Source organism: Pinus tabuliformis, chromosome X, assembly GCF_031772625.1.
Source record: "Pinus tabuliformis cultivar Carrire ecotype Pingquan chromosome X, CPIR1, whole genome shotgun sequence".
NCBI lineage: Eukaryota > Viridiplantae > Streptophyta > Pinopsida > Pinales > Pinaceae > Pinus > Pinus tabuliformis.
In genome coordinates this window covers 1,326,190,710-1,326,767,425 of record NC_142308.1, presented here as the reverse complement: position 1 = coordinate 1,326,767,425, position 576,716 = coordinate 1,326,190,710, and the positions used below count along the sequence as shown (strand labels likewise).

The 576,716-nt window shown below is 39.9% G+C and overlaps 3 protein-coding genes across 3 annotated transcripts; 1 reads left to right on the top strand and 2 right to left on the bottom strand.

The window, feature by feature from the left end:
* Nucleotides 1-103,551: 103,551 nt before the first annotated feature.
* On the bottom strand, nucleotides 103,552-570,806 carry PRMT7 (protein arginine methyltransferase 7). Its single transcript, XM_089446420.1, has 14 exons — nucleotides 570,294-570,806; nucleotides 547,134-547,371; nucleotides 497,314-497,439; nucleotides 448,435-448,599; nucleotides 448,219-448,337; nucleotides 448,012-448,115; nucleotides 403,228-403,502; nucleotides 379,105-379,338; nucleotides 338,155-338,228; nucleotides 289,107-289,200; nucleotides 288,788-288,937; nucleotides 173,177-173,251; nucleotides 104,406-104,502; nucleotides 103,552-103,860 (listed from the first exon to the last, which is right to left on the bottom strand). The coding sequence occupies exons 1-14, from the start codon at nucleotides 570,635-570,637 to the stop codon at nucleotides 103,655-103,657; spliced, it is 2,301 nt and encodes a 766-aa protein (XP_089302546.1). The 5' UTR covers nucleotides 570,638-570,806; the 3' UTR covers nucleotides 103,552-103,654.
* On the bottom strand, nucleotides 134,338-137,504 carry LOC149144982 (uncharacterized). The gene is made up of 4 exons (XM_089448639.1): nucleotides 136,316-137,504; nucleotides 136,041-136,169; nucleotides 135,353-135,498; nucleotides 134,338-134,586 (listed from the first exon to the last, which is right to left on the bottom strand). Exons 1-4 carry the CDS (start codon nucleotides 137,019-137,021, stop codon nucleotides 134,338-134,340), a joined length of 1,230 nt encoding a protein of 409 aa, XP_089304765.1. The 5' UTR covers nucleotides 137,022-137,504.
* LOC149144981 (uncharacterized) lies at nucleotides 203,548-230,175 on the top strand. The gene is made up of 3 exons (XM_089448638.1): nucleotides 203,548-203,706; nucleotides 203,830-204,124; nucleotides 230,083-230,175. The coding sequence occupies exons 1-3, from the start codon at nucleotides 203,579-203,581 to the stop codon at nucleotides 230,173-230,175; spliced, it is 516 nt and encodes a 171-aa protein (XP_089304764.1). The 5' UTR covers nucleotides 203,548-203,578.
* Nucleotides 570,807-576,716: the final 5,910 nt, after the last annotated feature.

The following is a 576,716-nucleotide window of genomic DNA, read 5'->3' as shown; positions in this document are numbered from 1 at the left end:
TTAAGCCCTAGATATTGAGTGATTACATTTCTATTGTTATATTGTTATGTAGGCTAGAACCCCTCATGGTCCCATTTTATTATAATTGTACCCTTTGTCTCCTATATATATATATATATATATATATAGATATATACTAAAGAGACCTAGTCTTAGAATAATCAAATATTGTCCTTTTCATTATGTTTATTATAAAAGGAGGTTCCCCCACAAAGTCGATTGTAATTATTTATTTCTTATCATTTTTAAGGCGTAAGGATCATAAAAAATTGATTCTGTTGAGTTTCTGGGTTTTCATATGTTTATGATCTTTTAGGTTTTTTTTTTACGATAATAGGAGATTCCTTTTGTAAAACATTCCATGAACTTAAGTGGATATTATTGCACCGAAAGACGCTCTATAGCCCAATATAGGAGAGATGTGTAGGCGTAATGTAAGCAAGCAAGTAAGAAAGTATGTCAACATTTTTTAAATGTTGGGGTTATATATATATTTGTTTCGTAGGTTTTAAATGATATTCAAATTAGAACATATATAAATGTAAAATGTAAAAGGTAATGTAATGTAAATGTAAAATATAATGCAAAATGCAAAATGTAATGTATAATGTAAAATATAAAATGTAAAATGTAAAGTACAGAGCTACCAATTTGATAAAAAAAAAAAATTGGTCTATCTATAATGTAAAGTTAACATATTATTGTTTCATTAACAAGATATTTCTTTTACATATTATTATTGGTATAGTAATCAATAATATTGATTATTATTCCAATATATAATAATAATACGTAAGTATTCTTATATTATACTTTACATATATTATTGATTACACATAGTGTCAATTCTTGATCATATGGTTGGAGACAAGAGAGAGAGGGAAAAAGAGAGAGATAGAAAGAGGGGGAGAGAAGGAGATAGTGACAAAGATGGAGGGTGAAGAGAGAGAGAGAGAGAGAGATATGGGGTGAGGGACGGGGGGCGACACAAGGGAGGGAGAGGAGGGAAAAGAGAGGAGGGGAGAGAGGGAGGGAGAGATAGATGGAGTTGGATGGGAGAGAGAGGGAAACACATAAATGGAGGGGGAATAGAGGGTTGAAGAGAGAAGGAGAGAGGTAGGGAGTTAGTGATAGAGTTGGAGGGGGGAGAGAGAGAAAGAGAGAGGAAGGAAGAGAGAGAGGGATGGACAAAGAAATACATAGAGAGAGAAAGGTGGAGAGAGAGAAAGAGGGAGTGACAAGGGAGAGATAGAGAGTGAGTGAGGGAGAGAGGAGAGTGGGAGGGAAGAGAGAGGAGAGAGGGAGAGGGACAGAAGGGGAAGAGAGAGATATGTTATTTTGTAGCTATGGTCGGTCTTAATAATTTATATTTTAGCCCTTGAAATATATAATGAAAATGTAAGACATGTTCTTCATGTCATTTTATTTGATTAGCCATGAAAAGATTAATATAAGAGATGTTATTCATGTCAGTTTCAAAAGAGAAAATTTTGAAATTTGAAAATTTGGCCCCAAACTTGTCAAGTTGGACCCAGTGAAGAGACACCCATTAAGATAGGCATAACACTATATATAGAGCACTCAACCTCCTCCACAAGGCACCATTCGGCCTCTCACACAAGAAGACATATTTTGGGTATCCAAGCGAAGAAGAAGAAGGACAAAAAAGGATAAGGACGAATTCATCTCAAGCATATATCTCTCTATGAGTCTCTCTACTTCACACGTGTGACTTTCTAGGCAATAGTGTTTTGGAGAATTTGGTATCTACGGATAAATACTAATTCCCTAGATAAGTAGCTATATTTAGAACAAAAATTTAAAGTGTTTTAGTGTTTTCCTATAAGCAATAGATAAGATGAGAAGATGAGAAGACCTACCTGTAGTTCCTCTTTCATCTTGTCTCCCTTGTATCGATCCTATCGCTCCTTCTCGTACTTAATACGCTTGAGAAGTACCCGTAAACACAATAGAAAACAAAAAATCGATCAAAGCAAAATATCTATTGAATATAAGTGAATGGAATCAGATACATTTCACACATATATGCATTATAAAACAATACAAACATATGGGAGAAAGGTTCAAACACTTTATTGAATAGAAGAAGGAATTTCAACCATTTGTGTCTGATTCAAAGCCATTCTTCTAGCTTGGATCCCATCCACATCACATCAAAAGCTTGAAAAACTTGTAGCATTACAATACTTGATTCAAAGTCATTCCTCTAGCTTGGATCACATCCACATCACATCAAAAGCATGAAAAACTTGTAGCATTATAATACTTGATTCAAAGCCAAATCTCGTAGCAATGTTATCTCCTTACAATTCAACATAATCTAGCCCCTGATCACTTAGATGAGTGGTCAATTTATAGGAAGATGAAGGAGGTTTTGTCATAAATGGTGGCATTGAATGGCCTTCCATACTTAGAATTAGTTCCATGGATGAAGGGATGAGAGGATAGGATGCACCTTAACTCATTCCTCATCCATTTTCGAGCTCATAGGAGTTGATAAGTGAGGGAACCTTCCAGATGACTCCAAAAGATAAGAATATTCCCCAAACCCTATGTGAATTTCGATCAATCTCGCCCAACGCATGTGAAAGGAAGCCTAAGTTCTTTGCAGAGCACCCTGGCATGGACTTAACTGCTTTGCAGCGGACCCTTACATGGGCCTACCTGCGCTGGTCCCTTTAGAGGCTATTTCTAGATGTTTTCAAGTCATGAAATTGTTCGGGAAGGAGGCATTCAAAGGGGTGACTTGTTTAGGGCATGTAGCAACTGAAATTAGGGTTTGATGAGCCCTAAAACACTGATCTAGATGATGGGATTGATGTGCCCAAATGGATCTGTAATAGCTGCCCCCTAAAGCATGAAGTCAGAAAAATGCCAATGTCGAATGAAATGTTTTACGATGTGATGAGGAGGTATCAAAGTGGAAGGTGACCTGCATCAATTACAATACATATATCATGATATTTGATTTTACATGAATTGTTGAGGGAAGGCATACCCATGCTCAGCTTATAAACTTTCATTACATGTACATAAGCAGTCATCTACAGATATATACCTATGATCAGAATGACCATCAATGTAAAGCCATCGTACATATGATTTAGTACTCCTAAAATCGCAGCCCGGATGAATGAAACTAGATCTGGGTCTTCTATCTTGTTCAATCGTTCGCTCAAGTACGAGTCTAACCATGTGAATATGTGATCTGAAGTCGAACATGGGAAGACACCATCTGATTACCAGCCAATGATGTAAGCTGTTAACAAATGCGAGAGAAATCACTGATAATGATAATGATCCTCAAGGTACTACAATACATTCTGCATGGTGTGAATGGATGATTTGATGTCGAACACCATACAAAGTCTTTCGGTCAAAGGCCATTGATGTCAACCTATCGCCGGAAGCGAGAAACCTACCATTGATGCATGCAAGCCTCAAGGTATTGGAAGGGTGTTTCTAAGTCAACTTCTTGGATAATGTGTTGATGTCGACAAGAAGTGACTCGTCGTAGGAGGGCCTTGATGTATCCCACATCAATGACATGAAATGAGTGTAGTGATTTTGGAGATGGAATTTGACTGATGACACAAGGTTCAAGAATGGCGGTCATGAAAATGAAGGTTAATGGTATTGTAAAGGAATAATTTTGACTGAAGGACTTCTCTTGAACATGTCAGTGACACTAAAATGAATTGGTAGCATTGACCCAAAACAAAGTGATGGATAGTATGATAGACCAACGGTATGATAACCATCAAGCTAATAACTCAACCCAAATAGTCACGGTGATGGAGTGAAAGTGTCATGTTCAAGAGTGACCTGCTACCATAAAGTGGTTTTCCCCTTTTTCCCATTTTCCCTAGTCATTGCTGACCAGTACCTCTTTATCTTTATTAATCTTGAGGAGGATAACATATGCTTGTTGTATAATTCCACCTTTCGGGTGAATCCATCACTATGTGATGTTTTAACGAGTCTAGCGAAGGTGAAACTCGATCTTGTCTAGATGGACAAGTTTGTCACTATTTGATGTTTTAACGAGTTTAACGACAAAGATAACTCGGTCCTTTTCATGTTTATAGAGTTTGAAAAGGGACAAAAAGAAAAATACACAAGTTATTTTTTGTAAATTAATCTCTCAAGCCTGAAAAAGCGTAAATAATACAAGAGAGATATCGTTTCCAATCCGTTAATGAGCTGGAAAGGACAAGCGCTCGACAATCTTTTCATGTTTAGAGAGTCTAAAAAGAACTTAAAGAGGACTCCACTTTGAGGAATGAGTGGTGTCTAGGATAGCAACTAGTTCTGATGATGTTGGAACTTCTCAAAACATGTTGATTTTTGTGAAGAGGCTGGCTAATAAGACCACTCATTGCAACTGTTCCTCAAAAAGGGTAAAACAACTAAGTGAAAGCATATGATCGGCCAAAGGGATGGTGGCGATGGGATGAAAACAACCAAGGCTCATCTAATGAAAGAGGTTGATAGAATGACAATCACAAGGGTTAAAAATGGAAATGGGTTCATTTTTACACAAGCTTGAAGCATAGGGAACTATGCTTGGGTTCAGTTTCATGTTTACACAAGCTTGAAACAAAAAACTATGATTGGATTCAATTTCATTTTTACACAAGTTTAAAACGAAGAACTATGCTTGAGATTAGTTTACATGCCCCGAACACGATGAAAGGGAGATTCTCCTGTAACCGGATGGAAGTCGTTGCGGTGAAGCATGAAAATTATCCAACCCTTTTTTGGCTTCGTCCAGATAGGGACAAAGGTGAATGGGGTGATTCCCTTCACATAACCTACAGGGAAACTTAACTTTACCACTAGGTGCATGCCCCCCAAGCTTCATACATTCACCTCAGTAGACTCCTTGCGGCTATCAAGTGGATGGAATGAAGGTTTTTTTACGAGATCAAGTGAAAGACTCGACTGGGATTTTACGAGATCTTATCAAAGACTCGAATTGGAACTTTGCTCCATGGGACCTTGTTTCATTTTTTAACGAGCTTGACACAAGACAAGGAACTATGCTCATATCCTCGGTTTCATTTTTTAACGAGGTGGACACAAGACAAGGAACTATCCTCATATCCTTGGTTTCATTTTTTAACGAGGTTGACACAAGACAAGGAACTATCCTCATGTTCCTTGTTTCATTTTTTAACGAGGTTGACACAAGACAAGGAACTATCTTCATGTTCCTTGTTTCATTTTTTAACTAGGTTGACACAAGACCAAGAACTATTGTCATGACCTTTGTTTCATTTTTTAACGAGGTTGACACACAACAAGGAACTCTCCTCACACTCCTTGTTTCGTTTTTTAACGAGGTTGACACAAGATAAGGAACTGTCCTCCTATTCCTCGATCATGACTCATAAGAGGTCATGAAGGAGAGATCTGGTTCCAATTCCCCTAGTACATGATGTACAACATCATTGAATTGATCGTCAGTTGATGTAGGTATGGAACATGTTGCCACATAATTAACCCGTGGCAGAGATGATACCATTGGTACAAAAGGACCATTTAGGGAATATGGTTGACTGGAAACCATATTTGGACTGGGAAATGAAAGTTGGTCAATGGTGACAATTCAACCTTCATGCGGGAAACAAATCACTCAAAAGAGTGTTGAAACAATAGCTCCCATGTCATAAACATAGTCACGCCGAAGAGGTAAATTGTAATCTAAAGGGCCTGGGACTACCATCACATTCAGATAAAAGATTTTTCCTCCCAAAGTAATAGGCAACTGAGGAAGGATCCCTAATGGTTGATTGGTTCCTCTATTAAAAGCCAACAGATTCTGGGTAACTGGCACAAGTGGCGACGAATCGAGTGCTTGCCAAGCAATTGAGGAAAGGATACTCATAGACGCACCTTCGTCTATAATAATGCCAGATACAATCATATTACAAACCTATACTATGATCTGGAAAGGCACATAAGAAGGAAGACAGAATCCCGCAGTCGGTTCCAATCAAAGGAAGTGACTAGACTACTTGGAGGGGGTACCATAGAAACAGGAGAATTAACCCCTTAAGTCACGAGAGCGAGAGGATTTTCCTCCTATCTTGATGGAACAGGAGGACTGTTACACTAAAAGATGTCACCATGACTATTTACAGTTAGTATGGCTCTATCAACAGTCATGCTATCCTCTTAGGCAAGTCTTATGCCTCTGCTCTCCATGTCAAACTCCAAAAAAGAGAGAAAGTCTTTATAAATGTATTTATCTCTGGGGACGCAGGTTCTCTCAACCTTACCTGCGGGGACGCACCCAATGTTCACAAAAACTGCGTCTTTGGACGCTCTGTATGTAAAGGGGCAGGTGCGTCCCCCTGTAAAGGTTAAAATGTGCAAGTTTCATCTTTAAAAAGTTACTTGTGGTCATTTCTAGAGCATTATAGAAGGTTGTTCGACGTGTATTGAGCGCCTCCAGATGGTTCATGCACTCCTACCAAAGAGGAACTTATCCCATCAATAAGGGAGCTATCCCATCCAAAGAGGGGATTATCCCATTGATGGTGGACCTGATTAACTTCCTCTTGAGCACTATAAATACAGGCATTGGGCCAGAAGGAGAGGAGGTTGGAAGCTATACATTTCTAAGGGTAAATGCTGCAGGAATTAGGACTCCCATTTAGAAGCTTGTGAGGAGAGATTGCCATCTTTGCTTGTTCTATTTGGAAGTGGGTGAGCTTTGTCAAAGTAAAGGAGAACTCTTGATGGACCCTGGGAGGGACTTGCACAACACCAAGGCTCAGGTTGTATTTGTTCCTTTTGTTACCTATTAATGCAAATGAGTCCATTCTTCTCAATAACTTGTTATTTATGAGTTGTTTCATGTACTCCTTGGTCTATGTGTTAAATATGTTTTATTCTATGAGATTATCAAGTGCTATTTAATCGTTTGATTGTTAGTGTATGCAGGTTTCAAAGTGAAGGAGGAGCTCATCCGGATCAGCGGAGCTGGACTGCTACAACAGCGTTGGATTACAGGTAGGATCTAAACACTTGATTTCCCATATAGTAAATGCATGTTTAGAGAAGGATTGCTCTTGTTTGTCTTGTTTGTCACTAGAGAGTCTTAGGCTCCTAGGGAGGTTGGTTGTGTCCGCACAATCGACTCTTTCCGCCTGACAAATTGGCGACTCCGCTGGGGACTCCATTGATGTGAAAGTCTTTTCCTTTGTATGAACTTTGCTCTGAGAAAATTGGTTTATTTTTCTGGTTTTTGGCTCTGTGACTTTGTCTTTGGGTGGGTTAGCTTAGGGTTAGATTTATTTTGGTTTTTCTTGAGTTTTCCAGTAGGACGCACCCTCTGAGTATTGCACAGTGCGTCCCTGGACGCACTGTCGCTGTGTGCACAGAGCGGGCCCGCACCTGTTCTAACGGGTTGCCTGCGTCCCTGCTAAAATTTGAGAAAATTCCATTTTTTGCATTTTTTCTCTTAGATTTTGCTTTTTCTTAGTTTTTACTGCCCAGATTCATTAGTCTCTTGTCAAAGATCTTCACCTGAACTTGTTTCGATAGCATTGAGTGTTTTAGTGGATTTCATAGAAGTTTAAGCCCTAGGGTTTGATTTTTGAGTAGGTCTTGTAGTGACTTTGGCGGTAGAAGTTGTCAAGCCTTAGATCTCTCTGGTTTTGTCAGCATTCTTAGAAGTCAGACCTGTCATAAAGTCTACCTGTGAGAGCAACTTACCATTGAGTTGTCTCTTTGGCCAAATTTCGAAGTGCTTGTTGATTGAGTCTTGAATTCCATTTTACAAAAAGAACAAAAAGATTTGAGTTTTGTTTTGACTAGTCTTTTGATTCTGCATTAGCTGGTCCTTGATTTGATTTTGGTCAAGTAAAACAACCTAGAATCATCTTTGTGAGCTTTTGCCTTGTTAGGTTTGCTTAGAGTAATTTCCCTTTTGATTTGCTTGTGAGTCAAGTTTTCATAGATTTTATAGCTTTTAAGATTGATTTTTGTTAAAATAGATTTATATGCTTTATTAAAAAGAAAATACAAAAACATCTCCTTTGAAAAGTTTTGTTTCAAGTAGCTTTGAAAAGTTTTGAAAGAAAAAGAGTTTTTCGTGCACGTAAGGAGTGGTCATGTTTGTATGCTTGAAAAGATAAAGAGAATTGTTTCTTTGATTGTCTTTACTAAGAAAGTTGTTTTCTATAAAATTTGCATCTCTCAACTCTCTTAGTTAAGAATTTCATTGAAAAGGAAAGTAGCGTAAATCATCTTAGGTGCATCTTTGTAGTGGTTTGAGTCGAGTCTACACACCATTGGTTTCACTTCCGCTACCTTTTGTCTTTAAGAAAAACCATAAAATTAACGCTTAAAGTAAAATCGACGTAGTAACTTTTATTTACTAGGGCTCTGAAACACCAATTTAGATCAGGCTAGTGTCTTGGAGTAGGTGAGTAATTAACTCTCCAAGACAACAAAACCAAACAAGTAGCTTATCTTGTGATAGAATAAATCCAATTGTCTCATTTGTACTCTGGGAAAGCTCCTCTTAAAGGAGAAGCACGAGCTCGTGTCCGAACCAGTGAGGGGATCAATCCCCCCTCGTTGGGAACGACGCCAGACACGCACGTATTACAAACGGTAAACCTCGGATTAACCATTGTCGAGGAGCCAGGGGTCACTTGTCGGTAAACCTTGGATTATTGTCAAGGAGCCGGCAAGGGGATTGAGCTTGCTACTCTGCCCTTGCGTGCTGTCGGAGTTTAGACTGTTCCCCCAGGTGCATTTGTTGCGGTTGGTAACCTTAGTGACCATTATCTTTAGGATTCTACCGAGGTGACGGTGGAGGGAAGATCCCACTGTACCTGGAGCAGACGTCGGCTAGACTCACTTGGATTTTCTGGGGGGTTCACTTCACTCGAGACGGTTAAAGTGGAGGAACTTGGTCCAGTCTATTCATTAAGCAGGTTGCCGGGGTAACTGTTCCACCCGCCACTTCTGTACTGAATCCAGCGATGTTGGGCTTCATCACCAACTAGCGCTTTCGGTCTGGAAGGCTACTGTTTGTGCTTGGTTTGACGCCCTAGATTCTTTAGGCGTGTGATTCAAATTTGTTTGGTTCTTTAGAGACTTTAGGTGGTTTGATTTGAAATTTTATTTTGTTTTCGTGTGTAGTAGTTAAAAGTTTTTAGCTGTGGCGGAATTACCGAGACAGTCCCGTAGACTTCGGGGCAAGTCACCTGAAATTGTTACCGGAACAGATTTGTTAAGAAAACTCCGTAGATCGCGGGGTGGATCTCCTGAAGATATTCCGGGTCAGTACGAAGGGTTGAAGGTCCTTGTAACTCCTCCTAGTGGCAGTAGAGTAGGTTCACCTGAAGAAGGAGAATCTTCCTTGGTAGTCCATCCAGATTACCAAAGTTTAGAGACAGGTTATAATCCCGAAGCTGTTACAGTTTCTGAGCTTGTTGGTAGTTTTTCGTCTGCTAGTGATACAGGCGAAGAACCTGAAATATCTGAACCTGTTACTCCAACTTCTAGTGTTCCAGATTCACCAAGAATAGAAAGAATTATCACCGAAAATCTTCCTACTGGTTTGATTGCTATCGAAGAACTTGCTCCAGAGGAAGAAATAGGCGTCTCTAACCTTGAAGATCAACTTACTATTGATCTAAGGGAGCGTGAATCTATCTTTTACAGTCCTCCTAGAAGTACTACTTGGTACCTTTCGTTAACCAATTATTTAGACAACTCGGGCTAGGTTTTTCTACACCTCGTACTCCTTTTCCACCTGGAGGTATTCATACTCCTGTAAATATGTCTGGTCAGTCGTCCGTGTTTACTCAAAGTCCTGAATCTTTCTTACACGGCGGTCCTTCTGTTCCCACTGGGTATCAATCACTTTCTGGTACCTTTGCGGGGGCATCTCCTCAACCCGTTGATCATGGGTTATTAGCTGGAAACAGTGGTAATATACCATTGGGTGTAGGAGACATTTACATGATGTCAGGTTCAGTTCCCGTTTCCCAACCTCAAGGTGGCCAATTACCGCCTGGGGGGCAGCCTCAGTTAACGCCTGGGGGGCAACCTCAAGGTACACCATTCGTGTCTGGGGGGCAACCTCAAGGTCAGTATGCGCCTATGGTGCAATACATGCCTCAAGGTCAACCCCAGCCTCAATATGTACCCCAGGGTCAACCTCAGTATCAATATCAACCTCAAGGATGGCAACCTCAAGGATGGCAACCCCAAGGGTATCAACCCCAAGGGTATCAACCTCAAGGGTACCAACCTCAAGGTCAAGGTCAACCCCAGTATCCGTATTTACCTCAAGGTTATCAACCTCAAGGTCAATACTCAAGTCAAGGTTATCAACCACCTCAAGGTCAATCATATGTTCCAAGTATGGGAACTGCACCTTACAATTATCAATCCTATCCTCAATCCGGTTATGGATCTCAGTATCCTCAACCTGTTACGGGTCAATACCCTGGAATGTTAGTGTGGGATCCATCACAGGGTCAACAGGTGTTGCAGCCAAGTATACAGTTGGTACCTCAAGCTGGACAACCCGTAGTTTCTGGTCCACCCCAGCAACCGCAACCTGTCCAGTCAAATGTTCAAACTTCTGTAACTTCGGTAGTTACTCAGCCGCCAATTGCACCTAGTACTCCATCTCAAACGGCTGCTGCAACTACCGCCACATCTACCATACTTACTTCTGGAGTATCGACGGCTCCGGTTTCTACTGTCTCTGTAACCACTCCTCAGACATCTTTACCGTTGTCTGGATCTACGATTCAAACCACGGTCCAGATGCCTGCAGGTCAGCCTGGTATAAGTACGGTTGTCACTACTCAACCTCAATTTGTTCACCAACCGTACCAGGGACAGTACCAACCTGGGCAAGCTGTCCAACAACCGGTTTACCAGTATCAACCGTATCCTGGGTACACTTATCAACAACCTCAACAACCCCAGTACGGTCCGGTTAATCCTGGTTTTCCAGGAGGATATAATATCCCAAATGCGACTCCTGTTCCTAGTTATCCTGGATATCCTCCTCCTGGGACTGGTCTTGTGACCCAGAGTTTTAGAGATCCTAACCGGCAGTTACCGTTTATCGCAACTTTGGATTTACCAGACTTGACGCGCCTAACGAACGATCCAATTCAATATCTTCAGTTCTGGCCGCCAATGCCAAATAAGTTGCCCAGTGATATACCCAAGTTCGAAGGTAAGTCTGGAGAGGATCCGTCCAATCACGTGATGACTTACCACCTCTGGTGTGCTTCAAATTCTATCTCGGATGATTCGATCCGCTTACGTCTTTTCCAGCGTACACTCATTGGTCTCGCGGCCAAGTGGTACATTGAGTTACCACGGGCCTCTTTTTACAATTTTAGCCAGTTAGCTACCTCGTTCTTAACTCACTTTCAGTTGCCGGTCAGATACGATAACGGCACGGAGTTATTAACTTCACTAAAACAATCAACGTCCACGTATATTTCTGATCACATTCATGAGTGGAGACGTCGAAGAAGGCTAGTGAAAGTTTTTATCCCGGACCAAATCTTAGCTGAATGGTTTGTTAAATCATTATTACCGAAGATTACTGAAGATGTAGCTAAGGCCGGAGTAGTTACTGAGGAGCAAGTCATTGCTCAGGCGCAATACCTTGACTTAGTTTACACTCAGTCGGGTACGTTACACGAGAAGATTCCGGATCTTCCAAAGTCGAATCAAATCGCTGCTGCTCCTTCGGGATCTCATGCCGCTGATGGTATGATTGGTATCGTGAATACAAAGAGCAAGAAGAAGTCTTCCAAGGCTTCAACTACTCCTATTATCACTTTGCCTGATTCCCCGACAGGAGAGTCTTCTCCTGAACTTACCGCCGATATTCACGCTGTAGAGTCATCTACGGCCAAATCAAAAAACGGTGGAAAGAAGAAAGGAAAGAAGAAGGCTAAAGCAGACAAGGCTCCGAAGGAGAAAACGGAAAAGTCGGAAACCAATGACGAAAAGCGCAAACCTCGATATCCTTGTCTTATTTGTGAAGAGGATCATTTTACGAGAGATTGCCCTCATCGGGCCGAGGTTGTGAAAATAGTCAAAGGTTCTCCCACTCCTGCTGTGTTAAAAAATCCATTTCCGGAGCAGGAGAATAAGATGATAGGTTCTTCCTCGAATGCCAGTGAAGAACCCATTTTGATGATGTCTCATGTGAGGATTGCGACTCGATCGCAAGATTATGGTAGTAAGAATCCTGTTGATGGTAAGGAAGCAGAATCTTCTCACTCTAACCCATCAACCTCAGCTCCTGGTTCCGATCCACTACAGATCGAAAAACCTAACCCGGACTTAGTAATTAAACCGCCCGCCAAGGGTGTACTTCGAAGGTCTGCTTTCAATCCACATGCGAGAGCAGCCCAGAATTACAACATTGTTGAGGACTTAGCTGTTTCACCCTCAGCAATGTCGGCGTTAGAAGTGCTGCAATCATGCCCAGCACAACGAAAATTACTTTTGTCGGCTATCGGAGCTGTTGATGTTCAGGACCCGAATCTAATAATCTTCGATCTAGAAAATAGTACACCACGTCTCCCCCATCAAATGGCTTTCCAAATTCCAGTGATAGTCAAAAACAGGCCTATTCATCGGACTGTGATTGATGAGGGAGCTTCTACGTGTATTATGTCGATTCAATGTTGGAGATCTCTTGGTTCTCCTTCGTTGAACCAATCCCCCACCATCCTTAAGGCCTTTGATGGCCGTGGGTTCCGTCCGTTTGGTATTCTACAGGAATTGCCTATAGGGGTAGAAGGTAAAACCGTTAGTCTGGATGTGGAAGTGGTTGATGCCCCTCTAGACTACAACCTTCTTTTGGGTCGAAGTTGGTCATATGCTATGACAGCGGTCGTTTCATCGGTCTTCAGAGTAATTAAGTTTCCACATAACGGTAAGATCGTGACTATTGATCAGCTGACATACTTTTCATCCGACCCAGCCTCTTCAGAGAGTATCCAGCATGTCGGTAAGACGACAATCCCTTATAGGGACGTTGGCGTAGGTTTAGTTAAAGATTCCGGTTTACTGGGAACTTTTCCTCTCCCTCCAATCAGCGTAGACCCTTCATTTGCAACAATTCATATGATTACATCAGAAAACATTATTTATGATGATCCTTGGATTGTCCCATCTGAATCTGAGATAGACTCATTCGGTGATGCTATGCCTTTGAGTCCATATGAAATTGCTTATGAAGCTGTCATGTCTTTTACCGACTCGCGTTCAACCCAAATCGACCAAATGAATGTGGTCAGTGAAGAATCACTTTTCACCTCAACCTTAGAACGGATAGCGTTTCCCGAAGTCGTGTCATCTGACGAACAACTTCGCGAAATCCTAAGTGTAGACGATCTACCATGGGAAGATCTCCATCACAGATCTTCGTTTTTACCTAAGGATGATGCATTTGAAAATGATTTTTCATCTATCTTTACCGCTGAATATGTCAAAGACGCTCAGGATCCAACGAAACATTCTGATTCAGAGTTGAATTTAGGGAATATTTCTCGTACTATTCCCATTGATATTTCAGTGAAGCCCGGAATTGAGGAGAACATTCATATAGGTGCCGCATGTACAGAAGATGAAATCCAAACTTACAAGGCCCTATTCCAAGAATTCCGCGATGTGTTTGCCTGGTCTTACGAGGAAATGCCGGGAATCGATCCTGCCATTGTTGTTCATGAAATAAAAACCTACCCGGATGCTAAACCCGTCCGGCAACGGTTGCGTCAGATTCACCCTCGAAAAGCGGCTGCGATTAAAGCAGAAGTCGAAAAGCTGTTGAAAGCAGGTTTCATTTATCCGATCCCGTTAACGGATTGGGTATCGAATATTGTTCCGGTCAACAAGAAACAAGGAACAATAAGAATCTGTATCGACTATAGGGATATAAATCGAGCTTGTCCAAAAGACAACTATCCTACGCCTTATATCGATCAAATTATTGATGATTGTGCCGGAAGTGAAATGTTTTCCTTCATGGATGGTTTTTCGGGCTATAATCAAATCAATATTCTACCTGCCGACCAACCAAAAACGGCATTCATTTGTCCATGGGGGACATTTGCTTATTGCAAATTACCTTTTGGGCTTAAGAATGCCGGGGCCACTTTTCAACGGGCGATGTCTTACGCATTTCATGACATCAAGCACATTGTGCAACCGTATCTCGATGATTTGCCTGCTCATTCTTTACATCGAGCTGATCACCTTGTCCACTTACGAGCAATCTTTATGAGGTGTAGGCATTATCGAATTCGGTTGAATCCCCACAAGTGTGTTTTCTGTATAGAAACAGGTCGATTGCTGGGATTTGTTGTTTCAAAAGCCGGCATTCGCGTCGATCCCTCGAAGTTCGAAGCTATCATCAAATTGCCTCCTCCTTCGAGTTTGCGCCAACTCCAAAGTTTGCAAGGGAAAGCGAACTTTTTACGCCGATTCATCCCAAACTACGCCGAGGTCACTAAAGGTTTTACACGGTTGTTGAAACAGAACGCTCAATTCTTTTGGGACGAGATTGCCCAACAATCTTTTGATGCACTTAAACACGCGTTGACCCATGCACCGTTGTTGCATCCTCCCAACTACAACCAGGACTACTTCTTATACCTCGCAGCTTCGCATTCCACCATTGGAATGGTGTTAGTTCAAGAAGATGAATTCGGAGCGGAACATGTGATATATTATCTTAGTAGGACCTTAAATCCCACTGAGCTAAAATATTCGCATGTGGAGAAATTGGCCCTGGCAGCCGTTCAAGCTGTCCAGCGTTTTCGTCACTACATTCTTCTCCGTAAAACTACAGTTATTTCGGATTGCAACCCTATGATTTACATTTTGACAAAACAACTGCTAGGGGGCAAGTACTCTAAATGGATCGTTATCCTGCAAGAGTTCGACTTGGAGTTCGAGAAGTCCAAGTCTAAGAAATCCTTAGTTTTTGCGGAATTGATGTGTGATTTCCCGCGTGCTGACACAGAGACTGTGGCAGAGGAGTCCATTGCGGACGAATCTTTGTTTCTTATCAGTACTTTAGATCCGTGGTACGGGGATATAATCATCTATCTCCAAACCCAAACCTTTCGGCCTGAAGCTTCCAAGGCGGAACGTCGAAAAATTCGGTTTCAATCCCAGCAATACAAAATTATTGGAGATACACTTTATCGCCGGGGGGCAGACTTAGTTTTTCGACGTTGTTTAACTCACGAAGAGGCTGAGAGGGTTTTGAATGATTGTCACTCTGGAGCATGTGGCGGTCATATGTCTGGGTATGCCACAGCTCAGAAGGTGTTGCGCGCTGGCTATTTCTGGCCGTCTATGTTTAAAGATTGTATCATTGCAGTCCGGAAGTGCCACAACTGTCAAGTGTTTGATCGCAAGATGCGCGCACCACCTGCTCCTCTCCACCCTATAATTGCCGTTGGTCCATTCGCCAAATGGGGTATCGACTTTATTACTTGTAACCCTCACTCGGCCGGGGGGCATGCGTATATCATCCTCGCGGTTGATTATTTTACTAAATGGGCCGAGGCGATGCCTACATTCGACGCAAGCGGCAAAACAGCTGCAGTTTTCGTATTCAATCATATTATAACTAGGTTTGGTGTCCCACAAGCAATCATTACTGACCATGGGAGCCATTTTCGAAACATCATGATGACTGAGCTTACAAGCCAGCTTGGTTTGCGCCACGATAGCTCTACTCCTTATTATCCGCAAGCCAACGGTTTGGTTGAGTCTATCAACAAAGTTCTGGTTATCATGATCCGACGAACCATTGGTATTCATCGGTCGAATTGGCACAACATGTTATTTTCAGCGCTATGGGCATACCGAACCTCAGTGAAAACTTCAACAGGGTTCACTCCTTTCCAGCTAGTTTATGGCTTGGAAGCTGTGTTACCCATTGAATGCGAAATCCCATCACTTCAAATGGCTGTCGAATTACTTCCAGCTACTTCCGAAGAGGAGAAACGTTTATTGTACTTAGCTAAATTAGATGAGACTCGACGTGACGCTGCATTGGCAATCGAGACTCACGCGAAGCGAATGAAAGCTCAGTATGATAGAAATGTGACCCCTCGAAGTTTTTCGGAGGGAGACCTAGTGCTATTATATGATCAAGCTAACGATAAGCTAGGTGCTGGAAAATTCGTTCCTATGTGGCATGGACCCTACATTGTAAAGCGAAAGCTAGCAAAAGGGGCTTATGAGCTGGTAGATTTTGATGGGGACTCTTTGGGTAAACCCAGAAATGGACTTTACCTAAAGAGGTATTATGCTTAAATGGTGGGTATGGAGAATTTTTAGTTAGGTTAGGTTTTCTTTCTAGCTAGTATGTTTGTTAGTTAGTCAGTGTGCTTAGCTTAGAGAGTGTGTTTTTCGTCGTTATTCTGGCTTATCTTGGTTTTACTCTTGATATTGCAGATGTCGACGCCTCTCCAAACATACATTGGATTTGCTGATGGTGCTTGTCGTAGTACACGGAATATCTCTTCCGCAGCTTGGGTTATCTATTCACCCTCTGACGAGTTAGTTTCTATGCATGGGGTAAGCCTCGGTCAAACAACGAACAACATTGCAGAATACAGTGCAGTGGTTGAATTATTATCCGAATCTATTTCATTTGGAATTCGACGTTTGATAGTGAGGTTAGATTCTGAACTTGTTGTATTACAGCTTAATAGAGTTTATGCCATTAGAAATCCTGTGTTATTAAGGTTGTTTTTGAGAGTGCGTCTCTTGGAACGTGAATTTGATTACATTGAATATCAGCATATTCCAAGGTCTTTAAATACATTAGCAGATGCAATTGCTTCTCGAATGTTGGACAGACATTTACAATAATCATGCAAGTAAATTTAAAAACATTTCATCACATATGTTAAACAAGATAAGCCGGTAATAGTGATATATATATAGATAGGAGTGTGTCAAAAAATATACATCGTCTTCGATCATAGGTTGAAAAACACCTTATGATCGGCAAAAATGATAAAGTACAAAAAGTCAAAAATGTCACATGTGTCTACAAAGTGACTAGCCAATCACTGGTGGTGCTCCCTATACGACACCACTGCACGGGCTACCTTACACAAAAATCTCCTAAACGGTCCAGGGACTGCGACTACATAGCGCTGAAGTCTGATAGGAATATCATCTATGGTAGTCTCAGGCATATCCGCCGTCAGACGCTCTAGATCCTGCTCCAACTCAGCTAGTGACTCTGCAGCCGCGTCCTGTGGGGCTGGTACCGGTGCAACTGGATGTCTCCTCTCAAAAGGCCGGAGGTTGGCTGGACGCTGTGGACCAACATCTGCATTTTGAAAATTTTTACTGTCAGTTTTGAGACGATATATATAAAAAACAAAAAAATACATAATTTGAAAACTTGTGAAAAATAAAGTACCTCTGTCATCCCATTGTTCTCCCTGTGGAAGAACCATGTCCGGATCACCTCGAAAATCTACTCCGGCATACGGAAAGTCCTGGATCGAAAAAACCTGGTCCTCTAACCAGTGAAAATAACTATCAGAGAATCGAACAATCGCCGCGCCCTCGTCAGGATGCCGGGCCATCACCGTAACCCATCGTATCAGCTTTGGCTCCCGAGGACCCAAGATATCAACAGTGAGTTGCTGAGGGATCAGCATCGGAACTCTCTCTAAGGCAAAGCTCACAACTAGAGGCCCATATCCAAAGGTCTTCAGTCGTCCGTTCTTTGCCCTAGTCAGTTGGCTCTTCATATTAGCCGACACAGCATCACACCAGTTGAAAATGGTGCCTTGGTAACAGTCAATCGCCATCCGCATTTGGGACCCGGAGGCAATATGTAAAGCGGCTGCGCCGCAAATTCTGGTAACCGTGAAAGCTATAACTTTGAGTTCACGCAGAGAGATGTGTTTGATTTCCACGCCTTTCGCATGGTGTGCATTGGGTGTGCACCAATCCACCCAGAGACTAGCAAGGGATTGGCCACCCGGCTAGATTGAGTTGCTCGCCTCTATTCGGCAAGCCAGTGAGAAAGTATATGTCAGAGGGCTCTATTTCGAGCTGGTGCCCTCCGATGTAAAAGCATTGCTCTTGAACTTTCCATCTCTCAACCAGCCATTCTAAGAACCTCACCTGAGCCCTCATGCTAGGTATGGCCCAGTATTTATATAGCCCGCATGCTTTTAAGGCATCAATGGAAGGTTGATGTTCAATTGCGGCTAAATCAACGTCTTCGTGCTCTCTTTCTCTCCAATCCAACATGGTGAGTGCCCTACACACCAAGAAACAATGATTAGAATTGATTTGGGAAAATTTAAATGGTTAATGGTGGAGTTTGGGGTTTCAAATTCCGCCTTTCACGGGGGACGCACCCCGCGTTTAGAACACAGGGCGTCGGGACGCAGCTGGCCTGAAGGTGGGCTGCGTCCCCCGACCTTTTTCCTGTACAGGAAAAAGTCGGGGGACGCAGGTCACCCGAAGGGCACCTGCGTCCCCCGCAGAGCGCACTTTGAAACCCAAAACCCCCCAAAAATCAAAACTAAAACCTAAAACACAATTTTAATCGGATGAAATTGAAGAGTAGGATGTTGTAAAATACCTGGAAGAGACGGCGTTCGATTCTGACGGTCGGATTTTCCGCAGCGACCACGGGAAGTTTCTTGCCAAAAGCCCTTTTTTCAACCTCAACAGTAAAATGGTAAAAATGACATGGTAAAAAGTCTTTTTATAGGTTTTTTGGATGAATTTGTTCATTTTTCACCATGGAAGGATGTTTTTCGATGTATTTTTGCCTATCTTAAACAGGTATGAGTAATGTGTCGTTTTTGTGCAGGACAAAGGGATTTAGAGGGAAAATTGTCATTTTTCACGAACCAAAATATCAGAGTCATCTTTTAAGCCCTTTTCTGACTCCTAAAAAATGAAAAGATTGCCGAGCGTTTCTTTTACACTCGTTAAAACGGAATTAAAAGACGGTCCCCTTATAGCTCTTTTCTGACCGTAAAATCAGGAAAAGATTGCCGAGTTTTTGTCGTTTCAAACTCGATACGGAAATAAAACGACGTGTCCTTGATCGCTTTTTACTTTTCAGGTCAATGGCACTAATTATGAAAGTACTCCTTGGTCGCAAGATCAAGCGGTTCCCCCAGGTATTATTTTATACTTTTTCGGGCTTGAGGGACACAAATCTACGAAAAAGTTCAACTTGGAGTCTTCTTAAGTTTTTCGCATTCTCTAAAATTGAAAAACGCCAAGTTTCTCCTATACTGGGCTCGTTAAACATTTCACAGTAAAGGACCTGTTCAATTACAAACAGGAACGAACCACTCCTTCCTAGGGTTCGAATCAAAACTAGGTTGGACTCATCCGAAGGATGAGCTTATAATCAAGCATATGTTATCCTCCTCAAGCTTGTTAAAAATAAAGAGGTACTTGCCAGAAATGGTGGGGGAAAAGAGAGAAGAATGAGCCTATTTGTTACCTTTTGTCTCAGAAGAAACTTTATTACCACTCTTGAACACGACACTTTTCATTCACCTGGGTTGGGAAATCTTTTACCTCACAGTTAATCAAACCACTTTGAAAGTCTTCAGCCGGGTTCCGGGGATTAACTTTGAGTCGTTTATCACCAAGCCATCTGTTGTGTCGTTATGTGTTCAAGAGGTCTGCAAGCAAAACTTTCATCTGCAAAATACTTGTCATCCATTTGACCATCCCTGAGTCAGTCCTTACAGCAACATTTCTTCAACTTGAACAATGATTTCGTGTTGCGAGCTTGCCTGCAACGGGTCGCTTTCTATCGACATCAGCACATTATCTAGAGAGATGACTTAGAAATCGTCAGTACCTTGAAGTCTGCATGCATCAATGGCAGGTTTCTCGCCTTTGACGTCAGTTTACATCATTGACTTTCGATCGAAGGATTCCGTGAAATGTTCGACATCAACTCATTCATTCACATCTCATGGATTGTACTGGGTACTTTGAGAACCATTGACATTACTGGTGGTCTCTCTCACGCTTGTTAACAGTTTACATCATCGACTGGTAATCAAGTGGTTTCTACCATGTTCGACATCAACTCATTTATTCGCATGGCTAGAATCGTACCAATTCGGGAAGTAGAAATGAAGACCCTGGATCTAGTTTCCACCATCCAGGCTGCGAGGAGTTTTGTATTCATTATCTAAGTAGACTAATCATAAACAGATGGCTGCGCCCATACTGTGTCTACAAAAGTCTATGATTATGATGTACTGCAAGATCATTCCTGTATCAGAGTAGTTAGTCTGTTAGTTAAAGTTTTAATCTGAGTATGGGAATGCCTACCTCAGTGATGATATAATCTTATACATGTATTTTGTGTTGAAAATTGCAGGTTCTGACCAGGCTCTCCACGAGATAATCCTTGAAATGATAAAGCGCTTCACCCTTCCTAGATAATACAAAACCCTAATCTATTACAGGCTTTGCACTTTAGGGGGCAATCTGTTACACTAAAAAATGTCACCATGACTATTTACAGTTAGTATGGCTCTATCAACAGTCATGCTATCCTCTTAGGCAAGTCTTATGCCTCTGCTCTCCATGTCAAACTCCAAAAAAGAGAGAAAGTCTTTATAAATGTATTTATCTCTGGGGACGCAGGTTCTCTCAACCTTACCTGCGGGGACGCACCCAATGTTCACAAAAGCTGCGTCTTTGGACGCTCTGTATGTAAAGGGGCAGGTGCGTCCCCCTGTAAAGGTTAAAATGCGCAAGTTTCATCTTTAAAAAGTTACTTGTGGTCATTTCTAGAGCATTCTAGAAGGTTGTTCGACGTGTATTGAGCGCCTCCAGATGGTTCATGCACTCCTACCAAAGAGGAACTTATCCCATCAATAAGGGAGCTATCCCATCCAAAGAGGGGATTATCCCATTGATGGTGGACCTGATTAACTTCCTCTTGAGCACTATAAATACAGGCATTGGGCCAGAAGGAGAGGAGGTTGGAAGCTATACATTTCTAAGGGTAAATGCTACAGGAATTAGGACTCCCATTTAGAAGCTTGTGAGGAGAGATTGCCATCTTTGCTTGTTCTATTTGGAAGTGGGTGAGCTTTGTCAAAGTAAAGGAGAACTCTTGATGGACCCTGGGAGGGACTTGCACAACACCAAGGCTCAGGTTGTATTTGTTCCTTTTGTTACCTATTAATGCAAATGAGTCCATTCTTCTCAATAACTTGTTATTTATGAGTTGTTTCATGTACTCCTTGGTCTATGTGTTAAATATGTTTTATTCTATGAGATTATCAAGTGCTATTTAATCGTTTGATTGTTAGTGTATGCAGGTTTCAAAGTGAAGGAGGAGCTCATCCGGATCAGCGGAGCTGGACTGCTACAACAGCGTTGGATTACAGGTAGGATCTAAACACTTGATTTCCCATATAGTAAATGCATGTTTAGAGAAGGATTGCTCTTGTTTGTCTTGTTTGTCACTAGAGAGTCTTAGGCTCCTAGGGAGTTTGGTTGTGTCCGCACAATCGACTCTTTCCGCCTGACAAGGACTGCCCCCAAGCTCATTAGAATCTGAAGAAACAAAAAGAACTTGAGTGGTATCATATTCACTCTCTTTGGGAAAGGTACGATTAGCTGAAGGTGAAATCGGGTCAATTGTTACCTCAACTTGTTGATTTGGGTCGGGTATAGACTCATAGGATTCAATTTCAGAGAGAGTGGGTTTGATCGACGGTTGATTTTGGTTAGTCAATTCATCAACTAGTGAAGGATTTAGGGAGAGTTTCCTATAACCAGATGGAAGTCGTTGCGGTGAAGCAGGACGGTTATCCAACACTTTTTTGGCTTCATCCAGATAGGGACAAAGGTGAATGGGGTGATTCCCTTCACATAACCTACAGGGAAACTTAACTCTACCCTTTTTTACATGAATTTTAATTCCACTAGTTGATGGTGTGTCACCAGCATGATCTCCAGAATTTGATGACACAGGATGATGTGAATGGAAAGATCATTCTTCTAAGATTTGAGGAATATGAGAACAATTTCGAAGAAGATGGTCTCCCGCACAAAGTTTGCATGGATACCGAACTTTGTGAGGCGTGACAGACGATTTCTCATCAGATATTGCATTCAAAGCAATGGTTTCTTGTGTTAGCGCTTGAAATTTCACCTCAGGCGGAGAAAGGTAAACTCCAAGGCAACATCAAACCACTTAGCCTCGTAGCTAGCCCTACGGGGCAGGAGAGGGCTCTCTCCGGTCTATCTCGGTAGAGATCTTCAACGAGCAAGATAACCAATAAAGAACACTGATTTTAGGCTAGTAAACTGATAAAAGGTTTGATTTGAGATTTTTGGGATTTTGGTGGAAAATCGGGAAAAGGCAATTTTGGGTGCAGGGATTGGACACAGTTTTTGCAGGGGGTTCTTTGGGGCAAGGTAGGAGACTGTATTTATGCCTTTGAATTAAGTGAATGGATAGGAATGACCGGTGAGGAGCTAAAGAGAGCAAGAAACCTTTAAGAGTTCTCTTTAGACAGATGAAAACATAAATATTAAGCAAACTTAAAAGCAGAGCATGACAATCATGAATTCTACTTTAACACTTCATTTACCTATTTGCAGAAGGAAAAGAAAGAAGATGATTCACATAAAAAACTTACAAGTACAAAGAGAAACACACCATCAATACACGTAACCACAGGAATCCCAAAAAGGACTGCAAAACCCTGGTCTTTCTTCCTTTGCCAAAATTGCAGAGATACAATGAGTAATACAATAGAGCTTTCTCCCTCAAGAGTCCAACCATGAAAATAACCAAGAAAGTACATAATATAGGCAATCTAACATCTTTCCTTGCCTCTAGGGGTCGAGCTCACTATCCTAAGAGCTGTTTCAACCAATTCTAAACTGAGCACTGAAAACTAGGCAGTCAAAACAACTTGCCTCTATAAGCTAGGAAACCAATTCATTCATTAAATTTTTGCCTATCTCATGAATGAATCTTCTAGAAGAGATAAATAAGTGTCAAAATATCATAAAATTACATCATTTACAACAAGGAAGATCAAAATCTACTCCAAAAAGTCAAATCCAGTCAAAACTGCGTTTTGCTGAGCTGTAGGTGAATTTCTGTGAAAACTGCCCAACACGTCGCGCCCTGATCCTGAACGCGTCGCGCGCCTTTGGAGCTGCTTTTGAGGCACTTCCAGGTGTCCAAATGAGGCAAAAGTGGGCTTGTTGGAAAGGTCTAGATGTCTACTTTCCAACCCAAGTGGAATGTATGAATTTGGTGGCCATTTGCCCCTCCAAAATTGCAATCTCCCAAGACTGCTTCCTGTGTGTCAAAAAGGTGGCAGAAAGTTATTTTTTGCTTGTTTTTTGACTTTCTGGAGGCCCACAACTTGGTGAAATTTCTTGGCAATTGCTGAGAAAGTGTATCTTTGCATGAAAAATCCAAAAATGCTGAGTTTTCTTGAAAAGGAGTTGCCCATCGAAAGGGTCGCGCGCGGCGCGAGACGTGTTGGTGGAGAAAACCTGTTTTTTGCCCAAAAATTCACAAGTGACCAAAAATGCTCAAATTTTTTTGAAATTTGTGGTGGAGTTAAGTCATTTAGCATCATTCTCCTTCAAGGAAGCCTCAGCCAAGATGTGGAGGGGATCAAGCCTTTTCCTTCGTTTTAGTGCTTTGGCCAACCGTCTTTGGAGCACCTTCATTCTTGCCTTGCATACGTGCATTCGGGCCCAATAGTGGTTCTTCATGTTCCGGAGCAGGTCCTTATCTTGGTTGGCCTTGGCCAGCAATCTCTCCAAATGAGCATTGACCTGGAGAAGCATAGCCTCTTGCTCAACGGGTACCAAATCACCGGGTCTCTTGCGAGCCAAGTTGCGGTCCTCATGAATCCTCCGCAACTCATCAAGAGTGTGCTCATCTTCCAATTTCTTGTGGCGCTGCTCCAAATATGTAGTCTTCCATTGTGCCATCTCTAACTTTTGCTGCAACAAGCGGTTCTCAGTCTCCTTTTGCTGAATGATCTCATGAAGCTCCGTGCTAGGAGAATGGATGTCAAGATCAATGATGTCGATATCTGGATCACCTGACGGTCCCTCCTCAATCATGGGCTGCTTGCCCCTCTCTGATACCTGTGCTGCTGTCGGAAGCGAGGCCCCTTCCACCTGATGTGGAGATAACACTCGCTGAGCTGATGAAGAAGGCGAGACCCCTTCCACCTGATGTGGAGAAAATACTCGTCGAGCTGATGCAAATAAGGCCCTGTGGCCTCTCTGATATGTGACCAATGGAGGAGAGCTGACATGTCTGGTCTCAGGGATATCATGCTGCTGTGATGGTCCTCCCTCCTCATGAACAACCTCAGGAGGTGGTGGTGGCGCTGTGAAAAAATCACGAGAGATAAAATCCTCCCATGGGATACCCTGCTGAGCCAACTGATGTATGACCACAAGCTGGATCAAACCATAATGATAGATGCTCCTGTGTTGCTGTGCTGGGCTCTTTCTCTGCATCAAGGGCACCATCTTCTCAATATTCCGGCACATGAAAAATGGTATGTTCATCATCCGTACCCGTGTGAAATGCATCAACAAGCGAATATGGTACGAATACAAACATGAAAATCTGCCCTCACAGGTGAAATAGCGCATGATGAGCCTCATCAAGGGAGCATACTCATCCCTCAAAAATCTGAAAGGAAATACACCAGTCATGTGCCTCATATATGCAGGTTTAATGTAGGGCTCATACTGAAATCTGTCCAATAGTTTGCGCTTGTTCCACTCTTCTCCAACATTAGGTATCCCTGTTGCTTGAGCAACCATCTCAGGTGTCAATGTAAAATCCACCCCTGCAAGGTTCACATGCCCGTCATGCAAATGCAAAACAAACAAGCGGACCAATTCCCTGTGATGCTGAATTTGAGAGATCCTCTCGCAAAAATCATAACATGACAGGTGGCGAAAACATGTGACTGCAAGTGGACAAGCCTGCAAATAGGTCAAAGAGGTGGGCTCCTCTCTCACGTGGTGACCACTCTTACCACCCCTGTGAGGCCTCCTTTGTACCTCAACCTCTAGTGTTGACTCACGGTCATCACTTTGCTCATAGTCGGTTTCGGTTTCTGACATGGTTTCAAGAGCAAAGTGGCTGAAATGTACCACTGCTTCTGCTAAAAAATCTGTTGTTTTAATTGTTGAAATGTTGTTTCAAAGGGACAAATAACACAAGGGAGATGTTAGGAAGGGGAGAATTTTAAGGGAAATTAGGGAAAATATATGAAATAGGGAATTAAGGGAATGAATCATGACATATACACCATCACACAATTATAATTTGCAAGGGTTTTATGGGAGGTAGGGTTTAGGGTTATATTATTGATTTTTAGGAATAGGGGTAGGGTTTTAGGGCTTTTGGTATTTTTGGTAGGGAGATTAGGTAGAAATGATATGGGAGGTGGTAAAGGGATGTGGGGAAAAAGTGGGGGTGAAAAGGATGACCTTGAAAACAGCAAAACAAACCCTAGCTTTACTAGCACTTTGACATTCTTAAGCAAATACACATGGACTCCTCATTTGAAAATAATGGCTTTTAAATACATTCTCATGCTCTTTCAAGCTTTAGCAAACAATACATTTTGATGATTGGAGGCCTACCTGCAACCTTGAAGAAATTTGGGGTCGTTTTGCAGTTTACAAGCAATTTTCTGTGGATGAATCCCCAACATGTAGCACGCGGGTCTGGACGGGTCGCGCGCGCCCAACGCGTCGCGCTAGTGCTTTTTTCCAACTGCGATGACTCCCTTGATGCGTCGCGCCGGCCCAACACGTCGCGTGCAGGTCTGAACGGGTCGCGCGCAGGCTCTGTCTGCAATTTCGCCCAGTTTCTCTTCAAATCGCCTTTCACTCTTGCTTTGAGGCAAATGATGACCAAATGGAGGGAGAGAGGGGCTTTATAAGTTTGATTTAAATTAATTTCCCCTCAAACCCTCTTTCTAATGTTTATAACATGACACTTTTTCAAAATTTAAATGCTGCTGACTTTATGGTTTCCTTTTGTCCTGAAATTGGTTGAACTGATGCTTTTTCTTGAAAATTTTTACAGGGATAGCTTCTGAGGAATCTTGGCAAAGGGGACCAGGGCTGCATGCTGACTTTCGAAGAATTTTGAATTTTTACAACTTTTTACAAAAATGAGAAAATGACCTTGTCTTTAAAAACAGGGTTTTTAAATCCAAGGTAAAAATTAGCTGTACAAGATGAAATATTTTGAAGAAATACTTTGATAGTCATCCCTCTGGCCTGCTGGGCATTTATTGACTTTTAAAGACATGACCTCAAAGACAAATTGGACCTAAACCCTAGACCTAGGACTTTTGACCTCAAGACAAGACAAGTAACCTTGAAAGAGTTTATTGACTGAAACAACTTGATCCAGCAGTGCCAAGAGGGGAATAAAGACACCAGCTCCTCCATCAGGGTTATGGCATGCCTAATGGAATGCAATGAGATGACACTGATGAGACACCTACTTATGCAAATGCAAAGAGCTTTGATCGCTGATGGAGGGCTACTAGACCGACTCTAACATTGGCTCCAATGGGGATGGTAGCTCCTTGGAGGTACCAAGAACCTTAGACCTCTGGGAGAGCAGACCAGTGCTTTTCAATCATTGGGCAATGGAGTCATTATTTACATATGTGACCCAAACGGGACAGCTTTACTGACTTTAACAACTGACTGAAAATTGGACTAACTTTGACCCAAACTAACTCAACTTTTGGACAGAAAATGGACTGATAAAAACAACATGAAAAACACACACCAACTAATCTCCATCTTCAGATTTATAGCCTTCACCGCGGGCCCCAGACTACAGATGAAAGATCAGTGCACACTTGCAGTGAAATAAAAGTAAAATGGTAATTACAATGATAATGGCTAGAGCAGAAAATGCTCAGACATGGTACCTTTTAAGTAGCCGGCCATTGACCGACCCTCCAAGACAATCATCACCATTCATTTCTTTGAGAATAAAGGCATTTTGACCACGGTATGCTGCGATTTTGTAAGGACCTTTCCATAAGTTGTCAAACTTTCCATGTTTCCCTTTGTCTTCATTTCGGGCATCCCACCTCAAAACAACATCATCTATCTGGAAATCATCCGGCTTTGATTTTCTGTCATAGATTTTCTTTATGCGCTCTTGCAACTTAAGAGTATTTTGAAGAACCTACTCCCGTGTCTGCTGTAAATGAATCATTTGACTAATCCACCTTTGCATTGGATCCTCCTCACCACCAACTTCTTGAAGCAATTTTGCTACCGGAATACTAAGTGAAGTAGGAAACACCGCATCTGTCCCGTAAACTAGTTCGAAAGGTGACATACCAATTGACTTTTTCTGACTTACACGATCAGCCCATAATGCATTTACTAACTGTTTGTGCCAGCTCTTCTTATTTTTTTCCAGCAATTTCTTTATGATGTTTACCAAAGATTTATTCGAAGATTCAGCCAGCCCATTTCCTTGCGGATGATAGGCGGTTGAATGCCCCAAGTTGATGTTATATTTGTAGCAAAAATCAACCATCTTCTTTGATTTAAACGCTGTTGCATTATCTGTAATCAACTTATGTGGACAGCCGAAACGTGACAATATGTTATTTTCAAGGAAAGAAATAATTACCAAGTCCGTGGCCTGTCGGGTGGGAATGGCTTCAATCCATTTCGTGAAGTAATCGGTGGCTGTCAATATCCATCGATGTTGTCCAGAAGATGCTGGATGAATTTCGCCAATGAAACCTAAGCCTCACTACTGAAATGGTGCACTGACTTCAATGGGCTTGAGAGGCAAGGGCTGTAATTTCTGCTTTCCTTGAAAAATTTGACATTCATGACAACTCTTGATTGCTTTATATACATCTGAAAACAACGAAGGCCAATAGAAACCTACCCTTAGGATCTTGTTTGCCGTGGTCTTCCAAAACAAGTGACCCCCGCAGTCACCTTTGTGAAAATCCTCTACATCTCTCTTAGCTTCCTCCTCGACCAAACATGTTATGAAACCAGCTCAAAAAAGATAGAAAAGAAAGATCAACGCCTTAGAATTCAGCCTCTTCGAGGGGGCAACCTCCTTTACATTACATAAATGAACAATTCTTGGATGATACAAATGAAAATACCTCCTTTCTATATATAGGAGTCTAAGTGGTCCCAATATAATCCAAGCCTACATAACAATAATATTGTAGGGCACAACAATAACAATAGAGGGATTCTATGTGGCACAATAGTAACAATATGGGGGTAATAGGGGCACAACAATATAAATAAGGGGTATAACTACAATAGTAATGGGGTAATCACTAGTATTATAGGGACCCAACATGCCCCTCTCCTTCAAAAAAGTGTTGTCCTCAACGCTTGAGTAGTTCTGGATACTTCTGCATAAAATTCTCATCCTCCCATGTGGAATCTTCAGCGGATAAGTTCTTCCACTTGATAAGATACTCTGAAATTGATCGATTTCGTAGCTGTCGAGTTCTTGTTTCTATGACTGCTTCCGGTTCCAATATAATTTTTCCTTCCTCATCAAGTTCTGGCAATATTGTTTGAATTGGGAGCTTGTCACCTATAACCTTCTTTAAACATGAAACATGGAAAACTGGGTGCAATCGAGAAGCTGCAGGAAGCTCCAATTTGTATGCCATAGTACCAATCTTTTGCAACACCTTGTACGGACCATAATACTTTGGTGATAATTTATTATCCTTCTTAGCTTGCTTTAGGGACATTTGCTTATATGGTTGTAGCCGTAGGAATACCCAATCACCTACATCAAAACTTCTTTCACTGCGATGTTGATCTGCCTGTTGTTTCATTCTATTTTGTGCCAACACGAGGTTATCCTTTAAGAGTTGGAGGACTTGTTGTTGATGTTCGATGTGATGTTCCACTGCCTGAACCTTAGAATTTTCTCTTAAATATGATGTGATGGATGGTGGTTGATACCCATAAAGTGCCATAAATGGGGTCATTTTTGTTGCTGTATGGAAGGAAGTGTTATACCACCATTCAGCCAGAGGCAACCATTTGACCCATTGTGTCTGTTTATCAGATACAAAGCAACGAAGATATCCTTCCAAACATTTGTTTACTATCTCAGTTTGCCCATCAGATTGAGGATGATAAGATGAGCTATGAGCTAACTGAGTACCAAGACAAGAAAATAATTTTGTCCAAAAATTTCCAGTGAAAATGGGATCTCTGTCACTTACAATAATCTTTGGGTTTCCATGTAGCTTTTGAACTGTTTCCATAAATGCAGTAGAAACTGTACTGGCTTTAAATGGATGTGATAATGCACAAAAGTGTGCATACTTGGTAAGTCTGTCAACTACCACCATGATGACACTCTTTCCCTCAGACTTGGGTAAACCTGTGATAAAATCCATTGAAACCTCCTCCCAACGTTGGCTTGGAATGGATAAAGGTTGTAATAGACCCGGTGTCTTAATTGTTTCAACTTTATTTTGCTGGCAAACCAAACATTCCGCCACAAACTTTTGAATATCTGATTTAAGGCCATCCCAAAAAAATTCCTTCTTAACCCTGTGGTAAGTTTTTAAAAATCCTGAGTGCCCTCCTAAGGGAGAAGTGTGCAATTCCATAAGAATCTTTTGTTTTAGCTGGGAATTCTTACAGAGGTATAAGCGATCTTTGTACCATAACGAATCATTTTTCCAGCTAAATGTATCAGAAGTACTGGAATCTTGTTGTAGCTTTCGAATAAGTGCCCACACTTCTTCGTCATTCTTCCATTCCTCCCTTGCTTCGTTTATCCAATCTGGTTGGATAATAGAAATGGCACACAACAATGCTTCCACATCCTCATCCTTTCTTGAGAGTGCATCTGCCACCACATTTTGCTTCCCTTTTTTGTAGATGATTTCAAAGTCATAACCCAACATCTTTGTGACCCACTTTTGTTGCTCTTCAGAGGATAATCTTTGTTCTAAAAAGTATTTAAGGCTATCATGATCCGTTTTTACCTTGAAGTGTCTTCCCATTAGGTAGGGTCGCCATTTCTTAAGTGCATGGAGTATTGCCAACATTTCCTTCTCATAAATAGCTTTGCTTAAAAACTTTCCCTTGATTGGACGACTTTCAAAAGCAATGGGTCTTTCATCTTGCATTAGAACAGCACCAATTCCATTTCCTGAAGCATCACATTCCACAATAAAGGTTTTTGTGAAGTCCGGTGTAGCTAAGACCGGTGCTTGGCACATTGCCTCTTTAAGATGTTCAAAGGCCTTTGTTGCTTCCGGAGTCCATGAAAATGAATCTTTCTTCAATAATGTTGTTAGAGGTGCTGCTATTCTCCCATAATTCTTAACAAACTTGCGATAATACCCTGTCAACCCAAGAAATCCTCGCAGATGCTTTATGGATGTGGGGATTTTCCATTCCTTAATGGCTTTAATTTTGCTAGGGTCTACCTTAACTCCTTCATGAGATACAATATGACCCAAATATTCCACCTCCTGGACTCCAAAGAAACATTTGGATCTTTTTGCATATAATTGTTTCTCCTCCAATAGTTGTAGCACCCTGTCAACATGTTCAACATGATCCTTCCAAGACTTGCTGTAGATTAGTATATCATCAAAAAATACTAACACAAATTTTCTAAGGAATGGTTTGAAAATTGAATTCATCAAACCTTGAAATGTTGAAGGTGCATTGGTAAGGCCAAAAGGCATGACCAAAAATTCATAATGACCCTCATGAGTTCTAAATGCCGTTTTTGGAATGTCTTCAATCTTCATTCTGATTTGATGATATCCCGAACGAAGATCCAACTTGGTGAAGTAAATTGATCCATGCAATTCATCCAGTAATTCATCAATAACAGGAATGGGGAACTTATCTTTAATAGTGAGCTTGTTGAGCTCCCTATAATCTGGACACATGCGCCATGATCCATCCTTCTTGTGCACCAATACTACTGGAGCTGAGAAAGAACTTTGACTCGGTTGAATTATACCAGCCTCTAGCATTTCTGCAACCATACGTTCAATTTCACTTTTTTGGACATAGGGATATCTGTACGGCCTGATGTTTGGAGGAACACTTCCTGGAATCAGATGAATAGCATGATCATGATCACGCATAGGTGGGAGACCTTGGGAGTCTCAAATACCTTGGAATGATTGTCCAAGACTTTTTGGAGATCTGGAGAAATAGATGATTCCAATGTGGAAACATCTAGCGAACATAATTGTGCAATTACACCTCTTTGCTCCTTTTTTAGAAGCTTTGTCATACCATTAGAGCTGATTATCTTTCCTGGTTTCCCTGCAATACCCCTTAATTCAACTTCCTTTCCTTCCGCAGAAAATTTGATGAAAAGTTCTTGAAAATTAAAAGCTATTGTACCCAAGGATTGTAGCCATTGGACTCCTAGTACAACATCAGCACCTCCCATTGGAATGGAAAGCATTGGGCTAGTCAATACATATTCTCCCATGGATAGCTTGATATTATGGCACTTTCCAGAGAAATTTATTGTTCCTCCATTTGCAATCATCACTTGACACTCTGGTGCTGGATATAGGAAGCAATTCAATTCTTTTGCTACCCTACAATGAATAAAATTGTGGGTGCTTCCTGAATCAATCAACACTATTACCTTTTTCTTCTTGATTTGTCCTTCTATCTTGATGGTTTGAGGAGTGGTAATTCCCGCCAATGCATTACAAGATATGGTCGGATTTATTTGTTCTTCATCTAGGCTTTGTTCCTGGAATATATCCTCTTCTTTTGACCTTTCTTGCTCCTTTTCTTCTTCCTCTTCACAATCTATGTAGAATAATTTCTTCTCAGCACACTTATGACCTTTTGTGTATTTGCTATCACAATTGTAACAAAGCCCTTTTGCTCTTTTTTCTTCCAATTGTTGTGGTGTCAACCTTGTAGGTTGTGGAAGACTATGGGCAACACTTCCGTCTTTATAGTTGTGAATGGTATGCTTCCTAGTTGCCATAATTTTGCTTTCCATTTTTCTTGCTAACCTGAATGCCTTCTCTAATGAATCAGGTTCCCAAAGGCGCACATCATGTTGGATATTATCCTTTAAAGACCCTATGAACACATCAATCCTATGCTCCTCTGGAATATCTTTTACCCTTATGTTCAATTTTTGGAACTCCTCAATGTGCTCCATTATTGAACCCTTTTGTTTGAGACTTATCAATTGGCTAAAAAAAGTGTTGCTTTTTGTATCCTCATAATGTGCTATCAATTCTTCCGTAAAAATTGCCCAAGTGATAAATTGTTTACGAGAACAAAGCCATTGATACCATACAAACTGATTTGGTTCCAAATATAAAGTTGCCATACGTACCTTTTGTGTGTTTTGCACATTATTGAGATCGAAGAATTGCTCCATCTGTAATATCCATGTGGCGGGATCCTTGCCATCAAACTTCCTCATATCGATTTTTGGAACATGGTGAGTCTTCGATCCAACATTAGAGTCTATGGAATCATGATTAACATTTCTTTTGTTCTCATCATGAGTTTCCTTTACTACCTTTTCACCATTAGTAAGTATTTCTTGTAGAAAATTTGTCAAATCTGTCTTCAAATCTGCCATGTCTGTCTTCAAATCTGTCTTCAAATCTGCCATGTTTGTCTTCAAATCTGTCTTCAAATCATCCATCTTAGCTTCCATGCCCTTCATCTTAGATTCCACGCCATTTATCTTAGATTCCACACCATTTATCTTAGCTTCTGTTAGCTTTTGTGAGCGTGACATTTGTTGCACTTGTTCTTGTAATTTTGATATATCATGTAGCATTTCTTCCTCTTCTTCATGAGTCATGCTAGAGCTTTCAGGTTCCTTACTAGGTGTTTGCATTTTCTTTCCTCGGGGCATCAGTTACCGATAATAATGCTTTACTATGCCCTTTGAATTCCGTTAAACCAAGCTTACACAAAAATTAAAAAAAAACTACACACCTTTTTTCACTTTATAGAAGCCTGATATTGAATCTGATGTATCTCTGTAATTTCAGATCATCCAATTCTAAAGTTGCAACTTGTAGTAGCCTTCTGTGTCCTCTTTCCAATGCCACAAGTCTGAGCCCAATTGGATTCTCCAAGGAAGAGTTATGTGAAATCTCCCACAGTGACTTGCTTTTAGACTGGTTCAGTAGAGCGAACTTGTACGACGTGCCACGAGTCACTGTTTCACCTTTGAATCTGAAAAACACAGAAAAGAAACTACAGTCCGTCCTCTTTCTGTACCTTTTTACGAAATTTCAATCCGATCCTCAGAGAGAGAGTTATGACGATTTTCCCCAGGTCACCTGTTTTGAATGTAATTCAGGAGTCTGCAAAAAGGCCAACTTCCTCAGATCATATCTCCGAAAATATCGCGCGAAAAGCTCTGAAATTTGGACCCAAGGTTCAACGCCAATTCTTCTCAAATGGGTTTTTTTTGCGACTTCTGAAACATCACAGAAAAAAATTTATAGCGAAAATGCCACGATGACCTGTTTGGAGCAGCGAAACCCTAGAATCCAAAGCTCTGATACCAAATGTTATGAAACCAGCTCAAGAAAAGATAGAAAAGAAAGATCAACGCCTTAGAATTCAGCCTCTTCGAGGGGGAAACCTCCTTTACATTACATAAATGAACAATTCTTGGATGATACAAATGAAAATACCTCCTTTCTATATATAGGAGTCTAAGTGGTCCCAATACAATCCAAGCCTACATAACAATAATATTGTAGGGCACAACAATAACAATAGTGGGCTTCTATGTGGCACAATAGTAACAATATGGGGGTAATAGGGGCACAACAGTATAAATAAGGGGTATAACTACAATAGTAATGGGGTAATCACTAGTATTATAGGGACCCAACAAAACAATTCAGCAATATGCCACCGGGGTCTTTCCAATATAGTGCAGATTTGATGATGCAAAATTTAGCAGCCTTTAACTTCAATGTCCTAGCTTTGTTTCGAGGCATCCCGAGAGGTGAAGACAAATTTTGAAGCACATATACAATATCAACATACCAAGGAGAGGAAATAAAGATATCAGATACCTGTAGCGCTGAATTTTCTTCATCTTCGTCGGACAAGGCAGCAATCAAATTAATGTCTAGGACATGGAGATTTGTTTCAGCCATCAATTTAGCAAGACCTTGGCCCTTGATCAGCTTGGTAGGCTTAATTTCCACATCATACTCCAATAGTGCAGCAATCCATTTACCCCGTTTTCCTTCCGGTTCCGCTTGTACCAAAACATCTTTAACAGCTGCGTTAGGAACATATGCCAAAATGTGGGAATTCAGTATGTACACACGGAAATCTTTCAAAGCTTTTACCAGTGCCAATGGTTGTTTTTCAATGATATTATACTTCAACGCTCCATCCCTTATAATACGACTGAAAAAAGCAATGGGCTTCTCAACTCCATCTCTCTTTTGCATCAGCACAGCTGCCAATGTATGCTCAGAAGCAAATGAAAATAAAATAAAATCTTGTGTATAATCCGGGCTGATTAGAGTTGGGGCTGGAGATAAAATAAACTTTACCAAATTGAAAGACTTTACCGCCTCTTCGGTCCATTTGAGCTGGCTGTCCTTTTTAAGCATGTTAGTGATTTCTCTAAGGTGTTCGGCAAGATTCGGAATAAAGCGATGCAGAAAATTCAACTTGCCATTAAAGGACTGAATCTTTTTCTTGTTTTGGGGCTGCTCTAATTGCTGAATAGCTTCCACACGTGCAGGATCTATACGAATGCCATCTTTGGAAATGATGTGGCCCAACAACTTGCCTTCACTCATGGCGAAAAGACTCTTCTTTGGATTCAATGATATACCATATTTTCTGCACTTTTGAAACACCATTGTTAAATGATACAAATGTTCTTCATCAGATTTAGAAAACACAGTTAAATCATCAAGATAAACGACCAAAAAGACATCCTTCTCATTAGCAAAGGCCATGTCCATCGCCCGTTGAAAGGTGGCACCTGCATTTTTCAATCCAAATGGCATCTTGGCATAATGAAATGTTCCCCATGGAGTAGTGAATGCAGTCTTGTCGCGGTCATCCTCATGCACCAAAATCTGATTATACCCGGAATAACCATCAAGTAATGACATCCTTGATGCCCCAACTACCCGCTGCAATATATGATCCATCTTGGGCAGCGGATAATTGTCTTTTAGCGACACCTTATTCAGATTTCTAAAGTCTATACTCAAGCGGATCTCACCGGTCTTCTTTCTCACGGGCACCAAGTTGGAAATCCAATCGGAAAATCGGATTGGCACTATAATTCCAGATTTGTACAACCGGTTAACTTCTTTCTCGATCAATGGCAGCAACTTAGGATTAATTCTTCTCAACTTTTGTCGGAAAGGCTTTTGATTTGGCTTTATGGGAATGGTATGCTGAATGATACTTGTGTCATAAGTTTTCAAATCTGAATAATCCCATGCAAAAACATTAGAAAACGAAGACAACAATCTGATATATTCTTTCTTTACCTTTGGCGACAATGCTTTCGATAGTTTCACCATATTCGGATTTTCAGCTGTTCCAAGATTCACTTCTTTGACACCTTCTTCTGTTGGCCTCAAGGTTGGTTTGCGGGCCACATCATCTTGATCGAACAGCTCTTCCAAAGGAATTAATCCTTTAGGAATGAAATTGTCTTTAAGCTGTAATACATCCATTTGATTTACTTCCTCAGGTTCTATGTCTATGGAGATGTCTTTGAAATCACCTTCAACTTGCAGAAAATCCTTGATTTCTTCATCATCTTGGAAAACTTGCCAACATCTTTGATTGTCTGGGACTGTAGGATGGTGCTTCACATAAATCTCAAACTTATTGCTGGAATTCATGGGGATTTTTAGATTACTTGCTGCCTTAGCCAATGCATCCGCAACACCATTTTGGATACGGGGCACACATGTCAAAGTATGTTCAGAAAACAACTTCAAGATATCTAGGACAACATTTCGATATGCTCGCATACGAGGATGCTTGGCCTGAAACTCACCTTTCACTTGCTTTATAACCAACTCGGAGTCGCCATATACTGCTATCTTCTTTGCCTTCAACTTCCGAAGGATTTTCAGGCCAGCAATGAGAGCCTCATATTCCGCCTCATTGTTTGAACAATCGAATGCCAATTTGTAAGAACATACTCGTACCTTACTTGGGACTTTGTTTCGGACAGAAAATGGACTTCGAATCCACACACCTATACCAGCACCATCGCTGCCCACAGCGCCATCAAAATCCATGGTCCAAAGACCATCCTCATCGTCTTCTAAATGCTGAAATTGTGATGTCTCTGCATTTTCTGTTTGCTGCCCTTTCATTTCAGCTGTTGGCTCCATGACAGCGGACCTTTCTTCACTTTCTTTTCTCAAAATTTCTCTAAAATTTTCTGTAATGTCTGGTATATCTTCTGCTTGAACCAACTGACTATCTATCTCATTAAAATTATCAGCAAACAAAACAAACGATTCCAAATCTGTATGTACATAATTTACAGGATGATTCACTGGCTTTTCCTTACTAGTGATCATGTATTTCATCTTTTGCTCCCTATATAACTTCCTCATCTGACCAAAGACCGGGATTGTAGCATAAGAAAAATCAAGCTGAAGTGTACCTTTGAGCTTGGCTCCCCAAGATCTCGAAAGCAACATGCCGAACCGCGGAGGAATATCCGCCACCACCACATCCATCAAAACATTCTTTGCTGGGATTTGATCTAGGCTCACCACCAAGTCCTTGATCAAACCAATACATTTCACCCGGCTGGAATCAAACGAATACAAATCATGATACTTCCTTGTGATGTCTAGCCCCAGCTTTTCCATAATTGCTTTCGGCATCAAATTATGCGAAGCTCCTGAGTCAAACATGGCATTATGTAAAACATACTCATGCAATCGCAAACTGATATAGAATGGAGGAACATCACTTTCGGGAGACTCACCATTTAAAGCAGGCCCAAAAATCAATTGCGGCTGATCATCTTCTACATTCACCGTGTCTAGTATTGGATCAAAATTCAACATCTTGGAGATTTGGCCTTGGTAAGTGCTGTTCTTCATGATTTCCGTCAAAGGAATGGACACTTTCAACTTTGAAATTTCATTCTCCAAACTGAAAGCTGAAACCTTCTCACCTTCTTGGCCGGAACTTCTCTTCTTTCAACTTTATCTCTCGGTGTGCTTGATGGCTGATCTATCTTGCTTGCTGATGATGATTGACTTGCTGAAGGATCAATTATGTCTTTTCCTTTTGTCTGTGGGGAAGCTGAAACATTCTTTGCTGAAGTATCTTTCCTTTTCTGAATGGGATTTATGGGAACAACTCGGTTTCTTAATTGCCTCTGCTGAGCGGACAAAGCATTGAGATATCCTCTTTGGTATTCCTCCGATTCTTCCTCAAGTATTGCCTCATTTGATAAGATATAATGCTCATCCTGATGTATGACTGAATTTCTCAAAAATTCTTCTTCTTCTGTAATATAGGTAGGCAGATCATCAGGAGTGAAAAAGTGATTTTCCTCTCCCACCGTATCACCTTCATCCTCGGATTCTTGGCTAACAAAATTCTGCTGAAAAGGAGGTTTAATTTGCTGCTGAACTGCTGCCACTTGTGCTCTTGTTTCACGCTGTTTGATTCTATATTGCGACTGCTGTGGACCTCAGAAATTAGGATTACGGATCTGAGGTTCCGGCTTGCTGAGATGAGTATGTTCAAGTGCTCTTTCAATCTTTTCAACCTTGCGGAGGAGCTGATCTAATGTAGAAGCTTCTTCTTTGATTGTGACTCGCTTTTCCGCCTTCATCCTCGCTCTTTTATCATTCAAATTCGCTTCAACACTAACAGCAATTTTCTGCATATCCTCCAACGTAGGCGGATCTCTATCTCACAATGAATAAGCCATCTCCGGATCAAAGCCATCCGGGAATTTGAGGAGCGATGATTTTCTTGACGGTCTCAAATCATCGGGAATAGCATTGTAAACTGTATTAAATCTGATAATGTAATCTTGAACGGACTCACCATGATTACGGTTGAGGTTGTTGTATTCGGCATTAATCTGAAGCGGATCCTTTCTGATTTCCCATCGATCTAAAAACTTCCTTTGAAGTGCCTCTAAGGTAGCAATGCTCCGGGCTGTCAAACCTCTGAACCACTTTCTTACTTCGCCATCAAATGTTTGTACAAACAAACGCATAGTTACATCCTCTTCATCTATCTCATATAGATCAAAGAAAGTCGTCATTTTGTCTATATGTTGCTGAGCAGAGATACTCTGTGGAGTGCCATCAAACATGGGAATTTTACTCTGATAATCAGCTGGCATATCATGCAGATTTTGGGGAAGAGTAAGAGGAGCAAATCGGGCAGCCATTTCTTTAGGTAGATTGGGTCTAGGAGTAGCAGGTGGAGTAAGTGTAGCTGTAGTATGAGGAGTATGAGGAGGAGAAGTGGTATGGGATGTAGAGGGCGAACCAACTGTAGATTCCGGATAAGTGATTATAGGAGAAACAAAAATAAAAGGAGGATTGGACTGCTCATGCGCCGTGATAGTGGATCCGATATGAACAGATATAGTTTCAACGAACTCAGCAAGATTTGTAGCGTGAAAATCTGACTGAAGAGATCTTAGGATGAAATTGTCAACTAATTTATTGTGTCTCTCAATTTCAAGGGCCGCTGCAAAATCAGGGTTGGGAACTTAGAAAATCAAGTGCACTTTCAGATTTAGTTTTGAACAAGGACAACTCAAAACTCTCGTCAAAATCAATGTCTTCAAGATACTCAAAAACAGCTGGACATGAATGAGATTTGAATATATGACCAGAATCTGAAGCCAGTTTGGATATCAAGGAACAAATAGCCAATCAGCCTGTGAAAACTCTTAACTAATCATCCAAAAGTTCAGAGTTTGCAAATATACTGGGGTGAGATGCAAATGAAGTGTTACATTCACTAGCTCACGGAGGTCGACTGAAGCAGCGTTTATCTACTTGCGCTGATGCAAAGCAAGAGCATTTTCGAAGGCTACCTGGCGTATCTTCAGACTCCGTCTAAGACTTATGAAATAAACACATCAATCAACAAACAATTTTTTCTCCCCAGTATGGTCGCCAATATGTTAGCGCTTGAAATTTCACCTCAGGCTGAGAAAGGTAAACTCCAAGGCAACATCAAACCACTTAGCCTCGTAGCTAGCCCTACGGGGCAGGAGAGGGCTCTCTCCGGTCTATCTCAGTAAATATCTTCAACGGGCGAGATAACCAATAAAGAACATTGATTTTAGGCTAGTAAACTGATAAAAGGTTTGATTTGAGATTTTTGGGATTTTGGTGGAAAATCGGGAAAAGGCAATTTTGGGTGTGGGGATTGGACACAGTTTTTGCAAGGGGTTCTTTGGGGCAAGGTAGGAGACTGTATTGATGCCTTTGAATTAAGTGAATGGATAGGAATGATCGGTGAGGAGCTAAAGAGAGCAAGAAACCTTCAAGATTTCTCTTTAGACAGATGAAAACATAAATATTAAGCAAACTTAAAAGCAGAGCATGATAATCATGAATTCTACTTTAACACTTCATTTACCTATTTGCAGAAGGAAAAGTAAGAAGATGATTCACATAAAAAACTTACAAGTACAAAGAGAAACACACCATCAATACATGTAACCACAGGAATCCCAAAAAGGACTGCAAAACCCTGGTCTTTCTTCCTTTGCCAAAATTGCAGAGATACAATGAGTAATACAATAGAGCTTTCTCCCTCAAGAGTCCAACCATGAAAATGACCAAGAAAGTACATAATATAGGCAATATAACATCTTTCCTTGCCTCTAGGGGTCGATCTCACTATCCTAGGATCTGTTTCAACCAATTCTAAACTGAGCACTGAAAACTAGGCAGTCAAAACAACTTGCCTCTATAAGCTAGGAAACCAATTCATTCATTAAATTTTTGCCTATCTCATGAATGAATCTTCTAGAAGAGATAAATAAGTGTCAAAATATCATAAAATTACATCATTTACAACAAGGAAGATCAAAATCTACTCCAAAAAGTCAAATAGAGTCAAAAATGCATTTTGCTGAGCTGTAGGTGAATTTCTGTGAAAACTGCCCAACACGTCGCGCCCTGATCCTGAACGCATCGCGCGCCTTTAGAGCTGCTTTTGAGGCACTTCCAGGTGTCCAAATAAGGAAAAATTGGGCTTGTTGGAAAGGTCTGGATGTCTAATTTCCAACCCAAGTGGAATTTCGGAATTTGGTGGCCATTTGCCCCTCCAAAAGTGCAATCTCCAAGGACTGCTTCCTGTGTGTCAAAAAGGTGGCAGAAAGTCATTTTTTGCTTGTTTTTTGACATTCTGGAGGCCCAAAACTTGGTGAGATTTCTTGGCAATTGCTGAGCAAGTGTATCTTTGCATGACAAATCCAAAAATGCTGAGTTTTCTTGAAAAGGAGTTTCCCATCGAAAGGGTCGCGCATGGCGCACGACGTGTTGGTGGAGAAAACCTGTTTTTTGCCCAAAAATTCACAAGTGACCAAAAATGCTCAAAATTTTTTGAAATTTGTGCTGGATTTAAGTCATTTAGCATCATGCTCCTTCAAGGAAGCCTCAGCCAAGATGTGGAGGGGATCGGGCCTTTTCCTTCGTTTTAGTGCTTTGGCCAACCGTCTTTGGAGCACCTTCATTCTTGCCTTGCATACGTGCATTCGGGCCCAATAGTGGTTCTTCATGTTCCAGAGCAGGTCCTTATCTTGGTTGGCCTTGGCCAGCAACCTCTCCAAATGAGCATTGACCCGGAGAAGCATAGCCTCTCGCTCAACGGGTACCAAATCACCGGGTCTCTTGCGAGCCAAGTTGCGGTCCTCATGAATCCTCCGCAACTCATCAAGAGTGTGCTCATCTTCCAATTGCTTGTTGCGCTACTCCAAATATGTAGTTGTCCATTGTGCCATCTCTAACTTTTGCTGCAACAAGCGGTTCTCAGTCTCCTTTTGCTGAATGATCTCGTGAAGCTCCGTGCTAGGAGAATGGATGTCAAGATCAATGATGTCGATATCTGGATCACCTGACGGTCCCTCCTCAATCATGGGCTGCTTGCCCCTCTCTGATACCTGTGCTGCTGTCGGAAGCGAGGCCCCTTCCACCTGATGTGGAGATAACACTCGATGAGCTGATGAAGAAGGCGAGACCCCTTCCACCTGATGTGGAGAAAATACTCGCCGAGATGATGCAAATAAGGCCCTGTGGCCTCTATGATATGTGACCAATGGAGGAGAGCTGACATGTCTGGTCTCAGGGATATCATGCTGCTGTGATGGTCCTCCCTCCTCATGAACAACCTTAGGAGGTGGTGGTGGCGCTGTGAAAAAATCCCGAGAGATAAAATCCTCCCATGGGATACCCTGCTGAGCCAACTGATGTATGACCACAAGCTGGATCAAACCATAATGATAGATGCTCCTGTGTTGCTGTGCTAGGCTCTTTCTCTGCATCAAGGGCACCATCTTCTCAATATTCCGGCACATGAAAAATGGTATGTTCATCATCCGTACCCGTGTGAAATGCATCAACAAGCGAATATGGTACGAATACAAACATGAAAATCTGCCCTCACAGGTGAAATAGCGCATGATGAGCCTCATCAAGGGAGCATACTCATCCCTCAAAAATCTGAAAGGAAATACACCAGTCATGTGCCTCATATATGCAGGTTTAATGTAGGGCTCATACTGAAATCTGTCCAATAGTTTGCGCTTGTTCCACTCTTCTCCAACATTAGGTATCCCTGTTGCTTGAGCAACCATCTCAGGTGTCAATATAAAATCCACCCCTGCAAGGTTCACATGCCCGTCATGCAAATGCAAAACAAACAAGCGGACCAATTCCCTGTGATGCTGAATTTGAGAGATCCTCTCGCAAAACTCATAACATGACAGGTGGCGAAAACATGTGACTGCAAGTGGACAAGCCTGCAAATAGGTCAAAGGGGTGGGCTCCTCTCTCACATGGTGACCACTCTTACCACCCCTGTGAGGCCTCCTTTGTACCTCAACCTCTAGTGTTGACTCACGGTCATCACTTTGCTCATAGTCGGTTTCAGTTTCTGACATGGTTTCAAGAGCAAAGTGGCTGAAATGTACCGCTGCTTCTGCTAAAAAATATGTTGTTTTAATTGTTGAAATGCTGTTTCAAGGGGACAAATAACACAAGGGAGATGTTAGGAAGGGGAGACTTTTAAGGGAAATTAGGGAAAATATATGAAATAGGGAATTAAGGGAATGAATCATGACATATACACCATCACACAATTATAATTTGCAAGGGTTTTATGGGAGGTAGGGTTTAGGGTAATATTATTGATTTTTAGGAATAGGGGTAGGGTTTTAGGGCTTTTGGTATTTTTGGTAAGGAGATTAGGTAGAAATGATATGGGAGGTGGTAAAGGGATGTGGGGAAAAAGTGGGAGTGAAAAGGATGACCTTGAAAACAACAAAACAAACCCTAGCTTTACTAGCACTTTGACATTCTTAAGCAAATACACATGGACTCCTCATTTGAAAATAATGGCTTTTAAATACATTCTCATGCTCTTTCAAGCTTTAGCAAACAATACATTTTGATGATTGGAGGCCTACCTGCAACCTTGAAGAAATTTGGGGTCGTTTTGCAGTTTACAGGAAATTTTCTGTGGATGAATCCCCAACATGTAGCGCGCGGGTCTGGACGGGTCGCGCGCACCCAACACGTCGCGCCAGTGCTTTTTTCCAACTGCGATGACTCCCTTGACGCGTTGCGCCGGCCCAACACGTCGCGTGCAGGTCTGAACGGGTCGCGCGCGGGCTCTGTCTGCAATTTCGCCCAGTTTCTCTTCAAATCGCCTTTCACTCTTGATTTGAGGCAAATGATGACCAAATGGAGGGAGAGAGGGGCTTTATAAGTTTGATTTAAATTAATTTCCCCTCAAACCCTCTTTCTAATGTTTATAACATGACACTTTTTCAAAATTTAAATGCTGCTGACTTTATGGTTTCCTTTTGTCCTGAAATTGGTTGAACTGATGCTTTTTCTTGAAAATTTTTACAGGGATAGCTTCTGAGGAATCTTGGCAAAGGGGACCAGGGCTGCATGCTGACTTTCAAAGAATTTTGAATTTTTATAGCTTTTTACAAAAATGAGAAAATGACCTTGTCTTTAAAAACAGGGTTTTTAAATCCAAGGTAAAAATTAGTTGTACAAGATGAAATATTTTGAAGAAATACTTTGATAGTCATCCCTCTGGCCTGCTGGGCATTTATTGACTTTTAAAGACATGACCTCAAAGACAAATTGGACCTAAACCCTAGACCTAGGACTTTTGACCTCAAGACAAGACAAGTAACCTTGAAAGAGTTTATTGACTGAAACAACTTGATCCAGCAGTGCCAAGAGGGGAATAAAGACACCAGCTCCTCCATCAGGGTTATGGCATGCCTAATGGAATGCAATGAGATGACACTGATGAGACACCTACTTATGCAAATGCAAAGAGCTTTGATCGCTGATGGAGGGCTACTAGACCAACTCTAACAGCTTGGTTGCCACTCTGCTAAGTTTTCTTCTTCTTCCCTTTCTTCTTCTTCTTAGCCACCTGGTTACTAGTACCAACACTTTCACCAGGCGAAGAGGAAGAAGGGGAGGAAGAAACAACCGAGGAAGAAAGCAAAGGGTCAACTTTAGGATCAACTAGAGGTTGATTTTGTCCAGTTGGAGGTGTACTCGATTGCGAAGATATCACGACATTTTGAACCAAGGAGGTTGAAAACAACCATAATGGCAAGCTAATGGTAAATCTCGGAAGGGACAATGTAGCCATACAAGGAGCACCAATATTTCTGAAAGGAGGAAAAGGACTAGGATTCCAATCAAAAGGAATTCCTTGGTCGGTGGACTCTGAATTTGTCGCCATATGTTTCAACCTAAGATCAACTAAGGAGCGAGCGTGGAGGATATTATCCACGACCAACTAAATTTATTTTAATCAAAGTAACATAACAAAACAAAAGAGGGATAATCTAGGCAAAAAGTTTACCAAGCAACTGTGAACTGCAAAATACCTCCCGGCGGACCAAGAAGTACGGGTAGGAAATATCCTCGAATGCTGTGTTCGGTGTATCACATTGTACACGGCGGACGAATCGGTTACCTAAGGATGGATGTCAACCTAGTGTTTTGCTCCCATATATACCTGAAAGTACGTGGAGGCCCAATCCGTATAAGCGTTGTCTAATGCAAAACTGCACAGTGAGAGCATTTCCATATACTTTACTTACTGTAACACCGCCTTGTATACCTGAAGGTATGTGGATGAGCTATGATATACTCACGCACGTGGAATGAGGTATCACAATCGGGATGTATTGCAAACAAGTTAGCGACAACTACTTTGTTTTACGACGCTAGAACACGTATCTAGCTTAGACCTCTAAATGTTTTTCGTTAGGTGATAATGCTCCATTAGGTAAATTCAAATAAATTTTAAGTTGATATTCTTTAGAATTTTCCTTTTAAGGTTCACCATGTGATGTATGTTTGCAATTACTAAAATGCAACTAATATGATAAGCATTATTTTCATTCAATTTAACAACGAAAACCTTAGCTAGTAGGGATAGAGCAATCAAATCTTTGACAAAGAGCAAAGAGCACAACTAATGCAATTTCCCTAGCTATTCCTTTCAAGCTTTCACAAACTACAATATGAACGATGCAAATTTTTATTTTCGATTTCCTTAATGTGAATATGAACAAAAGGAAATATGCACATACAATCAATCAATATTTAATAATAATGAAGACTTTGACGACAGTTTTGTTTCGAAGGAAAAGAAGACTTTACGACACTTTCTTTCGAACAAAGATTAATCAACTATATTATAACTTTGACTATAGATTGATAATGAAAAAGAAAACATTAAAGAAACATTAATCAATCAAATCAAATTAGGGCTAGACAAGGAGATAGAAACTTGTTCTCTGAGACATAACATTCATTGATCAATCAACAAACAAACAAACAGAGAAAAGTTGGCAAAAACTCATTCCAAAGGTGGGAAACTGACCCTAGGAGGATCAGCGCAGCCCTGAATGGGAGACAGTGTGCTTCAGAGCACTATCCCTAAGCCAGGGGTGCTCTGTAGTGCACTGTGTCCCTCACAAGCCTGCGCTGGTGACAATGAGCCATTTCAAGAGGCAATTTGACATAGTTTTGACCCAATTTTCAATGCAAAGAGCTGAATTAAAATCTATGAACACAAGTAAGATCTGTAAGGATGTCCTAGGAGGTGGATAAGCTACTAGGAAAGAGGATCTTCCCTAGCGGAGTCGCTAATTTGTTTTGGAGAATTTGGTATCTACGGATAAATACTAATTCCCTAGATAAGTGGCTATATCTAGAACAACAATTTAAAGTGTTTTAGTCCTTTCCTATAAGCAATAGATAATATGAGAAGATGAGACGACCTACTTGTAGTTTTTCTTTCCTCTCGTCTCGCTTGTATCGATCATGTCGCTCCTTCCCATACTTAATACGCTTGAGAAGTACCTGTAAACACAACGGAAAACAAAGAACCGATCAAAACAAAAGATCTATTGAATATAAGTGAATGGAATGAGATACATTTCACACATATAAGCATTATAAAACAATACAAACATATGGGAGAAAGGTTCAAACACTTTATTGAATAGAAGAAGGAATTACAACCATTTGTGTCTGATTCAAAGCCATTCCTCCAGCTTGGATCCCATCCACATCACATCAAAAGCATGACAAACTTGTAGCATTACAATACTTGCTTCAAAGCCAAATCTCATAGCAACATTATCTCCTTACAATTCAACATAATCCAGCCCCTGATCACTTAGATGAGTGGTCAATTTATAGGAAGATGAAGGAGGTTTTGTCATAAATGGTGGCATTGAATGGCCTTCCATAGAATTAGTTCCATGGAGGAAGGGATGAGATGATAGGATGCACCTTAACTCATTCCTCATCCATTTTTGAGCTCATAGGAGTTGATAAGTGAGGGAACCTTCTAGATGACTCCAAAAGATAAGAATATTCCCCAAACCCTATGTGAATTTCACTCAATCTCGCCCAGCGTAGGTGAAAGGAAGCCTAAGTGCTCTGCAGAGCACCCTGGCATGGACTTAACTGCTTTGCAGTGCACCCTTACATGGGCCTACCTGCGCTGGTCCCTTTAGAGGTTATTTCTAAATGTCTTCAAGTCATGAAACTGTCTGAGAAGGAGGCATTAAAAGGGGTGACTTGTTTAAGGCATGTAGCAACTAAAATTATGGTTTGATGAGCCCTAAAACACTGATCTGGATGATGGGATTGATGTGCCCAAATGGATATGTAACAAGTAGGACAAAATTTTGGTTATCAATTTCTGGGCAATAGGGTCGAATTTCTAGGAATGATATGCTAGGCAGCAAAGCTGAGTTTCTGGGCATATTCTGAGAGGCCAAATTTCAACCTATAAAATCAGAGAGGGTTGAGTTTGTTGGGTAGAAAGTTGACTTGACAAGAGGGATGTTTGGCCAGTTTTGAACATAACATTGTACACCAGTTTGACCATCATATTAACTAGAAAAATTAGTGTTGAAAACAGTAACTAGGTTTGGTATTCATAATGACACGTAAATATGATTTTATGTGATGAGATGTAAATAAAGAAAAATGAAATTATTTTATTGAATTGCTTCATGGGTTTCATGAGCAAGGGATTTTGTTTTTGAGTCAAGAATCCCATTGAGAGTCTTTAGGATTTATTTGTCATCTAGTCATAAAATGTAAGAGTCATTGTCATGTAAATGAATTCATGTTACACTTTGTAAAAGGTCAATATTATATATGTAAAGTATCCTCCAAGAACTTGTCACCAAACCTCTTCAAGTCAGCCTACAAATGATAAGGAAGCTACTAGATCAAGTCAACCTAACTCCTGCTGTCAAGTCAGCCTAAAGGGAAGCGAAGGAGTTGTATATATAGATTAACTTGTCCTCCATTTGAGGACAAGAACTCCAATCATTTGAGACAAGAGTGCGAAAGAAGGAAAAGAAGCAGTAGTACAAAGAAGGGAAAGAAAGAGAAGTGTGAAGAAAGAAAGAGGATTCTTCTGGGCCAGCAAAAAAGACATTCTTCTCGGACAACGAAATTTCTTCTGAGTAGAAGAATCTTCTGGGACAATGAAAATTCTTCTAGGGAGGAGAATCTTCTGGGACAACGAAAATTCTTCTGGGTAGCAAAATCTTCTGGCACTGTGAAGTCTAGGCAACAGAATCTTCTGGGAAGTGCAAATTTAGGGCAGCAAAAGAAGGAACCTTCTGGGAGGTCTAAGTAGAGAACTAGAGACCGAGTCTCTCTAGAGGAAGCTAGGAAAAACCTAGAGACCAAGATTCTCTAGGGAAAGCCAAAGAGAAGAAACACGAATAATAGAGACTGAGTTCTCTATAAGGAGCCAAGGAAAATCGTGTGAGAAAGGAAAAACAAAGGAAGAGGCTGAGTATCTAGGTTGGTGACAAGGTTCTTGGAAGGATACAAGAGTCAAGGGTATGTGTCATGGTCTTGGTACTTATCAATTGAAGATCTAAGAAGAATAATTTTGATCGGGTTTTCCTCTCAAAAGGTGAGAGGTTTTGGCCCTGGCTGGAGAAGCCTATATACTGTGTTACTTATCTCTTTTATTATTGCATATTGGTAATTATCTTGATGAAAGAACACACTAATAAGATAGAAAGGAATTGAATACAAGAATAAGAAAGTAAAATAGCATCACAAGCAATTGTCAAGAAGAGAAATTGTTATCTGCTACATGCCCTACATTTCTCAACATGATATCAGAGCTTAGGTGCTGAAGACAAGAAAGGGAAGTCAAGACAAGTGAGCACACAAGAGACAAAATTCAAAGAAGGATCAAAGCAAGTCAAAGTACTCCAATCAAGAAATCTAGATCTTCATCAATCTGAAACCCTAGATCTACATCCACTATATTGAAGTCATCTTCAAGAAAGAAAACAAGAAGAAAGATCGAAAACATTAGAAGCTCTTCTAAGATCATCACTCGAAGAAGTCAAAGCTATTCAAATTGAAGGAAGAATAGAACACTTAAGAATGATAATGAATCAATCTCTCTCTCATCAAACTCACAAGAAGTAGATCCTCTCTCATCATCAAGAAGGAAACACACAACAAACTCTCAAGTAAGTCTATGACTACATCCGATAATATTAAAATGTCCTTTTGCAAGGAAAGAAATAAATTGGTTGGGGCTGCGAATTACCTTGCATGGAAGAAAAGGAAAGACCTGAATCTTATTGAAAATAAGGTCATGAATCACATCAAAGGATCGATAACAAAACCTGCGAAGGAAGATACTCAATCACATGCTAAATACATGAAGGGAGAAGTAAGAGCCTAGAGGATTCTTATAGAATCTTAAAAATACTCTCTAATCCCATATGTATAAAAGTTGGAAGCAACAAAAGCTATATATGAAAAATTGGTAGAGTTATTTTTGGTCAGTACTGTAGGAGAAGTAATTTCTCTAAGGAAAGAATTCTACAAACTAAAGATATCAAAGGAAGATGGGATAAACTCATACTTTATGAGGATATCAAAAATTCAGGATCAACTACAAGAATTAGGAGAAGTAATGTATGATAGTGAGATGACCACAATGGTGCTGAATGCACTACCTGAAGAATGTGGTAACTTCACTTCAATTTTATATGGGAAGAAAGACACTACTCCATTTCCAGATTTATGGTCACTCTGTAAGATCGAAGAAATGAGACTGAAGGAAAAACTTGATGTTGGACCAAGTGAGTAGAATCAAGCATATGCTACTACAACAAGAAGGAAAGGGAAAATTTGGAAGGTTTGGTCCTCAAAAGAAAAGAAGGAACATGGATAAAGTAAGATGCTATGGATGTTAGGAACTAAGGCACTATAAAAGAGATTGTCCTAAACGTGGTAAGGACAAGAGAAATAGGGAAGAAGTGCACATCGCCGAAGAAGAGAAAGAACCTGAGTCTAAGAATCAGAAGAATGAAGAAGTAAAAGATCTCTATTATGACTATGATGATCTTCCTCACAAGAAGGTAATTTTCACTTGTAAATTATAGATAGGATAGAATAAATCAACATAGCATCATGATGGAAGCATTAGAATAAAGATATTGTGACATTGGAAGAAGAAAGTATGTCTGGGATAAATCTTATTGTTTACAATAGAATAGGAAACTCTTAGGAAACCTCAGTGATATGTATAAAAATAAATAAAGGTCATCATAGACTAGGGTCATAGTACAAAATCTATAAAGAAAACATCTGCTGAGTGAGGATATGAAACATCCTTGGGTTTCTTTGATGGAATTCTCATTATAGGATTCACTAATCAAGAAAGAAAGCAAAAGGGTTTTCAACAAAAATTCCATCTCATGGGATTCAAGGAATGAAGGTATGAGGACATCACAAGAATAGTAGGATGAAGTTCCCTCGTTCAGAAGAATTTGCTACAGGAATTATGAATGACCGAAAGGAAGATGAGGTATGTATGCTTACACATGTTATGGTAGAAGTCATATGGTTGCAGATAATATGTATCACTATGGTCAAAGGAAGAAAAGGATCTTCTCCTCCAAAAATTTGCAGCAAAGCATAAGTCACACTAGATGAAATCAAGATAATATGTTCTCATATGAATCATGAGCGAGTTGACTATGATCAAGAACTAAGATTGGAAGCTCCTATGAATAAAGTGTGAAGAGATAGGAAGAGATCGTGATGATATGCAACGAAGAAAGAAGACATTCAACATCCAAAGTCCAAGAAGATTTTACTAGAATATCTCCCAGAAAAATGTGAAGATTATGATGAAAGTCAGAAAATGATAGAGACCCTTGACAATGAATATGAGTGGGAGATGTGTCAATCTGCATGCAGGATGATGATACTTAAAGGAAGATGTCATGGTAGAGGTAACTTTGATTTGATATGTTCATTGATTATTTTTGAACTAATATCTGTATGAGCTTATGTAGGTGGACCATATAGAAGGATGTAATGTCCTTACAAAAACAATGGCATGAAAACAAAATAACATGAAGCAACGACAAATGAAAGATATGATGGATCACTTTCTGATGAGTTGAAGACATGATTAACTCATGAACATAAGTGATGAATGAAATGTGCCCTATGTAGAAGTCCCCAAAATTGAAGACTCCTTAACAAAGAAGAAATTCATGACATTAAAGGAAGGAGCTCTTCAAGCAGCTGGTTTTTCCAAGATCTCCACAAGAGAAGCTGTGGAAAGTCCCTAGTTAAGAGGGAGCATGATAAAGAATTTTCTTACTTGGAAGAAACTTGGAAATTCCTAAGCAAGAAGCTTAGGTACATTCCTTTGTGATGGAATGAGTACATTCCTTTAATGGAATATATCCTCCTAGTTTGAAAAGGAGAGATAGACATGTTGTTTTGTTCTTCACCTGGGAAGGAAGAATGGAGGATTGTGTAATCATTTGGCATCCAATACTCTTTGAGGATGAGATAGGGCATCCAACAGTAAGAGTAGTCATGGAGGACCGATATTCTTTGAGGACTAGGGAGTCCAAGATACAAATAGTCCTCATGGAGCATACCCTGAAAGAACCCGGGTGGGGTATGTTCCAGGAGAGACAATGATGAGTAGGCCTATAAATCATTGGTCTCGCCAGCATTGTGCTTTGATCTTGTGGAGAGATAAAGTTGTTAGTCGAGGCCTTGCTATATGAAAATGCTGGTTGGTATGATTCTATAACAAATGAGTTACAAATTCGAATTCTTCTTAAGAGATTCTTCATATTGAGAAAGTCCAAGGTACCATTATGACTACCTCCCTAGTTAAGAGGCTGTGTTGAAAAGTGTAACTACGTTCGGTCTTCATAATGACTTATAAATATGATTTTATGTAATGAGATGTAAATAAAGAAAAACAAAATTATTTTATTGACTTGCGTCATGGGTTTCATGAGCAAGGGATTTTGTTTTTGAGTCAAGACTCCCATTGAGAGTCTTTAGGATTTATTTGTCATCTAGTCATAAAATGTAAGAGTCATTGTCATGTAAATGAAGTTACGCTACACTTTGTAAAAGGTCAATATTATCTATGTAAAGTATCTTCAAAGAACTTGTCACCAAACCTATTTAAGTCGACCTACAAATGATAAGGAAGCTGCTAGATCAAGTCGACCTATCTCCAGCTGTCAAGTCGGCCTAAAGGGCAGCGAAAGAGTTGTGTATATAACCTAACTTGTCCTCCATTTGAAGCCAAGAACTCGACTCACTTGAGATAAGAAGAAGTGCGAAAGAAGGAAGAGAAGTAGCAGTACACAGAAGGAAAAAGAAGGAAGAGAAAGAGAAGTGCGAAGAAAGAAAGAGGATTCTTCTGGGTAATACGAAATTAGGGTTTCTTCTGGGCCAACAAAAAAGACATTCTTCTGGGACAACGAAATTTCTTCTGAGCAACAGAATCTTTTGGGACAATGAAAATTCTTCTAGGTAGGAGAATATTCTGGGACAACGAAAATTCTTTTGGATAGCATAATCTTCTGGGGCAGTGCGAAGTCTGGGTAGCAGAATCTTCTGGGAAGTGCGAAGTTAGGTCAGCAAAAGAAGGAACCTTCTGGGAGGTCTAAGTAGAGTCCTAGAGACCGATTATCTCTAGAGGAAGCCAGGAAATACCTAGAGACTGAGATTCTCTAGGGAAAGACAAAGAGAAGCAACAAGAATAATAGAGACCGAGTTCTCTAGAACGAGCCAAGGAAAGAAGTGTGAGAAAGGCAAAATAAAGGAAGAGGCAAAGTATCTAGGTTGGTGACAAAGTTCTTGGAAGGATATACGAGTCAAGGGTTTGTGTCATGGTCTTGGTACTTATCAATTGAAGGTCTAAGAAGAAGAATTTTGATTGGGTTTTCCTCTCAAGAGGTGAGAGGTTTTGCCCTGGCTGGAGAAGCCTATATACTGTGTCACTTCTCTATTTTATTATTGCATATTGGTAATTGTCTTGATGAAAGAACACATTAATAAGCTAAAAAGGAATTGAATACAAGAATAAGAAAGTAAAAGAGCATCACAAGCAATTATCAAGAAGAGAAATTGTTATCTACTACATGCTCTACATTTCTCAACAATTAGGTGTATCTCTTGTTGAACTAAAGAATTTATCTAAGGAAAAGGCTGTTGGGTTTTTCTAGGGTAAATCTTGTGTTCTCTTTGTCCATAGTGATCTCTACCGTCCTTCTTCATTTATGGCTGCATAAGTGTAATTTCTTAATGATAAATTGGAAGTGCTAAAAGAATATATAGATCATTAGAAGTAACTATCAATATTTCAAAAAATTGTGCTTGTATCTTTTTCACTTGAACAATCAACATGGTATCAGAGCTTTGGTGAAGGAAAGGACATTGAGATCACTCTTGAAGAGCTTTGGTAAAGGAAATAGCTTGTGAAGATACCTACATCTACAATCTAATTGATTGTCTATATTCATGGATTCCTCTACGAAGTCAGAGAACAAGCTTGAAGGAGCTACACATTTTAGGGCTTGGAAAACAAGGGTTGGCCTCATTCTTGCAAATAATCATCTCTCAAGTATTCTAAAGGGAAATTTCACTAAACCTTCAGATAATGAAGGAAAACAAAATATTAAATATGATATCACAACTAGTAGCATCATTGTGGATTTTTGATTCCATATGTTGCAAATCTTGACACTTCAAAGAAGATGTATGATGCCCTAGTTGGATTATATACTATCAACAACATTAGTCAAGCAATGAGTTTGAAGAATGAGCTTCGTGATGTTAAAATGTCAAGGAATTGTACCATGGATTCATATTTTATGTGGATCTCTTAGCTAAGAGATAAACTTTAAGCAATTGATGAAATCATTTTAGAAAGGGAACTTTTGACTACAACACTTAATGGTTTACTTGACTCATGGGACTTATTTGCATCTAGTATATGTGGCAGAAAGGCAACTCCAAAGTTTGAAGAACTATGGTGTACATGTATTCAATAAGCATATAGATTCATATAAAAAGGAAAGACTCAAAGACCTGAAGGAGGTGACTCTGAAGCATATGAAAAACTTTCCAAGAAGGACAAAGGAAGAAAGGAGTTTGGTTTCCAAAGAAGAAATGAAAGTAGAATCCCTGCTCCTCAAGGAAAGAAAGATATGTCAAGGATTCAATGTTATTTTTGTCACAAATATGGTCATTTTAACAACCAATTTCCAGAAGGATCAAGTGATAGAAAGAGAAAGGGTAAGAAACATGCCACGACAAACTTTTATGAACATACAAAGAAACTAGAGAATAAATATTCAAGTGCCAAAGATATCTTCTATTTTTCTACTATTATAGGTTCGGTTGCAGATAACGATGATTTGTGGTTATTAGATAGTGGTTCCTCAAGACACATTACAAGATATCGTGACAATATTACAAGTCTAATGGAAATGACACTATCTCAAAAGGTAGAGCTTGGAGATAAGAACAATTATGCAATAAAAGGCATTGGGAAAACATCCATTGAGCTGGAATTAGGTGAAAACATTCATATTAGCAACATATAAAGGAGATATAGTAGAATTTGTTGATGATAAAGTACGTGTATGGCCAAGGGATCAAATGTAGACTTTGCTAGAGTAATTGGAGTTTGTGAAGGAAGATTGTATAGACTTTTGAAACAACCAGGTGAACCATCAATGCATAATGACATCAATCCATGTCAACTATGGCATAGAATATATGCTCACCTTCACTATAGAGCTTTGCCTTATTTCAATCAGATGGTTTTAGATGTTACAAAATTACATATGGAGCATGAAGGAGTATGTAAAGGTTGTGCACTTAGAAAGAATGTCAAGAAGTCTTTTCCAAGCAACGAAAGTAGGTCCAAGAAAATCTTGGATCTAGTTCATTTTGATGTATGTGGTCCAATGCCAGTGAAATCTCTTGGAGGCTCTCTGTACTATGTAACCTTTATTTATGAGTTCTCTCACAAGAAATGGATTTACTTCATGAATACCAAGGATGGAGTCTTTAGAAAATTTCAATATTTCAAGGTTGAAGTAGAAAACTTGACAGGAAAGAAAATTAAGATTATGCGATCAGATAATGGAGGAGAATACACTTCCAAGGAACTAATTTCCTTTTGTAAAGAATCCAAGATTAAGAGGGAGTTGATAGTCCCTTACAATCCAAAACAAAATGGAGTTTCTAAAAGAAAGAATAGAACCATTGAAGAATATGTTAAAGCAATGATGCACGATCAAGACTTTCCCATGTTCTTATGGAGTGAAGCATCTACGAAAGCTGTTTATATTCAGAATAGAAGTTCCCATCAAATATTGGAAGATAAAACTCCTGAAGAAGAATTCACAGGACAAAATCCCCAAAGGTTGGACATTTGAGAATTTTTTTGGTGTCCAGTTTACATACATGTCCCCGAAGACAAAAGAAAGAAACTTGAGCCTTTAAGAAAGAAGGTGTTGATGCCCCGAAAATCGTTGTATCAACATTGGGGGATAACCACCCGGTCCGGACCTTAATACAGCTCCTTTTCCGTTTGGAATGGTGGCTCCGACTGGGGATAATGGGACCAGTTTTCCAGCAATGGATAAACGAGATGAATGAATGTTTGGTTGACTAATCTAATGATAGGCGAATAAATTAATCTATCGGCGAAATAAAAGAACTACTACTAATCCCGGGAACTATTGTACTTTAAAATGTAGCGCTTGATGATCTATGTTTATAAACAGACATGTAGATGACTCTATTCAATAAACATGGACTTTTATTCATTCAAGAATTACTTTGCTTAAATCGTTAAACAAAGGGATTAGCGCAATATTGCTACACTTATATATCATCGATACATATATGATCAAAGGAAAAGCATCCCATAAACATCCAATAGTGGAGGGAATAAAGAAATGCTGTTAAAACACATACATATATTCGATAATAGCAAAGGCAATCAAATAACAATTCATATGAAAAGAATGAATTCAGACATAGATAATAGTACCATATGAGCTGCTAGTCACTCCCAATATCAATCGCTATTTGAAAATCTTCTTCCAACGCAGAAATACTTTCAAACAAAGACAGTAGTGCACATTTGCATAAAAGCTTTCTTGTCAAAATTAGAATAACTGGTCCAGTTTTATAAAAGAATATGACTGAAGCACAATAGTGCAACTTCAGTCTTTAAGTCAAGTACAAAACTTTACGACCCTTTCCAAAACAATGAAAGGGTCTATAAATACTTAATTAAGCTAACTATCTATGAAACTGAAATCCTATTTAATTGGTATCAATTGATTTTGATCATATTTTCCTCAGCAACCTGGCAGTCGGCGGCATGAATCATCAAGTAGGCTGTTTGCCTTTAAACCTGAGCTGACTTATCGCAAGCATCGGCTCCACTTCGGGCGGTCTGTTGAGGCGAGAACTAAGCTGGGCGGCATAGGTGGCATCCTGAATATCGGGGATAATATACCCGATTGCATCTGTAAGGCATTTGAGGGCGGCTCTTTGAGTGTGTGGTTTTACCAAGAAGAACCAATAGGTGTCCCATGTTAAACTATTAATTCCAGCAATTAATCTCCCCTTTTCCTCTAGATCTGGATAACATGACTGCTCCAATGTTTTCTTCGCTGTCAATTTTCCTGGCGTGCATTGGGAAATCATATTTGACAAGTAGAGAGTGTTATTAACCAATTCAACCAAATTGCTTGTAGTTGATTTGCACCTTGAAATTGCCCTCTCTGCTTTCATTAACTGCGACTGCCATTCTGTAAACAATATATCTTTATGCGACTCTAAAATTCTTGGTAAATTCGCCGCTTGTCCCTGATCAATATCTTGCCAATCAAGAAATGCAGCTATCGTTTCTTCAGCTTGATCCAATTCCGCTCTAGCCCTCTCTGTTTTCTCACTTATTGATGCCGTCAATTCGCATAGTGGTTCCGCCTGGGCGATTTGTTGACATAGAAGCTTGATTTGGGCTATTAATGCCGTATTTATCTGTAGTGCTTCTACTCTAAATTCAGTTATTTGTGGAACGCCCTTTGTCTTCTCAAGCTGTGCTGATAGTTGAGCAATCTGCTCATCTTTTGTTTTCAACATTTGCTCATTTGCTGCCCTCAGTTGTGCCAAGGCCTCTGACAACTCTTTCTGCTTCTGGATTGCACTGTGATCAATCCTTTGTTTCTCTGCCTGCAATTGTTGAGTTAATTGATTATTTACTTGCTGTTGTGTCAACAATTGTTGTTCTGCCTGCTCCGCTTTCTGCTGTGCTTCTGTTAGCTGTGCCTGCAATAAAAAGATTTCCTGGTCTTTTGTTTTCAATAAAAGACTCACCTCTGATGCTTTGTCTATTGTTGCTGCTGAATAGGCTCCAACATATTGTGATAGTTTTGTCAGGTCATCAGAGGGGTCAAATTCCTCCTTCCAAACCACATTGCCCGTGACCGTCTGTTCTGGGAAAAGGGAAGGTTGATCAATCCTTCTTCTCTTCCTCTGTCGTTTTACTACAGCTTTATGCCTTGGGCTATAGAAGACATCCAAGGGAGGAATCTCTTCTACCTGCAAAATGATTTGATCAGAGGGGTCCTTTGATATTATTTCTACTTCCTTCGAACTGGGTAGGCCGCTGGTTCCACTTGGAACCTGTTGTGAAGTGGTTTCCTGTGTGTCTGCTGCTTTCGAAATTTCGGTGTCCTTTGAACATTCCAGACCACTGATAATAGAATCAAATTGCTGCCATTCCTGGAGCAGTTTTGGATCAATATGAGTATCCACATTTACTTCAATGTTGCTCTGTTTCTGCTCTTAAGTCTGGTTCTCCTCCCGCACTTTCTCCTGCTCTTTAGTCTAAGTTTCTTCCTGTGGTTTTTCTTGTTCTTTTGTTGTAACCGGAGGTTCCTTTGACTGTTGCCGTTCAGGCTCGCTTGATGCTGTTGTTGGGGTTGTTGCTAACAAATCTAGAGGCAGAGTTTGCAACCTCTGTTCTCTAAGTCTGTTGAATTCAACCAACCCTTCATCTTGATATTTCATTCTGGAAAATGCCTTAACCTGCATTATTGACTTGGCTGAGGAGAACAGGTCATCGAACATATCTTCTTTATGATCAAACTTTGCCAATTTGGCCTGTTCAAATGCATTATAGGCGACTTTGTTGGGATCAAATTGCCTATTTGGGAGAGTTGCTAGAGTTAATGATTTTATCTTTGTAGCTTCTTTCTTTGCATGTTTGAAATCATGCAACGTGTAGACACCGCATCTCAAAGGAAAAGAGGGCCAGCCCTACTTCTTATTTTTCTTGAGAGTCTGTGTAAGTCCCTCGGCAATGATCTGATAGGCTATTTCCCTCGCCAGCAGTTTATCAGGTATGTACAAGGGAAGGACATGAGGTTCGGCTTGGTTACCGAAAACTCTTATATAAGTAAACTTCTCCTCCCCAAACCATCTTCCTATTGATGTTAAATCAATCCCTGCTTGGTAGGAAATCTTGGGAGCAGGTTTATCAAAAATAGAGTAATGAATGGGTAACATAAAGCAATTGCAGACTTGGTATAAATGGTGCTTATAAGAAGATTTCCACAATTTCTGATGGTAAATGTGAATAGGCATGGGGTCTTGTGATGTCCACCTCCAGCCGAGCATGGGAAATTCAGAATTAAAACACAGGGTATCTAGAATATAGGCACTGTAATAGAACGTGGGAATTAACCTTTCAGTAATGCGGGTCTTGTTTCTAAAATCAAGAACAGCTGTTGCTAGTTTATCTGATAATATAGTTGCCCAATCCATTATTTCACTGTTACACGCCGCTTCCATCAAGGGAACCATTTCTATAGTGAAATTAGAGGAATTGTGCAACCCCCACAATCTACACATCATTATCCCAGCATAACAATAAGGAGAACATAGGGAATCAACTGAGTACTTACCGGAAGACTCATGCTTGCGTTTGGCTGGATTTTGTCTCCAATCCCGGATGGGTTCGGATTCAATTTCATTCTCTTTTCGGAATTTCTCCAAAAATGCCTTGTTGTACTTCTTCTCTGGCTCAGGCAAATGATACATTTGCCTTAAATCATTAGCCTTGAATGAACAGAAGATTCTCCCATCTCTGGTGCAGAAAGTTCTGTCAGTGATTGGGATTTCCTCAATTGCCCACCTCACTACATCCGTATATGGGAGAATTTGTTCCCGAGCTGCTATCCGATGAAGGAAGGAGTCAGCTAAGTCCTTTAAAGTACCATCAGATTTCCGGGTCGCATCAGCAGTGGCTTGTACTGTTGTTACTTCAGGTTCTTCGGCTTCAATCAAATTATAGGTACTTTGCCAAGTAGTTTTGCCGAGACCAGAACATGTAGTATCAGATATCAATCCTTTCTTTTTATTTGCTGGATCAGCGACGGCTTGTCCTGTGGCTGGCGCAACGGAAGCGACTGTGGTTTTCTTAGACTTCTTCCCCATTCTGCTTGAGTTTTCTGCTTTGGAAGAATTATGCACAGGCGTAAAAACAAGCGTAACATAGAGAATTGGTAGTGAAAATCGAATATGAGAGAGATATATTGATCAATGCATGATGAGGGATTAACTTTAAAGTGGCCGCGGATACAATCTATGGGAAGATTTTAGGACTTACTATTACATTAAATGGCCATTTAAAACCTGCCAATCCTTTAAATGCCCATCATATCATTAATCGGCCGAATGATTTGTTTAAGCGTGCCTTGGATGTTTTGGCGGTTGAGTGCAGGTAAATCACTGTTCGGCAGATAAGGTCTTTAATATGAATTGATCGTAATATCCCTCTGTTTTAACGGCTTTTTGAAGTTTGCGCTTCTGGCTTTATCGCAATCGGGCGTCGGGGAAAGCTTAAATCCTTATATTGGCACCTTTGGAAATCCCCGATCGCCGATAGCGATATCACATCGGATCGGGAGTATGGGCACTTTACGAACACATGGATGGTATATCGCCGATCGCCGATAGCAATATCGCATCGCATTGGGTGTATGGCCTGGGGTGCTTTAAAAAACATGCATAGTATATCGCCGATCGCCGATAGCGATATCGCATCGCATCGGAGCGAAAGGAACTTTATCGCATCGGGGAAAACCAATGGGCCTTTAAAGTATCCTCCTATTTCATTGCGATATGCGATCTTGCGATCGCTTTATCGCAATGATAAAAGATTGATTATTAATATTAAAAGGCCAAAATTGGTTAGTCCATAAGGTTTTTTATAATGTCTTCATTTTGTTTTCGGACCTTTTTTTGAATAATACAATGTTGATACCAATCAAAACTAAAAGGGACCCATTTCATATGATATTTTTTGTGAATAAAAATGATATGAAATGGGGGGTTGTTGTAGAGCACAACAATTGGTGATTCGCTGGAAGAAACAATTATCTCTGAAAAGTATGGAAATACTTAAACTTTTTCAAAATAGAGTTCTCATTAAAGGGGAAATTCTAATATGACTAGGTATATATGCATTCTAAATAAAATGAAACTATCTTTGTTAATTTCCTCTCTTGTTTAAGATTAGATACATTCTAAGTTTTAAATTGGCCATTATTGGTTTATAATGATAAAACAGAGAACCTTTCCAAATCAGCTTTTAGAATTGACTCCTTTGTCATAGGTAGAGCCTCTGCTGCCAGCAAACATTCATAGTTTCGACAGGGATACCTTTAAACCATATTATTGTCCATTGTCCCATCCATTTAAGAGTGTGATTAACAGAATGAATTCAAAACATGTTTTCCTATTTTGTATTTCCTTTCTTTTTCTGTTATTGCTAAGATAAAAGCCATTGTCCTGGTTTGGTGGCCATCTATTGACAATGCCATTCACTGGTAGTAATCTAACCGAACAAGCTGGCTCGTGATGAGACCCCTTGTCTTATAATTCTAAGCCATTACCCTGTTTTGGTATGCAGTATTGGTAATGTCGGTTAAACTATTTCCCTATGAACATGGTAAGCATGCTTGTAATAAGACCTCTTATCTTTAATATCAGATATTTTAGAATTACACTCTGAGTAACCATAAACTTTGGTGAATGGGATGGACAATTTTCTCCTTAAGAGTAAATGGATGACAAGGTAAGAGTTAAAGATGCTGAAGTTGGATTAGCTTCTGTTTTGATATTGATAACCTTTTTGTGACCAATCTAAAAACATAAAATGATTTACAATACTTCTAAACTTCGAGAAGGGTTCGCAACAATTGAAGTGTGATTTTGGAATGCAATTATACCTAGTTTCCTAGAAATCATCCCCCTTGTGTAAGACTTCTATTATTTTAAAAGTAAATATCCTCACTACTTCTGTTGAGAAACTTTTAAGTACAGCAAAGGTCAATGGAAGATACCTTACAACTTTATTTTCTAATGATCCTACAAACTACAAAACTCTATTAAACTAAAAAAGGAGAAGGGGTTACCTCCTCAATTAAAGAATTTCTTTAAGATAAGGCCATTAACAGGGAGAGAATCTCTCAAACCTGATAAATCTTGTAATATGAAGGTCGAATGGCCTATCTTCTCACATATCTGAAATGGCCCAAGCCACATCTTCTGGAACTTGGTGTGTTTTCCCTTGTCCTCATGGGCTTTGTCCCATTTCAGAACTAAATCACCGACTTGAAATTGTTTTGAACCGGATGAGACTGAATCAAAGGATGACTTGATGATTTGCTGATGTTTCGCATGAATAACCTTGGCTTTTTCCCTTTCCTCTTCTAATTTTAGAATTTGGTCATGTCTAAGTTGAATAGAAGAAGAAGGGCTTTCCTCAATAAACTGAACTAGGGCTAAGGAAGGAAGGACAAGATTTGTTGGTAACACTGCTTCTTTTCCATACACAAGGTTGAACGGAGAAGATCCTATGGAAGCCTTCTGTGTTATCCTATCAGCCCATAGTGCGAATATTAAGGATTTGTGCCATGTTTTATGGTTCTGTTCGATAGTTCGCTTAATAATTTTAATCAGATTTTTATTTGTAGACTCTGCTAAACCATTACCCTGAGGATAGTAATTAGCAGAATATTTTAATTTAAATCCTCTTTTAATAGCGAATTCAAACATAGCATTGTCTGAGAAGTAAGATGCATTATAAAAAACAAGAGCATTTGGGACACCAAACCTGGTAATGATGAATTGATCTATGAATTCAATGATTGCCTCATAATTTGTTGTCTTCAAAGGAATTGCTTCAACCCACTTAGTAAAATAATCAGTAGCAGTAAGGATATACTTATGCCGTTTGGAAGAATTTGAAGTAATTTCCCCAATGATGTCCAATCCCCATTACTCAAATGGTTGTTCAATGTTGACCGACTGCAAAGGAAAAGCTGATTTTCTTTGTCTTCCACTGGAAGTTTGACAATTTCGGCATTTCCTTACATATTCATGAGCATCTCTAAACAGAGTGGGCCAATAATAGCCAGCATGAATGATTTTATGGGTTGTTGTATCAGCTCCAAAATGTCCTCCCGTTGGTCCATCATGCAATTCCTGCAAAACCTTTTGTGCTTCAGGTTTTTCTAGGCATCTTAATAAGATTGAATCATAATTTTGCCTAAAAAGCACATCATCAATAATTGTGAAATTTTTTGCTTTCAATCTAATGGCCCTTTTGTTTTTGTAAGACAGGTTAGGAGGTGCATATCCATTTTTCAAATAAAAGATTAAGTCAGCATATTGTGACTCAGAATCAGTAATACTTATCTGGTTGATTTCTTCGATTTGATCTGTATCACCTGATTCTGGAATGTTGGATGCTCCTGCCAATAACCTGCAAAAACCTTGGCCTCTAACAATATTTGCTGGTTTAATTTCTAAGTCATATTCTTGAAGTGCTGTAACCCAATTTGCCCTTTTTTCACCTAGTTCCCTTTGGATCAATAGTTGCCTTACTGCAGGAAAAGGAACTATAACTTTTGTGTGGGTTTTTAAAAGGAAGGGTCTGTAATGTTTGACAGCTTTATATACAGCAAAGGCTTGTTTTTCTACTTCGGAGTAATTCAATTCAGCACCATGAAGATTTGAACTATAAAATGAAATGGGTGCTTCTAAATTGTGATCATTAAGCTGTGTGAGTACTGCTGCATAAGACAAGTTGGATGCAATAGTATACAATGTAAAATGATTAGAAAAATTAGGAGTATTTAAGGCTGGGGCATTGATTATTGATTGCTTCATTAAATCAAACACTTCCTTTTCTGCTGATCCCCACTTAAAGACTGAATTTTTCTTAATCATAGTTTGAAGTGGCAAAATAATTTGAGAAAAATCTGGAACAAATCTTTTGACAAAATTGATTTGGCCTAAAAATGACCGCATGGATTTTTTATTATGAGGGAAAGGGATTTCAGAGATTTCTTTGATCCTATCAGGATCAATATAAATGCCCTCTTTAGACACAATAAAGCCTAAGAGCTTTCCTTGATCAAGAGCGAAGAACGATTTTTTAGGGTTAAGAGAAATACCATATCTTTTGCAGCGTTGAAAGATTTGATTTAGATCATGCAAATGATTGGACTTCTCCTTAGAAAATACAGTAATATCGTCTAGATAGAAGACTACTGTTCTATTAATCAACCCTTTAAAAGCTATATCCATCGCTCTTTCGAACGTCGCTCCTGCATTAATAAGTCCGAAAGGCATTTTCTGATACGCATATGTTCCCCATTTTGTTCTGAATGTGGTTTTGAGCTGGTCATCAGGATGGACCAAAACTTGGTTATATCCTGAGAAACCGTCTAGAAATGACATTAACTCAGAGCCTGCTACTGATTGGAGTATCTGCTCCATAGTAGGTAATGGGAAATTATCTTTTAAGCTTGCCTTGTTCAAATTTCTGAAATCGATACAAATCCTAATGTCGCCATTTTTCTTTCTGACTGGCACCATATTGGAGACCCAGTTTGAGTGCCGAACGGGAAAAATAATCTTAGCTTTCAAGAGTTTGTTAAGTTCAGATTTTATTTGACTCTCTAATTTCGGATGTATTTTCCTCAACTTCTGCTGAATTGGTTTCTGATCAGGAAGCATTGGAATGGTATGCTGGATGATAGATGTATCATATGTCTTTAAATCATCATATTTCCAAGCAAAAACCTGTTTATTTTTCCTTAACAGTCTAATGAATGCCTCCTTCTCTTCCAAGGAAAGTCCTAATCCTAAATTAATGTTTTGAGGAGTTTGCTCAGTGCCAAGGTTTATCAACTCAAACCTTAGGGTAGAACTTCGGAGCTTTGCATTAGTCATAGGTTTAAACCTGTCTTTAATATCATAAAGATCCTCAAGCTTTACCACAGGCTTAGGGATTGAATTTTCCTCAGGTTTACCTCTCATTTGAAGGTCATGCTTGTTTTCCTCGATGATTTGATCATCATAGGACTTTTCAGAAGTTAAGAACTGTAAAATGTCTTCATCATGGTTAAATACTCTCCAATTAGTGACACTGTCAGGAATTGATGGCCTAAAAAGTAACTCTACTGAAAATCTATCTAGGCTGTAGTCTTCGGAAGGTAGGAGCTTGGAAGCAACATTGGCTAGCAGGTCAGCTTCCGAATTTTGAGACCTGGGAATAGAAGAAATATTGAATGCCAAAAAGTGGGAGGTGAGTTCCTGTATCAGCGATTGATAATGCTTGAGATGGGTGGAAATACAATGAATTGTATTCCTTACCTGTTTGATAATAATTTCAGAATCTCCAAACACTTTCAAATATTGGACCTTGAGGCCAATAACTTTATATAGTCCTTGGACTAAGGCTTCATACTTTGTTGTGTTATTTGTGCATTCAAATTCTAACCTATAGGACAGCATTGCTTTTTCCCCTTGTGGGCTAATCAAAATGCATCCTGCTCCTGAGCCCTCACTAGATTTGGACCCATCGAAATATAACGACCAAAATAAAGAAGTATTAACAATTTTATTTACAGTTTTCTCAGTACTATTGAAACATCTTGACCTATCTGTTTGTGAAAAATTTTCAATCTGAGATGTAAAATGGTTTACTGAGAAAGGGGATGGATGGGCAGCGAAGTTGCCAAAGAATGACTCTGATGAATAATTCCCCAAAATGTTGTTATTAAATGCTATTGGTTGGTTTTCTTGTTCAAATTTAGTAACTGTATGAGTCATATGCTTTTCCCGATCGATCCTTATTTGATTTGGCTTACCCTTATAGGGAAGCCACATATGTGACCAATTAGTAGAAATATACCCATGTAGTTTCTCAGACCAATCCCTACTCAAGATTAAACCATAAAATTCAGGTATATCGGCTATTAGGATATCAATCCTTTGTACTATTCTGGGATCAGCAGATAACCTGATAGTTACGGAATTAATCTCTCCCAAAACTTGTACTTTAGTCCTGTCCAACTGTACAATATGAATAGCAGACTTCTGGGGTTCAATGTTCAGTTTGGAACAAACTGAAGCTGGCATTATGTTAGAAGATGCCCCTGAGTCAATCAAGGAGTTGTGCAGGTTTCTATTGTAGATCTCATAGGTTAGAAGGAAAGGTGGAGTATGAGAGTTTGATCTATCTCCTATTAGGACTGCATCAGTAGCTTCAACCATACCAGAAGGTGGTTGACCTGTATCGTTTGCAGCTTTAGCACTGGGAAGAGGTGAAGTAGGAACAACATTTAATTCTTTGAGAAGCAATTTCTGTGATGCTTTAATTTGCTAAGTTCAAACATGGTAATGTTTGCCTTAGTTTTCTTCATATCATCAACAATATTGTAATCCATTGAATCAATTACTACCAAAGTTTTAGATGTTGAAGGAGTATTTGAGGTTGAAGGTTGGTTTTGAGGAACTGCTGCAGGTGGATTCTTTGTAGATACTTTTTCCTTTGTTGTAGTAGCACCTGCACTCCTTTTCTTTGAGGTTGCCTGAACAGGTTCGGAGGTACTTTTACTCCTAGTAGTGACAGGAAATGCTTCTTCTTCATTATCTGTATCGAAGTTAGGCAGTATGAAATCCCATATTCCATGACATTCAACAACTTCCTCTTCTTCATCAGTAGGTGTAGCTGTTTCTTCTTCTCCTTCTTCAAGATCTGAATCTGCATTTGATATAACATTTGGTGGTTTTGATTCAGTTTTCTTATAATTTCTAAAGGGTCTTTTGGTTGAGGTTTCGGCTACTTGTTTTTTGATTTCAACCATTTCGTTTGACAAAGTCTTGAGGACCTTTTGCAGACCCTCCATGTCATATGGATCTTTTGGGGTTTTCTTCTTTGAATCATCTTTAAAAGAAACTTTTTTGGCTTTTCTGTCTTCCAGAGCAGCTTTCTTTTCTAGAGCATTAATGCGTTTCTCCACAGCAAGTGCTTCTTTCATGTTTTCAGCTAAAGTAGGTTTCCCAGCCCTGTCTACAAAAATAGCTATATTGGCAGGTAGGGAAGTTATATACCATTCGCTTTGGATTTGCTCACTTGGTTTGGAGGCCGTTGGGATTTTATTCAAGAGTTTATTGAATCGGGCGTTAAATTCCTTAATCGGTTCCCTATGCTCTATCCTAAGATTGGAGAGATCATTTATTAGTGTAGCCAAAGACCTATCATCTCCATACTTAGTAAGAAACTATTCTTGGCAAGTGTTCCAACTGGTAATGGAACCAGAAGGTAAAGAAAAATACCAGGATCCTGCTGATCCTTGCAAAGTATAAGGGAAAAGTCTAACAACAACATCTTGCTCTGTTACTCCTTTCAAGTTGACTGCCAACATGAAGTTATTAATATGTTCCTCAGCTTGCGTTCCATCATCTGGGTTAAACTTGGGTAGCCATTTTTCAGGAGCATTAGGTAATGCATGCAATGGTGTAGGCATGTTGACTCCACCAGGCCTGGTCCATGGATCTGCCATTATAACAGCAGTAGTAGATGATACTACTGTTGAAATTCCAAATGTCTGGGAAGGAAATGATGTTACGGAGAGAGCAGGTTGGGATGTTAAAGTTCCTAATCCCTGATGAACAACAATATGTAATGGGGGAGTGGATGGTTGACTTTGCACAGGGGAAGGTGAGATGGAGGATGTGGATGAAAGCTCTTCACTGTCAGATCCCTCAGTATATTTCTTCGCCTTTTTCCTTTTGGGTAAAGGGAACTCAGTGGGTTAAATACCGAGCTTTTCGCTCTGAAGTCTGGTGAGAGGGTGAGGTAAATTGAACTGCGAAGTCCCACTGCTTTGTAATACCTCAGATTTCTATGGTGAAATCGAGAAGCTCTGAAGTTTGTGGATAAGAGACTGGACTTCAGGGGATTCAAGACTTAATTGTTTTGGAGTATGATGGGTTTGATCAGTGGTAGTTGATTCCTCTTCTTCTTGTTTGGATACTGGAGAACCAACATGCAATTGGGAAGTACGAGGTGATACGGAGGGAGAATTACTCTTAGAATGGCCTGCAGATTTGGGTTTGCTTGCCATTCACAATTGGGGCCCTCCTTCTAGCCCCAGAAATGTTGATGCCCCGAAAATCGTTGTATCAACATTGAGGGATAACCACTCGGTCCGGACCTTAATACAACTCCTTTTCCGTTTGGAATGGTGGCTCCGACTGGGGATAATGGGACCAGTTTTCCAGCAATGGATAAACGAGATGAATGAATGATTGGTTGACTAATCTAATGATAGGCGAATAACTTAATCTATCAGCGAAATAAAAGAACTACTACTAATCCCGGAAACTATTGTACTTTAAAGTGTAGCGCTTGATGATCTATGTTTATAAACAGGCATGTAGATGACTCTATTCAATAAACATGGACTTTTATTCATTCAAGAATTACTTTGCTTAAATCGTTAAACAAAGGGATTAGCGCAATATTGCTACACTTATATATCATCGATACATATGATCAAAGGAAAAGCATCTCATAAACATCCAATAGTGGAGGGAATAAAGAAATGCTGTTAAAACACATACATATATTCGATAATAGCAAAGGAAATCAAATAACAATTCATATGAAAAGAATGAATTCAGACATAGATAATAGTACCATATGAGCTGCTAGTCACTCCCAATATCAATCGCTATTTGAGATTCTTCTTCCAACGCAGAAATACTTTCAAACAAAGACAATAGTGCACATTTGCATAAAAGCTTTCTTGTCAAAATTAGAATAACTGGTCCAGTTTTATAAAAGAATATGGCTGAAGCACAATAGTGCAACTTCAGTCTTTAATTCAAGTACAAAACTTTACGACCCTTTCCAAAACAATGAAAGGGTCTATAAATACTTAATTAAGCTAACTATCTATGAAACTGAAATCCTATTTAATTGGTATCAATTGATTTTGATCCTATTTTCCCCAGCAACCTGGCAGTCGGCGGCATGAATCATCAAGTAGGTTGTTTGCCTTTAAACCTAAGCTGACTTATCGCAAGCATCGGCTCCACTTCGGGCGGTCTGTTGAGGCGAGAACTAAGCTGGGCGGCATAGGTGGCATCCTGAATACGGGGATAATATACCCAATTGCATCTGTAAGGCATTTGAGGGCGGCTCTTTGAGTGTGTGGTTTTACCAAGAAGAACCAATAGGTGTCCCATGTTAAACTGTTAATTCCAGCAATTAATCTCCCCTTTTCCTCTAGATCTGGATAACATGACTGCTCCAATGTTTTCATCGCTGTCAATTTTCTTGGCGTGCATTGGGAAATCATATTTGACAAGTAGAGAGTGTTATTAACCAATTCAACCAAATTGCTTGTAGTTGATTTGCACCTTGAAATTTCCCTCTCTGCTTTCATTAACTGGGACTGCCATTCTGTAAACAATATATCTTTATGAGACTCTAAAATTCTTGGTAAATTCTTCGCTTGTCCCTGATCAGTATCTTGCCAATCAAGAAATGCAGCTATCGTTTCTTCAACTTGATCCAATTCCGCTCTAGCCCTCTCTGTTTTCTCACTTATTGATGCCGTCAATTCGCATAGTGGTTCTGCCTGGGCGATTTGTTGACATAGAAGCTTGATTTGGGCTATTAATGCCGTATTTATCTGTAGTTCTTCTACTCTGCATTCAGTTATTTGTGGAACGCCCTTTGTCTTCTCAAGCTGTGCTGATAGTTGAGCAATCTGCTCATCTTTTGTTTTCAGCATTTGCTCATTTGCTGCCCTCAGTTGTGCCAAGGCCTCTGACAACTCTTTCTGCTTCTGGATTGCACTGTGATCAATCCTTTGTTTCTCTGCCTGCAATTGTTGAGTTAATTGATTATTTACTTGCTGTTGTGTCAACAATTGTTGTTCTGCCTGCTTTGCTTTCTGATGTGCTTCTGTTAGCTGTGCCTGCAATAAAAAGATTTCCTGGTCTTTTGTTTTCAATAAAAGACTCACCTCTGATGCTTTGTCTATTGTTGCTGCCGAATAGGCTCCAGCATATTGTGATAGTTTTGTCAGGTCATCAGAGGGGTCAAATTCCTCCTTCCAAACCACATTGCCTGTGACCGTCTGTTCTGGGAAAAGGGAAGGTTGATCAGTCCTTCTTCTCTTCCTCTGTCGTTTTACTACAGCTTTATGCCTTGGGCTATAGAAGACATCCAAGGGAGGAATCTCTTCTACCTGCAAAATGATTTGATCGGAGGGGTCCTTTGGTATTATTTCTACTTCCTTCGAACTGGGTAGGCCGCTGGTTCCACTTGGAACCTGTTGTGAAGTGGTTTCCTATGTGTCTGCTGCTTTCGAAGTTTCGGTGTCCTTTGAACATTCCAGACCACTGATAATAGAATCAAATTGCTGCCATTCCTGGAGCAGTTTTGGATCAATATGAGTATCCACATTTACTTCAATGTTGCTCTGTTTCTGCTCTTTAGTCTGGGTCTCCTCCCGCACTTTCTCCTGCTCTTTAGTCTGAGTTTCCTCCTGTGGTTTTTCTTGTTCTTTTGTTGTAACCGGAGGTTCCTTTGACTGTTGCCGTTCAGGCTCGCTTGATGCTGTTGTTGGGGTTGTTGCTAACAGATCTAGAGGCAGAGTTTGCAACCTCTGTTCTCTAAGTCTGTTGAATTCAACCAACCCTTCATCTTGATATTTCATTCTGGCAAATGCCTTAACCTGCATTATTGACTCGGCTGAGGAGAACAGGTCATCGAACATATCTTCTTTATGATCAAACTTTGTCAATTTGGCCTGTTCAAGTGCGTTATAGGCGACTTTGTTGGGATCAAATTACCTATTAGGGAGAGTTGCTAGAGTTAATGATTTTATCTTTATAGCTTCTTTCTCTGCATGTTTGAAATCATGCAACGTGTAGACACCGCATCTCAAAGGAAAAGAGGGCCAGCCCTGCTTCTTATTTTTCTTGAGAGTCTGTGTAACTCCCTCGGCAATGATCTGATAGGCTATTTCCCTCGCCAGCAGTTTATCAGGTATGTACAAGGGAAGGACATGAGGTTCGGCTTGGCTACTGAAACTCTTATGTAAGTAAACTTCTCCTCCCCAAACCATCTTCCTATTGATGTTAAATCAATCCTTGCTTGGTAGGAAATCTTGGGAGCAGGTTTATCAAAAATAGAGTAATGAATGGGTAACATAAAGCCATTGCAAACTTGGTATAAATGGTGCTTATAAGAAGATTTCCACAATTTCTGATGGTAAATGTGAATAGGCATGGGGTCTTGTGATGTCCACCTCCAGCCGAGCACGGGAAATTCAGAATTAAAACACAGGGTATCTAGAATATAGGCACTATAATAGAACGGGGGAATTAACCTTTCAGTAATGCGGGTCTTGTTTCTAAAATCAAGAACAACTGTTGCTAGTTTATCTGATAATATAGTTTCCCAATCCATTATTTCACTGTTACACGCCGCTTCCATCAAGGGAACCATTTCTATAGTTAAATTAGAGGAATCGTGCAACCCCCACAATCTACACATCATTATCCCAGCATAACAATAAGGAGAACATAGGGAATCAACCGAGTACTTACCGGAAGATTCATGCTTGTGTTTGGCCGGATTTTGTCTCCAATCCCGGATGGGTTCGGATTCAATTTCATTCTCTTTTCGGAATTTCTCCAAAAACGCCTTGTTGTACTTCTTCTCTAGCTCAGGAAAATGATACATTTTCCTTAAATCATCAGCCTTGAATGAACCGAAGATTCTCCCATCTCTGGTGCAGAAAGTTCTGTCAGTGATTGGGATTTCCTCAATTGCCCACCTCACTACATCCGTATATGGGAGAATTTGTTCCTGAGCTGCTATCCGATGAAGGAAGGAGTCAACTAAGTCCTTTAAAGTACCATCAGATTTCCGGGTCGCATTAGCAGTGGCTTGTACTATTGTTACTTCAGGTTCTTCGGCTTCAATCAAATTTAGGTACTTTGCCAAGTAGTTTTGCCGAGACCAGAACATGTAGTATCAGATATCAATCCTTTCTTTTTATTTGCTGGATCAACGACGGCTTGTCCTGTGGCTGGCGCAGCAGAAGCGAATGTGGTTTTCTTAGACTTCTTCCCCATTCTGCTTGAGTTTTCTGCTTTGGAAGAATTCTGCACAGGCGTAAAAACAAGCGTAACACTGAGAATTGGTAGTGAAAATCGAATATGAGAGAGATATATTGATCAATGCATGATGAGGGATTAACTTTAAAGTGGCCGTGGATACAATCTATGGGAAGATTTTAGGACTTACTATTACATTAAATGGCCGTTTAAAACCTGCCAATCCTTTAAATGCCCATCATATCATTAATCGGCCGAATGATTTGTTTAAGCGTGCCTTGTACGTTTTGGCGGTTGAGTGCAGGTAAATCACTGTTCGGCAGATAAGGTCTTTAATATGAATTGATCGTAATATCCCTCTGTTTTAACAGCTTTTTGAAGTTTGCGCTTATGGCTTTATCGCAATCGAGCGTCGGGGAAAGCTTAAATCCTTATATTTGCACCTTTGGAAATCCTCGATCGCCGATAGCAATATCGCATCAGATCGGGAGTATGGGCACTTTACGAACGCATGAATGGTATATCGCCGATCACCGATAGTGATATCGCATCGCATCGGGTGTATGACCTGGGGTGCTTTAAAAACATGCATAGTATATCGCCGATCGCCAATAGCGATATCGCATCGCATCGGAGCAAAAGGAACTTTATCGCATCGGGGAAAAGCAATGGGCCTTTAAAGTATCCTCCTATGTCATTGCGATATGCGATCTTGCGATCGCTTTATCGCAATGATAAAAGATTGATTATTAATATTAAAAGGCCAAAATTGGTTAGTCCAAAAGGTTTTTTATAATGTCTTCATTTTGTTTTCGGACCTTTTTGAATAATACAATGTTGATACCAATCAAAACTAAAAGGGACCCATTTCATATGATATTTTTTGTGAATAAAAATGATATGAAATGGGGGGTTGTTGTAGAGCACAACAGAAGGGAATATTTGTTGGATACAATGAGTCATCAAAGGCCTATAAAATCTATGTTCCTGGATAGTGACAAGTTGAAGTCAACAGGGACATTAGCATTGATGATAATGTTGCCTATTGGAAGTCTAAAGAAGTTCCTATGGATTTTGATGATGACGATGTTGAATAATCAAGGGAAATTAGGTGTAATGTGATTCTTCTTCACTTGATAACATTTGTGGAGTCTTTTTACTTTTTATTGTTAGCTTAATACTCTTCTTCTTCTTATTAATGCATGTGTGTGTACTTTATCAAACTGCTACCAAAAACATAAGAACAAGAACACAAGATGTTGGCTCTTTGCCAGGTCCAAAACCTCTCTTCTCTTGAGAGGAAAACCCTTCGGTAAATTTCTCTTATTGAAGATTTTTATCGATCAATGCCAAACCCTAGACCCTTGACAAGAATATCCTCCAAGCACAAGTCAAGTCCTTCCTCATTTATGCACATTGTTCCTCAACACTTCCCTCTTCCAGCACTTCGTTTCCCGACACTTCGTCCTCCTTCCAACTGTTGTTAGATCTTGTTGCACTTACTCTAGAAGAGATACCTTTGATGAGACCCTTTCCTTATGATGACCCATTCCTTCTATTCACCAACCATCGAACTTGTATGATTGTAATGGGAGGGCTGTTATGACAACAAAGAAAATCTCCTTCTCTTCACACGTGTGATTGTAATAGGCTTTAGAACAACCCTGTTACCTTCGCTTTTCTTCCTTGCTTATTCGCTTGAGTGGGAGGCCCTTTAGGCCTATGTTCTTAGCTCAAATGATGAAGTTTATGTGACTGTGATAGAGGGCTGCTATGACAGTAGAGAGACCCTCTCCTTCTTTACACTTATGACTGTATTTAGCCCTAGAACAAACTTCCAAGGCTCAATATTTCTTCCTCCTTCCCTACACTAGAGGCTCATTTCCTTCACTATTTTTCACCCTTTTCTTGTCCCTTCACTTTTATGATTTTAGAGGTGATTGCTTTACGTTATGAGGGAGTGGAAAACCTCTATATATAGAGGACTGTCCCTCTTTTAGGCCGACTACAACACTGCATGACAACTTGACATATATAGCTTGGATTGCCTCTTTGGTGGTGTCATATACTTGGAGGAGACTTGACTTTGCTTGGAGGTATTCTATTGACTCTAATACATAAACATACATGGTGTAACATGCCCTTAAGGTGTTCAACATTTTATTTTGACTCTTTGACTCACCTATAGCACTTTAACATGTGCTAGACCTATTTCAATGAGCAAGAAACTCATTGACATATATTATAAAAACAATATTTCTTTTCATGAATAAATACAAATAACAAAAGTACATTTATGAAGCCCAAACCTAGTTACATTTCCTTCAACAAATGAAGAACATGAAGATCCCAAGGAAGAAGGCCCAGGTCCATCAAATTATTTACAACATCCTGTAGATCATCAAAAAGAGCTAGAAGGGTCTAGTGAAAAATTGGATCCAGTTGTTGCTCCAGAAATCAATAAGAGACCATCTTCGCTTAGATCTACCTTGCAGGAAGCAAAAGGACACGCATCACCACTTGACATCTTTAGGGAAAGTAAGAGACCAAAGAGGTATTTTGGATATGTACCATTGATGACAAATCTCATTGATTGTTAACTTTCCATCTATTAAGAGGAAACTACCAACAATTTTGGAAGGATGTAATGATGGAAGAGTACCAATATATTATGAAGAATGATGTATGGGAAATTGTGCCCAAACTTGAAGGGAATTCAATAGGATATATAAGATTAAGCAAGCACTGGATGGTAATATTAAAAAATACAAGGAGAAATTTATAGCTAGAGGATTCTCCCAGAAAGAAGGAGAGGATTGCGATGATACTTTTGCTCCAGTTTCCAGGTACACTACTATTAGATCTATTATTTCTATTGCTAATTCTATGGGTTGGAATTTACATTTGATGGATGTAAAGACTACTTTCCTCAATGGTGTGATTGAGGAAGAAGTGTACATAGAACAACCTCTAGGTTTTGAGGTTCATGGGAGACAGTATCACATTTGCAGATTGAAGAAATCCTTGAATGGAAATAAGTAGACACCTAGAGCTTGGTATTCTTGAATTGATGGCGACCTGACAAGACTGGGTTTCTCCAAAAGTGAAGTTGATCCAAACATGTATATCAAGGTTATGAAGAATGAACCTATGATTTTATTATTGTATGTTGATGATTTAGGTTTGAAAGGTATATAGCATCTTATTATTCCGTGTAAGAGGGAGTTGGCCATTGAATTTGATATGAAGGATATTGGATTGATGCACTACTATTTGGGGCTAGAAGTGTTGAATTTTGTAACTATGGTTGGTCTTCATAATGTATTTGTAAGCAATTTCTTCATGCTAGAGTCGAAAGGAAAATATTAAAATGACATGCTTTTCATGTTGGTTATAAAAGTTGAAAATTTGAATTTTTAAAAGTTAATTTTTTTGGCTTTGAAATAAAGTCAACCTCCTCCTTTTCAAGTTGGCCCTTCAAATGCTCATTTTTTTCTCTAGTATAGACGCGCCCCTTTAGCCTCCAAGAAAAGATATATAAATACCATACTTCATCCCTCTCCAAGTAAGTAATCTTGCACCTTTTGAGGCAACAAAATTTAAGGAAAGAACAAAGTATGAGGTAGTGAAATTTTGAGGCTTATTCTTATGTTTGGGCAAGTAACTCAATCGTCTCTGAGGTCAACAAGAAAGAGGTATGAGGCCAGAAAAAGGTCATCTCTAATATCAAAAAATGAAGGATTGAGGCAATGAAGTTTGAGGCAAGAAGTCCAAATTCCCGATGTGATGAATCTCTGTGGAAGGATGAGTTGTGTCTCTGTGATGAAGGTCAAAACTCTAATAGATAATAATTTTGTGAAGGGATCAACTCCCCACGGAAGGACTATTTATATAGAAGGTAGAATGCAGAGTTCAATGCAAACCTAATTAGAAACTTTAGTGGGTAGATTGACTTAACTAGGAGGATGGGCTAGGTTTGACATAATCATTAATTAAGATGTATATCCATTGAATTGAAGAATTCTTTATTGAAAAGGTTCCTAGGATTTTCCCCATGTGGGTTTTCTAAAGTAACTCCTTGTGTTCTTTGTGTGGCTGTCTCTCTATGATCCTACTATCTTAAATGTTATATTTTTGATGTCTTCTTTGTAATTTTCTTAATGATGAAAAAATGGATAAGATTGTGTAAAAGAATTAAATCATCAAAGGAATTATTAGTATATAAGACTATTCAAACATCAACATGGTATCAAAGCATTGAGTAAAAGAGAAACCCTAATACACCAACCTACTTTGAGGAAAAATAAGCCCTAAGAAAAAAGCACAATAGGCCAAAAATCTGTGCCCTAGTATTGAAAGAAAACTGTGTTTTTGCATCAATTCTTAGAGGACCAAGATACCTCAAGTTTGTGCTAGTATAAACAAAATGCTTAGAGAAGCCCAAAAACCCTTAGCATCAGACCTATGAGTATGTATGTTGCAGACGAGACAAATTTTGTATCCTATCGTTGCAAGATCAAAGGTTATCTCAATAGATCTTCTATAGAAAGATTCTTTTTGTATGAACCAAGACCTTGAAACACAATTCAAATGAAGTTAACACTAGAAGTTTGTTTCTCTGTTCAGGCCGAGTTTGGAAAGTGATACCACTGTGTAAATTTTTACCCTAACTAGAGTTTGTTTAGAAGGAGAATCACTTTGCCTTTGCTTGATCTATGGACCAGAAAAGGAGTACCTAATTTTCAAACTTAAAAACTTAATAAAAAAGGCCAAGAAGACCATGGGATTTATTGGAAAGATCTATGAATTTATGGATGAAATTCCTCAAACCAAAATATGAACAGGCTGAAATACTTCACAAAGAGGCCTAAGGCCTCATGAATAATGATAGAAGCCAGGGTCGAGGTGGATGCTAATTTTTCTAAGGGCTATATTGTTCTTTGCTTTAGATAATTTCAATTCATTATTTACACATTGAATTCACCCCACAACATAAGATTATTCAACAACATGTGTAATTATGTAGAAAGAAAAATATCATCATCAATGCAACATGACATAAAGGAATAATAGAAGAAAATAATTCACACATAGAGACACTTTGATTAAGGAAAAACCCCACAAGGAGGAAAACCCTTTCAAATTATTCTTATTAGATTGTCATTGAATGGTTCAGTAAAGAGAAAGTACAATAAACCAATTCTTTATCCACAATACCATCCAACAAAATCAACCAAACAATATCCCAAAGATGAACCCAACAATAATACTAATAAAAGATAACTTTTCCCAGTGTGTGGTCAAATGTGGTTAACTGTGGTCAACTGTAAAAATCAAACCCTAGGTTCCAACCACATGAAGAAAGGGATGTGCGTGTGGTTGAAACACTCCAACCGCAGACATATGATTGTGTGCATGTAGTTGCAACCTAAAATCTCTTTTGGAAACCCTGAGCTGAGAACCAAAATCCCTAATCACATGTATGAGCTTCAAAGCCTGCAATTTCAGACCTATGTGAACCAATCTCCGTGAACCACTTTAGACCTGTGCAAGCCAAAACAAATAAGAGAGGAGAAGAAGATGAGTTTATGACATATCCAAATGAGGGTCACTTGACTTGTATTTATAGCCATCCAAGGGTGTCCATATTCTTCTTTGGGTTGAACTATCTTTTTGTCCACATGCGGGTTTCCAAATTAAAATTATATTTTCCTTAACCAAATTAAAGTATTCCTTGAAGAGGAAGATTGTCCAAAGGAGGGAATTTGTCCCTGAGCTGCCAAAATTAACAGTGGACCAAGAAGAAAATGCTTGAAAATAATTCTGAGAAAGGAATGGACTGGTGACAAGTTTAAAAAGGACTAATGCAAGTGAAACTGAAAGCCTGTGGTTAACACTTGGAATAGAATGTATGATCTCAAAACCAAGATGCATTGCGAGATATGTGTTATTTCTCTCAGAATTTTTGAAGTCAAAAGTTCTTCTGGCAACATTTTATGATCACTTGTCAAAGGACCAAGTATAGGTTTGATGGAGAAGTCTATATCAAAGACTTGTGTCAAAATTACTATTATATCTATTGATCTCAAGTATCTTGAAGGGTGAAAACTTATCAGTATAGAAGTGCATTAGAGAACTATGTCAACATTTTGGAAACATTTCCCTACAAATTATGAAATGAATTCTTAAATAACCATGTGTATAACATATAAGCCACTTTTGGGTGCATTCAAATATGATACGGATGACCTGTACGTGTATAATAAAGTGATACAATGTTTGTAAGGCATACTAAAGTCGAATTAAATTTTCCTTTAGTCACCTATGTGGAAATATCATCATTCTTAAGATATATGATCTTTTAAGTTCCTTTTTGAGCCAACGGAAGTTAAGTAGTATTGACATTACACAATTGACAAGATGGAAGTGTTTTTCAGATTGATAATTTTCCTAGCATACTACAATGATATAGGTTCATGAGCTAGTTTGAACTCCTTGAATATGATGAGTGATATGGTATTACAATATGGGCTAAGATGTTGAGGTGCAAAGTTTGGTATGTGAAGCTGTCAGATTGATAATTAAATCGCACAATATTGAACATTCAGAGATGCTATAAAATAATGGATGTGTAAGCCTAAAAAATTGCAAAAGCATTAGCAAAATTTGTTGCCATGGACCTTGTAGAAAGCCTATGAACAGTAGAAAAGAGGATAAGCTCCTCTTTAATATTTAAGTTTGAAGTAATCTCAAGGAAGATGTGTAACTTGTAGAACTTAATGTTCTTAGGACACTTGGGTTGAAAGGCTCAAACCCAGTAGCTGAATTGGTAATTTTGAAGCATTAATCAAGTAAGATTGGACATTTCCATTGGAAGAAGAAACACTAGCTCTCGCAAGGGAAGAATGACACCATGACGATGGTGTGGACAAGGTTTATTTGCAAGTTGGATGCAAGAAGGCTAAGATCAAGAGAGATCTGGCATATTCTAAAAAAAAGTATTTTATATCTCTCTTTCTTGATTATTATTATTGTTGTTATTTTTATTATTAGTTTCTTGTCCTTATATATTTTGCGTGGTTGTAATTGTTCTTCCATGACCTCCTAGTGAGGATTGCATGTATATATATTGTTGAGAAATCTAGGGAAGCTAGGATAGGTGATTTATCTTACTTTGATAACTGCTTGTGAAGTCCTTTATAACTATCTTGATTAGATTCTTCTTTGCCTTGATTATTATAATGTCTTTTTCATCAAACAACTACCAAACCATAAAGAACAAAGAGACAATAGGACACATGATGTAGGCAATCAGGTAGGGCCAAAACCTCTCCAATTGAGAGGAAAACCCACAAGAATCCTTCTTCTTATAAAATCTTCAATTGATGAATTCCAAGAGCTATGACCCTTGGCCAAGACACCCCAAGACCAAGTCCTTTGATGAGTTTTCTTTCTCAGCAACTCTTGCAATTTCGATCTTCAACAAATTCTTTTGCAAGTTTGACCTGTCCAACAGATTATTCTGCAACTTTGACTTGTCCAACAGATTCTTTTGCAACTTCGACTTGTCCAGTAGATTCTTCTACAACTTCAACTTGCCCATCAAATTCTTCTACAATTTTGACATGCCCAGTAAAATATTTTGCAGAAACCCTATCATTTGCACAAATGGAAAACAATGATAAATTCTTCTTCCTTTTCTCTTCGCTTGAGTTGATTCTCTCTCCTAGAGAGCTCAAGTTGCAAAGTTTCCTTGATGATGCCCTAACTCGACTTTTGCAAGTCATCCTCTTTTGCTGCAATATGCGCCCTAATGCTTTCACACGTGTGGAGAGAAGTAGCCCAAAAAATAATAATAATCCATTTCTTCAATCTTCGTCCTTCTTTTCTGCGCACCGTTCTGTCTCTTATGATCGAACTTGTGTGAGTGAAGTAAGTGTACAAATTGAGGTCTAAGTCCTTATATATAGGCCTTCTGCTAGGTCAAATTGTACCCTTTAGGCCGACTTTTCCACTTGATTAAGCTGACTTTATCTTTGCAAAATGATGAGGTCTTGAAGGGTATTTTTGACTCAAATAAAATTTTCTTTACAGTATGTAACATGCCCAAATGGGTTTTTCATACATGACAATGACTCTCCTGACTTGTAGACTCAATAACAAGCCCTAGAAGCTCTTAATGGGAGCTTGACCTGACAATAAAGCTCCCTTGAGTATGAAACCCATGTCTCAAGAATAAAAATAATAAATTTATTTTTATCTTTTCATTGAATACATAAAATCATGATTACATATGTTATTATGAAGACCAAACCTAGTTACATATTTCAACACTCCCTCTTAACTAGGGAGGTATTCATAATTTATATAAGGTATTTGGACATTCTCAATCTGAAAAATTCTCATAAGAAGAGTCGAATTGGTAAACCATTTGTTTAGCATTATATCAACCAACATTGTCACATAACAAGGCCTTGAGTAACAACTCTATCTCTCCATAAGATTAGAGCATAATGTTGGCGAGACCAATGAATGACAAACACCATCATCATTGTCTCTCAAGGCACATACCCCACCCAGGTGTTCACAGGGTATGTCCTTTAAGGACTATTATTATATTGGATTCCCAGTCCTCAAAGAATATCGGTCCTCTATGACTACTCTTATCTTGGATGCCCTACCTCATCCTCAAAGAGTATCAGATGCCACATGTTTACCCAATCCTCCATTCTTTCTTAACACAATGAAGACAAGAATGATGTGTCTATCTCTCCCTCTCAACTAGGGAAGACATACCCATTCCTACAAAAGGAATGTACCCAAACTCCCTCTTATCCAAGGACTTGTCCAAGCTCCCTCTTAACCAGGGACTTGCTTCCAACAAATCTAGGTGGAGATCATGGTACTCTCAGCTACTTGTGGGACTCCTTTTGATGTCATGAAGTTCATGCTTTTCATTATGAAGCCTTCATCAGTCGTAGGGAATTGACCATCCATCACTTTCCTTCACGAACCATATCAATCATGTCATCCTTCTCTTCATCGGAAAGTGATCTTCTAGTCCACATTTGGCTTTTCTTCATACTACTACCTCTTCCAAGTCATGTTTCCTTTAGGATCTTCCATCCAACCGCATGAGTGCTAGTTGTAGGTGATATCTACAACCTTCTTTCGGTAGCCCTGTATCAACCCATCCAGATGTTGTTCAAAAATAAAAAAATGAACATCAAATCACAATTACCTTTTGTGATGGCCTTTCATCATCACATCTTGCTTGCTTACAACATCCTGCACATTCATAAACACATCTCTAGGACTTTATATGCCAAGGGTCTTCTTTTATTTACAAACCTTATGATGGTCTTCTTCTTCTCTTATGGTGATGTCATGATCAATTCTTCTAGTCATTAGATGTTGACTTCCCTTTTCTTATGTGACCATAGTTGAATCTTTCATGATTTCTTCTTTATTTCTTCACATATTTCTTCCCAGGAACTCAGTTCCTTCATCTTTGTCAATTACTGCATATTCCATATGAGGACATATTATGTTGAATTCATCTTGTCAATATGTGAATCATGCCTTCACGCATCTTTCCAAAGGAAGAGATCCCTTTTTCTTTGATCAGGCTCATGAGGTAGAGCATTTACCCATACTGCCTTCAACTATATGATGACATGAATTAATCTATTAAACATGTACATAACTCTTTTCTCCTTTTAGTCATCTAAACTTCGTTCGACAACTTCCTTTCCTTGATTGAGAGTACTTAATCATCCTGACCTGTTGCATCCCTCTGTCACCATACCATCCTTCTTCCAAGTAGAGGTGAACCTTCTAATGAAGATTCAAATGGAGGATCTTGATTATCCTCATCTTACAAATGCTCCTTCCAAGTGGTGATGATGTATTATGAAGACTTTCTATCATGCTTGATGACTTTCTTCTAACCATATATACTATCTATGCTTTCAATGAGGTTATCAAGAGCTACTTCCTTTATATGATGATTGCTACTTCTACTTCAGCTTATTCTTTCAATCTTCTCTAATGATGTCATGAGATCTTGCTTCCATGGTATGCTTCTAATATGATGCCATATTATACTATGATGCATCCTATCATACCTACAATACTTCTTGCCATGATAGCTATTATTTACAAAAACTAAAAAGATCTTAGTGAAAGAGATTATCTCAGTCATAGTAGAGATCTCTCACTTCCTCCTCCTTTTGTTTCTTCTTTTCAATTTCTTCCACTTCTTCGGTGATATGGGCTTCTTCCCTTTCTCTTTTGTTGTTGTCCTTCTTGAGTTCAGGACAATTTTTCTTGTAGTGCCCATATTCATGACAACCATAGCATTGGATCTTTGACATATCCTTCTTGTTCTTTTTATGAGGACCAAACCTTCCAAAATTTCCTTTCCTCTTGGTCTTTCCAAACTTTCCTCCTAGCCATGGCAACAAATGCTTGAAATTGCTTGTTTGATCCCACATCGCTTTTTGCCTTCAACCTGGTTTCTTCAATCTTACACAATGACCAAATTTCACTGAATGGGGTAGCTTCCTTCTTTCCATAGATTCTTGATGTAAAGTTGCCCATTCCTCTGGAAGTGCATTGAGCACTATGGTGGTCATTTCTTTATTGAACATTATGTCTCCCAATTCTTGTAGTTGGTCTATTATTTTTGATACCCTCATAAAGTATGAGGCTATTCCATCTTCCTTCGAGATCTTCATTTTGTATAGCTCGTTTCTAAAAGATATCACTTCTCCAACAGTACTTACAGAGAACAATTCTACTAGTTTCTCATATATTTCTTTTGATATCTCCAATTTTGCAACATATGGTATGAGGGGATCCTTGATGGATTCTATAAAGATACTTTGAGCCCTAATTTCTCCTTTCATATACTTGGCTAGGGATTGAGCTTCTTCTTTTGGAGGTTTAGTGATTGAGCCCTTAACATGTTCAACAACTTCATTTTCTATGAGGATCAAATCTGTCCTCTTTTTCCATGCAAGAAAGTTTGATGACCCAAACAATTTGTTGCTTCCTTGCAAAATCAAGTAATTTTGATGGCAAATTCAGTAATAAATATAAAGATACTTACTTTTCAAGTAAATATGCTTTTTTGATGAAAATATATTCAACTTGATAACTTCTTGATTTTGATGATGATAATAGAAGATGTCTTCCTTCAAAAATCACCTTTCAAAAGAGGGAGATCACCTTGACTCCTTGATGATGATGACAACGCCTTTTCTTGCTTTCCTTGGATGTAGAGACTTCAAGATGTTTCAATGTGTAGTCCTTCTTTGAGTGGAGGTAGGGTCCTTGAGATCTTCTTTGCTTTGCGATTGTAAACTTTCCAAGAATGCTTCAACTGAATAACCCTTCTTTGAATGAGCTAGGGTTTTGAGGTCTTCTTTGATGGTCTTAATTACTTTCTTCAAGATGATGAGAGGGATAGTCCTTCTTAATGATTGATGCTCTTTATGTTTCCCAGATGATATCCTCGTGCTTTGGTCCTCGAGTATCCTTCTTTAAGCTTCCTTTCCTTGATGTAGTCCCCTTAGCTCTGATACCATGTTGAGAAATTTATGGCAACTAGGATAGGTGATTTCTCTTACTTTGATAACTGCTTGTGAAGTCATTTTTAATTATATTGATTAGATTCGTCTTTGCCTTGATTATTATAATGTTTTTTCATTAAACAACTACCAAACCATAAAGAAAAAAGAGACAATAGGACACAAGATGTAGGAGATCAACCAGGGCTAAAACCTCTACACTTGAGAGGAAAAACGACAAGAATTATTCTTCTTATGGAATCTTCAATTGATGAATTCCAAGACCTATGACACTTGACCAAGAACCTCCAAGACAAAGTCCTTTGACGAGCTTTCTTTCTTAGCAACTCCTACAATTTCGATCTCCAACAAATTCTTTTTCAACTTTGACCTGTCCAACCGATTCTTTTGCAACTTCCACTTGTCCAACAGATTCTTCTGCAACTTCGACTTGTCAACATATTCTTCTACAACTTCGATCTACCTAGTAAAATCTTCTGTAAAAACCCTAGCCTTTGCACATATGGAAAATAATGATAGATTCTTCTTCCTTTTCTCTTCGCTTGAGTTGATTCTCTCTCCTAGAGAACTTGGCTTGAAAAGTGTCCTTGATGATGCCCTAACTCGACTTTTGCAACTCGTCCTCTTTTTCTGCAATATGTGCCTAATCCTTTCGCATGTGTGGAGAGAAGTAGCCCAAAAAAAATAAAAATATCGTCCCTTTCTTCAATCTTCATCCTTCTTTTATTCATACCTTTCTCTCTCTTGTGATCGAACTTGTGTGAGTGAAGTGAGTGTCCAAAGTGAGGTCGAAGTCTCTCTTATATATATGCCTTCTGCTAGGTCGAATTGCACGCTTTAGGCCAACTTGATCTTTGCAACATGACGAGGTCTTAGAGGGTATTTTTGACTCAAATAATTTTTTCTTTACAATATGTAACATGCCCAAATGAGTTTTTCATACATGACGATAACTCTCTTGATTTGTAGACTCAATAACACGCCCTAGAAGCTCTCAATGGGAGCTTGACCTAGAAATAAATTTCCCTTGAGCATGAAACCCATGTCTCAAGAATAACAATAATAAATTTATTTTTCTCTTTTCATTGAATCATGATTACATATGTCATTATGAAGAAAAAACCTAGTTACATATTTCAACATATATTAATGTTTTCCTAGTATATGGTAGTAGATGGAAGAGAAAAGCAAAATTGTGACAAGAGCACTATCCTAGAAATAAGGATTTGTGTTGAGAGATGTTGGCCTAGTTGGGATCTGAGTTCAAAGGGAGCAGAGAGATCAAGAATATTGAAGTATGGCTTCATCTATGTCGAAATGAAGTCAGTGGTGATTGAAATATGCAGTAGAAGGCGACTTTAGAAAAGTACAAAGCAAAGGATTACCTCAGTAAGAGGGAGAAGGCTATGCAAGAACATTTTTTCAGGTACACTTTTGTTAATTTTTTTTTTTTTTTTTACATTAGATGGATGTAGATATCGTCTTCTTTGATGAAAGAAGTGTACACAAGAGCTACCTCAAGCTTGCGAGGTGTATGAAGAAATCTTATGCTATAGAGAAGGCTTTGCACAAGTTCCTCATATTTGATAACACTTAGAATGATGGATCAAATTTGATCCTATATGATTTGTTTTCTGACAAAAGTAGAAGAGCTCATGTGTCAGAGGGAGTTGCATTGACTAGAAGATTTTCTCTAGAGGGAGAAGTCAAGGCTTCTCCAAGAACCCTTGTTTTAGCTTCAGAGGGAGTTGACCTCAGAATTCAAGATGAAGGATATTGACTAGATAGCTGATAGCACTAGTGGAAGAGGGAGAAAATCAGGATTTCCATGGTAGGATCTATTTCAGAAAGAATACCTAGTTAGGGTAACTGATGTAACCAAGATGATGGATCAAGTGAAGGAAGCAAATCAATTTATGGTTGAGCCAAGGCATGTAGCTCAACATGTGTTAAAGTACCAACATGGTACAGTTGATCATGACACAATCAATTATGGTTTAAAAGATGTCTCAAATAGAGAAGTACAACTGCATGAATTCACACTAGGTAAGGAGTGTCGAAGATAGAGAGAGTTTGTATATTTCTTTAGTTGGGGCTTCATTGTGATCTTTTGGATGAGCAATAAGCAAACATATGTTGCACTCAGTGGACGAGTATATTGCAGCTTGGTTGGAAAGTTGAGAAGAAGTATGGCTCCAACTTGCAAGATTGTTTGATCAGGTGCAGATGACATCTTGATGACAGGTCGAGGCACCTTGAGACCTAGTACCAAAACATGGTACAACAAGAGAGCAGTATGGCTCTAATATTACTAAGCGAATTGTCCCAGAGACATGCTTGGAATTGTGGAGATTTCCCCTCTCGTTGAGATGGAGTGATGATATCATAATATTATGAACTGACATTCTACCTATAAGGAGAATGGTCCAACATAGGACAAATATTCTTCCCGAGTCAATGATTTTGACCTGAATGAGAAAGAATGATCTTAGAGGTCCATATTACTCCCTACTTGGGTTGATTGAATGCCTCTTAGCATTCAGACCTAGATTACTCCCTAGGTAGGGTTGAGTGTGGTCTCTCAGCATCAAGACCTAGATTACTCCCTAAGAAGGGTTAAGCGTGGTCTCTCAGCATCAAGACCCAGATTACTCCCTAGGCATGGTTGAGTGTGGTTTACCAAGACCTTCATTACTCCACACGTAGGGTTGAGTGAGGTCTTGCAGCATCATGGCCTTGATTACTCCCCAATAGGGTTGAGTGAGGTTGCCTAGTACTCCCCACAAGGTTGAGTCGCTCAACATTTTGAGGACCAGATTACTCATATGGAGTGTGTCCCGAGGGTGTCACCAGAAGTCAGAGAGATTGACCAAGATGATGGTGAACTCGAAAATTCTGTATGCCATGTGTCAGTGAGACCAGAGTATGGTGATTAGTAGATGCTGATGTTGTGCCATGAGTCAATTGCCGACCAAGATATGGAAACTAGTGGATGTTGATGATTAGATAATGGTGCTGGTAATGATGATGCTGGTGATAATGATGAATTGATATAACCTTTTCATAAAGAAATTATGTCAACACGAGAACATCTAGATACTCATTATGAATACCTCCCTAGTTAAGAGGGAGTGTTGAGTTTTGTAACTATGACCAGTCTTCATAATGTATTTGTAAGCATGTTATTCATGCTAGAGTTAGATGAAAAACATTAAAATGACATGATTTTCATGTCAGTTGTAAAAGAGGAAAATTTGAATTTTTAAAAGTTCAATTTTTGGATCCAAAATAAAGTCGACCTCCTAGTCAAGTTGACCCTTCAAATGCTCAGGTCCGCCCAGTATAGACACACCCCTTCAACCTCCAACAAAAGATATATAAATACAATAATTTGTCCCTCTCAAAGCAAGTTCACACCTTCTAAGGCAATAAAATAAGTCTGAGGCAACAAAATTTTGAGGCGCATTCTTATGTTTGGGTAATAAACTCAATCATATCTGAGGTCAACAAGAAAGAGGTATGAGGCCAGCGAAAGGTCATCTCTGAGATTAATAGATGAATGATTATGGTAGCGAAGTCTAAGGAAAGAAGGTCGAATTCCTTATGTGAAGAATCTCTGTGGAAGGTCAAGTTGTGTCTCTCTAATGAAGGTCAAATCTATGTTGGACATAAATTTTGTGAAGGGATCAAATCCCTGTGGAAGGACTATTTCTATAGAAGGTAGAAGGAAAAGTTCAATCAAGACCTAATCAGACACTTCAGTGGGCAGAGTAACTTGACTAAGAGGATGGACTAGGTTTGACCTAGTTGTTGACTAAGATGTACCTCCGTTGAATTGAATAATTCTCTATTGAAATGGTTGCTGAGTTTTTCCCCATGTGGTTTTTCCTAGAGTAAATCCTTATGTTCTTTGTGTGGCTGTCTCTTTATGATCCTACTGCCTTAAATGTTATATTGTTGATTTCTTCTATGTATTTTGCTTAATGATGAAATCATGGATAAGAATGTGTAAAAGAATTAAATCATCAAAAAAATATCAATATAGAATATTATTCAAACATCAACAAGGAGTATGGTAGAAACATGGTGAAAAATTCCTTGGTCAAGGAAAATATATTATGAATACCTTACAGAAGTTTGGAATGATGGACTGTAAATCGATGGCAAGTCCCATGGTGAGTAAACTATGGAAGTTGAGAGACTACGAGTTAGATTTGATATATCCATCCATGTACCGAAAGTTGATTGGCTCTTTGATGTATTTAGTTAATGCTAGGTCGGACATTTGCTTTGCAATGAACACCCTCAACCAGTTCCAGGTGGAACCAAGACATGATAAATGGATTATAAGAAAGCATGTATTGAGATACTTACATGGTACAATTGATTATGCTTTGAGATATGTCTCAAATGGTGATGTATGATTGTGTTTCTTTTTCAAGTGCAATAGATACTAGCACAATATTTCTGAAAAACTGATAATTAATTCCAATGATATAGATCGTTTTTTAACAATTCTAGTTTATCACTAAGTAATTAGGCTTGAGAAATTCAAGTTTCAACCATAAAATCATAAGGACAATAGAGATCACAATGCACAAAGAGAACACAAGATTTACCTTGGGAAAACCCACTAGGGGGGAACACAACAACCTTTTCTTAGAGAAATTCTTCAGTTCAACAAGAGATACATCTAATGCTGCTAGAAAATTATAACATCAACAAGTTATGATCAAACCTGGTTCACAACCCTCAAGTCAAGCCAAGTCAAGTCAAACTTCTACCCTTCAAAATTTCGGCCTTCTTCGATCTGCCCAGAATTTCGGCCTGCCCATAATATGTTGCCTATAAGCTGCCCAGAATTTTGGCCCTGTAACTTAGCCCTGCAATTTCGGGTTAATTTTTCATTGGGCTACATTGTTCTTTGATTTGATAATTGAATTTCTTCATTAATACATTAAGTTCACCCCATATCATCATTACATTATTCAAATCTACACCATTATTCATCAGCGTATGCAATTATATAGAAAGAATAACATCATCATCAATGCATCAAAACATAAAGGAACAATAGAAGAAAATCATGCACACATAGAGACATTAGGATTGGTCCGAGACCAGGGAAAAACCCACTATGGGAAAACCCTTTCAAATCTTCTTCTTCTTAGATCATCATCAAATGATTAAACAAAAGAGAGTACAATAATCCATAACTTTATCTATGCAACAAAACAACTATGATATCCATGAAATAGATCTAATCATGCTTATAATCACAACCCTGATTCTGAGGACTATAGTGTGTTGTCACTGACTGTAGTCAACTGTGAGATACTACTATCACTGTGCTCAACACTTTTGAATACTGTTGTCACTGAGTGGAATCTCCAGAATACTAAAATCTCATCTTTGAGTCTCAAACGCAGGGAGGAGGGGCTGTGTGAGCGTCTATAGCAGTTATAGACGCTCTCTACAGAACTGGATGAATGCGTATGTAAGAGATCTAGATTCTCCAAAGTGAACTGGATGAGGGCATCCGGGGTCAAACATACTCAAATCTGCTTCAAACCCTGGACGCTCTCATAAGGCTTTTGTGCCAGTATCTATGACAATCACGATGCTCCCTATACCATTTTGTGCGTGTGTCTAGGGACCAAACTGGACTGCGGAAACCCTAGCCTCCCAGACGCTCCCATAAACACTCTGTGCCAACGTCCAAGACTCCCCGGACGCTCTCAAGACCATACTGTGCGAGTGTCCAGGGACAAAAATACCCAGTTACATTCCAACATCCGAGAAACAAAAAACCCTAGATCAGTGTGAGCTTCACCCCTGTGATTTTGGACCCTTGCGCGAACTTCATCCATCAGACCTATGCGAGCCAAGACAAAAGAGAAGAGTAGAAGGTGGCTTGATCCCATGTGTCCAAATGAGCTTGAGGTATCTTCTATTTATAGGCTTTCATGAGGGTCCATTTGGGGTTGAGGTCGACCTGTCCAATTTAACATGTGCTTTGGGCCGACCTAACCCAATATATATGAGTGAATAAATAAATTCAAAAACCAACTTTCTCTTGTCCAAATAAGGTGATCTTTAGGTCGATTTTGGTCCTCTCGAAAAGAGGAATCTATTGCAATTATTATCTTCATCATATGAGTTGTCCAAAGTGGAATTTGATCGCAGTTGCAAAAATTAACGCTCCCTCTCAACTAGGGAGAATTCCACTTGCCAATATTTGTCCATCGATCAATATGCCATTCTAGAATCTTCACGTGTCACCACGTATCATCACTGATTTTCTCTGGTATGTAGTCATCATGCAATGAACACCTCAAGTATCTCATCATCACAAATAATCAATGTACATCTCGATCTATCCCTTATTCCTACTTATCTCTTGATTGTTCCTGCTCGTATGTTGAACATTATCAAATCTAGAAGAAGAAGAATTTCTTACCAGAGGGGAGCTTAAGCTACCACCCTCTATCCATCAGGTTACTACCTGGAATCTCTGCCACTGGGCTACTACCCACAATATCATCATCAATCATCATCGGAGATCATATCATCAAGGAGCACATCTCAACCTGGAGTCACATCAGGGAACACATCTTGACCCAGAATCTCATGGGTGAGTTATACATCTACAACCCCATATCTTGCAATAGGATATCCAAACACACAGGAGAGCACATCTCGACCCTGAGATCACATAAGGGAGCTCAATCTCAACCTGGAATCACATAAGGTTATCTTAACCCATCTTATTGCCAAACGATCTTCCCGTCGATGACCCTAAATAGTCATGTGGTAGAACACCTGCATCATAATAGACTTGGGTTGTACACCCCAAGTACACTCTCAACTCATTGGCCAAACGAGGAGCAGTATTCCCGACAAACCCTGCTTGTGGGTATGATGCCAACTGGGGTATACTCTGCAAGGACCAAACATGGGAGCAACATTCTCCGACCCTATGAAGATAGGGGAGCAACATCTCCAACCCTATGGGTAATAGATAGGGGTCATACCCTATTGTCCAGAGTTCCCTCAACCCCAAGAGTCCTCTATCTCAATTCCTCACCTTGGGAGCTCAGACAGGGAGGAAGAGTTGGCTCAGTGTCTTCAATCAACGCTGCTCTTATCATACTCATGGTATCAACTTGTCTCAATAAAGGTTGTTTCCTGTTCATACAAGACATCAAATCAAATATCATGTCAGAACATAAATAATCAAATAAATCACAAAAGGATATCATAATCATCCTCCCTCTTAAGGAGGTGCCAACCACAAGCCTAAGCTTGTCTCGAACAATTACACTGTCTCAATATATGGGAGTATCTCAGTCCCAACTATATATATATATCTATATATATATATATATATATATATTATGGGATTTTCTGCCAATCGGATCCCACTCTATGTCATTGCAATGTATCTATGTCAGATCCATATCATGATCAAACAACTCTTCTAAGGAGGTTCTTCATCTTGCCTCACAGCTAGCCATGCTAGCAATATCATATTGAACCTTGGTCGTGCTATGGATCTCTCATCCAAGATATCATGACAGATCTCATACTAAAGAAACATCCAAATGTGCCCATCAACAATAATCTTAAGTATCAACAATACATTCACGTAGTCACATATTATAGGAGAAATATCTCATCCTAAAAAAATAGAACATCTCATGCATATATTTCAAAGGATGTTCGGTGGCAACTTTATGTGAATGAAACAACTCAATCATGCCTTTATTCAGGTTCTATGCACATCAAGTATATATATATATATATATATATATATATATATATATATAGATACAAATGGATGTTCAAAGACGAAACATCAATGCTTCAATCAACTGTCGGATGCCATGTCAAGTTCAACAACATCTTGAACTTCAAATCAGAGTATCCAAGGATTTTCATTTCCATTATTCAAGAACATTTCTCAATAGCTATGCAATATATAATTTCTTTCCCAATCCAGAAATCGATACATCATTCCGAGATTTAGAGGCCATCTCCCTCTTACTTAGATCATCAGAGGCTCATCACCTGTCAAGAGTAGACCATTAGTATGTAAAACCATAATCAATATCAAAGCCATACCTTGGAACTCATCATCCTTACTTCATCAGATAACTATCAAATATAGATATATCTGGACCAAGAAGCTTGCTTCATGCAATGCTCTATGCAACCATAATGCTTTTACTAAGCCAACATAATCAACCTTACATAAATCAATGTCGTACCATCACATCAACAAAGTCATCTTATCAATGTTTAGAAGCCAGATCAAACTGTTCTCAAAGTCATCAATATCATAGTATCAATTCTTTTAACTAGGTGATAGGTAGAGTTCATATCAAGTCTTGACTTCATTTAATTATTGTGCCAACAAGTTGTAACCAACCATGCAATATCAATACAAAACTTGATCAAGTCATTCTCGTAATTATACAAGTCATTTATGTCACTAGGTGCAAATGCATACACCAAATATGAGTCATGCAGGTTCCATTTTCATGCTGAATCACAACTATCAGTATCTTAACCATTGTGCTAGGAACAAGGTCAATATAAAACCATTTTTTCGAATACCCACTTAGTTCATTATGCCCATATCATAGACATCAGGGCAAATCAATAATCATCAAATCAAATCATTAGATATCAGGCCAAGTCCAAATTTGCTATTGTAGAGAGATCTATAGTCAAAGCATATCTCAATCATCAATTCAAAGTTATTGTCAAGCATCATGACAAAAAAATGATCATATATATCAATAAGCTAAATCATGCCAACCTCTTGTAGCACAAACATGGTGACATATATATATGTATGTCCTGGTCACTTGCAAACACAAGTTCAATTTGCATGTTCATGTTTTGGAAAACATTCAAGCTTTTCTTGCTGGCAGATCTTGCTATTATCTGCAACACATATGTGGTACTGACATCTTCCAGGTGAACATTTGATTTCATGCACAATATTGCATTTTTTGTGATCAACAATTTAACCCAACAATTTTAGAAATCAATTGACAATGGCAAAATATGTTAGGGACATCTTGATTCAGAGTTCAGACAGCTTCAGAATGCTTCAGATGATGGTAAAATGTAGTCAAACCCCTAGACGCTCCCTTCAAGTTAGCATGGGAGCGTCTTTAGCTTCTTGGACACTGCCTAGGTCTTAGCATGAGTGCGTTAAGGGACGAAATCTTTTGGTTCTGTGCTTGCGTCCGAACAAAAATCCTAATTTTTGTACAAGCTTAAGATCCGAGACTTTGCTGCAGATCAATAATGTCAGGTGCTAATAAATCGTTAGTACAAAATGCAAATAGTAGTTTGAGAAGAGATTCTCCCCCTGACTTAGGATCTACTTCATTCATCTTCATTCATATTCATTCATGTCATCAACTTGTCTCTACTAGAGTCAAGCAACAATAGATCTCTTAGATCATAAACATATATTTATCATGGCTATCAACATCATGACATCAATCTTTCATTAAAGGTTAGACTCAAAGCAGCCAATAGATGCAACATCATATCTCAAATATTATGAACACAATATGACCATAGGTAGTAAAAGATCTAGAATATCAATCTCATAGTTATACCTCTAACATCAAAGTTACCTTGCTTATCATGATCAATGAGATCAAGTTAGGTCATTCAATAAAACTTTACCAAAACAACAAGAGTGTAAATATCTCTTTCCATATGCTTTCATCATGCTTATCACAAGCATTACTAGTAGTATCATGTATAAGAGTCAATGAGCTATCCTTCTATGTGAAATCCATTATGACAAGTATCAAGAGTATCATTTACTAGAGCCAAGGTGCTAGCCTTCTCAATATGATCAAGATGTCCAACAGATGGATGTTAGCCAATCATTAAGTGTATCAATGTATCAACATTAGATAGCCTCATAGAATTCAAGAAGATCAAAAAGTTCAATACCGATTGCATTATAGGAAACAGATCCACGTCGCTTTCATATGCATGTATGAGCCATTAAAGAAAGAGACATTCTCATCATACCTTAGGGCTTACCTAGCAATCAATGTTATAGTTGAAATACAACATACCATGCATGCCTGGTGGTATTTAAATACTTGTGCACCTTTTCATTAGACATAGGCAACTTGTGTAACATGTTCATATAGTACCTCTTTACCTTTTCCGGCTCTAGCCATCCTCCCTGTATTTCAAATGACCCTCAAGAAGTATTCACTCATCACATCTCGTCAAGGAGGTTAGAAACATCCATATACTCAAATACATATGCAAGAAGTATAAACAATAAACATAATCATAAGATCCATTAGTCTAAACAAAAGTAAGAGGCATCATAAGTTAAGAAATACTTATCTTCAATGAGAGGTGATCCTCTCCCTATTAAACCAACCTTCAAGAGCCATCAATGTCCATGGTCCATATACCAATGTTTCCTTCAATTATCCAACCAGGCCTACTAGGGCTTCATCAAATCGTTGTTAAGTGCTTGAGCATCTTCACATTGACCAGCGAAGTTTCATATCTCATATTGTTTCCATGAACCAGGGGTTTCTCTCCAATCCTATCCTCATAGAATCCATCAAACCTTAATAATCAAGTTGCCTAGGGTTTTCTTCTTGCTTCCGTCAAAGGTGTCATCATCGGGGTGATCTCCATGGATTTTCTTCATACCAACTCTGATACCATGTTAATTTTTCATTGGGCCACATAGTTATTTGCTTTGATAATTGCATTTCTTCATTAATACATTAAGTTCACCCCATATCATCATTACATTACTCAGATCTACACCATTATTCATCAACATATGCAATTATATAGAAATAACAACATCATCATCAATGCAGTGGAACATAAAGGAACAATAGAAGAAAAACATGCACACCTAGAGACACTAGGATTGGTCCGAGAACAGGGCAAAACCCACTATGGGGAAAACCCTTGCAAATCTTCTTCTTCTTAGATCGTCATAAAATGATTCAGCAAAAGAGAGTACAATGATCCATGACTTTATCTATGCAACAAAACAACTATGATATCCATGAAACATATCTAATCATGCTTATAATCACAACCCTGATTCTAAGGATTGTAGTGTGTTGTCACTGACTGTAGTCAACTGCGGGATATTGTTGTCATCGTGCTGAACACTGTTGTCACTCAACAAAATCTTCAAAATACTGAAATCTCATCTTTGAGTCTCAAATGCAGGGAGGAGGGGCTATGCGAGCGTCTATAGCAGTTCTGGACACTCTCTACAGATCTGGGTGACTATGTATGGAACAGATCTAGATGCTCCCAAGTGAACTGGATGAGGGTGTTTGGGGTCAAACATACTCAGATCTGCCTCAAACCTTAGACACTCTCATAAGGCTTATGTGCCAGTGTCTATGGAAACCCAGACGCTCCCTAGGCCATTTTGTGCATGCATCTGCTGACCAAATTGGATTTCGGAAACCCTAGCCTCCCGGATGCTCCCATAAACACTCTGTGCCAGCGTCCAAGACTCCCCGGACGCTCTTAGAACCATACTGTGCTAGTGTCCAAGGACAAAAATACTCAATTACATTCCAGCGTCCGAGAAACAGAAAACCTTATATCAGTGCGAGCTTCACCCCTCTGATTTCGGACAGTTGTGCGAACTTCATTCGTCAGACCTGTGCGAGCCAAGACAAAAGAGAAGAGTAGAAGATGGCTTGATCCCATGTGTCCAAATGAGCTTGAGGTCTCTTCTATTTATAGGCTTTTATGAGGGTCCACTTGGGGTTGAGGCCAACTTGTCCAATTTAACATGTGCTTAGGGCCAACCTAACCCAATATACATGAGTGAATAAATAAATTCAAAAACCAACTTTCGCTTGTCCAAATGAGGTGATCTTTAGGTCGATTTTGATCCTCTCGAAAAGAGGAATCTATTGCAATTATTATCTTCATCATATGAGCTATCCAAAGTGGAATTTGACTGCAGTTGAAAAAATTAACATTTCGACCTTGCAACTCGACTTGCCCAAAAACTATTGCCCATAATTCAAATTTGCGGGGTCTAGAGAGTGAAAAATGGGCTATAGAGATAGAAGTGAAAAACGTGCGAGGTTTAGCTTCGTTCCTTTAAATCTCCTGAGAAGATAGGACACTAGGGTTTAAGGGATGGAGTAACATAAGTTTTTCTTCCTCATTCTCCATGAAATCACTTCCATTGATCATCTTCAATAGATTTATTTGCTCCTAGACTCTAATTTCTCTTGATTGAGACAGGCACTAGTCTCATCTCTTGTGCCAATCCCATTAATAAATAAAATAAAACCCTAAATTTTTATCTTTTATGTTTTTCTAGGGTAAATTAGGGGTAGGTTGCAACAAAATCATCATTTTTCACCATTGTTCAATTGGAAAAGTGAAAATATCATTTTACATGCATGTTCAACTATTAATTAGAGCTTATATGTAGGGATTTTATTGTGGTTATATGTGTTTTCATCCATTAAAAAGTGCTATAATTTATTCTCTTGTTTCCTCATTTATTATCCCTAGCTTTATATTGTTTATCATAAAATCTAATATTTTTTCTCATTGTTGTTATAAAACTTTTGCATGTTGAAAATTGCTGATTAAAACCCTATTTTATGAAAACAAACTATAATTTCTTGACTGGATATGTTGGGTACCTATTTGAGTGTCTTTTGGTCTAACTAAGCCCTCTATATTTAACTATAGGGACCTTTGAATTTTCTATCTTGAAAGTGTTGAATGGTGTTGCCATTGATGCCAACATCGTCCTTGAACATTCTTAATGTTTGTTTATGAATTGAATCAATCAGAAGCTCTAGTGATCATATTGCCCCACACTTGTTGGTGAAATTGTAGACGAGGATCAATGGATTTGCTCCTAAGACCACCCTCATTGGAAGCTCCTCGTTGAGACAATTCCAATGACATATGGCACATCTTGTAACTCCTAACGACCGAGGAGATATGACCAATCAAAGACTAGTGCCCCCCTTCATATGGTTAAAGTCCCCAAAATGCTAGAAAATTTATTAATGGCTAGAAAATTAATCAAATCATGAGGTAACAACGAATTTTCATTAAAGATTTAAATTAAAAATCTTTTGTGGTTCTATTAATTGCGAGGTTCAAAATTCAAATTAAAAAGACTCCCCCCAAAGTGTAAGCTGGCCTCATTCTAATATGGGTTTTGGCTCCAATTAATTAAAAAAAAATGAATTGTTTTCCCTCTAATTAAAGGTCAATTGGCCCCCTCTTAGAAGCCTCCTTGATCACTATAAAAGGAGGCTTATTCTCACTTCATAAGGCAAGCAATCTGGATGATGATCCGATGCAAAAAACTGATAAAGAAGAAGCGATATCTGTGGCCTAAGAACAACGACGAAAATATGAAGCACACTGTCGTTTGGGGTTTTGTTTGGGCACTTTCAAATTCCTTTTTTCTTTCTTCTACATGATGGGTTCTTCATTGGGCTTAATCATGTTTTGAAACAAAATGGTGCTTATAAAATAATTGATTTGTAGTCTGGTTTTGTCACTTGCACATAATGGTGAGCTTGTCTTAGAAGTTTGAACATTGAATAAGGCAATAAAAGCATGCCAACGTTGGGTGCAATCAAAGGAAGGACTGATCAATTGAAAAGGCGTTTGCTAGATATATGAATGCAGATCCTTGAGTGAAGAATATGTACACCTTTATGTTGTTATAAGCACTGTAATCTTCTTGAGCAACTGAATGGGTAACTGTTGGGTTGCATGCTGCAAAATTGAGAGATGATATAGTGATCCAATGCGATGATGTGCAATTGAGAACTATAGCATTGTGTGATGTGTAAAGTTGAGCATATTTTTTGTTGTTGGTGCATAAAAATGGGACCATGAGCTAAACAACTTCACATCTGTAATTGGCCTTGACATGGGCAGAATCTTAAAAATGATCGATGAAAGATGAACAAAGATAGGGTTTACCGACATGCTAGAGTTTAAGCACAAAATTGTGATTTTGCATAGAGGAATCTAGGGATTCGTGCTTCTGAGTCCACTGATCCTTAGCGTCATAAGGCAGGGAGCGAAGAACTCTTGGTGTCAGCTCTAAATATGGAATATAATCAATTACTACTATTACGTAGCAAACTCAACATGACAAAATCAATTAACACTGTTGTATTTAGGTGATTTGGGCTTAATGATCCGCATAGCTCTAATGGGAAGGATTGAACATTGAGAAATCCGAGAGAATGTGCGAATAGTGTGAGTTGATGGTGTGTCGTTGCTGTCCACTGATACATGGATCTGGAAATACTTAGTAAACACGCGATGGTGTAAATCAAAGAATCCTCATTGCATTGATCGAAGTTCCAACCCAAGGATGGCGTATGGTTCTAGGGACAAATTGTATTCACCCGACTTCATATAGATCTCTTCTTTATGAAACAAGTGATTAGAATTCAAATCTATTTTGTGGTAGTCCCAACCTATGTTGCATTGATTTCAAAAGTGTATCGAATAGGTGTTGCGCACAAAGCGTTTTGGAATCCAATATTGCAATTAATACCTAATCATTGTGTTTGTTCCATACTGTGCAAATCAGACATCGTTAGATCTCTTCCTGTACATTGCCTACATCAATAATCCCCTAAAGACAAAGTGTGATTAGGAGATGGAATGCATTGTAGGTTGTAGCCAATGCAACATGATGTTGTGCGTATATGAGTAGAGCCACAAGTGCGTAGCTTTTGTGAGTTGCATTGATGTTTATATTATACCAGCACACTAAGAGTGTTCCAACTCTTTGGATAAAGAAAGTGTGAAGTTGTAGCAGAAGACATTTCGTAAGGAGCCAAGCATTGTGTGACTTAAAAATTTGTGGTGTTGTGCATTGTTGGAGCTTTGCCTGCTAGTTTTTGTAGCATTAGATGTGTTATAGTCACGAAACTTGGTGGAGAGGCTAGAACACATGAGATCTCCATAACCCATAAACTGTTTCTGGAAAGTCCACCTAGAGATGGCTTAATTATATTATTAACCTATTTTTTTAATGTTTCTTAAGTCTGAACTGAGGAAAACTGGTTAATTAATCAAAATTAATCAAGTCAAGGTGAGAATTCTCTAGAAACTCATACAGATCGATCCAGAAATGGTTTGAGCCATTGATTAAGATTTAATCTTGGTCGTTGGAGTCCCACCAAGAAGATATAAGAAGGGATTGACATGGTGATGGAGATGAGACACTTGAGAAACAATGCCTTGTGTAGATCGAGCTAGTAGCAGTAGAGTTCGAGCTAGAGAGGGACGTAGTGTCAGTGAGGCGCAGGGACAATGATCCAGAGGAAGATTTTTAGATCTAGAGAGGTAGTAGCAAGCGGTTGAGTTATTCCCAATGCATAAATGTGAGTGCAACAACGCGCGAGTGTAGACAACGTGAGTGTCGAGGTTACTTAGGGAATATCTTTACCATATTTTCTTGTTGTGGATTGCTAGTTTTCGACATCTAGATTGTATTCAAAATTTCACTGATGCATAATAATAAAAACCCTAATTGTTGCAATGGTTTTCCCACATTGGTTTTCATTTGTCCAAAAATAATTGTGTAAAATTTATGTGTGTGTGTGCTAGATTTTCTCAGTTTCCAGTGCTATTTTCTTCCGCAGTTTATTTGTGAAAATCACAGTGTGAATTATTTGATATTTTCCATAGCAAGTTAGATTAATTGTTAAATAAATTAACAATTAGAAAAATAATTTCCAATTGTTGTGATAGATGACATTTTCACATGGTATCAAAGCATGATTGATCAATCGGGAAGCTCAGAAGTGGAAAGGGAATTTCGTTAATTAGAGAGAGCAACAAGCTGAAATTTTCAGAGGCTACGGAGTACCTAGTTTGGCAGTTTGATTTGTTGGGGCAAGGGTTCGATTTTCGGTTGCAAGTTGGCAAAAAAGTTGATTTGCCTAGGATAGTGATTCCAACAGACAGAGGGAGCAACAACAACTCATATTTTCGCTGAGCAGATTTCTTGGTTGGACACAAAGGGTTTTGCAGCAGGTTGCAGTTGCGAAGTCAATGTTGGGTGTAAGAGAAAAACATGCACAACAGAGGGAAAATTCTCTCAGGGAACTTCAAGTTTCAGAAGTTCGATTTTCCATTGTAGATTGGTAATAGTAGCTAGTAGATCTGCACATTCCAAAAGGGAGTGTGAGTAGCAAAGCAACAACCAAGCAAGAGGGATATTTCCAGCAACAGTCTCCAGTTTTTTAGTTTCGCAGATTTTTGTAGCTTTACAGAAAGACCGTACGAGTTAGCCAAAATCTAGATCTGGGCGGGAGATCGACTTCTAGTTGGTAGGGATAAGTGCTAGAGGAAGTATGAGTTATCTAGTGAGAGTTGCAAAGCGAAGGGTCCAAGCTAGGGACTAGGCTTGAAAGGAGATAGTTGAGCATTGAATCCAGCAGGAGTATGAAACTCTAGTGTGCCAGATGGGCAGGGTCCAACGCAGTTGCAACGAGGAGATCAACGAGATCAATTCTAGATTGTTGCAACAAGACCATCACCTTTGCTACAAGAACCCACAATATCATAGTAGCAGGTTCAATGTCAATAGACACAATCTGTCATTAGACAGTTGCAAATCTAGTTGTAGTCAATACTCGAGAGATAGTTACAGAACTAGATGCAGTGACACAGGCAATGTGAATTGCCCATTTGTAGTATGCAGGTGCAGTTCTAGCTAGAATATTCCCAGTGCAGAGCTACACAATCTAGTTTCCAGTACAAGAGGACAATGCGAGTTTCCAGGAGGGAGCAGAGAGATTTCCCATAGGGAGATCAAGACATAAGGGGAGTATAGCTATGGACGCTAGCACTTTAGGATCTGGGGAGATCAAACTCATTATTGCAGTAGTTGCAACAACAATGCAAAGATAACTGCAGAGCAGTAGCAATAGTAGTATGAGTATATTAGAGTTCATAGTCGTAGGGTTTGGGCAAGATCCTTGAGGTCTCCTCCTCATGGATCATTACCTTGCTACAGGGGCCCACAATATTTAGTAGCAGGATGGATTAGTGTGAGTGATGCAGACAGATATGGAGTGACAATTGCAGATTAGTAGCAGTCAAGTGTTGAGGAGCATAGTGTAGTGTTGATAACAAAGCAGGAGGCTTAGTGCAGAGTTAGCAACAATGAAAATTCCCAGTGGACAATGCAAAGGCTAGTAGCACTCAGGACTCAAGAGATAGATACATCATATTGAACATAATTGATTCAGTATTTTAGGTGCTTCTTAGTTGCAGTAGTTGTAGTTACAACAACAACAACAGATGAGAGGGAGTTGCAGTATAGATGCAAGGTTGGCAACAATATGGCAATGTTAGAAACAACATGGATGTAGCATCAGAGTTGCGCAGTGGTTGGTGGGCAGTATGACCAGACATCAACAGGGTAACAAGATATGGTTTAGAGACAAGGTGTTGTGGCAGGATGTGCAGCACTAGAACATAATCCTCGCTAAGGAGTGTTAGTTTTTGTAGCATTATGTTTTAGTTACAAAATTTGGCGGAGAGGCTAAAATACATAAGATATCCATAACCCATAAATCGTTTTTGGAAATTCCACCTAGAGATGGCTTAATTAGATTATTAACCTATTTTTTAATGTTTCATAAGTCTAAACTTAGGAAAACTAGTTAACTAATCAAAATTAATTAAATCAAGGTGAGAATTCTTTAGAAACTCACACAGATTGACCCAAAAAGATATGAACCATCAATTAAGATTTAATCTTGGCCGTTGGAGTCCCAAAAGGAAGATATAACAAGGGATTGATGTGGTGATAGAGATGAGACACTTGAGTAACAATTCCTTGTGTAGATCAAGCTAGCAACAGTAGAGTTTGAGCCAAGGATGCAATGTCAGTGAGGGGCAAGGACATTGATCTGGAGGAAGATTTTCATATTTGGAGAGGAAGCAACAAGAGGCTAAGTTATTCCTAGTGCATGAACGCGCGAATGCAAGAACACACAAGTGCAACAACGTGTGAGTGCAGGAACGCTAGTGCAGACAACACCATTGCAAGCAGCGTGAATGTCGAGGTTACTTAGAGAATATCTTTGTCAGATTTTATTGCTATGGATTGCTAGTTTTCGGCATCCAAATTGTACTCAAAATTTCATTGTTGCATAATAATAAAAACCCTCATTGCTGCAACGGTTTTCCCACATTGGGTTTTTCCGGGGACATTTATCCAAAAATAACTATGTAAAATTTGTGGGTGTGCTAGATTTTCTCAGTTTCCAATGCTATTTTCTTCTGTGGTTTATTTGTGAAAATCACAGTGTGATTTATTTGATATTTTCCGCAACAGACAACAGAAAACTTATTAAATAAATTAACAATTAGAAAAATAATTTCCAATTGTTGTGATAGATGAAATTTTCACATTGCCAAGCCCAAGAACTGAGCCACATAGGCGCAACATGGTTGCCATGTTATTTGCAACAAGTCTACAACCTGGTGACATATCGGAGGCTGAAAGTACATTCAAAGATTTGTTTATTTTCATGAACTCAAAGTTTTAACTTTGCATACAAATGTTGCATGACCACCGTGGAGAAAATCAGATCGTGTGCTCGCCAATAAAGACACTTGAATAATTGTTGTTGTATGGCTTGGTTGGTGAGACATTCATATTTTATATGTTAAGTCTCGAGTTTAGTCTAATGATTAAGTCCACTTTGTATAATTGTTGTTGGAAAGATGCATATTTGTAGAAGCACAACTTGCAATGAACAATTTGTAGAACATCTAATTTTATTGAGGGTTTCTAGACTTGTTTTTCGCCAATTTGAAAATTGGAAGAAGGTCCACGATCAAGGTACTAAGGAGGATGCATTTTAAGGCTTGAAAGATTGTGATAGAGCTTGCAGTTACGGTGATTACAGTAGCTTGATTAAAGCTCAATGACATCAAGGTTATTAACAAAAGTGATGTAGTGATCAAGTGCAGTACCTAATTCTTGATGTGTTGCTAGGGTTTGGCAGTTGTAATGTGTTGAATAGAGTTTGGACTGGGCAAAGTTAATGATCTATCTTGAAGTTAAGGCTTATATTATAGTGTTGCTACTTCATTGATGATGAGACTTGCATATTGTATTGGTGATCTGTATTATTGCTACTGGTACTCATATGTATTGGCTGAGTGCCTAAAAGTAGTAAGAGTTTGTATGTTGAGAAGAGCTTGAACAACTACACTTTTGTGTGGTCAGATTTTCTCAGGGGTAGTTATTGATGGGGCAGCACATAATGTAGTGATTGTATGGCACCGACAATGATGATTGTAGGTTGATATAGCGATAGAGATTGTGGAAATATTTATTCAGATCTCTTCTATCGTTAGGGTGACAGGGTGGTGCAAGGCAAGAGAGTGGAGTCTCCTTCAAGTTGGAGCTTCAAAATACTTCAGGGTGACATGGTGGTGCTAGGGCACGTTGGAGCTTGTGCAGGGTGTTACAACGTCTTTTTACTCATCACTGGTAAATTAGGGAGTTGGAGCTTCCTTCAAGTGGCAGCCTGTAAACTAGGACGTTGGAGTGTCCTTCCAATTGAAGTTGGTAAACAAGGTTTTGGAGCATCTTTCATGTTGGAGCTTGTAAACCAGGGGGTCAAATCCTCCTTCAATTGAAACTAATAAATTTGGAAGTTGGAGCTTCCCATTGATGTATTCTTTTGAAGACGTATACTAAGAAGTGTTCAATGGTTTTTCTCCTGGAAGGGTTTCCACCTAAAAAGTTGTGTTTACTTTCTTTGATACTATGCATTGTTGAATGATGTTGATTTATATTTTGATGCTAATTATGATTAATTCTTTGTAAAGTTAAATGTATACTAATTGAAGAGAAATATGAATTCACCCCCCTCTCAGTGTTTCCAATAAAAAATGTACCTTAAATCACCCGAAACCCTAATCATTGCATCTTTATCCTTGGGTGAATCTTGTAATAGAACCCTTAGGGGTATTTAGCCTAAGACCATTTGGGTTACTTAATCCCTAAGATCTATTGAGGAAGCCTCACATGTAGGGATTGTATCCAACCACAAAAACGAGGGGAGTAGTTGTTGAGTGGTAGTGGTTACTAATCACATTGTTGCTCTCAATCCAGAATGCTTAGTGAGGCTTTGCACTAAAGTGCTAGATTTTGCATTAATAGGGACTATTTCTACTCAAGGGGGAAGCACTAACCATAGTCCTAATTTTTGTAGTTTTAGGGTTATTATTTTTATCACATTTTTCAAGGCCTTCCCATATGTTTTTCAAGGTTGTTAAATCTATTGGTTGGGACCCAACTTTGAATGTTATTTCCAAAGGATTAAAGGAAACCCAAAATGGAGCAAAGAGCAAGGCTCCCCTATTTTTGGACATCTCAAATTCATCCAACTCAGCCCTAACTCTATACCAGTATTAAGCTTTTTTCTTCTAAGCATTTTGGCATCACTATTCAACTTCTTAATATAGGATTTTTGCAAATTACTATCTACCATCATTCTAGACCATATGTATTGCTAGGTATATTGCTATTTTTTCACCATTTGATTCATTAATAAAATTTCATTTCTATTATATTACTCTACCTTCAATATTATAGCTTGTGTTCTCTTTGCAACATTATATTTCTTTTATTTTTCTTTCACAATCCACTCTAAATCAAACTCAATGAAAATTAACTAGAAAGAAGACTAGTAATCATCATAATTAAAATTATCAATGGTTCATATTTCTTTAGAACTCAATCACACAAATGGTTCATCTTTCACTGGAACTAATGCACACACTTGGTTCAAGGTTATGATATCATTGATATCACTAAGAACTAAATGCGGAGTGAAATTTATGGTTTGCAATATGTTTATTGCATTAAATTAAATTAAGGTATTTGATGCATTTATGACTTCGAGCTGGAATAAACTAGCACAAAACAAAATTCTTGTTTGGGCCAAGTGTGAAATTCCTTCGATTACCATTCTTGGTGGAATATAACAATTGAAATTAAGAATGTCATGTTTTATAAATACGAAACTGCTTAAGAATTGTCAAATAAATGAACAAATGGTTTAAGGAACAATGCTTGGCTCACATAAACAAAAGGATTAAGCAAAAATGTTTAATAAAATGAGTCTTATGTTAACCTTTATTTTGATCCACCAATCTAATTCCATGAGATACCTTTCGCAGTTTTTGACGCAATATACATTAGGAATTGACAAAATCTATTTTTATATCTAATTTACCATTAGAAGGATCAAACAAGCCTTCTAACATAATAGAAGAAGCAAATAAGGATGGAACAATGGGCACTCCGCTGCTATGCTCTGGATCTAGATTACGGTCGATATTTCCAATTTGTATTGGGTGCTTTAAAAGTTTCACACCTTGTTTCCAATAACTTGGTCTTGGACCTAGCAAAATTCCACAAAGAGATGACAAAAGGGATTTAGGATCCATGAAAAGGTAAAGATAATAATAATTTAATTTTGAAGTTACAGCTTAGTCAAACATCAAATTGATATATATGATTTCACTGCTTAATCAATGGAGATGTATATACTTTAGGAGGACTTCACCTCCTAGATTCAAACTTGACACCAAGGGGAAACATGCATTGTTAACCATTAGAAGACACAATGCACATTATTATGAATTCCATTTGAATATACACAGTTTTTCCATTTTTAACAAACATTCATGTATATTTCTTATTTAGGAGACACAATGCATAATATTATGAATTCCATTTGAATATAGACATAATTTTTTTATCCTTGACAAAAAGTCATGCATATTTCTGTATTCACCTTTTAGACTCCATGATTTTACTGAATATTTTTCATTTCAAAGGCCCATTTCAGCATCTAAACACAACTCTCAACCTTTGTAGCACGAAAAATTTGACACAAAATTTATAAAGCCTCCATATCAAACAAATTATGTGAGGATATCAAACCTGGTTTTGTAGAGATCACAATAGATTGTTCTGGGTCCATAACCCAATCCATCCATAAAACAACTCCATGGCATAGTCCAAACTTTGAAAATGGAACCTGCAAGCCATGCCAGTCAATTTTGCGTGGAAGGTTACAAGATGAAAAAAAAATTAAAAATGTAGCATTGAATACAAAGTGAATGCTACCTTGAACAATATAACGATAAATTGAGATGTGCCTAAGGAACCGGTTGCATAGTTCAAGAACATAAAGCAAAGTTTCATTTATGAGCAGCATAAATACCAAATAAAGGTAAATATTAAAACCTCATGATTGCATGAAAATGGCACAAATATTTGGTTAAAGATGAAAGAAAACCTATGGATTCCTCTTGCCATTTCTGCCTCTAATTTTCACTTATGAGCAACATAAATACCAAATAAAGGTAAATATTAAAACCTCATGATTGCATGAAAATGACACAAATATTTGGTTAAAGATGAAAGAAAACCTATGGATTCCTCTTGCCCTTTCTGCATCTAGTTCATAAAGAGGGTTAACATAGTCATGTTCAAACTTCAGTTTTGAATTCATTATTGATTTCTAGACTGCAATTTCTTTTTATTGCAATCCTCGTCTATGAAAATCCAAAATTTGGACGGGTAATGTCCTTGTTGCCCTTCTACACAACTCCATGGAAAATTATCATTTGTTAACCTGTTTTCTATCTCCACTGTACAGATTGGTTAATTTTTTTTTTCTTCCAAAATGCTCATTCAGTATTTTTTAATTATTTCAAATGTTTAAATTTGTACAAAGGTACAAATCATTTTTGAACTTTAAAGAAAACTAACCCAATCTCAGGTCTTACAAGGATTGAAAATAAGACATAATGGATCTCACCCAAATTAAATTATATTGCTTTGTTATAGCTACATACATACTATATATAAAAATTTCATATTCAAGACCCAATAAAACAAAATTCACAAATTATCCAATCTGGAACCATATAATGCACTCTCGAAGTCCTGCTCTCCTCTTCAAGGGAAACTATTACTTTGGTCTTTTCGTTTCAAACTTTGATATTGAATGGTAGATTTAAGTTACTTCAACTAATTTAGAAGTTCGTAGAAACTCATCAGCTTCTTCTGCTACAGTTGCAATCCCTGCATGACTTGGGAAATAATTACCTTACAAAATACCAACAACCAGCCCAGAATCACCTTAACTATTTTTTTTCCCAGAGAGATTGCAGCCCCTATAAGCTTGCTAAACATTCATTCTAAATCACCAACAACTCTTTCGCTTCATTGGAAATTTGTTCCCTATACCCGAATGTTGAAAATTGGCAGCTCATGGATGAATTTCCTTATCTAAAATCTCATTTCTGACAATTCTGGAGTGACTTTCTAAAAATAGAAAGTCATGTCTAGCATCTCAAGTATGACTTTCCAAAAAATAGTAAATCACCTTGGATCAATTGGTAATCGAATATAGTTGATGGAAAATCACTTAACTTATCAAATCAATCCTAATAGTTTAATCTCGACTTAATCATCAATATTATTTTTATTACTATTATCCTTTTGATACTATTATATTATTATTAAAAGGAAATTCATGGCACTCAATGATGGCACTCAATCATGTCATATGTAACTCCCTCAATTAATGCATATGTTACTCTCTCTCACTTAATGGATACGTTACACTCTCTCTTATGCACTCATTAAAAGCATGGCATATTCCTCTTACTCATTAAAGCATGCCATAAAAGATTCCCCTTACGCACTCTTTAATGCATGTTACATTTTGTTAAAGAGTGCAACTAGGGGCTAATTCCCCTTCCTAGAAGCCCCTCCTTTGATGGCTCATCACTCCATTAGACTAACCTTGATGGCATTCTTCTTCACCTCAAAAATTAGAATTTTTGAATACATACAAATACCCTTTTTTCAAGTCAGCCTCATTGGTGAATAGACATGACTCTTCACCCCATGTCATCCACTATAAATATAAGTCAAGTTCACATCATCTTGACATCATCTCACTCACACATCTTCTCTCTCATGTTTTGATTGGTTCATACAACCTGAGGCAGCATCTTCTTTCCACATGTACAAAGGGTTCTTTGACAATGTTGTTTTTTCCCTGCATTGACTTTCTGCAGCTGACATTGACCAGCATTGACTGAGGACTTTGGGAGACTATTTGACTACGATTTGACCTGGATAAACTCCATTTGGGCAGGCCACATGCATTAACACACAAAACGAGGAATTCTGGGCAGGTTGATCAATGTTGACCACAAGGATAATTACAAGCTTTAACCGCAGAGCGTTGACTTTGTTTGACTAGATTTCATCTCTATTTTGTCTAGGGCATCAATAGTTAGGTGATTTCTCTTTAATTAGTAACTGTTTGTAACTATTTTTTACAATTTTAGATTAGGATCTTCTTCACTTAAATTATTAACGTTCTTCTTTATCAAACAACTACCAATGCATGAACATAAATAAACAAGAGACACGGAATGTAGGTTACGAGCCAGGGCCAAAACCTCTCACTCTTTGAGAGGAAAACCCGCACAAATTCTTCTTATAGAGATTCCAATTGACGAATACCAAGACCAAGACCCTTGACCTATTTTCCACTCCAAGACCAAGAAACAAGTTCTCTTGACAGTCAACCTTCTTCTTGACTCATTTCCACTTCGACCTTCTTAGCATCGAGACATTGTCACCACCGAGATTTTATCACTGTCTTCACATCAAGATCTCCTTTATTGTGAGACCTCCTCGATGTCATATTTTTGAGACCTTAATTTTGTGATGGCACCGAGTTCTTTTTCCATGTGATAATACTGATTCCTCCTCTGGTGCACTGAGACTTCTTCCTGAGCTAGCACCAAGACCTTTTTCCTGAGATAACACTGATATCTTTCCTTTAAGATAGCACCGAGACCTTTACTGAGATTCCACCGAGATTGTATCAATGTGGTGAGACTTCATTACTGTGTGTATACTGCAAACTCTTGTTGTAGTAGCACTGAAGATAAGATCACCTATCCGAGTTCCCTTTCCAAAATGCTTGTCACTGTAACTGTGATCCGAATTACAAAGGTAAATCAAACTCCTTGACTCTTCACCAAACTGTAGTCTCCTTACCAAATGGTGTTTCTCTTCCTCTCTGAAATAGTCATTCGAATTTCAGATCTAATCCAAACTCCTGTCTCTATGGAATAGGCCAAGATGCCTATTTATAGTAGTCTACTATGCATATAAGTTGACATGACCTTATGAAGGGATGTGTCTCTAATTAGGTGAGCTGACATGAGTCTTGTACTTCATTTTGAGGCCGACTTTGAAGAGGAGAACTTGTGCTTGTATTTGGAGGGCTTCTAGACAATTCTATAGACTCATATACATTTGTAATATGCCCAAGAAGGGTTCTTCATACATGACATTGACTATATTTGACTTTTATGACAAATCCTAAAGGCTCTCAATGGGAGACATCTAAAAATAAAATCTCTTGCTCATGAAACCCATGAAGCAAACATACAATCAGTTTATTTTTCTTCTTTACATCAATTACATAAAAATCTCAATTACACATGTCATTATGAAGACCGAACCTAGTTACACTTTTCAACACTCCCTCTTAACTTGGGAGGAATTCATAATGGTACTTGGTCATTCTCAATCTGAAGAATTTCTCATAAGAAGAATCAGATTGGTAACCCATCTGTATAGCATCATATCAACCAGCATTGTCACATAGCAAGGCCTTGATTAACAACTCTATCTCTCCAAAAGATCTGAGCTCAATGATGGCAAGACTAATGATTTATAGACACCGTAATCATTGTCTCTCCTAGAACATACCCCACTCGAGTTCTCAGGGTGTGTTCCACCAAAACTATTCTTATCTTGGATTCCCAATCCTCAAAGAATATCGGTCCTCTATGACTACTCTTATCTTGGATGCCCTATCTCATCCTCAAAGAGTATCAAATGCCAAATGATTACCCAATCCTCCATTCTATTTTCCCAAGTGAAGACCAGAATGATGTGTCTATCTCTCCCTCTTAATTAGGGAGGACATATCTATTCCAATAAAGGAATGTATTCATTCCTACGAAAGGAATGTACCTAAGCTCCTTCTTAGCTTAGGAATTTCCAAGTTTCTTCCAAGTAAGAAACTTGCTTCCAGGCTCCCTCTTCATTGGGGACCTACAATCGCTCCTCAGGTGGAGATGTAAAGACAATCAGTTGCTTGAAGAGCTGCTTCCTTTCATGTCATGAATTTCTTCTTTGCCACAGAGTCTTCACCTTTTGGGACTTCTTCATAGGGCACAGACCATCCATCACTTTCATCCATGAGTCAACCATGTCATCATTCCTCTCATCAGAATGCAATCCATTAGTCTACATCTGGCCTTGCTTCATGTCATGCTGCCTTCTTCATGCTATCTTCTTTGAAAGGATCTTACATCCTTCTACATGGTCCTCTTGGAAGACATCCACAGTTCTTCCCTTGGCAGTCATGCATAAGCCCATCCAGATATTTGTTCAAAAATAAGAAATGAACACTTAAATAAAAATTACCTTTGTGATGGTCTTTCATCATGACATATTTCAGTGTGCATCAACATCTTGCATACATGTTGACATATCTCAGAAAGATATCCATTGTCAAGGGTCTCCATCTTTTTCAAACTTCCATCAGAGTCTTTGTATCTTTCCGGGAGATTTCCTAGTCAAATCTTCTAGTTCTTGGATGTTGATTGACTTTTCCATGGTCGCATAGTCCACAATCTCTTCCTTCCTTTCTTCACATATTTCATTCCCAGGAACTTCCAATCAAAGTTCCTCTAATTACTGTCAACAACCTCATATTCCATATAAGGACATATTATGTTGATTTCATCTAGGGTGACCCATGCCTTCCGACATACTTTCATAGGACGAGATTCCTTTCCTTTGATCATGCTTCTCAAGATAGAGTAGTGATCCATGTTACCTGCAACCATACAACATGACTTTATAATATCAAATACAAGCATACATACCTTGTTTACCTTTAGGTCATCTAGGCTTCTTTTAGCAGCTTCCTTGGTTGAAGAGAGCTTCAACCCCTTGATCTGCTTCATCTCTTATGTCATCATACCATCATCCCATGAATTCCACAAGTTGGAGTTCCTAAAGAAACACTTGCTTCCTCTCTAGATTGGTGAACCTTCTGATGAAGATTCCATCAGAGAATCTTGAGGATCTTGCTTATCCCTATCCAACAAATGTTACCTTTTGACTGATGTATGATGAGCCTTGTCCTGGTAGACTTCTTCCTTTTTCCCATAAGTGTCATTTGAGCTTTTAATGAGGTCACCAAGAGCTATATCCGTCATAGTTGACTGCCATAGATTTTTGTTCCAGTTGTCCCTCATGTTTCCTTATGGAGATGTCATGAGCTCTTGCTTCTAATGCTTCTATGATGCCATGATGCATCCCATCATTTATTATAGCCATATCTTATAATAGAAGAGTTAGGAACTATGAAATGAACTTCGATGAGGAAGACTATTTCAATTGAAGTGGAGATCTCTTCTCTTCCTCTTTTTTTATTGTCCCTTTTGAGCTTAGGACAAACTTTCCTGTAGTGTCCATAATTTTTACATCCATAACATTAAACCTTAGCTATATTCTTCTTTCTTGTCCTGAGGACCAAATATTCCAAACTTCTCATTCCTTCCGACAAATGTTTGAACACCTTTGCCCTCAACCTGTCTTCTTCTATCTTACATAGAAATCACAAGTTGTATGGAATAGCTTTCTTATCCTCACAGACATTTGTTACCTTGTTCATTAGTTAGTGCATTTAGAACAAAGGATATCATTTCCTTATCTGAAATTATCTCTCCCAGATCTTGCAATTGAGATCTTATGAAGATAACCCTTTATCCTTTGATACCTTTAATTTGTGTAGATCAAATCTAAGTGATATGACCTTCTTTATCACATCTTCAAAGAATAGTTCTACCGCTTATCATATATCTCTTTTGATGCCTCCAATCCTGCTATATGGGGAACGGGGGGAGCTTTGAATGATTCCATAAGAATCTCTTGAGCCCTTAGATCCTTTCCATGTATTTAGATAGTACTTGACCTTCGGATGGTCTGGAGACTCTTCCATTGATATGATCAATGAATTCACTTTCTTCGAGGACTATTTCTATCCTCCTTTTCCATGCAAGGAAATTTGATGACCCAACCAACTTATAGATCTCCTTGCAAAATGAAGTCATTTTACTAGATTAGATTATAGAAGAAATGGTACTTACATGTCAAGTGAAGATAAAATCTTCAACTTGATCCCTTTGTTGATGGTGATCGATTAGGATGCCTTGATGCTTCCTCAAATGATCCTCTTTAAGGATAAGGAGGGGATCCTTGCTTCAATGAGAGGGAACTTGCCTTATAGCCTTTTGAAGATGATGACAATGCCTTTAGCCTTCTTTGGATAACTAGCCTTCAAGATATTTTGACTTCTTCGATGGTGGATGAGTGTAAATCCTAGAAATGCTTTTAGGGTTTCGACTTTCTCCAAGATGATGTGATCTTTGTCCTTGAAGTGCTTCTCTTGGATGTCTATACTTTGGGCTACCTTGCTTTGTAGATCTCTTCAACTTGATGAGGGTCTTTTGATGATGACTAGAGGATCCAAAAATTTTGTTGGTGTAGACTTCTTCTTCAATCTAGGGTTTGATACTTCGATGTAGATCTTGACTTCATTTTGATATCCTTCGACTTGCTATGATGCCTTTCTTGAAACTTGATCCTTGAGTGTCCCTTGATAAGATGCCCTTCCTTGACTTAGTCAACTTAGCTCTGATACCATGTTGAGAAATCTAGGGCATCAATAGTTAGGTGATTTCTCTTTAATTAGTAACTGCTTGTGAGTACTTTTTACAATTTTAGATTAGGATCTTCTTCACTTAAGTTATTAATGTTCTTCTTCATCAAACAACTACCAATGCATGAACATAAATAGACAAGATACACAGAATGTAGGCTATGAGCTAGGGCCAAAACCTCTCATTCTTTGAGAGGAAAACCCACACAAATTCTTCTTATAGAGATTCCAATTGACGAATAACAAGACCAAGACCCTTGACCTATTTGCCACTCCAAGACCAAGACACAAGTTCTCTTGACAGTCAACCTTCTTGACTCCTCTTCGACTTCGAATTTCTTAGCATTGAGACATTGTCACTATTGAGATCTTATCACTGTCTTCACATCGAGATCTCCTTTACTATGAGACCTCTTCGCTGTCATATTACCGAGACCTTACTTCTATGATGGCACTAAGTCCTTTTTCCATGTGATAATATTGATTCCTTCTGTGGTGCACTGAGACTTCTTCCTGAGCTAGCACCGAGACCTTTTTCCTGAGATGTTGAAAAGTGTAACTAGGTTCAGTCTTCATGATGAAATGTAATTATAATTTTATGTAATATGATGTAAAGAAGAAAAATAAAATTATTGTATTGAATTGCTTCATGGGTTTCATGAGCAAGAGATTTTATTTTTTTTGAGTCAAGACTCCCATTGAGAGTCTTTTTGTCATCTAGTCATAAAATGTTAGAGTCATTGTCATGAAATGAAGTCATGTTAAACTTTGTAAAAGGTCAAATTTGTCTATGTAAAGTATCCTCCAAGACATTGTCACTTATCCTCTTCAAGCCAGCCTACAACAATGGAAGAACATGCTAGAAGAAGTCGTCCTAACCTCTTGAGATCATGTCGGCCTAAAGGACATGAGTAGAAGTGTATAAATAGCCTAACTCGGCCTCACTTGAAGGCAAGCAAATTGATACACATTCGGTGAAGAAGTGCGAAAAAGAAGGGCTACAAAGAGAAGAACGAAGAAAGGATAAGGATACTATCTTTTGGGTATAGTGAAGGAGACTATCTTCTGGGTATAGCGAAGGAGACTATTTTCTGGGTATAGCGAAGTAGACTTTCTTTTGAGGACAACAAAGTAGAGTTAATTCTGGAATCAACAAAGAGAAGGTTTCTTTTGGGGTCAGCAAAGAAAGGGTTTCTTTTGGGGCACTTGTTCTGGGTAACCGAGGTAGAAATCTAGAGACTGAGTTTCTATAGAGGAGACTAGTGAAAGCCTAGAGGCCGAGATTCTCTAGGGGAAGTCGAGAAGAAGCAGTGTGAAGGATAGAGACCGAGTTTCTATGGAAGGAGTCGAGGAGAGCAGTTTGAGATCATGAAGGAAGTCGAAGGGAAGAGGCTAAGCATCAAGGTTAGTGACAAGGTTCTTGGGAGGATACTAGAGTCAAAGGTCTGTGCCATGGTCTTGGTACTCGTCAATTGAAGATTTAGAAGAAGAATTTTGATCGGGTTTTCCTCTCAAGAAGTGAGAGGTTTTGGCCTTGGCTGACAAGCCTACGTACTATGTCACTTGTTTTTTATTGTGCATATTGGTAATTGTCTTGATGAAAAGAACACAATAATAACATAGCGAAGAAAAAACTATAAATATAAGAAGTAAAAGTATATCACAAGCAATTATCAAGTAGAGAAATCTTTTAACTATCCATTCCTTAGATTTCTCAACATGAGATAGCACTGATATATTTCCTTTAAGATAACACCGATACCTTTACTGAGATTCCACCAAGATTGTATCAATGTGGTGAGACTTCATTATTGTGTGTATACTGCAAACTCTTGTTGTAGTAGTGTTGTTGCATAGAGTGTCTAGGCATTGCGACAACGCTCAGATCGGGGGCTGTCACCCTGATCCCCAATCTCTCTGTTTAAGTTGTCTCCTTATAGCAGGCTAAGGGGGGTAGACCCTATGGAAGAAATGGAATGAAGAAGAACTAGCTGGGAACCAACCAGTTTGGGAGTCACAGTGAGGCGATCAAGTACTTGATTAAGATTTAGCAAGACTTAGGGTTTGATTAGATTTTAAACGATTAATACTAGTGCCTTATGGAGTCAACGATCTTGCTAGGGAAATGAAGGCCAAGTAATTGATTAGCAATTGCTGCTTAGATGAATGACTATCTTATATGAAATGCAGATCCTAAAAACTTAATGTGAGATACAGGAATCTTGGTTAATTTTAGTTAAATGCATACTTAAATGTGAATCCTTCAATCCTTTCTGTGTTGAGCCTGATTTCGTAGTAATTGGCAGAGAGAAGATAAGGAGAAGCACACTAAGGTGTGATTAATGATACCTATCCTAAAATTCTAACATACCCGGTTGCGTTCGGTGCTGTAGAGAGCTGTGGCTCTGAGGACTGCATGGTCACCATTTTAAGTACTATTAAAACAGGCTTCTCAAGCAAAGATTGATGGATACCTATTTCTCTATCGACTGAGCTTATGCTTGGAAGTAAATTTTATCTATGCAAAGTTAACTTATATGCGAATGCACTAGATGATGGGATGAAGTTAGACTTGAGGAAGGGAAAACACTTGTGTCGCAAAAGCTCTCAATTACCCAAATGAAATGTTTGCCTTATGGATGAAGACTTAAAAATAAACTCTTGAAGATATTACAATTAAAACACAAGCTTATTTCAAATCTTTCTAATACAATTATAGCTCAAAGAGAACAAAAAAAACTTCTTTGCAATTTAATATCAATGTCAACAAATTTTCAAAACTACTCATCTTAGGAAATAGAGATATGCAATCTATTATAATTCCACGACAGAGTTCTTTAACAATCGCTTGAAAATATTCACGAGATGTCTAACATGTAACGAGCATTAAATAATTCAAGCAATGACGATCAATTTCAATATATGCAGAATGTTCTAGCAATTAAATTTCTAAAGATCCAAATACTTTAAACAACTATGAAATTTAAATGCAACCAATTTCGATCCTAGAATTAAAAGATGTATGCTTAGTGACCCAAATAAATCAAAAGATTCAACAATTTTTTAAATTTTTTAATGGGCCAGAGGCCACATAAAAAATTTTAAAATCTTTAAATGCGAAAAATGCTTTGATTTAAGTTTTTAGATGGTCTTGAAATCAAAATGAAACGCTTTCTTTTAATTTTTTACTCTTTTAAGATTTTTAGATTTTTCTTTAATGTTATAAATTTTTATGATTTTTTAATGAATTATTAAAATGAAAATAAAAAAAAAAAATAAAAAAAAAAATAAAAATGAAAAGTGAGAAAATAAAATCAAATCAAAATTTAAAAATAAAAATCAAAATAGAAAATCGAAATTCAAATTAAGAAGGATTAACGAAAAAAAATAAAATAAAAAAATTGAATGTCACAAAGATTAAAAAGAAAATCAAACATGAAATAAAATTTGAAGCAATGAAAGAAATCTAAAAAATTGAAATGTTATAAAACTAACTTTGATGAAACATAAAAAATCAAGTCTAAAACCTAAACAAAGTCATACAAATATAAGCCAAAAAAAAAAAACTGAAGTGCTTTGTGTGTTTTGTAGCGATAGGTTGATAGAGAAATGCACGAGGGAGTAGTTTTGCTGGACAGAGGGAGCTCGAGCTTGCAGTCAAGGGATGGATAGCAGCGTGAGGATTTCAGGCAGTGAGCGAGGGCTAGCGGATGGTTTGAAGCAGGCAACGTGCAAGGGATGAAGGGACTGCGATGAAGGCAATACGCAGAAGGGTTTGGCAGCAGAATGATGGACGTGAGGCTGGAATGCAGATGTAGGTTGAAGGAGCGTAGGCAAGGGGAAAGGCAAAGAAACGATGGAGGGGAGACGAGGTTTACGCTGCGGGAGGATCTGAGCGATAGGAAAGGCTGCAACATTTTTTTTGTTTTGTTTTGCAAGTATAATGAAATGTTGTTGTTGCGGAAGAAAGGAAGAACAATGGGTTTAGGCAACTGAGCTATGGAATGGACACGAGGGAGAGAAGAAGCTGGTGGGATCTGAGGAAGATGGACAAAGTGATGGGAGAAGAAGCAACGAATGGGGGAAAAACCATGGAGAGGAGAGGTGATAGGATCCCTTGGACGATTTTGATGGACTGCTTGCGTGTTTGTAGGTCTAATGGATGAAGAAAAACGCAGAGTCTGAGGGAGATTGCAGGCTTATGGCAGTAAGAGGAAGAATGATGAGAGGGGAGAATACAACCAAGAAACCCAAAAAAATTCCAGAAACCTTAAAAAAAAATTGAAATTTTGCAGGGACCCAAAAAGCTAGGCAGCAAGCCAATCAGCAAAAATGGTGGCCCAAAAACTCGTTAAGAAATTTCCAGAAATCTCAATTTAAATGTCGAATCCACTTGCTTCAGATTTAACAGTGAAACCCTTAAAATTTTTCCAGATTAAAAAGTTTTAAATTTAAAAACCTGGACTGCAAAATGTCTGAATAATATCCCTGGAAAACGATTTTAATGAACCCCAGAGATCCAGATCTTACCCTCCAGGGCCTAGATCTGGACTCTATGTAGATTTCTTCCTCAGATCTGTAGCTACAAGATAACAATAAAAAACCCAAACGATATGTACAAAAATCCAGAAAAACCCAAGTCAGAAAACCAAAAATAATTACAGATCCATGTACATGAATGGCAGATCTATCAGATCTGGAGAAAGTGAGTCCAACTCCGCTCACAGATCTGATAATCTGAGGCTCTCAATAGCCAGATCTATCGATTTAGCACAGAAAAATTAAATTTTTTGAATTTTAAAGGAGGTACTGAGCTCAAAACCCTTCATGCATCACCCATAAAAAATATCTTATGATAAGCCCGGGATCAAATTAAGCTGGGCTCTTCAGAAAACATGGATCAGGAATTGGCTGGTTCAACTGAAACTTCCCTAAATGCCCGATGATCCAAAAATCAAGACTTTCCTACAAAACTCAATTCAGCCATCAACATAGAGCGAGAAAACAATAATAAAGCCCAGACAAATAGAGATATCTACTATTACGTTCAGAATTTAGATTATTATTCAAACCCCAGCGACTGAGCAAGATACCTGTACTCAAATCACTCTTCAGAAGCTATTATCAATGGCTAAAAAAAATTTACTCATGAAAATAACACATCTTACAGTGTTTCCACGAAGAGTAACACCGACGAAAATTAACCCCAAAGTCTTCCTTTATTATCCGAAAAAGTTTACACGAGTTTTTTGCTTAGTACACGATCCAAAAATCGGAAGAATTGAATGACAAATGACCTCCTATTTAAAGATAAATCCTCCAACAGCTAGTTCGAGTGATCCTCGTCAAAGCAATCTTGACTGTTGATGAGGATCAAAATTTCTTTTAATCTCATCCGTCGAAATTTTAAATTCTTGAGGAAATTCAAAATTTTCAATTAAATGAATTTTAATTAATTCAAAAATTAAAATTTTGAATTAATTTCCTTAGAATTTTGACTTTGACTTAACCCCAGGGACCAAAGGCTTAAAATTTAGCAAAATAATTAATTTACCTTAGTCCCTGGACCTCTTAAAATTGAATTTTTAAGGACCGACGAATTTTTCCTTCAGAGAATTTAAATTTACCTAAGATCTAGAATTAATTAAATTTTTGACTTAGGATTTTAATTAATTTTTTGCCAGAAAATTTAATTAATTAACCTATGAGGGTATAAATTATTTTTTTAACCCTCAAGACACTTTACATCACAATTTTCATATTTTTTACATCTCAAGGGGGGAAAACCCATTTGAAATAGACCCTCACAGAATACCCATTTCTGTGACACAAATATAATCCTGCAGACCAAGCAATTTGTAATAAAATAGCCTAACCAAATGGTTAGGATTATTCCCAAATCACTTTTACATAGACTCGATCTATAACACTAGCACTCGCCTAAGATCCTAGTGACAAAATCCATTCCAGCTTTGGGGTAAGGCTGAAGGAAAACTCTGCCAACCATTCGAAAATGGATCAGTGAAACAAAAACCTCCCGGAATGTAGATCGTCAGCAGAAAAGTAGGTTTACCCAGGCAATTACATACACAACATGGATTTGCTGAGATTATTTACATTTTACACATGCAGAAAGGGTTTATAGTATAACATGATGATCAGGCTGATGATGATAGTTGAACAACATGGACACGTCGATCATGCGTTATCCCTTTTGCGAAAGAAGGGGGTGTACTGCTATGGGTTGTTGTGTTAAGTTATGGTATGTTCTATGCTTATAACAGTTTACTTCTTTTTCTTATTATATTCTGCAGATTAGCAATCACATGTACATAAAGTAAAGTGCAGATAGAACATTAAACGATCGATAGAAAACAAGCCAAGACAAGAGACACAAGATGTGGCGGGCGGCTAGCCAAGGACAAATTCCACAATGTGTGAGGAAACCCTTTGATCAAATATTCTTTTATCTTCAATAATTCAGCAGAGAGAAATAGTACAATAAATCTGATTCATATCAGCAGTAGCAAACCCTAGATCAGCAGTATCAGCATTAGCGGCTTCATTATCAAACTAGGGCAGACAATATCTCACAAACCGACCGTCGGATTGACTTCATTCCACCACCAATGCTTCCAGAGGAGCTTCAGATGAACCTACAACGCAATTCAGATGAGGAGATCTTCTAGGCCACACAGGTCAATCTTTACTTCTGTAGTTGCAGCTTCAGTTTCAGACTTCAGTAGTTTCCGGCTTCAAACTAGGGCAGTCGATATCTTGCAAACTGTTCGTCGGATTGACTTCATTCCACCACCAAAAGTTGCGACTTTCAGAGGAGGTTCAGATGAACTTACAGCACAGTTCCAAAGAGGAGATCTTCTAGGCCACACAAGTCAATCTTTACTTCTGCAGTTGTAGCTTTAGGTTCAACAGCTTCCGGCTTCACATGTGTGAGAGAGAGACCCATTTGTGCGCAGTAGAGAAGAGACTCATTTCTGCGCAATAGAGAGAGAGAGATGTGATGAGATGAGTGAGAGCAAATGAGGAAAAGTCCTCTTATATTTATACACAACGTTGGTGTTTGAATAGATGCGACTGTTGGACTTCTGAGCCTACATGAGTTGTAGGTCAGCTTGATAATAATTCCATAATCAAAATAAATTCAGATCTCCATGAATACTTATCGGAGTCGGATGATCTTTATATCAATCCTACACCTCTCAACAAGAGGAATCTAATAAAAATATTATCAGCCATGAATAAGATGACCCACATGAAGTTTTTCCCTGGTTGCCAATTTTAACACTCCCTCTCAACCAGGGAGAACTTCATCTGTAATCTGTCTATCGGTCGTTGCTATTCATCCATCAAATGCACTGCCCTGTACATCCTGACCCTTGCCCTGCTCTGCTCTATTCTGCCTATTTTGCTTTGTCTTGTTCTGCCCTGTACTGATCGGTATTGTTTTGCATTGTTCTGTTCTACTCTACTTTTGTCCGAATTATGAAGAAGAAGAAATGATCGAGGATGTATCATACTGACTCAAAGTCAGTCTCAGAGTATGTACCACTGGTCCCAGACCAGTCTCAACCAACCCGAAGTTAGCGTCATAGTGAGTACAACTCCACTGGTCCTAGACCAGTATCATCCTCCACTGACTCAAAGTCAGTCTCAGAGTGCGTACCATTGGTCCCAGACCAGTCTTAGCTGACCCGAAGTCAGCTTCATAGTAAGTACCACTCCTACCACTGGTCCCAGACCAGTATCGCAATCTTAGAGAGTGTACCACTAGTCCCAGACCAGTCTCAACCGACCCGAAGTCAACGTCATAGTATGTACCACTCTCACTGGTCCCAGACTAGTACTGCACTGACACGAAGTTAGTCTCGGAGTATGTACCACTGGTCCCAGACTAGTCTCAACCAACCTGAAGTTAGCGTCATAGTATGCACCACTCTCACTGGTCCCAAACCAGTACTGCACTGACACGAAGTCAGTCTCGGAGTATGTACCACTGGTCCTAGACCAGTCTCAACCGACCCGAAGTCAGCGTCATTGTATGGTACAACTCCTACCACTGGTCCCAGACTAGTATCATTGATCCCAGATCAATGGAGGTCATCTTAGCGTAGGGAGTACGGTAGATACAACTATGCGTCCATCGGTACTACTATGGTCCCTAACTTCATTTCCCTGCTCATTGATTAGATGAGAGGTACTTCCCATGAGTCCCAGACAGAATGGGTAGGATGCCTCGATAGGAGAACACATCAATCCTGCTACAATCGCCATGGAGAACACATCAATCCAGGTCGCCATGGAGAACACATCAATCCAGGTCGCCATGGAGAACACATCAATCCAGGCCTCACAGGAGAACACATCAATCCTGCTACAATCGCCATGGAGAACACATCAATTCAGGCCTCACAGGAGAACTAATCATCCTGCTACACAGGAGAGTGAATCATCCTGTTCCACAAGAGAGCGAATCATCTTGTCCACAAGAGAGCAAATCATCTTGTTCCAGTGCGCACCACCAGGGGAGGGTGAGTCACCCTGTGATCATATGTTGCTCCAGTAATAACCGCAAGCCCTCAGAGCTCCCAAAGCTCAATGTATGCAACATGCAGGACCCTTGTACAAGGGTTTCTTGACGACTCCAAGTTGTTTGGGAAAATCACAGATTAGATCTTTCCTTGGGGCTTTGACAAGGTGTATCGACCTGTACATCATCTTAATGCGATGGAGCATCCTTTCTCATCGACTTACCATATCCCAGATGATGTCTATCTTCTAGAGCAATCGACGAATACGGGATTCCTCAATAATTGAATCCCACCTCTGGTTGTTACAAAGAATCACAGTGGTATCCAATGTAAATCCAAACAGCTCATTGAAGAGCTTTCGCAACCAGACTGCCTCACACGAGGTCATGCTAGCAGCAATATATTCTGCTTTGGCGGTGCTCAAAGCCACCGACTTCTGCTTCCTGCTCATCCAGGATATCGAAGCAGATCCCAAGGTGAAACAACACCCGGAAGTGCTCTTACGGTCCACCACACTGCATGCCCAATCAGCATCAGTATATCCAAGTAGTCTCACATCTTCGGCAGTGTATCTTAACCCATTGTGCCACGAAGATATCTTAGAAGATTCTTGGCATCAATCCAGTGAGGCTCAACCAAATATGAGCTCACAATGCTAACTGCAAAACATATGTTCGGATGGAGGTTCACCAAGAACATCAATAAGAAATGAGTTTATGAAACTTAGAGGCATTTCCCAAATCTGGTCCGACATCACTACCATTATCCATATAACTTCTAAAAGTTAAGATCCTCGGGGTAGTCACAGGCTTGCAGTCCATCATACCGAGTCTTTCCAATATCATTACCACATATTTTCCTTGAGAGAAGAAAATTTCCCCCGGCTTCTGGCACACTTCAAGTCCTTGGTCCTTCATTTCAAATTCAGAAGCCAACTCCCTCTTACATTTGTGAATGAGAGGGTTTGCACTTGTTAGAGAGAGGTCATCCACATACAGCACCAGTATAGAGGCTTGTCATCTTCAACCTTAAAGTAAAGGTTAGGATCGGCTTCACTCCTAGTGAATCCCAGCTTCATCAAGTAGCTATCGATCCTCTCATACCATGCTCGGGGTGCTTGCTTTAGCCCACAGAGAGCCTTCTTCAACCTGCATACATGATATTTTCAATCAAATCCTTCGGGTTGCTCCACGTAGACCTCTTCTTTGATCGAGCCATGTAAGAACGCAGTCTTGACATCCATCTGATGTAGGTTCCATCCTTGTGAAGCGACAAGGGCTATGATCGAGTGAATGGTCGTATATCTGGCAACAGGTGCAAATATCACATCATAGTCTATACCTTCCTTCTGGGAGAAACCATGAGCAACAAAACAATCCTTATACTTTTCCGTACTTCCATTTGCTGCATGCTTTATCTTGTAAAGCCATTTGGAAGTAACAACTGTCTTGTCCTCGGGTCTGGGAACTACTTCCCAGACATCATTCTTCATGAGAGACTCATATTCTTTGGTCATAGCATCCTTCCATACTTAATGCTTGACGACATCTGAGAATGATGAAGGCTCATTTTGTATGATCGTGCTCATGATGGTTAGGTATCCCTGATACCTGTTAGGTTTCTTACTTTGACGGAAGGTTCCTTAGGGTGCAGCATGTCCTTCAGCATCATCAAGTATCCCCCTAAACCATGAAGGCCTCTTCCTAGAAGAGGAAGGCTCATGTGGATGAGGATCAATCAGATCCATGGGTTCTTCTACATCAGGCATTGATTCATCATCTTTTTCTTTCGGTTCCCTGGTGTTGGCTTCTTGAGAGCTCCTCAAAGTCGGAATATTGTTCACCTTGCTAAGAGCCATATCTTCGTCAAAGGTGACATCATGACTAATTACGACTTCCCTTTGACCGGCTACATAGATTCTATAGCCTTTAGTATTTTCACCATAGCCCACGAAAATTCCCTTCTTTCTAGATGCACCCAATTTATTTCTTTTCTCTTTTGTCACATGAAAATATACAGGGCTTCCAAAAATTCTAAAATGAGAAACATTAGGTTTCTTACCAGTGAACTTTTCTTCAGGAGTCTTGGAACCCAATGCTTGATGAGGGCATCGGATATTGTACATATACGACAGTGTTTGTAGTTTCAGCCCATAGAAACTTTGGAAGTCTTTGATCATGTAGCATGGCTCGGACAGCTTCCACAATCGTGCGATTCTTCCTTCCCGCCACACCATTCTGCTCAGGAGTATGTGGTGTAGTAGTCTCCCTCTTAATGCCAGCCTCAGATATGCCTGAGTGAACTAACTGTAATATATTGAAGGTCTTGCTTTGGCTTGAGGGGAACAGTCCCCTTTTGAGCTTTCCTTCGGCACATCCCGGACATATAACTTCTTTCTCTACATGGAATTCGGGCATCCCTGTTACTATCTGTCTTACATCGGCTAGAGCTTTGTAATGAAGGTGGGCAAACCTCCGATGCCAAAGTTCGGATTGAAGAGTGGTGTCACAAGACATGACACCTAGCGGACTTCCATCGACCTGATATAACACTAAACCCAAGAGTAAAGGCATCTTTAACATTATTTTTCCATATACATACCTTGCCATTGTTGAAGGTTACCTTGTAGCCTTTGTCTTCCATTACCGAGATGGACACTAGGTTCTTTTTAAGGTTAGATGCATTTAATACATCTTGGAATTTCTAGCCTTCTTGAATGGTTGTCCTCTTCCTTGATTCCCAGCTCTCCTCTTACCTTTGCTATTGAATTTGTCATTCCTTTGATTGCAGCTTCAGGTTCAACAACTTCCGGCTTCACATGTGTGAGAGAGAGACCCATTTGTGCGCAGTAGAGAAGAGACTCATTTCTGCGCAGTAAAGAGAGAGAGATGTGATGAGATGAGTGAGAGAAAATGAGGAAAAGTCCTCTTATATTTATACACAATGTTGGTGTTTGAATAGATGCGACTGTTGGGCTTCTGAGCCTACATGAGTTGTAGGTTGACTTGAAAATAATTCCATAATCAAAATAAATTCATATCTCCATGAATACTTATTGGAATCGGATGATATTTATATCAATCCTACACCTCTCGACGAGAGGAATCTAATAAAAATATTATTAGCCATGAATAAGATGACCCACATGAAGTTTTGTCCTGGTTTCCAATTTTAACATGTTGACACGTAGTGGTCAACAAGTAGAACTGAAGATAAGACCACCTATTCGAGTTCCCTTTCCAAAATGCTTGTCACTATAACTGTGATCCGAATTACAAAGGTAAACCGAACTCCTTGACTCTTCACCAAACAGTAGTCTCCTCACCGAACAATGTTTCTCTTCCACTCTACAATAGTCATCCGAATTTCAGAGTTAATCTGAACTTCTGTCTCTGTGGAATAGCCTAAGGTGCCTGCTTATAGTAGTCTCCTATGAATATAAGCCGACATGACCTTATGAAAGGATGCGTCTCTAATTAGGTGAGTCAACATGAGTCTTCTACTTCATTTTTGAGGCTGACTTTGAAGAGGAGAACTTGTGCTTGTCTTTGGAGGGCTTCTAGATAATTCTATAGACTCATATACATTTGTAATATGCCTAAGGAGGGTTCCTCATACATGACACTGACTCTATTTGACTTTTATGACAAATCCTAAAGGCTCTCAATGGGAGCCATCTAAAACTAAAATCTCTTGCTCATGAAACCCATGAAGCAAGCATACAATCATTTTATTTTTCTTCTTTACATCAGTTACATAAAAATCACAATTACACATGTCATTATGAAGACTGAACCTAATTACACTTTTCAACATGTTTTGGGTTGAATTTGACAAGGTGAAGATGCTGAGTTCCTCGCAGGTTTGATCGAGAACTGATTGGAGGTTGTTTGACTACAGTTTGACCACTGCTGACTGCTATTGATAGACTTCAAAATTGCAAATTTGACGGATACAGATTTGGATCAGTTTTGGGCTTCTTGTTTATCATTATTGTACTAAATTGGATTTTATATCTGTGTTGAACATTTGATATTAACCAATAAGAAGGATTGGTTGGGTTTTCCCCCTTGTGGGGTTTTTCCCTCACATTAGCCTAAATCTTTGTGTTCATTGTCTTGGCTTGTCTTCTTGTGCATATCGTTGATGATGTTCTATCTACAGTTCCTATCAATGATGATTTAAAGCTACTGCTAATTTGGAATCTAAAGTGGAATTGTTATTGGGCTAATAAGACATCGAAGTAATTGTTACAACCATAGAACATACCATAAAAATTAACATGGTTTCAGAGCTAAGGTGAAGACAAAGCCCAAGGAAGAAGTCAGCAATCATCGTTGGAATACTTGCTTCTGCTGATCAAGGACCGTTGAACAAGTCTCCATGGTTGCTACCTGTTGTCGCTCAGATTGTACAGGCACCACGACAACTGCTCAGGGAGGGGGTTGTCACTCTGATCCCCGCTCACTCTGTTCTAGCTGTCTCCCAACATCATGCTATGGGGGTAGTCCCTATGGAAATGACGTGAAGGAAAATAAGTTGGGAACCAACTTGTTTGGGAGACACAGATGAGTGGCCTAGCTACTTGGTTAAATTTAGCAAGATTAATGATTAGATTAGATTTTAAGTATGAGACCAGTGCCTTATGGAGTCACAATTCTTGCTTAATGTAAATTAATGCCAAGTAACTGGGTGGGCACCTTGTTTCATTGTTTAAAGTGCTAATGTTGGTTGTCTTGTGAAGTTCCATAATCCTAATTGTGCACATGAGCTCACTCTCTAAAAGCACTTGACATTAATATTTTGTTACGTGGTTGAGTATCTTTTATATCTAATTGTCTCTATCAATCTAATTGACATTGAAGTAACTTGTTCTAATTGTGTTTGAAAGAGCATTAAGTCATCTAAAATCTAAGAGTTCTGAACTTGAGGATTTGTTGAATATCTCTTGAGTAATTGCATTAAGGAATCTAATTGCAATTGTTTGGAAAGCTTCTAATTGTATAAGAACATTGATAATATTGGCATCTTTGCATTGTCTCATTGGCTAATTATTCAAAGTGGAGAAATGCTCTAGTTTATTTACTTGTTATCATTGTCATCATTTCTCGGTTAATACCTTTGTGGATGATAACTAGTCTTGCGTTTAATAAACTTGCCTCCAAGCATCAACTTGGTTGATAGAGAATAGGACCACCTTTCTCATCTAGCTTGAGGATCTTAGCAACTCTTTAATGGTTAACACGGTGACCTTGCAGTTGTCAGAGCTACAGTCTCTGTAGCGCCAGAGGCACCAGGTGGCTAGTACCTAAGGGGAGGTATCGTTAATCAAGCCTCTGCTTGCTTCCCCGTGGCCTCTTTCTCACAACCTACTCTAGAGACTAGCTTCAAAATAGTTAAGAGGAAGGATACTAGAATATGCATCTAATTAAAAGAAATGAAGATTCTTGCATCACAGCTATGTCATAGGATTTGCATAGCATATAGGATAGTTAAGCATTTAAGCAGCAATTGCTCATCTGGTCATTTGGTCCTTAATTGCTATAAAGCAAGTGGTTGACTCCATAATGCATTGGTCTCATTAATAATTCAATCTAATCTCGTAACTCGCTAAAATCAACCAAATGGCTAGGCCATTCAATCATGTCTCCCGGACTCGTTGGTTGCCAACTTGTCCTTCATATTTACATTTCATAGGGACTACCCCCCATAGCCTGCTGTTGGGAGACAACTAGAACGAAGAGATTAGGGATCAGAGTGACAACCCTCGACTTGAGTCGTTGTCGCACCATGCCTGTACAATCTTAGCGACAACATTTTTTGGCACCGTTGTCGAGGACTAGTTTATCTTGTTCTCGGCGCTTCAACGACATTTTCATTCTTCATCTTCTCATTATCATGCCAAGCGACATTTTCTAGCGCTGTTGCGATCTCTTCATCTTCTCATCACTTTATCCTTTTTCCTCTCACTAATCTTTTCATCTTCTCTATCCACACCTTTAGCACCTAGGCATTTCGGTTGGTTTCCTGTTTGGGTGGTGACTCCACTTATTCATCCATTTACAAGAGCTTACTCTAGAAGAAATATTGGTAGCTTGGTTAACCCCGCTCCTGATCCTGAAAAGGCTCTGAGAGCTTGATTAAACAAATTACGCTCTAGTAAGCATTTAATTTTTTCTCAGACAGGAAGCCCTCCCTGATTTACACTTGCTTTTACCTGATCCTATAAATCAATAATTCATGAATTATTACAGGCCTTGCAACTTTGGCAACATTCAAGGGTATCCTCACGATCTTCGAGATGACTCTACTATGAACAAGCTTCCAACATTCCAAGGGAACAATGCAATCAATGCTGACATTCACATAAAAAACTTCGCAACTTGCTGCAAAGATATGCTCATGCAACTGCATACAATCATGAAGATATCAGAAAGAAGCTCTTTGTCCTTTCATTAGAAGATGATGTGTCACAATGGTTTCATGAAAAGCCTGATAATGCTTTTAATTATCTGCAAGATATTGTTAGTGCCTTTAAGTATAAGTATGGAAGAGTCAAAATAGAAGATGAAATTATCAGGAATTTGACTCAAATAATTCAAGAAATGTGAATAAGCCATGAAAGGGAAATAAGGGCCATGCAGGGAAGGTTGCAAATCATGGAAGAAAATTTAACGATGAAATGTCAAATGGTCACCTTTTAGGACACAATAGATACCATGAAAGAAGATCATACCAGAGAAATCACTACTGTAAAATTTGAGTATTCTAGCCAAATAAATGCCAAGAAAGGGAGGAGTTTCAGCATAAGTTGGACGATGAAAGAAACAAAGACCTTTCGACGGATCACAAGCCTTCCAGTCTACTAAAGGAGCTTCCATCTCATTGCTAAGAGGTCAATGGTCCCATTGAAAATAGGTTAATTGGAGGTGCCATGATTGGAAAAGAAATTGAAGAATATCAGGTTAATCACAATGCTTGTGGTACTTATGTATCACCATCAACAAAATATATCCAAAATAAAGTTGCGCATACTTTAGATTCTTCAGATCTTTCATTCGAGCATTTTCAAGATCAAGACATAAAATCTGCATTGGTCCCATTATTGACATCATAACCCACCGGGAAGAAAAGTAAAAAGTAGAAAAGAAGAAGGAAGAGGTTTGATGCATTTGATGGCCGAGAGCAGCTCGATATTGGGATAAGTCAAAGTCCTAGCATTTTCAAAATACAACATGGCACATCTAAAAAGCAGCCCATGGACCTGCCCGAGAGTTGGCAGGTGCTCAATATACAATATGTTGAAGACATCTGATGCCATGCGACATCCTTTGTATTGTATCTCTAACCCTACTCCCTTTCATTTATGTCATTAGTTAGTTTCATTTATGTACTTATGATTTGTATTTTTACATTTCAGTTTGTTAGAGTAGATTTTTCTATTCCAGCAGATATTCTATATATGCATGATGATTTGATTATGAGCGGATATCTATTTGATGGACTTATGTTTTCTTGGATAAAGGATTTTGGATTTTCACATTGCTTTGGTGAAGCAACGTGTCCCCATATGGAGCCAGATGTTGCACCTATTTTGTCAAATGTCCAAGGAAGTAGTTGGACAAAATTTTTCGAAGTTCAGAATCATCAGGCAACAAATTATTGTGTCGTTGTAAACCCAAATTTTGCAAGTTGTAATGTAAATGATGCTAGTATGACCATTTAATTATGTAACAACACCTAGGTAAGCCTTTGATTTTGGCAACAAATTTCATCCTAGGAGGTTTTTCGTCTCACCGCATTATGTGTGTTTCTAAACACGAATAATCGACAGAGTTTTTCCCTCTAGCTTAAACCCCAAAGCTAGGGTGAAATTTATTGACAAAGTCTTAGGTGAGTCCTAGTGTTCGTAGTTGAGTCTATTGTAAAAGTGATTTGGGAATAATTTAAGTTATTTGGCTAAATTATTTTATTACAAATCACTTGGTCTACTAGATCATGTTGTGTCACAGAATTGGGTAATTATTTGAGGGTCTATAACGAATGGGTATCCCCCCTTTGAGGAGTGAATTTGTAATAACATGATGTAAAAAATATTTTAGTGCATGGTCCCTCACAATTAGACACTATGGCTAAAGTATTTGAGGTTGGAAAAGAATTAATCCCCTCAAATATCAATTAATTAATTTTTCTAGCAAAAATAAAATTAAATCCGAAGCCAAAAAATTAATTAATTTAGAGTAAAATAAATAAAATTAGAGAAATTAATTTCTCCAAGTGGAAAATGACCAAAAAATTCGTGGGTCAAATATAAACTAATTTTTGGAGGTCCCCCACCAAGGCAATAAGAAAAAATGGGCCTTTGGACCTTGGTGGTTAAATCAAAATCAATTTCTTGAGAAAATTATCCAAAATATTTATTTTCGGATTAATAAAAAATTGTTTTATGAGAAATTCGAAAATTCCTCAAAAATAAATATTTTCGACAACAGATGATTAAAAGATGATCAATAGCCCACAGGGCTTTGTATTGATGGTGAATGGGTGCACTGTTAAGGCACTCCTTGCGATAGGTTACTGGTTCAAATCCCCTGTGGGTGCTTACCTACCCAAAAAAAAAGATTAAAAGATGATCAAATATTTATCAACGATCGAGCTTACTAACCAACTAGCCGTTATTTTCCACTTGGAAGATTTATCTATAAATTAGAAGTCATTTTGCTTCTCAAGTCATGATGATGAAAGCTTTGACTCTAGTCTATGTAATTTTGTAACGCTGGTGTTGTTCCACTGATCTGTTGGGAACATTTGAAATATCATAATAAAAGACTTTGGGGTTCAGTTCATGGTGTTCTTTGTCCGATGATCTGTGGTATGTGTTTTCCTATATTGTGCTTAAAATTTTATAAGCTTGTTTATTCATTAGATGGTGATAAGAACATTTTATTGGTAGATTTTGGGTCTATCTTAGGTGATTTGATTCGCCATATGTCTAACAAGTTTTCTTGAAGAAATATATAGAGTTTGCAGGTTCCCCAACCCTCGAGGGTGAAAAAGATTTGTTTCATTGCTTAAAGTGCTAACGCTGGTTGTCTTGTGAAGTTCCATAATCCTAATTGTGCACATGAGCTCACTCTCTAAATGCACTTTGACATTAATATTTTGTTACATGGTTGAGTATCTTTTAAATCTAATTGTCTCTATCAATCTGATTGGCATTGAAGTAACTTGTTCTAATTATGTTTGAAAGAGCGTTAAGTCATCTAAAATCTAAGTGTTCTTAACTTAAGGATTTGTTGAATATCTCTTGAATAATTGGCATTAAGGAATCCAATTTCAATTGTTTGGAAAGCTTCTAATTGTATATGAACATTGATAATATTGGCATCTTTGCATTGTCTCATTGGCTAATTGTTCAAAGTGGATAAGTGCTCTAGTTTCTTTACTTGTTATTATTTTCATCATTTCTCGGTTAATATCTTTGTGGATGATAACTTTATCTTGATCCTATTGGTGATTTTTCCTCTAAGAGCATTTATCTTGTGATTATCTTGTCATTTACACTTAAGCAATTGTATCGTGGATATATCTTGTATCTTGTTGGCACTTGTTAAATTGGCACATACTCTTGTGGTTGAGATTGTCTCTTTTTCCATTGCTAAGTACTTATTGTCATAATTTAAGATAAATCATAACTGAAGTACTTAAAACATTAACAATCTCACCTTAAGAAAACACTCAATAATCTTGCATTAGCATCCTAAGACTAGTCTTGCATTTAATAAACTTACCTATAAGCATAAGCTTGGTTGATAGAGAATAGGACCACCTTTCTCATCTAGCTTGAGGAGCCTAGTACCTCTTTAGTGGTTAACACGGTGACCTTGCAGTTGTCAGAGCCATAGCCTCTACAACACTGGAGGCACTGGGTGGCTAGTACCTAAGAGGAGGTATCGTTAATCAAACTTTTGCTTGCTTCCCTTTAGCCTCTTTCTCACAACCTACTATAGAGACTCGCTTCAAAATAGTTAAGAGGAAGGATACACCTAGAATAGGCATTTAATTAAAAGAAATCAAGATTCTTGCATCATACCTAAGTCATAGGATTTGCATAGCATATAAGGATAGTTAAGCATTTAAGCAACGATTGTTCATCCAATCATTTGGTCCTTAATTGACATAAAGCAAGTGGTTGACTCCATAAGGAACTAGTTTCATTAATAATTCAATCTAATCTCGTAACTTGCTAAAATCAACCAAGTGGCTAGGCCATTCATTCATGTCTCCCGGACTTGTTGGTTGCCAACTTGTCCTTCATCTTCACATTTCAGAGGGACTACCCCCATAGCCTGTTGTTGGGAGATAGCTAGAACAGAGGATGGGGATCAGAATGACAGCGCCCGATCTGAGTCGTTGTCGCACTGTGCCTGTACAATTTGAGTGACAACAAGATGACTTTCTTGAATGGGGTGATAGAGGAGGAAGTATATCTAGAACAACGAGAGGGCTTCAAGACACATGAGAGGGGCACAATGTGTGCAGACTGAAGAAAGCTCTATACGGGCTCAAAAAGGCTCCTAGGAAATGGTATGGTCGGATTGATAATTACTTGCAGTAGATGGGATTCGTCAAGAGTGATGTAGATCCCAACCTTTACTATTTGATGGTAGAGGATGAGCCACTCATCCTAGTGTTGTATGTGGATAACCTCTTCTTTACAGGGTCATCAGGGCTCATAGAGGTCTGCAAAAGGAAACTAGCAGCAAAATTTGATATGAATGATTTGGGGCTGATGCATTACTTCCCAGGCTTGGAAATGTGGCAGAAGGATAGGGAGGTCTTCCTTGGTCAATGGAAGATATGCTACATAGATTCTGAAGAGATTCAAGATGAAGGACTGTAGACCCATGTCTATGCCAATGATCAACAACTGGAGGAAGATCGATGCATTAGACAAGGATGTTGATGCAACCTTGTATAAATAGCTTATTGGTTCCCTCATGTATATGGTCAACACTAGGCCAGATATCTGTTTTGAGTTTATGATGGGGCACAACAGTGTGCATTGGACAATAGCGAGGCACATTCTAAGGTATTTGAGTGGCACATTCGAGTATGGGTTGAGGTATACTCGAGGTGATGGTGTTAGATTATGTGGATTCACTGATGCAGATTGGGCATGCAGTTTAGTGGATAGGAAAAGCACATCAGGGTGTTGCTTCAACGTTGGATCAAGTGTTGTTTCTTGGTGCAACAAGAAGCAAAAATCAGTAGCATTGAGCTTTGCAAAGGCAGAGTATATGGTAGCTAGCATAGCTGTAATGACTGTCCTAAGTTAAAGAAGTTAAAGAGTCCTTACCGAAACTGTAAAGATTATTGAAACTGTGAAACTGTATTTAATTGATTTGATGGAGTACTTACCTGATCTGCTACGGCTGTTGCGATGAGGATGCTGCAGAACTTCTCTCGTTACCGAATGACCAAACCACCCAGCCGAACCGAGTATACCTGGATACTCAATCCAGTATGCCTCTCAACCGAAGAATACCGTTCCCCCGTGCCCAGAGACTTCAAAACAAGTAAGGCTCTAGTTCCGAATTATAAACAGTGTGGATAAATTCCTCTCCTTCTTCCTTCAACAGCACTCTCCTTCTCCATTCAACAGCCCCCGGTTCAGTTTTTCCCCTCACAGTCCATACCCCCTCCTTTCTCAAACATTAAGCACCCCCCCGTTTTATAGTAGAGGTTCCACCCTCTCTATGCACCAGCTCACCGCCTTTATGAAAGGATAAGATTTTGTTAGGCGGTGACCGCTTTGTCAAGATATTTGCCTTCAATAGAATCAGATCTTCACACATCGGATGGTGTCACTTTAATTTAAGGCAGATGGTACTTTAATTTAAATAGTATAAAACCATGATGATTTAAATATTCATATTATTTTATGTATTATAAAATATCAAGTCTAATCATAAGGTTTTATGGGTTTAGTTTTATTAGTACACCGTTTGGGTTATATATATGTAACCATATGAATAAACTCAACTATATTTCTTAGTGAGTGGATATATTTCTTCTGTTTACGAGAATTAGGTATTTAGTTACACCTTTGATAATTAATTCATTTATCTTATTTTTTTGACAATCTCCATGAATAGTCGATATATCGTCGATGTATATATATATATATATTTATACTAGTGCAACGTATATGATGCATGCATATGTAGCTATCATATGCATGCCTCACATGCATGCTAATATTGCTATGTTGTTCGGGATTTGAGATGGGTTGTTACATACACCCCTCCTTCAAAAGAACTTCGTCCCGAAGTTAAGGGTTTATAAAGTATATTGATAATTCCTTTAAGGTATGTAAGGATTGTATTATGTGATTGAATTTTCATTTATGATCGTGAGGACACTTTAAACTTTGTGATTTTGAACGCTGATAGATTTCCAATTTTAATAGTCATGCCTTGCCCAAACCAGGTTCCCAAGCTATTCTAAAATCATCCTATCCTTCCTAATCTCTTCCGCTCCCATCCTATCCGTCCTCTACTGGAGTATGCCATGGCGTCAGCTATACTGACCTAACCATGCATAAACTCTAAGGATGGCAGCGTCGACTATATCGACCTGATTTCCCAGTAGGCATCCGGCAATCATCATCACACGTCTAGGGGAGCGTGACTCGCACAATCCTCCCATGATCCCAGGTTTTCAGAGGATAAACGGTGGGCAACACCTCCACCCCTCCCAGTAGAATCAGGGTTAATACCCTATCATGGAATCTCTTTGAGCCTTAATTGTTCTGAAGTTTCTGTCATCACGTGGTCATTTGGTAACGGATTTTATCTGCAATCATAAACACTTGTCCATGCATTTATAACATGTGCATTAATATTTTCAAAAAAAACACATAGCTTATGTATATTTCATATATGTCATCTAAAGTATAACATACCTTGCCATAATTTATTCATGTCATTAGCTTTCATATTTACAATATAATCATTCTTTCGTGTATTGTTTGTGCATAAAACTCATGACTTTAAATTGCTAACTGACACTTGATATTGATCTTACGAGCACATATCGTTATGTTCCAAACTTTCATTGATCTGTATGTGTTTGCTCAGTAACAACTAACAGGATTATTGTCTTACTTGGTAACAAAATGCATCATATGGACAGTCATTAGCATGGACAATTCTCAATTCCTTCTTTTTAACAATACTGTTAATTGCTGGGTTCTTCTATATATTTGATTGAAATACCTAGCTCAAAAGTATGGTATGCAACATATCTGGGGAACATATTTTGAACTCAACATTTCCTTTAACAATAATACACCGAACATTGCTCTATGTTTAAATGATAGTACTCTTTCAATACCTTGGCCCTTTAGGTTGAATTTATGCTCGTGGAACCTTTGCTCAGGTTGTATTCATCACTTATCTTATTGCTAAATTAGGTCGGAATGTTGCGTAGTATCCGATCCTATTGACTGTTTCACTACCAAGGACTTGATATTCATGCCAAGTGAACTACTGTTTCCAGATCTTTTGCCAGCGCACATTCCAGGGTCCGAACTTAAGTTCTATGCATTATACCAGTTATTTTTATGCCTCAATATAAATGAGTTAATGATTGATGCAATTCTTAGTTAGTTCCTCATCACACGGTGTTTAATAGCAGTGCCTTCCTTGTTGAATAATTGTGAATGGTATATATATATTTTCTGAAGTAAAACTATTAAGAAAACAGCTTACAGAAGTTTTCATACGAACTTGAAGAAAGGTCTCATAGAGGAACTTTATACAAACTCAATTATCAAGGAGGAATATCTACGTGGTTGTAGTAGAGTAGAATTATCATCACATCTTAGCAAAATATCTTAGAGATTGAAATGTCCCGAACATTAACTACAGGAGCCAATAACAAAAGACTGTATTAACTGTAATCAAATGCTCCAGCAGTAGAATGTGTGAGGTTTAAGGTTTATGTGATGGTTCTGCTCATGCATGAGGTAGGCATGTAACAACAGAACTAGCCTTCAAACAATTTGTTAAAGATGTTCCTAAATTGCATCAATCCAATAGTGAAGAATATATCATTACAGAGCACCATTGTTTATAAAAGGCAAGAGCAGATTCTAACCATTCAACAACTTGTGGTTTCTATGCAAGATAGAAGAAGACAGTCTGAGGAGTGAGTCCCCTAGTAATTATAAAGGAGGATGACTAAACAAAATGAATATCTAGAAGTTTGTAAGAATATAAACATCATTACCACTTGTGTGTTACTGGAGCATAAATAATAATAAAACGAACTCATCCAAGCAAAATTTACAATTACAAGAGACTAATAATAATTAAAAGCATGATATCAAGATATTCAAGAAAGTACTTATCTCTAGAGAATACGTCAACTCCTTTTCGTTCAACTCTTCAAGGAGTTAATCTCGTCCATACTATCCTCATCAGGAAGTCCATATCATCATCGGCAGGAAAGGCCAGTTTGTATCATCAGGTGGAATATCCTTCAACCACTCTAGGCCAATGCTGCCAATGTCTGTGTGAAGCATCTCAAGAAACCGTTTTATTCTCCCTGCAAGAACATTGTTCATCCCTCGGTCCTTGATGGCATCTGCAGTATCTTCAAGATCAGCATATCTGACTGCATCCCAATTCACAGCATCCTCGGTATTTGAGTCCCTTTCTCTTTTAATCTACAATCTTCTACATTTGTATTCTTCGTTATAGTTTCCCAATCAAATTTGTTCTTTCTACAGTTCCCGTCAATGTGATAATGGTTTATGTGATTGCTATTGCAAAATGAAATGGAACTGTTAATTGGGATAATACGGAATATTGAAGTAATTGTCCTAACAAAGAACATAACTAAAATTAACAGAATGCCTATCATAGAGATATGTTATAACTTGGATCATCACTAATATAGTTGAAATTGAGGTATATAAGAAGGAAAGGTCGAACTCGTCATATAAACTTCAGAATGATAGAAGTTTCATGGTAGCATGATCTTGATTGCAAACCTACAGAGATGCCCTTGCCAACCAATAGATCTTTCAAGAAAAATGCCTCAGATTTAAAATGCCACAAAGATTATGATTTGGCTACAGAGGTAGATACGAGCTCATCAGAGAGACTTTGGTTATTGGATCCAAGGGACTTGATTTTGATTGCAGAGATTCAAGAGAACCAATACCACGACTTCTTGATATCGATTCTTCTTACTCATATATATTTGGACTATACCCTAGAGAGGTTAAATCACTGAAGTAAAAACCAATTCGGATTTCCATAAGATGCCAAGAAGTACAATAACAAGGATGATATATGATGTTAATACTTTGTTCAATTTGATCTCTGGTTTTTAAAGGATCAATAATATCAGTACAAATTCAGGAGCCACAGATACATTACTTAGAGATCACTGAGTATAGAAAGGTTAGAACAGATAGGTGATCATACCTTTAACCATTCTTTCACTGGTACCTTCCAAGATTGAAACTTCTGAGAAATACCACTGATGATTCCAAGTGCAAGGATTGATACTCCAACTTCCACTTTAGGAACCAAGTAATCTTCGACTTTCTTCCTTAACCTAGCTCGGGTTCCTTGTTAGAAAACCAAATATAGTGTAGTACAAGCAATATTTTCTGAACTTCAGATATTATTTGTGAGGTTAACAGTACTTCTTTTAGATTTATTCTTCTATCAACAAATAATTATACCTCAGAAATTAACCACAGTAGTAAGGAGAAAGCAGAGATCACAATACACAATAAGAGATACCAGAAATTAGGTCCAAGACCAGGGCAAAACCCAACCAAATCCTGCTTAGAGAGATCCTTCAAAATACATAAAGACAAGGACTATACTGACCCAAGAAGACTTCCACAAGTGCAAGGTTTCCACAATTGAATGTCCTATAAAGATCACAAAGGCAAGGTTGATTCTCTCACAAGACTGGAATGTACCCTTCCTAAACAACATTTAGATCCAGATCTTCAGGTTCTAAAGCTCGAAGAAACTGATGGAGTGATGAATTTCCAAGCAAATCAGAAAACCCCTGGGCAAAGCATTTAATTTGCTCTGCAACAGGTGCCACAAAATGACATTGAATCAGCAGCAACCAATTCCATTGATATGCACATACGGTTTTTATGAAGAAAATCATTGAACTCTTTATGTGTTGTTTGTTTTTTTTTTTTTTTTTTTTGCTGCCTGAGCACCCCATGTCTCTTGCAACATCCGGCCAAGAACAAAGACACCAACAGCTGTATAGCTGCACTTACAGATATTATGATCCTCACAACAAACAGATAATATTGTCAAATCTCAAAGCATTGTGGAAAAAAAAATTAAACAGTTCATCACTAGAATTTATGTGATTTTGTGAATGCTCCAAGAACCATATCAAATCTATCTTACATATTTCCGTAGCTATTTTGGCATATGCTCCACCTTCATGACCAGCATACATAAAAAGAGATCCCGAATGCTTCAATGAAACCTCTAAGGTACCCTTGCCATTTGACACCATTTCAATCATCTTTGTCCTGATCTCTTGGTCAGATTTCTCATTTTCAAACTTGGGATAGAAAGTAGCACGAATTTGAGAACAAGCAAAAGCCCCCTTGTCTACCACGAAATCTCCCACAACAGGGCCCTTCAGTGACTGCCCTTCTTCAACCGTTGGATTGCTGTTCAATACAGTGTCCACACTCTGCCCAAAAGCCGTTGATAATGGCTTCGCCCCAAACTGTGCAGTACCACTGCTACTAGAACTTGAGCTTTCACCCATCACTATCATTGATGACTTTCCTTGATCCCCATTATTACCACCGCCATAGGTTGCAGGTCCCTTTGCAACCCACAGTGTTTTCTGTCCAGCTTGACCTTTTGCAACAGCAAGTTTCTTTGATGAATCAGGTCCAATAGACGGTTTGTCACCAACACTAGTTTTTAAACCAGACAACTTTGAATCAGTGGAACTTCCAATCCCCCCAACAAACGACTCAACTGGTATAAATTTCTGCTTGGGCTGAGCTCTCCCAGCAACAAGGTTTACTGATACATCAGAAGCACTATTAACTGAGGAAGCTTCTAGAGCAATTTTTTCCACCCCTGAAATCATCAGCAGATCCACTAGAACCTCTGCTTCCAGAATTAGTAGTCACACTTGCAGATGTCTGGACATCAGCTTTTGGCTTCTCTTTCCACATTGGATTTTCCATGCTCCGTCCCGTATCGGCTTCGTCGCACGAAAGCATCTTGTTAATACGGTGAACACGGAATGGATACACACAAACACGTAGACGGAACGCGTCCTTCCCGTCGAACTTGGCCATTTACTCGTTACAAGCAATACGGACCGCTTCCAGCGCCTTGCTCGTTACAGTTTCGTTCTCTCAACTCACCAATTGAACGCAGAAGGGAAACTCGTCCGCTGCTCATTTGTTGGCACCAACATCGTATATACAGATTTTGGGAGCTGGAACACCCCGACAGTATCGAGCTTTTGCGTAGGGTTTGTTCTTAATCTAGCAATAAAACTTGCTGGACAACAGCACGCCTGTGATTCACTGAAATATCGATTAATAGTTTGAATCATATGCCTCCCCTTTAACGCATCGGCTTCTGCATAGGCAAGTGGCTCAAATGAATCCACAAGAAGCTGAGATCTATGGACTTCAATTTCATGCCGATTATCAAGATCTTCTTGAGGTTCTAACAGCATAGTCAATACTAGATACCTCTTAGACTCGAAATCAAGAAGGTGTTTCCGTGAGGACTCCGCCACTATCGGAAATCTCTGGCTTCCGCTGCGTGTAAATCCCCTGCGGCTTTTATCCGCGTAGAGGATGAAATGCATTATCGTTCATTTAAATTGGTCTATCCCTGTTTTAAAATTTGGATTTTCATTGTCTTTCGATAACCAAGTGCAAAATTCACCAAAATTCTCTACGCCTCATCGCGGAGACTGTATTTATGTAAGGTAACTGTTGAATAAGATTTATTTAAAGCTAAACGGCGGGCACTTAGCATCGATAGAAAATCTCCCATGCTTTTCCAAAAACTTTTATGTCGGCGTATAATGACTCATAAGCCCACGGGGCACGTAATTCTTTACGCGTCCAATAACTACCAAACTCACGCTTTAATTTAACACGCAATCGTTTAGCTGGCATCGGACAAGTCCGCAATCCATCCATTGACATGAGCTTTGCACGCCAGTTTCATCACCTGGGAGGACCTTCGACGCCCCCTATCACTGGCAGAGACGGTTATAAATTACTATCTGGCAGTTCTTCAGTTTTCCCTGGAGTATGGGGGGCAACTTTGCATGATGCAGATGCTAGCATCCGAACATTCTTCCGTTCATGTCTAAGCCGGCAATTTACAGATTCTTTAGTAGCTGCAGCAACTCATAATTTCCTCAACCGGAATAAAACAAAGTTGTTCAATGCGTATCCATCTCTTCTTCCTGAGTATTTTCCTCTGTTTCTAAAGCTGATTGCATGGAATGGAGGGACGCGGTGAACAGATATATGTAAAGTACAGTGAGAAAATAAACATACTACTACCATAAAAATCCAATAGTTTCTATTATCAGACAGCATCTAACAGAAAGAAGCCCTCTTTGAACATTAAGGAGAGAGGAGCATTGAAGAGAGGAATAAATACACAGCAGGGTATATGGGCAGTCCAGTTCAATTTTTAAACCTTAATAAAAGTATAAGGTTGATATAACTTCTCTGGATTTAGAATATAACAGTTTGGGGATAATTTATAATCCGAACTTAGACAATTATCAGTGAAATACCTAAAAGCCAAGCTATTTTAAGCATCTTAACACTATGAGTAAATAGGTCATATGCTACTAGAGGCTATATAATATATGATAGTTTTTGGCTACATGGAAATCGTTATCAATGACAAAGATGCAGGATGAGAATAAGTATACCAAGATTTAGAAAGTATTGAATGATATCAACAAGAAAACACTGCTGCCCAGTAACAGATGCCTTTTCACGATTAAAAGCACAGTTTTGCAAGCTTCTCTTAACATCCCTTACTGTGATGTGAGTGGAATATACCACTCCAACAAGCTGCATTTTACATTTAGCTTTTCATGCACACTGATTATGCATGCATATTTATTATGCTTGTTCAAGAGTTATATATTGGCAGCTTCATTTAATTAGTTTGAAGTTTTGAACCAGGAGTGAGACCATCTGAAAACTATATCTATATCTAATCTATCATTTACATATACTTGCTTCAGCTAGAAACACAACCAGTTGTCAATGCTAACAAAATTCTTAAAAGAAAAAGTCATTTCACAACATGGTCACGGTGATCATGAGGTAGCAATTTTCCACGAACACAATATATTATAGAAGGTTTCTACATTCCTTTGAAAAGTTGTGATCCTACTGTAACACCCACAAGTAACGGACAAGGATTTTAGTGTCCTGTCATAAATTATGAATCTTGTTTATGATACTTTGAGTTCAATCTAAGTATAATTCCAAGGGCACACAGAATGTCTCACCTGCTGAAATAAAACAAGGCCTCCGGCTAACAGAAGAATAACAAGCTAGGAAGCAACATTCACCTATTGGAACAAGAATTGGGTACAATAATTTCAAACCAATCGAGTTCTTCTATTTAACTCCTTCCAATACCAGAACTGTCATAAAACAATTCCAGAATTCTGAAAACTTCACTTGCATAAGCAGTCAGTGCCTTATTTTAGGAGATATAAGCTTTGGGACTGTCCTGGCACTAATTTGCATCATATTAAATTGTCTGAAACATAACTGCTGCAGCATTGTCAAGGAGATGAATTTTGCACCACCTTATTTTGATAAATTTAAATCTTTTAACAAACTTAACAGGTCCGAAAGTTGAACCAGCTCTGATACCATATGTAATGACTGTCCTAAGTTAAAGAAGTTAAAGAGTCCTTACCGAAACTGTAAAGATTATTGAAACTGTGAAACTGTATTTAATTGATTTGATGGAGTACTTACCTGATCTGCTACGGCTGTTGCGATGAGGATGCTGCAGAACTTCTCTCGTTACCGAATGACCAAACCACCCAGCCGAACCGAGTATACCTGGATACTCAATCCAGTATGCCTCTCAACCGAAGCATACCGTTCCCCCGTGCCCAGAGACTTCAAAACAAGTAAGGCTCTAGTTCCGAATTATAAACAGTATGGATAAATTCCTCTCCTTCTTCCTTCAACAGCACTCTCCTTCTCCATTCAACAGCCCCCGGTTCAGTTTTTCCCCTCACAGTCCATACCACCTCCTCTCTCAAACATTAAGCACCCCCCCGTTTTTATAGCAGAGGTTCCTCCCTCTCTACGCACCAGCTCACCGCCTTTATGAAAGGATAAGATTTTGTTAGGCGGTGACCGCTTTGTCAAGATATTTGCCTTCAATAGAATCAGATCTTCACACATCGGATGGTGTCACTTTAATTTAAGGCAGATGGTACTTTAATTTAAATAGTATAAAACCATGATGATTTAAATATTCATATTATTTTATGTATTATAAAATATCAAGTCTAATCATAAGGTTTTATGGGTTTAGTTTTATTAGTACACCATTTGGGTTATATATATGTAACCATATGAATAAACTCAACTATATTTCTTAGTGAGTGGATATATTTCTTCTGTTTACGAGAATTAGGTATTTAGTTACACCTTTGATAATTAATTCATTTATCTTATTTTTTTGACAATCTCCATGAATAGTCGATATATCGTCGATGTATATATATATATATTTATACTAGTGCAACGTATATGATGCATGCATATGTAGCTATCATATGCATGCCTCACATGCATGCTAATATTGCTATGTTGTTCGGGATTTGAGATGGGTTGTTACAATAGCTATGTGCAAAGTTATATGGCTTCAAAAGCTGTTGGTTAGTTTCTTCAGTCAGCAGTTGGAGCCAACCAGTATTTATTATGACATTTAGAGTTGCATCAGGTTCTTTGAGAATCCAGTGTTTCATGATAGGACAAAACACAGACATATGATACCATTTCATCAGAGATTGTGTGCAGCATGGAGTAGTCTGGTTACATCATGTTCCCACAGAAGAACAGGTTGCATATACTCATGAAAGCTCTAAGGAGCGTTAAGTTCGTCTATTTTAGAGAACAAATGGGTATAGTGGAGAATCCTTTTCAGTAGCAGGGAGAATAATTTTTAGTTCTTAGTTGTAGTAGTTGCAGCAACAACAACATGAGATTAGATGTAGTATAGTGCAGTGTTAGCAATAGCGCAGATGCAGGATGGTTCAACTACATAGTGACAAATGAATCAAAGTATGCGCAGTGGCTTGGTGGGTAGTGGCAGATTGTCACAATTTTCAAACATCAGCCGTGCGAGGGGGGATGTTACGAGAGAAAGACAATACCTTCCTCGCTAAGAGGGAGTGTTAGGTTTTGTAGCATCGAATAGGTGTTCTAGTCTCGAATTTTGTTAGAGAGGCTAAGGAACACAAGATCTCCAAAACCCATAAACATTTATGGAAAAAACACCCAGAGACAACTAAATTAAATTAATTGATCGATAATTAAAAATTTCTTGAGTCTAACTTCAGGAAATCAATTAATTAAAGGGAATTAATTGAGGAAAGTGAGAATGCTCTAGAAAATCACACGGATTGAATTTGAGATGATCTTAGCCATTGATGGGGATCTAATCATGGTCGTTGGTTCACCAACGAGAGATCATAAGAGAAGGATGTTGGGATGGAGATAGACACATGATTAAGTGGGTGATCTAGGAAGATCGAATTTCCCAGAGAGCAGAGATTCAACCAGGAAGAGAATTCAAGCCAGAAATCAGTAGTAGAGGCAGAGGAGTAGCAGAGGAGATTTCGGTGGAGGTTTCCAATGCCAGAAGAGTCAGTTGAGAAAGGCCAAGTTATTTCACTGGAGGTTGCATAGGGTCTTTGTAGAGCCTCATTGAGGTAGTTTGATTTTGATGGAGAGGAGGTTGATTCAGGTGTCAAAGGCCGGGATAATTTTCTAGAGGGCCGAAGAGTCACTTCCAAAGGCAACAACATGCATGACAACTTGATCAGAAGCAATTCTAGGCAATGCGAGTTACAATTTGCACATAGGCAGTACAAAAGCATGCGCAAGGGTGTTCTAGGTGCTAGTTCGAGTGGCCAGATTGTTGTCAAATTGCTTGTGGAGAAGGGAAGAAATTTCGTTAATAATTTTGCCTGTATTTTCTCAGGAGAGGATTGTTGGTTTGGCATCCAAATTGTACTCAAAATTTTTGCAGCTACATGATAATAATAAAACCCTCATTTGTTGCACCGATTTTTCCACATTGGGGTTTTCTGGGGACATTTGTCCAAAATAACGATGTCATTTTTATTGCATGTGTGCATCTATTTTCTTAGTTTTCGGTTTATTTTCCGCAATGTTTTTATTGTGAAGAAATTATAGTGTGATTTATTTGTTATTTTTCCATAACAAAATAAATTGCATAATTAATCAATTAGAAGAATAAATTCCAGTTGCTGCATTTCAAGGAAATTTTCACATGGATTGATATCAACCCTAACCAGGCCACAAAACCTACAACAGGTGCATCAACTCAAAAATGTATGTGTTGATATGTTTGAGTTGAATTTTTGCTTGAGGATAGAAGGTCCAGGCTGGACAGATTGTTGTTGGGCATCTTAAGGTTGTTGGAGGGCAACAAGTAGGTGCTCAAAGTAGCCCTAGATCAGTTGCCAAGAAGGACATTGACAGTTGTAAGGAGGGTGAAGGTTGGAGGCTCTAGTGTTGACACCTTGAAGGACAAAGGAAAACTAAATAAGAAAATTAGATCGACCCAAATTCATGGTTGGAGAAGGACATCTTACAATGATAGGTGCCAGCCCTCCATCCCAAAGTTTGTCTTCATTGGAGCAACACAGGAAGGCATTAGAGGAAAGAAGTCTTGTTGACCACTAGGATGACACCTGATGAATATATAAGATACTCCATGCCCAAGGATGATCCAGAGGACACTTGTACCATCAAATATCATCAGTGAACAGAGATTTTTAATTCTACTTCTATCTTCTCATCATCTTTCTTGTACCTAGATTCCAAACCCTGCGGGGAATTGTAATAAGTGGTACTAGTAATGATGAGTTTTGAGTCTGTAACAGTCTTAGGCAGCTCCATTGTATTTTCTTGCAGGGATGTAATTTTATTGATGAAAAGAATGAAGATTGGTGTCATGTTCAGCTTCTAAATCTTGTTCTCCTCCATAGGTCTTTGAGTTTCCTTGGGCTTGGCCATCCCAAGAACCTTAGAGCCCTTTTGTATCATTTTCTTTCCTTCTTTTCATTATTTATTCACATGCATCTTTAGTTTTTATTTCTTTTTATTTTTGCATTTAGTATTAGTGATTTCTTGTTGTAGGATTGAGTTAAATAGTTGATGTAAGTTCTTTTGTAGGATCACAAGCATTATTTCATCCTTAGAAAAGCTTTGGAAGTTCATAGTAATCATTCAGTTGCTTGGATTAGTCTTCTTATTCCCAAATCTAGATTGCTGGACCTCCTTTTTAGCAAAGAACAATAAATTTCTGTTATTTTTTAGAGCATGCTAACGAGCTTCAATCGAATTGTTTCAATTTGCATTAGATCACAAAAACTTTCTAGTTCATAACAAAAATTACCCCATTGCATTTGCACTTGATTTGGTTAGACATTTTTTAGATTTACTAGCTCACTAGTTCTCAAATTTCTAGATTTTCGACTAGTAATGTTTTATTTTTTATTTTTTTTAGAATGGGTTAACATAGGTCTTTTTGAGTGATTCCACTTGGAATAGGGACCTAAGGCATTTTAGTTAGTAACAAAATTTGTCCTATCCAATTTGGATTTAATTTGCTTGGCAATTAAACTCTCACCAATTTCATCATTTCACAAGGAAACTTCTCCAAGCTTTTTGAGCGAATCCATCCATCTCCCGACTTTGGTTTTGAGTTTTTAGTGATCCTAGGAATTTTCCCACTCCATTCCACCCATCACACACCTTTCCTAAGCTTCCCATAACCTCCAACGCCTCACATTTTGTAGGTTACTTATCCCTTTTTTTAGAAGCGAATAATTTTCTGGGTTTCTTCACTCACTTTTTACCCCAAAGACGGGGTGACGGTTTGAAGGTTGAGCCCCTAACACATCTTAGTGTCTAGAGTCGATGTATATTAACATACTAGATCACACAAAATTTTTTGTGGAATTTGGTTACGTTTAGGTAATCATTTTTAAATTTTTTAGATTTCCCGCAGGTCAAAAATTGCATATAAAATTGTATTTAAATTGTAATAAGTGTAGTATAGAGAAGTTGTATGGGTATGAGTAATCAAAATTACACCTCTCACCCTCAACTTTCTACTATGACACACTTTGGGGGGTTAATAATGTGTTTTGGACCCTCAAAACCCACATTTCCTAAGTTTAGTGGAAATTGTGGCATTTAATTAGACTAGAATTAAATAAAATAGAGAAATAAATTATTCCATGTGACAAAATGACGTGGAAATGACTTGGAAATTATCCTGAGTCAAAGAGTTGAGTCAACGAACATGTGGAAGATGACTGAACACACTGCATCATAAATACACCATTATTTTATAAAATGGAATTTCCCAGAGATAAAACAACAGTTGCACATGTGGAAAATCAAATTTATTAGAGGAGCTCATGCACTGAAGGAATATTCCATGGTATATTTGGACTAAAGATTAGGTGGGGCCTCATCTCACAGTTATCTCAGGTTCTTCTACTCTTAGCACTCCACTCTTGAGGATTACGAGTTTCACTTGGCTAGACTACAAGTTGCACATGGAGGAATCACGCAGTTCCTGGGGACCTACGCAGAGCTATCTGGGGATCATCTACATATGTGGCATCACTTAGTTTGAGTTTGCATTTGTTGACTAGAGTTATCACGGTACTTGGATTCACTCATGGATGAGTTTAGTATGCCATATATGGAATTCAATTTCCCTTGATGTGCACATATGGAATTCGATTTTGCTCTAATGTCTCTATCTTCTCCACATCGAAATTGACTTATCTTTCCTTGGGATTTGCTCCAAGTTTAGTTCTCACATGCATTCTTCTTTGGGATTTGCTCCCAACTCTATATAATGAGGCTATATGCTCTCATATTGTATCATGTAATGAGCTATTGGGCTTGAGGAAACTCTACCATTTTGTACTTGCATGCTTTCTTAATACAATCAAGACTTTGGGACTATCTGGCCGGTGTTCTCTTGACGTTATGAGGTAATGTCCTTTTATGCTACTGCTATTGTATTTAATTTCTTTTGCTTATTGAATTAATATTAGTTTATGCTTGTCATCTTGCTTGGATTGATGTGTGCAAGATATTTTGCATATATCATTGATCTAGAATAGTATTCTAGGGATATGCTTGCCAATTCATTTTAGGAGGAATGCTTGGTTTATCTTATTCATTATATTGCTCTAATCTTGTGCAAACTAATACGTGTTCAAGTGTGTAGGAAAGATCTTTTGTATTGTGTGCAAGAATCCATCTGGAAGTGGGAGAAATATCAATTAGATCAACTCACTCCTAGAGTCACAGTGATCCAAGACTCAGCCATTTTTTCGCTCCAAGTTTTCCATCCAACAAAGATCAAAAGGGAGTTTTCTTACTCTATAACTACTTGATTATCCATTTAAATTCAAAATACTTCTTTAATTCTAGTTCTTTCAAAGTTATATCTCCTATTCAAGAGTCATTTCCAAAGCTAGGCAAGTATGGGGTTTCACTCCCATTACTTGAGCTAGTACTTTGTATATTAAATTCTAAGTTTAGTTTTGGTTTCTTTTTTCTAATTTCACACTGACAATTGGTTTTGTGATTTGTAGCCGATAGGCTTGAGCATTGGGCAGCAAGAAGCTTGAGGAAAAACTTTGGAAAACTACTCACTCGTGTGTATGCAGGACCCCCTCATGCTATCCAAAGATTGATTTCTAGGGAGGCCATAAGCACTTGGGAGAGAGTTGCAAACTCATTTAAGCCGTGGGCCTTTTGAGCCTTGTAAATCTCTTTAGGAGAGTTTTTTCCATCTTCAAGTTTGTTGTTGTTATATTTTTTGGGGAGAGAATCAAGCTTTGTTAGAGTCCCATCTTTATAAAGATCTCTCTCATATTGTGGGATGGCGTCTTAGAGGCATTTTTACCCGCTGTAAGCACTAATAAAAAATTAAAAAAAATAGTTTGAGGGAGCTTGGGATTTTTCCCATAGCATCCCCCTTCCTCACTTAGAGGAGGTATTCTTGTGGGTGGCCTAATCTTGCTTCTAGTTTTTCTTAGCTTTCTAGTTTTTCATTTCATATTGTGCATGCTTAAAATCAACACATTTCATTCCACATGCAAAATTTTACTAATCTTGTATTTAAATTCCCATATGCATACACTTCAAAATTGTAAACTTGAGAAAATCTCATCTTATGTGTAAACACTTCATACTTTGGTAAGTTTTAATTGTTTCATAATTTCTTCAAGTATATGCTTCACTACTTGGTCAATTTATGCTATATGCCATGAAAACTATTGGAGCACTATCATTTATTTGAAACAATTGTGGCTTAAAGAAATCTATTCCATTTTACTTGCTTATTTTCCATTTAATGGTGCAAATACATGAACTTATTTACATTCTAGCCTCTCAAGTTTTTGCAAACTATTTCTCTTTGAAACACTTGCATGAAGCATTAGTTTAATTTGGGGAATTAACACAATTTGCACTTCATCTAGGCATTTTAGTATAAGAAGGCCCCAAGCTTCACTAAAACTTACCTCCAACTTAAGTTGGTTGAATAGACTTTTAGAGACCCTCTACCCCTATTGATTCCTCCTTGTGAGATCTAAATATTTGGGTGAGGATGAGGTCTGAGGACTAGAGTTCGAATGTAACTTTGCCTTAGCACTAATTAATAAAATAAACCAAGAACAACAATCCATCACATTTGCTTTGTTTGCAAAGTTCTTAAATTTCTTGCTATCTTGATGGTTTAAAGTCTCACATGCAAATCTTATTTCAAGGGGCACTTTGGATGAAAAATTTGTAAGCTCTTTTAATTTTGCAACAAGTTTAATTTTCTTGTACTTGGAAATTGGCTTATCTTTTGGGTTAATTGCATATTGTCATGAATAGTTGATTTCACTTTCAAGTACTATTATTTTGGGTTGCAAACTTAATTGCATCTTGGTTTAACATTTGAGTTCTTTTGGTATATTTTTGAGCAAGATAGTTTCCATGCTTTGATTTGTAGACTTATTCATCTTAAAAGCATTTATAATATCTTGTGCTAACAATTTATTGTCACTTTTTAGGATTACTTTGGCTTTCCATTTGAAACCATTTCACTTCATTTTAAGCAAATACAAATTCATTTATTAAAGAACAATACTTTGAAGGCACTCGTTGTTTATGTATTTCATGCTTATCTTATGTATTAATGGTTATTGCTCATGTTAGTTTTTGCTTAAAATTTTAAAGAAATAATCTATTTAACTCTAACAATTATCATAGAAACTCACATCCTTTTAACTTAACTTTTCATTAGGGACCACCCTCCTTAGCCAACCTAGGACATAGCTCAAACAGAGAGAGTCGGGATTAGTTTGACAACCCCTTCTCTGAGTTCCCTACCACCAACTACACCTTGTGGGGTTGAAGGCTTTTCTCATTGACTTGTAGGTAGGTGTAGGCAACAGGGTCAACAAGTCCCAAAGGAGTTGAGGAGTAGCAGTGGGTAGTCCAAAGTTGTTCACAAAGGCAGTTGTGAACAACTCCACAGAAGACCCTATGTGTTGATGCATTGATGGACGAATGATCAGCTAGAGGGAAAATTTGTAAGCCATGCTCAGTGACCTAAAGGACTAGGACCATTGATAAAGGCAGTGTTGCAGATTGGGAGTAGAAGGAACACTAGGTGTGTTCAGGGCATGACCAAGGTAACTATGAGGAGTTGTACATCAACTAGACGATCAATGTATCTTGTTCAGGGTAGTTGGTTGTCATAGTCGTTGACAACAAGCCCTAGTTTGTATTCTTGTATCAGTGGATGTATTAGGGCCATTATTCTTGATACGAGAGCCCTAAACCGTTGTATTACAATTTGTTAATATAACAAAGTTGGGTTATTGAAAATTGTAAAAAGTTGCCTATATTGTGCACTAGTCAATTTACTGTTGTCTATATTTTGCTGTGTAAAGTAGTTTGTTGTGGTATTTGGATTGGTAGTGTCAATGATTATAAGACCCTAACGTAGATACTAGTGCCGTGAAAAAACAACATGGTTTCATAGCTACTTTGAAGGCCAGTGAATTAGAGTGTGCACAACAAGTACAACTTGAGAGGTAGTTGGTCACATTGTTGTTGAAGGACTAATAAAAATGTCGAAGATGTCGAGAGGTCTACGATTTGAGGACAAGTTGGAAGGGTTTTCCAACTATAGTCCTTGGAAGGAAAGGATCAAGTTGGTTCTGACGGTGAACAGGATCTAGGACTTTGTCGAGAAAGAGATCAGAAAGGAAACTGACCCTAAGGAGCTAGAAGTATACAACGAGATGGATACGAGGGCCAAGTTGATCATCCTAGATGGTGTCAAAGATCCTTTGATACCTCATTTGTCCGAAAAGAACATTGCCCATGAGATGTGAAAATATCTTCAGGATCTATTCCAGAATAAGAACGAGAATCGAAAGTTGGTATTACAAGATAAGTTGAAGGCCACCAAGATGACAGAGGGTGAAGGGATGACTTCGTATCTGACGAGATTGTCTCAAGTTCGTGATGAGCTTGCCACCATTGGTGTGACTATTACAAATTCTGAGATGGTGCGGATCGCTTTGAAGGCGTTTACTCTAGAATGGAGGTCGTTTATCAGAGGGATTGTTGCTAGAGAAAGTTACCAGATTGGAATAGGATGTGGGATGACTTCCTTTAGGAAGAGTTATGAGACGAGGATCTTCATCCGAAGAAGAAGCCTTCTAATGATGATGTGGCACTTGTAGCAAGTGTGAAGGGCGAGAAAAATAAGGATCTGAGTAAGATTAAGTGTTTCAACTATGGCGAGTTTGGTCATTATTCGATGAAGTGTTCGAAGAAGAAGCAGGTAGATGATGAGAAGAAGAAGGGGAAGCAGGTTGCAGGTGTTGCTACTTCTACTAAGATAGATGACCTCTCCAGGAGATTGGAGAGTGAAGATTTGCTTTGATCTCTCATTTCTCTAAGGGTACCATCGACGAGGCTACATGGTATGTAGAGGATGGTGCGTCGAAGCACATGACAGGTTCACAAGATGTATTCGAGACTCTAGTTGAGTGGGACTCAAAGTTGCACATGGTGTTGGGTGGCAAGAGTCAGAAGGAGATTAGAGGATCATGTGTTGTGCCATTCAGGATGGAGTCATGCCAGTTGATGCAATTTCAGGATGTACTGTTTGTACTAGAGCTAAGGTATAACGTGTTGTCTATCTCAGCAATCGAGTAGAAGGGGTTTGAGGTGTTGTTCCAGGGTGGAAAGGCGAGACTCAAGCCTAGAGGCTCTAGCTCCACAGGTGTTGTGATTGGAGTTAGAGAGCATGGTCTATATAGGCTGATGGGCAAGCCTATAGATCATGAGAAGAAGAAGGAAGAGAAGCTCAAGGCTTCAAAGGTTCAAAGGGAGCCGAGTTCTAATGGAGGTTTGGAAGTTCAGAGGGAGAATGTGCAACACAAGATGAGTGCGTGGTTAGTGGGGAGCAAGGGTGCTTCTACAGTTAACAGGAAGGAATCATGGAATGGCCCGAAAGCATTTCAGGAGAAGAAGCAAGAGGCTTCTAGTGGCAGTGACACTTCCGAGAAGGGCGTAGTTCATGCTTTAGGTTTTGCTAGATTTGTGGGTGCTAAGAGTTGGGTTAGTGTCGCCAGTAGTGACAGTGATGATGTGTTACTTTCTAGTCTTGGAAGTACCTTTGCTAAGAGGGAGTGTTGAGATTTGTAGCTTGTCAGGTACTCCAAGCCCTAGGGTTCAGGATTTTGGAGGAATTGGCACCACAAATGGACTTGAGGGCTAAGGACCCAAGCATGTGGGCTTTTCACCTGAGCAAGTAGGTGTGAAACCACTAGGAGTTTTGGATATGTAACCATTGGAGATTGTAGAGGAGCCTAAAAGGAGCTAGGGGACACAAAGAACACCAAGAAATGGCATGTAGAAACCAAGATATTAATTTTATATGTTTCAAGTGGGCTTGTGGCACCAAGGACAAGTCAGCTAGGCTTAGAGTGTGCCCTCAAGGAGTTCGTTGAAGCCCAAGGAGAAGCATATTGATAAAGGTAACATTGAGGCTCTAAAGACATATCCAAGAGCAACAATTCATAGAAGCATGTCATCTAAAGTGGTCGTAGATCTAAGGAGACCCCGACGAAGGAGTAAAGAGCTTGGATAAGTGACTTTTCATGATTGTTTGAGGGCCGAGTAGATCAAGAGTGTAGGCCGAGCACTTTGGAGAAAATCCAAGTTGTTGTGTGAAGTGTTTGGAGTGGTTTCTTCTCTGTTTTGCAAACCGCACTCTCTGTGGAAGTTGCAGTAGGGACAAGGTCCCGTTCTAGGTTGTTTGGAGGGGCCAAAAGGCCTAATTACCATAGCAGATCATAGCTATAGGCAGCGAGTAGAGGCAACTTGCTAGGTGAGGGAAGTCACAATTGTAGACAGGGTTTTTGAGGTAAGAAACTAGGGCTAACATTGTTAGGCCCCTATAATACTAGTGATTCCCCCATTACTATTAGCATTGTATCCCTTATTGTTATTATTGTGCCCCTCTTGTCCCCATATTGTTATTAGTATGCTCCATAGAAACCCACTATTGTTATTTTTGTGCCCTTATGTTATTACTGTTATGTCGGCTTGATTATATTGTGACCCATTAGACTCCTATATATAGAAAGGAGGTTTAGTTATTTGTATCATCCAAGAATTGTTCATTTGTGTAATGTAAAGGAGGTTGCCCCCTCGAAGAGGCTGAATTCTAAGGCGTTGATCTATCTTTTCTATCCTTTTGTGACCTGGTTTCCTAATATTTGGTATCAAAGCTTTGGATTCTAGGGTTTCGCTGCTCCAAACAGGTCATCATGGCATTTTCGCTATAACTTTGTTTCTGTGACGTTTCAGAAGCTACAAAAAAAACCCATTTGAGCCGAAATCATTCTGAACTTCGGGTCCGAATTTTAGAGCTTGTCTCGCTATATTTGTGGAGATATGATTTGAGGAAGTTAGGGTTTTTGCAGACTCCCGAATTACATTCCAAATAGGTGACCTGGGGAAAATCGTCATAACTTTTGTTTTGAATTGAAATTTTGTAAGAAGTTTAAGAAAGAGGACGGCCTGCAGTTTTCTGTGTATCAGTTTCAGGTACTAAGGTCGAAATAGTGACACGTGGCATGTCGTACAAGTTTGCTTTACTGAACTACTTTATAATCAGGTCACCGTGGGAGATTTGGCATAACTCTTCCTTGGAGAATCCAATCTTGATCAGAATTGCGGGGTTAGAAAGAGGACTCAAAGGGCTACCGCAGGACGAGATTTCAAATATTTGAGATCCGCAGTTACAGAGATACAACAAATTCAATATCGAGATCTTATAAAGTGAAAAAAAAGGTGTGTAGTTTTTTTAAATTTTGCATAAGATTGGTTTGAAAAATTAGTTTGAAGGAATTCAAAGGGAGTAGTGAAGAATTATTAGCATTAATTAATGCCCCGAAGAAAGAAAATGGAAACACCTAGTAAGCAACCTGAAAGCTCTAGCATGACTCGTGAAGAAGAAGAAGAAGTGCAACATGATATATCAAAATTACAAGACCAAGTACAACAAATTTCACTCTCACTAAATGTAAATGAAGCCAAGATGAATGGGGTGGAAGTTAATATGAATGGCATGCAAGTTAAGATGGAAGCTAAGATGGATGGCGTGGAAGCTGAGATGAATGGCATGGACGCTAAGATGAATGTCATGGACGATAAGATGGAAGAATTGAAGATAAATTTGAATAAGTTGCTACAAGAAATGGTCATTAATGGTGAAAAGGTAGTAAAGGAAACTCATGATGAGAACAAAAGAAATGTTAATCATGATTTCATAGACTCTAATGTTGGATTGAAGACCCACCATGTTCCAAAAATCGATATGAGGAAGTTTGATGGCAAGGATCCCGGAACATGGATACTACAGATGGAGCAATTTTTTGATCTCCATAATGTGCAAAACACACAAAAGGTATGTATTGCAACTTTATATTTGGAACCAAATCAGTTTGTATGGTATCGATGGCTTTGCTCTCGTAAACAAATTGTCACTTGGGCAATTTTTATGGAAGAAATGATAGCACATTACGAGGATACAAAAAGCAACACCTTTTTTAGCCAATTGATAAATCTCAAACAAAAGGGTTCAATGATGGAGCACATTGAAGACTTCCAAAAATTGAACATAAGGGTAAAAGATATTCCAGAGGAGCATAGGATTGATGTGTTTATAGGGACTTTAAAGGATAATATCCAACATGAGGTTCGCGTTTGGGAACCTGATTTATTGGAGAAGGCATTCAGGTTAGCAAGAAAAATGGAAAGCAAAATTATGGCAACCAGGAAGCCTACCACTCAAAACTATAAACATGGAAGTGTTGTTGCCCCTAGCCTTCCACAACCTACAAGGTTGACACCACAACAATTGGAAGAAAAAAGAGCAAAAGGGCTTTGTTACAGTTGTGATAGAAAATACACTAAAGGTCATAAGTGTGCTGAGAAGAAATTATTCTACATAGATTGTGAAGAGGATATACTCCAAGAAAAATGGAAAGCAAAATTATGGCAACCAGGAAGCCTACCACTCACAACTATAAACATGGAAGTGTTGTTACCCCTAGCCTTCCACAACCTACAAGGTTGACACCACAACAATTGGAAGAAAAAAGAGCAAAAGGGCTTTGTTACAGTTGTGATAGCAAATACACTAAAGGTCATATGTGTGCTGAGAAGAAATTATTCTACATAGATTGTGAAGAAAATGAACAAGAAATATCAAAAGAAGAGGATATACTCCAAGAACAAACCCTAGATAAAGAAGAAATGAATCCGACCATATCTTGTAATGCATTGGTTGGAATTACCACTCCTCAAACTATCAAGATAGAAGGTCATATCAAGAAGAAAAAGGTAATAGTGTTGATTGATTCGGGAAGTACTCATAATTTTATTCATTGTAAGATAGCAAAGGAATTGAATTGTTTCCTACATCTAGCATTAGAGTGTCAAGTGATGGTTGCAAGTGGAGGAACCATAAATTGCTCTGGAAAGTGCCATAATATCAAGCTATCCATGGGAGAATATGTATTGAATAGCCCAATGCTTTCCATTCTAATGAGTGGTGCTAATGTTGTACTAGGAGTCCAATGGCTACAATCCTTGGGTATAATAGCTTTTAATTTTCAAGAAATTTTCATGAAATTTTGTGCGAAAGGAAAGGAAGTTGAATTAAAGGGTATTGTAGGGAAACCGGGAAAGACAATCAGCTCTAATGGTATGACAAAGCTTCTAAAGAAGGAACAACGAGGTGTAATTGCACAATTATGTTCGCTAGAGGTTCCCAAATCGAAATCATCTATTTTTCCAGATCTTCAAAAAGTCTTGGACAATCATTCCAAGGTATTTGAGACTCCCAAAGGTCTCCCACCTATTCGTGATCATGATCATGCTATTCATTTGATTCTAGGAAGTGTTCCTCCAAACATCAGGCCGTACAGATATCCCTATGCCCAAAAGAGTGAAATTGAATGTGTGGTTGCAAAAATGCTAGAGGATGGTATAATTCAACCTAGTCAAAGTTGTTTCTCTGCTCCAGTAGTATTGGTGCACAAGAAGGATGGATCATGGTGCATGTATCCGGATTATAGGGAGCTCAACAAGCTCACTATTAAAGATAAATTTCCCATTCCTGTCATTGATGAATTATTGGATGAATTGCATGGATCAATTTACTTCACCAAGTTGGATCTTCGTTCAGGATATCATCAAATCAGAATGAAGACTGAAGACATTCTGAAAACAACATTTAGAACTCATGAGGGTCATTATGAATTTTTGGTCATGCCTTTTGGCCTTACCAATGCATCTTCTACATTTCAAGGTTTGATGAATTCCATTTTCAAACCCTTAGAAAATTTGTGTTAGTATTTTTTGATGATATACTAATCTACAAGAAGTCCTGGAAGGATCATGTTGAACATGTTGACAGGGTGCTCAAACTATTGGAAGAGAAACAATTATATGCAAAAAGCTCCAAATGTTTCTTTGGAGTACAAGAGGTGGAATATCTGGGTCATATTGTATCTCATGAAGGTGTTAAGGTAGACCCTAGCAAAATTAAAGCCATTAAGGAATGGAAAATCCCCACATCCATAAAGCATATGCGAGGATTTATCGGGTTGACAGGGTATTATCGCAAGTTTGTTAAGAATTATGGGAGAATAGCAACACCTCTAACAACATTATTGAAGAAAAATGCATTTTCATGGACTCCAAAAGCAACAAAGGCCTTCGAACATCTTAAAGAGGCAATGTGCCCAGCACCGGTCTTAGCTACGCCGGACTTCACAAAACCCTTTATTGTGGAATATGATGCTTCAGGAAATGGAATTGGTGCTGTTTTAGTGCAAGATGAAAGACCCATAGCTTTCGAAAGTTGTCTAATCAAGGGAAAGTATTTACACAAAGCTATTTATGAGAAGGAAATGTTGGCAATACTACATGCACTTAAGAAATGGCGACCCTACCTAATGGGAAGACACTTCAAGGTAAAAACGCATCATGATAGTCTTAAATACTTTTTAGAACAAAGATTATCCTCTGAAGAGCAACAAAAATGGGTCACAAAGATGTTGGGTTATGACTTTGAAATCATTTACAAAAAAGGGAAGCAAAATGTTGTGGCAGATGCACTCTCAAGAAAGGATGAGATGTGGAAGCATTGTTGTGCACCATTTCTATTATCCAACTAGATTGGATAAACGAAGCAAGGGAGGAATGGAAGAATGACGAAGAAGTGTGGGCACTCATTCAAAAGATACAAGATCCCAATACATCTGATACATTTAGTTGGAAAAATGACTCGTTATGGTACAAAGATCGCTTATACCTATGTAAGAATTCCCAACTCAAACAAAAGATTCTTATGGAATTGCACACTTCTCCCTTAGGAGGGCACTCAAGATTTTTAAAAACTTACCACAGGGTTAAGAAGGAATTTTTTGGGATGGCCTTAAATCGGATATTCAAAAGTTTGTGGCGGAATGTTTGGTTTGCCAACAAAATAAAGTTGAAACAATTAAGAGCCCGGGTCTATTACAACCTTTATCCATTCCAAGCCAACGTTGGGAGGAGGTTTCAATGGATTTTATCATAGGTTTATCTAAGTCCGAGGGAAAGAGTGTCATCATGGTGGCAGTTGACAGACTTATCAAGTATGCACACTTTTGTGCATTATCACATCCATTTAAAGCCAATATAGTTTCTACTGCATTTATGGAAACAATTCAAAAACTACATGGAAACCCAAAGATTATTGTAAGCGACAGAGATCCCATTTTCACTGGAAATTTTTGGACAAAATTATTTTCTTGTCTCCGTACTTAGTTAACTCATAGCTCATCTTATCATCCTCAATCTAATGGGCAAACTGAGATAGTAAACAAATGTTTGGAAGGATATCTTCGTTGCTTTGTATCTGATAAACAGACACAATGGGTCAAATGGTTGCCTCTGGCTGAATGGTGGTATAACACTTCCTTCCATACTGTAGCAAAAATGACCCCATTTATGGCACTTTATGGATATCATCCACCATCCATCACATCATATTTAAGAGAAAATTATAAGGTTCAAGTAGTGGAACATCACATCGAGCATCAACAACAAGTTCTCCAACTCTTAAAGGATAACCTCACGTTGGCGCAAAATAGAATGAAACAACAGGCATATCAACATCGCAGTGATAGAAGTTTTGATGTAGGTGACTAGGTCTTCCTACGGCTACAACCATATAAACAAATGTCCCTCAAGCAAGCTAAGAAGGATAATAAATTATCACCAAAGTATTATGGTCCGTACAAGGTGTTGCAAAAGATTGGTACTATGTCATACAAATTGGAGCTTCCTGTAGCTTCCCGAGTACACCCAGTTTTCCATATTTCATGTTTAAAGAAGGTTATAGGTGACAAGCTCCTAGTTCAAACAATATTGCCAGAACTTGATGAGGAAGGAAAAATCATATTGGAACCAGAAGCAGCCACAGAAACAAGAACTCGACAGCTACAAAATCGATCAATTTCGAAGTACCTCATCAAGTGGAAGAACTTATCCGCTAAATATTCCACATGGGAGGATGAGAATTTTATACAGAAACATCAAAAACTACTCAAGCGTTGAGGACAACACTTTTCGGAAAGAGAGGGGCATGTTAGGCCCCTATAATACTAGTGATTCCCCCATTACTATTGTCATTGTATCCCTTATTGTTATTATTGTGCCCCTATTGTCCCCATATTGTTATTAGTATGCCCCATAGAAACCCACTATTGTTATATTTGTGCCCTTATGTTATTATCGTTATGTCGGCTTGATTATATTATGGCCCCTTAGACTCCTATATATAGAAAGGAGGTTTAGTCATTTGCATCATCCAAGAATTGTTCATTTGTGTAGTGTAAAGGAGGTTGCCCCCTTGAAGAGAATGAATTCTAAGGCGTTGATTTATCTTTTCTATCTTTTTGTGAGCTGGCTTCCTAACAAACATGGATTGATATCAACCCTAACCAGGCCATACAGCAGGTGCATTAGCTCAAAAATGTATGTGTTGATATGTTTGAGTTGAATTGCTGCTAGAGGATAGAAGTTCCAGGTTGGACAGATTGTTGTTGGGCATCTTAAGGTTGTTGGAGGGAAACAAGTAAGTGCACAAAGTAGCCCTAGATCAATTTCGAAGAAGGAAATTGACAATTGTAAGGGGGGTGAAGGTTGGGGGCTCTAGTGTTGACACCTTGAAGGACAAAGGACGGTTGAGTGAGCAGATTGGATCAACCCGGGTTCATTGTTGGAGGACATCTTATAGTGATAGGTGGCAGTTCTCTAGCCCAAAATTTGTCTTCATTGGAGCAGTGTAGGAAGATATTAGAGGGAAGAAGTCCCAAAGGCGCAAAGGAGCAACAATGGGTAGTTTAGGGTTGTTCACAAACGGAGTTGTGAACAACTCAACAGAAGACCTATGTGTTGATGTATTGATCGACAAATGATCAGCTAGAGGGCAAATTTGTAAGCCGTGTTCAGTGACCTAAAGGACTATGACCATTAATTGAGGCGGTGTTGCAGATTGGGAGTAGAAGGACCAACATGTGTCTTTAGGGTATAGCCAAGGTAGTTGTGAGGAGCTCTACATCAGCTAGACGGTTAGTGTATCTTGTTCAGGGCAGTTGGTTTTCATAGTTGTTGACAACAAGCCCTAGTTTGTATTCTTGTATCAGTGGATGTATGAGGGCTATTATCCCTGGTACGGGATCCCTAGCGAGTTGTATTACAGTTTATTAATATAACAAAGTCAGGTTATTGAAAATTGTAAAAGTTGTCTATATTGTGCACTAGTTGATTTACTATTGTTTATATTCCGTTGTGCAAAGTAGTTTGTTGTGGTATTTGGATTGGTAGTGTCCGTGATTCTAAGACCCTAACCTAGATTCCAGTGCCATGAAAACACATCACATAGTTGTGTAGGTACCCTTCAATCCACTTATTCACGTTTTTTGTCTGACCATCTTTTTGTGGATGATAGCTAGTGTTAGGGGTTAATTCAGTCCCCACCAAATTGAAGAATCCCTGCCAAAAGGAACCCATAAACCTGTTGTCACGATCACTAACTATATTCTTTGGCAGTCCATGCAGTCGGAAGACTTCTCGGAAAAACAAATTTTCTACTTGTTTGGCCAAATAATCAAATGAGATTGCAAAGAAACGTGCGAATTTGGTCAACCTGTCCACCATGTAAATGTAATCTTTACCTTGCTATTTGGGAAACCTTGTGATGAAGTCCATCGAGATGCTCTCCCATTTCTGTTCAGGAATAGGTAGAGGTTGGAGAAGACGTGCATGATGCGTATGCTCGACCTTATTTTGTTGACATATTTTATCACATCTTTCTTTAGACCCTTCCAAGAAAATCGTTCCCGAATTTGTCGGTACGTCTTGAAAAAAACCCGATGTCTAGCTGGAGGAATGTTGTTAATTTTAGTTAACAATGGTATGTTCTATGCTTAGCACAATTTACTTCAATGTTCCTTAGTAGCCCGATAATAATTTCCAATTTCCAACAGCAACCACAATAATCACATTGACAGTAAAAGTAGATAGAACATGAAACATAATGGAGAAGACAAGCCAAGACAAGAGGACACTAGATTGGTGGATGCCAGGGAAAAACCCCAATGTGGGGAAAACCCTTTGATCAATTCTTCTTATTATTATATCAAAAGTTCAACAGAGAGAGAGTACAAAAGTCAAATTGACATGCCCAATTCAAAGTCAAAACAACCCTGTAAATTTCTGCAGTCAAACTTTAGCCATAACTAGAAAGTCAATGCTGGTTAAAACAACAACAAATCATCCTCAAAGCAACTCGGTCTTCCTCAATCAAACTCGGCCTGATCAAGAGGTCAAAGTTAACCCAAAAAACCTCGGTCAAACTCGGGCAAAGGAGAGAGAAAACTACTATAATGTTTCTACAGTCAATGTTGGCCAAAATGTCCAGAATTCCTCAATTTTTGTGCCCAAAAATGCAGCCTAAAATGATCGAACTTTTGACCCCAAAAACACAATCAAACTTGGTCAACAAGCCCTCGGTCAACGCTGGTCAAACCTGTCACAGAACTCTGAAATTTCGGTCTACAATTTAACCCAAAAAGCTCGTCCCCCTTGCCACGTGAGAGAGAGAGAGAAGCTACCCAATGTTGTGCGAACCAATCAGATGAAGGGAGAAGAATGTGTGAGTGATGGTGATGCCAAATGAGGTGTGAGGTCTCTTGTATTTATACAATTAGTTGTGGGTAAAGAGACACATCCATTGGGCTTCTTGAGCCTACATGATGATGTGGCTGACCTGAACAATTTGCAAATTCAAACTCACACTTCTGATTGTCTGAATGATATGATCCTTATATCAATTTTGGTCCTTTTGAAAAGAGGAATCTAATGCAATCATCATCTCCATCAAGTGAGCTGTCCCAAGGTGAAATTTGGCGCAAGTTGCCAATTTTAACACTCCCTCTCAACTAGGGAGAATTCCACTTGCCAATTCATCTGTCGTCATCGATCATCATGCCATCCTGTCATCATGTACCATCTCTGTCATCTCATCTCTGCTCTGCTGAACCATGAAGTAATAATGAAGAAGAATCAATCGAGAGTGAGTCACAAGACCTTACCACTCTCCACTGACAAAAGTTAGTCTAGAGGTAGAACCTCAAATGATCCCAGATCAAGTTGTTGAACACCATGCATCCTAGACATAGGGAGTATGACAGTACACGATGTGCCCATCGGTAGTGCTATGGTCCCTATCCACGTTTCCCAACTCATTGGCCAGATGAGAGGTACTTCCCATGAGTCTTGGACTACATGGGTAGGATGTATGTTGGGGCATCAACAGGAGAAGGTGAACCACTCATCCTGCTCATATGCCATAGGAGAAGTTGAACCACTCATCCTATGCATATGTCAATCATAGGGGAAGGTGAACCACTCACCCTACACACATGTCACCATGGGGTATCACAGGGGAAGGTGAACCACTCACCCTGTACATAGCACACCACATAGGGGAAGGTGAACCACTCACCCTATAGTCGCTCATAGCCCCAAGAAGCACCCCAAGCCCCCAGGAGCTCCCAGAGCTCAGTGTCCAACTCAAGCGGGACCCTCATGTGAGGGTCTTTCCACAACTCCAAGTCTCTTAGAAGGTTAAGAATTTGACTTTCCCCAATGGCTTAGTGAGGATACCTGCGACTTGCTCATCAGTCCTAATGTGATGGAGCCTTATTTCTCCCCGTTGTACCATATCCCAGATAAAGTGGTCCTTGATATCAATGTGCTTGGAGCAGTTGTGGAACATGGGATTCTCTGAAAGGTGAATCCCACTCTGGTTGTCGCAGAAAATCACGGTGGTATCCAACACGTGCTCAAATAGCTCACTGAAGAGCTTCCTCAACCAAACAGTTTCACAACAGGACATACTAGCTGCAATGCATTCGGCCTCAGCAGTGCTTAGTGCAACCGATTTCTGCTTCTTGGTCATCCAAGAAATTGAAGCAGATCCTAATGAGAAGCAACATCCAGAAGTGCTCTTATGATCCACCACACTACCAGCCCAGTCAACATTTGTATATCCATGCAGCCTCAAATTCCCGGCAGTGTATCTTAGTCCATAATAGATTGTGCCCCGAAGATATCTCAAGAGATTCTTAGCAGCAATCCAATGTATGTGATCAGGCTCGACCTTGAAATATAGGTTAGGGTCAACTTCACTCCTTGTAAATCCCAACTTCATAAGATAGCTATCAATCCTCTCATACCAAGCCCTGGGGGCTTGCTTCAACCCATAGAGGGATTTCTTCAATCTACATATGTGTGTCCTTCGATCCTGTACTTCGAACCCCTCAGGTTGTTCCAAGTAGACTTCCTCCTTAAGCGAGCCATGCAAGAAAGCAATCTTCACATCCATTTGGTGTAGGCTCCATCCTTGAGAGGTAGCAAGAGCAATAATCGAACGGATAGTGGTATATCAGGCAACTGGTGCAAATATCTCATCATAGTCCACTCCTTCCTTTTGAGAGAAGCCTCAAGCAACGAATCTGGCCTTGTATTATTCAACACTCCCATCATCTCCATGTTTGATTTTATAAAGCCATTTAGAAGTGACCATAGACTTGTCCTTGGGTCTAGGAACCACATCCCAGACATTATTCTTCATGATGAATTAGTACTCGTCATTCATCGCATCCTTCCATACTTGGTGTTTCACAGCTTCTTCAAACGTACAAGGCTTAGATTGAACAATAGTACTCATAGCAGCAAGGTACACTTGATACCTGTTGGGTTTCTTACTTTCATGAAATGTCCATCTTGGAGCAATATGCTTTTCAGCATTTTCGAGAGTATCTTTGAGCCACAAAGGTCTTTTTCTTGAGGAAGAGGGATCACCAAGAGGTGGATCAATGGGATCCATCGGACCTTCAACATCGGGCATAGGTTCATCAGACGGAGGTTCATCCTGCTTTCATGTAGCATCATAATTCTCGTTTCCTGGAATGGGGAGGTCTTTGGCTTCCCCAAGAGAAATGTCTTCATCGAATGTAACATCATGACTTACTTCTACATCTTGTTGACCAGGCACATAGATTCTATATGCCTTTGAATTTTCACTGTAGCCCACAAATGTTCCTTTCTTCTTGCATGCTCCCAACTTGTTTCTCTTTTCTTTAGGCACATGAAAATACATGGGACAACCAAATATTCTAAAATGATAAACATTACGTTTCTTACCAGTGAAAACTTCTTCGGGTGTCTTGAAATTCAATGCTTGATGCGGACACCTATTTTGAACATATATGATAGTATTGGCAGCGTCTCCCCATAAGAACTTCGGTAGACCTAGATCATGAAGCATGGCACGGGTGGCTTCCATGATCGTTCGATTCTTTCTTTCAGCAACTGCATTTTGCTCAGGAGTGTATGCAATGGTTGTCTCCTGCTTAATGGCAGCCTCTCTGCAAAAGTCATTGAATTCATTTGATTCATATTCGGTTCCATTGTCGGTCCTCAATATTTTGATCTTCTTCCATGTTTGATTCTCCACCAAGGCTTTGAAAGCACGAAACCATTTGAACACTTCATCCTTCTTTTTCAAGAAATAGATCCATGTTTTGTGAGAGAAGTCATCCACAAAGATAACATAATATAAGTATCCTCCTAATGATGTTACGGGCAACATACCAGATAGGTCAGAATGGAATAGTTGAAGAATATCAAAAGTTTGAATTTCACTTGAAGGGAATGGTCCCCTTGTAAGTTTCCCAACTACACAACCCTGACAAACACCTTCATGATTCATGTTGAAATTGGGCATACCTGTGACCATCTTCCTTACCCCAGGTAATCCTTTGTAATGAAGATGGGGAATCTCCGATGCCATAATTCAGATTGAAGAGAAGTGTTGCAAGACATGGCTCCCAAAGGACTTCCTCCAACTTGATAAAGACCATCAACCATTTTCCTCCTAATTGTGTTATGGGCAACATACCAGATAGGTCAGAATGGACCAGTTGAAGAATATCAAAAGTTTGACTTTCACTTGAAGGGAATGGTCCCCTTTTAAGTTTCCCAACTGCACAACCCTGACAAACACTTTCATGATTCATGTTGAAATCGGGCATACCTGTGACCATCTTCCTTACCCCAGGTAAGGCTTTGTAATGAAGGTGGGCAAATCTCTGGTGCCATAATTCAGATTGAAGAGAAGTGTCGCAAGACATGGCTCCCAAAGGACTTCCTCCAACTTGATAAAGACCATCAACCCTAAATCCAAGTGTAAATGCATCTTTAGGGTTTCTTTGCCAAAGACGTACCTTTCCATCAATGAATGCTACCTTGAAGCCTTTATCTTCCATCGCAAAAATAGATACCAGGTTCTTCAAATCGGGCACATACAATACTTCTTGTAGATGAATGGTTTGACCTTGATTCAAGTGAAGAGTGACAGTACCTATTCCTTTCACGGGATAGGTGGCATTATCTCCAAGTATGATTTCCAAGTTAGTCTTCTTTTCAACCAAATTTGAGAGGGCCTCTTTGTACCCAGTGAAGTGCCTTGAGGCTCCACTATGATCCAATGTATCCGAAGGACAGGCAATAGATAAAACGGAAATAAGATAAAATTCATTTTGTTTTTCTAAAACATTACTTTCCTCATACCTGGAATTTCTTGATCTTTTGGGAGGACGACCATTTCCATATCGAGTAGCAGGAGCATTCCTTTTTCCTTTATTGTTGAACTTGTTGTTCCTTTGAATGCCATTGCCTTTGTAGTTGTTGTGGTTATTGTTGTCATCATCCCTTGGAGTATCCTTCTTGTGAGGACATTCTCTAGCATAGTGGCCAAACCTGTTGCAATTGTAAGATCTTCCTTTTCTTCCTTCTTTGAAGCCCGTCTTAAATCTTTAACCTTGTTTCCTTAGACCAACATTGTTCTTCCTCTTAGCATGAGCGGAGAAAGCAGTAGGATCATTTCCATTGGATGGCTTATCTCTTTCCATCATCCTTATTTCTTCTTGAGTGCATCTAGCCAATAATTCATCAAAACCCGAAATCCTGTCATTGTTGAGGATGGGGGTGTTAAACACATCCCATGCTCTTATAAGACCTCCAAGTGCAATGAGAGTGAGCTCCTTGTCACCAACAACTTCTCCAATAGATAGAAGATCATTCTTGATTTCGGTAATCATCATGAAGTAGGATCGAATAGACTCTCCTCTATCCATCTTGATGTCCTTCAACTTATTCTTGAGACACAGGATTTGATTTGCATTGTTTATTTTGAACATCCCAACCAACTTATCACACATCTCCTTAGATGTTTCCAAATCAGAAATATAGGCAACCAAATGCTTTTGAATGGAGTTTATAATAATTTTCTTAGCTTTGACCTCACCTTTCTTGTACTTTGTTTTTGCAGCAGCAGGTGCATTTGAAGGAGGCTCCACCACTCTTCCTTTTACATAGTCCATAGCATCATTCTCTTCCAAAGTCAAATCCAAAGTCATCTTCCATGCATGATAGTCGGATTTGTCCTTGAGCTTGTCCTCGGATTTGAAGTATGATGTAGTCATCATTGAAGCTAGACCAATATTCTTGTCCAACAACTTTCCTTAGTGATTTCTTTTCTCACTCTTGCTTGGGCTTTGTCTTCACCTGGGCTCTGATACCATGTTAATTTTAGTTAACAATGGCATGTTCGATGCATCAGTTTTGGAGCTAAATTTTACTAAGCATCGAACATGCCATTGTTAACTAAAATGGCATGTTCGATGCCAGTTTTGGAGCGCGAGACCCGCCTTTCACTTTTAGCGCTTTTCCCACGGTTTGTTGGCTTCCTTGTGACCGTGCGCTCGAGGATTTTTCCTTCTCGAGGGGTTTTGCCCAGCAAAGCGCGTAATCGTGCATCAAAAACGACCTTTGTTTTCTGATTTGAGCTTCCTATTTGCCAGTTTGCATCCTGCGCGGTCTCCATGGGCCTCGGTCAGCGCGCTTTGACTGAGGTCCTCGTTGTTCCTTGCTGGCTACAAACTGCCACTGTCCAAAGGTCTTCCTGATAGCTCTTTGTTCACAAATTTTTGAAGTCTGTCCTGATTTGATACAGTCATAGAACTTTGATAATTTTCATGGATCCAATTCGGATCACGGCCTTCCCACTGAAAAAGATTTTGGACCACCAAAAGTTGGTTTTCAAGCATCGACTAAGTGAGGGTACAATTGTCTCACTTGTCCAATCTCTATCCACTTTGCACTGCTTGGCTTTGAACCCTTGAGCCCAATTCTGAGGTACTCAACATCTCCCCTGCGCGTCATCCTCACCTTCCTGTCCAGAACTGTGTCTTCTTGCAATTCATTAAGATATTCAAGTAGCAGGTCATCAATAGAAGGCAATTGACTTTGCTCTTCGGGATCTTCAATTAGTGAAGGTTCAAACAATCTCAAGCAATCTGCATTTACGACTGAGTATATGTGCATGTAAGCTGGTAGATCAAGGTGAAAAGCATTTTCACCAATCTTCTCAAGTATCTTGAAGGGTCCATACTTGATAGGCTTTAGCATTTTACCTTCACCTTGCAACCTGTCCTTGCTGATATACAACCAGACTTGGTCACCAACTTGGAAACTATGCTCCATCCAATGCTTGTCATGCCTTGCCTTGTATTTGGCTTGGCTCTTTTCCAGCTGTTCCTGTACTACCTGGTGGATCTCTTGGATCTGTTCAATGAACCTAGTTGCCCTGTCCACATCACTGTGTCCCTCAGCTGTGGTGTCTTTACCAAAGACAAAATCCAAAGGAGACCTTGGGGTGAACCCAAAACAGGTCTCAAAAGGAGATCTCTGTGTAGAGGAATGTTTTGCTCTGTTGTAAGCATGTTGCACATAACATAAATGTTCATCCCAAAACTTAGGATGCTTGCTGCAATATCCCCCGAGTAATTGGATCACTATCCTGTTAACTACTTCTGTTTGGCCATCAGTTTGCGGATGAAAAGTTGTGCTCTTCTTCAATTTGGTGTCCATCAGTTCCCACAGACTTGACCAAAACTTCCCCACAAATCAGGTGTCTCGATCAGATCCAATCGAAGTGGGTAATCCAAAATGAACCCATACGTGCTCAAAAAACAATTTTGCAGTTTGTTCAGCTGTAATCTGTTTATTATAAGGTATCAAAATACACATTTTGTTGATCCTATCCACCACAACATACAGATAATCATGACCTTTCCTAGATCTAGGCAGTCCTCCAACAAAATCCATGGGTTTCCCAAGGGTGAGAAGGAACTGGTAATGGAGTGTACAGGCCTAGTTTTCTATTGTTGGGCTTGCTTTTTGCACACATAGTACACCCTCTTACATATCTGGAAACTATCTCATTTATTTTTGGCCAATATCAAAATCTTTGCAGCTGTGCAACTGTTTTGCTTACCCCAAAGTGACCGGATATTAGAGAAGTGTGTGCTTCTCAAATTATCTTTACTCTTTCAGTTTGTGGAATGCATAACTTCCCACAATGATATAAGAGCTGATCCTTTACATGATAATACAATTTTTCTACTTGTTTGCCTTGACTTAAAGTTGCATATACATCTTTAAAGTCTATATCTTGAGCATATTGTTCAATGTAACTCTCATGTAACACATAATTATGCTTAAGTATAGTAGATGCATTTATAATGGGTCTAGATAACATATCTGCAACTTTATTGTGTCTGCCCTTTTTATATTTGATGACTAAATGAAACTGTTGTAGAAACCCCATCCATCTATAGTGTCTTCATTGCTGCAACTTAGTTTGGGAGTGTAGATATTGAAGTGGTTGATGATCAGTATGTATTACTGTCTCTTTGCCCATTAAGTAATGTTTCCACTTTTTCACACTCTGTACTAATGCATACAATTCTTTATCATATGTAGGATAGTTAACTACTGCAGAATTAAATGTCTCAGAATGATAACATATGGGTTTACCGTGCTGTGTCAACACTACTCCCATGGCATAGTCACTGGCATCCATTTGGATCTCAAATGGTCTTTGAAGATCAGGCAGTGCTAGTACAGGTGCTGTACTAATCTTTTCTTTCAAGGTGTCGAAGGCTTTTTGTTGTTTGCCTCCCCACTGAAACACCTTGTTCAATCCTGTTAAAGCATGTAAGGGAGTTGAAATTAAGGAAAAGTTAGAAATGAACTTTCTCCAATATTGTGCTACTCCTAAGAAGTTTCTTACTTCTGTAGCAGATTTGGGTTTAGGCCAGTTCAGAATCACTGCCACCTTAGAGGGATCTATCTTCAATTCACCACCCCCTACTATATGTCCCAAATAATTCAAAGATGTTTTGCCAAATTCACATTTTGAGAGTTTAACATAAAGTTTTTCTCTTTTCAAAACATCTAGTGTCTGCTTAACATGCTTTAAGTATTCTTCCCACGTTTTGCTAAATATCAGAATGTCATCCAGATACACAATAACAAAATCATCAAGAAAAGCTCTGAGTACATCATTCATTAATCTCATGAAAGTAGCAGGAGCATTAGTTAAGCCAAAAGGCATAATCAGCCACTCATACAATCCCTAATTTGTTTTGAAAGCAGTCTTCCATGCATCTTGTTCTGCAACTCTGACTTGATGGTATCCACTATGCAAGTCTAGCTTGGAAAAATAAACAACTTCTTTCAACTGATCTAAAAGATCATCTATGCAAGGAAGGGGATAACGGTTTTTGATTGTTATCTTATTCAGTGCTCCATAATCAATGCACATTCTCCACGAGCCATCTTTATTTCTCACCAAAATGATTGGTGACCCACATGGTGATGTGCTAGGTCTGATGAACCCCTTCTCGAGCAACTCCTGCACCTGCTTCTTGATTTCTGCATTCTCTAACACAAACAACTTGTACATTCCAATGTTAGGCAATGGAGCATCTTGCTGCAAAATAATATCATGCACTATTTCCTTTTTGGGTGGCAAACCTTTTGGTTCTTGAAACAAGATATCATACTCTGAAACAACCTTTTCTAAATCAGCTTGTTGTTTAGCATTACAATCTTCAAATACATTGGTTTTATCAGGTTTCTTTTCCTTTACAACCATCAGTAAGAATTGTTTACATGAATTTATCATTCGTTTCATCTGCCCTGAGTTTATGAGAGTATAATTATTCTTGAGCTTATGAGCTCTTACAAAGTATTCGATTCCATCTTTAACGAGTAGATACTTGTTCTCAGCTCTATAGAAAATAGCTTTCTTGTCATACAAGTAAGGACTTCCTAAAACAATTCCACATATATCCAAAGGAATTATGTCTAACTCAACCTCATTTACAAATGCTGACCCAAATGAAAACTTGAGTTTGCATTGTCTAGTCACGTGTAGTTGTAACTTGTGCTTTATCATTTAACCATCCTAATGGGTATGGTTTCTTGTGAAGTGTAGTCACTAGCCCATCTTCTTTAAAATTGCTTCAGAAATTAGATTTACTTGAGTCACTATCAAACAAAGTATCAATCTTTTGATGTTTGGAAATAACTCGAATATGGAAAAGCTCATGTCTTTTTCTCTCATTTTCTTCATCAATAATAAATTGTGCAGAATTACTAGTAGATGCTTCAGAATTCTTACCTTTTATACCTGTGGCTGCAATAATTGTTTCATCTCTTGAGTCTAACCCCAAATCTTTCTGAATAGCTGCAGCAGTCTTCTTCTTCTTGTCCTCGAACTTCTTAGGTCTTAGCTCTGGATGCAGAATCCAACAATGCTCATCATCATGTCCATCCTTCTTACAGTGAGTGCATGAAGACTTGTTCTTCTGTACAGTGTTAGCCTTCCTTGCTTTCCATTTTTGCTTTCTTTTCTCCTTATTCTTGCTTGCAGTGGGTTGGGATGATCCCCCAACTTCTGGACTTCCATTCTTTCCTCTAGCTTCTAGATGGGTAGCTTGTACAGACACCTCATCTATACTAGTGGGATTAAACATGAGGATAGTATGCCTCATGTAGCTATGCAGACCACCAATGTACTTCAACAGAGTCTCAGGTGAGTCTAATGAGATTCCTAGAATCAATGCTCTCTTTCTAAATTCTTGAGTGTATCCCTATACACTTTGCTCTTTCAACTGTCGAAGAGTTTGCCAGCTCATCATGGCTTGCTGCATGTAGGTCAATGGATAGAACTGCTTTTTGATTGCAGAAACAAATTCACTCTAGACAGGGATAGTCTTTCCATGTCTCTTCAGGTTAGCTTGGGCCTTGCCTTCCCACCAAACCAAGGCAGTGCCTCCAAGGCGTAGGCTTGCCACCTGAATCTTGCTCTTGTCTGAATCGATATTCTGCACTCTGCAATAAACATCAATTTGTCTAATCCAATTGTCCAACTTTTCTGCATTCAACTCTCCATCATATATAGGTAAATCAAATTTGACATCTAGTTTAATCAAAGATGCCTTCTTTTTATGTCCAGGGCTATTAGGAGGTGTGAGAAAGCTTTCTTCTTTCCCTTGGCTTTTTGATTGTTCATGGAAGTGAGACTCATCTTCTCCTTTGTCTTGTTTGGAGCCTGATGAATATTCATCCTTGTGTTTTCTAAAATCCCTATACATTTCCTCTACCATGGACTTTATGGCTAGGAAACTATCTATGAATTGAGGGTTTGGCCCCATAGAACCTTCCTTTAACATTGTCTTCCGAGGATAGACTCTCCCAATTTCAGGATTAGTTTCAACCAACTCTCCGTCTCCTAATTTGAGCTTTGATCTAGTTAGCATTCAACAACTAAAACTAACACAAGCTTGTCTAACTTTGACAACTTAAAGCTATGATACCACTTGATCTGAAAATCACTCGTGAGTGATCTTAGTTAATTAATCAATGAATGAAGGTATTACAAACTCATGTGTTGGTGTGTGTCTATGTTATCTTAGGCAATGGATCGATCAGATTGCAAAATACACAACCACTGGAAAACGGAAAACAGTAAGAGAAACACAGTAAGCAAATACAAGAACACAACGAATTAATAAGGAGTTCACCCAATCCTCCTGGGCTACGTCTCCGGTCCAGCTTTCAATGGTGGCCTTTTCTTATTGTGTCTTTAAAGCAGAGTTTTTACAATGAGGAGCTCAATTTGAGTCTCCTGAAACAGATAATGCTTAGTAGGGTGGTTCTTGGATTCCCCAAGCCACTAGAGTGCACAGACTCCTCCTTACCAAGTCTCGACCTCAACTGGTCTTGAATGGGATGAGTCCAATTTGGTACTCAGTTCCCGACAGATATCCTCTCAGGGATTGCTCGAACCTCTCAAGCCTTCTGTCTGCTCGATGCTACCTTATTCTGTAGGTTAGCTCGGCTCTCTATTTTCTGCTTCTTGCTTATTCTCTGTTCTGTCTCTCTGTCTCACTGTTTTTCTTCTTTCTTACAGTGCTTGCCTGTTTTCTTTCTTTGTTTGTTCATGGCTTAAAGCCAAGACGTCCTTGACTGTTCGCTTCCTCTTCCGCCTCTTCGGGTCGCCTGCTGCTGTTCGCTTGGAGTTCCCTGCCTCTGCATCATCGCCACTGTGTAACGTCTCACAGGAAGTGGCCACTTGTCCCCCCACGAACTGCGCCAACTCTTCCTCAAACAGTTCGGTATTTCGGTTATGTTGTGTAATGATTCATTCGCCAGCTCAGCGGTCAAATTAGACTTCAGACTTTTATGTGCCGCAGCTTAATTCTCCCTCCAGATCCGGTCATTCATCGGGCGCAATCTCCGTCGTTAGATCTGGAGCCCCCAGATCCTACGGTGTTCTCTCTTATCGCGCGGTTGACTTGCTCGACCGTTAGCCCGCGATGAGAGTGGTTTTCTCTCTCATTCGCCGAACATGCGTCATGCAATGTATGGAGTCGCTCGTTCTTTGCCAAATCTGCTTACCGCCCAAAATGCCTCCGATATTCCGCCGATTTTGGAGCGTGGGACCTGCCTTTCGCTTTTAGCGCTTTTCCTATGGTTTCTTGGCTTCCTTTTGACCGTGTGCTCGGGTCTTTTCCTTCTCGAGGGGTTTTGCCCAACAAAGCGCGTAATCACACATTAGAAACGGCCTCCGTTTTCTGATCTAAGCTTCCTATTTGCTAATTTGCGTCCTGCATGGTCTCCATGGGTCTCAGTCAACACGATTTGACCGAGGTCCTCGTCGTTCCTTGCTGGCTACAAACTGCCACTGTCCAGAGGTCTTCCTGATAGCTCTTTGTTCACAAATTTTTGAAGTCTGTCCTGATTTGATACAGTCATAGAACTTTGATAATTTTCATGGATCCAATTTGGATCAACAATTTAACCCAGAAAATTCGTCCTCCTTGCCACGTGTGTGAGAGAGAAGTTGCCCAATGTTGTGCGAACCAATTAGATGAAGAGAGAGAAGAATGTGTGTGTGATGATGATGCCAAATGAGGTGTGAAGTCTCTTGTATTTATACAATTCGTTGTGGGTGAAGAGACACATCCATTGGGCTCCTTGAGCCCACATGATGATGTGGTCAACCTGAACAATTTGCACATGTGTGGGCTTAAATTCAAAATCACACTTCTGCTTGTCCGAATGAGATGATCTTTATATCAATCTTGGTCCTCTAAATTGCATTAGAGGCTCTAAAAGTAACTAAGGAATAAATCAAATTCATAAGCATTCATTGTTGAAGTGATTTGGGCTTAGAATTTGGTCAAAGGTTCATTATTCTCTTGTCATTTTGCATCAGCATTTTGCATTCATCTTTTGGCACCTTTGTAGTTTGCATACAAGTGCTTTCCATTGATTTGACATTCTTGCTTCAAGAACATAATTGCCATATGTGTTGTGGTTCCCTCATAAGTTCTCTAAAAGGTTAATTGAGTTGCTAAAATTGGTTAATTGCTCTAAGAAATAACATTGTGGATTAATGCTCTATTTCTTTCATTGATAGCTAGCATCATTATGACATTAATTCTAAGGAATATCTTTCCTTGTCATTGCTATCTCATTGCTAAAGAAGTGGATAATTGAATAAGGGTTATATTGCTATTGGATTTCTTGTGAAAATATCTTTTGTGACTAGTGTAACTAATATTGTGCATTGCAAGTGAGCTTCCATTATTGATAATCAAATCACTCTTAAAAGCACTTAATTGATAATCATAACCATGACAAGAATATTTTTGTGATAATCTAAAACAATTACTAGTTATGTTTAACCTCTCTTTTATGTATCTAGTTGACACATTGGCACTCTATTGTTAATCGCCATTATCTAATTGTTGTTCTAGCATTGAATTTGTTTATTTCATGAGCAATTGTCTATTGGTATTTTGGCACCCTCTATCTTGTTTCATTAAGCACTTCTCTTTTAGTGAAGATTTACATTATACATTGATTAAGTACTTCATTGTTCTAAATTGAATATCGTTGCAATTTGTCCCTAAGTGCTTAAAACATTTAACAATCTCGCTAAAAGTAATCTCTCATCTTGCATCTACATCCTAGGTTTAGTCTTGCATTAATTAATTCACCTCCAAACATAAGCTTGGTTGAAAGACTCTAAGATGTCTAGGCCCTCTTTAGTGGTTAACACGGTGACCATGCTGTCATTAGAGCCACAGTCTCTACAGCACCAGAGGCATCGGGTGGTTAGATTTCCAGGGAGGTATCGTTAATATAGACATTGCTATCTTTCCCGGGCTTCTCTCCATAACCTATTCTAGAGACTAGCTTCAAAACAACTAAGGGAAAGGATTCACCTAGTTAGGCATCTAATCTAAAATAAACCAAGATATTGCATTTCACTTCGTTTTTTTAGGTGTTGCATTTCATATAGGATAGTAAAGAATCCTAAGGCAACAATTGTTCATCCGGTGGCTTGGTAGATAAATCACATAAAGCAAGTATTTGACTTCAATTAAGGCATTGGTTTGTTAAATAATCTAATCAAATCATTGAACTTGCTAAATTAACCAGGTTGCTAGGCCATTCAGTGGTGTCTCCTAGACTTGTCGGTTGCCAACGGGTCTCTCCATCTTCACATTTCATAGGGACTAACCCCCATAGCATGCTGTAGGGAGACAACTAGAACAAAGAGGTCGGGGATCAAGGTGAAAACCCCCGCCCTGATCGTTGTCGCATCTTTCCTGTACAATTTGAGCGACAACAGTACCTATCGTCTTAGATGATTCGATTGATAATTGCACAAGAAAACTGGTTCTTATCATACTCTGCTGAGAGGTGAACCTTCCAGTCTTCAGTAATTTCTATGAGGGCACATGTTGTTGGTTTCTTGGAAAGTGCATTGGCCACAACATTCTTCTTCCCCTTCACATGTTGTTGGTTTCCTAGAAAGTGCATTGGCCACAACATTCTTCTTCCCTAAAAGGTTGCTGGGTTTTTCCCCCATGTGGGTTTTCCCCGGGTAAACTCCTGCGTTCTTGTGTGGTTGTCTCTTTATGATCCTACTGGCATATTGTTCCATTGTTGAAGTTATCTGTGTAATTGTTTAATGATGAACAATAAATGTAAGAAAAGATTAATTTAAGAAAGAATCATAAGAAACATTTATCAGGTTAGAGGACTCTTGAAAAATCAACAGCCAGTATGTATGCAAATATACCATTCAGATGATAATGTAAAGTAACACAGCGTGAATAAAAATCTTAATTTAAAACAAAGTCAGATCCCCAACTTTCCTAACTCAAAAGCAATTTCAGAGGGATGTTGAATATAACATTGCATAAAACTTCCCAATCTAATCATACAGCAAGAATATTCTCATGTATAGATAGCAACAGGCAGTTCAAAAAGAGTTTGTGAGATAAAGTAGTACCATTGCTTTTCCTGAAACTTTTTCGATTTCTTTTGTAAAATTAAATTCCATAAGTATGAATTCTTCACTGAGTTCCTGCAAATTAATATGTAAGATGGTTAGTTATCCAGTAATAGGTCAAGGTTTTCACTGAAGTTGAGCCTTTCCTTTATTAATAAATATATGCATTGACATTTATTATTACAAAAAGAGAATCACTTGCTTGAAACACATAGATAAGACAATTTCTTTATATATTGATTGGAAAATATAAACATCACACTAAAAAATGTCATCGATTTCATATCTAAATTGTGCTAGCTAAACTCCAGAATCAGTGCAATTTCTGAATTAGATTGACAACAATCCATTTTGAGTTAAAACATTCTCTAATTCAATTCATCTTGGAAATTCTACCACTTAGAGTAGATATCCAAAATCAGTTTGTCATTGTCATTCAGGGAACAGGATGCTTATATTGTCTGCCTTTATGAGCTCCTTCCCTCACTGTCCAGTTTTGAGTCCCTCAAGTCAGCCTCCTCCAAGTACAGCTGTTTTTACTCATCTATTCAAGAAGCAGCCCTTATCTCTTAACCTCACACCACTAACTCCCCTACTTGAAATCCAATCCCAATGTCATGAACAAGTGTGCAAAAACTTTCATAAACACCCCCATTACACCCTGTTCTATAATCCTGCCTCCTAAAAATCAATATGGAAATCCATCATTCCTTTATTTGCCACAAGAAACACCTCTTCATAGCAGAAAAGAGGAACCGCTAATTGTGATCATCACTTTGCCATTTCCCCAAAGCCTTCTAGTGCACCATTTGTTGGCATTGTTGTCATTGATGGCAAAGGAGCTGCAAAGGTATGTTGCAAAGAGTTGCTGAGGTCTAGATGTGTTATCAGTCAAGTGATGCAAAGGCTTGTTATGGCTTGATGCAATGTACTTGTTGAATGGTTCTCTGAGAAATGTTTGCAGAGATCAGTGTTGCAGAGATGCCAGGCAAGGCAATAAGAATGCAAGATGAAGTTGTGATGCAAGGCAATGTTGGCATTCAGAAGACTTGAGGTAGATGACAAAGGCAACACTCTGATGAAAGACAGGAGTCAGAAAGTGAAGGACAAAGGAAAAGGCAAAGTATGTGATGCTGTGATGTTGCAAAGGCAAGGTATGTTCAAGACTAAGGTATGATTGCAGAAGTTGCTGATGTGTGTTGTTGAAAAGCAAGGTATGTTGCAGAGAAACAAGATATATTAGGTCAAATTTAAAGAAGTTCTTGCAGTGCTTGCAGTATTCCCGTGACAGCTGAAGGTTTCCTGTTCACATAGTATAGTTCCTGTTCACTCAGTTCAGTTTCTGTTCAAATGTTCACTGACAGTATGCTCAGTTACAGAGGTGTTGTAAAGGTGTATTGCTTAATAAGCAGAGGTGCATTATTGTTGCACTAATGATGTTGACAGATTTGTTGTGATGCATTGCTTGCAGAGATGACTTAAGAAGTAGTGATGCAAGAGGATGGAGATTTTTTTTATTTTTACCTACTTGGAATGAAGTTACATGGTTTCAGAATTATTTTGGCTTATGCAATCAGGGTTGGCTGATATTTCTCTTTTAAATAATATTTGGTGGACCATTAACTTTGTTTTAATGTTCAAAATCTGAAAAGGTGTGAAACAAATGAGTGGAATGCAAAGAGACAAGACTTTTCACTTCATAGTCCTGCATAGAATACTAACAGCCAACAAAATTTGTTTATAAAAATATGTGCTTTTGGAAGGCTGAAATGTTAGAGAGTGTGTGAGAGCTGATTGAGTTGTTGTTCATGAGTTACCTGGCACATATGAAACAGATTTGAAGAGGAGAAGAGGTAGAAACAAGGATGGAGGTATGCTGAACTTAAGACCAGGTAAACTAACAAATCGTTTTTATATATATCAAGGGACTGCAGTCTCCTTTCAAGTTGTAGCTTGATAAAGAATAGGTTGGAGCTTGTTGACGTAGGAGCCTCTTGTGAGTTGTATCCTGTTACCACACAATCTAGCAAGGCCCTAAGGAAGGGAAAACCTAAGGGGGCAACTACTAGACTAAGTGATAACAATGGGACAATGACCCACTATCACCCTAGTCAAAGTTCCCTGCTCTTTACGGACTTTCATCGATGGGAGAAGTCCCGGTAGGAAGGGAATCACTTAAAATGAATAGATCAATGATTTAGGTATGACGTGATTCCACAAAACCCATTCAAGGAGAGACACAATAATGGCTCAATGCATCAAGAAAGATAAAAAGATCTCCAAGAAAGGCCTTGGAGGAGATCAAGACCTAGGGTTTTAGGTATGATGATGATAATTGGTATTCCTAACGTCAAGGCTCCACGTGATAGGGTAGGACCTCTCAAAGAAGCTCTATGTGACGCTTTAACTCTTCCAAAAGGCTCTTTGCTCACTTTGAGAAACTTAGAAAAGACTTACGCTAGACCTAGGATTTTAATATTTTATGAATAAACATGGGAAGAAATAATTCCAAGGTACTCACTAGGTCAAGGCAAGGGAGGAGAAAGGGTTTCTTATGATTTATTCCAACAAATACTATGCTCATACAACCTTCAAAGAATTCCCCGAGGTGAGAGAGAAAGACCTAGGTTTTCTCTCTTGGAGTAGCACCTAGGGCAAGAGATTTTATGGATGAAACTTGGGTAGATGCCCACCAATATTGGAGCATAGGTAGCTTAGGCCTTGAGCTTGATGTTTGGACCCTCGGATTCCTGAAAAATCACCTCCCTAAAATTTCATTGCAAGCTCGAGATTTCCGCCCTACCTTTAGGGGACCAAAATTTAGGTGGAAAAGAGGAGTTGATCACCAAACTTCTTGGACTAGTGCCTAGTGCTTTGGGCTATGGAATCTAAGATGATTCTTAATTGGCCAAAATCGTCCTTAAGGAGGCTAAAGATTGATGCCCTAGCTATCAACCTTTAACATTTACCTCAAAATTAATGGACTTTCATGGAAGAAAGACAAAATTTCATCCACTGGGAACATTCACCATTTGTTATGCAATGAGTAACATATGAAATTGCCAACAAAATAGCTTTCCAAAATGATATTCAACAAATTAGGGCACAAGAACATTAACTAGTTGTAACAATTCCCTACATTAGACATTATTCCAAGAAAAATATTCAACAAGTACTTACAAAATGACAATATGATATATCCATCCACAAATTATGAAGTAGCTCTAAAGAAGATTGAAAATTTCAGCTCCAAATGTCAAAATGCATCAAAGAATCTCCAATAGTGTCCAAAGAAAAAGTGCGAGTTCTTTTACAAGAGAAGAATCCAAGTGATGATGATGAGTTCTCACAAATGAGACTCACTTCTATTTATATGAGTTTCTCTAATCAAATTAGCCTAATGAGCCCCCAAAATTAGGAAATAATGTGCTAAAAACAAGTCTTGGTCACAGGCCAACCAAGTAGATATCACAAGTTATGAATTAGCCATCCATATGTAAGCCGCGTTGATGATGTCATGATGATGTAGGGTTGTTGGAGGGCCACGTTGAGTCCCTTAAGTGCCATGATGAGAGAGAGGGCTCCAATAAAGATGAATTAGGGGATGGCCCCTAATTCTCCATGCAAGTCATCACATGAGGCCCCAAAGTGGGTTTGGGGGACAACTGCTGGTTTCATTGTGAAAATTTCCTCTCTTGTAGTAACTGGAAATTATTCTCCTAACTGTAAATTTAATTATGCAGTTTATTTGCTACAACAAACAATGAATAAATCACTACTGCAATTTTCACCTAAAAATACTGTGGAAAATTAAAAAGCTGGAAACTGAGAAATTCTAGCACACACACAAAAATTTAACACTATTTTCTTTGGACAGTTGTCCTCGGAAAAACCCAATGTGGGAAAACTAGTGCAACAGATGAGGGTTTTATTATTGTTCTTCAACAGTAAATCTGAATACAATAATTTGGATGTCAAACTGACAATCCAATATGAGAGAATCACTGGCAAAATTATTGTGAGGATTTTTTCCTCACCCCACAACTAATTTCAACTTCCAAAACTGGCCCCACAGCAATATGTCCTTTCTTCTACATCAGCCTCTGCGCAGTGCTTGTGTAGGCCTTGCTATTGTTGCCTCCATAAACTTCTGAAATCTATAATTCTGCTTCTCTCTGGCTCTAGAACTGATTCACTGGTCCTCCTTATCACAATCCCGATCACCAGCAGCTGAATCAGCTGCTCCCCGAGCTAGATCGAACTCTTATCTTACTGCTGCCTATGCAGTCCCTCTGGGAAAACTCGCACTCACTCAATCTGACTCTTCCGGCACTAGAAACCTCCACTGAAATACTGCTTCACTCCTCTCCCACCTACTACTCGATCTCTGGCTCAAATTCTCCTACTGAATCACTCTGCTACTAGAAAATTGATCTCCCTAGATCACTGAGTGTTTGCTATGGTGTATCTTCTCCAAGTGCCCATCGACTTCCTCATATAATCCATTGTTGGAGCACCAACGACCAAGATTAAAACTTAATCAATGGCTAGGATCATCTTGGAGTTGATCCATGTCAGTTTCTAGATGATTCTCACCTTATCTCAATTAGTACTAATTAATTAACCATATTCCCTAAGTTTAGACTTAGGAAATATTTAAAAAACAGCTAATAATCTAATTGAGACACCTCTAGGTGGGATTTTCAAAAATGATTTCTGGCTTTTGGGGAACTCATGTATTCTAGCCTCTCTACCAAATTTCGTGGCTAGAACACATCCGATGCTACAAAAGCTAACAGTCATGGGTTTCCAGGTAAGAAAAAACATGTACAATGCTCCAAATAAGGGTTCTAATGATGGTGCCTGCCCTCCCATGTCTCAAGGGTGAGACAAACCTCCTCTGGGCCTTGGATCAACAGCCATGATCATGCTAAGCAAGTCGGGGCACATTGGTCCAAGTGCATCATCTCGTGAATAATGTGGGGCAATGAACAAACTGTTGAAGGTACTGAGGGTGCCCATGGCATGAAATGATGCTCTAACACATGATGGAGTCCCATTGCTCTCAACGCTTCCCCTAGAAATGTCAATATGATCCTCTGGTGGGCTTGGGCCTCAATTAAGTTGCCCAATCCATGATGAAACCATCTACCAATTACATATAAGATCCAATGGGCTTCCTCACCTTTAGGTACAATAATTCATTAATGCATCTAAGCAGTGTTGAAAATATCGGTATCGGCAAAATATCGGCGAGGGTCCAGAAAATATCTTATCGGCAATATCGGCTAAAATATCGGCAAATATCGGCAAGCATAAAAAATAATTTTTTCAGATTTTTAAATATAGCCGATATTTTGCCGATATTTTCAAAATATCGTGATATTTTGCCGATATTTTCCGATATTTTGAAAATATCGCGATATTTTCAAAACAGAAAATATCGCGATATTTTCTCGGCGATATATCGTTTTGCCGAAAATATCGCGATATTTTCGAATATCGCCGATATTATCAACAGTGCATCTAAGTGAACCAAGCGTGTTAATCAAGGGCACATGCCCAATGTGCCTGAGGAAAAACAATCATGTACCCAATGCACAAAGAAAAACATGCCTTTAGGATAGGATGTCCAACCTTCAAACATATGCTCTTGATAAATGGGCGAGGGGGCACATGATTGGCTTGAGGAGCGAAGATCAACTGGCACAACGTATCGGCTACACTGGTGGTTGTCAGGGGCTGATGGTTGTTGACTGAAGAAAAATCTAGGAGAAAATTTCTCCTATGGGGTCACCCACTTTTGGTGGGTAACATAGCCTACAAAAAAATTGTTGGAGTTGGAGCTTCCTTGCAAGTTGAAGCTTGCAGAAGAATTGAGGTAGCAACCTCTCATAGGTTGGAGCCTATAGAAAAATCTGATGTAATAGAGGAAGTAGGAGCTTGCCTTTGCATCACAACAACAACAAATTCGTGGTTTTCTCCCTTTATGGGTTTCCACTTATATCTGGTGTCCACATGTGATGATTTTGTGTGTTGATTTTATGTTGTTATGAAAGTTATTATACTGTGATTTACATATTAAATGTTGGTTGTATGTGAAACTCGTTGCTCATATGATGTACTACTTGTCAGTTAATAAGTTGAGATACAAATTTAAAGGAAAAGTAAAAATTGTCCATGAATGCACTAAACTGATTCAGCCCCCTCTAAGTTTACTCAAGATTCCAACACCATTTTCGCCCATCATTCTAGCTTACCCATTGATATTGACCCTCAATCCATGTTAACCCATACCGCTACCCTTTATGATGTTCCTAGTCAACCCTAAAACAGTGCGAAACACGCATGTAAAAGAATATTGAATTCATTAATTCACAAAGAGCAAACAGCTCAATGATAATACAAAGATATTTACAATAATAGAAACATCAGGTTTCTATGTACAAACAGTTTCATCTAAGAAACTGCTAAAAGAATAAAAATAGCAACAGCTAGAAGACTGAGCATTAAATACTAAATAGACATATTCTAATACCCTCCCTTAATGCTCAATCTATTTACAACACCAATAGACCCTCGGAATTTTACAAATTTATCAGGACCAAGAGGCTTGGTGAAAATGTCGGCGGGCTGCTCTGTTGTGGGAACATATTGCAACTGAACTGAGCCGTCTTCAACCAGCTGGCGAATGTAGTGGCAATGAGTTTCCACATGCTTTGTTCGTTCATGAAAGACTGGATTCTTGGCAAGTTTGAGCACTCCCTAATTATCACAAAACAAAGAAGTAGGCCCTGTCTGGAAAACATGCATATCTGCAAGCATACGACGAAGCCAAACTGCCTCACAGGATGCCTTAACTGCTCCCCGATACTCTGCTTCTGTTGAGGAGAGAGCCACTGCCTGTTGCTTCTTACTAGTCCAAGTAACAGCACCAGATCCTAGACTAAACACATACCCAGCTGTAGATTTACGGTCATCAACCGAACCGGCCCAGTCAGAGTCAGTGTAGCCACTGAGAATAGGATTGGAGCTGCGAGTATATAAGAGGCCATAATCAGAAGTACCACGCACATATCGTAGCACCCGCTTTGCTGCTATCCAATGATCAGCTTTAGGAGCTGACATAAAGCGAGAAATGTAGCTTACTGCAAAACTGATATCAGGTCTGGTAGTAGTAAGATAGATGAGACTGCCCACTAATTGCCTGAATAAAGTTTCATCCACAAGGGGAGAGGATGACTGTGCTGAAAGTTTGAGCCCTGGTTCCATAGGAGTCGTGGCCGGTTTGCAATCCTGCATTCTGAACCTTTCCACAAGATTTTTGGCATACTTGGACTGAGAGAGAAAAATCTGATTTTCAGTCTGCCAAACTTCAACCCCCAGACAGTAATGAAGAAGTCCCAAGTTTGTCATCTCAAAAGTTCTGCATAGATCTTGTTTGATCCCATGGATCAAATGTGCAGCGCTGCCAGTAATGATAAGATCATCCACATAGACAACCACAAACAAGATATCAGCACCAGTATGCTTGATATACAGGTTTGCATCAGATGGGCTCCGCTGAAAACCCTGATCTGTCAGGTACTGATCAATTTTCATGTACCAAGCCCGAGGAGCTTGTTTCAATCCATAGATTGCTTTAGCTAACCGACATACTTTCTGTTCTTGACCAGCAACCTTGAATCCTGGAGGCTTCGTCATGTAGACTTCTTCTTGAAGATCACCATTTAGGAAAGCACTCTTTACATCCATCTGATGAACTTTCCAATTGAACTGAGTTGCTAGGGCAAGAACAAGCCTTATGGTACTCATCTTGGCTGTAGCAGCAAAAGTCTCCTCATAATCGATGCCTTCCTTCTGTGAGAACCCTCGAGCCACAAGACGAGCTTTATACTTGTCTATGGTTCCATCAGCTTTGTATTTTACTTTATACACCCATTTGCAGCCTATGGGCTTTTTTTCGGCAGGAAGATCAGAAAGTGTCTAGGTGTGATTCTTCTGAAGACTCTGGAATTCGGCTTCCATAGCCTGTTCCCACTCAGATGTACCCTTAGCCTCTGAATAGGTTTGAGGCTCAAAAATACTGTGAAGGTTAGCCATAAGAGCAAAATTGACTGTAGACTGTTGTCTGTTCTTATGTCTAGAAGTTCTACCTTCAAGGAGCTCATCATCCCGGAGATCACCTATGGTTTTAGCCCACCATTTAGGTCGAAGAGAAGAAGAACCAATATCAGGATTAGAGGAACCAATATCAGGAGGAGGGGAAGAAGGCTCAAGAGCAATAGGGACAGCAAGAGGAGGATTAGCTTCTGGAGGAAGCTCAGATAGAGTATTATCAAATCCTGATGCTACATCATCCCTCCCATCAGGTGGACTGACTGGAAGAAGAACATTGTGAGGTGGATCCTCAGAACGCTGCTCAGAAGAAGACTGAAAGAATCCTCTGTCTTCATCAAATACTACATCTCGACTGAAGCTAAGACGACCAGTGGCTATATCTATCAGCCTATAGGCCTTGTGATGATCACTGTAACCTGTCATCATGAGTTTCTGACTTTTGGAATCCAACTTAGAGCGCTTAGCAGATGGAATCCAAACATATGCAACTGAGCCAAAAACTTTGAGATGACTGATCTTAGGCTTACGACCAGACCAAACTTCTTCAGGAGTCTTCCCTTTAACAGCCTGAGTAGGTGATTAGTTAAGAAGGTAAACAACAGTAAATATTGCTTCAGCCCAGAATTTGTTTGGAACACTCCTGTGTTGTAACATGGAACGAGCCATTTCAACAACCGTGCGGTTGCGACGCTCGACAACACTGTTCTGCTGGGGAGTGTAAGGTGTGGTTAATTGACGTTTGATGCCATGAATATCACAGAAGTTGGCAAAAGCTGAGGAACAAAATTCCCCCCCATTGTCGGTCCTAAGGGTCATGATATTACAACCAGATTCTTTTTCAACTAAGGTTTTAAACTTCTGAAAGGTACTAAGAGCATCAGATTTATTTTTTAAAAAATACACCCACATCTTTCTACTGAAGTCATCTACAATAAGTAAAAAATATTTGCAAGCAGTGATAGAAGCTGTATTCATTGGACCACAAATATCAGCATGAAGTAACTGAAGTACCTTGGATGCGCGCCAAGATTCTCCATTTTTGAATGAAGACCGATGTTGCTTTCCCGCTTGACAGGCGCTGCATACCCCCAACTGCTGAGTCTGAATATCAGGTAATCCTGACACAAGTCCCTCCCGAGAGAGCTGAGAGAGATACTGCATATTTAGATGCCCATATCGCTGATGCCATAGAGTGCTGATGGGAGAGACACGTGCTGCTAGACCATGGTCCTCTAGGCCAACAGCAACTGTTAGACTGGTCTCCCTGTCAATGATGGAGCACTTGTGTGCACTGAACACAACATCAAGCTGAGGAGAATTCCTCATAATCTGGCTGACAGATAGCAGATTAATCTCCATACCAGGAACATAGTATACATTTAGAAATATGAGCGTGCGTCCACCAGAATGAATTTGAACTGTACCCCTGCCAGCTACATTGTACTTTTCACCTCCACCAAATACCACTGAATCACTGAAAGGTGAGAAGTCAATAAACCAGTCACGCCTGTGAGAGAAGTGGCGTGATGCACCAGAATCAATGTACCATGCAGAGGAAGGAACATGTTCTGAAGACCTTTTAGCCATAAAGGCGTAAAAGGCAGAATCTGCCTGCTCGGAATGTTCTGCAACATTCGCTGTCTGATTTGGCCCTCCCTGTTTCTTCTGTTCAGAAGCAATCCTCTGTCGGCAATCTTTCTTCATGTGACCGAACCTGTGACAGTAATTACACTGCACACTTTTCTTCCTAGCAGGATCAAAAGACTGATGAGAGCCTTTCTGCTGAAAAGACTGAGAGGACTGGTATTTTGCAGCAAATGCATTTTCCGAAGACACTGATGAAGTACCACTACCAAACTGCTGTTTCCACCGATCCTGCTGCAGAAGTTTGGTACATAAATCTGGAAACTTCAAATCAACATTTGTGGTTGTAATGTTGAGTGTTTCTATGAAGTGTTCATAAGATTTCGGTAGACTCTTCAGAGTAATGACTACCATATCTTCTTCCTCCATGGTCCGACCAATGGCTTCGAGCTGATCTCGAATGTCTTTAATTTTGTTGAGATGTTCCTGTAAAGACATATGTTCATCCATCATGATGGAAAACAACTGATTTTTGAGAAAAAATGCTCTGCTTTTGTCAGATGTCTCGTGCAGTTCTTTCAACTGTTGCCAGATTTCAGCAGCGGTCTTGCCAGAAGGAATCTGTGGTAACTGATCATCAGCGACAGAGAGCTTGAGAAGCATAACAGCCTCCCGATTTCGATCATCAAATTTATCTTGATCGGTACCAGTTGTACCGGGACGAGACTCTTTGCCCAAAATGAGCTGATCAAGACGCCTGTATTCAAAAATGGTCAGCATTCTTTGTTTCCAAATGTTATAGTTGCTGCCATTAAAGCGTTGATTTCCTTCTAGCATCAGATTGGTGAGCGTGGCCATTTTCCCAAAGTTAATATAGAAGTCTGACACACAACAAAGTGTAGCTGCCTGCTTTAAAAATCTTCTTTCAAGATGACTGTACCAAATCTTAACAAATTCTGTTGTGAAAGAAATATACTTGCACACAAAAAATTACTCAGATCTGTATCAGTGCAGCAGATAAAAAAACACTAGACCAAAAAAAATAACTCAGATCTGATCACGCCACTTTAAAGATGACTGTAATGCTGGTTTGATCACATGTACTGATGATAACTGTGATGCTGTTTTGATCCCTCTTCAAAAAATAAGTTGTGATGCTATTCTGGTCCCACCGCTTCAAATAAAATTCACAATAAACTTTAAACCAATTGCTAAGCAAATACGTGAATCTGGAAAATACCTGTACGTGAAACTGCCGTCACATGAAACTGCCGTTACGTGAAACTGCCGTCAATTTCCAGTTACTGTTTGAGCTGAGAGATTGGGAAACCGGAAGAATTCTGAAACATGTCGGGGCGTGGTAAGGGAGGATCTCGATCTGATGAAAAACGTGAGCCAAAAAAAAAAAAAAACGCGAGGAAGACGCAAACGCTTTGGACGCAAACCAATGTAATACGCAAACGCTTGAGACGGCCAATGTAATACCACGTTTTCAGGTCCTGCGGCTAATCGAACTTGCTACCTCGCACACCATAGTCGTTTTGAAAAACAAGAATTCGGGCATGAAAACTGTAGCACTGATGACACTGATATATTCCCGTAACTATGACTGTGTGAGCGACAGGCATATAAACTGTGCTGCCACGGAAGATCGATACGGCGTTCAGGTTTTTACGCCGGTTTTACTCAACGGATGCATCCACCACTGTTAAAATCTGCGAGGAATCTCGAGCAGTCTGGAGCGAGGACGAAAACCCCGAATTACAATCTCTAGACAGCGAAGTCGACGACGGCACCTTGGCTGGATTTCTCCTCGAAACTCGGGTCGAATTTGGTGCCGCTGATATGTTTCGGGCGTTCTAAAGACTGCTCAGTATTTTGATGCCGCTGATATGTTTCACGTGTTCTAAAGACTGCTCCGACGATTGGAGGTTTGCCGTTTTAGAACTTGGGCCCCCCCCCCCCCGGGGTTTCGAATCTTGGTTCTTCGAAGACGTCGACAGTCCTCGTAAAATGATAATGCAGGAGAAAAATCCCTTTCTGTATCGAGATTGACGACTGTAAGCTTTTATCACAATGAGCAAAGCCGAGGCTAAGACTCAGTGAAGGCTACCTGGCTTACAGAGGGCTCGACCTTAGAAAGGAATGAAGGAACTCACGAGATTAGGATATGAAGAGGATAGCTGATCAAGAAATCTACAGACCCTGAGAGCAGTTTCGAAATAAACTACTGAATTTTTCAAACTATGAAAAATTATTTCGAAAAAAAAATTCCTGTGCTCTGATACCATAAAACAGTGCGAAACACGCATGTAAAAGAATATTGAATTCATTAATTCACAAAGAGCAAACAGCTCAATGATAATACAAAGATATTTACAATAATAGAAACATCAGGTTTCTATGTACAAACAATTTCATCTAAGAAACTGCTAAAAGAATAAAAATAGCAACAGCTAGAAGACTGAGCATTAAATACTAAATAGACATATTCTAATAAACCCTCTATCAATGTCATCTCCCCTCCATACTCTTGCCAAATTTTCTACCATACACATATCAAGGAGGAAATACAGGAGATGAACACTAGTGATACAAAGTTACAAACCAATCTAACTCATAAACTGAATATCCAAACAAAATGGGATAACATAAATGAATCCATATGGATTAAAATATTGCATTGAATAAAAATATGAGAGATGATGATAGAATTGCAATGAGGGCCTGTTGCCTCCTAGGAGCTACCCTAGCACTTTTCATGACAACACCATTGTACGACTAGAGAGATGCAATTCTAAAGCCTTGTAGGCCATGTGATGGTTATGTATATGGTATCCAAGGCCCATGATGGTTGACCATGCTTGGTCCGTTTAGCCTCTATTCTCAGGTCCTTTCGTCCTAAATAGGATTGCAGGCCTTAGATGGATCTATTGGGACACATGGTTTATGGGAGCCATTGGTTTTACAGGGGTGATTACACTATGTAGGGCTTGTCACATCCATGTGAGGAGTGCACCTGAGTCTTTTCCGCATGGTCAAGAGTCATATAGTTTGTATGCATCTCATTGGTCGTAGTATTCTCCACGTGGCAATCTCATAGTTCACAACATGCCATGATTTATGGGGCATTACATGGATTCCAATGCACGGGGTCCTTGGGTACAAAATTTAGCAAGTGCTCATTTTGTTTAGCATGATGCATATTTGACATGCTATGTTGAAAATTTGGCAAAAGAAGGTATTTTCAAGCAAAATTTAGCAAGTTTATGTGAAAATTCCTTGATTGCAATTACTAGAAATTTACCTCCTAATTGTTCCATAGTTTATTTGTTATTACGACACATCGATAAACTCACAATTGCAATCTTCACCAAAAATAAAATATGTTGAGGAAAATAAACTGAAAGTTGAGAAAATCATACACACACAATAAAATTGACACCAACATTTTTGGACTAACGTCCCCGGAAAAAACCCGAAGGGAAAACCAGTGCAGCAGATGAGGGTTTATATTATTATTATGCAACAATAAAAATCTAAGTACAATAACCTAGATGCCTCACTGGCAATCCTCTGGCAAATAATATGGCAGAATAATTTGGAGAAATTATCTCCCTTCTGCAACAATTTGGCCTCCCTCTAGCCTACTCGAACTCTCTCACTAGCAACTCGCTTTGCCAAAATTCGCACTGCCTGCCCTGGGAAAATCGTACAGCCTGCTAGCTGGCTCTAGATGAGTTGTCTTGCCTCCCTCTACCTCTGGAATGAAGTTGCTCTGCCTTCCAGACAATCTTCTGGCCTCCAACAAATGAATCAACCTCCTTTCCGACACTTTGCACTGGGGTTTTGGTTTACTCACACTGCCTATGCTGCCCTTGCTGCAGAAATATTTGGCCTCCTCTCTCTTGCCAAACTGGCATTGGAGACACCCTAGAAAATCCTTCATATCCTTCTGTTGTCGCTCCCTCAATCACCGATGCTCATCCATTGGCTTGAATTCTTCCCTCACTAAATCATTGTGCACTTGGAAATTCACACTACCTGGATAATTGCTCCCTCACTTGTGTCTCTCCTCATCCCATTGATCTGCTCTTATAATCTCTCGTTGGAGCTTTAACGACCATGATTAGATCCTCATCAACAACTAAGCTAATCTTAGACTCAATCCATGTGAATCTCTAGAGCATTCTCGACCATTCTCAATTAATTCCCATTAATTAATCAATTTTCCGAAATTAGACTTAGGCAATTTTGAATTATTGATTAATTAATTTAATTAAGACGTTTCACAAGCTTATCTCACGAAACTTCTTCTAGGTTTTGGAGATCTCGTGCTCCTTAGTCGCTTAGACACAAATCGAGACTAGAACACTTGTCTGATGCTACAAAAACTAACAATTAAGGGGGACTTGGGCATAGTAATGCATGAGCAAAGGGTGGCAAAGTACATTTACCTTGCATGCTACATTTCTCTCGACCAATACTACTCTCCTGCACCTGGACAGTCTTGCGCTGCTGATGTCTGACTGACCTTCTCCACTTTCTCCAAGCTGACCAATCTCCCTGTCACTAGAAATCACTATGAAGAGAATATTTTCCATCATGCTACTGTGCAAACTTTGAACTACTCATACTGTTGCTGCTACTGCTCTTCTGCTGCTACAACTATTGCAATAATGAGTCTGATCTCCTAGATCTTGAAGTGCTAGCTTCCATAGGGTTGCTCCCTTTGAGTCTCGATCTCCTTATGGTAAATCTCTTTGCTCCCTCATAGCAACTCACATTGTCCTCCTACATTGGAAACTGGACTACGTAGCTCTGAACTAGGAATCTTCTAGCTGGAACTGCACCTGCATACTGCAACTGGGCAGTTCGCATTGTCTGTGTCACTGCAACTAGTTTTGCAATTGTCTCTCGATCATCTGATTGCAACTAGCTCTATTATTGTCTATCTAACCGCTATCTGCTAACGATGTGTTACTGCAACTAGCTCTGCCACTGTCTATCGAGTATTTGACTACAACAAGTTTTGTTAACATTGAATCCTGCTACTGTCATATTGTGGGCCCCTAAAGCAAAGGTGATGGTCCTGCTGCAACAATCTGGAACTAATCTAACTGATCTCCATGTTGCATCTGTGTTGGACCTTGCCCAACTTGATATGGATAGGTATCGAGCTTCTCCTCCACTTGGAGGTACTGCTGTTATCAATGCAAATTCCTCCAATTTGGCAGTTAATTCATCAATATTTTCCGAAGCTGCTGTCTGTGTGAAAATTTGCTGCAATAATTGATTTATTTCTCCTACTTATTTATAATAAGTTATTCACCAAAGCTTCAGTAAATACCAAAATAAATTCAGTTGCAGACTTCACAAATTAAGAACTAAATAATTAGGAGGAAAGAGAAACATCAACATACGAACAATCACATTGACACACTTGTTTTTGGACAAACACCACCAGAAAAACCCAATGTGGGAAAACCGATGCAGCAGATCTGAGGATTTTTATTATTGGCAGTAAATATCTAAATACAATTTGGATGCCCTAGAGAAAAACGACAATCCACTCAGAGAAGATAACTGAGAATTCTCTCACACTGATTCTAGAGATTTTGCTCTGTCCCCAGCCCACTGTGCAGTCCCTGCGTGAGCCTACGCAGGCTCTGCGTGATTTCTACGTGGAGGCTCCCTTCGACTGCATCAACCTGGACTATTGCTGCTTTTGCTACTGAGAAATCGAGATTTCTCCTGCCAATCATCTATTGCGATTACCGACACTGAATTCTGCTCATCCCCAACACTTTTGCGTCAACCTCCTCCAGCTGCTGCGCTGACCCTCTACGTCAATCTCCTTCAGTTGCTGCATTGTCCCTTCTTGGACCAATGCTGACTCTGGTATCCCTCTCTGTATTCACTGGAACTGGAAATCACTTCCTTCCAGTGCTGCCTCTGATCCTCTTTGCTTGATCACTGGTTCAAATTCCTTAGCAAACCCTGCCCTAGGAAAATCAAACTGACTGATCAACTCTCTGTGTGTCTTCAAGTGAACCCCAAGCCTCCATCTTATACTTTTCCTGTTGAGTCTTCAACGGTCGAGATTAAGTCTCTAATCAACGGCTAAGATTAAAACATGACTTGATCTGCCTTCTAGATCATTCTCACCCATATTTTGATTAATACCCATTAATATTTTAATTTCCCTAAGTTTAGACTTAGGAACTCCATTAAAATATTAATTATTTTAATAAAATACAATCCAGGTGGAATTTCACCAAACGGTTTTTGGGTTCTTTAGAACTCAAGTGCCTTAGCCTCTCCACCAATTTTCTAGGCTAGAGCACTTCCAATGCTACCAAAAACTAATAGTCTTCTCTCGCTTCTTATCTTTTTTCCTCTAAGGACACTGGGTAACATAGTGGCCACACTCACCACACCCAAAGCGCTTGATCTTCGGCATATCCTTTTTCTTCCTTTCTCCCCCTATTGAGCCTTGTCACTGACTGGGACCCTTCTTCTCCTTTCCCTTGGTTGCAAGGGTTGCGTTTTCCTCATCCTCCTCCTCCTGTTTTTGTCCCTTGCTGCTGCTGTTAACAGTACCATTCACAAGGATGAGTCTCATCTCCTCTTGGGGAAAGTCACTCCACAGACGATCCATCCAATTAGTGTATCTCACCTAGAAATAAATTGAATGAAAGTATGCACTCAGTGGTGAAACCATTGAGAGTTGTTCTGACTAGCTCACTATCTGATGGTTTTTCTCCAATGGCTGCAAGTTCATCTCTAACATTTTGAATCCTGGTGAGGTAGGGTGTAATGCCTTCTCCCTTCTGCATTCTAGTGGTCCTCAGCTTCTCCTTGAGAATCATCTTCCGATTCTCTGATGGATTCTCATACAACTTTATTACGACATCCCACATTTCCTTTGTTGTGTTAAGTGTAGCAATATGTGGAATGATATGATCCTGAACGCCATTTAGGATCATCCTCTTAGCCTTGGCAATTTCTTTCTTGTACGTTGCCTGTTGTTGAGCATCTATAGGTATGGAAATAATGTTCTCTACCTACTCCTTCAAACCATACTCATGTAACAGGAATGGCATTCTCACCTTCCATATGCCAAAGTTGGAGGCTTCATCTAGTCTGTCTTGATCCTTGAGTTTTGTTGTGGCCATCTCTGCGAAACTCAAATAGGATGGAGGTCAATAACCTAAAAAACCCTTTCTCTTTCTTGCAACTGAATTTGGCCTCTTTTGCTACTTGCACTCCTACTGGAATGCGCAGATCTGATCTTGCACTAGAAGATCTGTTCCTGCACTTGATATAGAGATCCTGCACTAACTTCTAGAACCCTTTCTGGAAATCGCACTGCCTACAATCTCACTAGGCAACTCACACTGCTGACCCTGAAACTTGCACTCGCTGGATTGGCTAGTCTATATAGCCTCTTTTTGCTGGAAATCACAATTTCCTTTCCTGCACTGGAAATCTAGAAACCCTCTGAGAATTATGGAAATTCCCTCACTGTGTACTTTTCTCTTCCTACCCCACTCAGACCTGCAACTACAACACTTGCTACAAATCTTCTGAGACCAGATTTGATAAATATGATCTGCAAAATCGTTGATCTGCTCACCAAAATTACTTTCCAGTAATACCACTGCCCGCGACCACAAATCTAGAGCAAAATCAAACTTTTCCTCAACTTGGATTTGGAAATCGATTTTTTGCTCCTCTACAAATTGAACCCTTGGCTCGCCCTGCGCAGATCTGGAGAAATTGCTTCAGATCTGTCACTAAAACTGCACGATCCCACCCCTTCTTGCCTCTGAGCTTCAGATTTGATCAAACATGCTCTGATACCATGTGAAAATTCCTTGATTGCAATTATTAGAAATTTATCTCCTAATTGTTCTGTAGTTTATTTGTTATTACGACAAATATCAATAAACTCACAATTGCAATCTTCACCAAAAATAAAATATGTTGCGAAAAATAAACTAGAAGCTAAGAAAATAATACACAATAAAATCGACACCAACATTTTTGGACAAACATCCCTTGGAAAACCCTGAAGGGAAAACTGGTGCAACATATGAGGGTTTATATTATTATTATGTAGCAGTAAAAATCCGAGTACAATAATCTGGATGCCTCACGAGCAATCCTCCGAAAAATAATACGTAAAATAATTTGGAGAAGTTATTCCCCTTCTGCAACAATTCGACCTTCCTCTGGCCTACTCGAATTCTCTCATTAACAACTCGCTCTGCCAGAATTCGCATTGCCTACCCTGGGAAAATCGGACAACCTGCTAGCTGGCTCTAGATGAGCCGTCCTGCCTCGGTCTACCTATGGAATGAAGTTGCTCTGCCTTTTGGACAATCTTCCAACCTCGAACAACTAAATTGACCTCCTTTGTGGTACTTCACACTAGGTTCTGGCTCACTGGCACTAGCTATGTAGCCCTCACTGCAAAAATATTCGACCTCCTCTCTCTTACCAAATTGGCACTGGAGACACACTGGAAAATTCTTTGGATCTCTCTGTTGTTGCTCTCTCAATCACTGATTCTCCTCCACTGGCTCGAATTATTCCCTCACTGAATCACTGTGCACTAGGAAATTCACACTGCCTAAATAATTGCTCCCTCACTTGTGTCTCCCCTCATCCCATCAATCTACTCTTATAATTTCTCACTAGAGCTTCAACGACCATGATTAGATCCTCATCAATGGCTAAGATCATCTTAGACTCGATCCATGTGAGTCTCTAGAGCATTCTCGATCATCCTCAATTAATTCCCATTAATTAATCAATTTTCCTAAGTTAGACTTGAGCAAATTTTAGTTATTGATTATATAATTTAATTAAGGTGTTTTGCAAGCTTATCTCATGAAACTTTTTCTGGGTTTTGGAGATCTCGTGTTCCTTAGTCTCTTAGACACAAATTGAGACTAGAACACTTGTTTGATGCTACAAAAACTAACAGTTAAGGGGGACTTGGGCATAGTAATGCATGAGCAAAGGGTGGCAAAGTACATTTACATTGCATGCGAGATGTTATACATTGCATATCATGCATAGAGCCTCCTATCACATGTAGCAACCTCTTGGACCCCAAAAAAAAACAAAACACTGAAGTTCTAAGTGCCATGCCAACATAATCGTCCAAGTTTTAGTTGTGGTAGAATTTAAGTAGTCCTACAAGTAACACCCTAGCATCAAATTGGCAAGTGATAGCTTATTGGAATCCTCATGACATGGCCCACCTTCTTCAACAAAATGTTGGGATCATCTTCCAAGCCATTTTCTCCACAAGGCAATTCATGGGATAGGTTAATTCGCCTTGAAACTCGTGGATGGGAGTCAAAGAAAGGTCAAACTAGTTGTTGCAGTTGGAGGCACCTAAGCTAGTCATTGGGTTACTATTCCTCTCATTTAGCTCGGTTAAGGTCAAATCAAGCTCATACATGTGAATCCAAGGCCTCGATGTTGCATGTGGAAGCCTAATCGAACCCCTTGTGGTTAACTAGTTCTTTTAATGCAGAAAATTACTTCATACAATGATTTAGTTTCCAACATGTGGATAACAAGTCAAATAATATTATTTTGGGAGAGAATAAATATAGCCATTATCTAGCCATTAGAAGAAAAGTTATACAAGGCTAGATCCTCTTTCCATTACAGGTTGTTGGTTGTTGTTAAACTGTCAGATCATTCATGCCATATTAATAAAATTATTTTCCAGGTGCAAGTTGTCAAGTGGATTTATTTTTCTACGCTTTCTCTTAGCTTTTTCTTGTAATTGTGCTACATAAGATAGACATAGGTACTTCTGGATTATTGCAAGGCTGTTGGGTTGATCTATTAATGGTTAATGAGTCACCTGGATGGGGAGATCAAGGTGGTAGACCTCATCTCACCCTTGGATGGTATTAAGTATCAATTGAACCAAAATATTGGACAAACCCTTGTAGGGGTTTCCTTTATTGAGGATTAGATTACATTAGGTGCAATAGTTGACCTATGGATTCAAGAGATGTCCATAAGGGAGACCATTTTAATAGGATCTAGAGGATTGAACAACTATTCTAGACTAGATTGGGTGTGATAGCCACTAGACTCTAATCCCATCCCCTAGTCCAAGGTGCATAACTGACTTAGAGGAGGGTTGTGATCACAATCTAGCATTTTAGAATGTATGTAAGGCCGAAATAAGCTCCACTACAACAATCATCCTTTTATAAAATTTCAAAATCTTTTATTTTCTACTTTATAAATATCAAAAAACACAAAAGTACTTGTTTCTTTTTTTAGCTTGCGATTGAAATTTATCTTACTAGCTAATAGATCTTTGGGGTTCTAGCACTAGAACTATTTTATACCCAAAGACATTTTGCCCTCCTGTTTTTTGCATTTAAATTTTAATGAGCCATATTGTGAGCTATGTTGCAAATCTGCACCTTATTACAGCAAAAATCTACAACAGATCCAACAAAATCCTCAAACCAAGTATCTACCCAATAACTCTCTGTTTTATTCCATAATTAATTTAATAACATAGATACATTTCTCTATAGCTAAAATATACATATTCCAGCTGTTATAAGGTTAATTTGTTTGCTACAAATTTTTTATGAGTTTTGACCTTAGGAAAATTTGATTCTTGTTTTTTCTACGTGGTTGTTAGATTGTTGGAAACTCTTATTTTAGTTATAGATCTCAAGTATTGTGCCATCTTTATTGTTATTTACTTGTAGCCCAAGCTTCTCACCAATAGATCTACTAATCTTGTGTGATTTCACACTTGTGGTTGGCCTCATTAGACATATTAGTTTGTTGGTTTCTACATTTTCTGACAATTTTGCAGGTCTAAAAGTACAAATCAACAAAGAACTTGCCAACTTCCAGTCGCTTATCCAACGACAAAATAAAGAAAACATCTCATACTTGGTAAGGGTATTTATCACTCATTATTTTGTTCATTTGAAAGACAAATGTTTAAGGTTTTGAGCAATTTTTCTTGGTTGGCCTGCATTACTTCTGCAATAAATTTCATTTCTATATTAGTGAATAATAAAACAATTAACTCCTATCTTCACTTGAGAAGTCAATGTTAGGTGCTAGTCCAGTAAATTTGGGTGAAGTCACTTGTGTGTTAGGGAAGCCTCCCATAGCTTTTTAATAGGAGTTGAGCTAAAAAAGTGGGGATTTGTGTCAAGGTGACTATGGGCACTTATCCTATGTGGTCCCTGTTACCTACCCATGTGGGTGACCCCTAAAAGAAAAAATTTCTCCTGATGTTTCAACTTGCTAACCAGCAACCCTATCATGATCCACAAATAGCTAGCCTCAAATGCCTCTCATCCACACTTCAGTGAGTGTTGTCTTTCATCTAGCCTATTCATCGGATGAGGGTGGGTCATCTATTATAACTTAAAAGGTACATTAACCATTTTTGTATTCAAGTGCATTTATTTAATGTTTAAGGACATTCTAGTATGAATCACAGGTTGAATTAGATGATAGACCTCCATTAACTATACACATGTTCCCTTGCTTTTGTCATGTCCCCATTTTCATTTTCCTCTATAGTACAACCAGGATGGGTTTCCAAGGTATGTGATGGCCAAGCCGCAGGAGTAGGAATATGTCATCAGGGGTCTCAAAGAAGTTTTGAGGAACTTTTATGAGATCTGATGGCATTCGCTTGGCATATACCATCATCCACACAAATTGCCTTTCGTTCCGTTGCATTCCAACAACTTTCATAAAATAGGGTTATTATTGGGCACAACTTAATTAATTATACTCAAGGTAGCATTTCAAGAGCAATATTTGACGGAGCACCTTAGTGTTATAGCTTGTTGGAACTGGAACGAGAAGATCTACATGATGGGATGTTGAGAAGTGATTTCTAGTGGCTGGAGAGAGTATGATGAGTGATTTACCATTTTCTTGAATTAAAAGTGACTTTAATTAGTCACTTAATTAATTAAAATTTAAAAATAAACAAGGGAAAATAATTAATTGGAGGAAAAAGGTGAAAGTGACTTAAAATAAAATTAAAAAAAAGTCACTTAAGATAAAGTCAAGGGAGGAGCTTCTAGAATAATAAAAAAATAAAAAAATAAGGTGCTTCTAAAGGCTTGGGGATCTATCTTTGGAGTCTTTAAAAGGAGGAGGAGGATATCATTTGGGACATCTTGGAGTTGAGTTTTCTTTCTTGTGGAAAGGTTTGGAAAACCAGAAGTTCCCAGCTTCAGCAGTAGCCTTAAGACTGAAAACCTCGGGTGCTTTAGTGAGAATGGACGAGCACCCAACTCTTCTCTTGGTGAATTCATCCAGGATTCACAGATTGTGCTTAGCAATTCAGTTATTTACATGGCTCGATACAGTGTTGTAGCAGATATCTTTTGAGACCATTACCGCAACAATTTTCAACTTTTGTACCAACATTTTCTATATTAATAAAATAAGGTTGAGTTCTACTACATGTGCATTTTGTCAATTTTCAGTTGCAGTTCATACTTTCCTGTTTGCTGATTAATGTTATGGTTCAATTTGTAAAATGTGTTTGTGAAATTAACGACATAAATTTTGAAGCAAATTTTCAGCAAAAAAATTATTTGGGATTTTCAATTTTTGTACCAACATTTTCCATATTAATAAAATAAGGTTGAGTTCTACTACATGTGCATTATGTCAATTTTCAGTTGTAGTTCATACTTTCCTGTTTGCCGATTAATGTTATGGTTCAATTTGTGAAATGCGTTTGTGAAATTAACGACATAAATTTTGAAGCAAATTTTCGGCAAAAAAATTATTTGGGGTAAGGGAGAGTCTTCCAAGACTAAAGCAACGCCAACACGGGCAGAGAAGGAAGTTTTGACAGACAATGACTGTGCCATGAGTGCACACACGCCACTTGAGCAGAAGTGGGGAGACATTGAGCTGTAGTCAGGAGGATTACATGCGATGAGGGGCGGGATCCCTGAGGTACCCAACCTCTTGGATTAGACCTTGCTACGGGAACCCTGACGAGGAGTAGCAGGATTGGCTGAATGGGTAGAGACGGATGCAGATGGAGCGGTAGAGAGAGCTACGATGCAAGAGTCTCGAGACAGCGCATAGCTAGTAGGTTGCAGTAGTATAAGAGGCACAGGAGTGTTGCACCAGTGCAGGAAGGCACAAAGAGATGTGCAACGATGCGAGATGCAGGGAGTTGTTGCAGCAGCGCAGAGGTTAGAGAGGGAGCACTTGTCAGCGGCAGAGGGAGCTTCAGCATCAGTGGGTGTTTCTAGCCCAACAGGGAGGTCAGTTGGGAGATCAGTTACTTACTTCTCAGTAACTGAGTTGCAGTGCAGCAGTGGGTAGCACGATGCAACATGATGAGAGGAGGTGCAGTGTTGGGAGAAAGGACCAGCGACAGCACGGATGCAGAGGGCGCTGTCGTATAGATGCAGCAGTGGCAGTGGCGAAACCATGGGCAATAGTATAGGATAAACAGTGCAGAGGATGTTGGGCAGGAAGGCCTAGCATCAACACAAGTACCGATGCTGGATGATCAGAGTAATACTCAGCAAGGAGTATTGCTAGAGCAGAGTCCTCGCTAAGAGGGAGTGTTGATTAGGGGTAGCATCAGATGTGCTCTAGCCACGAAATTTGGTGGAGAGGTTGGGGCACATGAGATCTTCAATACCCAGAAAGAGTTTGGGCAGATTCTAAACAGATCAGGAGATATTAAAATAATCAATATTTTTAATGGAATCCCTAAGTCTAAACTTAGGGAAAATAAAATATTAATGTGTATTAATATGAATCTGTGTTAGAATGGTCCAAAAGACATGGATCAAGCCAGATCTAATCTTAGCCGTTGATTAGGGACTTAATCTCAGCCGTTGAGATGTAAACAAGAAAAGTATAAGAGGAGGCTTGAGGGTCACTTGGAGAACACACCAGACTGATCAGTCATTCTATTCTCTAGAGCGGGGTTTGCTAAGAGAGATAGAATCAGTGTTCGGGAGAGCAGCTGAGGGGCATTGAGTACAGAAAGAAAGAGAGGCGGAGATAGTGCCGGGATAGCAGCAAGAGAGAGACACAGGAGCAGCCAGTGCTCACGCAAGGCCACGCAGAGGCAGCTAAGTGTTGCGCAGAGCACCAGAGAGGCCAGCATAGCTGATGCAGAGGCTCAGAGAGCTGACGCAGGGCCTCCTAGGGCTGACGCAGGCTAGGATAGGCTGATGTAGGGCCAACGCTGGGCTACGAGAGGCTGATGTAGTCCAGATTGGGCAAACGCTGGGGTTTTTGGGGCAGATTGGTGCTGAGTAATTGCCGGAAGGATTATCCGGGTTTTCAGCCAGTAGATTTGTCAGAAACCAAGAGGTATTACTGCTAAGAAAATTCTCTATTAGGTAGGCCAGTTTCAACACCTAGATTGTACTCTGATATTGCTTAATAAGAAAACCCTCAGATAGATACACCGGTTTTCCTGCATTGGGTTTTTCCGGGGACATTAGTCCAAAAATAATGGTGTCATATGGTGTGTTTGTCTTGTTTCTTTTAGTTGCTGATCTGTAATATGTTGAGCATGCACTAGTGTTTATTTTCAGTATTTACATTGTAAATAACTTGTTAAGGAAAAATAACAAGTAGGTAGGAACAAATCAGATAAAGTGCATGGAGGGTTTCTAATTGAGTAAACTTAGAAACTTCAACATATACATGACTCTAAATTATATATATATGATAAGATGACAAATCCCTATAGACATCAAGAAGAAGTCTTTGACCTATAAAAGACTCCTTGTTCATGAAACCCATGAGGCAAGCATTACAAAATATGTTTTATTTTCTCTATTTCTTCATTACATGGATTTATAATTACTTAGTCAATATGAAGACCGAACCTAGTTACACTTTCTTCAACAATTTGAACTCCTAATGAATGTATAAATAGGAGAGACATGAATTCATTTTTATCATCACTTTGGATTGGATCATTCTCTCTCTTGAGAATTTCACATTTCTTTCTTGGGGGACAAACTAGAGCATGGATGAATTTTGATGTTTGGATTGGATTTTCTTACCTTGGAGCTTCTTTATTAGCAAATGTATTGATGGTTGGATATATTCTCTTACATGTAAGTACAACTTTGATGCTATTTTCTTATACTTTGTCACATACATTGATCATGGGATTTTCGCTATTTTTGGGCTAATTGTTGCACGCATTTACTGCTTCATTGTGGAATTATGTTTCTATATAGCATATCTCTATGTATGCGGCATCTTCGTTGAACAAATTGTCCTAGAGATCGAAGTTATCTTGATAAGCCATCTTCATCTACAAGAGAAGTATAAACACTTTAAGATCACTTTCTTTTTGCCCTAACATTGGAAAAAGTTGCCCTTAGAGCCTCCTTGAGCTAGAAATGAGATCCTTCTTCATAATTCTTCCTGAATCCATATCCCCAAAAGGAATTAGGCACTAGTCCACCATACGGTAATCACCTTAAACCGTTTTCTTTACCTTTTTCCCCTCTTTTCTAAGTCTAGCCATGTTGGGCCACCTATGGCATCACTTTCCCGACAAAGTAGCCATAGAGAAAGTTCAATCTCCTAGCTTGTATTGCGTTGGTATGTCTTCAAGGTCTCCAAATTTGAAGAAATTCCGACGGTGGGATTGTGAGATATCCCAAGCCCTAGCTCTGAGATCAAACTTTTCCCTGGTGTTCCCTAGGCTAGTACCTCATAGGATCAATTTGACACCTTTAAGTGGAAATTCTTGTTTTGATCCTTTCCCCTTCCTTGTTTAGGTTAAGATCATCATTAGTTGCTAAACTCCCTCCCCTTAACCTAACCTGGGTCCACTTGGTCCCGTGTGGTCCCATACCTTTGAAAAGTCAATTCTTCAAGAACCACTTGGGAAACCAAGTTCAATAAGGATTTTAGGGATTGGGAAACTCCTTTACAAGGCATATTCCTTAAACCTAGCCCTTAAATCCTCACCTCCTTCTCCTAGAAAGCTTTGTACCTTGCTTGAAGAGCAAGCAAGCTCCATTCTTAACCTCCTACGAAAATGATCATTAAGGTCACTTCACATCAGTGTTCCACGGGACACGTCCCCCAGGGTCAGGTGCGCGCACCCCTCGCACCCTGCACAACCGAGACGGGGAGTCTCTTGGGGGTGCGTTTCCCCACGCACCCTTTTTGGGGAGTCTTGGGGAGACGCAAGGGGGTGTGTTTCCCCAGTGTGGGAGTCTAGACTCCCCAAAAAGGGTGTGCCTGGGCGTCCCCCTTTAAATTTTTCTAATAAGACTTAAAAATTAAATATTAAAAATCAAAAATTCAAAAATCAAAACCATTAATTTTTTTTTTAAACTAAAATTAAAACTAAATAACTAAAACTTAAAAGTCTAAGCTGAGGGACGGTGAGCCGAGTCATTGCCGTTGAGAGACACTGAGCCGAGACAGCGTGCTGCGTCCCCTTGCAGGCTTGCTGTTGGCAGTTGCTCCAGCCGCTGTTGTTTAAAATTTTGACCACGACTTTCAAGTTTCAGCCGCAGCCCAGCATCCTCGGACCTCCTGAGTCCTTTGCCGTCAACCCTCTGTCCCTGACGTTGTGCGGCTCCACCTCCAGGTAGACATTAAAGCTTGAAATCTGAACTGTTTTAATGTTGTAGTTTAAAAAAAAAAATGTTGTAACAGTGAACATACAGCCTGCGGCCCTGCTGTAATTTTTAAAATTTTTATTTATTTTTTCAAATTTGATACCATTTGTTTAAACTATAATTATAATGTTTTAAATTTTAATAATTTTTAAATATAAATTTTAATGAAAACTTCAAAATGCTTCAAAACACAGTCACTTGAATTTAATTTTTATTTTTTGCTTATGTTTTTGTTTTTAAATTTTAATAATTTAAATTTAATTCCACTATATTTGCATTGTAAATTTTAATTTACATGATGAATTTTCTTTTTAAACTCTTCCTGCAGGGCAGAAAAACGAAAAAAAATTGCAAAATAAATTAAAACAGTGACACAACAAGCTGCAAGCCTGCAAGTGTAAAATCGTTGATTACAACATGAGCATTATTTCAATATTTTATTATTGATTTTTATTTTTGTTTTTCGAATCTCATGGTATGTATGAATAATAATTAATTCTATAATGAGACTTGTCACTTGAGTATGTCATATGAATGATGTATGTATCAAAATGAATGATGAGGATGGATCAATGATTCAAATTTCAATTGTCTACTTAATATTTTTATGCTTTCATTATTGAACAATGAACAATGAATATGAACTTGAATTATATATATATACCTCGACGACTCCCTGCACCCACGAAATTTCCCTAAAATTTGAGGGTACTCCCACACGTCCCCCATGTGCGTCTCCCCGCACCCGCGTCTCCCCGCACCGGAGTCTTGGTGGAACATTGCTTCACATCCATTTGTTGATTCATTCTTCAAAATGACTTTCTATACACAAGGTCTCCTCCCATTGGCGAAAGTTCGTAAAGAGGAGGGAGTCTTAGGTAAGGTGATAGCGGGCTAAGTCTCCATTGTTGCCCTTGATCTAGCAGTTGTCCCTTTCGGAGTCCCTCTTAGGCCCCCTGCTAATTTAAGTGGTAACAGCCCTGATTAACAATACCTTTTGTTGTGCTCTTATCACCCAATGCCTCTGGCGCTGCAGAGACTGTGACTCTAATAATTGCAAGGTCACCGTGTTAACTACCAAAGAGTTTCTGAGGCCCCTCAAGCTAAGTGAGAAGTGTTTCCCCATCTCTTTCTCAACCTAGCTTATGTTAGGAGGTGAATTATTAATGCAATCTAAATCTAATATGCTTATGCAAGAGATTATGGGTGAAATTATCTTGAGTTAAGATTGCTTAAGTTATTTAAGTAGTTATGTGAAATTTATTTTAAGGCAAGAGTACTTAACAATGTTGTGATACAATCTTAAACAAGATGAGTGCTAAGAGATACAAGTGCAAATTTTAAATAACCAACTTTATCCACCAATGATTATTAACATAAGATAACAAGATCAATGTCAGATTCTAAGTGCAAAGATGATATGAGCCAATTTCAAATCTATGAAAATTTATATCAGCAGTAAAAATTCAGAAAATTCAGACTTTTTCAACCTTATAACCAGTGTTGTTAAAATCGCGATAAAATCGCGATTTTATCGGAAAATCGCGATTTTTTCCTCTGCCCGATTAAATCGCGATTTTTATACCAAAAAATCGCGGACTTTTTTTTATAGCGATTTTTTCCAAAAAATCGCGATTTTTACAGAAAAAATCGCAGAGGCACGGGGCAGCGGGCTTTTAATAGGCGAAAATCGATTTTTTTTATGTCATTTTGCTGTTTGCGCGCGGAGGAGGAGGAGAAGAGGTGAGGGAGAGGAGCTGGAGGGTTTCCATCGAATTTGGGAGCGAATCCAAGTGGTTTTAGGAGAAATCCAAGACAAGATCACCAATTTGTCCATAAAAAAGGTATGTAGATTAATTTTTTTTTGTTTTGCTTCTATAAAAACTTTGTTTTTCATTGTTTTTAAAGAATTTTTTGTAATTTTTCATTGATTTGGGATGGGTAATTTGTTATGACTATGAGAACCAATTTTTTATTTTTATTTTCTCATTTTTTTTAAACATTGTTTATTTTTTTTGAATTTTCATTGTTTTTTGGCATTTGCCATTGGCATTTGGTTGGGTAACTTGGGTTTAGAAATTGGGATTTTGGAAATAATTAACTTGTAATTTTGTAAATGCTAAATTGTAATTTGTATTATGTAATCCTAAATTCCTATTTCCTAATCCTTATTTTTAATTTTTTCCATAGGTTTGCAAATTCAAAATTCAAAAACAAACATGCCAAGGAAATTGGATCCTTTCTGGGAATATGGTGACCCTAAAACTCCGAATGATAGACAAAACTTGTATTGCAAGTTGTGTGGAAAGGAAATATTCGGGGGGGTGTACAGGTTGAAGTTCCACCTTGCACAAATCCCTGGACATGATGTGAGGCCCTGTCTAAATACAACTGCTGAAATTATCCAAAAAGCCATGAGAGCATTGGGAGAATTAGAGCACACTAGAGAGGCCAAAGAAGAACTCAAAAGGCAACTAAAAAGGTCAGCTGAAGGAAGTGGGCCAAGTGGCACTGGTTCTACTGCAGCGTCAGTCAATCCGGTAGCTGCATCATCATATTTTGTTCCTCGAACCACACCTGGTTCACAACCAACTATTGGTTCAATGCTAAAAAGAACTGAAAAAGAACAAGCTGACAAGTTGATGACAAAATTTCTCCTCTGGAGTGATATTCCTTTCAGCATTATAAGGAATAATCCATTTTTCCAACCTACTGTTGATGCTATTGCCAGTGTTGGCCCGGGGTACAAAATCCCTTCTCTTCATGATTTCAGAGGCCGGCTTCTTCAAGATGAAAAGCGTGACTGCACCCAAAGATTGGAGGATTTTAGGGCATCATGGGCACAAACAGGATGCACTGTTATGTCAGATGGTTGGACTGACCAAAAGGGGAGAACCCTTATAAACTTCTTGGTTAGTTGTCCCAAGGGGACTATGTTTATCAAATCTATTGATGCAACTCATCAAATCAAAGATGCAAGAACTTTATGTGATTTGCTGGATGTGTTTATTTTGGAGGTGGGTGCAGAAAATGTTGTCCAAGTCATAACGGACAATGCTGCAAATTATGTTGCTGCTGGTAGAATGCTTATGGACAGGCATCCTACTTTATTTTGGACACCTTATGCTGCCCATTGTATTGATTTGATGTTAGAGGACATAGGGAAAATTCCCTTTGTCAAAGAGGTTGTTGACTCATCAAAAAGCATCACAAAATTTATTTACAACCACACATTTGTGCTTAGCTTGATGAGAAAATGCACCAACAACAAAGAGTTGGTGCGCCCCGCCATTACACGGTTTGCGACGAGTTTCATATCTCTTCAATCCCTCTTGAATTCTATGTGGGATTTGAAGAGAATGTTTCTTTCAGAGGAGTGGCGTGCTTCGCCAATGAGCCGCAAACCAGAAGGAGAAGCCGTGTGCAGACTAGTTTCATACCAGGAAGACTTCTGGGCGGGAGTGCAGGAGGTGTGCGCTGTTACTGAACCTTTGGTAAAGGTTCTTCGGTTGGTTGATGGTGAGAAGCCCGTAATGGGCTATTTGTATGGAGCCATGGACAAGGCCAAAGAAGCCATTCGGTCCTACTATGATGATAAGGGAGATGATGGGTTTCAGAGACAACTCCTTCTATGGGCAGTCATTGATGAGCGATGGAACAACACACTCCATCGTCCCATTCATGCTGCTGGGCTTTTCCTGAACCCTGCATTTTCTTATGCATGTGGGTTTAATTTTGATGTTGAGGTCGTGGAAGGATTATTAACCTGTGTCCAGAAGATGGTGAGATCTCCAGAAGAACGTATGGAGATCTCTAGACAAATTGAGCAATATAAGTTGTCAGGTGGCACATTTGGCTTTGAGATGGTTGTCATTGATAGGACGATTAAAATGCCAGGTATTTTTTAGTTTGTACCTTGTAACTTTGTTTCAAATTTCATTGTCTCTTCAAATTCCATTTTTTTCTTATGTTTATTTAAAATTTTATTTGTAATTTTGTTGTAGACGCATGGTGGAAGATGTATGGTGGCAGAGTACCCCTTTTGCAAAATCTTGCCGTACGCATCCTCAGCCAAACATGCAGCTCCTCGGGATGTGAGCGCAATTGGAGTGTATTTGAAAAAATACACAACAAGAAGCGCAATAGGTTAACACTTAAACATTTAAAATATTGCAAATTTCCAAATAAATTTTTGAATTCATTAAAGTTTTAAACAATATTTTTTTTACAATATTAATTATTAATTATTATTTCATGAACTTTGTACAGGTTGGAGTCCCATAGACTTAATGACATGGTCTATGTCTACTACAATCTTCGATTGTGGGTGAGACAACTAGAGAAGACACCTGATACGGAAGCCATCTCATTGGATGGGATTGACACCACTGCTGAATGGAGGGTTGAGACCGAGAGGCCTCTCATGGATCCCACTGATGATTGGTTAGTGCAGGATGAGGGGGAGGAGGAGGGGGAGGAGGAGGAGCAGGAGGAGCAGGAGCAGGAGCAGGAGGAGGAGCAAGTGGAGGAGGAGGAGCAGGAGGAGGAGGAGCAGGAGGAGGAGGTGACACCGCCTACCCGGGCTACCACTACCACCAGTAGAGGACGTGGTCTCCGTCCACCTCAGCCTCCTGTAGCTGCTACTACTAGTTCTTCAGCTTCTAGAGCACGTCAGACTCCACTGCCATTTCCACCAGCACAGGCACCAGCTTCTACATCTAGAGGGAAACAGAAAGTTGTGCCATTTTCTCGCAAGAGGGGCAGAGGAAATCAATAGGATTAGACTTTCATTTTATTGTATATGACATTATGACATGATGAGATACATTATCATATTTTTTGTTGATATTTTGAGGCTGAGTTGGGACTCAGGACTTACTATTCAGGACATGATTCAATGTTATGTGTGATTTTAGCGCTAGAAATGATATTAAACATCTTATATATTAGTTTTTTTATCATATTTATGTGTCAATGTATTTATTTTATGTTGTAGATGGTTTAGATATTAAAAAAATTGAAAAAAAATGAATATTTTTGTGCCAAACGCTTTTTTCCCGCTTTTTTCCGCTTTTTTCCCGCTTTTAACGATTTTTTCCGCTTTTTTCCCGGCGCCGATTAAATCCCGATCGCGCTTTGTGCAACATTGCTTATAACAGCAGTGAGGAAATCACTTCAAATCATGAAATTTTCCTTAGACATAAAACATAAATTTCTCAATGATTAGCAAACGTAAATTAACTTATTTAGCCCACTTAGTGATGATGTATTCAATGATATTTCAAATCTGATTGTTAGTTTACAACAGTGAACAACCACAGATCAATGAGCTAAGAATACCAAAAATAGATGGTTAATATGCCCAAAAATAGTAAAAATGTACTAGAACTCAAAATTTTCAAATTTTAGGGCTTTTAGGAGGTGTGATTCAGAAATTTCAGAATTGATAAATGTATTACGACAGTAAATTAGTGACAGATTAGTAAGCTAAAAATACTGAAGATGATGCCCAAAATATTTAAAAATAGTAAGCTTTGATCAGAAACTGAAAATTCAATTTATTTCTTTTATTGAAAATATGCTTCAGAAATATTTCAGACTTGAATTTCACAGTTATGCAGTGAGTTCTAGCAAGCTAAAATGTTGGATCTTGGTCAAATGAGAGATGTCGAAGTGGCCAAAACTTGTGAAAAATTAGATTTTGCAATTCTAATTGATTTTGCCAATTAAAATGTGATTTTAGAGCTTATATACTAGTGATTTGACTACTATAATAAAACCAAAGCAAAACAAAGGTTTAGAGGTCAAACCCTAGGCTCAAGACCTTGAAGATCCCATAGTTGAAATTCGTTGAAATTTTGGGATCACGTTGTCGCTTGAAAAATATGAATTTTGAGACATTAAGCCTGCAAAACCGCCAAGTATTTAGCCTTAAAACATCAGATTAGGGTTTCAGGTTAATTTAGGGCAAAAGAGGCGAAGAAAATGGAGAACAAGGCTAAGAGACACAAAATTGTGGGGATAAAATGGCTAGGATGGTAGATCGGGGCCCAAAAATAAAGAATAAGGCCTCAAAGAGGCAATGCTATGCCCAATGATGCTATCGTTAGGGGGATGGAGGGCTTAGAGGCCTAGGAAGAGCCATAAGGCCTATGCCCTATGGCCTAAACGCCGAGGAAAGGGAGTTGCAAGCCCTTAGAGGGCTATGGCCTAAGGAGAGAGGGAGATGAGGCCGAGGAGAACGTTGAGGGAGGATGGAGGAAGGCCGAGGGAGGACGGTTGAGAGGGAAGGGGGCTAAGAGAGGGGAGGCCAAGAGGAGGAGAGGAGGAGGGAAGGCCTGCGGCAAGCATAGGAGGGCCAAAGAGGAGGCCGCAAGGCCTTTTGGGCCTGTGGCTAGGCTAAAGAAGGGAAACCGCAGCCCCTAAGGGTCACGACTAGCCCTGGGAGGGACAGAAACCAAGACACTGGAGGGAGAAAGGCTGAAGGGCTAGAAGCCCTTAAAAGCCCTTAAAAGCTTGAAACCCTTGCTCCAAAATTTTTATGCTTCAGCTCTTTGATTTTCTGAAAATTCTTCCATGGAAACACTACAAAAAATTTCAAGAGACTAGATCTTACTCTCAAGGGCCTAGATCTAGCTCTTCCACTTGACTCCTTGATCTAACCTACAAAAATAAAATTTACAACACCCAAACCCCAAATATATACAAAATGAATCTAAAAACCCCAACCCAAGTTAGAAAAATAATTTACAATTTAAATTACAAAATTAATTTACAAAATATACATGGGTTTTTAAAATAGATTTTGAGAAAATAATTTTTATGATATTTTTTCCTTGAAAGAATGGCTAAAATGTTTCAAAAAAATTAATGCTCACTATAGCCCAAGCGAAGATTCAATCCACCATATAAAAACTAGAGATCCAAGCAAAGTAACCCTTGCCCACAGTCTATGAACTTGGAGACCAAGGATTGAGTACCTGCACACACTATGTATTATCTCAAAATAATAATATAAAGCACACATAGGAAGCCTGTATGTTGGAATTTCTAAGTCTAATTGTTAGAAATCCTTCCTGTACTTTCTGATTTATTTCTTTCTACTTGTTCTGTTAATTAACAAGTTATTTACCATGTAAATACTGAAAATAAATACAAGTACAGCCTCAACACATACAGATCATCAACTGAAGGAAAAACAAGCACACAAGTGACACTGTTATTTTTGGACTAATGTCCCCGGAAAAACCCAATGCGGGAAAACCAATGTAGCTATCTGAGGGTTTTATTATTAAGCAATTTCATAATACAATCTGGGTGCCAGAAATGGCTCACCCAATAGAGAATACCCTCGGTAGTAGTACCTCTCAGTCGGAGACAGATATCAACCCTAATCTGCTCCACGAAATCTCCCAATGTCAACCACTACGGTCTGCGTCAACCTCTTTGGCCCAACGTCAGCCTCTCTGGGCTCTGCGTCAGCATCTGGAGCCTCTGCATTCCCACGCTGGCCCTCCTCAGGCTCTGTGCAACTCCTGGCTGCCTCTACGTGGCCTCTAGCTGGCTTTGCGCCAAACCTCTCCTGGCTTCTACACTGATGCTCCCGATACTATCTCTGCCTCTCTGCTATTGCATTCACTGCCCCTCAGCTGCAACTTTGATCACTCCTTTGATTTCCTCAGCAAGCCCTGCCCCAAAAAATCGAATTCTTGATCAACTCGGTGTATTCTCCAAGTGACCCTCAAGCCTCCTCTTATACTTTTCTCGTTGACATTTCAACGACCAAGATTAAGTCCCTAATCAACGGCTAAGATTAGATCTGGCTTGATCCATGACTTTTGGACCATTCTAACTCAGTTTTATATTAATTCACATTAATATTTTATTTTCCCTAAGTTTAGACTTAGGGACTCCATTAAAAATATTAATTATTTTAATATCTCCCAAACTGGTTAGATTCTGCCTAAACCATTTTTGGGTATTGGAGATCTCATGTGTTTTAGCCTCTCCACCAATTTTCGTGGCTAGAGCATATACAATGCTACCCCAAATCAACACTCCCTCTTAGCGAGGACTGTGCTCTAGTAATACTCCTCACTGAGCATCACCTTGATCATCCGACATCGGTCCCTGTGCTGATGCTAGGCCTGCTGCCCAACATCCTCTGCACTATTGCATCATGTATTGCTACCCATGGCCCTGCCACTGCCACTGCTGCATCTATACGGCAACTCCCTCTGCATCCGTGCTGCTACCCATGGTCCTGCCACTGCCACTGCTGCATCTACACTGCAACCCCTCTCATCATGCTGCCCATAACATTGCCACTGCTAATATCTGCACTGCAACTCAGTTACTAAGAAGTAAGTAACTAATCTCCCAACTATGACATCTTCGTCAGGCTAGAAACACTCCTGACGCTGAAGCTCCCTCTGTAACTGACAAGTGCTCCCTCTCTGACCTCTGCGCTACTACAACAACTCTGTGCATCTCGCACTGTTGCCTCACGCTGTCCTGGGACTCCTGCACTGTAGCTCCCTCTGTTGCTCCATCCGCATCCGTCTCTACCGACATCTATCAGTCCTACTACTCCTCTTCGGGGCTCCTGTAGCAAGGTATAATCCAAGAGGTTGGGTACCTTGAGGATCCTGCCCCTCATTGCTTGTAGTCCGTCTGACTATAGCTCGATGCCTCCCAACTTCCTCTCAAGTGGCATATGAGCACTCATGGCACAGTCATCATCTGTCTCCACTTCTTTCTCTACCCTTGCTGGCGCAACCTTGGTCTCAAAAGCCTCTCCCTTGCTCTTCTTACTTGGAAACTGGCTCGCATAGTGACCCAATTCCCCACAGTGGAAGCATTTGACCTTGGAGAGATCCTTCTTCTTCCATTTCTCCTGCTTTCCCTAAAATGTTAGGGCAACATCCTCCTCTTCCTCCTTCTTGATTCTGACCCCCTTGCCGCTGCTTCCCGCCTTGGTTAGCCTTCTGATCTCTTTTTGACGAAGAGTCGCCCACAGTTCCTGCCAATCTGGAAGAGTTGACCTGCCCAGTATGCTCTAAACAAATACCTCCCAATCCTTTGAGATTGCATTTAATGCGGTCCTCATCATCATCTCCTCATCCGATGTGGCCCCTATGGAAGTCAGTTGATCCCGGATCTCCTTCAATCGACCGAGGAAGGTGTCTATTTGTTCTCCCTTCTGCATCTAGTATGACCGCAACTAATTTTCTAGTAGCATTTTCCTCTGCATGGAAGTATGCCGATACAATTTCGTCAGGGCCTCCCACATTGCATTTGCCGTGTCCTTTTTGGCAATATGTGGTACTACATGGTCCTTGACCCCGTCAAACATGATGCTCTTGGCCCTTGCCATTGCCACTTGGTACTTTTCGTTCTTAGCCAGGTCAACTGGGATCACTATCGTGTTCAAGGCAAAGTGCTTGAGACAATTCCTATCTAGAACGGACAAGATCTCGGCCTTACAGACTACGAAGTTAGAGGATCCGTCCAGTCTGTCGTGATCTCTTTCCCCATTCACTGCCATTTCGCTGCTCCTCTTTCGACTCTTTCGAGTCTCCCTACTTCCCTCTTGGAAGTTCTCGGTGTGACTCCCTCCGAGCCTCGATTTACCTCCTGAAAACCCCTCTGCCAATGTCGAGATGCCCCCACTCTGATCATTAGTGGAGCTGCACCATTGATCCGGGTTTCTTGGCTAGAAATCCTTGACAACAAATCCCTCCTCCTTGGTCTTTCCCCATTAGGTACTTTTCTGACCACAGTACCCCACCAGCTTCACTCCGCAACTTACCCACAGCCTCCTATGCCCTAGCAAACTGAAGGTTAGAGCCTCTAGGCTCTGCGCAATCTCGACACCAGCAAAATCTGCAGCTCCTGGACACGGGTGTCAATCCTTCCTCACTGAGAAAGATGACCGGGCACTACGTAGGTTAGGGTTGCTCCTCTCTGCCACTGCGCTAATCCTCTTTCCGACTCGAACTGATGACGCAGGCACTGCGTCACCCCTTGTTGCTTTTCCGCTAGGAACAACTTTTGTCACTCGGGACAACTGTTTCTGCTGTTGCTGCTCTGCTTTGCGGATGCCCTCAGTTATCCTGTGATCTGAAACCACGCTCTAATACCATGTTGGAATTTCTAAGTTTAACTGTTAGAAATCCTTCTTGTACTTTCTGATTTATTTCTTCCTACTTGTTCTATTAATTAACAAGTTATTCCTTGGGAAGGCTAGGATCCTGGCAGTCTTAGACAAGAATCGCATCAAGGATTATGCCTTGAAAGTGGTTGTTATACCAGTCGATGTTGATCCTCTCAACAAATATGAGGAGGCTTAGGCAAAGACGAAGTGCATGATCTTGGATGGGGTTAGGATCATGTGATCCCACATATTGCTAAAAAGGAAACAACAAGGGAAATGTGGGAGGCCTTGACCACATTGTATGAGGGAACTTCCGACCAATGGAAGATGTTGCTTGAGAACCAACTAAGTGTTGATTTGGGGTAGCATCGGATGTGCTCTAGCCATGAAAATTGGTGGAGAGGCTAAAGCAGATGAGATCTCCAAGACCTAGAAATGGTTTGGATAGATTGTACTCGATTTGGGAGATATTAAAATAATTAATATTTTTAATGGAGTTCCTAAGTCTAAACTTAGGAAAAATAAAATATTAATGGGTATTAATATTGTTGTCGCGCAGATTGACACGACAACGCTCAGACCGGGGGCTGTCACTCTGATCCCCGATCCCTTCGTTTAAGCCTGTCTCCTGCGGCTAAGGGGGGTAGACCCTGTGAGATAATGAAGACCAACTGCCAAACAGTTGGGTGGGAGACACGATACACGATAAGCACTAGATGGATTTAGAAATGAAAAGACCAGTGCCTTATGGAGTAAATTTTTTATCGTTTAATTATCAGATGCTGCAACAATATAAACCATGCAGAGCAAGCACCTATCATGAAAGCTAGAACGATGCAAGATATCAGTTGAAACAATAACGTTCTTGCAATATCCAGTAGTTTAAGAAAATTTTCAATAGATGCTTTAAACAATCATGTAAAATACTAACAAGAGACCACATGCAGCTAATCTTTAAGATCCACATCAGATAAGTGTGATATTTCCCAAGAACAACTGGATCTGGCAAACAAGGAAATTTTCCACAAGCTTTTTCAATTTTTTTATTATTTTTTTTAAATATTAAACAGAACCCAAAAGATAAAAAAAATCTAAATTAAAATTAATCTAAAACCTAACTATAAAAATTTAAAACTAAGCCTAAAACCTATGAAATTTTTTATTTTTTTATATTTTAAAACAAAACCAAACTTAAAATCTAATTAAAACTAAAATCTAAAAAGTGAAAAATCCCTTCTTCTTTTTTTTTTTATAAAAAATACTTTAAAATCTAAACGTTTAAACTATATCAAAACCCTAAAGAAATTTAAACTATATACATAAATATTATCTCTAAATCAAAATCAAAAAAAAATTAAAATAACTAATGTCCTAACTAAATTCGATTTTTATATTTTTTAAAGATTTAGAATTAAAACATATGAAAATAAAGCTAAAGAACTAAATCTAAAACTAAACATATAAAACCATAACCTAAATCTAAAGACAAAAACATGAAGAGCCTAGACATTCCGAAAATCATGCGTTAGCCCCTAAATAAAACAAAAGAAAACATAACGTGAACTCACGTGAAGCGCTCGACGGGCCTGCGGGAAGAGAATAAACTTGTTCCTTTTCGCTGGCGAAAAACCCTTCTACGGTGGACAAGAAAAAAACGTGAGCATTTGCAGGTTCGTGGAGCTAAATGAAGTGCACACGGTTTCCTTTTGACGACGAACAAGCGTATGCAGCCACTGCGTGGGAGAGCTTCACACAGGCTTTGCAGATCGATTCGAGTAGTGGAGATCGAAAATTTAAAACCGTCCTGAGGATGCTGATGATCGATATCGGCTTTTTTACCTAGCGTTTGCGGGCGTCTGAAGAATAAACTCACGTGAAGAATTCTGCAGGGAATGATTTCGTTTTGAATCGGATTTGCTGAATCGATTTGAGACCTACTTGCTGCCTGCCGTGTGAACTGCCTGCAGGTGATGGAATAGAAGGAGCACCGAAAACATAGCTTACGCCCTCAACGCTTTCACAAAAGTTACTTGGCCCATAAAACAAATAACGTGATGCTCGGGCGATGGCGGTGCAACAAACAGAATTCGAAATCTATTTAAAAGAAATCCTGAGGACGATTTATGTGCCAATTGTCTAGTTTGATGGCAAATAGCTTATAATTTCGAATGCTCTCGGAAGTTCCCATGCAGAAATATACACCGACAATTTCACATGAAACGCTGTTTCATTGTTTGGCCTGTACACATTTTCCACGATGTTTCTCTCGAGACTCTTCTTTCCGCGCTCAGGGAATCAAGATGCCTACAAAACCCTTGCCTTAGAAATTTCTACAAACCTGAAAGGACAAGATCACTCAAGGAAAATATATGCATGAAACCAAAACGGGAAAAACCTAATTAAACCTGTATATAAACAAAAAATTAAAATCCTAGATCAGCGGATTGATTTACAGATTTGGCCCCTTAACAGCCAGATTCAGCAATAAGCACAGAAATATTTTAGGGAATAAAAATTACAGGTTTTCACTGTGAAGAACTTCAGAAAATCTCTCATGCAAATTAGAAAAATAAACTGAATGATAGACCCAGGATCAAATCCAACTGGGCTCAGCAAAAAATGCTTGCGGGAGTTGGCTGGTTCAGCCGAGAACTTCCCCTAACGCCCGACAATCTTCTTCAGTAAGAGTTTTCCTGCACAGCTCACTTCAACCATCAGTAAAGAGGGCAAAAATACTACTAGATCTCAAAAAGTAATGGAGATACCTGCCATTACTTCAGAAACCCTAACAACACTCAAACCCTAGCAAGTGAACAAGATACCTGTGCTCACAATACTCTACAATAAGCTATTATTAATGGCTGAAAATAACATATGCAGAAAATTAAACAATCTCAAAGCATTTCCAGAGAGTAACACCAGCAAGATTTGGACCCCAAAGTCTTCTTTATTAACCAGAAAACAGATTACAAGAGAGTTTCTTCAGTACCAGACTCACAGATCTTATTGATCTGAAATGACTCCTAGCACCCTATATAAAGGAAATGATCCCAACGGCTAGTTCGAGTGATCCATGTTGAAATGATCTCGACCGTCGATGGAGATCAAGACATCTCTTAATCTCTTCCGTCGAATTATTAAAAAATAATATTTTGCACGCATTCACTTAAAATATTATTATTTTATTATTTAGGGTTTTTGCCTTATTTTATAATTTTTTATTATTTTTTTAATTTTTTTTAATTTTTATTTATTTTATTATTTTTATTTATTTTTTTATTTTTTTAATTCATTTTAAAATGGATCCTCGAACTTAGCCTTTGGAAAAAATCTCCTAGGACTTAGGACTCATGAGGGGATTTAAAACATTTTCTAACCCTCAAGACACATTACATCATGACTTTTACAATTTACATCTTAAGGGGACAAACCCACTTAACATAGACCCTCATAAACCACCCAGTTCTGCGACACAACTATAATCTAGCAGATTAACACACTAGGATTCTCCTAAAATTCTAATGGCAAAATCCATCCCGGCTTTGGGGTCAAGTTGAAGGAAAACTCTGCCGATCATGGATCGGTGAGACGAAAAACCTTCCGGGACGTAGATTACCACTAGAAAGTTAGGTCCACCTAGGCAATTTACATACACGACTCATATCTGCTAGGATTATTTACAATTCATACATGCAGACTGGGTTTACAATCAAAATGATCAAGCTGCTGATGACTGCAGGATGGCACGGACATGTCGATCAGGTGCAACCCCTTTCTGCCAAGAAAAGAGGGGGGGGACTGCATGGGGAGTTGACCGGTAGTGGTCAACATCTGGCTCTACTTGGGGACACGTTGCTGCTTGCAGGAATGTAAGAATCCAGAATATGCATCCATACAACACAAAAATAAGTAGCGTCCATCCAAAAATCATCATATACATTAAGCACAAGAAAGATAAAAGCTCTTCATTTATTAACTATCTAGAAAAAATAAATCTAATCCTAAAACAAAAATGAAAATGCGGAAAAAAACAAGGAGTAGGGTTAGAAATACGATACAAAAGATGCCCCATGGCATCAGATGTGTTCAATATAGTGCATACTGAGCATTTGCCTGCTTTCAGGCAAGTCTGTCGGCTGCTTGTCGGATGTGCCATGTTCAATTTTGCATATGGTAGGACTTTTTCCTATCCGAAAATCAAGCTACTCGCGACCGTCTGATGCATCAAATCTTCGTCTCATTCTCTTTCTCTTACGCTTTTTCTTTGTGGCAGGTTGTGTTACTGATGACATGCAACTTTCTGTTTCAAAGCTATCAGATGAAGTATGTGAGATATGCGTGACATGTCTTTTTTTATCCTGCATCTGATCCTTATCATTTTTCAGTCTATCTGGATCACCTTGAACTAACCATTTTTCAATCGAACCAATGACCTTCTCATAATAAGATGGAACTTGTTGCAACAAATGAGAAGGCTCCTGATCTGTTGATGTCCCCTGGTCTCTCTCATCCTTTGACCATTGTTGAAACTTTTGAACCTGTATTTTAATGGCATCCATCTGACTAGAGTGTTCAACCTTTAAATCACTGATTTGCCTGGCATGGTCTTCTTCCATATCTTTTATTACTTTATCGGTCTTTTCCTTTAAGTTCATCAAGAAATACTGCATAGAGTTTATTTCTTCTTTATGATTTGCTTGCATGGTGGCCAACTGATGATCCATAATTAATAACTTGTTTTGCATAGAATCAATTTCCCTATCATGATCAGCTTTCATGGTCGCCATATTTTCTTCTAAGCCTGACATCTTGCTTTGCATGAATCTAATTTCAGTTTCATGATTAGTCTTCATGGCCTCAATTTCTTTAGCATGCTGATTTTGCATAATCTCTATCTCCCTATTACGTTTTTCAAGGAGGGTGCACAAAGTTCTCACGTCATTGACATAATTAGTTTGATTAGCCTCCATATTTTTTACCAGCATCATTAGTTCTTGTATAATTTGCTTTTGCTCTTCCTTTTCATTGTCATTTGTCCCTGATTTTCCAGTATCATGGACTTGATCTGCATTAGTACTGGTGGATGACACATTCTGATCTTGAAATCTTTGTTCAACAGCTGGACCTTTAATATGATTACTTTCTTCCTTTTGCACAATTTTAGAGGTAGAAGGCAAGCTGTTTGGACTATCATATCTATCTTTAAAAGCATTGAGAATGTCTTGTAAAGAAGTGAAAAAATCATTAGGAAAATTATTAAACCAATTCAAGGCATCACCCTCTAAAGAATGGACAAATAGACGCGTCTTGAAATCTTCATGATTATATTGAGAAAGTCTACAATATATGATCATTACACAAGTAAACCTGTTTAAATGTTGTCTAACAGCGACCGAATCACCACCCGAGAACTTAAATAATTTAGAAATGGCCTCTTTCGAAAAATCATGGAGATTATCAGTAAAATGACAAGGTTTAAATGAATAATCCATGATGAACAATAAGGGATCAAATGGATGATAGAAAGAGATTTCTGCTCAAGAAAATTAAGAAATGAGAGAAGTGGAGTCGCCACTTGAACAATGAATCTGATTCTAAGATCCAAAAAGGAATCACAAGAAGATATGAGGAAAGCTTCTTGTCTGGGAAAAATGAGAAAATGGAGTCGCCACCCAAACAAGAAACAAACCGAAGAGATGCTATTGATATGGCGAAAAATAAGGCAATAAAAGATCCAAATGATAACCTCAAAGGTTGAATCTGCCAGCTCAAAATGAGAGATGAGAAAGATGAGAAAATGAATGTCGATGAAATTCCAGGAACAGAAAAACTATGTCCCCGGCAACGGTGCCAAAAAATGTTGTCGCGCAGATTGACACGACAACGCTCAGACCGGGGGCTGTCACTCTGATCCCCGATCCCTCCGTTTAAGCCTGTCTCCCGCGGCTAAGGGGGGTAGACCCTGTGAGATAATGAAGACCAACTGCCAAACAGTTGGGTGGGAGACACGATACACGATAAGCACTAGATGGATTTAGAAATGAAAAGACCAGTGCCTTATGGAGTAAATTTTTGATCGTTTAATTATCAGATGCTGCAACAATATAAACCATGCAGAGCAAGCACCTATCATGAAAGCTAGAACGACGCAAGATATCAGTTGAAACAATAACGTTCTTGCAATATCCAGTAGTTTAAGAAAATTTTCAATAGATGCTTTAAACAATCATGTAAAATACTAACAAGAGACCACATGCAGCTAATCTTTAAGATCCACATCAGATAAGCGTGATATTTCCCGAGAACAACTGGATCTGGCAAACAAGGAAATTTTCCACAAGCTTTTTCAATTTTTTTTTTTTTTTTAATATTAAACAGAACCCAAAAGATAAAAAAAAAATCTAAATTAAAATTAATCTAAAACCTAACTATAAAAATTTAAAACTAAGCCTAAAACCTATGAAATTTTTTATTTTTTTATATTTTAAAACAAAACCAAACTTAAAATCTAATTAAAACTAAAATCTAAAAAGTGAAAAATCCCTTCTTTTTTTTTATAAAAAATACTTTAAAATCTAAACGTTTAAACTATATCAAAACCCTAAAGAAATTTAAACTATATACATAAATATTATCTCTAAATCAAAAAAAAAAAAAAAAAATAACTAATGTCCTAACTAAATTCGATTTTTATATTTTTTAAAAATTTAGAATTAAAACATATGAAAATAAAGCTAAAGAACTAAATCTAAAACTAAACATATAAAACCATAACCTAAATCTAAAGACAAAAACATGAAGAGCCTAGACATTCCGAAAATCATGCGTTAGCCCCTAAATAAAACAAAAGAAAACATAACGTGAACTCAGGTGAAGCGCTCGACGGGCCTGCGGGAAGAGAATAAACCTGTTCCTTTTCGCTGGCGAAAAACCCTTCTACGGTGGACAAGAAAAAAACGTGAGCATTTGCAGGTTCGTGGAGCTGAATGAAGTGGACACGGTTTCCTTTTGACGGCGGACAAGCGTATGCAGCCACTGCGTGGGAGAGCTTCACACAGGCTTTGCAAATCGATTCGAGTAGTGGAGATCGAAAATTTAAAACCGTCCTGAGGATGCTGATGGTCGATATCGGCTTTTTTACCTAGCGTTTGCGGGCGTCTGAAGAATAAACTCGCGTGAAGAATTCTGCAGGGAATGATTTCGTTTTGAATCGGATTTGCTAAATCGATTTGAGACTTGCTTGCTGCCTGCCGTGTGAACTGCCTGCAGGTGATGGAATAGAAGGAGCACCGAAAACGTAGCTTACGCTCTCAACGCTTTCACAAAAGTTACTTGGCCCATAAAACAAATAACGTGATGCTCGGGCGATGGCGGTGCAACAAACAGAATTCGAAATCTATTTAAAAGAAATCCTGAGGACGATTTATGTGCCAATTGTCTGGTTTGATGGAAAATAGCTTATAATTTCGAATGCTCTCTGAAGTTCCCACGCAGAAATATACACCGACAATTTCACATGAAACGTTGTTTCATTGTTTGGCCTGTACACATTTTCCACGATGTTTCTCTCGAGACTCTTCTTTCCGCGCTCAGGGAATCAAGCTGCCTGCAAAACCCTTGCCTTAGAAATTTTTAATAATCCTGCAAACCTGAAAGGACAAGATCACCCAAGGAAAATATATGCCTGAAACCAAAACTGGAAAAACCTAATTAAACCTGTATATAAACAAAAAATTAAAACCCTAGATCAGCTGATTGATTTACAGATTTGGCCCCTTAACAGCCAGATTCAGCAATAAGCACAGAAATATTTTAAAGAATAAAAATTTCAGGTTTTCACTGTGAAGAACTTCAGAAAATCTCTCATGCAAATTAGAAAAATAAACTAAATGATAGACCCAGGATCAAATCCAACTGGGCTCAGCAAAAAATGCTTGCGGGAGTTGGCTGGTTCAGCCGAGAACTTCCCCTAACGCCCGGCAATCTTCTTCAGTAAGAGTTTTCCTGCACAGCTCACTTCAACCATCAGTAAAGAGGGCAAAAATGCTGCTAGATCTCAAAAAGTAATGGAGATACCTGCCATTACTTCAGAAACCCTAACAACACTCAAACCCTAGCAAGTGAACAAGATACCTGTGCTCACAATACTCTACAATAAGCTATTATTAATGGCTGAAAATAACATATGCAGAAAATTAAACAATCTCACAGCATTTCCAGAGAGTAACACCAGCAAGATTTGGACCCCAAAGTCTTCTTTTATTAACCAGAAAACAGATTACAAGAGAGCTTCTTCAGTACCAGACTCACAGATCTTATTGATCTGAAATGACTCCTAGCACCCTATATAAAGGAAATGATCCCAACGGCTAGTTCGAGTGATCCATGTTGAAATGATCTCGACCGTCGATGGAGATCAAGACATCTCTTAATCTCATCCGTCGAATTATTAAAAAATAATATTTTGCATGCATTCACTTAAAATATTATTATTTTATTATTTAGGGTTTTTGCCTTATTTTATAATTTTTTATTCTTTTTTTAAATTTTTTTAATTTTTATTTATTTTATTATTTTTATTTATTTTTTTATTTTTTTAATTCATTTTAAAATGGATCCTCGAACTTAGCCTTTGGAAAAAATCTCCTAGGACTTAGGACTCATGAGGGGATATAAAACATTTTCTAACCCTCAAGACACATTACATCATGACTTTTACAATTTACATCTTAAGGGGACAAACCCACTTAACATAGACCCTCATAAACCACTCAGTTCTGCGACACAACTATAATCTAGCAGATTAACACACTAGGATTCTCCTAAAATTCTAATGGCAAAATCCATCCCGGCTTTGGGGTCAGGTTGAAGGAAAACTCTGCCGATCATTGATCGGTGAGACGAAAAACCTTCCGAGACGTAGATTACCACTAGAAAGTTAGGTCCACCTAGGCAATTTACATACACGACTCATATTTGCTAGGATTATTTACAATTCATACATGCAGACTGGGTTTACAATCAAAATGATCAAGTTGTTGATGACTGCAGGATGGCACGGACATGTCGATCAGGTGCAACCCCTTTTGCCAAGAAAAGAGGAGGGGCACTGCATGGGGAGTTGACCGGTAGTGGTCAACAAATATAAAACTAGGTTAGAAGGGTCCAAAAGTCATGGATCAAGCCAAATCTAAGCTCAGCTGTTGATTAGAAATTTAATCTTGGCCATTGATGTGCCAACAAGAAATGTATAAGAAGAGGCTTGAGAGTCAGTTGGAGAACACACCAGAGTGATCAGTCATTCATTTCGCTAGAGCGGGGTTGCTAAGCAAAGTTGAATCAATGATCAGCAGCAAGGGGCAGTGAGAACGAGGCAAAGAGGCAGGGACAATACTAGGAGACCAGCAGAGAAGTAGAGAGAGCAAGAGCAGTAGTCAGTCCAGGCTACGCAGAGCCCAGCAGAGGCAACACAGTGCCTCAGAGGGAGTGACGCAGAGGCTCCTAGAGGTTGCGCAGTGCCTCAGAGGGTTGACGCAGAGAGTCCTAGGGCTGACGCAATTCAGCAGGAGGCTGATGCAGAGGCCAGAAGGGCCAGCACTAGCTTTGGTTGTGCCGGAGAGCGTTTCGTGGGACGGGTTTTCTAAATACCTTTTTCCGAACATAGAGGTATTGCTTCCGTGTATTTTTCTTTGTCAGGTGAGCCAGATTAGGCACCCAGTTGTACTCAGATAGACTGCATAATAATATAACCCTCTGAATAACTGTGTCGGTTTTCCCACATTAGGTTTTTTCGAGGACATTGGTCCAAAAATAACGGTGTCACTTGTGTGCTTGTTTTCTTTCAGTTGATGATCTGTAGATGTTGTGACTGTATTGTGTTTATTTTAGTATTTAATGTATTAAATAACTTGTTTGATTCTTAAACAAATGGAAGAAATAAACCAACAGAATACAGATTAATTTTCTAATGGATAGACTTAGAAAATTCAACATGGTATTAGAGCTTGGTTGCAGATCACAGGAAAACTGAAGGCATCAGTCGAGTAGAGCATTGTAGTAGATTCAGTTGTCCCTAGTGACAGAGTTGATCCTTACAAAAGGCGATAGAGGAAGGAGTGACGTAGAGGGACTGCATCATCATTCTGGGCCAGAGAGAGGCAACGCAGAGGCTAAGGGAGGCATAATTAGGCTCACGCAGAGCCATGTAGAGGCCAGGAGGGCTGACACAGTTGGCTGGGGAACTGATTTGCAGGTGTCGGGATTGCGTAGAGCCAAGTGGCTCAATCCTTCAGTTGTTGGGGCATAGAACGCTGTGGGTAATTTGCGGAGTGAAGCTACTAGGGTACTGTGGTCAGAATAGTACCTAACAGGGCAAGACCAAGGTGGAGGGAGTTGCTACCGAGGCGGATTTCTAGCCAAGGATTCCAGATCAGTGTTGTAGTTGCACAGACGATCAGAGTGGAGCAACTTGGTGTTGGTAGAAAGATTTCCAGGAGGGAAATTGTGACTCAGAGGGAGTCCAGAGGAGAACTTCCAAACGAGAAGTAGAGAGACTCAGCAAGAGTCGAACAAAGGACTTCCAGGAGGGAAGTATAGAGACTTGGAAGAGTCGACAGAAGAGCAGCAAGATGGCCGTGAATGGGCTGAGAAATCAGGATAGGCTGGACAGAGCGTCCAACTTTGTGGTTTGGAAGGCCATGATCTTGTCCATTTTAGACAAACATCGCATCAAGGGCTTCTCCTTGAGAATGATGGCTATCCCAGTTGACTCGGTAGAAACTGATAGGTACGAGGAGGCAATGGCTAAGGCAAAGTGCATCATCCTTGATGGGGTCAAGGATCATGTGGTACCACATATTGCCGAGAAGGAAACGACAAAGGAGATGTGGGACACTTTGAAGACATTGTACCATCATACTTCTGTGCAGAGGAAGATGCTCCTGGAGAATCACCTAAGGGCATACCAGATGCAGAAGGGAGAGCAGATAGATGTCTTCCTCGATCGGTTGAAGGAGATCCGTGACCAGCTAACTTCCGTAGGGGCCATGCCGGATGGGGAATTGATGGTGAGGACCGCGCTTAACACAGTTTCCAAGGATTGGGAGGTATTTGTCCAGAGCATTCTGGGCAGGAAGAAGCTTCTGGATTGGGAAGCATTGTGGGCGGCTCTTTGTCAAGAAGAGATCAGACGACTGACCAAGGCGGGGAATAACAGCAAAGGGGTCAGGATCAAGAAGGAGGAAGAAGAGGATGTGGCTCTAGCATCTACGGGAAAGCAGGAGAAGAGGAAGAAGAAGGACCTCTCTAAGGTCAAGTGCTTCCATTGTGGGGAACTGGGTCATTTTGCGAACCAGTGTTTGAGGAAGAAGAACAAGGGAGAGGCTTCTGAGTCGAAGGCAGTGCTAGCAAGGGCGAAGAAAGAAGTCGAGGAGGATGACGATTGTGCCATGAGTGCTCATGTGCCACTTGAGAAGAAGTGGGGAGACATTGAGCTGTAGTCAGGAGGACTACAGGCGATGAGGGGCAGGATCCTTGAGGTACCCAACCTCTTTGATTATGCCTTGCTACGGGAGCCCCGAAGAGGACTAGCAGGACTAGCGGATGTTGGTAGAAACCAATGCGGATGAAGTGGCAAAGAGTGCTAAAGTGCAGGAGTCCCTCGGCAGCGCGAGGCTAGTAGGTTGCACCAGTGCTAGAGGCACGAGAGTGTTGCACCAGTGTAGGATGGCACAAAGAGGTGTGCAAGGTGCGAGATGCATGAAGTTGTTGCAGCAGCGCAGAGGCCAGAGAGGGAGCACTTCTTAGTGACAGAGGGAGCTTCAGCATCGGGAGTGTTTCTAGCCTGATAGGGATGTTGGAAGTTGGGTGGATTAGTTACTTACTTCTCAGTTACTGAGTTGCAGTGCAGTAGCAATATGCAGTAGCACGATGCAGCATGATGAGAGCGGGATGTAGTGCAGATGCAGTGCTGGGAGGATGGACCAACAACAACACGGATGCAGAGGGCGCTGCCGTATGGATGTAACAGTGGCAGTCACAGAGCCATGGGCAGCAGTACAAGATGCAACAGTGCAGACGATGTTGGGCAGGGCGACCTAGCATCAACACAGAGACCGGTGCCGGATGATCATGGTAATGCTCAGTGAGGAGTATTATTAGAGCACAGTCCTCGCTAAGAAGGAGTGTTGAGTTGGGGTAGCATCGGATGTGCTCTAGCCATGAAAATTGGTGGAGAGGCTAAAGCAGATGAGATCTCCAAGACCCAGAAATGGTTTGGACAGATTGTACTTGATTTGGGAGATATTAAAATAATTAATATGTTTAATGGAGTTCCTAAGTCTAAACTTAGGAAAAATAAAATATCAATGGGTATTAATATAAATTTGGGTTAGAAGGGTCCAAAAGTCATGGATCAAGCCAAATCTAATCTCAGCTATTGATTAGAGATTTAATCTTGGCCATTGATGTGCCAACGAGAAAAGTATAAGAAGAGGCTTGAGGGTCAGTGGGAGAACACACCAGAGTGATCAGTCATTCATTTCGCTAGAGCGGGGTTGCTAAGCAAAGTTGAATCAATGATCAGCAGCGAGGGGCAGTGAGTACGAGGCAGAGAGGCAGGGACAATACTAGGAGACCAGCAAAGAAGTAGAGAGAGTGAGAGCAGTAGTCAGTCCAGGCTATGCAGAGCCCAATAGAGGCAGCACAATGCCTAAGAGGGAGTGACGCAGAGGCTCTTAGAGGCTGCGCAGTGCCTCAGAGGGTTGACACAGAGAGTCCTGGGGCTGGCGCAGAGGCCAGAAGGGCCAGTGCTGAACTTCGATTGTGCCAAAGAGGGTTTCGTGGGACAGGTTTTCTGAATACCTGTTTCAAAACATAGAGGTATTGTTGTCCTGTATTTTTCTTTGTCAGGTGAGCCGGATTAGGCACCCAGTTTTACTCAGAGAGATTGCATAATAATATAACCCTCTGAATAGCTGCGCCTGTTTTCCCGCATTGGGTTTTTCCGAGGACATTGGTCCAAAAATAATGGTGTCACTTGTGTGCTTGTTTTCTTTCAGTTGATGATCTGTAAATGTTGTGATTGTATTGTGTTTATTTTGGTATTTAATGTATTAAATAACTTGTTCAATTCTTAAACAAGTAGAAGAAATAAACCAGCATAATACAGATTAATTTTCTAACGAATAAACTTAGAAAATTCAACACTGAGACAGTATCAGGTGGAGAAGAAATCGATCCCTTCCTTCTCAGGTTGCAAGGGATTCGAGACCAGCTCACTTCCGTGGGGTCTACACCAGATCCTGAGTTCATGGTCAGGACTGCTCTGAATGCAGTCACTGAAGACTGGGAGACCTTTGTCTAGAGCATCTTGCGCAGGGCTTCTCTCCCTAGTTGGGAGGAGATGTGGGTAGCTCTTCGACAAGAAGGGATCAGGGAGTTAACCAAGGTAGGAAGCAACGACAAAGGAGTCAGAGTCAAGAAGGAGGAAGAGGAGGATGCAGCTCTTGCATCAGTGGGAAAGCAAGGGTAGTAGAAGAGGAAAAAGAAAGACATAACCAAAATCAGATGCTTCAGGTGTAGGGAACTGGGACATTTCACCACTCAGTGCCCTCGGAAGAAGGACAAGGAAGAGAAGTCTGACTCGAAGGCTGCTCCAGTGAAAGCTGACAAGGAGGGGCAATATAGAGTTGTAGTCAAGAGGACTACACGAGAGGGCAGGATCCTTGAGGTGCCCAAACTCTTGGATCACATACGACTACGGGAGCCCTTAACAATAGTAGTAGAACGACGGGAGTCAGTTGGTGCGAGGGATGATGGAGAAACAGTGTTAGAGCTAGAGTGCTAGAGTCTGAAGCAGCACAGTGGAGGTTGCAGCAGGCAAAGAGAAAAATATAGCAGCACACTAGCAGCAGAGAGTCAGCGCAGATTAGCAATAGAGGTATCTTTAGCATAACGGGATATCCAGATAGATCAGCATGTCAGCTTTTGGGTGACTTTTTTCAGTTGCTTATTTCTCAGCAACTGAGTTGCAGTGCAACAGTTAGCAGTGGCAGTGCTATGGGCAACATGATGCAGCATATTGAGAAGGAGCTGTAGTACAGATGTAGTAGTGACAGTGGAAGTGTTATGGGCGTAGTACACGATGCAACCGTGTAGTGGATGAAGGGAAACATGCCAAGCATCAGCAGCACAGAGGACCGATGCCATAGATCAATGTGATGCTTCTATTGAGAAGTATTGCCAGAGCACATTCCTCGCTAAGAGGGAGTGTTGATTTTCGATAGCATCGGATGTGCTCTAGCTCCAAGACCCAGAAATTGTTTGGAGAAATGCCGCCCTGATTGTGAGTTATTAAAATAATTAATATTTTTAATGGCTTCCTAAGTCTAAACTTAGGAAAAATAAAAATATTAATAGGTATTAATAAAAATACGGGTGAGAAGCTTCTAAGAGGCGAGGATCAAGTCTGTTTTAATCTTAGCCGTTGATTAGGGACTTAATCTCGGTCATTGATTCATCAACAGGAAAAGTATAAGACGAGGTTTGAGGGTCAGTTGGAGATACACCAAGTGATCAAATTAGTTCGATTTTTCTGAGTTGTATTGAAAGGGGCAGAAGCAGAGATTTGGATCAGAAAGGAGTTCAGAGAGGCAACAGTAGCATCAGAGAGGCAGCGCAAAAGCTTATGCAGCCCAGGAGGGGCTCACGTAGCGCTGACATAGGCTAGGAGGGTCTCTTGCAGTGGCAGTGCAAGATATTTGTCAAAAGGCCAGGATCCTAGCAGTGTTGGACAAGAATTCCATCAAGGATTATGCCTTGAAAGTGGTTGTTGTACCGGTCGATATTGATCCTTTCAAGAAATACGAAGAGGCTCAGGCAAAGGCGAAGTGCATGATCTTGGAGGGGGTCAAGGATCATGTGATCCCACATATTGCTGAAAAGGAAACAACAAGGGAAATGTGGGAGGCCTTGACCACCTTGTATGAGGGAAATTCCGACCAACGGAAGATGTTGCTTGAGAACTAGCTGAGATAGTATCAAATGCAGAAGGGAGAAGAAACCGATTGTTGATTTGGGGTAGCATCGAATGTGCTCTAGCCACGAAAATTGGTGCAGAGGCTAAGGCACATGAGATCTCCAATACCCAGAAAGGGTTTGGGCGGATTCTAAACAGTTTGGGAGATATTAAAATAATTAATATTTTAATATAAAACTGTGTTAGAATGGTCCAAAAGTCATGGATCTAGGCAGATCTAATCTTAGCCGTTGATTAGGGACTTAATCTTGGCCGTTGATTTGTCAATGAGAAAATTATAAGAGGAGGCTTGAGGGTCACTTGGAGAACACACCAAGAGATCAAGATTTCGACTTTCTGGGCTGGGTTTGCTGAGAAAGTTGAGAGAGTGATCAGAGTTGCAGCTGAGGGGCAGTGTCTACAGAAGTAAAGAGGCAGAGATAGCACTGGGAGGATCAACGCAGTAGCCGGAGAGAGGGACGCAGAAGTAGCCAAGGGTTCACGCATTGCTAGCTAGGGCTCATGCAGAGGCATCCAAGCACTGCACAGTGCCTCAAAGGGCTAGCGTGGGTGACACAGAGGGGCAGAGGGCTGACGTAGTGCCTCCAGAGGCTGACACGGGCCAAGCCAGAATGATGCTGGCTAACGCTGGGCCAGAAAGAGGCTGGCGCAATCCCTAGAGGCTGATGCTGGGGTTTCGTGGGGCAGATTGGAGGTGTGGAGCTACCGGAGTGTTTATCCGAGGTTTCAACCAGAATATCTGCTTTCGAGTAGAGAGGTACTACTGCTGAGATTTTTGTCTGTTGGGTGAGCCGGATTTGGCACCTAGATTGTATTTTGAAACTGCTTAATAAATCAAACCCTCAGATAGCTGCACCAGTTTTCCTCCATTGGGTTTTTCCAGGGACATTAGTCCAAAAACAATGGTGTCACTTGTGTGTTTGTTTCTATTTCCTTCAGTTGTTGATCTGTAATGTGTTGAGCATGCATTTGTATTTATTTCCAATATTTTACATGGTAAATAACTTGTTAATTAATAGAACAAGTAGGTAGGGATAAATCAGTAAAGTGCATGAAGGGTTTCGAACGTGTTAGACTTAGAAATTCCAACATGGTATCAGAGGGTGGTTGTAGGTCACAGGAGAATTGAGGGCATCAACCGAATAGAGCAGCAACAATAGAAAATCGTTGTCCCGAGTGACAGAAGTTGTTCCTAGTAGAGTAGAAGCAAGGAAGGGGTGACACAATGCCTGCGTCATCAAGATTGAGCCAGGAAGAGGTAGCGCAGAGGTTGAAGGAGGCAAAGGTAGGTTCACACAGAGCCACGTAGAGGCTAGGAGGGTTGACGCAGTTGGCTAAGGAAGCTGATTTGTCGGTGCCAGGATTGCGCAAAGCCTAGGAGCTCTAACCTTCAGTTTGCTGGGGTTTAGGAGGCTGTGGGTAAGTTGCAGAGTGGAGTCGGTGGGTACTGTAGTCAGGACAGTACCTAACAAGGCAAGGCCAAGGTAGAGGGAGTTGCTGCCGAGGTGGATTTCTAGCCAAGGAATCCAGATCAGTGTTGCAGTTGCACAGATGATTGGAGAGGGGCATCTTGACATTGGCATAAGGGTTTCCAGGAGGGAAATCGAGGCTCAGAAGAGTCATATGGAGAACATCCAGGAGGGAAGTAGAGGAGCAGTGAAATGGCACTACATGGAGTAAGAGACCAGGACAGACTGGACGGAGCCTCAAACTTCGTAGTCTGGAAGGCCAAAATCTTATCCGTACTAGATAGGAATCGTGTCAATCACTTCGCCTTGAGGACGATAGCTATCCCAGTTCACTCGACTGATAACGACAGGTACGAGGATGCAATGGCAAGGGCTAAGAGTATCATCCTTGACGGGGTCAAGGATCATATAGTACCATATATTTCCGAGAAGAACATGACATAGGAGATGTGGGAGGCCCTGACCAAGTTGTAGCAGCATACTTCCATGCAGAGGAAGATGCTACTAGAAAATCAGTTGCGATCATACCAAATGAAGAAGGGAGAACATATCGACCCATTCCTCGATCGATTGAAGGAGATCCGAGATCAGCTGACTTCCATAGGGGCAACGCCGGATCCAGAATTGATAGTGAGAACAACCCTAAACGCAGTCTCAAAAGACTGGGAGGTGTTTGTCCAAAGCATATTGGGCAGGACGACCCTTCCAGATTGGGAGGAAATGTGAGCTGCTCTTCGCCAAGAAGAGATCAGAAGGCTGAGCAAGGCGAGAAGCAGCGGCAAGGGGATCAGCTGACTTCCATACGGGCAACGCCGGATCCAGAATTGATAGTGAGAACAACCCTAAACGCAGTCTCAAAAGACTGGGAGGTGTTTGTCCAGAGCATATTGGGCAGGAAGACCCTTCCAGATTAGGAGGAAATGTGGGCTGCTCTTCGCCAAGAAGAGATCAGAAGGCTGAGCAAGGCGAGAAGCAGCGGCAAGGGGATCAGAATCAAGAAGGAGGAGGAGGAAGATATTTCCCTATCATCTGAGGGAAAGCAGGAGAAACGGAAGAAGAAGGACCTCTCCAAGGTCAAATGCTTCCACTGTGGAGAGCTGGGTCGTCATGCGACCCAGTGTCCAAGGAAGAAGAGTCAGGGAGAGGCCTCCAAGACCAAGGCAGCACCAACAAGGGTAGAGAAGGAAGTTGAGACAGACGATGATTGTGCCATGAGTGCTCATGTGCCACTTCAGGAGTGGAGAGACATCGAGTTGTAGTCAAACAGACTACATGCGATGAGGGGCATGATCCTCAAGGTACCCAGCCTCTTGGATTAGACCTTGCTACAGGAGCCCCGAAGAAGAGTAACAGTATTGGTGGATGTCAGTAGAGACGGATGTGGATGGAGCGACAGAGGGAGCTACAGTGCAGGATTCCTAGAACAACGCGAGGCTAGCAGGTTGTAACAGTGTGAGAGGCACGGGAGTGTTGCACCAGTGCAAGATGGCACACAGAGGTGTGCAACGGTGCGAGATGCATGGAGTTGTTGTGGCAACGCAGAGGTCAGAGAGGGAGCACTTGTCAATGATAGAGGGAGCTTCAACATTAGGAGTGTTTCTAGCTTGACAGAGATGCTAGAGTTGGGAGATCAGTTACTTACTTCTCAGTGACTAAGTTGCAGTGCAGCAGTTAGTAGTGATAGTGCTATGGGTAGCACAATGCAGTGTAATGAGGGGGGTTGCCGTGTAGATGCAGCAATGGCAGTGGCAAGGCCATGGGCAGTAGCACGAATGCAGAGGGAGTTGCAGTACGGATGTAGCAGTGGCAGTGGCAGGGCCATGGGTAGCAATACAGGATGCAACAGTGCAGAGGTTGTTGGGCAACAGGCCTAGCATCAGCACAGGGACCGATGTCAGATGATCAGAGTGATGCTCAGTGAGGATTATTACTAGAGCACAGTCCTCGCTAAGAGGGAGTGTTGATTTTGGGTAGCATTGGATGTGCTCTAGCCACGAAAATTGGTGGAGAGGCTAAGGCACATGAGATCTCCAATACCCAGAAAGGGTTTGGGCAGATTCTAAATAGTTTGGGAGATATTAAAATAATTAATATCTTTAATGGAGTCCCTAAGTCTAAACTAAGGGAGATTAAAATATTAATGTGAATTAATATAAAACTGTGTTAGAATGGTCCAAAAGTCATGGATCAAGCCAGATCTAATCTTAGTTATTGATTAGAGACTTAATCTCGGCCGTTAATTTGTCAATGAGAAAAGTATAAGAGAAGGCTTGAGGGTCACTTGGAGAACACACCAAGAGATCAAGATTTCGACTTTCTGGGACTGGGTTTGCTGAGAAAGTTGAGAGAGTGATCAGAGTTGAGCTGAGAGGTAGCGAATACAAAAGCAGAGAGGCAGAGATAGCACTGGGAGGATCAGCGTAATAGCCAGAGAGAGGGACACAGAAGCAGCCAAGCGTTCACGCAGAGGCAGCCAGGGCTCACACAGAGGTAGCCAGGAGCTGCGCAGTGCCTTAGAAGGCCAGCATGGGTGACGCAGAGGGCCAGAGGGTTGACGCAGTGCCTCCAGAGTCTGATGCGGGCCAAGCCGGAGTGACGCTGGGCTAATGCTGGGCTAGAGAGAGGTTGTCGCAGTCCCTAGAGGCTGACGCTGGGGTTTCGTTTGGAGCTGTGGAGCTGTCCGAATGTTTATCCAGGGTTTCAGCCGGAATATCTACTTCCGAGTAGAGAGGTACTACTGCTGAGAATTTTCTCTGTTGGGTGAGCCGGATTTGGCACCCAAATTGTATTTTGAAACTGCTTAATAAATCAAACCCTCAGATATCTGCAACGGTTTTCCCGCATTCCAGGGACATTAGTCCAGAAACAACGATGTCACTTGTGTGCTTGTTTCTATTTCCTTCAGTTGTTGATTTGTAATGTGTTGAGCATGCATTTGTATTTATTTCCAGTATTTACATGGTAAATAACTTGCTAATTGACAGAACAAGTAGGTAGGAATAAATCAGTAAAGTGCATGAAGGGTTTCTAATGTGTCAAACTTAGAAATTCCAACATTGATCCCTTCTTATGTTGCAAGAGATTCGAGACCAACTCACTTTTGTGTGGTCTACACCAGATCCTGAGTTCATGGTCAGGACTACCCTAAATGCAGTCACTGAAGGCTGGGAGACCTTTGTCCAGAGCATCTTAGGCAGGGCTTCTCTCCCCAGTTCGAAGGAGATGTGAGCAGCTCTTCGACAGGAAGAGATCAGGCGATTAACCAAGGCAGGAAGCAACGACAAAGGAGGAAGAAGAGGACGCAGCTCTCGCATCAGCAGGAAAGCAAGGGTAGCAGAAGAAGAAAAAGAAAGACATAACCAAAATCAGATGCTTCAGATGTGGGGAACTGGAACATTTCGGCACTCAGTGCCCTCGGAAGAAGGACAAGGAAGAGAAGTCTGACTCGAAGGCTACTCTAGTGAAAGCTAACAAGGAGGACGATGACGAGGATTGTGCCATGAGTGCTCATGCACCTCTGGAGAAGAGGTGGGGAGATATAGAGTTGTAGTCGAGAGGACTACACGAGGGGGCAAGATCCTTGAGGTGCCCAAACTCTTGGATCACATACGGCTACGAGAGCCCTTAACGACAATAGTAGAACGACGGAAGTTAGTTGGTGCGAGGGATGATGGAGCAATAATGGTAGAGCTAGAGTGCCAGAGTCTGAAGCAGCGCAGTGGAGGTTGTAGCAATGCAGGAGGCACAGTGCAGATTGCAGTAGCAGTAGAGGGTCAGCACAGATTAATAGCAGAGGTAGCTTTAGCATCACGGGGTATCCAGACTGTCCAGAGCGTCAACTTTTGGGTGACTTTTTTCAGTTGCCTACTTCTCAGCAACTGAGTTGCAGTGCAGTGGTTAGCACTGGCAGTGCTATGGGCAACATGATGCAGCGTATTGAGAAGGAGATGTAGTACAGATGTAGCAGTGACAGTGGCAGTGTCATGGGAAGTAGTCCAGGATGTTGCAGTGCAGTGGATGAAGGGCAGCAGGCCAAGCATTAGCAACACAGAGGACCGCTGTTGTAGATCAGTGTGATGCTTCTATTGAGAAGTATTGCTAGAGCACATTCCTCGCTAAGAGGGAGTGTTGATTTTGGATAGCATCGGATGTGCTCTAGCTCTAAAATTTTGTGGAGTGGCTATAATACATAAGATCTCCAAGACCCAGAAATCGTTTGAAGAAATTCTGCCCGAAAATTACGTTGAATCATTATTGGCGTGGAGCTTAGTGGATATGATAGGCTTGGAACTTACTACTTTAAATCACACTGAGATTTTTATTGTGATATCTATAGTTGATGACTCTAATTATCTAGAAACAACGTTGCGTTGGAATCATAATACAAACAACACATTGAAGGATAGAGACATATAATTGTCCTTAAAGAAATGCTTAAAGGATATCATATGAGGGTGATTTGCGTAGGGATGATATGACATAAACATCCCTCTGGAAGGACGAGTATATTAATTGAGCACATGGGTGCAACTCAGAGTGATAGGGCTCACCCCCTCTTGCCTCTGAAGACTGTAATTGCGATTATGTGACTTGCATGTTGCAAAGTCATGTGTCACATATGAAATGACCTGCATCCCATTATCCTTGACAGGTATCATGGCGCATTTGCAACTGATTTCCCCGTTCACAACACAATTGACGTGCATGAGAATTATTGCAATAGTGTGGGAATATAGGATATAAGCTAACTATGTTGTGAGGATGATACATTACACCACCAATATATTAAGAATGTGTTTGAGGGATGGTAAAATAAACAAATGTGCACATTTTAAAGGCTGGGCAATGAAACTATTAGCAATTGCATGGAGCCTAAGTTGTGTTTCCTTAGGAAAGGCCGGGATCCTGGCAGTCTTGGACAAGAATCGCATCAAGGATTATGCCTTGAAATTTGCTATACCAGTCGATGTTGATCCTCTCCAGAAATGCGAGGCTTAGGCAAAGGCAAAGTGCATGATCTTGGACGAGGTCAAGGATCATGTGATCCCACATATTGCTGAAAAGGAAACAACAAGGGAAATGTGGGAGGCCTTGACCACCTTGTATGAGGGAACTTTCGACCAACGGAAGATGTTGCTTGAGAACTAGTTGAGACAGTATCAGATGTAGAAGGCAGAAGAAATCGATCCCTTCCTTCTCAGGTTGCAAGGGATTCAAGACCCGCTCACTTCCGTGGGGTCTACACCAGATCCTGATTTCATGGTCAGGACTGCCTTGAATTCAGTCACTGAAGACTAGGAGACCTTTTTCCAAAGCATCTTGCGCAGGGCTTCTCTCCCCAGTTGGGAGGAGATGTGGGCAACTCTTCGACAAGAAGAGATCAAGAGGTTAACCAAGGTAGGAAGCAGTGACAAAGGAGTCAGATTCAAGGAGGAAGAGGAGGATGCAGCTCTCACATCAGTAGGAAAGAAAGGGTAGCAGAAGAGGAAAAAGAAAGACATAACCAAAATCAAATACTTCAGGTGTGGGGAATTGGAACATTTCGCCACTCAGTGCCCTCGGAAGAAGGACAAGAAAGAGAAGTTTGACTTGAAGGCTACTCCAATGAAAGCTGACAAGGAGGACGATGACGAGGATTGTGCCATGAGTGCTCATGCACCTCTGGAGAAGAGGTGGGGCAATATAGAGCTGTAGTCGAGAGGACTACACGAGGGGGCAGGGTCCTTGAGGTGCCCAAACTCTTGGATCACATACGGCTACAGGAGCCCTTAACGACAGTAGCAGAACGATGGGAGTCAGTTGGTGTGAGGGATGATGGAGCAACATTGGCAGAGCTAGAGTGCCAGAGTCTGAAGCAGCGTAGTGGAGGTTGCAGCAGTGCAGGAGGCACAAAGCAGATTGCAGCAACACAGTGACAGCAAAGGGTCAGCATAGATTAGCAGCAGAGGTAGCTTTGACATCACGGGGTATCCACATTGACTAGCATGTCAGCTTTTGGGTGGCTTTTTTCAGTTGCTTACTGTTGTAAATGCTGAGAGGGGGGGTGAATCAGTGTTTCTTTTCAATTATTATTTTTTCAATTAAAAACATTTATATTTGGAACACAGAAATAGATAACAGGAATAGATGCTTTTATTAATATGATCTTTGCAATAAATCAAGTACAATATATATATATATATATATGGTTTCAATCAATTGCCAAGCACCAACTTGGACTCCTTGTGAGCCTCCAACCTCCAAAGCACCAACTCTGTCTTGTCAAGGCACCAACCTTGAATTTAGGAGCACCAACTCCCAGGACACCAATCCTTTCAGTTTTGAGGCACCAACTTCAAGGGCTCCAACCCTTTGCTGTAAACTGTTTGGATCTGTTTGGTTGTAATTCTCTGCTCCCAACCCCGCTGGACCTATGACTTACTTCTGACCTCCTGTTCCTTCCACTTCTGCCAGAACTTCAGCTTCCTTTTTTTCTTACAGTTCACCAACCACACTAAACTTTCCTTGTTCTCTATTTTATATGCCTGATACGCCTGACCTTTGGCTTCCTCCTTGCTCGCTTGAGCTTCAGCTTCCTCAACGCTCGCTTGATCTTTCAGCTTCCTCTGCGCTCACTCTTTGGCTTCCTCCATCTCTTCGAATTCATCAATAGTCACAGGACACGTTAATTAGGAAGAGAGGCCATCTTTATTATTATTCAAACAATAGACGTATTCTTTACGGCAATCACAACATTCATGAACAGTCAGAGTTATTCCTTTAAACCCATAATCACAATCGAAACATTCTGGAGGTATTTATAAGTCGTGCCTATAGTATAGCCAATGGCCGATAGCTGATTCCCCTACTGCCGACAAAGCGGATGCGATTATGTTATTAACCAATGGTTAATAACTTCGTCGAGGCCATCGCCTTATCGCAATTGGCAGTTTATATCGTTACACTCCTTCAAGACTTGCGATTGAACTGGATGCCATATTACATTAAGGCATATTACAATGGTGCAGTTGAGTCCATTCTCCACCGTAGATTTCAATCCCCAAAATCCGACCGTCTACAGCGATTTCGGGTGGACTACTTGCATGAGAGTTACCCGCCTGAAATGAGCGGTTTTTCTCTCTCCTCTAGTTGCTACGTGTCAACCATTGAATGGAATCGGGTGCTCTCCTCTAAATACCACTTACCATTTTGCATCCGCCTGAAATCTCGCTTATAGCTTTAAATCCGCCTTCCTTCGTTGACTAACGCCCGAGCTTGTTTGTACCCGATAACCATAGATCTTCTACCATCAACAGCAGCGACACCTTCTCCAGATTCCTCTTCCGCTACTTGCTTAAATCAATCTCCACCATTCATTTCTTGACACCAGTCTGCGTGATTTAATCTTGGTCGATCATTTCCTTTAACCTGGTCCGTTGATCTCCAAGATCCAACGGTTCCTGTGCGTTCAATCTTCATCTGTCTCCTCACTTTGACTTTGATTCATTTCTTCAGTGTTTTTTCTTGTGGTTTCGGGTTTTCTTTATGGTTTCGGCCTTTCAATTTTCCGCCTCTCTCTGAGCCTGCCTTCTGCGAATTCATACATCGCTGATTCTCTCTGAGCTTCACTCTGATTCTTCAACCGGATTCAAAGACCCATTATGATTCCTCTTTGCTTCTTTTGATGAATTCTTCCTCTCGGTTCTTCTTGGGCATACATTACATGCGATACTCCCAATATGGCTCCTCCGATGTGGCTCCTCCTCAATCTTCTACTCTTACACTTGCTTCTCTTCTCTGCTTTGATACCTCCTTGGCTTCATATTGACATTAATGACAACCTAGATCAACAATCTCCCCCTTTGTCATTGATGGTAATATTCTTCTTCTCTCCCCCTTTGACATTAGTGGCAAAGGAGTGTACAAGGACTCCCCCTGTCAAACTGCTCCCCCTGTCCTGCAACATCTTTATAAATCAACTTAAGTGATGCTAAAGAGATAACCCCCATCTTTCGACGAAGATGTTCAAATGCTTCTCGAGGAAGAGGTTTTGTGAAAATATCAGCTATCTTCTCCTTAGTATTGATATATTCCAAGATGATATTTTGTTCAGCTACTTGTTCACGAAGGAAATGATACTTGATCGGTATATGTTTGGCCTTTGAGTGCATCACTGGATTTTTGATGAGGCTGATCGCACTTGTGTTATCACAATAGATGGTAATTAGTTGATTTGTACCTATGTTGACATCTTTTAGAGCTTCCTTCATCCATAGTATTTGAGTACAACAATATGCGGCAGCTATATACTCGGCTTCAGCTATAGATAGAGATATGGATGTCTCTTTTTTGCTGAGCCAATCCCAGGAAGAATGCATTTCCACTAGTACTTTTCCGATCATCAACACGGCCCAATCAGCATCGGTGTATGCAGTCAAAGTAAGAGTTGAGCTCTTAGGGTACCAGAGACCGAAATCAGGAGTTCCTTTTAGGTATCTGAGAATTCTTTTTACAACCAACAAATGGGATTGTTTAGGAGCTTATTGAAATCTTCCCACCATTCCTACTGCTTGCATAATGTTGGGTCTCGTAGCAGTTAAGTACAAAAGGGCTCCAATTATTGACCTGTAATGAGTTGCATCTACCGGAGGGGAGTCATCATTTTTGCTCAATTTGCAACTTGTGGTCATAGGTGTGCTCATGGGTGCACAGTCTTCCATTCCATATCTTTTAAGCATGTATTTAAGATATTTGGCTTGAGATATAAACATGCTTGCCATGGTTTGAGATACTTGTAGTCCAAGGAAGTGAGATAACTCTCCTATCATTGACATCTCGAACTCTTTTAACATATTTTGAGAAAACTCATGGCTCATCTCATCATTATTACTAGAAAAAATCAAATCATCAACATAAACAAGTGTGACTAGTAACTTATCCTCATCTGTCTTTATGTAGAGATTACTTCCTGCCACCCCCTTCTTGAAGCCTTGTTGTTGTAGATAGTGATCCAATCTTGCGTACCAAGCTCTAGGAGCTTGTTTCAACCCATATAATGCCTTTTTCAACTTACAAACAAAGTCTTTTCCTTCTATTAGATTAAACCCTTCTGGTTGTTCCATATAGACTTCGTCCTTGAGTTCCCCATTCAGAAATGCTGATTTTACGTCTATTTGATAGATTTTGAATCCTTTTGAGCAAGAAAATTCCAAGAACATCCTGATAGCTTCCACACGAGCTACTGGTGCAAATGTTTCTTCAAAGTCAATTCCTTCAATTTGTGAATAGCCTTTACAAACAAGCCTTGCCTTGTTTCTGATGATTTGTCCATCTTCATTCATTTTGTTTTTAAACACCCACTTGGTTCCTATTATGTTTTTGTCCTTTGGATGAGGTACCAGCTCCCATGTCTCATTCTTCTCAATTTGAGACATTTCTTCTTCCATGGCTTTTACCCAATGAGGATCCTTACTTGGTGCATTTGTCATCCTTCTTCGAGTTTGCATCCCTTCATCTATATTGCCAATAATCTGCTCTTCCGGGTGATATTTTTAGAGAAGTTTCATCTTTGAAGGAGTTTGAGATGGTTCTTTTTCCTTGGGTATTTCTTGATTTTTTTCTTCTTCTTCAGGTTCTTCTTCTTCAATGAGAGGATCAACTTCATGTTCTTCAATTTCTTTCTCTGGAAGGTCTTCATCAATCTTCACATCAATGCTTTCCACTATTTTCTGTAGTCAGTTATTGTAGCACTTGTAGGCTTTACTCCGTGTAGAATATCCAAGGAAGATCCCTTCGTCAACCTGAGAATCAAACTTTCTTGGTGAGCCATCATTGATTTTTATGAAGCACTTGCTTCCAAAAATCTTGAAGTATTTTACTGAAGCAGGCCTTCCTTTCCATAATTCATAAGGAGTATTTTCATTATTTGGTCTTAATTGAGTTCGATTCAAGGTATAGACAGTTGTCCCGACTACTTCTCTGCAGAATTTTGGTTGCAAGTCAGCTACTATTAACATTGTTCTTGCAATTCTTGAACTGTTCGGTTTCCTTTTCAACTACCCCATTTTGCTTGGGTGTTCTGGCAACAGAGAGTTCTCTTTTAATTCCATGTATTTTACAGAATTCATTAAATTCTGTTGATGTGAATTCTCCCCCTCTATCTGTTCTGAGGCATTTAATCTTTGAGTCCTTTTCATTTTCTACAAGAGCTTTAAGATTCTTAAAACACTCAAATGCTTCGGATTTATATTTTATAAAATATATCCACATCATTCTAGTATAGTCATCAACAAATAAAGCAAAGTACCTTTCTCCTTGGATTACTGAAGTTCTAGTTGGTCCACATAAATCAGCATGGATGATCTACAAAGGTTTTGATGTAGAAAACTCCTTGGTCTTGTGGTTGGTTCTGGTTTGCTTTCCATGTTGACATGGACCACATATTCCTTGATTTGGTTTGAATAACTTTGGAATGTCTCGTACTACTTTAATCTTGTTGATATTGATCAAGTTATCGAATCTTGAATGTCCAAGTCGCTTGTGCCACAACCAACTTGCCTCTGTTTGACTTAAGTAGCATTTATCTTCTTGAATCTTGTTCAAAATATAGATGTTGTCTGGTGTTCTAACCCCTTTTGCCACAAGTTCCCCTGAGGAAGAGTTCCTTATTTCACAGTATTTGGTGCTAATGACAACATTATGCCCTTGATCACAGATTTGGCTAACACTCAGGAGGCTGTGTTTGAGCCCGTTTACTAGCAAAGCATTTTGAGCTTTTCCCTTCCCATTAATAAGAGTAACAGTTCCTTTTCCAGTAATTTTGTCAGATCCACTTCCAAAGGATACATTTCCTTCCTTTTTGTTCAATGAGACAAACTTCCTTTTGTCCCCTGTCATGTGTCTAGAGCACCCACTGTCCACAAACCAATGATTTTCATCATTTTGAGCACATAGAGCTAGGCCACATTTATCTGTGTTGGGATTCTCACTTCTTGCTTTTCCTCTTTTGAGTGGGCAATTTTGTTCATTGTGTCCATTATTATTACATAATGAGCAAATCATATCAAATTTGGCCAAGGGATCAAAAGAATTGTAGGTCTTGATTTGTCCTTTCCCTTTGGGGCCATATGGTTTGTTTGTTTGATCCTTCAGTTTTGGTGTGTCATTCTTACGAGCCATGCAATGTCTGGCTTGATGACTAAAATTTTTACAATGGAAACAATGCCCAAAAAAGATAGTTTTGTACCTGTTGTAATAGCCATGATTTCAATCAACATTCTTTCTTGGAGTTACTCACACTTCATTCTTTGGATTTGAGATGGGCCTTTGATGAAATACTATTTTGTATCTGTTGTAACATCCATGATTCGAATCAACATTCTTCCTTGGAGTTACTCTCTCTTCATTCTTTGGATCTGGGATGATCCTTTGATGAAATAATCTTTCTTCTTTTGGGTTGCTGGAAAGTACGTCGGCATAGTTTTTCGCATTATTCTTAGTACTTGATGATTCTCCTTTAAAACCTATTCCAAATTTGTCATGTTGAGGTTTTTGATTATTTAGGATAGTGTCAAGTATTTGAGAGCTTTTCCAACCCTTTTTAACTTGCTCCAATTCCTTCCTCGGATATACAATTTCGGCTTCACGTTCTTCGCAAGCTTCTTCATTTTCTTTTAGCTTATTTTTCAAGAGATCTTCCCTTCTTTTTGTTTCCTCATTTTCTATCTTGAGAGAAATGATTTTATTCCATAATTTCTCATTTTCTTCAATGGCACCTATCAACAATTCATCTACATTTCCATCTAGCCTTGAGTCATCATCATTTGTGAATGCCATGGATAATACTTCTTGGCTTCTAGCATGGTCATTTTCTTCATCTGATTCTTCATTACCTCCTTTGCGATGAGGAAACTGGTTAATTGAATTCTTTTTGATGACTACAAATTCATCTTCATCAGAGTCATCTTGCTTAGAGAGGAAATTCTTCTTATTGAACCCTTTCTTTTTATATACCATCCTTTAGAACTTTCTTCATCATCACTATCATGCTTATGAGGACATTTTGCAGCATAAAGACCTATTTTTCCACATTTGAAACAAATTTACCTTTTAGCTTAGATCCTTTCTTCAGCCTTCGTACAAATTGCGCCAATTCGGATTCAACGTCGGAGTCATCACTACTGACATTCCTTTCTTTCCCTTTTTTTGATTTTGAGGCCTTGAATGCTGCATCTTTGGAACTTGGGCAACCTCTTCTCATCTCATAGACAATGAGGATTCCATGGAGTTCATCCATCTTGAGAGTATCTAGATCCTTCATTTCTTCTATGGCACTTACTTTGGAGTCAAATCTGTCTGGGAGAGATCTTAAGACCTTTTGAACAATGGTGCTTTCTTCAATGTTTTCTTCCAATCCTTTAAGAGAGTTGACCACTTCAGCTACTCGTATGATGCAATATCTTCATCATCCATTTTCAGACTTTCAAATTGCCTTCTATGAGTTTGAAGCTTTGCCTTCTTGACTTTGGAGTCCCCGTCGTATAAGCTAATTAGCTTATCCCATACTTCTTTGGCAGAGTTACAATTCATGACTTTTGTAAATTCAGAATCAGTGATTCCACTAGTGATGGAGTTTAAGGCTTTTGCATTTGCAACATAGACTTTCCTCTCGTCTTGATCTGTTGGAAGAGTGGAAGGAGCTATGTACTCATTTAAGACCAAATGCCAAACTTCAGGTCCAAGGGACATTAAGTAGTAGGACATTCTCTTTTTCCAGAAACCAAAATTTGTGCCATCGAACAGAGGAGGTCTTCCTGACACTTCTTGATTTCTCATCATGACTAAGAATCCTTCTTCAAGCTGTTAGGCTGATATGAAGAAGCCCGCTCTGATACCAATTGTTGGAAATACTAAGAGGGGGGGTGAATCAGTATTTCTTTTCAATTATTATTTTTTCAGTTAAAAACATTTATATTTGGAACACAGAAATAGATAACAGGAATAGATGCTTTTATTAATATGATCTTTGCAATAAATCAAATACAATATATATATATATATATGGTTTCAATCAGTTGCCAAGCACCAACTTGGACTCTTTGTGAGGCTCCAACCTCCAGAGCACCAACTCTGTCTTGTCAAGGCACCAACCTTGAATTTAGGAGCACCAACTCCCAGGACACCAATCCTTTCAGTTTTGAGGCACCAACCTCAAGGGCTCCAACCCTTTGCTGTAAACTGTCTAGATCTGTTTGGTTGTAATTCTCTGCTCCCAACCCTACTGGACCTATGACTTACTTCTGTCCTCCTGTTCCTTCCACTTCTGCCAGAACTTTGACTTCCTTTTTTTTCTTATAGTTCGCCAGCCACACTAAACTTTCCTTGTTCTTTGTTTTATATGCCTGATACGCTTGACCTTTGGCTTCCTCCTTGCTCGCTTGAGCTTCGGCTTCCTCAACGCTCGCTTGATCTTTCAGCTTCCTCTGCGCTCACTCTTCAGCTTCCTCTATCTCTTTGAATTCATCAATACTCACAGGACACGTTAATTAGGAAGAGAGGCCATCTTTATTATTATTCAAACAATAGACTTATTCTTTACGGCAATCGCAACATTCATGAACAGTCAGAGTTATTCCTTTAAACCCACAATTGCAATTGCAACATTCTAGAGGTCTTTATAAGTCGTGCCCATAGTACAGCCGATGGCCGATAGCCGATTCCCTTGCTGCCGACAGAGCGGATGCGATTATGTTATTAACCAGTTGTTAATAACTCCATCGGGTCCATCGCCTTATCGCAATCGACAGCTTATATTGTTACACTCCATGACTTGCGATTGAACCGAATGCCATATTACATTAAGGTGTATTACAATGGTGTAGTCGAGTCCATTCTCCACCGTAGATTTCAATCCCCAAAATCTGACGGTCTACAATGATTTTAGGTGGACTACTTGCACGAGAGTTACCCACCCGAAATAAGCGGTTTTTCTCTCTCCTCTAGTTGCTACGTGTCAACCATTGAATGGAATCAGGCGCTCTCCTCTAAATACCACTTACCATTTTGTATCCGCCCAAAATCCCGCTTATAGCTTTAAATCTGCCTTCCTTCGTTGACTAACGCCCGAGCTTATTTGTACCCGATAACTGTAGATCTTCTACCATCGACGGCTGTGACGCCTTCTCCGGATTCCTCTTTCACTATTGCTTAAATCAATCTTCGTCGTTCATTTCTTGACCCCAGTGTGTGCGATTTAATCTTGGTCGATCATTTCCTTCGACCTCGCCCGTTGATCTCCGAGATCCAACGGTTCCTGTGCATTCAATCTTCATCTGTCTCCTCACTTTGACTTTGATCCATTTCTTCAGTGTTTTTTCTTGTGGTTTCGGGTTTTCTTCAGGGTTTCGGCCTTTCACTTTTCCGCCTCTCTCTGAGCCTGCCTTCTGCGAATTCATACATCACTGATTCTCTCTGAGCTTCACTCTGATTCTTCAACCGGATTCAATGACCCACTATGATTCCTCTTTGCATATTTTGATGAATTCTTCCTCTCGGTTCTTTTTGGGCATACATTGCACGCGATACTCCCGATATGGCTCCTCTAATGTGGCTCCTCCTCAATCTTCCGCTCTTACACTTGCTTCTCTTCTCTGCTTTGATAGCTCTGCTCTGATTGCTCCTTAGCTTCATATTGACATTAATGACAATCTAGATCAACACTTACTTCTCAGCAACTGAGTTGGAATGCAGCAGTTAGCAGTCGCAGTGCTATGGGCAACAAACATATTGAGAAGGAGATGTAGTACAGATGTAGTAGTGATAGTGGCAGTGTCATGGGCAGTAGTACAGGATGCAGCAGTGCAATCGATGAAGGGCAACAGGCCAAGCATCAGCAACACAAAGGACCGATGTCGTAGATCAGTGTGATGCTTCTATTGAGAATTATTGCTAGAGCACATTCCTCGCTAAGAGGGAGTGTTGATTTTGGGTAGCATCGGATGTTTTCTAGCTCCAAAATTTTGTGGAGGGGCTAGAATACATAAGATCTCCAAGACCCAGAAATCGTTTGGAGAAATTTTGCCCGGATTGTGAGTTATTAAAATAATTAATATTTTTAATGGGTTCCTAAGTCTAAACTTAGGAAAATAAAAATATTAATGGGTATTAATAAAAATATGGGTGAGAAGCTTCTAAGAGACGAGAATCAAGTCTGTTTCAATCTTAGCCATTGATTAGGGACTTAATCTCGACCGTTGATTCATCAATAAGAAAAGTATAAGAGGAGGCCTGAGGGTCAGTTGGAGATACACCAAGTGATCAAATTAATTTGATTTTTCTGAGGCGTGGCTTGCTGAGAAAATCGAACTAGTGATTTGAGTTGTAGTGAAAGGAGCAGAAGCAGAGATTTGGATTGAAAAGGAATTCAAAGAGGCAGCAGTAGTATCAGAGAGGCAGCGCAGAAGCTTACACAGCCTAGGAAGGGCTCACGTAGTGGTGATGGAGGTCAAAAGGGTCTCTTGTAGTGGCAGTGCAAGATATTCTTTAAAAGTCCGAGATTTTGCTGGAGAAGCGAAGTTCTAAGCCAGGAGAGCTAAACAACAGTCTTCCTCCAACAAATCGATTGTTAATTTTAGGTATGTTCTACGCTGAGAGAAAATTTACTTCAATTTTCCATATTAGCTCAATATCAATTCCAGATTAGCAATCACATTTAGCATGATAGTAAAATGCAAATAGAACATAAACATAAATCGCAGAAAACAAGCCAAGACACGAGGACACAAGATGTGGCGCTAGCCAGGGACAAACCCCAATGTGGGGAAACTCTTGATCAATTCTTCTTATATTCTTCAATAGTTCAGCAGAGAGAGAGATAGTACATATACATCAGAAGTCAACACTTTGACTTGACAAGGTAAGAGCAGAGATCTTCACCATGAAGATAACATAATGAGGTAGCTGATCTGATCTCAAGTGAAGGCATACTGCTTCAGTTGATCCTCTAAGGTGACTCCATCACCATGCTGCACCCATCACTGTGTTGCACCTCATCATCATGCTGCACTTGACACTGTGCTGCACCTCATCATCATGTTGCACCTGACACTGTGCTGCACCTAATCATTGAGTTGCTCTCATCACTATGCTGCTCTCATCACTGAGCAGTACCACATCATCATGTTGTACTCATCATAAGAAAGTTGTTGCAATGCATCGTGCTGCTGCTATATCTACATGCCCATCATCACCATGTTGTACCATTGTGTTGCATTGTGTTGCATCCATTCTGCCCACAACAATCATTGCATTTATCATGTTGCATCATTCACTGCTAGTCTAGGGCTACTTTGGACATCCACTCGCTGCCCTCCAACAGCCCAAAGATGTCCAATCCACTCAATGCAATATGTGCTCCTAAGAAAGGCTCTTAACTCTCCAAGTCAACCTTTCTAATTGGCTCCCACAGGCTGCAATATCAAACTGATCCAAACTGGTCAACTCATTGACCCAACAGACCTCAAATGCTGCTCCAACCCTATTTGTATACTGTTGTTTGTGACTATCTGATTAGGGCACACTGTTGTAGCCTTAGACTCCTCCAACAGACCCCAAACAGCCCTTTGAAAGACTATGACATACTTTAAGAGAGCCCCTCCCTTGCTACGCTGCTACCTTAGGGCATATGTCAGCCCTTGACTGCCCTACGCAAGCCCAACTGTGGGGCTATGGCTTGTGCCCTAGCACAACTCCCTTAAAACATGCCCAAAGAAGTGTCAAAATCAACAGCATTTAGCCCTCAAGAACTCGGCCTAACAGCTAGCACCCTCGGCCTCCATGACATCAACTCAGACCCTTGTTTTGACCCTAAAACAACCCTTATCTCCTCACTGTTTCTTCCTTCTGTGTTGCGGCTAGGAGACTGCATTTAGGGTTAGGGCAATGGCCAGATCTCTGTGCTGAGGACACTTCCTTATTGCGGCTAGGATCCCTATAGGACAGCGTTAGGAAGCCTTTTTGGACAGCGAATAAGGTCTCTCCTAGACCTGCGATTAGATCTCTCCTTGTTGCATTATTGTAGCTTCATTAAAGCCTCCTCCATGATAGCATAGAGCTAGGGCTTCTTCTTATTAGGGTTGCGTAGTCTATTAGGATCTCTCCTCCCACCAAAACCCAAAGACAAGTGGAGAGGAAGAGATCACAAGAAGAGCGTGTGTGCAAATGACTAACAAGCCACCTCTTTTTGTACTAAAACGTTGAGCACAAGTGGGGGCAATTTGGTTGTTGGCAGACCTTGATGAATTGTCCCATAACATAAATAAATTCATATCTCCATGAATAAGTGTCGGAATCGAATGACCTTTAGATCAATCCTACACCTCTCGACGAAAGGAATCCAACAAAAATATCAGCTGCTATAAATAAGTAGACCCACATGGAGTTTGGCCATAATTGCCAATTTTAACATCGATATAGCACAAGGGGTGACGCAGTCTCCCAGAGGCAAGACGCTGGCCCAAGCAGTGATTGCGTTGGGATTTCGTAGTGTTTGTCGGAGTTAGGCCACTTAGTGGATTAGTTGTGACTTGGAGAACGAGGTAAACCCTCGCATGTATTTCTTTCTTCCGAGATTTATCTAAAAGGTTAGCCGATGTGAGAGGCAACCTGTTGTACTCAGATTCTGCTGCTTAATAATACAAACCCTCTATCTGTTGCACTGATTTTCTCGCATTGTGTCTTTCCGGGGACGTGTTGTCCAAAAATAATGGTGCCCCTTGTGTGTTTGTCTCATCTATTGTTTCAGTTTATGATATGTATGTCAGTGTGGTCTGCAGTAGTGTTTTTCATCATTGTTTACAATTAAATAACTTGTTGAATGAAATAACAAGTAGGAGATAATAAACTAGTGACTGCAGTAGAATTTCTGTTTGTATAGATTCAGAAATTTTCACAATCCCCTGCCACCTACACCTACCTACAGGTTAGTGAGAAAAGCTTTCAACCCCACAAGGTGTGGTTGGTGGTAGGGAACTCAGAGAAGGGGTTCTCACACTAATCTCAACTCTCTCCGTTTAAGTTATCTCCTAGGTTAGCTAAGGGGGGTGGTCCCTAATGAAAAGTTAAGTTAAAAGTGATATAATGTTCTAGGAGAGTGTTATAATGAAAATGGATTACTTTTAATGATCTATGAGAAAAATATGATATGAGCAATAACAATGAAAATCATTAACATGAGGAAACCATAAAACCAGTGCCTTACAAAGAATTTGCTCAACAAAATAAAAGATATATTTGCTCATAGTAAAGATGGAATGTTTTTAATAATGAAAGTAAAGTAACTCTGAAATGCAAACAAAAGATGTTAGCACAAGATATTTGTAAAATATAAAATCAATTCATGAATCAAAACATATCTTGGCAAAACTCAACAATTAGAAAATTTACTTTAAAAAAAGTAAAATAAGAGATGTTAAATGTTAAATCAAGATGTCAATATGTAATTAGACTTGAGCATAAAATGAAAGCACTTATTACCAGTTTTGAAGAATCACAATACTTGCTTTGAAATGCTTCTTGAAAATAAACTTTGCAATATAACAACTCAAAACATCAAGAGACAAGTATAGTAAATGTGATGAAAAGTGTTCTTAGTTAATTTTATTAACTACCTCTACAACAAGATTGTGATTGAACTCTTCAATCCTCAGACCTCACCCTCGCCCAAAGATTTGGGTCTCACAGTAAGAAGTCCATAGAGGAATAGAAGGTCCCTAAGATGTCTACTTCAACCAACTTATGTTGGAGGTAAAATTTTAGTGAGGCTTGGGGCCTTCATATATTAAAATGCCTAGATGAAGTGCAAATTGCGTTAATTCCCCAATAAACAAATGCTTCAAAGAGGACTAAGATAGTTGCAAAACTTTAAGGACTAGAATGTGAATGGGCTAATATGTGTTTGCTCATTAAATGGAAAATAGGCAAGTAAAACGGAATAGATTGTTTTAAGCTACAATTGTTTCAAATAAATGAGAATGCTCCAATAGTTTACATGACATAATGCATAAAATGACTAAGTAGTGAAGCATGTACTTGAAGAAATTATGAAACAATTAAAACTTGCTAAAGTATGAAGTGTTTACACATGAGATAAGAATTGCTCAAGTTTCCAAGTTTGAAGTTTATGCATGTGAGAATTTAAATACAAGATTAAGAAAATTTGCATATAGAGTGAAATGTGTTAATTTTAAACATGCACAAATGAAATTAAGTGCTACAAAGCTAAGAAAAACTAGAAGCAAAATTAGTCCACCCACAAAAATTCCTTCCTCAAATGAGGAACGGGGATGCCATGGGAAAAATCCCAAGCTCCTTCAAAACATAAATTTTATTTTATTAAAAAATGAGACCCTATTATAGATATGAGGGGCTTGGGAAAAGCTTACAATATACACTTTAAACTTACTATTTCCCAAAGTTACAAGTGTAATATTTTAAATATTTACTTGTGAGATGTTACAAAATAAAGGCCTAAACCCTTTAGGTGAATAATGGTTACAATTCCTCAAAAAAATCAGGCTCTAGAAAGAGAGGTGAAGTGATAAGAAGGAGGTACTTGGACTTGAGGTTCCAAATGGAAAAGGGTTCCTTAGCTTATGCTTCAACTCCCTTTTTTCAAATTTGAATTGCCTCCAAGAACACCTATAGGCAAGCAAGAAAAAGAGTTAGCATGCAAAAGAAATAGTGCTAAAATATGTGAGAGGAAATCACATGCATGAGAAGGAAAGAGCTAAAAACCCAATGCAAGTATAGAATACACTTTATATTACAAATTTCCTCACTAGGAACAGCTTGAAAAAGCTGATTTAGTGAGAGTTAGGATTTAAATCCAACTTAGCCTCAAATGCTAGATAAAATCAATATGTGCACAAATGAGAGAAAAAAATATATGATTTTTTAGAGATGGAAAAGAAGCAAAGGGCTCATGAAACCCCTTGTTAAATAAATCTCTTAGTGTCTTATGAGATTGTTGGCATGAACAACTTGTGGGATCTTTGATATCCTTGGAGATGACAATTCCAACCGAAGAAATCTTCATACTCCAATAGACTTGGCAACCTATCTTTTGAACACACAAATGCCTGCAAACCAATTGTTAGTGCAAAAGAGACTCAGCATATAGAGGCCAAGTTGAGCTTGTCATTCAACTGAAAATAACAAACTACATCAAGAGCACAAAATATACACCTACGCAGTGTCTGGTCATTTTTCTCAGCCAAGAAGGATTGACGTTGTGGCCAGGAGGAGCAGATTCAGCCTTTGTCGGGATTGCGCAAAGTTTGAAGGGCTCAGTTTCTTCAGTTGCCGAGGCTTGGGGAGCTGTGGGCAGATTGTGATTTGAGGAGCTGGTGGGATGTTGTTTTTGTCGAAGCAGAACAATGTCTAAGGAGGCGAGACCAAGGTAGAGGGAGTCACTACCTCAACGGATTTCTGGCCAAGGAATCCAGATCCGAGTTGTAGTTGCAAAGAGGATTGGAGAAGAGCAGTTCGACAGTTGGCCAGAGGATTTCGAGAAGGGAAATCAGAACTTAGAGGGAGATTTCCAAGAGGGGAGTCGAGACTCAGAAGGAGTCCAGAAGAGGAGCTAAAATGGGAGTGAACGGACTAAGGGATCAAGAAAGGTTGGATGGAGCTTCCAACTTTGTCATCTGGAAGGCTAGGATCCTGGCAATCCTGGATCGACATCGCATCAATGACTTTGCCTTGAGAACCGTGGCTATCCCAGTTGACCCAGCTAAGAACGAGAAGTATGAGGATGTAATGGCGAGGGCAAAGTGCATGATCCTAGACGAGGTCAAAGATCATGTCATACCACATATTGCTGAGAAGAACACAACAAAGGAGATGTGGGACACCCTGACCACCTTATATCAGGGCTCTTCTGTGCAAAGGAAGATGTTATTGGAGAATCAACTATAGTCATATCAAACGCAGAAGGGAGAGCAGATAGATCCATTCCTTCTCAGGTTGCAGGAGATTCGCAACCAGCTTACTTCTGTGGGGTCTACACCAAATCTAGAATTTATGGTAAGGACTGCCTTGAATGCAGTCTCCAAGGAGTGGGAGACATTTGTCCAAAGTATTTTGGGCAGGGTTACTCTTCCCGGTTGGGAGGACATGTGGGCAGCTCTTCGCCAGGAAGAGATCAGGAGGATGACCAAGGTGGGGAGTAGTGGCAAGGGAAGTCAAATCAAGAAAGAGGAGGAGGAGGATACGGATCTAGCATCTGCAGGACAACAAGGGAAGAGGAAGAAGAAGCACATCTCCAAGGTTAAGTGCTTCCATTGTGGCGAGCTGGGACATTATGCAGCCTAGTGTCCCAGGGAGAAAAACAAGGGAGAGGCTTCCAATTCAAAGGAAGCTCCAGCTAAGGCAGAGAAAGAGGTCGAAACTGATGACAATTGTGCCATGAGTGCTCATACACCTCTAGAGAAGAGGTGGAATGATATCGAGTTGTAGTCAGGAGGAATACATACTAGTGGCAGGATCCTTGAGGTGCCCAAACTCTTCGATCATATCCGGCTACGGGAGCCCTTAACGACAGTAGCATGATGATAGGTGTCGGGTGTAGCAAAGTGTGGAGGAAGCAGCAATGTTTGAGTGCAGAAATCTGAGGCAGCGCAGCAAAGGTCGTAGCAGTGCGAGAGGCACAAAGGTGTATGCAGCAGCGTAGTAGCAGCAGAGGGAGCATAAGGTAGCAGCAGAGGCAGCTTCAGCATCACGAGGCTTCCAGACTGACTAGGATGTTAGTATTTGGGAGAAGTCAGTTACTTACTTCTCAGTAACTGAGTTGAAGTGTAACAGTTAGCAGTGGCAGTGCTAGGGGCAGCATGGGCAACATGTTGAGAGGGAGCTGCAGTATAGATGTATCAGTGGCAGCGGCAGTTTCATGGGTAGCAGTATAGGGAGCAGCAATGCAGAGGATGTGTGGCAGCAGGCCAAGCATCAGCACAGGTACCGGTGCGAAGGATCAGTGTGATGTTTCATTGATGGAGCATTACTAGAGCACATTCATCGCTAAGAGGGATTACTGATTTGTGGTAGCATCGGATGTGCTCTAGCCATAAAAATTGGTGGAGAGGCTAAGGCACATAAGATCTCCAAGACCCATAAATCATTTGGAGAAATTCCAACCGGATGGAGAGATATTAAAATAATTAATATTTTTAATGGAGTTCCTAAGTATAAACTTAGGAAAATTAAAATATTAATGTGTATTAATAAAATATGGGTGAGAAAGTTCTAAATGACGAGGATCAAGCCAAATCTAATCTTAACCATTGATTAGGGACATAATCTCTGTCGTTGAATCGTCAATAGGAAAAGTATAAGAGGCTTGAGGTTTAGTTGGAGATACACCAAGTTGATCAAGAATTCGATTTTCTGGGGCAGGGTTTGCTAAGAGAATCGAGTTAGTGATCTATTGCAGCGAGGGGTAGTTCGGCAGAAGGCCGAGAATACATATCAGAGAGGCAGAGTAAGTGTTAGAGAGACAACGCAGAGCCTTGGAAGGCTCACACAGAGGCAATTAGGACTGACATAGACGTTGACGAGGTCAGTGCAAGTGACGCAAAGGGCCAAGAGGATGACGCAAAAGCAGCAGAGGCTAGCAGAGTTGACACTGCACTGAAGAGGCAACGCTGAGGAACTTTCTTGAGGCAGACTAGGAGGTACTAAGAGGCAGACGCAGAGTAGAAGAGGGTGACGCAGTTCCAGAGAGAAGCTTGGAGTAGGTTTCACTGTCCAACTAAGGAACTATCGAAGTTGTTGTGGGATCAATCATCTAGTTGTTGATCGGCCGAAATATCTATCTCCGAGGAGAGGTGCTTCTGCCAAGGAAATTCTCTGAAGGGTGAGCCATTTCTGGCACCCTAGGTTTATTCAGAAAACTGCATAATAATAAAACCCTCATATCTGCTTCACCGGTTTTCCCACATTGGGTTTTTCCGGGGACAATTGTCCAAAATAACGGTGTCCCTTGTGTGATTGTCTCAATTATTTCAGGTGTTGATCTGTATATGAGTTAAGGCTTCATTTGTGTATATTTCTATATTTATATTTATAAATAGCTTGTTAATGGAAAGAACAAGTAGGAGATAATAAACCAGATAATGCAGTAGGGATTTCTATTGTGTCAGAGTTAGAAATTTCAACACTGTTAAGGGTTTGTCTAGGGTGGATCTACCCTAGCTCTCCAAATAGCATAATTAGATGAGTCATTCAGCATCTCTTCAACCTTGAAGTATAAGGTAGACATCTTGACCAAGTCCAATGTTCTTTAGCAGCAAATAAGTGATCTTAAAACAATGATTTCTCTTGTCTTCTTGGGCTTGTCTTCACCTCAGCTCTGATCCCATGTTAATATTCCAATGTTCTATGCTATAACAATCACTTATAACAATTTTTCATTCAATAGCAATTAATTATCGTCAATCTTCAATAACATTAAGCAATTGTAGATAGAACATAAAACCATATGCACAATGGAAGACATCCAAGAACAATAGAGACAGAGATTTGGTCAAAGACCAGGGAAAAACCCCACAAATGGGAAAACCCTTTCCAAATTCTTCTTCTATTAGATTGTCATCAAATGTTCAATAGAGAGATACATAGTCCAAGTACATCAACAAGGAGTCAAAGTTCAAAGCCTTGACTAGCCAAATCAACCAACCAAGATCCAGTCAAATATGAGCAAGAAAGTCAAATATGGTCAAACTTCAAATCTGCAATTTCTGGTCAAAGTAAACAACAATCAATGCTACCTAACCAGTCAACGGTCAAAGTGCTCCAAAAATTTCGGTCAAGGCAGCAAACAATTCAGCCTCCTTCCCTCAGTCAAACTTCGTCAAAATAGTCACAAAAATCTCCCCCAAAATCAGCCAACATCAAACTCAACCTGACGGTCAAAGTTGCCTCAGGCCTGCGGTCAAATGTGGTCAAAGTGCCCAAAAAAATCCGGCCTTCTCTCCATTGAATTTGACCTCCAAGAACAAATCCAAATCCCAAGTCAAAACCCTCTAGAGTCAATGCTGGTCAACAAAAGTACCTCTATCTCCTTCACACGCTTGAACTCAGATCTGCAATTTTCAGAGCTAATCAAACCAAGAGAAGATGAAATGAATGTGTGATGGTGCCTCCAATTGATGCCAAGTGATGTCTATTTATATGTGGTCTTGGGGGTCGAATTTCCTCCTCCATGCTGACTTGTACTTTTTGTATTGTCATGGTTCCACCTTAAAAATAATATTTTTCTTTGTGCAAATTAAATTCTTCCAAGGGCTAGTAAGGTCTTCATGTTGAAGAATCAAGGGCAATTAGGTGTAGAGTGATTCTTCTTGACTTGATAATGATTTGTGGAGTCTTTTTACAATCTGTCTTGTTAGCTTAATCTTCTTCTTCTTATTATTAATGCATGTGTGTGTACTTCATCAAACTGCTACCAAAAACATAAGAACAAGAACACAAGATGTTGGCTCTCTGCTAGGGCCAAAACCTCTCTTCTCTTGAGAGGAAAACCCTTCGGTAAGTTTCTCTTATTGAAGCTTCTTATTGATCAATGCCAAACCCTAGACCCTTGACAAGAATATCCTCCAAGCACAAGCCAAGCCCTTCCTCCTTTCTACACTTTGTTCCTCGACACTTCCTTCTTCCAACGCTTCATCCTTCTTCTTTCGGCACTTCGTTCTTCTTTCTGTTGAAGGAAATGTAACTAGGTTTGGTCTTCATAAATGTACTTTTGATATTTGTACTTATTCAAGAAAAGAAATATTATTTTTATAATATATGTCAATGAGTTTCTTGCTCATTGAACTAGGTCTAGCACATGTCAAAGTGATATCAATGAGTCAAAGAAAAGAATTATGTTGAAGACCTTAAGGGCATGTTACATCATGTATAAAAATATTTTAAAGTCAAAGAGAGAAACCTCCAAGCAAAGTCAAGTCTACTTCAGAGTAGAGAGGTTTTGGCCCTGGCAGAGAACCAACTTCATGTGTTCTTGTTTTTATGTTTTGGTATTAATTTGATGAAGTACACACATATCCACTAATAAGAAAAAGAAGAAGAATAAGCTAATAAGGAAAAGTAAAAATACTCCACAAATTGTTATCAAGTAACAAAGAACCACACTACACTACTTTTCCCTAAGACTCTTCAACATGGTATCAGAGCTAAGGTGACACATCATGGAAAGGGAAACTCAAGAACACTCATCAAGGAGAAGCATCTACAAAGTCGAAGCATCAAGCCTAGAAGTCTCAATCACTTCAAGGACAAGAAGGGTCTACAATCCATCATTCATCAAGGAGGTCTACAAAGCTAGAAGAAGAGCCTTACATAAAGGCACCTACAAAGAAGAGCAGATTGAAGCAGGACCTACATCAAGCTACAAGTCATCAAGCAAATCTCATCATCAAGCAAGTCCACTTGAAGAAGGCAACTTGAAGAACATCAAGATCCTAGGAAGGAAAGCCATCAAGTCTTCAAGGAGGAAGCAAATCCATTACATCTCAAAATCTATCAAGTAAGTACATGTCCCCTTCTGAATATACATCAATGTCTTTTTGCAAGGAAAGCAATAAATTGGTAGGTACCAATAACTTTCTTGCATGGAAGAAGAGGACTGATCTACTTCTCAAGGAGAATGAACTCCTAGAACATGTCAAAGGGAATATCATTGTTCCTGCTAAGGAACAAACTCAAGCCTTAGCCAAGTACAATAAGGATGAGACAAGAGCTCAAAGGATTCTGATAGAATCAATCAAAGACTCTCTCATTCCCTATGTCTCCAAATTTGAGACATCGAAAGAAATTTATGATAAGCTAGTAGAGCTATTCTCAGTATCCAAAACTGGAGAAGGATATCTCTGAGAAATGAATTATACAAGATGAAAATAACAAAGGCAGGAATAGCTCCCTACTTCATGAAAATCTCTAAAATGAGAGATCAACTTCAAGAGCTTGGGGAAGTCATGTCTGACAAAGAAATGACCACTGTAGTACTCAATGCTCTACCTGAAGATTGGGGCAACTTCACATCAAGCATATATGCCAAGAAGGAAGCAACCACTCTCAGTGAAATGTGGTCTCTATGCAGGACAAAGGAAACCAGACTCAAGGCAAAAGAAGATGTGGGATCGAAGGAGCAAACATTTGCTACCATGGCCAAGAGTAAGGGTAAGTTTGGCAAGTTTAGTCCACGAAGAACAAACAACAAAGACATGTCCAAAATCCAATGTTTTGGATGCCAAGAATATGGACACTACAAAAAAAATTGTCCTAAGCTTAAGAAGGAGAACAACAACAAAAGAAAGAGGGAAGAATCTCACATAACTCAAGAGGTGAAAGAAGAAGAAAATAAGCAAAAGAAGGAAGATCCTTCGGATATCAACTATGACTAAGTCAAACTATTTACTTCTAGTCTTCTTTCAAGTTTTGAGTAGTATAGGAGCATGTAGGAATATTGCATGGCTAGAACCATCCTCTAGAATCTAGAAGCATGATGTACATAGAGTTCTAGATCTCATGAAGATGTAGCATGTATAATACGAATAAAAATGCATGGGTAGAAATATCCTCTAGAATATAGGAGCATGGTAGATACAGCTCAAGATATTCATGTAGAAGAAGCATACCTAGTATAGGACCTCATCCACGATGAAAGAAAATTGATCATGATTAAGAATCTTAGAAGACCTCCATCATCAAAAGGAAAGGAACATTTGCAAGGCAAGGTGTTAAAATTGGCAACTAGGGCCAAATTCCATGTGGGTCATCTTATTTATGGCCGCTGATATTTTTCTTGGATCCCTCTCATCGAGTGGTGTGGGATTGATCTAAAGATCATCTGATTTTGATAAGTATTTATGGAGTTATGAATTTATTTGTGTTATAAGACAATTCGTCAAGGTCGGCTAGCAACCAAATAAACCCCACATGTGCTCAACGTTTTAGTATAAAAGGAGATGACTTGAGAGTCATTTCACACACACTTCTCTTTTGATTTCTCTCCACTCGCTTTGGGTTTTAGTGGGAGAGAAATCTAGGAGTGGAAGCCCTAAACGTTGGAGGAAAATAGGCTTCCCTAGCTGCAGCAAAGAAGACAGGCCAGCGAAGCTATGGAAGGGATCTAGACATTGTCCTAAAAGAGCCCTAGACGTTGTCCTAAAAGAGCCCTAGACGCAGTCCTAAAGGATGCCCTAGCCGTAGTCCATTGTGCAACACACAAGGAGGAAGAGAGCATGTTGAAGGAGGATAATTCTCTGTGGTAGCCGCAACAAGAAGAGGCCAAGGCAGCGAGGGAGTTAAGGTTTGTTTCAGGGCCAACCGAGCTGTTGTTAGAGGACCGAGGAGCTGAGCTTGGAGGCCAAGTTGAAGAAGTGTGAATGCAGGACTGTTTGGGGCAGCGAAAAGGTAAGGGAAGTTTGTTTTGAGTGGGCTGTAGGTGACAGCGTGGGACTGTGATAGGCCACAGTCTTAACCACTTCAAAACAGGGATAGCGTGGAGAGGTTTTGGGCCAGATTTGTGCCCAGAACAGTAGCACGTATGTGGAGGACTCTTCCTTAGTGAGGCCATAGAGATCAAGAGTTGTTTTGGTGGATGGTTAAGCGTTGTTGCAACATGACCAGATGCCCTAACCAGCTACAGTGTAAACAACAGTGAAAGCATACAATTGGGACAACAACTATGTCATGGCACAATTGGGAGAGCAGCTGTGATGGGACAACAAAAATAGCCAATTGGGACAGCAGTACGGTAAGCAAGATGCATGGGAAGCAATGTTACAATGACAGCATGATAGCAACAATGTTATAATGATGGCATGGGACAACAATGTAACATTAGGACAGCAGCAAAGGCATGCTTAAAATGAAACAACAGTATGGTAAGCAAGGTGCAGTAAGCACATGGTGGCAAGCATGGTGCAGCAAGCACATGGGACAGTATGTCAAACATGGTGCAGCTATGGCCCATGATGGTACATGATGCAGTACAACGATGGGTACAGTCATGGTTGATGAAGCATGATGAGATGTAGCATAGTGATGATTGGTGCAACATGGTGCAGCACAGTGAGGTACAACATGATGATGAGGAGCAACACAATGATGGGCGCAACAAGGTGACGGGGTCACCTTGGAGAATCAGTTAAGCAGCATGTCTTCAACTGAGATTAGCTACCTCATGTATCATCTTTTTAGAGATGATCTATGATCTTATTTAGATAAGTCAAAGTGTTGACTTTTGTTGTATATGTACTATCTCTCTCTCAAACTACTGAACTATTGAAGAACATATAAGAAGAATTGATCAAGGGTTTCCCCACATTGGGGTTTGTCCCTGGCTAGAGCCACTTCTTGTGTCCTCTTGTCTTGGCTTGTCTTTTGCAATCTATGTTTATGTTCTATCTGCAATTTACTTTAATGTTGATGTGATTGCTAATCTCGAAAAGATATTGAGCTAGCTGTGAAAATTGACATAAATTGTTCTAAGCATAGAACATACCTAAAATTAACACAAGGGTCTCTAAGATCCTATGATGGAATCTTCAAAGGAAGGTTCATGAACCAAAGCAGACGTCTCATTGGGAATCCCACTCATGGGATTCAAGAAAAGGATGATATACAGGCAAGCTAAGATGAAGCAAGGAGGGCCACACCAAGGACAACCAAATGAAGCTAAGATGACCAAAGGAGAATCAAGATGAGGTATGTATGCATCAAAGTTTACTCATTTGTATATTATTGACTCGCGGAAATAGTTCTATAACATGATCAAGTATGAAAGAATCTCTTTCACCACGAACATGCTCGAAGGCATGTACTACAATGCAATGAAGGTCGACAAAAGAATATGCCCACATAAGGAGTATAAGATTGTTGACTACGAAGCAAGAATAAACGCTGACTAGTCCAGGAAACAAGCAAGGAAGAAATGCTCTCACAAGAAGCATAAGATGGTTGACTTATCTACCTAAGAAGGAGTTGTTGATTTGGGGTAGCATCGAATGTGCTCTAGCCATGAATATTGGTGGAGAGACTAAATCACATGAGATCTCCAAGACCCAGAAATCGTTTTGGAAAATTTCATCTGGATAAAGAGTTATTAAAATAATTAATATTTTTAATGAGTTCCTAAGTCTCAACTTAGGAAAATAAAAATATTAATGGGTATTAATAAAGATAAGGATGAGAAGCTTCTAAAAGATAAGGATTAAGTCTATTTTAATCTTAGCCATTGATTAGGGGCTTTTAGTCTCAGTTGTTGATTCATTAACGGAAAAAGTATAAGAGAAGGCTTGAGGGTCAGTTGGAGACACTGAGGGAGACCAGTCAGTTCGATTTCTGGAGCGGGGCTTGCTGAGAAATTCAAACTAGAAGACTGGATTGCAGCAAGAGGTAGCGAGTACATAACAGAGAGGCAGGGACAGTGCTGGAGAACCAGTGCAGAGATCAGTGAGGCAGACGCAGAGGCAGCTGGACTATGTAGTGACTGGAGGGCATGTGTGGGTGACACAGAGAGGCCAAGTGCTGATGCAGTGAAGCAGAGTGTTAACGCAGAAGGTCTGGGAGTTGCGTAGAGGTTAGCTGGACTGACGTTGAGCCTAGGAGAAGCGCTGGAGGATTTATCTCTGTTGGGTGAGCCAGTTTGCCACCCTAGTTGTACTCAAGAAAATCTGATTAATAAAATCCTCCTTTGTTGCACCGGTTTTCCTGCATTCGGTTTTTCTGGGGACAATTGTCCAAAAATAATTGTGTTGATGTGTTTGATTCTTGTGCATGTATTTGTTTCTGTATAATGTGTGATATCTGCAATAGAATTTATTTTAATATTTACTAAAGGGATTTCATAAATAACTTATTGGAAAATAAGTAGGTAAAATAAATCAGTTGTTGCAGTAATAGAATTTTCACAGGAGCAAATGGAGAAAGAGATCAAGCATGTGAGGAACACCATGATCACCGAGAATCACTATCTGATAAAATACTTTGAAGATATCTCCCGAAAGAAGGCAAGACAACTCTGACAAAGGAAGGAAGAACCCTTGACACCTATGAAGGCCTTGGAGATATGAAAGATGCAGATAACTGATTCTGCTCTATGAAGATGGCATGATGAAGAAGTCATCCAGCAAAAGAAAAAGCAATGTTAGAGCAATATCAGGATGAAGTCATGATGGGCTACTAGGTCGAAGCATGTGAACAAGAAAGTACAACAAAGCATCCATGAGAAGAGTATTCCAAAGCATGGACAGATGACAAAAGAGTAGCCAGATGACGAAACCTGATGTACGGAAAGAAAGACACTTTCCACGAAGGAAGCAGTGACATGACAAACCAAGAAGGAAAGTGATCGATGGATGGTGCCCTACCTAGAAGAAGTTCGAACAAAGACTTCATGACATCAAAGAAAGGAAGCAAATCAAGTAGTTGAAGAACCCACGAAGAAGAAGTTGCTAACGAAGGAAAGAGTCCCTAGTTAAGAGGGAGCTCTGACAGGTCCCTGATCAAGAGGGAGTTTTGGACCACCCCTGATTACAAAGGAGTGACAATTGTGTTTTCCATTTCATGGGTCATGCATTAGACCAGGACTATCAGCCGTAAGTCTAGATGAAGGCCATGAATGGAAATGTAGACACAAGATAGACACAACATTCTTGTCTTCACTTGGGAAGAAAGAATGGGAGGATTGGGTAATCATTTGGCATCTGATACTCTTTGAGGATGTGTAGGGCATCCAAGACAGGAGTAAGCAAGGGGACCGATATTCTTTGAGGACTGGGAACCCAAGACAAGAATAGTCCTAGAAGGTCATACTCAATGAACACCCGAGTGGGTATGTACCTTGAGAGACAATGATTGAAGGTGTCTATGAATCATTGGTCTCACCAGCATTGTAGCTCATGATCTCATGAAGAGATGGAGTTGTTAGTCAAGGCCTTGCACTATGACAATGTTGATGGATATGATGCTATAACAGATGGATTGCTAATCCGGTTTCTCTTATGTGAATTCTTCAAAGATTGATAATAGCCAAACACCTTGTAATGTTGTATGAATACCTCCCTAGTTAAGAGTGAGTGTTGAAGGAAATGTAACTAGGTTCAGTCTTCATAAATGTACTTTTGATGTTTGTAGTTATTCAAGAAAAGACATATTATTTTTATAATATATGTCAATGAGTTTCTTGCTCATTGAAGTAGGTCTAGCACATGTCAAAGTGCTATAGGTGAGTCAAAGAGTCAAAAGAATTATGTTGAAGACCTTAAGGGCATGTTACATCATGTATAAATATATATTAAAGTCAAAGAGAAAAACCTCCAAGCAAAGTCAAGTCTACTCCTATGCAAAGGCACCATCAAGAAGCTCCTTCAAGCATACTACACCACCATAGAAACTATCCAAAGTCTGCTCAACAAATCGGCCTCCAAACAACCCTCAAAGTCGGCCTACAAACAAGGTGACAAGTCGGCCTTCTAGTCGGCCTAAATGGAGGGACAAACCTCTATATATAGAGGTTGTCCACTCCTCTATAACACATTCAAGGATCTCTGAAATAAGCGAAGACAAGGAGCCAAGATTAGAGTGAGACAAGCCGAAGATAAAGAGCCTCTAGTGCAACGAAGGAGGGAGAATTCTAAGCAAAGATTGAAGGATTGCTTCTAGGGAAAAATGCAATCACGCGTGCGAGAAAAGGAGAGCTTTCTATGGACATATCAGCAGCAATATAACAGTCTCTCATTGTTTGGGCTTGAAACTTAGGCCTATAAGGCCTCTCATTGGAGCGAAGAAGAGACTCTCACATATGAAGGAGAAAGGAACCAAATACACCATGAAACCTCCCACACGTGCGAGGTTTAGGGCTGCAGTGCTGCCACATCAAGTCTGCAATCTTACATGAAGAAGAAGCTCGATTGGTGAAGAGAAGAAAAGCATCATCCTATGTGAGTAGGTACACTTAGGATCAAGAAGAAACATCTCTTCTAGAACTAGCATAAGAGAGCCTACCACCAAGGAGTAGGAGAACGAAGTGTCGGAAGAAGGAGGACGAAGTGCCGGAAAACAAAGTGTCGGAAGAAGTGTCGGGGAATAAGGTGCAGAAAGAAGGAAGGACTTGACTTGTGCTTGGAGGATACTCTTGTCAGGGGTCTAGGGTTTGGCATTGATCAATAGAAGCTTCAATAAAAGAAATTCACTCAAGGGTTTTCCTCTCAAGAGAAGAGAGGTTTTGGCCCTGGCAGAGAGCCAACTTCGTGTGTTCTTGTTTTTATGTTTTGGTAGCAGTTTAATGAAGTACACACATATGCACTAATAAGAAGAAGAAGAAGAATAAGCTAATAAGGAAAAGTAAAAATACTCCACAAACTGTTATCAAGTAACAAAGAATCACACTGCACTACTTTGCCCTAAGATTCATCAACACTTTCAACTGCTGGTAAACCTTGTTACACTTTCTCTAGAAGATATACCTTTGATGAGACCTTTTCCTTATGATGATCACTTCCTTCTCTTCACCAACCAACGAACTTGTATGACGGTAATGGGAGGGCTTTTATGACAGCAGAGACAACCTCCTTCTCCTCGCAAGTGTGACTGTAATGGGCTTTAGAACAACCCTATTACCTTCGCGTTTCTTCCTTGTTTCTTCGCTTGAATGGGGCCTATATTTATAGCCCAAACGATGTGAGAGGTGGTGCTGATATACTACTGTTGCTATGACTGCAGGCAACCTTCACTTTTCTCACATGTGTGACTACAGCGGCTCTAGAAACGGTCCACTTAGACTCAGTTGTGTACCCTTCTTCTTCGCTGCACTTGGAGACCCTTTCTTCGTCTTTCGTTACCCTTTACTTGCCTCCTTAATCGGTTTTTTCAGAGATATGAATGTGTTATGTTTAGAGGAGTGGACAGCCTCTATATAGAGGTTTGTCCCCCCTTTAGACCGACTCAAAGGCCGACTAGAAGACTACAGGCCGACTTGACATATATAATTCAGATTGCTTCTTTGGTGGTGTCACTTGCTTGGAGGAGACTTGACTTTGCTTGGAGGTGTCTTCTTTGACTCTAATACATATGTATACCTATAGTAACACGCCCTTAAGGTCTTCCATAATTTCTTTTGATTCTTTAACTCACCTATAGCACTTTAACATGTGCTAGACATATTTCAATGAGCAAGAAACCCATTGACATATATTATAAAAATAATATTTCTTTTCTTGAATAAATACAAATATCAAAAGCAATGTTGTTAAAAGCGCGAGCGGGATTAAATCGGCGTGGGGAACAAAGCAGAAAAAATCGGAAAAATCGGGAAAAAAGCGGAAAAAAGCGTTTGGCACAAAAATATTCATTTTTTTTCATTTTTTTTTCAATTTTTTTAATATCTAAACCATCTACAACATAAAATAAATACATTGACACATAAATATGATAAAAAAACTAATATATAAGATGTTTAATATCATTTCTAGCGCTAAAATCACACATAACATTGAATCATGTCCTGAATAGTAAGTCCTGACTCCTGAGGACTTGAGTCCCAACTCAGCCTCAAAACATCAACAAAAAATATGATAATGTATCTCATCATGTCATAATGTCATATACAATAAAATGAAAGTCTAATCCTATTGATTTCCTCTGCCCCTCTTGCGAGAAAATGTCACTGCTTTCCCTTTCCCTCTAGATGTAGATGCTGGTGCCTGTGCTGGTGGAAATGGCAGTGGAGTCTGACATGCTCTAGAAGCTGAAGAAGTAGAAGTAGCAGCTACAGGAGGTAGACGGAGACCACGTCCTCTACTGGTGGTAGTGGTAGCCCGGGTAGGTGGTGTCACCTCCTCCTCCTCCTCCTCCTCCTCCTCCTCCACCTGCTCCTCCTCCTCCTCCTCCTCCTCCCCCTCCTCCTCCCCCTCATCCTGCACTAACCAATCATCAGTGGGATCCATGAGAGGCCTCTCGATCTCAACCCTCCATTCAGCAGTGGTGTCAATCCCATCCAATGAGATGGCGTCCATATCAGGTGTCCTCTCTAGTTGCCTCACCCACAATCGAAGATTGTAGTAGACATAGACCATGTCATTAAGTCTATGGGACTCCAACCTGTACAAAGTTCATGAAATAATAATTAATAATTAATATTATAAAAAAAATATTGTTTAATGAATTCAAAAATTTATTTGGAAATTTGCAATATTTTAAATGTTTGAGTGTTAACCTATAGCGCTTCTTTTGTTGTGTATTTTTTCAAATACACTCCAATTGCGCTCACATCCTGAGGAGCTGCATGTTTGGCTGACGATGCATACGGCAAGCTTTTGCAAAAGGGGTACTCTGCCACCATACATCTTCCACCATGCGTCTACAACAAAATTACAAATAAAATTTTAAATAAACATAAGAAAAAAATGGAATTTGAAGAGACAATGAAATTTGAAACAAAGTTACAAAGTACAAACTAAAAAATACCTGGCATTTTAATCGTCCTATCAATGATAGCCATCTCAAAGCCAAATGTGCCACCTGCCATCTTATATGTCTCAATTTGTTTAGAGATCTCTATACATTGTTCTGGAGATCGCACCATCTTCTGGACACAGGATAAGAATCCATCCATGATCTCAGCATCAAAATCAACCCACATGCATAAGAAAATGCAGGGTTCAAGAAAAGCCCAGCAGCATGAATGGGACGATGGAGTGTGTTGTTCCATCGCTCATCAATCACTTCCCATAGAAGGAGTTGTTTCTGAAACCCATCATCTCCCTTATCGTCATAGGAGGACCGAATGGCTTCTTTGGCCCTGTCCATGGCTTCATACAAATAGCCCATTGCGGGCTTCTCACCATCAACCAACCAAAGAACCTTTACCAAAGGTTCAGTAACGGCGCACACCTCCTGCACTCCCGCCCAGAAGTCTTCCTGGTATGAAACTAGTCTGCACATGGCCTCTCCTTCTGGTTTGCGGCTCATTGACGAAGCACGCCACTCCTCTGAAAGAAACATTCTCTTCAAATCCCACATAGAATTCAAGAGGGATTGAAGAGATATGAAACTCGTCGCAAACCGTGTAATGGCAGGGCGCACCAACTCTTTGTTGTTGGTGCATTTTCTCATCAAGCTAAGCACAGATGTATGAGTGTAAATAAATTTTGTGATGCTTTTTGATGAGTCAACAATATCTTTGACAAAGGGAATTTTCCCCATGTCCTCTAACATCAAATCAATACAATGGGCAGCACAAGGTGTCCAAAATAAAGTAGGATGCCTGTCCATAAGCATTCTACCAGCAGCAACATAATTTGCAGCATTGTCCGTTATGACTTGGACAACATTTTCTGCACCCACCTCCAAAATAAACACATCCAACAAATCACATAAAGTTCTTGCATCTTTTATTTGATGAGTTGCATCAATAGATTTGATAAACATAGTCCCCTTGGGACAACTAACCAAGAAGTTTATAAGGGTTCTCCCCTTTTGGTCAGTCCAACCATCTGACATAACAGTGCATCCTGTTTGTGCCCATGATGCCCTAAAATCCTCCAATCTTTGGGTGCAGTCAAGCTTTTCATCTTGAAGAATCCGACCTCTGAAATCATGATAAGAAGGGATTTTGTACCCCGGGCCAAGATTGGCAATAGCATCAACAGCGGGTTGGAAAAATGGATTATTCCTTACAATGCTGAAAGGAATATCACTCCAGAGGAGAAATTTTGCCATCAACCTATCAGCTTGTTCTTTTTCAGTTCTTTTTAGCATTGAACCGATAGTTGGTTGTGAACCAGGTGTGGTTCGAGGAACAAAAAATGATGATGCAGCTACCGGATTGACTGACGCTGCAGTAGAACCAGTGCCACTTGGCCCACTTCCTTCAGCTGACCTTTTTAGTTGCCTTTTGAGTTCTTCTTTGGCCTCTCTAGCGTGCTCTAATTCTCCCAATGCTCTCATGGCTCTTTGGATAAGTTCAGGATTTGTATTTATACAGGGCCCCACATCATGTCCAGGGATTTGTGCAAGGTGATACTTCAACCTGTACACCCCCCCGCGTATCTCCTTTCCACACAACTTGCAATTCAAGCTTTGTCTATCATTCGGAGCTTTAGGTCCACCATATTCCCAGAAATGATCCAATTTCCTTGGCATGTTTGTTTTTGAATTTTGAATTTGCAAACCTATGGAAAAATAAGGATTAGGAAATAGGAATTTAGGATTACAAACTACAATTTAGCATTTACAAAATTACAAGATACAAATTTCCAAAATCCAAAGTTCCAAACCCAAGTTACCCAACCAAATGGCAAATGCCAAAAAACAATGAAAAAACATAAACAATGTTTAAAAAAAATAAAAAATTGGTTCCCACACTCATACCAAGTTACCCATCCCAAATCAATGAAAAAATACAAAAAATTCTTTAAAAACAATGAAAACAAAAGGAAAATGGTGCCCATATGAAGTTTCTCAACCAAAAACAATGAAAAACAAAGTTTTTAAACAAGGAAAACAAAAAAAAATTAATCTACATACCGTTTTTATGGAGAAATTGGTGATCTCCTCTTGAATTTCTCCAACAAGCACTTGGATTTGCTCCCAAACCCTTCAGCTCCTCTCTCCAACACTTCTCCTCCTCCAACGCGTGCCCACAGTCAGAAATGACCAAAAAAAATGAAATTCGTTGTTATAAACCCGCTGCCGCCGCCCTCGCCACTTTTTATAAAAAGCGGGTTTAAATCGGCATATGAAAAAACTCGCGATTTTTTGAAAAAAGGCAATTTAAACGCGCTTTTAACAACACTGATCAAAAGTACATTTATGAAGACCAAACCTAGTTACATTTCCTTCAACACTCCCTCTTAACTAGGGAGGTATTCATACAACATTACAAGGTGTTTGGCTATGTTTCAATCTTGAAGAATTCACATAAGAGAAACCGGATTGGCAATCCATCTGTTATAGCATCATAGTAACCAACATTTTTTCCACAACAAGGCCTTGACTGACAACTCTATCTCTCAATAGATCAGAGCACAATGTTGGCGAGACCAATGACTTATAGACACCTTAGTCATTGTCTCTCAAGGTACATACCCACCCGGGTGTTCACTGAGTATGACCTTCTAGGACTATTCTTATCTTGGGTTCCCAACCCTCAAAGAATATTAGTCCTCTTGCCTACTCTTGTCTTGGATGCCCTACACATCCTCAAAGAGTATCGGATGCCAGATGATTACCTAATCCTCCCATTCTTTCTTCCCAAGTGAAGACAAGAATGTTGTGTCTATCACTTCCTCTCAATTGAGGAAGACATGCCCAAGTATCCTCTGACAAGGTACTTGTCCAAGTTCCTTTGTAATTGGGAACTTGTTATAACTCCCTCTTAGCTAGGGACTTGTCCATTCATCAGCAACTTCTTCTTCGTGGGTCCTCCAGCTGCTTGATCTCCTTCCCTCCCTTGATGTCATGAAGTCTTTGTTCGAACTTTTTCTTGGTAGGGCACCATCCATCGATCACTTTCCTTCTTGGTTTGTCATGTCATTGCTTCCTTCGTGGAAAGTGGCCTTCTTGTCATATATCAGGTTCTCTTGTCATCTGGTTATTCCTTGTCATCTTGTCTATGCTTCAGACTACTCTTCACATGGATGCTTCTTTGTACTTGCTTGTTCCCATGCTTTGATCTAGTAGCCCTTCATGAATTCATCCTGATATTGCTTCAACATTAAATGATGCTTTTGTTGGATGGCTTCTTCATCATGACATCTTCGTAGAGTAGAATCAGTTATCTGCACCTTTCATATCTCCAAGGCCTTCATAGGTGTCAAGGGTCCTTTGATCTTTTTCTTCCTTTGTCAGAGTTGTCATACCTTCTTTCGGGAGATGTCTTCAAGGTATCTTTGTCAGATAGAGAGATTCCTTTGCTTCTTCATGGATAGATTGGTCAACCACCTTATGTTCTTTGTGGGAGCACTTCTTCATTGCTTGCTACTAGTGCTAGTCAGCATTTCTTCTTTACTAGCTTCTTAGTCAGCAATCTTATACTCCTCCTGTGAGTATTTCCTTTTGTTGACCTTCATTGCATTGTAGTACATGCCTTCGAGCATGTCGTTGGTGAAAGAGATTCTTTCATAATTGATCATGTCATTGGACTATTCCCATGACTCAATAATATACATATGATAACATGACTAAACTTTGATGCATACATACCTCATCGTGATTCTCCTTTGATCATCTTAGCTTCATTTGGTTGTCCTTGGTGTGGCCCCTTCCTTCATCTTAGCTTGCCTGCATATCATCCTTTTCTTGAATCCCATGAATGGGATTCCCAATGAGGCATCTGCTTTTGTTTATGAATCTTCTTTTGAAGATTCCATCATATGATCTTGAGGACCCTTATTCTGCAAATGTTTCTTTCTTTTTGATGATGGAGGTCTTCTAAGATTCTTAATCATGATCAATTTTCTTTTATTGTGGATGAGGTCCTATTCTAGGTATGCTCCTTCTACATGAATATCTTGAGCCATATCTACCATGCTCCTATATTCTAGAAGATATTTCTAACCATGCATATTGTTCTATTTATAAATGCTCCTTCTACATGAGTATTTTGAACTCTATGTACATCATGCTTCTAGATTCTAGAAGATGTTTCTAGCCATGCAATTTTATTCTATTCCTACATGCTCCTATACTACTCAAAACATTGAAAGAAGTCTTTAAGTAAAGAGTTTGACTTAGTCATAGAAGAGATCCGGAGAATATTCCTTCTTTTGCTTCTTTTCTTCTTCTTTCACCTCTTGAGTCATGTGAGTTTCTTCCCTTTTTCTTTTGTTGTTGTTGTCCTTCTTTAGTTTAGGACAATTCTTTTTGTAGTGTCCATATTCTTGGCATCCGTAGCATGCATTGGATTTTGGACATATCTTTATTGTTTGCTGTTTGTGGACCAAATTTTCTAAATTTTCCCTTTCTCTTGGCCATGGTAGCAAATGCTTACTCCTTTGATCCCACATCTTTGTTTGCTTTGAGTCTTGTTTCCTCTATCTTGCACAGAGACCACATTTTACTTAGTGGGGTGGCTTCCTTTTTGGCATATACGCTTGATGTGAAGTTGCCCCAATCCTCAAGTAGAGCATTGAGTACTATGGTTGTCATTTCTCTGTCAGACATGACTTCCCCTAGCTCTTGAAGTTGATCCCTCATCTCAGAGATCTTCATGAAGTAGGGAGTTATTCCTTCCTTTGATATCTTCATCTTGTACAATTCATTTCATAGAGATATCAATTTTGCAGTTGTGGTTACGGAGAATAGCTCTACTAGTTTGTCATAGATTTCTTTGGATGTTTCCAACTTGGAGACATAAGGAATGGGAGAGTCTTTGATGTGTTCTATTAGAATCCTTTGAGCTCTTGTCTCATCCTTATTATGCTTGGCTAAGGCTTGAGTTTGCTCCTTAACATGAATAGTAACATTCCCTTTGATGTGTTCTAGGAGTTCATTCTCCTTGAGAAGTAAATCAATCCTATTCTTCCATGCAAGAAAGTTATTGGTACCTACCAATTTGTTGCTTTCCTTGTAAAAAGATATTGATGTATATTTAGAAGGGGACATATACTTGATAGATTTTGAGATGTAGTGAACTTGCTTTTTCCTTGAAGACTTGATGGCTTGCCTTCCTTAGATCTTGATGTTCTTCAAGTTGTTTTCTTCAAGTGGACTTGCTTGAGATTTGCTTGATAACTTGTAGCTTGATGTAGGTCCTTCTTTGATTTGCTCTTCTTGTAGGTGCCTTTATGTAAGGCTCTTCTTGCTTTGTAGTCTTCCTTGATGAAAGATAGATGGTAGACCTTCTTGTATTTGAGGTGATTGAGACTTCTTGGCTAGATGCTTCAACTTTTGTAGATGTCCTTCCTTGATGAGTGTTCTTGAGATTCCCTTTCCTTGATGTGTCACCTTAGCTCTGATTCCATGTTGAAGAATCAAGGGCAATAAGGTGTAGAGTGATTCTTATTGACTTGATAACAATTTGTGGAGTCTTTTTAGAATTTGTCTTGTTAGCTTAATCTTCTTCTTATTATTATTAATGCATGTGTGTGTACTTCATCAAACTGCTACCAAAAACCTAAAAGAACACAAGATGTTGGCTCTTTGTCAGGGCCAAAACCTCTCTTCTCTTGAGAGGAAAACCCTTCAGTAAGTTTCTCTTATTGAAGCTTCTTATTGATCAATGCCCAACCCTTGACAAGAATATCCTCCAAGCACAAGTCAAGCCCTTCCTCCTTTTTGCACTTTGTTCCTTGGCACTTCCTTCTTTCGTCACTTTGTCCTTCTTCTTCTGGCACTTCGTTCTTCTCTCAAATGTTGGTAAACCTTGTTACACTTGCTCTAAAAGATATACCTTTGATGAGACCTTTTCCTTATGATGATCACTTCCTTCTCTTCACCAACCAATGAACTTGTATGACTGTAATAGGAGGGCTGTTATGACAGCAGAGACAGCCTCCTTCTCCTCGCACGTGTCACTGTAATAGGTTTTAGAACAACCTTATTACCTTCACTTTTCTTCCTTGTTTCTTCGCTTGAGTGGGAGGCCCTTTAGGCCTATATTTATAGCCCAAACGATGTGAGAGGTGGTGCTGATATACTACTATTGTTATGATGCAGGAAACCTTCCTTTTTCTCGCACGTGTGACTGTAGCTGCCCTAGAAACGGTCCTCTTAGACTCGGTTGTGTACCCTTCTTCTTCGCTGCACTTGGAGACCCTTTCTTCGTCCTTCGTTACCCTTTACTTGCCTCCTTACTTCGCTGATTTCAGAGATATGAATGTGTTATCTTTAGAGGAGTGGACAACCTCTATATATAGAGGCCTGTCCCTCCTTTAGGCCGACTTGACACATAATTCAGATTGCTTCTTTGGTGGTGTCACTTGCTTGGACGAGACTTCACTTTGCTTGGAGGTGTCTTCTTTGACTCTAATACATAAGTATGCCTATAGTAACATGCCCTTAAGGTCTTCCATAATTTATTTTGACTCTTTGACTCACCTATCGCACTTTAACATGTGCTAGACCTATTTCAATGAGCAAGAAACTCATTGACATATATTATAAGAATAATATTTCTTTTCTTGAATAAATACGAATATCAAAAGTACATTTATGAAGACCGAACCTAGTTACATTTCCTTCAACACTTCAGAGGGTGAAAAGGGTTTCCCAAAGGAGGGAATTGCTCCCTGAGCTGCCAAATTTCAACAACCAAGCATTCAAAGGAATCAAAAGAAGTCCCTGACACTGAAATACTTTCAGAACCTATTACAACTAATGAAGAGAAACAGGTTGGTCCAATACCTCTATTGAATGAATTAAGTTTTGTATTTTGGAAAGGACAAATGGAAGCTTATTTGGGAGCTATTGGATATCATTTATGGGATTCTATTGTTTCTGGAAATAACTCTATTGATGAATCAAGGAAATACAATTTAAAATCCATGAGTATCATTTTAAGTGTCGTGCCAGATTCTGTGAAATCCAATGTAGGTCAATGCTCATCAGCCAAACATCTTTGGGAGAAACTTCAAAATCCCTATGTAGGTCAAGAACATAGAAGGCAAGTTAAAGATGATGATGATCATACAGATTCTCAGGTCGAAGAAACTGACAATGATAAAGAAGAAGAAGAAGAAGAAAACGTGGAAATAGCACTAGCTAATGCCTTGATAAATTTGAAGAACATAGAGAAGGAAGGTCGTACACTCAAAGAAGAAGTTGCTCTTTTGAAACTCCAAGTGCAGAAAGCAGAAAAGAAAGAAAAAGACTTGGCTAGCAAATTAAAGGAATCTGGTCAAAGGTACGCAACTAAATTTGATCAAAAACAAAAGGAACTAGATGCACCTTTAGCAGAAATTAGCAGGCTCAGAAACGAAAATGAAAGGCAGAAGGAACAAATACAAGATCTTAACAGAGTAACAAAAAAGGTCAATCTTCTAAAGTTGCAAGTAGAAGAAGCAGAAGAAAGAAGAAAAGTTGATTTCAGGAAGATATTGCTCCAAAGCAAAATGAACTTGATGTTGCCCTAACTGAAATAGACAAGCTCAGACAGGAGAAATTGTTAGATAATGAAAGGAAGAATAATGACATGCGTAAATTGAAGATGAAGGCAAAAGAGGCAAGTGCAGCTCCAAGCTCCAAGTACCTGGACAGAAAGATTGATAGCAGGATCCCTCAGAGGCCAAATCAAAATGAGGGACATAAGTGGTTAAGGATGTTGCAGCTCCAAGAAGCAATGTTGAAGCATTCAAGGACAAAGATCAAAGATAAGCTATACCACCTCCAAGAAAGAATTTCTACAGAAGATCATGAAGACATGATATCTCATCCAAGTACCCTAGTTTGTTTAATGGTTACTGTAGATACTATGGCAAACACAACACTTCATCCTAAGCCCCTTAACTGATGTAGCATGCAACCCTTACGCCTCCTTGTCCCTCACTTAGCATTGAAGATGGATGATCTCTGAAGTGTGCTCTAAAAACTAAAGTAGGAGACCTAATAGGAACTCCAATTCACTGCCAATGTGTCACTGCAACACATATACCTCTGTTAAAGTATTAGCTTTCCTTCATCAACCCTGCAACCTCTGAAATTTATCAGCTACCCACGCATGTTAACAATTTAACCATTATTATGATCTGTTTAATACTGTAAGAACCCTAGCAATGGAATGCACTTCAAATCTTGATTGTAATCAGATCATCCTCTGTTGTTGACCATATTCATGCTTACTGACATTACAACACTGCTCAAGTTAAACACACTGTCAAACATCCATTCGTATATGTTTATCAATAATATAGTCTGTATAGTCAAATACTAACACACAACTGCTTCCTTTGAAATGCTGCATCATGTGTATTATGAAGATGATAGAACTTTAGCAGTACTATATTTCAATCAGCTGAACCCTCGGCACTCAATGTCACTATCAAATCTTTGGAGTTGTGAGACAGACACATCATGACATGACCCTAGCATCAATTAGGCCTTTCACATGTGTTCTCCTTTGTTCTCAACAAAACATTGCTTAGCATATATGTAGTAGGTATATTCAGACTTCAAACAGAGACTTCCACAAGTTCATCAATCTATCCCTCACCTTTGAATCTTAAAGGCATAGTGTTCTATTGTCTATCAATTAAAATGAAAATGGCCAGCAATATCAGTCAGCACGGGTATTCTTTAGGGAGACAATACATTGACACGAGATAGACCAGTCACAAAGACCCGTTGAAGTTTTGACCATCACAAAACCAGTGATTTAGACAAGGCTTCTTTCTTCATAAGCACATTAGTGTATTCCATAAGATTTGGGACAAGGAGATGTCATATGCCTTACTGTAACTGCTCATATATGCTTGAGGTGTGCATTGATTTTGTATGCCTTAACAAGACTGAAGCTCCTCCACTAATCTTTCATATCCTCCTTTAAGACTGGGCCTCAAACGCAATGTAGATCCACCAGCGATGCTCTGTCACAAATGTTAGATCCGAGCTGCAGTATCAGAGGAGGTCTGAATTTTGGCCTCAGAAGATCCCTAACCAGAGATCATCATTGTCTGACTTGTTCGCAGGCTTATACAAGGATCTGTCTTAAATGAATGGTCATGAAAAAAGCCTCAGAATGTTCTGCTCCAGGGACTAGAAATCCTCAATGGTCTATCTTAGATTTTCCTTCGACTGAAGTTGATGTGCCTATGAAGCATGGGTTAGATCAATGGACATCTGGCAATGGAGAGCATAATAGGCTTGTAAAGGTCCAATCTATGTTGCACGAAACTTCTAGGAACCCGGCGTTTTGGGCCGTACCCGTTCCCGAAACTCCGAAACTCGGTTGAAACTCGACCATCACGTAATCATCTATGAGAGTTAATATAGACTTGGTTTTCCTTCTAAATTGTTATCTATGGGTATTATTTCCCTTTTTTCATGCAAGATAATGTGTTAATCACTTATAAAAAAAAATTATATATATTTACATATATGACATTTCAGCTGATGTTTTGGCTCACGTTTGCATTTTTGGGAGGTGACGTTTCTAAATGTCTCTAGTTCGGAAACTCCAAAAGGTTTCGACACTTTGTGCAACTTAGGGTCCAACGATAAAACTCTAGAACTCCATTTCAGAAAAGAATCATAAAAGATGACATCTCAGGAGTTGATGTGCCTCAGGGAATATATAAATCTGTCTTCAGAAAATGAATAATGAACTTCAACGAAAATTCAGAACCAATCATCAACATAACCCCATAGTTGTCTCTGTTGAGAAATGTAACTAGTTTCAGTCTTCATAATTGTTGTACTCATTTCAATATGTATCCTATCTAACAAACAAGAAAAGAAAAGTGAAGTTATTATTAAAGCATGGGTTTCATGCTCATTATTGATAGTCTTCTAGGTAAAAGCATGTTCTTTGTGCTTCTAGGGTTTCTTAGGTCTAACGATTTATTGTCTTGAGTCAAAGGAGCCAACATCATTTTTATAAGATCCTTCTGAGCAAAAAATATTTGTAAAAAGAATTATTTTTTAGATTAGAATGTCCTGGAAGCTCCAAAGTACAAGTCGGCCTTGGGACGATCAAGTCGGCCTAAAGGAGGGAATTCAACCCCTTGAGAAGGCATTGTAAAGAAGTTGTTTGACCTCCATTTAAGACATATTGACTCATGAGTTCGATCTATCAAGAAAGAGTTTGATTTGTAGCTGCGAAGTAAGAAGAAGAGTAAAAGTCAAGGAGAAAGTTGGAAGGGCGAAATCTATTGTTTTTGGGCTTTATCTCTCTTACATGTGCGAAGCTCTAGGGTTTTTGGTGCTACAGAGGGAGATCGAAGTTGCAGGTTCGAGTTACAGTAGGATGAATTGCAGAATCTTGTAGCTAGAAGGGAGAAAACCCTATATAGACCTCATTGACCTTGGGAGAGCTGTCTTGCTTTAGGAAGGTCTCAAGAGGAGGATGGGTTAGGGTTTGTAAAGAGGCTGCAAGGCCGAAATTGCAGAGTCGAAGTTGCAGGATGAGTTGCAGTATTGAAGCTGACAAGTCAAAGTCGCGGTATTGAAGTTGGTTGTGTAGAAACAAGGAAGGACTTGAGGAAGGGCTAGCTTGGTACTAGGAGAAGGATTGGTCTAGGGTTTGGGTCTTTGTATCTCACTTGAACCAAATTCTAAGAAGAGAAGTGTTTCGAGTTTTCCCCTTGGAGGGGTTTTTCCCTAGTTGAGAGCCTGATATCTGTGTCATCCACTGTTGCAATTATGTTCTTGATATTTGTTTGAGGAAAGATCTAACTAAAAGAACACAACAAAGCTTATAAGTTCACAAGCAAATATTAAGGTTAAAGAAAATAAGATTAATAGGTTGTCGCTTTCCATTTTTCAACATGGAATCAAAGCTAAGGTGAATAAGGAAGGCAACTGGAAGGACACTAGAAGGAGCTACTTGTCAAGGGGAAGGGAAAAATGAAACCTTCAAGAAAAGTGTAAAGAAGAAAACATCAAGAAGGATTGAAGACTCATTTGTAGTGTAGGAATTTACAGGGTAAGCTCCTCAGACAGAACACCAAAGGACACCGCTCACACACAGATCACAGATCAATACACCAGTATTTTGACGTGGTTAAAACCCTCAAAGAGGGAAACAGTCCACGGCCTGAGCCAACACGGCCACTTCAGGCAATTTATTAATAAAAGAATGAAATTTTACATAAGCTTCTCTCATGAACAGTTAACCTACAAATGACCCTCCATGCTCTTTAAATAGAGATCATGGACCAATCGGGTGTTACGCCACGGATCAAGTGTCGGTAATACCGAGGAGAGAATGAACCGTCGGATCACTACATATCGTGACCGTCGGATTGTAAGTTATAAAATGTACATAGTAAAGAAACACGCTTTACCTAAATCTATACTAGACCAAGTTATACTTAACTATTTCCTATGTGTCGGAATATCCTAACATCCCCCCTTAAGAACAACTTGGGATAGGATTGAAGGATTTACAAATATGACACAATAGGAGAAGGAAGGAGGCACTAGAGCCTATCCCCCCTTAGTGACAACTTCCTGAACTCCAACCACAAATCGAAGTTTAGTAAACTTCGCCTCTGTGAGAGCCTTTGTAAAGATGTCTGCAACTTGATCATCTGTTGAACAATATTGCACTTCAAGAACATGGTCGTGAATGAGCTTTCTGATGAAGTGCATGTGCAGTTCAATGTGTTTGCTGCGCTGATGTTGGACTGGATCTTTGCATAGTTGAATGGCACTTTGATTATCACACCAAAGTGTAGTCAGATGCCGCTGCTGAAAGCCAAAATCTGACAGGATCTGACGAAGCCACAAGGCTTCCTTACTGGCTTCTACGGCACCACGATACTCTGCTTCTGCTGAAGAAAGAGAAATGGCACCTTGTTTCTTGCAAGCCCATGTAATAGGTCCTGAACCAAGAGTGAACACATAACCTGCAGTAGACTTCCGATCATCAGGGTCACCAACCCAATCGGAATCAGTGAAACCAACCAATAGAGGAGATGCTTCGGCACTGTAATGAATCCCAAACTGAACTGTACCTCGAACATAACGAAGTATTCTTTTAGCTGCTTTCCAATGACTTTCACGTGGGTTTTGCATAAACTGAGCAACAAGGCCAAGAACAAAGGAAAGGTCAGGACGAGTGTGGGTTAGATACAAAAGTTCTCCTACAAGTTGACGGTATAAGGTAGCATCAACTTCAGGAGAAGTACAAGTGACTAAAAGTTTGACTCCAGACTGAAAGGGAGAAGGGGCTGGCTTACAGTCTTCCATGTGAAAATGGCGTAGAATATCACAAGCATACTTGGATTGGGAAAGGGAAATACCTTCCTTGGATTGCAAGACTTGAAGACCAAGAAAATAATGTAAGTGTCCTAAGTCAGTCATTTCAAACTTCTTTTTAAGGTTGGACTTCACATGGTTGATAAGGTTGGGATCACTACCAATGAGCATAAGATCATCAACATAAAGAACAAGAATGATAAGAGACTTGCCCAGTTTCTTGGTGTAGACAGTATTGTCAGAATGACACCTAGAAAAGCCAGATTCTAAAAGAAAGCTATCCATTTTGGCATACCAAGCCCGAGGAGCTTGCTTGAGACCATAAAGGGATTTCTTAAGCTGACATACAAGACTGGAGTCTGTTTGTATAAAGCCAATAGGTTGTTCCATATAGATTTCTTCATGCAAGTCCCCATGCAAGAAGGCGGATTTAACATCCATCTGATGGACTTCCCATTTGAAAGAGGCAGCAAGGGAAAGAACAAGGCGAATAGAGTTCATTTTGGCAACATGGGAGAAGGTTTCAGCATAGTCAATGCCTTCAACTTGTGAAAAACCTTTAGCAACAAGACGAGCTTTATGTTTATCAACTTTCCCATCTGGTCCATACTTGGTTCTATAAACCCATTTGCATCTAACAAGTTTTCGTCCCTTTGGTAGAGGAACAAGATCCCGTGTATCATTTGCCAATAATGAATGATATTCTTCATTTATAGCTGCTTCCCAATCTGGATGGCCTGAAGCTTCTGCAAAGGTGTCAGGATCATAATTCACTGAAGTTTGAGCCAGTAAAGAAGAGGCTCTATCGAACTAAGAACGTGTACGTCGCTGATCTGAAGGATCACCAGCAAGATCACCTGCTGCATCCCGAGTAGCACGGACCCATTTTGGAAGCTGAGGAGCTGAAGGAGGATCCTGAGAAGGTGGGGGAGGATTGTCATCCTCGCTTTCATCATCTGAAGAAGAAATATTTTCAAAAGTAGAAGAGATAGGAAGAGGTGGCACATCCGTCGAACTAGCCTCGTAGGCCGATATATTTTCAGCAAACTTTACATCTCTTCTAATGATAACACTCTTGGACTTAAGTGGAATAAGTCTATATCCTTTGACATCTTCAGAATATCCAACAAAAATACATTTTTCACTCTTAGGTTCTAAAGCTTTATGTTTATCATCTGGAATATGGGCCCATGCTTCACTTCCAAAATCACGAAAGTGACTTACATCTGGTTTAATTGAGCTCCATGCTTCTTCTGGAGTGATATTCTTTAAAACCTTAGTAGGAGTGCGATTTATTATGTAATTTGCACAGTTAATTGCTTCTGCCCAATAATTAAGACTAAGTCCTTTAGATTGAAGCATACAATTAGCCATTTCCTTTAAGGTGCGATTCTTCCTTTCAGCTACACCATTTTGTTGTGGAGTATATGGAACAGTATGTTGCATTTGAATTCCATTCTCAGTGCAAAAGTTGATGAATTTGTTGTTAACATATTCTCCGCCATTATCAGATCTTAGCTTAGAAATTTGATGTCCAGATTGTTTTTCAACAAAGGCCTTAAAGGCCAAGAACATGTTAAATACTTCACTCTTGAGTTTTAAGAAGTATACCCAAGTGCGTCTGGAGAAATCATCAATGAAAGTTAAGAAATACTTGTAGCCAGAGAATGAAACAACTGGAAGTGGACCACATAAATCACTATGCACGAGCTGTAAAGGGGCTGAGGCGTGCCAAGAGGCACGTTTTTCAAAACTGTCCCGATGATGTTTTCCGAGTACACATCCGGAACAAACACCATCTTTGCAAGATACCATTGGAAGACTTGTCACCATATTTTCTTTACATAGATTCTGAAGAGAGCGATAGTTTAAGTGACCAAATCGCTCATGCCAAAGTTTGCTCACTTCATCATTATGAGCAACAAATACCGAGGGAAGATTTGATGACCCAAAGTTGTGAAACTTATACAACCTTGTAGAATCATCAGCAATGCCAGTAGCTAAAATCTGTCTAGGATCTCTTAGGTCCTTAATTACAACATCGTGAGGTGAAAATTCAACGATTTTACCTTCACATGAATGAGTTATCTGATATACAGATAGAAGGTTGCAGGATAAGGTTGGAACACATAATACATCATTAAATTGACCATTGTCTATATGAACAGTTCTAGTCCCTACAACACTAAGAGATCTATCATCACCAACATATATATTTTTGGTGTTACAATCATTTAAAGAAGAAAACATGGCTTTGTTTTTGGCCATGTGATAAGAAACTCTAGAATCAATGAGCCACTCATGAGAATGAGAAGAAGAAGATACATTTAGTGCATAGCCAGACCGAGATGCTTGACAACCACATGCAGAAAGTGCCATTCCTGAAGATGAAGTTGAAGTTGAAGAGTGCTCCAAATGGATATTATGCTTCTTCATTGCTGCTTCCAAGGTTTCCATCTTCTTAAAGCATTTGGATTCTAAGTGGCCATCTCGATTACAAAAGTTGCAATGTCTATCAGTGTTCTTCCCTTTGTTTTTATTTGTCTTATCATTTTGTTGAAATGATTTTTCATTTTGAGGCTGAAATTGCTTAGGACCCTTGTTTGGTTTAGGACCATTCCTTTTAGGATACAACTTCTTAGGATTCTTTGGATTTGGTTGCTGTTGGGCAGCTAACGCTTTCTTAGAAGAGTTTCCAAGATTAAGAAGACCAAGGTGTAAGAGTTTTTCTTGTTCTCTTATTAAAGAATCACAAAAAGAATCAAAGGAAGGGGACTTTTAGTCTTGTCCTTGAGAAATGAAGGCTTCTCTTGTAGAATGGAAGATGGAAACAAACACAGAGTAGGCTGGTCCCAACTTAGTAAGAATGGAATAGATAAGGTTACTATCTTCTTTCTTGACCTTAACACCTTCCAAGAGAAGTCTAAGGGTATTGAACTTGGACAAAAAATCTTCAATGCAAGAAAAATTATTGGGGTCCAATGTAAGCAACTCATTTTCAAGTTGATGGGCTCTAAGCTCATTTTTGATTCCAAAAATTTTAGTAATCTGTTTCAATGCTTCATTAGGAGTATCAAGTTCTGCAATATGGAATCTAAGATCTAGAGAAATAGACATCCCTATCAACCCACGTGCTTGATCTTGCCTATTTTCCCATTTAGCTGCCTTATCTTCATCTTTCGGTTTGGTTTCTTGGCCTGAGGCTATTCTGTAGAGACCTTTACTTCTAAGTAAATCCACAATGTAGGACCACCATTGGAAGTAGTTGGTGTTGTTAAGAATAACTTGGCATGGACTTTCCATTTTAACAGAAACTGAAGCTATAGATGTTGAAACTAAGTGTTCCAATGGAAAGATCTCAAAAAATTAGGTTGTTTAAAAAAAAACGGTTCTGAAAACGGCTTCCAGATGAAGAAGTTATGGCTTTTTGAAGAAAATTTGATGAAGATGCCGACGAAGTGCGAGAATGTGCGGGAATGTGCGGAAATGAAAAATCCGCCCCCACAAAAAGGAGACTTGAACTCAAGACCTCTACTCTCATAAATTAGCTTTGGACCAAGTGAGCTATACTAAAAGTTTGAGAGAGAGAGAGGGGGGGGGGGGGGGGTTGAAGCTTTGGGTTGCGTGCTTGCTTTGAGAAAGCTCTTTTTCCCTACAAAACAAAAAACAAAAAACCCAACACGGACATACAAAAAAAACGAACCTTGCGGCTCGAAGTTAGCTTTAGCCGGAAACTAAATATTTTCCTCAATGTTTCTGATTTTCCGAGATCACACTAAGGCACAGCGGAAAAGAGCATACGCATGAGAAAAAATCCTTCCTTTCTGTTTCTGATTTGCCCAGATCGCACAGAGTCGCGGGGCAAAGAGCATACGCAGAAATGAAAGGTATAGATCCGGTAATAAAAAAAAGTTAAATAAACCGAAACCGAAATAAACAGAGAGAAAATAATTGTAAACTGCAAATAAACACTGTATACCTCCAGATCTTAAAAATGACATAGCTAGGGCTACTGGAAACCTTTTCGTATGAAACGAAAGGGGTTCCTCACTGGAACAGATGCTCCCAACACAATAGAGCAGTCCTCTCGGCCCGAACGTAGTCAGAAACAGTAGACCTAGGAGACGGCAGTTGGATGCAGTTCTACCGGCTTCAGATTTGGATCGCCAACGGACGCGGCCCTCAAATAGCTCCGATACCATGTAGGAATTTACAGGGTAAGTTCCTCAGACAGAACACCAAAGGACACCGCTCACACACAGATCACAGATCAATACACCAGTATTTTGATGTGGTTAAAACCCTCAAAGAGGGAAACAGTCCACGGCCTGAGCCAACGCGGCCACTTCAGGCAATTTATTAATAAAAGAACGAAATTTTACATAAGCTTCTCTCATGAACAGTTAACCTACAAATGACCCTCCATGCTCTTTAAATAGAGATCATGGACCAATCGGGTGTTAAGCCACGGATCAAGTGTCGGTAATACCGAGGAGAGAATGAACCGTCGGATCACTACATATCGTGACCGTCAGATTGTAAGTTACAAAATGTACATAGTAAAGAAACACACTTTACCTAACTCTATACTAGACCAAGTTATACTTAACTATTTCCTATGTGTCGGAATATCCTAACAGGTAGAAAACCTAAAAGTAGGGTTTCTACATTGAAGTAGATCTAGTCTACATCAAGATCACGTCAAAGGGAGATCTGAAAGGAAGACTTCAAGAAGAGTGTTGATCTCTCTTTGAAAGATGACCTATCTAGAAGGGATTTTTTTTTTTAAGAAGGCATCAAGGATCTTGAACAAGAATCCCAGGAAACATCTTTCAAAGACATTGTTGAAGATTCTTCAAAGAAGGTTGAAGGCATCATCAACGAGAATCTTGATCTCAAGTAACATATTACTACGTCGTGCCTGAATCTTCAAGTCATATGGGTTCTTTCTACAAGGAGACCAATAAGCTCATTGAAGCATCAAACTATCTAGCATGGAAGAAAAGAATTGACTTGATACTCACAGAACAAGAGATAATGGAATATGTTACTGGGAAATCACTAAACCAAGCATGGACAATACACAAGAACTAGCAAAGTACAAGAAAGGGGAAGTAAGGGCTCAAAGGATCATAGTTGAATCAATTAAGTATTCTCTTGTTCCATTTGTTGCAAATTTGAAGACTTCCAAGGCCATGTATGACAAGCTAGTGAATTTGTATTCGGTAAGTACTACATGAGAAACGATGTCGTTGAGGATTCAGGAACAAGTTGTATAGAATGAAGAAATTAAAAGATGAGGATGTGGCGTCCTTTCTCATGAGAGTCTCTCAACTAAGAGACCATCTACAAGGACTTGGGGAACCTATCACTGATTCTGAAGTAACCATCTATGTACTAAATGCATTGCCACCAGAATGGAGCAACTTTGACCCAAGCATCTACTCCATGAAGGATTCAACCCCCTTTAATGAGTTGTGGGCACAATCCATATTGGTGTTGGAAAAAGTAATTATGTTCGGTCTTAAATAATGTACTTGATGTTGAAATTTCTAAGTCTATCCGTTAGAAATTTAATCTGTATTCTTCTACTTTATTTCTTCTACTTGTTAATTTTGAACAAGTTATTTAAAACATATAAATAACAAAATAAACACAATACAGTCTTAACATCTACACATCAACAGCTGAAAGAAAACAAACACACAAGTGACACCATTATTTTTGGACAACTCGTCCCCAGAAAAACCCAATGCAGGAAAATCGATGCAACAATTCTGAGGGTTTATTATTATGTAGTATTTCCTTCAGTACAATTGGGTGCCAAACTGCCTCACCCGAGATAGAAAAACAACTGGAAATAATACCTCTCTATTCGGAAACAGGTATTCTTCAAATCTGTCCCACGAAACCCTCTCCAACAACTTTGAAGCACTGCATTGGACCTTCTGGCCACTGTTTCAACCTCAGAACCCTCTGTGTCAGCCCTCGAGGCAATACGCAGCCTCTAGGACCCTCTGCATCACTCTTGCTGCCCTCTGCATGGATGACGCAGGCCCTCAGGTCTCTGATGGGCTCTGCGTGACCTGCTCTGGCTTTTGTGTCTGCCTCTCTACCTCTGCGCTGGTCTCTCAGTACTATCTCTGCCTCTCTGTCCAGTACTCACTGCCCCTCGCTGTTGATCATTGATTCGACTTTACTAGCAAACCCCGCTTTAGTAAATCGAATGACTGATTACTCTGTTGTGTTCTCCAACTGACTGTCAAGCCTCCTCTTATACTTTTCTTGTTGGTCCTTCAACGACTAAGATTAGATTTGGCTTGATCCACGACTTTTGGAACCTTCTGACCCAGTTTTATATTAATACTCATTAATATTTTACTTTTCCTAAGTTTAGACTTAAGAACTCCATTAAAAATATTAATTATTTTAATATCTCCCAAACCGGTTAGAATTTGCCCAAACTATTTCTGGGTCATGGAGATCTCATGTGCTTTAGCCTCTCCACTAATTTTCATGGCTATAGCACATCTGATGCTACCTCAAATCAACACTCCCTCTTAGCGAGGACTGTGCTCTAGTAATACTCCACACTGAGCATCACTCTCATTATCTGCACCAGTACCTATGTTGACGCTAGGCCTCCCTGCCCAACATCCTCTACACTACTGCATCTTGTACTGCTGCCCATGGCCCTGCCACTGCCACTACTGCATCCATATGGCAGCTCCCTCTGCATCTGTGCTATTGCTGGTCCATCCTCCCAACACTGCATCTGCATTGCATCCCCCTCTCATCATGCTACATCGTGTTACTACCAACTGCTATTGCACTACAACTCAATTACTGAGAAGAAAGTAACTGATCCACCCAACCTCTGACATCCCTGTCAGGCTAGAAAAACTCCTGAGGCTAAAGCTCTCTCTCTCGCTAACAAGTGCTCCCTCTACTAAACTTTGCGCTGCTGCAACAACTCCCTGCATCTAGCACCGCTGCAAAACTCTTTGTGCCATCCTGCACCATTGCAACACTCTTCGTGCCTCTCACACTGTTGCAGAAGAAGGCCGAAGTTGCAAGTCCGAGGTGCAGTAGGACAAAGTGCAGAATCTTGTAGCCGGAAGGGAGAAAACCCTATATAGACCTTGTTGACCTTGGGAGAGTTGTCCTGCTCTAGGAGAGTCTCAAAAGGAGGCTAGATTAGGGTTTCTATAGAAGCTGCAAGGACAAAATTGCAAGGTTAAAGTTGTAGGACGAGTTGCAGCATTGAAACTGGCAAGTCAAAGTTGCAGTATTGAAGTTGTTTGGTGCAGAAACAAAGAATGACTTGAGGAAGGGTCGACTTCGTACTAGGAGAAAGATTGGTCTAGGGTTTGGGTCTTTGTATCTCACTTGAAGCAGATTCTAAGAAGAGAAGAGTTTCCGGGTTTTCCCCTTAGAGGGGTTTTTTCCATGGCTAAGAGCCAAATATTTGTTGTTAATCAAGGTTGTCATTGATGTTAATATGGCATTGGCCGCGATGGAAAATATGATGATTTTGGGTAGCATCGGATGTGCTCTAGCTCCAAAATTTTGTGGAGGGGCTAGAACATATGAGATCTCCAAGACCCAGAAATCGTTTGGAGAAGTTTCACCCGGATGACGAGTTACTAAAATAATTAATATTTTTAATGGGTTCCTAAGTCTAAACTTAGGAAAATAAAAATATTAATGGGTATTAATAAGAATATGGCTGAGAAACTTCTAAGTGACGAGCATCAATCTTGTTTTAATCTTAGCCGTTGATTAGGGACTTAATCCCGGTCGTTGATTCATCAACAGGAAAAGTATAAGACGAGGTTTGAGGGTCAATTGGAGATACACCATTTTAATCAGTGAGTTCAATTTTTTCCGAGGCGTGCTTTGCTGAGAAAATCGAACAGGTGATCTGAGTTGCAGCAGAGGAGTAGGGATAGTTGGAGTTGGAGGATCTTCTTCGGGACCCCAAATACACAGCAGAGAGAGGCAAAGATAAGCCAGAGGAGGCAACGCAGACCAAGGGAGGTTGACACTAGGTCAGAAGGGCCCATGCATTGCTTGACGCAGTGCCAACGCAGGGGAAGACCTGCCCTCCTGTAGAAGTTTGAATTCAGCCAGGGAGCAACAGGATAAGCCGAGAAGGCTGACGTCAAAGCTCCAGGAGACAAAGGAGGCAGCGCAAAGCTGACGCAGTGTCTCAGAGTGCTCCACACAGGCCCACGTAGCTACTACGAAGGGGAAATGCATTTTTAGTCAGGGATAGTCAGTCCAATTTCTGAATCAGAGAGATTTTGTAGAGTGAAGTGAGGTAATCTCACTTAGGTTTCTGCCAGTATATTTTATCTCTGTAACAGGATAGTCGAGAGGGCATCCAGAGTTGTATTCAAAACTACTGCTTAATAATAGAAAACTCTCAGAGCTGCTGCACCGGTTTTCTCGCATTGGGTTTTTCCGGGGACGTTTGTCTAAAAATAACGGTGTCCCTTGTGTGTTTGTCTCATATTTGTTTTAGTTTATGATTTATATGTCAGTGTAGTCTACAGTAGTGTTTTTCATCAGTATTTAAACAACTAAATAACTTGTTGAATGTAAAAACAAGTAAGAAATGATAAACCAGCGATTGTAGTAGGATTTCTGATGTGTAGATTCAGAAATTTTCACATTGTATAAGAGCATTGCAGATCATAGGACACTGGAGACATCAACCTGGAGATCCAGTGAATTTGTTGCAGAGAAGCAGCTGTCCCGAGTGACAACACTATTTCAGAGGCAAAGGAGCAGTTGAAGGAGTGATGCAGAGCCAGAGAAGTGACGTAGAGGCTCACGCAGTGCCTACATCAGCATTTTGGGCCTATAGAGGATAACGCAGTACCTAAGAGGAGCTCATGCAGTGACAGCATCAGCTCTCTGGGCCAGTGCAGAGCATGTGAGGCTCAAATCAATCAGTTGTCGGGGCTGGAGGAGCAGAGCAGATTTGATCAGTGGAGCTAGTGGGATGCTATTGTTCTTGGTGCAAAACAGTCTCTGTGGAGACAAAGCCGAGGTAGAGGGAATCACTGCCTTCACAGATTTCTAGCCAAAGAAATCTAGATCCAGGTTGCAGCAGCAAAGAAGGATTGGCAAGGAGTGATTCGACATTTGGCCGGAGGATTTCTGTGGAGGAAATCAGGACTCAGAGGGAGTCTAGAGGAGCTTGTTCCTTAAAGGATTTCTAGCGTCGAAGAAATCTAGATCCAAGTCTTGCTGGATTAACAATAGGAGAGGAAGAAGAGAACCAGTCCTATATTTGTTGAGCAGAGATGGCAGTTAATGGACTGAGGGATTAGGACAGATTGGATGGAGTATCCAATTTTGTCATCTGAAAGGCCAGGATCCTAGCAGTCCTAGACAAGAATCACATCAAGGAATATGCCTTGAAGGTAGTTGTTGTTCCGATCAACAGTGATCCACTACAAAAGTACCAGGAGGCCCAAGAAAAGGCTAAATGCATGATTCTAGACTGGGTCAAAGATCACATGGTCCCACACATTACTGAGAAGGAAACATCAAGGGAGATGTGGGAAACGCTGGCCACCTGTACCAAGGGACTTTTGTTCAATGGAAGATGCTATTGGAGAATCAGCTGAGACAGTACCAAATGCAGAAGGGAGAAGAGATCGATCCCTTCCTTCTCAGGTTGCGAGTGATTCGAGACCAGTTGACTTCTATGGGGTCTACACCATATCCTGAGTTCATGGTCAAGACTGCCCTGAATGTAGTCACCGAAGACTAGGAGACATTTGTCCAGAGTATCTTGGGCAAAGCTTCTCTCCCCAGTTGGGAGGAAATGTGGGCAGCTCTTCGACAGGAAGAGATCAGGAGGCTAACCAAGGCAGGAAGTAGCAGCAAAGGAGCCCGGGTCAAGAAGGAGGAGGAGGATGCAGCTCTCGCATCATCGAGACAGCATGAACAGCAAAAAAGGAAGAAAAAGGATATATCCAAGGTCAGATGCTTCAGGTGTGGTGAACTAGGACATTTCGCCACTCAGTGCCCCTGGAAGAAGGGCAAGGAAGAGGCTTCTGACTCGAAGGCTGCTCCAGCAAAAGCTGACAAGGAGGATGATGACGAGGATTGTGCCATGAGTGCTCATGCACCTCTGGAGAAGAGGTGGGGCGACATAGAGCTGTAGTCGGGAGGACTACACAAGGGCAGGATCCTTGAGGTGCCCAAACTCTTGGATCACATACAGCTACGGGAGCCCTTAACGATAGTAGAAAAATGATGGGTGTCGGTTGGTGCGAGGTGTGATGGAGCAACAATGGCAGAGCTAGAGTGCCAAAGTCTGAAGCAGCGCAGTGGATGTTGTAGCAGTGCGAGAGGCACAGAGCAAATTGCAGCAGTGCAGTAGCAGCAGAGGGTTAGCACAGATTAGCAGCAAAGGTAGCTTCAGCATCACGAGGCATCCATATTAACCAGCATGTCAGTTTTTGGGTGAAGTTTTAGTTACTTACTTCTCAGTAACTAAGTTGCAGTGCAGCAGTTAACAGTGGCGTTAACAGTGGCAGTGCTATGGGTAGCATGATGCATCATTTTGAGAGGGAGTTGTTGTACAGATGTAGCAGTGACAGTGGCAGAGTCATGGGCAGCAGTACAGGAAGCATCCTCCAACCCCAACTATCCCTACCGCTCTACTGCAACTCAGATCACCTGTCCGATTTTCTCAGCAAACCACACTCCGGAAAAATCGAACTGACTGATCAAAATGGCATATCTCCAATTGACCCTCAAGCCTCCTCTTATACTTTTCTTGTTGATGAATCAACGACCGAGATTAAGGCCCTAATCAATGACTATGATTAAAACAAACTTGATCCTCGTCACTTAGAAGATTCTCACCCATATTCTTATTAATACCCTAATCTTTTTATTTTCCTAAGTTTACACTTAGAAACCCTTTAAAAATATTAATTATTTTAATAACTCCTCATCTGGGTGGAATTTCTCCAAACGATTTCTTGGTCTTGGAGATCTCATGTGTTCTAGCCCCTCAACAAAATTTCGGAGCTAGAGCACATCCGATGCTACCCAAAATCAACCTCTATTTATTAGAGTTTTGAGATCATTCTTTAGCCAACATTTCGACCAATATTACAAAAGAAGTACAGTAGCTCAGAGAAGAAAAAATACAAGGCACATAAAATATTTAATTAAGATTTGGGTCTAAAAACACTACATGTAAGGACATAACTCTGTGGACTTGCTAGCATACACAGAAACTCAAATTCTTTCAGTATCCTGTAGCTAAGCTTTGACTATGGTCACTGTTGTAGTTGATTTCGGATTGTAGTGTGTCATTGTTGTAGCTGATTTCGGACTGTAGTGTGTCACTATTGTAACTGAGCTCGGACTGTGGTCACTGCTGTAGCTGATTTCGGACCGTGGTAAGTGTTGAAGCTCTTTCAGCCTATGGTGATGTTGTAACAATCTAGGACTGTCTCCTATTCTTGTTGGTGCAAACTTCAGGTGTTGTTTTGTTGAATTGTGGGTGCCCATCTTCACCGAACTATAGGGTGCTATCTTTGTAGTAGTATGAATGCTATGATGGATCTGTGACTACCCTATTTTGGATTGTGGAGACCATTCTAGTTCAGACTGTGGAGACCATTGAACTGTGATGCCTATTTGAGTTCAACTTCAGATTGGGCAACTCTTTTTTGTACAGTGGCACAGTGAACTTGTGAAGAAATCCTTCTTGAATAGTGGAATAATAAAGTGAAGAAAAGGTGATCTAGTCACAGTTCAGAAAGTAGATTGTAACAACTTCAAAAGTAAAGTCTATGATGCACAAAGTTTTGCGAAGACATACCTTGAAGCAATCACTAAAGCAGAGCTTAGTGCAGTTCATTGAAGACACGTTGAAGTCTTGTGGAGAACAATGAAAGGCCATGATGTATTAGTCATCATGAGGTGATTTGGAGATATTTGATTGGGTATCATGAAGAGCAGTGCTGACACCTTCTAAGAAGACAAGGTTGTCATTGATGAAGTCATTTGGAGGAGGCATTGCAGAAGATTGACAGGGCTCGTTGAAGAAGACATTGGGAGTCGTGAAGTATAACCAAATATATCTTGACGATGTAAAGGGTTGGAGCCCAAGAGATTGGAGCCTCGAAAAGACTAGGTTGGTGCATTGGACGATAGGGTTGGAGCCCTAGAGGATCGGAGTCCTCAAGAAACCAGGTCAGAGCTTGTACTAGAGAAGGGTTGGTGGCCCAGGGGTTGGAGCCTCTAAACGCAAGGTTGGTGCCTTGAGAAGATAGGGTCGATGCCCTAGAGGTCGAAGCCTCACAAAAGTCCAAGTTGGTGCTTGGCAACAAGTTGGAGCCTGGGAGATTGAAGATTGGTGTCTTCATCTAGGGTTGGAGCCCTATATACATTGTACTTGATTTATTGTGAAAAATGAATTAATAAAAGAATTTATTATGATTGTTCATTTTGTGTTCTAAATATAAATGATCTAACTAGTAAAAGTAACAATTGAAAAGAAATACTGAAGATAAATGTCTTTCAGATTAATCACATTCTTAGGATTTGGTCGATGTTTAGAATCAACTAATGTGGTTCATCCTCAGAACAATATGGATCACAAAAGTCTCAAATCTAACAAGAAATATTGATTCACCCCCTGTCAGTATTTCGAACATTTGTGTCCTCTATTGTTGCAGTTTATGTTCTTGATATTTGATTGATGAAAGATCTAACTAAAAGAACACAAGAAAGCTAATAAGTTCACAAGAAAATATTAAGGTTAAGGAAAATAAGATTAGTACGTTGTCATTTTCCATTTTTCAACAGTCTCAAAAACTCATCCTATGTATCCATTTTGCAAGGCCGCAGAGGTAAATGTCAAAGGTATCAGATATCCCTTCAGATTTGTGGATTTTGGGCATGCATTAATTCTTCAACTGTATGCGAATCTACTGCAAAAGATCTTGGAAAAATTCAATGAATGTATGCAAGATGATCACAAAAGGAAACCATCGAATCCCTTAATCCCAACACAGAAATTTTCTTCCTCATCAATTCTTCAGAGCTCCTCAATGAATTGATTTTGATACATTTGAGGGAAAGTTCTCCTAAATTCATAAAGGCGGAAATGCTTTTGGATGTTGCTTCATTGCGTCAAATCAAGAATAATGGCCCGAATAGATCAATGAGAGTCACAATGAGGTCCTCCTCCAAACCCCTTCAAGACCAACCAAAACAAATTCCCGAAAGACTCAAAAACTTCACCTTTTGCTGAAGATTACACAACTACACTTGACTGCACGTAAATTCAGAGCACAATTTCTTTAGATCTGTGTTGGATTCCCCTTCCATTGCATATGAATTACATGTAATAAGAACACAAATCACAGTGAATCCCATAGCCCAATAAGCAACCAAACCATAACCCTTTTTGCAATAGATATCAACTTCCTTCGGGATTAATTAAGACGCCAAGATTATTTCAAAGTTCCTCCATATGATAGGCATTCGAAACCTCACAGAGGACCAGTACTTAAGGTATTCCAAACTACCTTGGCCCCATACTATTTCAGAACATCCTTTGATAAGCGAAATTGCTCCAGGTCTAAATAACACAGAAAATGAGCACCAATCGATACATCAATTTGAGATGAGATCGACCCCTTTTATAGCAATGAGAGAGGCTTCTAGGAGTCGACATGAAGGAGAGGGAGGCCGACTTTAGTTTGTAAATTTCAAATTCAAAATTAAAATGGATCCAAAAATCCTTTTATTTAATTTTAAACTTGAATTTTGGTTGGAGCCAAAATTTCTTTTCTAATTTTGGACCATTTTGAATGTATCCTCAAATAATTAAATTTAATCTTTTAATGAAAAAACCTTCATAGACTTCAACACTTAACTTTGTCCCTTCATCAAATCATTTAATGAAACGTGCCATAGACTAGCCAATAATAAATTGCCACACATCTCCTTTTGGGGCCTTTGACCACAAGATGTGGTTAGCATCTTTGACTGGGCATATCTTTCAAAACGTGAGGATCCATGAAGTGCTCCATATATCAACAGAAAGGGCTTGACGAGGGTTATCAACCTGGAGAGATACCATGCCAAGAATCATGACGAATGTGATAAATAAGTATGAGACAAGTGTGGGGTATGATCATCCTCCAAGGAATCCAAACCCTAGAGCTACAGTTTTATCAATGCATCATCTCATCCATGCATGCAAGCATGTTGAGGACATCAATGACGATATCCTGCACCCTCTTTGACATCACGGACAACATACTCAACATATGGTAGTATAGGATAGATCCATTTACAAATTTCCACAGAGGTCGATCACTTTCTTGATAAGAAGTCTAGATTTGGCTAATGAGGCTTTGCACTAGGCCTACCAGTTTTTGCGAAAATATCCCCATCCTAGAAGGTTGCATGAACTTTTACAACCCTACTAATCGGATTAGTAATAGTATCCTCTCACATGAGTCATCCAAAATAGTATGAAGACAAGGAATAAGAAAGTACAAGTGGCACATGTGGGTGCTCCAACCCAAAATGCACCATCAAAGGGCATTTGTAAATGTGCCAAATATATCCAATGAAGGTTCCCAAACATTTGCATGCATGCTAAAAATAGGCAAATGCTCTAATATCTGCAAAATAAGAACTCCATGATGAGGTCTCCAAGGTGTAATTGTTTCCTCAATCTAAGTACGAGGAGGAAGAGGTCAACATATCAAATAATAGCCCTCAATCCATGTGCAAGGAATAGATACATGCCAAGTAACTCCATGGAAGAGGGGATGGCCCCATCATCAAGCAATAAAATACAGATAAATATGAATATGCCTCCAAATGTGTGCTAATAAGTGAAGAGATCCACCTATGTCAATGCTCCATGTCATAATAAGCCATCCAAGTGTTAATAGTCACCAAATAGGCTAGGGCAACCAGGCCACACAAAACCATTTAAGGACTGAAAAACACCAACACATGAGCAGAAATAATTAATCATCAAAACTTTGGGAAACCATTAGCTAATGGATTCTCTATCCCAAAAGGCACTAATGATCCATCAAATATGAGCAAATGCTAAGAAAACCCTCCAATAAGCAAAACCCTCCAATACCCTTTATATGCTAGATGTGACCCTCCAACCATTGAAAACATGCCATGCCACCATGACAAGCATATCCATCAATATTTACTAGGGTGTTCTGTCAATAAGAGCCATAACCTCCCAGTTAATCATCATCCAATATCTTGGGGAGCTAGAACTATCAGAAATATGTGAAAGGAGTAATACCATGATACTAATATAAGTCATATAGAGTAGCAAGCATCAACATCAACTATCCACTAGCAAGTCAATCCATCAACAAAGATTGTGTAACCGTGAAGAGGGAAACAGGCCATGACAATCCTTCAGAAAGGAGAAATGAGTCTTCTCCAATCTAAAGTACTCAAGCAACCCAATTGATGTACCATCATCATGAAGTTGTCATCCCTCAAAGCCCTGTAATGTGTGATGAAAATCATGTATAATCCGCATCCTATATTAGGGGTAGCACAACCCAATGCCTACATAGTTAACATGCTGCCAAAAAGTGAACAATTCCATCCAGAACAGTAAAATGTGCTAACCTCAAAATTACCACACTGCCAAATTGAATATGGCAGAATAGGCCCCTCATGTGGATCTGGGAGGTCGCCACAAGCTCCCATTATTTCATTTACAACAGAATGATCGAAACCCTCAATATCTTTCAAGCAACAACGGCTTTTCCAAAGATCCTGGAAACAAGTCAGGAACAATAAATCAGACCTAGTGGACAAGTTCTTTGCTCAGGAGAATGTAGAATCTACTTAATGAATTATTTTGAATGATGTTGAGGAGAAGTTCCATGTACTAAGAAAAATAAAATGATTGCACAAAAAGTTAATAAAAAGATAAGGTACCCACAGGGATGCACATAGCACAACCTCGTAAAATTCCTTTAAATGGCAAGATTGTTGCCTTTTCAGAGAGCAGAGGTGCCAGTAAAGTCCTTTCATTCCTAATCCAAGCAAATCACAAGACTCTTTTAATAGAAACGTATTAGTAGGTTAAAAACTATAAGAAAGACATTTACTAAAAGTGCAGATAACATTTCAACTTGCTGACTTCTATTCTTAAGGCTTCATAACTCAACAATTCCACTATGTCGATTAAGATTGCAACACCAAAGTTATACAAAAGACATGAACCAAAAACGTTCATGGCATGATTTTAAAAGATGAAAGTTAAATGTAAAAGGAACCAAGAAGACAAACATAGTGTGTGTGTGTGTGTGTATTTCTGCTAAATGTATAAATAACAAAAACACATGGTTTCAAGTGTAACACCTCAAACATGCATTAGGCTCTCTTTAGTTTATTCTTAAAACACAGATCAAAAGGTCAATGATCTCCACAATTGGAGAGGTTCCATACAATATCTTATTGCTCTACTAAGGCTAGTTCCCACAAGCAACCAAACACTTGGAAATTCAAGTAACAGGTCTTAATATCTAGATCCATGACTTATCATCAATGCTAGAGACCAAGAACATCTATCATTTACATCACCATTGCATGTTGAGGTATATGGCTACATGCGAAAGAAATTAGCCCCAAATGAAGATGCTCATCTACAAGATATTATAATCTGGTATGCCCAAACAAGTTTTTGGCTTAGCCAAAAGATTGACTAAGTATAGTTTGATTCTAAATTATGATCTAGAATTAGTAGTGATATACAAGCATAATAATTGAAGGCTAAGCTCATATGACATATTTAGAACACCAAGAAATTGCATCACCGACGCATTTAGGTTAATGACTCCAGTTGAAGAAATCTTCCCTAAGCAAGGAGATTAGTCTTGACATAGATAACAAAAAAATAAGGGCATGTTATGGCCTGCTGCCTAACTATGGGATTTACTAATAATAGTTTCATGAAAAATCCTAATCAAGGACATTTGGGCTCAAAAACTCATAGAAACATTAAGAAATGGATGAGAAAGGACAAGTTCCCTTCTTCAGACAACAATACCACTCTTTTAGCAATGAGATAAGGTTGGCACTCCCCAGCTAGGGGTATTTGAAAGACATGCACAACAGCTGGTAGGACCATAACCAGTATGGTTGAATTGGGTAGGTTGGGAAAAAAGGGTGGCCTCACTTAATTAGTATAAATGCCCCCTAATTCTCCTTAATTTGTAATCAATCCATCGGTCCTAAACACTACTATAGACAAAAAATTAAATAAAGTCTCATAAAAGAGGGTGACCTAGGGGAAAAGACACTAGATATGTTTTCTAATTATTAACTAAGTTATGACCAAACTAGCATTTTGTAGGGAAGTAACCTTTATTCAAGGAAATGAGTTGTTACGAATTAAAGTCCTTCCACTTGTATCTATGTTCTAGAAACTTGTGCAACATAGTTAGATGGGTATCGTTATGCTACTATAGACTAAAATTTGAATAGAAACTAAATTCTCGTCAAAGAAGGTGACTTAGTGGAAAAGACACTAAATCTAAGAAAGTTTTCTATAATTATTAACTAAATTATGACCAAAATGGCATTTGGTAGGGAAGCAACCTTTATTCAAGGAAAATAGTTGTCATTGTTGAGCATGTTGTCACTGATGCCAAAGCAGGTGCGGGTGCAACAGGTATAGGTAGGTGTAGGATATAAAGTGAGTGCAGATATCATCATTGATGTCAAGGCTAGTTGGAGGTCATTGATGAGATAATGTCTATAGGATGATAAAGTTTGATGTTCAGGTTAATGCAACTTGATGATGCAGTGATGAAACCCTAGCTAACCCGAGCTCTAGGGTATGGTTTCCCTAGACAATGGACATATTCAACACTTGTTGAAGGTTTTTGAAGCAACAGATCATTGAGTTTGCCTTGGAGACCCTCGCTAGTAGATTCTACTCGTTATATTGATTTTGTTGGTACGTGGAGCTCTTCAAGGACCCTCACGGTTTGTGAGAAATGCTCAACCAAATTTGAAGACCCAATTTGTGGTCCAAAACCCCAAGGACTAACAATGTGGCAACAATGTGTGATGATGTGGCATAGAAGGATTAAAGGACTCAATAAGTTAATGATGTGGTAGTGTTTATGAGTGATGTGGCAACCTCTTCCTAGATGGCAGCAATAGAAAAACGACAATCATTGAAAACCCTAATTCGTGGTTTTGGACCAAAATTTTTGAGACAAAAATTTGATCTATTTCCCTCCAAAATCTTGCCTCCAAGAAAACAAAATTTAATTTTAAATTTAAATGGCTTCCCTCCAAAAGAGCACAGGTCAGCCTGCCCTCCAAAAAGTTTATTTGGCTTCTATAAAAAGGAAGATGTGTTACCCTACAAACATCATTGATTTGACTCGATATCTCTAATGCACCAAAGGCTCTGAAATTCTCTTGCGGTTTTATGGAAGACATAATCAAACGATTTGAAAGGGTTTTGGTTTGTTATCTTTTGGGATTTGTTTGTGTGAAAAAATCTAAAATGGAAATTGTTAATTTTAGGTATGTCCTATGCTTAGAGCAATTTATTTCAATTTTCACAATTTGCTCAATACCTTTTCCAGATTAGCAATCACATCAACATTAAAGTAAACTGCAGATAAAACATCAACATAAATCGCAAAAAACAAGCCAAGACAAGAGGACACAAGATGTGGCACTAGCCAGGGACAAACCACAATGTGGAGAAACCCTTGATAAATTCTTATATGTTCTTCAATAGTTCAACAGAGAGATAGTACATTTACAACAAATTTCAACACTTTGACTTATCTAAATAAGAGCATAGATCATCTCATGTGACAGCTGAACTCAGTTGAAGACATGTTGCTTCAACTAATTCTCCAAGGTGACTCCATCACCTATCATTGTGCTGCATCTCGTCATCATGCTGCACCTCACCGTGTTGCAAACTTGCACCATGTTGCACCCATCATCACTATGCTGGACCTCATGACCATGCTGAACACATCATACTGCTGCACCTTAGGCTGCCACTGCTGTCCCATGTGCCATTGTTGCACCATACTGCCACAATTGTCCCATGTGCCATTGCTGCACCTATGCTACCACAGTTGTCCCATGTGCCATTGTTGCACCATGCTACCACAGTTGTCCTATGTGTCGTTGCTACACCATGCTACCACAGCTGTCCTGTGTGCCAAAGTTGCACCATAATACCACAGCTGTCCTATGTGTCACTGTTGCACCATGCTACCACAACTGTCATATGTGCCAAAGTTGTACCATTGTTAGTGACATTGCCATTCCATGTTTGCCTTACTGGTGTCCCATTGTTAGTCATCCATTGCTACTCCTATGATTGCTTGTTGTCCCACTGTTTACAACGCCATGCTCCATTGCCTAGTTGTACCATTTATCTACCTGCCAACATACCATACAAACGCTACTCCAAATATGCATGTACTAGCTCACATTTTTTAGATCTGTTTGGTTGCAGCAAACTAGGTCTGGTTAGGGCACACAACAGTCCTTAACCAGCCTTCCTTTGTGTCCAAAAACACTCCCAAGAAATACAGCTACCCTTCTTTGAGAGGCGGTTGCTTCAATTCTAGGCTACCCTAGCCCTTGTCTACCCTTCGGCCTGCCTGTAATTTACAGCGGCACCCTACATAAAGATTGTGTAGGGTTGTGGCTGCCTTTCCATGGATCTTCACCCCTCCAAAGTGTCCTCAAACCTGTCCTATTGTTGCAGCTCTTCCAGCAAGGGAACTTGGCCCTCCTTCACCCTGAAACAAGCCCTAAACCAACAGCGTTAAGCCCTTAAGGGCTTGGCCTAGTACACTGCATACTCGGTCTCCATTAGGGCAATTCGAACCCCAAAACAGTCCTCCTATTCCACATTGTTCCAACCTCCTTCTGCTGCGGCTAGGTACAACTCGTTTAGGGCCTCCTCTATAGCGTTATTTCTCCATCCTAGGACTGCGACTAGGCTCCTTTAGGCAGCATATAGAAGTAGGGACTCTTCTCTTGAATTGTTGATAGATCATCTTCCTTAGAACTACGTTAGGGCATCCTCCTTAGGACTGCGTCTTAGGGCTACTTCCTCCTAGATTTCTCTCATACTAAAACCCAAGGAAAGTGGAGAGAAATCAAGAGAGAATTGTGTGTGAAATGACTCTCAAGTCATCTCCTTTTATACTAAAACGTTGAGCACATGTGGGGTTGACTTGGTTGATGGCCGACCTTGACGAATTGTCTTATAACACAAATAAATTCATAACTCCATAAATACTTATCGGAATCGGATGATCTTTAGATCAATCCTACACCTCTCGATGAGAGGGATCCAAGAAAAATATCAGCTACCATAAATAAGATGACCCACATGGAGTTTGGCCCTAGTTGCCAATTTTAACACTCCCTCTCAACTAGGGAGAACTCCATCCGTTGATCCATCGGCCAGACTGTACTATCTCTGCCAACTGTGCCCTGTACTGCTCGGCTTTGCTCTACTCTGTTGAGCCATGAAGAAGAAGAATTGATCAAGAATGTCTCATACCATTCTCTATTGACCCGAAATCAGTTCCATATGAAGAGAGTGTGTCATACCACTCTTACTGATCCCAGATCAGTTCCAAGTGAGTCATATCACTCTTACTGACCCGAAGTCAGTTTCATTGATCCCAGATCAATATCACAAGAGAGTGTCTCAAACCACTCATACTGATCCCAAATCAATGGAGGTCATCCTAGTATAGGCAGTACGGTAGATACAATGACACGTCCATCGATAGTACTACTATGGTCCCTAACCCCATTTCCCTGCTCATTGGCTAGATGAGAGGTACTTCCCATGAGTCTGAGACTACATGGGTAGGATGCCTCGACAGGAGAACCACTCATCCTATCCCTAAGTTGCCACGAGGTATCACAGGGGAAGGCTGAGCCATTCACCCTGTACACAGCGCACCATTAGGGGAGGGTGAGTCGCCCTATGGTCGCTTGTTGCTCCAAGAAGTACCCCAAGCCCCCCGGAGCTCCCGAAGCTCAATTCATGCATCATGCAGGACCCTCATAAGAGGGTCTCTCAATGACTCCAAGTCATTTGGGAAAGTCACAAATTTGACCTTCCGCTGGGGCTTCGACAGAATGTCTACGACCTGTACATCAATCTCAATGCGATGGAGCCTCTTCGCTCATCAATGTACCATATCCCAGATAAGGTAGTCCCTGATGTCTATATGTTGGAGCAATCATAGAATACGGGATTCCTCAACAATCGAATCCCCCCTGGTTGACACAGAAGATCACGGTGGTATCCATCATGTGTACAAACAACTCACTGAAGAGCTTCCACAACCAAGCAGCTTCACACGAGATCATACTCGTAGCTATATATTAAGTCTCAATGGTGCTCAAAGCAACCATCTTCTGCTTCCTACTCATCCAGGATATCGAACAGAACCCAAAGAGAATCAGCACTCAGAAGTGCTCTTGAGATCCTCCACACTGCCTGTCCAATCAACATTCGAATAATCAAACAACTTCATATTTCCAGCAGTGTATCTCAATCCATGAGAGATTGTGCCCCGAAGATATCTGAGAAGATTCTCGGCACCAATCTAGTGAGGCTCAACCAAAAATATGAGCCCAACATGCTAACTGCAAAACATATATCTGGACAGAAGTTGACCAAGAACATCAATGCGAATGAGTTTATGAAACTCAGAGGCATTTCCCAAATCTGGTCTACCACATAACTTCTAAAAGTTAACCTCCATCGAGGTAGTCACGGGCTTGTAGTTTATCATTCCAAATCTGGAATCCAACTCCCTCTGACTTTTGAAAATGAGAGGGTTTGCACCTGTCAGAAAGAGGTCGTCCTCAAAAGGTGCCAGTATGAGAGGTCTATCATCCACAACCTTCAAGCAATGGTTTGGATCAGCTTCAATCCTAGTGAATCTCAGCTTCATCAGAGAACTACAATTCCTCTCATACTATGCCCGAGGTTTTTTGCTTCAAGCCATAAAGGGATTTCTTCCACCTGCATACATGAGATTCCCGATCACGAATCTCAAATCCCTCGGGTTGTTCCAAACCTGTGGACCTGCTACATGAGGGGAATGATCCCCTTGTAAGATTTTCCTTCGGTACATCTCAGACATGCTCTTTTTGAATTCAGGTATCCCTGTCACCATCTAACTCACATCGAGTAGGGCCCCATAATAAGTAGACCTTCGGTGCTATAGATGAGATGTGACAACTAACATGGTCCCCAATGGACCATCCTGCAACTTGACACAAATTGCCAACCCTGAACCCTTGGGTAAAAGCATCTTTGAAAATCTATTTTCAAACATGTACCTTTCCATCAATGAATGCTACCCAAAAACCTTTGATTTCCATTGCCGGAATGGACACCAGGTTCTTCTTGCGAACAGGTACATAAAAGAGATTCTTGTAAATGAATCAAGTTACCCTCATTCAATTGAGGGGTAACATTCCCTACACCCTTTCCGGGATAAGTGGCATAGACTCCAAGTATAATCCCACAATTGTTTCCATCTCTACCAAATTAGAGAGAGCACCCTTCTATCCGTTGAAGTGCCTTGAAGCACTACAATCAATAGGCCAAATTCCCAAGGAGTCTAAAAGAGAGGGCTAATACAAGATAATGCTTCTTTATCTTATCAGAAACAACATTTGATTCTTCATACCTGGGGTTCCTTGCTCTCTTTGAAAAGTCAGTCGTTTCCTTGATGACCTGCATTATCTGTCATTCCTCTTATATGTTCTTCAATAGTTCAGCAGAGAGAGAGAGAGAGAGATAGTACATTTACAACAGAAATCAACACTTTGACTTATCTAAATAAGAGCATAGATCATCTCATGTGATAGCTGAACTCAGTCGAAGACATGTTGCTTCAACTAATTCTCCAAGGTGACTCCTTCACCTATGATTGTGCTTCATCTCGTCATCATGCTGCACCTCACCATGCTGCACCATGTTGCATCCATCATCACTATGTTGGACCTCATGACCATGTTGAACACATCATACTACTACACCTTATGCTGCAACTGCTGTCCCATGTGCCATTGCTGCACCATGCTGCCACCATTGTCCCATGTGCCATTGTTGCGCTATGCTACCACAGCTGTCCCATGTGCCATTGTTGCACCATGCTACCACAATTGTCCTATGTGTCGTTGCTACACCATGCTACCACAATTGTCCTACGTGCCAAAGTTGCACCATGCTACCACAGTTGTCCTATGTGTCATTGCTGCACCATGCTACCACAACTGTCCTATGTGCCAAAGTTGTACCATTGTTAGTGACATTTCCATTCCATGTTTGCCATACTATTGTCCCATTGTTAGTCATCCATTGTTGCGCCTATGATTGCTTGCTCTCCCACTGTTTGTAGCACCATGCTCCATTGCCTAGTTGTACCATTTATCTAGCTGCCAACATACCACACAAACGCTGCTCCAAATATGCATGTACTAGCTCACAGTTTTGAGGTCTGTTTGGTTGCAGCAAACTAGGTCTGGTTAGGGCACACAATAGTCCTTAACCAGCCTTCCTTTGTGTCCAAAAACACTCCCAAGAAATGGGGCTGCCCTTCTTTGAGAGGTGGTTGCTTCAATTCTGGGTTGCCCTAGCCCTTGTCTACCCTTCGGCCTGCCTGTAATTTACAGCGGCACCCTAAAGCAAGACTGTGTAGGGTTGCAGCAGCCTTTCCATGGATCTGCACCCCTCCAAAGTGCCCTCAAACCTGTCCTATTGTTGCGGCTCTTCCAGCAAGGGAACTCGGCCCTCCTTCACCCTGAAACAAGCCCTAAACCAACAGCGTTAAGCCCTTAAGGGCTTGGCCTAGTACACTGCATACTCGGTCTCCATTAGGGCAACTTGGACCCCAAAACAATCCTCCTATTCCACGTTGTTCCAACCTCCTTTTGTTGCGGCTAGGGCATATTATAACCCTCCTTAACTGCGGCTAGGTACAACTCGTTTAGGGCCTCCTCTATAGCGTTATTTCTCCATCCTAGGACTGCGACTAGGCTCCTTTAGGCAACATATAGAAGTAGGGTCTCTTCTCTTGAATTGTTGATAGATCATCCTCCTTAGAACTGTGTTAGGGCATCCTCCTTAGGACTGCATCTTAGGGCTACTTCCTCCTAGATTTCTCTCACACTAAAACCCAAGACAAGTGGAGAGAAATCAAGAGAGAATTGTGTGTGAAATGACTCTCAAGTCATCTCCTTTTATACTAAAACATTGAGCACATGTGGGGTTTATTTGGTTGCTGGTCGAACTTGACGAAATGTCTTATAACACAAATAAATTCATAACTCCATGAATACTTATCGGAATCAGATGATCTTTAGATCAATCCTACACCTCTCGATGAGAAGGATCCAAGAAAAATATTAGATGCCATAAATAAGATGACCCACATGGATTTTGGCCCTTGTTTCCAATTTGTACAGAAATCCTACTGCAGTGATTAATATGACTTCTTCTACTTATTACTTTAGAGATAAGTTATCTATTGTATTCTTACAGCAAATATCGAAACATATTCTACTGTAGCCTTCAAAATTAAAACATTGCAGGAATTAAATGTAAGTAAAATGTCGGCACATATACAAACACAATGACAGTTACTTTTGGACAATCGTCCTTGAAAAAACCCAATGTGGGAAAATCGGTGTAGTAGATGACGGTTTTATTATTCTTCAACAAAAATCAATATGTACAAAATTTCACCCAGCAGTATAGAACTAAGAAATATTTATAGAGGTTCCTGAACAAGTATCTAACCCGAGATATAGTTTCCTTCACCTTCTGCATCTCTCCGGCATGCTCATCGTCAATTTCTCTGGCCTTTGGACTGGCCTACATAATGTTTGCATCACTCAGGCCAGCGTTGCCTCTCCCAGCATCAATCTGCCCAACATTGTTCCTTCTGTTGCTCTGTGTCTTCGTCCCTGTCTCCCTGACTAATGTTGAACCCTCTCTGTCTCTCCTCCACCTGCAACTCTCCCTCTGAATCGACTTTCTCTTGCTGAACTTCAACCAGTGAGAAAATTGATTTCTCTTGGGCAACTCAGTATCTGCATGGTGTGTTTTTTAAATGACCCTCGAGTCCCTTCTTATATCTTCCTGTTGGACAACCAACAGCCTAGATTAAAACATAATCAAAGGCTCATATCATTTTGGCTTGACCGTGGTTTTTTCTAGAAGCTTCACCCCTGATTAAATTAATACCCATTAATATTTTAATTTTCCTAATTTTGGACTTAGGAACCCCTTTAAAAATATTAATTATTTTAATAAAATCACTTCTGGGTGGAATTTCCCAAAACGCTTTTTGGGTTCTTTGGAATACATATGCCCAAGCCTCCCTGCAAAATTTGAGACTTAGAGCACATCCGATGCTACCCCAAATCAGCACTCCTTAGCGAAGAACGTGCTCTAGCAATACACTGCTACTGCATACTGCTCTAACTTTGAAGCATCGTCCTCTGCGCTGCTAATGCCTGACATACAGTCCACCAACTACTGCTCTGTTGTTGCAATTGTACTGTTGCCTTTGACACTGCTACTGTCAATGCTACATTTGTACTACAGCTCCCTCTGAATTGTTGCATCAGTGTTGTTGTTGCCACTACTTCTGCCAACCATCTCTACACTGCATCCTGCTCCTGCTACTGAAATGGATTTTCAACCATACCCAACTGCTCTCTGAACTGAGTAAACTTAGCTCTTCCAAGAGCCTTTGTGAGTATATCAGACACCTGCTCTCTTGTGGGAACAAACTGTAGTTGTATTGCCCCACGCTGAACACAATCTCTAATAAAGTGACAACAGATATCTATATGTTTCGACTGATCATGAAATAATGGATTCTCAGAGAGTTTGATGCAACTCTGATTATTGCAGTAAATGTTGGTAGCCTCCATCCTTTTCCCAAATAGGCTCACAAGAAATTTTCTGAGCCATATGGCTTTGCACGTAGCTATGTTGGTTGCCATATATTCTACTTTTGTTGAACTCAGTGCTACCGATTTCTGCTTCTTGCTGCACCAAGATAGCATCCCTAATCCAACAATGAAGCAGTACCCAGAGGTACTTTTTCGGTCTACTGAATTACCTGCCCAATCTACATCAATGAACCCATTCAAGTTGATATCCTCCCCTCTAGAGTACTTCAACCCATATCTGATTGTTCCTCATACATACCTAAGTATGTGCCTTCTTGATGCCCAATGCACCCTTTTTGGTTCAACTATGCACTGACTAAGAGTGTTGACTGCAAAACAAATGTTTGGCCTAGTGTTGATCAAATACATAAGTGACCTAATGAGTTGTCTGCGCAAGGTGGGATCTACTTCTTTATCCTCTGATGCATCTATTTTCTTCCAGTTGGTGATCATGGGAGTAGCCATGGGTTGGCAATCCTGCATTCTGAATCTCTTCAGAATCTCTGTAGCATACCTTCCTTGACCAAGGAAGATCTCCCCATTCTTCTGCCAAACTTCCAACCCTAGAAAATAATGCATCAATCCCAAGTCCTTCATGTCGAATTCGACTTCAAGATTCTTCTTGCAGTCCTGGATGAGCCTAGATGATCCAGTTAGAAACAGGTCATCTACATATAGTACCAAAATAAGTGGCTCATTCTCTACCAATAAATAGTAGAGATTGGGATCAGCATCACTCTTGACAAATCCCAACTGCTGCAAGTAACTATCAATTCGACCATACCATGCTCTAGGTGTCTGCGTGAGCCTGTACAAGGCTTTCTTTAACCTGCAAACATGAGACTTCTTCTCATGAATTTCAAAGCCTTCGAGTTGTTTTATATACACATCTTCTTCTATCACCCCGTTCAAGAATGTTGTCTTGACGTCCATCTGGTGAATCTCCCATCCCATTTAAGCTGCTAGGGATATAAAAAATCTGATAGAGGTGTAACGAGCAACTAGGGAGAAGGTCTCTTCATAGTCTATCCCTTATTTCTGAGCATACCCCTTTGCCACGAACCTTGTCTTGTACTTCTCTATGCTGCCATTTACAACATACTTGATCTTGTAGATCCATCGTGAACCTACCACTGATCTATTTTCTGGTCTAAGTACTACTTCCCAGACATCATTCGTCATGATAGAGTTGTACTCTTCCACCATGGCATCCACCCATACTTGGTGTTGAACAGCTTCCTGAAGAGGGTTCTCCAACCTAAGCTACCAATGCTTGGTATCTATCTGGTTGTCTGTCTTGCCTTTTCTCGACTCTAAGAGCTCCAACAAACTCCTTTGCATCCCTCAGTGTCTATCGCACTTCCCTTCTCATTCTACTACTGGTGGTGGGAGGCTCAACCAGTTCTTCCACCTAATCTTGTTGTTTCGTCCGTTGAGAAGCATCTGCATTTCCTCCCTCTCAGGAAATACCGGTACTAGTCACTGTAGTTGATCCAAGTGTATGCTCTCTTGCCTGTCCTTCTTGCCGCCCCTGCTACTCTTGGACTAATGGAATATCTCCTAACTGATCTTCTGCGGGCATTTCACGAGATTTCCTGAAAGCTCTATCTTCCATGAACTTTGCATCCCGTCTTACTACAATCTTCCTCTTGCCTAGAATGTAGATTCTATATGCCTTTGAGGTCTCGTTGTATCCTATGAGATACCCCTTCTCTGCAGTTTGATCCAGTTTGTTGCGGTTCTCGTCTGGAATGTGGCAATAAGCCATGCTTCCGAATATCCTGAGATGATTGACTTCCGGCTTCTTCCCTGTGAATACTCCCTTGGGCATTCTCTTCCCCAATGCTTTATGAGAAGTTCTATTATGGATATATATTGTCACATTGCAAGCTCTTGCCCATAGATACTTAGGTAGATCCTAATCATACAACATGGCCTTGGCTGCCCCAACAATAGTTCGGTTTTTCCGTTCTGCCACTCCATTCTGCTCCAGATTATATGGAGTTGTCCACTCTTTCTTGATACCCTCCTTCGCACAGAAATCTGTGAATCCTTGTCTATATATTCTCCATTGTTATCTAAACGCAATACCTTTATCTTTTTCCCTGTCATATTTTCAACAAGAGCCTTGAACTCTCGGAAACAATCAAAGACCTCATCCTTGGTCTTTAAGAAATAGATCCAGGTCTCGAGTGATCATCGATAAAAGTGACGAAGTATTCGCCACCACTAAGAGCCCTTGTGGACATAGGACCGCACATATCTGAGTGTATTCATCCTAATACATCCTTTGCTCTATTGTTACTTCTAGAAAAAGTTGCTCTATTGTTACTTCTGGGAAAAGCTGCTTTAGTGTACTTTCCTAGTACACATCCTCTGCATAAGTCATCATGTTCATTGCTTAGGAATGGTACCCCTGTAACAGTCTCTTTGAGCATCCTCAGAGCTCCATGGTGTAAGTGCCCCATTTTCCTATGCCATAATTCATTTCGCTCCTTCTCACCATTATAGTTGTACTTATTAGTGCCATTGGTGGTTCGAGTTGCAACCTATACAACTTGTTGCTTCGAACCCCAATTTTCTTTTTCCTCTTCCAGCCTAGGTGCTTAACGTATACTTTCTTCCCGATGAAGTTTACATCATATCCCTTGTCTTGTAACTTGGACACTGAAATTAGATTCATCCCTAATCCTGCCACATGCAGAACATTCGTGGCTCGGATGTCGGTCCCTGCTTCCATCTTAAAAGCTATGGTGCCTCTCCCTAGTGGGGTACATTTCGTTCTATTTCCCATAGTTATTTGGAAGTCCATCTATTCTTCTTGATAGCTCGAGAAATGTCCACGTACTCCAGTCATATGCGTTGAAGCCCCGCTATCAATGTACCAAACATCCGCTGGCGCTGAATTAGCTAAGCATGTGAATTCTTCATCTAATCTGGTAGATAAATTTGGGATATTTTGAGCATCCATATTGTGTCAATTTCTGACGCTAACCTATCCCAGCAACTGTTGTAGGAAAAATTGCATCCCATCTGAATTAATCCTCCTTGTTGAATCTTCTACTGTGATGTTCCTTCTACCACTGATGAATTTCGACTGGAAAAGACTTACCACTCTGTCGGCTCACTCAGAGAGTGTTTTCCCACGAAATCCAATCTCACTGGTTTGAACTGCTCAATCCTCTGGGAGATTCGAATTTCTGGCCTTGCAGCAATTTCAAATTCCCTTTTCTCAATGTTGGATCTTCTGGCTTTTCTCTTCTGCTTCCCTGTAGCTCTGATACCATGTGAAAATTTCTAAAATGGAAATCCTACTGCAGTGATTAATATGACTTCTTCTACTTATTACTTCAGAGATAAGTTATCTACTATATTCTTACGGCAAATATCGAAACATATTCTATTGTAGCCTTCACAATTAAAACATTGCAGAAATTAAATGCAAGTAAAATGTCGACACATATACAAACACAATGACAGTTATTTTTGGACAATTGTCCCCAAAAAACCCAATGTGGGAAAATCGGTGCAACAGATGAGGGTTTTATTATTCTTCAGCAAAAATCAACATGTACAAAATTTCACCCAGCAGTATAGAACTGAGAAATATTTACAGACGTTCCTGAACAAGTATCTGACCCGAGAGAGAGGTTCCTTCACCCTCTGCATCTCTTTGGCTTGCCCAACGTCAATTTCTCTGGCCTCTGGACTGGCCTGCGTAATGCCTGCGTCACTCAGGCCAGCGCTGCCTCTCCCAGCGTCAATCTACCCAGCATTGTTCCTTCTGTTGCTCTGTGTCTTCATCCTTGTCTCCCTGACTGATGTTGAACCCTCTCTATCTCTCCTCCACTTGCAACTCTCCCTCTGAATCGCTTTTCTCTTGCCAAACTTCGACCAGCGAGAAAATCGATTTATCTTGGGCAACTGAGTATCTGTCTGGTGTGTTTTCCAAATGACCCTCAACCCCTTCTTATATCTTCCTGTTGGACAACCAACGTCCTAGATTAAAACATAATCAAAGGCTCAGATCGTTTTGAATTGATCCGTGGCTTTTTCTAGAAATTTCACCCCTGATTAGATTAATACCCATTAATATTTTAATTTTCCTGAGTCTGGACTTAGGAACCCCATTAAAAATATTACTTATTTTAATAAAATCACTTCTTGGTGAAATTTCCCAAAGCGCTTTCTAGGTTCTTTGGAATTCCTGTGCCCAAGCCTCCCTGCAAAATTTGAGACTTAGAGCACATCTGATGCTACCCCAAATCAACAATTTGGGTCTTAAGATCTTTTGCAGGTATCTCTGAAGTCAGCAAAGAGATATTAGCTCCCTTTGAAGTGTTAATTTTGCACTGCTCTATGTTATATCAATTACTTTAGCACAATTCAATCCTTCATTAAGCAATCTTTTCAGTAACAATTAATTCTTCCAATAATCAACAGTAATTGAAGATAGAACAGTAAAAGCAATGACAATAGAAGACAATCAAAACATCAACGAGAGACGTTGATGTTCTCAAAGACCAGGGAAAAGCCCCACAAGGGGGAAAACCCTTTGAAATTCTTCTTCTATTAGATTGTCATAAAATGTTGAGTAGAGAGTACAATCAGCCCAAATCCATAAACAAGAATCAAAGTCAAAGTTTTGACTTGTCCAACAAATCAACCAACCAATATCCAAAATATGAGCCAATAGTCAAATCTGGTCAACTTTCATAATCTACAATTCTAGTAAATGGTTAACAACAGTCAATGTGCCCTAACCAGTCCACAATCCTGCAGTTAAAGTGCTCCAATCAAGCTCAATCAAAGGTCAAAAGGTGCGGCCTTAAGTGGGGGTCAACTAGAACCCAAAACAATGCAAAAATACTCAGATAAACTCGGTCAATGGGTAGAGAAACTTCTATGGTCAAGTCTGCAATTTTTCCTACGATCAACCCAAGTCAAACAACTCCAAATGTCTTGGTTTTTGTGCCAAAAGATGTGGCCTGTCCAAACATAAATTTTCCCAATAGATCGAACCCAAAATCAGCTCAAAAAGTCAAAGTCAACGCTGGTCAAAGCTGCAGTAGACTTCAGATTTTCGGCCACCAATAATTTCTTCCTCGTCCTTCGCACATGTGAGAAAGACCCTGCAATTTTCAGATGTATCGAACCCAAGAAGATAAGATAAGATGATGAGATGATGATGTCTCAAATGAGGCTCCTTGACTTGTATTTATAGGTGTTGGAGGAGCAGCAATTTGTCCTCTAGGCCAACTTGATCAATTGTGTCATTGTGGGCTCAACTTCAAAAAGACATTTTTCCTTATCCAAATCCAGTGTTTTAAAGGTCGATTTTGGTCCTCTCGAAAAGAGGAATCTAGTCCACTGATTGGAATTTGTCACTAAGCTGCCAAATTAACACTCTATCTCAGCTAGGGAGAAATTCCAACCGCATCATGTGATCATCACAAATATCTTGTCATCAAATCATATCTCATCTTTGCTCGACCCTATCTATTGAATCATTCTCAAATCTAAAGAAGAAGAATCATAGGGGAGCTTCAGCTACCACCCTCTATACCAAGCAATAGGTGAGATACAACTTACCGAGCAAGGATCACAACCATCCCATTGTGCAATCAATGGGCGAGATACCACTTGTTATATGAGAGGTAAGGATCACATCCATCCTATTGCCTACCGATCTTCCCAACAATGACCCTCAAGAGTCATGTGGTAGAACACCTACATCATAATCCAAGCTTGGGTGAGATACCCAACTTACTAAAGGTAAGGGTCACACACCCCCAAGTGTCCTCAACACATTGGCCAAATGGGGAGGGACAATCCCAACAAGCCTAGCTTGTGGGTATGATGCCAATTGGGGTATACTCTACTAGACCAAGATAGGGGGAAATACCCAACTTGTCATAATGGACAAGGATCACACACACCCTATGAGTGACAATAGGGGAGATACCCGACCTACTGCAAGAGTAGGGATCATGCACACTTATTGTCGAGAGTTCCCTCAACCTCAGGAGCCCTCAACGTTCCATTCCCATCTTGGGAGCTCAACCAAGAGGGAAGAGCTATGCTCAATGTTCTCAATCAGTGAGACGCCTTATCCGAAGGGGTCACATCTATTAGTCCAAGCTTCCCTCTGAAGACCAAGAACTTCCCTTTCAGCAAAGCCTTGGTGAGAATATCTGCTATCTGCTCATCTGTCGATATGTGATGCAGTCTATCTCTGCAGTCTATATGCTTGGACTGGTCATGAAATATGGCATTCTCTACCAATCAAATCTCACTCTTGTTGTCGCAATATATCACAGTAGTGTCTAGGACCTGCTCAAACAGCGCTTCAAAGAGCTTCCTCAACCAAACTACCTCATAGCTAGCCATGCTAGCGACAGTATACTCTGCCTCGGTGGTAATCAAAGCTACGGATTTCTGTTTCCTGCTCATCCAAGATATCATGACAGATCCAAGGCTGCAACAACATGTAGAAGTGCTCTTCCTGTTAACAACATTTCATGCCCAGTCAGCACTAGTATATCCATGAAGTTTCTGGCGGTGTATCTCAAAACAAGGGTCATTGTTCCATGTCAATATCTCAGAATATGTTTGGCAACAACCCAATGAGTATCGAAAGGATCAGTCATGAATTGACTCAGGGTATTCACTGCATAGAATATCAGGATGGGTGTTCACTAAGAACATCAAAGCCCCAATCAACTATCTATACTCGGATGGATTCAACAAATTGGGTCTTGCAGCTTCTTTACATAGCTTCTTGAAATTCATTTCCATTGGTGTGGCCAAGGACTTGCATTATGTCATTCCAACTCTTTCCAACAACTTCACGACATATTTTCCCTATGAAAGGAAAATCTCATCAGGCCTTTGCCACACCTCAAGGCATAGGAAGTAGCATGAGTCCAAGGTCTTTCATCTCGAATTCAGAGGTCAACTCCCTCTTACACTCGATCATCAGGGGCTCACTACTTGTAAAAAATAGATCGTTAACATATAAAACCAAAATCAAGGGTATACCTTGGACCACCTTGAAGTAGAGGTTGGGATCGACACTACTTCTTGTGAATCCAACCTTCACCAGGTAACTATCTATACGAGCGTACCATGCTCTGGGGGCTTGCTTCAAGCCATACAATGCCTTCTTCAACCTGCAAACATGTGTCTTTCAGTCCTTCACTTCAAATCCCTATGGCTACTCAACATAAACTTCTTCTTATAACATGCCATGAAGGAATGTCATCTTCACTCAACATAAACTTCTTCATGTAACATGCCATCAAGGAATGTCGTCTTCACATCCATCTGATGAAGGGTCCATCCTTAACTTGCAGCAAGGGCAACTATTGAATGAATGGTGGTATATCAGGCCACAAGAGAAAATATATCATTATAATCTTCTCCCTCTTTTTGGCAGAATCCTCTTGCCAGAAACCTTGCCTTATATTTCTCAAAACTTTCGTCGACTCCATGCTTGATCTTGAATAGCCACTTAGAAGATATCACAGATTTCCCTTTAGTCTTGGAACAACATCCCCTACACCATTCTTCATAATTGATTCATATTCTTTGACTATAGCATCCTTTTAGACTTGTTCTTTCACGACTTCTTCAAAGGTATGAGGCTCGTCTTGAATCATATTGCTCATCACTACAACATATCCTTGGTACTTGCACGACTTCTTGCTTTCTCTAAAAGTCCCGCTGGTGCAAATGTGTCTCTCCACATCCTGTAATGTGTCACAAACCCAAAGTGGCCTCTTCCTGGCAGGGGGATCACATGAAGGCGGATCCAAGGGCTCCATGGGCTCCATGGGATCATCAACAATGTCTCTCTCGGATTCCAGTATGGAAGGACCTTCTAGAATATCCAAATCATCACTTTCCTTCTCAAGAGGAGGAGGCGGGGGAAAGTTCCTTGCTTTTCCAAGGGCAGCATCTTCATCGAATGTTACATCCCTACTAATTTCAACCTTCCTTTGACCAGAAATATATATTCTAAATTCTTTGGAATCTTCACAATACCCAACAAACGTAAATTTTCTTCCAATGGCTTCTAGCTTGTTTCTTCTGTCTTTCGGCCAATGGAAATATATGGGGTAGCCAAATATCCCGAGATGACCAACGTCCGGCTTGACACCTGTGAATAATTCTTCAGGAGTCTTGTTGTCCAATGCTTGATGAGGAACTTTGTTTTGAACATACACAATTGTATTCGTTGCCTCACCCCAAAGGAACTTCGACAACTTTTGATCATGGAGCATGGCTCAGGCAACTTCCATAATAGACATGTTCTTTCTCTCAGCCACTCCATTTTTTTTTGGATTATAGGGCACAATAGTCTCCTTCTTGATACCTTCATTCTTGCAAAAATCTATGAATTCATTTGAAATATATTCTCCACCATTGTCGGACCTGAAGATCTTATTTTTCTTCCCTGTTTGATTTTTTACCAAATCCATAAAGTCCTTGAAATTTTGACGGCCTCATCCTTGTGCTTCAAGTAATATATCCATGTCTTCCTTGAGAAATCATCGATGAAAGTTATGTAGTAGAGATGGCCACCAAGAGAATGTACAAGCATTGGTCCACATATGTCAGAATGAATGAGTTGGAGGATGCCACTAGTCTTATTTTTGCTAGAGGGGAATGGTCCCCTTGTCTTATTTCCACTGGCATATCCTAGATATACTCCATCATGTTGAGCTTGAACATCAAGGATCCTAGAGACTAACTTCTTCAATTTCGGAAGAGCTTCATAATGTAGATGGGCCAATCTTCAGTGCCACAACTCACTTTGATGATTAGTATCATGGACCATTGCTAGAAGGGGTCTTCCAGTGACTCTATAGAGTCCTTCAAATCTAGATAACAATGCCAAAGCATCTCTCATAGGGGATCCCACAAGCCAAGTAAATACTTTTCATTTGATAAAGGCAACCCTCATTCCTTTATCCTCCAAGGAAAATATAGATACTAAACTCTTCTTTAATCCCAACACATACATCACATCATGAAGCAAAACAGAGTCCCCAAAGTCCAAGTGAAATTTAACAGAGCCAAAGCCCTTAATAGGATGGGTGGATTTGTCTCTAAAAATAATCTTCAAATTGGACTCCCTCTCTACCAAGTTAGAGAGAACCAAAGAAATGATGAGAGGCCCCACTATCAACCAGCCAACTATCCCAAGTATCCAAGAGAGAGGAACTAGAAAGAGCAAAAATAAGGATATATTTAGATTGACTAGTAGCAGCATTACTTTCATACCTAGAATTTCTTGACTTCTTTTGAGGATGGTGGTCTTCATCACGATCATTCAGAGCAGCCCTCTTCTTCCATCTATTCCATTACGATCATCTCTCGCTATTTGATTATAGAACCTGTTATTGTTGCTTTTAGTGTTGTGTCTTGGAGCATTATTATTCTCAAGGCAGTCTTGAGCATAGTGACCCTTCTTGTGACAATTGTAGCATTTAATGTGCAACGATTCATTTTCTCTTACATTCCTCCTATTTGAATTTCAGGGAGCAGGCTTCTTTGAACTTGATGAACCTCCTTTTCCTTTCTTTTTCTTGTTATGAGTAACAAAAGCAGTGGGCTCTCCTTCTTCATGTTTTTGTATCCTGCCTCTTGAGATAATCCTAGATTCTTACTGAGTGAGTTTTCCCGTAAGTTCATCAAATGATGGGAAACTGTTGTTATTGATTATCGTGGTAATGAAGGTTTCCCAAGTAGGAGGGAGGCCTATAAGGGTTACCAACACCAACTCCCTGTCAGGTACAGTTTCCCCAACTCTCTGCAATTGATCTTTAAGACAAGATATCCTCATGATATAGGATTGCACAAATTCTCGTTTATTCATCTTCATATCTTTGAGTTAATCTTTCAAGGAGATAATTTCATTCAAATTGTTTACTTCATACATGTCGGCCAACTTATCATACATATCCTTAGACTTCTTCAAATTTCCAACATAGGAAAGTAAATGATCTTGTAAACCATCAACTATAATTTTCTTTGCTTTTAACTCACCTTTCTTGTACTTGTTCTTGGCAGCAGCAGCAACATTTTCCGAAGAATCAAACACTTTTCCTTGAATGTACTCTAGGACATCATTGTCATCCGATATGATTTCCAACTTGATCTTCCAAGCAACAAAATTTGATGAGTCTCCCAGCTTCTCAGCTTCCTTGAAGAATGAGGTAGACATCTTGACTTGATTAGATAGACTCCTTCAACTTTTCCAAAGATGATTGCTTTAGCTCATCTCTTTTGAGCTTGTCCTTTAGCTTAGCTCTGATACCATGTTAATTTTGCACTGCTCTATGCTATATCAATTACTTTAGTCCAATTCAATCCTTCATTAAGCAATCTTTTCAGCGACAATTAATTCTTCCAATAATCAACAGTAATTGAAGGTAGAACAGTAAAAGCAATGACAATAGGAGACAATCAAAACATCAGCAAGAGACACTGATTTGCTCAAAGACTATGGAAAAACCCCACAAGGGGGAAAACCTTTTGAAAGTCTTCTTCCATTAGATTGTCATACAATGTTCAAGAGAGTACAATAAGCCCAAATCCATAAACAAGAATCAAAGTCAAAGTTTTGATTTGTCCAACAAATCAACCAACCAATATCCAAAATATGAACCAATAGTCAAATCTAGTCAACTGTCATAATCTGCAATTCTGGTCAATAGTCAACATGCCCTAACTAGTCCACAATCATGCGGTCAAAGTGTTGTTGATTTTGGTAGCATCAGATGTGCTCTAGCCATGAAAATTGGTGGAGAGGCTAAGGCACATGAGATCTCCAAGAACCAGAAATCGTTTGGGGAAATTCCACCCGGATGGAGAGATATTAAAATAATTAATATTTTTAATGAGACCCTAAGTCTAAACTTAGGAAAATTAAAATATTAATGTGTATGCGGGTGTTAGGACGTCAGCCAGGGACGAGCCACATGCCCAGCATGTGCCGCCCCGTGTCAACGCAGCATAGTTATTGCTCACTGCCGCCGAGGAATGAAGCTCAGCAGCCCGAGCTCTTGGCATTCAATGTTACGAAGGGTGAAGCGATGTTGTTGCAGGGAGCAGTTATGGAGAGCTCTTATCGAGGGAATGTTGCAAGATTTTTTAAGGATGACGGTTCATTGCAGGTTCATTTGCATGGTAAGGTCTGTGTGGCGCAGGCTCTGGAGGAATTTCGGCCGGTGGGCGCTCTTCTCCTTCAAAGCGCAGCCACTGCCGTTGCAAATTGCCATTTCGACTCTGAAGAATGCCTCAGGTGGGAACAGAATTCTGAGGGCAAATGGAGAGCAATTGAGGCGGAGAGTGAAGGCACTCACTTGGGCAAAGTTCGCTTCATGCTGGCTAATCCTGTGCGCGGTTTATGGGCAGTTGAGCTCTGCCTTGAATCCATTAGGGGACTGCACTCAATTGGCAGTGACAGCCGTGATTTCAAGCCCACAAGCTTGGTCCTGGAACAAGTTGAAGGAGACGCGGAAAATATGGCGCGACTGCGTGAAAGACAGCCGAGTAGGAGGGGACCTGGGCGTGGTGCACCTTCACGCCCCCCTGCAGCGGATGTACACCATCACTGCTGCTGCTGCTACTGCTACAGGAGGGTGGGAGCCATACCAACTCCAGCCAGTCAGTTCTTGGAGGTCGGCAGCTCCAGTGGAGGAGAGCCCGTGCTTCCAGCATTCGGCTCAGTCGTTTTCACCTTGGGCAGCTCGCAGGAAAATGCAGGTATTAATGCACATATCTCAGTTCTTTTTACGAAGGTTCCTGAGGAGAATGAAGCTGGACAGCAACCGGGCTCGGTTGAGATACCTCCAGAAGGCAATCGTGAGGAAAGTCCAGTGCTGCAGCCACCATTTGAACAGGGCAATTCTGGGAAGGAGCCTCAGCAAGCCCCTCCCCAACCTCCAGAGCAGGAACCGCCGGCCACTGCGAAGGATCCTATGACAATGTGGGCAGGCATCCCTGAAGGCCAAGGCTGGTGCCACATCATTGAGGAAGAGCCTGAAGATTAATCCACAGAGACTCTCTCCGGCTTACTTTTCTCTCTCTCGGGTCTCGTATACGTTAGAGGTCTCGGCGGGTATCTGGACTATGCTACATTTCTATGTTTGTATACTTTCAGTTCTTTTTCATTTTATGTGTCTGTCTGTCATGCGTCGTGGCAAGGTTTACTATGAGTTTTTTGTTGGAAGCCCCTGCGCGGGCCGTTTCATTACTGTCTGAGCTCAACACTGTGTCTTATGTTTTGGTACATCCTGGAGATGCTGCCCCTGCGAGGGCGAATTCTGTGTCAAGCAATGCTATCCAAGGTGCCACAGTTGGCCCTGGACGGCCTGTTTTTTTGCATGTAATGTTTACTTGTATATAATATAATAGATTAGCTAGTTTTACCGAGAAAAAAAAATATAATATGTGTGAGAAAGTTCTAAATAACGAGGATCAAGCCAGATCTAGTCTTAGTCATTGATTAGGGACATAATCTCAGTCATTGAATCGTCAACAGAAAAAGTATAAGAGGAGGCTTGAGGGTCAGTTGGTGACACACCAAGAAACCAAGAGAGATCAGTCAGTTCGATTCTCTGGGGCGAGGTTTGCTGAGGAAATCGAACAAGTGATTAGTTGTAGTGAGGGGCAGTGAGGCAGGAGGCCGAGGAATACATATCAGAGAGACAGCAGAGTGCCGAAAGAGGCAGCGCAGAGCCTAGGAAGGTTGACTCAGAGGCAGCAAGGGTTGACAAAAAGGCTTGGGCGGCCAGCGCAGAGGACACAAAGGGCCAAAGGAGCTGACACAGAGGCCATAGAGGCTAACGCAGTAGACGCAAAAGGCTTCAAAGGTTGCACTGAGGTGATTGAGAGGGACAAACTGAGAGCTAATTGGCTGACGCAGAGCCAGAGAGGGTGACGCAGACCCTAAGAGGGTGACGCAATTACAAAGAGTGCGTGGAGCACCTTTCGTTGTCCAACACAAGGAAGAGCCGCAGTCGCTGGAGCATTGTTCATCTGACTGCTGATTTGCCGGAATATTTGTCTCCGGATAGAGGTATTGCTACCAAGGATATTCTCTGAAGGGTGAGCCATTTCTGGAACCCTAGTTGTATTCAAAATCTATTTAATAATAAAACCCTCTATATGTTGCACCGGTTTTCTCGCATTGGGTTTTTCCGGGGACCATTGTCCAAAAATAACGGCGTCCCTTGTGTTGTCTCATTTTATTTCAGTGTTGATCTGTATATTAGTCAAGGTTGCATGTGTGTTTACTTCAATATTTATGCATTTAAATAACTTGTTAATGTAAAGAACAAGTAGGAGATAGTAAACCAAAAAATGTAATAGGGGTTTCTAATGTGTTAGATTCAGGAATTTTCACAAGAGCTCCAATCAAACTTGGTCAAAGGAGAGAAACTTTTGCGGTCAAGTCTGCAATTTTTCTTGTGGTCCACCCAAGTCAAACAACTCCAAATGTCTCAGTTTTTGTGCCAAAGGAGCGGCTTTCCCAAACATAAATTCTCCCAAAATATCGAATCCAAAATCAGCTCTAAAACTCAAAGTCAATGTTCGTCAGCATTGGTCAAAGTTGCAATAGAATTCAGATTTTCAGCCACTTGTAATTTCGTCCTCCTCCTTCGCACATGTGAGAAAGACCCTGTCATTTTAAGATGTATCAAACCTAAGAAGAGAAGATGAGATGATGTGATTATGATGTCTCAAATTGTTAATTTCTTTTAAGACTATAATGTTCTTTGCTTTAGATAATTGCATTTCTTCATTTACATATTAAATTCACCTCACAACATCATAACATTATTCCGCAACATATGCAGTTATATAGAAAGAAAAATATCATCATCAATGCAACGGAACTTAAAGGAACAATAGAAGAAAAGCATTCGCACATAGAGACACTAGGATTGGTCAGAGACCATGGGAAAACCCACTACAGGGAAAACCCTTTCAAATTCTTCTTCTTATTAGAGTGTCATAAAAGGCTCAACAAAGAGAGTACAATGATTCATATCTTCAACCAAGAGCAAAATCAACTAATCAACATCCAAGAGATGAACCCAATAATGCTAATAATCAAAACCGTGATTCAAAATCCTACATACAACTGTCACTGCTTGCAGTCAACTATCAAATTCTGCAATCAACTACAGTCAACTAAAAAACCAAACCCTAGTTTCCAACCGCACGTAAAGAGTGTACGTGCGTACGGTTGAAACCCTCCAACAACACTTATGAGCCTGCATGCCTATAGTTGCAACTGAAAAATGTTTGTGTCATCCCTACGGCTGGAAACCAAAACCCTAGATCTCATGTGCGAACTTCGAACCCTGCAATTTCAAACTTGTACGAACCAATCTTCGCAAACCACCTCAGACCTGTGCGAGCTAAACCAAGTCAAGAAGAATAATCATGATGATATCCAAATGCGGGTCACTTGTATCTATAGCCATTCGAGGGTGTCCAAGTTCTCTTTTGGGCCAACCTATCCTTTTGTGCACATGTGGGCTTCAATTCAAAAATTCACTTTCCCTTCTCCAAATCAAGTGCTTCAAAATTCAAAATTGGTCCTCTCAAAAAGAGGATTCTAGTCCCATGATTGGAATTTGTCACTGAGCTACCAAATTAACACTCCCTCTCAGCTAGGGAGAAGTTCCAACTGCATCATGTAATCATCACAACTATCTTGTCATCAAATCATATCCTATCTAAAGTTTCTCGTCATCAAACGTCAACATTGTTGATCTCAGCTCATCTCTGCTTATCCTTGCTTATCTCTTGCTTGTCTCTGCTCATATGCTAAACACTCGAATCTAAAAAGAAGAAGAATTTAACATCGGAGGGGAGCCCAATCTACCACCATCTATCCATCAAGGACCCACTGCTAACACCCGCAATCACCACGAGTAGGGAGCCCAATGCTACTACCGGAGAAACATCAGACAACTTATCATTAAGGAGCCTAGCTCAACCTAGAATCACATCGGGGAGCACATCTCAACCCGGAATCCAATGACAATGAGGAAGGTCCTCTGGGACGCTCTCACCTCATGTCTATGATAGTGGGGAAGGTCCTATGGGACACTTTCACCCCAAGTCAACTCATCAAGCAATAGGCAAGTTCTAGTTAATCTTAGCCATCGATTATGTTTTAATCTTGGTCGTTGAAGCCTCAACGAGAGATTAAGAAGAAATTCGATGGGGGTTGGAGAACACACTTGGAGCCACCAGAAATTCGATTTTGCTAGGAAATTGATTTCCAGAGTAGCAGTTGTGAGTTGTCGGATGTGATTCAGTAAACTCAAAGCAGTGAGAGAGGAGCAGGGATAGTAAGGCCAAAAGGAAGTTTTTCCAGTCCGATGAGTGCATACCAGAGAGACAGAGAATTCCACAGAGAGGTCGACGCAGTGCAGAGAGGCAGCGCAGAGCTTCAGAGGGAGATCCGTATTTTGCTGAGGAGAAGTCAAAATTCAGTGCCAAAAGCCGAAGTGGGAACTCGGAGGCCAGGAAGATTAAGTTTCCAAAGTAGCAGTTGATCAATCAGCAAGAGAGACGTTAGTCCGAGTTGGGTGATGCAGATCTGTGTAGGTTGACACAGAGGCAGCAAGAAGCAGCTCATCTTGAGCCAAGGTCAATGTCAGATCACCGGTGGAAGTGAGATTTTCCTCACTAGACTTTTATCAGTCATTTTCTCTGTATGGACACCTAGATTTGAGCTTCCATAGATTTGTACTCAAATTTTGTAATATCCCTAACCTGGAATATTCCCCAAACCCCAGCAAAAACTCCAACCAAATACGTGCAAATGATATAATAACTCAGGAGTGACAAAATAACAGTGGAACAACATATAATAATGTAAACCGGAAATAAAAGCAGATACACAAGAAATGCAGCGAGAAATGCTAAGCCATTTTATTATACTGAGCAATAAGATGAGTACAAGAGGTGATTAGATAGATGGCACCTCGACTTGCACAAGGCAAGTGAAGAAATACTCTCAGAATAACAAGGAATGGCCTCTCTGCGTGGATGCTGTTGGAGAACTGTCGTGCTGCTGCTGCTGCTACTAGAAAACAAATAATGATTTGGGGCTGCTCCCCTCCTCAGAAAATGTTGAAACTCTGGAATCGGGCTCTACTCCAAAAACCCAAAAAACCCAGAAAGCTCTCCTGGAATAGCCGACCCCCGAAAATCACCCCCTTGGGGTTCTGCCCAGCTCCTCAATGCTCTGTGCTGCCACTGAAGAAGACCCCTCTAAACTCTGCCAAAACTCCTCCAATAGGCAAGGGCTAGTCCCTTACTCAATCACCCAGCATAAATCCTCCTGCAGAAACCCCAGTCCAACACTACTGCCAGAAAGAATTGTGTCTCTCTCCCAGTGCTGCGCAGTCCTCCAAAACGCTGCTGAAACTATTGCTGGAATGTCGATAAAACTACTGCTGAAATGCCAAAGGAAATACCTTGCCCGAGCAGGCACTCGAAGTCCCCCGGGGCTAAGAGCGAGATCTCCGAATGGAGACACTCAATGCACTAAACAGTGTTGCAGACTAGCTAAACAGCCAGCGTGCTCAGAAGTCGAAACGACCAACTCAAAATGCACATAACTGAATGATCCAAAATGAGGGGGCTCCTCTCTATTTTATAGCCTCTGCCTCTCACAGTCCCTAGGCTCACCTCTTCCTGCGTGATTCCCTTCTTGCCACGTGTTCCTTCCCTCCATGTGTCTGCGTGGGCCCCATTCCTGCGTTCCCCTTTGGCCCCCTTGGCTCCCCTTTAAGTCACAACATTGTGCTACTAGGAAGTGACTTTTTATTCTAAAAGTGAGTTATGTCCCCCGTCCTCACCTTTTTTTTTATTTACAAATAACTATAGAAGGCAAAAATTGGACAAAATCGAATATTCCAATTAGCCATGGCTAATTAGGAATATTATAGATTTACTATTGCATAATAATAAAACCCTCAGCTGCTGCACCGGTTTTCCCAAGTCATGTTTTTTCCAGGGACATTGGTCCAATAATAACAGTGTTATTTGTGTGTGTGTGTGTGCATCTATTCTTCCAGCATTATTTTTCTTCCGCAATATTGTATTTGTGAAGGTTGCAGTTATTAGTTTCGATATTTACCGTAGGATGCAGTAAATAATTTGTTCAAGTTACTTAACAAATAGAAGAAACTTAATCAGTTGTTCGGGTCATTAAATTTTCACATGGTATCAGAGCACAAATAGAAGTCATAGAGATCTGTAGCAGCAGAGGAAAAGGAGGTTCGAATTTTTGTGTAGGCAGCAATTCGAACCCTCAAGGGGCAACCCAGTCCTTGGGCCGGGAGGATCAGTTTTTGAGGACGATTTATTTCTCTGAGAGAGTCGACAAAGAATAGATTTTCCAGATCAGAGGTTACCAGAGGCAGAGGGAGACACAATAGTTTTCCTTGGAGAGCAGATCTTCAGCTGGGACGCAGTTATTTTGCTGTGATTTTCTATTGCAAAACAGCTTCAAGAGGAAGGAAGAGCACACACTAAGGGAATTCTTTCCTCAGAGGACTTCTAGCCCAGAAATTCAAATTTTCCTAGCAGAGCAACAACAGTCGTGACAAGATCTGCCCACTCCAGCAGGGAGTCTGTAGAGCTAGTCAGCAGTTGTGCAGAGGAGAAGAGGAGGAATTCGACATTTTTGAAGAGATGGCATCAGCAGGGCTGAGAGATCAAGATCGGTTGGACTGAGCCTCCAAATACGTGATTTGGAAGGCAATAATTTCCTGTCTTCTGGATGAGTACTATCTCAAAGCTTATATCAATGGAGTGGTAGTTGTACCCGCAGATGCAGATCCACTTAAGGCCTACAAGAAGGAGATGGTGAAGGCAAAGAGGTTGATTGTCGATGGAGTTCGAGATTGCGTGGTGTCTCACATAGCTAGAAAAGACACTACCCGACAGCTATGGGAGGCACTTGCTATGCTATATGAGGGATCTTCCGAGTAGCGGAAGATGTATCTTGAGGAGAAGCTGAGATGCACGAGGATGCAGAAAGGGGAACGTATAGACCCATTCCTTACTAGGCTTCAAGATATCTGAGATCAACTATCTACAGTAGGGTCAGCGCCTCAGCCTACAGAGTTGGTGCGATTTGCTCTAAACAGTGTTTCCAAAGAGTGGCAAGTCTTTGTCCAAAGTATTCTAGGAAGAGAAAAGTTACCAGACTGGGATCGTATGTGGGTTGATCTATAGAAGGAGGAGATGAGGCGAGATTTGGTGAAGACCACCATCACTGGCAACAGCAGCAGTGGGATGAAGCAAGTAAAGGAAGAGGAAGATGTGGCCCTTGCATCAAAGGGGCAGCAGGAGCAGCGCAGGAGGAAGAAGGACATTTCCAAAGTGAAATGCTTCAGATGTGGTGAGCTTGGCCACTACAGCACTCAATGTCCTCTCAAGAAGAAGGACAAGGAGGAGAAGCAGGATCAGCAAGCTGCATCCGCAGAGATTGACAGGTTGTCCTCCAGATTGGAGGAAGAGTTTGCCATGATCACCGAGATACCTCCAGGAGTGAGGTGGGGTGATTTGGTTTTGTAGCCCCAAAGAGCTACAGGATGGGCAGGATTCTTGAGGAGGTCCACCTCATGAATCAATACCTTGCTACGGGAGCCCAAGACATGCAGTAGCAGGATGGATCAGTGGCAGTTGGTGCAGTCAGGTGCCAGAGTGATAGATGCAGTGGCTAGCAATGATCAGATGTTGGGCAGTGCAGAGCAGAGTTGGCACACAGCAAAGTCAGCAGCAGCGCAAAGGAGCGCAAAGGCTTCAATGGAAGTGTAGAGTCTAGCAACAGTTAGGACTCAGGTGACAGATGCATCATACTGACCACAGTGGGTTCAGTAATTTTGGATGTTTTTCCGTTGCAGTTGTTACAATTGTAGCGACAACAGATGTAGAGGGAGTTGCAGTGCAAATGTAGTGTTGGCAGCAGTTCAACAGGGCCAACAACAGCACAGATACAATGTTTCTCGGAGTTGCGCAATAGTTGGTGGGCAGCAACAGACAGACATCAGTAGCATACCAGGAGGTGGTGCAAAGACAGAGTGTTGCTTTTGTGGGTTGCAGTGTGTTGTCGCGCGGATTGACACGACAACGCTCAGACCGGGGGCTGTCACTCTGATCCCCGATCCCTCTGTTTAAGCCTGTCTCCCGCGGCTAAGGGGGGTAGTCCCTGTGGGATGATGAGACCAACTGTCGACCAGTTGGTTGGGAGACACGAGATACGCTATAAAATGGACGCGATGGATTTGATTAATTGAGCAGACCAGTGCCTTAAGAGATTGATGTAGAAACGATTACTTGTTAAATGATATAGGAACATGGACCATGGACAACAATCATCTATCATCAGCTATGACCAAAACGATATCCAACGATTAAAAAAAAACTTCGAAAAGATGAATGTGCTAAAATGAAACCAAAAAAAAAAACCCTAAACCCTAAATAAAAACTGCATAAAGCAAAAATTAAAACCCTAGATCAGCTAATTAATTTACAGATTTGGCCCCTTAACAGCCAGATTCAGCAATAAGCACGGAAAACATTTTAAAGAACAGAAATTTCAGATCGTCACTGTGAAGAACTTCAGAAAATCTCTCATGCAAACTTAGAAAAATAAACCGAATGGTAGACCCAGGATCAAGTCCAACTGGGCTCAGCAAAAAAAATGCTTGCGGGAGTTGGCTGGTTCAGCCGAGAACTTCCCCGAACGCCCACAAATTTCCTTCAGAAAATGTTTTCTGCACAGCTCAAAACAACCGTCAACAAAGAGGGCAAAAATGCTGCTAGATCTCAGGAAGTAATGGAGATACCTGCCATTACTTCAGAAACCCTAACAGCACCCAAACCCTAGCAAGTGAGCAAGATACCTGTACCCACAATACTCTACAAAAGCTATTATTAACAGCTGAAAATAACATATGCAGAAAATTAAAACATTCTCACAGCATTTCAAGAGAGTAACACCAGCAAGATATGGACCCCAAAGTCTTCTTTATTAACCAGAAACAAATTTACAAGAGAGCTTCTTCGATCTTTGACTCACAGATCCTATGACCTGAAATGACCCCTAGCACCCTATTTAAAGGAAATGATCCCAACGGCTAGTTCGAGTGATCCATGTAGAAATGATCTCGACCGTTGATGAGGATCAAGACATCTCTTGATCTCATCCGTCGATTTATTCACTTAAATTTTTATTATTATTTTTAAAATTTTTAAATTTTTTATTATTTTTTATTAAATTTTTTAATTTTTTAATTTTTTTTTTTTTTTTTTTTTTATTATTTTATTATTTTTATTCATTTTTTAATTTTTTAATTCATTTTAAAATGGATCACTGAACTAAGCCTTTGGAAACATCACCTAGGACCTAGGACTTAGGACTCATGAGGGGATTCAAAACATTTTTCGACCCTCAAGACACATTTCATGATGACTTTTACAAATTTACATTTTAAGGGGGAAAACCCCTTTAATACAGACCCTTCACAAATCACCCAGCTCTGCGACACAACGATAATCTAGCAGATCAACAAACTAGGATTCTCCTAAAGTTCTAATGACAAAATCCATCCCGGCTTTGGGGTCAGGTTTGAAGGAAAACTCTGCCGATCCATGGATCGGTGAGACAAAAAACCTTCCGGGACGTAGATTACCACTAGAAAGTTAGGTCCACCTAGGCAATACACATACACGACTCATGTCTGCTAAGATTATTTACAATTCATACATGCAGACTGGGTTTACAATCAAAATGATCAAGTTGCTGATGACGGCAGGACGGCACGGACATGCTGATCAGGTGCTGCTCCTTTCTGTCAAGAAAAATGGGGTGCACTGCATGGGTAGTTGACCAGTAGAGGTCAACACAGTGCTAAAACACATTGCTCGTTAAGAGGGAGTGTTGATTTTTGTAGCATTGGTTGTGTTCTAGCCACGAAATTTGGTGGAGAGGCTAGAATACATGTATTCTCCAAAACCCAGAAATCATTTCTGGAAATTCCACCTAGAGACGACTTAATTAAAATAATTAATCTTTTTTTAATGGTGCCTAAGTCTAAACTTAGGAAAATTGATTAATTAAAGGGTATTAATTAAGTCATGGTGAAATCTTCTAGAAGAAGACATGGATCGAGTTCTAGTTAATCTTAGCCATCGATTATGTTTTAATCTTGGCCATTGAAGCCTCAACGAGAGATTATAAGAAGAAGTTCAAAGGGGGTTGGAGAACACACTTGGAGCCACGAGAGATTCGATTTTTTTAGGAAATCGACTTCCAAAGTAGCAGTTGTGAGTTGTTGGAGGTGATTCAATAAAGTCGAAGCATTGAGAGGGGCAGGGATAGTAAGGCTGGAAGGAAGTTTATCCAGATCAATGAGTGCATAGCACTGAGACAAAGAATTCCACAGAGAGGTTGACGCAGTGCAGAGAGGCAGCGCAGAGCTTTAGAGGGATATCCGTATTTTGTTGAGGAGAAGTCGAAATTCAATGCCAAAAGCCGAAATGGGAGCCCGAAGGCCAGGAAGATCAAGCTTCCATAGTCGCATTTGATCAGTCAACAAGAGAGACGTTGGTCCGAGCTGGGTGACACAGAGGTAGCGCACACGCAGCAAGGAGCATCCCATCTTGAGCCAAGGTCAGTGTCGGATCACCGGTGGAAGTGAGATTTTCCTCACTAGACTTCTATCAGTCATTTTCTCTGTATGGAAAGCTAGATTTGAGCTTCCATAGATTTGTACTCAGATTTACTACTGCATAATAATAAAACCCTCAATTGTTGCACTGGTTTTCCCATGTTGGGCTTTTCCGGGGATATTGGTCCAAAAATAACAACGTTATTTGTGTGTGTGCATCTATTCTTCCAACATTATTTTTCTTCTGCGGTATTGCATTTGTGAAGGCTGCAATGTATTAGTTTCAATATTTCCCATAGGATGCAGTAAATAATTTGTTCAAGTTACTTAAAAAATAGAAGAAACTTAATCAGTTGTTGTAGTAGGATTCGGGGTCACCGAATTTTCACACTTACCAAAGGTAAAGATCGCACACCACCAAGCTCTCTCTCAGCCTGTTGGCCAGACAAGGAGTGAAAATCCTAACAAGCCCGACTTGTGGGTATGATGCAAACTGGGGTATACCAGTGTTTTAAAAACCAGTCAGTTTGAACCGATAACTGATCAAACCGCCCGATTCACTAACCGACCGGGTCAAATCGGCAAAAAAACCAGTTTTGACCCCTCCCTTCACTAAAAAATTAGAAAAATCGGTCCTAACCAGCTAGTTTAGGACAAAACCAGCCGGTTTAAGGTCAAACGGGCCAGTTCCATCATAAACCAGACGATTTATTGCCAGGGCAGGTATAAACCCCATATAATGCATTTTTGTGAGTTTTGAAGTTGTTTTGAGGGAAATTTGGTGTGTTTTCCTACAAAAATAGTCCCTCCAAGAAAAACATGCCTACCCTCTCATTTTCCTGACACATCTCAACCCTAGCAATGTTGGCAATTGATGGTAATGTTAAAATTTTAAAGTAAAAGTGACATTTCCTTTCATTTTCATTTTCATCCTATTACTTAAATTTTTAACATTACCATGAAATGACTCAAGATGTTTGAGTAGTTTTGACCTCATTGGATTTCATATGGAGAAACTAGAATTTTAGATTTCACTCAAAATTCAACAGACTTAATGGTTTTTTGGATTTCATGGTTTGGGGGTTTGCAATGTTTCCATTTGATTCTATCATGCTTGAGGGTATGAGATTAGCATTTGATCAAGAGCATGAAGCCCTTTAAGAACCTTGATGTTGGTGGCATTGATTGTTCAACTTTGTTCATGTTGGTGGTATTGATTGTTGAACTCCTATACCATGGCCTTAACAAGAATGCACCCTTCACTCAAAGGAAAACAACTGATTAGGCATGCTAATCGTTTTCTACCACATTATAAGGTTGAGGAGACGAACCCTTCCCTCAAACCAAAATCATTGGTTAGGCATGTTAAACCTTTTCAATTCTATCATGTTATAAGGTTGAGCAATCCAAGTCTGAAGACTTTGAGCTAGATGATGTTTATGTATCTTTTGTCGATGATGTTTATGTATTTCTAGTAGTGTTGAAACTTGAACCAATGATAAGTTTCATGAGTGACGATGTTGATTAGTGATTTGTAGTTTTGATGTCTATTTTTGCTACTACTACTAAAGTTGTAGGGAGTTTTAAGAGTCCTCAAACTCTAAGCCATATTATTTATGTAGTTCATGTCGATGATCTCTTGTCTAGTAGTGGTGATGAGTTGGATCATGATGAGTGATCATGTTGTTGATCACTGATATGTAGACCTGTAGTAGGTCAGTGACCCCATAGCTTAGAGCATTGTCTTCGGACTCTAGAGGCTATTTAGAGCCTCACTGTTTATGTATTTTGTTGTTGATATGTATCGCACTCGATGCCATTTTGATATATTCACCTTTACATGGTATATAGATGAGCAAACCTTGCATATTTTGTCTCTATTGGTTTGGAATCATGGTTTTAAATCTTAAAAATAGCTTTTGTTATTAAATACTAATTATTTCATGTATTTTTTAAAAGACCGGTTCATTTAGACCTGACCAGTTCCAGTTTGAAACCCAATTTATTAGGAGGACCGGTCCAGTCACCTCTTCCGGTTTTTAAAACTATGGGGTATACTCTGCATAGACCGAGATAAGGGAGCAACATCTTCCACCCTATGGGTAACAGGTCCTCTCTCATATGTCTGGAAGCTCCATGCTCCTCTGGTCTACTCATCACTTGCAAAATTGTCTTGTCAGGTCCCAACGCCTCTTGATGACCAATATCTGCAAATACTACCTTGTTGGTGGTTGCCTGCACATCTTCCTACTCTCCAATGGTTGGCCCCAAGGGTGTCTGCTCATCCTCCATCATGGGCTCAACATGAGCCACTAGCTAACTCTCCAAAAATGGCCCATCTCGCACATTGTGTGTATCATCTGACTCATGCTCCTCTATGTGCTCTCTATGCTAAAACATCAGTCATTCATTTGCTCCCTGATCTCCTTCCCTCATGGGAACAATCGGTTGCTCATCATACTCCTCTACCACACATGGATGCATATCTGGGCTACTGTCATCAACTCCACATGACTGCTCGTGCTCCTCAAAGGCATCCCCATAAGAACCCATGGACTCAACTAAAAAAGAAGAATCCTCAATTGGAAAGTCAGTAGGAACCTCCTCCTAATCTACCTTTGCCATCTCCTCCGTGTCAATCCTGCATGAGTGGTCAAGTCCCCAAGGTTCCTTGCAGGTGAAGCAAAGACCCTTCCTCCTTAACTCATTCTTGCTACATGGTCCACCAATCCTGAGCAACTCCTCCCTGGTCAATTGTCTCTGGAACAGTCTAATATTCTGCTCAACCAACCTTTCGGATAGCTCATAAGCAATGGGCGAGACCATTTGTTCCTTTCTTCAAATAGCCAACAACTTAGACTGTAACTTCTTGCAGATGGCATCATGGTCTCCCATAATTGAAGACAAGATGGATTGCATGTGTGCTTTGACCGTGTCTGGATGATGTTTCTTAATGCTGAAAAAGTATTGGAACATTTGAAAAATTAAATCATCACACTCTAGATCAAACATGATGTCATAGGTTCAGAGTTTGGCCATATCTTCCAAAATATGGAGCTTTTTCCCAAAGGTAAGACCCACAATGTTATCCAAGTCTTGAAAGGTCTCTACTATCAATCTGAAAACTCTCCTCATAACATCATCATTATAAGGAGGTAATGTACAGTCAACCTCATAATGTTACTGAGACAAGATGCAACTGGGAGTCTGACCCCTTCACAAGGTTCCTCCAAGAACTTGGGTTGTATGAGAGCAAGCATAGCTGGTTTTAGAGCCCAAACTAGTTTTGTTCCTTCTACTGGTTCACCTCGGAAAGGAGTGCATCCTAATTTGAAAAGGACTTTCCATGTGACCTTTGTGTGTTTTAAATTTGTCCCAAGAGCAAAGATCTTGTGCCCTATTTCCTGCCCCATCTCCACATCTTTTGGTTGTTCTTTCTGAAGAATGGCATAGACCCCTCTTGAGAAAGGTTTGTTGTTCAACCTGGTTTTCTGGTTTGTATCATAGTCCATTGAGGTATTGTTGTGTGGATTTACTACCATTGAGGTATGGTAGATTCATATCTCAGCACAAATTCTGTTCTTTGTCATACAATTCACTAACCAATCTGGCAGCCACTTAAACTCAAGACTCTAACCTAGGCACAAGACTCTATCAACCCAATGCTAGACAATTTGCCTGTGTTTCTATCACTAATTTTAGAGTTTTGAGTGAGTGTTCAGGGATGCCTTTTTGTCAAGTAGTTTTAACTGTATGTTGTTGTAGGTGTTTTCTCACGAGTCCAACATAGTTAATAATATTCACCCAAAAGGAAGCTTCAAAGAGTTCAATTGATATATTTATGCTCAGAAATTTGCATACAGTTGCTACATGATTTTATCACTCTGAAAAAAACAACCAGATTAATCCATTATGCAAGTACACCGGAAATAATTGAAATGGATGAACCTTGTAATTATTCCAGTCACAGGTCTGCATGTATTGGTTGGGTTGATGAAGGATTTCAGCTCTTCAACAGAGAATCTGCCTTTAGATATTAATTTTGTTAAACCTCTCTGTCCATATGGCCTGGTAACAAGCAATATGACCTCCCTTCGAGCAGCTACAGGACACTGGCTTCATGTAGCTGGTATATGAAGAATGCACTGCTATAGGAATGCCCAAACACCAGTAGGGTCTATCTAGATATATCTGGTCTCCTGGGGTTCAATAAATAGACAGCTCAATCCAACAAAATGCTGAACTCAACCAACAAAAGGGAACTTGTCACTTTCGGCAGTGAAGTTTGCCCCACAGAGGGAAGTTCAACCAGCAAGTGACAGAGAAAACTGGGCCTGCTCTGGTGTAGAAATTGATCCCTCTTTAACAATGTTCTGTCACTATATGCACAAAAAATGACAGTGAGGAACACAACCTCCAATCAACAATTCATGGCTCTCCAAAAAGGCCATTGTAAACTTTGTCCAGGATATGGAAACTTGACCCACCGAATAAATGGGATACTCAGCCTCAGTGGATAGTGTTACAATGCGTCACAGAGGTACGTTGAGTGCATGAGAATTTCGTGCACCCTCCAGATTGAACGATACGCACAGCAACATGATTATATCTTCCACCTGTGAAAATGAACCACTTCAGCAATCAAACTGGGGTATTTGGCCCAAGAAATTCCCTACAATCTCCTCCTGTAGATGACCTTCAAATATGTGGTAGCAATACTCCAACCTGGTGGCACAATGTACTGTAGCTTCGAATTTATGACACACCCGCAGTCCAGAAAATCTCAATTCCTGCGACTCAACCTCCAATTGTGCATTACACTTCAACCTTGGTCTAGCCTCACTGGTTTCTGAGGCACTAAATAGTCTTCGATATGTTGCTTTATCCCTTGTACACTATCCCTATGTGACGTGTGAGGGCAGAGCCTTTTATTTTCTGTTGCAACAAGGGTCCTGGGAAAGTCGACCTCATATTTCACTATTTTTCCAGCTTTGTTACAGTCAGATTAGAACCACGGTAGCATGCTTTTTTCTCCTCTGAACTTCCAATCTCAGCCACCAGAAAGATTCACACAGCCAAAAGAGAAGCGAATGGCTCTGTGCTGCGCAGATCTTGATCTATTCTTTCTTTTAATGCACCCAGCAACCACAGTAAAGGCACGTGGCTTCACAGGAAGGAAACACAGCTACTCTAGACTCATTTCGATCACAAGGAACTATGCCCTCAGAGCAATTAATTTCAACCTCTATTTACTGTGCTTCTGGCCCTTCTTATTAATCTATTCCTTGCGCCTTTAATGAATGATTTAATTTTTTACATATAGACGAACATGGGTACCTCGATTTTCTTCTGAAAAGCAAAGATAATGCGTCCCACAGGAATGAATCTGCTCAGCAACAATAATACGGCCCATGTCCATCTCTGCTTCTGGTTTTGCAAACAATGTTGTTGATGCCGTTAGAATCCCAGATCTCAAATAGACAACCCGTGTTGATAACATATCGGGTCCGACTTTTCCACCGACTTTGACCACTCTTACGGAACCGATAAGGAATATAAATCCTTGATGTATAGATTTTTGGGTCCGTTTTTGAAATTAAAGTTCGATCACTTTATGACGCGATATCCGTTGGATATAAGAGGCCATCAAATCTACAGTTTGCGGGACTTTAACTAGCACACGATTTAAAAACGGGCTTAAACCCTGCAATTGACTGTGATCTAAGAGTTTGAATATAAGATCGATGGCTAGGATCGAGTGCAGGGCTTCAACCTCGATCAAGAAATCTGTACTCTCCTACCCCTGCAGTTGTTGTTCACCATCGGATCTGCCAACCAACGGACGGTCCTGACTTATTTTGGGGTTTCTTCACAAATTATCAATCAACTCAGTCTTTTGATGTTTCGAGTTTCCTGTATTAAACCGCATGCACATTCATTATAGAACACTTACGATCTTCTCACAAACAGATCATCATTGATCAAACCTGTGATCAATGATGATTCATTCCTTCATTCAATCTTTGTCTACTAATATGGTAGGGATAATCCACATCAACTAGTTTTTTGCGTTATATACAGAACACACACTCTTATCCTATATTCTGAGTATCAATAAACACAGTAATTCTCAAATCCTCAATCCAGAGACTAAAAGTTATAAACACACTCAATACTAAATTACACAAAGAAATAACAATCCACACTACATCAATATTGATAAATATTTACAGAAGAAATAGTCACACTTGACTGTTTCAGTTCTGCCCTCGCTCATCCATCCTATCTTTCCATCTGAATCTAACCCCTTCACTCATTCCAAAAGATTACAATTTATACAAAATGCGGATTCATGAACCCATTTAGTTCAGATCCAGAAATCTCTCATTCTTCCCTAAAGAATCTCTTTACTCCACTCTTTTCTCAAACAAATGCTAATTTAAGCTTTCAAATCCCTCATATCCTATTCAAACCAGATAATCTAACTGCTTGGCCTGATCTCCACGCAGGGAGGATCAATCAACTACTTATACCCTTTTCTGCTCAGATTTTGACAACAAATAAAACACTCTCATACATTTAAATTAATAAAATTAATTAATCTCTTGTCTTCCAACCCTTTGTTAGCCACAACATGTGATCATACCATCACATTGTTGACTAGGTCTAAATGCTCCTGCATCAGTCTACATGATGATATCACTGAAATAGCTAAGATAGATAATCTGGTCTCCAAAACTGATATGCTCCAATGCTGGAACTGACCCTCCAAAACTGAACTGAAATGCGACTGCTAAGCTCTCCAGTAAATTTTGGATGAATTCACCAAGGGGAGATGGGTACTCGCCCAATCTTGTTGAATCACCCGAGGGTTTCCGTCATGAGGCTAGTACCGAAGTAGAGAACTGGGTTCTCAAACCTCTCCACAAGAAGAAAACACAAATCCAATATGTCCTCTAATGGCCTCCTCCTCTTTTATAAATCCAATGGACCACTCTAGAACCTCCTATTTTATTATTATTTTAATCATGGAGCGTTTTTGGCTCTTTTATTTCAATTAAAATATTCATTTTAATGTGGGAAAAGGGTAAATTGGCCACCATGCCTCCTCAAGTCACTGAAAATCACTTCTAACCATCTCATCCTATAGATATTCTTTTTTCGGTTCCAACAAGCTATTACACCAAGGTGTTTTATCAAGTATTCCTCCCAAAATGCCACCTTAAGTGTAATTAATTAAGTCAGGCCCATTAATAACTCTATTTTTTGAAAGTTGTTGGAATGTAACAGAACGAAAGGCAAATTGTGCAGATGATGGAATATACCAAGCGAATGCCATCGGACCTCATAAAAAATCCTCGAAAGCCCCTAGGCCCGCTAAGGACGCCAACCTACACCTATGACCTAGCTGCCCCCAAGTCTAAAAGTCCATCCTATCCATGCCATAAGGAACACTAGAAAAAGGAACATTACAAACGACAATGCTGAATTGGGGAAGGTGGCAGCGACAAACTGGGAAACCAAAAATGAGAATCCTCTTCCACTTTTGAGGAAATCATCTAACAAATTTTAAATCAGGAGTGGAACTGCAGTTCAGCAAGCAAAAGGGAGTGCATTTGGTCCTATTACTGCAAAATATAGCATCTTAGTGCAAAGACTCACTAAGCACTCTATGCTAAGGGCAATAATGAGATCAACCACCACAATGACCTTAGTAGTTGCTCCCTATTATGTGAATGGATACTATCCCCACAAGGGAGGCTTGCCCAGCAGATTTCGGAGATTAGGTAACCCAGAAATTCCAAGGCTAAATACCCTCTAAGGACTTTGCTAAATAAACCCCCAAGGATAATATTCAATAAGGCTCTGGGTGAGATCAAGTAACAAGATCAAAGGACCTATGATTAAATCTAGAGGGCTCGGATAGTCCTAGAGAGGCTCAAATAGATCCCAAACACATGTTACATTGAAATTAATGATTGTTATTATAAATAAGGATTTTTAATAAGCATAATTTACAGTGTGCAAAATTTATGACAGCAACAACAAAACAGCGTATAATTAAGGATAAACAATAAAAAAGCAAAGCTATTGAATTCATAAACAAAAGAAAAGTTTGCAGCAATATTTCAAGCAATAAAAATGCACAAAATAGCTACAAAACCCTAGACGTCAGCCCTAAAAAGGTGGCTGAAAATTGCATATAAAATGATATTTTTCTTTTTCAATTATTTAGATGTAAAGCATAACCCTATGAATATTATATCCAAGATATTTATGCTATTTAATGCAGGTTTTGCCATAACCTAATCGTAATTTATCCTTAAAAAAGTAAAAAGAATATAATTTAGGCTTTTTTATATTTTGCAAAAGATTGACACACAGAAGAAACTAGTGCCTTTATCAATCCTACGTGTATGGAGTCAAAAGAGTGAGGTCAATGGCACAAGACTTGATTGCAGCAAGTTAGGAGAGAGGTAATCTCCTCATCAAAAACCTAGCGATTTTCAATCAATTGGAGATTTAATGTCTAGGAATGCTATACTATGTGTTGTCGCACAAAGTGTCAGCTACCGCAACAACGCTTAGAGTAAGGGTTGTCACTCTAATCTGTACTCACTCTGTTTAGACTCTCTCCTAGAAAAGTCAAGGGGGGTACTCCCTGGAGTGAATGAATGAAGATTGCCGTGAAACACAGGCTCTAGGAGACTTAAAGATGGACAACTTGACGAATGTAAATGAGTCCTAGTTAACTGAGATGGATAGATCTAATAAAAGAAGACACAACCACAAGATAAAAATGATTTTAGACCAGTGCCTTATATTTAATTAACCATAAACTAGATAAAAACAAGTTACCCAGAGCAATTTATAATGTGGCAAAGTGACGATCATGAATGACCAATGCCCAAAACTTTATCTAGCAATTAAATCCTGTGCAAAATTATGAAATTTAAATGCTAAGCAATGATTCCAAATTTAAAATGATTTTCATTAATAACCCAGATCTAGAATAATTTATCATTCTCCAACAGTGAATGACTTTAAAACATTAATCACATCTGACAATAGAGGAATCACTACCACGAAAGGACACCAAGGAACTTTAGATTAACAATTTAATTATTCCTTAGGCAATTAATTTAATATGGTAAAATGAAAAAATTAATTTTTTTAATGTGACCAAAAATAATAAAATCAAAAGGACTTTAATAAATTAAAATTTTTAATAGGCCATAGGCCACATAAAAAATTAATTTTTTAAATGCAAAAGTGTAGGTCCTCTTATGATTTAATTCCCTAGTAATCTCGTAGTCACAAAAATGAAAAAAAATTAAACCTTTTAGATTTTTAGATGTTTAAAAAAAAAATAGATTTTTAAATGTTTTTTAATTTTAATTTTTATTTTTTTAAAACAAAATAAAAATAATGAAAAACATTAAAAAAAATGAAATCATAAAAAACAAATAAAAGGAAAAGAAGAAGCATCAAAATTAAAATAAAAAAGTTGAATCTAGAAGTTAACCAAAGTAAAAAAAAAAAAAAAACAAGCAAACAAACAAAAAACAAAAAAACAAAAACAAAACAAAACAAATTAAAACAAAATCAAAATGAAACTTAACCAAAAAAGTAGATTTTTATTTTTTTATTTTTATAAAACATCAAACATTTAAACAAAACTAAAAAAAAATAACAATGAAAAGGAAACTAACTAAACCCTACGTATATTACAAAAGTGAAACCTAAACCTAAGTGAAACGAATAGAAAAGAGAAATCGAATTTTTGGGTGTTTGTTATGTGTGCAAGTCAACAGCAGAGAGGAGGGAAGCCGCAAGGAAAAGGAGAATGTAGGTGGGGATGCAGGCTTCAACGGGACAGAAAGAGAAACGCAGGTCAAGAAGGTGGCAGTGTGATGAGGAATGAAGGTCGAGGGTGACGGATAGAGAAGGCAGTGAGGGATAGAACACTGGCAACAATGCATAAGTGGAGGAAAACACAGCAACAAGGAGGGCGAGGAGTATAGCAACAAAAGAGTGATGCAGCAAAGAAATTCGAATTTTTCCAGAAACCCCAAAATGCAGACAATAAAAAAATTGAAATTTTTTGGAGACTCAATACAACAGCAGACAGGAGAAAAATGGTAGCCAGAAACCTAGGAAACTTTCCCAAAAAAAATTATTTTAAAATGACATGCTTCAACTTCAAATTTATCTATTAAACCCTTATGAAAATTTCCAGATTTAAAAAATTTTAAACCCTTGGACTGCAAAAATTTTTAATAATGTCCCTGCAAAATTATGTTGATAAACCCCCAAAAATCCAGATCTTACCCTCCAGGGCCTAGATTTGGACTCTACACAAATTTACTCCTCAGATTTGTAGTTGCACGACAACAAGAAAACACACAAACAATATATACAATGATAAAAACTAAAACCCAAAAAAACCCACGTTAGAAAAATAATTACGAAAAAAATTACAGATCTATGCACAAGAATATTAGATCTGAGGAGTATGAGTCCAACTCCACTCCCAGATCTGATAATCTAAGGCTCTCAACAGCCAGATCTATCAATTTCCCACACAAAAATTAAATTTTTAAATTTTAAGGAGGTGCTAACTCGAAACCCTTTGTGCATCACCAACAAAAAATCTTATGATAAGCCCGGGATTAATTTTACTGGGCTCCTCAGAAAACACGGATTGGGAGTTGGTTGGTCCAACTGAAAACTTCCCCTAACGCCCAAGGATCTAAAATCAAGATTTCCCTGCAAAACTCGATCCAACCATTAAAAATAGAGCGAGAAAATAATAATAAAACTCAGACAAATAGAGATACCTGCTATTACATTCAAAATTTAGATTATTATTCAAACCCCAGCAACTGAGCAAGACACATGTATTCAAATTATTCTTTATAAGCTATCATCAATGACTTCAGAAAAAATTAGGCATGAAAACAACACATCTTACAGTATTCCCATGAAGAGTAACACCAGTAAAACTTAACCCCAAAGTCTTTCTTTATTATCTATAAAAAGATTACACAAGAGCTTCTTGCTAAGCACACGACTCAAAAGTCAGATAAATCGACTAACAAATGACTTCCTATTTAAAGATAAATCCTCCAACAGCTAGTTCAAGAGATCCTCGTCAAAGCAATCTCGACCGTTGATGAAGATTAAAATTTCTTTCAATTTCATCCGTCGAATTATTTAATTCTTGAGGACATTCGAATTTTTCAATTAAATGCATTTTAATTAACTCAAAAATTAATTTTTTGAGTTAATTTCCCCAAAAATTTGACTTTGACTTAACCCCCATGGATCAAAGGTTCAAAATTTAGCAAAATAATTAATTTTCTTTAGTCCCGAGACCTTTTAAAATTTTATTTTTAAGGACCGACGAATTTTGCCTTTCGAGAATTTAAATTTTAAACTGACCTAGGACCTAGAATTAATTAAATTTTTGGCTTGGGATTCTAATTAATTTCTGGCCAAAAAATTTAATCAATTAACCTATGAGGAGATAAATTATTTTTCCAACCCTCAAGGCACTTTACATCATGATTTTCATATTTTTTACATCACAAGGGGGAAACTCATTTGTAATAGACCCTCACAAACTACCCATTTCTGTGACACAAATATAATTCAACAGACCAATCAATTTGTAATAAAATAACCTAACCAAATAGTTAGGATTATTCCCAAATTACTTTTACATAGACTCGATCTACAACACTAGGACTCGCCTAAGATCCTAGCGACAAAATCCATTCCAGCTTTGGGGTAAGACTGGAGGAAAACTCTGCTGACCATCCGAGAGTGGATCGGTGAGACAAAAAACCTCTTAGAATGGAGATCATCACTAGAAAGATAAGTTTACCTAGGTCATTACATACATGACACAGATTTGTTGAGATTATTTACATTATACACATGCATAAAGGGTTTACATAACATCTTGAAAATCAAGTTGATGATGAGACTGAATGGCAGGGACACATCGATCAAGTGTTATACCTTTTGCAAAAAAATGGGTGTACTGCTATGGTTCGTTGACACATAGTGGTCAACACTACGTTTGCAAAATGGAAGAAGATACTCATAAGAAAATAACACAATTCACCTCAGAATCACTTCATCAATCTAAGATAAAATCCCTCCAAACAATAATACCCTCCCCAAGACAATTCGCAACATCAAAGCTCCATTACATCCAACAGAAAAGAAGACCAGTGTACACTCTCTCTTAGTGATTACATGAGGGTGTGTGACAATGATCTCTCCTTAAATCGACTTCCGCTATTTATAGGAGGGAAAACAAGTAGATTTAGGAGCAAATTTGACTAAAATCCCTAAGTAGGTCACAAGCTAACCTAAAAGATAGCTATCTCAATATATAGACATAACAAAAAGCTTCCTTTTAATCCACCTATATGAGCAAATGTCCTCCGAGGGTGATGTCATCCTCCAAAGGTGAAGATCTCCATTAAAAGGGTGTTAAGGATGGGTCAAAAAAGTGCTCCTCACTCCAAGCCATCTCCTCATCAACAAATGTGCATCACCAAGCAAAACCCTCTTTATCGTCGTGTCATTGTCAAGCAATCCCACATCATCACTATAGGTCATCATGGGGCTGACATCATAAGCCTAGGACATGATGTCATCATCCAAAAAGGTGTACCATCCCTTCCAAAGGGATCTCAAGTCATCATCATCATCAAACTAGTCTAAGAACAATGCAACATCCATAAAAGAAGGTTCAATGCCAACCTGGGGGCAACCTGTGGTCTCTAGTTTATATCTTCTTTCTTGGCAATGTCTTGGCCTCAACGAGCAACATTTGAGCCTCTAGAGGAAGAGGAGAATATCATCAATGTTGGATGCATCCCAAGGTCAATGCTCTTCTCAAAGTGCTCAATGTCCTTACTACAATGCCTTAAAGTGTCATCAAGTGGGCCCAAATGTCCTCTCCGAAGTGCTAGAGAAATCAATCAATCCCTTAAGGGATCACAAATGTACCTAAGAGAAAGATTTGAAACATACCTTCCAAATCAAGTCAGATCATCATAATATGTAAAGTAGCCATAAACATATCAATGTGGGCCATATCTAATACAAAAGGAACCTTCATCTTCAAATGTCTTTCAATCATAGTGTTTGTAAATGAATTGCCATGCTTAGATATGGGATGGTTATCCAGAGGCCCTATTAGGTGCTTCCAACCTTAAGGCGAGGAATAGTTCTTAGACTAATGTTGAAGTTTCTAAGTTTACTTAGTTTAGAAACCCTTCATGCACTTTTTCTGATTTATTCCTACCTACTTGTTATTTTTCTTTAACAAGTTATTTGCAAAGTAAATACTTAAAATAAACACCAGTGCATGCTCAACATATTACACCACATGACACCATTATTTTTGGACCAATGTCCCCAGAAAAACCCAATGCGGGAAAATCGGTGCAGCTATCTGAGGGTTTTATTATTACACAATATCAGAGTACAATCTGGGTGCCGAAACTGGCCTACCCAACAGAGAATTTCCTTAGCAGCTATACCTCACAGTTTGAGAGAAATCTCTTGGCTGAAACCCCGGAAAATCCTTTCGGCAGCTCCTCAGCATAAAACTGCTCTGCAACCCCAGTGTTTGCCCAATCTGAACTGCTCAGCCCCTCTCTGTCTCACGATGGCCCTGCGTCAGCCTTTCTCGGCCTACGTCAGCCCCAGGAGGACCTACGTCAACTTTTTGGGCCTCTGCGTCAAACACGCTGGCCTCTCTGGTGCTCTGCGCAGCACTTGGTTGCCTCTGCGTGGCCCTGCGTGAGCCCTTGTTGGCTCTGCGTCACTCTCCTTGGCTGTTGCATTCCTCTCCCAGCACAAGCTCTGCCTTCTCTGTTTCTATGTACTCAATGCCCCTCAGCTGCTCTCCCGATCACTGATTCTATCTCTCTTAGCAAACCCCCCTCTAGATAATAGAATGACTGATCACTCTAGTGTGTTCTCCAAGTGACCCTCAAGCCTCCTCTTATACTTTTTCTAGTTGACAACTCAACGGCCGATATTAAGTCCCTAATCAGCAGCTAAGATTAGATCTGACTTGATCCATGTCTTTTGGACCACTCTAACATAGATTCATATTAATACACATTAATATTTTATTTTCCCTAAGTTTAAACTTAGGGACTCCATTAAAAATATTAATTATTTTAATATCTCCTGATCTGTTTAGAATCTGCCCAAACCTTTTCTAGGTATTGGAGATCTCATGTGCCCCAACCTCTCCACCAAATTTTGTGGCTAGATCACATCCGATGCTACCCCAAATAAACAACTAACACATTAATAAGTAGGTGCAAGTGGTCAGTGGCATGGTCGAGGTTTACTTCATGACGGATGCCATAGACTTTGTAGCGGCTACGAAATTCCTCATTCTTGAACATTATAATGTGAAAGGGGAGCAATTGGGGGACTTGTGTTATCTCTCTCCTTGGCCTACTTTTACCACCCCTTTAGTGCACCTTTTTCTTCATATTGCATAGCTTGGGATACAAGCTTCTATCTGTTGAAGAAAGTGTAACTAGGTCCGGTCTTCATAATGACATGATATTTGTAAATGATGTAATAAATTATTTCTTGTATACCTTGCTACATGGGTTTCATGAGCAAGAAGTGTCATAGGTCAAAAGACTTCTTCTTGATGTCTTTAGGATTTATTAATATGTCAAAGAGTCATGTCATGAGCTTATGTAAAATGTATTCAAGCTAAAGCAGCCCTCCAAGACCAAGAACAATCCTCCATTGGCAAGCACAAGAAGTCTGCAAGTAAAACAATAAGGAGATCTTCACGTCGGCTCCAAAATGAATTAAATATGTAAGTAAATGACATGTCAACTTGGATAAAAGACATGTCAGTTCACTTGACAAGTAGGCTCAAATATGTGGCACAAACCACTATAAATACCTGTCTAGGGTCAACGCAGAAAGGACAAGAAGAATTCGCATTTTCTCTCTGAAATCTCAGATGGGTTTAGGAACAGAAATCCGCATTATAGAAAGGCAGTGGTTCAGGTCTACAGATGGAGTGTTATCATTGTCATCTTCGCATGGGTAAACAAAGGTATAGTCTCGGTATTACAGTGAAGAGTATTTGGTCTCCTAGCAGCCACAGGATATATATGTATCTCATTGATCTCACAACAGCACACTATCTCGGAACTTATTCCATACGCAGTCACCTATGGATGGATCAGTCTCAGCATATATTTGTATCTATCTCAGTCATAAACATTGTCATGGCATACATGTATTCTCAACATAATCACGTTGGAAGGAATTTCGATGATAACTGTGAATACTGCAGTCTAGGAATAATTTGAAGAAGCAGTAAATAGAACAGTCTTGGCATAATGATAAGTCGCAGAGATGATCAGTCTTGGAGGATACAGTCTCTGCATAATGAAGAGCCGCAGTAACCATTACAGTCTCGGCATAAATGGGATAGTAAGGATCTCAATGCAGTGAAGAATAGTATCACATCTCGATGGATCTATTTCCTAACAGTCAATGTATATATATGTGATGGAAAGAACTTCGGATCCCTCACTGTCTTTGCATAGTCTCACTACCTCAGTTTAAGAAAGATCACAATGATCCTACAGTCACAATCACAGCCTCATCATGGAATACACTCTCGCATGCTCACAGTCAACATGATGATCTCAGCTAGGATATAGTGATGATCTAAGAGCAAATGGAGATATGGAGCAATAGTAATCTTGATGATTAATGAAGCTCTCGGTGCATTAATTAATGGACAGAATCAAGGTCACAGTGAAGATCTCAATAAGGACGAGATCTCGTTGACATGATGAAGAAACCGTAATGAAGATCTTAGTGATGCTGTTGTGATGGCTTCAATGGTGCAGCAATGAGGATGATCCCAGCAGTGACAGAGAAGTGGATTGACATCTTGGCCTTGGAGAGGCAGAATGTGTCAAGGGTCATAGTCTTGGTATTCGTCAATTGGAATCTCTATAAGAAGAATTTTTGTGTGAGTTTTCCTCTCCCAGAGGGGGAGGTTTTGGCCCTGCCATAATGCCAAACATCTTGTGTTCTTGTCTCTTTGCTTTTGATAGCAGTTTGATGAAGTAAACACACACTAATAATGTAAAGAAGATCAAGCTAAGATTAACAGTAAAAACACTTCACAAATTGTTATCATGCTAAGAAGAATCACTGTAATTTTGAATGCCCTAGATTCTTCAACACTCTTTATGCATCAATTACACCCTTAAGATGAAGTGATTTATTGCTCATCAGGGTTGGGATATTCAAAGTTCCCTTCATTTGGATTGATAATGCATTAGCCAAGAATTGGGTGAGGGCTAATGAGGGGTGTTAAGCTAAGACTAGGATTTTGTCCACACACTTTATTATATCCCTACCAATTTTTTGAATTGTATCATCATTACTCATGCTCTTTCTTTCTTTCGGCTGCATCAACCTATTGGGGCAAAGCTTCCAGGCCCCTACTCAAGAATGTGGAAATTAGGGAACCAATATTGGTGACAGATAGCAATCAACCCATAGATGGGATGTTAATACAAAGGACAAATGGAATGTTAAGTACAGATTACCATGGACATGTAACATTAATCAGTGCCTCCTATTTCTGCCCTATTGCCTCAAAATCTCACAGGTCTTGTGAGGGTAACATCCCTAAGTTGCCCTAGAATTGCACTAAGTTGTTTGGACTTGAATATTATCGATGTGAGGTTTCGGAAATCAACAATAATAAGGAAACCAAACTTAAGAGCAAGAAATGATATTGAATTTCACTAATATTTGCTTGGAAGAAACTTTGAAGTACCCTATCAAACTGAAGAAAGTTGACTTCTTCTCAACAAGGTCAATAAGGAAACAAACATGAAGTTACTTTAGTTCCCAACATTCATAAACCTTGGAATCCAGATCCATTGTCTATAAAATTTTGAAACTATAATCAGCATAGGAACCAACTAGCACATGTGTAATCTACAAAAAAAAAATACTAAGGACTTTTAAGGACAAAAGCCTAGGTCTTTGGGCATCAAATTTGTCAACATATACGTAAAGAAATTTAAGCGGGATACACATATTTTCCACATTCCAAACACTAATCAAAATAAATAGTTAATTAAATAGGTCAGTAATAAGATATGCCAAAAACCTAAATAGTTTGTTCGCAAGTTCTCTTTTTAAAGAAAGGATCATTTGAATTACCAAAATCGTAGATTTTGCCAAGGAAGCTTTCCCTCATTTGCTAAATAAAAAGGTTCAGCCAAAAGAACGTCTACCTACAAAACAAATATTAATTAGCTTTATTAGGCATCTTGTCCACTAGTGCTTTTGAAAAATGTATCATATATTACATCATGGAGAAAAGAGAGTTACAACAACCTAACAATAGCATTAGAAGGAAAATCCCATCCTCAAAAGCCTAGAAATGCTAGCATATGAGCCTATGCCCCAATAGGAAGAGAGTTAACAGCTTTACCCAAAAAAAAAAAAGAAAAAAAAAATTGAAGCTGACAGTAACAAGCAAAGCCAATTCCTACTAAAAAGATTCAACTCCCTTAGGCTAAGAGGGGATGGTTCCTCATCAAAAGTCACCTTACATTGGTATTTCAACATTAAACCAATAGAGCACAACATAAATGTCTGCCATAAGGATTTTTAGTTCCCTAATCAATGTATCCACTAGAAATGAACCTCTCCAAGAAGGTGGGATCGTAAAAACAAAGATAACTTCAGCTTGAAACCATGCCCAAAATGTCTTGATAGATAGCAATCTCCAACAGAAATGTTCAATTGCATCATCCTTACCATAGAGCATGCATTCAACAGTTCTACCACCAACTTTATTATTATGAAAAGTTAACACAAAGAAGCCAAGAACATAAGAGACAAATACTTCTTGGATATCAAAAGAAGAGAGCACCCATCTCTTTATCACACAAGAATGACATAAACCCTAAAATGACTTAAATGTAGTCTAAGTCATTAATACAACATTAAGCATTAATTAAACTAAATCATAAAGTGAAATTATATTTTTCCTAACACTATAGTTTAGATGACCGTTATAAACTCTTACATTTTCCCTTAATGATCATTCTAGAAAACTCACCAACTTTGTTTCTAAATTGTACAAAATTATCTATGCGAAGAAACTTCATCAAAATGTCTACAATCTGATCCTAAGTTAAGTGATATTTCAGCTCAACTACTCCAGTCTCTACAAGCCGTCAAATGAAATGACAATGTACAATGACATGTTTTGTGTGCTCATGAAAAATGTGATACCTTGCAAACTTAAGAACTCCTTGGTTGTCACTAAAAGGTAGAGTAGGCTCATTTGATAAACTTGTAGATCAACAAGTACTCTTTTGAACCAAATCTGTTCTCATGCTACTCTATATCCTATTTTGTAACAAAAATTCAAACTACATGTTTCTTCCTAATCCAAGAAATTGTTGTTGAATTTGCAACTATTGGAAATACTGAGAGCGGGGTGAATTAGTATTTCCCTTCAATTAGTTAATTTTAACTTCACAAAGCATTAATTGTTATTAGCATCAGATAAACATAAAGCAATCATCAACACCATTCAACAATGCATAACAATAAAGACATTACACCAGAAACTTTAGGTGGAAACCCTTCCAGGGGAAAAAACAGTCAAACGCTTCTTAATATTTGTCTTCAGTGATTTACATCAATTAGGAAGCTCCAACTGAAGGAGGCTCCAACCCCCTAGTTTATAGGCACCAACCTAAAGCATTCTCCAACACCCATGTTTACCAGCTCGGACTAGAAGGATGCTCTAATGCCCTGTGCAAGCTCCAGCCTGCCCTAGCACCACCCTACCGCCATGAAGTGTTCTTAGGCTCCAACCTGAAGGAAAATTCACTCTCCTGCCTTGCACCACCCTACCAGCTTACTCAGTAAGTTGCCATTTTCCCTGAAGGCTCCAACCTTCAGCTCACCACGACGGACCACGTTTCACAATTTTCAAACTGGATCCACCTATGCTCAATAACAAAATAATGTAAAGACACTATGCTGACTTTGTTGACAATATTGGTACAAGATCATTAACAGCTAAAGGTCAAACCCTAACAACATAGAGTTTGTCAAGTTCATTGTCATAATCAAACCAGCTTCTGCTCAATATCAATACCAACCCCTAACTATCAATACAACTACTGCACTTTAACTGGCATATAACTCCTCCAGATGAAACCCTAGCTCTGCCCAACGCTGCCTCACTCTGACTAGAAGCAATAAGATCAATACTACTCAATACATCAATACTACAATAATCCAACTCTTCTTTGCTCAACAAAAGGATGTTGTTGTCAAACCCCACTAGTAGGTCTCTGAACCCTAATTGCATAACATCTTCGGGTTTTCAAATTAGATACATAATGCTTCAACATAACCATAAGCTATATATGAAATTATATGTTCTACAATTTTTCCTTTTCAAGGCGTACTTCAATAAGTTGTCGGATTCAGTGCAAGCCACCGGAAATTGTTAACCATTTGACAACATGACAATTTAATTTAAAGTAAAAGGAAAATATATTGATTTGTCCTTTACCCATTATGTAGGAATCGAAACAGGATCTCTTCTAAGTTAGTTTCATGTCGGTACCAACTTTGTCATTCAGTGGTGTTGGTTATAATGAGTAAAACATTACACACTAAATGTATGACTTCAATGTGACATGTTTCTCATACATCAACCTACATGGTAATATATGACTACAACCAGCGATCGTTTGTGGCAATTTCTATATCACATGTACAAATCCATATTCTCATGGCTTAGTTCCACGTTGCATGTCAATCAATGGTGAAATCCTTTTGGTTCACATATGGCAACAACCTTGGCCCGATACATGCATATTTACATAATTTTCTCCAACAACCGATTTTTCTCTATTACACAAGCCCAATACTAACTCTGCATCTACGTACGTAGAGAACTCTTTCAACATTTTATAGCAAGACATATAAACTCAAGGCAATTCAAATTTGTTTGAACCTTTCACCCATATAGACAAGCTAGTGCACACTCTGATCAGTTTTCTCAGCTACATGGGAGGTTGCAGATCTCACGCACTTGATATGTTACTTTTAATCATATTAGCCAGCAATCTCTTACCAGTGTTGATAATATCGCCGAAATATCGGCGATATTCGGAAATATCGGCGATATTCGGAAATATCGCGATATTTTCGGCGAGCCGAAATATCGCCGACAAAATATCGCGATATTTTCGGCGATATTTCATATCGCGATATTTCCGAAATATCGCCGATATTTCCGAAAATATCGCGCGATAATCGAAAATATCGCCCAGTGACTGTAAAATTTTTTCGCATGGCCTATAAAAATCCGATTTTGGTTTTTTTCCATATCATTTTCATTTTTTGTTGCTGGAGAAGGAAGGGGAGAGCTATGTGGTTTCTACCAAGGAGGGTTTGAGCGTTCTAGGCCCTAGTATTGATATGGTATTCATGGTAATGTTAAATTCTTAAAGTAAAAGTGACATTCTCCTTAATCTTCATTTTCATCCTTTTACTTAAATTTTTAACATTACCATGAAATGACTCAGGATGTTTGAGAGTGGTTCCGGCCTCATTGGATTTCATATGGAGAAAGTAGAATTTTAGATTTGATTCAAAATGCAGCAGACTTGTCAATTTTTTAGGATTTCAGGATTGGGAGTTTGTAATGTTTCCAGGTGACACCACTTGCCCAGGCTACCCCTGCCACCAGTAGAGGACGTGGTCTACCTCCTATAGCTCCTACTTCTAGTTCTTTAGCTTCTAGAGCATAGCAAACTCCACTGCCAACTCCACCAACACCAACATCTACATCTAGAGGGAAAGGGAAAGTTGTGGCATTTTCTCGCAAGAGGGGTAGAGGAAATCAATAGGATTAGACTTTAGTTATTTTCTTATGTGCTTGTAAGTTGTACATGAACAATGAACATTGAATATTCAAGAATCAAGACCAAACATATCACATTCTAATTTCTAAATAGTAAATTTTGATTCTATTTATTTTTTAAAGTGAACTATGAACTTTGAGAAGTAATTATATTTTAATTTGATTAGATAGGCTGCAACCTGCAATTTAATATGGATAAAAAACTATATTTCGGTATATATATATATATAAAATGTGTCCCCCGTGTCTTGTTTCCAGGTCGTTGTGTTTCATATTGAATACTCGTATTTACGTGTCCTCCGTGTCTCGTGTCCTCGTGTCATGTGACTTAGTTTAGAAAATATTGATGTATTGTCTCCGTGGAGGGTGGAGTCTGAGGAGCCCCTCTTGGAGGAGTCACCTTCATGGTTAGAGCCAGTGGCAGTTGATCCATTAGAGCAGGGGCAGCAAGAGGAGGACTCGGAGTCAGAGGAGCAGCAACACTTAGAGGAGCAGGAGGAGGAGGAGGACACTACGGGAGCATCGGCATCAACACCATCTGCTATAGATATAGGAGAGCATAGCCCCATACCTAGCACTCATTATTTGACATTAGGTGCAGAGGCAGGGTCAGGGCCTCCTATTACTAGGGGCAAGCCTGGCAAACAACCCATCATGTTTTCCCGTAAAAAGGGGAGAGGGCAGTGATTTCAGATAGATAGTTGCTATTTTTATTTGTTATGCTACATATAACTCATGATGATGAGATACTTTTATATATGTGATGTTATTTTGTATTGGTTCTCCACATTTGAGTCCTTGAATGGACAATTATTAGGGATCAATAGGATTTGGTATCGCCTTTGATGTATCATTTCTATTTGACATCATATATATTAGTGTTTTCTTCATATTTATGTGCCAATGTGTTTATTTCATGTTGTTATTGCTTTATATGTTTAAAATCTGAAAAAAAATGATAATATTATGCATTTTTTATGCTTGCCGATATTTGCCGATATTTTCGCCGATATTGCCGATAAGATATTTTCTGGACCCCCGCCGATATTTTCCCGATACCGATATTATCAACACTGTCTCTTACACAAGTGGTTTATTACTCTAATTGCACATTCCCATCACATCATGCCACAGGACAATCCTTCTATACATTCATCTCAAGTTGATAGCGATTAAATGGAACACATGGTGTTCTTTAACGCAGAGTCTTATCATCATCCAAACACATCGATTAACTTCCTCAATATCCAACTCAAGTCTCGAATTCCTGCACCATTGATCTAACCATCATTACTTGAATTTGTTTCCTTATGTGTTGGGTCCATCATTGCCAATCAGAGCACTGTTGTTTTTACAAGAACATTTGATAGTGATGTTACAAGTATATTACAATATCTTAGTTTACACGTCCACTGTTGGACTATTCAATGTTGTGTAAGAATATAATTCTTCAAATCACATGACAACACACAAATGTGTCCAGTCGCATTACACTACAGGGGTATGCAATGTGCAAACATCTATGCTTGACTCAAACCATGGTGTATTAATTTGCCAAAAACACAAAGTCATCTAAAGCATTTACACTAACAATTTGTCACCATGGCTCGAGGGGTTGCAGCAATAGGTCTGGCTTCCAGGCAATATGTCATCTGAAGCATTTACACTAGTAATCTATCATCATGGCTTGAAGCTCTCTATGATCATTCGAGCTTCACCCCTGCAAGGATCTATTCATCTCAAGTTCGGCCTGTTGCTTCTCATTTCCAGCAATTCTTATCAGGATTGGCACCATTTCATGCTCTCATTGTTTTCTCCAATTTATAATTTCTTTGTCCCTCTCCATGGCCCTGTCTTTTTTGCAAGGCATCTCACACCTGCCTCTCTGAAAATATACTCTACCTACCACACTATTTGTCTTTCCTTACTGTCAATCCCCAATTGCAGCTCTCTGGCCCCATGCCCCTCTCACTTGCGTGCTTTCCCTCACTCTGCTTTCTCCACCTTAGACAAATGCGCCCCCCCCCCCCCAGCCGGTCCTCACTTCCCCTGCAGTGATGGTTCATTGTAAAATAGCTAATCCCTCAACAAGCAGATGTTGAGGCAGGGTTAGTCTGCCTCGTGCACCAGCATCCATCTCCCCCTCTTTGCATACCACCCATGCCCAAACTTCAACCAAGTCTACCATAGAACGCTATCGACGCATAGTCCTAGATACAGTGCACAGGACTATCGTTGATATTGAGGGATTGGTCAAACAGGGACATAGATTTGTTCCAAATCACCATGTGGAGCGGGAAACCAGAGACTAGATTCCCAATGTTGGTAATTCCACCACGGAAAGGACTCCTCCCTACATGCAAACAGTTAACCTGTACTGGCATGTTAAAACTCTCATGGGAGAGTCCTTACAAATAGAGCAGACACCCAGCAGGAGCTTCACATATGCATGATTGAACTTATGGAGAAGATGGACACTATTGATGACAAACTCAATCAGTTGTTCAAGCACATCTCAAGCACTCAATCACCATCATCAGACGCCAATAGGGATCCTCCCTTGCCAGATCAAGCACATAGCTCAGCAGTATGAGAGCATACACAACTCAAACTTTGTTCTACATTTTGTCTTTAGATATGTTCTTTCATATCAGTTTATGTACTTCTACCCACATAAAACTCTTTATATGTTTATGGTTCAAGCTTTCAGATCAACAAAGTAGGAACAACGAAGGAAACTTAAAAATGTTGTGTTTATGTTACTAGTTTGGTCTCCCTAATGACAGACTAGTAAATACCATCCATGATATTTTGTGTTTTGGGAATTAATATAACTCCTTTGATCATACAAAAAAAATTGAGGTTAATTATGCGAGTTTCCTAAGTTAGACTTGGGATGACTCTTGCATGCTTGACACATATCCTATGCAAAAGCACCTTTCTACTGCTAAACTTCAACAGTTACTATATAGAATACCAAAGCTTAATGTATGCTTCACATAGTGTAACACCCTCTTTGCCATTATCTAGTGTTTTCTTTTTGGAGTTGTCATAAAATGGGAGATATAGCTGATCACATAACTCAAGTCAGTCTCATCGTGGTAAGATTGATCAAATTGCCAACTAGCTTCTTGTATACTAAATCCATTAATTGCCATGAAATTATTCTTGGTTGTAAGTTTCAACCCTTCCTCGATAGGTGTAGAAGAGATTTTGCAATCACCATTTTAGCCATGTTCAATAAACTTTTGGGAATAAAATTATGTTTATCTATTTGCCAAACTTCTACAATGAAGCAATAATGTGAGAAGCCTAAATTTATCAAGTCAAAAGGATAAATCCAGTATTACCTTTGCAACTACTCCAACCTTGTTTGTCGTTATGATGATTTCATATGCATATATCTCCCTAATCATTACATCACCATCCAATCTTGACCAAACTCACAAGTCAACTTCATGACCTCCGAAGGTAAAGCGTCGTTGTACAAATCATGTCTACTCCTATAAAATAATCCTTGTAGACACACCCCAATTATGAACAACCATTGCCTTACCTAGGATCGTGTAACCAACACCGAGTGAGGCAATAGGTATTTGGCACCGAATAGAGTCCCTAGTTGCATTCTTCAAAATCAACTCAATAAGGCCCTAATTATGCCTAAGGAAAAGGCTTCAACTTCCAAACAACAAAATCATCACCAGCCATATCCCATATGGCCTTGTAAAAATCATGAGGAATCCCATCCAAACCTAGAGGCTTGTCATTCTACATGGACTTAAGGGCTGTTAAAATATCCTCTTTTCAAAAGTTACTATCCAATCTATCATAGTGTCCAGCGAAAACCTTATGCAAAATGTCCTTATATCAAGAGTTCTAAACATCTAACATTCAATCTATCAACCCATATGGAGGAAAGACATTTTGAATATGCAAACAAAATATAAATCATCAACAAGATGCCTATTACCTACCCATGTAGGTAACCCCTAGGAGAAAAAATTTCTCCTTTTCTTTTAGCTTGCTAGCTAGAGACCCTATCATGATCCATAGTAACTAGCTTTGGATGCCTATTGTCCATCCTCCAGTCAGTGCTTTCTTCATCTAGCTTGTTAATCTGACAAGGGTGGATCATGAAATATGAGCTACTGTAAGGACTGTTATTAAAATTCAACAAGATGGACAGATTTCTTGTAAAATTCTATCAAATTAATTGCAATTGCGTACATGATTCTCCCATCTAGTGTCGGTCCATGTTGCTCCGAGTTTTCTAGTTCCATTACCAAACAAACCGATTCCTCCCTGCCTATCTGAGATCAACCTCTGTGGTTCCCAGATCCAGAGGACTTTGAAATGGAAGTCCTCTGGCCCCTGTGCCCAAAACTTCAAGAACAATTAAGGTTCAATGAGATTCCATGATAGGGTATTGACCCTAATTCTACTAGGAGGGGTGGAGGTGTTGCCCACCGTTTATCCTCCAAAACTGTAATATTCCTAATTAGCCATGGCTAATTGGAATATTCGATTTTGCTCAATTTTGCCTTCTATAGTTATTTATAAATAAAAAGGTGAGGAAAAGGGGGACATAACTCACTTTTAGAATAAAATCACTCCCTAGTAGCACAACGTTGTGACTTAAAGAGGAGCCAAGGGTGCCAAAGGACCACGCAAAGATGGGGCCCACGCAGACACTTGGAGGGGCTGCGCAGATGGAAAGGAACACGTGGCAAGAGAGGGACTGCGTTGGAAGAGGTGGGCCTTGGGATTGAGAGAGGCCAACTCTAGAAAGGAGAGGGGAGCCTCCTCATTTTGTCATTGGATTATGTGCATTTGAGCTAATCACTTCGACTTAGAGAACGCTGGCTGTTTAGCTTGTCTGCAGCACTGTTTAGTGCATCGAGTGTCTCCGTTCGAAGATCTCACCCTTAGCCCCGGGGGACTTCGAGTACCTGCTCGGGCAAGGTAGTTTTCAGCAGTCTTTTGCACGAGGATTGATCTTTGGAGGGAGGAGAAACTGAGCATTTTGGATAACTACGCAGTCTTGAGAGAGGGACACAGTTCTTTTGGTGGGAGTTTCAGATTGAGGGTTTTACGGAGGATTTGAGCTGGGAGATTGAGCAGGGGATTAGCCCTTGCATATTGGAGGATTTTGGCAAAGTTTCAGGTGGAGTTTTGGAGGATTCTATTCAGTGGCAGCGCAGAGCCTTGAGGGACAGCGTAGATCCCCAAGCGAGTGATTTTCGGGGGTCGGCTATTTCAGAAGAGCTTCTGGGTTTTTCTGGGTTTCTTGAGTAGAGTCTGATTCTAGAGTTTCAACATTTTCCTAGGAGGGGAACAGCCCCAAATCCTCATTTGATTTCCAGCAGTAGCAGCAACACGACAGTTCTCCAGCAGCTTGGACGCAGTTCAAAGAGAGGCCATTCCTTTGCTATTTTGAGTGTATTTCTTCACTTGCCTTGTGCAAGGCAAGGTGCTACCTGTCTGATCACCTCTTGTACTCTTTCCATTACTCAGTATAATAAAATGGCTTAGCATTTCTCTCTGCATTTCTTGAGTATCTGCTTATATTTCATGTTCACATTATTATATGTTGTACCACTGTTATTTTTATCACTTTGAGTTTCCCGGTCACTATATCATTTGGACGTGTTTGGTTGGAGTTTGCTTGGGTTTGAGGGATATCCCGGAAACGGGATATTACAGTGGTATCAGAGCATAGATCTGGCTCAACCTGTGGAGCTAGCAATCTATGACACTGGGGGAAAAGCCCTACATCTGTTACAGAGGTAGGAGATACAGAGACACTGGGCGTAGGTTGGAAAACACCTACGGAGAGGGAGACTGCGTTCCAGTGGTGGACGCAGAACAGGAGGAGCCTGTCATGGACACAGGACAGCAGGAGCCTGTGGTGGACGCAGAACAGGAGGAACCGATGGCAGATGATGACGGGAAGAAATTTGCAGACATGCTCCTCAAATCAGTGCAGGATCTGTCGAGGCAGATCGAGGTGATGGGGTAGAGATTCACGGCAGTGGAGGCTAGACAGTGTGAGAGCCCACGAGTTTTCCAGGTTGGAGAGGGATCGGGTGCATCTCACCATTTGCCAGAGCAGGGTGCCACTCAGCATGACACTACTCAGCAGGTGGCCTCACATGCCCCTATACGCTCTACCATGCCCACTTTCCTAGGAGCAGATACAGGGGCCGGAGCATAGCAGGAGGTAGAGCTCGGTCATATGGGCAATTGTTTTGCGGAGTACCAGGCCTATGGGGAGGAGTTTAGGGATGCTCTCTCATTCAGAGATTTTGTTCAGCTCCAGCGGGATAGTAGACCCCACGACCATCATAGAGGATATTGGCATTATCATGATGGAGACACCCACCGCACAGCTAGTAGATTTTACTTGCCTATGTTTGATGGCTCATCGGCAAAGTCTTGGGTGGAGAAGCTGGACATCTATTTCCAGCTTAACCAGATGTCAGAGACGGAGGCCATCAAGGTGGCGACATTACATCTGGATGATGAGGCCCAGGACTGGTGGTTCCATGGGTTGGTTACACTCGAACACTCCACAGTGACGACATATGTCGAGTTCACCAGGAGACTGATAGAGAGGTTCAACCGGAGGGATCCAAAATAGCGTTTTGTTGAGCCGACGAGGCTCAAACAGACCGGAAACCCAGAGACCTACATTGCAGACTTCTTGACGGTTTTAGTGATGGTGCCCGATCTATCCACGACAGGGAGGATCTACATGTATGTTGAGGGGTTAGCAGAGCCACTTCAGGGTCAAGTACACTAGACCAGCCACACTCCAGGATGCTATTAGCAGGACCCAGGACTTACAGGATGCCTTACCCAGGACCCAGGGACCTTACCCCCAGAGACAGACTTTCCAGCCTAAGGGGAAGGATGTGAGGATTCCGCCTCCAAAGGGGAATCCAGGACGAGCACAGGTTGATGATGATGCCAGGAGGGAGTTGAAGAAGAAACGATTGTGCTTTACCTGTCAGGAGCCGTGGGCACCAGGACATAGATGTGTTGTGGGCAAAGCACATTTTATTGAGGTCTTCTCCGAGAGCAGTGGGGAAGAGGATGAGGAGGATGATGTGGAGGCAGGAGGTAGTCATGCCGTGCAGGATCGTTTGCCACCTCCACCACCACCAACAGGTGGTGCAGCCTTTGCACCTACTGGAGGGGCCCTTCCAGCATTGCGAGGAGTCCCCAAATATTTGACGTTGCATGTACGAGGGACAGCACATGGCCAACGGGTATCAGTTTTGGTTGACAGTGGGGCAACCCACAACTTCATCGATGCACAGAAGGTTGAGCGGAGAGGTATACAGATAGAGAGCTTCGATGGCTTTTCAGTCTTGGTCCCAGGAGATCAGACCATGGTGTGTGCTCGTTATGTTCCAGAGTTATCAGTGACGATGGCCACCTACACACTTACCGACCACTTTTTCGTGGTCGATATTCCGAACACCAACATGATATTGGGTGTTCAGTGGCTTATAACTCTAGGGAAGGTCACGGCAGATTGGATGACCCTAGAGATGGAGTGGGATGATGAGAAGACAGGGAAGCATGAGAAGATACGGGGACAACACACATATCCGCCTTAGACTGTTTCGGCTCATCGGATGGAGGCAGTCTTCCGGAAGAGAGACGTAGAGTGGGTAGTGGAGCTGCATGCATCAGAGGCAGGGACTACAGGGCAGACAGTGCACCCAGAGATACAATCCATCCTTGACCGGTATGCCATAGTATTTGGGGAGATTCCGCCAGGACAGCCACTGGACCGAGGGTTTGAGCACACCATTGAGCTTGAGCAGGGCATACAGGGAGTGATTACTACCCCCTATAGGCATCCCAAGGCCTATCGGGATGAGATTGAGCGGGCCATTCAAGAGTTGTTGGCTCTTGGGCACATTCGGCCGAGCACGAGTCCTTTTGTTTCTTCCGTGGTGTTGGTGAAGAAGAAGGACGGCACATTGAGGATGTTCATTGACTACAGGGCCCTGAACAAGAAGAGCCTGAAGAACAGGTACCCCATACCTAGGATCGATGAGTTGATGGATGAGTTGAGAGGAGCTCGATTCTTCTTAAAGATTGATTTGAGATCTGGGTACCATCAGATTCGCGTGAGGGAACAGGACATTCCCAAGACCGCCTTCAGGTGTCACTATGGGCACTTTGAGTTTTTGGTGATGCCCTTCGGGCTAACCAATGCCCCAGCTACATTCTAGTCTTACATGAATCACATCTTCCATAGTCACTTGAGGAAGTTTGTGTTGGTATTCTTTGATGATATACTCATTTACAGCAGGACTTGGGAGGAGCATCTCCAGCACATTGAGACAATGTTGCGCATCTTGGAGGAGCAGCAATTCTATGCCAAGCTCTCCAAGTGTGAGTTTGGATTGACGGAGATGTTGTACTTGGGACACATCATAGGGGTGGACGGAGTGAGAGTCCACGAGGAGAAGATTAGGGCCATCAAAGATTGGCCGGAGCCGAGGAACGTGATGGAACTTCAGGGATTCATTGGTATTTGTACTCACTACAGGAAGTTCGTCAAGAGTTTCTCACAGCTTGTTGCACCCCTGACAGATTTGACAAGGAAGGGGGCATTTAGTTGGTCGGATACAGCGCAGCGAGCCTTTGACAGGCTCAAGGAGGTGTGAGTAGCTGCCCAGTGCTTGTATTGCCAAATTTTTCGTAGCCATTTGTTTTGGAGTGTGATGAGTCGAGAAAGGGGATCGGCGCAATATTGATGCAGGGAGGTCACCCTATAGCCTTTGAGAGTCGGAAGCTCCTTCCGCACAAGAGGTTGTATTCTATATACGACAAGGAGATGTTGACCATCATGCATGCATTGACCAAGTTCCGGCAGTATCTAGTGGGTAACAGGTTCAGGGTGAGGATTGATCACAATAGCCTCAGGTTCTTTTTTGACCAGAAGCAGCTACAGGAGAGGCAGTAGAAGTGGATCAGTAAGATCCAAGCATATGACTATGACATTATGTCAAGGGTAAGAACAACGTGGTAGCAGATGTCCTTTCACGTAGACCAGCCACGTTGTCTCTTATGAGCTTGGATGCAGACTGGAGGGCTCAACTCTTAGTAGAGTACTCCAAGGACAGATTTGCATGTGAGGTTCTGGATGGGCAGGTGGTGGATGACAGGTACAGGGTGGTCGATGAGATCATCTACTACAGGGACCAGATCTTCTTGACTGAGAGATCTCAGCTCAAGAAGAAGATACTTCAGGCATCACATGATTCACCATTGGCAGGCCATCAGGGATTTACCAAAACCTACAGGGCCATTAGAGAAAGGTTCTCATGGAAGGGCCTCAAGGAGGACGTACTCCAGCATGTCCGGGAGTGTGACGTTTGCCAGAGGAACAAGGGGGAGATGAGCCATCCCGCAGGATTATTGCAACCTCTTCCCATTCCGGATGGGAAATGGGAGAGTATTTCGAAGGACTTCATCACAAGGTTTCCCATGGTGCAGGGCAAGGATTGTATCTTTGTCATCGTTGATCGACTAACAAAGTACCACATTTTTTCGCCATATCCGCACACTACACAACAGCACAGGTGGCCGAGTTGTTCTTTAGAGAGGTCTTCAAAGTTCAAGCTACATGGTCTTCCTAAGACCATCATCAGTGACAGGGACAACCGTTTCATGGGCGGGTTTTGGCAGGAGCTTTTCCGGTTGGTGAGGACGGAGTTGACACCGAGTACCAATTATCACCCACAAACAGACAGGCAGACAGAGATAGTTAACAAGTGGCTGGAGGGCTACTTGCGTAACTATGTCAGTGGGCAGCAGAGAGCATGGTTGAAGTGGCTGCATCTGGGGGAGTACTGCTACAACACTACACATCACATGTCCATCGGTATGTCACCATTCTATGCTTTATATGGATATCATCCCTTATCTTTTGCTGACGTGATGTTTGGTGCTAGCAAGGCTTCGAGAGCCAAGATTTGGATCCAAGAGAGTCAGGATATTCTCTGAGCTCTCAAGGATAATATGGCTACAACGCAGAACCAGCAGAAGTTGTATGCTGACAGGGAACGGGTGGAGAGATAGTTTGAGGTAGGGGACTTGGTCTACCTGCGATTACAGCCATATCGACAGTCATCACTGAAGCAGAAGGGGGCTGAAAAGCTCAAGCCCCGCTTTTATGGGCCATACAGGGTGATACGTAGGATTGGACAGGTTGCGTATGAGTTGGAGCTGCCCCAAGGTAGCAAGATTCATAACGTCTTTCATGTATCATGCCTGAAGAAGGCATTGGGACAGCATGTGACAGTGACAGATGAGCTACCGCCCACGGATGATGAGGGGCATTTGGTGTTGCAGCCAGAAGCTATTATTGATACCAAGGAGGCAGCTACGGAGCAGGACGGTCCGAGAATTCTTGGTGAGGTGGAAGAATTTACCGGATGAGGATGCCACTTGGGAGAGTGAGAAAATTTTGCAGCATCCATCACTTCAGTTGCTTGAGGACAAGCAACATTTTGTCGGGGGAGACTGTAATATTCCTAATTAGCCATGGCTAATTGGAATATTCGATTTTGCTCAATTTTTCCTTCTATGGTTATTTATAAATAAAAAGGTGAGGAAAAGGGGGACATAACTCAACTTTAGAATAAAGTCACTCCCTAGTAGCACAACATTGTGACTTAAAGGGGAGCCAAGGGGGCCAAAGGACCACGCAGAGATAGGGCCCATGGAGACACTTGGAGGGACTGCGCAGATGGAAAGGAACACGTGGCAAGAGAGAGACTGCGTTGGAAGAGGTGGGCCTTGGGATTGAGAGAGGCCAATGCTATAAAGGAGAGGGGAGCATCCTCATTTTGTCATTGGATTATGTGCATTTGAGCTAGTCACTTCGACTTAGAGCACACTGGCTGTTTAGCTGGTCTGCAGCACTGTTTAGTGCATCAAGTGTCTCCGTTCGGAGATCTCACCCTTAGCCCCGGGAGACTTCGAGTGCCTGCTCGGGCAAGGTAGTTTTCGACAGTCTTTTGCAGGAGGATTGATCTTTGGAGGGAGGAGGAACTGAGCATTTTGGATAACTGCACAGTCTTGAGAGAGGGACGCAGTTATTTTGGTGGGAGTTCCGGATTGAGGGTTTTGCGGAGGATTTGAGCTGGGAGATTGAGCAGGGGATCAGCCCTTGCATATTGGAGGATTTTGGCAAAGTTTCAGGTGGAGTTTTCGAGGATTCTATTCAATGGCAGCGTAGAGCCTTGAGGGACAGTGTAGATCCCCAAGGGGGTGATTTTCAGAGGTCGGCTATTTCAGAAAAGCTTCTGGGTTTTTCTGGGTTTCTTGAGTAGAGTCTGATTCCAGAGTTTTAGCATTTTCCGAGGAGGGGAACAGCCCCAAATCCTCATTTGATTTCCAGCAGTAGTAGCAACACTGCAGTTCTCCAGCAGCTTGGACGCAGTTTAGAGAGAGGCCATTCCTTTGCTATTCTGACTGTATTTCTTCACTTGCCTTGTGCAAGTCGAGGTGCTACATGTTTGATCACCTCTTGTACTCTTTCCATTACTCAGTATAATAAAATGGCTTAGCATTTCTCTCTGCATTTCTTGAGTATCTGCTTATATTTCATGTTTACATTATTATATGTTATACCACTGTTATTTTTATCACTTTAAGTTTCCCGGTCACTATATCATTTGGATGTGTTTGGTTGGAGTTTGCTTGGGTTTGAGGGATATCTCGGAAACGGGACATTACAAAAACCTGGAGTCATGGGAGGACTGTGTGAGTCACGCTCCCCTAGACGTGTGATGACGACTGTCGGATGCATACTGGGAAATAAGGTCGATATAGTCAACGCTACCATCCTTAGAGTTTATGAATGGTTAGGTCAGTATAACTGATGCCATGGCATACTCTGGTAGATAACGGATAGGATGGGAGCGGAAGAGATTAGGAAGGATAAGATGATTTTATGATAGCTTGGGAATCTGGTTGGGCAAGGCATGACCATTAAAGTTATAAACCTAGAAGTATTCAAAAACACCAATTTTATAGTGTCTTTACATTAAATAAGAATTTAACCTCGATATGCAACCCTAACAAGAAAGTACTAATCGCTAAAATAAGTATTGATATACGGTAAAAACTCTAACTTCGGGACGAAGTTTTCTGAAGGAGGGATGTATGTAATGACCCATCTTTAATATAGAGAGCACAAGAGTATTAGCATGCATACAATGCATGCATATGATAGCTACATATGCATGTATTGCATGTATTGCACTATTATATATATATATATATATATATATATATATATATATATATATATATTCTAAATTAACTATAAATCACGACACTACTTCAGATAGAAGTTACACCCTCACCCATCACCAAGCATATTGCTTAAATGTGTCATAATTAAGGAGAAAATACCCTAAATAATTTCAATAATATAAATTTAAAAGTATAAAGTAAATTTGGTTATAAAGAAATAAATGTAAAATTTAAGTTAATTATAAATATGGTTATATATTTATATATCCCATAATATTAATAAATTATATTAACAAATTATTAAAATATGAAATTTAAATCAAAATAAAATAAATATTATAAACTAAGGCATTTAAAGAAAACTAATAAAAAAAATCCTAAAGGTAATCTGATACACGTCAATAGCTTTGGACAAATGGAGTTACACGTTACAAAGGGGGGAAGGTGTCACCATGTAGGAAGTGGTGACCACCAAGAAATGTTATACATAGGCGGAAGAGGAGCATGAAAGAGGGGGGAGGGGTATATAAAGCATGGGGAAAAATAAATCTGTTTTGAGGGATGAGCCAAGGGTTTGATTTTGGAACTGAAAATTGGAAAATCTTCAGCTGTTCTTGGAGTTTTGGGCAGGGGACCAGAGGACTTCCATTTCGAAGTCCTCTAGATCTGGGAACCGCAGAGGTTGATCCCAGATATGCAGGGAGGAATCAGTTGGTTTGGTAATGGAACCAGAAAACTCAGAGCAACGTGGACTGACACCATATGGGAGAATCAGGTACACAATTGCAATTAATTTGATAGAAGTAATCTGATAGAATTTTACAAGAAATCTGTCCATCTTGTTGAATTTTAATAACAGTCCTTACAGGTACGTTCCATTTAATGTTTAAGGGAATTCTAGTACAAATCACAGGTTGAAATGGATAATTGACAACTTTTGCTTGTACTAGTGTTCCCATGCTTCAACTTAGTGGTTATCATTTTCCCCAAGATTAATGTTGTTGAGAAACCTAGGGCAGTTTGTCATTACGGTTTTATTAACAAATTTCTCATTAACTTGACAAGTTCTTGTGATGTTTATTACATTAATTCTTTAATTTTAAGTTTTGTTCATCATCAAGATAAATGCCAAACAAGAAGATCACAATACAAACAATAGAGACACCAGAGATAGGCTCCAAGCCAGGGCAAAACACCTCAACAAGGGAAAACCTAGAGAATTTTCTTCTTATAGAATCAATTCAAGGAGACTCCCAAGACCATAGGCCATACACAACTCACCAAGATCATGTGAAATTTTTAACTATTGCAGCAACTGGAAATTATTCCTCTAACTATAAATTAATTACTAATTTATTTGTTGCAACAAACAACAAATAATTCACAACTGCAATTTTCACCAAAAGAAATATTGCGGAAGATAAATTGGAAACTAAGAAAATATTGGCACGCACACACAAAAATATAACACCGTTGTTTTTTGACTAAAGTCCCTGGAAAAACCCAATGTGGGAAAAACGATGCAACAGATAATGGTTTTTATTATTAAGCAGCAATGAGAAAAATTCTGAGTACAATAAATGTCACCAAACTGGCGAATCTACCCAAGAGAAATACTAGCAAAAATTTACTAAGGTATTTTACCCTCTCTCCGAGCAATCCCGGCATTGTTTGACCTCTGAAAAGCTAACCATCCAAGTGGACTGCGCAAGCTCTACATTAGCCCAGCGCTGCCTGCCAAACGCACTGTCTGAAATAGCTACCAATCTAGTCATCCTACCTGCTCCTGACTAGGAAAACGTCCTCCCCTTCAGCCAAATTGTACTTCTCACTTGAGGCTATGCTTTGCCTCTCTGCAGCATCCTAGAGAAAAATTTCGGCCTCCTCTTTCTGACTCTTTGGAACTGGAAAACTTCCTCCAGACTCACTGTCTTTGCCCCTCTCTATCTCTACATCCCCCCTCTAGCTCAAACTCTTTCAGCAAAATATTGCTACTCTCTGGAAAATTGAACTATCCAAGGAAATCAATCTCAAGTGCGTTCCACCGTCTACCCATCGACTTCTTATAATCTCACTGTGGGACTCCAACGGCCAAGATTAAAACTTAATCAATGGCTAAGATTATTTCCTAGTCGACCCATGTGAGTTTCTAGAGAAATCTCACCTTCCTCAATTAATTACTGGTAATTAATCATTTTCCCTAAGTTAGACTAAGTAAAAATTTAATTACTAATTAATTAACTTATTTAAGACATCCCTAGGTGGATTTTGCTTAAACCTTTTCTGGGTTATGGATTCCTAATGTTTCTTAGCCTCTCTGATAACTATTGAGACTAGAACACTATCCAATGCTACAAAAACTAACACTCCCTCTTAGCAAGGAACTTGTTCTAGTGTTGAACTGCTCCAACACATTGTCATTGGATCGTCCTCTCATACACGTTGTTGATGTCTGGCCACAGTGACTGTCTGCCACTGCCCACCAACCATTGTGCAACTCTGATGTTGCATTTGTGTTGTTGTTGACATTGCTATATTGTTACCAACTCTGCATCTACATTGCAAATTCCTCTCAATTGTTATTGTTGCTACTGCAACTACTACAATTGAGAAGCATCTGAAATACTGAATCAACTATGTCTCTGTGTTGCATCTATCTCCCAAGTATCTAACAGTTACTAGCCTCTACATTGTCCAGTAAGGAATCTGCGTTGTTGTTGACTCTGCTACTGAGCCTTCTACTCTGCTTTCAACATTGCATCTGCGCTCCTCAGCGCCTGACTGCAACTAGTCTGCAACTGTCACTTGGAATCTGACTGCATCAACTGACATTGATCCATCTTGTTACTGAATATTGTGGGACCCCGTAGCAAGGTAATGATCCACGAGGAAGACACCTCAATGGACCCTGCCCAAACCTCTGCACAACTCTAGGACTATAGCTCCATATTGCCCCACCTCACTCTTGGAGGTATAGCTGCAGACACGGCGAAGTCTTCCTCCAACTTGGAGGACAATTTGTCTATCTCTGCGGATGTTTCTGCCTCGTCCTGCTTCTCCAACTTGTCCTTCTTCCTTTGAGGGCATCGAGTACTGTAGTGGCCGAACTCGCCACACCTGAAGCACTTGACCTTAGATAGTTCCAACATTTGCTTCTTCTCCCCCTGTCCCTTACTAGGACCCTTTGATGCAAGGGCCACATTCTTGTTGATTTGGAATAGCATCGGATGTGCTCTAGCCATGAAAATCGGTGGAGAGGCTAAAGTACATGAGATCTCCAAGACCCAGAAATGGTTTGGACCGATTGTACCTGGTTTGGGAGATATTTAAATAATTAATATTTTTAATGGAGTTACTAAGTCTAAACTTAGGAAAATTAAAATATTGATGGGTATTAATATAAAACTGGGTTAGAAGGTTCCAAAAGTCATGGATCAAGCCAAATCTAATCTTAGCCGTTGATTAGAGATTTAATCTCGTCCGTTGAAGGACCAACAAGAAAAGTATAAGAAGAGGCTTGAGGGTCAGTTGGAGAACACACCAGAGTGATCAATCATTCATTTTACTAGAGCGGGGTTGCTAAGCAAAAGTGAATCAGTGATCAGCAGCGAGGGGCAGTGAGTATTGGGCAGAGAGGCAGAGACAATGCCAAGAGACCAGCGCAGAAGCAGAGAGCGAGAGTAGCAGCCAAAGCAGGCCACGCAGAGCCCAGCAGAGACAGTGCAGAGCCCAGAGGGACTGCGTCATCCACACAGAAGGCAGAGGGAGTGACGCAGAGGGTCCCAGAGGCTGCACATTGCCTCAGAGGGCTGACATAGAGGATCTTGGGGCTGACGTAGTGTAGCAAGAGGCTGACGTAGAGACCAGAAGGGCCAGCGCTGAGCTTCAGAGTCGTCGGAGAGGGTTTTGTGGGACAGGTTTTTTGAATCCCCGTTTCCGAATAGAGAGGTATTGCGGCCGTGTATTTTTTCTCTGTCAGGTAAGCCGATTAGGCACCCAGTTGTACTCAAGGAAATACTGCATAATAATATACCCTCAAAATAGCTGCACTAGTTTTCCCACATTAGGTTTTTCCAGAGACATTTGTCCAAAAATAACGGTGTCACCTGTGTGTTTGTTTTCTTTCAATTGTTGATCTGTAGATGTTGTGACTGTATTGTGTTTATTTCGATATTTAAATGATTTAAATAACTTATTCAGAATTTACAAGTAGGAGAAATAAACCAGCAAAATACAGATTAATTTTCTAATGGATAGACTTAGAAAATTCAACAATTCTCTTCCTCTTTCTCACCTTTCGAACCGTCACTGTTGTTTCCACTGATGGAGGTTTTCACAAGTGCTCGCCTCATCTCCGCCTACTATAGGTCTGACCACATCCCGTCCCACCTAGGTAGAGTATCTCGTCCCAAGATGCCTTGAACGAATATCTCCCGGTCCTCTGCGACATTGTTCAATGCCAAACGTACAAGCATTATATCTTGAGGTGTCTCTCCAACGGCTACAAGTTGATCCCAGATATCCTGAATTCTGATGAGAAATGGATCAATGCCTTCACCCTTATACATCTTGATGTTTCTCAACTTCTCCTTCAGGAACATCTTCCGCTACTCAGAAGGATTCTGATATAGTTGTGCAAGACCATCCCACATCTCCTTGGCAGTGTTCTTGCCAGATATATGTGAAACTATATGGTCCTGGACACCATCCAGGATCATCAGCTTCGCCTTGGCCATTTCTTTCTTGTACTCTTTTAGCTTATCAGCATCGGTCGATATTGCCACCATGCTCTCTGCAAAGGTCTTCAGGCCATGTTCAACTAACAAGGGCATCCTGGCCTTCCAGATGACATAGTTAAAGCCTCCCTCCAACCTATCCCCATCTCTAAGCCCAATTGTGGCCATCTCTGAGACTGGAACAAAAATTCACTCTTTTTCTCGCTCGACTATTGATTCTGCTCTTCGCACTCCCTTTTGGAGTGAGAAAATTTGTTTACAACTACTGCCAACTGCAACTGGAAATTTGGATTTCTGAATTAGAAACTCTCTAAGGGAAATCTCCATGTGTGTGTACTTTCTCTTCCAGTCGGCGTTGATTCTACTCTAGCAACTATTACAAAACCATTCTACACCCAAACAAGGAATCTGCTTAGCGAAAATCTGAGCTATTAGCGCTTCCTCTACCTGCAGGAATCACTTACTCTGGAAAGCCGAATTTTTCTACAACCCTACACTAAAAAAAATCGAACTACCCAGTGATTCGCATTACCTCGCTAGGCACTGCGCAACCCCAGAAAATTCGTCCAGTTGCTCCCTCTAAACAACAAATTTTCTTCTTCCGATTTTGAGCTTCCCTGTCAGATCAAATTCACTTTGATACCATGTGAAATTTTTAACTATTGCAGCAACTGGAAATTATTCTTCTAACTGTAAATTAATTACCAGTTTATTTGCTACAACAAACAACGAATAAATATTGCAGAAGATAAACTAGAAACTGAGAAAATATTTGCACAGACACACACAAAATATAACACCGTTGTTTTTGTACTAAAGTCCCCGGAAAACCTAATGTGGGAAAATTGATGCGGTAGCTGAGGGCTTTTATTATTGAGCAACAGCGAAAAATTTTGAGTACAACAAATGTCGCCAAACTAGTGAATCTACACAAGAAAAATACTAGCAAAAATTTACTAAGGGATTTTACCCTCTCCCTGAGCAATCACGGCACTATGTGACCTCTACAAAGATAGTCGTCCAAGTGGTATGTGCTAGCCCAGTGCTGCCTGCCAAACTCACTCCCTGAAACATCAGTCAATCTAGTCATCCTATCTGCTACTGATTGGGAAAATGCTTCTCCATCCCTCTAGAAAATTTTCCCGGACTCTGGAACTGAAAATGTCCTCCCCTTTAGCCAAATCGAACAGCTCACCTGAGGCTCTGCGCTAACTTTGTGCAGCGTCCTAGAGAAAAATTTCAGACTCCTCTCTATGACTCTCTAGAACTGGAAACTTCCTCCAAACTCACTATCTTTGCCCCTATTTGTCTTTGCGTCCCTTCTCTGGCTCGAACTCTTCCGGTAAAATGTTGCTCCTCTCTGGAAAATCGAATTGCCCAAGGAAATCGATCTCAAGGGTGTTCCACCATCTACCGATCGACTTCTTAGAATCTCATTGTGGTACTCCAACGTCCAAGATTAAAACTTAATCAATGGCTAAGATTTTTTCCTGGGCGACGCATGTGAGTTTCTAGAGAAATCTCACCTTCCTCAATTAATTACTATTAATTAAACATTTTCCCTAAGTTAGACTTAGGACAAATTTAATTACTGATTAAGTAACTTAATTAATGCATCTCCAGGTAGATTTTCCTGAAACCTTTTATGAGTTATGAAGTCCTAGTGCTTTTTCGCCTCTCTAACAACTGTCGAGACTAGAACATCATCTCATGCTACAAAACCTAACAGATCAGCCCAACCACCCAAGACAATGAATTGCTTCTTCAAACAAGATTGTTGCTTCTTACTGTACAACTTCAAACCTGCAAAAACCCTAGTTTTCCACAAAAAAATTCGGCTGCCAAGAGAGAGAAGAGTAGACCAAAACCAAACAAGAGAGAGAGAGAGATACTTTGTTGCCTTCTTCAAAACTTTGCTCTTCCTATGTTGCCTCAGATCTGCCCAAGATGTTCGATGCTCAAGTGTGTCTTATGGAGGACAAATGTTCCTCTTTATATAGCTTTCCATGTGGGTGCATGGGCCTCATCTAGGCCAACTTTAGGAGTTGGCCAACCTGACTCTTGGTAGCTTCTAGATAATTTTATATCAATAATAATTTTATTTTCTTGATACATGAGCCCTTAAAGGGTCTTTACATCATGACTTTGACTTGACTCAAGACTCAACTCCTAGAGCACTCAATGGGTGCTTTAACCTATTGACTATTGACCCAAGCATGAAACCCATGCTTTAATAAGTCAATTTTCTTTTTAAATAAAATTATTTTTCTTTCTTTTGACAAGTACAATAATAATTACATCAAGTCATGATCCAAATACAATTATGAAGACCGACACTAGTTACATTTTCAACACTCCCTCTTAACTAGGGAGGTATTCATAATTGACAACTGATACATGGACATCACTTCCTCTAAAAAGTTCTTATAAGAAGAGTCGGATTGGTAAGCCATTTCATCAGCTATCTTCTTAGCTTATATCAGTGCATCTCATTATATCAACCAACATTATCATATAGCAAGGCCTTGACTAACAGCTCTATCTCTCCACTAGATTAGAGCACAATGTTGGGGAGACAATAATTTCTAGACACCTTCATCATTGTCTCTCAAGGCACATACCCCATCCGGATGTTCACAAGGTATGTTCTTTTAGGACCATTCCCCTCATGCAAAGACAAGAATGATGTGTCTATCTCTCCCTCTCAATCAGGGAGGATCTACTCATTCCTTTACACATGAAAGGAATATATCCAAGATCCTTCTCAACTAGGGACTTACTTTCAATATTAGTTGTTTATTCTTTTGTGGAGATCATGGTACTATCACCTGCTTGTAGGCCTCCTTTTTCTACAACATCAAATTATATGCACATCATGGAGCCATCTTCTTTCACAATATCGCGTAGAGACAAGCCATAACTTTCCATATCATCAATCTTTTACCTGTTGCACATTCACGAACTAGTCACTATGGAGCTTGATAATAGCTCCCTCTAAGCATCGGGAAAGTGATCTACCAAGACATGATCATCGAACCATCTACAACTTGCTACCTTTCCTTTAAGTGATATATATACTTTGGACTTAGACTGCCAAAGTCATCCACTACATTTTTGCAATTGAATCTGAACCATATCATATTTGTCTATCACTAAATCTTCCTGCAAAGCATCTTCTTTCTGTAGCAGAACTATATCAAACCATCATAGTCATCGGATTATAATAGCTTCTTTACAACATGTCACGCCTTGTCTTCATCAGCATCCTTTATCATAAATCTGATCATCAGGAAGAGTCATCCTCACATCAAGTCATCTTGTCAGGGATTGTGTAGCTCCCTCTGAAGTCAACTGCCTTTCATATAATATTGAATTTTGATCACTACCAACATGTCTCCTACTTCAGTTGATCAACTAGCTTTCTTCAAATTGCTTCCCATCTTGAAAATGAGACTTCATCATGTTGCAACTATACCAGCAAACATCTAGGAAACTTGTTCCAAATCTGAGAGAGTATAAAATGTTTGCAATATCATCATGGTCCTTCTACTAGGCGAAGAAATCTTCCCATTGAGTCTTCTCATGGAGGATCCTTGAGTGACCCTCAACAACCAGTGGCTACATGAACTTCTTTATAGATGTATAATGAATTCTTTAGTATATTGTGTCATATCAACTCATAATGATGACCTTCTCAATCAGGAATCCATTTTTACACGGCCATTCTTCACATGAATCTTACAATATGCATTAATGTGCCCCAAGGATCCAACTTGTTTACCAACTTACCATTCTCAAGGTCCTATCATGCTTACCAAGTGTGATATTGCTACTTATTATTTTGCTAAGTAAATATCAACTTTGCTCATTTTTGGTTTATTGCACGGATGCACTTAGGAAAAGTGGGCTTAGAGGACCCACATTTGACTTTTGGCTTAAGAGGCACTCAAACATTAGAGCTAGAGGAAAAATTGCAGCTTTGGTGGAGCGTGGGGGCCACCACAAGAGAATTTCGGCCCACATGGGAAGTACGCTCTCATTGGAGCGGAATTGGTGTGAGGAGTTTGATGTGGGCCCACATGGGCAATTTTGGAGGCAGCTTGACAAAAGGAGGAAGAGACACTCATTTTGCTCATTCATCTATCATTTACAAAATTGTCTAAGACAAGAGCACGCTTGAGCTGAAGCCAAGTCTGCAAGTGTTGTTTGGCACACGAGTGTCTTCGAGCAGCCCTTGCTTCGGTGCACTTCGACTGCTAGCCCAAGGAGGGAGTTTCACCTTGCCATTTTCGCACTACCATCAGGAGGATCGAATTTCTGGGAGAGAGGCAGCTACAACAGCGCAGGGGTTGCACAGTCTTTTGTGGGAGCACTCCAGGAGGTGGAGGAGTGAGTTGGGGACTAGGCTGAAACTTTGAATGAAGGCCTCGGGGACATTTTGAGGACCATAGCATCCATTTTGGAGACCATTTGTAGCACAAATTATAGGTGGGTCGAATTAACCAACAGTTGAGCCATAGAGGGGAAATAAGGTCGAATTTCCGAAATCAAGCAAAGGAAAATTCCTTCCCCCTTAGGAAGCAATGGTCCCCATTGCGTTGATTTTCTCCATGAGATGAGGAAACTTCTGCTAAACTTGGTCCCTGGTGAGCCACTTGCCCTGGTGAAGGAGTTGGCCTGCTTTGACAACTCGATACAGTTGGATATTCTGCTGGCAAGTGTGCTTGATCTGTGTGTCCATGATCCGATCAGTTGCAGCTTGTTCCATGCAATCTGGATTTAACTCTGTGGGTGTGAGTTGTTCTGCAATGTCGGATGTGTCTAGTAATGGTGGAAAGTATGGCCGAAGGCAGTCCACATTGAACACTAGGTGCAGACCAAGGAATGGGGGAATGCTGAGCTCAAATGCATTGTCTCCCACAGCCTTGGTAATGGTGTAAGGACCATATCGAAGTGGTCTGAGTTTCCGATAGGCTCCGATAAGGCGTTCCTTTTGCAAATGCAACCAGACTTTGTCGCCCACCTAAAACTTGTGTGGCACCCGATGTTGATCATGTTGCTGCTTGTACTTGGCATTTGATTTCTCTAGAATGTCATGGACCTACTGGCGAATATGTTGGATGTGCTCAATGAAGTTGTTTGCCTTATCTGTTTCGGATTGGACATGAGCCGAATTTGCATGAGTAGCTGCAAATGGCATGGCCACATCAATGGGACATAGTGGCTAGAATCCTAAGCCCACCTAAAAAGGGTTGTGGCCAATCAAGCTGTGGAGAGCCCGGTTGTAGCTATGTTGAACATAGGGGAAGCTCTCGTCCCATGTGCGTGGATGCTTTGAGTTGTACATGCGTAGAATGTGTACGATCATCCTGTTGACAACCTCTGTCTGGCCATCAATTTAAGGATGGAAGGCTGTGGACTTAGTGAGTTTGGTGTCCAGCATCGACCAAAGACTGGACCAAAATGTACTGAGGAACCTGCTATCCCGATCTGAGATGATAGATTGTGGGATCCCAAAGTGTACCCACACTCGTTCAAAGAAGAGTTTAGCAGTGGCTTCTACTGTGATATTCTTCTTCCAGGCCACCATAATGGCCATCTTCGAGAACCTGTCGACAACCACAAAAACACAGTCATTTCCATGCTTAGTGGAAGGAAGGCCTGACATGTAATCCATGGAGATGGATTCCCAAGGTCGACTAGGGGTAGGCAGTGGGGTATAGAGGCCTTGCTTCTTGATGGTCAGTTTGGCAATGGCGCACGCAGTGCATGAATTGATGTACTTCCTGACATCCTGTCGAAGATTCGACCAATAGAAATACTTCTGCAGTACTGCCACCATTTTCTCGACTTTGAAATGCCCAGCAACTCGACTGTAGTGTGCTTCCCAAATCATCTTGGCACGCTCGCTTGAAGGAACACAAAGGTGACCCAGGTGGCATAACAGGGCATCCTGGAGGTAAAACTCTGGAACATGCTAACCCTCCAAGAGTGTCTGGGATGTGTGGCCGAATTCTAGGTCGCTTTTGTAGAGAAGTGGCCAATCAAAAGTCTCGTGCCCACAAGAGTTGAGCACAGTGGTTAGTGCCATGAACGGTGGTCGACTGAGGCAATCTGCAACATTATTGGTGTTGCCCTTCTTATACTTGATATTCAAATGGAATTGTTGCAGGTATGTGGACCACTTCTGATAGCGATCATTTTGCAATTTCCCTTGGGTCTGTATGAACTGCAGGGGTCAGTGGTCTGTGTGGATGGCCGTTTCCTTCCCCAAAATGTAATGCTTCCATTGTCGATAGGCATGGACAATGGAATACATCTCTTTGTCATAAGTGGGATACTTTCGGACTGTGTCTGAAAGTGTTTCACTATGATATGCCAATGGATGCCCATGTTGAGTAAGGACTGCCCCAATAGCATAGTCAAAGGCATCTGTCTCGACCTCAAATGCTTATCGCAAGTCTGATAATGCGAGCACTGGTGCCGAGCAGAAGCGATCTTTCAAAGTGTTTCACTGTGATATGCCAATGGATGCCCATGTTGAGTAAGGACTGCCCCAATAGCATAGTCAAAGGCATCTGTCTCGACCTCAAATGCTTATCGCAAGTCTGATAATGCGAGCACTGGTGCCGAGCAGAAGCGATCTTTCAACTCTGTGAATGCCTTCTGTTGAGATTCAGACCAAAAAAAATTTGCTTTCACTCCTCCCTTGGTGACTTGACTCAAGGGCCAAGTGATATGAGAAAATCCCAACACGAACCTGCGGTAGAAGTTGGCAAGACCTAGAAATCTGCGAAGCTCGGTCAGAGTGTTTGGAGATGGCCAATCCCGAATGACTTGGATCTTGGTTGGATCCACATGCACCCCTTGTTCATCAATAATGTATCCCAGATACTGAACCTGGGTCATGCCAAAAGTGCATTTCTCCAAATTGGCACATAACTTGTGTTGCCGCAGTGTTTGGAGAACCTGTTGGCTGTGGTGGAGGTGCTCTTCCCAACTATAGTTGAAGATTAGGATGTCATCCAAGTATACCACTACAAATGAGTTGGTGAATGGCCGCAAGATGTCATCCATTAGCCTCATGAAGGTTGCAAGAGCATTCGTCAATCCGAAAGGCATAACCAACCATTTGAAAAGGCCCTCCTTGGCTTTGAAGACAGTCTTCCACACATCAAAGGGTTCAATTGGTACCTAGTGATATCCTGACTTCAAATCGATCTTGCTAAAATATTTTGCCCCCTTCAATTGGTCCAGGAGGTCATCAATTAGTTGGATCGGGTACCTATTACGGACAGTGATCTTGTTCAGCGCCCGATAGTCAATACAGAGTCTCCAAGTCCCATCCTTCTTTTGTACCAACATGATCGGGCTCCCATAGGGCAATGAACTCGGACGGATGTGACCTTTCTGCAGTAGCTCCTGAATTTGCCTCTTGATTTCATCATTCTCCAGAACGGAGCACCAATAGATTGGTCCATTGGGCAGCAGCGCACCTGGGGTCAGATTGATGGAGTGCTTGACCTGACAATGCAAAGGAACCCCTGCGGGGGAGGTGAAGATGTCCTCATACTCCTCCACGATCTTGTCCATATGTAGTTGTCATGCGGAGGGGCCCTGTCTAGAGGTCGTGGCCACCATCTTCTTCTTTCCTTGAGGGCATATCATCAGGAAAACAAATTTCCCAGCTTTGGAAATGAGCTTACTGCATTGTTTTGCAGTAATCAAAGAGATGGTTGTAGGCGTTGCTACCTCCGGTATCCTATACAACTTATTTCCCAAAGTAACAATAATAGCACGGGGCCTTGATTCATACACAGCATGTCGCTTCCACAAGTATGGTTGTCCTAATAATACATCACAAACTTCAAGGGGAGCAATGTCACACAATACCTCATCCGTGAAGGGCTTGATGTTGTATGGAAGGCAACACTGCTGGCTCACGCGAAGATCCCGTCCTTGGTGAAGCCACCTGATGGTGTACGGTTGTGGATGTGCTATGGTCGATAAGCCCAGCCGCTTCACGACCTCTGCCGAAATGAGGTTCTTTTGGCTCCCGCTGTCAACAATGAACTATAGCAAGGAGCCCTTTACCCACATCTGGGAGTGGAAGAGACACTCCTCATCCTCTGGATCTTCGGGTTCCTCCTTTTGGATCTTCGTGGTGGCAACGGTGGCGTTGGGCTCCGCATCGATAATCTGCTTCCCTTTGTCATTCCCCTTGTCGGGTTCTGACTCAGAGTCAAAACATGCATCTGATTCTGAAACCTTTAGCTCGGCCACTAGTGTAACGACCTATCTATAAAATATAGAGAACACAAGAATAATAGCAGGCATACGATGCATGCATATGATAGCTACATATGCATGTGTCGCATACACCACACTAGTATTTATATACTAAATTAACTATAAGTATTAAAAATCATGACACTTCTTCAAATAGAAGTTCAATTCACCCATCAACACCCATATTGCTCAATGTATCATGATTAATGGGTAGATACTAAATTTAAAATGTATAATGTAAACATAACTATAAAAGGGTAAATGTTAAAAATTAAGCTAAATCTTAAAAAAATGGTTATATAATTATATATTTTAGATTATTAATAAAATTATAATAATAATATGATAAATTAATAAAACTAAGGTTATGATTTTATATTAAAAGAAATATAGTTACTAAACCATAAAAGAAATATATTTTATTAATAAAGAAATATAATTAATTAAAATATAAATGAAATATATATGTACGTGACCATAAGAGAGATATATGATACGTGACAGGGGAAGGTATCACAAAAAGGCTAAGCGGTGGGCTGCTGGAGGAAGGGCGGCCACCGCCAAGAAACGAGATAAAAACTACCGAGCAGAATTTTAGAAGGGGGCGGGGGAGGAAGAAAAAGAACGAAGGAAACGGAAACTGAAGGAGGAAGGACGTCATGAACTGAAGTTACCAGCAAGAAGAGCGCGGGTTGTTCTGAGGTTTCTGGTCACGGGGGAGCAGTCTGCTTAAACTAAGAAGCTTACTGGACTGAGTAGCCAGGTTCTGCTCAGTTTGGTTGGGTGGATTCAGTCTTTTGGTAACCAAAGCAGAGTAGTTGGAGATATCAGCAACCGCAAGTGCACAGGTAAGTACTTTCATAAATTTTGTTAGTTAATTTGTAAGATTTCAGAAAATTAATTATAGGTTCAGGATTGAAAAACCCCTTTACTATATTTGCATTTGTTTTACGGTAAATACATCTGTTTTACGGTCTTTACAACTAGTCACTGCTTGGCCTGACACTCACTTGTGTTGTGAGTGGAGCTCTTATGGAACTCAAACCACTTTCCCATGTCCTTTTTCGGCTTCGCGGCATTGTTCTTTGCTTGCAGCTTTGGCGGGTTGTCTTGGGCCACCCCGCCTTGGCTTTGTCCTTTGTTCTGCAGTTTGGGGGCACCTTTCCCTTGCTTCAGATTCGCAGATCCAAAGTCTCGCTTCTTCTATTTAAACGTTTGATCGACCTTGACGGCATACCAGTATGCCATGCCGAGCGAGGGGATATTCAAGAATTCTATTTCTTCCCGGATGTACTTGTGCAGGCAGCTGCGATATTTGAGTACCAAATGCTGCTCCAAATCCTTGATACCCAACTTTGTACGAAGGGTATGGAAAATATTGGTAAACTCCGGCACGTCTTGGTCCCTTCCCTGCCACAACGTGGTCCACTTTATGTATTGATCCTCATAGCTTCCGACAGGGTAGTACTGCTCCTTGATGGCATCCCAGAATGAATTCCAAGTGGGTGCGGCTGAAAATAGTGAGCATGTACTTTCATCCTTCTACTCGCAGTAGGTTTCCCACCAGTCCTTGACGTGGGGGGCTACTTTGAGAAGAGCGAAAATAATCTTTTCCCTACTGGAAAAATCATGAACAGAAAAATAACCCTCTAGCAGATTTAACCATTTATCGACATCTACGTCTATCTGACCCTCGAATATGGGGATTTCAAAATTAACTTGTACCTTAAACGGTGTGGCGTTTCTAGAGTAGCTGTTGGAAGCCGATGCGTCGCCCCTGGGTAGCCACTGAAGGATCTGGGCAAAGTTATCCATCATCGCGTTCCTTTGTCGCTCGAGGGCTTCTTCAAGCAAGATTTTGATAGGATCTCCTGCCCCCTTGTCTTCCTTTTCATCCCCCATGGGAGGCCGTCGGGATTTGCGAGGCTAGTCTTGCAAAGCTTCGACCAGTTCAAGCCCTAACTCCTTATATCCCGACCTCGTTGGGGACATGCAAAGAAAAAAAGCAGATCGCTATGATACCACTGATCCGGATTAAAACGGGAACGCAAAAAATTACAGAGATAACCATAAACACAGAGATGCAACGAAAATAATACTTCATTTCGTTAATGTAAAATACTAAAATATGCTTACAAACAGAAAAATGGAAATAAACTAGCTAGGGCGATGGTAGCTTATCTCTGAGAAGAGATGTGACGGCTACATGCCTCTGAACTGTCTTACAATGAGGCTCGAAGGCTTATTTATTGTTAAGAAACAATGGAAAACCCTAAACATCCAAAAACCTAACCCTAGAAGATGAAACGCCAAACTGTGGGCCCCGTTTGGGTAAATTGGTACATCAATTTCCCGGGGTCGTAACTTTGGCATACGATCTCCGTTTGACACGCACAATATCTCATTAGAAAGATCTATCCGAGAACCACAACTTTGGGAAGATCAACATCAATCCATTGCCCCATTTTGCTCCCTGTTTTCCAAAAAAACATCGTTTAGGGCTTCAAAACGTCTCCGGAAGTTCAGGACCCGAAAAACTGCGAAAAATAGTAAACTGTGCTACAATTAAGGAAACTGAAAAGCTGAAAGAAACAATGGTGTGGGTCCAAGTGGACTTGGCGGGTCACCACCAATATCCACCTGGATCAATTATGGAGGTGGCAGTTTCCATGATTTTGATAGAACAGCAAAATCAGTCTGAAATGCCTTGTTTATAGATCAACAATCCTTCAACATATATTTTTCTAGAGTCTCAGTGTGAGATGCAACGACACGATGGTATTTTTCAATTATGTTAGTATCCTTAGTAAATTGGCAACCCCATTCCTAGATATGTATGTGCAAGGTCCTTCCACAACAATAATCATTTGTTCTCTTGTAAATTATATTTTATGTTTGGAAGGCTTGTGATGTCTTGCTTTCTCAAATCCGATCTGAGAAGAATGTCGCAGGGAACAGCAAATATTTCGATCATGTTTTAGAACCTATACTATTTGTGCTTCTGCTCAGAAACAATGGCTTGTATGGCAGTTGTTAAGTTTGAAGCCTTCCCATTTTATTTTCAACTAGTAATGAATTTCTTCTTGACAAAGATCTCTTGTTATACTATTTCATGATTTTTCGTTTTCTTTTGAATTTGTAGTGATGCAATTTTATCTTCAATGGAATGCTAAATTGTAAATGGCCAAAGGCCAGGGTGTGGTCAAAGACCTCGCGTCAGAGAAAGTCTAATAAAATAAATAACAAAATGCCAAATCAGAATGTGGCCTTGGATGCTCATATGCATTGACTGGCCACAGTTATTGATAAGTCATGTCCCTTGTTTAGGTGATGCCCTCTAGTTAGGATGTGCAGCTTCTTTTCTAGTATTAATTTTACTTTTATTATTTTATTTATTTGGTATTTATTTTTATATTTATGTTCATTAGAGACACAAACTGAAGCAAGCTATCTCAGGGGCAGGTCAAGGCCCAAGGGTTGTTTGATATTGTGAAATTTTTACCAATATTAATAAAGCATAAAACCTTTTAGTCACCAGAGAAAAGTATACACCATGACATACAAACTCTGAACACTTTAGATATAGAGGAATAAAATCGAAAAGGCACAGACAATGTTAAAATCTATAATTGTCCCCAAATTGTGACGATCTTGAAACAACAGAACATGTCGTAATAGAGGCTATAAATTTAGAATTTAATGGAAAAATCATTGGTATGGTCCAATGTTGCACGAAGCGGAAGCGCGGGAGCGGAAGCGGAAGCGTGGAAGCGTCATTTTCCAAAAATCTAGGAAGCGAAGCGTTCGCGGAAGCGTCTGCTATATATATATATATATTTTTATATTTTTTTGCATTTATACTCAAAACAAACATTCCAAATACCAAATTAATTGTAGAAGACATGAAAACATGCATATTTTTGCATAAATCAAGATAGATATAACATCCATTGTACATTAATGATCTAGAATCTAGATTCTTCTCCTCTTGTCTAGCCTTTGCCTCTACCTCGATTGTCTAGGGATATTAGTCAACATTGCCCAATTTTGATCAAACTACCTAATTCAAGACTTAAAATATGGTAGAAAAAGCTTAACATGTTTGATCGATGATTTTGACTTGATTGAAAGGTAATTTTTTGCTAAGGGTGTGCCGCGTGACAAAGGAGTTCAACAATTAACACCACCAACACCAGGGTACATATAGGGCTTGGTGCTCTTGATTAAATGCTAATCGCATACCTTCATACTTGATATAATCTAATGAAATGCCACAATCCCATTGATCCTGAATACCTGAAAACTGTTAAGTCTGCTGAATTTTGAATAGGATATGAAATTCTATTTTCTCCATATGAAGTCCAATGAGGCTGGAACCACTCTCAAACATTCTGAGTCATTTCATGGTAATGTTAAAAATTTAAGTAAAAGGATGAAAATGAAAAATAAAGGAGAATGTCACTTTTACTTTAAGAATTTAACATTACCATGAGGGAGCATCTGCTATATTTATATTTTTTTTTGCTTTCATTTGTCACCCTAACCCAAGGTGGACCCACCCCCAACAAGCAAACTCACCTAAAATTTAAAAAAAAATTGAAAAAAAAACGATTTTCTAAATGCTTTTCCGGAAGCTTTTCTGGAAGCTTTTCTGGAAGCGTCCTGGAAGCGTCCTGGAAGCGTCTGGGAAGCGCCTGGGAAGCACCTGGGAAGCGTCTGGGAAGCGTCTAGGAAGCGCCGTACGAAGCGCGCTTCAGCGCTTCGGAAGCGCCAACGCTTCCAAATTTCCAGGAAGCGTCTAAAAATTTCGGAAGCGCGCTTCCGGCCAAGCTTCCTAGGCACTTCCGTACGGGACGCGCTTCGGGGCTTGGAACCGGGGGGGGAGGCGCTTCGTGCAACACTGGTATGGTCACAAAGTTCTGGCCTCAGATCCCAGAGGAGGCACAACTGAGGTTGGTTTTTGCCATGGCACAAAAGCTATACCCCATAAAATTTGAAACCAGAAGCAGATAAGCAACATTCTACTAGACACCTAATCTAATTGTAATGAATTCCTCTAGAATCCTTCAGAGCTACATCTGTAGTTATGAAAACGACTATTTTAATAACTCTACGAAAAACTCTTTGCTTGATAAATTTATTCTGACTCATGATTTCTAAGGAAAAAACTCATAAAGTGTGAAAATTTCTAACACGAAATTCTACTGCAGTAACTGATTTATTTCTCCCACTTATTTTCCACAATAAGTTATTTACAAAGCCCTTCAGTAAATATCAAAGTAAATTCTAGTGCAATTATCACATAATAGCATAGAGAAAAGAACATGAAATACAAGCACAAGAATCAATCACATCAACACAGTGACTTTTAGACAATAGTCCCCGGAAAAACCCAATGCGGGAAAACCAGTGCAATATACGAGGGTTTATTTATTATTCTTCAGCAACAATCTCTTTACAAGGAATGATTTCACAAAACATATAGAAACCTCTAAGAAAACACCTGAGATAATTTTCCTCCACCCTTTGGAGGAATTTTGACACCCAAGAGACCCTCCACCTTCACTGCCTCACCTTTGCGTCATCTCTGCGTGAGGACTGCGTCCCTTGATGCGCTGCCTCTCTAAGCTGTCCGTCTGCATTGTCCCTCTGATGCACTGTGTCACCTCCTCCTCAGTTCCCGACCGATGTTGATACCCTCTTCTTCCTTCACCTTGCAACTCTCCCTCTGAAATCGAACTCTTACTCCTTGAGAATTGATTTCCCTCAGGTTACTGAGTATTTGCCTGGTGTATCTTCAAATGACTCTCAAGTCTTCCTCTATACTTTTCCTGTTGAGATATCAACAGCCATGATCTAATCTCTAATCAACAGCTAAGATTAAATTAGACTTGATCCTCATCTCTTAGAAGCTTTTCACCCATATTTTCATTAATACCCATTAATATTTTAATTTTCCTAAGTTTACTTAGGAACCCCATTAAAAATACTAATTATTTTAATACAATACAATTCAGGTGGAATTTCACCCAATGATTTCTGGGTCTTGGAGATCTCATGTGTTCTAGCCCCTCCACAAAATTTTGGAGCTAGAGCACATCCGATGCTACCCAAAAATAAACACTCCCTCTTAGCGAGGAATGTGCTCTAACAATATTCCCAGCAGAAGTATCACACTGATCCACGGCATTAGTTCTCTACGCTGTTGATGCTCGGCCTGTTGCCCCTCATCCGCTGCGTTGCTGCAACCCTGTACTGCTACCCATGACACGGCCACTGTCACTGCTACATCTATACTGCAACTCCCTCTCAATATGTTGCTTCATGTTGCCCATAGCATTGCCACTGCTAACTTCTACACTACAACTCCCTGCACTATTTGTTTCAAGTACTGAAACGGATTCTCAATCATCCCCATCTTCTCCCTGAAATAAACAAACTTTGTTCTTCCTAGAGCCTTGGTGAGAATGTCTACCACATGTTCTCCTATCGGAGAGTACTGTAACTGTACTTCCCCTCGCTAGACACAATCTCTGATAAAGTGACACCTGATGTCAATGTGCTTCGACCGATCATGAAAAACTGGATTATCAGAGAGCTTGATGCAACTCTGATTATCACACAAAATATTGGTCGCTTCCATCCTTCTACTGAATAGATTCACAAGCAACTTCCTAAGCCATATGGCTTCACACGATCTTGTGCTAGCTACCATATATTCAGCTTCAGCTGAGCTCAGAGATACAGATTTATGTTTCCTACGACACCAGGAGGTCATTCCCGATCCAATGTTGAAACAGTACCCAGTGATAGTTTTCCGATCTATTGAACTTCCAACCCAATCTACGTCAGTGAACCCACTCAACCTGATATCATTGCCTCGGGTGTACAGTAATCCATGCTCGATTAGTCCTCATATATAACAGAAAACCTGCTTGGCTGCTGCCCAGTGTGCCCTCTTCAGTTCCACCATGAACTAACTGAGGGTGTTGACATCGTAACAAATGTCTGACCTGGTATTGACCAGATACATCAAGGACCCTATGAGCTGCCTGTACAAGGTGGGATCGACTTCTTTATCTTCAGATGCATCAATCTTCTTCTAGTTGGTAATCATTGAAGTAGCCGTAGCTCTACAGTCCTTCATTTTGAACTTTTTCAAAATTTCTATAGCATATCTCCCTTGTCCAAGGAAAATTTCACCCTTCTGCTAACAAACTTCCAACCCCAGAAAATAATGCATCCGTCCCAAATCCTTCATGTCAAATTTTGTAGCTAGGTTTTCCTTGCAAATCTTTGAAGAGAATGGATCATCCACATATAACACCAGAATTAGAGGCTCATTCTCTACAATCTGATAGTAGAGGTTGGGATCTGCGTCACTCTTGACGAATCCCATCTTCTTCAAGTAACCATCAATTCGACCATACCATCTTGTAGGTGCTTGTTCAAGCCCATACAAGGCTTTCTTCAACCTACATACATGGATTTTTTTCTCATGTGTCTCAAAACCCTTTGGTTGTTCAATGTATACTTCTTCTTCTATTACCCCATTCAAGAACGTAGTCTTGACATCCATCTGGTGAATATCCCACCCCATCTGTGCTGTAAGGGATATCACGGATCTAATAGAAGTATACCTGGCTATTGGGGCAAAGGTTTCTTCGTAGTCTATCCCTTCTTTCTGAGCATAACCCTTAGCCATGAACTTGGCTTTGCATTTTTCCACACTGCCATCTGTAGCATATTTGACCTTGTAGATCCATCTCGAACCTACCACTGACCTGTCCTGAGGCCTAGGTATAGTTCCCAGACAACATTGATCATTATGGAACTGTATTCCTCCACCATAGCATCTACCCATACTTGATGTTGAACGGCCTCCTGAAAACTAGAGGGTTCTCCAACCTGAGCCACCAAGGCTTGGTATCTATCTGGTTGTCTACGCTCCCTTTTCTCGTTCCTAGGAGCTCCAATGAAATCCTCTGCATCCCGTAGTATCTGTCGAAGTTCCCGGCTCGTTCTTCCACTAGTAGTGGGTAGATCTATTTGCTCCTCCTCCTGAGATTCCACCCGCTGTGATGCCTCTGGATTCTTATCCTTTGGAGAAATACTGGTGCTGGTTTCTGTTGGTTGAAGTGGTTGGACCAATGGATCATCCTTTGACTGCTCTTCGGAAGGCATTTCTCGGGATTTCCTAAAAGCTCTGTCCTCCATGAACTTTACATCCCGTCGTACTACGATCTTTCTATTTCCTGGAAGGTAGATTCTATATGCCTTAGCATTCTCGCTATATCCCACAAGATATCATTTTTCTGCAATTTGATCCAATTTCTTCCTCTTTTCTTCGGGTATATGGCAGTATGCCAAACTCCCAAATATTCTGAAAATACTCACTTCAGGCTTCTTGTCGGTGAAGACATTCTCTAGAGTAATCTTACCTAATGCCCTGTGAGGAGTCCTGTTCTGAACATATATTGTTGTGTTGCATGCTTCTGCACATAGAAATTTGGGCATATCCTGATCATACAACATTGCCCTTGCTGCTTCAGTAATAGTTATGTTCTTCCTCTCTGCTACTCCATTCTACTCTGGATTATATGGAGTTTTCCGTTCTCTTCTAATGCCTTCCCTTACACAAAAATCAGTAAAGTCCTTATCAATGTATTCTCCACCATTGTTTGAGTGCAACACTTTAATTCTCTTCCCTATCAGATTCTCAACCAGAGCTTTAAACTCTTTGAATCAATCAAAAACCTCATCCTTAGTTTTTAGAAAGTATATCCAAGTCTTCCTGGAATGGTCATCAATGAAGGTGACGAAGTATTCAACAACACTAAGAGCTTTTGTAGACATGGGTCCACAGATATCTGGGTGTATCAATCCCATAACACTCTTTGCCCTACTGTTACTTCTGGAATAAGCCGCTTTGGTGTACTTGCCCAGTATGCAACCTCTGCATACAACGTCTCGTTTGGTACATAATTCTGGAACTCATGTGATAGTTCTTCTGAGAATTCTTAGAGCCCCATGGTGTAAGTGCCCCATCCTTCTGTGCCATAGTTCATTCAAATATTTTTCACCACTACTGCCTATCAGTGCCATTGGAGATTCTAGTTGTAACTTATACAATGTATTACTTCTAACTCCAATTTGGGACTTCTTCCAACTCGAATGTTTGACATATACTTTCTTCCCAATGAAGAAAACATCATAACCCTTGTTATGCAACTGAGATACAGAGAGTAAGTTCATCCCCAATCCAGGCACATGCAGCACATTGGTAGCTCGAAGATGATCCCCTGCTTCAATTTGAACCACTACAGTACCTCTTCCCATAGGGGTACATTTTGACTTATTTCCCATGGTGATTTTGAAGTTCATCTGTTCTTCTTGATAGCTGGAGAAACATTCTCGTATTCATGTCATGTGTGTTGATTTTGGGTAGCATCGGATGTGCTCTAGCTCCGAAATTTTGTGGATGGGCTAGAACACATGAGATCTCCAAGACCCAGAAATCGTTTGGAGAAATTCCACCCGGATGAGGAGTTAATAAAAAAATTGATATTCTTAATGGGTTCCTAAGTCTAAACTTAGGAAAATAAAAATATTAATCAAGATATGGGTGAGAAGCTTTTAAGAGACGAGGATCAAATCTGTTTTAATCTTAGTCGTTGATTATAGACTTAATCTCGGCCATTGATTCATCAACAGGAAAAGTATAAGAGAAGACTTGAGAGTCATTTGGAGATACACAGGGCAAATACTCAGCACCCCGAGGGAAATCGATTCTCAAGGAGAAGTAGTTCGATTTTAGAAGGAGAGTTGCAGGGTGGAGGAAGAGGAGGGCATCAGTAGCAGTCAGTGACTGAGGAGGAGGTGACGCAGGGCATTCGAGAGACAATGTAAAGGGAAGAGCAAGCAAACAGCACCATTGGAGACGAAGTCCTCACACAAGTTGACACAGACTGACGCAAAGTGACACAGAGGGACGCAGAAGTGACACAGAGGTGGGTGAAGGGTCTCCAGGGTGTCAGAGCTTCTCCAGGGAGAGGAGAAACTTTGTCTCGGGTGTTTTCTCTCAGTAGTGTCTCAGTTTCTCCGTGAAATCATTCCTTATAAAGTGATTGTTACTGAAGATTAATAAAACCCTTATCTGCTGCACCAGTTTCCCACATTGGGTTTTTCCAGGAACAACTGTGTTGATGTGATTGATTCTTGTGCTTGTATATCACTAATATTTTCTCTATGTAATTATGTGATAACTGCAATAGAATTTATTTTAATATTTACTGAAGGATTTTGCATAAATAACTTATTGTGGGAAATAAGTAGGTGAAATAAATCAGTGACTACAGCAGAATTTCATATTAGAAATTTTTACAATGTGTGCAGAAGCTCCACTATCAATATACCAAACCTCAGAGGAAGTAGAACTTGCCAAGCAAGCGACTTCTTCTTTCAGTCTGTAAGCTAACACAGAATTGCTGTGATCCATTATATTCTTCGTGCTTTCCTCTTTCCTGGGAGAACTGCGAGAATCCTTTTGAGTAGCTGCTCCAGCATCATGCTCCCGACTCATTGCAGATTCTCTAATCCTATTGCCTGCTCTCTGCTCTGATACCATGTGAAAATTTCTAACACAAAATTCTATTGCAGTAACTGATTTATTTCTCCTACTTATTTTCCACGATAAGTTATTTACAAAACCCTTCAATAAATATCAAAGTAAATTCTACTGCAGTTGTCACATAATAGCATAGAGAAAAGAACAGTGAAATACAAGCACAAGATCAATCACATCAACACAATTATTTTGGACAATAGTCCCCGGAAAAACCCAATGCGGGAAAACCGGTGCAGCAAATGACAATTTATTTAATATTCTTCAGCAATAGTCTCTTTACAAGGAATGGTTTTGTAGAACATAGAGAAACCTCTGAGAAAACACCTGAGATAATTTTCCTCCACCCTTTGGAGGAATTTTGACACCCAAGAGACCCTCCAGCCTTCACTGTGTCACCTTTGCATCATCTCTACGTGAGGACTGCATCCCTTGCTGCACTGCCTCTCTCAGTGGTCCCTTTGCGTTGTCCCTCTGATGCACTGCGTCACCTCGTCCTCAGTCCCCGACTGATGTTGATACCCTTTTCTTCCTTCACCCTCCAACTCTCCCTCTGAAATCAAACTCTTCTCTTTGAGAATTGATTTCCCTCGAGCTACTGAGTATTTGCCTGGTGTATCTCCAAATGACTCTCAAGTCTTCCTTTATACTTTTCCTATTGAGATATCAACGGCCATGATCTAATCTCTAATCAATCGCTAAGATTAAATTAGACTTGATCCTCGTTTCTTAGAAGCTTCTCACCCATATTTTCATTAATACCCATTAATATTTTAATTTTCCTAAGTTTAGACTTAGGAACCCCATTGAAAATATTAATTATTTTAATAAAATACAATCAAGGTGGAATTTCACCAAATGATTTATGGGTCTTGGAGATCTGTTCTAGCCCCTCCACAAAATTTCGGAGCTAGAGCACATCCGATGCTACCCAAAAATCAACATAAAGCCATTTACCAAATATAAACAGATAAATAATCCTCATTATTGGTTCCCACGAGTTCAGTGAATCTCTCCCTTATTTCAGCCCAAAAAAACTAACCGTTCACTTCTAAGTTGATTCCAATGTTCTTCTTAGCCTCTCAAGTCATCAGTTGGGAAAAGAGGAAACAACAAAAAACTGATACCATGAGCTATTGTCAGTGAATTACCTTTTAATTACATTAAACAAAGTATATCGTAGGCATCTAAAATATTGTTTGTTGCGGAAAAGATATATAAATTCAAAATCAATTTAAAATTTGGAACTACAAACTGTGCTGCATATATACCTTTTCTCCAGTATCCTCAAATGTCAATTGCTTCGCCTTTTTCCCTAATACTTGGATTTGGTCAAGTGAGAAACCATTTTTCTCCGCAACCCTTTCCAAGTACCGGAGTCCATTTACTCCGATGCCTGGTAACAATGAAATAACCCGCGAAGAAGAAGAAAGAGAAGCTGCAATCACTGTGAGTGGCAGACTGTCGTCAACAACAACACATAAAGGAGATGATCTGCCCTGCAACTGCACAGCGCAACGTATTTCAGCACAGAGACTATGAACATTATAAGGAATACAATCTTAGATCCAAAACTACAAAAAATGGATACTTCCATAGAATGTTACAATTGTTTCGTTTATAACACAAAGGGATTTCATGTATTAAACATTGCAGTTTACAAAAGGATCTTATATAGGACTAAAAACCTGTAGTTATGAAACAATTTGCTCAAGCATGGCCATGCAATGGAAGTATGTTATATTCAGTAATAAGAAAATCAACAATTATTAAGAAAACTAAACATATTGATATGATCAGTACAACAGCAACAAAACATGTCACCCTCTTGCAATTATTGTTTCTCATCGTAAAAGATTTTCTAGTTTCCGCTACAATTGAAGTGACGTTAAAATGATTGCAGAAAAATCCTTCTTATATTTTGCCTCTTCAAGCTCTGCTGGAACAAATACATAACAAATCAAATTATCAATGATCATCTATGTCTCGAGAAAATCATTGCGACAACTGCATAAAAACAAGTTATAGCCAATGCCTTCCACATTCCAACCATACTGAAACAACTGAAAAGATCCATGTAATTATATTATGCAATAGCCTGGTTCACCTTCCAAGTTCCAACCATGCTGAAACGACTGAAAAATCTAGGTACTATAGTATGCAATAGCCTTGGTTGAATTTTTCTGCATACAACCATACACTTATGGTAGGATCCAGCTAGTGTGATTATGAATTTATACAAACGAGTTAAAGTGAACGATATGGTAACCAAGGTTTTGTCTACCTTTACTAACCCTATTGCAGACCTAGGACACAGATAATGTAACCTTTTTCCTATTTCTTGACAGATAAGTCACAAGACACCGCAAGACAGGGACACATATAGACAGCAGGTAGAGCGTCCAACAGGGGATAAGTATGATGGATTATTGTCATTGATGGCGAAGGAGCAGCAAATTAATAGCAAGGCAAGGAGCAGCAGCAAGTATGTATGGTCATGATCAAGGCAAAGAAGCAGCAAGAGAGCAGCAAAGACAAGAGCATCTTGGGCAAAGAAACAGCAAAGGTGCAACAACAACAGAACAAAGACATGGCATGTTGTTTTTGTTATGCTTGTGACGCTTGGGTATATTGATGAGCTGGTGATGTTTGTTTATGTTTGATGAGCTGATTGTTGTATACATATGATGAGTGAGATGTTGTGATTGAAGGCAAACGCAAGACTCCATGACAGCAAGGCAAAGGCAAGACTCCATGACAGTCAAGACAAGGTTGTTGAGTCAATGGCCTGAAGATATCGTGATGCAAGTCCAAGGCAAAGGCAAAGATGTTGGAGAGATTATTGTGATGCATTAATGGCAAATGTTTGTATTGATCACGAGGAATGAATGCTCATATGTTGTTTCTATAATCTTCCTTTTGGCATTATGTTGATATTGGTGTACCTAATCATTATAGATGGCTGAAATAATATGTGGTGAAGCACTTATTTTTGTTCTAATATTCTAAATATGAACAGCTTGGAAATGAATCACTGGAAGGCAAAGAGTCAAGCCTGTTCACTTCATATTCTTATGTAGCATACAAACGGCCAGCAAATAATTTTCTTTATAAAAGATGTTGTTTTTGGAAGCAAAATAAGGTTAGAGAGTTGGAAATGTGTGAGAGCTGATTGAGGTGTTAGGCATTAGTTAACTAGTACATATGAAGCTTAGGTGAAGCAGATTTAAAGGGAAGAAGAGGCAGAAATGAAGTTGGAGATATGCAAAATTTATGACCAGGTAAACCAGCATATTGTTTTCATTTAGAATGAGGGGATTGTAGTCTCCTTTCAAGTAGTCTCTTGAAAAATATTAGGTTGGAGCTTGTTGAGGTAGGAGCCTCCTGTGGGTTGTAGCCTACAGAAAACATATGGGAGTTGGAGCTTTCTTGCATGTTGCAGCTTGCAGAAAATTGAGGTAGCATCCTCCTATAGGTTGGAACCTACAAAAAATTAGATGTAATAAGGGAGTAGGAGCTTGCCTTTGCATCACAACAATAACAAAATCGTGGTTTCTCCCTTTATGGGCTTCCACTTATATCTGGTGTCCATATGTGTTGATGTTATGAGTTTATGTGATGTTTTGGACTTGTTATTACTTGCTGTTCACTTATTCAATCTGTTGGTCATTATTTTTTAAGATGCCCGCTTAATGTTTCAGTTAATAAGTTTAAAGTCCATGAATGTACTAAGTTGATTCACACCCCCCCCCCGGCAATTTAGTCAAGTTTTCATCAAAGTAGACCCCCATCAAATTCAACAAAACATACGTGAAAATTTCATCATTGAAATCCTATTGCAACAGCTGGAATTAATTCTTCTAATTGTTAATTAATTTAACAATTTATTTGCTACGGCAAAAACCAAATTAATCACATTGCAACCTTCATAAATTAGCTGCTGAAGAAAATAGCGTTGGAAACTGAGAAAATACTAGCGCATATCAAAATTTAACACAGTTATTTTTGGACAAATGTCCTCGAAAAACCCCAATACGGGAAAACCGGTGCAGTAGCTGAGGTTTTTATTATAATGTAGAAATGAATTTTGAGTACAATCTATGGATGCTCAACTAGCAATCCAAACAGAGAAAATACCGGCACAAATATTGTGAGGAATTTTCCTCACCCCGACAGACAATCCTGGCTCAATCAAGCCAATTGAACTAGCTTCCCAACTACCTCTGTGCGAGCCCTGCATCAACCTCTGGGCAGGCCTGAAATACGCTGCCTAGGAACTGTGAGAATTTCTAACACGAAATTCTACTGTAGTAACTGATTTATTTCACCTACTTATCTCTCACAATAAGTTATTTACGAAACCCTTCAGTAAACATTAAAATAAATTCTACTACAGTTATCACATAATTACATAGAGAAAATAACAGTGATATACAAGCACAAGAATCAATCACATCAACACAGTTGTTTTTGGACAATTGTCCCCGAAAAAACCCAATGTGGGAAAACCGGTGCAGCAGATGAGGGTTTATTTATTAATCTTCAGCAACAATCGCTTTACAAGGAATGATTCTATAGAAAAACTGAGACACTTCTGAGAGAAACACTTGAGACAAAGTTTCTCCTCCTCCTAGAGAAGTTCTGACACCCTGGAGACCCTTCACCCACTTCTGCATCACTTCTGCGTCACTCTGCGTCAGGACTGCGTCTCCAATGGTGCTGTCTCCCTACTCTTCCCTCTACATTGTCTCTCGAATGCCCTGCGTCACCTCTTCCTTAGTCTCTGACTGTTGTTGATGCCCTCTCAATACAGTCTCCTACCTTGCCCCAAAGAACCCCCTGCAAAAACTGTGTCCAATCCCCGCACCCAAAATTGCCTTTCCCCGATTTTCCACCAAAATCCTAAAAATCTCAAATCAAACATTTTATCAGTTTACTAGCCTAAAATCAGTGTTCTTTATTGGTTATCTCCGCCCTTTGAAGATCTTTGCCGAGATATACCGGAGAGAGCCCTCTCATGCGCCGTAGGGCTAGCTACGAGGCTAAGTGGTTTGATGTTGCCTTGGAGTTTGCCTTTCTCAGCCTGAGGTGAAATTTCAAGCGCTAACACACCCCACCTCACTCCTGGAGGTATGGTTGCCATCATAGTGAAGTTTTCCTCCAACCTGGAGAACAACTCGCCTATCTCGGTTGACATTGCTGCCTGATCCTACTTCTCCCGCTTGTTCTTCTTCTTGAGAGGACACTGCGTGTTGTAGTGACCAAGCTCACCACATCTGAAGCACTTGAACTTTAACATGTCCTTCTTCTTCTTCTTCTTCTTCTTATTCTTCTTCTGCTGCCCATGTCCTTGACTAGGACCCTTAGATGCTAGGGCCACATTTTCTTCTTCCTTCACACCTGTCACGCCCTTGTTGCTGCTATCGCTAATGGTACTCTTCACTAGATCCTGCCTCAACTCCTCCTGCTGTAGATCAGACCACATCTTGTCCCACTTAGGCAAGGTATCTCTACGCAATATACTTTGGACAAATACCTGCCAGTCATCTAAGACACTATTTAGTGTCAATCGTACAAGCTTTGTGGGTTGGGGTTCCTCCCTAACAGCTACAATTGATCTCAAACTTCCTGGATCTTGGTGAGGAAGCCATCTATGCTCTCACATTTCTGCATCCTTATGCTCCTCAGCTTCTCCTGGAGAAACATCCTCTGCTGCTCAGAAGAACTCTGAAATAGCTTGGAAAGAGCATCGCACATTTCCTTGGTCATGCCCTTATCTGCCACATGTGAGACCAGATGCTCTCGAACTCCATCAAAAATCATCCTCTTAGCCTTTGCCATTTCCTTTTTGTACTCCTTGAGTTGATCGGCATCTTGGGGCACTGCTACCACAGTTTTTGCATAGGTTTTCAGACCATATTCATCTAGACAGAAGGGCATCCTATCCTTCCAGATGACATAGTTGGAGGTTCCCTCCAATCTATCCGAATCTATCCCTGATATATCTGAATAATCATCTAATCCTTCAGCAAAACTAGCAAATTCTTCTTTCACCTCCCTATGTAGATGCGTTGGAAACATTCTAATAAGGGCTTTTTCACCCCATTAGCCACCTCTCTATCCTTATGGGTTGCCTTCCTCTTCCCATTGCTTTGAGCATTAAGCTCCTCATCATAAAATTTTGGGTTCAAGGCATGTGCTAAAGTGTGCAATGGAGTGTTGAAATTGTTCCACCTATCAACAATGATTTTCTTGTCTAAATCAGCAAAATAATCATCAACAAAAAGAAGTCGTGGAGACGCCTGTAAAATGATTTCCATAGTTTTCTCAACCATGGTATCCATGCCATTATATACCTCTCCTAAGAAAGGTTGGTCTGTGTCAGCGTTTTGAAGAAGCTCAAATGCAAGAATTGTGAATTTTTGCAAGAAATCTATCTTGCTCCACCATTCTTCATCAAGGCACCATCTACGCACCATATATCCCCGCCCTGAATCTGTGTGCCTCCACTCAGCCTAGAGTTGACTCACCACCATAGAAACTAGTGGTTGCATAACCTCAGCAAGGCAACACAACATTAGGAAGTTTGAGGCATATCTAGTCTCAGCAACTTTTAACAACTCCAATTTGGATTACTCTCGAAATACTGCTTGAGATTGGTGGTGGTTGGTGATGAATTCAAAAATCACACTTGCTTCCCCTGTGATTCCCTTTATCCATGGAACTTTATTGTTGATCTCCTCTAACATCATATTCAGATTATGGGCAATGTAGAGTGTCCAAAAGATGTGGTCATAACTCCCCTCAATAATTAAACCTACAACTTTGCAAACTGGTGCATTATCAGCGAAAACTTGCACCACCCTGTTAAGTCCTATTTGCTCAATATATTTTATTATAACATCAGCAATAAACTGTGCATCTTTCACCTCTCCTGAGCAGTCTTCCACCTTTAAAAACATTGCTCCTTTTGGTGAAGTGGAAATGATATTTATCAATGGCCTATGCCTTGTATCTGTCCATCCATCTGAGACTATGCTAACCCCATAGCTACTCTAGGAAGAACGAATCAGTGATAAGGTATCCTCCACAAGTTCCTTCTCATTTTTGAGAAGTTTTCTGTCTTTCTCATAGTTGGGCCCCTTGTACCCTGTGGGAGCTTTATTAACTACCCTTATCATATCTTTCCAGTAAGGAGAGTGAACAACATTGAATGGGATACCACATGCATAGATGCACCTATCCACTTTGGAATCAGCTTCTTCTCTCGCTTGCACATTCAACAATTTAGCAATTTTGTTATCTTGAACTGAAGCGGATGCCCCTCTAGTAGTTTTGGATGGTGGTTGTTCTTGTTGTTGAGTGGCTCTCCTCTTCCTTGCTTCAACCACAATCCATGGCTCAATGTTTGGAGGAGCTTGAGGAGTAGCTTGAGTAAGCTCTCCATGCCTTCTTTTAAGTCCATCTACCTCATCTTGCTCTCTTTGATATTCCCTCCTTGCCTCTGGGTCTGTTCTTTTTGTGCAACCTGCAATCCCCTGTCCTCCTCCATGCAAAAGTGTTCATTAGTGATTGTCATTGATGTCAACCCAAGCAGTACCAGGGGCTACCCCGATCTTGCATGGGCATTTGGACTTGACAACTTACTATATTCTAAGTCAAGGATCTTCTAAATGGATTCTACACGTCGAGATGTTTCAGTTGATATATGGCACGCCACGTAATTCTTCACGGTTTGAGAGATATTCATGTTTGAAGTTAGTAACCCCAGTGAGTGGGCTAAAACCCTACGGGGTTGTGGCATGGCACTCATAATTGGTTGTGGTCATTGAATAGTCAATAATTAATAATAAAAAATTGCTCCTAAAATCCCTCCAACATTCACTTGTTGAGGACCCTCTCAACTCAAGACATTCATATAAATAATGACCCTCATATCCTCCTCTAGTAGGGATTTTGTGGCTTCAAACAGGCCATCGTGGCATTTTCGCTATAACTTTTTTTCTGCGAAGCTTCAGAAGCTGAAATTAAAACCCATTTGAGCTTAAATCTTGATGAAGCTCGTGACCGAATGTCAGATCTTGGTTCACTATATTTTTGGAGATATGATCTAAGGAAGTTAGGGTTTTTGCAGGCTCCCGAATTCCATGTCAAACAAGTGACATTGGGAAAATCGTCATAACTTTGTCTCTGAGCATTAGATTCAAATTTCATAAATAGTCACAGAATGAGGACAGATTATAATTTGTTGAGTAGCGTTTTCAGCATCTAAGGTTGCAACAGTGACACGTGGCACTTCGTACAAGTTCGCTCTACTGAATCAGTCTATAATCAAGTCATCGTGGGAGATTGGGCATAACTCTTTCTTGAAGAATCCAATCTTGATCAGACCTGTGGGGTTGGAAAGAGGACTTAGAGGGTTACCACATGACGAAATTTCAGACCCTAGAGATCCGAAATTACATAAATACAACAGATTCAATATCGAGCTCCTAGAAGGCAAGAAAAAGCATGCATTCAAGGATCACAGCAGTAAGGACCACACATCAATAGTCAAGGGTAAGTCTCCTACAGCAAGGTATGTATGATTAGTGTTTACATTTGAATTTTCAATATCATCTCTGGCATATGTTTTTGCAGGACAACGTAAGTATATACAGGGTCTCGGTTATATCTCTATGACTCTATATCTCACAGTTAGTTTTTCGGATGTCCTATTCTTGATACTACACATTTGATGCTACACCAAGTTTGCTAAATGTATATGATGTTGTAAGTTCATGTTACTTGTCTTGTCATATTTGATAGAATGGTCTCGGTTGTTGTACTTAGAACTTGGTCCATCACAAGTCTAGGGTCTATCATCAGTTTTTATTGTATATATCTTTAGTTCAATTTTGGATATAGCCTTGCATAGAGTCCAGGCCTATATCAAGAGTTGGAGCCTTTGTCTACTGTTGCAACAAGTCAACAACAAAAGTGACAAGCACACTTTAAGTACACATTGTAATTTTAATTTGTATTTATTCATTATTATGCACTTACATGTGTTTTGCAGGAAGAGGTAAGTTGAAGGGTATTTTGTTTTGTTTTGGGATTGGTTTCGCCAGGCAAAATTTGCATGCAGGTAGAAGAAGATTCAAGTACAACTTCAAGCAAGAATTCAAGAGCAGAAGTATCAAATCAAAGGAAGCATTGCAACGGGACATCCTTTGAAGACATGACAACCATCTATATATTGTGAAGAAGTGTCAAGGCCAAGAGTCATCATTGTAAAGTTGTAAAAGTGTCATCATTGGAAGAGTCATTCTGCCTAGAGTCGAAGAGGCAGTGTTGGGAGGTATAGGAGTCACTGTTGGGATGATGTCATGGTTGGGTTGCAGGTCATAGAGTGATTGGGTATTTGGTCAAGTACACGAAAATCATTGTACATCTTATTGTATCGTGGATTGTTGTCCCTAGTTTGGGAATCCACACTCTTGTCTCATTTCAGTCATTTTAGGGTGGCAGGGAGGTGCTAGGTTGGTGCATGAAGTCGCCTACATGTTGGAGCCTATGAACACTTCAGGGTAGTAGGTTGGTCTAGGATGTTGCGGCATCCATTCAGTTGACTACTGAAGAAACCAGGACGTTGGGGCATCCTTCCAATGGGAGCTGAAGAAGAATGCTTTTCTAGAATTATAGGAAGTTGTTGCTTTCATTTCAGTTGAGGCTAAATATTAAAGAATTGATTAGAAAAGCATTCAATGGTTTTTAACCCGGAGGGGGTTTTCCACCTAAAATTCTTATATCTACTATGTTCTTTTATTTACTGTTATTACTGCATAAACACTAATAATAATTATAGATTAACTAATGCTCTTAAAAGATATAAAAGTGCTAATTGCTAAGAAACACTGATTCACCCCCCTCTCAGTATTTCCAACAATTGGTATCAGAGCTTGGTTCCTTCAATAATAGCTTAACCGTTGGAAGTCAGTTTTCAGAGCATAGAGATGGGAAATTCAAAGAAGTAGGTTACAAGGATTTCAAAGGAAGGTACAGGTACAACAAAATCTGAAGAAAGTGAGTATTGTGTACCAACCCCTGATTTTGATGCAGATAATTACTAGATATGGGAATCCAGGATGGAAGTACATTTGCAAGCACATGGAGTATGGGAATCAATTGTTTCTGGAGACACATCTACCGACAAAGCTAAAAGGTACAATTCAAAGGCCATGAATGTAATTTTGAATGTTTTGCCAAATTCTGTGAAAACAAAAGTTGGTCAATGTTCAATAGCTAAAGCTCTTTGGGAAAAGCTTCATAATCTCTATTCAACAAAGCAATCAGGTCAAGATGTTATTGAAAATTCGGATCCTTCTGATTATGATGAAGAAATGGGAGAAATGAGTAAAACAGAGTTTCAAAATCAAGTGATCAAGGTGATAAAGGAACTCAAAAGTCAAAAGGAAAAGACAAGACTTTTGGAAGTAGAATTGAAGACAACAAAAGAACTCATCAAAGAAAATGAAGAGTCTGAGAAGATGATTAGTAGTCTTAGAACTCAATTGGAAGAAATCAAGAATACAGCGACACGAGACCTCAAGAGAGAAGTCCAACAGAAGCAATAGTAACTTGACACAGCGTTTGCAGAGATTAGCAGGATCACACAACAGATGCAGGAAGCAGAAATTGAAAGGAAGGAATCTGATCAAAGATACATATCCATTGTTGACAAAAAGCAAAAGGAATTAGAAACATCTTCAGTAGAAATAAGCAGGCTCAGGATTGAAAATGAGAAGCAGAAGGTGTTGGAATTTCTAAGTCTGACACATTAGAAACCCTTCATGCACTTTACTGATTTATTCCTACCTACTTGTTATGTTAATTAACAAGTTATTTACCATGTAAATACTGGAAATAAATACAAGTACATGCTCAACATCTTACAGATCATCAACTGAAGGAAACAGAGACAAGCACACAAGTGACACCGTTGTTTTTGGACTAATGTCCTCGGAAAAACCCAATGCGGGAAAATCGGTGCAGCTATCTGAGGGTTTGATTTATTAAGCAGTTTCAGAATACAATCTGGGTGCCAAATCCGGCTCACCCAACAGAGAAAAATCTCGGCAGTAGTACCTCTCTACTCGGAAGCAAATATTCCGGCTGAAACCCCAGATAAACACTCTGGCAGCTCCAATCTGCCCCACGAAACCCCAGCGTCAGCCTCTAGGGACTGCATCAGCCTCTCTCTGGCCCAGCGTTAGCCCAACGTCACTCTGGCTTGGCCTACGTCAGCCTCTGGAGGCACTGCGTCAATCCTCTGGCCCTCTGTGTCACCCACGCTGGCCCTTTGAGGCACTACGCAGCTCCTGGCTGCCTCTGCGTGAACCCTGGCTGGCTCTATGTGAACCCTTGGCTGCTTCTGCGTCCCCTTCTCCGACAACTGCGCTAATCCTCCCGATGCTATCTCTGCCTCTCTGCTTCTGTATTCACTGCTCCTAAGCTGCAACTCTGATCACTTTCTCAACTTTCTCAGCAAACCCAGCCCCAGAAAGTCGAAATCTTGATCTCTTGGTGTGTTCTCCAAGTGACCCTCAAGCCTGCTTATATACTTTTCTCGTTGACAAATCAACAGTCGAGATTAAGTCCCTAATCAACAGCTAAGATTAACTCTGGCTTGATCCATGACTTTTGGACCCTTCTAACACAGTTTTATATTAATACACATTAATATTTTATTTTCCCTAAGTTTAGACTTAGGGACTCCATTAAAAATATTAATTATTTTAATATCTCCCAAACTGTTTAGAATCTGCCCAAACCATTTCTGGGTATTGGAGATCTCGTGTGCTTTAGCCTCTCCACCAATTTTCATGGTTAGAGCACATCCGATGCTGCCCCAAATCAACACTCCCTCTTAGCGAGGACTATGCTCTAGCAATACTCCTCACTCAGTATCACCCTAATCATCCGGCATTGGTCCCTATACTAATGCTAGGCCTGCTACCCATCATGTTCGGAATTTCAAACAACACCATTTCAACCCTAACAAGTTAGGGTTTTCATGATCATATCAAAACCCCAAACATGACATCATTAACCAAAACTTCAAATATCATTTCCCAATAACCCTTAGCGGTTTTAGGGTTTCAATCATTGACATTAGCATACCCTTAGGTTAGGGTTTTTCCAGAGAACCTATCTACGGTTCTATAAGATTAGTTAAGAATATGAGGAGAGTAGATTTATCAAGTGATGAATCACCCAAAACAAGAATCATTAAGATTCAATATAACTAGACATAACGATGTTAGTAATAAACTGTCAAAAGAATGAACATTTATTATAAAGAAATCAATGTTTTGTAGTTTTGAGGCATACCTCTATTTATTGACAAACCTCGTCTTGGGAGACCTTCTTCCATGCTCCTTGAGGATACAACAGATTTTTTCCTAATCAAGACAATAGAGGGAGAACAACGATTAGTATTAATATAATCAAAACTTAAAAAAGTACATGAAAACAGAAATTGAAGAGAAATGAGATACTTATATTTGGGAGATGTTGGGGGCTCCCTCCAAAGCTTGAGCGATACCTATAAACTTATAAAAACAAAAGAAAATGTCTTTTCCAAAAATATGTTAAAACCTATAAATTCTAAAACATCAAAAATACAAAATAGAATATCTAAGACTAGAAGTAAAGGACTTAGTAATGTAAGTCCCTTATATCAAATTCTTCAGGTTTGGCTTTCTTTAGGTCTTCTTCTTCAGCAAGATTTGCTTGATCTCTTTCTCTTTTCTTGTTTCTTGGATTGTCAGGACAGTCACTCCTGTAGTGACCCTTCTTATGACATTGATAGCATTCTACTTTGGACATGTCAACCTTCCACCTTGGTCTTTTCTTGAATTTTCCTCTGTGTTGAGCAGCATAGGCATTCGACACTCCTTCAAGGTTTGCAACTAATGAAATTCTTAATTCTTCTTGACTGCAAGCGGTCCATAATCCTTCAAACATGGGAGCTTCCTTCCAACTATTGAGACCTGCAGCAAATGCACCCCAAGTAGGTGGTAATCCTAGTATAGCAGTGATCACAAGTTCTTTGTCTAAAACTATTTCATCTATGGCCAAAAGGTCATCTCTGATTCTTGCTATCTTCACAAAGAAGGAGGCCACTGTATCTTCTTTAGTCATCTTTGTGGTTCTTAGTTCATTCTTCAGGCTTGCAACTTGACCAATGTTCTTAATAGTAAATAACTTTGATAATGTTTCATATATTTCTTGAGCATGGTCAATGTTGGCTATAAATGCGACAAGATTGTCCTTTATTCCTTCTACCATTAGGTTCATGGCTATCAATTCCAAATCTCTGAACTTAGCTTTATCAGCATCACTAGAGTCTTCTGAAGGTTTCTTTACATTTCCTTTCACTACGTCTAGAACCTTGTTCTTTTCAGAGATGAGGTCAATCCTCTTCTTCCAAGATCTGTAATTTGAGGCTCCATCAAGATTGTTTTCACCCTTGATTGTGTTAGACATCTTTCTTGAAAATAGTAGACTTCTTCCTTGAAATAATCTAGTTGAGTGATTTCTTGATCAAGTGCTTGAGACTACCTTTAGATTCTTTTCTTCGCCAAAGCTCTGATTCCATGTTAGAAAATCAGAAAGATTTTCTTATACTTCATGATTACTTGTGATATTCTTGACTTCATATTAGTTTTCCTTCATATCTTCTTTCTTTTAATTCATTAAGCAATTACCAAAGCAAAAGCACATAAAACAGTAGACACCAAATATATGCACTATGCCAAGGAAAAACCCCCCTTGAGGGGAAAACCCAATCAAAAATCTCTTCCTTCCAAAAGTATTCTTTGAGACTCTTCACCCTAGACAAAGACAAGACCTTCCCTCAACACCAAGTCAGCCTTCCAGAACTTCGACCTCTTTTCTAGCAACTTCGACTATGTAGCAACTTTCGGCATCAGGCAGCTTCCGGCATCAGTGAAACTTGGAAGACTTCGATCTCCCATACTAGGGCACAAAACAGAGAGAGAGAGAGGCACCAAAATTTTGTTCTTCTTCTTCTTCTTAGACTCCACCCAACTCGCACTTACTTTGGCTTCCTTAGACCCACTTCGTCCTACTTCGCACTTCTCCAACTTCTCTTGAGATATTGAACTTGCTTGAGATGAGACACTCCAAATTAATTCGACTTGCTTCATTTATAGGCTTCAAGGGAGGTCGAATAAGCGTCCTTAGGCCGACTTGATCTCTTCTAGGCCGACTTGGTGTGGAGGATACATAAATTATATTTGACTCAATACTAAACCTTTTTACACAATTCAAAAGCCCAAGAAGGGTCTCTTTGAATATACAATGACCCTTGTTGTCGCGCAGATTGACACGACAACGCTCAGACCGGGGGCTGTCACTCTGATCCCCGATCCCTCCGTTTAAGCCTGTCTCCCTCGGCTAAGGGGATAGACCCTACTGAAAAATGATGAAAACCAACTGTGAACCAGTTGGGTGGGAGACACGAGACACGATATGATAAGCACTAAAAGGATTTGATTAATTTAGCAAACCAGTGCCTTAAGAGATTGTTGTTAAAACGATTACTTGTTAGACGATATAGAAACATAAACCGTGAACAGCAATCATTTGTCATCACAAGATATCAGCTAAACACACAATGCTCTTAGAATGACCAAAAAGATATCCAGCAACTGAGAATTTTGAAAAGATGAATGCTTTAAACCACCACGAGAATCATAAATCATTAACCAGATATCATATTAGTATCCAGACTTGAAAATTTAAATCTCAACATAAAAGATGTAACATGATAATTCCCTGAGGAAAACAACTGAATCTGGCAAAAATTTCCACGATGCTTTTTTTATACTTTTTCGAATTTATTTTTTTTTTAAAGAGAAAAAATTAAAAATAAAATCCAAATTTAAATGAACTAAGCTAAAATTTATTTAAAATAAAACTAAATAAAAATGAATTAAACTAAAGTAGAAAATTGAATTATTTACAAAAGAAAAAAACTATACTTGAAATCAAAATTTGAAAAAAAACTAAAGCTTAATTCTATTCACCTTTTTTATTTTTTTATTTTTTCATGACTTTATATTAAATAAAAAAAATCTAAAGAAGAAACTATTTAAAACACTATTAAAATCTAAAGAAATACGAAACTATTCTAACCTACGTCTAACCCTTTTCACATTATATTTAAAATACAATTTAAAAAATCTAAAGTAAATAAAAAATCGAAACTATAATGAAAACCTAATCTAAATAGCTAAAGTAACCAAAACGTAAGCGCATAAACGAATGTAACAATCCACTGTGCATAACGTGATACCCTACGGCGACTGAGAAGGCGGAATCGTGAACCATAAAGAATTTCTGTGCGATGACGGCTCAGGTAAAAATGAATCGGCCTGAAGCACACGCCAGACAAACTGCGATGATATACTGAATCGTAACCCTTGCGATGTGAGAAATGTGATCAGATCTTAGGTAAAAACAAAATTCGCACTTCATGCAGCGGAAAATAATATGAAACGTTTTGGATTTTCCCTCGTTTGTTGACTGGCAAGCTGCACGCGGGTCTGCAATGCTTGACGGAATGAAACGGAATGAACAGCAGCGAGATATCACGCGGAGGGCAAAGATTTCGATGGCGCGAGGCAGCGGATGGCTTTGGACACAATGTATAGATTTGCTGGCGAGGTAAATGAAATATTTGCAGGGTTTCAGGTATAATCTCTTGGCTGCGGTAAATAAAAGACTGAATGAAACGAGCCACTGGATGAGAATGCGAATTAAACAAACGCCACCGTAAATATATGCTACCCACGCACTGCAAATTTATGATAAACCAAGCCAGACTACAGATTTGCAAGAGTTGATAAATGCCAAGATCCAAAAATCGTGACCCCGGCTCAGATTTTAAACACAAAAAAATTTTAACGCAGGCAGAGGCAACGATAACACTGTAGACGGTAAGAAAAATATACGAATCGGATTTCAGATTTTACCTGTTACGCAAAAAATTTATTACCTTTTACCGCGCGTGAATGAGACTTGATGCCGTGCGTGACAAATTTTGGATTGAAACCACTGTTTGTGTGCTTTTCCCTTAATGCATTCAGCAGTTTCTTTTGATGGCAGGTAAAAATGATTCCTCTTGTATACGCAGAGAGAACCTTCCTCTGTTGACAGGAATTGCTCAGCCAATGCACCGATATATGAATGGATCGCCCCAAAAATTTCGCCCAGGATTAATGTATACTTTGCAGCCTGTGCAAAACCCTTGCTACCGAAAAGCTAATCAGAAATTAACCTAAAAACCCTAAACCCTAATGAAGACTGGGTATAAAGAAAAATTTTGAAACCCCAAAAAGGAAACTGATTAATTTACAGATTTTTTGCCCCTTAACAGCCAGATTCAGCAATAAGCACAACAATATTTTAAAGAATAAAAATTTAAGGTTTTCACTGTGAAGAACTTCAGAAAATCTCTCATGCAAATCAGAAAAATAAACTGAATGATAGACCCAGGGTCAAATCCAACTGGGCTCAGCAAAAAATGCTTGCGGGAGTTGGCTGGTTCAGCCGAGAACTTCCCTTAACGCCCACCAATCTTCTCCAGTAAGGGTTTTCTGCATAGCTCAAAACAACCATCAGTAAAGAGGGCAAAAATGCTGCTAGATCTCAAAAAGTAATGGAGATACTTGCCATTACTTCAGAAACCCTAACAGCACTCAAACCCTAGCAAGTGAACAAAATACCTGTGCTCACAATACTCTACAATAAGCTATTATTAATGGCTGAAAATAAAATATGCAGAAAATTAAACAATCTCACAGCATTTCCAGAGAGTAACACCAGCAAGATTTGGACCCCAAAGTCTTCTTTTATTAACCAGAAAACAGATTACAAGAGAGCTTCTTCAGTACCAGACTCACAGATCCAATTGATCTGAACTGACCCCTAGCACCCTACTTAAAGGAAATGATCCCAACGGCTAGTTCGAGTGATCCATGTCGAAATGATCTCGACCGTCGATGAGGATCAAGACATCTCTTAATCTCATCCGTCGATTTATTAAAAAATGATATTTTGCATGCATTCACTTAAAATATTATTATTTTATTATTTAGGGTTTTTGCTTTATTTTATAATTTTTTTATTATTTTTTATTTATTTAATTTTTTAATTTTTATTTATTTTATTATTTTATTATTTTATTTATTTTCTTAAATGGATCATCGAACTAAGCCTTTGGAAACATCACCTAGGACCTAGGACTTAGGACTCATGAGGGGATTAAAACATTTTCTAACCCTCAAGACACATTACATCATGACTTTTACAATTTACATCTCAAGGGGACAAACCCACTTAATACAGACCCTCATAAACCCCCCAGTTCTGCAACACAACTATAATCTAGCAGATTAACACACTAAGATTCTTCTAAAGTTCTAATGACAAAATGCATCACGGCTTTGGGGTCAGGTTGAAGGAAAACTCTGCCGATCATGGATCGGTGAGACGAAAAACCTTCCGGGATGTAGATTACCACTAGAAAGTTAGGTCCACCTAGGCAATTTACATATACGACTCATATCTGCTAAGATTATTTACAATTCATACATGCAGACTGGGTTTACAATTAAAATGATTAAGCTGCTGATGACTGCAGGATGGCACGGACACGTCGATCAGGGGCTACCCCTTTCTGCCAAGAAAAGGGGGTGTACTGCATGGGTAGTTGACCGGTAGTGGTCAACAACCCTATAAACTCAAAATAAATCCTAGAATTCCTCAATGGGGACTTTGACCTAAAACATGATGACCCAAGCATGAAACCCATGCTTTAATAAGTCATTGTCACAATAATTAAAATTATTTTCTTTATTCTTTTGACAAGTACATTACATGATGACTCAAATACATTAATGAAGACTGAACCTAGTTACATTTTCTAACGAAGGGCAAGGAAGTGGTCAACAATTTCGATAGGGTGACGGAACACACAGAACTATCGGCGTGTCAAGGTGCAGTGGCAAGGGTGTCGACGGCACAGGGGGAAAGATAGATGGCTCGAGCAAGGCTGACAACGGAAAGTCGGGGGTGACGGCTTGCTTCGACAGTGGGGCAGCACTAGCAGATCGTTGAAACTTGACAGTATTAATGTGGTCATTGTGCAGAGTTGTGGGTGGCCATGTGAGCTTGGTGGCGACCTGGCATCGTGACTTAATAGGTAAATTGTGTATATATATATATATAAGATTTTTTTATTTTTTGTTTTTTATATATATAATATTTTTTAATTATTTTTTTATACCTTTTTTTAAATTAAATTTTTTTATATCTTTTAATATATCTTCTTTTGTAATAAATAGTCCTTTTTTATGTAATATATAATTTTTTATATGTTTTTTTCTATTTTCTTTAATTAATTTTTTTCTTTTTTTCCCTGATCTTTTTTGTATAGGAGTTTTATTTTTTTTATGGCCAAAGGCCAACTAATGAATTGGAGAAGCTCCAAACTCTTGTAGCGAAACGCTTGACCACGATGACAACTACGTTGACAAATATTTTAATGGCCAATGGTCGGGGTCGGAAAACGTGGCTCTGATATAAATGTAATGAACAAAGTTCGTATACTCAGAGTGTTGGAAAATCAGAAAGGCAGTAAAGATTTTCTTGATCTTGATAATTACTTGTGATGTTTCTTATTATTACGATTCTTTATATCTTCTTTCTTTAGTTCATCAAGCAATTACCAAAAGTAGCAGCACATAAAACAATGGACATAAGATGTAGGCACATGCCAAGGCAAAACCCCCCTTGAGGGGAAAACCCAGTCAAAGTAATTCTTCCTTTCAATAGTATTCTTTGAGACTCTTCACCCTAGACCAAGACTAGACCTTCCCTCCACACCAAGTCAGCCTCCAGAAGATTGACCTCTTCCCAGCAACTTCGACTATGTAGCAACTTGCAGCAACTAACAACTTCCGGTAGTAGTCCAACTTGGAAGACTTCGATCTCCCAATCCAGAGCACGAAACAGAGAGAGACCACCACCAAAATTTCGATTATTCTTGACTCCTTAGACTCACCCAAACTCACATTCATTTCGGCTTCCCGACAACAAACTTTCCTAGCTACCCACTTTGCACTCTGCCCAGCGACAGGATTTTCACACTTTTGCCCAGTAGAGAGAATTCGAACTTGATGAGAAGTGGTGCTTCAAATGAATTCGATGTCCTTCCTTTTATAGGCTACTTGTGGATTTGAATAGGTTCCTTAGGCTGATTTGATCTTCTCTTAGGCTGACATGGTGTGGAGGTTCCATAATTCATATTTGACTCAATACTAAACCTTTTTACATGATTCAAAAACCCAAGAAGGGTCTCTTTAAATGTACAATAATTTTGTAGACTCAAAATAAATCCTAGAAGTCCTCAATTGGGACTTTGACCTAAAACATGGCGACCCAAGCATGAAACCCATGCTTTAATAAGTCACAATAATAATAATAATAATAATTATTTTCTTTATTCTTTTGACAAGTACATTATTGAAGACCAAACATAGTTACTTTTTCCAATGCTCCCTCTTAACTAGGGAGGTATTCATAATGTACATGTACAATGGAAGATCTCAAACTATATGAACCATGAAGAACTTTAGGCACCGCAATGCGATGGACTAGATTCCTGACCAGGGCAATCTATTCAACTAGCCACTCAATAATTTAGGCACTGCAATGCCATGGACTAGATTCCTGACCAAGGCAATCTATCCAAGTGGGTCTAAGATGGACTCAAGCTTTTAGCCCCTCTAGGTACCATTAGGCTTACTTGCTAATCATCAACCCAAAATTCCAGGTTTGTATCCAAAACAGATCTCTTTGATCAACACCACCTTTCCAACTTCTAGACATCAACACAATGTGCTGGCCAGAAGTCCTCTGAGGCAATGCTTCACTCACAAAGCCTCAACACCCCTTGATCCAGTAGATCAAGAATAACCAATCTCGCCCAATCAAACTAATTGGTAACTAGCATGCTATCAAAATCCTTCGAGGGATTCACCTATACAAACACAACCCCAATTAATAATATACTTTCACATGTACATATTCAAGTACAAACCTCCGAGGTCTTACAGACAACAGATGTTGCTTCTCAACTTTCCATAGTAGGACTATCAACTGAATCTTTGACAAAAGATTCCTCAATCATACATTATTCTTCCTACTTCATATGCAACAACATATTCTTCAATCGAATTCTGCTTTCCTTCTATTAGCAGCACCTTAAAATGCATTCTCCAATTTCCTTCTCCTACTCATGGCCCTCACTAAAACTTACAGTTGTTAGTCCTGGTCTAGTGCATGACACATGAAGTAGAGAATCATAAACAGAAAGGATTTAATCATTCCTATACAAGGAATATTCTCAACCATCCTCTTATCCTAGGGAGATTCCTTCCATTCGAGCTCCCTCTTAACCTAGGGAGTTCTACTTCTTTTCGTCATCGGAGAATCTTTCGTGGCTTCCAACCATTTCATACGAGTTATTATCATCTGCATCATGCTTGTCACGTCGAGCATCTTCACCAAGTTGAAGATTGTGTACCAGCACAGCCTTCTTGTCACATTGAGCATCTTCACTAAGTTGAAGATTGTGTATCTGCATAGCTTAGATAGCAAGTACAACCAAATCTATAGAAGCATGATGTTAGCCATATCAAAAAACATGGAAGCATTTCAACTTTATTCATATCAGATACCCAAACTCATTTTCAAACAAGAGACATATACTCTTTTAACATCTTGCCAGGGACATTGTTATACACCCTAGACTCCTTCAATAAAAACATTCATTCCATCTAGGGTTTCAATGTGTCGTCCAAAGGTATGACATACCTTACTATAACATATAGCAAACCCTAGAAACAATTCAGACAAATATATATCTATAAAGTATCTAATAACCTTTCGGAATACGTGTTAGACTTTTCACTAGGGATTCATATAAATCCTAGATTTCATACAAACAAATCAATCAAAGTCAATCACAACTTAGTCATTAACCTGACCAGCTCCCACTATGGTTAGTTCCAAACCCCTAGATTTTTCAATCAACCATCAATCAATCACTAACATGACCAGCTACTACTAGGGTTAGTTGCAAGCCGTGGATATTCGGGCAATCATCAATCTCAACCAAAAATTATAATTCCAACAATCTCTTTACAAATCTCAAATTATCATATAGTCAACACTCATCAGAGATTTCTACTTTGACTAAGGTTCAACTCCAAAACCCTAGAATTCCACAATCTCATCAATCATTAAATACATATATCTCAGATTGTTATATCACACATACTAGACAATTTTAACATCACTAGGGTTTAGCTATAACACCCTAGATTTCCAGATATCATCATCCTAGAATCTCAAATAAGGACTTCCATTAAATCCTAAGACTCATGACCATCAATGACTAGGTTAGCACACATATCTAGGAATTCATAACCATACATAAGCATATCATATCTCCAATAACATAAATACATCTTGATCTGGACCAACCTAGGACTTCAACCAAAAGGACATATCTATATATATGCCTAGATTTTGTCATCATGAAAAATACATTTCATATCATGTGTTAGTCAAACCCAACTTCACAACAATATCAAATAAGAGTTGGACACACAATTATACTAGGGTTTGATCAGACAAACACACTCATACCAAGGAAAACATTTATAAGACAATGTAAGGGTCTTGCTCATACATTCCACCAAACCCAAATGAGCTAGGGTTCCAAAGTAGAAACATAGCAAAACCTACATTACCAAAATCCCAAACATGACATCATCAATAAAAACTTTAACTAGCATTTCATAATATCCCTAATCAGATTTTAGAGATTCACAAGAGCATACCCTTCGGTTAGGGTTTTCCAGAACCTGTCTAGGGTTCTACATAGTCAATCAAGAATATGAAAGGGGTGGGTAGATTTATCAAGAGATGAATCACCCAAACAAGAATCACTAAGATTCAATACAGCTAGTCATAACAGAGTTAGTAATAGATCATCAAATGAATAATCCTTTCAATCAATGTATTCAAAGCATACCTTTGTTTCTTGACTAACCTTGTCTTGAGAGATCCTCCTCCTTTTAGATGTTTTTCCCTTGTCTTGAGAAATCCTCCTCCTTTCAGATGTTTTCCCTTGTCTAGATAACAGAGGGAGAGAAGCGATTAGTATTTAATATAATCAAATCTAAATGGGTACATGAACCTAAAACTAAAAAGACATGAAATACTTATCTTCACAAAGAAAGTTGTCACAGTATCTTCTTTAGTTAGCTTCGTAGTCTTTAGCTCATTCTTGAAAACTTGCTATTTGACCAATATTCTTAATAGTGAACAGTTTCGACAACGCTTCATACACCTCCTAACCATGATCGATGTTAGCTATGAATGGGACAAGATTGTCGTTTATCCCTTATACCATCAAAGTCATAGCCACCAATTCTAAATCCCTGGATTTCGCTTTGTCGGCATCACTGGCATCTTCTATAGGCTTCTTTACAATACCTTTTACCAAATCCAGCACCTTATTCTTCTCAAGGATTAGGTCAATCCTCTTCTTCCAGGATCTGAAGTTAAATGCTCCTTCAAGTTTGTTCTCACCCTTGATTGAGTTAGATAGATTCCTTGAAAATAATAGACTCCTTCCCTGAGATAGTGCCTTTGAATGAATCTGCCTTTTTCTTCCTTCTTCAACAAAGCTTTGATTCCATGTTGGAAAGTCAGAAAAGCAGTAAAGATTTTCTTGATCTTGATAATTACTTGTGATGTTTCTTATTATTACGATTCTTTGTACCTTCTTTCTTTAGTTCATCAAGCAATTACCAAAAGCAGCAGCACATAAAACAATGGACACAAGATGTAGGCACATGCCAAGGCAAAACCCCCCTCGAGGGGAAAACCCAGTCAAAGTAATTCTTCCTTTCAATAGTATTCTTTGAGACTCTTCACCCTAGACCAAGACCAGACCTTCCCTCCACACCAAGTTAGCCTCCAGAAGATTGACCTCTTCCCAACAACTTCCACTATGCAACAACTAACAGCTTCCGACAGCAGCCCAACTTGGAAGACTTCGATCTCCCAATACAGCGCACAAAACAAAGAGAGACCACCACCAAAATTTCAATTTTCCTTAACTCCTTAGACTCACCCAAACTCGCATTCACTTCGACTTCCCGGCAACAGACTTTCCCAGCTACCCACTTCGCACTTCTGCCCAGCAACAGGATTTTCACACTTCTGACTAGTGGAGAGAATTTGAACTTGATGAGAAGTGATGCTTCAAATGAATTTGATGTCCTTCCTTTCATAGGCTTCTTGTGGGGTCAAATAGGGTCCTAAGGCCAACTTGATCTTCTCTTAGGCCGACATGGTGTGGAGGTTCCATAATTCATGTTTGACTCAATACTAATCCTTTTTACATGATTCAAAAACCCAAGAAGGGTCTCTTTAAATGTACAATAATTTTGTACACTCAAAATAAATCCTAGAAGTCCTCAATGGAGACTTTGACCTAAAACATGGTGACCCAAGCATGAAACCCATGCTTTAATAAGTCATAATAATAATTATTATTATTATTATTTTCTTCATTCTTTTGACAAGTACATTACATAATGACTCAAGTACATTATTAAAGACCGAACATAGTTACTTCTCCAACACAGAGGAATGCTCTGATACCAATGTAACAAACAAAGTTCCTACACGCAACAATAGTCTTCAAAATACTTCGAAGACAAAGATATCCATTGTAGGACAAGTAATTGTATATTGAATATTACATAAAAGAATTGATGAGATATGATTACAATGAGGGTGAGGGCCTGCTTATATACCCTAGGCAGATACCTCTTCACCAATGGTCATGTCCTTAAGGACATACCTCTTTATTAACTAATTACTAGTTAAGTAATCATTATTTATTATTATTATTAATGTTTATATTATTTGTATTATTTTATATATATATTATTCATAACACTCATTAAATGGAAGAACCTACCAGTGGAAGAGGTGACACAGGAAGATGAGTTATTCATGCAGAAACACCAGAAGTTACTAAAGTGTTGAGAACAACACTTGTTTGAAGGGGTGGGTCATGTTGAACATAAAACCCCTTATTAAGCCCTAGATATGAGTTATTACATTTTTAGTGCTATAGTAGTAGGTCAGCCGAAACCTTTCATTATAATTATACCCTTTGTCTTATATATATATAGATAGATAGATAGATAGACCTAATCTTAGGCTCATCTCATCTTTTCTTGTACATTGTATTCATCGCAAAGGAGGTTCCCCCGTCAAAGTGAATTGTATTTATTGATTTTTTATCATTTTAGTGTTGTTTGCTTCATAACAAAACTCCTAAAGGGAATGGTCAGATTTGTACTTTTTATATTCTCTTGATTTCAAGAATCGCATTCTTGAAATTTTTTGCATTTCTTGAAAGTCATCTTTTTCAAGACCAGATCATAATTTTGGATCCACTTTATCGAGATATGCATGTGCTTCAAATTTGAGGCCAATCAGGAAACTTAGTATTTTGGGCAAATTCTATTTTTTTAAATTACTATTTTTACAAAGTTGGTCCAATTGGCAGTATCATTACTATTTCAAGAACCAAGTAGTGATAGTTTCCCGTGGTTTGAATTTTAGTTGATTCTAGCATATCTAATTTTGGCAAGGTAGTAACATTTTTGGATATCCAATACGGCATACAGCACTGGTGTGAACTTTCAAGCCATACCAAGGTGGTTGGATTTTCAGGGTACAGATATATTTTGTAGCCACTAGAGAGTACTTGGTAGGTCCCACATCAGTGTGTTACTAACTTACTATGTCTAGAGAAACAAGGGCATGAATTTAGCAGGCGAATATATTAAATAGGCTATGTATTTCAGTCTTCAGAAGGAAAAATACTCTGCATCGATAAAAATCACCTTAATACAGGGGATATGCAATCTTCTGAAACAAGCATAGCTAAGAGTGTAAGAAAAATCCATTAGTGAGGTCGAACATTATTTCATTTGTGAAGCATTCAACAAGAATAGTAGCATTTTCCACGCAAGCATAAGTCATTTCCATGTTCCCTCAAACATCTATACAGCATATGCCCGATTCAATGAATAATAATTTACCAAAAAAGAGAAATGTCTATACTCCCATATTACACTTAGAACTTTCTTTCATTGCTATTTTAACTTTTTCATTACTTTTCAATTTCAATTTAAAAGGTAAACAAGTTCCCATGTAAAACTCACACATTGTCTTCCAACAGCCATCATGGCTGACCTCCAACCTTTATCTCCCAATATAGCAATTCTTTCAGGTGTTACAAACAGATTAAGATCTCCACTACTCATATTTCTCAAATGCTCTTGATTTGTAGGAACATTTTTTCTCCAAACATCATAGTGAATTCTAACTGCATCATGAACTGCTTGCACAATGATTTCTTCATCGGCAGACACACTTAAACCACTGCCAGGAATAAACCAGACGCATTGCTTCCAATGGTTGCACCATTGTAAACCACCTAATGGAGGAAAAAAATCAGTCCATGTCATTAAAAAATACAATCCCTCTCTCTCTCTCTCTCTCACACACACACAATAGAAAGGCAAAGAAAAGCTCCAGCCTGGCACTCAACCAACCCCCAAGTGGTCGAGTCCAATATTATCATGTTAGTTTTTTTATGCTAGCTTCCTTGCATTTATTTATTGAATCATATCCCATATTTCTCACACAAATGCATAAACATACACACAGCAAGCAAGCAAGAAAAAGCTCCAGTCTAGCATTAACCAAGCAGTTCAGAGTATATTATAGTTTTAATTCATTTTCCCAACATTTCACACACTTTCTCATTTATTGTGTACTTCTCCATTTTAAGAACACAACTGAACACTTCTCAGTTTTAAGTATAAATCAACAACAAAAGACCAAACAGGCCATAACTCTGACATTATTAAGAGATTTTACCTGTAAGTTTTTAGGCCATAACTTCAACATATGATGTTAGAAGTAAATTATATGAAACATGACTTTTAGTCCCATAAAAGGATCTATGCGCAGACACAGAGAATTGATTATGGCTGTCATATCACCAGATATAACCTCTACTTATTGCAGTATATTTTTATCTATATAATTCTACTTTTGAAATAGAACAATTCTGTATGTTTCTATTTATTATTCTCCCCTTAGAAACATAGTTTTGAAAACTGGCCAGGTTGAACTGGAAATTTGAGATAAGGAGCCCTAATTGACCTTCGCTAGCCTCTCCAAGGGCAGCAACTAAGTTAATAAGGATTTATATTTCAAATTTGCAAAGGAGACAAAGTTTCAAGGTCTTTCAACCTAAGAGTTGCCTCTAGGAACATTCACCCAATCCCTTAAAGAGCAACGCGTGCATTAAATCAATTATTCAAGGTCCTAGAAGAAATTCGCATTACATTAACCCATACAAGAATAATGATAACAATATACATGCATTTGACAAGTAAGATAGCAAGAATAGCATTAAAAGTTCACTTACATGAGAGAGAGAGTATATCCATTCATCAACTTCACATTAGAAAGAAGCTCCAAAGACAATAGCGAAATCCAAACATCATAGTGCATCAAGAAAACTCCAAAAAGTTATAAAAATCCAACTAAGTCAGGGACTTCCATGTACCACCCGACCATAGATTGGGTTGAACCAAATCTCTCTTTCAACCAATCACTTGTGCACCATATTCCAAGCATGAATGTGGGATCTCATGAAACAAATCAAAAGAAACCAAACTAGGGCTTCTAGAGGCCAAACCACCTCAACCCTCAACTAGTGATTTCACCTCACGATTGGACATCACTAACCATCACTAGATCGATCTTTACCCAAGTTGTCCAGGGCTCCAGAGCGTTTGTTCCAACGACAAGTGAGAAAGTCTCTCAAGAGATACTAATCCAATCCAACTAATAATAAGAGGAATGAATGAGCCTCTCATCTATTTATATCCTTCCTAAAGAATTTGATTTACCTAATTAGGCCTAATTAAGCCCCAAATAATAAAATAATGTGCAACAATAACATTCTTTGGTAACAAGCCCACCAAGATAGCTCAAAATACAAAGATAAGCCTCTCAAGAGGGCAAAAAAGTAAACATGATCAGTCGTTGGGCCATTGAGAAGGCTTAGTGGAGTCCGAAGTGTGCCAATGTGAAAAATAGCCTCCAAACATAGTGATCAAGAGGGGTGGCCCCTTGATATTCAAACAAATCAACTGGACTGCCCTCAACTAGGTGTGGGGGCACAATGACATCCTCATGGGTCTCCAAGAGGATAAATAATGCTTGCATACCATTTGTAAAGGTCAGAATGATGATATAAGCCCTCCCTTTGTCTCCCATGGTGAGACACATCCTCATCTGGTCCATGGAACATCTACCAAGTGTATGGTACAAGTGTGGAGTCGGTTGGGCATGGTGATCTAGGTGCATCATCCTCATCCAAAAGATTGAACATGAGAAATCAATGAATGGTGTTAGCGATCCATGAAGTGCTCTCTGCTATGGTGGAGGCCCATGGCTCTCAACGATCACCCTACAAGTCCCAACGTGACCCTTTGAAGGGCTTGGATCTCGTATAGGTTGAACAAACCCCAAATGGAGACCCACCTGCAATCCTCCATAAGATCCAATGCGTCTCCTTGCCCTCCAATACAACAAATCATTAGAGTAATCAAGTAAGAGAGTTTACAAATCACGGAATCAAATGGGCACTTCATGGTGGCATGCCCTTCCATAACAGGTTTTGGCATGTACAAGTGTCTCCAAGCTCTATAAGGGGGGTTAACCAAGGAACCTATTAGGTGGTTTCAACCTTTAAAGGGGGTGACATGTCCATGGTACATACGTTAAGTGGTAGGTGACATGTGATAAAATGATGGAATGGAGTGGGGACCAGGGGAAGGCTCTAAGCCACATGCCATGGTACAAAGGCAGTTATAATAGGGGAAGCCCACACTTGGGTACAAGAGTATAGTAGGGAGTGTTGACCCTGCTGCCTACACCTACCTACAAGTCAGTGAGAAAAGCCTTCAACCCCACAAGGTGTGGTTGGTGGCAGGGAACTCAGAGAAGGGGTTGTCACACTAAATCCCTTCTCTCTCCGTTTAAGCTATCTCCTAGGTTAGCTAAGGGGGGTGGTCCCTAATGAAAAGTTAAGTTAAAAAGAGATGTGAGTTTCTAGGAGAATTGTTAGAGTTAAATAGATTATTTCTTTAAGATTTATAAGCAAAAACTGATATGAGCAATAACCATCATAAGATAAGCATGAAATACATGAACAACCAATGCCTTCCAAGTATTTGCTCTTTAATAAATGAAATTGTATTTTGCTTAAAACAAAAGTAGAATGCTTCAAAAATTGAAAGCAAAGCAATCCTGAAATGGAGACAAAGATGACATGAAATAGTCAAAATGATAATCTACAATTAGTGTACAAGAACTAGATCAAGACATGCAAGTAGAACTCCATACTTGTCTAGTTAAAACAATGCTCTAGGTAGCAAATAAAATCCTTGAAAGCACAAGATATTGATCAAGAAAAATATTTAATTTTAATTTATGTGATCTTAATAAGCTAGAGGAAAGGAAACTCCCTCTTTCAAAATCGTTTGATGAGATCCTTGAGGCAAACCGATTGGGTCCTTCTATTCTTGATCTTGGGAGTTAGTTCGTCTATTGGAGAGCTACCCCACACCCAAGTAAATCCTTCAACCAAATCTAAAGATCTCTCCACACTTGGAAAAAGATGTCAGCAATCATAAGGGATTAGATTATACAGTGGAGGAGAAGGCTAGAGATTTCACCAAAAATCTTCTAGTGCTCCTCTTCCCAGAGTATTTCTCTAACCCAAAAAACCATACAAGATAGCTTGCATATGCTAATCCAAACAATTGGCAAAATGATAACTAGCATAATCCAACATACATGTAGAATGTCAAGCACAACAATTGAAATAACATCACCTCAAGAAATGGAAGGAGAACACCAACACAATAGTACCCCAAAGTCTCTTTTATTATATGAAAGATGAATATAAAATCCAGCAGAGTCTCCGCAAGCCCAACAACTTGTTCTCTATCATACAAATGAGAGCTCAAGACTCATATAAATAAGAAAATGGGAGATGATCCCAAGGAAAATTCCAATGACAAGTGGAGATGGATTGGCAATCCCAATGTAGAAAATCAAATCATAAGTGGCAAGATGATTGGTTGTAGGTATTCCCATACTGCTCGTACGTACTTCACTTGTGTATCAACATGCTAGTTCAACTGCTGGTCAAGTGTAGACTTAACGGAAGAGTGTGGTAGACAAACTTCCTCAAAAATATGTGTTGGCTGCCACCACAGGCAGCATATATCCTTTTCCCATGTGCAAATCTATTGAGCCTGCCATGTGCAATCGAGTGGATAAGAAGGGGAGACACACTCCCAATGAATCTTCAACAACAAACCATGCTCTGCCACCTCTAACAAACTGTTGTTCATAATCTCCGTAGGCTGTTGTTTGACTGCGGTTAACTGTGTGTTAATTTGCTGTGTATCATTCTTTTAGCTGGCAATGACATATCCCTGCAATGAACGCATTGGTTGATAAGTACGTGAGTGGGAGACAAGTGAGAGTAAGTGGGGGACAAGAACTGTCCCATGTGGCAGTTCTGTCCCCACTTAAACTTTTCCAAATCCGTTACATTTTAAAACTGATTTTTGAAGCCTTTTTGCTAATTCATGGACTTCCAACACTAATCGATGACTTGGCTGATTTGTCCCCCACTACTTGTGGGCCTCATGTGGTTGCCATGTCATATATTTTGTCCCCCTTTAAGCTTTTAATGTGCACCACATATTTTCAACATGTTAAAAAACTTTTTCGTTGTGCCTTATGAACTCATGGTTGGACCATTTGACTTGCCACTTGGAACTTTGACTTTGACTTGTGCTTTTGACTTGAGTTGTGGCTTCATGTGGTGGGCCCCACATAATTACCACATCATGTCATTTGGTTGACTTTCTTTGACTTCGAAAAAATTTAGAAATTTTTCCAATTATTGATTTTTTTCATTTTTTCTCATTTTTTGCCATTGTCACTAGGAAAATCGACTTTTAAGGGACTATAAGTCATTTTTTGACCCTCAAAATGGGTCCTAGGATAACGTTGGGTCTCTGAAGATGAATTTCGAGTAGTCACTGCCCCAGACATTTCCTAAGGCCACTTATTTACATCATTACATAGAAAATAATTAAAAAATCTCATTTTGCAGGAAATTTTTAATTATTAAAAAATCCTACTTAGACCTAGCCAAATTCCATGAAATTTTTTGTGTGATCTAGTATAGTAATATACATCGACTCTAGACACTAAGATGTGTTAGGGGCTCAACCTTGAAACCGTCACCCCGGCTTTGGGGTAAAAAATGAGTGAAACAACCCAGAAAATTATTTGCCTCTGAAAAAAAAAAAGATAATTAACCGGATAAAAAAACACTCCAAGGTGTACTCGTTTGTTAATCAAGTCCCAACATCCTAGGCTTGTTACAGACTCAAAAACTCATCATTACTAGTATCACTTATTACAATTCCCCATAGGGTGTGGAATCTGGGTACAAAAAAGATGATGAGAAGATAGAAGTAGAGTTAAAAAACTCTATTGACTGATGATATCTGATGGTACAAGTGTCCTATGGATCATCCTTGGGCATGGAGTCTTCATATAATCATCAAGTGCCACTCTAGTGGTCAACAGGGAGCAATCGTGGTACATGAGTTACCCAGGCCTTTATTTTTCCACCCTTCTTCATATGCCTTTTGCCTTTGACTGATTTTTCTTCATAACTACTCAGGGCTCCAAGGGATAAAAGCATGATGTATGGGACACAACAGTAGATACCCCCTTCAAGGTAGGGTGGTTCATTGCTCAACAAGGGTTGGGACAATCATGGGTTCCTAAATGTGGAGGGGGCTCATCTAGGGCCCATAGGAATGAGGATGATGGCCATAGATAAGGGGTAGAACTCATGTTTGGCTTTTGTCCATGTGCTAAATTTGTATGTCTCGACCATCTTTTGCATTTTGTGGTCCATTTCCTGTTGAGAGTGGCCAAATTATGCTTTTTTTTTTCTTTTTCGCTGCATCAACCTCTGAGGCACTGTTTGAGGCCCTACCCAAGGTGTGGGCAAGGGGAGAGGTATGTTAACCCTTTGTGGACCCAGTGGACAAATGTGGACCCAGATGAGAAAGGTGATAAATGGGGTTAAACTGAGCAGAGGGGAGTGATGTATATGGTGTTAGGTAGTGGGACCGCGCAACCAAAATTAGGATTTTCCATGTGGTGCCAACCCTAAAGCTATTAGTCAGTAAAGGAGATCCCACGGGACTAAGATACAAGGCTAACAACCTAATCGGGCAGAGGAGACAAGAGTATAGACCTAGCCCACTCTTTCTGCCGAATCCCCCCACCAATCCATGCCCATTAGTGTCCAGGATAAGTAAACAAAATTGCTCAACTACACCAATGAAAAGCCATACCTTCGGGGTTGGGAAGCCCACCTTAAAACATACGATCATAAGAGATGGGCGAGGGACCACATCGCTGCCTCAGGTGGTGGAGATAGTGGCACATCAAGCTATTAGGTGGCTGCAAGCGGTTGTTGGTTGTTGGCTAAGGATTGTTACCGCTCAAAGTAGCAGGGGTCCTAAGAGGGGATCCTGTAGAACAACTATTGGGTCAAGTGGCAACAATGGAGCAATATCCCACTGTCACCTCAGCGAAAGCTCCTTTCTCTTTACAGACTTTCATCGATGGGAGGAGACATGGTATAAGAGGAATCACAAGGATGAACAGATCAAGGTTACTTGAGAGCAGGAGCGACATTTTCAAAACCTCCCAGTTCGAGAGCGAATCGGGGAGCGAATTTTTATATAATATATATATATATATATTTATATTTTGATGCATATCTGTCAACAAAAGCATGTAAGATGATGAATTAGATATAAAAAGCATAAAACATAGATTGAACCATTTAACATCAATCATCTAGAAGTTATAATCTTCATAAACCACATCCACAAGTTAGTAACATACAACATATTGAGTCTCATGATTCATCAATCTTAAAGTTTCAAGCTTTCAAAATTCGATATATAACATTTATCATCATTGATCAACAAAGTTGCACTTGTAAGCTAAGTGTAACCATTACAACCAAGAATATCTAACATGAAATGAAACAACTTTCAACTTTCACGAAGCATCATATTCATAATCCATTACCAATGAGTTATGATTGCCAACTTCAAACTTAAATTGTCATATATTGTTTACAAAAAATATCATAATAAATATGAAAGAGTCAACAGTTATAAAAACTACTAGAAACTAGAAAAGACAAGTAAATCTATTATCTATTGCTAATGTATGGGCCTCTTGCCACTGTTGAAGAATCTAGGGCAATGTAGGTTAATAAGATTCTTCTTCCATGATAACTATTTGTGAGGTACTTTTAATTTTCTTATTAGCACAATCTTTGCTTGTTAATATTAGAGTGTGTCTTCTTAGTTCATCAAATAGTTACCAAAACAAAAGTGACAAGAACACAAGATGTTGGCTTTTTGCCAGGGCCAAAGCCTCTCACTCTTTGAAAGGAAAATCAGCGCACAATTCTTCTTATAGAGATTCCAATTGACGAATACCAAGACCATGACCCTTGACCTATTACGCCACTGCAAGACCAAGACACCAATCCTCTTCTTTGTCATTGTTGAGATCATCATCATCACTGCTGCTTCACCAAGGTCATCATTATTGCACCTTCACTGAGATATTCATCATAACAACGAGATCATTACTGTTGCACCATTGCTACACCTTCACTGAGATCTTCACCTTGTAACTATGTCTCCATCAAGATCATGACTATATCTATACCGAGATCATAATTGAATCTATGTTGAGATCATGACTGCATCTAGAAGTATGCCGAGATAGAGTGTGTCACTGTGAGATCTCCTCATCACAAATATACCGAGACAATGACCGCATCTAGAAGTAAGTCGAGACAAAGTGTGTCACTATGGTTACACCAACCTATTCATTGTGCTCATCCGAGTCTGATCCTAACTCTTCTTTGCCTTCTCCACCGAGAATCTCAGTGATATATTAGGTTTATTACAGAGATCTGTAATGTTCCTTGTGATGCCCACCCGAAACTTCAAAGAGAACGAAATTTTGAACTGTGTTGACTTCCGAAAATCTCAGAGATAACCGAGTTGTTATAGTAATTACCCACTATAATTACCACTAAAATTTCAGAGGTATCCGAGATCCTGAACCTGTCCTGCGAAAACCTCAGCAGGGTATTTATAGTAGTTTGTCCTCCATAAATGAGTCGATGTGTCATGTTGAACGGGTGTGTCTACATAGGTGAGTCGACATGACTTCTTTTGCTATTGTTTGGAGGCTGACTTCTTCAAGATGGATTGTGCTTGCCTTTGGAGGGCTTCTACATATTTCTATAGACTTGAATACATTAAACATAGGCTCAAGAAGAGCTTCTTCATATATGACATTGACTCTTTAACTTAATAATAAATCCTAAGGCTCTCAATGGGAGCCACTAACAAATAAACCTCTTTCTCATGAAACCCATGCAGTAAGGCATACAAAAATAATTTTATTTCTTTTATTACAAAGATCATGCCATTATGAAGACTGAACCTAGTTACACTTTCTTCAACAGCCACCACGAGAAATTTCTACTTTTTGAGTCTTGTTGGAAAATCAAGATCTTTGTCATTAATATCACCCTCTAAGCATTAACATAAGATAGAAAAAACATAGCATGTCAAGTCAAGATTTTGTTTGAGTGATGGGTACATTTTCAGTAGGGTCATGATAGAGGAGTTCAACAACCAATGTCACTAACATCAAGGTACATAGATGGATTGGTGCTCTTGATTAAATATGAGTTCCATACCCTAATACATGACAAAATCCAATGGAAACATTGCAATCCCCCCAATATTGAAATCCTGAAAAAACTAATAAGTTTGTTGGATTTTGAATGAGATCTAAAATTCTACTTTCTTCATATGAAATCCAGTGAGGTCAAAACCACTCTCAAACATCCTGAGTCATTTCATGGTAATGTTAAAAATTGAAGTAAAAGGATGAAACTGAAGATTAAAGAGAATGTCACTTTTACTTTAAGAATTTATCATTACCATGAATCGCATATCAATACTAGGGCCATAGGCTTGATCATTAGGTTGCCCCACTCAAAACTTATTTGTTTCTTTGAAAAAAAATTGCATTTAGAATGTTACTGCAAAAAACAAATTGCAAAAAACGCTTGGGAGTGAAAATTTCGCTCCCGAAGGGAGCGCACTCAGGGAGCGGGTTCGAGGGGGGGGGAGTCGCTCCCACGCAACCTTGGAATAGATCAATGATGGGATAAGGAGTGATTCCTAAAGCCTATTCTCAAGAGAAGCTCAGATAAATGGCTTACTTGCTTTAGAAGTAAGGTGATTGGCTCTCTAGGAAGGGCTAAGGGGATACCTAGGCCTAGGTTTGGAGAATATTCCTTGAGAATAAGTATCCTAGACCTAAGAATCCTTAAGGAGAAGTGGCTTCTATGTAATCCTTGTAAAATTTGAGTTACAAAGTTGTGGGACCACAAAGAACCCAAGTGGACCCAAACTAGGTCAAGGGTGTGGGGTTGATCATCAATAGATGGGCTTGACCAGGTTTGGGAGGAGAATAGGATCAAAGGAATAATTTTCTTTTGGAGTTTAAATGCAATGATCCAAATGAAGACACTAACCCAAGGGAATCTAGGGAGAAGAATGGTCTTCGATCTAGAGCTTGCAATATCTCGGGATTTCACTGTCGCATTGAGCTCAAAATTGGAGGATCCTTTGAGAAGACCCCAGTGCAGTAGTGGACCAATTTTCAAGGGTTTTGGATGGCTACAAAAGGTTTTGCTTGATGTCCCAGGGTTAGGCCTAAAATTGGAAAAGATGAAGAAAAGAGAGGTTATTTTGACCACCAAATGGATGTGAGGATCAATGTCTTGCGTCTTGGGCTTAATGGAGTCAAGATACACCTATCTCAAAGATCTTCATATGTTAAGGAGCCCTAATTGACCTTCACTAGCATTTCCAAGTGCAACAACTTGGTTATTAGGGTTTTATACTTCAAATTTGTAAAGGAGATGAAATTTCAAGGCATTTTAACCTATTGGGCGCCTCTAGGAACATTCACCCACTCCCTCAAAGAGCAAAGCATGCATTAAATCACTTATTCAAGGTTTCAAAGAAGAATTTCACATTATTTTAGCCCGTACAAAAATAATGATAAAAATACCATGCATTAGACAATTAAGATAACAAGAATTAAATTTCACTTACATGAGAGAGAGAGTACATCCATTCATCGACTTCATTAGAAAGAAGCTCCAAAGATAATAGTGAAAATCCAAACATCATAGTGCATCAAGAAACTCCCAAAATTTCGTCCAAGAAACCAAATGCGAAAATCTTTCAAGAGATACTAATCCAATCCAAGCAATGATGAAACTCAAATGAGTTCTCATCAATTTATATCCTTCCTAATGAGTTTGATTTGCCTAATTAGGCCTAATTAAGCCTCAAATAATAAAATAATGTACAATAATGACAAGACTTGGTGACAAACCCACCAAGATAGCTCCATAATACAAATATAAGCCACTCAAAAGGGAAAAATAGTAAATGTAATGAGTCGTTGGGCCCTTGAAGAGGCCTAGTGGAGTCCAAAGTGTGCCAAGGTGAGGGAATAGACTCCAAACATAGTGAATAAGGGGTTGGCCCCTTGACATCCAAGCAAGTCACATGTGGTGTCCCCAAGTGGGTATGGGAGCACAATGACATCCTCATGGATCTCCGAATGGATTGATAATGCCTATAAACCATCTATAAGGGCTAGGATGATGACATAAGCCCTCCCTTTGTCTCCAATTGAGAGACACATCCTCATCTGGACCCTGGAACTTCTGCCAAGTGTGTGGTACAAGTGTGAAGCCAGCTGGGCATGGTGATCTAGGTGCATCATCCCCATCCAAAAAGGTTGAGCACGAGCAATCACTAAATGGTGTTAGGGATACATGAAGTGCTCTCTGCTATGGTGGAGGCCATGACTCTCTACACTCACCCTACAAGTACCATTGCGGCCCTCTGGAGGGCTTGGACCCCGTATAAGGAGACCAATCCCAAAATGGAGACCCACCTACAATCCTACATAAGATCCAATGTGTATCGTTGCCCTTTAATACAACAAACCATTAGAGTAATCAAGTAAATGAGCTTACAAATCATGGAATCAAATGGGCACTTCATAATGGCATGCCCTTCCATAGTGGGCTTCGCATGTACAGGTGTCTCCAAGCTCAATAAAGGGGTCAACCAAGGACCCTATGAGAGTAGGAGGGAGTAATTGTGGTACATGAGTTACCCAGGCCTTTGTTTTTCCACCCTTCTTCATATGCCTTTTTCCTTTGATTGATTTTTCTTCATAACTACTCGGGGCTCCAGGGAATGACAGCATGATGTGTAAGGATACAACAGTAGATACCCCCTTTAAGGTGGGGCAGTTCATCGCCCACCAGGGGTTAGGACAGCCATGGGTTCCTTAATGTGGAGGGGGCTCATCTAGGGCCCATAGGAACTAAGGTGATGGCCATAGATAAGGGGTAGAGCTCATGTTCAACTTTTGCCCACGTGCTAAATTTGTATGTCCCGGCCATCTTTTGCATTTTGCGGTACATTTCTTGTTGTAAGTGGGCAAATTATGCTTTTTCTTTTCCTTTTAGCTGCATCAACCTTCGGGGCATCGTTCTAGGCCCGACCCAAGGTGTGGGCAAGGGGAGGGGAAGGCTAACCCTTTCTAGACCCAAATGGGAAAAGTGATAAATGGGGTTAAAATGAACGGAGGGGAGTGATGTATATGGTATTGAGAAGGGGGACCACGCAACCAAAATCGGGATTTCCCATGTAGTGCCAGCCCTAAAGCTAATAGCCAGTAAAGGAAATACCACAGGACTAGGATACAAGGCTAACCACCAAATTAGGCAGAGGAGACAAGAGTACAGACCTAACCTACTCTTTTCGTTGAATCCCCCCACCAATCCATGCCCAAAAGTGTCCATGATAAGTAAACAAAATTACTCAACTATACCAATGAAAAGCCATACCTTCGGGGTCGAGAGGCCCACCTTCAAACAGACGATCATGACAGATGGGCAAGGGACCACATGGCTGGGTAAGGTGGCAAAGATAGTGGCACATCGAACTATCTAGTGGCTACAAGGGGCTACTAGCTACCAGTTGAGAACCATGTAGGAGGAAAATTTTTCTCCTATGGATACTACCCTCAGGTGGTGGGTACCACTGCCCACTAATCTAAATTGAAAAAAGATAACCTTGCCAACAATACTCTAAAGGGATGTGACTTGTTCTAAACTATCAAATGTTGAGATTGCATGCAACCAATGCCCACAAGTAGTGCACTTTACTTGGATTGGTGTGCTAAAGTTGAGGGCCAAAAATAACTCCAAAAGCAGTGCACCTTGCTTAAGTGGATAAACCTGATTCTACACACCAAAAATACTCTTAAAGTGATGTCTCTTCATGCTAGACAGCGAATAGGAGTAAAGAAGGATAAAGTTAAATGAAGATTCTTCATAAAAGATACCATAATTTCAAAACTCAAGTTGGCAAGAAATTAACACCAAATTCCTAGTTCTTCCTTCTCCATAAAGTGAATATTAATTAATGCTTGATATTACCACCCAAACCTGAACTTTTTGTGGTAAAACCCTAAAACACAAGTACAACCTTCGACGAACTCAAGAGGGATTCCCACTATCACCACAACAACCTTCCTCTCACTTTAAACAGGCTCTCCTTCGACACAAGGGGTGTTGAAGTTCTTGGTAGATTCGCATGGTTTTTTACATGTTGATTTTTGGGTAGCATCGGATGTGCCCTAGCTCTGAAATTTTGTGGAGGGGCTAGAACACATGAGATCTCCAAGACCCAGAAATCGTTCGGTGAAATTCCACCCGGATTGTATTTTATTAAGATAATTAATATTTTTAATGGGATTCCTAAGTCTAAACTTAGGAAAATTAAAATATTAATGGGTATTAACGAAAATATTGGTGAGAAGCTTCTAAGAGACGAGGATCAAGTCTAATTTAATCTTAGCCATTGATTAGAGATTACATCACGGTCATTGATCTCTCAACAAGAAAAGTATAAAGGAAGACTTCAGAGTCATTTGGAAACACAACGGGCAAATACTCGGTAACCTGAAAGAAATCGATTCTAAAGGAGTAAGAGTTCGATTTCAGAGGGAGATTTGCGGGGTGAAGGAAGATGAGGGTATCAGCATCAGTCAGAGACTGAGGACGAGGGGATGCAGTGCATCAGAGGGACAACGCAGAGGGGCGGCTCAAAACAGCAGCGCAGCAAGGGATGCAGTCCTTATGCAGAGATGACACAGATGTGACGCCGTGGAGGCTAGAGGGTCTCTTGGATGTCAGAATTTCTCCAAAGGGTGGAGGAAAATTATCTCAAGTCTTTTCTCAAAGGTTTCTCTATGTTCTGCAAATCATTCCTTGTAAAGAGATTGTTGCTGAAGAATAATAAATAAACCCTCATCTGCTGCACCGGTTTTCCCGCATCAGGTTTTTCCGGGGACTATTGCCCAAAAATAACTGTGTTGATGAAATTGATTCTTGTGCTTGTATTTCACTATTCTTTTCTCTATGCTATTATGTGACAACTGCAGTAGAATTTACCTTGATGTTTACGGAAGGGTTTTGTAAATAACTTATTGTGGAAAATAAGTAGGAGAAATCAATCAGTTACTGCAGTAGAATTTCATGTTCCAAATTTTCACATGGTATCAGAGCAGAGATCGGGCAACAGGATTAGAGAATCTACAATGAGTCATGAACATGATGCTGGAACAGCAACACAAAAGGACTCACGCAATTCTCCCAAGGAAGAGGAAAGCATGAAGAATATAATGGATTACGACAATTTTGTGTTAGCTTCCAGACTGGAAGAAGAAGTCGCTTGCTTGGCAAGTTCAACTTCCACTGAGGTTTGGTATATTGACAGTGGAGCTTCTATGCACATGATGGGAATACGAGAATGTTTCTCGAGCTATCAAAAAGAACAGATGAACTTCCAAATCAACATGGGAAATAAGTCAAAATGTACCCCTGGAGGAAGAGGTACTGTAGTTTTTCAAACAGAAGCAGGGGATCGGCTTCGAGCTACCAATGTGTTGCATGTGCCTAGATTGGGGATGAACTTACTCTTTGTATCTCAGTTACGAAACAAGGGCTATGATGTTTACTTCATTGGGAAGAAAGTATATGTCAAACATCCGAGCTGGAAGAAGAAGGCCCAAACTGGAGTCAGAAGTAACAGAGTGTATAAGTTACAGCTAGAATCTCCAATGGCACTGATAGGCAGAAATGGTGAAAAAGATTTGAATGAACTATGGAACAAAAGGATGGGGCACTTACACCATGGGGCTTTAAGAATTCTTAGAAGAACCGTCACACGAGTTCCAGAATTGAGTACCAAACGAGACGATGTATGCAAAGATTGTGTACTGGGCAAGTACGCCAAAGCAGCTTATTCCAGAAGTAACAGTAGGGCAAAGAGTGTTCTGGGATTGATACACTCAGACATCTGCAGACCCATGTCCACAAAAGCTCTTAGTCGTGCTGAATACGTCGTGATCTTCATTGATGACCATTCCAAGAAGACTTGGATCTACTTTCTAAAAACCAAGGATGAGGTTTTTTATCGATTCAAAGAGTTTAAAGCTCTGGTTGAGAATCTCACAGGGAAGAGGATAAAAGTGTTGCACTCAGACAATGATGGAGAATACATTCATAAGGACTTCACTGATTTCTGCGCAAGGGAAAGCATTAGAAGAAAATGGACAGCTCCATATAATCCAGAGCAGAATGGAGTAGCAAAGAGGAAGAATAGAACTATTGTTGAAGCAGCAAGGGCAATGTTGTATGATTAGGATATGCCCAAATTTCTATGCACATAAGCATGCAGCACAACAGTATATGTTCATAACAGGACTCCTCACAGTGCATTAGGTAAGATCAATGTTTTAAGACTCCGACTCCGACTCCGACTCGGCCGAGGATCGACTCCGACTCGGTAATGACTCGGCCGGCTCGATTTCAATGACTCGGTCGTTGTAAAAAATACATTAAATATTTATTTTTTTTATAAAAAAACATAATTTTAAATATTTTAAACATAATTTTAAAGATTTTCATTCATGTTTCCAAACACACAGCATTATAATATAGATGGAAGACAACATATGATCAAAGTAGGCTCATGAACCAATCCATTATATCAAAATGGTACCCAATGGCAATACATAGTCAACTGTCATACATGATCAAAGACTCAAAACAAAATACAAATAACCAAGGAGGCTAGAAATGGCCTCTACAACAAAAGTAAACTGTGATGGTGACCAGACTCCAATACTAGTACTACTGGCTAGTAGCTACTACCAGAGGAGCCAAGATCATCTCGACCAATCTCTGGATCATCATCATCAGAGTCAGACAAGGGGCCCCATGGCTCCTCCTCATCATCATCGTCTCCAACTGCAACTGTAGAAGTGGTGCCAGTACCACTAGCAGGCTGTGCAGCAGATGCAAGCTGAGATAGAGTAGATATGCGGCTGCGCTTCTGTCGTGGCTGAGCAGAGGAAGCACCTACAACAGGAGTCCTACTCCTTGCTGGCTGTGAAACTGAGGCTGGTGGATTGGGATCTGCATTCAACTGAACAGGCTGAAGTGGATGTTCAAGTTCATCAAGATCCTCATTAGGATCAAACTCTGGTGGACGACTCTCCACTACCCAATCTGATGTTGGATCAATGTCTTCCAACACAATGGGATCTGAATCAGGTCTTTTGTTCAGCAATTGGTTCCGTCTGAGCCGAAGGTTGTATTGGACAAAAACTAGATCATTCAACCGTTTTTGCTCCAAACGGTTTCTCTTCTTTGTGTGAATCCTCTCAAAGACAGACCAATTGCGCTCACACCCAGATGCACTGCAAGTTTGACTCAAAATACGAATTGCAAACCTTTGCAATTGAGGGCACTGGCCACCAAAGGCCTCCCACCATTGTGCTGCAAAAAACATAGGAGTGTAATGAATTATGAGTTAGATGAAGGCTGAAGCTCAACAAAATTACAAATTATATCTAACTTTCAAATTATAAATGATTTAACAAACTTTAATAAAAAAAGTAAAACTGTAAAACCATTAAGAAATTGAAAATTGAAATTTTTGTTTACCTGGCTCATCTGCTTCTCTTGCAATCTTTGCTAGGTTCTTCAGAAAGGTACCTGTTGCATTGCTGAAGGATGTGACCTGTTGATGTATCTCCAGCTGATCAGACTCCGATGGGATCATGCGTTCAATGCAATCAACCAGTCCATCTCTGACCTCCCCCCTCAAAGCTCCTGACTCCTTAGCTTTATAATGATACCGTGGGTTCAAAAAATACCCAGCTGCATGTATAGGGCGATGGAGTTGATTGTTCCATCTTTCATCAATGATTGCCCAAATGGGCCCATACTTTGCCACTCTATCCTTGTATGCTGTCTTTATTTGCTCCTTTGCTTGATCCATAGCCTCATAAATGAAGCCCATAGCCAACCTTTCCCCATCCACCAACCGCAACACCTTAACTAGTGGCTCAGCAAGCTTCACAATCTCTGTTGCCTTTCTCCAAAAAGTTTCATCATGGACTTTCCTTTTCAATTCTTTGCCTTCTGGTTTGTTAGACCAATTGCTTTGATTCCATTCATCACTGGAAAACATCTTTTGCAAGTTTCTATGTTGGGAAAGCATAGATTGCAATGTCAAAAAATGTGTAGCAAATCTAGTGATGGCAGGCCTAATAATATCCTTGCCTCCAGTGTGTTTCCTCATGAGACTCAAAACCAGTGTATGATTGTAGATAAATTTTGTTATGCTTTTGGCATTATCTACAGTGTTTCTGACCCAATCTAATTTTCCAATATCCTCAAGCATGAGGTCTATGCAATGTGCAGCGCATGGGGTCCAAAAGATGGTCTTGTGTTTTTCCTCTAACAGTTTACCAGCAAGAACATAGTTAGAGGCATTGTCTGTGATGATTTGAACAACATTAGCCACCCCCACCTCCTCAATAACCTCATCCAATCGCTGAAACAACAAGTGGCCATATTTTACCTTATCAGATGCATCAACTGATTTTAAAAACATGGTTCCCTGTGGGCAGAAGACAAGAAAGTTTATGATGGTACGGTTTCTTTGATCAGTCCATCCATCTGACATGATGGTACACCCTGTTCTTGCCCATGAGTCCCTGAACTCTTGCAAATACTCATTAATGGATTGAATTTCTTTCTGCAAACGAAACCCCCTTAGCTCTTGCATAGTAGGGCCTTTGAAGCCTTTTCCAGTAGCATGTATGGCATCAAACATAGGCTCATAATATGGTGAACGAGCAGCATTAAAGGGGATATCAACATCATACCACCATCTAGCTATGTAGTCACAAGCAGTCTCCCTCAATTCTTTCTTCCAATGGTCATCTAAAGTGGGCTGAATTTGACCTTTACTAACTTCAGGACCATGTGCATCTGATGGAGAGGAGGGAGTGAAATAACTTTTGATAGTCACATCACCCTTTGTCAAATTCATTCTACCCTTTCCCTTATCTTGAACAGAACCAAAAGAGGGAGGAACATAACGGAAAGGGTTGGATGCCTCAGTTTGAGGGATAGAGGAAGAACCCTCAAAATCATAGTGGGGGTTGGTAGCCATCATTCTTTGTATCTCCCTCTTCCTCCCAATTTCAGCCTGTATCTCTTTTTGCCTAGCCTTATCTTCTTTAAATTTCTCAAAGCTGGCCAACAAATTCTTTCTAATCTCCTCAATTTCTGATGAGGGACATGCGGTAATTTGGCCTCTAATCCCTGCCAAGTGTTGTTTCAGCCTATTAATCCCCCCAGGACCTTCCTTAATTTTCCTATGGCAAAATTTGCAATGCATCTGACTATCAACCATTTCAACATATGCCCAAGCAGGATCTTTTGCTCTAGGTGCCATTTTTTGACTAGGAAAACAATCTGAAAATGAAAAAAAAAAAAAAAAATTGATTCAATGTTCATTTATTTGACAAAAAACACTCTCTAAGCTTTCTTGATATGCACCTAAAATTTACTAAGCAAAAACAGATTTATAGAGGTGGAAAAAAATACCTCCAGGCACAAACTGCCTCCTCAAGCTTGCTCCAAGAATCGGCTCCTCAATGCTGCTCCAAATGGCTGCCCAAGAAGCTCCTCACTCCAGCTACAATGCTCCTCCAAGACTCCTCACTGCTGCTCCAAAACAAGCTCAAGAACTGCTCACTAATTCTCAAAGAAGACTCTCACTCAAATGCATAAGACTGTTGTGAGTGAATGAGAGCATTTGGCTGTCTTAAATAGGGTTTGGGAGGGGGAAATGGACCCCAAAAGCATTTAACAAATTACAATTACCCTTTAGAATCCATTAACCGCATTTAACTTTTGCAAAAATCACATAAAAAGTGAAATTTTATTAGCTGTTACGCTGCCCAGCCGTCCCTACATTGACTCGGCCGAGTCATAACGGACCCGGCCGGGTTGACCGAGTCACATATGACTCGACCGAGTCATTGGATGACTCGGCCGAGTCATATGTGACTCGGTCAACCGAGCCGGGTTGCACACCGTTTCATTGCCCAGGCCATCGACTCGGTTCGACTCGGCCGAGTCGGAGTCGATTCGGCCGTTTTGTAAAACAGTGGGTAAGATTACTCTGAAGAGCGTCTTCACCAGTAAGAAGCCTGAAGTAAACTCCATATAATCCGGAGCAAATTGGAGTAGTAGAGAAGAAGAACAGAACTATTGTTGAAGCAGCGAGGGCAATGTTGTATGATCACGATATGCCCAAATTTCTATGCGCAAAAGCATGCACACAACAGTATATGTTCAGAATAGGACTCCTCAAAGTGCATTAGGTAAGATTACTCCAAAGAGTGTCTTCACTAGTAAGAAACCTGAAGTAAGTCATTTCAAAATATTTGGGAGTTTGGCATACTGCCATATACCCGAAGAAAAGAGGAAGAAGTTGGATCAAACTGCAGAAAAAGGATATCTTATGGGATATAGCGAGAATGCTAAGGCATATAAAATCTACCTTCCGAGAAATAGAAAGATCGTAGTACGACGGGATGTAAAGTTCATGGAGGATAGAGCTTTTAGGAAATCCCGAGAAATGCCTTCTGAAGAGCAGTCAAAGGATGATTCAATTGTCCAGCCACTTCGACCAGCAGAAAATAGCACCAGTATTTCTCCAAAGGACAAGAATCCAGAGGCATCACAGCGGGTGGAATCTTTAGAGGAGGAGCAAATAGATCTACCCACTACCAGTGGAAGAATGAGCCAGGAACTTTGACAGATACTACGGAATGCAGAGGATTTCATTGGAGCTCTTAGGAACGAGAAAAGGGAGCATAGACAACTGTTGAAGTTTCTAAGTCTAATAGTTAGAAACCCTCTATGCACTTTATTGATTTATTCCTACCTACTTGTTCTGTTAATTAACAAGTTATTTACCATGTAAATACTGAAAATAAATACAAGTGCATGCTCAAAACATTACAGATCATCAACTGAAGGAAACAGAAACAAGCACACAAATGACACCGTTAGTTTTGGACTAATGTCCTCGAAAAAACCCAATGCGGGAAAACCAATGCAACTATCTGAGGGTTTTCTTATTAAGCAATATCAGAGTACAATCTGGGTGCCAAATCTGGCCTACCCAACAGAGAATTTCCTTGGCAGTAATACCTCTCAGTTTGAGACAAGTGTCCCGGCTGAAACCCCGGATAAACCTTCCAGCAGCTCCTCAGCTTCAATCTGCCCCCAAAAACCCCAACGTCTACCTTTCTAGACTGTGTCAGCCTCTATCTGCCCAACACTGGCCCTGCGTCACCCTGAAAGGGTCTGCGTCAACCTCAGGAGGCCCTGCGTCAGCGTTTTGGCCCTCTACGTCAGCAACGCTGGCCTCTTTGAAGCACTGCACAGCTCCCAGCTGCCTCTGCGTGGCCCTGTGTGAGCCCCAACTGCTACTACATCACTCTCCCCGGCTACTACGTTGCTCTCCCGGCACTATCTCTGCCTCTCTATCTCTTTGTACTCAATGCCCCTCCACTGCAACTCCGATCACTGATTCTATCTCTCTTAGTAAACCCCGCTCTAGAGAATAGAATGACTGATCACTCTAGTGTGTTCTCCAAGTGACCCTCAAGCCTCCTCTTATACTTTTCTCGTTGACAAATCAACGACCGAGATTAAGTCCCTAATAAACGGCTAAGATTAGATCTGGCTTGATCCATGACTTTTGGACCATTCTAACATAGTTTTATATTAATTCACATTAATATTTTAATTTCCCTAAGTTTAGACTTAGGGACTCCAATAAAAATATTAATTATTTTAAGATCTCCCAAACTGTTTAGAATCTGCCCAACCCTTTCTGAGTATTGGAGATCTCATGTGCCTTAGCCTCTCCATCAAATTTCGTCGCTAGAGCACATTCGGTGCTACCCCAAATCAACACTCCCTCTTATCGAGGAATGTGCTCTAACAATACTCCTCACTGAGTATTACTTTGATCAACCGGCATCAGTCCCTGATGCTAGGCCTACTGCCCATCATTTGTACTGCTGCATCCCATACTGCCACCCATGGCTCTGCCACTGCCACTGTTGCATCTGTACGACAACTCCCTCTGCATCCGTGCTGCTACCCATGGCCCTACCACTGCCACTGTTGTGTCTGCACTGCATCCCCTCTCATCATGCTGCATCATGCTGCCATAGCACCGCTGCTGCTACACTGCAACTCAGTTACTGAGAAGTAAGTAACTGATCTCCCAACTCTGACATCTCTGTCAGGCTAGAGACACTCCTGATGTTGAAGCTCCCTCTGTCGCTGACAAGTGCTCCCTCTCTGACCTCTGCGCTGCTGCAACAACTCCCTGCATCTCGCACCGTTGCACACAACTCTGTGCCATCTTGCACTGGTGCAACACTCCTATGCCTTTCACACTGTTGCAGCCTGCTAGCCTCGCGCTGTCCTTGGAATCCTGCACTATAGCTCCCTCTGTCGCTCCATCCGCATCTGTCTCTACTGACATCGCCAGCACTGCTACTCCTCTTCGGGGCTCCTGTAGCAAGGTCTAATCCAAGAGGCTAGGTACCTCGAGGATCCTGCCCCTCATCGCCTGTAGTCTGCCTGACTACAGCTCGATGTCTCCCAACTTCTTCTCAAGTGGCACATGAGTACTCATGGAAAATTTGTCATCCCTCACGGTGAAGGCCTTGATACGATGTTTATCTAGAATGGACAGGATATTGGCCTTCCAGACCACAAAGTTGGACGCTCTGTCCAGCCTATCCTGATCCCTCATCCCATTCACGACCATCTCTCTACTCTTCTCTGTCAACTCCTCCGAGTCTCTCTACTTCCCGCATGGAAGTTCTCGGTTCGACTCCCTCTGAGTCTCAATTTCCCTCCTGGAAATCCTTCTGCCGATGTCGAGATGCCCCCTATTCTGATCATTTGTGCAACCGCACCACTAATATGGGTTTCTTGGCTAGAAAGCCTCAGTAGCAACTCCCTCCTCTTGGCCTTGCCCTGTCAGGTACTGTTCTGACTACAATACCTCACCAGCTCCACTCTGCAATGTTCCCACAGCCTTCTAAACCCCAGCAACCTGAAGGTGAGAGCTCCTAGGCTCTGCGCAATCTCGACACCAGCAACCCGGCCTCCTCAGCCAACTGCGTCAACCCTCCTAGCTTCTGCGTGGCTTTGCGTGAGGCTCCCTTTGCCTTCCTTAGCCTCTATGTTGCCTCTTCCTAGCTCACCCTTGATGACGCAGGCACTATGTCACCCTTCCCTTGTTGCTGCTCTGCTAGAAACAACTTCTATCACCTCGGGACAACTGTTTTCTGCTGCTATTGCTCCGCTCGGCTGATGTCCTCAGTCCTCTTGTGATCTGCAATCACGCTCTGATACCATGTTGAAGTTTCTAATTCTAATAGTTAGAAACCCTCCATGCACTTTACTGATTTATTCCTACCTACTTGTTCTGTTAATTAACAAGTTATTTACCATGTAAATACTGAAAATAAATACAAGTGCATGCTCAGCACATTACAAATCATCAACTAAAGGAAACAGAAACAAGCACACAAATGACATTGTTATTTTTGGACTAATGTCCTCAGAAAAACCCAATGCGGGAAAACCAATGCAGCTATCTGAGGGTTTTCTTATTAAGCAATATCAGAGTACAATTTGGGTGCCAAATCCGGCCTACCCAATAAAGAATTTCCTTGGCAGTAATACCTCTCAGTTTGAGACAAATGTCCCAGCTGAAACCCCGAATAAACCTTTCGGCAGCTCCTCAGCTTCAATCTGCCCCCGAAACCCCAGCGTCTGCCTTTCTGGACTGTGTCAACCTCTATCTACCGAGCGCTAGCCCTGCGTCACCCTGAAAGGGTCTGCGTCAGCCTCAGGAGGCCCTATGTCAGCGTTCTGGGCCTCTGCGTCAGCAACGCTAGCCTCTCTGAAGCACTGCGCGGCTCCTAGCTACCTCTGCGTGGCCCTACGTGAGCCTTGGCTGCTACTGCGTCACTCTCCCCGGCTACTACGCTGCTCTCCCGACACTATCTCTACCGCTCTATCTCTCTGTACTCAATGCCCCTCAGCGGCAACTCCGATCACTGATTCTATCTCTCTTAGCAAACCTCACTCTAGAGAATAGAATGACTGACCACTCTGGTGTGTTCTCCAAGTGACCCTCAAGCCTCCTCTTATACTTTTCTCGTTGACAGATCAACAATCGAGATTAAGTCCCTAATAAATGGCTAAGATTAGATCTGGCTTGATCCATGACTTTTGGACCATTATAACATAGTTTTATATTAATTCATATTAATATTTTAATTTCGCTAAGTTTAGACTTAGGGACTCCATTAAAAATATTAATTATTTTAATATCTCCCAAACTGTTTAGAATCTGCCCAAACCCTTTCTAGGTATTGGAGATCTCATGTGCCTTAGCCTCGCCACCAAATTTCGTGGCTAAAGCACATTTGATGCTACCCAAATCAACAACAACCAGATAGATACCAAGCTTTAGTGGCTTAGGTTGGAGAACCCCCTAGTTTTCAGGAGGTCGTTCAGCATCAAGTATGGGTAGATGCTATGGTGGAGGAATACAGTTCCATAATAATCAATGATGTCTGGGAAGTGGTACCTAGGCCTCAGGACAGACCAATTGTAAGTTCGAAATGGATCTACAAGGTCAAATATGTTGCAGATAGCAATGTGGAAAAATACAAAGCCAGGTTCATGGCTAAGGGGTATGCTCAGAAGGAAGGTTTAGACTACGAAGAAACCTTCGCCCCAGTAGCCAATTATACTACTATTAGATCTATGATATCCCTTGCCGCACAGATGGGATGGGAGATTCACCAGATGGATGTCAAAACTGCGTTCTTGAACATGGTGATAGGAGAAAAAGTATACATTGAACAACCAGAAGGTTTTGAGACACATGAGAAGAAAAATCATGTATGTAGGTTGAAGAAAGCCTTGTCTGGGCTTAAACAAGAGCCTAGAGCATGGTACGGTCGAATTAATGATTACTTGCAGAATATGGGATTCGTCAAGAGTGACACAGATCCCAACTTCTACTATCTGATTGTAGAGAATGAGCCTCTAATTTTGGTGTTATATGTGGATGACCTTTTCCTCACAGGTTCATCCAAGCTCATCAAAGATTGTAAGGAAAACCTAGCTACAGAATTTGACATGAAGGATTTGGGATGGATGCATTATTTTCTAGGGTTGGATGTTTGGTAGTAGAAGGGTGGAATTTTCCTTGGACAAGGGAGATACGCTACATAAATTTTAAAAAGGTTCAGAATGTAGGACTGTAGACCCATGGCTACTCCAATGATTACCAACTAGAAGAATATTGAAGCGTTTGAAGATAAAGAAGTAGATCCCACCTTGTACAGGCAGCTCATAGGGTCCCTGATGTATCTGGTCCATACCAGGCAAGATATTTGTTACGCTGTCAACACCCTCATTCAGTTCATGGTGGAACCGAAGAGGGCACACTGGACAGCAACCAAGCATGTTCCCAGATATATACGAGGAACAGTCGAGAATGCATTAATGTACACCCGAGGCAATGATATCAGGCTGAGTGCGTTCACTGACGCAGATTGGGCTGGAATTTCAGTAGATCTAAAAAGTACCACTAGGAATTGTTTCAACATTGGATCAAGAATGACCTCCTAGTGTAGTAAGAAACAGAAATTCGTAGCTCTAAGCTCAGCTGAAGCAGAATATATGGCAGCTAGCACGGCATCATGTGAAGCCATATGGCTTAGGAAGTTGCTTGTGAATCTATTCAGGAGAAGGATGGAAGCAACCAATATTTTGTGTGATAATCAAAGTTGTATGAAGCTCTCTGAGCATCCAGTTTTTCATGATCGATCGAAGCACATTGACATGAGATGTCACTTTAACAGAGACTGTTTCCAACGAGGGGCAATAAAGTTACAGTACACTCCGATAGGAGAACAGGTAGTAGACATTCTCACTAAGGCTCTAGGAAGAATAAAGTTTGTTTATTTCAGGGAGAAGATGAGGATGATTGAGAATCTGTTTTAGTAGCAAAAATGGATAGTGCAGTTCTTAAGAGTGAGATGCAATGCAGCAATTAGCAATGATAGTGCTATGGGCAGCATGATGCAGCGTATTGAGAGGGAGCTGCAATACAGATACAACAGTGACCGTGGCAGTGTCATGGGCAGCAGTACAGACTGCAGCAGCGTAGTGGATGAGGGGCAGCAAGCCAAGCATCAGCAACACAGAGGACTGATGTTGTGGATCAGTGTGATATTTCTGCGGGAAAGTATTGTTAGAGCACATTCCTTGCTAAGAGGGAGTGTTGATTTTTGGGTAGCATTGGATGTGTTCTAGCTTCGAAATTGTGTGGAGGGGCTGGAACACATGAGATCTACAAGACCCAGAAATCGTTTAGTAAAATTCCACCCGGATTGTATTTTATTAAAATAATTAATATTTTTAATGGGATTCCTAAGTCTAAACTCAGGAAAATTAAAATATTAATGGGTATTAATGAAAATATGGGTGAGAAGCTTCTAAGAGACGAGGATCAAGTCTAATTTAATCTTAGCCATTGATTAGAGATTAGATCACGGTCATTGATATCTCAACAGGAAAAGTATAAAGGAAGACTTGAGAGTCATTTGGAGACACATCGGGCAAATACTCAATAACTCGAAGAAAATCGATTCTCAAGGAGTAAAAGTTCGATTTCAGAGGGAGAGTTACAGCGTGAAGGAAGAGGAGGGTATCAGCATCAGTCGAAGACTGAGGAGGAGGGGACACAGTGCATCAGAGGGACAGCGCAGAGGGACAGCTCAGAGAGGCAGCGCAGCAAGGGACGCAGTCCTCACGCAGAGATGACACAGAGGTGACGCAGTGGAGGCTGGAGGGTCTCTTGGGTGTCAGAATTTCTCCAAAGGGTGGAGGAAAATTATCTCAGGTGTTTTCTCAGAGGTTTCTCTATGTTCTGCAAATCATTCCTTGTAAAGAGATTGTTGCTGAAGAATAATAAATAAACCCTCATTTGTTGCACCGGTTTTCCCGCATTGGGTTTTTCCGGGGACTATTGTCCAAAAATAACTGTGTTGATGTGATTGATTCTTGTGCTTGTATTTCACTGCTCTTTTTTCTATGCTATTATGTGACAACTGCAAAAGAATTTACTTTCATGTTTATTGAAGGGTTTTGTAAATAACTTATTGTGGAATACAAGTAGGAGAAATAAATCAGTTACTATAGTAGAATTTCGTGTTAGAAATTTTCACATTACATGAGCTTGGTGTCTTAGCATGTAGAAGATGGTTGATTGCCTCTTTAGGTGCTTGCTTGGTGGAGTAAGTGATTTATGACTTCTTTCCTAACTCTAGCTTAGGAAAAGTACAATAATTGAAGTCAATTAATTATTGTGGACTATTAAGCCAAAGTACTAACGATAAATAATAAAATTATTTTTAAGTGACTTATATATGATTTTAAGTGAGGTGAGATCTAATCTCGACCGTCAATCACTTAAGAGATTAGGGTTAGGGATTTTGCTTAATGAAGTAATAAAATAAGCCTAAGGGAGATGTGAAGATGCACAAGTGGAGGAAGTGATTTCCTCTAGAGTGAGAGGCTCAGCTAGACAGAAGAGAAGCATAGAAAAGTGCAACGAAATTTCGGGAGTATTTCCAGGAGGCCGAGTTCAGAAATCGAGAGGTCGAGTAGCTGAAGTGCAGAGGAGACCGAGTTGTGGAAAGGTTGATTTATCCAATCGACCGATTTTTCTTGAGTGCGCAAGCGTCGTACGAAGAGGAAAGGAGAGGTTCAATTTGTTGGTGTTAGGGGTCAAGCTTCTCCAAGGCTAAATTCTTCAGGTGGCTAACTTTTTGGTAGGCCGAGTTTTTTAGTGGGTGTCGGGTTTTTGGTTCCAATAGTGCATTTTTCTATGTATTTCTCTCTATGGGTCTAGGCACATATTTTCCCGAGCATTTTAATGAATGAAAATTTTTATGGGTGTATATTTACTATTGTGATGTGATTAATCACTTTGATTTTATTTTTCCACTGCAAATATTTTATTTCAAAAGTTAAACAATAGTGATTTTATTTCACAGCAGTTCAGAATTTTATCTAACAATTTTATGGAAATAAAAATTGTTGAGGTTGTTAGTTTTTGTAGCATCGGATGGTGTTCTAGTCTTGAAACCTTGTGGAGACGCTAAAACACAGGACTTTTCCATAACCCAGAAATTGTTTCTGGAAATTCCATCTAGAGATGGATCAATTAAATTAATTGAGGAATAATTAAAAAATGCCTAAGTCTAACTTAGGGAAATCGATTAATTAATAACAATTAATTGAGAAAGGTGAGAATTCTCTGAAAACTCACACAGATCAACTTGGAGATGATCTCAGCCAACGATTAAGTTTTAATATTGGTCGTTGGAGTCCCAACTGAAGATTATAAGAGGAGGTCGATGGGTAGATGGAGAAACACATTTGGAGAGGGAGTTTCCTTGGGCAGTTCGATTTTCCAAAGAGCAACGTTCTGTCGTTAGAGTTCAAGCTAGAGAGGGGACGCAGAGACAGAGAGGGGCAAAAACAGTGAGTCTGAAGGAAGTTTTCCATTTCCGGAGAGTCAGCTACAAGGAGGGCCGAGTTTTCTCAGTGAGGTTGCGTAGGGATTGCGCAAAAGCTTCAGAGGCAGAGTTTGATTTGGTCAGACAGAGGGTCGATTCAATTGTTGGAGGCCAGGAGAATTTCTAGAGGGGCCAGTGAGTCATTCTCAGAGGCTGAGTTAGGCTAGACGACTTGATCAGAGAAGGATCCAGGCCAAGCGTGTGAGGGACTGTTCAACATTGGCGCAGAGGCCGACACAGGGGTTTCGTGGAGCCCAGTTGGTGCCAGTTTTGGAGTTGGATCAGTGTCGAGTGAGACATAATTTGTTTCACTAATTTTTATGGCCAATTTATCTTGTAGAGGATTGACAATTTGTCCACCCGGTTATACCTAGAATTTCTCACCATTCCATAGTAATAAAAAAACCCTTGGTTGTTGCACCAGTTTTCCCATATTAGGCTTTTCTGGGGACATTTGTCCAAAATAATTGTGTCAATTTTTATGTGTGTGTCAGGCCAATTTACTAAGTAAACTAATGCAAGTGCTTTACTTGTCAATCTGGGTTTGTAGACTTGGAAGCACATCCAAAGTATATGGATTTTAGGTAAAGTCAATTTCGGAAGGCAAAGTTCAAAGGTTAAAGAAATGCATATTACAAATAAGTTCTAAGTTTAAATAAACTAAAAAGTCTCTGATTCAAGATGCAGTAAGCGAAGGAAGAGGCTCCTAACTTAGGAGGTCCTGTTTGTCCTTCCCCACAGGGCTATCCTCAAGAAGAGAAACTAAAGAGCAGCAGTTTGTGATGTGCAGAAAGCAAGAGAAGAGGCTCCTAACTTAGGAGGTCATGGTTGTCCTTCCTCATAGTTCTACTCCAACAACATTACAATTGCATCAAATCATAAACTAGAATTCAAGAAACAACTCAAGAAATGCAAAAGGATGATTTTTAGTTGTGATTCATAATTTGAATTTAACTTAAATCCTTGGTTGTCCTTTCGTACGCAAATTAGGTTTTAAACCAAAGTCATCCAAAAACCATATAGAAATCATAATACATCTAAGTAACTGTATCATAAAACTGAAACAAGAAATACTAAATCAAAACTATGTTATTTTATACAAAATTTAAACAAAGTGTACTTAGGTTGGTACGGGGGCCCTTCAACCTTGCCTTGTACACCTGAAGAACTCTCCAGCTACAGCTAACTTGGTAAAACACTCACAGCATGAACAGCAAATAGAACAATAGAAATGATTCTTCAAATTATCTCAAAAGACTCCAATAATCTCAATACAAATTACACTTCCGGCACACCTATGAATGGTACATAAACTCTGTTTAAATAAGAAAATCATAAACAAACTTTGCTTTAATGGCTCTAATAGCCTCATCAACCCTAATCCGTCCAAATAAGTCAAACTCATCAAGTCTGGTTCACAAAATCAGGAAAAATCCCACAAAATAAGAAATCTGCCCCTTTTTACTAGGGATTCCTGAATGACAGGTCAAGTTTGACCAACGTTGATCGGGCCTGTTTTTGCTCAGTTTGACTGAACCAATAGGTGTTTCTTCATCTGTGGTTCCCAAGCTTTCCAAATATGTACTTAGATCTCGCCCAGGTGTCCTGCACATATGACTTCAATGGAGCTATTACAAGAATTTTTAATGCAGTCCAAATTTACTCTTAAAACCCAATTTTTACAAAAATTTCCAAAAATTGAAAAACTTAATTTAGTTACTTGAATATGCAAAATAGGACTAAAATGAGGCATATATAGGTGAAATAGGATGGAATATGGTGGTAAATAAATGGATTTAGGATAAATAAAGATGACCAAAATTGAGGGCCAACAGTATGTGTGCTAGCATTTCTCGGTTCCTGTTTTTGCTTCTGCAGTATTTTATTTGGAGAAGAAATTGCAATGTGAATATTTTGTTATTTTGCCATAAACAAAATGAACTGCATAATTAATTTATCAGTTAGAAGAAATATTTTCAGTTACTGCATTTCGAGGAATTTTCACATGGTATATCAGAACCAAGTTGACGAACAGGAAGCTCAGAGGCGGAGAAGATGAAAAATTTTGTTGTTCAAATGGAGCAGGCAGTAGGCCGAAATTTTTAGACATTGCGCAGTGCCTAGCCAGGCAGTGCGAATTCTTGGGCAAGGGTTTGATTTTTAGTTGCAGGGTGGCAGAAAATTCGATTTGTCCAAAATAACAATTCCAGCAAGCAAAGGGAGCGGCAGCTCAGTGTTTCGCAGAGCAGATTTCTTGTCTGGGCACAGAGGGTTTGCAGCAGTTTGCTAGCGCAAATTCAGTGTCAGGTGGAAGAGAAATTGCACACACAGAGGGAGTTTCTATCAGAGGGTTTTTAGTTTCAGAAATCCAAAATTTCCAGTTGCAGAAAGCAGTAGCAGCAGGAAGATTTTCTCACTCCATAATGGAGTGCGAGTTGTAGTGTAGGCAATCGAGTAGGAAAATGAGAAGATTCCTGTTTATTTCCCAGTTTATTTGAGTTCCACAGATTTTGCAACTTTCAAGAGATGGTCGTATGAGATTGCCAAAACAGTCCATGCGAGTTAGCCAGAATGCATATCTAGACAGCAAATCGACTTCCAGTTGCCGGAGACAAGTGTCGAAAGAAGTGCGAGTTGCAAAGTGAAGAAAGGTCCTAGTAAGGACAGTGCTTAAAAGGAGGTAGTGGGGTACCAAATCCAGGTGGAGGAGTATGAGACTCTAGTGTGCCAGCTGGGCAAGGTCTAGCGCGGTTGCAACAAGGATATCAATTAGATCAGTTCCAGTTTGTTGCAACAGACCATCACCCTCGCTATAGGGGCCCATAGTATCATAGTAGCAAGTTCAGTGTCAGCAAGTGCAGTCAGTTATTCAAATGACAATTGCATAGCTAGTTGTAGTCAATACTCAAGAGGCAGTTGCAGTGACACAGACAGTGAGAATTGGCCAGTCACAGAATGCAGGTGTGGTTCCACCTAGAGAGGTTTCCAGTTTTCTGGAGGAGGAAAGGAGGTCGAGATAATTCCAGTAGATGAAGTCGAGGGAGGCAGTACAAATTGGCCAGTTGCAGAGAGCAACGCACAATTCTAGCCAGATACAGTGAGCCAGTCCCCATTGCTTCAAGAGAGAAGCAGAAGGCAAAGTTTCTATCGGAAAGGGTTTCCGGAGACAAGATTGATATTCCTGCAGTAGAACTATGCAGTCTAGTTTGGCATGCAGGCAGGAGTGTGAATTGCATAGAGAAACTTTGCTAGAAGTAAGGAAAAGATTTCCCGGTTTTGTTTCAGAGGGAGATCGAGACTCAGAGGGAGTCTAGCTTCAAAGGAGCAACACTATGGAAACCAGCACTTCAAGATCTGGAGAGATTAGACTCATTATTGTAGTATTTGCAGCAACAGTGCAAAGAGAGCAGCAAAGCAGTGTTGATATCAACGAAGGAGGCTCAATGGCAGAGTCAACATCAGCGCAGATTCCCTAATGAACAAAGCAGAAGCTAGTAGTGGTCAGAGGCTCAGGAAACAGTGCGGCACAAAGACGCGGTTCACTATTTCGAATGCTTCTCAGTTGCAGTAGTTGTAATAGCAACAGCGACAGTTGAGCGGGAGTGTTAGTTAGGTTGCAATGCAGATGCAAAATTGGTAGCAGTACAGGTTGAATATTGCAGTGTTAGCAGCAGCACAAATGCAACATGGTTCAGCTGTAGCTTGTGGTAGATGAATCAGAGTTAGTGCAGAGGTTGGTGGACAGTGGTAGGCAGCTACAATTGTCAGACATCAGCAACGTGTATGGAGGATGTTGCAGATACAGGATGTTATGGCAGATTGTGCAGCACTAGAGAGACAACACCATCCTCGCTAAGAGGGAGTGTTAGTTTTGGTAACATCGGATGGTGTTCTAGTCTCAAACCTTGTGGAGAGGCTAAAACACAGGAGTTCTCCAAAACCCAGAAATCGTTTCTAGAAATTCCACCTAAAGGTGGCTCAATTAAATTAATTTATCGATAATTAAAAATGCTTAAGTCTAACTTAGGGAAATAGATTAATTAATAGCAATTAATTGACAAAGGTGAAAATTCTCTAGAAACTCACACAAATTGACTTGGAGATGATCTCAGCCATCGATTAAGTTTTAATCTTGATCATTGGAGTCCCAACTGAAGATTATAAGAGGAGCTCGATGGGTAGATGGAGAAACACACTTAGAGAGCGAGTTTCCTTGGGAAGTTTGATTTTCCACAGAGTAGCATTCTGTCGAAAGAGTTCGAGCCAGAGAAGGGAAACAAAGACAAAGAGGGGAAGAGACAAAGAGTCTGGAGGAAGTTTTCTAGTTCCAAAGAGTCAGCTACAGGAGGGTCGAGTTTTCTCAATGAGGTTGTGCAGAAGCTTCAGAGGCAAAGTTCAATTTGGCTAGACAAAGGGTTGATTCAGTTACTGGAGGTCAAGAAAATTTCCAGAGGGGCAAGTGAGTCATTCTCAGAGGTTGAGTTGGGCAAGATGGCTTGATCAAAGAAGCATCCAGGGCAAGCATGTGAGGGACTACGCAACATTGGCACAGAGGTTGAAGCAGGGGTTTCGTGGAGCCCAGTTGGTGCCAGTTTTGGAGTTGGATCAGTGTTGGGTGAGGCATAATTTGTCTCACAAATTTTTGTGGCTAGTTTATGTTGTAGAGGATTGCAAGTTTGGGCATCCAATTGTACTCAAAATTTCTCACTGCTGCATAATAATAAAAAACCCTCAATTGTTGCACCGATTTTCCCACATTTGGTTTTACCGGGGACATTTGTCCAAAATAATTGTGTCAATTTTATGTGTGTGCTAGCATTTCTCAGTTCCTATTTTTGCTTCCGCAGTATTTTATTTGGTGAAGAAATTGCACTGTGAATATTTTGTTATTTTGTCGTAAACAAAATAAATTGCATAATTAATTTATCAATTAGAAGAAATATTTCCAGTTGTTGCATTTCAAGGAATTTTCACAGAGGTATAAATAAATCTGCACTGGTATTGGAAATTTAACAGGGGGGCATCCCTAAAATAGGATTGCTAATGGTTATGCAATTTAGGCTCAAGGTGAAATGGAGAAATAGCTTTAGCAAAACAAAGGTTGTTGTATAGGTTTTTATAAGTATGGTGATAGGTGGACCAAGACTAGTGTCAATTCCTTGGGCAAGTGCAATCAAAGGATAAAACATAGAAAGGTTGTTTTCATACACAATTAGAAGCATGTAGCTCAAGAATAACTCAACCTATTAAGAAATATATTAATTCCTAATAATAACTTGACAAAATTGATTATTCATCTAAGAGTATGGTTTTACTATCCTTACCAATGTTGCCAAAGCATGGCGCAGAGTGAAAATTGTTGAAAATTGTAACTAGGTTCGGTCTTCATTATGATGTAATTGTAATCATGACTTTGTATATTCTTTATAAAGAAAGAAAAAGAAATTATATTTTATTTTTGAGTATGGATTTCATAGTTTGAGTCAAAAGCATGTTCTTCGTGCTTTTAGGTCTTCTGGGTCTTTCTAGGATAAAGAATAATATTGGTCATGTGTCATAGTCCCATTTGGACTCATTATAATGAAGGAAAATATTTATTTTGTCGAGAAAAAGCCATGGATAAGCCCAAGACCAAGTTGGCCCAAGGAGCAGATCAAGTCGGCCTAAAGGGAGGGAATTCGACCCTCAAGAAAGGCTATATAAAGGAGTGAAGCTCGACTCATTTGGTCACTCATCTCAAGCAAGTTTGATCTGCAATAGCGAAGGTGAAGAAGAGTAGCTAGGAGGACAAAGAAGAGGAGCAGAAGTCGAAATCTATCAAAGAATCTATTTCCTTGTCTTGCTAGGGTTTGTGAAGCTGCCAGTTACAAGAAGCTTCAATTCTGAAGGAGTTGCAGGAGGCTGAAATTGCAAGGCCGAAATTCTGTTGCAGGGGCCGAAGTTGCAGCATCAAGGAAGCAGTATCGAAGTTTTGAAGTTGTCTCAAGGAAGATCTTGCTGGGGGTTGGCTTGGGGCTTGGAGGGTTTGTTGGCTTTGGTCTTTAGGTCTTGGAAGTCTCTTTTGTAAGCAAATTCTAAAGAAGAAGAGAAGCATTTTCTAGGTTTTCCCCTTGGAGGGGTTTTGCCCTAACTCGGAGCCTATATCTTCAGTACTATGTCTCTTTGTCATCTTCATTGTTTTGATAATTGCTTGATGAACAGAACTAAAGAAGTAATAAAGAACCAACTAACATCACAAGTAATTATCATGATAAGGAAAACTAGTTCTAATCTACAAGTCTCCATATTTTCCAACAAAAATGAGAGTGCGAGAGGGAGCACTAGAGGTGCCATGTCCGAAAAAGACTTAGAAGCAAAGCAAAGTGAGAATTATATATATATATGCATTTCTATGAAGAATGCCAAATTAGTTGTAAAGTGTATGAAAACATGCAAGATAACTCTATTAATATCCAATAAACGACCACAAATAGGTCAATGGGGCTATAAGTACAAAAGTATCAATACATTGTGGGAGCACAATGACCACTACTATAAAAACCAAAGTAGATATAATCTAGGATGTAAACTCTCTAGACTAGGGAAGAAAGAAGTGCTACTAGAAGAGCTAGATATAGCCAAGAACTGCTAAGGGCTTAACAGATAAAAACAAAAGGCATCGTCGACAGAAATACTTTGAAGTAGGGCACAAGGGTGTTGTGCAATGTTGCACAAAGCGCGATCGGGATTTAATCGGCGCCGGGAAAAAAGCGGAAAAAATCGTTAAAAGCGGGAAAAAAGCGTTTGGCACAAAAATATTCATTTTTTTTCAATTTTTTTAATATCTAAACCATCTACAACATAAAATAAATACATTGACACATAAATATGATAAAAAAACTAATATATAAGATGTTTAATATCATTTCTAGCGCTAAAATCACACATAACATTGAATCATGTCCTGAATAGTAAGTCCTGAGTCCCAACTCAGCCTCAAAATATCAACAAAAAATATGATAATGTATCTCATCATGTCATAATGTCATATACAATAAAATGAAAGTCTAATCCTATTGATTTCCTCTGCCCCTCTTGCGAGAAAATGGCACAACTTTCTGTTTCCTTCTAGATGTAGAAGCTGGTGCCTGTGCTGGTGGAAATGGCAGTGGAGTCTGACGTGCTCTAGAAGCTGAAGAACTAGTAGTAGCAGCTACAGGAGGCTGAGGTGGACGGAGACCACGTCCTCTACTGGTGGTAGTGGTAGCCCGGGTAGGCGGTGTCACCTCCTCCTCCTGCTCCTCCTCCTCCTGCTCCTCCTCCTCCACTTGCTCCTCCTCCTGCTCCTGCTCCTGCTCCTCCTGCTCCTCCTCCTCCCCCTCCTCCTCCCCCTCATCCTGCACTAACCAATCATTAGTGGGATCCATGAGAGGCCTCTCGGTCTCAACCCTCCATTCAGCAGTGGTGTCAATCCCATCCAATGAGATGGCTTCCGTATCAGGTGTCTTCTCTAGTTGTCTCACCCACAATCGAAGATTGTAGTAGACATAGACCATGTCATTAAGTCTATGGGACTCCAACCTGTACAAAGTTCATGAAATAATAATTAATAATTAATATTATAAAAAAAATATTGTTTAAAACTTTAATGAATTCAAAAATTTATTTGGAAATTTGCAATATTTTAAATGTTTAAGTGTTAACCTATTGCGCTTCTTGTTGTGTATTTTTTCAAATACACTCCAATTGCGCTCACATCCCGAGGAGCTGCATGTTTGGCTGAGGATGCGTACGGCAAGATTTTGCAAAAGGGGTACTCTGCCACCATACATCTTCCACCATGCGTCTACAACAAAATTACAAATAAAATTTTAAATAAACATAAGAAAAAAATGGAATTTGAAGAGACAATGAAATTTGAAACAAAGTTACAAAGTACAAACTAAAAAATACCTGGCATTTTAATCGTCCTATCAATGACAACCATCTCAAAGCCAAATGTGCCACCTGACAACTTATATTGCTCAATTTGTCTAGAGATCTCCATACGTTCTTCTAGAGATCTCACCATCTTCTGGACACAGGTTAATAATCCTTCCACGACCTCAACATCAAAATTAAACCCACATGCATAAGAAAATGCAGGGTTCAGGAAAAGCCCAGCAGCATGAATGGGACGATGGAGTGTGTTGTTCCATCGCTCATCAATGACTGCCCATAGAAGGAGTTGTCTCTGAAACCCATCATCTCCCTTATCATCATAGTAGGACCGAATGGCTTCTTTGGCCCTGTCCATGGCTCCATACAAATAGCCCATTACGGGCTTCTCACCATCAACCAACCGAAGAACCTTTACCAAAGGTTCAGTAACAGCGCACACCTCCTGCACTCCCGCCCAGAAGTCTTCCTGGTATGAAACTAGTCTGCACACGGCTTCTCCTTCTGGTTTGCGGCTCATTGGCGAAGCACGCCACTCCTCTGAAAGAAACATTCTCTTCAAATCCCACATAGAATTCAAGAGGGATTGAAGAGATATGAAACTCGTCGCAAACCGTGTAATGGCGGGGCGCACCAACTCTTTGTTGTTGGTGCATTTTCTCATCAAGCTAAGCACAGATGTGTGGTTGTAAATAAATTTTGTGATGCTTTTTGATGAGTCAACAACCTCTTTGACAAAGGGAATTTTCCCTATGTCCTCTAACATCAAATCAATACAATGGGCAGCATAAGGTGTCCAAAATAAAGTAGGATGCCTGTCCATAAGCATTCTACCAGCAGCAACATAATTTGCAGCATTGTCCGTTATGACTTGGACAACATTTTCTGCACCCACCTCCAAAATAAACACATCCAGCAAATCACATAAAGTTCTTGCATCTTTGATTTGATGAGTTGCATCAATAGATTTGATAAACATAGTCCCCTTGGGACAACTAACCAAGAAGTTTATAAGGGTTCTCCCCTTTTGGTCAGTCCAACCATCTGACATAACAGTGCATCCTGTTTGTGCCCATGATGCCCTAAAATCCTCCAATCTTTGGGTGCAGTCACGCTTTTCATCTTGAAGAAGCCGGCCTCTGAAATCATGAAGAGAAGGGATTTTGTACCCCGGGCCAACACTGGCAATAGCATCAACAGTAGGTTGGAAAAATGGATTATTCCTTATAATGCTGAAAGGAATATCACTCCAGAGGAGAAATTTTGTCATCAACTTGTCAGCTTGTTCTTTTTCAGTTCTTTTTAGCATTGAACCAATAGTTGGTTGTGAACCAGGTGTGGTTCGAGGAACAAAATATGATGATGCAGCTACCGGATTGACTGACGCTGCAGTAGAACCAGTGCCACTTGGCCCACTTCCTTCAGCTGACCTTTTTAGTTGCCTTTTGAGTTCTTCTTTGGCCTCTCTAGTGTGCTCTAATTCTCCCAATGCTCTCATGGCTTTTTGGATAATTTCAGCAGTTGTATTTAGACAGGGCCCCACATCATGTCCAGGGATTTGTGCAAGGTGGAACTTCAACCTGTACACCCCCCGAATATTTCCTTTCCACACAACTTGCAATACAAGTTTTGTCTATCATTCGGAGTTTTAGGGTCACCATATTCCCAGAAAGGATCCAATTTCCTTGGCATGTTTGTTTTTGAATTTTGAATTTGCAAACCTATGGAAAAAATTAAAAATAAGGATTAGGAAATAGGAAATTAGGATTACATAATACAAATTACAATTTAGCATTTACAAAATTACAAGTTAATTATTTCCAAAATCTCAATTTCTAAACCCAAGTTACCCAACCAAATGCCAATGGCAAATGCCAAAAAACAATGAAAATTCAAAAAAAATAAACAATGTTTAAAAAAAATGAGAAAATAAAAATAAAAAATTGGTTCTCATAGTCATAACAAATTACCCATCCCAAATCAATGAAAAATTACAAAAAATTCTTTAAAAACAATGAAAAACAAAGTTTTTATAGAAGCAAAACAAAAAAAAATTAATCTACATACCTTTTTTATGGACAAATTGGTGATCTTGTCTTGGATTTCTCCTAAAACCACTTGGATTCGCTCCCAAATTCGATGGAAACCCTCCAGCTCCTCTCCCTCACCTCTTCTCCTCCTCATCCGCGCGCAAACAGCAAAATGACATAAAAAAAATCGATTTTCGCCTATTAAAAGCCCGCTGCCCCGTGCCTCTGCGATTTTTTCTGTAAAAATCGCGATTTTTTGGAAAAAATCGCTATAAAAAAAAGTCCGCGATTTTTTGGTATAAAAATCGCGATTTAATCGGGCAGAGGAAAAAAATCGCGATTTTAACAACACTGGTGTTGTGTTATGAATAAAATATATATAAAATAATGTAAATGATAATAATCATAAATAATAATTAATTAACTAATAATTAGTATTGAAGAGGCATGTCTCTAAAAACATGACCACTCATGAAAGTGTACCTGCCTAGGTATATATATGGGACCCTCAGTTGTAATCATATCATCTCATTTGTATTCAAATATTCTTGTATACAATTACTTATCCTACAATGGATGTCTATGTCTTCAAAGTTCTCTGAAGATTATAGCAGAGTATGAACTTTGTTCGTTACATTGGTATCAGAGCGTATACGAACCTTGTTCATTACATTGGTATTAGAGCATTCATCTGAGTATACGAACCTTATTCGTTACATGTTGCTCCTTGTATCTATTGTCTGAAGAAGAGGAGGAAATCTTACTACATCATTATGAAGTTAGAAATATCATCCATGGTAGATTATTGATTCATCATTCAAGCAACGCCATTTATCAATTACAGAAATACAAATTCTTAAACCATATAATACGAAGTAGATCCATGATTTATGGAATGAAATAGGCTATCTTCCAACTGTCAACATGATCAAAGAGTTATGATTACAAAACAGGCCACCTGCATAAGTTCTTAAATGATAATTTAACTGAAGTATGAAGACCGAAAGGTCCAAAACACATAATTTTTAAAAATGCCTTTTTTCTTCATTTGCACAAGAGCAGCACGAGGGGAGAGTTGTGGGAGAGTCAGGAGCGTGGGAGGGAGTGCCTAGGTTCTAGGATCCGGGAGCATCCAAGGGAACATCATGATATCGACAGCAGCAAGGAGCATGCCAAAAAGCCCTGAATAATGCTCCCTAGATAGTGCTACTCGAAGCAAAGTGTTAAGAAAACCAGTCATGTGCATTGTATTTCCTTCACATTTAGACTCTGTAAATTTATAAAAAAAATTATTAAACATGAATACTGAAAGATGGATTATAATGCCTTGGGCGGTTCACCTTAATAGGCATTGACAGGCCACAAGGTTCCTTTTAAAAGTCATGTCTTTGACAATAATGCCCTTTCATAATTAATGGACATCCAATTCATTAAATTATTGATTATTGATACTTTATGATTTAATATTTAATTACTATTTAATTTATGAATATTTATATATGTAGTGTTATGAATATTTATTCATAACATTGCCTCTCCCTTAAAATGTTTTGTCCTCAAAGCATAGGTAATGTTGGGTGTTGTCGACGAAAACATTTTGTCTCCCACGAAGAATCTTCTTCTAGCAATCTCTTCCATTTGATAAGATATTCTTTAATAGTCTTGGATCATAGTACTTTCTCTCTGGTAGCGAGTATGCCCTCAGGTTCTAATATGATCCTTCCTTCTTCATCAGTCTTAGGTATCTCTGTTTGAGCTGTTTGATTTTGACCCAGTACTTTTTTGAGACTTGATACATGAAATGTGTTGTGGATTCAACAATTGTCTAGTAGCTTCAATCCATAAGCCACGCTACTTATTTTTTTGATTATTTGGTATGGTCCATAATACTTAGGAGATAACTTATTTTTCCCTTGTTGTTTTAATGATAACTGCTTATAGGGTTGAAGTCTGACGAAAACCCAATCTCCTTCTTCGAATTCTCTTTCTGTGCGGTGTTGGTTGGCTTGTTGCTTCATTCTATTGCGTGCCATTGTTAAATTTTCTTTTAACAAGTTAATAATTCTTTGGTTTTCTTCTAAGTGGTTCCTTACTGCTTGAACCTTAGAATTGTGTAGCGCAAAATCCTTCCACTTGGGTGGTTCATAGCCATATAGGGCTTGGAAGGGGGTCATTTTGGTTGAAGTATGATAGGTGGTATTGTACCACCATTCTGCTAGGTGTAGCCACTGAGACCATTTGTTTTGTTTGTCGGTGACGAAACAACGAAGATATGTTTCCAAACATTTATTTACAACTTTAGTTTGACCATCTGTCTGGGGATGATAAGTCGAACTCATGTTGAGAGATATTCCTGCTTGGTGGCAGAAATCTTTCCAAAAATTGCCTTTAAATTTTGCGTCTCTGTCACTGACAATAACCTTGGGAAAACCATGTAGTTTGTAAATGTTTTTACAAAACACTTCCGCAATTTGCTTGGTTGTGTCAGTTTTTTTGATTGCCATGAAGTGGGCATATTTGGTGAGTCTATCTACTATGAAAAATATCTTGTCCTTACCATCATACATAGGTAGTCCTTCAATGAAATCCATCGAGATTTCCTCCCATTTTTATTTGGAATATGTAACGGATGTAGTAACCCAGGAGTTGGAATATTTTCACTCTTATTTCTCTGACAAACATCACATTCAGCGACATACTTTTGGATTTCCTTACTCATACCTTTCCAGTAGAACAATTGTTGAATGTTGTAGTAGGTTTTGAAGAACCCAACATGTCCAACTACAAGAGAACTATGAGATTCTTTTAAAATTTTCATCCTAAATTTGGATGATGGAATTAGATAAATTCTACCTTTGTACCACAATATGTCATTTTTCCATTCAAAGTTGGCATACTGACTGATATTTTCAATCATAGAACCACAATCCAAATCCTTGGCATACTCAACTTGTATTTCGTCTAACCAGTCAGGAACAACTACCAAGGCGACACATGTTGTGTTGTCATCATCTTTCTGTGAGTGCATCAGCTATGACATTTTCCTTTCCCTTTTTGTGCAGTATTTCTAGGTCGAATGCCGAAAGTTTCTCCATCGTTTTTGTTGTTTTGTTGATAATGTTTTTTGTTGAAGTAGGAATTGAAGACTATTGTGGTCAGTTCGAATTGAGAACTTACTTCCGAGTAGGTATTGTCACCATTTAGTTAATGCATGTATGATGGCAAGCATCTCCTTTTGGTAAGTCGACTTCAAGATTTCCCGTTTGTTAAGCTTCCTTCTTTCGAAGGCTATAGGATGGTTGTCTTGCATTAACACTGCTCCAATTCCAAATCCTGAAGCATCACATTCAACTACGAATGGTTTGGAGAAATCTGGAGTTGCCAATACCGTGTAGTTGACATTACCCTTTTTAGATTCTCAAAGCATTCGTCTACCTGTTTAGTCCATTGGAAAGCGTTCTTTTTTAACAAGTTTGTCAATGGCGGAGTCAAATGTGCATACTTCTTTATGAACCTTCTATAATATCTCGTTAAACCTAGAAATCCCCTCAGTTTTGATACATTCTTGGGTTTTGGCCATTCTTTAATTGCTTTAATTTTGTTGGGATCCACTTTGACTCCTTCTCTGGATATGACATGTCCCAGGTATTCAACTTCCTTTTGCCCAAAGGTACATTTTGATAACTTTGCATAAAATTGATTCTTCTCCAATACGAAAAGTACTTCTTCTAAGTGTTTGAGGTGCTCCTTCCACATTTTGTTGTAGATGAGGATATTGTTAAAGAAGACTAATACGAATTTTCGCAAGTATGGGTGGAAGAGTTCGTTCATGTTTGCTTGGAAGATGGCTGGCGCATTTGTTAAACCAAATGGCATTACCTTAAACTCATAATGCCCTTCATGAATTCTGAACGCAGTCTTTTCGACGTCTTCTAATCTTACTCGAATTTGATAGTAGCCTGACCTTAAATCTAATTTTGAAAAATATTCTACGCCATGGAGTTCATCAAGCAACTCATTGATAAATTAAATGAGAAATTTGTGTTTAATATTAATTTTGTTTAATCCTCAATAATCTATACATAACTGAAAGGATCCATCCTTTTTCCTGACTAACACTACTGGTGCAACATATGGACTTCTACTTTTCGTAATGACTCCACACTTTAACAGATCTTGTATCAACCTTTCTATTTCTATTTTATGACGATGGGGTAGCGACATGGTTTTACATTTACCGTTGTTGAATCTAGTTTGACTTCAATGATATGTTCAATTTTCCTTTCAAGAGGTAATTTTGTCGGCAATTCTTGAAATACTTTGTCATATTTTTGGATTAAGGATGTAACTTCAGATTATTTGTGAATCCCTTCTATCGATAATAACTCTAACTGTTGGCATTGTGCAATGAATACCGGAGCTCCTTTGCGAATCAATTTCTTCATTTGTTGAGTAGAAATGATCTGGGTAGGAGGGGCTTGGAATCCGAACAGCTTATACTTTCTTCCATCCATTTTGAACTTAATGAATTGTTTTTGGTGATTTGCAAAATACGTCCCTAACATTTGTAACCATTGTACTCCTAAGACGGCATCTACACCTCCTAAGGGAACTGTATAAAAACTGGATTCCATTTCATAGTCATTTAGTTGCATTTTAACTTTATGACACTTTCCTACTCCATCTATTCTTTTCCCATCTACCACCATAAATTTTAAATCTGCTACAAGATAGGCAAAAATGTTTAGCCTTTTTGCGACATTGACATCTATAAAATTGTGTACTTCCTGAATCTATTAACACAATAACATTTTGCTTCTTAATATGTCCTTTAAGCTTTAATGTTTGTGGTTGAGTTATCCCTGTGATAGCTGCCAGAGAAATTCTTGGCATATTTTCTTCTTCTGGATCTGGATTAGGAGTCTCGTTTCCTTCGTTGGTTTCTTCGTCGGAGTTACTATCTGAAGATTCCTCTTCTTGTTTTGCTTCGCAGTTGTAAAGTTTTTGCGTAGTGCATTTGTGTCCTGGAGAATATTTATCTCCACATGTCCAACATTTGCCATCTTTTTTTCTTTCGAAATTTGACTGTTGTTTTCCTCCTTCACGCATCGATGGTGGAATGTACTTACCAGTGTTTTCTAAAGAAGACTTACTTGACTTTCCTTTTGAGTAGTTGCTTGATTTTTCATTACTGACATATGGTGTTTTATGGAATTTATACTTTCGTTCAATAATTATTGTTGCATGTCTAGCTTCTTCAATGGATTTAGGTTTATATAGTTTTAATTCTTCTCAAATATACTCTTTAAGCCCACATCTATACATTTTTAGCAGTTCTTCGTCGGAGAACCCCCTTGTCTTATAGCTAATACTTCCCACTCGTGGGTGTATTCGCTTACAGATCCTTTTTGTTTGAGGTGAACGAATTTTTCATAAACATCGTCTTCTTCTTCATCATGGAACCTTTTGAGCAGGGCGTCCACAAAAATTTTCCAATTGAACGAACAAGCCTCACATCTGTTGGACCACCATAGGAACCAATCGTACGCTTCAGCTTCCAGGTTGTTGGATGCGGTCATGACCTTCTCTTGTTCTCCTATTGGTGGGTTTGCCCCGAAAATGGCATCCATTTTATTTACCCACACAATGGCACCTCTATGGTCCTTACCATCGTACTTAGGTAATTCCCTTTTAATTTTTTGGTAGTCTCTTTCAGGAAACTTTGTATAGTACTAACTTTCTTGGAACTGTATATGCGGTATTTGAGGGACTTCGTGCATCGACGGAAATTCATGACTAGTAAAAACTTCATTCATCATGTTTATGGTGATTCTTGAGTGATTAAGGGATTAAAAGAAAGATTGACTCCTCCCATTAACTGGCTCATCATGTTCTCTATTTTTTTTATATTATTTTCCATTTGGTCTTAAGTACTAATTATCCTATCTTGGCCTTTTCCAAATGCACTCTGCTTCTTTTCGACATTGTCAAGGCGTTGGCGCATTCTATCGGGTTCTTCTTGGAATTTTCTTAAATTCACATCGTCATTGATACTCCCCATTTTGTTCTTCTTTTTCTTAGTAGACCCAATTTTTAATTTTAATTTTTTTAGATAATAATAATATTATTATTATTAAAATTTGTGTTTTATATTATTATTTTAAATTATCTATATGATATAACATAGTTATATATTATAGCTATATATAATAATTAAAGTTTAATAATGAAATTAACCTTTTACGCTAAGATCGTCGTTTGAAACAATGTGGAGAGGTAACTTGTCGTTTGCACCAAGCTTTATGACTTGAACCAATCGGGTGACGAGACAAGGTGGTGACATACCAATCAGTCGGATGGTCGCGTCAGGTTTTTTTCAGCAGCGGATGGCACAGCTCGTGGCAGAGGAGACTATGGGCGGATTGGGCAATAGGGCAGAGCGCGTCAGGGGTCAAAGGATTATTTGTTGAGGATTGTTGTCTGTCGTGGTCAAGACCAAGGTGCCAGTAGACACTGGATCGATGGCGGAGGGTCAATTGAACTGGAGCACGAACATGAGGGCGGACAGGGATGGGGCAGGGGCAGAGTGTGTGGATGCGGAGAGTGGACAGGGAGCAGCGGATGGGGAGTGAAACAATGGCACCTTCCACGGTGAATGAAACCAGCATAGGCGGGAGGATTTGAGCTCTAATACCACTGTTAAGTAAACCAGTCATCTGCACTATATTTCCTTCACATTTACACTATAAATTTATAATATTTTTTATTAAACTTGAAGATTGAATGATGGATTACAATGCCTTGGGCGGTTCACCTTAATAGGTGTTGACAGGCCACAAGGTTCCTTTTAAAAGTCATGTCTTTTGACAATAATGCCCTTTCATAATTAATGGACATTCAATTAATTATTGATATTTTATGATTTAATATTTAATTACTATTTAATTTATGAATATTTATATATGTAGTGTTATGAATATTTATTCATAAGTCATAACACAGTTCCGAGGTGGCACTGCCCACCAGGACAATGCTGCTAGTAACACTAATCCTTACTATTGATATAATCTTCCCCTAAAATTATTACTTTGTCATCATCTTCCTTTCTAAAGATCGGTAGGTTTATTCTTAAATCTAGCATTTCTTCTGTTACAAATTATTTCGAGTAACTAATTAATTTACTCATTAGATTTTACGTTTGAATCAGTTGTGGATAACTTAAGTCAGTAACCTTGTTTCTACGTATTTTCATTATTCCCTCTTGCACAGATTATATTAAATCATACTGTATACATGATATCACATTGATCTGCGTCAGCTTGAAAACTTAGCTAGAAGGGAAGTAATAATTGGGGGTATGATGTTTACGGGGGGATTACTAAAAGTTTTTAAATACAAGGTCAAGGGTATGAATCCCCTATTTACTTAAACATTGTCCCTTTTTAATATTGTAAAGCATAATGTCGGAAGTATAAATTAGTGACCAGTTATGACCTTTTCATAGAATTTACTCTAATACGATTGTGTTATTTCATTGTCCATATTAGATATATACCGGAGATCAACAGAACATAGTAATCAACTTACCATAAAACTCTGTTGCTGTTTCTGGATTTCTATATGATGATTTAATCCATTTTGGAGCCGTAGAATAGAAAATAGTTCCCTCTTTATCAAGTTGAAGAACCCACCTATAAAAGGTTAGAAAGTTTAAAAACAACTAACGTGTGTGAACAAGGGAAACTACAGCATTAGAAAGTACACGACACTTTCAAGCTTCAAAAAGAAGTTTACCACGAAATGATAGCTTGGGCTTTGCCTTCAGAAGTTACTTTAACTACAAGATCTACATCTCTGTAATCCTTTGGTCTTCTCCAAAAATCAAAATCAAACACCTTGAAAGGCTCTGATAGCTGAGAAAGAGTTCATGTCTGAAAAGTTAGGCTAATTTATGAAAAAAAAATCGATTCAATTTCCTCAAAAGCATCCGGCCAAATCATTTAATCTTACCATCTGTACATGTGATGTAATGGCATCACAATGCATTGCATGTTGTGAACGCTTCAAAGATAAAGGCTCCTCAGATCCAACAGGAGAAAGGAATAAACCATCTGATAGAAGAGTCTCATTGCCATGTAAGTCATGCAGCTTCCACAAGAATGTACTCTGAATGAGCTGCAAATATACACAATCAAGACTCAAAATCAGAATCTTGAAAATATAGACAACTTTCACCACTATATATTCTGAAATAAAACAGACGAGATAATTATTTTCCAACAAAAGGACCATAAATAAGTCAATGTGACTGCTACGTACATCAAAATCAGTACAGTCAGAGTTGAAATGCATCTATTATAAAAGCAGATCCAAACTATAATATCTGAAGTCTAACAACCCACAGTAAGATATAGAGAAATTTGGTTTTCATCAGCCATTCCTTAGAAAATTTGTGATATAGTAAACTTGCTTGATCAAATATTAGCAACTCCATACATCAATACCCCGCTCCTACCATATATAGACAAAAGTCTTGGCCAATAGCCATTTGCAACTTTACAGAGATTTTCAATGTTCAGACATGTCATTTCAGTCCAAAGCTATACATCTTGAACACACGTCACTATTCTGTTCAAAGTGAAAGTAAACAGAACAGGCAGCTATAGCCCGATCAACAGATAACGCATTGTGGTTCTATGACTTGAGTCCTTTATTTAACCAAATTGAGAGTGAAAAAGAGATGATTCCTCCTATCACGGTAGCACTAACACATAAAGGAAACCAAGATTGCATTCATTAATAGGAAAGCGAAAAAATTCTTATAAAGGTTTACAAGCTAATTGACTCAATCCACTTTATGAATATGGAATAGACCAAGAAACAAACTAAAGTGAAATATTTAATAAAGCATAAAATAACCTAATGTTGAAGTGACTTTATTAATGGTTACCCTAATATCTAATTGACCATTATAATGTGACATTTACTTTAACACCCTCTCTCAATGGTCTTCTACTAACTACACGAAGTTTATCCTGGAATTTTACATAATTTCCTGGACAAAAAGAGAATGAAAATGTCTAAAATTTTGTCCTCTGTGGGACAGTGTTCTAGCTCAAGTTGTCTAATGAAGTGACAACATATTTCAACATGCTTGGTACATTCATGGAAAACTAGAATCTTGGCTAGTTTGAGCACCCCTTGATTGTCACATAGCAGGGGTGTTGGCTTTTTGTTGTATCTTCATGTCTGAAAGCGTCCTCCTAATCCAAACTGCTTCACATCCTCCTTTAACTGGTCCTTGATATTTTGTTTTTATCAACTAGAGGGATATTACACATTCCTTTTGTCGGTCTTGTTAGCACTCAAACTAGCAGGGGACCTAAAGGGAAAATGCTAGGCCAAGGGCAACAAAATGGGGTCTTAGCCCACTGTCACCTCAACTAAGGTTCCCTTCTATTTACGGACTTTCCCAATGGGAGGAGACCCAGTATGTGTGGGGTCACTAATGAAGGATAAGTCAATGGATATGAGTGACCCGAATATCCCTTTCCCAGAATTTGAAGGATAAAAATTGCTTGCTTTGTAAGCAAGGTACTAGGTAATCTAGGGAAAGGAAGAGAGGATTTGAGGGTTAGGTTTATGGGATAAGACTTGTGAAGGAGTTTCCCAATTCCTAAAATCCTTGTTAGAATTGGTATCCCGGATGGCTCTTGAAGAATGGACTTTCAAAGGAGTGGGACCACACGGGGCCAAGTGGACCCAGTCTAGGGTATGAGAAAGGAATGTAGCAACCAATGATATTCTTACCCTAGACAAGGTGGGGAGAGGATCAAAGAAAATATAATTGCTCTAAGATGTTGGTTTGACCCTGGGAAATGCTAGCCTTGGGGATGGCGGGGCAAGTTTTGGTCCCGGAGCTAAGGCTTGGCTTTCCTCCCAACTCCACTATCGAAATGCCTTCAAATTTGGAGGAGGGCTAGAGGAAAGGCCAGCGCAGGAGACCCTAGGAGATCGAATTCTTTTAGTGGCTAACTTGTCGAGAAATTGATGCCCTAGGCTCCCCATTGTGGCTAGACTTGGGAGAAGGTGAAAGAATCAGAGTTTTAGTGACCAACCATGGTAGATCAGTGTGAGAATTTCTAACACGAAATTCTACTACAATAACTGATTTATTTCTCCTATTTATTTTCCACAATAATTATTTACAAAACCCTTCAATAAACATCAAAGTAAATTCTACTGCAGTTGTCACATAATAGCATAGAGAAAAGAACAATGAAATACAAGCACAAGAATCAATCACATCAACACAGTTATTTTTGGACAATAGTCCCCAGAAAAACCCAATGCGAGAAAATCGGTGCAGCAAATGAGGGTTTATTTATTATTCTTCAGCAACAATCACTTTACAAGGAATGATTTTGCAAAACATAGAGAAACCTCTGAGAAAACACTTGAGATAATTTTCCTCCTCCCTTTGGAGAAATTCTGACACCCCAGAGACCCTCCAGCCTTCATCGCGTCATCTCTGCGTGAGGACTGTATCCCTTGCTGCGCTGCCTCTCAGAGTTGTAACTCTGCGTTGTCCCTCTGATGCACTGCGTCACCTCCTCCTCAGTCTCTCACTAATGTTGATACCCTCCTCTTCCTTCACCCTGCAACTCTCCCTCTGAAATCGAACTCTTACTCCTTGAGAATCGATTTCCCTCGGGTTACTGAGTATTTGCCCGATGTGTCTCTAAATGACTCTCAAGTCTTCCTTTATACTTTTCCTGTTGAGATATTAACGGTCGTGATCTAAACTTTACTCAACAGCTAAGATTAAATTAGACTTCATCCTCATCTCTTAGAAGCTTCTCACCCATATTTTCATTAATACCCATTAATATTTTAATTTTCCTAAGTTTAGACTTAGGAACCCGCTTAAAAATATTAATTATTTTAATAAAATACAATCTGGGTGGAATTTCACCAAACGATTTTTGGGTCTTGTAGATCTCACGTGTTCTAGCCCCTCCACAAAATTTCAGAGCTAGAGCACATCCAATGCTACCCAAAAATCAACAATCAGTGCCTTAATCCTTAGGAGAATGGAGTTTGTTGATTATGTGTAATATTTCTTAGTTCCCAGTCAAGGAAGCCTCAAGATTACTTCACAAACCCTGTAGGTCAAGTGAAAGCAATCTTGCAGCTTTTATACTTCAAATGCACAAGAGAAATGGTGTATCAAGGTCAAATTTTACACCTAGGAGATTTCGCTCACACTACATGGCCCATACATGGAGAGAACATTATAATAGAATAGAATCATAGATACAATTCCACAATATTAAGCAATAATTGCATCCAACAATTAGCCCTAAAAAAACGAAAATCCCAATCCAGCATATATGACAAAAGTAACAAGAATAACATTAAAATTTTGTATTTACATGCAGTAGAGTATATCTAACCATTCACAAATGACAATAGAGAACCTCCAAGAGAAGATAGACCAACAACCATACATCAAAATTCATCCATAAAAGCTCCAATTCATCCTCCAGAAAAAGTGCAAAATTCTCTAAAGAAGAGAGAGATTCAATCCAAAGTGATGAGGACTAATGATCTCACCTCACTTATATCTATACACATCTGAGGAGTTTGAATTAGCCTCATTGGCTTACATAAGCCCCAAAAGAAAATAATGTGTTAATAATACAACCTTTGGTGACAAGCCCACCAAACTAGCTCATAAATGAAGAAGTAAGCCTCTCAAGAAGTCAAATAATAATCTACGCATGTCGTAGGGCCCTCTAAGAGGCCTAATGGGGTCCATGGGGCCACAATGAAAAATAACACCCTCAAAAGCAATGGACAAGGGGCTAGCCCCTTGTAATAACCTATGGTGCTCCAAATGACATGTGGGGGCACAAAAATGTCCTCATGGGTCTCCAAACCAATCGAAGATGTTGTACATCGCCTGCAAGGGCTAGGTTGATGGTGTAGGTGATGCCACATCATCGTGCAAGTCCTGGATCATCTGCCAAGTGTATGGTGTAGATCTGAGGCCAGCTAGGCATGATGGATTAGGTGCATCCTCCTTGTCCAATAAGTGAACAACGAGCAATCTTTGAATGGTTGTGGGGATCCATGGAGTGCAATCTATTGTTGTGGATGCCCATGGCTCTCAACGCTCACTCCACGTGTACCAATGTAGCCCTCTAGAGGATTAGGACCCCATATAGGGAGAACTAACCCAAGATGGAAACCAGCTGCAATCCCGCATAAGATCCAATGCGTCCCCTAGCCTTCCAGTACAACAAGTCATTAGAGAAATCGAGTAAATGAGCTTACCTAATCATGGACCACAAGTGGGGACTTCATAATGGCCTGCCCTTCCATAAAAGGCTTCGGGATGTGCCAACATCTCCTAAACTCCAAATGCGGCTAACAAATAGTCCTATTCGGTGGTTTCTACTTCTAAAGGGGATAACATAGTCAAGGTACATCCTTCAAGTGACAGGTAGGCGAATAAAGTAAGGAATGAGAAGGGGTAGCCTTGGGTCACATGCTAGGGTACAAGGGTAGCTAATAAGAGGGAAGCCCACACTTAGGTTTACAATGTGTAGGAGGGAGAAATCGCGGTACATGAGGTGCCTTGACCTCGATTTTTCCACCCTTCTTTAATGACTTTTGTCTTTTTATGATTTTCTTTGATTAACTGCTCGGGGCTCAAGCGGTTAGAGCATGATGTATAAGATTTAACAGTGAAATCCCCCTTTAAAGGTGGGGCGGTTCATCGCCCACCAGGGGTTGGGACAATCATGGGTTCCTATATGATGAAGAAGGCTCATAGAACCTGTAGGAACTGTTGAGAAATCTAGGGCACCAATAGTTAGGTGATTTCTCTTCAATTAGTAACTGCTTGGGAGTGCCTTTTACTTCTTTAGATCAGCGTCTTCTTCTACTTATATTATTAGTATTCTTCTTCATCAAACAACTACTAATGCATGAACATAAATAGACAAGAGACACAGAATGTAGACTATCAGCCAGGGCCAAAACCTCTCACTCTTTGAGAGGGAAACTCGCACAAATTCATCTTAAAGAGATTCCAATTGATGAATACCAAGACCAAGACCCTTGACCTAATTTCCACTCCAAGACCAAGACACTAGTTCTCTTGACTGTCTTCTGTTTTTTTCTTCTTCTTGACTCCTCTTCTGATTTGACCTTCTTAGCACTGAGATCATCTCCTATCTGAGCATACTGTGATAGCAACAATGTTAAATTTGGACAACTAGGTCCAAACTCCATGTTCTGATGCTCAGATTAAGAGGCTAATATTTTTGTTGGATTCCTCTTTCTGAGAGGTGTAAAATCCATATAAAAATAGTCTTAATCCGATGAGCAGAACTTATATTTTGAATTTATTATTCTTAATAAATTATATGTGCAAAGGTCAGCCAGTTTTGTAATGTAGGCTCACATGCCCAACAGATGTGTCACACACCCTCATTGATGGATATATATATACAGGAAAAGTTGGAGAGAATTTGATCACAAAAACAACTCACATCTTCCTCTCTCATCCTAAAAAGTACGAGCTACCTGGAGGACGAATTTCAGCCACACGTGGGAAGGACGAAGAGGATTTTTCTGCTGCTAGGGTTTCGCAGAAGTTTGACCAACGTTGACTTTGGTCAACGCTTGGTCCAAACAAGCTGAAAACTTGTGGGAGGTTCGATTTTTGAAGGCCATACTACCTGGCACAAAAATCGAGGTCAAAGGGTTGACCGTTTCGCTGTTGCGTTGACTTTTAGCTTGCTGCCCCTGCATTGACTTTTCAGGACAGCGTTGACTTTTGTAGAACTGACTTGGGTTGACTCATCTACTGGTTGGAGGGTTGTTGTGACACATGCTGGGCTGGCTGACCAAAGGAGACTTTGCTGGTTGAAGCATCCTGTTGACCGCCGAAACAAACACATACATTTTTCTTGTTTCTGATTTGTCTTCTGTAAGATCTGCTTATATGTTCTATCTGCATTTTGCTTATCTACTTGTATGATTGTTGTGAGAAAAGTGAAATTGCTCTTAGCATAGAACATCTACAAAACTTTACATGGTATCAGAGCTGAGGTGAAGACAAACTCTATCTATAGCAATCATCATCGAAGGAAATGGATTCCTCTAAGCTTGAATTCAGGGAGAATGACAAGCTGACTGGAAGTGATGACTTCCATGCCTGGAAGATGTTATTAGATCTCAAATTAGAAGATCATGATCTCCTAGATCATGTGACAGGGAAGATTCAAGAACCTCCATCAAATGCCTCTGCTGCTGTTAAACACAAGTATAAGAAGGGAGAAATCAGAGCAAAACTGCTGATCAGGGAATCCATAAATAAGAGTCTGGTTGCCTACATATCTGAACTAGGCACATCCAAGGAGATGTATGACAAACTGATACTTATGTTCCGAGTAAACAATGTGAACCAAGTGCTATTCCTCAAGAACAAGTTGAAGAATATGAAGAAGGGCCGAGACGAGTCTATTCAAACTTTCTTTATGAAGTTGACCGAAACCAGGAACAATCTGCTAGCTATTGGGGAGACAATAGCTGATCGTGAGATGGTTCTCACCGCACTTGGAGGACTTCCATATGAATGGCAAGTATTCACAACTACCATTCTCAACAATAATACCATCCCTAACTTTGATGAGCTTCTGTCTAGATGTATGCAAGAAGAAACAAGGATGAAGGAATTTGATAATGAAAGAAATGCTGCCTATGTTGCTCATTCCCGAAAGAAGAACTCTGGTGGTTCCAAGGACAAAGGAAGGACTAAGACTCGAAAGAAGAAGGGTAAATGTTTCACCTGCCATAGGACTGGACACTATGCTAGAGAATGCCCCTTCCAGAAGAATTCTCCTGATAGTGACGACAACAACAACAACCGAAGGAATGGGAATCAAAGAAATGACAAATCCAAAGGAAAGAGGAAGGCTCACTTTGAAGGAAACCATCCACCTTCTAAAAGGACCAGAAATACCAGGTATGAGGAGTCTAATGTTGTTGATAAAAGAAATGAGTATATTCTAATATCTGCTCTCTCAGCTGCATCTCCGCCCGACACTATGGATGTCTGGCTAATCGATAGTGGTGCCTCAAGACACATCACCGGATTCAAGGAAGCACTTTCTGACATGGTTGAAAGGGATACTAATCTAGAAATTACCCTTGGGGATAATGCCACTTACCCTGTGAAAGGGACCGGGACTGTGACCCTCCACTTGTCTCAAGGACAAGTCCTCCATCTACAAGATGTACTCTATGTACCCAAATTGAAGAAGAACCTTGTGTCTGTATCTGCCATGGAAGACAAAGGATTCAATGTAACTTTCTCTGATGGAAAGGTACTCATGTGGAAGAAGAGCTTCAAGGAAGCTACCTCAATTGGTTTTAGAGTTGGTACACTCTACCAGGTTGGAGGGAGTCCGTTGGGAGCTATGACTTGTGATACTATCCGTCAAACCGAACTATGGCACCGAAGATTTGGACACCTTCATTACAAGGCTCTTCCCGAAGCAAGGAAGGTGGTGACAGGGATGCCTGATTTTGGAAATAATCATAAAGGTATATGTAAGGGCTGTGCTGAAGGAAAACATACAAGGGGACCTTTCCCCTCAAGTGTCACAAAGACATCTGAGATATTGCAACTGGTCCATTCTGATCTTTCCGGTATGTTGCCTGTAACATCCCTGGGGGGATGTCCTTACTATATGACATTTACTAATGACTTCTCAAGCAAAACCTGGATATACTTCTTGAAGAAGAAGGATGAGGCTTTCATGTGGTTCCGTACCTTCAAAGCCTTGGTGGAAAATATGACCGGAAAGAAGATCAAGATTTTGAGGACTGACAATGGCACTGAATATGAGTCAAATGAGTTCAAAGACTTTTGCAGAGAAGCTGGCATTAAGAGGGAGACTACCACTGCATATACTCCTGAGCAGAATGGTGTTGCTGAACGCAAGAATAGGACTATTGTGGAAGCTGCCCGTGCCATGCTATGTGACCAGGGTCTTCCAAAGTTTCTGTGGGGAGAAGCTGCAAATACTGCTGTGTACATTCAAAACCGATGCCCTCATTCCGCTTTGGACTCCAAAACTCCCTAAGAGGTTTTCTCAGGTAAGAAACCTGATGTCTCACATTTTAGAATTTTTGGATGTCCTGTCTATTTTCATGTGCCGAAAGAAAAGAGAAGTAAGCTGGACGCTACTGGGAAGAAAGGAATGTTTGTGGGTTACAATGAGACTTCTAAGGCATATAGAGTCTATGTACCTGGTCAAAGGGAAGTAGAGATAAGCCATGATGTCACTTTTGACGAAGATGCTTCCCTGAAGAAAGTAGTAGATCTTCCTAGATCTGAAGAAAACCATGAAGAAAGACCTGGAAATCTGGAAGAACCCCAGGATGAGACTATGCCTGATGTTGAAGAGCCAATGGACCCTATTGATCCTTCCCCTTCTCTAGGAAAGAGGCCATCATGGCTCAGGGACACCCTCGAAGATGCTTAGGGTCATGCTGCCCCAAGGGGAACATTCCGAGAAAGCAAGAAGCCGTGTAGATACCAAGGGTATCTAGCTGCCATGAGTACTATCATACAATCTGAACCTGGATCTTTTGAAGAAGCCATCAAGCATCAAGTCTGGAAGGATGCTATGCATGAAGAATATGAGGCTATTATGAAGAATGATGTCTGGGATGTGGTCCCGAGACCGAAGGACAAATCTGTTGTCACCGCTAAATGGCTCTACAAGATTAAACATGGATCTGATGGGAGTGCTGAAAAGTTTAAGGCAAGATTTGTTGCCCGTGGCTTCTCTCAAAAGGAAGGAATTGACTATGACGATATATTTGCACCTGTGGCTCGATATACCACCATCCGATCCATCATAGCCCTTGCTGCTACGCAAGGATGGAATCTTCATCAGATGGATGTCAAGACTGCTTTTCTGCATGGTGCAATAAAGGAAGAGGTGTATGTAGAACAACCTCTGGGATTTGAAGTTCAAGATCGAGACACTTATGTCTGCAGGTTGAAGAAACCCCTCTATGGGTTAAAGCAAGCACCCAGAGCTTGGTATGAGAGGATGGATAGTTACTTGATGAAGCTGGGCTTCACTCGAAGCAATGCTGATCCAAACCCTTACTTTAAGGTTGAGGAAGGAAAGCCTCTCATTCTAGTGCTGTATGTGGACGACCTCTTCCTAACAGGTGATGACCCTCTCATTCATCAATGTAAGAGGGAGCTTGCTGCTGAGTTCGAGATGAAAGACCTAGGACTGATGCACTATTTCCTAGGCCTGGAGGTCTGGCAGAGACCTGGAGAGATTTTCATTTCTCAAGGAAAGTATATTGTGAAGCTTCTGGAAAGATTTGGGATGGTGGACTGTAAGTCCGTGTCGACACCAATGGAACTCAACTTTAAGAAGTTGAGTGGCAGCGCTGCAGGGCCTATCTTGGCCAATCCTACTGAGTATCGTCAACTCATAGGAGCTTTGATGTTCTTAGTGAACACCCGTCCGGACATATGTTTTGCAGTGAATACTTTGAGTCAACAGATGGTTGAGCCTCATCATTTTCACTAGGTTGGTGCCAAGAATCTTTTGAGATATCTTCGGGGCACGATAAACCATGGGCTGAGATACACTGCCGGGAGTGTGATACTCCGGGGATATACTGATGCCGATTGGGCTGGCAGTGTGGTGGATCGTAAGAGCACATCTAGATGCTATTTCAATCTTGGTTCTGCTTCGATCTCATGGATGAGCAGGAAGCAGAAGTCGGTGGCTTTGAGCACCGCGGAGGCCGAATACATTGCTGCTAGTATGGCCTGTTGTGAAGCAGTTTGGTTGAGGAAGCTCTTTAGTGAGCTGTTCCAACATGTGCTAGATACCACTGTAATACTCTGTGATAATCAGAGTGGGATTCGTATGACTGAGAATCCTGTGTTCCACGACCGATCCAAGCATATTGATATCAGGTACCACTTTATCCGGGATATGGTACAGCGAGGCGCCGTAAGGCTCGATCATATAGGAACTGATGAGCAGGTCGCGGATATTCTCACTAAGCCCCTGGGGAAGGTCAAGTTCCTAACCTTCCGTGAGAGTCTTGGTGTCGTGGAAAGACCCTATGATGTGGGTCCTGTTGGACAATGAGCTCTGGGAGCTCTGGGGGGCTTTGGGGATAGCTTCTCGGAGCTATAAGCACTCATAATGCTTCTGCCCCACCCTTGTGATTATTGAGCTGGTTCGCCACTCATTTAATCTGTGCCCTGTATGCATCCTACCCATTGAGTTCAGGGCTCATGGGAAGTACCTCTCATTTGGCCAATGAGGTGTGGAAAAGCTAGAGACTATTAGCAAAGACTGATGGACGCATCAGAGATTGCCGTACTCTCTATCTAGGATAGCATGGTCCAACCACTTGATCTGGGATCAAGATTTGTGAGGTCTGAGACCTCTGGACTGATTATGTCAGTCGGGGAATGATGTCTTTGTGACTGACCCACTTCTGTTCTGAAATAAAGAAGCCAGCAAAGCAAGTTTCGGCGGGATGACTCACGATGTTAATTGCACTAATAGATGGAGTTCTCCCTAGTTGAGAGGGAGTGTTAAATTTGGACAACTAGGTCCAAACTCCATGTTCTGATGCTCAGATTAAGAGGCTAATATTTTTGTTGGATTCCTCTTTCTGAGAGGTGTAAAATCCATATAAAAATAGTCTTAATCCGATGAGCAAAACTTATATTTTGAATTTATTATTCTTAATAAATTATATGTGCAAAGGTCAGCCAGTTTTGTAATGTAGGCTCACATGCCCAACAGATGTGTCACACACCCTCATTGATGGATATATATATACAGGAAAAGTTGGAGAGAATTTGATCACAAAAACAACTCACATCTTCCTCTCTCATCCTAAAAAGTACGAGCTACCTGGAGGACGAATTTCAGCCACACGTGGGAAGGACGAAGAGGATTTTTCTGCTGCTAGGGTTTCGCAGAAGTTTGACCAGCGTTGACTTTGGTCAACGCTTGGTCCAAACAAGCTGAAAACTTGTGGGAGGTTCGATTTTTGAAGGCCATACTACCTGGCACAAAAATCGAGGTCAAAGGGTTGACCGTTTTGCTGCTGCGTTGACTTTTCAGGACAGCGTTGACTTTTGTAGAACTGACTTGGGTTGACTCATCTACTGGTTGGAGGGTTGTTGTGACACACGCTGGGCTGGCTGACCAAAGGAGACTTTGCTGGTTGAAGCATCCTGTTGACCGCCGAAACAAACACATACATTTTTCTTGTTTCTGATTTGTCTTCTGTAAGATCTGCTTATATGTTCTATCTGCATTTTGCTTATCTACTTGTATGATTGCTGTGAGAAAAGTGAAATTGCTCTTAGCATAGAACATCTACAAAACTTTACAAACAAACTATAGACACACTTGAGATGGCACCGAAACATATCACTGTAATGTCACTGAAACACTGTGATATATCACTAATCTGTGATATATATACCCTTGTCTAAACTGTTGTAGCACCAAGACCTTTTCTCAGAAATCCGAACTTTTGTTTAGCCCAAAAAGATCCTCGTTGTACCTTCATCACCCATTTGAGTTCCTTCTGCAATTTGACATTTGAATTTATCTTCTTTTCTTGTCACTGTAATCTCTTATACGAACACAGAGATATCCAAACTACTTGTCTGAGTTGTGTACCCTTATCCGAGCTTCTAAAGTGATATTCGAACTTGTCATTGCCACTATTCACCCGAAATATCAGAGAGATATCCAAACTGTTGATTGTGGAAATGCGAAGACCCTACACTCATATATATAGTAGTTTCCCCATATAAATAAGTCGACCTAAGAGTTCGAACAGGTGTGTCTCCATATTAGTTGAGCCGACATGAGTTTCTACTTCATCTTGAGACCGAATTGAAGAGTAGAACTTGTGCTTGTCTTGGAGGGTTACTAGACCATTCTATTGACTCGTATACATTTGTAACATGCCCAAGAAGGGTTCTTCATACATGACATTGACTCTATTTGACTTTAATGACAAATCCTAAAGGCTCTCAATGGGAGCCATCTAAAAATAAAATCTCTTGCTCATGAAACCCACGAAGCAAGCATTACAATAATAATTTTATTTTTCTCCTTTTCATCATTTACAAAAATCACAATTACATGTCATTATGAAGACTGAACCTATTTACACTTTTCAACACTCCCTCTTAACTAGGGAGGTATTCATAATGGTACTTAGTCATTCTCAATCTGAAGAATTTCTCCTAAGAAGAATCGAATTGGTAATCCATCTATATAGCATCATATCAACCAGAATTGTCACATAGCAAGGCCTTGACTAACAACTCTATCTCTCCACAAGATCTGAGCTCAATGCTGGAGAGACCAATGATTTATAGACACCTTTATCATTGTCTCTCCTAGAACATACCCCACCCGGGTTCTCAAGGTGTGTTCCACCAAGACTATTCTTATCTTGGATTCCTAGTCCTCAAAGAATATCGGTCCTCTACAACTACTCTTATCTTGGATGCCCTATCTCATCCTCAAAGAACATTAGATGCCAGATGATTACCCAATCCTCCATTCTGTCTTCCAAGTGAAGACCAAAATGATGTGTCTATCTCTCCCTCTTAATTAGGAAGGTCATATCTATTCCAATAAAGGAATGTATTCATTCCTACAGAAGGAATGTACCTAAGCTCCCTCTTCTCTTAGGAATTTCCAAGTTTCTTCCAAGTAAGAAACTCGTTCCCAGGTTCCCTCTTAATTAGGGACCTACAACAGCTCCTCAGGTGGAGATAATGGGATAACCAACTGCTTGAAGAACTCCTTCCTTCGGTGTCATGAATCTCTTCTTTGTCATGGAGTCTTCATCTTTTGGGACTTCTTCATAGGGCCCAGACCATCTATCACTTTCATCCATGAGTCAGTCATGTCATCATTCCTTTCATCAAAAATCGATCCATCAATCTCCATCTGGCCTTGCTTCATGTCATGCTACCTTCTTCATGCTATCTTCTTTGGAAGGATCTTACATCCTTCTACATGGTCCTCTTGGAAGACATCCACAGTTCTTCCCTTGGCAATCCTACATAAGCCCATCTAGATATTTGTTCAAAAATAAGAAACGAACATTTAAATCAAAATTACCTTTGTGATGGTCTTTCATCATGGCATCTACAAGTTTGCATTAGCATCCTGCATACATATCGACACATCTCCCAAAGATATATATTGTCAAGGGTCTCTTTCTTTTTCAGACTCCATCAGAGTCTTCATATCTTTCATGGAGATATCCTAGTCAAATCTTCTTGGTCTTCCAGATGTTGATTGCCTTTACCATGGTTGCATATCTCACGATCTCTTCCTTCCTTTCTTCACACATTTCATTCCTAGGAGCTTCCAATCAGAGTTCCTCAATTGTAGTCAACCACCTCATACTTCATATGAGGACATATTATGTTGATTTCATCTAGTGTGACCCATGCCTTCCGGCATCCTTTCATAGGAGGAGATTCCTTTCCTTTGATCATGCTTCTCAAGATAGAGCAATGATCCATGTTACTTGCAACCATACAACATGACTTTATAATATTAAATACAAGCATACATACCTCATTTACCTTTAGGTCATCTAGGCTTCTTTCAGCAGCTTCCTTGATTGAAAAGAGCTTCAACCCCTTGATCTGCTTCATCTCTTATGTCATCATAACATCATCCCATGAATTCCACAAGTTGGAGTTCCTAATGAAACACTTGCTTCCTCTTTAGATTGGTGAATCTTCTGATGAAGATTCCATCAGAGAATCTTGAGTATCTTGCATATCCCTATCCAGCAGAAATTACCTTTTGACTGATGTATGATGAGCCTTGTCCTGGATGACTTCTTCCTTCTTTTTTTTCCATAAGTGTTACTTGAGCTTTCAATGAGGTTCCCAAGAGCTATATCATTCATAGTTGACTGCCATAGATTTTGTTCCAAACATCCTTCATGTTTCCTATGATGATGTCGCGAGCTCTTACTTCTAATGCTTTTCCTCTTCCTAGGATTTATTCTTTTCAACTTCCTCCACTTCTTTGGTGAAATGGGCTTCTTCTCTATCTTTCTTGTCATTTCCCTTCTTAAGGTTAGGACAATCTTTCCTGTAATGCACATAGCATTGAATCTTAGCAATGTTCTTACCTTTCTAAGGAGCAAATTTGCCAAACTTACCCTTCCTTCCGGCAAATGTTTAAACATCTTTCATTTTATCCTTCAAAACTTTTTTCCCTCAACCTATCATCTCGCATAGAAACCACAAGTTGTTGAATCGGATAGCTTTCTTATCCTTATAGACATTTGTTACCTTCAATTTGTGTAGATCAGATCTAAGTGATATGACCTTTCTTATCACATCTTCAAAGAATAGTTCTACCAACTTATCATATATCTCTTTTGATGTCTCCAATCCTGCTATATAGGGAATGAGGGGACCTTTGACTGATTTCATAAGAATCCCTTGAGCCCTTTGATCCATTTCCATGTATTTAGATAATGCTTGACCTTTGGATGGTTTGGAGACTTTTCCATTGATATGATCAATGACTTCACTTTCTTCGAGGACTATGTCTATCCTCCTTTTCCATGCAAGGAAGTTCGATGACCCAACCAACTTATAGATCTCCTTGCAAAATGAAGTCATTTTACTAGATTAGATTATAGAATAAAAGATACTTACTTGACAAGTGAAGATGAAATCTTCAACTTGATCCCTTTGATGGTGGTTGACGAAGATGTATTAGTGCCCTTTTGGATGATCTTCTTCCAAATGAAATCCCTTCTTCAATAAAAGGAGATTGCCCCTTTTATGATGACAATGCCTTTTGATCTAGCTTCCTTTGTTGATGGTGATTGATGAGGATGTCTAGATGCTTCCTCGGATGATCTTCTTTAAGGATAAGGGAGGGGTTCTTGCTTCAGTGATAGGGAACTTGCCTTATAGCATTTTGAAGATGATGACAATGCCTTTAGCCTTCGTCAAGATACTTCGACTTCTTCGGTGGTGAATGAGTGCAGATCAGAAATGCTTCGAGGATTTTGACTTTCTCCAAGATGATGTGATCATAGTCCTAGAAGTGCTCCTCTTGGATGTCTATACTTTGGGCTACCTTGCATTGTAGATCTCTTCAACTTGATGAGGGTCTTTGTGATTTTTTAATGATGACTTAGAGGATCCAAAAATTTTGTTGGTGTAGACCTCTTCTTCGATTTAGGGATTGATACTTCGATGTAGATCTTGACTTTACTTTGATATCCTTCAACTTGTTTTGATGCCTTTCTTGAAACTCGATCCTTGAGTGTCTCTTTGATTAGATGCCCTTTTTCTTGACTTAGCCACCTTTGCTTTGATTCCATGTTGAGAAATCTAGGGCATCAATAGTTAGGTGATTTCTCTTCAATTAGTAACTGCTTATGAGTGCTTTTTTACTTCTTTAGATTAGGATCTTCTTCTACTTAGATTATTAGTGTTCTTCTTCATCAAACAGCTACCAATGTATGAACATAAATAGACAAGAGACACAGAATGTAGGCTATTAGCCAGAGCCAAAACCTCTCACTCTTAGAGAGGAAAACCCGCACAAATTCTTCTTAAAGAGATTTCAATTGAGGAATACCAAGACCAAGGCCCTTGACCTAATTGCCACTCCAAGACCAAGACACTAGTTCTCTTAACTGTCTTCTGCTCTTTTCTTCTTCTTGACTCTTCCGACTTGACCTTCTTAGCACTAAGATCATCTCCTATCTGAGCATACTGTGATAGCAACAAACTATAGACACACTTGAGATGGCACCGAAACACTGTGATATATATACCCTTGTCTGAATTGTTGTAGCACCAAGACCTTTTCTCATAAATCTAAACTTTTGTTTAGCCCAAAAAGATCCTCGTTGTCCCTTCATCACCCATATGAGTTCCTTCTGGAGTTTGACATTTGAATTTGTCTTCTTTTCTTGTCACTATAATCTCTTATACGAATCACAGAGATATCCGAACTCCTTGTCTGAGTTGTGTACCCTTATCCAAGCTTCTAAAGTGATATCCGAACTTGTCACTGCCACTGTTCACCCTAAATATCAGAGAGATATCCGTACTGTTGACTATGGAAATGCGAAGACCCTACACTCATATATATAGTAGTTTTCCCATATAAATAAGCTGACCTGAGAGTTCGAATAGGTGTGTCTCCATATTAGGTGAGTCGACATGAATTTCTACTTCATCTTGAGGCTGAATTGAAGAGAACTTTGTGCTTGTCTTGGAGGGTTACTAGACCATTCTATTGACTCGTATACATTTGTAACATGCCCAAGAAGGGTTCTTCATACATGACATTGACTCTATTTGACTTTAATGACAAATCCTAAAGGCTCTCAATGGGAGCCATCTAAAAATAAAATATCTTGCTCATGAAACCCATGAAGCAAGCATTACAATAATAATTTTATTTTTCTTCTTTTCATCATTTACAAAAATCACAATTACATGTCATTATGAAGACCAAACCTAGTTACACTTTTCAACAAGAACTAGGGTGATGGCCATGATGATGGGGTAGAGCTCATGTATTGGTTTTTGCCGATGTGCTAAATATGTTTGTCCCGGCCATCTTTTGCATTTTGTGGTACATTTCCCTATTGAAAGTGGCCATATATGCTTTTATCTTTCTTTTTAGCTACATCAACCTCTAGGCTTCATTCCAGGCCATGACCCAAGTTGTGGGCAAGGGGAAGGGGCATGCTAACCCTATGTGGACCCAATGGGGAAATGTGGACCCAGGTGGGAGAAATGATGAATGGGGTAGTAATGAATGGAAAGAGGGTAATATAAGCGGATAAGGGAGCGGGACCATGCAACCAAAATCAGGGTTTCCCGTGAAATACCATCCCTAGAGCCAAATGGTCAATAAAAGAGATCCCACAGGACTAGAATCCAAGGTTAATACCTAAAAGGGGTCTAGGGGACAAAAGCACAAACCTAGCCCATTCTTTCCGCCAAATCCCCCCATTAATCCATGCCCAGAAGTGTCCATGATAAGCAAACTACAATACTCAATTTCCAAATGACAAGGCATACCTTTAGGTTCGGGAGGCCCACCTTCAAACATACGATCATGGAAAATGGGCGAGGGACCACATGGCTAGCTCAGGTGGCAGAGAAATGGCACAATGAGTTAGCTGGTGGCTGCAAGGCATTGTTGGCTGCCGGTTGAGGACCATCTTGGAGAAAAAAATCTTCTAGGGATATCACCCACAAAATGGTGGGTAACATCTACCTCCAACTGGGATGTGATCTCTCGAAGAAGTGGACGAAGCTACTCGAATGGGAGGTCACGAGAACTCCAGCAATCTCTTGCTTACCGTAGACTTGTCACCTGCACATATAATGGATGGAAAAACATGGGGCAACATGCTTTCGCGACGTCTCATGATCGCACATGTTATATGTTAGGCCATAAAATCAACAGAAAATAAAATAAGTAAATATGCATCTATCTATCATGAGAAATATCATATGATGTTATTTCTAATGCAAAAATCAGCATGCAATGCATCCTACTCTACCATGCATAAGATACAATGTCAAGTGCTAGGTATAATCATAGACCCAATGCAACCAACATCTCAATCGATCAATACAAGAATGCATGCTTTCATTATTATCTTCGCAGCGGACCTGACAATGGGAATAATAATATGAGGGGTCATGAGGGAGGGAGATGGGAAAGCAAGAGACCCATATGCCATAGAAAGGGATCCTAGAAGAAGGAAAATACACCAATCGAGAGGATTGGTTTTGACCCTTCACCGAGGAGATGGAAATGTCAATAACCCAGTATATGAATCTTTGATGGAGAACTATCTCAGGGTTATCATCCTTAGGGTAAGAAGGAGTGAAAGACTCAGACATATTTAGGATGATATTGTTTTGGTCATTGGGAAAACAAGAAGTGGGCTCATCATCGTATTTGGGGAAAAACCATGATTCCTGGTTCTTCATAGGGGAAATCAACTCTTCATAAAAACTAGGGGGTGAACATCATCACAAACATCTATCTCCAGGGTGCTCAAACATGGAGAAACACGCTTTATCATTGGCATGACGTAGGGAAGCATCCTCCTCAATTTCCTCTATATTAGAGTCATCATAATTTCCCACAATCTTGGAAGGCTCCTCTTTTATTGAATCATCCTGGAACATAAAAAAGACCTTTTCAATCACTAGGAAGGGCTTCAGAAGGACCAACATTGTTATTCGAAAGGGGCGAAGCATTTTCTTCTTCCCTGAGCTCATTCTTATGGACTTGAGGAACCATGGGGTCTTCATTTCTATAATCATACCTAATTCCCCAATCAACAGCCCCAAAGTCACTCATAGATTCTTCGTTTATTTGACTATCATGATCTTCCTCAGAATCCTCACATTCTTCACTATATATTTGGTGTTGGTTTGGATGCCATTCATTCTCTTCTTTAAATAGGGAGGATTTTCCCTCCTTTATTCATTCCCAAAGAATGATCTCCAAGGTATTTACTACATGATTTCGATAAAATGACTCAAGAAGAAGGTCATCGGTAGGACTCCCTTTATATATACTTTTCGTCTTACGGGGCCTTTCCAACTACTCAAAACAGTGGGAGAAAATCTCTTAGGAGTTATATCTGGCCATCAGTTTCCTACAAGACTTTTCACATTCCATCATCCATTTTTACAATGTCTGAGGGCTCTCAGGGTTGAGATCTTCCTCATCATCTTTAGAGGACATACTTTCCAATTCATGAGTCTCTCCTTTGGCACCATCATTAAAGTATGCATCAATAAGAGGTTCCTCCTCAAGCATAAAACCATATTCAATAACTTATTCCTCTCGAAGTGCCATATCTAACATTTGGGATATGTCTTCATGAGATTGGAAACTCGATCCTTCATGCAACAAGAAGTGTGTAGTCAACATTGGAAGAGAAGGAATGCTTTTAGGTTTACATGACTCAAGCCAATCAGTACTTGGGGCAATGGATAGGACAAACAATTCCATTTGGTCACAAGATTGAGTTATATTTTGCTTTGAGAGGTACCATATGAACCTTACCACATGGTTGAGTGCGGAATGTGGATCCCCATCGAACATTGGCATACTCTTCATGGATTTCGATGAAGGATATCTTGGGGCCCCTGTCATACTATGGTGGGAATATATGTGGTCAACATGTTGCAGGGTCCTTAATGACATGGGAGTCACCAGGGTGAATGAAATTGCCTTAACAAATGCTTGCTTCACCCTACAAGCATTGACTTTGAAGTTCAATGAAGAACTAGGACCTCGTTCTTCCAATGGAGTCGCCAATAATGATATGTCAATATTTCGTATAGGGAACAAAACACATGTTTCGTGTCCCCGACAACGGCGCCAGGTTGTTGGTCTATCTTCTCTTGGAGCTTCTCTATTATCATTTGTGAATGGTTGGATATACTCTAGTGCATGTGAGTACGAAATTTTGATGTTATTCTTGTTACTTTTGTCATATATGTTGGATTGGGAACTTCGTTGTTTTAGGGCTAATTGATTCATGCAGTTATTGCTTAATATTGTGAAATTGTAACTATTATAACGTTCTCTCCATGTATGGGCCATGTAGTGTGAGCGAAATCTCCTAGGGGTAAAATTTAACCTTGATAAGCCATTGCTCTTGTGCATTTGAAGTATAAAAGTTGCAAGATTGCTTTCACTTGACCTAGAGCATTTGTAAAGTAATCTTGAGGCCCCCTTGACTGAGAACCAAGAAATCTTACACATAATCAACATAGACTCCATTCTCCCAAGGATTAAGGCACTAATCTATCAAGGGTGGTCACCAAAACTCTTATTCTTTCACCTTCTCCCAAGTCTAGCCACATTGGGGTGCCTAGGTCATCAATTTCCCGACAAGTTAGCCACTAAAAAAAATCGATCTCCTAAGGTCTCCTGCGTTGGCCTTTTCTCTAGCCCTCCTCCAAATTTGAAGACATTCCAATGGTGGAGTTGGGAGAAAAGCCAAGCCCTAGCTCCGAGACCAAAACTTGCCCTACCATCCCCAAGGCTAGCACTTCCTAGGGTCAAACCAACATCTTGAGCAATTATATTTTCTTTGATCCTCTCCCCACCTTGTCTAGGGTAAGAATATCATTGGTTGCTACATTCCTTCCTCATACCCTAGACCGGGTCCACTTGGCCCCGTGTGGTCCCACTCCTTTAAAAGACCATCCTTCAAGAACCATCCGAGATACCAATTCTAACAAGGATTTTAGGGATTGGGAAACTCCTTCACAAGTCTTATCCCATAAACCTAACCCTCAAATCCTCTCCTCCTTTCCCTAGATTACCTAGTACCTTGCTTACAAAGCAAGCAATCTTTATCCTTCAAATTCTGGGAAAGGGATATTCAGGTCACTCATATCCATTGACTTATCCTTCATTAGTGACCCCACACATACCGAGTCTCCTCCCATCAGTGAAATTTCGTAAATAGAAGGGAGCCTTAGCTGAGGTGACAATGGACTAAGACTCCATTTGTTGCCCTTGGCCTAGCATTTGCCCTTTAGGGATTCCCTTTAGGTCCCCTGCTAGTTTGAGTGGTAATAGGTCCTATTACCTACCTTTCAGCAAGGGTACATATATGCCCAGATTCATTTTTGGCAGTGTTGCACCTATTTTGTCAAAAGTCGAGCGAAGGAGTTGTACAGAAATTTTCAAAGTTCAGAATCATCGGTCAGCTAGTTCTTATGTCATTGTAAACCCAATTTCTGCAAATTATAATGTAAATGATACTAGTATGACCTTTTAATTATGTACCAACCAAGATAAGCCTACGATTTTGGTGACGAATTTCATCCTAGGAGGTTTTTCATCTCACCAAATTATGTGTGTTTCTAAACACGGATACTCGGCAGAGTTTTTCCCTCCAACTTAAACCCCAAAGCTAGGGTGGAATTTATTGACAAAGTCTTAGGTGAGTCCTAGTGTTATATCAAGTCTTTGTAAAAGTGATTTGGGAATCATTTGAGCTATTTGGCTAAATTATTTTATTACAGATCACTTGGTCTACTAGATCATATTGTGTCACAAAATTGGGTAAATATTTTGAGGGTCTATAACAAATGGGTATTGCCCCTTTGAGGGTTGAATTTGTATTATTTGATGTCAAAATATTTTAGTGCATGGTCCCTCGCAATCAAACGCCATTGCTAAAGTATTTGAGGGTGGAAAAAAAATTAATCCCCTCGTGTCAATTAATTAATTTTTTGGCTGAAATAAAATTAAATCCTAAACCGTCAAGTCTCACTAGCACAAACAGTTGAGGATGTGCCTTGTTAGCAAGGCAACCCAGGAACAAACCTCACGGAGGTTGTTGCGCCCATGCTAGGGGGAGGAGACATGGTAAAATCCAATCAACTTAAGGCTGGGGTGGCCCGGGCCGGGTGCGATCCCCAGGTGACTTTGACGGAGATGCCTCTGGGTCGCGGTTTCTCAAGCCACAGGTCAAGCCTGGAGAAACATAGACAACTTGACAAACAAACAAACAAACAAATTTAAATCCTACACCAGAAAATTAATTAATATAGAGTCAAAAATTAATTTTAGAGGAATTAATTTCTCCAAGTGGAAAATGACCAAAAAATTTGTGGGTCATGTTACCCACCACTTCGTGGGTCATATCCCCAAGAGAATTTTTTTCTCCATGATGAACCTCAACCAGCAGCCCCTTGCAGCCTCCTACAAGCTCATTGTGCCCTTTCTCTGTCACCTAAGCCAGCCATGTGGTTCGTCACCCACTTGTATTGATCGTATGTTTGAAGGTGGGCCTCCCGAATCTAAAGGTATGTCTTGTCATTTGGTAGTTGAGTATTGGATTTACTTATCATGGATACTTCTGGGTATGCATTGATGGGGGGATTTGGCAGAAAGGGTGGGCTTAGTTTGTGCTCTTGTCCCCTTGATCTCTTTTAGATGTGACCGTTGGATCTTAATCCCATGGGATCTCCTTTATTGACCATTTGGTTCTAGGGTGGTACTACTTGGGAAACCCCGACTTTGGGTGTGTGGTCCCGCTCCTTTATATGCATATATTACTCCATTTCCACTCATTATACCCCATTCATCATTTCTCCCACCTGAGTCTACATAGGGCCAGCCTCCCTATCCCCTTTGCCCCCAACTTAGGTTAGGCCTAGAATGATGCCCCGGAGGTTGAAGCAGCTAAAAGAAAAAGAAAAAAGCATAATTGGCCACATTTAACAGGAAATTGTACCACAAAATGCAAAAGATGGCCGGACAAAATAATTAGCACGTGGGCAAAAGCCAATACATGAGCTCTACCCCAATCCATGGTCATCACCCTAGTTCCATAGGCCCTAGATGAGCCTCCTTTATCATTCAGGAACCCATGATTGTCCCAACCCCTGGAGGGCAATGAACCGCCCTACCTAAAAGGGGTAATCACTGTTATATCTTACACATCATGCTCTTGTCCTTTGAGCCCCGAGCAGTTAATTAAAGAAAATTCATAAAAGGAAAAAGGCATATAAAGAAGGGTGGAAAAATCAAGGTCAGGGCACCTCATGTACCACGATTGCTCCCTCCTACACATGACATACCCAAGAGTGGGCTTCCCCTTATCTAACTAGCCCTATGCCCCAATTTGTGGCCCATGATTGCCCCTCTCATTCCCTACTTCATTCCACTTATTTATCACTTGCCACCCCCATTAGAGGGATGTACCTTGGATATATTATCCCCTTTAAGAGCAGAAACCACCCAATAAGGTACTTGGTTAACCCCCTTTGGAGATTGGAGACACTAGCACATGCCAAAGCCTACTACGAAAGGGCATGCCATTATGAAGTGCCCACTTTGTTATCCATGGTCTGTAAACTCTTTTACACGATTATTTTATTGACTAGTTGTACTGGAAGCCTAGGGGACACATTGGATCTTATGCAGGATTACAGGCCTCCACAGCAACGGACAACACTCCACGGATCTTCATCAATGCTCAGAGACTATTAGCGATCCACTTTTGGGATGATGGTGATATGCTTGGTACATTATGCCCAGCAGGCCCCCACAGGAGCCCCACACTCTTGGCAGGTGTCCCAAGACTTGTACGACGTCATGGCAGCATGCATTCCACCACTCAAACCCTTATAGAGGATCTACAGGCACCTCTGATTCATATGGAGACCCATAGGGTCATTTATGTGCCCTTAGACACACTCGGAGCACCAATGGTCTACTACTTGGAGAACAAGGGGCCACCCCCTTGTCCATCATATTCTGAGGAATATATTCCTTAGTATGACACTTCAAGACATTATCAAGCCTTTGGAGGGGCCCACGACATGTACATATTATTATTTGGCCCCTTGTGAGGTTTTTTTTTCCACTTGAGAGCTAGTTTGGTGGGCTTGTCACCAATAGGGGTTTTATTTGCACATTATTGTATCATTAGGGGCTAATGTAGGCCCATAGGCTAATTCGAACTCCTTAGGAGGCGATATATTGATGTTAGATACATTCATTTGGATCATCACTTGACTGGGGATCTCTCTAATCATAGAGAACTCCACATTTTTTTCCTTGGAGGATATTTTTGGAGATGGATGAATATGTATGGATTTGGGCTATTTTTCTTGTATTGGAGCTTTGTCTTGCAAACGAAATGTTGGTTGGATATACTCTATAGCGTTGTAAGTAAAATTTAACATTGTTATTCTTGTTGTTGCATACTGCTAAGATTAGGGCTAGTTGTTGCATAACTGAAATGTGGAATTAAGCATGTTTTAGCTAATTTAATGTATGGGCCAATGTTATATGAATGAAATGTCCTAGAAATTATTTGTCTCGATAAGCTTGCATTGTTTGCTTTGAAGTATAAATGCTTGAAGGTCACTTTTCTTTTCTATCCCTCAACATTGGATGAAGTTGACTTTTCGGGCCTCCTTGATCAAGAAAGCAAGTTCTTACTCATCATCATCCTTGAATCCATATCCCCAAGTGAATTAGGCACGGGTCCCTAAAAAGGGTGGTCATCTCCTTCACCTTTTTCACCTTTTACCACTTTTTTCCAGGTCTATCCCTCAAAGGTCACATAGGGCATCAATTTCCCAGGAGTTGACCCAAGGAAAAACTTCAATCTCCTACAGGCTACTGCTCTGGTGGGTCCCCTCCCTCACCTCCAAATTTGAGGCAATTCTAATGATGGAATCTCCAGGAATCCCAAGCCCTTGCTCTAAGATCGAATTTTTCCTAGGCATCCCCAAGGTTGGACCTCAACAGGATCAATTCAACCTTTTGAAGTAAATATTCTTGTTGGTCCTTTCCCTTCACCTTGTCCAAGATTGGAACATCATTGGTTGCTGCATTCCATCCTCGAGCCTAGGCTGGGTACACTTGGCCCTGTGTGGTCCCACTTCTCAATATAGATTATTTGTCAAGGACCATTTGGGAATCCAATTTTCCTAAGGATTATAGGGATTGAGAACCTCGTCTATTAGCCTATTCCTTCTCCATCGACCCTCCAATCCTCACCCCTTACCCTTGGAGGACCAAGTCCCTTGCTTAAAGAACAAGCAAGTTCCATTCTTCATTCCATCCTTAGGAAAGGGTTTCCAAGGTCACTTTTCACCTATCCATTGACATACACTTTATAGGTGGTCCCTACACTACGGGAACTCCTTCCATCGGTGAAAGTCCGTAAAAAGCAGGGAGACTTAGTTGTGGTGACAGTGGGCTAAGCCTCTACCTTTTCCCTTAACCTAGCAATTGCCCTCTTCGGTGTGAAAATTTCTCACACGAAATTCTACTGCAGTAACTGATTTATTTCTCCTACTTAGTTCTCACAATAAGTTGTTTACAAAACCCTTCAGCAAACATTAAAATAAATTCTACTGCAATTATCACATAATAGCATAGAGAAAAATAACAGTGATATACAAGCACAAGAATCAATCACATCAACACAGTTATTTTTGGACAATTGTCCCATGAAAAACTGAATGCAAGAAAACCGGTGCAACAAATTAGGGTTTATTTATTATTCTTCAGCAACAATCTTTTTACAAGGAATAATTTTGCAATACATAGAGAAACCTTCAAGAAAACACCTGAAATAATTTTCCTACTCAACTAGGAGATATTCTGACACCACAGAGACCCTTTATCATTCACTACGTCACCCCTACATCATCAACGTAAGGATTGCGTCATCTGCGTGAGGACTGCATGAGATCTCATCCCTGCCTGCGTTGTCTCTCAGAACTCTCCCTTTGTGTTGTCTCTCTGATGCACTGCGTTACCTCCTTCTCAGTCTCTGACTGATGCTAAAACCCTCCTCTTCCTTCACCCTGCAACTCTCCCTCTGAAATCGAACTTCTTCTCCTTGAGAATCGATTTCCCTCAGGTTACTGAGTATTTGTCTGGTGTGTCTCCAAATGACCCTCAAGTCTTCTTTTATCCTTTTCTTGTTGATGAATCGGCAGTCGAGATTAAGTCTCTAATCAACAGCTAAGATTAGAACAAACTTGATTCTCATCTCTTAGAAGCTTCTCACCCATATCTTTATTAATACCCATTAATATTTTTATTTTCCTAAGTTTAGACTTAGGAACCCACTAAAAATATTAATTATTTTAATAATTCCTCATCAGGTGGAATTTCTCCAGACGGTTTCTGGGTCTTGGATATCTCATGTGTTCTAGCCCCTCTACAAAATTTCGGAGCTACATCACATCCGATTCTACCCAAAATCAACACTCCCTCTTAGCAAGGAATGTGCTCTAGCAATACTTCCCAATAAAAGCATCACACTGATCCACGGCATCGGTCCTCTGCGCTGTTGATGCTCGACCCACTGCCCCTCACCTACTGCGTTGCTACGACCTGTACTGCTGCCCATGACACTGCACTTGTCACTGCTACATTTGTACTGCAACTCCCTCTAAATGTGTTGCATCATGCCGCCCAAAGCACTGCCACTGCTAACTGTTGCATTGCAACTCCTTATACTATCTGCTTCTGCTACTGAAATGGATTCTTCACCATCCCCATCTTCTCCCTCAAATAAACAAACTTTGTTCTTCCTAAAGCCTTCGTGAGGATGTCTGCCACCTGTTCTCTTGTTGGGTGTACCTCAACTGTACTGCCCCTTGGACATAGTCTCTGATGAAGTGACACCTGATATCGATGTGCTTTGACCGATCATGAAAGACTAGATTCTCAGAGAGCTTGATGCAACTCTGATTGTCACACAAAATACTGGTCGCTTCCATCTTTCTCCTGAACAGATTCACAAGCAATTTCCTAAGCCATATGGCTTCGCATGAAGTTGTGCTAGCTACCATATATTCAGCTTCAGCTGAGCTCAAAGCCATGACTTTTTGTTTCCTACTACACCAGGAGGTCATTCCTGATCCAATGTTGAAACAATACTCAGTGGTACTTTTCCGATCTACTGAAATTCCAGCCCAATCTGCGTCAGTGAACCCACTCAGCCTGATGTCATTGCCTTGGGTGTACATTAGTCCATGCTCGACTGTTCCTCGTATATATCTGAGAACATGCTTGGCTACTGCCCAGTGTGCCCTCTTTGGTTCCACCATGAATTAACTAAGGGTATTGACAGCGTAACAAATGTCTGGCCTGGTATTGACCAGATACATCAGGGACCCTATGAGCTGCCTGTACAAGGTGGGATCGACTTCTTTATCTTCGGATGCATCAATCTTCTTCCAGTTGGTGATCATTGGGGTAGCCATAGGTCTATAGGCATGCATTCTAAACCTTTTCAAAATCTTTGTAGCATATCTCCCTTGTCCAAGGAAAATTTCACCCTTCTGCTACCAAACTTCCAACCCCGGGAAACAATGCATCCGTCCCATATCCTTTATGTCGAATTTTGTGGCTAGGTTCTCCTTGCAATCTTTGATGAGCCTGGATGAGCCTGTCAAGAAACGATCATCCACATCTAACACCAGGAATAGAGGCTCATTCTCAATATCAAGATAGTAGAGATTAGGATCTGCGTCACTCTTGATGAATCCCATCTTCTGCAAGTAGCCATCAATTCGACCATACCATGCTCTAGGTGCATGTTTAAGTCCATACAAGGCTTTCTTCAACCTACACACATGAGATTTCTTCTCATGTGTCTCAAAACCCTTTGGTTGTTCAATGTATACTTCTTCTTCTATCAACCCATTCAAGAACGTCGTCTTGACATCCATCTGGTGAATCTCCCACCCCATCTATGCTGCAAGGGATATCACGGATCTAATATTAGTATACCCAGCTACTGGGGTGAAGGTTTCTTCGTAGTCTATCCCTTCCTTCTGAGCATACCCCTTAGCCACAAACCTAGCTTTGTATTTTTCCACACTACCATCTGCAACATATTTGACTTTGTAGAGACATCTCGAACCTACAACTGACCTGTCCTGAGGCATAGGTACCACTTCCCAGACATCATTGACCATTATGGAACTGTATTCATCCACCATAGCATCTACCCATACTTGATGCTGAACGGCCTCCTGAAAACTAGAGGGTTCTCCAACCTGAGCCACTAAGGCTTGGTATCTCTCTCGCTGTCTATGCTCCCTTTTCTCGTTCTTGGGCACACCGATGAAATTCTCTGCATCTCATAGTATCTGTCGAAGTTCCCGGCTCGTTCTACCACTGGTAGTGGGTATATCTATCTGCTCCTCCTCTCCCTGAGTCTCCACCTGTTGTGATACTTATAGATTTTTGCCTTTAGAAGAAATATTGGTGCTAGTTTCTGCTGGACGAAGTGGCTGGACCAACAAATCATCCTTTGATTGCTCTTCGGAAGGCATTTCTCGAGATTTCCTTAAAGCTCTGGCCTCCATGAACTTTACATCCCGTCAAATAAAGATCTTCCTATTCCTCGGAAGATAGACTCTATATGCCTTAGCATTCTCGCTATATCCCACAAGAAATCCTTTCTCCGCAGTCTGAGCCAATTTCTTCCTCTTTTCTTCAGGTACATGGCAGTATGCCAAACTCCCAAATATCCTGAAAAGACTCACCTCAGGCTCCTTACTGGTGAAGACACTCTCCGGAGTAATCTTACCTAATGCCTTGTGAGGAGTCTTGTTCTGGACATACACTGTCGTGTTGCATGCTTCTGCCAATAGAAACTTGGGCATATCCTGATCATACAACATCACCTTGGCTGTTGTTAGAGCCTAGATTTGCCTCAGGCTGAAAAGGCAAGGTCCTAGGTCCACATCAAACCGCGCTCAGCCTCGTAGCTAGCCCTACGAGGACAGGAGAGGGCTCTCTCCGGGTCAATCTCAGCGAAAGATAATCAATGGGGCTTGAGATGACTGAAATACAAACTAATTTTAGGCTAGGTATGAAGTGCAAGGGTTTAATTTAAGTTTTTAAGGGTTTTGTTGGAAAAAAGGGACAGGGAAATTTGGGTCCAGGGATGAGGCCAGATTTTTGCAGAGTTCAGGTAGGGGTAAGATAGGCAGTAGTTTTGATGCTTTGGATTGAATGAATGGGTGGATCAGACTGGTGAGGAGCCAAGGAGGGCAAGAGGGTCTCAAGAGTCCTCCTCAAACAGATGAAAACATGTAGAATTAAACAAAATATCAAGGCAGACCATAGCAGTCCAATGAATTCTACCTTAATCAATCATTTGTTTAATTGCAGAAGAAAAGAGAAGGGAAAATGATACACATAAACATCAGTGAACTTACAAATACATAGAGAAAAACACCATCAAAACATAGAGCCACATGGATCCCAACAAGTGCTGCAAAACCCTGGTCTTTCCTTTGCCAAAATTGCATAAATAAAATGTACAATAGAGTGCCAAGCAATCCCAAGTGCCCAACCATGAAAATGACTGAGAAATTACATGATATAGACAAGCCTAACTCCTTCCCATGCCTCTAGGGGTCGAGCTCATCATTCTAGGAGCTGTTTCAACCAATTCTAAACAAGGAACTGAAATCTAGGTAGTCAAACAACTTACCCCTATATGCTAGGAAACTGATTCATTCACTTAATTTTCACTTTTTAGTGAATGAACCCTCTAGAACAAGTAAAAATGTGCCAATATTACATCATGGTTAACAAATTACATCATGAAAGGTCAATTGTAACATCAAAAAGCAAAACTGGTCAAAACTAGGCGATTTATGAGCTGAACAGTGAAAAACAGGCCAAAATTCCCTATGCGTCGTGCCCAAATTCTCTATGTGTCGCGCCACTTTGGAGCTAATTTTGAGGCACTTCCCGAAGTCCAAATTGAGCTCATGATAGCTCGTTGGAAAGCCCTGCCTGTCTACTTTCCAACCCAAGTGGAATTTCTGGATTTGGATGTCATTTGCCCCTCCAAAACTGCAATCTCCCAAGACTGGTTCCCGTGTGTGCAAAAGGTGGCAGAGAGGCCATTTTTAAGGTGTTTTGACCCTTTAGGCAACCCAGAACTTGATGAAATCCTTAGGTAATCCATGAGCATGCATAACTTTTGATAACAAATCCAGAAATGCAAAGTTTTCCTCCAGAAGATCTCCCAATTATAAGCGCACGCCAAGTGGCGCTACGCGTTGAGCAGGGAAATATGTTTTGTGACCAAGAAATTCAAAAATGACAAAATTTTCTCCAAATTCCTTGAAATTTGGGCTGTAAGTCCCCCATCAGGTGCCATGCTCAGCCAAAGAAGCTTCGGCCAAGATTCGGAGTCTATCCTCAATTTTACAACATTTCAGCGCCCTCCTGGTGCATGTAGTTTCAGTTGTAAGTCACTGTCTTGGTCATATAATGTATCGGTGTCCGCCTCCATGGTGTTGAAAGTCTATGCCAAATGTATGTTTGGTTTGTTGAGAATGAAAAATGAGAACTTGGTGTCTTGTTTCAATGCCAAATGTGTGCCAAAGGGAAATGAGGGACTGTGGTAAAAATGGGACAGTGGGAACAATGAAGTCTTGCCAACTGGTAGTTTGCCCTTTGAGGATTTGACAAACTTTGGAGAAGGGGACAACCACTGAATGTTGAGTAACTTGGGATTTTGGGAAATTTTGGGATTTTTGAGATGTGAAAACAAGGCGGGGAGTGGCACCAAAAATGTTTTAAATCTTCAACACAACACTTCAAATAGCAATCTTTAATAAGAGATTATGGCTTAAAGTTTGATATTCAAATTCTCATAATTAGTCATAAAACCACACCAAACACTGATCAAAGGCGATTGCAAGACGACTTGACCTTACTTGGAGCAGAGGAGACCGTTCCATTTGATGTTTGAGTTAGGTAGCAAAAAATTTTAACATTCCAGCCCTATGCGTCGCGCACCAGCCCAACGCGCCGTGCACGCCATGTGCGTCACACCAGTGTATTTTTACACTACAGAAAATTTCCCAATGCGTCGCGCGGCCTATGTGCGCCGCACACAAACCCAATGCGTCGCGCCACCAAACCCTATGCATAACGCATCTTTCAAGAGACTTTTGGAGGCCTTCCCGGTGTCCAAATTGGGCGCGGGATAGCTCGTTGGAAAGGTCTTTGAGTCTACTTTCCAACCCAACCGGAATTTTTCAATTTGGAGTTCATTTGCCCTGTCAAAAATCAAATCTCCCAAGACTGGTCAAAATGTGCCAAATGAGGCTGCCTAAAGGCAGAGTGTTGTTGCAGTCAACTTTTGAAGGTGTTCCTCAACTCCAAATTGAGCTCATGATAGCTCATTGGAAAGCTCTTTGTGTCTAGTTATCATTTGACTCATCAAGCAAGTCATTTAGCCAACCAAGCCATGAGAAAACTTGATTTTCCCAAGGTCACTTCAGAGGTGCATCAATTCTCCCGAGGCAACTGTATTTTTGACATTTCTTCTAAACCATGACACCTGTGTAAAAAGTGAAGGAGGTTTTTCTTCCTTGGCCTATTTTGGACAAAAACCTATCTCAGTTTTCCAAAATTCATCTTTTATTGCTCAGAAACATCATTTGAGTAAAACCTATCCCGATGTGTGGAACAGGGGATTTGTCGAAATGAAGCGAAATGAAGGGGATAGGGGGCTTCTAAATTCTTGAGAAAATTTTGAGAAGTAGGGAAGGATGTTAAGAAGCAGGGGAAAGTGGAATTTCAAAGATTGAGTGAGGGGAAGGGGTCCAAAAGGGCAAAACACAGGCCTAGCCTAGAAAATTGCCAAATTGTAGCAAGAAACTAGGGTTTGTGTGAAAATGAGGAATTTGGGGGATCTCAGTGATAGGAAGTGTTTAATAAGATACATTAAGGATAGGGGAAGGTGTATGAACATCAGGATACAAGTTTTGCCGATGATTTGACCATCCAAGAGAAATTGCCTTCAAAACCCTAGGAAAGGGAAACAAACTTTACCTAGGCACAACCGAAGCATGAACAAGGCATAAAATGACCCAGTGAAACTTGACATGATGATGACAACCCTCTGAATGATGGTACACTCAACTGAATGGTGACATGGACCGACATTTGGACAGCTTTGACAGGAGTAAAAGCAAACCTTAGACCTAATACCTAGTGACCAAATTTTACTTGAAAGCTCATTGAAATGACAAAATTTGACCTTGACACCTTAAAATCACTTTGTAAGAGCATGTTTGATCACTGGAGGAAGGCTGCAAAGACTGACACTAACATTGGCTCCAATGGCGATGGTAGCTCCTTGGAGGTGCCAAGAACTACAGATCTTTGGAAGAGCAAACAAGTGCCTTCATCCATTGGGCAATGGAGTCAAAAACTCAAGCTAAAATGCATGACTGAAAACCAACACAAACGAACTTAACAACAAGACAGAAAACTGACTCACAAATGACTCATCACTGACTTAACTAAAACAAGAACTTACAAAGCTTATTGAAGGGCAACAGTCCATCAAGATTTCAAATCATGATGACAACCACCTGCATACTAATGAAATATGTACAATCATGTGTAATGAGCTTTCCAATGTAACCAATCCAGCAGATGGCTACATACCAGATTTCTGCTCTCACTTTTCTCGAGCAGGCGAAACGATGAACCTGTAGGCAACTCAAAATAACCACTAAAATTTATCTTTTCTAATGCTTGCAGAATAATGCCAAAGGGATCTTGATAATCCTGAAGCACTATCTTGGCTTGAGATCCAGCAGCAAAAATACAAGTACTCCCTCCATTTTGATATGAAAGAACAATTGATTTCCGAGCGATAGGAATGCACAGAGAGGTATAAGCTTCTGCCATCTGAGTGTTAGCTGTAAATTCCTTGACCATGAGAAATTCTAGCATATTGTCTCTCTCAAGCTCATATTCCTCAACTTCATGGTCTAGGTCATTCTTAAACAAAAAACAATCTTCAAGATTATCAAACATGACAACCTTATCATCTTTGTGAAAGAAAATATTATCTGTTTGCTGATCTATAAAACTGATTTCAAGACTATCATCATTTTCAAAAGAGGAAGAAGTTTCACCAACACTTTCTTGACCATGTGTGCACTGCAAATCTACTTTAGCTTGGGTTGTAACATGACCTTTCAAGAGTTGATCTATCTCATTTTCAAACAAAGGAGATAATACTTTCTGTTTTATTTTGCTCTAGTGATTTTTGTCTTCTTGAAATAACATTTCAAAGCATGAAAAATTTGAATGATAGTCCTGATCTTCTGAAATTTGGAAACATTGTTGATCATCTTCATATGACATGGCAATCAAATTATCCAAATTATCATTTACCACCAAATTATCAAAAGAAGATTTTTCACTTACTTGAACAAAGGTTTCATCTTGTTTTTCATCAAATGACTGGATTACCTCCTCATGAAGGCTTTGTTCAACAACTCTGTCTTCTTCATACCAGATGATCTCAACAGCAAAGCTCTCCTTCATGAGATTCAACACAAGGTAGTCTACATCATCACGATCTGAATCTAGATCTGAAATAGCCGACTTGACTTTATCACATTCTAAAATTGAAACTTGACTTTCCTGCATATCGTCTTCTTCTATGGACAGATCTGAAACGAAACTTTCTCTTTCATCAGTTCCCATTGTGCTAAGATCTTGATCCGGCTGCAAAGTTTCCTGAGCATCTTGATGAGTATCTTCTAAGCTCTTTTTATGTTGCTGAAATGGATTCTCATACAAGGCTTCCATGATCTCATCATCCATGAAGTCATCATCTTCATAATATTTCTCAAGGCTTTCAATAAAACTATAAGCATGTTTGCAACAGTTCTGAACTAAATTTAATGATGGATAATATTCTTTATACCTTTCAAAGAACATGGCATGAAAATCCTTCAAACAGTAAATACAAGCAGGCGGCAAACTTTCATACCAAGATCGGGCTTCACCTTCCAGAGTGGCCATGAATATCTTCATCAAGCAATCTTCAGGAAAATCAACCTTCAACTTGGGAATATGTATGTGAAGTCTAACCAGATGTAAGGCAGCATCCTTCCTATCATCATCATTAAACATAGGCAAATTCCTTTGCCAATCTACCCTGGGAATTTTATTTGGAAAACCTGGAATGTGATCTCGGCTCATGGGAGCGTATCTTCTTGCAACCCGTTCCATCTTGAAAATCTTAAAGCTACTGATCTTCCTACAGTGGAGTCACCATGAAGCATTGATTTCTGGATTTTTCAGTGAATGAAGTTGCCAGGTGAATGATTTCAGCCTTCTTATGTCTGATCGTTGTTCATCATCAACAATAAAATCTGAACTTGATTCATGTACTGGGGCAATTAACAAGTTAGATGTCACGTTTACAAGCTAGACCGGAGATTGACTGAAGCAGCGTTTATCTACTTCCACTAATGCAAAGCAAAAGCGTTTCGAAGGCTACCTGGCATAACTTCAGGCTCCGTCTGTAGCTATAAAACAAATGACATCAACAAGCAAACCATTTTCTTCCCCAGTATGGTCGCCAGTATGTTAGAGCCTAGATTTGCCTCAGGCTGAAAAGGCAAGGTCCTAGGTCCACATCAAACCACGCTCAGCCTCGTAGCTAGCCCTACAAGGACAGGAGAGGGCTCTCTCCAGGTCAATCTCAGCGAAAGATAATCGATGGGGCTTGAGATGACTGAAATACAAACTAATTTTAGGCTATGTATGAAGTGCAAGGGTTTAATTTAAGTTTTTGAGGGTTTTGTTGGAAAAAAGGGACAGGGAAATTTGGGTCCGGGGATGAGGCCAGATTTTTGCAGAGTTCAGGTAGGGGTAAGATAGGCAGTAGTTTTGATGCTTTGGATTGAATGAATGGGTGGATCAGACTGGTGAGGAGCCAAGGAGGGCAAGAGGGTCTCAAGATTCCTCCTCAAACAGATGAAAACATGTAGAATTAAACAAAATATCAAGGCAGACCATAGCAGTCCAATGAATTCTACCTTAATCACTCATTTGTTTAAATGCAAAAGAAAAGAGAAGGGAAAATGATACACATAAACATCAGTGGACTTACAAATACATAGAGAAAAACACCATCAAAACATAGAGCCACATGGATCCCAACAAGTGTTGCAAAACCCTGGTCTTTCCTTTGCCAAAATTGCATAAATGAAATGTACAATAGAGTGCTAAACAATCCCAAGTGTCCAACCATGAAAATGACTGAGAAATTACATGATATAGACAAGCCTAACTCCTTCCCATGCCTCTAGGGGTCGAGCTCATCATTCTAGGAGTTGTTTCAACCAATTCTAAACAAGGAACTGAAATGTAGGTAGTCAAACAACTTACCCCTATATGCTAGGAAACTGATTCATTCATTTAATTTTCACTTTTTAGTGAATGAATCCTCTAGAACAAGTAAAAATGTGCCAATATTACATCATGGTTATCAAATTACATCATGAAAGGTCAATTGTAACATCAAAAAACAAAATTGGTCAAAACTAGGCGAATTTCTGAGCTGAACAGTGAAAAACAGGCCAAAATTCTCTATGCATCGTGCCCAAATTCTCTATGCGTCGCGCCACTTTGGAGCTGATTTTGAGGCACTTCCCGAAGTCCAAATTGAGCTCATGATAGCTCGTTGGAAAGCCCTACCTGTCTACTTTCCAACCCAAGTGGAATTTCTGGATTTGGATGTAATTTGCCCCCTCCAAAACTGCAATCTCCCAAGACTGGTTCCTGTGTGTGCAAAAGGTGGTAGAAAAGCCATTTTTAGGGTGTTTTTGACCCTTTAGTCAACACAGAACTTGATGAAATCCTTAGGTAATCCATGAGCATGCATAACTTTTGATAACAAATCCAGAAATGCAAAGTTTTCCTCCAGAAGATCTCCCAATTATAAGCGCGCGCCAAGTGGCGCTACGCGTTGGGCAGGAAAATCTGTTTTGTGACCAAGAAATTCAAAAATGACAAAATTTTCTCCAAATTCCTTGAAATTTGGGTTGTAGGTCCCCCATCAGGTGCCATGCTCAGCCAAAGAAGCTTCGGCCAAGATTCGGAGTCTATCCTCCCTTTTACAACGTTTCAACGCCCTCCTGGTGCATGCAGTTTCAGTTGTAAGTCACTGTCTTGGTCATATAATGTATCGGTGTCCGCCTCCATGGTGTTGAAAGTCTATGCCAAGTGTATGTTTGATTTGTTGAGAATGAAAAATGAGAACTTGGTGTCTTGTTTCAATGCCAAATGTGTGCTAAAGGGAAATGAGGGACTGTGGTAAAAATGGGACAGTGGGAACAATGAAGTCTTGCCAAGTGGTAGTTTGCCCTTTGAGGATTTGACAAACTTTGGAGGAGGGGACAACCACTGAATGTTGGAGTAACTTGGGATTTTGGGAATTTTTGGGATTTTGGGAATTTTGGGATTTTTGAGATGTGAAAACAAGGCGGGGAGTGGCACCAAAAATGTTTTAAAACTTCAACACAACACTTCAAATAGCAATCTTTAATAAGAGATTATGGCTTAAAGTTTGATATTCAAATTCTCATAATTAGTCATAAAACCACACCAAACACTGATCAAAGGCGATTGCAAGACGACTTGACCTTACTTGGAGCAGAGGAGACCGTTCCATTTGATGTTTGAGTTAGGTAGCAAAAAATTTTAACGTTCCAGCCCTGTGTGCCGCGCACCAGCCCAACGAGCCGCGCACGCCATGTGCGCCGCGCCAGTGTATTTTTACACTGCAGAAAATTGCCCAATGCGCCGCGCAGCCTATGTGCGCCGCGCACAAACGCAATGCGTCGCGCCACCAAACCCTATGCGTAGTGCATCTTTCAAGAAACTTTTGGAGGCCTTCCCGGTGTCCAAATTGGGCGCGGGATAGCTCGTTGGAAAGACCTTTGAGTCTACTTTCCAACCCAACCGGAATTTTTCAATTTGGAGTTCATTTGCCCTGTCAAAAATCAAATCTCCCAAGACTGGTCAAAATGTGTCAAATGAGGCTGCCTAAAGGCAGAGTGTTGTTGCAGTCAACTTTTGAAGGTGTTCCTCAACTCCAAATTGAGCTCATGATAGCTCATTGGAAAGCTCTTTGTGTCTAGTTATCATTTGACTCATCAAGCAAGTCATTTACCCAACCAAGCCATGAGAAAACTTGATTTTCCCAAGGTCACTTCAGAGGTGCATCAATTCTCTCGAGGCAACTGTATTTTTGACATTTCTCCTAAACCATGACACCTGTGTAAAAAGTAAAGGAGGTTTTTCTTCCTTGGCCTATTTGGACAAAAACCTATCTCAGTTTTCCAAAATTCATCTTTTATTGCTCAGAAACATCATTTGAGTAAAACCTATCCCGATGTGTGGAACAGCGGATTTGTCGAAATGAAGCGAAATGAAAGGGATAGGGGGCTTCTAAATTCTTGAGAAAATTTGGAGAAGTAGGGAGGGATGTTAGGAAGCAGGGGAAAGTGGAATTTCAAAGATTGAGTAAGGGGAAGGGGTCCAAAAGGGCAAAACACAGGCCTAGCCTAGAAAATTGCCAAGTTGTAGCAAGAAACTAGGGTTTGTGCGAAAATGAGGAATTTGGGGGATCTCAGTGATGGGAAGTGTTTAATAAGGTACATTAAATATAGGGGAAGGTGTATGAACATCAGGATACAAGTTTTGCCGATGATTTGACCATCCAAAAGAAATTGCCTTCAAAACCCTAGGAAAGGGAAACGAACTTTACCTAGGCACAACTGAAGCATGAACAAGGCATAAAATGACCCAGTGAAACTTGACATGATGATGACAACCCTCTGAATGATGGTACACTCAGCTGAATGGTGACATGGACCGACATTTGGACAACTTTGATAGGAGTAAAAGCAAACCCTAGAACTAATACCTAGTGACCAAATTTTACTTGAAAACTTATTGAAATGACAAAATTTGACCTTGACACCTTAAAATCACTTTGTAAGAGCATGTTTGATCACTGGAGGAAGGCTTCAAAGACTAACACTAACAGCTGCTTCAACAATAGTTGTGTTCTTCCTTTCTGCTACTCCATTCTGCTCTGGATTATAAGGGTTATCCACTCGCTTCTGATGCCTTCCCTTGCACAAAAATCAGTGAAGTCCTTGTCGATATATTCTCCACCATTGTCCAAGCGCAATATCTTTATCTTCTTTCCTATCAGATTCTCAACTAGAGCCTTGACCTCTTTGAATCGACCAATAACCTCATCCTTGGTTTTTAGAAAGTAGATCCAAGTCTTTCTGGAATGGTCATCAATGAAGGTGACGAAGTACTCGGCACCACTAAGAGCTCTTGTGGACATGGGTCCGCAGATATCTGAGTGTATCAATCCCAGAACACTCTTAGCCCTATTGTTGCTTCTGGAAAATGTAGCTTTGGCATACTTGCCTAGTGCGCATCCTCTGCATACATCATCTCGTTCGGTACTCAACTCTGGAACTCCTGATATTGTTCTCCCGAGAATTCTTAGAGCCCCATGGTGTAAGTGTCCCATCCTCCTGTGCCATAGTTCATTCAAATCTTTTTCCCCACTGCTGCCTATCAGTGCCATTGGAGATTCTAGCTGTAATCTATACAGTCTGTTACTTCTGACTCCAATCTGGGCCTTCTTTTCCCAACTCAGGGGTATGACATATACTTTCTCCTTAATGAAGAAAACATTTATTTTGAAGCTGAGATACAGAGAGTAAGTTCATCCCCAATCCCGGCACATGCAACACATTGGTTGCTCGTAGCCGATCCCCTGTTTTTGTTTTAAATAGTACGGTCCATCTTCCTACAGGGGTAAATTTTGACTTATTTCCCATGGTGATCTGGAAGTTCATCCTTTCTTCCCAATAATTTGAAAAACATTCTCATATTCCTATCATGTGCCAGGAAGCTCCACTATCTATATACCAAACCTCAGAGGAGGCAGAACTCACTAGGCAAGCGACTTCTTCTTCTAGTCTGGAAGCTAACATAGAATAATCACGATCCATGTTCCTCGTGCTCTCTTCTTCCTCTGGAGATCTGCGTGAGTCCTTCTGAGTTGATGCCCCGACATCATGCTCCTGACTCATAGTAGATTCTTTACTCTTGTTGCCTGATCTCTGCTCTGATACCATGTGAAAATATCTCACACAAAATTCTACTGCAATAACTGATTTATTTCTCCTACTTATTTCTCACAATAAGTTTGTTTACAAAACCCTTTAGCAAACATTAAAATAAATTATACTGCAATTATCACGTAATAGCATAGAGAAAAATAACAGTGATATACAAGCACAAGAATCAATCACATCAACAGTTATTTTTGGACAATTGTCCCTAGGAAAACCCAATGCGGGAAAACCAATGCAGCAGATGAGGGTTTATTTATTATTATTCAGCAACAATCTCTTTACAAGGAATAATTTTGTAGTACATAGAGAAACCTTCAAGAAAACACATGAGATCATTTTCCTCCTCAACTAGGAGAAATTCTGACACCACGGAGGCCCTTTATCCTTCACTGCGTCACCCCTGCATCATCGACGTGAGCACTGCATCATGCCTGCGTCATTTGCGTGAGGAATGCATGAGATCTCATCAATGCCTACGTTGTCTCTCAGAGCTCTCCCTCTACGCTGTCTCTCTGATGCACTACGTCACCTCCTCCTCAGTCTCTGACTGATGCTGAAACCATCCTCTTCCTTCACCTTGCAACTCTCCCTCTGAAATCGAACTCCTCCTCCTTGAGAATCGATTTCCCATAGGTTACTGAGTATTTGCCCAGTGTGTCTCCAAATGACCCTCAAGTCTTCTCTTATACTTTTCCTGTTGATGAATCAACGGCTGAGATTAAGCCTCTAATCAATGGCTAAGATTAGAACAGACTTGATCCTAGTCTCTTAGAAGCTTCTCACCCATATCTTTATTAATACCCATTAATATTTTTATTTTCTTAAGTTTAGACTTAGGAACCCATTAAAAATATTAATTATTTTAATAACTCTTCATCTGGGTGGAATTTCTCCATACGATTTATGGGTCTTGGAGATCTCATGTGTTCTAGCCCCTCCACAAAATTTCGAAGCTAGATCACATCCGATGCTACCCAAAATCAACATTCGAAACCCCTTTTAGGTCCCCTACTAGTTTGAGCAGTAACATTTTGGTGTCATTGCCTTGGACATGAAATGTGTGTTTTGTTCCCCATACGACATATTGACATATCATTATTGGCAACTCCATTGGAAGAACAAAGCCCTAGTTCTTCATTGAACTTTACGGTCGATGCTTGTACGGTGAAGCAAGCATTTTTTTAGACATCTTTAATTTCCCCCTAGCGACTCTTACATATGTTTCATGTATACCTCAAACAGGTTGTCATTCTTTCGTAAATTTCCTGCTTTGGACATTGTTAGCATCCCTGGACATCCTAATCATGTCACGGGAAGGATGCTACATGGGATGCATGTGTTTGATGGTGATCCACTCTCCGCAATTGACCACATAGAAAGATCTAATGCACATACTTGAAGGGAAAAGGTTGTCCACCAAGATGTCCTTATGTTATTGTTCATGGGATCTCTCGGTGGTCATAACTCATGGTTGCATGATCATGAACCTAGGAGCATCTCATCTATTGAAGAATTCGTTGATGGTCTTCTTAGACATTTTCAAGTACACCCTGCATTAAACATAAAAGAGGAAGCCTTCATTGAGCATCATCAAGACATTGAGAATCTAGGTAATGAGCAAGAAGACGAGTCCTCATTGGGCCCACATGATGAAAATGATGATTTTGAGGGCATGTGTTAGGAAGGATAAATTTATGGAAAGTGAAATTGAGACCAACCCTACCTTTCTCAAGGATATTACTCCCAATGAATCCTCTTTCGAAAACCTTGAGAGAGATGATCCCATTACCCCCTTGAAAGATGACATTGAAGATTATTTCCACATTGAAAAGGAGAAATAAGAAATTCTTGGTCCTCAATTTGATTGTGCTCCCATTTATGACACGACAAGGAGGATGAGGATGAGATTGGTCTTCCCTTCCCGTTAGGTGTTATTTATGATGACATACCCATTGATACTCTTGGGAAGGAGAATCTTCATTTTCCTTTGCATGAAGAGCGGCAATTGGAAGTGATCAATTTTCCTTTTAGGAGAGACCCAATATTTGATACTAAGGAAATTGATAAGGCTCCCACTTCTCCTAAGTATGATTCTATGTTCAAATCACTTGAGCCTTTAGATTATGACTTTGGGAAAGCACAACCCATTGAATACAATATTTCTTTCTCCCTTTTTCCTATTAGTCATCATCTTGAGTCTTCATTAAGTATGATCGCAAGTCATACGCCCTTCGCATAACAGAGATATAAGCCACGGACCCGCAAGGTTCCACAGAGATATAGTGCCTCAAACTTGCACACAAAACAGAGATACATGAGATCATCCAAATCTTCTTTGGAGGAGAGAAAATAGGCTCAATATATAGTCATCCGTCCATGCAAAGGAGTGTGTCTCTTGGGCAAACCGACTTGATCTTGGAGGGGTCGACTTGAACACTTGTGGGGTAAAAATAAATTCGATTTTCCTCTTTCGACTTTATTTATGAAAATACAAACCGAAGCTACCAATTTCCAACACTACCTATAAGCTAAGGAGGTACTTTTCATTCTCTCTCAAGATCAATCTCTCTGACCAATCCACAGGTCTCTCAGTAATGACCTAAGGGAGAGATCACAAAAATAGATTACAACTATCATCATAAGGAAAGGTTCATAGCATCAAGTTCATCAATCATCGTTGTTAATGAGGCCAAACTCTCCAACCATATGAAATGGTTTCTCAATCAATCACAACGACCCAAGAGAGTAATCAAAGTCAATCTCTCTGACCATCCCATTGGTCTCTCAGTCAAAACCAATGACCCGGGAGAGAGAACCAAAGATCAATCTCCCCGACCAGTCTACTAGTCTTTGAGTCAAACATAATGACCCAAGGGAGTAATCAGGATCAAACTCTCCGACCATACCAATGGTCTCCCGGTCAAACCCAATGACCTAAGAGAGTCCATAGGGTCCATCTCCCCAACCATAAACAAGGGTCTCTCGGTCAAGCTCAATGCCCTAAGGGAGGAATCCCTATCTCAATATCAAACTCCTTGACTATATAGTCTCTCGATCCATGACCCAAGGGAGGAATCTTGATCTTGATGACTGTTGTCGCGCGGATTGACACGACAACCCTCAGACCGGGGGCTGTCACCTTGATCCCCGATCCCTCCGTTTAAGCCTGTGTCCCGCGGCTAAGGGGGATAGTCCCTGTGAGATGATGAGACCAACTGTCGACCAGTTGGTTGGGAGACGAGATACGATATAAAAAGCACTCGATGGATTTAATTAATTTAGCAGACCAGTGCCTTAAGAGATTGTGGTTAAAATGATTACTTGTTAAATGATAATAAAAATATGGACCATGAACAGCAATCATCAATCATCGGCTAAATCACAATGCTCTTAGAATGACCAAAACGATATCCAGCAATTGAGAATTTTCAAAAAATGAATGCTTTAAACCACTGTTGATAATATCGGCGATATTCGAAAATATCGCGATATTTTCGGCAAAACGATATATCGCCGAGAAAATATCGCGATATTTTCAAAATATCGGCAAATATCGGAAAATATCGGCAAAATATCGCGATATTTTGAAAATATCGGCAAAATATCGGCTATATTTAAAAATTTGAAAAAATTATTTTTTATGCTTGCCGATATTGCCGATAAGATATTTTCTGGACCCTTGCCGATATTTTGCCGATACCGATATTATCAACACTGCTTTAAACCACCATGAATCATAAACCATTAACCAGATATCAATTTCGCATCTCGACTTTGAAAATTTAGATCTCAGCATGAAAGATATGACAATTCCCGAAAATAACTGGATCTAAAAAAATTTCCACAATATTTTTATATTTTTTGAATTTTTTGTTATTTTTTTTTTTTTTATATTATTATTATTATTATTATTATTTTTTATTTTTTTTTAAATTTAAAAGAAAAAGAATGAAACTTGACAAAAAAATAAAAATAAAACTAAAACTTTAACTATACTAAATTAATTTAAATCAATTCTTTTTATTATTATTTTTTTTTATATTATAAAAATGAAAAATTAAAAAATCTAAGAAAAATAAAAATAAAACTTTAATCTATTCTAAACATAAAAAACTCTAATAACAAAATCCTAAATCTTCCTAAATCTAAAATCTTAATAAATAAATTAAAATCTAATAAAACTGAAATCTAAAAACTAATTAAAATCTAATCTAATAAAAACTATGAAAAATTTTAAATCTCAATCTAATTTAAATCTACGTTAATTCAAAACAATAATTAACATTTTTATTTTTAATTGATTTTAAAGAAAAGAAATACAAAACCAAAACTAAAAGAAATTAAACTACGTAAATAAAAAAGGAAAATCAGAACGCATCAAACATTGAAAATCATAATAGGCAACGAATATCACAAGGAAGACCCTAGCCGTCAACTGAAAATCGCAGGCAAATTTAAATGCTGACAGGAGACAAACGCATTACCACTCAGGATATCTCTCAAATTCGAAAGCGATTTATTTTATCACCTGACGCGCGTGACAGCAAGATTGGTTCGATTCTTACCTGAGCTCACGCCAGAACCCGTGAGAACTCCGCGTGAATATTTGCTTGAAACGCAGACGGAGGTTGGGGCTTATTATTTCTCTGCGTATGCATCTGAGCCGAGGCCGAAACCATTCGAATGTCAATCACAACCGCGGTTGCATCTCATCCTGTCAGCTCTTCCTTTTACTCAAATCTTGCGGCACAATTACATGCATTCTTGGCGTTTCATGCTGATAATGGATCACTGGTTACCTGCATTGACAGACGGCAGCCAACCATTGCGACGATGCTGGCGTGTTTATACCTGAAATCTCCTGCGTGATTTTTTTTTCTTGAAACCAGATTTGCGGCTTCAGCATCAGACGGCGGAAAGAATTTAATTGGATCTACGAACTGGAGCGGAATGGCTGAGTTTGGATAACGATAAAATCATAGCCCTGTCCTGTCTGGCGTGAAAAATGAAATCGATTTTATCTGCTGTTGGCGGAACTCGGAAAAACTGCTCAGGATTTCACCTGTCGGCGGCCACAAACATTTCGAAATCGCTCTTTGCAGGGTTATCTTCTTACACAGATGCCATTCAGGGCTTTAATTCCAGGTGAAACCCCAGGTGTATTCCAGAACTACGCTGATCCTCAAAAGTCTGGAATTAGAATTCTCAGTTGTCGCTCACGCAGTTGGACACCCTGCTTTTAAAACGTTGTCTCACATACAGTCACCTCCCAGCAAAAGATGAGAACCTAAACGTCAGGATTCGTGTGCGGATAACCTGCTGAGATTGCATCATGAAACCGTGAAATAGACCTGATCATCCAAAAGTAATCTATACATAAAATCAAAACTGGAAACCCTGATGAAAACTGTATAAAAGCAAAATCCTGAAATCTGAAACCCTAATGAAAAATCTGTGTAAAGCAAGCAGAAGTTTAAAACCCTAGATCAGAAAAATTAAAACCCTCGAACAGTTTATTAATGTACAGATTTGGCCCCTTAACAGCCAGATTCATCAATAAGCACAGAAAAATTTTAAAGAAATAAAATTTTCAGGTTTTCACTGTGAAGAACTTCAGAAAATCTCTCACGCAAATTATAAAAATAAACCGAATGATAAACCCAGGATCAAATCCGACTGGGCTCAGCAAAAAATGCTTGCGGGAGTTGGCTGGTTCAGCCGAGAACTTCCCCGAACACCCACAAAATTCCTTCAGAAAATGTTTTCTGCACAGCTCAGAACAACCATCAGTAAAGAGGGCAAAAACGCTGCTAGATCTCAGAGAGTAATGGAGATACCTGCCATTACTTCAGAAACCCTAACAGCACCCAAACCCTAGCAAGTGAACAAGATACCTGTGCTCACAATACTCTACAAGAAGCTATTATTAACGGCTGAAAATAACATATGCAGAAAATTAAACAATCTCACAGCATTTTAAGAGAGTAACACCAGCAAGATATGGACCCCAAAGTCTTCTTTTATTAACCAGAAACAGATTTACAAGAGAGCTTCTTCAGTATCAGACTCACAGATCCAATGATCTGAAATGACCACCTAAGACCCTATATAAAGGAAATGATCCCAACGGCTAGTTCGAATGATCCATGTAGAAATGATCTCGACCGTTGATGAGGATCAAGACATCTCTTGATCTCATCCGTCGATTTATTCAGTTAATTTTTATTATTATTTTTTAAATTTTTAAAAAAAATTTAAAAAATTTTTTTTTTATTATTCATTATTTTATTATTATTTTTTTAATTTTTTATTATTTTTTTTATTTATTTCATTTTTTAAATTTTTAAATTTTTAAATTTTTTATTATTTCTTATTTTATTTCATTTTTTAAATGGATCATCGAACTAAACCTTTGGAAACATCACCTAGGACCTAGGACTTAGGACTCACGAGGGGATTTAAAACATTTTCAACCCTCAAGACACATTTCATGATGACTTTTTACAATTTACATCTCAAGGGGACAAACCCACTTAACACAGACCCTCATAAATCACCCAGTTCTACGACACAACTATAATCTAGCAGATTAACACACTAGGATTCTCCTAAAGTTCTAATGACAAAATCCATCCCGACTTTGGGGTCAGGTTTGAAGGAAAACTCTGCCGATCCATGGATCGGTGAGACGAAAAACCTTCCGGGACATAGATTATCATAGAAAGTTAGGTCCACCTAGGCAATTTTACATACATGACTCTGATCTGCTTAGATTATTTACAATTCATACATGCAGACTGGGTTTACAATTGAAATGATCAAGCTGCTGATGACTGCTAGATGGCACGGACACGCTGATCAGGTGCTGCCCCTTTCTTGCAAAGAAAAAGGGGGTGTACTGCATGGGAAGTTGACCAGTAGAGGTCAACAATGACAAAAAGGATCATTCTCCCCCGACCATATGGTCTCTTAGTCAAATGCAATGACCCAAGGGAGAGTACTCAAAATCAATGTCTCTGACCAAGCCTACAGGTCTCGATCAAACACAATGACCTAAGGGATCACTCCAAGCCTCAAAACCAACCTCCCCAACCATAAGGTTTCTCATTCAAACTCAATGACCTAAGGGAGCAACCAAAAAAATATTCCCAACCATAAACCATGGTTTCTCAGCCAAACCCAAGGAAGATTCATGATGCTATACAATCAATGCTCTCTTTCTCCAGAAGGAATTCTCAACCACTCCAAGCTTCTCACAGAAGCAAACTTTATTCAGGATTGTAGCATTGTCAAAACATCTGTAGAAAATTAATGATTTGTACCCCAACCCCAGTTTACAATTTTGCAAGTGTTTATTTGACGTAACCCACATGTTTTGTCATGTCGTATACTTTTCAGTATGCATTGATTGTAAACAATTACTGAGTTCTTCTACTATTTTTCACATTTCCTAATAGTTGTAATTAAATTAAAATTTATGCAAGCATTCAAGCATGAGAGGCACTTATTTTTTGTCAAGGTGACCCCGGAAAAAACCCCATAGCCTTTTGGGGAAAACCGGTCTTCAAAGGATGATTTTATTGCTTATGAAATTACAAAACAAGTACAAAAAATCACTATACTTATCTCCCTCTTTCTGTTGTAGCATTTGTTACAAATTCTAGAAATTTGTGCCCACTGAACAATTCAGATTTTCAACAAATTTCATGCCCGGAATTTTTGTAAATTCTCAGCTCAGCTCCTAGGAAATCGTGCCCAGAAATCTACCTCGAATTTCGTGTTGTAGCTGCCTTGATTTCTGCGTTGAATTTGTGAAAGACTGCCTCGATTTTTGTGCTGGTCTTCTCCCTCGAAATTCGCACTAAACAATGGCTGCTATCCCGAAATTCGTGCATCAAATTTTGAGCCTGACAGCAGTAAAACCCTCCTTGATTTTCGTGCAATACTGCACCTCGAAATGTATGCTACAGACCTCGAACTTTGTGCCTCCTTGCCTCGAAATTTGTGCCTGTTGTAGTTGCCCTCTTCCTCGAAAATCGTGTTGTTGTTTTCTCTCCTTCTCCTAGAAATTTGAGCTCCTTCTTTGCCTGCAATTTCTCCTCTCCTCTTCTCCTCTCCTTCTCTCAAGTGTGAAGTGAGGAATGAGCCTCCCTTTTCTCCTTTTGTCTTTTGGAAAAGATTGAATCCCTAACCCTAGGATTCAATGGTTGAGATTTAATCTCCAAATCTCAAGATGTGTGGTTGAGATCACTTTTCCCAAATGACCCCCCTCATACATTGGCCCCATTACTTAAAAGCCTCCTAGTACCTTTTTCAAGTTGTATACCTTTTTCTAATTTTCTCATAAAGTGATTTTCTCAACTCACTTTAATATTAGAAAAGTGAACTATGTACTTTACACATAAAGTCACTTTATAAAGTACAAGTGACTTTAATATTAGGAAAAAGTACATGGTACACCACTTTTAAGTATCTCTTCCACCCATAACATTAATATAACTCATAAATATCACCACGTCAAAATTCATTAATGTGTCTACTAGGCTAAAAGGGATAAATGCCTAGTAATACCTCTCCTTGGTATTATTTTCAACAACATCAACAACCTGCTTATCAATAGAAATGTATTCAAGCCTAACAGCTCTTCTTTGGAAACATCCCAATATGGTGACACTTGATCTCAATGTGCTTCAACCTGTCATGAAAACGCAGATTCTCAGAAAGCTTCACACAGCTTTGATTGTCATAGTATATCACGGTTGATTCCAACACCTAATCAAACAATCCAACAAACAACTTTCGAATGAACACTATAATAATCTAACTAAAGAGAAGATCATAATCTAAAGAAGTAAGAAGCATTCACAAGCAGTTATCATTATAGAGAAATCATCTAATCACTATGCCCTAATTTCTCAACATAACTGTCATCCATATCCAAGATAAGCACATAGACCAAACCTTCATAATAAGATAGTATGCTCCACTTCCATCAAAAGTGCAACAAAGGGGTGACCAACAAGGCAAGCACATGTGAAAAAGCTGCCAAGTAGCCAGCACAATCACCATCCAACCAAGGAAAGTGGGACTCCCCCAACCAAAGATCTCCATCAAATGAAGTGATGCCATCAAGATAAGCAGATCCATGCAGATCAATCCCCCAAATTGGTCCAATTAAGGCATTTCTACAAGACATTTAGGTAGGTCTATTTGTCCAACAGTTTACATCAAATTCCTAATGGATGATGCTCTATTAGTCTGCCATCAAGATAAGCAGATCTATGCAGATCAATCCCTCAAATCGGTCCAATTAAAGCATTTCTACAAGACATTTAGGTAGGTCTATTTGTCCAACAGTTTACATCAAATTCCTAATGGATGATGCTCTATTAGTCTTCCTTTATTTGGAAGTTGTTGTGGCTAAATTTGTTTTCCCTTTGAAATAATTTCTTCTAAACTCAATGGTCTGATTCTTCCAGGCTCAATGGTCGCACAATATGACAATTATGTTCAATTGAAGTACATAAGCTTATTATGCAATTTTACTTGGGCAGATTGATGCTATTAGACTGCAAAACACCCAATTACCTTGGGAATGGCTCCATTTTATAGACAATACTTGGTTCCTTGGTTACAACTTAAAGTTATGTTAAGCCTTAATTAGAGTTCAATATAAACCAAAAGCAACCTTGTATAAAGGCAATTTATGAGTCAATATTACATATATTCATTGTGCTCTTAACAGTTCTACTCTTTATCCTTACAAGTACAAAGGTTATCATCACTTCAAGGTTACTTTCCATTTTAATGGTAGGATTTTGTAGATAGTAATGTGCATTCCATGCATATAGCTATGTCAGGCATTTGAACACATGATTATGGATAGCATTGTTTTATTGCACTAAGGTTTTGCCACAATAAATTTTCAGCCATGAGATAGGAACGAAATTCTAAGTATTTGTGCATTTCATTGCGATAAGGTTTTGCCACAATAAATTTTGAGCCATGAAATAGAAATGAAATTCTTAGTATTTTTGCCAACTATGAACATAAAAACTCAATGAGCATAGAATTGCTTAATAAATTGAACAAATATTTCTTTGCTTACCTCTAATACAAATTAGCATATAATTAAAAGCACATGTGAGCCATGGGGTAAAGAAAAAGAAAATATGAGATGGGGAAGAAAGAAAAACATTAAGGCCGTGAGATACCTGACCATAAATGGTTGCTTTGTATGGAATTGTTTGTGCATCTGGTATCAACAAATGATCATGTGCATATTGAAGCGTTGGTATAAGCCCTTCACCCAAAAGCTCGGAATCCAATATCTCACTCACCTATGAAATATTACAATAATAAACAAGATTTAGATGAATTGTTTTAAGCTTTTCAGCAATGTAAAGATATATGGCATGGGATTTTAATGTTTTAAGGACACGCTTAGACAATGTAATACTTCCAAGTAGAAAATAAAGTTTAGAGCATTATAAAAAAATTGAGTGAGTGAAAGTAGAAAAGTCTATTGATGACATTGTTAACATGCAATACAACATATATGGATAAAGCAAACCATCTTTCATTTGATATTTCCCTTAAGAGATGTGGCATAATGCTCATTCTACAACCTATGATAATGCAAATTGTTAGACAAGGCCAATATGGTTCTACTATCACAAACAAAGTTATATGATAAGTATCTTGATATACTTGCTTTGTATTTGTTTGGGGCAATTATATGTGTTATAATTCCAACATTAAATTATCAATCCGGGACTCGTAAGGTTTGAGGCACAAGCACAGGTAACGCAGGATCAGAGTGTCTAATCTAAACTAACATCATGAAATCTAAAATCTATTCCTAAATTAAGTACAAAATTCCTATTCCTAATTTGAAACTAATCCATTGATAAAAACATGCTCAAGCAATACCAATCACTATTCAAGCAATTCTAATCATTGTTCAAACAAAATTAACTCTAATCAACATTTAAGAAATATTAATCATAACCCAAGCGACACAAATTACCATTCAAACGATTTTAATCTAAATAATAAGATCTATGTAATCTAAGAACATGAATCTTGAATCAATCGAGACTAACTCAAAATAACATCAAGCTTATGCTAAATCTCAATCCAACAGAATTCAATTTCACTCAAATGATGTTAAACTAAGGCAATAATTCAAACAAGATTGCAACTGATCTAATTCTCGGGATCACACAAATCAATAAGCATTCAAACTTTAACCTTTCAATCTTCCCAACATCACTCTGCAATAAGAATTTAAATAATCAAGATTAAATTGACATGCTTCAGATCTAAGGGACTACAAAATAAAAAACTATCCTATCCTTAAACTTCTTTAATCAAATTCAAGAAAATACTCAAACATGAACGCATTAACCAACAATTCTATCAATAACTAATTACAATTATAATGCATCTCAAAACTAAACTACAACTCCAAACAATGATTTAACAGTCTCGTTGCATTGCTTTCAAAAACTTGACTACCAAGACACAATGTTACAGGAAATTGTATTAAATCAGTAAGGTACAGAATCGTTGATATATCAATTTTAATTTAGATTTGAAAACAAAGTTATTGATCTCTTTGTTTATCCAATTGAAAAGCACGTTTAAACTCTGAATCGTAAGCCTGTAACAAAAGGTTTATTCATGTGATAAAATTGTTGATCAAGACAATTTGTTTAGCTTGCAATGAGTTGGAGGTGAAGTATCTATTTATCTTCAAAGAAAACAGAGTATAGCGTAGGTACAAAATGGAAATTCTAAGATTTAATTAACAAATGCTTTCAAAACAAAATCCTTTACACCTAGATCCTAATTAATCATGCTACCTATAACCTATGAAATTTACACGACTTGCTTCCAGGCGGTGGTGGGCCCTTGCCACTCCCGGAGCAAGTCTATTTTAACACAATACCACTTTAAAGATCAAAACACATTAGCCCTTACAGAATTTAAATGCAGAATCAAACTTATGTATTAATGGTTCAGAAAAAATACATCAAAGCTTCCAGCGTAAATAGAATTACATCACAGTTCTTCTATTGTTGTTGCTCCTAATGTTGCCCTCTTGCTCTACCCACACTAGCGTACATGTAGAGAGCATCAGCTTTTATAAGGTGCAGCCAATGGAAACAAAGCACAACCAATGAATTCAGAAAAAATCAAATACAAAAGCAAGGCTAAAGTAAGTCATATGAGATCTTCTAGACAGTCTTCAAATGGATCTCAGTTGGGCTCATCCTGATCATGGCATGGATGGAAGAACCGTTTCCCTGCTAAGCACAAATAAACTTATCAAATCGTGGTTCTCCATGTGGCTATGGCTGAAATAGTCAAATCCCGAATTCGGCACTGTTTTTGTACTTAAGATTCCCCTTATCATAACTTCCTCATAATGCCGAATTTTGCCAAACGGTTTCTGGGTTACCTGAATGAGGATACTCTGAACAAAACCCTTGTGTTAGAATCTCAATATTCTTCCCCATTTCATCACAAATTTCATATTTTCACCTACAGGAATTTATTCCGTACTCAACCAGTAGCAACTAGTTTAATTGTCTTGTGAAGAATTTCGCAATGGAATCCTGTGGCAAATGAACTTAGCATAAACTGTCATTAGTAAATCATGACAAAATCATATCTAATCATAGAAAAGCTAAGAAAACTAATGATAATCAACCACGAGGCATAGGATATGTATTGGCGGCAAGTTGTGGAATTATGGTATGAAATGAGTGTAAAATTATAGGAATTTAAGTTTCGAATTGTGATATGGTGCAATGGAAAAATGGGCATATTTGAGGCCCAACAGTATCCAAGTACTCATCAGTGTAAAATACATTTGTTACAGATTCTGTTAAAATCTATTTTCCAAACCAAGGTAGATTACTTCTAAGTTCTTTATGATTCTTAAGCAGAATTACTTACTAAAATTTAAAATAGAAATTTCAAATCATAGAAAAATTACACTAGCTGGAAATTTAACTGGGGAATAAACAGTGGAAGCAATAAAACAATTTCCCAAATACACCACAAATTTTTTGCCCTTCAAAATCAGTTTTTCATTAACAGTGTCCCAAACTTACAAGGGCTTCCCACACTGAGAAAATTTACCCACTGAGAAAGATTAACCCATAGCAAAACCTGACTGTTGTAGTGTTTGATCTGTACAGCTTCCTCCAAAACTCATACAGTTGATCTGCTAGCCACATTGTTGGCTGAATCAAACCCACTACTGTTGCTGCAGTATCCAATCATATAGCCTCCTCCTGCCAGTAAGTATGGCCTCAACTAATTGACTGAGTTCAATTCTCTTTCTGCCACTTTCCTTCTCTCCTTGCCTTACACACAGCTGAATGAACTCACGGTCTCTCTATGCAACTGGAAAACTGTCACAATGAATTCTCTATGTCTCTTCCTTTATAATTTTGAGTTGATGAATAAATCTCAAAAACCCTAATCATTCATTGAGATCAATGGTTGAGATTAATTCTCAATCTCACTTGTGATCAATCTTGGAGAGTTATCTAAATCAGTAATGTAAATACTTTACATTTTACTAGACATTGATCAACTCACTAATAAAAGACTTTTCACTTTAATAATTAACTTTAATTAAAGAAAATTACAAAATAGAGAGGACATCTTTTTGGGGATAATTTCCACACATCCAACACTAGGCCTGTGCCGAAGTTCCTATACAATGCTACAAACATCAACAAATCTGACTCCCCCGCTGTTCAGGTCCTACCCTTCAATCGTTATTGTTATATCTCTTACAGCTTATAGTCAGGTCAGTGGAGTAGTGTAGAATACTTCATGCCCCTTTTTATCACGTATTTACAAATCAAGGAGACTTGTATGAATAATCATCTGATATTGTGCATTTGGATATCTTGCAACTGGAGGTTGGCCCCTCGAAGAGCTTTATTATTTACTCATTCACTTATTCTAGGCATGGCATTACTAAAATTAGTGGTTTTTAAATGTTTATTTGGTTATTTGAAGCGAACAAAGTTCGACTTCTCGTTAAATACTCTAGAAGACTTGGAATATGACGATATCCATTGAGGATACAAATATTATATATTAAAATGTATGAAGAATGACGATACAAAAAAAATGAGGGTCCTATATATATAGCCTAGTAAGTACCCTTTCACTAATGGTTATGTCCTTAGGACATACCTTTTCATTAATTGCTAACTAATTAATCACTAATCTTATTTGTTGTCTTTTACATTATTTGTGTTTATTTTTATAAAAATTTAGTTTGTTACATTGCCTTCCCCTTCAAAAAGCTTTGTCCTCAAAGCTTACTGATGACAAATAGGATCTCTTTTGTCATTCGGAATATTTTCTCATTTCTGAACTTTCATCTGTGTTGATACAAGAAGATATGATGTCATGAGTGATAGATAGAATTGTCATACTGAAAATGGATCAAACCATCCTAGATTAATCTTCTCGGAAATCTTCTTACCCTTGGAGATGTGTGGTGAGTAGTTATCGTATGACTGGATTGAGTTTATTTCAGTATTCTTCGAAACATAAGTTTGTTTATGTTTTGTATGATATAGATTTGTAGATTTATTAAGGCGTCTACTCTTGTGATTCGGATGTAGATAAGGAATTTTTCTTGTTTGAACTCCCTTAAACGTTTTTATGGCAATTTCCCGATTTTCATCAGGCATTGTTGTTGTTGACTTAACTAATGAATCCTTATTTGGGGTGTCCTCTATTTGAATGACAACCTCTGAGTACGGTTTTACTTCATTAGGGTTTGGATTTGCCTGAACTGCAACATTAGTGGTATTGATGCTTGTTTCTTCAGTTTGGACTGCTACATCTAGAGATTTTGATGCTTCCTTTGCGACAAGTTCCTCGAACCTATTCGTCAAGGATTTCTTATCGTCCTTAAGTTTTTAAATCTGTTTGAGAAGATTTCGATTATGAATTTTGAGAAGTAAGCATTCCTCAGAGTCAACTTTATTTTGGCCTTCACGCTTCTCGTCTTTTAAACACTTGATTTGTTCTATTAATGTTTGGTTAAGGATATTTAAACGTACTTCTTGTTCTAATAAACACTCCTTGAGTTTCTTCTTTGATGCTTTAGCTTTATTGACTTGTTCGAGTAGTTTTTCTTGGTGATCTCTGAGGCGCAAAATTTCCTTGTCTTTGCTGCAAATGACTTCTTCAAGCTCTTTTTGCTTCTTTGATATAGTTTTTTCATTATCTTGAAACAACAAGTTTGAGATATCCTTAAGGTCTTCTAATGAATATTTTATCGAGTTTGATTTACTTGTTATGTCTCGAAACATGACCATCTTCCCTTCATAAGGAAACATCAAAACTTGTTTTTCTATGTTTAACATGAATGTACCCAAATCCTTAAACCAGGGTTGACTGAGTATGATGTCAATGTTTTTATCCGTCCTTACAACATGAAATTGAGATATGTACTCATAATGACCTATTATCACTTGTAGATCACTAATTTTATACTCTTTTTGGTCAAAAATAATTTTCTTTACACCAATGCTTAGCTCTGGAATTAATAGATGATTTGCCAAGTTGATTTTTATCGTTGCTTGGGCTGATGGCGACATTAACTTCTTTTCCTTGGATACTTCCTTTTAATGTAATTACTCCGTGATCTGTAACTGAAAGAACATTATAGGAAAACCTCTCTTCCTTCGTCATTTTAGAATTGAGCTCCATCAATTTTTTTTCAATGATTGACCCCATTTGTTTTGTCGAAATGACTTAAGGTATTACGTAATCGCTTTTTTTTTTAATACAAATACCCTTCTCAACTAATTTGATAATAACACTTGGAGCTCTCTTTTTTTTTAATCTATTGAGCACTTCGTATTCTACCTTTCCTTAAAAGCTTGGAGAATTAAATAATTTAATTATTTATTTTAATTATATATATATATATATATTTGTTTTAATTTATTTTTTTCAAATATTTTTTTTCCACTTTTTACTATTTTAATATTGCTCCTTCTACATCTCTTATTTTATAAAAAGCTCTTTTCCTTTTAATCATTATATATGCTTATATATTTTTTGATATAATATAAAACTTTATAAAACCTTGCTCTTTAATAAATCCATATGTATAACCTTTTCTCCCTAATATATCATTAACTTCACAAATAGCCACGAATTTTGATTTGTCGTGACTTTGGCAATGGTGAATGACTTTTGGCAATGGCAAATGAAATGGTTCGAGCAGGGGAGAATGGACAAAAGCGGCGGAGTAGGCAGCTAGTCAATGATGACAGGCAGCTTAGTTGTGGGCGGTCATGGCAGCTAAGGTGGCACGGCGTCAAGTGGATATGAGGCTGGCAACTTCTATGGCGGTGACAACTGCTACGGAAAACGGATGGCTAAGCTGAAGATCGGTTGGCAGGAAATCTAACAGCAGCCAGCAGAGCAGGCAGTGGTGGTTGTTTGTCCGAAATGGTAGACAGGATAGATGAAGGTGATGGCATAAACAGGACCCTCATTCTCATTGTATCATCATTCTTCATACATTTTAATATATAATATTTGTATCCTCAATGGATATCTTCATATTCCAAGTCTTCTGGAGTATTTAACGAGAAGTACGAACTTTGTTCGCTTCATTTGGTATCAAAGCCATGGCGCACAATATAATAATGTGAGTCTTTGAACGCTGTTCGCCGCACAATATGCCATTACGTTTATGTCCTTAATGAAGAGTTTATCAAACCAGAAGACATGCACTGGTTAGACATGCTAGCAAAACTCGAGAAAAAGCTTATAGCCAGAAAAACAAACTATCAACCTATTGTTGGAACTGCTCAAAATCCTTGGAAGCAAAAACAAATTATGTCGATTGCTCGAACCTTATACGCCCAATGCAAAGAGAGATTTGACATTTGGAACAAGTCGTTGATTAAAAAGAATAAATTAATAAAGTGTTGGAGGAAGTGTCACCTCCGACCATCCTTGAAGCTTCGTGTGAGAATGGGCAAGGGCTACGTAAGACATGTAGAACTCATATGACGAATGAGACAACAACAATTGTTGTAGGGAAACCTTTTGTTGGAGGAAGTGAGCACAGTCAATTGGTTGGGCAAGGGGTCTTTTTTATCTGCAGAAAGCTGCATTTGGCATCTCTTCGTTCTCCTGGCACCCGTGGCATTGTTACCATGGTTATTCCCTTCCAAAGAGGATCTGCATGGGGGCAACCGCCTCCAGATCTAGCATCATACTTGTTTAAAAGTCGAATTGTCTATTTGAGAATGTCACTTGTTCCAGCCGTAACAGAATTGATTATGGCAAAATTAATCTATCTGCAGTATGATGACCCTGAGAAACCAATCTATATGTATATCAATTCGACAGGTACTGCAAAGGATGGGGAGAAGCTAGGGTACGAGACTGAATCTTTTGCAATTTATGATACAAAGTTGAATATAATTCCGCCCACCCACTGCCTGTCGAATGAGCAGTGCAGCAAATTTGGAGATGTGGATGACGTGAAGGACCTGTCAGTGCTTGGAAGAGATTTGAGGAATATTATAAATGTCATCAGGCCGCAATCTAAAGATGTCTCTCTTATTGCTGGACTTAACGTCAAGAGAATCATTAACGAACCGACAACGGGAGCCATAGCCTATGGGTTTGACATTGGTCTTTATTTGTCCAATGATAAAAAGGCAATTTTGGTTTTTGATTTGGGTGGAGGTACATTTGATGTTTTTGTTCTCACCGTTCAAAATAACCATCTGAAGTAAAGGCTGTTGGAGGGGACATGCACTTGAGCGGTGAAGATTTTGACAATAGGATGCTCAATTATTGTGTTCAACAGTTCTGGAGGAAAAGCAAAATGGACTTGAATACAAGTGCAAAAGCTCTTCAGAGACTCCGCTCCAAATGCGAGAGGGCAAAGAAAATTTTGTCTTCTACTGTGGAAACTGTGATAGATATTGACTCTCCCCACGAAGGACTAGTTTTTCAAATGAATATTGTGAGGGCCAAGTTCGAAGCACTCAATGTTGACTTGTTCGAAAAGTGCACGGAAATGGTCAAGAAGTATCTAGAAGACGCTACGATGACCAAAGATTGACCATGTAGTCTTAGTTGGAGGTTCCACGTGCATTCCAAAGCTACAGGAATTACTGCAGCAATTCTTGCAAGGGAAGCAAGTCTGCAAAAGTATAAATCATGATGAAGTTGTTGCATACAGTGTTGCACTTTAGGCAGCAACCATGAACAATGAAAGCGTCCACTTAGTCCTTATGGACGTCACCCCTCTGAGTTTGGGAACCGAGGATGACATTGGTGTCATGGTTGTAATCGTTCCCAGAGATACCCCCATTCCCACTCGAAGGGAGGGAAATTTTACCATAGTGTTTGACAATCAGAAAAGCATGGTTTTTGATGTGTATGAAGGTGAGAGAGTTATGACCGCAGACAACAATTTGCTGGGTCAATTTTCCTTGGATGGGATTCCAGCAGCGAGAGGTGGAGAGCCAAATGTTAAATCAGAATTTGAAGTGTTGCATGTGTCTCAAGTGTTGCATGTGTCTCATCAATGAGTTAAAATGATACAAGTAATTTGCTTGAAAGTAAAATTTGTTTCAAATAGACAATGGCAATTAATTGCTCCAATATTCAAGATAACAATGTAGCATAAAAATGAAGCATGTATTCAAATGCTTGTGAAACAATTTACCAAGGTAAATGGAAAGGAATCAAAGTTTGTTAAAAATATTTGCATGTAAAGGATGAATTGCCTAAAGTAAAGTGTAAGCTTGTAGCTTCAAGCAACAATGAGATAGAGAATGCAAAGCTCAAATGAAATTGTAACAAACCTTAACTTAATGAAATGTGACAGAGAGGTTTTGTTAATTCCCAATTAAAGCATGCATGTAAGCGAATTAAGTATGAAAGCTTAAACCATGCAAATGTCAATCCACCCAAGAGAAGCCTCCCTCTAAATGGGGAGATAGGATACCATGGGAGAAATCTCAATCTCCCACAAGCAAATTAGATCTTTTATTAATATTACAATGAGAAGAGGGCCCTTCAAAGTCCTCAACTAAACTTCAAGGAGAGTTCTCACAATAATTGTTTGATACTTGTACACTAGACCTCCTTTCTTGAGAAAGTAGTGACAAGATCTCACAAAACTTATGCAAGGGAAACAAGGTGTCAGTTTCCTCCAAATGCCCACGGATTAGAGAGTAAAATGGGCAGCCCTCTAGTGAACTCGACTTGGCCAAAATAAACCTCAAAAGGGCTCACGACATCCTTGAAAATCGAACCCCCAACATTTGCCAAAGGTCCTGCACACACTTGTTAGATGTTGCAAGAGGTTGCTCTTCAAAATCTATCACACAAGAGTTAGCAAACAGTCCAAATAATGACTGCAAAATAAGGTAAGTATTATTGAAAATATCAACAAGATAAAATGTATATGTACAATTATAATTTATTATAATTTACAAAAGGCTATAAGCTAAAGAGTGAGAGTAAACTCCCGTCTTTGCTTATCCATCTTCAAGCTCTTAGATAGCAAATGAAAGAAATGAAGTACAATGCTTTTTTAAAAGAGATTTAAATTTAGAAGTACTCGGCTTGTGCACAAGCTATGTTCCAAAAACCCCTGCAAAACCACTTTGTAAGATAAGACTATGAAATCTCAAAGAACAAATGAGAGCTCCTTTAAGAATGTATCAAGAGTGACTTGGTCTCTCCAAAGACTTCTCCTCACGCTTGATTATGTGATCCCAACAAGATGTTCCCTCTACAAAACTTCAATCAAGAATTAGTTCCATAGATATTTAGCAATAAACAATGATAAGAAACTCTAGAAATTTATTTAAAACCAACTAGAGCATTCTATACCTAGAGCATACTTCTAAATCAAATGTCAATGCAAGATAGCTCTACATTAACAAATCTACAAGAGCATATGGAAACAAATTAAATCAAAGCATGAGTAAAAGGAATTATACCAATGATCAACAATTTATCACACTCTCAAAGGAAGAACACCTCATGAATGAAACCCCAAAGTCTTTATTGATACTTTTGAAAGTGTACAATGCACCAGCGCTTCCGCAAGCACAATAGCTAGTAACAATATGATACAAATGAGAGCTCAAGGCTCTGTTATATAGAACTATGGGAGACAATCCCAATGTAAAAGTGATTAAACAAGTGGCATGATGTTAAAATTGGCAACTAGGGCCAAACTCCATGTGGGTCATCTTATTAATGGAAGTTGATATTTTTCTTGGATCCCTCTCATCAAGAAGTGTAGGATTGATCTAAAGATCATCCGATTTTGATAAATATTCATGGAGATATGAATTTATTTGTGTTATGGGACAATTCGTCAAGGTCGGCCAGCAACCAAATAAACCCCACTTGTGCTCAACGTTTTAGTATAAATAGAGGTGGCCTTCAAGTCATTTCAACACACTTGGGATCTCTTCCTCACTACTTGTCTTTGGGTTTTAGTAGGAGGAGAGATCCCAAAGAATAACGCTGCCCTAACCCAGAGGGCAGAAGCCGGAACTGCCGGGAAAGTTGACATAGAGGGCAGAAGCCGGAACTGCCAGGAAAGCTGACGCAAAGGGCAGAAGCAGGAACTGGCAGGAGATGCTGGAACAGCCGAGAAAGCTGATGCAGAGGGCAAAAGCCGGAACTGCCGGAACAGCCGGAACTGCCAGAACTGCCGAGAACTATCGAAACTGTCGGGAACAGCAGGAACTGCGGGAACAGCCGAAAAGCTGACGCAGAGGGCAGAAGCCGGCACTGCCGAGAAAGCTGACGGAGAGGGCAGAAGCCAAAACTGTCGGGAATCGCTGGAACTGCCGGGAACAGCCGGAACAGCCGGAAAGCTGATGCAAAGGGCAGAAGCCGGAACTGTCGGGAACAGCCGGAACTGTCGAGAACAGCCGGAACTGCCGAAACTGCCGGAATTGCCGGGAACTGTCAGAACTGTCGGGAACAGCCGAATCTGCTGGGAATAGCCGAAACTACCGAAACTACCGGGAATAGCCGAAACTACCGGAACAGTCGGGAACTGCCGGAACTATCGAAACAGCCGGAGCATCTATCTTCGAAGGAGAGCAGCATGCAAGGGACAACTAACTAACATTGGGACAGTTGTATGGTACTTAGCGGCAAATACACCAAGCATGCAATGTTACAGCTAGCATGCAAGGGACAACTAGCATGCAACAACAAGCATGCTAAGGACAACAAGCATGCTAGGGACAACAAGCAAGCAAGGTGCAGCCAACACATAGGTCGGTATGGCAACATGGTGCAGTAATGGCACATAATGCAGTACAGTGATGGGTACAATCATGATTAATGAAGCATGATGAGATATAGCATAGTGATGATGGGTGCAGCATGGTGCAGCGCGGTGAGGTGCAGCATGATGACGAAATGCAACACAACGACAAGTGAAGGAGTCACCTTGGAGAATTAGTTGAAGCAACATGTCTTCAACTGATCTCATGTATCATCTTCTTAGAGATGATCTATGCTCTTATTTAGATAAGTCAAAGTGTTGACTTCTGTTGTAAACATACTATTTCTCTCTCTCTGTGCTGAACTATTGAAGACCATATAAGAAGAATTGATCAAGGGTTTCCCCACATTGGGGTTTGTCCCTGGCTAGCGCCACATCTTGTGTCCTCTTGTCTTGGCTTGTCTTCTGCGATTTATGTTTATGTTCTATCTGCAGTTTACTTTAATGTTGATCTGATTGCTAATCTGGAAAAGATATTGAGCTAACTATGAAAATTGAAATAAATTGCTTTAAGCATAAAACATACCTAAAATTAACATGGTATCAGAGCTAAGGTGAAGACAATGCCCAAGCAAGAGTGAAAGAGCAATCACCGAAGACAGCTGGGAAAGGACAAAAGGATCAGTGGATTCCTCATCACTCTTCAAATTCACCGAAGGTGAAGTCGAAGCAGAGAATATTATCAGAATGGCGCAGCGAAAGTTTCTGATGGCCTACCTAAAGATCACTTCATTGGGAAGTCCGAATCTAAGGGTGGAAGGAAAGGCAGATGCCTTGGTTGCAATAAGTTCGGCCATTATGCGAAGGAGTGTCCGAATGGCAAAGACACATCTCTTGATGAAGATAACAATCATTCTAGGGACATCTTCAATGATCAAAGAATTGACAGGTAATGCAGGTCATCAAGGAAATGGTCGACACTTCAAAAAAAAACAAGGAACCCCAAGTATGAAGAATCAAATGTTGTTTTTGATAAGATAAAGAAACGTTATCTTGTATTGGCCCTCTCCTTCAAATTCTTTGGGAATCTGGCTTATTGATTATAGTGCTTCAAGGCACTTCATCGAATAGTAGGGTGCAGTGTCTAATTTGGTAGAGATGGAAACAATCATGGGATTATACTTGGAGCCGATGCCACCTATCCCGGAAAGGGTGTAGGGAATGTTACCCCTCAATTGAATGAGGGTAACTCGATTCATTTACAGAATCTCTTTTATGTACCTGATCGCAAGAAAAACCCAGTGTCCATTTCGGAAATGGAAGTCAAAGGTTTCAAGGTGGCATTCATCAATGGAAAGGTACATGTTAAAAAATAGAATTTCCAAAGATGCTTTTTCTCATGGGTTCAGGGTTGGCAATTTGTATCAAGTTGCAGGATGGCCCATTAGGGATCATGTCAAATGACATATCACATCTATAACACCTGTAATGACCCATCTTTAATTGCACATATTATGTGCCCCTGTATAAAAAATAATAATACTAAAATATAATAATAAAGCAATAAAAATGATAATTATAAAATAGAATAAAGATTTAGTATTGTATCAATAATTAATTAATTAATCTAAAGTTTTAAAGTTATATTAAAATAAACATAAATAAACTTTATATATTAGAAAAAATATATATATATAAATAAAACAAAGTATATATATATAAGGTACATATCAATATAATCAAGTAATATAAAGTATGTCATATAACATAATAGTGTTAATATATATATATATGATGATCAAACGTTATAATACCTTCAATCTTATATATATAAACCATCGCATAAAAAAGAACTAAACCTTAAGCAAAGCAGAAATGTCTGTACGGGAGGATGACTCACAGCTGGAGGAAGCTGTCACCGCGAGAGTAAGCGGTGGAGTCGTTGGTGTACAGGGCGGCCACCGCTTAGCCCTGACTATAAAATCACCGAGATAGGGCTGAGAAGGGGACAGAAAATGGAGAGTGGAGGGTAGGAGAACCAGGAAATCAGGAGTTCAAACCAGAGGGAGCTTTACATTGATCTGAGGTTCTGGGCACGGGGCCAGTGAGCTTCGGTGAGAAGCTTACTAGAATGGCTGGGAGGAATTGGTTTCCCGGTAATTGGAACAGAATAACCGCGGCGTCATCAACTACATCGGAGCAGTTCAGGTAGGTGTTCGAAATTCCTTACAGTTACTGTATTTCTGTTCTGCTTATCACCTTATTTCAGTTATGGTCTTTACACATGGTATCAGAGCCCGTGTTCAAACCTTCGGGACCTCCCAGGCCTACGCTCGTGTACGCTTGTGATTTAATTCTGCTATGATTTAATTCATTCTGGAATAAGTAGATGCGACAGTCTCAGGGTTTGTATCAACCGAGTTACAGGGGATTTAATTCTGCTATGATTTAATTTGTTCTGGAATAAGTAGATGCGACAGTCTCAGGGTTTGTATCAACCGAGTTACAGGGGGAACGTGAAACCTCTCATTCGTGCAATTTCTCATCACGGCCCGTCTACCTGCAACCGTCGCAGCACTTGTATCGAACTGAAATGTGGAGTAAACTTCAAACCTCCATTTCGTGCAACATCTCATCACTGCAATCCTTGCGAGCGCGGTGTGTACCATAAAACCCTCGACGCGTGAGTCTCAACGGTGCAATTACGTCTAGTATCGCTCCCAATTTGCCCTGACAATTCTGGTAGCTCTGACTTTCAAAATTTTGCCCACGCTTGCCCGTATCAATCTCTCTCACGGGGTATGTTTTTGGTTCTTCAGAAATTATAGATTTTTTTCATACGCGTCAGTTTCTGGGGATGCAATCATCCTCCATGTTTCTCCCTGCATAAGCTTCTCAGAACGATTCTGGATCTATTTCATGTTGCACAGAAACGGTGGCTGATCTACTCTTTACTTCACGTTCTGGATTTTTATGAGCTCAGTGTTTCGTTTTTCCCCTGCAAAATTTTGGCAATCTGCTCTGCTAAACCCACTATGGTCATCTGCAAGTAATTCGTCTTTGAGTTGACTGGTTCTTCACCTTTGGTTTTTATGCAATTGCGCTGAGATTTCTAGTCGACTATCTATCGTCGTTTGACGATTCAACATTGGGATCTTTCAACAATTTCTAAAACTCTGTATTTCCTTTTCCTTTTTGGAGGTTTCTTCGAAACGGTTAATTTGTCACAGCCCACTTCCAAGTGGAAGGAAATCAGCCAATCCATTGACTATGGCTTTAAAAACCTTCAGAAGATGTTTTTTTTTTTATTCAATTAAAACATTAAATGGGGTTATGTGATATTTTAAACTCTATCCCACATGTACGTCACTGTCTGTGGCTCAGCATACAATTTTAAAACAGGTGGTCCTTAGCGCAAGCACTGTATAAGTCTATAAAACAGTTATATAGATCTAAAGTTAGGAAAATCATTGGACTGTTTTGGATGGGTGAATTAATAGGATGCTCGTTATTAAACTCATGAAGGTATGAATGCTACCTCAGAAAAAAAATAAAAAAAAATAAAAATAAAAATAAAAATAAAAAAATAAAAATAAAAATAATAATAATAATAATAAAATAAAAATAAATAAATAAATAAATATATATATATATATAAAATAAAATAAAATAAATAAATAAAAAAAATAAAAATAAAAATAAAAAATAAAAATAAAAAAAATTCCCTCTTTCTCTCCAAAGCCTTCAATAGGAGAGCTGTCTATTCCTCTTCCAGCTGTACTACTGCAAGGTCAACCAGTATATTGCAACAGAGCCCCATCTAGTAGATTATTCATCAGATTGTTCAAATTTGTCCTTTATGACATCGGAATACCACTTTCCCTGATCATGTGCGCCACCAGACTGCTCCCTTCTTGGGTCATCCCATTTGTTTTTATGTGACTGTCATCAAAGCTTAGTGGCTTTTCGAAGCATGGTCCATTTGAAATTTTATCAACGCCATTGTGGGGATGCTTTGTCACTCGCATTTTCAGAAGGTGTTGGCTTATATCATTTTGTCACTCGCATTTTCAGAAGGTGTTGGCTTATATCATTTTTTTTCTTCTTTTTTTTCTCTTTATGGTCATGGCCAACCTCTTCATCAAAATCTGGAGGACAATCAGAACACAGGAAATATGACTGGTCTCAATTTTGTGCAATGAATAAATCTTGTTCAAGGTGTTCATTAGTGTGTTTTTTTTTTTGTGTGTAAAGTTCTGCTAGATCTATAGCAACCTCCTCAATGATTTCAAGAGGATTGCCTTTCATAGCATCAATGCCATCGTTCTTTGAATTATTCTATTCTTGATCAAGAACACCAGTGCCATGGTGTTCTTACTGTGGATCTGTTGCATTCTCTTTAAAAACAGCCTTGTCATCTTCGACAGAAAGGTACAGTAGGTCCCTTTTTGGAGGACAGTGAACAACTCCTTATCACATTCTTCCAGTTGTTCCCGAAAGTCTTCTTCTAATGCTTCATCTGCAAAACCATCATTTTTATCATAAATAGTGAGTTTCACAGAATATAACTTTGATAAGGATATTTTATAGTCCTATAAATCCCCACGGCTGTCGAAATCCATTGATGGCCGTACGGGTATATATGGGGATGCCAATTTTAAAATCCAGGTTAGTAGGTGTCCCAAGTGTGTCATATGCATGTATGTATATCAAATATGTGACAAAATTAAAATCAAGAGTCACAATCAAAACTAGTAAAATCTAAAACACAAAAATCATATGATAACAGAAATTATTGTTAAAACCAGAAATATTTCATCAAGAAACAAGATTAGATATCTTAAATTCATTAGCATAGGTACCGTTATTCATTTTCTGGAAATATTCTCCCTTAAGGCAGAAAATCTCTGCCCGGTGCTGACTTGGAAAATTTTCCAGATTGGTACTATTAATTAAATTGATCCCAGTTCTTAATTCCCCTCTCATTTCTAAATCAGTTTTTGCTTGTCCTCTTATTTTCACAAATCTTTCGTGCTTGAACTCCCGTGTGAAATAGCCAGCATTTTGTTCAGCTCAGTGACACATCATAAAGACCTTGCTTGCGGGCCAAACGAGCAAGCTTGTTAATGCTCCTTGCCTTGTCACCATATCCAAGTTGAGGAATCTGGGTGTTTTGTATTTGAAAAATCTTTAAATGAATTCATTACAGTATTATTCATGTGATTCCTCCACTGAAGCAAATCACATCCCAGACAGAGAAATTATCCCAATTGTTAGGAGTCTATAACCATACTTCTGCATTATTCATATTAGGATCGAATACCCTGCATTAGGACAAGGAAGTCGCGAGACCACCCTCCTTGACCTCGGTACCAGTAAGATCCGCCTAGCGGATAAAAATAGCAAAACTATACCCGTTTATGAATGTGAAGTCGCAAAAGAAAATTATGCGTTAAATTCGGTTGTCTACCTCAAAATTTTGATAAAATTTTATTATGTGTTCAGGAACCATTACAATGGTAAGGACATATGAGCGACGACGATGTGATCGGGCAGCATCACCACCATTAATGCCGCCACCATCACCATCATTGTCCCCATCGCCACCACCATCACCATCGTCGCCACCAAGACCATTGTCAACATCAAACGCTCCAGCGCCAGAATTGACTGTGATAATGAACTCTTTGGAAGCCTTATTGGAGACATTAAAGGAATCCACTAAGGCCAGAACCAAAGGGGAATTCCATCATGTAGCCACCAGTTCAGTAGAACCAAATAATTATGAGCCCAGAAGACCAAAAGAAGACATTTCCAGGGAGCTTCAGAAAATTAGACTCCCCGAATTCTCAGGAGGTCGAGCAGGTGAACGCGCTGAAGCATGGTTAGAAGGAATGAACAGATGCTTTAGGTTAAGAGAATATTCTTCTTCGGCAAAAACAAAAATTGTCGTGTTTCAATTAAAGGAGAGTGCCTTAATTTGGTGGGGAAATCTGGAGAAGCAGCTGCACCTTACATCGGATAATGTCCCTTGGGAACTGTTTGAGGAAAGGTTCCGCGCAAAGTATTTACCTCCATACTTTCAACAACAGCAAGCGAGAGCCTTTCATACATTAATTCAGGGAAATAAAACGGTGGAAGAGTACGAGATTAGGTTTATGGAGCTTGTAAAATACATTCACTACTTAGATTCTGATGAACGTCAAGCTGAACGCTTCATATTTGGGTTAAATCCTCGCATTAGAGCCTTGGTAAGCATGTGGAAACCGTCATCAGTAGCCGAGGCGGTTGAGTGTGGTCGTTATGCAGAAGAGCACCTTGGAATCAGAAAAGAGATAGGGCTAGCAGAACCTTTACAATCAGGATTTCCTGGAAAGACTCCTCGAAACTTTATCAACGGAGGTAGCTCAAGGCCACCTTACGATAACAGGTCTACCTCTAGAAATATAGTAACAAGAGCTCCCATGGCAGTAAACACTATAGCCTCGGAATCATCAAACGCTAGGTCATGGTCATCTCAAGGGACTGCCAGCAGAGGTAGAAATTCGAGAGAAATCAGCATGAGAGGACGAAGCTCGTTCTCTAGAAATTCACGTCCTGAGTCAAGAGGATCAATGCCGCTAAATTGTTGGGGATGTGGGGGACCGCATTTTCAACGGGATTGCCCTGAAGCTTCGTCGAATATGTCGCATAGGACTGGAGAGGGACCAATATCAAACAATCAAGATAATCATAGAATTCATGCAGTAATCAGCAACGACCAAGCAGCGCATCAACCCACTATAGCGGGATCTTCAGGTATGGAACAAGGGAATCGTAACGGTCGAACCATTACGTATACTGGGACGTAGGGTTCGATAGCTGAGGAACCGCCTGGTGGACCAAGTTAGGGTCCATTGGGACAAGTACAGTCCTGGATCAGCAACTTGGGAAAATACAGAGGACATATGTCAAAGATACCCTAGACTATGTCAATTTTGAAGAACTTTAAACTATGTTTAGTATATATTTTTACTCTATTGCAGTCAGAGACCCAGAAACATTTTGAATGATTATAGATAAACGTGAAATTTTGTGACATAATATATGTTTAACTTCTGCTGGTACATGGATACCAAAACGATATATGTGGTTCATTTTATTAAATTATAGTTGTCGAAGGAAAGTTAAGACAGTTAAAGGATTTTACTTCTAATAGAAATTAAGATATTGTAAATCTGTTTTGTTTTTACATGTCAATATGATCAATGGCATAGAAATCAGGAAGTGAATACATTTTAGATGGAAGTCAAAAGACATGCATAGAAAATGGTAAAAATATGTTATACTGTAGTATCATATGTGAATAATACATGAGTTATTTTGAATATGCTGATGCACATTTTACGAATGCATGAGTGAGTGTATGATTGCAGATTCAAGTATCCAATTACCGGGATGACCACGTGATGACAGAACCTCAGAACAATTAAAGCTCCAAGTGATTCTATGATAGGGTGTTAGCCCTAAGTTCTATTGGGAGGGGTGGAGGTGTTGCCCACCGTTTATCCTCCGAACCCTGGGGTCATGGGAGGACTGTGTGAATCACGCTCCCCTAGACGTGTGATGATGACTGTCGGATGCCTACTGGGAATCAGGTCGGTATAATCGACGATGCCACCTTAGAGTTTATGAATGGTTAGGTCAGTAAAACTGACGCCATGGCATACTCCAGTAGAGGACGAATAGGATGGGAGCGGAAGAGATTAGGAAGGATAGGATGATTTTAGAATAGCTTGGGAACTTGAATAAGGTAAAATTTATCCATCAAAATCATAAGCTTAAAACTCTCTAACTTCGGGACGAAGTTTTCTGAAGGGGGAGTGTATGTAACGACCCATCTTTAATTGCACATATTATGTGCCCCTGTATAAAAAATAATAATACTAAAATATAATAATAAAGCAATAAAAATGATAATTATAAAATAGAATAAAGATTTAGTATTGTATCAATAATTAATTAATTAATCTAAAGTTTTAAAGTTATATTAAAATAAACATAAATAAACTTTATATATTAGAAAAAATATATATATATAAATAAAACAAAGTATATATATATAAGGTACATATCAATATAATCAAGTAATATAAAGTATGTCATATAACACAATAGTGTCAATATATATATGATGATCAAACGTTATAATACCTTCAATCTTATATATATAAACCATCGCATAAAAAAGAACTAAACCTTAAGCAAAGCAGAAATGTCTGTACGGGAGGATGACTCACAGCTGGAGGAAGTTGTCACCGCGAGAGTAAGCGGTGGAGTCGTTGGTGTACAGGGCGGCCACCGCTTAGCCCTGACTATAAAATCACCGAGATAGGGCTGAGAAGGGGACAGAAAAATGGAGAGTGGAGGGTAGGAGAACCAGGAAATCAGGAGTTCAAACCAGAGGGAGCTTTACATTGATCTGAGGTTCTGGGCACGGGGGCAGTGAGCTTCGGTGAGAAGCTTACTGGATTGGCTGGGAGGAATTGGTTTCGCGGTAATTGGATCAGAATAACCGCGGCGTCATCAACTACATCGGAGCAGTTCAAGTAGGTGTTCGAAATTCCTTACAGTTACTGTATTTTTGTTCTGCTTATCACCTTATTTCAGCTATGGTCTTTACAACACCGGAGGTCTACCTATGGGGCCCTACCCGATATGAGTCAGATGGTGATAGGGATGCCTGAATTCAAGAAGAGCATGAAGGTACATGTCTGAGATGTACCAAAGAAAATCTTATACGAGGACCATTCCCCTCATGCAGCAAGTCCACAGGTTTGGAACAACCCGAGGAGTTTGAGATTCATGATCGGGAATCTCATGTATACATGTGGAAGAAAGCCCTTTATTGCTTGAAGCAAAACACCCTAGGCGTAGTATGAGAGGATTGATAGCTGTCTGATGAAGCTGAGATTCACTAGGAGTGAAACCAATCCAAACCATTACCCGAACGTTGTGGATGATAGACTTCTCATACTAGCACCTTATGAGGACGACCTATTTCTAATAGGTGCAGACCCTCTCATTTGAAAAAATAAGAGGGAGTTGGATTCCGGATGTGGAATGATAAACTGCAAGCCTGTGACTACTTCGAGGATCTTAATTTTCAGAAGTTATATGGTAGTGATGTCGAACTAGATTTGGGAAATGCCTCTGAGTTTCATAAACTCATCCGCGTTAATGTTCTTGGTGAACTTATGTCCAGACATATGTTTTGCAGTTAGCATGGTGAGCTCATATTTGGTTGAGCCTCACTAGATTGGTGCCAAGAATCTTCTGAGATATCTTCGAGGCACAATCTCTCATGGATTGAGATACACTGTCGGAAATATGAAACTGCATGATTATTTGAATGATGACTGGGCAGGCAGTGTGGAGGATCACTAGAGCACATCTCAATGCTAGTTCTCTTTGGATTCTGCTTCGATATCATGGATGATGAGTAGGAAGCAGAAGTCGGTTGCTATAAGCACCGCCGAGATCGAATACATAGCTACGAGTATGATCTTGTGTGAAGCTGCATGGTTGTAGAAGCTCTTAAGTGAGCTGTTTGTACACATGATGAATACCATTATGATTCTCTATGACAACCAGAGGGGGGATTCGATTATTGAGGAATCCTGTATTCAATGATTGCTCCAGCAAATAGACATCAGATACTTCCTTATTTGGGATACGGTAAGTTGATGAGCGAGGAGGCTCCATCGCATTGAGACTGATGTACAGGTCGTAGACATTTTGTCAAAGCCCCGAGGAAAGGTCAAATCTGTGACTTTCCCGAACGACTTGGAGTCATTGAGAGACCTTCTTATAAGGGTCCTACATGTTGCATGCATTGAGCTCTGGGAGCTCTGGGGGCTTGGGGTACTTACTGGAGCAACATACGACCACAGGGCGACTCACCCTCCCCTGGTGGTGCACTATGTACAGGATGACAGGTTCAACCTTCCCCTGTGATACCCCGTGGCGACTGTGGAACAGGATGATTAGTTCTCCTGTGGGCTGGGATGATTAGTTCTCCTGTGGCAATTGTGGAACAAGATGATTAGTTCTCCCGTGGCACTGTGAAACAAGATGATTAGTTCTCCTGTGGGCCGGGATGATTAGTTCTCCCGTGGCCACTGTGGGGCAGTATGATTCGTTCTCCTGTGGACAGGATGATTAGTTCTCTTATCGAGGCATCCTACCCATGCAGTCTAGGAGTCATGGGAAGTACCTCTCATCTGATCAATGAGCAGGGAAATGAGGTTAGGGACCATAGTAGTACTATTGATGGATGCATCGATGTATCTACCGTACTCCTTATGCTAGGATGATCTCCATTGATCTGGGATCAATGAAACTGATCTCGGATCAGTATGAGAGGTTTAAGACACTCTCTTGTGATATTGATTTGGGATCAATAAAACTGACTTCGAGCCAATGAGAGTGATGTGACACTCTCTTCAGATGAAACTGACTTCGGGTCAATGGTATGAAACACTCTCGATCAATTCTTCTTCTTCATGGTTCAGCAGAGCAGTGCAGGGCACTGATGGCAATGATAGTAAAGTCAGACATATGGATCAGCGGATGGAGTTCTCCCTAGTTGAGAGGGAGTGTTAAAATTTGCAACTAAGGCCAAACTTCGTGTGGGTCATCTTATTAATGGACGCTAATATTTTTCTTGGATCCCTCTCATCAAGAGGTGTAGGATTGATCTAAAGATCATCCAATTCTGATAAGTATTCATGGAGATATGAATTTATTTATGTTACGGGACAATTCGTCAAGGTCGGCTAGCAACCAAATAAACCCCACTTGTGCTCAACGTTTTAGTATAAATAGAGGTGGCCTTCAAGTCATTTCAACACACTTGGGATCTCTTCCTCTCCACTTGTCTTTAGTTTTTAGTAGGAGGAGAGATCCCAAGGGATAATGCTGCCCTAATCCAAAGGGCAGACGCTGGAACTGTTGAGAAAGCTGACGCAAAAGGCAGAAGCAGGAACTGCTAGGAAAGTTGACGCAGAGGGCAAAAGCTGAAACTGTCGGGAATAGTCGGAACTGTCAGGAATAGCCGAAACTGCCGGAAACTGCTGGAACTGCTGGCAAAGCTGTGTAGAGGGCAGAAGTCGGAACTGTCGAGAACAGCCGAAACTACAGGAAACTGTCGAAACTGTCGGGAATAGCCGAAATTTCCAGAACTGTTGGGAACAGCCGGAACTGCCAGAACTGCCAAGAACAACCGGAACTATGGGGAACTACCGGAACAGAAGGGAAAGCTGACGCAGAGGGCAGAAGCCGGAACTGCCGGGAAAGCTGACGAAGAGGGCAGAAGATAGAACTGTCAGGAATAGCCGAAACTGCCAGGAACTGTCGGAACTACCAGGAAAGCTGATGCAGAGGGCAGAAGCCGAAACTACCGGGAACAGCCAGAACTATCGGGAGCTGCCAAAACTGTCGAAATTGTCGGGAACTGCTAGAACTGCCGGAACTGCCAGGAACTGCCGAGGACAACCGGAACAGTGAGGAACTGTCAGGAACTGTCAAAACAGCCGGAGCATCTGTCTCCGAAGGAGAGCAGCATGCAAGGGACAACTAACTAACATTGGGACAGTTGTATGGTACTTAGCAGCAAATACACCAAGCATGCAATGTTACAGGCTACAGCTAGCATGCAAGGGACATCTAGCATGCAACAACAAGCATGCTAGGGACAACAAGCAAGCAAGGTGCAACCAACACATAGGTCAGTATGGCAACATGGTGCAGTAATGGCACATAATGCAGTACAGTGATGGGTACAGTCATGATTAATGAAGCATGATGAGATACAGCATAGTGATGATGGGTGCAGCATGGTGCAGCGCGGTGAGGTGCAACATGATGACGAAACGCAACACAACGACAAGTGAAGGAGTCACCATGGAGAATTAGTTGAAGCAACATGTCATCAACTAATCTCATGTATCATCTTCTTAGAGATGCTCTATGTTCTTATCTAGATAAGTCAAAGTGTTGACTTCTGTTGTAAACATATTATCTCTCTCTCTCTCTGCTGAACTATTGAAGAAAATATAAGAAGAATTGATCAAGGGTTTCCCCACATTGGGGTTTGTCCCTGGCTAGCGCCACATCTTGTGTCCTCTTGTCTTGGCTTGTCTTCTGCGATTTATGTTTATGTTCTATCTGTAGTTTACTTTAATGCTGATGTGATTACTAATCTGGAAAAGATATTGAGCTAACTGTGAAAATTGAAATAAATTGCTCTAAGCATAGAACATACCTAAAATTAACACATGAGGTGACAATCCCAAAGAGAAATTCGAATTTGTTGAATGGAGCTCCAATGTCTACTGTAAAAATCGAATTCTGGTAAATGGACATCATTTTCTTCTTCCCTTATGTGACAAATTTGAATTTTATGATGGAATGACAAGTGTATATAGGTGGTAACCCATGTGGGGACAATTTCCCACAAAAATCTCCACCAAATATTCTCCCAAATCTTCCAAATGTGCATCAACTTCACAAATTCGAATTTCCAAGTAAACAACTTTCTCATTTAATGCCAAAAATTCGATTTTATTTGAGCACATGTCATTTCCTTGATTTTAGGAGTCCACATTACCTTGGGACTTCACTTTAACTCCTCCATAATTTTCCACTTCATTTCCACAACATTTAGCATATGTGAGTATTTATTTTTCTCCATTTATTTAATTTATGACTTAATTAATTGCCAGATTTCCCACTAAACTAAAAGTGGATTTTGCGGATTCAAAACACATTTTTAACTCCTCAAAGTGTGTCATAGTAGAAAGTTGAGAGTGAGAGGTGCAAATTTCATTACTCATACCCCATACAACTTCTATAAACATCACTTATTACATTACAAATACAATTTTTATTGCAATTTCCGTAATGCAAAACATCTAAAAAATTAAAAAATGACTACTTAGACCTAACCAAATTCCACGAATTTTTTTGTGTGATCTAGTATGGTAATATACATCGACTCTAGACACTAAGATGTGTTAGGGACTCAACCTTCAAACCGTCACCCCAATTTGGGGTAAAAAGTGAGTGAAAAAACCCATAAAACTATCTACTTCTCAAAAAGAAGGGATAATTAACCAGATAAAAAAAACACTCCAAGGTGTACTCGTTTGCTGATCGAGTCCCAACATCCTAGGCTTGTTACATACTCAAAACTCATCATTACTAGTATCACTTATTACAATTCCCGGCAGGGTGTGGAATCTAGGTACAAGAAAGTTGATGAAAAAATAGAAGTAGAGTTAAAAAACTTTGTTCACTGATGATATCTGATGGTACAAGTGTCCTTTGGATCATCCTTTGGCATGGAGTCTTCATATAATCATCAGGTGCCACTCCAATGGTCAACAGGGCCCCTACTAGACTGTGTGGCAACAGTGCCTTTTTGTGATTTGGTACAAGCTGAGTTTGAGTGTAGTTCATTCTAGGTTTTTTGTGTGTATAGTTCTGTGTGTATCAGGCCGAGATTTTTTTGTGTGCCTTGGAGAGATGAGCCCCTATAGTCTCAATATTGGAGGGTTGGAAGGCCTAATAGGTGGTTGGAACATTCCTTTAAGACTGCATGTTGAAGTTTCTAAGTTTACTTAGTTTAGAAACCCTTCATGCATTTTTTCTGATTTATTCCTACTTACTTGTTATTTTTCTTTAACAAGTTATTTACAAAGTAAATACTAAAAATAAAAACCAGTGCATAATCAACATATTACAGATTAGCAACTAAAAGAAACAAGAACAAACACACCACATGACACCATTATTTTTGGACCAATGTCCCCGGAAAAACCCAATGCGGGAAAACTGGTGCAACAATCTGAGGGTTTCCTTATTAAGCAATATTAGAGTACAATATGGGTGTCGAAACTAGCCTACCCAACAGAGAATTTCCCTAGAAGCTATACCTCACAGTTTGAGAGAAATCTCCTGGCTGAAACCCCGGAAAACCCTTCAGGCAACTCCTCAACACAAAACTACTCTACAACCCCAACATCTGCCCAAACTGGACTGCGTCAGCCCCCCTCTCACGCTGGCCCTGCGTCAGCCTTTCTAGGCCTGCGTCAGCCCCAGGAGGCCCTGCGTCAGCTCTAGGAGCCTCTGCATCAGCTGCGTTGGCCCTCTGGTGCTCTGCGAGTCTGCGCAACACTTCGCTGCCTCTGCATGAGCCGTTGTTGGCTTTGCGTCACCCTCCTTGGCTGTTGCGCTGCTCTCCCGACACAATCTCTGCCTTCTCTATTTCTCAGTACTCAATGCCCCTCAACTGCTCTCCCGATCACTGATTCTATCTCTCTTAACAAACCCCACTCTAGAGAATAGAATGATTGATCATCTGGTGTGATCTCCAAGTGACCCTCAAGCCTCCTCTTATACTTTTCCTGTTGACATCTCAACGGCCGAGATTAAGTCCCTAATCAACGGCTAAGATTAGATCTGGCTTGATCCATGTCATTTGGACCACTCTAACACAAATTCATATCAATACACATTATTTTATTTTCCCTAAGTTTAGACTTAGGGACTCCATTAAAAATATTAATTATTTTAATATCTCCCGATCTATTTAGAATCTGCCCAAACCCTTTCTGGATATTGGAGATCTCATGTGCCCCAACCTCTCCACCAAATTTCGTGGCTAGAGCACATCCAATGCTACCCCAAGTCAACAGTGTATGAAGGAGGGTTGTAAAGGCAGGGTTACACAGTTTTATGTGGAGGTTTAGAGGTCGAGTTGTGGAGGACTGATGCACTGTGTTCAGGCGCACTAATCAAAATCCAAGGAACCTGAGAGGAACACCCAGAACTATGACCTAAGAAAAGTAGAAGTATGCTAGTTTAGGCATGTTTTGCGTTCTTCAGTGATTGCTGCATTACTAGATTGTGTAGCGTTGTTCTACAGTGTTTGAGCAGCAGTTGGTTGACAACTTAAGAGCAAATTGGAGGGTTGCTAGAAGGTGTCTATTCATCCCTAAGTTCAACCCTTGTGAAGGACTACAACACTGATTAAGAGATGCAAAGTTATTTGAGCCCTAAGTGCAGCTGAAGGATTACAAGGCTATTAGTGGGTAGGTGTTGGAGAGCTCTCTAGGGTAGCAGGATGGCGTACCAAGGGTTGAGAATAGATCACTGTTTAGAGGGAGCATCAAACTTCGTTCCATGGAAAGGGAGGATCATGATAGTGTAGGCAGATAATGGCATGGGAGAGTTTATCAAGCAAGCGATAGCGCCACCTCAAAAAATCCCCAACAATTGGCCCAGCATAATAAGAATGATATCAAGGCAAGGAGGATTATTCTAGAAGGGGTCAGAGATCATATATTACCTCATATCCATGAGAAAAAGACAGCATATGAGATGTTTGATGCCATCTTAAAACTATATCAGAGTACCAGTGATACCAGGAAGCTTGCTCTTAAGGAGAAGTTGAGGAGTATCCAAATGAGCAAGGATGAGCCCATCGTCACACATTTGTCAAAGTTAACTCAAGTACGAGATGAACTAGGTGGTGTGGGCATGATTGTATTTGATCATGACCTTGTGAGTTTTGCCTTACTTGGACTTCACAAGTCTTGGAAAGGGTTCCAGGATGTTGTTAGTGGGAGAGAGAACTTTCCAAATTGGGAAATGTTTTGGATTGACTGCATACAGGAAGAGATCCGAAGACGAACCATAGAAGGGATATCAGTTATGACAATGGACGAGGAGAACCTTGCCTGCCAGGGCAAGGCCAAGGTCAAGAAGGGCCAAGGAGAGGCTGAGTCCAATCAGAAGGGCAAGAAGAAGGATCTAAGCAAGATCAAGTGCTTTCATTGCGATGAGTTTGGACATTATGCCACTAAGTGTCTTAAGGAAAAGAAGAATCCAATAAGGATCATGTTGCTACATAAGCGGAGGTAGATGCACTTTCTGCCCAGTTCGAGAAAGATGTCTCATTGATTGTTTGCATGGCAAGTTCAGCAGATAGCGATATACAGTATATTGATTCAGGAGCATCCTTCCACATGACCGAGAACAAGAAGAGTTTCAGCCACCTAACAGAGAAGGACATGTAATTATAGATTGAGCTAGGAGATGATGGTCAGTATGCAACTAAAGGAGTTGGTGCTATCAGTGTTCAGAGGGAGTCAAGTAATCCTCTTCATCTCAGAGATGTTCTCTATGTTCCAGGATTGAGGTAGAATCTTGTTTCGGTAGCTACCCTTGACGACAAGGGATATGATATCATCTTCAGCAGAGGTAAGGCGTACCTCTAGCACTTAGCTTCTGGATGTAAGATGAGGATGAAGAAACCCTACAAGTTGCAGGTAGAGACAGATGCAACCTTGAGCAGCAAGGCAAGAAGAGCTCAGAGTAGAGAAGTGGCGGTTGAGCAAGAACAAGATAGAGCTTTCAAGATGGAGCCCCAGCCAGTATCTCAGTTTGAGTCTAAGTCAGTTGGAAGTTAGGCATACAAGCATGATGATGAGGAGCTTAGCCAAGGGAGAGTGGAGGCAACCACTCAGTGAGACACTCCCAGTATAGAGAGAGTTCAAGCCAAGTAGGTAGAGGATTTGTTTACAGGAGATCAAAAGATAGTTGAATCTTCCAGTATCACTTCCGGCCAGAGGAATCAGCCACAGAGGTACACAAAGTACATGGCACTTATGACTGAAGTAATGGACTCGCAAAACATGGTGGGAAAAACAAGTCTTCAAATCAGGTTCCACAACAAAAAGCAGGGAAATATTCTAGTTCAGAGGGAGCAGTTGCAGCAGCGGAGAACGTGGTAGTGTCGGAGACAAATCCAGGTGGACAAGGTTCTTCCAGAAGCACCTTCCTCACTAAGAGGGAGTGTTGAAAATAGTAGCGAAAAAGGTTTGTTGATTTGTGCCTTAATCAAAGGTACCAGAACAAGTTTTATCTTTAGCATGCTCGAGTTCCCTATAAGTTAGGACGAATTCCTATAATTTAGGATTCGTTTCAAAAAGTTAAGATGAGTTATGTAGCAGTTGTGCAAAGTGGAAGGTCAAGTTTATTGTCTTCTAATGCGAGTTAATTTGGGAAAGGACAAGTGGTTGATTCTCAAGTTCTAGAATTGAGATGAGACGAGTTGCATGAGTTAGTTCAACTCAGTTAACTCATCAATCACAAAATAACTTTCCTAAAAATAAGAATTGCTAAACTTAGCCATTCAAATTGCTTTAAAAGGAGGAACGAAGGCACAATTTGATTCATTGTCTTATGAGCACGAGTTGATGAGACAAGGCAGTAGAGAGCACAAGTTGGTGCTTGTGTGTTGAGGCTTGTGCGAGTTTGATAAAGAGCAGATTTCCTTGGAGAGTGCGCACAGAAATAGAGAGAATTCCTATTTTACGAGAGGCCTATTGCGCTAGGATTTAGGAGCTCAAGCACAAGGAAATAGAGCTCAAGAGTGCACATAAATTTAGGAGGCAGGGATCAGCAACCTTGCAAGGGTTTCAAGCCTGGTTCAAGGCAAGAAAACAAGGTTGTTTTTAGATTGAAACAAGTTGTATTTGTAAGAGATTTATTGCTTAGTTTCTAACAACAATCAAGCAGAGGGTTTTCTCAGTTGGGTTTGCAGAAAAATAGTGTGTTTTTATTGTCTGGTTGTGTTTATTTCTGTTCCTATTCCACTGCAAAGTTTAGTAGAGAAATTTTGTGTTTATATGAAAAGGAATTATATTTCAGATTGTTCATATTAGCAGTTGCAGAATTTCGTGGATTTTCTACAACATTGTAACTGCACTCCACCACTCTTGACATACCTCAGCCCACACTCCACTATACCTTGAATATACCTAAGCACATGCTTCACTACAGCTAATGCATTCTCCTCAACTCCACCATAAATTGGCGTAGGTTATTCATAGCAAAGCATATATCTGGCCAAGTGTTGACCAAATACATCAAGGAACCAATCTGTTACCTATATAATGTGGGAAGCCACCAACTCTATCTCAAAAGCCTTCAACTTCTTCAAGTTGATAATCATGGGTGTAGACATAGGCTTGCAATCCACCATACGAAATCTCCTCTAAGATATCAACAGCATATTTTCCTTGTCCCGGGAAAATCTCACCTATCTATTGCCACACCTCCAATCCCAAAAAATAGTGCATCATGCCGAAGTTCATCTTGAACTTTGAAGCAAGATCTCACCTACACATCTCTATGAGCTTCTCTGACCTTGTGAGAAAAAGGTCATCTGCATAAAGAACCAAGATGAGTGGATCATCGCCAACTAGTACATGGTATAGGTTGAGATTTACCTCACTCTTGGTGAATCCCATGCCAAGCAAATACCATCAATCCTCAAGTACCATGCCCTCGGTGCCCACTTGAGTTTGCATAGTACCTTCTTCAATCTGCATACATGAGATTCTCTCCCATGCACTTCAAAAACCTAAAGTTGCTCAATGTACACCTCCTCAATCACTCCATTGAGGAAGGTTGTCTTCACATCCATCTAATGTATCCTCCACCCCATCTCTGAAGTAACAGATATAACAATCCTGATAGAAGTATACTTGGTAATTAGAGTGAATGTCTCCTCATAATCCACTCCCTCCTTCTAGGAAAACCCTTTGGCCATGAACCTCGCCTTGTACTTTTCAATATTGCCATCCGTAACATGCTTGATCATGTACATCCATCTAGAACTAACCATTGATTTCCCCTCTGGCCTGGGCACAATGTCCCCACACATCATTCTTCATGATGGAGGCATAATCTTCCTGTTGATTTTTGGTAGCATAGGATGTGCTCTAGCCATGAAAATTGGTGGAGAGGCTAAAGCGCACGAGATCTCCAAGGCCCAGAAATCATTTGGAGAAATTCCACCCGGATGAAGAGATATTAAAATAATTAATATTTTTAATGAGACCCTAAGTCTAAACTTAGGACAATTAAAATATTAATGTGTATTAATATAATATGGGTGAGAAAGTTCTAAATAACGAGGATCAAGCCAGATATAATCTTAGTCGTCGATTAGGGACTTAATCTCGATCGTTAATCGTCAACAGGAAAAGTATAAGAGGAGGCTTGAGGGTCAGTTGGAGAAACACCAAGAGAGATCAAGAATTCGATTTTCTGGGGTTGGGTTTGCTGAGGAAATGGAGTTAGAGATCAGTTGTAGTGAGGAGCAGTTCAGCGAGGGATTCCGATCCAACGCTGAAGAATACATATCAGAGAGGCAGCAAAGTGTCGGAAGAGGCAACGCAGAGCGTAGGAGGGTTGACGCAGAGGCTAAGGAGGCCAGTGCAGAGGACGCAGAAGCCGCAAAGGCAGACTCAGAGGATGCAGAGGCTGATGCAGAAAGCTGCAGAGGCTGATGTAGAAAGCACAGAGGTCTGTAGAGGTTGATGTTGGGCGGAAGAGGCTGCACTAGGGAGGTTCTGTGGGGAAAACTAAAGAGCAGTTCAGCTAGGAGAGGGTGACGCAGTTCCAGAGAAGTGCTTGGAGCAGCTTTCACTGTCCAACACAAGGAACAGTCGAAGTCACTGTGGGGTTGATCATTCGGTAGCTGATTTGCCGAGATATCTGTCTCCGGAGAGAGGTATTACTACCGAGGATATTCTCTGAAGGGTGAGCCATTTCAAGCACCCTAGTTGTATTCATAAATCTGCTTAATAATAAAACCCTCATATATCCTGCACTGGTTTTCCTGAATTGGGTTTTTTTGGGGACAATTGTCCAAAAATAACGGTGTCCCTTGTGTTGTCTCGGTTTATTTCAGTTGTTGATTTGTATATTTGTGAAGGCTACAATCGTGTTTACTTCGATATTTATGTTATTAAATAACTTGTTAATGTAAAGAACAAGTAGAAGATAGTAAGCCAAATACTGCAGTAGGGGTCTCTGATGTGTTAGATTCAGAAATTTTCACATGCTATCTAAACCAGATATTGCAGTAGGGGTCTCTGATGTGTTAGATTCAGAAATTTTCACATGCTATCAAAGCGATTGCAGATCAAAGAGGACTGAAGACATCAGCCGAAGAAATCTGAGAATTTGCAGCAAAGAAGCAGTTGTCCCGAGAGACAACACTATTCCAGAGCTGAAGAGGCAAGAGGAGGAGTGACATAGTGCAAAGAGGGTGACGTAGAGACTCACGCAGAACTTGCGTCGGCATTCTGAGCTAGGAGAAGGGCCAGCGCAGAGGCAGAGAGGGGCAGAACAAACTCATGCAGAGCCACGTCATCTTTCTCAGCCAGGAAGGATTGATGCAATTGGCCCGGGAGGAGCAGATTCAGCCTACACCGTGATTGCGCAGAGCCTGAAGGGCTCAAGTTCTTCAGTTATCAAGGTTAAGGGAGTTGTGCAGATTGTGATTTAAGGAGCTGGTGGGACTCTGGTTCTGTCTGTGTAGAACAGTGTCTAAGGAGACGGAACCAAGGTAGAGGGAAGCACTACCTCGACGGATTTCTAGCCAAGAAATCCAGATCCGAGTTTTAGCGGCAAAGGAGGAGTGGAGAGGAGTGATTCGACAGTTGGCCGGAGGATTTCCAGGAGGGAAGTCGAGACTCAGAGGGAGTTTAGCGGAGAAGAGCAGAGATGGCAATGAACAAATTGAGGGATCGGGACAGATTGGACGAGGCTTCCAATTTTGTCATCTGGAAGGCCAGGATCATGACAATCCTAGATAAACATCGCATCAAGGACTATGCCTTGAAAACAATTGTTGTCCTAGTTTACCCTAATTCAAATGAGAAGTATGAGGAGGTCGAGGCGAAGGCGAAGGCGAAATGCATGATTCTAGATGGGGTCAAGGATCATGTCATACCACATACTGCTGAGAAGAATACAGCAAGGGAGATGTGGCAGACATTGACCACCTTATACCAGGGCTCTTCCGTGCAATAGAAGATGTTATTAGAGAATCAGCTGAGGTCATATCAAATGCATAAAGGGGAGGAGATAGATCACTTCCTTCTCAGGTTGCAAGGAATTTGCGACCAGCTTACTTTCATGGGGTCTACACCGGATCCAGAGTTTATGGTCAGGACTGCTTTGAATGCAATCTTCGAGGACTGGGAGACGTTTGTCCAAAGCATTTTGGGCAGAGCGACTCTCCCCAGTTGAGAGGAGATGTAGACAGCTCTTCGACAGGAAGAGATCAGGAGGTTGACCAAGGCGGGGATTAGCGGTAAGGGAGTTCGAGTCAAGAAAGAGGAGGAGGAGGATGCGGCTCTAGCATCTGCAGGAAAGCAGGGGGTTCTGAAGAGGAAGAAGAAAGACATCTCCAAGGTCAAGTACTTCAACTGTGGGAAGCTGGGACATTATGAATCTCAGTGCCCTAGGAAGAAAGGCAAGGGAGAAGCTTCTGACTCAAAGGCAGCTCCAGCAAAGGCGGAGAAGGATGTCGAGACTAATGACGATTGTGCCATGAGTGTTCATGCACCTCTAGAGAAGAGGTGGGGAGACATCAAGTTGTAGTCAGGAGGACTACATCCAGGGGCAGGATCCTTAAGGTGCCCAAACTCTTGGATCACATACAGCTACGGAAGCCCTTAACGACAGTAGCATGATGACAAGTGTTGGGTGGAGCAAGGTGTGGTGGAGCGGCAAGGCAGTGCTAGATTGCAGAAGTATGTAGCAGCGCAATGGAGGTTGCAGCAGTGCGAGAGGCACAGAATTGTTTGCAACAGCGCAGTGGCAGGAGAGGGAGCACAAGATAGCAGCAGAGGTAGCTTCAGCATCACAAGGCTTCCAGACTGACCAGGATGTCAGTGTTTGGGTGAAGTTAGTTACTTACTTCTCGGTAACTGAGTTGCAGTGCAGCAATTAGCAGTGGCAGTGCTATGGGCAGCATGATGCAGCATGTTGAGAGGGAGTTGCAGTACAGATGTAGCAGTGGCAGTGCTATGGGCAACATGATGCAGCATGTTGAGAGGGAGTTGCGGTACAGATGTAGCAGTGGCACTGGCACTGTCATGGGTAGCAGTACAGGAAGCAGCAGTGCAGTGGATGTGAGGCAGCAGGCCAAGCATCAGCACAGGTACCAATGCGGAGGATCAGTGTGATGTTTCTATGGTGAAGCATTACTAGAGCACATTCCTCACTAAGAGGGAGTGTTGATTTTTGGTAGCATCGGATGTGCTCTAGCCATGAAAATTGGTGGAGAGGCTAAGGCACATGAGATCTCCAAGACCCAGAAATCGTTTGGAGAAATTCCACCCAGATGAAGAGATATTAAAATAATTAATATTTTTAATGAGACCCTAAGTCTAAACTTAGGAAAATTAAAATATTAATGTGTATTAATATAATATGGGTGAGAAAGTTCTAAATAATGAGGATCAAGCCAGATCTAATCTTAGCCATTGATTAGGGACTTAATCTCGGTCGTTGAATAGTCAACAAGAAAAGTGTAAGAGGAAGCTTCAGGGTCAGTTGGAGAAACACCAAGAGAGCTCAAGAATTCGATTTTTTGGGGCTGGGTTTGCTGAGGAAATTGAGTTAGAGATCAGTTGCAGCGGGGCAATTCACCAAGGGATTTTTATCTAAGGTTGAAGAATACATATTAGAGAGGCAGCAAAGTGTTGGAAGAGGCAGCGCAAATCCTGGGAGGGTTGACGCAGAGGCTAAGTAGGCCAGGGCAGAGAACGCAGAAGCCGTAGAGGTAGACGCAGAGGACGCAGAAGCTGACGCAGAAAGCCACAGACGCTGACGCAAAAAGCCACAGAGGCTGATGTAGACAGCGCAAAGGTCTGTAGAGGTTGGCGCTGGGCTGAAGAGGTTGCGCTGAGGAGGTTCTGTGGGGCAGACTGAGAGCAGAGCAGCCAAGAGAGGGTGACGCAGTTCCAGAGGAGTGCTTGGAGCAGCTTTGGTTGTCCAGCACAAGGAACAATCTGAGTCATTATGGGGTTGATCATCCGGTCGCTGATTTGCCGAAATATCTGTCTCCGAAGAGAGGTATTACTACCGAGGATATTCTCTAAAGGGTGAGCCATTTATGGCACCCTAGTTGTATTCAGAAATCTTCTTAATAATAAAACCCTCATTATGTTGCACCGGTTTCCCCGAATTGGGTTTTTCCGGGGACGATTGTCCAAAAAATAACGGTGTCCCTTGTGTTGTCTCAGTTTATTTCAGTTGTTGATCTCTATATTTGTGAAGGTTTTAATCGTGTTTACTTCGATGTTTATGTTATTAAATAACTTGTTAATGTAAAGAACAAGTTGGAGATAGTAAACCAAATATTGCAGTAGTGGTTTCTCATGTGTTAGATTCAGAAATTTTCACACTTCCACCATGGCATCCCTCTTAACCTACTGGTTTGCAGCCTCCTCAAGTCTACAAGGCTCGGAATCGCTAATGTCACTCACAAGCACCATATAACTAAAAACTTCTCTAATGGTCTGCTCTCTTTAAAAGTTCTCCAAGGAGCCTCCACATGCTCCTGATCATCTCTCAATGTCCGCTAAAGCCATCATGGCCTCCTCCTAACAGAATTGGAAGGAGCCTCCAACTCCTCTTGATCTAAAGACCGAGTTCCTATTGTAGGTGGTTCTAGTCTCTCCTCAATCTTCGATGCCTCCTACTCCTTATCCTCTGTCACTACTGGAAGGGGTTCATGTGACTTCCTAAAGGCTTGTCTCTCCTTGAACCTGACATCCCTACTCACCACAATCTTCCCCTACAATGAAATGTACACTCTATATGCCTTTGAAGTCTCACTGTAACCCACAAAGATTCCCTTTGGTGTTGAGGGCTCCAGCTTCATCCTCTTCTTTGAAGGCACATGAATATGTCGCATGTTCTACAAGATGAACAATAGAAACTAATTTTTTGATCTGATAATTACTTCCTAATGATCTTTAACAATTTTATCTTTCAAGCCACTGATATCATTGAGCAATTATACACTAAAAATCTCAACAGTAATACAATGAAAATAGTAAAATCATAAAGATATAGCCATGCACAATATAGACAACAAATTTTCCCTGGGAAACCCAAACTTAGGAGAAAACCCAACAACTTTTCTTCTATGAGAAATTATTCTTCAGCAAGGTTCACAATTACATAAATTGTCTAGAAATTTGTGCCAAAAACCAAGTCCAAAATACCAATCAAACCTGATCAAATACTAGCTAGTCAATGTTGGTCAAACCACCCAAGAACATAAAAGTCAATGTTGGTCAACTATCATAAGTTTGACCTGTAGTCAAGCTTGGACCTATAGTCAAAGTCCAAACTGCAATCAATGGTCAACTCAGTCAAACTTGAGCTCAGCCAAACTTCAGATGATTCGCTCTTCTTTTGTTCACACGTGTTGTTGTCTTGTGTAGAAGATCTGTTGATGAGTGAGTGGTCGAAATGAGGATATCTCTTTGTGTATTTATACTTGTCTAATGGGTGGGTTTTGACCACGAGTCACACCCTTTCATGGTGGGGTCGACTTGACAGTTTGGAGCCTACATGAACCCCCCAAAAAAATTAAACTTTTAATTTTTATTTTCATAATTTTCCTTGGCCGACTTGGGAGGCATCTTGGCATGCAAAATACCTCCCAATCCTAAACAAAAAATCAACAAAATATACACTAAACACCTGAAGATGCAGAAATGACCCACCTCCAGTTTCACCCCTATGAAGGCCTCCTCATGAGTCTTGTCCTCCAAGACTTTATGAGGACTCTTGTTTTCATATTGTCATGTTGCATGCCTCTGCCCAAAGGAACATGGGTAGATCTTGATCATGGATCCTAGCCTTGGCAGCTTCGACAATGGCTCTATTCTTTTTCTTTGCAACACCATTATGTTAAGAGTTGTACGCTACTATTAGCTCCTTTGAAATTTCTGCCCCCTTGCATAAATTCTTAAAATCATTGGAGGTATACTCACCCCCATTGTTTGATCTTAGGACTCTGATCTTCCACCCAATTTGGCTCTCCACGAGAACCTTAAACTCCCAAAACTGACTAAAGGCATCATCATTGGTCTTCATGAAGTAAATCCATTTCCTTCTAAAGAAGTCACCTATGAACGTTACGTAGTAATTGTAACCACTCAAAGACAAAATTTACATAGGACCACGCACGTCTGAATGCACCAAATGTAATATCCCCTTGGACCTAGTATCAGTGCTTGGAAAAGGAGTCTTGGCATACTTTCCAAGTGCACATCCCTTGCACACACCTTTATGCTCTACGTTGAACTCTGGAAGAGTGACAATCTCCCTCAGTATCAATATAGCATTGTGATGCAAGTAACCCATCCTCCTATGCTATAACTTGCACAAGTTGTCTTTGTCATGAACTAGAGCACGTACAGGCTGAGCGTGCAACATTTATAAGTTACCTTTTCTCCTCCCAATTACACACCCTACACCTAAACTAGAAATTCTCACCCGGACAAGTACTTGTCCATCTTGGAAATACACCTTCTATCTCTTGTCTTCCATAGCTGAGACTGCTAGAAGGTTCTTCATTGGCCTTGGAACTTAAAGCGCATCTATCACCTCCAAAGGTCCTTTTGACTCTAGCTGAAGCTAAATATTCCCAACCCCCTCTACTACACAGTCATCATTATTGCCAAGCGCCACCTACAGATCTGAATCTCCCTCTGAAATACTAGTGAATAACTCTTGCAATCCCATCGTATGACAAGAAGCACCACTGTCCACGAACCATGCACTCTTTGATATGGTGCCATAAAGACAAGACACCAACGAGAACTCCTTCCCAAATTGGCAGTAAAATCATTGATTTGTCTAATGCTACAACATGTGCCTTCCCCTTGCCCTTCTTGTTCAGACATTGACTTGCATAATGGCCAAATTTATGACATGCAAAGTAATTTACTTTGCCCATGTCCTTCTTCTTTCCAACTCCTAAGGTAGCCTCTCCTCCGGAATTCTTCTTGGTCTTCCCCTTGCCCTTCCTTGCCTGATTAGCAAGGGCCAAGTTCTCCTCATCACCCTTGCGTAGGCCACCTTATAAATATTCCTCTCTAATCTCCTCTTGGATCAAATCATCCCACAATCTCTCCCAATCCAGAAGTTTCTCCCATGCCACAATATCTTTGACAAACAGAACCCATAGCTTAGTGTAGCCATTCATGGTTGTCCTCACCAATTCTTGATTTAACATGGCCTCCCCAACTACAACCAGCTCATCACAAACTTGTGAAATCCTAGTGAGATAAGATATTACGGTATCTGATCTAGACATCTTGGTGCCCCTAAGTTTCTCCCTTAGCACCATTTTCCTAGTTTGGTTGTCACTATGATATAATTTTGTCAAAGCTTCCCACATGTCCCCAGTAGTCTTCTTACTAGAAAGATGAGGGATCACATGATTGTTCACTGCATCCAGAATATCCTTTTGGTCTTCACAACCTTTTGGTTATGGATGGCCAGTAGGGCAAGTTGCTAATCTGCAAACTCCCAAATCCCATTCACCATCAACACCAATGTTATCCTCTCCTTCCAAGGACTGTAGCTAGATACACCCTCCAACCGGTTTTCGAATCTCAGTCCCATTGCAGCTATCCTTCCAACCTACAAGTCAAATACTCAACCTAGAAAAATATTACTGCTAGAAAATATTATGTTGAAACACTAGTGACAAATCGATCTTCCACCCCTTGAGAGTTTAGAGCTCTGATACCATGTTAAAATTTCCAAGACCACGTCTGATTCAAATTCCTAGCAATTTATTTTACACCCAGAAAATTTTATTCACTCCCATAAATTATGTTCTAAAAAAACTATTGAATAAAATACACTGGTATTTTAAGTTATAAAATTATTTGTAGCAGAGGCACAAGTGGAAAATCAATCACAAACACAGCAGAATTTGTTTCCCTTCAATTTTATCCTTCATTAAATAGCTCAAGAAAATAGGGGCTCCCTGAATAGGGAAAATGGCCCTCGGAGAAATATAAAATTTATATAGCAAAATGGAACCAAAAAATCTTGGCCCTTTAGAAGTTTTGACCCTCTGAAAACTCAACCTCATGGAAATTTTCAGCCCTTTTCTTTGGAAATCAACCTCTTCAGCCTACAGTTTAGCCTCCTCTCTCCTAGCTTTGTATCGCCTATGCACTGGAAAAATAAATCGCCCTTTACCTAGGATATATAGCCCCCTGCATAACCTTCCAAGCTGAGTTTCGACTTCCCTGCAAATTGGCCATCTCTCCAATATCTTGACCCCTTCAGAATTTTCTTACCGGAATTTTCTTGTTGCAACTATTCCTTCTCTTTAACCTTTAGTCTCTAACTCCACTTGAGAAAATCACTTTGTCAATAATTTTGTATGTCTTTCTCCTCCCTTGGGCCTTCTTTTATAATAATGATTGAGCCAAAACCCTAACCTGTTGAAGAATCTAGGGCAGTTAGCATTAGTAAGATTCTTCTAGACTTGATAACAATTTGTGAAGTGCTTTTACAATTTATCTTAGCTTGATCTTCTTCTTATTATTAGTGTGTGTGTTTACTTCATCAAACTGCTACCAAAAACAAAGAGACAAGAACACAAGATGTTGGCATTCTGCCAAGGCCAAAACCTCTCCTTCTTGGAGAGGAAAACCCACACATAATTCTTCTTATAGAGATTCCAATTGATGAACACCAAGACCATGACCCTTGACCTATCAAGCCACTCCAAGACCAAGACACCAATCCTCTTCTAACTGCTGAGATCATCATTACTGCTTCACTGAGATCATCATTGTTGCACCATGACTACTACTTGAGATCACCATTGTGCCTTTACTAAGATCATCTTTGCACCTTCATTGAGATCATTATCGTAGTACCACAGAGGTCCTTACTTGTTGCACCATTGCTTGCTTCACCATGTCAACGAGTTCTTTCTATTGTTGCACTCCACCAAGACTTGTGACAACATTTAGTAGCATGCTCCATCGAGACTGTAATTGTATTCTCCTTGCACCGAGATGAGAAAGTGTAACACTATAATGCCTATCCGAAAATCACAGTGATCTGAGTTTGTTGCACCACTGTACCTTGTCCGAAATTCCATTCTTCCTGCACCACTGTACCTTGTCCGAAATTTTGTTCTTCCTGCACCCGTCCGAGATTTCAGAGACTTATCCGAAGTTTCAGAGATGTTCGAAATTTTGTTCTTCTATGGTGACTTCAGCTGCATATATATAGTAGTTCTGCCTCCATAAATAAGCTGACCTGTCACCATGAACTGTTGTGTCTCCACATATGAGCCGACTTGTCATTTAAATATATTTTGAGGCCGACATTGTTGCCTTCTTCATCATTTAGCAGGCAAACTTCTTCAAGAGGATTGTGCTTGTCTTGGAGGGTTGTTCTAGACACTAGATTGACTCATATACATTACATATATGCTCAAGAAGAGCTCTTTACATATGATTTTGACTCTTTGACTTTCCTAGACCTATGGAATGAGCAAGAAACTCATTCATATAATTTATAAAAATAATATTTATTTTTCTTGACAAGTACAAAGATCAAAATTACATTGATGAATATCGTACCTAGTTACTCTTTTCTTCAACATAAACCTCAATCTCCAAAGTGATAGATGGCTAGTATTAAATCATAACCCACTTAGATTAGTAGTAGAGATTAAATGTTGGGTCCCTATAATACTAGTGATTACCCCATTACTATTGTAGTTATACCCCCTATTTATATTGTTGTGCCCCTATTACCCCCATATTGTTATTTATGTGCCCCATAGAATCCCTCTATTGTTATTTTTGTGGCTTTATATTATTATTGTTAGGTCGGCTGGATTATATTGTGACTCCTTAGACTCCTATATATAGAAAGGAGGTTTTGTCATTTGTATCATCCAAGAATTGTTCATTTATGTAATGTAAAGGAGGTTGCCCCCTCGAAGAGGCTGAATTCTAAGGCGTGGATCTCTCTTTTCTATCTTTTTGTGAGCTGGTTTCATAACATTTGGTATCAGAGCTTTGGATTCTAGGGTTTCGCTGCTCCAAACAGGTCATCGTGGCATTTTCGCTATAACTTTTTTTCTGTGACGTTTCAGAAGTCGCAAAAAAACCCATTTGAGAAGAATTGGCGTTGAACCTTGGGTCCGAATTTCAGAGCTTTTCGCGCGATATTTTCGGAGATATGATCTGAGGAAGTTGGCCTTTTTGCAGACTCCTGAATTACATTCAAAACAGGTGACCTGGGGAAAATCGTCATAACTCTCTCTCTGAGGATCAGATTGAAATTTCGTAAAAAGGTACAGAAAGAGGACGGACTGTAGTTTCTTGTATGTGTGTTTCAGATTCAAAGGTTGAAACAGTGACTCGTGGCACGTCGTACAAGTTCGCTCTACTGAACCAGTCTAAAAGCAAGTCACTGTGGGAGATTTCACATAACTCTTCCTTGGAGAATCCAATTTGGCTCAGACTTGTGGCATTGGAAAGAGGACATAGAGGGCTACTACAGGTAGCAATTTCAGAATTGGATGATTTGAAATTACAGAGATACATCAGATTCAATATCAGGCTTCTATAAAGTGAAAAAAGGTGTGTAGTTTTTTTTTAAATTTTTGTGTAAGCTTGGTTTAACGGAATTCAAAGGGCATAGTAAAGCATTATTATCGGTAACTGATGCCCCGAGGAAAGAAAATGCAAACACCTAGTAAGGAACCTGAAAGCTCTAGCATGACTCATGAAGAAGAGGAAGAAATGCTACATGATATATCAAAATTACAAGAACAAGTGCAACAAATGTCACGCTCACAAAAGCTAACAGAAGCTAAGATAAGTGGCGTGGAATCTAAGATAAATGGTGTGGAATCTAAGGTAAATGGCGTGGAATCTAAGATAAAGGGCATGGAAGCTAAGATGGATGGCATGGAAGCTAAGGTGAATGGCATGGACGCTAAAATTGATGGCATGGATGATAAGATGGATGAATTGAAGAAGTTGCTACAAGAAAGGGTCACTAATGGTGAAAAGGTAGTAAAGGAAACTCATGATGAGAACAAAAGAAATGTTAATCATGATTCCATAGACTCTAATGTTGGATCGAAGACTCACCATGTTCCAAAAATCGATATGAGGAAGTTTGATGGCAAGGATCCCGCCACATGGATATTACAGATGGAGCAATTCTTCGATCTCAATAATGTGCAAAACACACAAAAGGTACGTATGGCAACTTTATATTTGGAACCAAATCAGTTTGTATGGTATCAATGGCTTTGTTCTCGTAAACAATTTATCACTTGGGCAATTTTTACGGAAGAATTGATAGCACATTATGAGGATACAAAAAGCAACACTTTTTTTAGCCAATTGATAAGTCTCAAACAAAAGGGTTCAATAATGGAGCACATTGAGGAGTTCCAAAAATTGAACATAAGGGTAAAAGATATTCCAGAGGAGCATAGGATTGATGTGTTCATAGGGTCTTTAAAGGATAATATCCAACATGATGTGCGCCTTTGGGAACCTGATTCATTAGAGAAGGCATTCAGGTTAGCAAGAAAAATGGAAAGCAAAATTATGGCAACTAGGAAGCATACCGTTCACAACTATAAAGACGGAAGTGTTGTTGCCCATAGTCTTCCACAACCTACAAGGTTGACACCACAACAATTGGAAGAAAAAAGAGCAAAAGGGCTTTGTTACAATTGTGATAGCAAATACACAAAAGGTCATAAGTGTGCTGAGAAGAAATTATTCTACATAGATTGTGAAGAGGAAGAAGAAAAGGAGCAAGAAAGGTCAAAAGAAGAGGATATATTCCAGGAACAAAGCCTAGATGAAGAACAAATAAATCCGACCATATCTTGTAATGCATTGGCGGGAATTACCACTCCTCAAACCATCAAGATAGAAGGACAAATCAAGAAGAAAAAGGTAATAGTGTTGATTGATTCAGGAAGCACCCACAATTTTATTCATTGTAGGGTAGCAAAAGAATTGAATTGCTTCCTATATCCAGCACCAGAGTGTCAAGTGATGATTGCAAATGGAGGAACAATAAATTGTTCTGGAAAGTGCCATAATATCAAGCTATCCATGGGAGAATATGTATTGACTAGCCCAATGCTTTCCATTCCAATGGGAGGTGCTGATGTTGTACTAGGAGTCCAATGGCTACAATCCTTGGGTACAATAGCTTTTAATTTTCAAGAACTTTTCATGAAATTTTCTGTGGAAGGAAAGGAAGTTGAATTAAGGGGTATTGCAGGGAAACCAGGAAAGATAATCAGCTCTAATGGCATGACAAAGCTTCTAAAAAAGGAGCAAAGAGGTGTAATTGCACAATTATGTTCGCTAGATGTTTCCACATTGGAATCATCTATTTCTCCAGATCTCCAAAAAGTCCTGGACAATCATTCCAAGGTATTTGAGACTCCCAAAGGTCTCCCACCTATGCGTGATCATGATCATGCTATTCATCTGATTCCAGGAAGTGTTCCTCCAAACATCAGGCCGTACAGATATCCCTATGTCCAAAAAAGTGAAATTGAACGTATGGTTGCAGAAATGCTAGAGGCTGGTATAATTCAACCGAGTCAAAGTTCTTTCTCAGCTCCAGTAGTATTGGTGCACAAGAAGGATGGATCATGGCGCATGTGTCCAGATTATAGGGAGCTCAACAAGCTCACTATTAAAGATAAGTTCCCCATTCCTGTTATTGATGAATTACTGGATGAATTGCATGGATCAATTTACTTCACCAAGTTGGATCTTCGTTCGGGATATCATCAAATCAGAATGAAGATTGAAGACATTCCGAAAACAGCATTTAGAACTCATGAGGGTCATTATGAATTTTTGGTCATGCCTTTTGGCCTTACCAATGCACCTTCAACATTTCAAGGTTTGATGAATTCAATTTTCAAACCATTCCTTAGAAAATTTGTGTTAGTATTTTTTGATGATATACTAATCTACAGCAAGTCTTGGAAGGATCATGTTGAACATGTTGACAGGGTGCTACAACTATTGGAGGAGAAACAATTATATGCAAAAAGATCCAAATGTTTCTTTGGAGTCCAGGAGGTGGAATATTTGGGTCATATTGTATCTCATGGAGTTAAGGTAGACCCTAGCAAAATTAAAGCCATTAAGGAATGGAAAATCCCCACATCCATAAAGCATCTGCGAGGATTTCTTGGGTTGACAGGGTATTATCGCAAGTTTGTTAAGAATTATGGGAGAATAGCAGCACCTCTAACAACATTATTGAAGAAAGATTCATTTTCATGGACTTCGGAAGCAACAAAGGCCTTTGAACATCTTAAAGAGGCAATGTGCCAAGCACCGGTCTTAGCTACACCGGACTTCACAAAAACCTTTATTGTGGAATGTGATGCTTCAGGAAATGGAATTGGTGCTGTTCTAATGCAAGATGAAAGACCCATTGCTTTTGAAAGTCGTCCAATCAAGGGAAAGTTTTTAAGCAAAGCTATTTATGAGAAGGAAATGTTGGCAATACTCCATGCACTTAAGAAATGGCGACCCTACCTAATGGGAAGACACTTCAAGGTAAAAACGGATCATGATAGCCTTAAATACTTTTTAGAACAAAGATTATCCTCTGAAGAGCAACAAAAGTGGGTCACAAAGATGTTGGGTTATGACTTTGAAATCATCTACAAAAAAGGGAAGCAAAATGTGGTGGCAGATGCACTCTCAAGAAAGGATGAGGATGTGGAAGCATTGTTGTGTGCCATTTCTATTATCCAACCAGATTGGATAAACGAAGCAAGGGAGGAATGGAAGAATGACGAAGAAGTGTGGGCACTTATTCGAAAGCTACAACAAGATTCCAGTACTTCTGATACATTTAGCTGGCAAAATGATTCGTTATGGTACAAAGATCGCTTATACCTCTGTAAGAATTCCCAGCTAAAACAAAAGATTCTTATGGAATTGCACACTTCTCCCTTAGGAGGGCACTCAGGATTTTTAAAAACTTACCACAGGGTTAAGAAGGAATTTTTTTGGGATGGCCTTAAATCAGATATTCAAAAGTTTGTGGCGGAATGTTTGGTTTGCCAACAAAATAAAGTTGAAACAATTAAGACACCGGGTCTATTACAACCTTTATCCATTCCAAGCCAACGTTGGGAGGAGGTTTCAATGGATTTTATCACAGGTTTACCCAAGTCTGAGGGAAAGAGTGTCATCATGGTGGTAGTTGACAGACTTACCAAGTATGCACACTTTTGTGCATTATCACATCCATTTAAAGCCAGTACAGTTTCTACTGCATTTATGGAAACAGTTCAAAAGCTACATGGAAACCCAAAGATTATTGTAAGTGACAGAGATCCCATTTTCACTGGAAATTTTTGGACAGAATTATTTTCTTGTCTTGGTACTCAGTTAGCTCATAGCTCATCTTATCATCCTCAATCTGATGGGCAAACTGAGATAGTAAACAAATGTTTGGAAGGATATCTTCGTTGCTTTGTATCTGATAAACAGACACAATGGGTCAAATGGTTGCCTCTGGCTGAATGGTGGTATAACACTTCCTTCCATACAGCAACAAAAATGACCCCATTTATGGCACTTTATGGGTATCAACCACCATCCATCACATCATATTTAAGAGAAAATTCTAAGGTTCAGGCAGTGGAACATCACATCGAACATCAACAACAAGTCCTCCAACTCTTAAAGGATAACCTCGTGTTGGCACAAAATAGAATGAAACAACAGGCAGATCAACATCGCAGTGAAAGAAGTTTTGATGTAGGTGATTGGGTATTCCTACGGCTACAACCATATAAGCAAATGTCCCTAAAGCAAGCTAAGAAGGATAATAAATTATCACCAAAGTATTATGGTCCGTACAAGGTGTTGCAAAAGATTGGTACTATGGCATACAAATTGGAGCTTCCTGCAGCTTCTCGATTGCACCCAGTTTTCCATGTTTCATGTTTAAAGAAGGTTATAGGTGACAAGCTCCCAATTCAAACAATATTGCCAGAACTTGACGAGGAAGGAAAAATTATATTGGAACCGGAAGCAGTCACAGAAACAAGAACTCGACAGCTACGAAATCGATCAATTTCAGAGTATCTTATCAAGTGGAAGAACTTATCCGCTGAAGATTCCACATGGGAGGATGAGAATTTTATGCAGAAGTATCCAGAACTACTCAAGCGTTGAGGACAACACTTTTTTGAAGGAGAGGGGCATGTTGGGTCCCTATAATACTAGTGATTACCCCATTACTATTGTAGTTATACCCCCTATTTATATTGTTGTGCCCCTATTACCCCCATATTGTTATTTCTGTGCCCCATAGAATCCCTCTATTGTTATTTTTGTGGCTTTATATTATTATTGTTAGGTCGGTTGGATTATATTGTGACTCCTTAGACTCCTATATATAGAAAGGAGGTTTTGTCATTTGTATCATCCAAGAATTGTTCATTTATGTAATGTAAAGGAGGTTGCCCCCTCGAAGAGGCTGAATTCTAAGGCGTGGATCTCTCTTTTCTATCTTTTTGTGAGCTGGTTTCATAACATTAAATCTAATTCACTAAAGTGATTAAATCGTTTTTCCTCACAGAACTTTAGCCCAATAGCCAACATAGATTAATTAATGAATCAATGTGCTTTTCCTAAGTTAGACTTAAGAAAGAAATCATAAAATCGCTTACTCAATATGAGAAAGTACCTAGAGAGTCTTGGACCACACTTGCATGCTTGACACCTAGCTTATGCAAAAGCACCTGTCCTCTACTATACCATCAACAAATGAAGCAACTAGGGTTTTTGAGAGACAAACCTAGATGAAACTTGAAGTTCAAGCATTTGAGTCCTTATTTGAGAAGGACCAAAGACTTGTGGTAAAGAAACCGAGAAGAGAATTGGAGTGTTTTTCTTAAAGAGCTTGTGCAGGGAAAGCTTGATGAAAAATCAAAGGTGAACATGTTGGTGTTGATGCTACCCTGTTGTGGAGCTCTTGATGTGGTTAAATAGCTTGGTGGGATACCTTGCTAAGCCTCTGCATCGCTAGTTAAGGTTTGTTATTGATAATGGTGTTGAATTTGTAACTATGGTCTGTCTTCATTATGTATATTTGGCCACTTCATGTATTTGTATCAGTGTTGCGAACATCGTGATTTTATCACGATGTTTTGAAAAAATCGAGAGTTTTTCAAGAAAACGATTTTATCAGCTGATGTTATCAACGATTTTTTCAACTTCAAAAAATTGCGAAAAAATCATGAGTTTTACCAAAAAATCGCGATCTGATCTTTAAAAATCGCGGAGGCGGAAAATAGCAAACTTTTAAAACCAAATTCGGTCTTTTTTTTGCTCATTTTGCAGACAAAGGGCAAGAGTGAGAGCTAAGGAGGAGAAGAACTCATCAACAAGGGAAAGAGAGGAGAAAAGTGAAGGAATTTAGCATCCCAAGGAAAAAAAATCAAGTTTGGACCAAGTTTCTTCAGCAAAGCATGGTTTTCAGGTATGGGCATCAAATTTGGCCTTTTTTTTCCTTTTCTTTTTTTCCTTGGGTTTCTATCACCCATTTATTTTCCATGATTTTTGTTTGGATTTGAGTGTGTTTTTTTTTTCATTTTTGTTGCATTTAGTGGAGAGGGTTTTTTTGTCAAAAATGCAAAATCTTGATTGTTAGTTTTATTTGTTTAATTTCTTCTTGTGCCCTAGTTTTTTTCCATCATTTTTGTTTGGGTTTGAATGTGTATTTTTTGCCATTATTGTTGCATTGAGTTGAGGGTTTTTTTTGTCAAAAATTCAAAATGTTGTATGTAAATTTTAATTTCATTTGTTTAACTTGCAATTCTTCTTGTGCCCTAGGTTCAAACTTCAAACTTCAATCTTACATTAAAACTCAAGATTCAACAAAGTTACAAACATGCCAAGGAAATTGGACCCTCTATGGGAATTTGGTGAACCTGATGGAGGGTTTGACAGATCAAATTTGACTTGCAAGTTATGTGGGCATCATATGACAGGGGGGGTATACAGATTGAAGTATCACCTTGCACAAGTTCCTGGACATGAGGTAGGGCCTTGCTCAAATACAAATCTAGAAATCATCCGAAGAGCCCTCAAATCATTGGAAGAAATAGAGACAACCAAATTGTCCAAGGAAACTCTGAAGAGTCAAATAGTAGGGAGTAGAGTGTTAGGATTGGGAGGTGACCGTGAGAGTGGTACTAGTTCTACTTCACCATCAGCATCTACACCCAACCCTATAGCTACCTCATCATTTTTTGTTCCTAGAACCACACCTGGTGCACAACCATCTATCTCGTCAGTTATTAAAAAAAAGGAGAAGGAAGAAGTTGACAAGTTGTTGGGCAAGTTTCTTCTTTGGAGTGATATTCCTTTCAGCGTTGCCAGGAACAATCCATTTTTCCAACCCGCATTGAAGTTATTGGTTGGCCCAAGGTACAAAGTTCCTTCATATGATGACTTTAGAGGCCGCATTTTTCAAAATGAAAAGGTTGATTGCACTAAGAGATTGGAGGAGTTTAGGGAATCATGGGCACACATAGGATGCACTGTGATGTCAAATGGTTGGACCGATCAAAAAGGTAGAAGCCTTATTAACTTCTTGGTTAATTGTCCCAAAGGGACAATGTTTATGAAATTTGTTGATGCATCTACACATATCAAAGATGCACGATTATTATGTGATTTGTTGGATGTGTTCATTCAGGAGGTGGGTCCACAACATGTTGTCCAAGTCATAATAGACAATGCTGCAAATTATGTTGTTGTTGGCAAGATGCTTATGGAGAGGCATCCTAGCTTATTTTGGACACCTTGTGCTGCACACTACATTGATTTGATGTTGGAGGGCATAGGAAAATTTCCTTTTGTCAAAGATATTGTTGAATCATCAAAAAGCATTACAAAATTTATATAATCATGCATTTGTGCTTCATTTGATGAGAACATTCACCAACAACAAGGAGTTGGTGCGCCCTGCCATTACACGTTTTGCCACCAGTTTCATATCTCTTCAAGCCTCTTGAATTCTATGTGGGATGTGAAGAGAATGTTTCTTTCAGAGGAGTGGCATGCTTTGGCATATCGCTGCAAACCAGCGGGAGAGGCCATACCAGGATAGTTGAATTTGTAACTATGGTCGGTCATTATAATGTATATTTGGCCAATTCATGTATTTGTATTGATTATTGCAAAGCATAGTTTAAATGCTAGAGTCAAAAGAAAACATATTTTGAGTCAAAGTCCCATTGCGACTTTTAAAAGAAGAAAATTTGAATTTTGAAAATGAAATTTTTGGCTCCATGTTTGTCAAGTCTGCCCAAGGCAAAAGACACGACCATTCAACCCAGCAGATTACTATATAAAGGTAGCTCGAGCTCATTCTCTTGGCACCAATTCGCACTTCCTCAAGAAGACATTTTATGGGCATCTCAGCGAAGATCAAGAAGGACAAGGAGGATGAAAAAGAAGATGAATTGCATGTCTTTCTCTCTCTCTCAAGCTCGCACGTGTGGATAGATTCTCTCTCTTCTGGTTCGCAATTTTTCTAGGCAGTTATGTTGCAAGGGGCCGAAATTTTGGGGTAACTAGCAGCTGCAAGAGGGCCAAAATATTAGGTCAGATCAGGCTGAGCGAAATTTTGGATCAGATTGGGAGGCTTGACTTGGAGGGGTTCACCAGGTTTGACCATAGGTCTAGGTGTGTCTCTTGTTGAATAGTAGAATTTCTCTATTGAAAAAGGTTGTTGGGTTTTCCCCTTGGTGGGTTTTCCCAAGGTAAATCTTGTCTTCTCTTTGTTGAATTTCTAAAGTATAATTGTTGAATGATATATTGGAACAATTTAAAAGAAGATCAACATCAAAAGTAGTTATCAGTATTTCAGAAATACTGTGCTAGTCAATATTGCACTTAGAAAATCAACAAATGGATGCCCTAGCTAGGGTTTGAAGAACATTGGAGAATCCTACCTTCTCTAATAAAGGACTATCTTGTCCCAGTTTGTGATAAGTTGTTGGTATATACTTGTAACTTCATTCTTATGTAAAAGAGAAGTGTGCTTTACTGTCCAAGCTTTGTGTACTTGCAGATATGATTTTCAACTTATAATCTCATGGTGAATGAGTAGTTTCTAAGACTGTTCATGGTGAATGAGTAGTTTCTAAGACTGTTCGGTATGCAGGTTTATTATGAACAGCTAGCCGATTTTGTTGAGTGATTTGACAAACATATAGAAGCTAAGTGGCCAGATTTATGGCTGTAATAAATCTGTTGTAACTAAGTGATTTTCAAAACTGTTATATCTTGAGATTTGTGCCCTAAGGCTTGGAAATATATTTCCCTTGAAATACAATTGGTTGGTGTTTCTATTATTCGACTGCCTTGTGCATTTGGCTGGACAGAAATGAAACATATACTGCTGTAAGCAATATTTCAGATTCAGCCCCAAGGCTGAAAGTTCACGGGAAACAGATCTAGAAAACGTTTTGAGGTGAAATTTTTGAATTTGCATTAAGCAGTGATTCTCAAAATTTCCATAACCAGCACAATAGTTAAAGCATATCAAAGAAACTTATCAAAATGACTATTTACTCTGTGAACAGAAAGCCTTCAGTTTAAGCATATAGTAGTTGACTATTCAGGATGCTACATGAACACTTCTACACAAAATCATTTGTTATCATGCAACTCTAAAATGGCCTAGAAAATTCCAGAAAAAACATCATAATATTTTAAGAGTTCTTACTAGAATATCTGCACGATAAGGTAAGTCAAAACCAATTTGTAACTCATCAGAGCGTTTGTGAATAAGCCATATTCTATCCTCCATTCCATTCAGCCGCAGAACCTTTCGAGCCAACTTTACCATCGGGAGATAAGCCTCACAAGCTGTGACCAGACCCTCCTTTGGATAGTCTTGAGAACTGGATGTTGTTTCACTCATGGCACGTAATGACATCATGGATAATAAGCCAGTGCCTGCACTGTGAAAATATTGCTCTTTTCAAGACCTCAGAAATGTCAAAACAAGCAACTCACATGAAACTAAACTGAAAAAGGAAGCAAATGATTACGGTATACTAACAAGAAAATGCATAAAATAAAGCCAGCCGACTATAGTTATCTCCACAGTTATCAGACTATCCTATTACCTTCAACATCTCTTGTTTTAGACAATTTCAATTTCAGAGCAATCAAAACTGTTAACGATACAGATTACCATGAAACCTCAGTGTAAGGTTTCTTATTGAGTCTTGAACACTCAGTGTCTTGGAGCAACAATTGCTGCTTGCATAATGTAGATCATTTCCTTATCATTGCCCCTATGGGGAATTGTATGTAATATTAATAAGAAGACTACCAGGTTAATTTTGCATGCCCAAGAATATTTGTTTTACTTTGTTGAAATTACCATAGTATTGAGGAGAGCGGCACCTTGGCAAGTCATAGGCTTGAGTTTGTCACTTTATGAGTTTAAACAATAAGTTCCCACACATACAAGATCATGGAAAGAATGATTAAGGCTGGACCTACTGCTGAACTATAACTAGAAATACCGTCGACATATTTAGCAGATTAGGAAAAATAACAATAGAACATTAGTTTCATATGAATGGCAAGGAAAATAATCTTTTAGAAGGTGTTTTTAGAAAATAAGAATTGGAAAAGCAGAGTTTAAACCGCCGTAAAAGAAAGATTCAGTTGATGTATAAAATCAATTTGACCACAGAAGAAATCTGAAGTTGCATAACCTAGTCCTGACTCCCAATAAATTTTCAAAGGGAGGAAAAGGTATTTGCAGAAAATAAACTAACATTACGAATGATTTCAAACCGAATAGCTAGGAATCCATGATAGTAATACCATTTTATCACATCAAAATGAGAAGAAAAAAAAAGAGAGCTTAAAAGCACACCAAAGTCAAAGGGATGACATATTATTGATGGATGAGAAAGTTTAATTTGAATAACTCATACTAGAAGGCTTACAGCCATGTATTTTTGGCATAAATTAGAACTGCAGAAGTGATTGATTTAAACAACACTGCTGTTCTTACTATCTTCTCTCTTTCTGCAGGCTTATATCAACAGAAATAAATGTCAATATCAGTGCATGCATGTTGAAAATAAGACAGAAAAACACTTGAAGCATACAAACAGTAGTCTTCAAATAAATAACAGAAAGGCTCTGATGCATTCTAAAAACACAAGGCATCTACTTCCCCATAGATAGGCACCATGCTTTTTCCTTATGAAGATCTGTTCTTCTAAACAATCAGTTTTATCAAGCATGAGAAAGTACCCCTTACAACATTCATAAGTACAAAAAATCTCCCATATTAGTTCTGTCAAAGTTTCATGCAAAATAGAGAGAGAATATATTTTCATGATATTATTTCATTAAAAAATGTCAAAATACATAGGAGAGATGAGATACATTATGGTAAGTTATTTAACATCCAATAACTTCTTATTTAATCACATGACTTATGTTCAGATGTAACTGATCATTACATCATAACCCCATCATTGCTTTATTACATAAAATGATATAATAAAGTATTTACTCTAAGACCCTTCTTAATGGTCATAATGGAATCCATGCCAAGCTTATCTCTTTATTTTACAAACTAATCCAGATCAAGAGGCTTGGTGAGAATGTCTGCAGTATGCTCCTATTTCACACAATATTGCAGCTCAATCTCTCCATTCTCCACAAGCTGCTGAATATAGTGACAATGTACATCCACATGCTTTGTGCACTCGTTGAAGACAAGATTTTTAGCCAGCTTCGTAACATTTTGATTATCACAGTGAAGTTTAGTTGGATCAGCTTGCTTGACTTAAAAATAGCAAGTATTCCTCTCAGCCATGCCGCCTCACAAGCTGCTTTCACTGCTGCCCTGCACTCTGCTTCAATGGAATAAAGTGAAACTGTATGCTGCTTCTTACTCAACCAAAACACTGCACCTGTACCAAGGCTGCAAAACATAACCTATTGCGGAATTTTTGTCATCCATTGATCCTGCAATCGAAATCTGTATGTCCTATCAACCAGAAATCATCTCGTCTACCATACGAGGTGCCAAAGTCCAAATTACCCTTTATATACTTTAGATTTCTCCTGGTTGTTGTCCAATGTTCAGCCTTAGGAGCTGTCATAAATCTGGAAATGTAGCTGTTAGGAAAACAGAAGTCCGGTATGGTCTTCCAATATACATTAGGCTACCCACCAATTATTTATACACTGATTCACTGGCTGGTTTTGTCAAATGTTACTAAGAGTTTCAGCCCAAACTCCAAATGTGTAGCATGCTATTTTAGTATTTACAATCAGTCATTCAGAACTTTTCCAATAAGCTTTCGGCATACTTAATCAGGGAAGCAAACAGAACTACTAATATGCAAGAAATAATCTAAGAGGCCTAATCAAATTTCACCCTCTGTATTGCACCAACTTCACTATGTGTGATAATGGTGTCATCTACATACACAACTACAATCACCAACTCGCCATTTGTACTTTAGACATAAAGATTAGAAATGGAGCTTCTTATTAATCCAGTACTCATTGCAACACCCCTATTTGGTATGATGATTAGCAATCGATCTATGTTGATCATGTGCTAATGGTTTGTAAAATTAATACTAGTATGGGGATCCAAATGATCCTAAGAATCTAAATGTTGTGGCATATCTTCAGTTCATTGACTTGCCTTCACTTTTAATTTGATATGATGATAGGCCTCTAAATGTTGTGGCATATCTTCACTTCTTTGACTTGCCTTCACTTTCAATTTTATATGAAGACAGGCCTTGAACATAAATGATCTCTGACAACGTGTTGTGGCGCAAGGTACCATGGATAAGGAATTTTCTTACAAGTTGCGAGTATCATTTTTTGATGAATCAATGGTACTTGATCTTATTAATGAGCTAGGACATACTGGTATTGACTCTTGAGCATATTGCTTCCCTAGTTTTGACTTGATTATGGACATGGCTCAGTTCAATAGTTTTGTTTTGATGCAAAATGGCACAGAGGCTCTCTATTATATTGGATAGAATTTGAATTGATTATGGACATGGTTTGGTTCTATGGTTTTGTCTTGATGCAAAGTGGCACAGAATCTCTCTATTTTTTTTGTAAGTAAAGGCATTTTCATTATAGTATAAATACGAAAAGTACAATCATGGGAGCTATAGAGCTTTGCATATGCAGGGCCTGATCATGGCCTTTGGAGCAAGAAAACATAAAGTGCAGACAGAATTGGGGAGGTTTCTGCTCCCAGTGGAGGAAACAAAATGTTAAATTGGCAGGTCAGTGACAAATTCCAACTATTGGACTAAACTCCTCTTTCTGAGAGGACCAAATATGACTTTTGAAGCACTCAATTCGGACATGGGTAAGTGTATTTTTTATGGACAACCCACATTGGCACATTTGATCAGGTCAGCCTAAGAGGCTAATTAGCCCTCCTCCAACACCTATAATTCAAGGTCACCTCATGCTCATTTGGACACACTTCATCACACAATATTCTCTCTCTTCTTGGGTTCGACCTATCTCAAATTGCAGGTGCTTCTCTCACACGTGTGAAGGAGAAAGAGGACAAAATAACAAGTGGCGGAAATCTGAATTTGACTGCAACTTTGACCAGCATTGACTTTGACTTTCTGAGCAAAATTTTGGTTCAATCTTTTGAGGGTATATCTGTTTGGGCAGGCCACATTGTTTGGCACTTCTCTCACACGTGTGAAGGAGAAAGAGGACAAAATAACAAGTGGCGGAAATCTGAATTTGACTGCAACTTTGACCAGCATTGACTTTGACTTTCTGAGCAAAATTTTGGTTCAATCTTTTGAGGGTATATCTGTTTGGGCAGGCCACATTGTTTGGCACAAAAACCAAGTCTGGGCACTTTGACCACAGACCTATTGCAGACTTTGACTGCAGGCTACATCACTGTTTTGACCAACTTTGACTGCTCAAATTTGGACTATTTCGACTCCTGGTTGACCAGCAAAGAAGGCTGAACTTATTGACCTTTGACCAAGCTCTTGGAGGACTATTTTTGTTGACTAGTTAGGGCACACATTGCTGCTGTTGACTGGGACAGATTTGCACAAGATTTGACTTCTGTTGACTCTCTCTCTTGCCTCTATCTTTAGATCAGATGCATGACATATTGACTTGGATATTGGATATTGATTTTGGATATTGGCTAGTCAAAGTTTGACTTTGACTCTTGGATGATGTACTCTCTCTGCGGAACATTTGAAGACAAACTTATAGAAGAAGAATTGCAAAGGGTTTTCCCTCTTGTGGAGTTTTCCCCTGGTCATTGACCAAATATTGTGTCTCTTGTCTCTTGGCTGTCTTTCACTGTGCATTTGTATAATTGTTCTATCTACTATTGCTCTGTTGTCATTGGCTAATTGAAGAAGTGAAATTGTAATTTGGATGCTATTGGAAATTGTTGAAATAATAGTTGTAGCATAGAACGATTCTTGATGAAAAATTAACATGGTATTAGAGTTGAGGTGAAGACAAGCCCAAGAGACAGAGCAAGAGCATCCATCTTCTAGCAATTGAATTTTGGTTTGGTAAAAAACGTCTACCTTACACTTCAAGGATAATGAAAGTTAGTTGATGCATCTGACTTTGCAGCTTGGAAGACTAGGATCAATGTGACCTTAGATGAGTATGATGTCTTGGAATATGTGGAAGGAAAGATTTCAGCACCACCGAAAAATGCTCCCTGAGTTGTGAAGTCCAAGTACAAGAAAGGTGAGACTAAAGCTAAGAAGATCATTATTGGTTCTTTAAGAGATCATCTACTTGTCTATATTTCATCTTTGAAGACATCCAAGGAAATGTATGATAAAATTGTGGGCATGTATGAAGTGAACAATTTGAGCCACATTATTGATCCAGATTTATGAAGCAACAAAATGAAATACAGATATAAACAGAAACATAGAGATACGGCGAAAACAGAACTTCATTTCATTAATAACAAATACTGAAAATTGTTTACATGCAGAATGGAAATAAACTAGCTTAGACGATGGTAGCTTATCTCTGAGAAGAGATGTGGCAGCTACATGCCTCTGAATTGTGTTACAATGAGGCTCGAAGGCCTATTTATTATTGAAAAACAATGGACAACCCTAAACATCCAAAAACTTAACCCTAGGAGAGTCTGTGGGCCCCGTTGGGGTAAATTGGTACATAAACTTTTCGAGGTCATAACTTTGGCATACGATCTATGTTTGACGCATATGATACCACATCAGAAAGATCTTTCCGAGCACTACAACTTTCGACCACATTGTTAGTCAATGACTTGCGTTTGTCTATTTTCCAAAAAAACATCGTTTAGGGCCTCAAAACGACTCCAGAAGTTCAAGGCTCGAAAAATTGCCAAAAAATAATTAACTGTGCTACAATTATGGAAACTAAAAGAACAATTGTGGGGGTCCAAGTGGAATAGGCAGGTGGCCACCAATATCCACCTAGATCAATCCTCCCCCCTTAGGAAGCAATGGTCCCCATTGTGTTGAGTGCCTCCATGAGATGGGGAAACTTTTGCTGAACTTGATCCCTGGTGAGCCACTTGCCCTGGTGAAGGAGTTGGCCTATTTTGACAATTTGATATAGTTGGATCCCTACTAGCGAGACCTCTCGATCTGTGTGTCCATGATCCTATCAGTCATGGCCTGTTCGATACAACTTGGGTTGAGCTGTGTTGGTGTCATTTACTCTGCAATGCCTAATGTGTCCATCAATGGAGGAAAGTATGGTCGCAGTCAGTCCACATTGAATATTGGGTGCAGGCAAAGGAATGGTGGAATGTTGAGCTCGAAAGCATTGTCTCCTACAGACTTAGTGATGGTGTAAGGCCCATATTGGAGCGAGCGAAACTTGCAGTGGGCCCCAGTGAGGCACTCCTTCTACAAATGTAGCCAAACTTTGTCGCCCACGTGGAACTTGTGTGGCACCCGATGTGGATCATGACGTTGTTTGTACTTAGCATTTGCTCTATCCAATATGTCATCGACCTACTGGCAGATGTGCTGAATGCATTCAATGAAGTTGATAGTTCTGTCAGCCTCGAACTGGACATGAATTGAATATTCCTGAGTAGCTGCAAGTGATATGGCAATATCAATAGGACATACTGGCTAGAATTCCAATACCACCTGAAAGGGGTTGTGGCCAGTTGAGTTGTAGAGAGCTTTGTTGTGGTTGTATTGGACATAGGGGAGGCTTTCATCCCATGTGCGTGGATGCTTCGAGTTGTACATGCGTAGGATGTGCACAATCATCCTATTGACGACCTCTGTTTGGCCATCGATTTGGGGGTGGAAGGCCATGGAGTCTAGACTTAGTGAGCTTGGTATCCAACAACGACCAGAGGCTTGACCAGAATGTACTTAGGAACCTGTTTTCCCGATCTGAGATAATGGACTATGGGATCCCAAAGTGTACCCATACTCATTCAAAGAAGAGTTTGGTAGTGGCTTCTGTTGTGATACTCTTCTTGCAAACCGCCAAAATGGCCATCTTAGAGAATATATCAACGACTACGAAAACACAATCGTTGCCATGCTTGGTAGAAGGAAGGCCCGACATGTAATCCATGGAGATGGATTCCCAGGGCCGGATAGGAGTAGGCAGAGGAGTATAACTACTATATAGGCCTCGCTTCTTGATTGTAGGTTTGAAATGGCATAGGCAGTGTAGGATTTGATGTACTTCCCAACATCCTGTCGAAGGTTTGGCCAATAAAAATACTTCTGCAGCACTGTCATTGTTTTTCTACCACAAAATGTCCAGTGACCCGACTGTAGTGCGCCTCCCAAATCATCTTGGCACACTCACTTGAAGGAACACAGAGGTGTCTTAGGTGGCATAACAATGTGTCCTCGAGGTGAAAGTTAGAACTTGTTTGCCTTCAAGGAGCATCTGGTAGGTGGTGTCAAATTCTGAATCACTCTTGTAAATATGCGGCCATCCCAAAGTCTCGTGTCCACAAGAGTCGAGCACAGTGGTCAGCGCCATAACCGGCAGCCGGCTGAGGTAGTCTGCAACATTGTTGGTGCTACCCTTCTTGTACTTAATGTTCAAATGGAATTGTTGCAGATATGTAGACCATTTTTTATGGTGATCGTTCTACAACTTTCCTTGTGTCTATATGAACTACAAGGATCAGTGGTCTATGTTGATGGTCATTTCCTTCCCCATAATGTAATGCTTCCGTTGTCAGTAGGCCTGCACAATGGAATACATTTCTTTGTCATAAGTGGGATACTTTCGGACTATATCTGAAAGTGTCTCGTTGTGTCTCAATTTCAAATGGTTGTTGCAGGTCTAGTAATGTGAGTACCGGTGCAGAGCAGAGGCGATGCTTCAACTCGGCAAACGCCTTTTATTGGGATTCAGACCAAAAGAACTTTGCTTTCGCTCCGCCCTTGGTGACTTGTCTCAGAGGCCAAGTGATATGAGAGAATCCCAACATGAACCTATGATAGAAATTGGCAAGACCCAAAAAGCTATGGAGCTCTGTTAGAGTGGTGGGGGCTGGCCAATCCCAAATAACTTGTATCTTGGCTGGGTCCGCATGCACACCCCACTCATTAATGATGCATCCTAGATATTGAACCTGGGTCATACTAAAAGTGCATTTCTCCAAATTAGCACACAATTTCTGTTGTTGCAGGGTTTGGAAGACTTGTCGAATATGGTGTAGGTGCTCTTCCCAACTCTGACTGAAGATTAGGATGTCATCCAAATGCACTAAAGGCCGTGAGATATCATCTATCAGCCTCATGAAGGTTGTGGGGGCATTCGTCAACCCGAAAGGCATGACCATCCATTCGAAAAGGCCCTCCTTGGATTTGAAGGCAGTCTTCCACACATCGGAGGGTTCGATTGGTACCTGGTGATAACCGAACTTCAAGTCAATCTTGCTAAAATATTTGGCCCCCTTGAGTTGGTCCAAAAGGTCATCAATCTGTGGGATTGGATACCTATTCCGAACAGTGATCTTATTTAGCACCCGATAGTCAATACAGAGCCTCCAGGTTCCATCCTTCTTTTGTACCAACGCAATCGGGTTCCCACAGGGTGATGAACTTGGCCTGATGTGGCCTTTCTGCAATAGCTCCTGAATCTGCCTATTGATTTCATCGTTCTCCAGAACAAAGCGTCAGTAGATCAGTCCATTGAGTAGCGGCGCACCCGGGGTCAGACCAATGGAGTGTTTGACCTGACAGTGTAGGGATACCCCTATGGATGAGGTGAAGACATCCCTGTACTCCTCCACGACCTTGTCCATCTGTTGTTGCCGCACAGAGGAGTTGTGTCTAGAGATTGTGGATGTGGCCACAATCTTCCTCTTGCTCTAAGGGCAAATCATAACGAAGACAAATTTCTCAGTCTGGGAAATGATCTTACTGCATTGTTTAGCAGAGATCAAAGAAAAGGTAGTACTAGGTAGGGGGCATTACCTCTGGTATCATGTACAATTTTTGACCCAAAGTAATAATAACAAAGCAAGGTCTAGATACGAGGAAAAAATAGAGCAAGGTCTGGATCCGGGGAAAAAATAGAGCAAGGTCCGGATTCATATACGGCATGATGTTTCCATAGGTATGGCTCACCTAATAAAACATCACAAACTTCTAGAGGGGCAACATCGCACAATACCTCATCTACAAAGGGCTTGATGTTATAAGGCAAGCGGCACTGTTGGCTGACACAGAGATCTCGTCCTTGGTGGAGCCACTTGATGGTGTATGGTTGTGGGTGTGGCATTGTTAGCAGCTTTAATCTCTTAATGACCTCGACTGAGATCAGGTTCTGCTGGCTCTCACTGTCAACGATGAACTGCACCGGTGAACCTTTTACCCACATCTGCAAGTGGAAGAGGCACTCCCCCTCCTCAGGATCCTCAGGTTCCGCCCTTTGGAGCTTAGTGGTGGCTACCGTCGTAGTGGATTCTACATCAATGATTTGCTTTCCCTTGTCGGGTTTCGACTCTCGCTTGCTTTGCACGACATTCGTTCGTGTTGTGAATGGGAGTTTTATGGAACTCACACCACTTGTTGGTGTCCTTCTTCGCCTTCCCATTATTTTTGGCTTGCGACTTCGAGGAGTTGTCCTGGGCAGTCGTGGCCTGGCTCTACCCTTTGCTCCGTGGCTTGGGGGTACCTTTGCTCTGCTTTAGGTTTGCAGATCCAAAGTCTCGCTTCTTCTACTTGAATTTATGCTCAATCTTAGCAATGTATCGATATGCAGCACCAAGCGAGGAGATGTCCAGGAACTCCATTTCCTCCTTAATGTATTTGTGCAAACAACCACAGTACTTGAGCACCAGATGTTTCTCAAAATCTTTGATACCCAACTTTGTGTGCAGGGTATGGAAAAGATTTGTCAGCTCATGCACATCTTGATCCCTTTGCTGTCGCAGTGTAGTCCATTGTATGTCGTCATAGCTCCCAACAAGTAATATTGTTCTTTGATGGCGTCTCGGAAAGAATTCCAAGTGGGTGCGGCTAAAAACAGTGAGGGTTCCCTCTCGTCCCTCTGCTCATAGTAGGTTTCCCACCAATCCTAGACGTGGGGGGCAGCTTTAAGGAGTGCAAAAGTAATATTTTCCCTATTGGAAAAATCATGAACCGAAACATATTCTTCCAACAGATTTCCATTTATTTATCGCATCTACATCTATCTGGCCTTCAAATATGAGAATGTCAAAGTTGACTTGTAACTTAAAGGGAGTGGCACCTCCAGAGTGGTTGCCTAATGAAGATGTGTAGCCTGTGGGCATCCGCCAAAGGATCTGGGAAAAGTTGTCCATCATCGCGTTCCTTTGTTGCTCAAGGGCTTCTTCAAGCAATATTTTGAAAGGATCTCTTGCTCCCTCGTCTTTCTTTTCTTCCGCCATGGGAGGTTATCAGGGTCGACAAGCCCGGTCTTGCAAAAGTTCAACCAATTCGAGCCCTAACTCCTTATACCACGACCTAGTTGGGGATATGCACAAAAAGACAAAGAAAGAGCAGACTGCTCTAATACAACTGATCTAGATTTACGAAGGAATGAAATGAAATACAAATATAAACATAAACATAGAGATACGGCGAAAACAAAACTTCACTTCATTAATAAGCAGAATGGAAATAAACTAGCGTAGGCGATGGTAGCTTATCTTTGAGAAGAGATGTCGCGGCTACATGCCTCTGAACTGTGTTACAATGAGGCTTGAAGGCCTATTTATTATTGAGAAACAATGAAAAATCCTAAACATCCAAAAACCTAACCCTAGGAGATGAAGTGCCAAAAGTTTGTGGGCTTCGTTGGGGTAAATTGGTACATCAACTTCCCGAGGTCGTAACTTTGGCATACGATCTTTGTTTGATGTGCACGATACCTCGTTGGAAAGATCTATCTGAGGACTACAACTTTCCACTGCAAATGTTAGGCAAATGCCTACGTTTGCCCGTTTTCCAAAAAAACATCATTTAGGGCATCAAAACAGCTCCGGAAGTTCAGAACCCGAAAAACTGCCAAAAATAGTAAATTGTGCTACAATTAAGGAAATTGAAAGAACAATGGTGGGGGTCCAAGTGGAATAGGCGGGTGGCCACCAATATCCACCTAGATCAATTATGGATTTGACAAATCAACTCAAGGAATCTAAGATGCACAAGGGAGAGACCATACAATCATTCTTCATGAGAATCACTAAAATTAGGATCAACTCCGGACTGCTCAAGAAATTGTACTTGACGGGGAATTGGTGATGACTGCCCTTAGTGGTCTTCCTTCATCATGGGACATGTTCATTATTTAGAACAACAATAGGAAAAGGATCCCTTCTTTTGATGAGCTACTTGCTCTATGCAATCAAGAGGAAAGATTAATGATATCTAGGGGAAGAATTCAAAGGCCAAATGAAGGAGAGCCTACTGCCTTCGTTACTCAAGGGAAGAACAAGAATAAGAAGAAAGCAAAGGGAAATCCATCTAATTCAAGAAGATCTCCTCAAGCCAACCGTGTTGAATGCTACAATTGTCATCAAAAGGGTCACTATGCTCGAGATTGCCCCGAGAAGAGAGATGCTCCAAGAAGAAACACTTCAAGGTCCTACAACAATAACCATGGCTACAACAACAACAGGTCATATGATAGAAGAAATGATAGAAGAGATGGAAGAAGGAATGATAGAAGAAGAAGAGACTCTCCCGATGATCGTGAAGAAGGCTATCGTCCACAAAAGAGGTCAAGAAATTCCAGGTATGAAAGTAATGCTACTAATCAATCTAAATATATCCTTATTTCTGCTCTTTCTAGTTCCTCTCCTCTGAATACTTGGGATAGTTGGTTGGTTGATAGTGGGGCCTCTCATCATTTCTCTGGGTATAAGGAAGTTCTCTCTAATTTGGTAGAGAGGGAGTCAAGTTTGAAGATTATTCTTGGAGATAACTCCACTCATCCCGTTAAAGGCTTTGGGTCTGTTAAATTTCACTTGGACTCTAGGGAATCTATTTTGCTTCATGATGTGATGTATGTGTCGGGATTGAAGAAGAATTTGGTATACATATCTACTTTGGAAGACAAAGGAATGAGGATTGCATTCATCAAGGGAAAAGTACTTACTTGGCCTGTTGGATACTCTATGACAGATGCCTTCACATTAGGATCTAGATTTGAAGGACTCTATAAAGTCATTGGAAGACCTCTCTAGAAATGGTCCATGATACAAATCATCAAATCGAGTTGTGGCATCGAAGGCTGACCCATCTTCACTATGAAGCACTTCCATAATTGAAGAAGTTAGTTTCTAGGATTTCCGATGTTCAAGCTCAACATGATGGAGTATGTCCAGGGTGTGTCAGTGGAAAGAAGACAAGCGGAGCATTCCCCTCTAACAAGAACAAGACAAAAGACATCCTCCATCCCATTCATTCTGATATATGTGGTCCAATGCACGTACATTCACTTGTTGGCCATCTCTATTACATATCCTTCATCGATGATTTCTCAAGAAAGACATGGATATATTACTTGAAGCACAAGGATGAGGCCTTTGAAATGTTCAAGGAGTTCAAAGCTTTGGTCGAAAATCAAACAGGGAAGAAAATTAAGGTCTTCAAGTCCGACAACGGTGGGGAATAAATTTCAAACGAGTTCATATATTTTTGCAAGAAGGAAGGAATCAAGAAGGAGACTATCGTGCCCTATAATCCCGAACAAAATGGAGTGGCTGAGAGAAAGAACAAGTCTATTGTGGAAGTTGCCCGAGCCATGCTCCATGATCAAAAGCTACCGAAGTTCCTTTGGGGAGAAGCAACAAATACAGTGGTATATGTTCAAAACAGGGTGCCTCATCAAGCATTGGACAACAAGACCCCCGAAGAAGTATTCACAAGTGTTAAGCCTGACATTGGTCATCTCCATATATTTGGCTGCCCCGTATATTTCCATGTGCCAAAGGACAAAAGAAACAAGCTGGAAGCCACTGGAAGAAAAGGTACGTTTGTTGGATATTGTGAAGATTCTAAAGCATTTAGAATATATATTCTTGGTCAAAGGAAGGTTGAAATTAGCAGGGATGTAACATTCAATGAAGATGTCGCCCTTGGAAAAGCAAGGGACCTTCCTCCACCTCCTCCTCCTAAGAAGAAGAATGATGATATGGATATTCTAGAAGGTCCATCCGTGCTTGAATCCAAGAGAGACATTGTTGATGATCCCATGGAGCCCATGGACCCCTTGGATCCTCCTCCATGTGACCCTCCTGCCAGGAAGAGGCCACTTTGGCTTCGTGACACATTACAGGATGCTGAGAGACACATTCCTGCTAGAGGGACCTTTAGAGAGAGCAAGAAGTCGTGCAGGTACAAAGGATATGTGGTAGCAATGAGAAATATGATTCAAGTTGAGCCTCCCACCTTTGAAGAAGTAGTGAAAGAACAAGTCTGGAAGGATGCTATCGTCGAAGAATACGAGTCAATTATGAAGAACGACGTATGGATGTTGTGTCAAGACCGAAGGGGAAATTTGTGGTGACTTCAAAATGGCTCTACAAAATCAAGCATGGGGTTGGTGGAAGCATCGAAAAATAGGAGGCAAGTTTTGTAGCCCGAGGGTTCTCCCAGAAAGAGGGAGAGGATTATGATGATGTATTTGCTCCAATTGCTTGCTACACCACCATTCAATCCATTGTTGCACTTGCAACTAGTCAGGGTTGGACTCTTCACCAGATGGATGTGAATAATGCCTTCTTACATGGTTTGCTTCAAGAAGAAGTATATGTCGAACAACCTCCAGGTTTTGAAGTTCATGACAAGAAGACCCATGTGTGCCAATTGAAGAAAGCTCTCTATGGATTGAAGCAAGCCCCTCGTGCCTGGTATGCCCGCATTGACAGTTACTTGATGAAGCTAGGATTCACAAGGAGCAGTGTTGATCCAAACTTGTACTTCAAAATGGTCCAAGGTATGCCTCTCATTTTGGTATTATATGTTGATGACTTATTCTTGACAGGTGAAAACCCTCTCATTCTTGAATGTAAGAGGGAGTTGGCTTCAGAATTTGAGATGAAAGACCTTGGTTTGACGCACTATTTCCTAGGTCTAGAGATATGGCAATGATCAGGTGAGATTTTCCTTTCACAACGGAAATATGTTGTGAAACTGTTAGAGAGATTTGGCATGGATGAATGCAAGTCCTTGCCTACGCCTATGGAGATGAATTTCAAGAATCTATGTGAAGAAGTTGTCGAACCGAACCTAGCAAATCCTTCTAAGTATAGACAATTTGTTGGTGCTTTGATGTTCCTCGTGAACACTCGTCGTGACATATGCTTCGCAGTTAACCCTTTGAGCCAGTTTATGACCAAGCCTCACCATGTATATTGGGTCACTGCCAAACATGTATTGATATATCTGTTGAAGAAAAGTGTAACTAGGTTTAATATTTGTAAATGTAATTTGGATCTTTGTACCTATCAAGAAAAAGAAATATTATTTTTTTAAATTATACGAATGAGTTTCTTGCTCATTCCATAGGTCTAGAAAAGTCAAAGAGTCAAGATCATGTTAAAGAGCTCTTCTTAGGCATGTATGTAATGAATATGGGTCAACCTAGTGTCAAGTAGCCCTCCAAGACAAGCACAATCCTCCAAAGAAGAAGTCTGCCAACTAAACAATGAGAAAGACAATCATGTTGGCCTCAAAGCACTTACAGATGTCAAGTCGGATCAAAATTGGTGTCACAACGATCTACTGTAATGTCGGTTTGATATGGAAGACATGATCACTATATATATAAGACTAAAGATCAACGTTGAAGAAAAAAGACTAAACTCCTCAAAGGATCTCGACACAGCGAAATATAGCAACGTGACTATAATCTCACTATCTCAGTGAATGCTCTGTCTCAGTGCTCATTGAATTCTCTCTCTCGATGCTTGATGGATACTCTATCTCGGTGAAGGAGAATGATACGTTGTCTCGATAAAGAAGAATGAAACGCTATCTCGGTGAAGGAGAATGATACTCTATGCCTGTGATCACGATCTCAACGCAATTACAGTCTCGGCCTCTCCAACACAGTCACATAAATTGCAGTGACTGTAATTGCAGATGGAGCTAGACACTCTTGGCATATACAAAACTTTTAGATCAATGTTCTTCAATGAGTAATACATCAAATCTCTGAGCACAGGGAAAAACACATCGAATGATCTAAGTGATGATGTAGATATATACATGCAGTCACTAAGTGATCTCGCATATAACCATGGTTACAGTCTTGAATTAAGGGTGGCAAAAAGGATCTCAATGATCTCATCAATTACAATGAGTCTCTTGTTGCATTCAAACGATGCTTGACCTTCAGAGACCTTTCCATAGACATCAATCACTTCTCTTGAGGACTATGACAATCCTCCTTATTCTATGCAAGGACTTTCGATGACTCAACAACCTATGGATCTCCTTGCAATCATGAAGTCATTTTTCCAAATTAATTAATGAAAAATACTTATTTGATTTGTGAAGACAAAATCTTCTCCTTGATCAAGTTGCCTGTGTAGCAAAAGAGGAGACATAAAGATATATATATGAAATGCTAGAAGATATATTCTCTAAAATGCAGTGAAGAAGGTCATATCTTCATGAGATCTCAATTGGGAGATCTCGGAAAGATGATAAGAAGGTAGTCATCATTGATAAGCAAGGTAACAAATGTCAATGAACAAGAAGGTTACCTCATCCGGCAATTTGTAGTCTCTATAGAGAAAGACAAGTTGCAGACAAAAGTATTTCAATCATGTGCAAAAGGAAAGAAAAGTTTGGTCCTCAAATAGTATAAGATTCAATGCTATGGAAGAATATGAAAAGAAGCTCATATCACCGGAAAAATGGAGGAAGTTGAAGGAAAGGGTTAAGGAAAGAGGGAGCAACATATCTCCAATACGATCAAAATGGTCTCCCTCACAAAAAGGGTCCTATCATAAGCTCCTAACTCTTTAGATATGATCATGATAATAAAATGCATCATGGCATCATGAGAGCATTAGAGGCAAGAGCTCGTGGCATCACCATGGGAATCATGAAGGTCAAAATCCATGGCAGTCAAACACAAAGAATATGACTCTTAGGAACCTCATTGGACATTGAAGGAAAGCAAGAAGTCATCCAGGACAAGTCTCATCATACATCAAGTCAAAAAGGAAACATTTTCCACATGGGGATATACAAGATCCTCAAGATTCTTTGATAGAACCCTAATCGGAGGATTCACTAATCTAAAAGAGGAAGCAAGTGTTTCACCAAGAACTCCAACCTATGGAATTCATGGATGATGTTATGATGACATAAGAAAAGAAGCAGATTAAGGGGTTGAAGACACTTCAATCAAGGAAGTTGTTGGAAGAAGCCTAGACGACCTAAAGGTAAAATGAGGTATGTATGCCTATATTTAATTTTATAATGTCATGTCGTATGGTTGCAGGTAACATGGATCATTACTTCTATCTTAAGAAGCATGATCAAGAGAAAAAGGATCTCCTCCTCTGAAAGGATGCAGGAAGGCATAAAGTCACACTAAGATGAAATCAACATAATATGTCCTCATATGAAGTATGAGGTGGTTGACTACAATTAAGAAACTCTGATTGAAAGCTCCTGGGAAAGGAATGTGTGAGGAAGGAAGAGATCGTGAGATATGCAAGCATGATGAAGGTAATCAACATCCAAAGGACCAAGAAGATTTGATTAAGAAATCTCCTAGAAAGATATGAAGGCTTTGATGAAAGTCTAGAAAAGATGGACACCCTTGACAATGGATATCTTTGGAGATATGTCAACAATGAACATGTATGCAGGATGTTGATACCTACATGAATATGTCATGATGAAGAGCCATCTCGAAAGGTACGATTTGATTTGATGCTATGTTTCAATTTCTTGAATAATATATGGATGAGTTCATGCAGGGCTACTGGAACAAGAATTGTAAGTACAAGTACAACTAGCATTCATGTGGTGGATGGAAATTCCTGAAAGTAACATGATGAGGAAGAAGTAGCCATATGAAGAAGGTTCCAGATATGCATCAAGGAGGCCACTTTCCATGAAGAAAGGAATGACATGACAAACCAAGAAGGAAAGTGATCAATTGTTGATGCCCTACAAGGAAGAAGCTCAACTGAACTCTATGACATCAAGGAAAGAAGTTGATCAAGCAGCCGAAGGACCCACGAAGAAGAAGTTGTTGATGAAAAAGGATAGTCCCTTGCTAAGAGGGAGCTCTGACAGGTCCCTGATCAAGAGGGAGCTTGGATTGGGTCACCCCTGATTAAAAAGGAGTGACAATTGTGTTTTTCTATTTCATGTGTCATGCACTAGACCAAGACTAACAGTTGTAAGTCTTAGTGAAGGCCATGAAGAGAAATGTAGACACATGATGGATGTATCCTCCCTAATTGAGAGGGAGAGATAGACACAACATTCTCGTCTTCACCTGGGAAGAAAGAATGGAGGATTGGGTAATCATCTGGCATCGGATGCTCTTTGAGGATGTGTATGGCATCCAAGATAAGAGTAGGCAAGAGGACCGATATTCTTTGAGGGCTGGGAACCCAAGATAAGAATAGTCCTAAAAGGTCATACTCAGTGAACACCCGGGTGGGTGGGTGGGTGTTCACTGACACTACCAATGTCAAGTTGGCTCAAAATTGGTGTCACAACGATCTACTGTAATGTCGGTTTGATATGGAAGACATGATCACTATATATATAAGACTAAAGATCAACGTTGAAAAAAAAAAGATTGAACTCCTCATAGAATCTCGACACAACGAAATATAAGAACGTGACTATAATCTCACTATCTCGGTGAATGCTCTGTCACGGTGCTCGATGAATTCTCTGTCTCGGTGCTCGGTGGATACTCTGTCTCAATGAAGGAGAATGATACTTTATGCCCGTGATCACGATCTCAACGCAATTACAGTCTCAGCCTCTCCAACATAGTCACATAAATTGCAGTCGCTGTAATTGTGGATGGAGCTAGACACTCTCAGCATATACACAACTTTTAGATCAATGTTCTTCAATGAGTAATACATCGGATCTCTGAGCACACAGAAAAACACATTGAATGATCTAAGTGATGATGCAGATATATAAACGCAGTCACTAAGTGATCTCGCATATAATCATGGTTACAGTCTCGAATTAAGGGTGGCAAAAAGGATCTCAATGATCTCATCAATTGCAATGAATAGATCCTACAGTAACGCGACTTGGCATGACATACTATTGGTTGAAGTCATGAACTTGGTCTCAATTTGATGAAGACAAAATTATGAAAAATGTAGAAATAAGAGCTCAGTAAAGATCTAACAAAAAGGCAGCAGTAATGATCATGAGGAAGGTGAAGGTGCAATAACCTCAGTGATGGAATTGAACTTCGTTACACAGCAATGATGATGATGATCTCAACAGTGACAAAGAAGAGGATGGTTGTCTTGGTCTTGGAGTGGCATTAGAAGTCAAGGGTCGTGGTCTTGGTGTTCGTCAATTGGAATCTCTATATGAAGAATTTTGTGCGGGTTTTCCTCTCCAAGAGGGAGAGGTTTTGGCCCTGGCAAAATGCCAACACTTTGTGTTCTTGTCTCTTTGTTTTGGTAGCTATTTGATGAACTAAAGAAGACACACTAAAGAATATGCTAATAATCAAAAAGATAAATACCTCTCAAATAGTTATCATGCAAGAAGAATCTCATTAACTCTAATTGCCCTAGATTCTTCAACAATATCTACACAGGATATTAACCTCGGACTGAGATATGTCGTTGGAGATGTTAGACTACATGGATACACATATGCAAATTGGGGTGGCAATGTTGTCAATAGGAAGAGTACTTCCAGATCTTGTTTTAGTGTAGTATCTGCTATAATATCATGGATGAGCAGGAAGCAGAAGTTTATAGCCCTTAGCACAGTTGAGGCTGAATATATTGCAACAAGATTGGTGAGTTGTGAAGCAATTTGGTTGAGGAAGCTCTTTGGAGAGCTATTTGAGAAGGTCTTGGACACGACAATCATCTATTGCGACAACAAGAGTGGGATTCGTTTGTCAAAGAATCATGTGTTCCATGACAAGTCCAAGCATATTGAGGTCAAGTATCATTATATCTGAGACATGGTGCAGAGAGGAGTTGTGAGACTCCTTCACATTTTGACAAATGAGCAGATAGTCGATATCCTCACCAAGACTTGTCGAAATGGAAGATCTTGGTCTTCAAGGAGCAGCTTGGACTGGTTAAGATGACTCTTTCGGATAAGGGCCCTGGCTAATCAAGAACACTGAGCAGTGCTCTTCCCCCTTGATTGAGCACCTAGAGTGAGGAATGGAGCTAATGAGCCCTTGGGGGTGAGAGACCTCTGACCGGTATGATGTAGAGACCTAGGATCTCCCCTATTCAGAGTATGCCCCATCTAGCATCCTGCCCACTCTATGGGATAACCTCACCGTCTGGCCAATGGGATGAGGGACTTGGGATAGAGAGTGATCCCTACCCCTTGCAGTAGGTGGATCTCACCAAGTTGGTGGATGCAAGTGTTCTACCATCTAACTCTTGAAGGTTAAGATGGATGATCAAGGACAATAGGGTAGAGTGTGATCCTTACCTCCGGTAAGTTGATCTCACCTATTATAAGAGACTTTAGGATAGAGTGTGATCCCTAGGCACAAGGGTAGGTTGATCTCGCCCATTGTCTTTAGTTTTGGGTGGTAGCTATGACTCCCCGATGATGATGATTCTTGGTGGTAGTTGAGTCTCCTCGATGGTGATGGAGTCAAGGTGGTAGCTGGAGATCCCCTGCAACAATTCTTCTTCTTTAGGTTCGAGAATGTTCAGCATGAGGTGAGCAGAGACAAGCAAAGATGAGCACGGATGCATGATGCAATTGGAACTTCTCCCTAGCTGAGAGGGAGTGTTAATTTGGCAACTTACTGACAAATTCCAACCATTGGACTAAATTCCTCTTTACGAGAGGACCAAAATTGACTTTTGAAGCAATCAATTCGGACATGGGAAAGTGTATTTTTGATGGACAACCCACATTGGCACATTTGATCAGGTCAGCCTAAGAGGCTAATTAGCCCTCCTCCAACGCCTATAAATTAAGGTCACCCCTCATGCTCATTTGGACACACTTCATCACACAATCTTCTCTCTCTTCTTGGGTTCGACCTATCTGAAATTGCAGATGCTTCTCTAACATGTGCAAAGGAGAAAGAGGACAAAAATCACAAGTGGCCGAAATATGAATTTGACTGCAACATTGACCAACATTGACTTTTACTTTCTAGGCAGAATTTTGGTTCGATCTTTTAAGGGTATCTCTATTTGGGCAGGCCGCATTGTTTGGCACAAAAACAAAGGAAGTCTGGGCACTTTGACCGCAGGCTACATCACTATTTTGACCAACTTTGACCGCTCAAATTTGGACTGTTTTGACTCCTGGTTGACCAACAAAGAAGGCCGAACTTATTGACCTTTGACCAAGCTCTTGGAGGACTATTTTTGTTGATTGGTTAGGGTACACATTGCTATTGTTGACTATTATTGACTAGGACAGATTTGCACAAGTGTTGACTTATGTTGACTCTCTCTCTCTTGTCTCTATTTTGGATACATTGCATGACATATTGACTTGGATACTGGATATTGGTTTTGGATATTGGCTAGTCAAAGTTTGACTTTGACTCTTGGATGATGTACTCTCTTTGTTGAACATTTGAAGACAATCTAATAGAAGAAGAATTGCAAAGGGTTTCCCCCTTGTGGGGTTTTTCCCTAGTCATTGACCAAATATTGTGTCTCTTGTCTCTTGGCTGTCTTTCATTGTGCATTTGTATAATTGTTCTATCTACTATTGTTCTACTGTCATTGGCTAATTGAAGAAGTGAAATTGTAATCTAGATGTTATTGGAAATTTGTTTAAGTAATAGTTGCAGCATAGAGCAATTCTTGATGAAAAATTAACACAGAAAACCTCCCAGTGTTTACAGTTCACCAAAATAAGAAAAACATAGAAAATAGGCTACACCACCTTAAGAGGTTGGTCGCAAAAACATGAGAGGTGGCCACACCACTGAGAGAAACCAGCAATGAGTGCATGAGGAACGAGTAACGAGCAGACACAGTACCTTGAGTGCCTGTGCTTTCTAGCTTAATGCTCCAGTGGATCCTCCTCGACCACAGGGCATGGCTTGTAGAAGTCCAGGTCATCAGGCAAAGGAAGCTCTGAAGCTCTTGATGTTGGAGCGTGAAATTCAGTAGGTCATTGAGAAGATTCATTGACTTGGTCATCAAGTCCACTAGTTTGGGAACTTGGACCTTGGGACCCACACCCACTGGGCTCTGCTTCGCCTTGCGATGAGGCTAATGACGACAGGGAGAGGGATTGCGTGACCTAACTTGAGGAGCATCTGTGAGTTCTGGAGAGCAAGAAGAATCATGTACCGTATCGATAGATGGCAAGTCAGACCCCTGTAGTTCCATGCCCGGAAGACGTCTAATTTTTTGATATGTCAACTTTGCATGGTGGAGGTGATACTCTAGATCCAGCACATGACCCTCAAGCAAGGCATTGATGTCTTCTTGATCTCGATAGTGTTAGCGCAGCACGTTACGTAAGGCCCATAGGTGGTCTCTTGAGGTTTGAAGCATGCGGGCTTCAGCATTAGCCACCATGCATCTGGAACAGTGGGAGATTTCGCTATCAAAGTGCCAATCTCCATGCCCACGCGAGGGAGGGCGAGGAGGTCGACCTCACCCACACCCTCCTCTGCTAGGCCTTCCTCGCTCTCATACCATGGTCATAAAGCGGCAGAATGTAGGGGTCTGAGACAGAGCTGAGAGACTATCTTCTCTCGAGAACCATAATTGGATTGCATGGTGTGGATTCCATCGTTTTAATGGTGGACAATAGTTGCGAAGGCCACATGGAGAGGACATGCATTGAATGCACTTTAAATACCTGAGGGGGGTGGACTTGACACCACCCCCTCGCTCCCTTCTCGAGGCGCTATGAGAAACGGGCTAGGAGCACTGCCGAAATCCCTTTCCATGCCGAATTTGTTGCCATCATTAAGTGCATGGGGGTTTGGATCGTCCGAACTACCACCAGATTCGGGAGGAGCAGAATTTCTATATTATATTGGATAGAATATGATATTGTCTTGATGAGCAGTAGTGAGGAACTTTATATATACCTATGCTATGATGGACCCTGCATCATAGTTATGATGATATGATGCACAATTATATCTTGATGCCACTGATGATTCGTTAAGTATCTGTGACAAGTACACTTGCTTAAAAGACTTGACTGGTACGACATTGACAATGTTCGGAGCTAGGCAACCACAACCTAAATTGGTCTATCGAATGAAAGGGTGCTTTAATAAACAATGAGCCTCAAATTGAGAATCGGCAATTTTGTTTGACTCTCGATGTCTTGCCCCAATCTAGATGACCTAGGAGCTAAGCCATGGGGACCATGCGATTAGTTGGATGCATGAATATTAGGATGTTGCTTAATAACAATGCATATTGTATTTGTACAGTGATGTGTGGTTTGACAATAAGTCTACTTGGGCGAAGCTCAAGAGACCGTGGTTCAAATCTCATTGAGTACACTGACCTGCTGTGGTGGCAGCTAAAAGAATAGATTCCCCACCCCCGCCTTGGCGGCACATTGAGTCTGCTCTTGCTAAAATCATAGGATCTTAGTATATCCGACTTGCAAGTAGTTAGATGTACTCTTGGTGTTATAGAGGCAGCTACGAGGATTGATCCTGGATCTCCCATAAATTAGGCTTGGCAGTTACCGATTCACCATGTGTCAAAAAAAACAATGCATATTGTATTTAGTAGGTAATAAGGTGAAATTATTCTGGAGCCCTTAGGTTTTGGAGGGTTCAAGTATTCGATGACTACCAATGCGTAATTCACTCATCTTTTGTGGGCCTCTGGTACTCTATTTGGAAATTATGCTGTAAATATATCTTTAACAATGCGGTTAATTCCGTTTCCTCACTCTGTAGAATTCAGAATTTGGTGTGGAGAAGTATGTAAACAGCGTCAGGTCAAGGGTTCTCTCTCTAACAGATATGCCAAGACTAGATGTTTTTACTTATTCTGATCTTATTTCGTTCTAATAGCAAGGAGGAAGAAGTTTTTATTCTTTTTCTTCGAGTTTCCTTTTCGAAATGTTCTCTGTTTAATATGAAAAGAGCTTCTCCAAAAATGCAAAATGAATAAAAACGATAATGGTGCAGGAGAGAGGAAATGATAGGATAGGATGGGTACCCAATATCGAGAACGTGACAAGGGCCTCGTATGCTTTTCCTAATGGCCCGGTCATACGCTCGATTCCTTTCGGTATCATTCAGCATGTCCAAATAAGCTGTGTGCGTCATCACATCCCTGGAAGAGCCATCTTCCTCTTCTTGGTTTTCCACTACCACCACCCACTCGGTCTGTCCAGTCAAGGGATTCACCTTCAGCTGAAAAACGCTCGGCTGCTCTGTAGCCCGCATTGTCAACTGTCTTTTGCACCGCAGCAGCAATGGAGATGGAGATGATAATGAGTTTTTCAAGAGGATACTGTGCCTTGGCCGCGTGACGAGGTGATGACATGGGTTAAATCTCATGCTCTCTGTTTCGCTCTCTTGCTAGACAGACAACTCGATTCAAACAGAGTAATTTTGTTTGGCATTTTTTCCGGTGGGAAAGGCAATGGAGCCTGCACCTCCTTTCAATTATTTTTCTATTGTCGGAAATATACATGATTTATAACATAAAATCATGAAATAATATGAGAGGTTCCCATGGAGGTTTAGATTGGGTTTAATGGATGGAATTAAAAACAAAATAGAGAGTGGGAAGGGGCTCAGATTAACATCCAAGAGGAAGTGTGGAATTTGGAAACATTATTTTAGGTTTATTAGACATCACATAGATAAAAAGAAATCAAAATGCAAATTTCTGGTTATTTAAAATATCTTAAGTTTATGTGTATATGCATAGATAGATATATATTCAAGGATAAATTTCGTAAATACTTATATGATTTAAAATAAAATGGTTAAGCCCACAGGGCTTTGTAATTGGCAAAGTCGTGTCATGAAGTATTGTGTAAATTATGAGGTTCAAGGTTTAAATCCTTTCGATTAACCTGTGTTTGTGGAAGGGGCATATGTAGGCATCTAGAGGTTATAGTGGTAGTAGTCAAAATGGAATGAGATGGGAGGATCTCCTCTTCCCCATCTTGTTTGACTCTAGAAAGAAGAAAGTTGGATCTCTTCTGCGTGCCTATTTTGAAAGTAAACCCACCTCTTGGTTATCAAACTCGTTGCAACGACCATGGAAGATGACATCAAGGCTTTTTGATTGGGTAGATTTTTGTGGAAATATTGTGTTAATCAACATATGTGATATTTAAAAATGGTTATAGTTCCTTGCTCACGTGCATATGATTCAATTTCAAGCAAAGTTTGTTAGAGTTAATGATTATTATTATTGATGAACTATTACACTACCAATACTTATATGCATGAATACATGAATGATTATGCCTTTGTAATAATTAATATTAACTTATCATTGTCATTATAATAAATTTGTTTATGTTGGCAACATTGTTAATTATTGATATATTACAAACAATTTTGTATAAATTTATTGTTTAGGTATTGGTTCTATGGTTAATGCCTATATTATTTCTAAAATAACTCGATTTCTAAGTGCCTAGTAATCATTGGCACAAACAAGAATGTTACTAAATTCATGGAAATATGTTGAGTAGATATGAATGGGCTCTCCACACATGTAGGTTTAAATGTGCTTCCTCTTATATTTTGTGATGTATTGGTTGGAGCTTCCTCGAACCAAAGTTCATTATTAAAATAATAAATCTGATTGCATTGATGAGGATGAGGATAAGTGTTGGCTTTGTGATAGACCTTAGTTCAACAAATGGTGTCCAACATAAGCATGTTGTAGTCCAATGCATCATCATATTTAACCTTCCAAGAGGAAGGTGATTTCCCCTATCTTTTGACTTTTTTGTGACTTGAAGTCCTACATTTTTGCTTCTTCATTGATACACCGCAAATACTTGGATCTAAGGGGATGTTTTTCCCCTTCACCCTGAGATCTTTTTTGATGTTGGTCTTATGAGATCTCACGTCTCAAAGTTCGCACAAGCATAAGAACATGTGGCTACAACTTGGAAATCCAATAAATGGGTTTTTATAAGAGATTTTAGAGCAATCATTAGGCTTTGTCCCCACCTCCCAGGGGTAGATCTAAACTAGGCCTGCCAAATAATGTCCTCTTTAGGGGGAGGGGGCTATTGAGGTGTAAGGAATCTTTTTTAGGTGTTGGAATTGTAATGGAATATTTTGATCATCTCCTTATTTGACACATGATGTTATTTGACCATTGAATATTTTACTTTTTATTGGATACCATTGGTTTGTAGTCTGTAGACAAGACCCAAAGCTCAGGAAAATATTAAAGGTTCAGGGAACATTGCCTATTTGGTTTGTGACTCCCTCTAAAGTAGTCTTCATGATGGCATCAAATGATTATGATAGATTCATGTGCATCTAATTTCATGGTTTACCATCTTTCCCCTATGATGTCTTCATTGTAGCATGTTACTTCCCTCCTACATCTTCAGGTTTTGCTCATCATAGGGATTTGTACAAGGATCCAAACTAGGATTTCTATACAAATATTGTTTAGTACTCAAGCTTGGGGAATGACATTCTAACGGGGGACTTCAATGTGGATGCTAGAATTCGTCAAATCCTACTTCATGTTAGGTAAGAGGATGTTTTTCGCTTCCATGAAACTGACCTAGATTTAGTGGTCCTCCATAGGTTCTTAGATGATGCCTTGGGACGCATTACAACCTATGATAAACACCTTCTACACCTCGATGAGCCAAACAAGTTGTTGATTCTAAACGACCTCCCATGCTTCCTAGATTATAACAAGTTCACATGTTTTTCTCATAGTGCATCTCTAGAGTGGTCAATTATGTCCTAGCCAACCAAGGCCTCATCCATATATCCACCAATTATGTATTACCTACATCATATTAGTTGGTCATTCTCTCTTACCCTTCTCCGTTACAGCACATCACCTCCTCCTCCCTTGCCCCCCTCTAGCCCCCTTCAAACCAAATTATCATTTGGTGATAGATATTTCAATGCCTTTGTCTCTTACCTCTAAAACCTACTCCCTTGTCTCTCTAGTTTCTCATCCCTTAAGCTTATCTCCTCCAAGTATGTTCATATCCCATCTACTATTCTAGACATAACTGTTAGCTCCTATCCTCATGTTACCAATCATTCCTCCCACACCAATTGTTGGTGTGATGATGAATTCAAAACCCATCATAAACAATTCCATATGCTTTTCTTTGTAATCTCATCGCCTATCCCATCCTCAAAAAATCCTATCATGGCCTTATGCGCCACAAGAAATGTCTCTCTGTCTCCACATGGGACATGGACTATAAGCTACTATGTATCAATCTCCCTAAAACCTTCTAGTATATTGTCTTTCCCTTCCCTACCAATCATCCTCCCCTCTAATCTCAACCCTATTCCGTGTTCACTCATACAACCACCTTCTATGATGTACATGGGTAATCTCTTCCTCTAATTACCTCCCCCCTTCACCTTGTTTCTTGTTCTTTTACATGGATATCCATAAGGCCATATATGAGATGAACACAATCATATTAGTAAATGAGGAGGGATCCAAAGCATTTTTTTTCAAACATGGTAGACTAACACTTCTTGATTACATCCTTGATTTGTTTAACCATATAGTTTATTCATATATTTTATAACCATGGTCCCATCACACTACTCACCTGATTCACAAATTAGGAGAGAGCTTTAATCGAAATAATTAGTAAGCAATCATGGTGGGCCATACTTGCTCTATGTTATAAGCCATATCCCTCCATCTTTAGCTTTGAGAACTTGAGAAGATGCATTTTGGGCTAGAGGTCAAGTAGTTTATAAGCAGAAGCACCAAACCATTGATCATATCATCACACTCCAAGTCACAATTGAGGACGTGAAACATCACCCTTTGAAAGTTTTTTATTAATTAGTTGACTTTCGAAAGGCATTTGACTCAATCTCAAGGGAGGCCCTATTTTAGAGACTTACAAATTTTGGCAACTTGGATATTCTTATCGTGATTGTTGCCACACAAACCATCCCTCTACAATATAAAGTCCTAAAGAACAAGTAAGACCATGGAGGAACTAAGTTGGGCTACCCAATGTCATCATAGCAACACCCTCTCTCACTTCGGGTTGACTCTCCTTTAACATAAGGAGAGTACACCTATAATAGGATTACTAAAACTATGCAATATAAGTTAGAGACATAATAGAGAACTAGTTTTAATATAATAAAATTTGCAATATAAATGTTTTATAAAGTGATGGGTGGGCCAAGACTATTACCAATGCATTGAACAAGTGGACTCAAAGGATAAAACTAGGAGATAATAAGGCTTGGATAAACAAGTTACAACAACCCTATCTTGGTGTCCATTGATGCAAATATTACTTGAAGGAATCCCAATAAGGGAATCACCCTAAACATGCATGAGGGTGTGCCTATAGAATGGAAAATGCAAATTTGTAGCAAGCTCAAATTAAGAAGAACGACATGTCATTAACATTTATACCCATAATCCCAAACATAATTAAAAGGGAGATAACCACAAATTATTACTTCTAAAAAGGAACATTTTAAACCATAACTCATCCCTTCATAATACATTTGTAGCAAGAAATTTCCAACATCATTATGCAACAAATTAAGTCCAAAACATTATTTCTCATTAGGAAAATCCTTACTTGCATTACCTTGAATATGTTCAACTAAGCTCCCAGGGGGGATCTCTTGAAATCCAATGGTGAATAACAATGGAGGGAATAAATCCTTATACAAATTCGAGCTACATCTCCTTTATAATAATACTTCAATTAGTGCAATCATGATCCACAAATCTCTCCAAAATATGAGTATAAAATATTTATAGATCCATGCTTTTCTCCAAGAAAAATACTGTAATAATACATCACAATACTTCTAAGACAAAAATTCCCAACATACTACAAAAATTAAGGGGATGTCATATGTCTATCTCTCAAACAAAGCATGTCATTGAATGAAGCATCTTTGACTAAGCAAGAAAACACCTCATGCTACACATCCTCTTCTCCTTTTATATGCCTTTAAATTACCTTTAAAACATGCAAAGATTAACCCCATATACAAGGTGTTCTCTACCATGTACATTTATTGATTAAATTCTTTCCCAAATAACCAAAGCACTCAAACTACAAAAACGGGGCATTCTCAAAAAGGTTGGTCAAAATGTGTGACAATTTTAAGGTGACAAATTTGCAACCACCATAACTCTCTCGACAATTTTTGAAATTTCTATTGTGACCATAATTTGGAATTCCTACAACCATTCTACATCCACTAGAAATAATCTCGGAATAATTTGTGCACATTGTCAAAATATATCTACTCATGAGCTAGGGCACATATTCAAAACTTCTCCAAAAGAGGATCTCATGGATAAGTATGCAAGAAATACTCCATTAGTTATTTTGACAACTCCTCGGGCATAGGGTGACATCAACATGTTTGCTAGTAAAAAGTGGGACACCCCTCAAATCATTCTAACCAATCCCGTATAATGTGGATCTACCTAAGTAATGTGAAAAGTGGGAAATGGTTGTTAAAACAATCGTTTGGGTGCACCTAAAGAATGTGCATGAAACCTCAATCTATGCACTATGACCAAATCCAACTTCTCATCAAGTGTTCCAAGAACATGGATCCATGTGCAAAACCACTAAAACTTCTCAAAACCCTCAAAGCATGTCCAATAATAACAATGGCAATTAGAGTGCTTTGGATAAATGTACCAAGGCATGTGGGTTTGAGCAAATCTACTCACCAAAAGCAACAAAGAAGGGAGTTGCTCTATAAAATCATGTGCATGTGGAGTGCTCCTTAAGAAATCATCTTGTTCATCCAAATAAACCATTACTAATATCAAGGTACACATAGATCAACATGAATTCTAGTATGCCAAAATACCAATGCACTACTTAAATGAGTAACAAAATAACATAATATGCCCTACTACTTAGGGAAAACCCTTAGTTTATGTGTCTCCCTCTCCATGCATGCTCTAGGGATAAACAAATGTGTATTTCATGTGTGTAAGACCCTTGCTAAGTCTAGAGCTCCATCAAGATTAAAATGAAATCCTCCAACATATGGAATGATAATGCCACCAAGGTGATAATCCATAAATAAAATATGCAGGCTACTGGACCAAAATCCACCAAATAAAATATGCTTGGTGAGGGTTTTTTTAATTGGGACAACCCTCATGTTATATGTGAGGTAACAATAACCATCATGCACCTTTATGAGTCAATTCTTGGTCGACTCTACATAGCTCACAAGATTTTAAACTTCATTTCGAGCACCATTAGGGTGAACCAAGGTTACCCTATATCCCCTACTTTGTTTCAGATACACATCAATAAGTTGGAGTATTTTCTCTAAACAAATATTTAACCAAGGGATGGGTCCCATCTTCATCAGGGTTTGATCTCCATCCTCCTCTTTGTGAATGATGTTGTATTATTGTCCTCCACCTTGG

Coding starts and splice junctions, on each gene's coding strand:
- LOC149144982 (XM_089448639.1), bottom strand. CDS start 137,021: ATGATTTCAGGGGTGGAAAAAATTGCTCTAGAAGCTTCCTCAGTTAAT. Junction 136,170..136,315: donor CAAAATAGCTACGGAAATAT/GTAAGATAGATT, acceptor CTGTAAGTGCAG/CTATACAGCTGTTGGTGTCT. Junction 134,587..135,352: donor CAGTGAAAGAATGGTTAAAG/GTATGATCACCT, acceptor AGAAGATTGTAG/ATTAAAAGAGAAAGGGACTC.
- LOC149144981 (XM_089448638.1), top strand. CDS start 203,579: ATGTATGGTGGCAGAGTACCCCTTTTGCAAAATCTTGCCGTACGCATC. Junction 203,707..203,829: donor CACAACAAGAAGCGCAATAG/GTTAACACTTAA, acceptor AACTTTGTACAG/GTTGGAGTCCCATAGACTTA. Junction 204,125..230,082: donor AGGAGGAGCAGGAGGAGGAG/GTGACACCGCCT, acceptor GACTTTTTTCAG/TTGCCTACTTCTCAGCAACT.
- PRMT7 (XM_089446420.1), bottom strand. CDS start 570,637: ATGAGATTTAACCCATGTCATCACCTCGTCACGCGGCCAAGGCACAGT. Junction 448,338..448,434: donor TTACATCACATGTACAGATG/GTAAGATTAAAT, acceptor ACTCTTTCTCAG/CTATCAGAGCCTTTCAAGGT. Junction 173,252..288,787: donor GGCAGTGTGGTAATTTTGAG/GTTAGCACATTT, acceptor ATTAATTTGCAG/GAACTCAGTGAAGAATTCAT.